At 41.6% G+C, this 576,716-nt stretch overlaps 7 protein-coding genes and 2 long non-coding RNA genes across 37 annotated transcripts; 4 read left to right on the plus strand and 5 right to left on the minus strand.

Moving 5' to 3' along the window:
- Positions 1-7,174: 7,174 nt before the first annotated feature.
- Positions 7,175-52,491, minus strand: BLVRA (biliverdin reductase A). Of its 10 annotated transcripts, none has more exons than XM_054817608.1 (8): positions 52,440-52,491; positions 44,323-44,410; positions 20,529-20,656; positions 18,631-18,750; positions 17,928-18,025; positions 16,427-16,534; positions 15,517-15,688; positions 7,175-9,899 (listed from the first exon to the last, which is right to left on the minus strand). In XM_054817608.1, exons 3-8 carry the CDS (start codon positions 20,645-20,647, stop codon positions 9,626-9,628), a joined length of 891 nt encoding a protein of 296 aa, XP_054673583.1. In that variant the 5' UTR covers positions 20,648-20,656; positions 44,323-44,410; positions 52,440-52,491; the 3' UTR covers positions 7,175-9,625. The 10 variants fall into 10 exon arrangements, with proteins under 10 accessions (XP_054673583.1, XP_054673577.1, XP_054673578.1 ...); XM_054817602.1 differs by lacking the exon at positions 52,440-52,491 and adding an exon at positions 46,331-46,474; XM_054817603.1 differs by lacking the exon at positions 52,440-52,491 and adding an exon at positions 46,331-46,463 and having other exon boundaries at positions 44,356-44,410.
- LOC129203309 (cytochrome c oxidase assembly factor 1 homolog) lies at positions 43,937-97,195 on the plus strand. 11 transcript variants are annotated; one of them, XM_054817619.1, is made up of 7 exons: positions 43,937-44,032; positions 55,258-55,473; positions 72,121-72,323; positions 89,054-89,156; positions 92,043-92,194; positions 94,132-94,208; positions 96,862-97,195. In XM_054817619.1, the coding sequence occupies exons 4-7, from the start codon at positions 89,063-89,065 to the stop codon at positions 96,956-96,958; spliced, it is 420 nt and encodes a 139-aa protein (XP_054673594.1). In that variant the 5' UTR covers positions 43,937-44,032; positions 55,258-55,473; positions 72,121-72,323; positions 89,054-89,062; the 3' UTR covers positions 96,959-97,195. The 11 variants fall into 11 exon arrangements, with proteins under 11 accessions (XP_054673594.1, XP_054673589.1, XP_054673595.1 ...); XM_054817614.1 differs by lacking the exon at positions 72,121-72,323; XM_054817620.1 differs by lacking the exon at positions 72,121-72,323 and having other exon boundaries at positions 55,258-55,432.
- An 8,017-nt stretch (positions 97,196-105,212) lies between these two features.
- Positions 105,213-131,209, minus strand: STK17A (serine/threonine kinase 17a). Its single transcript, XM_054817601.1, has 7 exons — positions 130,835-131,209; positions 122,771-122,983; positions 115,749-115,893; positions 108,935-109,061; positions 108,161-108,209; positions 107,858-108,037; positions 105,213-107,036 (listed from the first exon to the last, which is right to left on the minus strand). The coding sequence occupies exons 1-7, from the start codon at positions 131,023-131,025 to the stop codon at positions 106,703-106,705; spliced, it is 1,239 nt and encodes a 412-aa protein (XP_054673576.1). The 5' UTR covers positions 131,026-131,209; the 3' UTR covers positions 105,213-106,702.
- Positions 131,210-137,552: 6,343 nt separating this feature from the next.
- Positions 137,553-417,614, minus strand: HECW1 (HECT, C2 and WW domain containing E3 ubiquitin protein ligase 1). Of its 7 annotated transcripts, XM_054817596.1 has the most exons (30): positions 417,414-417,474; positions 350,707-350,768; positions 350,497-350,554; positions 328,919-329,243; positions 310,657-310,764; positions 276,734-276,828; positions 246,599-246,674; positions 238,398-238,567; positions 226,208-226,350; positions 224,108-224,208; positions 221,484-222,851; positions 217,991-218,092; positions 212,481-212,631; positions 206,933-207,063; positions 204,314-204,435; positions 201,304-201,489; positions 200,546-200,680; positions 194,576-194,681; positions 194,282-194,378; positions 192,191-192,274; positions 191,011-191,120; positions 188,347-188,467; positions 186,293-186,406; positions 183,279-183,431; positions 159,517-159,615; positions 157,999-158,128; positions 153,732-153,878; positions 152,247-152,361; positions 150,794-150,992; positions 137,553-142,722 (listed from the first exon to the last, which is right to left on the minus strand). In XM_054817596.1, the coding sequence occupies exons 3-30, from the start codon at positions 350,521-350,523 to the stop codon at positions 142,611-142,613; spliced, it is 4,827 nt and encodes a 1,608-aa protein (XP_054673571.1). In that variant the 5' UTR covers positions 350,524-350,554; positions 350,707-350,768; positions 417,414-417,474; the 3' UTR covers positions 137,553-142,610. The 7 variants fall into 7 exon arrangements, 6 of the variants coding, with proteins under 6 accessions (XP_054673571.1, XP_054673570.1, XP_054673574.1 ...); XM_054817595.1 differs by lacking the exon at positions 350,707-350,768 and having other exon boundaries at positions 417,414-417,614; XM_054817599.1 differs by lacking the exons at positions 350,497-350,554; positions 350,707-350,768 and having other exon boundaries at positions 222,765-222,851; positions 417,414-417,614.
- Positions 417,615-499,991: 82,377 nt separating this feature from the next.
- MRPL32 (mitochondrial ribosomal protein L32) lies at positions 499,992-503,466 on the minus strand. Its single transcript, XM_054817978.1, has 3 exons — positions 503,280-503,466; positions 502,830-503,011; positions 499,992-502,230 (listed from the first exon to the last, which is right to left on the minus strand). The coding sequence occupies exons 1-3, from the start codon at positions 503,401-503,403 to the stop codon at positions 501,976-501,978; spliced, it is 561 nt and encodes a 186-aa protein (XP_054673953.1). The 5' UTR covers positions 503,404-503,466; the 3' UTR covers positions 499,992-501,975.
- A 263-nt stretch (positions 503,467-503,729) lies between these two features.
- Positions 503,730-511,269, plus strand: PSMA2 (proteasome 20S subunit alpha 2). Its single transcript, XM_054817521.1, has 8 exons — positions 503,730-503,853; positions 506,172-506,248; positions 506,855-506,987; positions 507,405-507,527; positions 507,922-508,003; positions 509,084-509,157; positions 509,579-509,636; positions 509,719-511,269. The coding sequence occupies exons 1-8, from the start codon at positions 503,813-503,815 to the stop codon at positions 509,833-509,835; spliced, it is 705 nt and encodes a 234-aa protein (XP_054673496.1). The 5' UTR covers positions 503,730-503,812; the 3' UTR covers positions 509,836-511,269.
- Positions 511,270-514,467: 3,198 nt separating this feature from the next.
- C2H7orf25 (chromosome 2 C7orf25 homolog) lies at positions 514,468-518,358 on the plus strand. 3 transcript variants are annotated; one of them, XM_054817891.1, is made up of 3 exons: positions 514,981-515,140; positions 515,698-515,849; positions 516,783-518,358. In XM_054817891.1, exons 1-3 carry the CDS (start codon positions 515,021-515,023, stop codon positions 518,065-518,067), a joined length of 1,557 nt encoding a protein of 518 aa, XP_054673866.1. In that variant the 5' UTR covers positions 514,981-515,020; the 3' UTR covers positions 518,068-518,358. The 3 variants fall into 3 exon arrangements, with proteins under 3 accessions (XP_054673868.1, XP_054673866.1, XP_054673867.1); XM_054817893.1 differs by lacking the exons at positions 514,981-515,140; positions 515,698-515,849 and adding an exon at positions 514,468-514,629; XM_054817892.1 differs by lacking the exons at positions 514,981-515,140; positions 515,698-515,849 and adding an exon at positions 515,896-516,697.
- Positions 518,359-522,599: 4,241 nt separating this feature from the next.
- Positions 522,600-525,097, minus strand: LOC129203428 (uncharacterized). The gene is made up of 3 exons (XR_008576025.1): positions 524,932-525,097; positions 524,448-524,711; positions 522,600-522,762 (listed from the first exon to the last, which is right to left on the minus strand). It is a non-coding gene; the product is annotated as an uncharacterized LOC129203428 (long non-coding RNA).
- A 13,723-nt stretch (positions 525,098-538,820) lies between these two features.
- LOC129203725 (uncharacterized) lies at positions 538,821-555,604 on the plus strand. 2 transcript variants are annotated; one of them, XR_008576128.1, is made up of 4 exons: positions 538,821-539,028; positions 543,633-543,855; positions 550,214-550,399; positions 550,874-555,604. It is a non-coding gene; the product is annotated as an uncharacterized LOC129203725 (long non-coding RNA). The 2 variants fall into 2 exon arrangements; XR_008576127.1 differs by lacking the exon at positions 543,633-543,855.
- Positions 555,605-576,716: the final 21,112 nt, after the last annotated feature.

Here is a 576,716-nt window from a genome sequence, read left to right on the forward strand (position 1 = left end):
GAGTCTACACTGAATGACAAAAACACTGGCCTGTGAAATGTTCGCTCTGCCTGACTTGGGGTAATCTGAGAAAAAGAATTAAAAAATAGGTCTGTTCTGAATGAGGTAAAGCATTGCTTTGGCTTTCATAGATCAAATGCACTGTCTGCGTCCACAAAAATCGGTCAGAAATTCTGCTTTCTCCCAGTCTGGATAAAAATCAGCTCTGGTGCCACAAAATAGGATTACCCTCCTGCCTGCTCTGCCCCAGACATGCTCGGGTTGGCCTTTATTCACCTGACATTTATTCTGCAACAGTCAGGCAAACTACATGGTTCTATTTCCGCACACTTCCAACTGAACACCTCCCATGAATAGCTCCCACTCCTTGATGCTCCTGGGAGCAATTTTGTTGCATCTTCAATCAACAGGTGTCCCTCCAGCTTTGCTTTTCCCTTTTGCTGTGATGGGTTAGCAGTACAGCTTCTCTGAGAGGGTCTTAAATGGAATTAGAATAGACAAATACCAACTCAAGAGGCTCTCTGTTGTTTTGCACTTTGAAGGAAGTGGGTGAGATGTGGTACATTTTGATGGGGTTGCCCTTTGTAATCTTTTGCATGGATAGGAATTACTACGTGAGGCTTAAGGTAGGCAGACTGTTTGCTTTAGTGTGAATTAACTGAACAGGCAAAAAGAAAATAGCTGCAAGACATCATTTAAAACAAATCTGTTCCCTGATGTGAATGGCTAAAAGCAGACCGGCAGATTAAACTGTGATTATTTAATGCATTAAGAATCAGTGGGATATGTTCACAGGATAGTCTGAGTTGTTGTGTCCTGAATTTCCAAAAGATCAGAGCTGTATTGATAGCAAGACACTGCATTGCCAGTACTAACTACCTGACTATCATTTACTGCAGTTTTCTGCCTAATAAACAAGCCTTAACATACTCAGTGACCAGAGCATTGCGAGTGACATCTTATTATAAGCTGTTGCAAAATGAATATCAATGCACAAAAAAATCCTTTCAGCTACATATGCAGAGGATACATGACCTTGTAGAGTATTTTACTGATGTGACTAAAAATAGAGGAAAAAATGTCCATTCTTTAATAGAATTATTTAGTTTTCCCTCATTTATCCTTTTCCCATATACCTGTGTTGTAATAACTCCTCACCCTCCAGAATAACTGCTCACAGCTTTGTACCAGGGCTGGCAACTTGAATCTGTACAAAATGCACATGAAGAGAGCAGAGAGGTCTACACATGGTGGCGTAAGAAAACAGTGAGTCCCACATTCAGTACTTCATAGTATTTGTGGTGCTACAGAGATCAAGCTCTAATTTAAATTTTACTTGCAAAAACCATACGCTTACCCAAAGGCATTGTTAAAGCGTAGGACTTGCCTGACACAGCAGCATGGCCATCCAAACTTGCGCAGATGGTCAAGGCACTTGCTTCTTCCTTCAGAGGATGACTTTAGCAGAGCTGTCAGAAAGAGAAGGTACAAATCCTGCTGTTCAAAGGGTGATAAGCAGAAGTCAAAGTGACTGTGACCAGCCCAATCCCATATTGAGTCCAGATCTTCACCCCACATGGAAATTTCCAAGTTCTCCACTCCAGGCTTTCCAAAGCCAGAAGACAAGCCATTACGACTGCATGAGGCTTTTTTGTCGTTTTCTCTTGCTTTAAAACCCCTCCTGCCACTGGCTCTTTCTCAGCACAAGAAAAGGTATCTCCGCATGGAGAAAACCTATCAATGCAGAGCAGCCAAATTACATTGGGACTTTTTACCCATAGGCATTTTACACTTGAGATATCCAGGTGTCACAGAGAGAGATGCACTTGGTGGGGTTTGGGTTCTTGCAACTCTTTTCAACAGAAAATTGAAGCAACTCTGGGCCTTTCATATACAAACACCAGAAAGAAAGGTTATCTATGTTTTCTGAGTTATTTTCCACCAAAAAATGTAATGCCCCTTACTAGATTTTTTTCTTTTTCTTTCTTCCTTGATGTGAGAGTGCTGGTGAAGTGCTGACTAAGAGTGACAGCTCAGCCTCCTCCTTCCTCTCTCCATGCTAGACTCCCTGCCTCCAGCTGCTGCACAGATTTTGGGTGAAGAATTGCTGCTGCCTGTTCCTCCCCAGCCCTGCAGCGGTCTCCCCCCCACTAATCATCTCAGGGACACACTTTGAAGTATTGGAAAAGGGGCAGCAGCAGCGCAGCACATCTGGAGGAACCTCAACAGGTAGGGCAGGAGAGGTAGAACTGATGGAGGTGCCATAGCTGCGTAGAGGCAGCTGGGCCGGGAACAAGCCATGGGTGCTTGGCGGCCTGCCTGAAGAAATGCCTGTCAAATTGCAACCTAAAACACCACGGCTAAGCTCTGCCATGTACAGGGTTGAATTTCTGACAGCAGAGTACCTGCAAGGGGATTTGCAAACAACAAAAATAAGGAAAGCTTTTTGCTTTACCCTGTCCATCCCTTCAAAATCCATGATGTTAGAAGACATTAAAAGAGGGCTTTGTCATGTGAAGCATTGGAAGAAACATGCTGCCTGCCATGGTTTTTCAAACTGGAAGGACTGCAGGGAAACGGACTGCGTACAAGCACTTAACAGACCTAATCGTCTCAGGGCTGTCAACAGATATAGCCCACATAATGCTATGTACCAGGGAAAAAGGTAGGGATATCTGCAGAGCCCCCCACCTCCAGTGACAAGTTCACTGAAGCAGAATAGGAAACAAAAACAAAACAAAAAAAACCCCTAGGTGCACTGCTTGAGCTACACAAACCTCATTATTTCCCAGTGAAAAACACCTCCGTGCAAAGAGCTTCTCTGATGAGTGAAATCAAGGACATTCCAAAATGATTCATGAGCGTGTAACCTGGCTACAGCTGACAAGAAGATGACTGTGCCTTGACAGGCTGGGATGACAGGCTGAAAGATGAGCTCCTAATGAAATCAAGCTCAAAAGCAAAAGTAGAGAAGGCTCTAATGGCTGATAAGTTAACACAGAAAAACTTAAGATATAAGAGCACATGGGAATGCTCTGGTGTGCAGTCATGACCTGCACAGTCATGTAATAAAAACAGGTATCTGTAATAAAGCAGATATGAGCAACAGTCTCATGAGCATGCAGAGGTGAAGGTACAACAGCAGGACGCGGTATTACAAGAGAAGCAAATGTTAGAACACGGCAGGTTTGCAGCAGAGGTGGATTGCACTGTGCAAAGCAAAAAGCATTCCCAGCGAGAGGCAAGATGTACGTGAAAAAATACATATAAACCCATTCTGCCGGAGTTCACTGCAGCTACACTAGCAGACAAGATCAGGATGTAGAGGGTAGAAACAGTGAGATAGATGGTTTGGATCTGGTTGGTTTTTACCATAGGACAAAATAAGATAAAGATGGTGATAAGGCATTGGTACCTTCCCATCTTAAAAGGTCTTAAAGAAATTTCTCTAACATTCAAAATCTGGACACAGACAGACTTCAGCATAGTAAAAGAAAAAGTCTAAACATGAATGCTGTCTGTGAGAATGAGACTAGGAATTTAAACAGTCCCCATATGCAAAAATGCTGTATTAAAATGCAGGTACAGTCAATGATAGGAAAATGTCAGCATCCAGGCCTCTTCTATAATAAATGTGTATTTTGCATCAGTACTAGAAAGAAAAGTCTTTAAACAGTTGATAACAAGTCCACTCACAGTGGAATTCATAAAATGAAATCTCACATCAGAGGAAAGTAAGAAAGGTGTCCTGATTCATTTAAAGTCTTACTGAAACTTTGCAAAGCCATGTTATCTACAAGTACTGCTAATAATAAGGACCAGAATAAAGGAGAGATGTCAACTTACAAGGGAATTGTGTATTTTTGAAAAGGCAGCAGAGCCATTGGTGTAGGCAAGAGAGAGAGAAAGAGAGAGATGCAAATATAAACAGCTCCTTAAGAACCATGCAGAACAAGGATAATGCTGCCTACCCAGCCTGGGACGCCAGCTAGAAATCCTTGCATCAAATACATCAAGTACAAAAAACAAATGGTGCCAGCATGCCAGTTCCCAAATCATGGGAAGAGACTATTTGAATTACAGACTACATTTGAATTATGTACGAGAAAAAGAGCTAATAGTTCACCCACTCCTTCCTACTAATACAGAGGTATCCTCACCCTATCTATTTGTTTCTGGACTGTTTTATAAATCCCGCGTGACAGATTATTCACAAAGAGACATTATTGCTGACACTGAGCTCTGTCGAGCTTCTTACTCGACTGTCTGCTAATATTTAACATAGTATTTTAAAATTATTTTTACTTCTCTGTTACTTGAATAACACCCAAGCATGAAGCAACAGAAAGCCCTAACTCAGTGAATTAGTTACTCACTACATTGAGGAACTTTAGCTGTTTGGGAGACAAGTTACTGGGTTCTTTCTAAGTTAACCTTTATCAGGGAAAAGGGGTGACTCAGCAGAGGTCAGACAGGATGGCGTGTGGTAGACAGGAACGTTAGCAGGCAGGTTGTGACATTAACAGCAGCGGCAAAATCAGAAAACCAGCTCACACTAAATACAATCTAGTATGCCCTGAGTACGAAGTTTTAGAGAAGTTTTTTTAAGCAGTAACCTGGACTAAGTGATTTTTATTAGACCAGGATGCATTTACTGTTGTAAGAGCTAGCATGTGTATCTGCGGGCAATTATTCGGAGCTTCTTGCAATGGGATTTTTACTTAAATTACTGGTTTGAAGTTTCCCTCCTTATTTATCTGCATGCAGCTGGGCCCCAGTAAGGTGTGTTTATTGCCAAGACAGGGAAGACAAGCACTAAGCCTGGAGCTTTGCCAGCTGTAACACCAGGAGGATGCCGGCAGCTTCGTGGGCATCACCGTGCAGCAGCCCTGTGCCTCCTGAGCCTTATGTTTCTGTTCAAGGGCAAGAAAACAGCTGTCTGTTTTAACCAGGCTGGGTCAGCAAGAAAGCAGAAGCTACATGTTAGAAGCTGTGTTTGGGTTCCCTTTGCCGCCCAACAGATAAGTGTAAACAGGAGAAAGATCCTATCGATGCTGGCAGTTTCAGGTGGCAGGCCAGGAGCCAAACGGGCACTTAGGGCTGACCTGCAGGTATGTCTACATGGCCTAACGAGTTAGCCCAGTGCTCCACGTAGGCCAGCTGGCCACATATGGATGGATGGATGGATGGATGGATGGATGAAATTACACCACAAGCTGGTCCTCATGGTACCCAAGGTAGCTCAGTCAGAGCTAGCTTGTGTTTTATACAGCATCACATTGCACTGCGTGGACATCTCCTGTCTTCCCATTGCAAGGCTTGGTTCTTCTGGGTTAGGGCTGAAGTTTGCACTGATAACACTTGTGCTGTATCCCTTCGTTAAAGAAAAACTCAAACAGGTCTCTCAACAGAGTCCTGTAACCTCATTTAATCCAGCCTCTACAGATACCAGTTTACAGCACTTAAGGCTAACCCAGTATCTTGCTGTCTTTGTCAGAAGTCTGGAGTCATTATTTTACTGGAGATTCTTGGCTTCCTGGTGCTGTTTTATTACTATTGCATAGAGCATACCGCATACCGCATACCTTGGGGAGCAGTAAATGCTATTGCATGAAGCACATCAGCACATGGTTCTGCAAGTCTCACTGGAGACATCGTTACGGAGCCAGACGTCCAGTCAGGATCACCTTTGATGGGTCGCTCGCCAGCAAACTGTGAGGGTGCCCGAAGCTCCAAACCATACTGCCAACCTGAAGGAATCAAACACCTTGAGTGATAGTTGAAATTATGTGTACACTTCAGTCTTTTACAACCTTGACCCCTCTAAAGACTGCTGGAGGACCTGCAATCCCTGAAGCACTTTCTGTAACTCAGAACTGCAGTTTTACTCAGATGCCATACATACTACTCATTTTAAAACAGCCGTTTTTGCCATATTGGGACCATCTAAAAACCAGCCCCAGTCTACACAGCTGCCTCTCCTTGCCTTCCCCCTTCCTTGTCTGCCTGATCTGCTCTGGGGGCTCCAATGACATCCTCCTCATAAATAAGGCCAGCTCAAGCAGCTTCTGTGGTGTCCCCCAGTCCTCTTCATCTTTCCCCTCATCCCACCTCCCATGTTCCCATACTGCTCCTGACAGTCCTCAGTAATCACACAGTTAAATCAGACCCCCTTCCCAGTCCCCACAGAACAGGCTCTCAGGTAAACACTTGATCCCAAAATCATATCCACCTTCTTTCCCTTTTGGCCAGAGCTTCCCACATAGCTTTGCAAGTCCTTATATAAATAGCTAGTTTCTTTGTTCTTTTGAAATTTTCCATTCCTCTGATCTCTAGCCCTCTGAAAAGGCCTTTGGATCAAACCATCTCTTCCAGGTTTCAGCTAGCGTGCTGCAGTTCATGACTCCATCCCTCTCATCTGCCAGAGAAAAGCTTCAGCCTGTCAGCAAACTTAGCATCTCTTCTTCACTTAGGAGCATTTTGCATTACAGCACTTTCCATAACAACTCCATAGCATCAGGCAGAGTTAATAAAGTGTACTGCAATGGGGTTCCTACAGCATCCCACTGGAGCAGGGTGATTCCCAGCAGAAAGAGCAGAAAAGCAGCTACCTCCAAAGAACATGATATACCAACCTGCCCATGCCACACCTTATATTTACCTTTTCATACCTCTGCATCTCTAAAACTGGCTGGGTTCAGGCTGTGCCAAATACTATCTGAAAAATTGTTCTGATAGTATTTCTGCTATGATAAAGCAGTTTATTAAAACCACAAGAAAACCCATTTCAACACCCATTTCAGATTTTACTCAGCAGATTCAAAAAGGTTGCTCAAATATTCCAGTTGTTGAATGGGAAACTGGAAACGTACAGCTGAGATTTAGACTTGCCAGCACTCCTGGGCAGGAGTCAGAGGGGACCTGAAGGGCAGGAATTTTGTGGGAGGGCTCACGAGTTGAGATAAGGTCACAAACCTCACCACACTTGTGGTCAAACCTTTGAAACAGGAGAGGGAGACAGACGAGGGCTTTAGTACAGGATCACAGCGTGTAGTCACGGCCAGGATTTCACAGGGCTGGAGGAATGAAAGCGGGGAAAAGAACCAGTCAGGACAGAGCCACTTTCAGCACAGGCAACAGGAACTGCTAATGAAGGACAACGAGAACTAAAAGGAATGATTAAGAGCTCCAGTATTTTATTGGCGAGTTCAACATCTGGTTAAACAACACGCACGTTTGAAGCTTGACATCCAGTAGCTCTCATATACAAACTATCACGATACCTCAGCAAATTCACAGGGCTGAGGGAAAAGCCATTTGAATGCCGCAGGCTCCTAGGAGCAGGGCAGACAGCAGTAGGCAAGCAGGTTAGCTGGGAGGAATGGGAAGGGGATGGAGGACAGCACGGGATATCCAGCTCTAGGCATCTGCCTTCCCTACCTCAAATTAACCAGCTAATTTCCCCAGGCGCTCTCAATAGAAACAAGTTTCTCCCGAGAGTGATTCATTGCACAGTGTTATACTGCTTCTCTACAGAGCCCCCATGAATTCATTCCCCATTTCTTAGAGGAATGCTGCTCTCACCAGCGACTGCAGAGAGCATTCAGGGAGAGGTGGTGGCTAATTTTGATGCCTATAGATGGGGAGTGTGACTCTCCCTTCCCTTTGCCCTCCCTCCCCAGCTACCCTTTGTGAATTAGCATGCAAACAAGTGGTATTCACCCCATATTCACAGCTGAGGAGTTTGTCAAGCAACAGGACCTCTCGTGCGCTGCCATACATAGCCGACAGATATACACAGAAGATTTTAATTTCATTTTGATCCCAGATGGACTTTTTGCATTTTGCCACAAACCCACTTTTTCCCCTCATACAGTATCAGATCTGCCCGGGCAATGTCCCTTATGTTGGTAAAGAAGTCCCTGCAAATGCTCAGTAAGGTGTCCGTTTGGGTGGACAAATGCATGATCTGCCCGCACAAATCTGCTGGCAACCCACGTGGGTTTCAATCCATTGACGTCAATGGGAGGCTTTTCACCAATTTTAACAGATAGAGTAGATTTTTTAAAAAAATTTGCACATGGAATTCATTCACACATCAAGCTCCAGTTGCTCCTAATATCTGACTGATTTGGGGAAAAAAACTATACAGAGTCTTTCCTTCCCTAATTCAAACTGACTGAACTGTACCCAATTTCTGAATGAACATGATTTACCTAAAGGAAGACTTTCTTCCATCAATATTCCCTGGCTGTAATTATATACACATTCACAACATTTATGCTCCCTTATTAAAAAATTGCTCAAGTGATAATGTAGAAAAATGATGGTTCTGTGTTTAAAAGAACAACTGCGCAGACCAAAGTTTGCTCCTATATAAATATAGCAGCGATAGATGCTGTATTTAGAAAGTAAAAGGCAAACAGAGGAATTGTTAATAGTTTTGTGCAATGTTTAGGCTTTTCCTAAAACTAAAATGTTTCTTTAGGGAAATGATAATGTCTTCATATGTGACCCTGGGACTACTGTAAAATGCTAAAGACCCATCCCCACAGGTGTCATATGCCATAACCGCATGGCTATATTTGCAAATTGCTCCATTTTCTATAGTTCTATTCTAATTCTATCACTATTTCTAAAGAATCTCACTGTTTCCAGGAGCACCCTAGGTGTTTTTTTCTTAAAGTCAGGATGTACATTATTTTTAGCAGTGATCCATTCACATGCTGAATTAGATACAGAACACAAATGAAGGGCAATAATATGCTGCTTCCAGTATTAAAAAAAAAGAAAAAGAAAAATATTTAGATTCAGTAGAAAGCGGGCAGGTGATGTGTTAGTTTAATGTACTTTTCTAATCTTTGCTGGAAAAAAGATTTCTATGTTGGCACAGGGCACCAAAGAAATTAACTGAGTGAACTCAAGATGGCATCTATCAAGAGACAAGATATTTCTTCTTTTCTGGTTTGATACCAATATAGATTCTGTTTCAAGGCGGATGATTTCCAATGTGAAAAAAAACCAGACCAAAACAAAAAAACCCAACAAACAGGCAGAAATACTAATTAGAGCAAAGACACAGAACAATTCAAGGCATCTGGAAGAAAAGGTCAGGCCAGTGGTGGCATAAGTTCTACAGATCAAGTAGAGGTGGAAAACTCAGCAGGAACTTCATTCTAGCTAATACTGCTTTCTAGATAATACTACATGAATACTATTAAACGAGACACATCTCATTTTTGGGCGTATCTGAATAAAGTGGGGGAAAAAAGAGAAAACTCAGGAGGTTTAGTAGTCTAGTATTTGCAGTCCTCCAGGATCTGCTCTCAGGGACGTTTCCAACTGAACTGAGTGGAAGCAACCACAGGAAAGCTTGTTGCTGCTAGGTTCCTATCTGCCTGGAAGGACGGCAACGCATCAGAGCGGGGTAATGTTGCTTTGTTCTGGCACACACCAGAAGGCACAGGGTATAGCCCAGGCTCTCCAGCCCACCCAGAGAGCCTAGGAGTCATAACTAGTCAAAAAGAAGGCAATGAAACAGAAATAGCAACTGCTTGATGGCAACAGTGAGCTCTAGCCCTACAGCTTTCCCATCTGCTGTGTTTCTTCTTCCCTAAGAGCAGTCTCAGGAACAGATTTTCTCTGGCTGTTCACAGTGTTGTTGGATGACCTCAGCAAGGTCAAGACACCGCAAAATTCGCCATTTCTCAGCAGCCAGCTCCTCCTTGGACACCTGGCCCAGCAGTTTTTTGGCAAAGAGGTTCTGATCCTGCATGAAAAGGCCCACAGCAGACCTCGGGGCTTGAGGGAAGTTCTCCAGGCAACCACTTGTGAAACAGAAGTTGATTTTCTTTTCACGTCTCATCCCTGGTCCCCTTTCTTCAATCCAAGTCAGAGGTCTAGTATGGAGGAGCAGAGAAAAAGAAGAGTATTTATGAAGAAATGGAATCAACAGGTATAGTTTATGCTTTTTTTCTCAGTATTTACAGAGAATGACCTAATAAATGCACCATTTTTAAATTTTCATCATTGCATATTCAGGTAACATGTTCTGATCAACATGCCTTGTGGTTACGGAGTTTAGCATCAGGTAATAGTCTTAACTCTGCCACCGCTTCATGCCATGACTTTCAGCACACTATCTAAGCTCTACAGCTTTGTTTTCCCTGTGTACAAAGCAAAGCCAGCAGTATCTAGCCATCTCACAGGGAAGAGGGAAGTTTAATCTGTTTGTTTGTGGACTTGGATGAAAAGTGCAGTTAAACATCCAAATATTTTGGCATTATTCAGTCACAGCTAAACTCAACAAGGCCCTCAATGTCTAGTCATTCCTCCAGCAAGAACAGTCACTCAGATGCATAGTGACAACCCAGGTGCTACTGTGCAAGCTGAACACCACCTCTTTAGGAAGAGCTGGACAGACGGCAAGTTCACTCATGCAGACACTAGCCTCCGTACTCTCTCTGAACTTTTCAAATAAGTTTCTTTCTCTTCACTGGGAGCACTGAGTTGATCCTAGAGATTACACCAAAGGATGTCAATTTTGCCTGTTTCAGCTACACAGACTCTCAGGCAGGCCTTTCTTAATCAGAGCAAAGTCCTGTCTTATGCCAATGTGATAGCCACAGCCTCCAGGCCAAGCATCGGTGCTGCTGGCTATCAACTGGCATAACTCACAGGTCCTCGCACCTTCATCCCCAACTTCCCAGCTTGGCTAAGGAAAGAGGAGCCATGGGAGGCGTTGCATTTCTTCAGGGGTCTTAACAGACTCTCTGGCCCAACACTGCAAATGCTTGCAGAGGCTTTGAGGAATGGTCCTCAACACCAGCCACAGCCACAATCCTCCCTTCTTGCTCTTTTTTTTCAACTGCCTAAACCGTGCCATTACCTTTCTGCAGCTCATTAATCAGCACTCACTACTGCCTGTGTTTAGAGGATGCATATTATTTTTCTTACTTGGTTATTGATGGCCCTTCCACAGTCCTTTATGTCCCACTTTAGTCTGCCACTCACAAATTATGAGGGCATCAATAGCATGGAAGAATAAATTATGTCTCCAAGTACTGCCCATTAAATCTTCAATATCATTAGATCTGGAAAGAAAGTCCTTGTCAGTCTACCCTGAACACATTCTGCAGAGCACTCAGCTTATGATTCTGCACCTCTCATCTTTTATGCTTCAGGATCCAGTATCTATATTCACATCATTGTATCAATTATTCTTTGCTCACCTGTACTGCCACACACACACTCTACAAATTAAGCATTGCCAGATGAACCTGACTGAACAGAATAAAACAACTGGAGGAAAAGAAAAAAACCAACCCAAATCACAGCCTGCAAAAATACACTGAGAAAAATCCTCAGAAGACTAATAAATGCAAAGACACCATGCATTTCAGGAAGTCCCAAGGCTACGTGTTGCTGCAGGCCAGAAGGGTGCTTGAGGGTCATATCACTCAGTGTTTTCTATGTTCTCATCCTCCTTCCCCAAGGTGCCGGCTGTTGACCTCGGTCAGAGGCAGGCCACTGTGCAAGCTGGACTTTGCTCTGACTCAGCAGAGCTGGTTTTATGTTCTTAGATTAACAAAGAGCCACAGAGGGTTCAGGCCACTGTTATTCAAAGCTGCTTTATCTCAGGTAGGCAGGTATGAAGAAACCACTGGGCAGGCACAGGCAAAGATCTCCACCATGTAATAGAGGGGAGTCTGCGATATGATCCAAAACAGCAGAGTCAGTGCAGGGTCACCTTCCTGGGGTGATCTACAGCAGATGCACACCAATGACCAGGCTCAAGTGTGTGTCGTTGTCTTCTCCTCTAGCTTGGGGAAGCCACTGAACCAGAAGCACAATCATGCAGTGGGCAGAATTTAATCAAAGTGATTAAAATGACTGGTTTAGATCAGTGAGCAGGAAAATGTTGGTTTTACTCATAGATTTATCTTCTGTGATTGGATTTTTAGTTATTTTCCCAAAGAGAGGCTGATTCTACTTGATTGGTAACCAAAACATGTTAATTTTTAATTAACAACAACTTCTACACTAAAATTAGTCCCTTTTTTGCTATAAAGATATGTGTGCTGCAAGCCTGCATGTTATCTAAGCAATTTTGTAGCTTAAGAAGCAGGTTTGTATTTTTGTCAGAAAATTGTGAAGAACTGCCAGGTTTTTTAATAGATAATTTACCCATTTTAATTACAGATTTGTAGCAAAGTATTACCTGGCTATGGATGTAGTCAGTTATTTAGAAGTTTTAGCAGTGTTACTTAGAAGCAACAAACGCAGCATTTTTGGTAGCTGAATAAAGCCACATTAAATATGTTGGACAGTTAAAGAAGAAAAAGAGTTTAACCAAACACTAACAAACCACTTTTATACTGACTTTTTACAAAGCAAGCACTATCTGCAGTGAAGAAACACCACCCTGACTTTTTATGGTCACTTTGTTTTTCCGGATTTTGGACTGATACAGCTCTCCTAGCTACATTTTATCAAGAGATTGGAAGAGACTTTCTGCTTTTCTGATTCCCTGTTTCTTCAAATAATGAGTGGCCCTAGTTGGACTGTCCTAGTTAAATAAAGCAAACGAAGAGAACATTCTTTGTACCTGCAGAAGAATTAAGCTGGTTTCATGCTTGAAAGAATTCTGGGTCCACTCAGCTTAATATTTTATGCAGCATCTTCTGCAGAAAGCATGTATTACATGATTTTTTATGGATGCTCAATTCGAAGCTTTTTTATTAGACTTTGTAAGCTTAGATCTCAATACAAAAATAATTTCAAACATTAATTGCCAGAACATGCGTTCAGAAAATGTCTTCAATTTCTTTTAAACATCTTCCTGTTCACACTTTGAAAATGCCAATATTTTTTATTTACCATGCAATCAAAAAGGGCTACCTTACTTTGAATAGGAATTAGACAGTTAGACCCTACCCCTAGTTAACATTAAAAGAGACATTGCCCTAATCATGATCTCTCCACCCTCACTCACACTAAAAATTCATTTTTGACATTTACTGAATCCAAGCTCTGTAATCCTGGGATGGGAACTGCAGTCCCAAACCAGCCGTACTGTCAGTAGAGGTTTGGCTTTTCCTGGATTGCTCAATGTTTTATCGCAGAGAGGCTGTCAGCTCAACTGTCTTGGAAACACAACAGAGGCAGAGGTCATCTCTCAGATAGCTGGGCATCAGGCGTTAACGCACACCTCCAAAATCCACCCAGAGACAGATGAGCAGCCAGTGCGAGCTGTGCAGCAGAGACAGGCTAGAGCCTTTGCACAAATCCCTGCTTAACAAGTAGAACACAGGCTGCTGCATTCTGCACCTGCTGTGATTTCCAAGGCAGAAAATAGGCTGAATTAATCTGATTTCTCAAGGTTAGTGTATTCATGTCTTTTTAAAAAGGATGAGATAGCTTTCAGGAAAGGTGCAGACCTTTCCCATCCTTCAGCAAAATAAAGGTTGGGCAAATTAGAGCTGTAACACCACCATGACTGCCGGGCCATAACTTCACTTGATGGAGAGTGGGCCAAAATCTCTACTGCTGTAACTCCACTGACGTCAATGTGGGAAGGTCAGCAGGAAATATGGCCCCACCACCGAACAGAATACAGGAACGCTATGTAACTTTCCAGCTGGTGTAAATTATCCCAGAGCCATAAAGCTGACTGTCTCTGAGGTCATTAAAACACTCATGGTGACAAAACATTTACTGACCCATAAAAAAGTTAGTAGTGGGCTAAGAAAACCAGGTATCGGTTAGTGGTGTAGAGTAGGAAAAAAACACGAATCCAGAAACTGTTCTGTATCTAGCAAATATCATACATGGCAGCTAAGAACTACCTAGGAGACAGGACAGCCAGGGAAATGTTTAAGTCACCCGCTAGTTCCACCTGCTGGAATTAGTTCAAAATCTCATTCTATATAGATCTTTACAGCTACTCATGTTACTGGCAAATTGCTAAGAGGGTAAACAGAGCTCGTATAGAGGGTTCTGTCCTCTCACAACTGCATTTTAAAAGGAATTGGAAATGATGTTTTATTTAAAGAGAGAGGAAGATTGCTAAGACAAGATGCTTATCCCATGATAAACTGCAGCGAGCTTTGTAGGACTGGCTGATAAAATGCTTAACTAGACCAACGGTGAAACGAACAGTTCAAATGAGCCCTGATTATTCACTCCCTGAATAGCTAGTACTTCAGGTTATTACTTTTTAAACTAAACACTTATCTAAAATTCTTAAAGAAGAATTCATGTTTTCTTTGTTGTTGGGGTTTTTTTGTTGTTTTAAGTGTTCTAGCAGTGTATGTGCAACAAAAAAAGGGTAATTTATTACGAACGAAGATGGGCCAGAATATTTTCCCATGGGTTCTAATTTTCCCTTGCTCTCCCTAGTCTTCTCATCTGCCTCTTGTCATATGCCTATGAGGAGGTCATCTGGCTCAAAGGCAGCGTGCGCTATATGGAAAAACAGGAAAATAGGAGTGAAGGGAAAGGAAAAAATTGTTCCATCACCATTCCGAACTCCTAGGAAACATAGAGTGCTTGGGCAACTTCTCTATACCTTTTCACGTCAGACAATTCTCAGGTTGCATCTATAACATGCAATAAACTGTCCTCATAAGTAACTTCAACCCATCTGAAAGGACATGATCTCCATGCAGATGGCCCAGAATGACCAAACTGTTTTCCAGTAAAATACACCACTAGACTTTGGACTGACTACTCAATCCACAGTATGAAACACTATTTGATAGCAAGACTATGTTATCATATAATAAAAGGGAGATCAAACTCATTATCGTAAAATCATCAAAAGAGTTTTCTGCAAGAAAGTCATAGTGCAACGACTGGAAAAAATTACAAGTAATTCTGGCTCAGTCTGACACGCTCATGCAACAAAAGCAAAAAGACAAGAAATGGGAGACAAACTGATGTCCTATTCAGGAAAAATCAAGGAATCTTCAGGACTGTGGAGCAGGCATTAGTCAAGAGCAAATTTTGCACATTAGCCTTTCAGTAGTTCATTATACTTCTATTCGAAATGTGCAATTTTCTATTAACCTTCAGCTAGTACTACGTTAGCATAAGCATTATAGTGCTACAAGCTAAGTATTATGACTAGTGCATTACATTTTCAAACAGTCATATATTTTCAGCCTTTAAAGAAAGGCTAGCTTTCAACATACAACTAGAATGTCTGATGCAAAACAAAAAATATCCTGCCTCTCAGAGTTTTGGTCTTGGGCATGATAAATGCATTATGGGCCCATTCCTACATTCAAACATCAGAAAAGAGCTATTTAAACCTCTTTGTGCTCCTCGGCAGACATTGTTTGGTGGTGGGTCATTTTACTGCGATTACTATAGGAAGCACTTTCAGGTCTGTTTCTCTTGTACACCTTCATGCCAGCATCCACCCATTCTGTTTCCACAAGAGGAAGAGAGGATGCAGAACACCTGCAGGCAATACCCAAGCAGCGTGTCTCACCTGACACAGCCATTACTCACTTCTTGTTTGCCGTCTGAAAGTGAACAGTCATTCTGGAATAATTCTTATCCTTCTGCATTTCTCTGGTGGCAGAGGTAACAGTGAGGTCTCCAAAGAGGTCAATCAGCCAAGTCAGTCGAGCAATTCCACTGAAAGCTGGGAATCCAGTTTTGTTTTCATCAAGGACGCTACCTGGTGTGACAGCAACAGAAAATCATGAGAAATGTGAAAGAAAATGATGCCCTCTGCATAAGAAAGGCTGAAGAAACTGCAGTGTTGCAGGCTTAGAGACCAGGATGTAGAAAGGCCTGAATGGATGGACTGAGTAGGAAACTCAACAAACACAGTCAACCTTGAAATGGATCAGTTGGTGAGCTATGACAGAGAAAGCTGCACAAAGTACATATACAACAAATCCTTCAGGATGCGTTGAGGACAGGAGGATGTATGTGGATTCAACAATGGAAAAAACTAGGGAAAAAACAATGGCTTGGAAATCTCTCCCAGCTCTTCTGGGGCCAAACACCAGTACAGAAGACTAAAGATCCCCACTAGAAATTGGGACACTTCCTCAGAGCTCATGCTCCTCTCCGAGGCCATGAATGAGAAATTGGTCACTACCACCAAAGTACAGAAGCGATAAAGAAGTGCTCTCTCCTCCATACAACAAGGCATGGGCTCGTATTCTTCACCAGATAGCAGACAGAGATTAGCAAAGCAACAGTCTGTCGACGACAACTGTTAGGGTAAAGGTGTTATCCAGACAGTTCTGTGATTTCATGGAAATATCCAGAACTGATACCTGTGTCTCTAGTCAGTTTATAGACAGACTCTCATCTAAAAGGACTGAATGAAGCCTGGAAGGACTGGCATCCCTGTAGAGCAGGCATACAAATCCAGATGGACTTCGATTTCCTCACAGCTACTGACCTGTGAAATGCAACGTTCCCTTCACCAGGTCTTTTCCAGCCACCTCTTTTTTCAGCTGCTTGTACTCTTCAGTCAGAAGTTCAATGTGCTCCACATGGAGGACTTTATCTGCCATTAAAAAAAGAAACAAAAAACAACAAATACATCACCAAAATCAGGACAGATTAAATAAGAGCTTTCTGTGTGAGTCAAAGGCACGTCCAAGCAGTAAAGGCTTCACCAGCCACCAGTGGGAACTCACTTAGAAACACTCTCACACATGGCTGGCAAAATGATGTCAGGAAGAAAACCAAACACGGGCCCTGCACTGAGACATCAATCTGGGTTAAGGATTTTCAGGAGACAACAAATACAGAGACTACAGGAACAGTAGCCACTATGTTTAACAGAAACTCTGTAATGAAACCCAATACCCAACTAAGGCTGAAACATTAGTCTTCAAAGTAAAAGACGGATTAATTCTTGGCCTCTTTCCCCTCACATTTCCTTGTTCTACATTTTTCGTCCCAGGGTAGTAGGAAAGAAGAAAGAGGGAGGGAAAAATAGCATAATACTCAGACCCAGATTGTAACAATATGTTAAGGAGTACTTCCCTCCATTGCAATTAATTGGGTTACTTTGGAATAGAGGCTATCCGATACACATTGAATGTGGCCCTCATTCAATATGTGTTTTTCTGGAAGGTTTCCAGGAGCGTCAATTTAGGCTGCTGACAGTAACTGCTGTTGCTTTGAGAGAAGAGGCATAAATTCTGCTCAATGGGAAGCCATTTGGCGAGCAACGAGGCAGTAAGTGGTGTTGGTAGAGGGCAAGAGTGAAGCAGAAATCCTATACCTCCGGTGTTTTAGGACAAAAGTCACAAAGGAAATTTTTAAGAAGCAGTGGTATAAATAGTGCAGCTTGTCCAAATGGTTTGCACTCTGCTCCCGCCCAGTGCTGTTCTTTTCCCCATACATCCCCACTGGCCTCAGCTGAACTGCCAGCTTCTGACCCTTGGCACAGCAGGGATGGGACCACACACTTTCCAGAAATAAAGAAGTTTTGCTCAGAGACAAACTGTCCAATGCCTTGCTGGCCTACAATAGCATGAGCAGCTGTGTGTAACCAGCATATCACAAACGCTAGAAGGTAGGGGAGCTGTTTCCAGTTTTATTTTCGGGGAGAGAGAGGACAGGGAGGTGCAGGAGTCCAACAGCTACACTCATTAAGTGCTTTACTATCACTGTGACAGAAGTTTCTTTCTCTAATTGTGTTCTTAGTGTCACAAGCAGAGACCAGCACTTTTATGAGGGCAAATGTACCTTACTCTTAGCATTGACATTTGTGTGTTTATTTCCCTATTGGCACACGTCTTAAATCCTAGATTGACAAATCTCTGAGACAGGCATACTCCCTTGTACGTCACGGTTAATAGTAGTCTGGAGACCTGCCTTTGAGTTTGATGCCTTTGGTGCTACCCAACAGGTAATACTGTTTACACCCTTGAGAACAAATGTGTTACCTTTCTGCTCAGCCATCTCCCAGAGCTCATGGGCCGCCTTAGCAGACAAAGCCATGGGGTACTCAACGAGGACATGTTTCCCAGCTTCTAAAAACATTCTGAAAGGAATATAAGATCAGTCTTTAAAAAGTATATCATCATAATCACCTCTCTCCCATAGTCAGCCCCATATGGAGAAATGCACAACAGTGAGTAACAGAAATAAATGGCAACTTTGCTAGCAAGAATGGTGTGGTGGCTCTATCACACATTTAAACACTAGGAGGGCTGGGTTCTACTTCTCCTTTTTCTACAGAATTCCCTCACTCACCTACCGCAAGTCACTACAATGCCACAGCGCTGAGCACTGCAATTTCTAACTTCCAGACGTTTGAGTGGCTGGAGTGGAACACTGGAATCTTCCTCTATATAATCTGTGAGGAAAGGCTTTGAATCCTGTTTTAAGCTGCCTGTCCATCAAACACAGGCCTAGAGGTACACAATTGGAATTACTCGGGAAATGAATGCATCTTAAATCCTACTCTCTTCCAGGGCTTATTGGGTGCTCTAGGGAAGTCGCTATCATTCACTTCAGGCTTCTACTCTGGCATTCTCTTCTCCAATGTGTGCATCCTCTCCTGTAACAGCTTTACACAGCTCCTCTATGCTTCTAAATTACAGGGGAAAGGGTGGGAAAAGGGAAAAAAAAAACACCTCAGAATACCTGATGGTTTCTTCATGGGTTTTGTTCTCTGTGCTGATGAAGGCTGCATGGATCTCTTTGCTTCTTAGAGCATCTTCCAGGCTAATCTGCTTGGCCTCATTAATACTGCCAAAACTTCTCCTGCGTATTTAGCATAAATACAACCAGAGCATAACCATCACAGTCCATTCTTCCCAACTGCATGTTGTGTAGCAGCACTTAGAAATTGTTCCCATAGACCACTGTCTCACTGAGCTCAACCAGGGTAGAACAAAGGCAGCCTGTGATTAAGGAAGGACACAAGTACTTACAGACCGAAATGGAGTGCATAAAAGAAGAAAACAGATGGGTCAGTGTGTAGGTGGTGGTATCAGTACATAAATTGTCCTGCTATTGAAGTCTAAAGTGCTTTTTTGTTTTGGTTTGGCTTTTTGTTGGGTTTTTTTGTTTTGTTTTGTTCTTTTGGTTTTTAGTAAGCATCATTACAAAAGAGCCATTTTAAAAGAGTGAATTGGGGGAGGACAGTGCTCCTATGGGAGAACTTCTCTCCACCATGCTGGACAACATGGGCAAAAGCACTTGAGTTGGCAGGGCCACATGCAACTACAACAAGTACGGACAGCCAGGAGAGGGACAAAGCAGATGCTTGGCTATGGCAACTCATACCTTGCAACACACACGCCATGTTAGTGCTAAGGAGAAGGCTCTCTTGGCCACCACCCTGAGCACATATCCACCTGAATATGAAACACACACGCTCCCCCGAAAAGCCCTTTGCGTTAGTAAAGACTGGAGCGGACACCTTGACAGTGTTAGGATGGGTGGCAGAGGGCGTGAGGGTAGGCTACAAGCAGGACTTGAAAGCAAAGACAGGTAATGTTTGTACGTGGTTGGAATGCAAAGAGCAAGGCAACATATCCAAGCAAGCTGTCTGTGAACTGTGCATTTCAACAGCACTGTGTCTCAACAGAAGTAGTGGAAACCCCATCTTCAGTGTTGTTCAAGGCTAGCCGTAGCACTAGCAAAAGGCATCAGGGAACCAACAGTGTATTTGGCAAGGAGATAAACTGGATGACCTAATGGGTCCTTTCAGTCGCAAATAACCCTGACTGCATGATTTAAATATAGCTGGAAAGATACATTCACGGTCTGAGATTCATACATGTACCGCCTAACTATTTAAAACCTGCTCCACTGTTATGGGGCAGATGGTTTAGGAGGAATGCTCAGAGGTAGGTATATGTGTAACACAGTCCTGCTAAATTTCCATGGCTCCAAGCTAGTGAGAAAAAACATAAAGTTGCTTTCTAAGAGGCAACCTTACTGTACGTACTAAATTATGAGATTTTCTTTAAAAGACATCTACAGGTTGGGTATTTGGTTAAAAAAAAAATAGAATTTGAGGATGCAGTTGCAGTGTTAGGAGCTTTACAACGCATGTTTTTTGTAAAAAAAGTTTTCAAAAATTTTGTAAAACATCTAATGTTATTTAAACATTTCTATAAATTTCATGCAGACATTAGCTCATTAATGTAATTATTGTCTGTACCATCCTAAACCTACAGGAAATTTCAGTCAGACAGAATTGCATTTCTTTTTATCACACAGATCTTGCAGCAAGAGAACATCTCTCAGCTTTTATTTTAGTCATTTCTGCAAGGTATCTCACTAAGGTAACCTATTTGTTCCCTCTTGCAAAGCTTTCTGTGCTCATTTCCTAGCTGCTACTCAGAATGACAAGCATATTTGCATAAGCTTTCCCTTTTTCAGACAGCCTTAATTATAAGAGTAATTTAAAACATTGGGTATTTATCCCCTGCCCCCGTCAAATAATAGTCCTCCACATGGAAAAGCATGTGCACTGGAAGAAAGAAACATTACAATAACCATATCAAGCATGCTATGATGAAATTTCTAACCTGGACACAAATCCAAAGAGTTTCAGGTGCTCAGAAGGGCTGGAAGGCATCGGATTCATCAAATCTCGGATCCGTGCTAGGCCAGCAATTCCAACTCCAACCACCACGGTCCCAAACATTTTGTTAATCTGACCAAAGGGGGAAAAAAAAAAAGCAACATTTTTTTTCTTTTAGCAAGGAGAGGAGCAGCTGGGAGGGGAGATAGGAGGATGGATTACTCTTGAATCCTGCTTTCATGCAGTCAAACCTTATTGAGGATTCAGATGTCAACAACCAGCTAACAGAGATGTGATGCTATAGGCTACGGAGCTCACTCGCATCCCATTGAAATGTGGTCAAGTGGTTCAGCCTGTCATAGGACTGATCTTGAGACTTGTATTTAACAGCTATTATATCACAGCTCTGGCACAAAGTTCTTCCTTTCCGTGAATAGAAGGCAGACTTCAAAAGTGAGACATTCTTCTATTTATATCGCCGCTTCCATGCTGGAAAGGAGCCAAAAGGTTCTGCAAACCCAGCAATGCTTTATATAAACCCTGATGACTTCCTGAGTGTCTGCAGCACAGCCTGCCCCGGGCCACCACATGGACATTCACAGTGCACGGCAGCATAGCCGGAATAGTTTGGGACAGGAAGCAAAGCGCATCTTTTCTTCCCCCATGTAACCGCTGGCATGTCCTACAATGTCAAGAATCAACCAACCATCTGATAATTTGGTCAAGATGCTTGCTTGACATTTCCATGCACGAAGAAAGCTCTGCCATCTCTTTAATGACAAGCAGGCATGTCCTCAAGATTTACATCTCCCAAAAGCACATTCCTGTCACAATTGCATCATACAGAGGATGAGCCAGGTATTGCGCTCGCTGGCTGGGCTGCTGGGCCACTGGTAATAAATTCTTCTGTTGGTTTTATGTTTTGCAGAAGCACTGGGCAACCGGTGTAACCTTTCAAACCTGCAGTGTTCCACCACCCTAAGGACTAGCAACACTTTGTAAAACAATTTTAAGATTTACAGGAAAAATGGCCTAAAACCAAGCCAAGTCAGCCCCTCTGCATTTTTTGTTCCTTCCAACTTATGACAGCATCCCTTCAAATTCTATTTCTTCTCTTTCAGTGCTCTCCTTCCTGCCACTACTGCTCCCTTCATCTGAGTGAACTCTTTCAATCGCTTCCACTACCTGGTGGCAACCCTTCAAATCCTTCCAAGACTTAAATGGATAAATGGACAACCCCACTCCACTCCTCCTTGTGCCTCTTGTCTGACCGGATCACAGTGCAGCAGCACAGCCATAAGTGACTGTTCTGACAGTGCTAGAAGTCGACAGATGCTAAGAGATTACAACAACTGACACAAAGAAAAAAAAAAATAAAAGCAAGCCCCTCTTCAATCACATCACGTCTGGATTTTGTTTTTCTATAAGCTCCTGCCTACATATATATTCCCATTGGTGCTGAACTCTGCTTACTTTATACATGCCAAAAGGGTACAAGGGTAAAACACACAGCAGCGTGTTTAAAATAAAAGAAGATATGGGTGATATTGGAAGAGTTCTCTAGGGGGATTACAGTGACATGTCATACCAAGTATTTGATGTATATTGTGATGACACTGTTCACCAGGAAAGAGAGATGTATAGGGCTGAGAGAGAGATGGGGCAAAGGAAGGTGACATAACCACACAATCCATTTTCAGTTTCACCCACAGGTGGAGTTACACTCGCTTTTCTCTATGGTCAAAGAGAAAAGAGACTGAGACTTGCAGAATAATCTCTGCTAGAAGGAGTCCCTGGAGGTCACCAGATCCAAACCCCCCACTCAGCTGCACCAGGGCCACACTGAATTCTGACTGTCCCCACGGATGGGAATCTGGCTACGTCCCAGGGCCCCTGCTGCAGAGTTTGACCACCCTCACAGCAAGAACTTCTTCTTAGTATCTACTCAGAGTTTCCTGTGTTGCCTTTTGCCATTTCACTGCACGTCTCCCAGAAGAGTGCGGCTCCAGCTCCTCTACATCCTCCCATCAGAACGCTGTAGGCAGCAATAATACCCCCCGTTACCCTTCTTTTCTGGAGGCTGGACAAACCCAGTTCCCTAAGTCTCTCCTCGTTCATCATCTGCTCCAGCCCCCTGACCATCTTGGTGGCTCTCCACCAGACTCACTCCTTTATTTAACTTATTTCTTGTACCAGGGTACACAAAACTGGACACAGCACTGCAGGTGTAGCCAGGTCCTGTTTGCTACACTCTTGCTAATGCAGTCCAGGACACAGCTGGCCTTCTTTGCCAGAAGAGCACCCTATAGCCTGAGGTTCAACTTGTCTACCACCATCTGCAAGGCACTTTCTGACTTTCCAGTCAGGCAGTCCCCAACCTGTACTGGTGCACAGGGTTATTCCACCCTGGACAAAGGACTACATTTGCTTTTGCTGAACTTCATGATGTTCCTGTCTGCCATTTCTCCAGCCTGTCCAGGCCCCTCTGATGTACTGACCACTCCCCCCAGTTTGAATTCCTCCACAGAGTTGCCAAAGCTGCTCTCCATCCTAGCGTCCAGGCAGTTAATAAAGACATTTAACAGTACTGAAGATGAGCGCAACACTTGCCCTTTTCCAGTCACCGGGAACCTCCTCTGATCACCAAGTGGCTTTGCAGTGACATCAACCAAGCCTCTCAGCACCCTTGGATGTACCTTGTCTGGTGTCGGGGGCTGCTGTACATCCAATTAGCTTAAGAGCTGTATCACTGTCTTCCTTTACTGTGTGCAATGCTACATTCCCACATACTCTGTTAGCAAACTCAGAAACCTAGCCGCAGCAAAAAAAGGCATCAAACACCTTTGATTTCCTTCACCCTGGCCCTGCTGAGCAGCTGGGTCTTATTTTCTCAGCCTTCTTTTTGTTGCCAATGTACCCAGAGAAACCCCTCCCATAGCTCGTTTCAGCTCTGGCTGAGCTTTGCCTTTCCCAGCTCTGTTCCTGCAGGTTTGGCCACTGTCTCTATGTCCCTCCTGGATAGTCCCTCCCAGCCTGTGCATTCTTTTTGTGTTTGAGTTCAATCAGGAGGTCCCTGCTGATCCACACTAGCTTTCTGCCATGCTTGGCACTGCTTGCAGCACACTGGAGTGGGGCACCTGTGCTCTGGGGAGGTCATCCCTGTAGATTAACCCTCAGCCCCTCTGCCCCCCAAGGCAGTCTCCCATAGGACCTTGCCAAGCAGAGCCATCAAAAAGCCAAAAAACTGCTCTTCTGAAGAGTATGGTTCTAATTCTTTACAATTTAGATTCATGAAAGGCTCCACTGTGAATCAGGATCAGGTCAGCAGAGGTTTAGAAGCAGTCCAGCTGGAGAGCAGCTGATCAGGGGCTTACTTTAAGTTCAGAAATTTTCAAGGTTACTAGAGTGTTAAGCTGTTAATATTTGCCTACTGTCTTTAGCAGGGTTGGGAGTGGGAGTTGCACAGCAGGCAAATTCCCCTGAAGCTCCTGCAGTCATCTTGTTTCCAAGAACTGCCTTTTTTTTTTTTTCTGGTGAGCTGCTGACCTCCACTTAAATGAACTGAAGAAGGTGGGGGAGCTGACTACCTTCTTACACTGCCATGAACAAAGAACATCTCTCAGCAGATGCTCATGTTACTGAACATCAACATTTCTCCCCCCCTTTGAAAAACTTTTCTAGTTTTATCTGATCAACAACTCCTGACCTCCCCAAAAGTCACATTTAAGAGAAGCAAGATGATTTCAACCTAGGAACAAAACCTGTTACTATGCAACCTGTTGCCATAGCAACCAGCCATTTGGTCCAGGTCAAGGGTTTGCAGGCTAATACGCTATCCACACGGAAAGAGATAGCTACTAAATATACATTACAGAACCTTTGCTTCTGCACGTAGCTAAGAGAAAAATCGCTATGTCTGCATCCCTGCTGCTGCTTTTTATTACCCTCATTTTGCTCGCACAACAAATCCTGAAGCTGCTCAGGGAGAAAAGTAAATTAGATGTTTTTTGGAACTGTCATGAACCAGGTAAAAGCAGAATAGAAAACAGTCATTTGAGAATCCAGGTGAATTTATGAAAATTTACTCCTTAGTTCAAACCTTTACATCAGGACTAACAGCTACAGTTATCTTTCAAGCTCAAACTATAAACTGCTGTGCCTGCCTTCCACGCCTTTTTCTTAAGATAGGCGACCTCATTTAAAGCTTTGACAAAAAGATTTCAGAGGCATTTTCAAGGCTGCTGAACTTTGGCTCCTGTCGTACTGAAAAATTGTACAGTAAGTGATATAACAGTACATCAGCCAGTGTCCAAAAGCATTTTTCTCCACCCTTTCCTAACTGGCTGTATGAAAGTAAAGGGGCTGGTAAGAAGATTAGAAAGGGATGTCCTTCATGCTCAGAGCTTGTGATCAAAGAGTGCCTCCCACTACCCAGCAGCAATCGCCCTGGTCTGGTTGCAGGCAGTCCTGCCAGCCCCACCAAGGGTCCCCCCTGTGAACCAGGGTGGGCAGCACAGCGGCTGCCGACTGGGGCGGGAGCTATTCCCCACTGACAGCCAAAACAAGTGGCTCCCCTTACTGAGGGAGATGAGCCCTGCATGACACTGAGAAGCAGACCCAAGAAAGGCTGAAGAAGATAATTTATCCTTCACCAATGTATCATCATCCCATCACCCTTCTGCTCTGTTGAGTTTACTGTGCTTGTGCTACTTATTTCCTCCACTGAATACATATAGACTACTCTGTAGCAAAAAAGTTCTCTATACCCAAGTATTCTTGCAAAAATTAACAGTAAAACAGGAACATTCCACAGTAAAATAGGCAATGCCCAAAGGGATTGGTCACCCAGCAAATGTGTTCCTCTTCAGTGCAATCACAGTGGAACTTCAGTCCCTATGTCTCAAAACTGCTACTGCTCACAGAGGTAAGCTTTAGGGAAGTGAAGCTTACCTCTGCTTTGTGCAACATCGCTAAGGCCATGCAAAGCCAGTGCAGGGGCAAGATAAAAGGCAGAATTTAAGAATTCTCTCCCCTTCAAGAAAATTTTTCATGGCATACCTAGGCATTACAGGATGGGAACAGGTACCTTCTCTCATGATACACAGAGAATTTCAGTAAGCCTAGTGCATTCTCCTTGCAGTTTTCAAAGTCTCGTTCCCACAGGTATGAAAGAGTGACTCACATCTGAAATCAAAATATTTTGCAATTAATGTCACCTGGAATAGCATAACAGTGATGTGGGAGTCTTTCCTGAAGCACCCCTGCCTGGTCTTTTTAAGTATGCTGCTTCAAATGACTACTACTTTAACGCTGCACGTATCTTAAGAGTAGCAGAAACCTCACGGATGAGTACGTAATCTGAAAATACTGCTATCAAGGTTAGTTCACTTTTGCATACTCAACAGTTGAACTATTTAATTCTCATGGTAATTCTTCAGCAATTTTCATCCTCTCCAGCACCCCCTTCTATATCTGTCAGATCTACAACTCTACCAAACCTGAGTGCTGACATATGTTGTCATTTCCTTTCAGCCACTTAAAAATACAAAATACAATCCCTACTGACCTGGCAGCCACCTCCCGCTGCTCCTAAGAGTAATGGGAGACTCCAACGGCCAGGGGTCAGCAACTAGGGAGACTGGGATTCAGGGGCAGCTACTGGGCAGACGGAGTGTCTGAGCCCGGCTGCTGGAGGAATCCACTTTGTAGATATCCATATATCTACATATATATATATAAAATATAGAAATAATATATTTTATATATATTCTCTCACTAGCGGACCTCCATCCTGCTCAGCCAGAGAGGGGAAGAGGATGTGGCTGCTCGAGCTGTCAGTGTTTGTGTGAGTGCTCTGTCTGTGATCTGTGTGGCCAGCCATGTACAAGTCTATATACAGGGTGTATACGTGTGCTCTGTGTACGTCTGCTGACTGGGAATACGTTTTCAGCCTCACTACTGGTTGGACCAGGGGCCATGGAGCTGCGCAAACTCATCCCTTGCAGGCTGTCAGATTCAACCTGATATTTTCTCCTAACATAAACCAGGTTGGACTGAGGAAGTTCTCCAGAGCTCCCTTTGCCGTGGACTTGCAGATTAGACATCACTAAAAACATTTTCTTTGTTATGGCAACAAAGCCCTGAGATAGGGGTTGCAGCATCTTCCTCAACATAAGTTTTTAGGGGAACACTGGACAGACAGCAGCAGTCACTGTAAAATCAACAAGTTGAAACCTTGAGGTCCCTTCCAGCCCTATAACTCTGATTTCAAATACCCAGAGCCCTGGCAGATGCTGTAACTCAGGGTGTTGGTGGTGTTATGGCCTGTGCCACCACGTCTTACTCTCTTATTGTCTATTGGTAGCAAGACACATCTGCCTGGAGCAGAGAAAGCACAAGCTGAACAGCGTGGCTTTTGTTAGTGGTGTTTTTTAAAAGGGAAGAACTGCACAAATGCTCCAATTTAGCAGCCTATTCAAAGGCACAAAAATCCTCTGTTCTGCCGGAAACCACTTATGCACTTTAACCTCTGTAAGTGCTGAAGTACATTTGGGAAGCAGACCCAGCACAGGCCTCACTAATCCTAACTAAACGCAGAACTTGAAGAAAAAACAAAAACAGAAATGGAAGCAAAGAAAATAATTGTGTGAATGCTAACATGCTGGAGCAGGAGTTTGTGGTCTTGCTCTGCATTTGCTGCAACCTAGAGATAAAAGTAAAGTCCTTCTGCAAGAAAGAGACAGTAAAGAAGGCAACTCCCAACACTCTCTTTGTTATTTCTCTTTAAAACATTAATTGAACATAAAGTGAGAGTCAGAAATTTTCTCGAAAATCTGCCAAGACCATTTACAGTCTCCACATTTCAGAGGAAAACAACAGCACCTAGACGTTGTAGAGCAACCACATACATTTTTCTTGAGAGTTGTTTCTTATGGTCTTAAGTATCAGCCCTCCCCAGCATTCTCCAACTCTCACACCCATCTCTCCGGCTATCACAACCCAGGCCACAGTTTCCTGGCAGGCGCGCACTCTGGTAGGCGAGCTTTACCTTCGAGGCACCAACTCTCGCAGTGGTTTGGCAGCAGAAAGCAGTCTGTCGTCCTGACTGGCACCACTGTACCTTGGAAACAGCCAGAGCGGGCTTTTCTTCCTGGCTTTTAAATGCCATTTTAAAAATACACCTGCATCAGTTTACATTTATACGCAGGCTTATTTGCCTGGGCTTTCTGATTAAACTCTAGTTTTCCAGCTGGCTGCTAAAGCTGAAGTTGATATAGTTATGCTGAGATATGGCCAGATGCTGTGTTACAGCTGCCAAACAAGGACCTTTATGATACACAGTGATGGTTAATAATAAATGACTGCACTTGTAACAGATATACTGTCTCCAGCATTAATACCTAAGCAGAAAGGAAAACTTTTATTGAAACATACTTCTGCAACTTAACTCTTCAGAGTCCACAGCAGTCCTGACTCCCGTCACAGTAAGGCTGCCCTCTGCAGCCTGCAACTCCATACCTACAGCAAAAACATCTCACAAAACTAATATCAAACTGTGAGAGGTACCGAAGAATCTGAAAATCTGTTTTTAATACATGAAATATTCCACCCTGTGGAAGACTGAATCAGAAGTGCCGTGAGGTACATGCATGGGTAGGAAAGATCATTTTGTCCTGTTGCCCTTCTCTGTCTGTAGGCACCCTTTGTGGTTCAGATTTGGTTGCTAATCTGAAGAGGAAAACCCAAGGCAAAAAACACTTCTGAGATGGAGTCACAGAGATGTGCAGAGAAGCTACATTCTCGGTCGGGCTCGTTTTGTTTGAAACTCTGCTCTGAGATAGCCTGAGATATTGTTTCTGTCTAGGGGGAAAATAGTGATTTGTGCAGCCAGTTTAAATGCCGGACCTTGCCTATTTTAAGTGCTTTGCATGAGACAACCGATTTCTATAGGTGACAGCTGAGTGCCAAATTACATCTGGATGTAATTTGGATACTACACTACTAATGCTGAAACGATCCAGGAAAGAACTGAGCCCATTTTTGGGCACCTGAAAAAAAGAGAAAGACATGAAGGGCTCCACTTTTTATTTTATAAAAATATCCCCTTAAAAAAAACAAACAAAAAAAACCCCAAACAAACAAAAACAACAAACCACACCCATACTTCTAATGTTAAGTTTCCAGGAACTACTCTGCAGTGAATTACAGAGAGCCTTGTAAAACTTCTGGTGGGTAAACAAACAATGCCACATAAATGCAGTTTCATCACAGCTATTCTTTAACCGAAAGGCTGCTTGTATGTGGCTAATTAGTATATGACTAAAGCAAAGTGAGCCACAAACAGTCCCAAAAATTTCCTTCAGGCTTTAATGTGCTATAACAGTTTTTGAAAGTGAATTTGTCCATGGTGGTAGAAGAAGAGTAGTTTAACAAGTGACTATCAATTACTTTGGAGTAAAAAATAGGACTACTCCATCAGCGAAGGAAGAGCTGGTATGCGAACTATTACAGGAGCTTGACCCTTATAAATTGGTGGGCCCTGACAATATCCACCCAAGGGTGTAAAGAGAGCTGGCTGACATTGTTGTGCGGCCCCTCTCCATAACCTTTGAGAAGTCATGGAGATCGAGGGACGTCCCAGAAGACTGGAAGAAGGCTAATATCCCCCCATCTACAAGACGGTCTTAAAGGAGGATCCAGGAAGTTATAGGCCCATCAGTCTTACCTCAGTCCCTGGGAACTCCTGGGTGCTATCACAAATCAAATGAAGCACCTCACTGGAAAAGTCAGCACGGCTTCACCCAAGGCAAATTGTGCTTGACAAACTTGATCACCTTCTATGACAAAGTAACCTGCTCGGTTGATGCAGGACGAGCATTGGACATTGTCTACCTGGATTTCTGCAAGGCTTTTGATACGGTTCCCCACAGCCTCCTCCTGGAGAAACTGATGCGTTATGGTCTACACAAGTGGTCTGCGTGGTGGGTGGGGAACTGGCTGACAGGCTGCACCCAGAGGGTGGTGGGAAATAGCTCTTTTTTGAACTGGCAACCTGTCACAAGTGGGGTCCCCTTAGGATCGATATTGGGCCCAATGCTGTTTAATATCTTCATAAGTGATCTAGACGATGGGATTGAGTGCACCTTGATGAATTTTGCGGATGATACCAAACTGAATAGGGAGGTAGACACTTCAGAAGGTGGAGCCACCCTGCAGGAAGATCTGGATAGGCTGAAAGAGTGGGCTAACAAAACCTTACGAAGTTCAACAAGGACAAGTGTAATGTCTTGCACCTGGGAAAACATAACCCAGGAGTGCAACACAGACTGGGATCCACCTGGCTGGAGAGCAGCTCCGTGGAAAGGGATCTTGGCCACCTGGTGGACAACAAGCTCAATATGAGTGAACAGTGTGCTGCAGCAGCAAAGCAAGCCAACAGGATGCTGGGTTGCATCAAGGGCATCACCAGCAGAGATAAAGAAGTCATTATCCCACTCAGTGCTTTTCAGGCCACACCTGGAATACTGTGTTCAGTTTTGTCCCCACTATACAAAAAAGATGTGGACAGGCTGGAGAGGGTCCAGAGGAGGGCCACCAGGATGATCAAAGGACTGGGAAGCCTGCCATGCGAGGAAAGGCTGAGAGAATTGGGTTTGTTCAGCCTTGAGAAAAGAAGGCTTAGGGGACATCTCATCACCATATTCCAGTACTTAAAGGGTGGCTGCAAAGAAAATGAGAACTCCCTTTTTACAAGAGTCACATGGAAAAGATGAGGGCTAACAGGTGCAAGTTACTCCTGGGGAGATTCCAATTGGACATAAGAGGAAATTTTTTCACAATGCGAACAATCAGCCATTGGAATAATCTCCCCAGGGAAGTTGTGGATTCCCCAACATTGGACACTTTTAAAGATTCAGCTGGACAGGGTGCTAGGCCATCTTGTCTAGATGGTGCTTTTGTCTAGATGGAGCTTTTGCCAAGAAAGTTTGGACCAGGTGATCCTTGAAGTCCCTTCCAACCTGATATTCTATGATTCTATGATACTCATCCATACCTGCATTTTTTGGGAAACTTTACTTGGAGCTAATCACAAGAGGTGCAGCTGACAGGGAGCTGAAACAAGCCAAATAATCTCAGCACATTCCCTTCCCTCCCTATGCTGTTCATTTTGTTTTCGCTGTGTCACCTACTGAGCAAAGGGGCTTCTCCAACTCAATTGATTCACAAGTGCTTTGCAGGTAAACTCCAATACCAGGAGTGGTTTCCAAGCCTTTGCTGTAATACAAATGAAAGTGATGATGGACAATTACAGAAAAAAGTTCTGAAATATTTTCTCGATCACTACATCTGCCCCTGAATTTGCCTGCCAATTACTGCAGTCCTTTCTACAAGCTTTTTCTTCTTCAGAGGGCCTAACGAACACAGAGCTGGGCTGGGCAGATGCAGGAAAGCTGTATTTCCTGGCTGTGTTCTTACTTTGTCCCAGAAGTTTACTGGGTGACCTAAAGCAAGCAATCACATCCCCTTTCCCTGTCTGTCCTCCTAATTCCAGAGCAGGGGAAATCTCTCTCTCTGTGAAGCACTCTCAGACCTATTGGTAAGTGTAACATAAGCAGTAGGTATTACTACAAACTCTCTTCTCTTTTGCTGTAGGAAGTCCCACACATATTAGACATCTAGAAAAGGTGGCTGTAACGAAGGTTTGTATTAAAATATCTGTATAAAACAAAGCCATATAATGCATGACACAGAATTATCTTTTTCTTCTTTCCTTTCTTTTGCTGTTAAATTAATCTGAAACCCAAACCCTACAAAGAATTATAAGCATGCTTAGCTTTAATCACGAGTAATCCCATTGATATCAATCAGAATACTCCTACAAGTACATTAAGAAATAAGAGCTTTTGCTGTTTACTGTAATATTAGTAGGCACAAGAACAAAACACATATCCAGCCACAAGTTTCATCTTTTAATATCTTTATGGACTCAACCCAATAGATGATACCTACCTTCCGGTCCACTAAAGGTCACTTCCTGACAGGCTGACCTATTTTGAGAATTCCCAAAACAAAAAAAATATTCCTGCTACACGCTGCAGTCACCATAAAGATACTGTTTACCATGGCTGATGAAACTCTCTGCCTCCATCGTTAGCATGATGGCAGATCGTAACACCGGGGCCTGCCCCATACTCCCTTCAGAGCAAACAATATACACATAAATTGTAGCTGCTCAGACAAGTGTATTTTTTTTAGCTGACTTTCTCTTCTCGTACCCCAGCAAATATGTTTTCACCCTTCTAAAATAAACTGAGACTAATAGAAAGGTTTTTTTAATAACTAGTTTAAGATAACTTTGGAAGTAAAGTTTTGCCTAACATCATAATCTTAAAAACGATGCATGCCATGGTTAACACCTCTGTCACTTTATCAGTCTACCACTCCTCAGTAGGGCCTGAAAAATGCAATGGATGGTCTCCGTTCCCATTAAATTTTGGAAATCTACCAATGACAGCAATTGCTTGAGAGTAGGAAAAAAAGTAGTCCTTGAATGAAGATTAACAATTCAAGTTACTCAAATCCCTCCTAACTTTACAGCTCAGTATTTTTCGTGCTATTTGGCATCAACACACTCAAGAATTGTACAGGCCAGCCAATAGCCTGCTCTCTCATGAAGAGCTAGTCTGCAATTCACTGTGACTTAGCAGTCAAGTAGTCCTGACATGCTACTCATGTGTTAAAATTGTCCCAAGAAACCAAAACCAACTTTATCAAAATATCAGCCACTAGAGGGAGCGTTTGGTATCCTACTTAAATCATACTGATAAGAAAGGTAATTTAAGAAAAAAATTAAAAAGCATATTTCCCACAGTACTTAGGTCCCCTGCAAAGTTTTAGGAAGAACACTGCTTTGCGTATAACTGGACACATTGCAAAAGCAAACTCCATTTCTCCCTTTCCAATTCCTAGGTCTACCCCAACAAACCCTGCAATTTCTAGAAGCAAAGATGTAGTTTTATATGCCAAGAAGATGACTAAATTACCCACTAGTTTTGATTTGCCTGTACAGTCAAATAGGTGTGAGCATGCCTAAACCTGAACCTTCAAGCGTGCCAACCTGAAGCCTGACATGCTCAGGCTCACGCTCGGGCTTGATAAATGAGCGAAAGAACAACTTACAAAATGGTTCCTATTTACAACTGTCTGCCTCTTTACAGCTCCACCATCACCAGATTTATTGTTCCAAAAAGTCTCCAAAAGGACCTAAAAAACTGCCATCAAGTTGGATCCCACTGCAAGCAAAGCAGAAGATCCTACTTTGCTCAAGCCACTTCAACAACCTACTTATATTTAAAACATGTCTAAAGAGAGATGAGTATATATCGCAACTCTTGCAGTTGGAAGTGTAATGAATATAAAACTCATTAAAAATTATAAACTGACTTGATGATTGGGTCCACACAGTGACATTACCTGGAGAAGGATGTAGGATGGATTGTGCCACTATATTAGGGGCATCGTAGGTTCTACATACTTTGGGACCAGTGAAGCTGCTGGCAGCACCTACAAAACTCATGACCCTCTCCAAAAACTATACAAAAATAACTATAATTGGAAAACAGGCTTAAAAAAACCTTTACTCCTCAGAGTCTGCCTTCAAAGATGTGGAGTTGGAAGGTTTTAGTGAAGCTGCCTGCCTACTCAGAGGAATATTTTAAATGCACAACCTATTCAGAACCAGCATGACCATGTAATTGGGATAAAACAACCCAGTATCTCTCTCTTCCTTTCCTCTGCCAAATGAATGTCCTTAATGTGGACCAGTATTTTATTTATAAAAACTCTAGCTGAACAAATGGATAATATCAATCAAAGGCAGGATTGGCACAACCGCCTAACTTTGCAGTAACTAAAACAACTACCACAGAAGTTCAAGAGCAGACAATACTCAAGCCACTGAAAGAGGGAAATATACCTTGTAAAAGAGATATAAAAAGAATTGGATGGTGGAAGCAGGAGATTTTCAAGAGTGAATACTTCTGTTTGAAACATAATACAGACATTTTTCTCTCTTACCCAGATTTTACTAGAATATACCCACTTCATTTTTTCTATGATATTTTGGTGAAATGATTCAACAGTTACTCTTATAAAAGAAGAGCTCCGTCCCCACCTGAGGTTCATGTCCTTAACTGCACCATTCCTTTAAATGGCCAAAGGAGTTCTGAAAATAAGGGAGTGGCTGTACTGAACCACCACCACCACCACCATCCTACGATACCAATGGTAACACAAAAGTAATTTTAAAATGTAACAGCAATCCTGCTCATTACTTTATTCAGCTTTGCAGCTTTTTAAAATAGCAGGCTAAATCCCTTCTTCTCTCCTTACCTTCTGCTACCATAACTCAACAAAGCATTTTGAAGCTCTGGGAAAGAACCTCACTATATGTATTTCTATTATTTAAGCCATCCACATCTCAGGTATGACTCTGGCCTCTCCACAAAATAGGTTACAGACAAATCATCTCTTTATCTATCATCAGAAATGGAAAACACAAGGCATCCTACATTAATATCATAAATACGAACACTACGCATAGGCATCTGTAAGCTGTCACCATTTTTTAGATGCCTGCGTTAGATATTGGACAATAAGTCTCTGTTCTTCCCTCCCATGGTCGGACTAGTGTACAGAAAGGTAGCAATGGAGCCTCAGCAGCTCAGACTACATAAATGACAACTGTCTGCAATGATCTGTCTTCCCGAGTCCACTTGGATCCATTGGCCAAAATGCATTATCCAAAAGGATTAAACTGAGTTAGAGAAAGAGCATAACAGAGTGGCCAAACAATGGCTTGCGAGCCAGACTTACAGATCACAAGCCATTTGACTACATTTGCTTTCAAGGCTGGATGGTTTTTCCTCCTTACCACACAGATTGTAGCTCTGCAGTCTGGATTAGGAAAGTTTATTCCAAATAGGCATATAACCAAAAGTAAGGTGATGTAGGAGCTGGAAATAAATAATAATAATAATGAGCACACTGTAAAGGAATGTACTTTGAACTTATTTTCGTTAGAATGACAGAATGGTTTGGGTTGGAAGGGACCTTTAAAAGTTATCTACTCCAACCCCTCTGCCACGGGTGTGATGTTTCCCTTTTTCCAGTCACTGGGAACTTAGCCTGATTGTCATGACTTTTCAAACATGATGGAGAGTGACTTGGCAACTGCATCTGTTCTCCCTGCTCGTGATGATTCCCTTGATGAAAAAGGCCATCTCTGTCAGCATGGCAGTATGAGATCCCAAAGGCAAAAGATGAAGAGTTGAAGCCTCATTTAGTACCCGTTTAACCAAAAGAAACTTAATCTCCAGGGTTATCAGCACTTTCATGCTTCCTTAGGAGCTGATAACTTAGCACCATCTAGGATAGAGGGCCTCCCCTCCCATGTTTTAAAAACAGGAACATTGTGTTTCTGATATTACAGGACATTTGATGCTGGGAAGGTACCAGCCAATTGACAAGGGATGGTGATAAGCTGCAGTGGACCGGCCGTTTTTCTGAAAGGTGCTCTCTCAACCTGAGTACATGAACATAAGAAAACTGCTGACCTTGCATTTGAAAAAGAAAATGCATCATGCATTCCCCTGGTGCAAAATCAGGCCTTCTTCCAAGACAGCAGGAAATAAAGACTGTGTTCTCTATTCCTGCCCATCTTGAGAAAGCAGCATCCTTTCTGGTGGAGTCTTAACAGAAAAACTGGGCTCAGAGCAGTCAGAGAATTACGTTGCCACATTCCCTGCTCAGAGGGCAAGAGGAGAAAGGATGTGAAGCTCTTCTCTCCCCTGAAACAGAGGACCAGCTGCCATCAAGCCACTTTAAGCCCTGTTTACATTATCATATAATATGGATATTTTTATGGTTCTTTTGCTCTGTTTTCATTGCGTCTATATTGCAAATATTACTAGATCAGGCTGGTTGTCATCAGGACCTGTCCAGGAAGTATGGGGTTGGAAACACCTGTCAGAATACTGTTATATTTAAGCAGTAACCAGAGTCAAGCAAATGACCTGCTTATTTTGATTTATTCCTATTTATTCCACAGTCCTTAATCTTAATGCCTCATTACAAATGTCAAGCATATAAGAACAGACAGTCTTACCTTACCTTTGTGAATACTGGGCTAAATGCAAGGATAGCTATTTCACTTTACTATGCAAGTAAGTAAATGTAAAATAGATTTCAAAAATCAAAGTTTTGCTCAGCTGTTGCCATTTGATTACCAAGTCAAAATAAAAAAAACCCGTATTTCCTAGAGCAAACATTTCCAGCAGCCACTGGTACTGATTATCCTGACTTCTGGATGATGAACCTAAGACATCTCAGGGCTGTTTCTAACAGATACTGCACTCCGGGATGCTTAGACTGCAAATTCAAGTACTCCATACTTAATGAAAAAACCAGGCCTACTTGGTCTTACACTGGACACCAAGAATGAAAGCAGACAAAGCCCATGGTCATCTCCAATGCCAGAAATGTACTACCCCAGTTTATAGCCTCACCACTTAACAGTGAATTGTAACCAGTACAGGCTCCATCTTTATTCTTCTGTGTCCTTCATAGATTTTTGCCACTACGGAATCACAGCTTTAGAAGACGACAGAAGCTAGGTCTTAATTTGCCTTCTTCATCCAAATTTTATGAATCTGATTTAATGGGGACAAAAAAACCCCCCTCAGTCCTTCATATATTTATATGTCACCAAGACTAAGGGCAGAAAGATCTACACAAACACGCCGATTCCACTTCCAGCTGCACACAGTTCTGCTATGCCTGAGAAAAATTAGCAAATTACTCCAAAGACAAGTGCAAGCAAGCCACCACAGTCTCTAAATTCATCACCAAATAACAGACCAACCAGTCTTCTGTTGCTAATCTGTGTCAGAGCCTGCAAAAGACAGTAAATACTGACTAAGGGCTGTTCTCCCTAGCAACAGAAAGGTTCACAAAGCTTTATAGCTTCTAGCATAGCTAAAAGACATCCGTGGCATTTCAACTGGAATGACTGGGGTCTCAACTTTTCCCCTCATATCCTGTACCACTTCTTTCTCTTATTTAGGGTTTATGGGATTATTTAATAATTCCATATTCTTTCTGGCAACTTTCCTCTCATTCACAGAACAAAGGTAACAAGACAATAAAGATCCCTTTCTGCCTACACATTTCACTAAGGGAAAGCTAATAAACACAGTAACACTACTTGAGCCGTGAGAACAGCTTGCTTCATTAGCCAGTGTAGCGCAGTCTTTAATTTAGCATTTAGGATAGTTACTATAACAGGAACACTAGTTGCCCCAAACAAGGTCTTTCTAACTGTTTTATAATACTATACTGAGAAGAAAGGGGGGGGGAATGGAGAAACTTCTTTTATGCTAACTGTTGAACTCATGTTGTTAAAGTAGTGGATTGCACTCATCTGGAATAACAGGATTAGCAAATGCATTTCATTATCTTTCCCAGTCAGGTGTGTTTTCGGCAATGCTTTCTAATTAGCACAGTAGAGATCTGTCTGGGTTGCAAATATTAGTGTAGGGAACACTTAAGTTTAGCTAAACAAAAAGCCAAAGCTCTTTTTGCTTAGTAGAATCAAGTGAAATGTATATTTATATTTTTATTACAGTTGCACTTATTCTATAAAGTTTCAAGATACAAGCCCAACAGTTTGGCCTTAGACACATAGGAACTCTTTCCACGTTCGAGGCTAGCTCCAGTGGAGAGGGACAGACCCTCAGCAACCTTTGTTCTACTAAATTACAACAGGGCATGTATACATTCAGGGGTGGTTTCTTAACTACAGGATTAAGCTGCTAAGTGCCTCGGCTTTCAGACCATTTTTCTTCACTAAGCCCCATTCCCTCCCCTGTCTGTGAAGTAACCTTTTGACACCTCGCTTAATAAAATGCAGTATAAGCATAATGTAAATTCTTTTACTACACTGTGCACTACCTGCAAGCTTCAGAAAGCTCTATAGTTGCCTGAAAATTATAGGTGAGAGTTATCTCCAGTCCCGGATATGTTAATGTTGCTGTACTACTGTGTCAAACACAGGAACTCCCTTCCTGAGGAGTTATCCTCCCATTGCAAACACTGCTTTATCACATCTATCCAAGCTCTTTCTGATAGTTTCTCCACTTCTTTCCAGCTTTCGTTTGTTTATCTTCTATTGCCTGACTACTCCTTAGCTAGCCAAGGATGGCAGCATAGACAGAGCTTCAATGGACCACATCAGTGGTAATGGAAAATACCCAGTGAAGCTTCCTACAACAAATCTGCACAACATGCAGTGCAATACCCTCTGTACAAGGCATATGAAACTGAGGTGACTTCAGTCACCATTAGAAAGGAAAAATGCCAATGTGCATTCCACTCCTGCATCATACTAAAGTCCTGACACCCATGTGCAAGATAGGAAGTGATTCCCATTTTAATTTGAAAACTGGTCAGTTCATTTATCCATTCATCTTCACTTGTTTTGACAAGGACAGTTCATTTTCAGTGCAGAGATCAAAGTGACCCTTTTCTCATTCTGTTCTCATCTGCTGAGCTTAGTTTCTGAAGTCTGTGTATACAGCAGATGTTCTTCATTAAAAAAAAAAAGTTTGGCCCTTTGACATTTAAAATGAAGTCTCTCAGAACTGAAAGTGGTGGTCTTTTGGGGTTGCTGGGGTTTTTTTGAGGGGTGAGGAGTGGGTGTCAAAACATCCAGTTAGAACTGCAATTTGGAAAATAATGGACACTAAAAATAAGAAGTTGAAAACTACAAAGATTGATTCTCCTTTTTAGCTTTACAAAATAAGCATTGTCATTCCTTTAGAGGATAACACAAACCACACTTCATTGATTTAAAGTCCAGTTGCTCACATACAGTAACTCAATTCACTGTCTAAAGAAACTGTGAGGTTGGTATTAGAAAAAAAGTTTGTTGACCATTTGCATGTAAACTCAGGAGGACAAGTCCAGAATCATCAGCCTTCCAGTATAAGGGAAGTTCCCTGATCCAATAGTAAGAATCATATCAATCATTATATTTTACTATCAATTACTGAATATCTAAGTTGTGTGCACTGCTTGTGACAATAGTTTTTAGTAAGACTTGGAACTATGGCTTTCTTATATGTGCTGAAAATAATTTTAAATATTTACCTATTGCTCTTTATTTTGTGAAGATTAAACTTCAAGTTGGATTTATGTTATTGAAACAGATTTGTCTTTATTTTTCCATTTATCAACACAAATGACAGAAAGACACTCAGACACTAAGTTATTGATTTTTGGCACAGTGTCATTCTGTGTTCACATCTGTAATCAGAGAACCAACAGCTGAATGACTATTCTCATTCCAGGAAAATTTATTTGGCAAACCAATGCAAGGAGTTTGATAAAAATAATTTCACACAAAATCAGTTCAATAAACTGTTGCCCTAATTAACACTAGCTTGGTTTTTTTGAACAAGCGCCAACACAGAAGTTCACACAATGCCAGGAGAGTTATATAAAGGCTGAGCCTGTCTTTTCTCTGTGTGTAGACTGAGCCTTGATGCATGGAGGTTTTTAAGACTGTTAGAGATTGGTGGTAGCTGTGACTAAAGCACAAAGTAATTATTAATAAAGTGTCAGTGTGTTTTACACATGGATTCTGTACCATATCTGAGAACATAAGAATCACCTTTCTCCCACCAAAGGCTGTCTGAAGTATGGCCCCACCACGTTCCTTTACCAAAGGAAAACATTCTCATCTCCACTTTCCACGTGGGTAAACTGAGGTACGGCAAGGTTAATGGTCTGTTGTTTCAGAAGGGGTGTCAACACCTGCAGTAAACATGGATTCTAACAGGATTTGGAGGAAGCTTGGCACTTCTAAAAACAAGCCCAGAAGACATTTTTAGGAAAAGTTTTAAATCTCACACTCTTACCATGCGGTGCTCTGGCCACCCAATGATGCTACTGGGCTACTTCCACATAATTTACAAGCCAATACTGTTTCACTGCACCTTGGACATTCTTCCAAACAAAGGGCTTTTCTCTCTTTTCTTTCCCTCTGTTTCCCGCCTGCCCGAATGCTGGCCTGTCCCCTCTAGCGTGGTGAGTGTCTTTGGAGCAGCTAGGACAACGTGACTTGCAGGACTCCCCCACTCCTTCACAACAGAGGACGAAACGCTGGTGGCAAGCAATCTTGGGAAGGGTGGAGGGGATCAGAAGACGAAAGCGGTGCTTCCAATTCCTAATTACAGTTAGCAGGGATTAAGTAATAGTCACTAACCTCTTCAGCTCAGAGGAGAAACGTGATCCTGCTTAATTCTCCTCCGCTCCCTGCAGCTCCTTCTTATACAACACTCTGCAGCTCCGGCATATCAATGTACTGCTCGCCTCGCTGCTATCATTGCGGCAACACCCCCTTGGCCAGGAATCCAATAAGGACGCTATAGGGGCGGGCTATAGGCACAGGCAGCTGCCGGAGCAGAGAGGCTGGTAAGAGGCACCGGCGCTAGGAGCTTTCGCCTAGAAAACACCGAGGAAGCTGCACACGGCTAGCAAGAGGCTGACGCCTCCCTGGGGACCTGTGCAAGACCCCAGTTAAGCCCACACAGCAGTCACCCCAGCCAGGCGGTACCCAGAGCTCAGTCACGCAATGGCTTGCAGATACTGGTACATCAGCGGTGCTCGCATCTGCCCGGCTGCATCCACAGGGTTTACGCTGCAGACTGAGTCCGTGCTCGGGAAATTGGGAGTTTCAGCCGTGCCAAGCGGAAAAGAAATCATTCTGTGCCTGGCTTCCCCCAAGCAGGCAGTATACAGAAAGCAGCCGCTAGGACAGCCCAGGCCAGGTGTTACACAAGCTCTTACTCAAGACTTTGTCTCCCTTCCTACAGGGATTGCTTCCTGACCCACAACATACTGTGCTTAAGCACTTAGCTTTTCCTTGCAGAGCCAGTTTTCACCCAGATCTCTACTCCCAGCCTCTTTACTTGCTGTTACTTATCTACATGCCACAGGACTTTCAGCTGCTTCACTCTGGGCTTGGAAGATAAAAGCCTGGGAGGGTGCAGCTATTTCCCCCCAGGTCAGTTGTTCCTGCAATAAACAGTGTATTAAATGAGGATGGTCTGAATTCCACAGACCATTCTATACCGTGCTGATGTTGGGCATTCACAGGCTATGACAGAACCTAAAACTGTGTCACATTGGAACTGCGGGTACAAAGGATAAAATTCTGTACTCATTCACCTCAGACATAAAGTAGAAATAACTCTGGAGAAATCAGTAACTATTTTTTTTGCACTCAAGGGTGTTCAATTCAACCTGTTTCTAGCAAATCTTGGGGCATGCCATGTGTAAGTAGTGATACCATAAGTAGTCTGTCTTCTTCCTATAAAGCTTAAAAATTCAATGCAGCTCTAGATTCCTTAATTTTTTTATTTTGAAATTCTGCACCTTGGGATTGTAAGAGTGATGCACCCTTCTTTCTGCCTTTTCCCACTCATTTCTTCTGACCAGTTAACTTCCTTACCAGCAAGACTTCAGGAACTTGTCCCAGCTACATTTGCTTTTCCAGAGTCCCATTTTCTGACCCAATTCTGGAGTTTTAACTTGTGCAAAACCTTCATGGTCTAAGATAACTTCATCTGAACATGGGGTTTATACTGACATTACTATGCTGGATGTTTAAAATATGTCACAGGATGTTTCAAAATTCTTTCCCTCTGAAACACATTATATTACCACAGGCTAAAGCACAGATCTACATATCAGCAGCTCTAATTACAGTCGTTACACAACTGCAATAAGGAGGAGCTCCAGAGAGTGACTGAAGAATTACATACTAGACTAATGAGCAGGAAGTTTGAAGTCCATCAAAGCATGAACTAAGGTCTGCAATGTATGTGTGGTATTCCATAAAGGAGGATTGGCAGAGCAGGAGATACAGCATTTAAAGATATACATCATGAGTTCAACATATGGGACTGCTAATGACTAGCATGTGGCTGTATGCTTAGCATAAAGTAATGAATCAATTAGCACATGATAGGAAACCATAACAAATAGCAGAACATATGAAAGAATTCATATTGGAGTGATTAGAGGCAGATGTAACTCAGAGCCTTTGGATTCACTAACAGTGCTAGCATTTGCATAGCCACGTGTTCTACAGGATGCGGGACCTGTCCAATCTCATGATTAACCTTATAAAAAAATAGAAGAAAACCCCTGCTTTCCAGATGGATCAGCTCTCAAAACTAGGTGGGAGTGGCAACATGCAGCCAAACAGGAGGGCACAACTGCCTCCTTCCACAACACCATGGTGGAGTTAGGTTAGCTTAAACCAGTCAAGTAACTACCTGCTGTTTGATCCCTGCATACAGCCTCGAGCTCGCTCTGCTATAGGTTTGTTTATTTATTCAGGTGGCTAGATAACAAACCCAACATGTAACTGAACTCCAAACCTGGTCAAGATTGGGGGAAGCAGTTCCTCCAGAGGCAGAACGAGACACAGGCTCTGGAGGAGCAGTTTGTGGCTGTGTGATGAGTGGCTGGCACGGCAAAAGAAGCTAGGGTCCCCAGGGTGGTGACAGCGGGCAGGGGAAATGCCAACCTTGAAAGAAGCAGCAGCAAATAACTCCCAGCATGGACATAGCTCTACTGGTATACTGATGTCTTACACAATCTATTTCCATATGGAAATAGCAGAGAGCGTATCTATAAATAACGAGTACCTTTCAATACCGATAAAACTTCACCAAAATTGGATTGATATTGTATAGCTTTCATCATTGCAAAATTAGGAGAAGGCCTGCAGGGGTTGTTAGGCCAACACAAGCATAGCTGGGAACCATAGACAAGATTTTGGCACAAAATCCTTCCTCAGGTCTGAAACACATGGTTTTTCAGAGAGTAATTAGATACGTAGGAGTCAGACCACCCCTGAAGGTAAAGGCAACTGATTGCCACAAAGAAGTGGAAAGGCAGGAGGAGAGAGAGGTTAAGAAACCTGCAGTGTTGCATGCAAAACAGCCTCTTAACAGGCTGAAGGGAAGAATTCCCACTAGGCTGGACTGCCTGCTCTCTTTTTTGTCCTGTATTTCTCATTGTCTATTTTTTGGTCATAGCTGCAAATAGGTTTGTTCTGCTGATTGTCTTTCCACGCCATGTTTCTGCCCACTCTCACCTTCCAGAGTCCCACACGTGTTACAAGTCCTAGCAAGCAAGTGTATTAATTATCTTCAACTACAACCTAGCAACCTCTCACTTCTCAATTATTTTGTCAGGAACAACTAAGCAATGCAAAATAATGAAATCATCATTCTGACAATAGGAGTTGACTGGCAACCACTAGAAGCCCTCCAGAGGAAAAAAACAGTTTTATTTGAGATAATTCAATAGCAAATAGCATTCCACTAAATCACAATAGTAAGCCAAAAAGTATAAATAAGAAGCCAGAAACTACTTGGATAAAGAGAACAAACTGGCTTGGCAACAGCCCTGAGAAGAATGCCCGATTCAACTCCTCAGCCAGGAAGTGCAGACGATAAATATCAAAGCAGGTAGGATGCACTAAGAAACAGCAGCGGAACACACTCTGAAATTATTGGTACAGTCATCATTTAATTTCCAGTGAATCAAAACTGCGAGCCAAGGCTTGGGATCCTGTAATCTAGCAGCGCTCATGCATGCTTCACGAACACTACAGTATAAGTGCTGAGCTCAGTGACAGCTCTGGATAGCCCACTTAAATAAACTGACAGGGACATCAGCTTACACAGTACAATGATGAGGGATAAGTTTGGAATGAAAAACATAAGCTAAAGACAGCAGTAATTAAGTTAAATACACATATTTGTTTATGGAATCAGAGCATCAGATTAGATCGATGGTTTTCTTGGGGGATTTGCTGGAAAGACACTTGCAGAAATTCTGTTGGATTTTTCAATTTTATTTTAATGCATAAGGGTGTTTTTTATGGTGTCCCTTGGTTTGGGGCTTGGTCTGGAAAAATAATAAACCACCACAAAACATCTCAGAACAAGGCAGCAAATTCAGGTGTGTTTTGGATTACCAGTACAGAGCTGGCAGGATTTGGGTTACAGGGAAGGCTGCGCTTTGGCATTGCAGCACGCTGGGAACCGCAGCTGTCTCTTCACGTTTCAAGCAACTCATCCCCCCGGTCGAGGCCACAGTTGCACGACACCTGCCACCTCCGGCGAAAAGGGCGAGGCACAAACGGAGGGAACCCCCAACCCTGCCGCGGAGGACAGGGACCCTCAGAAAATACCCCCTGGTTTAAACACAGCTGGGTCCAGCTACGCCGCAACTCTCTCCTCTCGCCTCATCCGCTGCCAGCGCCGCCCGGCAGCACCCCCTGCCGCGCCCCGCCGGCATCGCAGGCCGCGGCAATGGCGGCCCCCCCCCAGGGCCCAGGCGTGAGCCGTTCCACCGACTGCCGCTGCCGTGAGTGGGAAGGGGCATCCGAGCCCCGGACGCGGTTACGGCCGTTAGGAAGGGGCCCCGCCGCTCCCTCGCCACGGGCGGCGTAGCACCCGAGTGAGCCCTCCCTCCCGCTGACGGGCTCGGCGCTGCACAAAATGGCGGCGGCGGGGCGGGAAGAGGGCTGGGGGGCAGTCGGGACCTCGCGGGTGGAAGGAAGGAAGCACGGCGGAGGGCGGGTTGCACCGGGGGAGATCCGGCAAGGCTGCGGTCCCGGAAGGGAACAGTGACTACGGAGAACAGCACACACTTACAAAGACGGTAGGGATGAAAGCGGAGGCACCGACCTGGTGGCATCGCGGTGAGGGAAGCTGTGCCGTGAGGTAGTGAGGAGAGTTGGATCTGTAAGAGGATGAACGAGTACAGTAATTATACACGCATCATCTCGCAGTGCGATTGCCAGGGCCATGTTAACGGTAATTGCATTTAAATACACCTCACCCACTTTTAGAAGTGGGATGTGAGGCAAACTTATCTAGCAAGCTACAAAGCCTGATGCACAGAAAATACTCCAGCTGCTGTAAAGACCTGCTCCTCTAACCCTGGTTTCATCAATTTAAATATAATTTCCAGAGACAATGCTGCCCAAGGGAGCACTGCCAGCTCCCACACAGGTGGGTTTGAGGTGGAGGCAGCATGGCATGCCATCACTTCTGCCCCACGGCCAACAGGCACAGAGGGCCGTGGCAGATAACATCCCTTGGGATGAGGTAGAGTTTAAAACAGGCACAGGCCCACAGTACCCCGTGCTGTGGAAGACCCAATGGCAGAAGCACAGCTAACAAATTTGAAGTAGAGCAAGCGTAAAGCAAGTCAGTTGCAGTAACATCCACATAGTAGGAAGACTAGTCAGATTTGCATCTTCATTCAGGTGCAACTTGATAAGTGATCAAGTTGTCTTGAGCATGTTTAATATTATGACACAATTAAGAAAAAGAATTGTTATCTTTCTTTCTGTAAAAATTGGAACTGTCCAGCTTAAGACTACTCTCATCACTAAACCAGGCAAGGTTTCCTCTGTCCCTTATTGGCGAGGCTAGTTCTTGCTGCCTCCCAGCCTAATTGGTTTTGACTCAAATCAATTACTTTCTGCTGATTCACATCAACTTTTAAAGTGCAAGAAGGGAGCATGTAGCAGGAGGTATAAATGGGCTGGATTGCTTCTTTTAGAGCCAGTTTTGGATAAACCGAAAAAACAAACAAAAAGAGAGCCTCCCCCCCCCACCTTGGGCCAGCCTCACAGGCTGGAGTAATAGCAGGCAGTAACAGCAAGGTGGCCCTGTTCCACTGCCCAGCTGTACATCGTGCTGCATGTACGTCTTGTATCGGGTTTAATGATCAGCTGGGCTTTTCGAAAGTTGGTTTTCCAATGTGTCACAGCTTTCTGGACACAACATGCACTGCAGCTGCACAGTCCAGCAGAAGGGAGGGAAAAGGGGCATGTGCACCCCTTCCAGCAGCGACTCACAGCTGCACTTAAATGCAGTGTTAAACTGCACCTACTCTTTGTTTTGAGTCTAAGCTTTGGCTCAAATTTTTAGTAGTAAACTGATGTTTCATATCATGCAGTAGCCCACGTTAAGAGTTCTCAAACTTGACTAGGGGCGTGGTAGAGAAAGATGCGTGTGTGCTGACAGATAACAAAATACTGCCTTTCTGGCAGCTTAGTGCCTAGAGATCATTTTGTCTTAGTTAAGACTTGACAAGAATTTCTGCCCTTGTTATCTCACTATAATAATTTAAGGTGCTGAAATATCCAGAATCAGCCAAATTCCATTAAACACAAAGTGGAAAGAAAAGTTATCTTAAACAAGCAATATAGCAATTTTAAAGTTGTTGCATTTATTCCCCTGAGGAAGAAAGGATTCTCATCAAGACGGAGGTGAAGAGGTTAGTCAAACTTAGTGTGTCATTTTTTTTGTTAGATGAGCTTTAATTTAGACTACTGTAAATTGAATGAAAAAACATGGAGAATGGAGATAAGGAGCTTTTGGGATTAAAAGAAAAAATAAAACCCAAACCCTTCATTACTATCTTACAGCTTTTTCTAAGTAGTACTTTGCTGTTGCAGTTTTGAAATTAATGAAGCGTGCATGGATTATTGCTGCATGTATTTTACTTCAAAGCTGTTTATTCCCCAGAAGTCAGAGGCTTTGCATGCATGTCTGTTAATATAGTACTTTCCAGGCCACTTTTCTAATACAAACTTCTGGGTTTTGACTCAGTGCCAGAGGAGCAAAAGGAGCAAAATAACATCCTTACCTTTGCAGCTGTGACCACAACATAAAATCAAGCAGGAGGAAGAGTTGACGCTGGGAGTTGTTTTCACTATACTTAAGGCACCTCACAAAAAGAGACAGGCCCACACATGCCCTCCTTAACAACATGGCTGCTAAGGTACTTGACCTTTCTTTTATACCTGCCACAGTTTAGGCAGCACAGGTGAATGCAATTTACCTGTTAAACAACACAGCAAGCACTGTTATTGCACAGCTGTTTCTCTTATTTGCCTGTACCACCTTACCTAGTCTGCAGCACAGCCCTTAGAGCAGCTTTGAGGATGGTTTGGTGGCACCCCAACTTGTGGTTGTTCTGAGAATTAGGAGGGAGCTCTAGATACAGATCTGAAGGCCGCATCAGCTCTAGCCTACTTTTGTGCAGACACCTCGCTGCTTATCCAACTCCCAACTGTACAAGTGCCACAGAAACAGAAGTCAACAACAAATGTGCATGCACGCTTGATCTTGAAATGCTTGCATACTCAAGCGAGGGGGAGGGGAGAGGGAAAAAAGGGACTTTAGCTAGATTTTTCTATAGCTACATTTGTCTATAATGCTGTTAGTGACTCAGTCTACAGTTTTGAGCTGTGATTTTGCATAACTGAGGAGGTTGCAGAAAAGGGCTGTATTGTTTCTCAGTTTCTGGAAGTAAGCAGCAGTTACATGACCATAAAGCTGTAGTCTTACTTTTTTTTTTTCTACTCAGCATATAATAAGGAATAGAAACTACTTCAGAGTGTACTTCTGAAAAGTTAGCCGATACACAAGAAAACTCAAAATTTTACTAACATGGTTCCAGTTGTCAGTTCAGCATTGCTTCTTAGCCTCTTGCCTCTTGCGAGCAACTTGTAAAGCATCACCAGTTACTTATACCACATTTGCTTTTAAGCATGTTTCAGGGATGCTTTCTGATATGAGAATGTCTTTAAGTGATGGAATACTTTCATCTGGTGGGGCGGCGGTGGTGGTTTTTTAACAACTGCACAGCAGTAATAACAGTTGTATTTAAACCTCCCCTCTTCCCCCAGGGCAGAGTAATTTGCTTTTCTTGGTATTTACATATTTTCATTAAGTGATTGCACAGTATACCACCAGCTAAAATACATAGTTCCTGTTTCCAAAGCTGAGTACTCTGCATATCCTCACTAAACAGCAGATAATTTGGAGGGTTTTGCCCTGCCTTTTTCACCCCTCCCTACACCAAATAAAAAGTCATTCCTGCTATTAATTTGATCACTACACTAAACATAGTAAGCCCAATTATCCATTACCTAAAAATGGATTCTGCCATCATGTTATTAGACCTCTCATAGATCAAACTGGAGGCACGTGAACAGGGAATGTTTTCCTTTTTCATATCTGTAGCTGTATCTGCTTTCAAAAATGGCTTTGTAAGCTTCTCCCATTAACTAACAAAGAGATAGAAATCTTCAAAATCCCTGTGTGCCTTCTCCAGATGCGGATTAACTTCATTAATGGCAGCAGTAATCTCCCAGACTGTCTGGCAGGTGTTGATCTATGCTCCAGCACTAGTATAGATTCTCACTTTGATGATTTTAAATGAGTTAGAGCCAAGAGTGCTTTTGAAGCAGGTTGTCTCCTCGTACTGCACTTTGACTTGAGCTTGATATTTTGGGATAGACCACCTAAGGCTGCACCACAGGAGAATGCCTAACACCCTCCTCAACTCATAGGTGGGAAAGTCCACAAAAGCAGGCAAGAGCTACTCTAAACAAACCACACACACAAAACCCACATAGTGGGAACACAGCCCTCAGCATCAGGTATTTTGATTTATAGACTTGTACTTATTCCTGATGTAGATATAGCCAGCCGTAATTATAAGAGAGATCAGTCTGGCATTAAAATGATTAGAAATTGATGTATTGAACTCCCCCAGAAGGAAGACCCGTAAGGAACGAGAATATCCATAGGGAAGTTTGATCCAACAGAAGTCTAACACAGTCTCAAAGACCTCAGACCAGTGCTTTCCAGTCTTCTAGCATTCATACAAGAATCTCTACAACTGGTTGTATGCTGATGATGAACACCACAAATTGAATGTGTAAATACAGAGTGGTACACCAACATCTGGACTACTTGAAAAGACATGCTCATGTGAACAACATTCATTTTAATGTAACATGAAAAATCACTCACCTGAGGCTGGGAAATGTATATAAGATACTTAGGAGGTAGGAGAAAATAAGATACTCAGAACACAGAGACATTTGTAGATATAGGGTGACTAGACTGCTTAACAAGAGTTCATTTTGACAGATTGTAGGTAGAAGGAATGCAAGTCTTGCCAGAGACACAAATTAACAGTAAAGCAGGGATTTGTGTCCTCTTCACAGCGTAAGAGAACCATGAAAGCAGCGTTAACATTAAAACCAGACACAGAAATATAAGTTAGAAGATTGGAGAACTGAAGAACGTACTCTGGAAAGCATGCTAGCTAAGAGCGATCAGGCTTGATTAGATGCGCTTAGAGGCAATTCAGATGCTTTCCATATAGGTGTGGGTTTTTAGAGATTGCTGCTGGGCTGCTCTTCAGCCTGCTGGGGAAAAAAGTGAAGCCAGTAAGAGAAAGCCAGAGATAGCCAGGTAAAAAGTAAAGGATAATGTCGATGGACACACAGTGAGGAGAACAAGCCATGAAATACTTTATTTAGCAGCATTGTGTTTTTTCTGAGATCTTAAAACAAGGAACAGTATTGTCTTAAAAAGTCCTTCAGGTCTTATCAGCTCAATGCAGACATCACGAAGTAAAGATCTTTGACTTACAGCCTTGCGTACTCTGATCTCCTATATCATTTTCTGCTGGCCCCTCCACAAAATTAGACCTCTCCAAAACACACAGTAAGCATTTTTTCAGTGGCCTTCCCTGAAAGCAGCCTTGCCAAGCAGTAGACAGAATCATTTTTCCTCTGTGCTGCCTGCCCACCATTATCTCCAGCCATAATAAACGCAGACTCTAAAGAAACATTTTCCACATTTGATGCGACTGGTTGTCCAGTATGTATGTCATTAATAAGTATTCAGAGGAAGGAGACACAGCCTATCTGTCTAAACAAGTGACACAGCACTGTTTTCACATGACTTCAAGTATCAGGCATTTAACTTCTAGTCAAAGAAAGCTTTAGGCTTGAATTTTTGCCTTGCCCCCTTTGCATTGTCTCTCCTTGGGATCCAGACATCTGCAACATGTAGGTCATACACCAACCCATTTTGACTACTGAGTTTAGATGGAAGAATGATGTTGCTTATTCCACTAGGACTGGAAAGCAGCTGTCAGCACTTAGAGCTACAGCATGAGCTGCTGCAAGAAGTTTATAGAAATCCTCTGTTAAATAGAAAGCAGAGAACTGCATGCAAGTTATTTGAGCTGCAGCTATCCAAGCTTAATCCTGGCATCCAGGAACATTTCCTTGGGTTTTACTGGATATGTGCATTTGTGGACACAGTTGTACAAGCACTGAGAGAGAAAATTAAAACACGTGCTTCAGAGCCTGCAATACAGTTAGAAAGATACAGCATACTAGCACAAGTGAGGAGGGAAAGTTTCTATGTGTATCTTTATCATTACATTTGGTCTAGGCAATTGCATAGGGACAAAGCTGCTTTAGAAGTGCTGGTTTGCAGTAGTACAACATTTCTACTTGTAGCATAGTTGGAAAGCTTACCTTAAGAGATGGTTTACAATAAATAGTACCTCTAAGATTCCCTGTGCTGTATAGTACATTAAGAGATACTCAGCAGAAGCAATCACACACCACTTGGAAAAAGGCAAGTAATAGTTTACCAAGAGCCCCATAGACAGCAAATAACAGGCTTCAGTCCTTTAAAAAAATCAAAAATAAATCAAGTCTTGTGTCCTAGCACATTTTCACTTAGTTTCCTACCTAAATTAGCTGTAGACTCCTACTGTAAAATGACTCCTCTTAATACTAGAAGTTCCTGGGTACCTTCTCTCAACCTTTGATACCAATCACCTGCTACTCTTTATAGCCTTTCTTCTTCGAGCCTCCCAGGTGCAAAGCTTCCATTTGAAAAATGTGCTCTTTAACTCTGCCTTACCCAGAAGTGGTGAGGAACATGTTTCTCCAGTCTTTATCCTGCTATGTATGGAGGACTAATTTTGAAAAAATAAGTTGTCTGAATTTCTGTTTGTTTGCTTGTTAATTTGTTTGTTTTCCAGTCAGGAATTAATTACAAATTCCATAGACTTCTGAGTTAAATGAATTGAACTCTAGAGATGTATTTGAGTTACAATCACTGTTAAACATAGGATGTTTTCTTCCCATCTTTATTACAAAATCTACAATGATCTCCACACTGCTTCCATTTAATTGGAGTTTTGCCACCAACTTAAATAGGTAGCTCAGTCCAAATTCATTAACAGAATGGAAAGATTTACTCCAATATGGGATGTAGTAGAAAGATTATTAGAAGCTGAGCAGTTGCTTTTACATGGTGAGCATGCCCTAGCTTGATGAGGTTATTTCCTGAACGTAAACTGTAAACAAGCAACTATGCGAAGTCTCAAACCTGCATATGGGATGCTGGATGCACCTCTTGGAAATTATGACAAAAGCTAACAATATTCACCTTGCTGCAGTTGGTGAAACATTTCCCATGTACTTGGCTAGAGCCAGGATTTTGCTGTAGGCGCTTACTCTCTGGCTTTGCAGGATTTAATGCACACTGCACAGTAAATTCCTCTGAAAATTATTTTAGCTCTTCTACTCCTTGGTTCTCCCTTTTCCTTTAGGATAACTGAATTTTAAAATGCTTTCCTAAACCTTCTTCATCTCCATTGCCCTTTTTAAATGAGAAACTGAGTAGATACCCTTCCAGCATTCTGCTTGAGCCACACCATTGGCAGCACTTTTACACTGTATTAGTCATAATGCACACTAGTATGATGTCTTCCATCAGAATTTCAAAGCACTTAACAAATATTAAGTATTGCATCTCTGTAAGGTATGTAAGTAATTAATTTTATAAGTCAATGCCATATAAAGGAGAGAGAAGGGTGGATTCTCACATTAGTGCATAGCCTCTTACTCATTTACAGTTATTTTCTTCACGGGTATCTAGGCCTGAAGTTCCTTATGCAGCTTTTGCAATGGCCACAGTAACAGGACCATTTGTGAAGCTGAACTGCAAGATACCTCTCATATTTCCATTATGTGAAAGTATGTCTTCTCAAATTCATTGTAAAATGGAGTTATGGTAAATCAAGTCAGTAGAGAAGACAGGTTAAGAAGTTGAGACGAGCTCCGGCTCTGCCTTCAGTTCATCAGAACAGGCGTTCCTAAACTTCTCTTGTCCTATGTTTGCTTTTCTACAGGTAGTAAAAGACTTTCTGGATGTTGCAGGCTTCCTTTTCCCAGACACATTTACACTTTCCGCCTGGAAATCACATTTAGGCAGATTTTGAGGACTTCATAAATTTGTCTGGGCTTTCCGGATGTCTGGTAGCTGTAGGGAGCAGACACTTCTGAACTAGTTGCTGCATGTCTGGAAACCCTGGATATTAGCACTGTGAGCATGCACTGCAGTTACAGAACACGAAGCAGCCTAGCAGGAGCAGCTCTGCGTGTGTGCTGTGCTGGCCAGCCACGTATAGTAAGTGCGAAACTCTTCAGAAACAGCAGACTTGATGTAGACATATTGTGTGGCTACTAAGACTGTATGCAGTCAGCCCCACACTTTCATGGGGGAACTATGCAGTTATTTGCATATAGATTATACATCCCGTGGTTCCTGGGTGTGCTGCAGCTGCTGCATTTGCACATACTGTTTTCTACCCATGAATTCCTCTGCAGACATATGGGATTCCTACCCCTCTAGTTTGCATCCTTATATCTACACTCCTCCAAAGCAGCATTGATCAGGACCCATTCTTGTTCCACTTCTCCCTTCGATTCCCCCTTCACATCTAATGACAAGTCCTTGCACTAAGATAGTGCTTCCATGAGACACCCTGAGACAATTTCAGTTTGCTACCACCAGAAGAGAGGGGTGGCAGTCCCCAGTCCTTTGCCCTCCCAGCAGTCCTTGGTTTTGATCACCCTGCTACTTACCTTGCACTGGTTCCGACATGTGTCGGATCCCGCCATTAGCCACTTTGACCTATTAGCCTGGAAGAAAAATAGCAGAAAGTGGATAGCTTTCTCTGGAATAGAGAGGTAAATCAGCTGACAGGTAGAAGGTAAAGGACCAGAGGAGTACCCCAGCTGCTGCAAGTGCAGCTGGGAGGCTGGAAAGAGATCGAGAGACTTGACCTCACACTTTTGCAACAGTGACTTGTTAGATCAGCTTAGCTGCCTGTGAAGCAGTAGTTTGGTTTCTTTCTTTACCAGAACAGAGGCCCTGCTTTGCCTCCTTTTCTCTCCCCTTTGTCATTTATAGCTGTGTCATTCCATCTGGGGAAATTTATTTGAGTGGATTCACAGTTTTTGTCACACCACCACATAAGAATCATATTTTTGGAAGGGTTATCAAGGATTTTCTATGTCATGACCTTAGAGGCAATTGCATATAGACTTTCTTTTAACCAGTTGGGTTATTTGTTTTTCCACATCTATTCATATGTTGGAGGCTAAAAGCATTGCTATCATCACGTTCAGAAACCTCTATGCTTTTTTGACATGCTTATTCTGATTCTAAGGTATCCTCAAAAAAAGCTTTGAATCCCTTGTCTTGCTCCCTTGAGCTAGTTTCAAAGTTGTACCTAAAGGTAAATACAGCTGCCATAGTGTGTGAAACTGCTTTGAAATTAAACAGAAATTTGTGAAGCTCCTGTTGGCTGCCTCAGTATATTCCTCCCAACTGCCTGGAAAATTAATAAATAAAAAAAAAAATCATCAGGTTTTTCTCTACTGCATAAGAGCCAGCTAGATTTGAGCTGGAAGAGCAGAAAATCAAAATGCGATGAAATTCTGATTATTCCTTCAGTATTGTTTGAGAAATAATGAAAGACTTCAGCGCATTAATAAAGCAATTTAGACATCCGCCTGCCACAGTGGTGGAGCACAGAAGATCAAAAGAACATTCTCATCTGCTTGACACACACACCCAATGTTCATTCATTAATGGCATACTTTTAGCATAGGTTATAACAGTATACTTTGTACAACAAAGCAGTGCCATGAAGTCCCCTGTTCGTAGGGAACAGAGGGAGCAGAAAAAAAAGCCTGGTTGATTAAAGCATTCTTAGCAGCTGAGAACATCACTAACTCTGACATGGTTTGCTGGGAACTTTGAAAGGGTAGGAAGAATAACTGCGCACCACCGTCTTCATTTGATTGTATTGCTCAGAATGAATACCCCACTGATAAAATAATTCCTAATAAAAAGATTCTAGCTTTCAGAAGTCGTGCACTCAAAGCATACACAGTGGGTGTGTGTTGAAGTATCAGTGCTCTATAAAATACGCGCAAATTAGCGGTTTGGGGCTGCCCATCTGTTTTGGTGACAGAAAGTGAAGGTCTAAGTATATGTATTTTAAACCAAATATGACCCATTTCAGGTTCTGAAGAAGAAAGAGGGTCCATCCTTTCCTGACAGAGAAAAGAGTTTGTCCTGATACTCATTCCATAGGGGGTCTCCCTAAAGACCTAAATTTCAACTGGAATGCAGAAAGCATTTGCTTATTGTTTTTGCATTTTTAGAAAATAAATTTCCTCATCTCCAGTTTAGGAAAATCCCAGTTGTAACAAAGCTAACTGGGCAGATTCCAGATCAAATTTGTTCCTGGCATGGTGGCATTGACTTAAGTGGCAGTGCACCAGAAACGAATCTGGCCCTTTCTCTTTGTGAAAGCGAAAGTGTGTTAGCCAGTTGTTTCAGAAGCGTGCAGACGAATATGCCTTTGGATTGTACACAGCTAATCCTCTTTATACTTTGCTGACTGTAACCTGCTTAGTCTTAGATGAAATGTATTCACCGTCTTTTCATGAGCCTGATCCAAAGCCTGTTGAAGTCAGTGGAAAGAGTCCAGATTTTTTTTCAGTAGTTTTGGAGCCGACTCTATATGAACAGCTGGTCTAGCACTGAGTCTTCTAGTTGAAAGACAAGGAAAATAAGCAGCACCAAACCATGTTGGACTCAGTGATGTATTAAAGATATAAATGAGAGTAATGTGAAACTTGTAAAACCAGACTGGACAAAATGCTCTGAAACATGCTGCAGGGAGCAGTCTAGTGCTAGCAGGGGAATAAGTTAGCTATTTAATGATTTCTTTTCCATAGCTTTTACTTTTCCACATATTCTGTAATGTAACAGTACTTTTTTTTTTTCCTTAGGCAAATAGCTGCCAGACAGCAGCACTGGAATGAGAACATATGTAGTGTTTGCTTTCATCTTACATTACAAAAGAAGTATGAATACCTTGTGTTATTCCAAGTATAAAATTACAGGTGTCAAATCATTTGGTGCTTTAAGTGCTGTGCCAGAAAAGTAATCCAGTAAAAATAGCTATGTCCTGTCAAAGCTGAGCAGTTAGTATTGTTATTACAGTTCCTTACTTGCATGGCTCCAGCAGTGTAAGATGGCAGAAAACAAGTGCAAGAGAACAGCAAGAAACTTGCCTGGAATCGCCCAGAGCATAGAAGGACAGGAGGATGGAAACCAAGTAAACCTAAGGGCCCAAAGTGAGAATCTGCCTGGTCTGCTTTACAGTTGGTTTGAACTTTAAACATGTTGTTAAACAAAAGCTGTTTAACATCTTAGGATGTGAGTCTTATCCAGAGATCCCAAAGAATTAAAGCAAAGGGTGGTTTGTGCTTGATTCTGGATAAGTATGTGGTCAACTCTCTGTCCTAAGGAGCATACCATTTAAAAAGTAGAAAAATATTTAGCTGGAAAGGTGAAAGAATTTTTTTCATGTCCATGTTACAGGTGAGAGTGCAAAACAGGGATTAAGATGGCTTGGCTGGGTTAAACAGTCAGCGGCTGCATTGCCTGTGGCAGAGAACCCCTAGCTGCTGTCAAGAGCTTTACAAGCAAGCCATCCTTACCGAAGTGAATAAGCCTTGAGGAAGAAGCTTGCTGTGGACCTGAACTAAGGCAGGAGGTACGAGAACAGGACATAGCAGAGCACAACACGAGTTTTTGGTACGTGAATTTCTCAGCAGAGCATGAAGAGCCACACACACTTTGTGCGGCTCCTGGAAATTAATATTTTTATTGTCCATTCCACAAAAGCTGGGTCTGAAGAAAATCTATTTAGTAGATTATTTCGCTAAAGGGGGCAGAAGACTCACTGCATTTAATACTTTTTCCAGGCCTCCAAAGCTGCAGTGAAACCTGGACAGAGACAGCCTAGTTTGCTAAATTGGGGACATGCTGCTTCTGTCAGTATGGATGTTAAGAAGCTTATTAAAGGACATAGCAGCTGACAAGTGAATCTTTCATCCTTGTCAGATCCCTTAAGTTTATGATCAGTGTAAAGCAGTTCATGTAAAAAAGAAACTTTTACTCATTGATTCCTGTGTGTCTCCAGATGAGATGTGTATACTTCCATGGCAATAATCAGAACACATTTTACTTGTAATTTTCAGGATGAATTTTGGCTGTCTTAAAAAAACGCTCCCAAAAAAACAGTTCTTTTCCCTTACTTATTCAAAGCCATAGGAGTCATATTGATTGTCCACACTGGTATTTTAAGTAAGTGACACGCAGGGTGTGGCAGGCTACATAGTATGCCACTGAACAGCAGGCCAAATCCTGCTGCTGAGAGGCTGCAGTTGTGTTAAAAGGTCAGAAATGACAGGGGTATGTAGTGTACCAAAGCTTGCCTGTCCTGGCAGAGATATGAGTAAGGGGTTAACAGTCACATGTTGATTTACAGAAAAACTTTTAATTTGGTTGCTCTTTTTTCTTTGCAAACCATATGCTCACGTTGAATGTAAATGCCTCATGCTGCAATGAGTAAGTCTGGTTTAGGTTCCTTTTTCATACAAGTTTCGTTCCTATTAATCTGTGAAAAGACTCTGTACCAAAAAACAGAACCAGCTATGAAGGATAAATAGGGGTTTTTTTGATTTCTGAGAAAAAGAACACTGCAGTAGGTCTGTCTGTAGATCAGAGGATGCATCTAGTGTACCTCAGTATGCTGTAACGTGAGCTATTTGTTCAGTAGTTAGGTCTAGTTAACTAAAATGACTATTCATTCTAAAATAAGCACTCTGGCAGTGTTTGCTCCCAGGCAAATACTTGTTCTGCTACAGTTCTTTCTCAGCTCAGCTGCCTCTGATCCCCTTTGCAAGTGCTGAAGTTGTTAGCCTTTGTAGTCATGAGAGTTAATTACCGCTCATTTTGTTCACTTTTCTGCATGTCCAAAAGCTTTTATGTCCTTTACATGGTTGGGGAGTGGAAAGACTGGCCTGCGTTAAGGGACTGTTTCTTATGCAATATATGATTAATAGTTGCCAAGAAGTGGTCTCCCACATGCGTACTGGCAGGTTGGTGGCTGTGCAGCTGCACTGCTAATTACATAGCTGGGCTGGTTGAGCGCGGTGCATCTGACAGTGGAGATAGGCTCTGGGACCCAGCGGGAGATTGAGGGTAGGTAAACTGGGCCACCTGGGAAGTGGTGGCTAGATGTGGCATCTGGGGACAGACGGGATGGATCTGCTGGGGATGGAGGCTAGACATGTGGAGAGCACAGCTACTAGCTGTGATACAGGGCAGTGAGTAAGGAGCAGAGGAAGAAGTTAATAGCAGGCTAAAGCAATTTGTGTAGCAACCAGCTGTGCTCAGCATGGCCCTTTGGTATTGGGCTGGACTCCCTTAGCTTTGGGTGTGGTTGTGGTAGTAGGAGAGGAGCATATATTATTGTTTAGCTTTCATATCAGTCCAAGAAAACTAGGTTTATCTCCCAGCCCAAAAGCGTTGTCCCCACCAAAGCGGATATTCAAACACAGTGCTCTTTAGAGGTTGTGGCCTGCAGTAGCAGGAAGCTCAGCAGGGACCACATACTTTTAGCATCTCTAATCTCTTGAGGTTTTTTACTTGAATTATGTTTTTCCTTTTCAGCTAAATAAACCGTAGCAAAAAGCCTTTCACTGTGTGCAAAGATATTCTCAAGTGTTCTTGTTTCCAAGGGTGACTTTACTGGGGGCAGCGATGCAGTCTCAGAATAGAATTCTTACGTGTCCCAGTTACAGATTTACTTCCCATGCTGCTGACAGCTTGATTTGTGAAAGAAAAAAGGACAAAATAGCAAAACAAAACTCAACCCACAGCCCGTGCAAGACAGAAAAACACAGACTTGCTGTGCTACAGAGGAAGTGTCAAACACAAACATTTCAAAGGAGGAAAGCTTCTAGTCTTCATGTACATGATAAAAATCCTTTTACAAGAATAAGTCGCATAACTGTAACTATTTTTAAGCTTTAAAAGTTTCCTGTTTAATACCTGTGGGATAAGTCTGTGCAGCTAGCTGGAGGCCAATTTTAACCTTGGACCATTGAAATCTATTGACCTGTGGTTTGGTACAGAGCTGGCCATTGTTTTTTTTTTCCTGCTTTGAAATAAGGGATATCTGGGAAACCTCTAGCGCTCCCCCCTCCAAAAAAAAAAGTTTAAAAAAGTCACATGACTGACTGCGCTAGACCTGTTTTACTTAGCTGCCTAGTTTTGCAAAGTAGCCAAATACTGAAAACGTTGCTTAATTAGGCACGTCAGACTTTTAGAAACTCACCATGATGCTTTTATACTCAATCTCATAGATATTAAGAGGACATTAAGTGCATGTGTAATTCCAGAGCTGTTTCATTCTGGTTTGAGACTAAGCAGCAGTTGTGGAAAGAGAAGGCTGAACTGGGGTGTTCTGCTGTAGAACAAGCAATTTTATTTCTAAAGCAAAGTCTCATGGCAATGCAGTGCAGGGCTCATGATTCATAAAGCTGGTTGAGTGCTGCAGGGAGCTGTGTCTTGATTTGCAGCTTATAAAAACAGGAGTTTGCTAATAAATGCATTCTTCAGAATTACGGCCCAGCACATTCTTAAAAGTGGAGTTCATGGCTTTGTCTTGAACAGTAGCCTCCTATGATTACTGCATACTGTGCTTTTATGATAGGTGAGACAGCTTCTTCCTGGCCACTTAGTTATGTCATCATTAAATGGAGAAAAAGTATTGGGATGACCCAGTATAAAAGGAGTAAAGCAAACAGCAGAGCACTGCCATTGCCGAAACAAAGTTGCTTTAATCGCATTCTCTACTTAGTCTGAGTCATCGATCCTCAAATATGTTTATTCTCTTATTCCTCTGGCTTTTGCTAAGCTGTATTACAAAGCAGTGCTGTGACTGGAAGCTGGGGTGCATTATGGGGGTGCTCCTGAGAGCAAGCAGGGATGGGGACTGTGGGGGAACTGAGCCAAGGTGCTGAGAAAGATGACTGGAGCCCAGGTTGCAAAGGGCTTGAGTCAAGTGTTGCCTCAAGGTGGACTCTGGAAGGATGTACCCAGTTAGTTCAGCAGTTCCCTTGGTGCCTGTTCCCTGTACTGCCAGCTCTACCTCCCATCCCTGGAGTTGCCCCTGTTGCTTCCTCCTGATGCAGGCTTTGGTCTTAGGGAGTCCCAGGCTGGCTGTTCCTCTCCCACTTCCCTGTCCTCAGTGCTGGGATTTTATGTTTTAAATCCAGAATCTTGAGAGGAAAATGTATTCCTTGGTTATGAAATGGAGTGAATCAAACATACCTTTAAATCGCCACATGTATTTCTGGCAAGAGAATCTGAGACCTGCAGGGACAGATAGCAAAGTGTGGCAAATAGTGAGCATCCACAGTAACCAAACTGAATATGGCCACCAAATGGTTATATTTTAAAGCTAAGTAGTGCAGGTAAGCAGATGTATTTTGATAAGGATTAAAAGAGACACAGAGGAATTGATTTTCCAGAAATACAAAACAAGGAAGAATTGCTTAATTGTTCACAGTGCACAATTTTTCCCAAAGTCAGCCAAATACATAGTTTTGAGGACGTATTTCTAGTATGTGCTGAGCTCAGGAATCTGCCTTCACCAATTTAATTTCCTTATCAGAACATGTCAGAAATGTTTTCTTCTCTTAGCATGTCTGTATATGCATGTGTTCGTATATGTACCCATGTGTGTGTATCCCATTATTAATGGTGAGCATTAACTGTAGGCATCAGGGATGAAATGGACTGTAAAATTTTTGTGCCATCTGCCCAAGCAACAGACTGGCTTCAAAAAAGAATACTCAGATATTCATGAAAGCTATATTGGATGATGATGATGATGATGAAGTCTCTGTGTGAGGGAAAAAAAAACCTCATTTTTCAACTGGCAACCTTTTTTGAAAATCTGAGGTTTTTTGCTATCTGATATGCTGTCTTTCAAATGCAGAATTCTAGTTTTCTGCTTCATAGGAACTGTGTTAGAACAGCATGTAGATTGAACAAAACAAAGTTAATGGTATGACAAAATGTTTCGATATGTTGTCCTAATTCAGGAGAGGATTTCTCACTCCTCTGCGGAAGAGAGGTGCTTGTCAGCGTGGGCTGAGGCCGCAGTGAGCCCAATTCCAGTGGCAGCAGCTGTGTCACTGGTTTTGCTCTTCCATGAGAACCATGGGGTGACAGCAGCACCAGGGGCAGCGTTAAGGTGGCAAATTTGTAGACGAAAGAATACAAATTTGATTACAGAATTGGTTATGCTGTTAGTCAAGTTCAGCCAATTGCATTTACGTTGAGCAACACCCTGCTGGAGCCAGTGGGAGTTTTGCCATCAGCTTCCCTGGGGGGTAGGATTTTGCTCATTGTTTAAATTAGCTGTATCTTCATGGGAGCATATGGGAGAAAATGCAAAGGTTTTGAATTGAAGGAGCCACTAAGAAGCTTTATGCATTTACTTTGTTACACAGGTAAAAGCTGAGACAGCAAAACCCATCTGCTGGACCTTCAACACATCTCTGTAAAACCCATGTTAGAGTCAGAGCATTTTTTCGGTTTTATTTATGGCCCTGGCTGCCTGAATGAGTGCATCTGGAGCTCAGATGCCTTATGCCCTTTTTGTAAATTAGTTAACTTGAAAAACTGCATATGCTGTCAGATCTTTGCTGTGGAAATGCCAGGCTCTGTAGTTGAGGTGCTTTTGTGTGTGCGTATGTTTTTACGTGAAAAGGCTGTTGAACTTTATGTATAAACACTGTTCTGTGTCTCTTTTTTCCCCTCCCTCTTTTGTTACAGACTGTGGACTAGCATTGAATATTCAGGGAAAGCTCCCCAGAGAGATTAGGGACATGGACAGATTTTAAACAGGGCCTTAATGCATGGACACGAAAGGACAAACGTTCTAGTGGGAATACTAATGCAAATGCCCTGCTTTTGGGTCAACAGCTGCTTGCATGCTAAAGATGCTTTTAAAATCAATAAAGACCGGAAATTATAAAATTTATAGATAGAGATCTTGCTATTTCCTCAGTCTAGTAGGCAGAGAGAGTAGAAGTACTTCACTGACCCCCTTTGTTATAAAGCATACAACACTGTCAAGTACCAGTGCTAGAGAGAGGCGCATCTATGAATCCCTTTTTGCAGGGCTCAGAATCCCAGATCCTGCTGAAACTTATTTCAGATAGGAGTTGTCCATGTCCTTCCTGGAGAGCTATGGGACCTGAGACTTAACAGTAGTAGGAATAAGTGCTTCGACATGACTAAACTGCCGTTATCATCAGTTACTCTGATTACCCTATTGTGGAAGATAGCCTACTGCTATTTTTAATAAAGCTACGTTAAAAGAAATCCAGTGAAGCCATTGCACAAACAAGCAGTAACACTACATATATTTGGGCCAGCTATGCAGTAACTAAACTCAAGTGGAGTCCAACTGTAAAAACTGACAACCTAGATGGGTCAGCATCTGAAACTGGATTGCATAATAGCAACATGGCAATATCAAAGCTGCAGTGCAGCTTTAATCACCACACGGTTGGTGTTTATCATTAAGCTATGTGCATATTAAAGGAAGGCTTGATAGACTTAAAATAAATGTAACGAAAAAAATGTCAAGTACCTTACGTTTCTGAAATAAATATATTGCCCTACCATTGCTGTATGTCTGTCTTATGGGCCCTTCAGCCCGACTCCACATCACTGCTGAGTCCCGGTCTCTGAAATGGAAACAAGTATCATTTGCAGCATAGAAGTGCAGCAGCATATAATACTTAGATCATTTAAGTTCCCATCGTGGACCGCATTTCATTACCTGTGCATTTCCTATGACCCATTGCCACTGTCCCATGTTACAATAATCCCTAAAAAAACCTGCCACTAAATTGAGGCCCTTTGTTGCAGGTGCTGCATGTTTGCAGCTGCTGCAAGCATTTGACAGCTTCAAATTCCACCTTTCTTAAGCTCCATCTTAGTTTGGGGCAGAACAAGTCTTCAGTGAAGAGCCCCACAGCGCTGTGCTCTGCAGCCTGCAACTTTTCATTGCTGCCTTCCTTTTGCATCATCCTCATAGCTGTGCCTTTTGGATCCTTTTTGCTTTCTACCAATTCAGACATTTCTTTTCAACCTCACACCTTTTCCTGGTCTGCTGCTCCCTATTGCGCTCTTTAAACCATTCTGTGGAGATATCTTCTCTGCACTAAATGTTGTTCCCAAGCTTATTCTGCGGGCCGATTTTGATGCTGTGTTGGGCATATGCGTTTCATTTGCCACTTGGAAGACAGTGGTCGGGTCTCACTCTGAAGCTATAAGGAAGGCATAGGTAGGACAGCAGCTGCTGACCACGGGAGATGTAATTTTGGATTCTTTCAGGATGAGGTGGCCTCTCTAACCTTAGCCTTGCTCTCAGTAATGCCCATGGTGTAACCATGCTCAACAGTTTGTGGTTTGGATGTTAAAGAGCACAATTCCCTTTGAAAATACGACTGCTGTTGACATAAATGGCAAGACTTTAAGATGTCTGCGTTCACATATAGCCATTAAAGCTAATCAGACAGCAAGACCAGTCAGACCCCTCTCCCCAGGCTTGTCCTTGCTGAAATGAATACTCTGTGAGCCCCTGAGATGGTGCCACTAGTGTTAACCAGGGTGCCCTTGCATGCCCCTGCTCTTCCTCCCTGGCATAAAATGCACAGATATCTCATAAGAGGAGTGCCACTGTCTCATCTCTACTTCTCCCATCCTTGGCTGTTTCTCAGAGATGCTTGGAGAAGAGGAAATGCTAAATGGAGGGAGCATTTTTCCGAGCTTGCAGTACCTACTTTTCCACAGAAGGCAGGATGCACTGCGCAGCCGTCTTGGGTCGTGCTGAGGCTGCTCCCTCTCGAGTTATGTGCTACATGACTATGGATTAAAAGAGGGGGGGACCACGACGACGGACAAAAAGTAGGGCTGGGACGTGAAATGAAGACAGTGTTGCTTCCATCCCAAAGGGAAGGTGAATAATACTTGCGCATGTGTCCAGAAGGTGGCAGCGGCAGCCCGACCCTGCCGGCAGCTCTCCCCGGCCCGGCCCGGCCCGGCCCGGCTGCTGCCTGGCCCCAGCCAGGCGGGCACCGCCGCCCCGCTGGAAACGCCTCGCTAATCCGGGGTCTCGGCCTCCTTAAAGGCTCTCAGCCCTTTAAGCCTGCAACCAAGCCTGTGTTCTCCTTCCCTGGCTCCAGGCTTCTGAACCCACGGGTGACCGGCATGGGGGTGACCAATAATTGTAGGTGTGACTGGGATCTTGCCACTTGAATAAGCAACTGAGCCTCGGGAGGAGCAAAAGCTTTAAGCAGTGGGATCTTTACCTACTCATTACAAATTAGTTTTGCTGTTGAAGTGGGGAAAAACCCGTCTGAAGACACCATTCAGAGTCAGTTTTTTTTAAAGGATGTCTTGCAGCAGCTGCTAGTGCTGTGTGGGCACTGCCATTCTGTTAGTAGATGTGCGTGTATCGGTGCAAGCAGACATCACACGCGCTGGCAAGCGTTTCTCAGGTGACAATCTTCTAAATACTAAAAGAGGAGACAGTGCTTTATCTTCTCCATTTTGGGGGAATTTCTGTGGCTGTGAAAGGTAAACCTGGAACAGGGTTTTGGCACTGTAATCTGAGGCTTTCAGCCAAAGTGTGGGATGAGGAGACACCTTGGTGCTGGAAAGCCCTCAGCTCAGCACCCCTGGGCAGTGAAACCATTTCACTGCAAAGGAGAGTGGATAAAATCTCGAAGCATGCTTGAGGAACCGGACAAGTTAGGCTTTTCTGTAAGAGCAGTTCTGGCTTTTACATTTCCTTTCTTGAGATGGAAGATAGCTTTCTTAATTTAGGCAATGGTTTTCCAACCTCAGAAACCACAGGGATCCAAGCTGGGTTTTGGGGATATCCTGCTCTCCATGTTGGCCAGTCTATCCCCATTTTCCCTCACTAGCATTATTGCTCTTGGTTAAAAAAAAAAAATATCTTTTTTCCCTCTTTTCTTCGCCTCATCTCACCTCAGCAGGAGCCAAAACCAGGCTCCTGTGCCTGCCATGCAGAGCCAGCTGCTGCAGTGGGAAGGGGAAGGCAGGCACCAGGCCAGCTGCTCGCTGCAGCATTGCTGCCAGTCCTTGTCCTCCAGCCTCTGCTCTGCTCTGCACTCCCTCTGTGGCAACTGTTCAGTCATGAACACTAGCAGGCAGGAGGAGATACTTGAGGGAAAGCAGCGAGCTGCCTGCTGATCATGTTGACCACTTTTGGGGAAAAAACAAAACCAAGAAAAACCCCCAAACTCCCATAGCTGTCTTCTGTGCTGGTTCTTAGGCACTATTCATTTGCATCTAGTGGCATGAAATTGAAAAGCAGGCTGGAATAAACTCCTGATATCTGGGCACAGTGTGTTTACTGGGTGCCTTTATTTAGTTTAACAGTCTCCTGAAAGGACCCTTGCTCTTTATAGCTATACACTGAATGGCTAAAAGTAACTGGTTTTAAAACACAGATAATTAAGTCCATTTAAATTTTAAAAAGGTTTTACCACTGTGGAGGAAACATGCAGGTTGAAAATCAGGAGTAGATGAGAAATTATTCCGAGTTGTGAGTTGACTTTGCACTAGAACAGCCTGCTTTTTCCCTGGTGCTTGCCTGCCGTTGATGACTCTTGGTGCTATGCATATGCAAGAAGGCAGAACATGTAGCTGGACAAGAGGGCTGCGTATGGGGAGAAGATTGTTTTTACCTTGCAGCAGCTTCAGATGTTACTTTTCCTTCTTATTTCTGCCTATGTCCTTGGTTTCTTAAATAGTCCCCTTACTAGACAATGATAGGGGCTGGGCCTCTCGGGGTTTTTTCTTTTTTTTTTATGTTATTGGTTTACACCACTTCTGATAGATTCTTTATCACCTGCTCCCTGCAAAGCAAACTGCAGGGCTGCTTCCCTTCTGTAGCAGCTGTGCTGGAGAACTGCTGATGAGGAACCAAATGGGAGCTACTGAGCAATCACTTGGAGACTGGCTATTAAAAAAAAAACAAACCAGCTAATTAGAGCTTAGAGGAAGAGGCAACACTTTGTGCAAAAACACCAGAAGGTAGGCCCTCCAAATCCCATACATTCCCTCTAAATAGCTATAATTAACCCCACAGTATTCAATTTATTAATTAAAATTTAATTAATATTTTCTGTCCTTAACAATCATCTTAGAGGCGGTCAGGAAAACATAGTGGCAGCTGCGTTTCCGTAGAGTAGCTAGCAGTTGACATTCAAGAGGGCAGAGGCACAGGAAACACCTCTCAGTCTCCTGGTTGTACCTGTGATAAAACAGAACTGAAACCGGTCACTGGATAGCTAGCAAAGGGAGGGGACAGAGACAGTGCAAGCCCCAGTCTTCTCCTGCACACTTCCAGGCATCACCCTACAAAGGCAGCACTCACCTGGGTTATTTGAAAATGTGAGGGGGAGGAATAGTGAGAAAATGATTGTCATCATTACTTATTTGTCCACACCAACTGAGGACTGTAGTACAGTGCTGTGTTTCACTTGGTTTTGATGTTCTGCTTGGTGCTGGTTCTGCTTGTCTGAGTGACCTCAGCAGAGATACCTCTCCTGAACTTCTTGGGCCCCATCAAAGTAGAACAGCTATTGCTTAAAAATGCTGTGTCTGTACTAGTAGCTTGGCGCACTCCTGTTTTGCTCCAGGGATGGGTTTCCTGGTCATTCATACTACCCGTGGTCAGTATGTCAGACACCTGTCAGTGTCTGAGCTCTCTGAGCTCTCTTCTGGAACAAATCTGTTGGTATCCCCAAGGGAAAACATGAGTGTCATCAACCATGTAGTGCACTCCAGGGTTTGCTCCAGACAGACAGCATAGATGTGAAAGCCACCAAATGTATTTCCTTCAACAAGGACAGTGCTTCAGCATTATTCCGGGTTAGGCAATAGCATAATTTGTGCCCTCACCTGTCCTTTTCGTAGAGTACATAACAATTTTTTCTGGCATTGTAATTTTTTAACGCAGCACTGCTCTGCTGGCCTGTGGCATACACCTGTTAGTATTCTCCATCCTTTGAACTGAAAAAAAAACCACTAAGCCCATGTACAGAAAATAACAACTGTTAGCCACAGGTTCACAAGAGGAGATGTGAGCTGAGCACTATGCAGCATGGCTTCAGCCAGCCCACTCAGTAGGGAGCAAACTCTTAACAGTGTGGTCATGAGCTGGCCTGCAAAAACTGGCCTGTGGGCAAGCGTCTGCAGTACAGGCCTGGTGAGAATGGCCATGAGGTAAAGAAGGTCTTTTATTCCCCATTTAACAGAAGGGTGTAGACTGAGTCAGCTAGAGAACATATTCGGAGTGTGTTGAAACCAGATCTCCCAGGTTATGGGGAAAAAAGTTTTCCATACAGAACTGTTAGATAGAAGCAAGCAGGGAGAGGAGGTGGCACACAAGCACTATCATCACCACGTTCTTCTTGTCTTCTCTCCGGTCCTCTGGATGAAACATGATGGGTTAGGCAAGTTTTTGATATACCTGGTGGATCAGGCCCTTCTGGTAGTGAAGTGGCATGCTGTTTCTCAATCCTAGAGAGGCAGGCATCAAGCTGTTCAGTGCTATGAGGTCAGAAGTGCTTCTGAGCACACCCAGAAGCAGAACTGGAGGTTCCTGGTGAACATCAGCATTAGAAAAGATGAGTGTCACAATTTGGAGTCTCTTTGGCCTCTGGGCTTTGGTGTGTAACTGCAGCTTTAGGACCATCACAGACCCTGTCCTTACAGTCTCTCCTTATGGTCACACAAGAAACCAGCTTCAGGCCCACCAGACTGTGAGTTACATCTCCCATTGGTTGTGTGCTCCCAGGCATGGCCAACACTGAGGGGCAATGGGGGGCTAAAATGAACAAGTTCTCTACCCTTTTGGGAAAAGAGGTGCCTCTGATGCCCTGCAAAGGTGCTCACGCAGAGCTGTCCCCAGTCTGCCAGCAGCAAGGCCAGAAGGGTGGAGATGAAGATGCCATTGCTATTGCAATAGTTCTGTTGGCTTCAGGCTGGGACACCTGATACGGCAATGTTGAGTCACAGCAGCATTTAATCTTCTGTTGCTACATGTGATGAAACAGGCCCAATCTGTTGTTATACTGTTGGTAATTCCAAGTAGATTTCAGTAGAACTGAGGGAGATGGAGATAGATGCTGAGAATCACTGTAGCCTTCACCCCAAAATGAAACTCCAAATGAGCACAGTAACTGTCCAACAACTAGCGCAACTATTGCCTGACTTTGCGTGCATCATTGAGCCTTTTCTTACTTTCTGTCTTTCTTCCAATCTAGTAAATGATTTTAACTGAATTTTTAGACATGTACTTCCTGCACCTCTCCAAAATTCACCAGCTTCTCTGACTTTTACAAAAACAGCAGGGGGAAAAAAAAAACCAAACCCCAGGCAACTCACTGCTAAGTTTTGAATTCAACATTCAGAACAACAAATACATCCAAATGATTTTTGCTTTACTGTTAGTCATTTGTACTAACCTGCAATTAAAAGGCTCAGCATTTGTTCTCATCTCTTTCTGAAATTACATTTTCCACTTCCTAGGCCCTTGCCTCAGGCAGTGGATTTTTGAAGCAATCATGCCTTGATAATTAATGTTTAAAGATGAATGTTGCAACTTTTAACACAGTGTGTCGCTGAGTAAACATCCAGCAATGCCTGGTAACAAAAAAGAATACAAAAAATATAAGGCTTTTACTGGAAGCTGCAGATTTTGCAGACGTTATCCTTAGAGCTCCCAGCTGCAGTACCTTTCATTACCCCTTCCTCTGTGCTTGTGGATGGAGGAGACTCCTGTGCTTTAAAAAAGTAGAAGAAAATAAATACCACATGTAATCTGTCAGTTCTTAGTGCCACTGATTCATCACCCCAGAAAGCTTGCTGGGAATGATTAGCTCATACAGAGAGGGAGGAGAGAAATCTTTGACAAATGATCTGTAGTTGTAACACGACCAGTGCCATTTTGGATTTTTGCAAAAGGGCAGGAGAACAAAGGATGGCGTGGGAGGAGAGGAAGGGGTAAAAATGGAAGACTGGGGGGGCAAAGTATGGTCAGAAGTTTCCTTTCTATTTCATGTCCCTTTGTTTGTCCTAAGTCTGCCTTCTCTCTGTAGAAGCCACAGCTTCCAGTCTGTTACTAACCCAGCTGGTTTTACCTGTGATAGCAGCCCATCTTACATGGGGCTTCTGTATGTGACACCAAGTGCTCCTCAGTAGCGTTAGCTAAATCTCTCATTGCAGCATGTTTTGGTACTTTAGAAATTAAGTTACTGTATCATCCCTTTCTAACAGAAATCCATAGCAACTGAAAAGACAAGTGGGAAAATCAGCAACTTCAGCATTTCAGGAAGGGAAAAGGGTAGTCTGGATTGAGACTGCCTCCTTACTTTAGGCATCTGACTTGGGCATTGCAATCCTGATTCAGACCTTTTGGAAGACACACCTCACATCTAACATTTCCCAGTCGGCTGGCACAAGACAGCTGCCTCTTCACCTGAGACTCCTAAGACAGGAAAAGTGGGAAAGTACTCACGTGGTCTTGTGAGTGGTTTCTGTCAAAAGGGGCAGGAGGGCCATGCTGTACTTACTGCATCCACTAGTTTGGTGTGTCCCATTCCAATCTGATCTCTCAGTGCTGTTTCTCACACACTGAAGTCTTTCCTGGTCTGCCAGAGGCCAGTGACAAAATCCTAAACAGATCAACTGGAACAAGAATAGAATACTACTTTGGGCTAATTTTTTTTCTTTTTTTTTTTTTCCCTCCCCTCTTCTTTTCTACCTTCCAGAAAAGAGAATGAAATTCCCAATCCAACACACAACTGGCAGGTCAGCGAACCAAGTTCTGAGCAGGTGCTTTGGGCTTTGTAACTCTTTGATGTTCTTTCTGCTCAAAAGAAACCAAAACCCAAAGAGCTCCTGGGAGAACTCCGTGTGTCTGATTCTGCAATTAAGTGTGAAAACGGAACCTCCCAAATAATCTTGCCTTTCTGGAAGTGAAGTTCAGGCTCTAAGAAAGATTAGTAAGAGAAACATTCAGCACTAGTCATACTCATTTGGGTAACAGGCAAGTTTCTGCCTGTGCTCACTTCTAGTATTCATTATGAATGTGTATTAGTGACTTCCTAAGCAGTAAACCCAGCTGAATAGTAAATGAAGTATTGCCTTCTGCTTTAATAATTTCCTGTTCTTTTAGCATTGTTTATATACCATCAGCAGCATGCTGATACATTAACTGGGTACCCAGTGCTTGGCTATTTTATTATCCATTGCTTTACTTACCTACCCCGATTGCTGATCCTAAAAGGATTAAGCTAATGTTTAGATGATTTTGCTGTTGAAGCACAGTGGGTTTGAATTCTTTTTTTTGTTTTGGTTTTTTTGCTCCTTTAAAATTTTTCCAGTACAGATGAGGACCTATTCGTACTAAATTTAAGCCTGCTCAAAATAGCTTGCTTGCATTTTTTCTGTTGATTTTTCACAGATCCCATAAAAAACAGAGGTCCAGAGAGCACTACTGCAGGGCACAGCGTGCTTCAGTTACACTTCATGTTAAACATGACACAGATTGTTCAGCATTTTGCTAAAATGAAGCGTTACCATGGAATGGAAAATGCTTTGGAAGTAAAAGCAGTGTGCGTGTTTCTCAAGAAATGCTTAATCCTAAACAGATCATTCAAGTGGAGTGTAATAAAGACTCTACTACAGCTAATGAAAAGATTTTGTTAAACCTCAGTGGGCTCTCAGACAGGCGGAGAGAATATGCTTGCCCTTGCTAACAGCGTTCATTTAGCTGTGTTTCCTTTCCTAGACTGGGAATTAGATTTCCTTCCCCATTGTTTGTATAGAAAGACTCAAACTACTCAAGAAGATCATGTGGGAGCCACTGTGTTTAAAAGAAGGAGCTACATTTGAATAGAAGATACCTCCCAACTTCATGTTCAGCCATTTAGCTTTAGTCAAAATAAGCATCCTTACCACGCTTTTGAGGTGATGCCCTATGACGACTGTACCAGCCTACTGCATACGCTGACTTGCTGCAATGAGGGACTGTAAAAGAGCCCGCATAAACAAACAGCAAGCAGCCATCTCACGTGCCAGCTCACACACGTGTGTGCATGTGTTTGCACTGGTGAGCATGTATATTAAGCCATCCAAGTTTATATACCTAAGGTTGGAAATGTTTATCTTTTTTTTCCTAGGCTTCATTCCCAGCTTATTCGAAATCTTGTCCTCAGACCTAACAGACTTCGTTCTTACATTGCCTACTTTGAAGTCTAGGGACCTGAATTGAGCAGGCTCCCAGCACCTTCAGTTTTCTCTGGACCAGACTTCCATTGGTACATTTTATCTAGAGGACATTTTGAAAGACGTATGACTGTTGATGTCCAAGGCCATTTCGTAAGGACCAGGACTCATAAAGAAGCAAGCAGAGGCACAGAGCAATTTGATCAGGGGCACAGCCACCTAAGTATCAGGCATGAGGGTAAAATTTAGGGATCTGGCTTTCTGCTTGCACCAGAGTATAATTTACTGTCTTTGTTTTGTTTTGTCTTTTGCTCTTTCTCCTCCTTACATCTTCACTGTTACAATGAAAATGGCCAAGGTAATTTACGCTCCAAATTCCTTTTCTTGTTCTGAAACCAGCAATGAATGCTGTAGGTTTTTCTGAAGGAAAACCTTTCTCTAAAGGTGCTACACGCTACAGTTTTCTCTCTAGGAGCATGGGATAGGGAGAAAAAAAGCTCCATTAGTGACCCTTTTGCTATGTAACCTTTCCTTAAAATGCCAGCAACTGAGAGAACAACAAATATTGAAAGAGGAATGTGAAGGACATTATGAAAGAAGAAAGCAAGAAAAGGGATCTGCTCAGACAAGTTTCTCAGGAAAGGTGATGTAATATGTACTGTAGAAAATCCTAGCGGTTGACATAAGTTACTCTCATTTCTAAGTAGCTTGCAACAGGCTGGGAGAAACAAAATGTACAGCTGGGAATACAGCTGAGCAGACTGCTTTGTCCAAAAGAAATATAGTAGGTGTAAAACTTCTTTCCAAAGATGTCATTGAAGTTTAATTGAAAAGTGTCCAATTAATTAAGGCTGAACAACCAATGGATGAAAGTCTTATTTCTGTTGGGGCTGTTCATGGTGCTACTGTGACATTAACTCCTACATGCTGGGAATACTCAAGAGGCTGCTGTTGGGATGACATAGTATGCAGTTCTGCTACAAGGACGCAGTCCTGTTCCTGGAGTTTAGCAAATGTTTAACAAGCTTTTTAACAGCTGTCTTGAAAATTGCCTGGCTTTGTATTGACTGACTTGCAGAGACTTCAGCCTTGTTTCCTATGGAAATGGCTGTTCCGTCATGTGTGTTGTGCTTGTGTCTGCATCCATGTATATACAGTTTGGGAACCTCCGTCCCTGTTATAACAGACCTGATAGAGAGGCACAGGGTCTTTGAGATATTGAAGATATTAGAATTTTGTGGAAGCAGGTGGATACTGAAGAGGGTCTTGATCTTCTCTGCTGGTGAGAGGCTGCAGGGAACTATGCTCTCTGTCAGCCTTGGAGACTCCAAGAGGCACAAATCTGGAGGATCCCAGGTTTCCTTATTCCACTTCTCACAAAGCTTACAAGATCTTGGCTGCAGCCTGAGATGTTTCATCTTCAAAAACACTAACTCCTCTACTTTGTTCCTCCTCCACGTACAGAGCAAAATGCTGCATGTGGAGAGACTGGTAAACACAAAGTGCCACTAGAAGAATGAATATATCCATTTTCAGGTTGGCTAGTTCATAAAAATTTGATAAACTGGTAAACAAAAAGTCCCAGCACATGGACCATTGTGGATATATTCATTATTACCAACAGAGGAAGAGCTGTACAGGAGGAATGTCCATTATGAAAATTATATTTAGTTGTAGGACTGAAATACATGGCCTGTTACCTCCTTTTTACAAATACTGTTAGCACTGTTCAGATGGGCAGCAGGCATGGTTTCATGCAAAAGAATGTGTGGTCATTTTCATAAGGTTTTTGTGAATAAGGCCAGACAAAGCTGCAGGAGATCCCTAATGTTTTTGATGGGACTACCGTCACGTCAAAACATCATGTGCCAACTTCTTGCTTTACTGTAAATTGGTTATAAGGAAAATACGGGCAGTAGGACTGACAGTACTAGATATTGTCTTAGAGTGGGAGGTTGAGGGACCCTGTTGAATCCTTAGGAATGTCTGAATATTCTTCCTCTGCTACATATCGACTCCTTTGCATTTTGTCTCTTGTTCTAGGTGGAGTCTGGATAAGAGCTATCAGGAGAGCTTTTTAGCTGGATTGAGGCTACCAAGTGATAGCGATCTTGAACCACCATTTTAGAGGAGTGGCACATAAAAGCCTGTTGTTATGCCGAGTGCATTACAGGACAAATAACACTCCCTGCTTCTTCAGCTGCCTAAAAGTCAAGGCATAGATATTGAGCTTTAGTCTGAATACGGTAAGTCAGGCCTCAAAAGCCTGCATTCATTGCACGATTGAGTTTAAAATAATTATAGTTATCAGCCTATCATAACTGTTTTAAACCAGCCAGGGGAAAAATCACTAGAGCACAGTACTGTGTAGCTGACACTGATATTGCCAGATATCTCCCTGTTGTACTAAATCTACAGTAAATGGGGGTCTTGTTAGTACAGCCGAGCACTGAGCTGATGTTGGGTTGCATTTCACTATCTCCCTCAGTTACAGCAGTGCTGAGGCCAGAAAACTGCAGTGAATCACTGGAAAAGCCCTGCCCACTGCCAAAAACCAGTCTTGCTTCTTGGCCATGACAAAAGCTCAAGATTTCTTTGTGCAACTTCAGTTTACTTCCTAAACTGGAAAGCGCAGAAGACTTTTCCTAAGCTGGCTGGTTACTTAAGCGAAGAAAATGGCACCCTACGTTTTTTACTAGGGTAGAAAAACAAGAATCTGAAGCGGTTACCAAAGTGGCAACTGTCTTACCTACAGATACAGTATCCCTAAAGGTTACTGCATCCCTAAAGAGAGAGTAACCTTTCAAAAAACCTATCTATGTAGGATACAGTATCCCTAAAGTATCCCTTAAGGTTCTGTATCTCTAAGGATACAGCAACCTTTCAAAAACCTCATCCTGGATTTTCCTTGCAATTTGCTGGGCTGCCTTTAAGAGAAAGTTTCCCCCAACTGAAACCTTGGTGGCTAGAGAGATGGGGGAGGAAGGGCAGTGTAACTGGCAGCTCTTCTTTTGCATAAAGATGAAAACCAACTGGTTGCTCCAGTTGGCCTTTAGGTCAGCATTTGATAAAACCTTGTCCCTTTGCTGTTCTCACTGAATCCTTTCTGGTGTCACACTCACATATGCAGCCCTTTCCCATTCCCACATAACCCCCATGCATACTCTTGCTTCTTTATAAACGTCTATTTATGGCTCGAAAAGCTTGTATCAGAATTGAAGCTATTTAAATCTCTCATGATTTCTTATGTTTATTCTTTTGGCATCTGAGCACAGTTGCTAAAAGTCTGCGAATGGTTGCTGCTCCCATTTGAATTTCTTCCTCTCCCCACCCCTAAACCAGGTGACATTTCTGGCTTCAAATTGTGTAGCAGGGAGCACGATAAATATCAGGTCTGAGAGAAATGGGAAACAACATGATGGGGCTGCAGTGTTAGGTGCTGCAAACAGTCCAACTCTCCATATTAAAAATCAACTGCTTTTTTGCTTAAAGTGTGAACAGTCCATCAAAAAGCTACATGAAGTCCATTTTCTGGGTGATGGAATGTATGCCTGCCTAGTTTGTTTCCTATTAGGTTATTAACACTTACTGCATCTGTAACTGCTGGGTAGTGAAGGAAGGACTTAACTTTCTACCAGAACCCTGGGACTAATTAAAACATTGCCATTAACGTTTAATGAGAAAGTTGTTACTTTCACCAGTACACTGACTTAGACTCTTAGTCCCATAAAACACAAATGGCACATACTGAATCACAATTAACAAGCAGATTTGGGGAGAAACACAATGAGAGGAGTGCAGCTTGTTGCATAAGGTAAAAATGATTGGTTACTTCTTACTTTCCCCACTGGTATTGAATATTATGTATGCTAGCTAGTATTCATCTCTCAGCAAGGCATCCAGACTTTGTAGGGCCAGTTCTTTCTTCCAGTAAGACCTTTGCATCGTAAAACGGCCCAGACAAAACATCCCCAGGGGAAAATCCCATGCTTATAGGAACTTCCAAGCCAGGGTGCAGCACCGGTTGCTTGCCTAGCTGCTGGTCTTGGGTTGAGGAGAATGGCTTGTTAGAAAGGAATGGCCAGCACAAATGGAGAAGAACAAATAAGAGACTTGAGGGTGTGTCTAATGGATCCCAATATCAGGGACAAGAAAGGAGGAAGTTTTGCTCCTCTACTGTACCATCCTTGGGTAGAGGAGCAGAGCTGGTAGATTTTAGCTCTGTATATCTATCAGCCAATTCTGCTCTCTTATTGTTTGTATATACACAGAGTAAACCAGCCAATTCTATCTTCTCTGGTACCAAGTTACGCCTCATTTAAAGTCATTTGATTTACACTGAAGTGGTGTCACATGAGGAGAGTAACGTTTGGAGACTATGGGTCCTCATTACTAATGTTACAAAGGTTAAAAAAAATACTACAAGCCATTTCACAATGCATTTACGGAGAGAATGGTAAGAGCAGTCAATAGTGCATTTTATTCCAAACGTTTCATTTAACAAAGATTAAATACACATCTGAACACTGTCATGTTGAGGTATATTCCTAATCTTGCTTTGCTCTTCTTATAGCGGTATAAATCAAGAATTACTCTAATGAAGTCAGCAAAGTCATTACCCTGTATTAAACTCAAAAGAGAGTGAGTCTTGCTTTTCACCTCTACAGCAAATCCCATTCAATTCACTGTGAATACAACACTATGTTTAAGTGCAATGCAAGAACAGAGCCAATTGGTAAATCTGTGCCCTAAAGTCAGTACAGAGTTCTTGAGCTGAATTTCCATCTGAGTACTCTTGAACACTGCAGCACTAAATCTCCTTTTCCTGCCGTGTAATCTAGTTTCTTTTCCCCAGAAAGAATTCTATTTTCCTATTTGTAAACAGAGGCCACATGAAACTCATGGTTGTCTTCTGAGCAAAAACCTCAAAGACCGTAGCTTATATATATTAAAAAAACAACAACCCACAAACTTCTGTTTTGAAGCTAAATGCAGTTTTTGAATCTATCAGCATTTTTTATTCCATACCAGTTTTCTGCATAGCAGAAATTATACACCCTTAGGAGGGTAACAACACGATAAGTCATTAAAAAACAAATTATCTAGGAAAGTAATTTTTTCCATTGTGAAAGTGTCGTGTCATATATTAGTGAAATGAATTAGTCACATAGCACACCTTTCACAACCTCAAACGAATTAGATTATGGCCCATACGTTCCCACATGTAACAGGAGCAGCTCTCCTCTTTGCACATACACCACTATCACTCCACAGTTTCTGATTATGTTTTATTCATATGTAATCATAAATCACTCACAAATCAGTCCAAAGCCTAAAACTAACCAAACCAGTTCATATTTCTGGCGTGAGCTATTCTATTTGCACATCTTTCCAGATTAAAACATTTCTTGTTGTGATATGGAAAGATTCCAGGTACGTGGTGTTCAACAGGAAAAGGTGACAGCATGACATTTAGGAGATGTATGCATGGGGAAGGAAGGAAAAGCAACAGGGAAAGAAAGGGACATTTGCTTTTGACCCACTCAGTAGAAGAAAGTCAACTGAGCAATAGCTACCCAATTCATCCTTTGATTTAGCACTCTGCTTTCTGGGACTGTTCAGAGTAGAGAAGGCTCGAGGGGGATGTCGTCAATGCATGTAAATACCTGAAGGGACACTGTGAAGAAAAGGGAGCCAGGTTCTTTCCAGCAGTGCCCGGTGATGGGACCAGAGGCAACGGGCACAAATTGAAACACAGGAGCTGCGGTCTGATCATTAGGAAACACGTTTTCCCTGTGAGGGTGACTAAGTGCTGGCACAGGTTGTCCAGGGAGGTTGTGGAGTTTCCATCCATGGAGATACTCAAAAGCTGTCTGGACATTGTCCTGGGCAACAGGCTGTAGACAACTCTGAGCAGCAGGATTGGACAAAGTGACCTCCAGAGGTCCCTTCTGACCTCAGCTCGTCTGTGATCTGTGATGCTGCTTTGGTCTCTTGTGAATGAGAAAGCAAGACACCTCATTTTCTTGGTGGCTCCCTTCAAGCAGGAACAGCAGATTTTAGAAATGCAAAGGCTGCAGCCAGGAGCTCTGGAAGGGACCCCAACAAGCATGTAGAGTTTGCAGTGGGAAGGAATGAAATGCTTGTGGGGTCAGGATGGGCAACCTTATATCTGACAAATTAATAGAAACAAAGCAGGACTCCAAGAATTACATTTTACTTTCACTTCAATCACTCCAAGTAACATATTCCTATCCTTTCTGTTTCAGGGAGGGAGAGCTGTGACATAACTAATAAATATACTTCAAGTATCACCTGATGACTACAGCTTTGTGCCAGTGGCATTGGGAGTACAGGAGGGATGCTGAGAACTACTATGAAAGGGCTTGTCGTGCAAAAAGCAAAGCAGAGAAATCTGGATGCCTAAATTTTATGACATTTAATTTCAGTGCACACTACTGAGACCATGGTGGTTTCTGGGGTTATAATCATGTTTTTCAGACTGATTTACCACGTCATTCTCCTGCACAGGATGAAGATAAGCACATCAAGGGGTACTTAGGTCCAGGAGCTTTACAGTGCCAGTTGCTGGTGCTGCAAGCTGCAACACTTAAGCACTGGCCATAGACAAGAATCCCAGACTTCGGGGCTGCACTGTGATCACACTGGGGGAAACACAGAAAAAAGGGTCAGAAACCTCCCCCATCTCCTGTGACTAGCTTGTCTTCTTGAATGCCAGCTCTCTTACATGCTAAGAAATAGCTGAGCTGGACTTAATGCAGTGGTGGGCAGCAGAAAACGTTAGAAGCCAAGTTCAGTGCCAGGCTCAACACTGCCTTTTCTGAGAAAGTCACCTTCCTGGAACACTTCCTATCAGCATGGCAAGACAAGGTGGCAATTCCTTTTTCTTCCTTAAGTGCATTTAGCAAAAGGGCAGGATAGAGAAGGCTGAAACTTTGACAGACATGAACTCTGTAATGCTAAGCTCAGTTCAAGCAAAGGTGCAGCACTTTCAAACCATACCGGGCACATTAGGGCAACCCTGGCAAGCAAGATACAAAAATGCAATTGCAGCTTTAATGTAGAAGTAGCAAGTTTCTGTCTGTCATACTGAAAATAGAACATGTTGCCAAGTTACAAAGAAGGCATTTTTTCATACTCTGCAGTAGACAACCCTGTTATCAAATAATAATGCCTTCATCTTTTGACGGTGCCGTTGGAAGTGGAGAAGGAGCTCTTTTCACATCTCGCTCTGTTCTGCCTCAGCTTCTAATAAATACAAGTGCCTGCAGCTGAAAAGCTCTATGCTAAAATGCCTGGGTTTCTCTAATGGAGACCTCAGAGAAGCACTTCTGGGGTTAACATATTGTTTTGCCCAGGCATATACAAGTGTATTGCAGAAGGCACTATGCAAATAGTGTTCACAGAGTTTATAATTTCCTGTTGGAACAGCAAAGAAGAGAAGGTCATTGATTTAAACCAGAGAATACAAATGATTTCCTGCCCACAAAGCTGCCAAATGCTTGGAGTTATTGATTTTTTTTTTCCTCCCTGCTGCTAACCAAACACTTCTGGTCCTGTCATGGGCATCATCAGCTTATTGACTAAGTAAACATAACCCATTAAGCTGAACATTTTAAAAATAATAGAAAATTTTAGTGGCTATAGTAAAAAACCCCATCTGTATTCCAAAAAAATAAAAAGGAGAGGAAAAACAGTTCCTGAAGTTAATTAACTTTTATGTAGATTCAAGTTTCTGGAATTTAGGTTTGCATCCAAAAGAGAGAGAAAGGAATAAATTGAAAGAAGACTGGGGAGGAAAAAAAAAAAAAAAAAAAGCCTTTTCCTAAAAGGAAGCCAAAACCAGGAGGGTACAGGGAAGTGGGTACTTCAAATTTTAAGACCCCCCAGGAAAAGAAAAAATTACTGCAAAAATGAGATTGAAAGGGTAAAAAGGTGTGACAGCAGCATGGTAAAGGCATGGTTTTATTTATTTATTTATTTATTAGCAGCAGGAGGTCTGTGCTGTTGTCTGAATATTATTTTTTTTTTTGAAGCCAGAGCTGAGCACAGCTGATGCCTGGCCTTGGAACATGTCAGTTTGAAGATAGCACGTACGGTATTAATAAATGTAGAACAATACTTGCTGTCAAGTTGGTTACAAGGCAGTAGTTCACTGAAGGGGGCCTGACAATGTCAAAAAGCATTAGACCAGAGCCAGCAAATGCTTTATACACTACAGCTGAACCCAAAAGATGAATTGATGCCTTGGATCTGACTTTAAGGCAGCTGTCTGCTCTGGAGAGCGTGTGTCTGTCTGAAGAAGCAGGGAAACAAGTTGCTTTTTCTCTCCTCCTCCAACCATCTGCCTACACGCAGAAGGCAAGGAACAAGATGCGAGTGAACAAATTGTAGCGTGTTGTAAATGAACAGGGATGCCTTGCAGACAAAATAATCTTCAAAAGTAGGAGCACACGCTCAGGAGAGGTGTTTAGAGGCAACTCTCAACAGCAGGGAGATGGCTACCGGGCTGGCTTTCCCCTGGGCCTAGCTGTTGCAGGTGCGGCTGCTGGCTTCCCTGGCCAAGAGCCTTGCAGTCCTTTGGTGTAAGAGCTAGTAGCGAGAGAAAAGCCAGTTGGAAGAGACACCAGGAGGGAAGTAAACAAGCAGATTACAAAGTGATGAAAAATAAGGGTATCAGCCCTCTATAGTGACTTAGAAGGTGTGACCATTTCCTCCACCCCCTCACCCTCATGCCTGTCGACTGAAGAACACTTATTAAGGCAGGTAGTCACAGATTATTAATGACCTGTTAACAGCTTCTTTAATTTTCTAATAAGTGCCAACTATGGCTGCTGTAATTATTCTGCTGGTCCAACAACACGCCCTGTGCCAGGCTGCAAAATACTTTTTTTTTCCTGGAACACATTGTTGTGTCTCTTAACATCTGTGTACGGCACATGGGCAATTTCATACCTAAGTAAAATTACATCTTAGGCTGTCAGAGCATTTTACAGCCATTAAATGTTGCTATCTTCCAGCGAAGTAGGAACCAGGAAGTGTTTAGTCACTTATGTTTACATGTGTGAACTGAGACACCCAAAGTTTATGGTTTTAGCCACAGTGATACAGTGAGTCAGTCCCTGAGCTGCTTGTGAAACCTGGGAGCACTGTCTTCTGCTTTACCTGTGCTGGGTTCATATGAACTGCAAAAGCCACAGATAAATTGGGAGTAACACCGACTAGGGGCTTTTTCTATCTAAGCAGAGGTCCCTGGGAATAACATTGTATAAAAGTGACGGTATCTCTTTATCATTCTTCCTAATTCCCACAAATAGAGAGCTGAGTAGCATGCAATGAGAAAAAAAACCAAAAACAAACGGAAAAATATGTGTGTTGTGGTCAAAGGTAAAGTCTTTCCTTTGCAGCCTTCAATTTAAGAAGTCTGTGGGCATGGATCCCTGCCAGCATCATTAGCAACAGTGATTCCCCGCTAACTGGTCCTGTTTCCTTTTCTAATGGATCACAGCACACCTATGTGTCTTGCGTATGCCACATCTATCAAATTTCATTGTATTTAGCTCTTGGTAATTTAGCATTTGATCAGCATACCCCACAAACAAGTATTTGAAGATTACAGTAGCAATAAGTTTATGAGGAAATAATACATGTTGTTGCAGCAGCCCTGAGTGAAAGCTACTAGTGAGGGTGTGTCTTGAAAATACCATAAAGCAGCCTAATTTCCAAAGATCCTAGCACTTTTAGGAAACAATGATCCTGTAAAGGTATTGCCTGCTGAGCATACACAAAGCACCCAATGTGTTGAAAAATCTCACCCATCAACAGTACGTAAAAGCGTGGTTTGTGCTTTTGTCCCACTCTTGGACTGTCAACAGCTCCTTGTTGGGCAAAGCCCTATGCTGTAGCTCCATAGGAAAAGCTTGTCCCCATATCCCTAAAGGTAGGTTCGCTGTAGGAAACAGCCCTGGAGTTGTGCTGAACCTGTCTTGGCTGGTATGTTTTACGCTAAGAGAGGGGATGGTACATGAGCAGCGGGACAGCCCGGGTCTTGGGAGACCAAGTGCAACCTGGCGCAGGCTTCCTGTGAAGTCATTCTGCGTTTTTCTGCCACAGCTCCGCAAAAGGAAAAAAAATCCCTGCCTTCCCTTACAGGACCTATAGAAGGACCTAAGATTTAGTGAATAAAATACAGACTTCATTTAAAGCGTTCAACAGAGAGATATTTTTTCTCTCAAATATTTTCCCACATGTTCTGAGGAGGAAAATATGGATTGCAGTCAGCTGTTCTCTGAAATTCCTCTTGCCCTGACTCATTCTTGGAAGAGAAGCTGATTCACATCCAACTGTCTTGTGAGTATCCAGCATATCTTTTCCTTTTTCCAAGGGTGGATGGATAAATCAGTAGCAACTCAGATCAAGTTAAAGGTCTGACTCCAGATGCTGCATGTGCAAACGGTGTGGCAGGCTTCACCACTTCTTCGCCCTTTTGCTATCTCCATCTCCCAAATTGCACAGCTGTGTGCTCAGGTTAACAAGCTGGATCTGTCTGAACGGAAACCTTCAAGTATTCTGGGAGTTTCTTTTCTTTTTTTTTTATTTCAGTGGTTCCTATCATCACTTTTTTTTCCCCTTTTTGTCTTTTTGAGAACAGAATGTTTCTAGGTCAGAATCCCTGTCGGTCTTGTGCTGTTTTTGGTGTTCAGTGCTTATTAAAAAGTCACGAGTCTTTGAGGTTATTTTTTCCCCTAGATCTTAATTTGTGTTAACAGATTTAGCTGATACTGAACCAGTTCTGCTCATATGGGCAAGGACCAACTTCTGGAAGCTATCCAGGTGTCCAAGATGTTCGAAAGTAATTAGTTTTCCTCAAAGCCTTAGGCTTTAAGTGTTGATCTAATGTATCTCAAAGCGACTTGACTTTCAGAAGAAGGGTAGGGTCTGCATTTTCCGAAGGAGGGGCCCTTCTGGGAACGGTGATAAAGATGGACACTTGAAATAAACTTACCACATCTGAGAATCTGGGAGAATTTAGGGTAGCATTTTATTTGTTTTTGGTTTTCAGTAGGAAGTACGAATAAGAGCAAGGTGTTTGTGAAGTGCCGAAAGTGTGTGCTGCTATAATACTATATAATAAAAGGCATATCAGCAAGTGGTTTGGCCTTAGGGCTGCAAACCTTCCCGTCTCCACTGATATTTTTAAAGGCTTTGTAAATCGGGCTCCATGCTGATCACAGCAGAGTAGATCACATCTTTTACCCCCTCATTTCCAGAAGCAGACATGTTACAAGGGAACAAGCATCATATGAGTTATACTATGTTCCTGCCTTAAACATTTTTTCCCTGTGACTGTGTCCCCTGGCATTCAGTCCCTTTAGGTCACTGTCTACTGCATGCCTATTTAATGCATGCATGTAGATTGTATTATTGAAGTTAGTAAGACTACAGACAGGCATAAACCTTATCAGGACTGGAATTAGAGACTAAACTTCCAGGCAGGTACTAACTTTTAACAGCCACATACAGTTCCTAGCCCAACGACACCTGCAATACTTCTATGAAGTTTTGGGACCATTTTCTTTTCTTTTTACAAGGTAAAATGTGCCAGGAATGTTATTACAGACTCCTTGTCTTTCTTGATGCTTTTTCCCCATCTCAGGATTTAGTAATTTGACTTAAAGCTAGATGGGTCGTTGGTTTTGGCGTTGAGAACTTGTCAGTGTCTTCAGCATAATTAATGTATTGGCACAAATGGATGCCCACAGACTGGCAAGAGAGCTAAGTAGTTACCACTGCATAGAAAGCATTGCAAGCTCTTTGATCTTTCCATGAGAAATGGCTTGGTACTCTTCACTGATCACTTACCTTGCAGGTTTGGTGAACCTATTCTAGGAAACTATACAGAGAAAATACACATCACACTATGAAAACCTCCCTGGCTTGACAGTCCACTTCTGCTAAGCTCTTGCTAAGCACAGAGTGCTATTCCCTCTCATCCTGACAGCACGAGACAGTCAAAGGACTATATTTGCTATTTCTTTATGTGATTCTTTTTGTTTTAACGTGCCCATTTGGAAGCTAGGCTGTGACGCATGCTGTGGGGAGGCATGGGTACAGCGTGGAGCAATTCTTTTGAACCTTGGCATTGCAGCACTCGTGACCTCACTCCCAGCGGCAGGGAAGCCAAGAAGCTGTCCTATAGTTTTCTCAGGCAAACCACTCACTGTTAAACCCATAAACACTACTGGTCTTTTCTTCCTGCACCTTGGATGCAACTTTTTCATTTACCATTCTTATGAATTCTTACTTTTAAATCCTTTGCAATTCACCTCTAAAACACAAAAGTGACATTCACACCTTTCCCCCCCCCCCCCGTGTCCAATTACAGAAACATACAATTAGGGATGTTAATGACAGATTATTAGGCATTAACCTATAACGCAGTGCTCCAATAACAGCAAAAATGGGTCACACTGTAGGTATAATTACCCTGCTTTTCCAATAACACGCCCTAGTCGTGCCTCTTTTCTGCGATATCCGTCGTATTTCAGTAGAAAGCATCATCAGCTCTAGTTGTCTCGGAGGATGATCTGGAGCAGGTTGTTGAACTGGCTGGCACATGAACCTGGCCTTCAAAAAGACTGAATAAACTAGGTAGTAGCATCTTTGCATCTTAGGAGAAAAGCAAAAAAGGATTTAGGCACCTGCCTTCATTACCTGCAGTTAGGAAAACAGACTCTATTTCACAGAGGGATAAACCAAGGGATGGCAGGAGAAGGCTCCTCAGACAACAGGAACAGTGACCCCACCATTTCTGTCTGCCCGGCACTGGGGTGTTGCAACAGTCTGCAGGGGAAGAGGGCACGTAGAGAGGTGAAGGTGGGCAGGCAGGAAGAAAAGAAATGCAGCACAGGCGAGCCCACCGGAGGAGGCTGCCTAGCTTAAGAGCACATGGGGAAGTAGTCTGTGACAGTGGAGTACAGAAGATGTATGAAGATATATAAATATATAGAAACGTGCAAATGAGAGCACCCAAGAGAGGAGGAAAAGGAAATGAAACTAAAATATCTGTAGGCATCAGGTCAGGCTTTGTACTAACTGAGCAAGCCACCTGCATTGTAGTGTGTGCCCCAGGAGATGTGATACAAAAATGAGGTGGCTGTTTACAGTCCTTTATCACTCTATGGACTCCTTTCACTTTTCTTGTCATTAGCTAGCAGCAAAGGCAGAAAATAATACAGTTTCACTGGCTTGCCAGTAATCTTCCTCATACATAGAGTTGTCCCTTCAAAGCATTTTAACCAGGGTAAGTTATACATTTCTAGGAGCCAATCCACAAGAAGACCCTGGAAGGGACCATTTCAAAGCTGGCTAAAAAGGTGTTTCACTTCCCTAAATGCCAAAATATGCCTTTTAAGTGCATCTGGAGAAAAAAACACTGAGGGAAGAAAAAAAAAAAAGGTATTACTCCTACTTTTGGTTTGACTGAATTAAGCAAACTTCTTTCCTACAAGTTGCTGAGATTTTGGTGAAGGCAGATAGTACATGCAATGTCTTCGGTATTTCTGAACATGCTGTCAGGAGGCACAATTTGTGCTGTTACTTCTCAGAAATGAGGTAGATAGTATGTTAAGACTATTTCTGTTTAAAAGGGGAAAATAATATGCTGAAATGATCATAGTATCACAGAATGGTTTGGGTTGGAAGGGACCTCAAAGATCATCTAGTTCCAACCCCCCTGCCATGGGCAGGGGCACCCTCCACTACATCAGCTTGCTCAAAGCCCCATCCAACCTGGCCTTGAACACTTCCAGGGATGGGGCATCCACAACCTCTCTGGGCAACCTGTTCCAGTGCCTCACCACCCTCATAGTGAAGAATTTCTTCCTTATATCTAATCTAAATCGACCCTCTTTCAGTTTAAAGCCATTACCCCTTGTCCTGTCACTCCGTGCCCTTGTAAACAGCCCCTCTCCAGCTTTCCTGTAGGCCCCTTCAGGTACTAGAAGGCCACAATTAGGTCTCCCCAGAGCCTTCTCTTCTCCAGGCTGAACAATCCCAACTGTCTCAGCCTGTCCTCATAGGAGAGGTGCTCCTGCCCTCTGATGATTATGATCCCGTTGAAACATTTCTGCTGTACTGTCCTCTCTTTGGTAACAGTACTGATGATGAAGGTGTTTTGTAGACAGTGAGTGTCAAGAAGCTGTCTCTGAAATGTTGTCCTGGTATGTTATTAGTACAAAAATTGGCTCACACCCAAATGCCTTATGGATCTTACAAGATCAATGGATGGGCAAGAGAGCAAGAATGTGAAATACAAGCATGTGTTTGTGCTTGTCTGTGGTTTGCCCTCATCTCCTGTGACTTCAATGACTACCTGGGTGGCTTGCAAAAACCTGGACCTGAGGCTGACTCAAATCCCACCAGCCCAAGGGAAAGTTTCATTGCAGAAGGGTTAGGCAACAGTTCCAGCCTTGAAGTTAGATGCTCAGGTCCATGTTCAGGCCTATTGATAAGTTTTAATTTAATAGTACTCTTTTGCCACACATATTTAGTGTGTCATGCTGACACCTCAGGACTACAGTGGTTCAAAGTGGTTTAAAGGCTCCCAGCTGCTTCTATCAGTGGCCTGGGAATATATTGTCTTGGCTAGGTGGGTAGGCAGTGGCTCAAATTGAGATAGTCCATAGTGATCATGCTGAGTTTGCATGGATCAAGTTGCTTCTCTCTGATTTCAGAGCAGTATTATTGTTTACTGTTCGGTCTGCGATAGCACCCAGAAGCTGGAGGTGCTGGTGGAACTTGGTAGCACCCGAAGGAGGAGAAGGAAGAAGAGAAGGAGGAGGAAATGCCTTCCTCAAAGAACCTGCAGCCCCAGCTCCCTCACTCAGGTCTGAGGCAAATAAGATGAATGTTTGTGGCTTGGTGAAAACGCCCTTGCTTCACTGCTACCTGCCTTCTGTGAAGGTGCCTGAGACCAACCTCTGCCACACAAATTTCAGAGACCAAAACAGAAAACCTGAATTTGCTGAAATAGGGGAGAATCCCTTAAGCCCAGCCTATTTTTAGAAGATTCTCTGTGAAGAAAACAAAGTCTAATTGAAACCAGACTTTATTGTTGCAGTAACCCACCATTTCACATGTGACCCTGGGAATCTTCCACCTCTCTGGGTTTGCTAAATCTTGTTGTTAAGTGCCCAAGTTCTGCTTAGTTTCAAAGTTAAGCCTGAATACTACCTTCTCCACCATATCTCACTCACTATTTTCAAGGCACAAAATGAACATTGCCCTTATTAGGAAGTTCTGCTCTTTAATATGTATTTTTAGAGAACATTACGTATAATGATTTAATATCTCTTCTTTTGGTAACTGTAGGCTCAGTGTTTTTGTGTGTGCTAATCTCTACTTTATCTTTCTTACCGCTGCAAATAGCATGGGGGAAAAGGTGTTTTTGCAGAACAGCGTAGCTTGGAAATTGTGCTTTTTTTAATTACCAGCTGTGAAGAAATCTGTTTTTCCACCAGTTGACTTGCATACTTTTTAGTGGTATAACAGGTTCTGAGGGGAGATCTCCACCACAGATAGCAATGTGAACTTCCCTCCTTAGGAGGCAACTGCAGGTACGATTCTCCTAAATGCATTGTCTTACAGTTACTCCCTTTGTGGCAAATGAAGTCGAGGGGGTTTTGTCCCTCTCTTTAATAGCCTCTATGCTTTGCAGGCTGTAAGTAGTTTTCAGAAAGGCTCAGGACAGGAGGCACATCTCCGAGCATGTCTCTGCTTCCCTTCCCTAGCGAGCCACCTCCATGGCACTTCAGCACAGCAGCAGATGGGAGCAGCAAACAGGGTTGGCCAGAGGGCAGAAATTGTAGCGATGAGTCCTCACAGACAACAGCTCCTTACTATGTTTCAGTCCTCCACAAGCTGATACCATTAGTATCTCCAGTGTCATCATTCAGAAGTCATCAGCAGCTGCATGCTGAGGGACGCTCAAGGATTTGGATGCAATATCTGGACATCCATGCCACAAGGGACCATGATGGCAGGGAAGGGGAGCAGCAGCTCTCCTGTGAGGGATGCACTGGGCGCCAAGGACACCTCTGTCCTCACTTTTGGAGGCTAACATGGAATTGTGGGATCAAAAAGAAGGTTTGCAAGGTCTTGAGAGGCTTGTTAAAACGCGTAGCTCTGAACCTCTTCCTACAACATGCTGTCATAGGACTGGTTTGGGAAAACAGCTGAGAAACAAGTGGGAGGAGAGCATCAAGGGCTAGCCTGAGGATGGCGTGGTCCAGCCTGCGGGCTTTCCACTGCAACTGAAAGCAAGCAACGGAGATATTCTCCCTGTTACAGCAGTGAAGACCTTTGCAGAGCCAGTGCGGGCTTTGCAACTTGGGTTCACCTCAGCCCCCCCACATCCCTGCCTCACCAGGACCAGCAACCGGCAATGGCTGCAAGTGGGGGCAGCACATAAAGAGCAGCCGGGAGTGCTGCATGGGGCAGCAGGGCTTACTGGGATCACCATTTCTCAGCTGCCAAGCTCCCTTGCCAGGTGGCACTGTCTCGGCATGGCACCATTGAGGCACTTGCGGCCGTTGACCTGCTGCAAGCGGAGATGGTGATGAGATCACGCACAAGCACATGACTGATCAGCACGAAGCTCCTCTTACTTTCCATCCCCCTTGTTTGGGTGCAAGCAGACCGTGAGACTTAACAAACCTCAAACCCACTGACAGCAAGTTGCAGAGCCTCTAATTTCCGTCCTTTGCTAGGCAGGTCCCCTGAGCCTCAGTCAAAACCTCCTCCCTGGTGCAAGAGCTCCACGTCTTCCCACTTTTACTCAAACTGCTGGCAGCACCCCCCACCCCCCGCCATTTGCGTTCAATTACCCTGAATTTCATCACAGAAAGCAAATTTTGCCTGGCCGCAGTTTTGAAAGGGGCAAAACCAAATGCCACAAGTCACAGCCTGTTATATCTGATCCACTCTCCAGATTTACCACCTTTTTTTTTTTTTTTTTTTCTTTCCTTCCTCCTCCCTGTTATGTGGTAGTGGTGTCAGATCCTCCTCCTGGCCAGACAGATCTTACGGGAAACTCGATTATTAATCAGATTTTGCAGATTGAGGGGAGGAAAAATAATGTTATAAATTGCTATTTAAGGAAAGTTGCAAACACAAGCGGGCAAGCAGAAAGCTCGCACTGTCCTTGTGAAACGACTGCCACCATTTCTCTGTAAAAACACACTTGTACTTCCTCTGCTGCGACTTCTCATGCTGCTCAAGTTTCCCAGGGGAAGTGAAGAAAACTCATCAGAGAAATACATCAGGAGTGAGAGAGATGATAGCTGACTGTACCAATGGCACAATTTGGGGATTTTTGGGGCATAAAATGGACATAATACCCACATGCTTCTCTGGGTTGCTATCATTACTAGCCATCTCTAAATTTGAAGTAAATTAAACAGTAAACTTAAATACTTAAAAGCTCTTAAAATCAAGGGAACTAGTTAACAAGGAAAGCCTTCGATTAAGGGATAGCACGTGTTACGATTGAGTGCTAGTGCTGATGGGGCAGCAGATGAAAGTTGTACCTGGATTGCATTCACGATTTCCCTCAAGCTAGAGGACGCAAGAGATGGCGTGCAGGCATGTCAGCAGAGCAGTGAGCAGAGGGAGGCTGCCCGTGTCACCCTGACCCGGCCACGATGGAAAGGAGTCCTGACATTTGTCTCTCCACCCTCTCTAAACTGTGGTTCTCGGCTGAGCAATACCTGACTAACGCATACCTGAGGGGTGCTAGAGGTGGTTTTCACAACAGGACTCAAACGGCCTTGCCCAGGTCACATTTCTGTAACTGGTTTGGGCCTTGGTTTATTAACTGGCTCTTGCTGAGTGTAACACAAGTCACACCATTCGTGGCACAAGGATCGACATGTGAAGCCTTTGGGATTAGAAATCCCATACAGCTTCCCCAAGTATTCAGATGTCTATGTGCCTGCATCAAAAAGGGCAGCATTTTGCTATTTTTTTTTTTTTTAAATTTTTAATTGCTGTCAAGACCATTCCTCCCTACCATCCCAGCTGTGAGAGAAGCAAGAGCATAAGCCGATACTTGGATGCTCAGTCAAGTCCTATCCTGCCACAGCCTGAAGCAACACGCTACTCTCCCACTGACAACTCAGTTCGACTCCTACTAACCTGCTGTGGGCAGGAGCGTTAGCTCAGGCTCTTCAGGCCACACGGTCCCCCTATTACCCAAACTGTGGAAGTGTTTAGTTGATTGACTTTCTCAGAAGTGTTTCTTATTCTGCTGGGTCATTCATTCAAATGCCAAAATTGTGACTCATTAAAAGGGCAAGCTTGGGCTGGGGGCGGTACAGGAAGGAAGAAAAATAGCTTGCAAGAACCTTCCTGTTTATCCACGGCTTGGGAAAAAAAACAACACAACAGAATACACACACCCTGGCTCCATTATCTTTGCTGGCACAGCATTGGCTTGGCTCTGTCCGGTACCACTTCAGGCCAAATCCAGCCCTGCTGCAAGCGTCTTTACTTTAGAGGAGTTTACTCGAGAGAGAAATCCGGCCCCCGGAGCCTGAATGCTGGCAGTGTGCGAGCGAGCGCACAGGCACCCGGAGCCCCCACGACAATGCGCCATGGTGCTGGCCCCCGGCCACACCGGGGAGGTCATTTTCTTCTCGGCAATTAGCAAAGTGGTGGCATCGCTAAAAGAAGTTGAATAAACACATTCAACCCGGCTGGGTCCCTGGTTTGCTCTGTTCTCACCACCCTTCCTTCTGGGCGCGCAGTGGGGCCCCAGCAAGCGAGAGCCCGATGCCTGTGCTGCGTGCTTTCATTCAGGCCTGCTTGGAAGGCTTGTAGGAAAGGGCGGGCGGGGGGGGAAGTAACCCGTTAGCTTTCTTCTTTTACAACAAAAATCTTCCCTTTTTCTTTTCAGGGAGGAAAAATGCCAGCTTCTCTAAGAAAACTGAAGCAAATGGCTGTTTTCATGGGACTGTTCAGCAGCGGGGGATGCATCGTGATGTATAATCTTATGCAAAGTAAGCCTTGGTGCTGTTAGCAACCTTATTTCTCCTCTGCCCCTTTCATTTGCTTTTGTGTAGCAGGGAAAATAGCAGCATGCAAGATGTGAAAAGCAGATGAAACTAAGGGAAGTGTGGCTGAGCCTCTGGGTTCTGCCTTCCTGGGTTCCACTTTGTTCAGCCCCAGGGCTGCTGCTCTCCCAAGCACTACTACATGAATCTCCAGAGGGGGGTATCGCATAGGAAGCAGGCTGCTGTGGTCAGGAGAAAGTCTGGTTTCTGGGGGAGGTTCCTGAAGGTGAGGGCAAAGTGAAAGCTTAGGCAGTAATGCAGGTTTCATTTCTTACTGAGATTTTACAACTGGGCAGGAAAAGAGGACCATCTGTGAGAAGGTATTAAAGTCTAGTGGCTTTATCTGTAAATCTTTTTATGGTGCTGGCTCTTAAACACAACATGGCTGTGGAGTGCTACGACATCATCAGTTTCTCCTGAATGAAGGGCAGATAAGAATGGTCAGATTTGAGAAGACCAGAACAAGGAGAGAAAAGCTAGACAGGTGCCATTCCAACCCAAACCATTCTATGATTGTTGTTTATAGACAGCTCCAGTCACTACATGTCTTTGGCCAAGAATCCCAATTATTAGTCCAAATATTAGATGTTTATTTTTTCTAAAATTGTTTCTAGATATTTAGTATCAGACCAGAAACAGGCTTTGCTTCTCTCTCAGGAAGTGCTATAGGCCTCTTGGCCCTGTGCCTCTCCCTTGCTGGTACTATCAAATGATATTGCTTTTCACCTGCACATATATCAGAGGATGCTGCCAGAAAAGTGTAGCCAAGCCTGTTCCTCAAGCCTTCAGATAAGCTCTGAAACCTCCCCTTCATTTTACACGTATTAATAACAAATCAGACAAGACTGGAAAGCAGGCTTCAATTTTAGGCAGCTCATGCCCTCAAGCTCTGGAGTATATGACAGATATATGATCCTCTTACACTTTAAAATATTGAATCTGGCTTTAACAAGGACATTAGCATTTTTTTAATTTTCAGCTTTAGCATTGTTATCTAGAAGTCTTGCGGGGGGAAGTCACCCCCTGTGCTACACAGGAAGTCAAAGGGTTCATTCCCCGCATCACTTAGCGGTGTGATCAAGGGGCACAACATGACAACTACTTCTTGCTCTTGCAATATCAGTGGCACGGAGTAGCTGCCTGAATACTCTCTGACAAGCCAACCAGGCTTGGACACTTTCTGCAGCAAAGCATGTCCTTCTGTAGCCTCCAAAAGACAGGGGAGTCACACTGGGAGCCTTCCTCCCTCGGCCCATGCCCAGGGCTATCCCAGTGCACGGAACTGGCCCATACTGGAACCTGTAAAGACAAGTGGCTTTCATAGTGGTAGGAGCAGGGGGAGGTGGGTGCTTCCCTCCCCTTCCTTCAGGGTGAAGGGAAGATTGCAACCGCGTGGTTTCTATGGAAGCTTGTACACTCAGGTAATCCTGTTTCTATTTATTCCCTTCACCTCCACGCCCTCCTCAGGGGAGCAGTCTCCCCAGCCAACCCCAGCATCCTTTCAGCTCTCCTACTGAAAATGTGTGGACAAACAGATTAGTCAGAGATTTTATGTCCAATACACGAGATGCTAACAAGGAACAGCCGAGAAGGAGCACCAGGAAACTCAAACCTGCAGGATGAGCACAACATACTTTTAACATGGTCTGAGTGGCTGCTTGCCATGACCTGTAGGCACTAAAGGGCTGGTGTGCTGCAACCCCTTTTGCTGGAGCTCCTTAGGATGGCCCAGGGGGCTGGAGAGGACCAGTGCAGACTGCAGCCTAGCAAAGCTGTTTCTATGCCAACTGGATGCTGCTGGCTCATAGGGAATGTCTCTAATGAAGGAGAGAGGGCAGCATCCTTCTGCCTCTAAGAGTAATACCAACAGTCAAGAGACCAGGAAACAAACCTTACACCTTGTTTTAAACTCTTTGGAAGGTGAGAGCAAAGTTGCCACAGTAGGATTTTCACACATGCATACTCTTAGCTTAAGTCTGCACTTCTCGATGTCAAGAGAGTGAAGTTAGGCTGGTGTGAAGCACATCTGGAAATCTCAGCAGGCAAGCCTTTAAACTATTTATAAGCAAGTCTCTGCCTCTGTAAAGAGGGTCGGTACATTTCTAGCTTCAGCGCTGCACTGTGCAGTGGTCACCAATTGACAGCATTTCCCAGCTATACGTAGTAACCAGACATTGATAAATAGCAATTTACTACAGTTGCCCTCCATATGCCAACACTGCAGCATCCAGCCTACTATGCTATTGTTGCTGCTTGGCCATTAACTCTAACGGCACTTCTTTGTGCCTCCCTCCTAATGCACCGGTCAGTAGAGGTGCAGCTTCATGGCTGCCACTTGAAAAGCTGTATTGAGACCACAGCACGAGTTTTACAGCAGCAGCAGCTGTTCCCGTCTCACACCAATGTCTGCAAAATATTCTCCCTTCTTAAAGTATTTTCTGTACCTCCTTTAAAAAAAAAAAATCAGAACATTTTCAGATATTCATCCTTATGCTTTTTTCCCTTTTTTTTAAATTTCTTTTAGATAACAAATGTACAAAAATCAGGGAGACAGAGCCATAAGCTGAACTGTATATCAGAATGTAACAGGCTGTATTCAGAGCCCTCTTCACTTAAGCAAGCTGAATAACATTACAGATCAGCACTGCTTCTCTGATGTAAGGGCGTGTTTCCTCCTTTAGCCAGATTTCTCCTAATTAATAGTTTCAGAGTGTTTTTCAGGGAGGGTGTGGTAGTCTGGAAGAAACATATTTTTTCTTTTTTTTTTTCCTTTTCACTTATGTTTTGATTTTAAGTGGACAGTCTCCTCACTACCCTGTTTCTCTCACCTAGAGAGTTTTGCCAGGACCCAGTATTATCAACAGGCTTTGGAGAAATTGAACAGCAGTCCCGATGCACTGGAAGCTCTGGGTGCCCCCCCTCTTAAGGTTCACAACATCCAACTGATGGATAGGAGTAACCTCGTGGACTCAGAAAGAGCACAGGTAACGCTGGGGATGTGGTGTCACAGGGTGGCTTCCCAAGGCACAGGGTGATAAGAGATCAGCTAAGGGATTTTCAGCAGGTGACAAGTGACTTGGGGTACTGGAAGGCAGTAGGGTGGGATGCCAGTTGATTTGGAAGAAGAATGGATTTCCAGAGCATAAATCTATGCTCTAATGCAAGAGACTAGAAACAGCAAGAGCAGCATCTTCACGTTGTGCTATACAGGCACATCACAGAACGCCAAGGGACCTCCCGAGTCAGTCAATCCTCTCCTGCTATTGTAAGCTACAAAATCACATTCAGAAACTAATCAAGACCCATCTTTAAAATAGAAGCTGCTTCCCTCTTCTTCCCATATACATCCCACGCTGGTTTTTAAAGCTTTATTCAGAACAGAGATTTATAGCTGCTCACCAGCTACGCTGTGGTACAGCACAAATGGCGTGGGTTTTAAAAGCACCTGTAAGTCTGTACCACAGAGGACGGACAGCCGGTGCGGGGCTGAGCACTGGGGTTACGTAGTGACCGGAGAATGCTGCACTGGGTGCTGAAGTGTTGCACAAGGCTGCCTTGCATCAGCCCAGCGTTGGGGCGAGGCAAACCTGGCAAACACAAGTCCACTTCCACTCTGGGTTGCTGTCTGAATAGGACTTTCCATCAGTGTTTTTACCCCTTAATCCAGGCTGCTTTTCCCTGGTTTTGCTGGTGACGCAAAATGTCCCTGGTGACCTCTCTGGGCAACTCCCTGAGGGTTCTCGTCACATTTGAATCATTTTGTTCTTCCTGGTGACTAGTTTTGAGTCCAGGGGACCAAGCAAGGCCAGTAAGGAATGGGGCAGATGGTGCAGTGAAGGAAGGGGGACTGTCAGGGCAAGAAAAATCAATCTTTAACCAAATCCCGTAAAATTCCATTTTCCATCTCACTCCAGCTAAGCTTTACCCATGTGAAAGCCAAAACGTTTCCCCATTTCCTGGGTTTTAGAGTTTCTACAAGGTAACGTATCGAAGGCCAGAAAAAGTGTGGGAAAAGCACACAACCTCTTATGCTGATTGAAAAGAAAAAGAGAACCTGTCCTACTGATGTTTTCCTGCATCATCTTTTAAGAATGCTGATTGCTCGGGTGACTCAGGGTGAAGTCAAACTTCTGCCAACCTCACCCAGGACACAAACCATCAACTTTCTTCTCCACTTTTTCATGCTCATGAGCATTCATGTTCTCATGAAATAAACTAGTTAATCATCATTAATAATTATATCATAGATCAATTTACTGGGTCTATAACATCCCTATAGGCTCCTGCCTGTTGGGCCAGTTGGAGAACCCTTGGCATTTTCCTTTTGTGATTGCAGTACCACCCAACGCTACACTTGAAACATTTCTTTTATTCAAACATTAAGCCAAGTGCAATTAGCTGTGGTTGGTGCTGCAGTTCCTAGCTTTGTTTGTTAAACAACTGAGTGGTAGAATTGGTGACACTGAGGAAAAAAAAAAATCATTGACCATCTCATTTCCTTGATGCATGTTAATGAACTGATCTGTAGAGCATCTCAACCTACAGGCTTCTTACGGTTATGGGAAGCTCTAGCACAGTGCAGGTCACCTCTGGATCACCATGCATTCTGGTAAGGAAAGGTGTTTGCTCATAAATATTTCAGAGAGTGAGTGGTTTTCCCTGGGGGTTGCAGCTGTAACACAGTAAATTCTTTCAGTAGAGAGAGATTAATGTATGGCAGAGCAGGCATACTTGTATAGCCATGCACACGTTAGCCATTTGAAAAGCTTAGTGAAACTCTGAAATACATTAAAAAATAAAATTAGGGTTTAAGTTAAAAGGGAGGTGTTGCCTCTTTGTAGAAGGAGCAAACATTTATTTGAGCAACATGTTTCACTGAATCTTTAACATACTTTTATATCTTTACTTTACATATCTGCAGATAAAGTTACCAGTATCTGGAACAAAATCAGCGGGGTACCTCTATATTAACTCAGAGATGGACCACTCCCATCAATGGTGCGTACTGGGAAAAACGTATAGACGCAGGGAGAGCAGTGGTAGGAGAAAAGAGTGGAGCAGGATATTTGCTTTAGTCATCCGTGTTGCTGAGATCATGCACACAAGGGAAGAGGAAATTCATGTCTGAAGGTCTTGTGAAAGGTTATTACCGTCATTACAACAAAAATGGAAATTAGTTGAGAAATATATTGAATTCATCCCTATGAATACAAACAGAACAACATGAGCCATTCATTTGCATGAAATGCTTTCTACAAACTATAGCTCAGTATGCATACAAATACTGTGAGCCAAGGTAACGTATTGTCCGCTCCCGCCCCTCCTCCCCAGGAGGGTGCAAAGCCGTTGAAGAGCAGTCCTAACTGTAGTCTAGTATCATGCATTGCAGCAGGGGAATTATCTTACACATTACATCAGAGCCTATCAAGGTGAGCTAAAAATCATGCAGGATGTTTTTCAAGCTATCCAAGAAACACAGTCTTTATAGTTAAAAAAGTGCCAGAACAGATATATAGTAGCAACTTTACAGTTTTGTAATACTGAAGCCTGAAAGCCTCTCTTGTTCAAGGGTAAACTGATTCCTTGAACTGAGCAACAAATTACTTCATGAATTCAGAGTCCATCTTCCATTGCAAAAGAGGAAATTTGATTAGATACAAACCTCCTCACAAGTACTTGTTCTCGGAGTTTGTTAGGCACTTCTGTTAGCTCTATTTAGAAACCTATGGTGGCTCGGCTGCCACCAGCCATATGGTAATGTTTTCTTTTCATAATTAGATGAGCACAACTTATTATATTTCTCTTCTGAATCGCTATGGGAAATAAGGTGTAAAGCGATGGAAGGAAGACACTAGGCTGAGACTTGAGAGGCTCAGGGCCAGACCTGGCCTCCTCCCTAGTGAGGGGAGATACTCCCAGAGGTCCTCAGCCACCTTTCTTGCACACCTACGCTTCCCTGGGCACCTGGGCTCTGATCTCCTCACCATCCTCTCCTCACAGATGAGGGGACATAACAGTTCCCTCCTGTTTCACCCAGTTACTGTGAGGATAACTGAAGATTGCAAGGTATTCAACTACAGTAGTAACTGAAGTGCATACATCTCTGAGTTTTGTTTTCAAATGACTTCTCACACATTTCCATCTGCAAGCTTAAGAGGAAAAAGAGAAAGAAAAAGAAAAAAAAGCATCTTCTGTAAAAGGGTTTGTGGCAGACAGATCTGTCAAACTCAACTCTCTTGACTTACATGTGAGGTCCTGCGCACAGCTTTACTTGAAGGTAGGCAGGACTTGGTGTCCTTGCACCCAGCTGAGGAACTAAGAGTAAAAATGGCTTGTTCCCAGCTGCTCCACAAAAGAGTGCGTGAAATCCCTGAGATAAATAACAAATGGGACATCCTGGCGTGGCTCTGCAGAGCGTGCAAATGGGTGCTTGCAGTGGAAATGCAGGAGGCAACCAGAATATTATAGGCAGAATAAAACTGCACCAGGAGGTGACCTCTCTCTGCAGAAGTAGTTGAGGCTCCCACCCCACTGAAATGCTTCGGACTGAGTGAGCAGTCTGGCATCGGGGGGGTTTGTTGTTGTTGTTGGTTTGTTTTTTTTTTTTTTAATAACTACATAAATAAAGGCAGGCAACTGAAGAAAAGTGAAATTGGGAGTACACGAGATGGTTTGAACCTGGGAGGGAGCGTTCGCTCAGTTGCGGGCAGTGCAGGGATGGGAAGGGCACCCGGAGGCGAGGGCAGCCAAGGCAGCAGTCCTGCAAAGTGACACTCGCCTGTCCCAAAGCGAGTGGAGGGAAGGGCTGAGACCCCAGGCCATGCTGAGGGGAGCAACCAGTTACTCCTTCAAGCCCTGTTTTAAATGATGCAGTTGCTTGTCCCGGGTCGGATGGAGGCGGAGGGCTGGTGAGGGAAGAGCCCTGCCACAGAACCATTGCACAGAGGTGCAGCAGCCTAATTACCTAATTGTATGTACTTGGCACCGACTCTAGCAAAAGTAGAGCTGGGCGAGCGCCAGGAGCTTTTGAAAAAAAATCCTATCTTAGTACTCCGCAATAATAGTCCTTCCCAGCTGGAAAAGCAGCAGGAGCAGTCTCACAGAAGTGGGTTTAGAGCAGAGCTTAGAGGAAGGAAAAGGCTCCCCCTCAGCCTCCAACAAATGCAGTTTCCCCTTTCCTTTGAGTAACCACGTTCATACCCCGTCAGGGTTTCAGCAGTCACATTGAGTTACCGCACAGTGTTCAAACTCTTCCAAGCCAGGATAATTCCTTAGCAACACAGTCTGGCTCCAAGGCTGGAGAGAGGCAGAGCAAGGAATGCACCCGCAGGATGGAGAGGAAGAAAGGCACTGGGTCGGGGCCGGGGGAAGAATGTCCTGTCTAAAAATAGCTGGCAGGACTTTATTCGGGTTGCAACAAATAAGAACACACATCCCAGACCTTTAAATCTGGGCTGCACTACGCTGTTAAGGAAAAAAGCTTTCAGAAGCTGACACTCACAAAGCAAGTTTTAAAACACTTAAGAGAATTTTTAAAAGCGATGAATGCATGGAATGATTTGTTTCCCTGTGCCAGCTGTTTCTACCCCAACTTTACTACTATATTAAAAGTGATTGAAACAAGTTAAAAATCTCTTTTGGTTTGTGTCAGCTGGTGCCTTCAGGATGTCACCTTGAAACTGCGGGATGGTCAGAATATTCCAGTTTACCACTCCCCCGTGGAAAGCATCGGTGTGCAAGAAGGTTAAAAAAAAAAAAAAATCAAAGGCAGCTGCTTCTCCACCTCCCCTTGGGCCGAAGGAGCCATTAATCGATTGCATCCCGCTGTGTCTGTGAATGTCACTTGTGACAACTGTGCACAATTTCACTTAAGTGGGTGCTTTCAAGACAATTTTCTCTCTAAGACTGATCTCATTATTGTCATAATTGTAATTTCTTTCTTTTGCTGGTTTATTTATGTCCTCAGCAGAAGCCTAAAATAAATATCTTGCAAAAGACTTGCTGTTGCAGGAGTCATGTGTTATGTTCTCTGTGTGCTAGGATTATGAATTTGAGATAAATAAATGAACTGCCAAGACATTGAGATTTTCTACAATCGTAGCCCAAAGTCAGGACAGCTGGGCTGCTCCATCATGATGAGAAGACCAAGTCAGCTTCTCAAAGTGCTCGTCCTCACTGCTTCCATTTTCCCGTTTCTCAACAAGGTGTTACTTAAAGCAGGAGGGACAAAGCAGTGAAGGTGGAGCTCAGCAGCAGCCCCCTCCACTCCTAATGAATAAGTCACATATCAGATAGATTTGCACCCTCTCAGTCATCATTAAAAAGCTCACGAGATAGCCAAGGCCACTCATCATAACAGGAATTCCAGGAAGAGGCTCACTACTCACACTGCCCATGCTAAGGGTTACTCAGAAGCCACTGCTGTTTCACACCAGCTCTGCCCAACACGAGTTCGGGAGGGCACATTCACTCCCCCACTTCTGCTCAGGGAGGAGGACACTCAGGAGGTGCAGAACAGGTAAAAGACTTAACACAAGATTTTGATTTTGCCTTGATTCTGTCAAGGCAGCAGCTCAACCAGAGGTAGAGAATTGCCTGTCCCCAGAAGAAAGTTGAGGAACGGGGGAAACACACACACAGAGCAAATTTCCACCACCCCCACCCCCCCAACTGCACATTCTAACAAACTGTAAAGCCTAAGGCACAGTCTGAGAAAATGAAGAGACATGTAACTGATATGCCTTCATACCCTGAAGTAACATGCGAGCCACTAAGCACGTCCGGAAGAAAGAGTGTCTTGGATTTATTGTAACAGAGCAGGTTAATCAAGATGGGCTAGTGAAAGCCCAGAGCTTACACCACTTAACTCCCTTTTTCTGCCCCCCTCCATCATGACATCCAAATCTGAGTCCTAGAAATCCACCAAAGGTACAGCAATACAAAACTTTTCAAGGGTAATTAGTAATAGATGGAGAAGGGAGAGCTGGAGCAAAGAATTGTTAGACCAGCAAGCATTTCCATGCTCAGCAATGACCCAGCAAAGTGGGCAAGGTACTTTGGAACAAGTCTGCAGAGCAAATGCCAAAGCAAGTGGAGGGAGAAACCAGAAGGCCACAGCAACAGTATCTGTGACAAAAGGTTTTACAAGAAAAAAACAAAACAAAAAAACCAACAAAAACACTCCAGATTTAGTTTGGGATTCACAAAGAGCTGCCCAGAATGAACAGCAGCTGTGGGACCTGATCCAGCCCATATAAATGCCCAACACGCCAGGGGAACGATTAGGATGAATCAAGGAGAGACAGCATGTCCCAGCTTTAATATTGAAATCACTGCTATCTGGTTTCACAAAATAAAATACAAGCAGTGTGACTTAAAAACATTAGCCTCGCACTACTGCAGCCTACCTAGTAAGAAAACCACTTGGGAGACATAGAGGTCTCCTTGCCACCTGGTATCTCAGAGCTTGGGCAACTCTGACTTTTGGTCACTGTAGAAGTTTGGTCAAAACAATTGACAAGGCAAAGCCAAATCAACCACTTCACCCCCATCAATTATCACTTCCCTGGCTGCAGCTTTGACTCGTTCCCCATGTCCAAAGAAGCTATGGCTGCAAGAGCCATGCCAGCCCATGCAGTGCCTCCCTATGTCTGTGCTAGGAGCAGCTAGCACACATGTCCATTCACCTGCCTCTTGTCACCACTGTGCACTTAGTAAGCCTGGGACCTGCAGCAGCTGCAAGGTGGACAAGTGTCCAGGAAACCTGGCCACAACCACCCCAGGCTGCAGCACAATTCTTGCTCACCACCCTCCTGACTCTTCAGCCGGCATGTGCAATATCCCACTCTGACTCCACAAATTGCTGCGCCACAATACCACCACCTGGCCTGGCTCTAACCCTGGTTATCCCAGGCCTGAGGGAGAGATCCCCACAAAAACTTTACCATTACCACTGGAGATTTTATTACCTTGCTTGGGGGAAGCAGAGCTTGCAAAGAGGTTCTGTCTCTCACTTTGCCCTTAGAGACCTAACAGAGCACTCCTTTAACTTTGAGCACTCGTGGTCATCGTAACTAACCCCTGGGTTCATCAAAGCTGTGAAGATGGACAGTATCATCATATCATACTAATGTTTCTCTAAATCGAACCTTTAAACCTGGAGAAGGAAGAAAGCAGTGGGTGGAGCTAGAAGCCAGCAGATCAGTAGAGTGTGACAAAAGAGCATTCACATCCCCACTTTCGTTTCACTAATAGCAAACACAGAATTTCTTACCTCTTGAGCTTGAAGAGCCTCAGAAGCCACTTCCTCTCTGAGCTCTTTTTAAGATGCACACATCCAAAGGGAGGAAAAAAGCAGCAAGGTGGTGTGTTCAGTGCCAAGTTGCTTCAGCCACGCAGTTCCTATTAAATACACCACAGCCCACTGTGGCTGCTTTCAGAGAGGACACAGGTGCAGCAGGAGCAGCCAAGAGAGCTGGAGCATGCCAGGAAAACAGGGAGAGCAAAGGTCTCAGAACCACCAGCAGCTGCTGAAAGCCCAAATAACTTCAAGAGGGCACCTGGGCACCCCTCTTTCCCATGCAGTCTTTTCTTCTAAGGAACACCAGAGGAGAAGATTAGGTTGTATTTAACTTCATTATGTCATTGAAGTACTAATTCGTTATAATTATATTGTGTTTCATGTCACTCAACACTGGTCTGGACAATCATTTCATTTTTATTGAGAAAATATTAATCTTTTGATGAAAGACCCTAAAACTCCCAGTTAAACTCCTTTAGAAAGCCTTTTTTTTTTTTTCCTAGTCACAGGATGGTCAAGGTCAGGAGGAGCCTCTGGAGATCAGCTAGTCCAACTGCCTCACTCACAGCAGGGTCAGCTAGAGCAGATTGTCTGGGACTGCATCTGTTCAGGGTTTGAAGCTCACCACAACTTCTTTGTGACTCCACAACCTGTGGACAAGCTGTACCAGTGTTCCACCATTCATCATAGTAAAAAAATCTTTTTCTTGTGTTTCAGTGTGTGCCCATTGCCTCTTGTCCTACCACTGAGACGAACCTAGCTCCATCTTCTTGGCTCTTCCCCCACAGGTATTTATACACACTAAGATCCCTCCCAAGCCTTCTCTTCTCCAGGTGCCTCGGCCTCATTAACAGATGCTGCAATCCTTTAATCATCCTAATCATTTTAAGTATGTTAAATAATTTCTTTTAAATTGCCCGGAAAATTTGCATGGTTCCTTTTCCAGCTGTTGGTGTGGTTAAAACAACCATCATCTTCATGAACTTTGCTGGATTAAATGTTTGTTTCTTACTCTCTAGTTTGATGTTAATAGCTTCTGCCAGGCAGTCATCACCCTCGAGGAAACTCTCAAGGTGGCAGGCTGTTCAGGGCAAGAACTTATTTACAGCTGAGGAACAATAAACAAATACTGTTTAGCAGACTGTTACAATGCTCGCACCTGCTTGAGTTGGACCTGACTAATACACAGGGGCTCTATAAAACCAGGTGTTTTAAAAGCACTAGCTTCAAAAAAAGATAAGCAGGCTGATGCATTCCCTTTTCAGTATGCCTCCCCAGGTAGTGATATGCTTTTGTCCAACTTACAGGTCTGTCAGTTCACTTCCTAGCTTGGGCAGGTATCTTGCATTGACAGGGAACATCAGTCATTCGGATTCACCTCCCTTTTAGAAATGAGGATGCAACCAGTTCTTCCCCAGCATCTGCCTGCACCTTGTCTGCTTGTCAAAGCAAAATAATTTTTCCTGCATGTTTTCTGCAAAATTTGCTACAAAGTTCCCTGCAGCACAGCCCAGGCAGTCTGTAACACCAGTGGTGATGGAGACCCGTCACATTCTTGATGTTACTTTGGAAGATGTGTCACACCTGGCTAAACACCATTGGTTCATTTTATGCAGTATATAAAATGCTAGAATCATATAATTTCTTGAGCAATCTAATGCAGTTTCTGTTAATTGGCTTTCCCAGAAGATTTAGAAGGAAGCACCTTTATTCAGTAACTTCTGTGAGACAGCCTTTGCCTCTCTTCACTTGTAAAGGCAGGAACTTCCACCCAGCAATTAAGCAGACCAGCTGGATCTCACAGGGCGCTACTGGAAGATGGCAGCCAGTAAAGCGATATCCCAACAGCTCGGGAGATTCTCCTGTAAGGATTAGTTAAAAGGCAGCTGTGTAATTCAGTCTGGACACTGGGATCACAAATTAATCAAAGAGCTGGGGTACGCAGATTTCAACCCATCGCCAGCTTAACTGTGATTCTGATCATGCAAGCAAGCAAAGACTCAATGCAATTAAGTTCTCTGTATTTACAGCAAAAAAAGATAATCGCTTCAAGTAAAGTTCTCTTTCCCCTAATTTTGCAATAACTGTTGTGGTCCTAAATGCTCTTCTTTGCTTTGACAAATCCTAACCTTTTCTTAAGAGAGATTTTATCACACCTATAGGGACTTTTTTCTGTTTTATAAAGCTTCCAGGTTGTATTTTTATGGAACCAAAATATTTTACATTTACAGAACTATACAGTTGTCGGCTGTCTTATAACAGGAGCAATTAATGAAATTAAGCAGTGTTAAAAGAGGAAATGCCTTTCCATGGAAGAGGAAATACTTTTCTCACCCAGCATCTAGTCGATGCTCTGACTTTCCCCACAGGAACTCCCATCAGGCAAATAACACCATTCTGGACACAGCGCACCTTGGAAGGGATATGAAAGTTTCACTGCTTCAGAGCACACATTTCAGTATGATTTGTTAAACCTGGATTAATCCCGATTTCCATCTGCTCCACCTTGTCCTGGACACACCACTGTCCTGAACAGCACACCATTCATGGGCATTTAAACATCTTTCCAACCAACTCTGCATCTTCAGGTGGGTCATTTCCCACGGGTCAGACATCTGAAGTAGTCTTGAATTTAATTGCAATCTATGTCTAAGTTTAGTATACTTCAAGAAAAACCCCAAGAAGATTTGCATGGATCATATGACTGTATTTATTAATCCCAATGACAGCTTAATGCAACATCTGTAAATGGTGTATTGTGACAATCTCCATAACACAAGCATACTGCTTTACGGTGGAAAAGATTATTGGTGCTCTTTGTGCAGCAAATATAAATTGAACACACACATAATTCAGAAAACAAAAACCATCAGTAATCCCGCTATGTGGGTGTTGAGAAAAAAACACTTCACAGAAGCTCTTGGAGAGAAGCAAGGAGACTCATGTAACACGTTACAACCCAGTTCCAGCAATGTCTTTCTCACTGATTCCAAGCCACCCGTGAAGGTGCACGGTCACCAGCCACAGAAGTGTTTAAGTTGCAGTAGTTTGTACTGCAGCTTTAATATCGATTAATGTTGATTCTAGTCATCATCCAGTCATTCTGCACCAAACTAGCAGAACTTATGGAATTTTGTTTCAAATCAGTAATTCTATCTTGAAAAAAGATGTGATTGTTTTTCATGGGTTTTTTTTTTAATGATTAAGTTCTAAAGTGTTTTCCCAACGTTCCCAAAGAACAAAAGACCCATCAGCTGTTCAGAAAACAAGATTTCATTTATTGTAAAGTTACTGAAACAGTAAACACCTTGTCAGAAGTACAATGAACTGGCACTGTTTCCTTAAAATGTTGAACTGCCTTCCAGGAACAGCACCTGGAGTATTCAAGAGCTCTTCAGCCATGGAACAGGTTGGTGCTAAGGCCCACCTGCCTCCCGTCCCCTGCCAGCACCGCCAGTGCAGAACGGGCAGTTCATTTTTACTTGCATTCCCTACCTAACAGCTCCCAACATTCACCTGGCAGGTCACAAGCTGGAATTCACCCTTATCTAGGGACCCTCAAATGAAAGGTGTAAGAAATGAGACAAATCAAAACGCAAATTCTGCTTTAGACAAGAAAAGGACTATTTTATAGAATTTTTAATGACTATAAATCTATAGCCTCTTGCTTAAAGAGCTGAACACAGCAACAAGAGGAGACAAGGCTGTGCTTCCAGCTAGATGTTCGCCGTTTGTTCCAACAACTGCAACAGAGGCATAAGCCTGGACCTACCCCCACATGTAGGTATCATTTACATCTCTTACATCAGAGTCCTAGAAATAACAATTCTCCAGCAATTTCTAAGAACATCTGCACTTCCGATTCCTTTCAGCTTCCTGCATTCAAGCAAACAGAGCCACGCTCCCGCGTCAGAAGGCAGCCAGCAGGTACACAGCTTGGAGAGGGGGGGACAGAGTGTTGCCCACAAGGGCCAAGGAGCTGATTCCTTCTCCACAATCACCCCCTTCCCCACAAATACTTTAAGGCATAAGCAGCTTTTTTTTTTTTCTTTCATATTAACTGTGTATGTACATGCAGTCCTCCGTATCCAAAGAGCTGCACAAAACCAGCTCTTCTTCACAAGCTAATGATTTGCTCCCAGTCTTAACGTGTTACTTCAGTAGTAACTAAACCTCTCAAAAACATTGATGTCAACAGCCCCTTTCTGCAGCGCAGGGAAAGAACACCTCATTTACAGCTTCACCCACACTTACAGTGGAACAGAAAGAGCTTCAAGCGTGTGTGGGACTGGCTGATAGTCCTGCAGTTAAACATTAAGAGAAAATTTTTTCCTATTACAGGGCCGATCTAAGATGCCTTGTTTACAACTTATACTGTTAAACTTTCACAACTTTATACAAATTCTGATGTTAAAAAACACTGTACAAAACCACCTTAAGGCACAAGTTAAACAGAAACACAGCCTGCTTGAAGTCTCAAAGCAGCCAATTCAAGAGAAACTGGCCTTGTAATAAGTACATAGTTCATTTACACATGTTAAGCTTCATTGTCATACATTAAACACAGTAAGTATAGGACAAAATGTGTGCTGCTCAGCATGTACTCATTTTCTTTAGTACCAATCCCCATCTGAGACATGATCTGTGGCTACAAATAGGTATTGAAACAGCTTATAGGTCCCTCAAATGATTTGCTTTGAACCATGAGCTATTACACATATAGATATGCAGATATGGCAACCTACATGTGTTTTGTAAGGGTGGGATTTGAACATGCTTTAACCTCAGTGCTTTGCTCAACTTTGTAAAAGCAAGGAAGAATGTATATGGAAAAAAAGTCAAAATGGCAGTGACGGAAGCTTGGAGAAATTTTAATCTTGCAGAAATGAATTTCATAAGTTAACATCCCTCCCCCAAGCGACTTGCCTTGGGCAAATGACTGAACAGTAGGAGAGAGACACCCAGGAAGAGCCCTGTCCTGCTTAAAAACCCTGAAACACATCAGCATTGTAGGGTCAGCGAACATGCGGTAATGCAGCTACTGTCCACCTCCAGAAATGCCCAGATAACACGATTACTCTGTTGGCTCAAAGACTCAATTGTAACTTCTACTAATGGCCAGCCAGAGCCATCCAAGAAAACCTTGCGTGGTAGCTTCTCAGTCTGTAGGTTACTGTCTATGGGAAGGAAAACCCAGCAATGACTCATTTCCCCAGAGTATGAAAGGCATCTCTGCATTACAATATAAAACACCTCCCAACACAATTATTCAAGTACTATTGGATGTTTGCTTATATGAAGGTCCTCAGGATTGCCCTACCTACATGAATATTCAATATGTAATTCCATAGGGGAAGAAGCTTGATAGAACGGTTTAACGTAGGTGCAATTTTTGTGATGTGACTTCAAGGGAAGGCAACCAGACCACTGGCAATGAAGCCTTACAGAAAAGTGCTCATTGCCCCACTCAGTGTCACACTGCTGGTTTTCAGTTTTCTTCTTTGCTAGCGCTTTTTCTCCTACCCGTACAGCAATGCTAATCAGATCACCCCAGTACTGCTTGTGCAGTAATAAGCCATTTACCTTTTGAGTGAAGGAGGAACTATAAACTGAGCTCCTGTTCACTCAAAAGATTAAGAACGTTCTTGGTACATTTGAAATTGGGAAAGTCTGTAGCAACATGGAAAAAAGGAAAAACTAGCTTAAGAGTTTCTATTCATTGTTTTATAGCAAGAAAACTTTTGTCAGGGTTTATTATAAAGGAACAGCATAAGGAAACCAAATAAATAGTTGAATAGTTAACAGTATGCAATATAATAGTACTAAACTTCAATTACATAAAATTAAACTTTGGAACAGCATCAATATGAAAGATTTCTTAGAAAATTAGGACTCAGTCCGAGATCCTCAGACCTGCACATTGCAAAAACCAGTCCCAGCTTTGTCCTCCGAGGGACCATGTCCATTGAGAACTATGACCCACCCCTACAGCTCCCTAATGCCACTCTGCCCCACCATACACATGCTGTTTTCCCAAGTGTCTAAGGGAGAGCAATCGCGAAGCACGAGGTGTGAGTTGTGCTTCATTGTTTCAGAGGAAGCAGTATCTTCTTCCCCATCTGATAGCTATATTGAACAAGGTTATGCAATTTAGCCTAAGGACACTTCTTTCTTCCTTAAAGCAGCAGTTAGAGGAACAGAAAGAAGGCAGTCATGACCTCATGCTCCCAGTAAAACCCCAGCTTCCCTGGGGAAGCATAGGGTGGAATTGAGGGCTGATTTATCATCATTAGTTGGACAAACTGTCTGATCTAACGTGGTGAAGTCAGTGGAGAGAACTTAGACCTACATCAGACCCTCTGTCATTTTCTTTTTTCCCCCGCTCATAAACACCGTGCAGTCACACTGAGCTAGATTCTATTAGCATATCTCACCCAACACAGGAGGGGAAGGGAGTGATCTCTGCTGGCTCTCAGGAGTGACCGACTTAAGCAAATTCATCACCCTCTGGAGTGGGATGTTACTGTGCTCCCAAATAAAGAAATATCACCACTGTGATCTGGAATCGTTCACTGATACAGATTTCTTCACTTGTGGGACACGTGCATCACTTGCTAGAGAAGCACAGCTCACTTTGGCTATACGCCAGGTGAGTCTGGGTCTTGGACTTAAGGTAAACTTCAGGAAATACATGCACACAGTGTAGCTTTGAAATCTGTATGTCAAACCAGTTGATCAAATTATCCTCTCATACAATTTTTAGATCAGTAGATAGTTCCACTGAAGTCAGGAGTGCTAAAAGGTGTTTGAGGAAAACCCTGCATTATATATTTGCATTAAATGCCAAAACATACCCTAAAATGCTCCTCTGGACATCTGTCACTGAAACACTTCCAATGTCAACTTCTCCAGAACACTGGAACAATTAACAACAACTCTGCTATCAAGCAACAAAAAAACAGAAATAAAAGTTACAAACAAAAATAAGCTTTTTGTTAAATTCCTGTCAGCCACTTGAAATCTTGTTTATCTGTTCCATGAAATTAAAAACTTGGCACATTTTTCTTGGGTGCCATTTATCAACATTTTTTATCTAGAACACTTATTGCATATCAGAAATTCACTTGGCTAGGATATTTTTGTTTAGTAGAAAACACTGCCTTCCAGTTACAGCTATGAAGCTCCACACAGTTCAGTAAATGAATTCTCCTGGTATTTCTTGCAGCAATGGTTCCTCAAATTTAAACCGTTTGGAAATGGCTTTCTGCTCAGTTACTTTTTCTTTTTCTGACTGCCTACATTGTCCCAGTGTATATGAAGCCACTACAATTAGTTCTTCTGTCACTATTGAGTCTTCCTCTTCAGTCTTCTCAGCATCTACTGATTTTTCAGAGGCAGAATCTGCATCTTTCTGGGTGACGTCACTGGTCTCCCCTCCTGTACTCTTATTCCAGGCCCTGCAAGCAGGACTATTGCTTTGTTGTAACCATGGATGTTGAAGACATTCTTCAGCAGTTGCCCGGTCCCTGTAGAGAAAGGAAAATGTTAAAATAAATGTCTAAATTAATTTGAAATCCTGTACCTTGCAGAAGAGATCCATACAAATTATTCCAAGGATATGACTGTATTAGAGACTGATAGAACTTAAAAAAGCTCTGATAGCTATCTTTTATGAAAAAAGACCAACAGCAGCCCAAGCAGAAGAACTGCTAACATTTAAAATAAAGCAGTTAATAGATCCTTAAATATCAATTTACACTCTCACGTTGCCAGCAACTTTCAAAGTTTATACAGATTTTTTTTTAATATAGGAGAATTATCCAATCCTTACATTCTTAAAGTATTCCCACAACCAAGCAGCAGGCAATTTCAATAGTTAACATGCCCCGTGAAGAACTGCTGAAGTTCCACAGAAAACACTTCTACTTCGAGACTTGGAATTTCCAATCTGCTGCCCATTGAGAAGAGCGTACTAACGAACCAGAAAAAGAGTAAGGTACTCTACCGACTCATCAAAAATAAAAGGCTCAAAGCACAGTTCACTTAAAAGATATCAGCAAAGTACCTGCAAGGAAAGTTGGTATACTGTACCACATGCTACAATTCATATAGGCTTTTCTGAAATCAATTTAAATTGTAATTATGAACACTTGGATACATTCCAGAATATGCAAATTTGGAGGGAAATAGAGGAATTATCTTTTCATACACATGAAAAGTAATAGCACAATGAAATACGAATAATCAAAGTTCCCTTATACGTTAAAAATGAAAATGCCAACACTTGCTCCATTTAAAATTAATCCAGTCTGACATATGAGCATATACAATTGTGTATTTTACTTACTCGGGTTTCTTGACCAGCACAGTTCTGATGAAATCTACGGCAGACTCTGATATGAGGTCAAAGTCTTCTCCAGAGTAACTTACATTCATTTGAGATATATTTAAGAATGTTTCTTGCTTATCATCCCCTAAGAAAGGCGATATCCCTGTTAGCATAACATATGCCAGTACTCCAATGCTCCTAAATTAAAAGTAAAAAAAAAAAAACAGAAAAGCGGGTTTTTTTTAGTTTTTTGGGGTTTTGTTTTTTAAAAAACTTTTTCAGTAAAATAAGTTATGATGACCATTAATTTGTTCAACTTACCACATGTCGGTTGCTGTACTGATTGGGTCATAACTCAGAATTTCAGGAGCTATTCAGGAAAAAAAACAAGCTTTTTGTCATATGCAGACATTATATTATAGTTATATCATGCAATAACAGGCATGTGGTAAAATTTAAGATAAGACATTTGAAGCATGGCAGTTTTGAAATAAAGATATTTCTATTCAAGTGATTACTATAATTCATTGGTTTTAAGTAAAAAAAAAAAAATTAAATTGTTTTCCTTTTATTGCCATCTTCAGAAGCCAGGCCAGTCTCCTTCCTAATTAAGGAAGCTGTATACAAATTTCTTTGGAAAAAATCAGAAATATTCAACATTCCATATTCCAGCACTGAAACCCACACCCGTAAAGATATACCACACAACTTCAAGATATTTTCAAGTACATTTTCAAGGCCTGGAATGATTTGGGTTTTTTAAAAATAAAATTGATACAAGCCTCCACAGGCTAAAATATATTCAGAGTCTGAATATGTCATTTTGAACTTTTAGCCAAGTAGTACTTGTTATCACTCCTGGTAAGAATCACCTGAAGCATGTACTCATCTTTAACACAAGCACACAATTATCACTTATTAGACTGGCAAGGCTTGCCAGTTCTGCCTTTTACAGCAGTACCACCTCCAAGTAATGACTTGATCTTTTGACACAGTAACTACATGGCCAGCTTGGCATTCACCAAATTGAGGTAGTTTCTCTTTCCACTCCCCAAAAGCCTGGTCTATTCACCAGTCCTATAGTAAACAACTTACCTACATATTCTGGAGTGCCCATAATTTCTCTTAGTTCCTCACTGCTCTTCATTATTCTGGAAAGGCCAAAATCTACTATCTTAATGTCTCCCAGAGGAGACTTACTGGTTAGTAGAATATTTTGGGGCTGGAAAAAAACAAAAGGAGACTTTCAGGATCACCCAAATCTAATGTCTGTGACATCACATTGCATAATTATTTTAAATCATGAGTTGCAATACTGCATTCCATAAGTGATCCTGGGTATCATACTTGTTATTTATTCTCCCTCAGGTGAAACTGAAGAGATACGTAGGCTAAAAGTAGTGGCAGAGTTTTTTGTTTATAACCGAGAATCAAACATCTACCTTTATTAGCCTAGAACACACACAAAAAACATGCCAATAGCTATCATTTAACAATAGCATATAAATACCTCCACATTTGTACTTTTAGTCCTTCGTACCACTTTAAGTCCTGTTTCCTCCTTGCTTCTTTCCAATAGATGGTATAAAATACCTCCTGTTGAAGGGTGTCCAAAGGCACCCAATCATTTTAAAAAAACCTCAACACAAAATTATTTTGACTACACCTGTTTAAAGAAAGTCTGTTGCAGCTGACCTCAATCCTGTTCAAAGTACAAACAATTGTATTACAGAATACTAACTGAAAAACAGTTAAAAAAATACAGCAGCCTGAAAAACAGGTTTTTAAGAGCATCACCTTTGGATAAACTTGTTTGCTCTGACATCACTAGATCTTGGCTGTCATCCTTCAAAGCAACTTTGTGGTCATTAAGAAGTTCCCTACCGTCTGTTTTAAATGCTAGCTCAGTTAAAATCTGAAAACTAACTTTAGACAACAGGTCTTAGAGATTTTTTTGCAACTGAAGCATATCCTTGCCAAAAAAAGGTGACCCTCCCTGCCCCCAGGCCAATGATCACATTGGGTTCCATCATTAACTTCTCCAAATGGTAACACTGACAGTTGACACAGCGTTCATGCTTCTGATGAGCATAAGTTCCATGAAAGTGAAGAAGCCTTTATTTATTGGGAACCTGGATCATCTTGCATCAGGAGCGGTTAAGAAGGGAGGAGGGCAAAAGAATAAGAATAAAGCAACCACTGACTGATAATCCAACTGGATTAACACCAACATTTATACTTCTTCCCTAATCACTGAGCTGTTCTCTCCTCATCCCCTAGTCAATCATGAAGGCATGCTTTCACATGAATAGCCTTGCTTTTCAACACAGAAATAAAACTGTGCAAGAATGGTTTAAAAACCTTGGGCCAGTTCTCCTTGCTGCAAGACCTACATATAGCCAAGTTCTTTCATTCCTGCAAAGCTAAGACATGGTATTTCAAACTAACTCCATGATGTTGTCAATCTATTTTCTGTTTGTTTGTAAATCTATGGATTAAGAACAGCTTTTTTTTTTTTTTTTTGCTTACAAACTGGGATCTGGTGGCTGTACAAAGGCTTTTGGAGCTGCACATTACCATATGCTTTATAGTTCACATTTGTTATTCTGTATTTGTATTAGAAAAGCAAACATCCCAAAAAGCTGACCATGCCTCCCTAATTAGCCTCTCAGATGTTTGTCCCAGTGGGAAATTTAGCTACTTTCTGAAGAGGCAAATAGAAGGCATTAGAAAAGCATTTGTTCTCTATATTTAAACGAGGAAAAGGTTTTAATGGCAATGTTTCGTGAAACCCTTAAGCCCTGTATTGTATTATTTTAGTAGATAATGTAGTTTCCAGAAGTTGTTTTTACTGTCTTTTTTAAAAAAACTTTATTACTCAAAACACATGTATGCAGAAAAAGCCCAGTCTACAGTATGAATTGAGTCATAACCTTAAAATTAAATCATAATGAAATACCAGTTGTTTTCTTCTTGTAAGGAATTATTACAGTCTTCATGTGAAGTGACAGTCTAAACACCAACATGAAACCTTAAAGAAGCCATAGCTTTGAACTCACCATAGTTTTCAGCTCAACAAAATTACTCTAAAAGTTTAAGAAAAGGAAGATCATTTTCCCACATTGTAATGCTGTTTCTTTTGTTTTTCCTCTGCTATAATACATCTAGATTTGACTAATGCAGATTAGCCCACAAAAAAGGCAAGAGTTGCAGGCCAGAGGCTCTCCTGGTAGCCATTCTAAAAAGGGGCCTTTTGCTCTTACCGTCAAGCAGTAATGAAATGGCTGATAAAAACTGTCAAATGGCAACATTTAAAAGCCTCCCCCTCTACTGCAGTAAGGCTTAAAGGTTCCACTTTAGATCCTCTTATGTTGCGTACTGAACAAAAACATAAAAAGAAAAAATCCTTGGCTATACGGACAATCAGAATTGATGTACATCACTACAAGATTGGTATGTGCAGAGAAGCCACATGATGTGGCCACACAAGTCTAGTCCAATGCCGTAGTTAGCACGGCCGGAATCAGGTACCTTGGGAAAGATTATAAAAGCAAGACGAAAAGTTGTATTTTCCAGGCATACTGTCAACAACTAGAAACTCTGGAATTTGATATGTTGGTTGTACCTGTATCATCACGTTAAGAGTAATAGCAGTGAAAAGCATCATCTATCACTGCAAATATGCAGACTTACATTTTTCACTTCAGTTGGACTAAGCTACTGTCACATGAAGAACACAGCTTTCTTGACACTATGAATGTTAAGGCCAAACTAAGACAATGTATACAAAGGTCTGGTCTCAGCTGGAAACTTATTCTGCAAGTTGCACAAATTGTTTGTAATAAGTGTACTCCGTAAATTCAATCCTACCTTGCCAGCAGGTTTAGGAATCTTGTAAATTGACAATTTAATGGCAAAACCCATACGTTGAAAATTTCCCAGAAGTTTCTATGGGACTCTGGCCCTAATATTTCTTGTGTCTTTAGCTGGTTTCAAGACGACTATGACTAAGGACACATAATAAAGGTCATGTTTTTGAACTAATAAATGCCTCACCTTAACCTGCAACATTAATGAATTTAGGTATCTAATTTTATAATACTGTAAAAAAAAAAATCAGATCCCTAGAAAAGGCAGTAATAATCCAAGGAATAATGGGCAGAAACAGGAAAAACAGAGTAGCTGAGATACATCAGCTACATTGTCTGTAAAGATACTAAACTAGGCTGATCAATCTGCCCTAAAAAAGTTAAAGGACTCCCATATCTTTAAGCAATATAAATGTAAGAGCAGAATTTGCTTGGGAGTTCAGTGGTTTTTTTGGTCAACATATACAAGTGGAAAAAAGCAAGTCACTAAAAGAGTAGACATATTAGACTAGCATCACACTTTATTCCCCAAAATAAGCAATGCAAGTCCTATAAATCAAGAAATAAGTCTATAATCAAAATATTTTCTGTAGAACCTGGATACTTTATACCTGCCTATTAACAGCTTTGCTTTAATTACTGTAAAGGTTTGAACTCCAGATTAAACTGTTCTTTTGCCTTGAAAAATTGGTATTAATTTTTAACTCCTTCCTTAGTTTTCTGAGTGTTCCTTTCAACAAGGAATATCATACACTTCACTTCTATTAATACATTTCTCTGTAATAAACATTCCACCTTAATCCACCTGGAAAACTCAGTTGAGAAAATGAATCTGGAACATTCTTCTGACAGGTCACTTCTTTTGTAATTGCATTAGTTTGCCTTCTGAATATTGGTGTAAAATGACACCCAAACCAATTTCAAATAATGATTTTGCTAATTGTCCTCACTGAACACAACATCTTGAAAACAATACAGAAGGAAGGGAAAAGTTGCCTGTTGGATTACCAGAGTAATATATACTACAGGAGAGTTCTGCTTGAAGCAGTCATTCTCTTAGATCCCGGGCTATGTACGTCTCTTTACGTATCTCCGCTGTAGACAAGAGGCAGCTAGTCCTTCCTCAACCCCCACTCCTTTTTAAATTCTCTTCTATTCCCAACTACTTTAAGCTTTTACCAAACACCATTCAAGATCAAGTCAAACAGTAAATGAAAAGAGAGAAAGGAGTCTTCCCTGACTCTGCAGCTTTTATGCACCATTAAGAGGAGATGAAAGACTCCTGACTACAATCTATGCACACCCTGCAAATTAAATAGCATCAACACAATACTGTCGAGTGACACTTAATTTGCACTCAGCAGTATTATATTTGCTCTTTCTCCAAGTCAAAACTGGATTACATGACTGTATTTTGCTATTAAAAACAAGCCATATTTCAAGTATCTTTCAGGAGAACCTTGCTTTTGGAAGGAAATTATCAGATGGCAACCCTGCTAAGCCACATCATAAATATCCCATTTTTTTTCTGCAGTGTTTAGTTGCACAGGAAAAATCTTCCATCTATTAAGGGGACAGACAGAAGCTAAAGCAAGCTAGCTGTCTGTCATAGGTCTAGTTGATTAGATCTATAATATAAAACTACAACAAGAAGCTGACAATCACATACTAACAACCATTTTGACCTAAATTCTTCTGGGCACTGAGCTTGACTTTTTTTGAAGGTGCAACACAGGAAAAAATGGATGGACCTTTCCAAAGGTATTTGTACCAGGCAAATGCAAGGGAAACTTTTAGAGACCCAAATGTGAAACCAATAGCACAAGGAAAACATTTTAGCAAGTATTTGTAAACTTTTCAATACTGGCGAACCAATACTTACCAGCAGTACACTTTGTACAAGTTTTCCAAATGTCACCCCACAAAAGTAAGTATTTAGTAAATTCCATAGTGCTGTAAGCACTAGGTAAAGCAGCCTGAGCCACACCGTACAACAGCAGATGGTTTAAGGCCAGGGGTTAATAAACATGCAGCCAAACCCAAAACTTCAATTTTTGAGTTCCTTGAAAAATGGGCCTTTTTTTTTTTTTTTTTTTTTAAAGTCTTGCAAGGCAGGTGAGTCAATCAATCTTTGCAAGTCATGGTTTTTAATCCTATGGTCTCCATCATACTTATTTGCCAGTATTCTGAAGATTTCCCTAAACCTTGTTTTGTGAAAGATCAAGTGTCACATATATCATGAAAGTAATCACACTGCAGTTAGGACTGCTATTAAGATCCACTTTTCAAAAACACATTGCACACTGCAGTAATATATACACCTTAAATTCAAACACTAGACGATTTGCCCTGCTAATGAAGTTTTACAAGCCAGCAAAGCAATGCTGGATCTTTCATTCAGAATTGGAGATGCTCGATTTTGTAATATAAGTTTTCCTATCAGTTGGAAAGAGTGTTTAAGCAAGCATTTTCTGAACTTTGAAAAAACTACCTGCCTGCAAGTTGTAATCAACACCCCAGTCTACTTTTGCCATTAAGAAAAGTACTGCAGTCAAATATAGCACAACGCATTTCTGATTACAGATACCCAGCTGACAGTGCTCAGGAACACCACAGCTTTAAACACAAACATGTATGAATATATACTGTCCACAAAAGACATGTTTTAATTTTACACACTTTGCTTTAAGGAAATTCAACAGAAATATTTTTGGCCAACCATAGCAGAGACACTGAGTATCCTGTATAAACATACTGGAACTTTAAGGAATTTAACTGCTCATTTTCAGTCCTTCTGAACATTGATTCTCACATCACTTGCTAAAAATGTTCCATTAATTATTTTAGTACAATTATTAATATTCTATGTGTATGACTAAATCAATGGGTTACAGAAAGTTTTAAAGGATTCCAGAGATAACTTGAATAAATGGTTGGAAAACCAGGCAGGTAACATATTTGTGTGCAAATATTACTCATCATTTGCTTTAGCTGATGAATGGTTCATGATGTGCTAGGTTATATATTAAGTATGTACAGCTTGATACTGGAATCTACTGGTAGCTTTGTACTACTGCCAAAATGCAATTCAGTGTAAGTAAGGATCTCAGCAAGAGAACAAATGTGTAGCAGCTTACTACATACTTAGGAAATATGGGAATTGGACATGTAAAAACAATTCAAAAATTTTAATGCAAGATACTTTATTATTACTAAGCAAGGCAGTATAAAAAGTAGTTCAACCTCAAAATGAGATAAAATTGCATCTTCTATATAAGCGTATAGATGGAAGCTAAAGAAAATGAATTGCAGGTTGCTGCCGATGGGAGAGGATAGTTTTATGGATTCCCTTACAACTCCCTTCTTAACCATAAGTAATACTCTGATTTTGTATGACAGCAACTGTGCTTTTCTCTTGATTTGGGATAAAACTATTTTTCAGTAAGAAACAAATATTTACTCCAGTAAATTATGATAATTGATATACCAATAGGGTGTTGGCCAATTGTTTGGCAGTAAATGACAACATTTAAATTAAGTTTTACAGTAATTTAAAAGATACTGAAGTGTTATAAATATATATAACACATTAATATACTGTTTACCAGTCTTGTACGAACACTTCATTCTGAAACATTACATTTGATACTACCAGTGTCTCTGCCATCCTTCTGCTTCATTAGAACTCAAGTCAATATAACAAACCTATTTTTCAATGGCCATATAATACCTAAACAGTTTTATTGCACTTTAAAGTGAGTCAGGTCTTACTCAAAATATGCAATTATAATTTAAGCTGCAACACAAATCCACTTTTGAATTCATAACGTTTCACCTGATCAAATGAAGTTTATATTTGACATAATCATAGAGAGTCCCCAAAAGGCTTGCAACCCTGGTATCTACTGCATATCAAATTTTATCATTTAAGGAATAACTAGATAAAAATTACACCATACTAATGCTAATTTGTAATTAACACATGACCAGTTAGGAAGTCAGCAGGTAAGAAATTGATGAGAAAAATACAGCAATCTTACCTTTAAGTCAAGATGAACCACATTGTTTCTATGCAAGAATGAAACTCCTTCTAAGATCTGCTTCATAAGTCGTTTAACATCTTTTTCTTTGAAGGCTTCTTCTCTTTCAGCCACACACTGGTCAAAGATTTCACCTCCAGCAGCACTATGGAACAATAAGAATTTTATTATTTCAAAGACTAAGTTATAGCACCCATTTTGTTCTAGTCACACTATCTTGTTTAGTGTAAGCAAGATAAGCAGGTGGGAGGATCCAATGGTGATGTTTTCAGTTATTAAACATTTGGCAAGCTTTTACAGCCCAGGAAGACTTCCCTGCAGTACGGCAGCTTTGAAGAGAAGCAAACAGCCATTTAGGTTAGAGAATATGAATACTACAGAAATTTTTGGGACTATTTTGCAAACACTACTATCTATGCTTTAAGATGAATGCCACATTTGTTCAAGGGCAGTGTTTACATAAGAGATGTGCCTTTTGCCATTCCTATGGAACTACATGAAAATTTGGCCAAGGTAAGCCTTTGTAAATCCAAAGCCATCCCCAGTCCTCTTCAAAACACTTTGCACATACCTAAATGACTAAACATAAAGTTTATAATTGAATTGTTTGTGAAGTCTCTGGTATACAGGGATGCATTAAGTTTCTAAATGACTTTAATCTAAAAATACTTCTGAAGATTTTAGCTCTCAGTTTGCTTCCTTTTGTTTATATATGTTCAAATAAATAAAAAACCTAACAAAAAACATACAAGTAACTACAGATGAGTGAATGTTTTTAAAGTACTCTGAAGCCACATGTAGTACCATCTCTGTATAGGAGCAACTCTAGAGAACTAAAATTGTTTTACAACATAACCACGTACCATCAAAAGTAAAGTAAGTAGAGCAGAGGCTCTACAACAATGGGCATAAGAACATTAGAATAGAACAGAACCATTTTGCATATGGATTGTTGAATTACTACTTCGCAACGTATAAATGAAATCAACACATACACATTTTGTTCTGCATGAAATTCTATAATCATCACATAGTGAAAGGTGGTGAAATCCCTGAGGACAGTATCTTCTCCAGTTACCCCAAACTGTGACACACTAAACCTGACTTTCCACAAATGTTAATCTTTATTGATGCGTAGTCATCTATTCTCCCTTTGCTTGCTCTTTTCTAACAAATTGTATTACCTAGCCAATCCAGAAGACAGAGAGGCACATTCAACAAGGATGTAACAGCAAATGAGTTCTACAAAAAAGGTACTTTTGCATTCTGTACCCCCAGAAAAAGAACACAAATATTTTAATTTTGCCAGTACTAACTTTGCTGCTACAGTCCTAGTACCTGAAAATGCCTCATGGTTTATAAAAATATTTTGCCCTCCCAGATATTCTCATTACTATTATTGAAAACTCCCCTCGTGGATTGTCTTACAAACAAAAAGAATTTAAAAGAGCATTACGTGTTAACTTTTTTCTAAAGAGTTTTATCTTTCTGTTCTATATACTAGTAGAGAAGTACAATTTGGTTTATGAAATTAAGATTTTGTTTTAAAAAGGAAAAGCCTATTAAATAATTTTCTTCATCATGTATAAAGATGATAGAACAAGATTAAAATGAGTTTTCAAAGCAGTATGAATACTTTAATTCCTCTAGAAAAATTGCATATGCCTGACACTATCACATCTTCAGCACATTTTTATTTCATTCAAGGAAAAAGTTAATAATATTTCAGCTTTGAAGAGGATTTAGGTATTAATGACATTTTAAAAATTGACACTGGATAGTGTATTCTAATATTTTGAAACAAATTCTTTTTAAAAGCAACATCAATTGGATCTTTAAGATACAGACAGAAAAACATCTACTGTAATCAATAAATTGAAGTGTCTACTTTAAAAATGCTATATGTTACTTGGAAAAATGATTTAATTCCTTGTAGCAGTAAATCATAATGCACATCAGTGATAAGATCTACTACCAAAATTACTAACATGATGTGTTTTACAGCAACAACCCTGGGATTTTGCTGCTACAGCTCTGCCACTTAAAATAAGCAAAACAATACTTCTACTATTTAATTCTATGTGAAATAGGATTTATACCCTAAAAATGCTGTTGTCAACCAGGGATCACACTTCATTTTTAATAGACCCAGCTAAAAATCAGTGTGTGTGAGCTTATAAAGCTCTGTTTACTATACGTCTATTTGGCAGACATCTGTTACAATTAAGTCACATTAATAAACAAATTAACATTGACATAGGCACCAAGCTAAAAATGTAAGAAACCTAGAATGTCAATACTACTTAAAGTTTCACATGGAAAGGTGGTTTCACATGCAATGTTTCATTTTTTTTTCCCATCAACTTTTCTATTTAGGATGCAGAAACAACAATTTTTTCAAGGCAGTTCATTCTATCAAAAAATTACCACATTCAAAGAAGTAACTAGCAGCACTTACAAGAACACAAGGAAATCTGTACTGCAAGACTGTTTCATGTATTGTTGCTGTGGAGCAAGTTTAATTCATTCCCTTAAGCACAAGAGTCGGCTAGCTGTGAGCCAACCCAGTCATCACAAGTGGTTGGAAGTACAATATCAAAATGAACTCCAAAAAGATTCTCCCACAAATCTATGCTAAATTTTGCCAAGCTCCTTAACAATACTTTCAACTCAGTTATTTTGAGTTCAGGGGATAGATAGAGTTCGGGGCGGGGGGGGGGGAAATCTAATCGAAAGACATAAGGGATTAATACACCTGCTACGAATGTAGCATGAGCATGTCACTGCTATGATTCCTGTATACATGCAGACCAGGAGTTCTCTGTTTATAACATTTACTTTTTTTTTTTCCTAAGAACACATTTTCCATTAAGCTGTAGCTTTTCTAATGGTCATTACAAAATAACAACTTTGCAAACCCCTGGGAACCCCCACCCACCTCCACAGAAAATGTTCCTAGAGGATAAAAGCAAAGTATTGTCCTTAGGACGGGAAAGTCTTTAGGAAAACAAGCCATCTTAATCTGAAAAAAAGGGATAAGGAAATATTTAAGAGCAGAATGTTTTGAAATCCAGTGTTACTTAGGATGCATTATTTCTCTAGTACACACTCCCTTAGCTAGGTGTACGAAAAAATGTGAGACCTAAGAATTCTTTTCAAACTTAAAAGCTACGGCAACCAGTATTCTTTAGCTATTTTAACTTGATTATTAAAGTACTGTTGTGCTATTAACTTCTCTATAGTTTCAAGTGAAATCCAACTGCTCTTCATCAGTGAAAGCATGCTAACATTTTACCTCATTTATGATGATAAGCAGTAATAAAAGTCATTTGGAAGTCTGAAGCATTAATCTTGGTTACAAATATGTTGACTTTAAATTCAATGGAGACTGCTTATCTTCCTTCAAACATATCTTAACAATGCACTGTACAGAATTCAACATCTGCTTCTTTCAAGTGCACTTACAATACACTAACACAGTCATTTAGTGTATCATTAGAAAAAGATTGAACAAATCTATTTCAGTGTATCTGAAAAAATTAAACATTCCTCCAGCTTTAATGGATCAGACCTTAAGATAGTCTTCTGAAAGACTCAGAAGTACAAATCCTCAGAGTGCTGATACGTAGATAACAAGTTCCTAGAATACACTTGATTTCAAATGCTGAGTGAGACCATATACAGGCTGCAAGGGCCAAAAATTTACTTCCTGAATATTATGTTTTGTCAAAAGCCTTTCTTGAAGGGGTTATCTTTGGAAGATAAATGGATACTTATCTGTTTTCTGTACACAGAGCTTACATTACAAGAAGATCACACCAATGTGGTTGTAACACTATCAGCAAAGGTTCATGTTCACTACAGCCATCAGTCATACCGTCCTTTCCTTGGCTCAGCATACCATTAGATAGTAAGCAAGTGAACTGAGAATTTTTCCAGTGTAAGGGTACCATAACATACCAATGTCCCCAAAGCCTGAGAAAACTGTAAATCCATATCTGATGAGAGGACTTATGGGAAGAGAAGCATCCAAATGCATTAAGTTGTACATACCGTTCTTTTAAGTTCTTAGTTCTCCAATGCTTTTTGTTTTGTTTTGGGGTTTTTTTGCCTTAACCTTTCCTATCAGGCAGCCCAAGAACTGAATGAAATGGAAACAAAAGGTAACTAACACCATCTGAGAAGTTTTCCGCTAAAACATTTTTAAGAGCTCCAGTCTTGATTTGAGACTGCCATCTAGAACAACTTTGTTAGCTGCTGTAATAGACAGGATGCAAACATAGGAGCAGCAGTTATTTCTGATTACAGTGGCTTTGCTTCAAGTTCTATCTGTTGAATCCCATGCCAAATGAATCGTTGCCTGCCAGCAGATTCTTACTTTAACCAGTCACACCTCCAGTAAGTAGGGCAGTAAGTTATGTCCAAGACAATACAAGTAGTAGCATTAACCAGGTCAAAATAACTACAGGAAAAAAAAGCACTTCATCCAACATATCACATAAACCCTGATCATGTCTTCAAGATTAAAAAAAAATGTCGTCTTTACAAAGTAAGCATAACAAAATCTCTGTATCTACACAAGACCCTGGCACATAATTACTCAGAAGTTCTTCAGACAAAAATACATAATGGCTCAGATTTTGAAGTTACACATACAGGTTTCTAATTTCCAATGCACTAATGACCCACTAATACCATCTATCCCCTCCATAGATGTATAAACATGTAGGGATGAACACTTCTAAAAACACCAGTTCTTAAACATTAGATGCTCTGATGTTCTTTCTTTCAGAAGAAATTGAAAAAAAGACAGGTGGGTTGCATAAAAACGTTGAGCCCAAAAGTTAGCAAATTTGATTTTTTTTCCTTTTATATCTGATGTGTCAGGTTTCCCAGACTGTCTCTCTACCTTCTTCAGTAAAAACCCAGTTTTCTTTTTCATTCCTGCCATTTTCACTGAAATACAGAAACATGACTGATCCACAGATTAATTTGAGGCTTTACATACTGCCCCTTCAGACTTACTTACCCCTTCAACTCCTACTTAAATCCTCTGTTTGAGGTCTTGTGCCAAGAAACAGAAGTCAGAGACTGTTGTCAGGGTGGATGCAGACAGTCACCACTTTGCTATCCTACAGCTGAAGCTAACACTGTAATGCCTTATTGCTTCCCATTGTTCAGAACTTATTAACAGTTAGCAGCCAATTTTAAGTTTGCTTTCTGTCAAAAATTGACGCTGCTTGAAAGACAATCCTCCAGGTAACATTACTGAAGGCAAAACACTAGGTGTCCCCTTCACTCCTTATAACAGATTCAACATCAAGGCAAGAAACTTTAAAACCTTAGCAGATAAAGTTAGTGGCCAACAATTAAGTATTTGTTTTTCTCCTTCCCAAGGTAAAGATGTGCCACACAGACCATCAAGCTTAATAGAAACTGAAGTGCCCTAGAGAAGTTTGCAGTCTAGATACATTCTTTAATCCTCTGCATACAGAATGTCAGAAATTTACTAACATTCATACCTGTTTTGTTACAACACGTCTCTGGAACATGCTGACATTAAAGAAGCATCCAGACATACTTGCTGAAGTCAGGGAAAGACTGTTTTTGTAATTTACAACTCTAAGACACCACTATATCTGAAACAAGGTATGACTGTTTGATGCATATAAAAACAATAATGTTGCTAATTACTGCAGAACTTAGTGAGTACCGAACAACCTAGTTAATACTTTGGATTAAAAGTGTTTTGCAATTCTAACAGAATTGAGTTCTAAAAGAAAACTAGCAATTTTGCATTAAAATTATCACAAAACCCATTGCTTTTATCAAGCTTTGGATTCTACCACTCGTGTTATATCCCTATGGGATACAGAAATCTAAACTGTACCCTAGTTAGATCCATGCTGCTAGTGTTTAAAGCATGTATTTATGAGTCTCCAATAACAGCAGTTAAAACTGCATAAGTTCTGTGATACTTCTGCATTATAACAGATCCTTGAATATTTAAAAAATCCTGAATTCCCTAAGGACACAATGAAGTTGAAAAAATGTATTCTAGAAGGAAGTTCACCTTAGCGGACACAGTCTCATTTCATTTCACTGAACTTTAAAGATACAGTTTCTTTTGACTTCTAAAAAAGATTGGGACACCAGATTTCTCACCCTTTCTTTTTCTATCAAGCAAGAAAAGAGCTGTACAAACTAGATTTATCTTATCAGACAGGTTAGGTCATTTCTGAACTATCGAGCCTCACTGTTCCTCTCTTAATTATTTAAAATCCATAGAGCTTGAACAGGATCTTAACAGAGTTCAATAGTAACAAGCATTTGTCTGCCTCTTGGAACCTAGATGTCAAATATCTAAGCTTCTGGCACATTAGATGAACAGTCACAACAGCTGCAGAAACGCCCATCTGGACAAACTCAAGGGGGAAAACCACAGACAAATGTAGAGTCACAAGTTAAACGTCATTTGAAAGAAACTATTCTAGGTCTGAAAGCTCCTACTCTTTCTTCCCCTAAAAGATGATTTAGAGAGGTTTTCATTGTAAGATCAAACTATCATTTTTGATAGTTTCTTTTTAACAAGGACATTGCTTTCAATACCTTTTTCATAATTGGTAAAAACCCGCCATGTTTCACCCCCTCTTTGTCACTGGCAATGAAATAAACTTCAGTTTTTGAACAGATACTCATTGCTTCTTTCCTCTTCCTCTTTTACAAGTAGGGAGTGTACACAGTTCATGTTTCACTAACAATTTTAACTACATAAATTATAGTTCAGCTTTGAAAGATACTACATAATTAGAGAAATTTATTATAATCTGCAGTAGTTACAAGACCGCACATAATTTCTTGTTATACGGAGTTTCTTAGCAATTCTTTTTGAACTCAAGCAAGTGTAACAGGCAAGCAATAAAATCTTTTCACATTATTCATACAGACACACAGTATTTTTACATTATTAGTTTTAAGCAAATACTGCAGAATGTCACTCAGGAATTATTACTAGTACTTACTATTCCAGGACTAAAATCATTTCTGTTGCAGTTTCATAAACTTCATGCAAGTTAATGACCCAAAGGTTGCATTGTGCCAGCTCAAGGACTGCAATTTCATGGATTATTTCCATCCGACAATCTTGGCCCTTTCTTCTTTTTCTCATGAATTTTGCTGCAAACTCTCTTTCAGTGTCTTTCTGGATACACTTCTTCACCACTGCAAATTTGCCCCTGAAATTAAAGAAAAATTTAAAGTTACTTTTAAATCCCTTAGAGACAATTTTAGTATTGCCCTTATAAATTAAGATTTCGGGAAACTAACTCAATTGCTATTAATGGATACATTTGAAATATGCTCTAAATTTAGGAAAATGCCTTGCTGAGTGATAATCCCTACACTTAAAACTTAGGAACACCACAACTCAGAATGTAATTTAACCTCCACGAAAACTAAGGAATTAAAAAACCTATCAATTCAAGGAACCTGGATTTCAAACATACAGAATAAACAAGCTGTGCTAGTTCACAAGATTAAGTTATCCTCAAACCTTTCATTAAAAGAGTTGGCAAAAACAAAGTATACAAAAAGGCAATTTATGCTTTCTATGACTAGAAAACATTAACTGGGTTATTATGATATAAAGCATCCCATCATATTCAAGGCAACAGCAACAGCACTCTTATTGAATAACTGCTCAAAATTCTGCTCCATTTGCCATGCAATATTCAGAATCTGCTCTGTATTTTCAAAGATGGCACTTTGTATTTTCACTGTGATATGTCTCAAATGATAACAGTCAGAGCTTTTTGATTATTTAACAGTTCTCAAAATCCCTTATTTTTAGACTCACTGTATAAGGAACATGGATAATTGAAAAAAAAAACCAAAAAGCAGTTTGGCCAACAGAGTTTTTGCGACAATGACAATGTGAATACAAACACGCTGAGCAGAACTGAGCATAGTGCTTAACCCACATTAATGAGCGTCATTTCTGACAAAACACACAACCAATGAGTTACACCAAGCCAGCAGGTTAGCTAAAACCACAGTGCAGCACTTGCGTCAGAAGACTTCCCTCACAGCATTTTGGACTGAAGTGTCTGCTCTAAACTTCCTTGCAAGAGAGTCCTATGCCACCTGCTCCACTCAGTTCCATTCATACAGTATGGATTTTTAGACTGAAAAGGTGTATTAATTAACATCTGTCACCCAGTGCAATGATGACTTCTCATACTTTGAAGCCGAACAATCTTTTATTAGTTCTGACCATACAGGTATAATGTTCATCGGAACTATCTTTTTCTATTTATATGTAAAAAATTGCTTATAAAGCTGCAAGAATAGCTTGGAGATCTTTATTTCAATTCTTTAACTGATTGTAGGGTTGCTGAAACTAAAATAAGAGTCTTCATCTGGTTTGGAATACAATTACATGGGTTTTGCCTCTCCCTGTCTCCAAGCTGCAGTTCACAGATTTAACTAATTCAGCTCATGTCAAAGTTTTCTCTCTCACAGCTCCTAACCCATTGGCAGATTGCTATCCATGAAATGTAACTGCTAAAAGAAGTTGTGGTCAGCTTATTTGTAATAGGCATTTGTTTCAAAATTACCCAGTCTAAATGAATTAAGTCAGATAAGAACAAAGTGGGCATGTGCTAGGCAATCTCACTAAAATAATCTGACTTGTAACCGCTGATGACAGCCAGTCATTCCTCTAGCAGTAACATTTTACATAAGCACACATTATGTACAGCACAATAGGTATTAAGACTAGATCAGAGCACAGCCCAGATGGCTGTGAAGGCAGACAAGCAGTAAGAATATGTTTTCAATGTCTTGAATCCAATTTTTTGGGAGGAAGTTCTTAATCACTAATATATACGTTAAGACAATATTATAGCTTTGCAAACGCATGAAAATAATAATATAGGATTTTGTAGCACTAGGAAGGTGCAGTCAAAGGATCACTATAAAATGCATTAATCGATATAGAGTTACCACAGAACACCACAAGAGGAATAGACACCTAAAGGCTAACAACCTGCTAGGTGCCTGGTACACTTCTATCAAAAGCCATGTTGGAAGAAGTAACAAATGTGTATAGTAGAGACAGCTCATCAGGGAACATAGGAATGTGCTAGCGATGCTCCTGATCCCAAAAATATTGCAAGGACAGTGTTTCTTTTAGGTAGATTTCTAGGAAACTGGTGACATTAGTGTTGACAGCTACAAGTATAAATATCCCTCCAGTATTGCAATCCTAACCATGACAGAGAGAAAAACCTATCAACTATGCTGATAAGAAAAAAACAACAGATAAATTGAGAAAGTAACAGATAAGCCCTTTAACAGCAAGTTACTTTAATATCTGGTAGATACTAAGCCTTTATACCAAAAGTCCAGACCCCTGGGTTCAGCCTTCTGTTTTTCTTAAATAGTCTCTGAATGCAGTTTCCTTCCAGTTGAATGTCACCTCAGCAGAGAGTCAAAAGCTTTTAATTCTAGCACTGGGGAAGGACCTAGAGAAAGTAGTTTAGAAAAGTTTGAAGTCCCTATAATACAGCTTTCAAGAAGCACAGTGTTGTTTTGCTTGACATACAAAATCTATCTGGAAGCAAGTTAATTAGCCTAATGAGTACCAATGCTGCCGATTCATTGCACGTTAGTCACTATGGAAATAAAACAGTATTCACGGGGCAGCAAGAGCCACCACTGTGTGTGGCCACGCATGTCCTGTTTAGCTGAGCTGGCCAGAAGCCCGATAGGTGACGTAATTAAAAGGACAGGTTACACAGGAGTTCAGCCGGCTGACAAATACTAATTCTTAGTCGTTTAAGATCAAGAATCCTGCCCAGATTCTTTATGGTTATACCTATAATTAGAGCTATTATAACTACATTCTGTAGAGCTCATCTTTTCTGAACACAATCCCAAAAAAGATCAAACTTGACAAACCTGATGTTTATAGCTAACAGAACTAATTACTATGCAACAATCTAGATTCATGCTTGAGACAATTTCAGAGCTAAGATCCAAAGATATCATCCACTGTATGGTTAAGCCAAAAGATAAATTTGTAAAGAATTTCTTTTTGAAAGAGACAGAACAGTAGATAGACAGATATAAACAAGCTTTCCCATTAAGTATGCATTGCATACACTTCATCTGTGCTTTCTTAAAATCCTGCTTTTCAGAACTCCTTATAAAAACCCTATTAAATAGTGAAAATAGTATTAGATCAGAGCATTGTTAGTTTAGCTGCATTGAGAAGTTAGCAGCAAGAACACTGCATTGAAGGAAGAACAATTTTGAGAGGAAATACTTCATGTGCATTTCCGAAGTTAAAAACTGACTACCAGTCATCCAAACACAAACAAAAATGCTTTGAAGGGAGATGTGAATAGGAAACTAGAAGTAGTTCTCAGTCCTCACAAGAGTCTCATTCAAGAATTGTGATTTAAGATAAATCATATCTGATTACAAAGAAGCTTAATGTCATCTTTTCAGATTGCCAACAGAATTATCGTTGTTTCATCTGGCATACATTATGGCTTAAAGCAAAAGCCTCAAATCACAAATCAAATGTCAAATCATAAGCAGGAACATTTATGTCAGACCAGTTAATTTTGGTTGTCATAAGCTCAGAAGAACAGAGAACTAACCTTACTTTAATTATTTTTAAACTGACCTATAAAACCCTATCACTGTAACAAATGCAGGAATAACAGCATTTCCTGTGAAGATATTTACTTTTTATAAAGTTCAGAAAACTTTTGAGATCCACAAAACTATATGCAATTTATTACGTAACTCTTATCAAACTTTTTTTTTCCCCTCAAGTGTGGGTTTTTTCCCTACAATTTTTGATTTCCAAACAGCAAGGTGTGGGGATTCCATTTCTGATGTTCATGAATAATTTACTCAAATTTATTCTCAAATGGTGGAACCAACTACTAGCAACTCTTCATTTATACCTCTTTTCCACTTTCACTCAGTTCCACAACTGTTTCATCCTAGCTGTGCTACTGCAGAGAGCAGCTGAGGGCAGAAGTGTATAGCACATACATTCATACTGATGCAGAAAATTGTACAAGTGTCATGTACCACTAAGATGCATGTTACTGAAAGCTACCTGAGAAATAAGCAAGTTCGTGCCAGACTTTGGGGGAAAAAAATTCAAGACATGGGTTATCTGCACATGGAACTACAGCCAGGTCACTAGTTAGAAACAAAGAATATTTTCTTATTCTGTTCGGCCTCCTCGGATGATTAAAATAATTGTTATTCTTAGCTCTGGGTGGAGAATGAGCTTGTCTGCTTTAACAAAAAAAAGGGAATGAGGAGAATCAACTAAATTGCACTTGACATATGTTTACACATATGCGCTTCATACATTTCACTAGCAGAAGTTAGTTTATTTTAGAGCAATCATGTAAGGTGACTATTACCTTCCAGTGAGAAGAAAGCAAGGCCAATCATTTATGCCTTCCTTCAAGTCAGCTCTAGCATCAGGAGTATTATTTTGTGTACACAAATGATGATTTCGAATATGTACATAGCTTGTTTTACATAAAAAAAAGTGCAATACTCCATCAATGAGCTAAAGAATTAACTAATAGTCTAGTAATATCTTGTGTGTGATTAGTTCGGAGTTTTTTGTTGAGGAAAAAGAGCAAAGCAACTAAATACAATTACACTAGATTCTTTAAAGAAGCTATAGGTAACACAAAATACATTGTTCCCCATTTTACAGTACAATTATGGCTTAAGCACAGATGGTAAGGGGAAGAAGAGTTAAGCAATTGGTGTCTTGTCCTCTGCAAAGGTTACATTCCTTCAAACCTAACTCAAGCTACTACTGTCTGAAAACACTTGAGTGAGTTGATGGGAACTGGTACCCTTAAAACATCTATCAGAGGTAAGTTTGATTTTAAATATCATGCAACTTGAAGATTTGAGAAAACTCTGTCTTCAGACAGTAAAATTAAGGCTGTGAAGACTAGCCCAAAATTTTATTTATTAAAACATTTCCTTAAAACCCCCACCATTTCCATGTCATTTTAAGTAACTGAATTTCCTTTCCAGAGTAGCCATTATAACCAAGTCTTTAGTATTTTTCCTGAATTAACCTGTGTTTCCTAGCAAATGTATTTCAATACACTTGCAAATGCCTGTTCAGCTACTGAATGAGGCAGTAGCCTTTTGAAGCACATAAGCTTTGCATTCTCAAAGCACTTTGTTCCCTGTGAGCAGAGCTAATGAAGCTGATTTCCTATGGCTTTGCACCCAAGTCCCTCTGGTGACATTGTGATCAGGTTCCTCCCAGGCTCATCTACAACTTTCAGCAATACTTCCCCAGAACTTTCACCTCTAACATGCCACAAGGGGCCAGCAGCCCCAGTATCTCCCTTCCCTGCATTGCCAGAACTACAACACCTCAACATTTTCCCATGTTGTCCCCTCCTCCCACCTCCTCCACACACAGGTGACAAGGGAAGAGAGGACAGAGGCCCCAGGTGCCATGGTGAGTTCAACATATGTGTGTTGACTGACTGGATCAGCAGCCTTACTCTCAGCAATGGTGCTAAATCTGCTTTCTTTTCTCTCCCTACTGTTAGTTTTAAACTCAATTTATACAAGTGGTGTTTTTCTCAAAACCTCTGTCTAAAGTCCAGCTTTTAAAGTGTTTCCCTAATTCTGGCAAGTGGGATGGACAAATACAGAGCGTATAACATTTTTCATTAGCAAATTCAGCTACCAAAGTAGAATTAAAATAGATTATGTTGTGTGCACAAGAACTGCTTTTCATCCAAGACAAAAACCCATCATACCTGGGTGCTAATTTGCCCAAGTCCTTTGTAAAGATAATAAGTAGAGATTTACACACTTTATGAACAAATAAAAGTGAAACAATTCCTGCTGAGCATACATTATCAGCAAAATGACAGAGACAATTACAAGTGGCAGAAAGACTTTCCATTTACCACTTTGTAACAATGAGTTAGCAAAAAATTGTTTTTAATGGGAGTACTTGAGCTGAAATATCCACTTTAATAAAAATGTAATAAAAAAGCATTCAAAATTGTTACATAAAAAACCAAGCACATACATTCAAATGTATAAATTTCTATATTCTCAGAAGATAGGGAAAACATTTGTGAAGTTGAGGAGAGAAAAAGGTAGTCTGAACCAAAATACATGTAACTGTTGCACAAAAACAAACACTTGGAACAGTCACTTAACTCATTTTAACATAACTACAGGTTCAAAATGACAATCTGCATGCAAAGGTCACCTTTAAATGTAGTTCTGGTCAAAAACGACTCCACACAAAAAGCCATACCGAGATGTACTTGTTTAAACTGCAGACTAAGATTTGCTGGAGTACTTAATTCTTATTCTTAGTGTAAAGCTAATCATTTCAGTTGTACTTTTACATGCCAGAAGGAAGCTTCATCTAGTCTTTTCTGATTAGGCCAATGAATACCACCCAGCTCTAAGAGAAGCTTTTGCTGCATGGCAGAACTGCAAAATATTTTCTGAAAAGCCATCTGATCTTCAAATAAAAAAAAAAAAAACCCAAGCAGCATTGCTACCAGGACATCCTATGCTACACTGCTCCTACGCCTTCTCGACTGTTGCTTAGAATCCAGGCTGGTTTGTAGCCTGCATTTAGTTAGCTTCAGTTTCCAGGCCCTGGACATTGTGGTCACATCATGCAAATTAAAAAAAAAGGCTTTCTCACTTTATGGGATGTTTCTCCCACCTACTTCCCATGTGAATGCTTTAGGCCACTATGTTTAAACACGTATTATTCTATTAGTACATCAGAGTTACTAAGGGAGCCGACACCTAGGCAACCTAAAAATCTGTTAAAGTTACTTACAGCAGCTACATTTGCTTTGAAACGCCTCTTTCCTCTTTAACTCTAAAGGTTGTGGAGCTATATAAACCGAGTTACACAGCTAGCATGACTTGCAAAAGAACATACATTAAGAGTGTATCTTGCTATATATCCTGCAGTACTTAATCTAATCTTTTTTATCTGAACTCTTTTTAGATAAAACACATGTGACTATGAGTAAGAATACTATAATTCTTTTCATGACAATTTCAGACAAAAAATATTGGCTTAGTGGCACTGAAATCCCATATATAGAGTTCCTGACATGCAAAAACCTTTTAATGAGACTTTCTGCCTCAAATCTTGCTCAGATGTTGAAATTAGACATTGATTAAACCTCACATGTGGAGTCACTTTCAAAGTCAAGCTTTTTAACAAGCTTTTTAATTATTTGAGAAGTTTCACCATTAGATTATTCTCAAGCATATGCTACTTAACAAACTAGTCTCCTCTAGACTTGTTTTCCCCCCCCCATGTCACAGCTTACAAAGCTCAAGAAAAAAACCGGGCAGGTTTCCATCTCCAATGGAAATCTAGAGCAATACTCTCTACACACATGGGCTCTCAGGGAAGAGTGCAGTATCTTCCCAGCCAGCTTCACAAGGCTGAGGATGACTTGTTCACCAGGAGGGACAGCTAGCCACGGCCAGCTGCCGGGGTACAGCTGCGCTGACAGCTGCCTCCCAGCACCCCTTCCAGCCAAGGCAAACACTGCCCGGCCAGTGCGATGGGCACGTCCTGGGAGCTGACCCACAGCAGGGCGAGGCCAGCAAAGGATGCCACTAAAAGCGGCTCTGGCACTGACAGGCCAGTGATGCCCCTCGCTCCCCCATCATCTAGTTCTGCTCAAACGGGGAAGCAGAGGAAGGGGTAGCAGGTGAAAACGCCTGGTGACTGCCTGCAACTGACTGCGGCGGGCAGCGAGAGAGGAGAGGCAGAGCAGAGGGAAAGCACCGACTTCGCCCCCAGCCCTTCCCCGGCGGCCGAGCGGCAGGCTCCGCCGCAGCCGCCACACGCCTTGCCCTCGGCGCTTCGGGCGAGTGGCGCCGGCGAGGTGGCCGGGGGACACACGGGACACCTCCTCCCTCCCGCCACCTCCGCGGGAGCAGTCGCACCCCAGGGACGAGGCGGCGACGCCGGCCGCCCCTCGCCCCTGCGCCTCCGGCAGCGCGCTCACCTGCCGAGCTCCCTGCCGGGGCTGAGGCTGTACCGCTCCTGGAAGGGCTCGGTGCGGATGGGCGTGCGGATCTCTGTCAGGAAGCCGCCTCGCCGCCGGCCTCGGCCGGGAGCGGTCTGAGGTGGTGGTGGCGGCGGCGGCGGCCGGTCATCGCGGGAGCGGCTGGGTGGCGGCTTCTCCTCGGGGCTCATGGCGCGGGGCTTCTCCCTCAGCAGAGGGACGCCTTCTCCTTCCCCGCTCGGTCTGCCTCTCCGCCGGGCCGGACTGGGCCGGGGTCCCCTCAGGCTCCGGGCTGAGCTGCCAGCCGCTACTACTACCGCTGCTGCTGCTGCTCGAGGAGCGCGGTGGACAGCACGCGCTGCGCCGAAGGGACGGAGGGGCGGGGCACAGCCGCGGGGCCCCGCCCTTTAACGCCTCACCTTGGTGGAAGGGAGGGCTGGGAAAGGGAGCAAGGGGCGGGGCGCCGCGCGGCGCCTGGAGGGACGGTTGGGCAGCGCCACCTGCTGGCGGCCGTCGGGAACAGGGGGAAGGTGGATGACAGGCGGCGTGTGGCGGGCGCGGTGGTGGCGGAGACCCCTTCCGCAAAGTGACGAGATTTAAATATTAATCAAGCTGAAATAAGTATACGAGTGACGTGTTGTCGGCTGGCGAGGCATCACCGTTCGGACTTTTCTTCGTATCTGCGCGACCCAGGAACTCGCTTTGTAGGCGCTCAGGTGTGCCCTGAGGGAGCGGTACGTCAGGAGGGTGAAGCCTGAGATGAAACCGCAAGAGCTGGTCCTGAAGGTCATGGCGGTGTGGGGAAACAGGGCTCAGGCCCGTGGTGGGGACACTGGGATGCCAGGCTGAAGGAAGGGGAGGACAAAAGGGGACAAGCACACCTGAACCCATCTTGGTCTCTGTGGTGTCTAAGGCACAGGTTCCAATTCAGCCTTTCCCACAGCTGGGGTGTACTTGGTTCCTCTCCTCCATGCATCCCTGAGCTCCAACTGTTTTTATGAGGTGTGTAGGAATGGCCTCCCAGACATCCATTTGTCCAGGCTGGTGGAAATTGTCTCATGGATTGAGAAATGGCTGAACTCCTCTCACTTCACAAGCCCTTCACCACCTGGCTTACTTAATGTACGTGTTTAAGAGACCTGCTCTGTGTGACAGTCATTTATCGAGGCAGTGCTGTGAAATTTGTCTCCGTGAAGGGTGCAGAATATCACTGCCATTGCCTGCCAATATCCAGAGCACGAGGAAGAAGAGACTAATGAGGAAACAGGCCAACACACAGGAAAGGGTTCAGCCCAAACCCCAGTCATTGATCAGGGATGGGAGTACAATTGCTGACAAAGCATTTTTGGGGAATTCCCTCATTCACTCAACACCAAAACTGATTTTCAGAAATAAGTAGTTTAGGAATAAATTCCAAAACCAGTATATAATGGAGAGTTCAAGACTTACAGTATCAATGTGCTTTCCACTCAGAGTGTTGTTTATGCTGTAGCAGGGCAAGGCTGTAACTGCTGAACAATAAAATTTGGATTAAACAAGGATTAAGAAATCATTACATCCGAAAGTACGTATCAGAGGCATTTACTACATAGAAAAGGTTCTGCCTGAAAAAGATATTTTATCTTAAAAGTATGGTAATCCTAAATTAAAGTTTCAGATAGTTAATTCTTGTGATATTTTCTACTTTACTTTCACAATCACGTTTTCCTGGTGGGGGTGGGTGGGGAGGGAACCGGCAAAAACTTTATGGAAAGGAGTGCAATTACTGATGCTGGACTATGAACAGACCTTCCTCTAAATACTTTGGGATATTTAAGGTTCTCTGGCCATATTTAAAAAAAATATTATAAGTTTTAAATTCTTACATGCCTTTAAAAATCTAGCATATGCTTCTGTATAAAACAAAACATGGGCTTACTTTTTTTTTTCCACACATATGGTTATTTTATTCAGATAAATTTAAGATATTTTTATCTACCTTATGGAGACTTTTGACTATATTGCTTCTTACTATCTGGAAGAACTTTTACTCCATATAGTAGGTAAGTTTATCTATTTTTCTTCCATAGGGTAGAAAATACCACCAAGGACACCAGGAGTTCAGTGTCTTAATATAGCAGGAAGGTGGATTTACTGCATTCTTAAAAAGAATTATCCACAGAATAGAAATACCATGACAAAAAGAAAAATTGTGCTTTACTATCTTGAAAACGGACTGAAATAAAATTTTTTCCAACTTTGCTATGCACTAGCTGTATTAACAGACTGTGATTTGCTCTGTTGTACCAAAATGTTATGGAGCTGATGTATGCTGTATTAATTTAAATTTTCCCTGTAGAAAGAATAAACATGGTTTATGACTCCCCTGTGTATTAAACCAGTACTGATCTTAGTCTTAAATACTGCAGCATAAGCTTGTATGTGCTATCCATGCAGGGAGAAACAGATGCGGATATGAACAATGCTTGATTTATTTAGAGATAAGTTAACAGACCTATCTAGGCTGGTTATTCTCATATGTTACCTACTGAAAAAATATAGGTGCTTTTTTTCTGTTGTTTGGCTATTTGGCTTCAATCACTGAAATATTATTAGCTGTTGTATGCTCAATTGCACTCAGATGGCATAAACATTGATTTCTGCTTGTACAGATAACATTAACTGTTTTATATTTCAAATTTTTTTTTGTTTTGTTTTGTTTGTTTGTTTGTTTGTTCTGCCAGTAGCACCCTAGGAATTCATTCTCATGAGCTGTGTTTGGCCTGCAAGGTCAGAAGCAGGAGGTGAGGTGGAAGACACTGCCACAGGTACTCTGTTTAAAAGAATGTCCTTTACAATTTATGTCTGTATGCACTGGAGTGAAAGAGCAATTTCAACTCTGCCCTGAAAAGGTGGATCAAACTTGTTGCACAGGGACATAAGCTTTGCTCAGTTGTACCAGTCTGACTGCAGCTTGATCTTCACAGGACATTCCTCTTCCCAATATGGATGTATTCAGGCATGATGGAAGAGTTGCCCTAAATAATTACCATCATCATGGTCCATTTATAACAGAAATATGAAATCTAGGAATCCATAGCTCACCACACATAAGATTGTTTTTCAGATGCTAAATTCATCTTCTCAGCTTCCATAATGATAAAACCCCATGATCTTCTGTGGCTGGAATTTCTGCAGGCTGCTTAAGTTCCATTTGCAGCTATCTTTTTTGCATTGATGAGCTACTTATTTCTTGATGTGATATTGTTTTATATATGAGGCATCAGAAAAATTAAAGTACACATTCCTCACCTGAGGTGCTTCATTCCTGTATTCCTCAAATGCTTCTTGTCATCATGTAAAGGCACTTACAGAAGAGCTCCAAGTACCCAGCACCACTGAAAAACAGTCCCATGCTATGCTTTTGTACAAACTGAAGTTTCTTCCTAGCTACAACAATCTTCACTTTTCCCATTCAAGGAAAGAAAACACAGCTCCACTAAGTGGCAGCACTATGCGTCATTAGTGCCAGCTTTTTTGAATTATTTTTATATTTGTCAGAGATTTCATATAAACTGCTGCTCATGTGGCAATAATATGTATGCCTCTTTTTTGTTCATAGTGTTTGATTTTGTGATTTCCAAGACAGATGAGTAAACTTGTGCTTGCAGAATCTAAGAGGAACCTTTCCAAATACTTTCACAGGTTCATATTTTGCAGAAATTTCCATTTGAATATGAGTTTTACATATAACAACATTAATTTACAAGTTGGAAAACATATCATATGGGTACCCATGCATTCTTTTGGGTGCTCCTCAGATCACTTTCACAACTTCTCTGCAGTGCCAAGGTGGTTAGTCCCAAAGACTAATTCATCTTTCACAAATTAGGTAGACTGCATTTTACAAAATCCAGAGTGCACTGCTACTTATTTTATGTCTGTATCCAGAGCATAAAGATAACCTGTTTTGGTTTGTACATTAGGAGGAGTGAAATACGTAGTTGAAGCACAATTATGATGTTCAAAAGCCATGTTGTGTGCTTTACATACCATAGGGGTTAAACTCTGGGGTCCCAGTTCTATTAATCAATGCATGAATCACTAAAGCTGTTAACTTACATGTCCAAAGCAGGGAAGTTTATATTCAATTGCCAAAGATGCCAAAGCTGTCAGTAAATATATCCTCATGCATTGTAAGCATAATCTTATATGGTAATCTGTATTACTAATTTGAGTCATTCTTAAAAAGTCACTGATCAGATTTAATACTAAGACATACCTAAGAGGTACTGAAGTCAAATCACAGCTTGTAACAACGTTCCTAAGCAGATTCCAGTGCTGCCCCAGCTGCATTCCTGAAAAGCTGTTATCTAAATGTGATGACTCCATGTGGCATGCTGGTTAGGTACCTATACTGCTTTGTTTACAGGCTTCAGTCATATTAAGTGCTGAAAACAGAAAAATGGGAGCATGTGCAATTTATTTTTGTGTGCTGTTTTGATTCTGGAAAACCAGCATTAGGAAATCCCACCCAACAATAGTTCTTCAACTGCTGTCTGCGGTCCATTTTCAGACTGACTGAATGGATTTTCAGTGTCACACCACAGAGTATTTACAGCAATTTTTTTCTTACAACTGATTAATTTTGTAACCGGGAAAGAAAATAACCCCAAACAGTCTTTTATTTTTATACTGAAAAATTTAAAAGGTGAAGGTATGTCCCTAAAGTGTATTACTCTTCACAGAAGGAAAGGCAAGTGACCTTAGTATTACTATTGTTCTTCATTGACACAGAAAACTTTCCCATGCAGCTCCACTATCTTCTTATACCATAGGGGTATATTATTTGAAATCCTACATGCCAGCAATTCAGGAAAAAACATCACTACTTGCAGTCTTTGTGTTCTCCAGTGATTTCTGTTCAACCTCAGAGAGCTGTAACATAGCACTGTGGGGATGAGCTTCATTCACAATAGAGTTAAAACAATATAAATGTGCTTTACACCAAAGCCTAATATAAATAAGGGCTTGTGTTTCAGACAGAATAATGTACTTTTTTTTTGTCTTCAAAACTTACTTCCACGAGGGTAGGAACTAAACAAACAAACCCACACACTCTTCATTTGATATATCCATGAAAGCTGTTGTCAGGCAAAATTGATTTTGAAGGTTACCAGAATTAAATTAAAAAATAATAAAAGAGTGTGTCTTTGCAGCTCAAGGAGGATTTACGATTAGAAGAGACACAGCAGATCCTTTGTGGCTTTGTTCTCCATTGTTCTCCAGAAATGGCAGCTATTGTCCAGTTTGGCCTCTTACACAAGAACGAACGTCAGGCCACAAGTTCATTTATTGTCCATTGTAGCAAAAAACTATGACTTTTCTACCGCAGGGTGGTAAGGGATTGTTATTGATTTGTAATATCCTATAGGATTATGGAGTTTTGTCAGCATGCCAAGAAAGACAGCTGATGTACGTACAGAGGCTTCAGGTGGACTGCCACTGTATTTTAACAGTAATTCAGTAACGTATTTTATAGAATGGGTTCTGGTAAAAGATGTAGTTCTGGCCACATAAACGAATCACTAACTAAACTAACACCTCTGATGTACCCTAATGATCAGCAGCTCATCTCACTGCCTTTTAGTAAATATTGATTTTTCCTTCCTTTATATGTGAAAAATTCAGAGAAATGTAACTTAATATCACAAATCCCCTCTCCCCCCACTTCCTCTTCACATACATGCACAATCACACAGGCAAGTTTTGAATAAAGGCTGGGCTGTGAGACCCAGAGTTTGTGAGCACATGCATGAGTGGGTGCCACTCTTGCCACCACCAGTGTACCTGCTGTAGAAGAGCCAGCGCTGGCCTTGGGCTTGTGGACCTGGGCTCCTCCACAGATGATGAAGCACAGTGTTGACTGCAGAAGGTCTCTTAAGAGTTGTCACAGCCACATTTGCTACTGATTTTTCTTGTGCAAGATATACTTACCATTTCTGTTAGAGCATCTTTCATGGGTTTATATTTTTTCTTATTAAAAGTGTTCCTCATATTTAAGCTTTCATGTAGTTCCTTTTGTACCATCATCTCGCATGAGGTGGCATTTATGTAAGAAAACAGGTATGGTCAGCAAGGTGTCTGCTGACGGTGTATCTGAGGCGTGTTAATCTATCCTGGAATGTGCTAATGAAACATGCCTGAGATATTACAGTGACGAGCAGCAGAGAAATGGGTGTGACATACTGAGAATGCCAGAGCATCTTGCCATTTATTTGCTGTCATCACTTAATGCAGACCCAGCATATGCTATTAAGAAATCATCTTTGCACTTGCATTTCATACCTATAATGCAGTAATTATACCTAGAAGCGAGGTATGCTTAAGTAGTATATACATCTCTTTTGTCTCTCTCTCTGCCTAGGCATTTTCTATAGCGAGGAATAAGCTCACATACTTTCAAGGCAGGGCTGGTCTTAGGGTAGTCCAGGAGAGCATGGGGGCTTTGGTTATGCACACTTATGTGGAGAACCTCAGGTTTTAGACATGTACCCTGAGAAACTGAACAAGAGCAGTGGAAGGGCCTGAATGCAATGGTCAGAAAGGATAAGATCCTGGAGGAGCAATTCCTTCAGTCAGTGGACTTTCACTAGTGCCAGTTTCCACCCACTCTAGTAAAATACATCTTCTATGAAATCAGTTCTTTGTAATAGACAGTCCACACAATGCCATAACAAAGTGATTTTATTGACATTCCTCTATAGTGATATGGTTGAATAGAAAGCACAGCCTGAGTATCATGTGACATTTTTCTGTCAATATAAGCAAAATCAGTCCAATAATGAGGACCTTTCCTGCCATTGACTTAATGTAATCTTTAACAAAAACCGTAACAGATATTTCTGTTAGATAAATCGGAAGCTGCAGGGAATTTGGCTAATGGTACAATATCTACTATACCTAGTATCTACTATCTACAGGCATCTGTTTTTCTACTAAAACAAAGGAACTACATGACTCACTACAGAGAAAGTAACAATCCAATCTTTTGGACCTTGTGATAACTGGAAAACCTACCCCAGACTTAGTATATTGCAGTCTTTTTTTTTTTTTTCAATAACGAACACTGAGGTACAGCAAGAATAATAAGAAAAAAGCACCGCATTTGTTGTAGAAAGATCTGTTGGTCTGCATTTGACTGAAAGTGTTTAATCTTGACTGGGAAGCCCTATTAATATCACTATGGAGACAGGGCAAATAATTATTATTTCAACAGAAATTAAACAAATCTCCAGTCAAATTTATCCTTCTGGAATTCCATAGACTGTCACAGGATTAATAGCGAAGGATGAGTTTAACTTGTCCTCTGTGCGTGTATATTTTAGCTTAATTCTTATTTGATTTTTGTGTCCAAATTCAGTCTCCTACTGTTCTCAACTAGAGGTATGTCAACTATTTCTTACAGTGAAACTAGAACAACAAAACACAAACTCAACAAACACCCCTCCTTCCCACAGGCTGTCTCTCGGACTAGACTACAAACTCAAACCTTAGCTACAGTTCATTGAAAAGTTCATGGGCACTTGAGCAAACTGGGTGAAAAAAGTCCTCTGTGTCAGACCTGTACAAAACTCATGATTTCTCCATTAGATGCTAGATGTAGTTTGGACCATTCCTTGCCTTGTGATAGCCACAGATCTCCCTAGAACATGAAAGTCAAATTCTGAACATGCACAGCCACATGATTGAAACTGAATGCTCATGTAACGTACTGCAGACTGAAGTGACAGCAATTGTAAGGTTTAGACCTGACGCAATTAACAGTAAGGTACAGTTGTTTGTACTGGATCAAATCCTGCATAGTTTATGTGGTTGAACAGTCGGTGAGACCACTTCAAGGTGGAAGACCTACTGATGATTTAAAATACCTATTTTCATTCTCCTGTGTTCAGCTGAATCCTACTATGACAACAGGATTTCATCAACAGAAATATTCCTTCCCCTCCCTCTACCATTAATACCATCATAACAGTCACTTTGAGAAAGATATGGGCCCTCTGAAACCAAACACACAAATTACCAATATTCATTGCTCCTATCGAAAAGTGCAATTCACAACAGCTGTCAGATTGGCTATTCTGTTTTTCACTTGGATTTTAAAATCTATTGATGTTGATGTCATATCTTACTCTAGCCACCACCGTATTTAAATGGAACTTAGGTGAAGGAGCTGAACAGATTATTTCACTGTAAATCTTCCCTATGGAATATCTTCTAGTCTTTCCTGTGGGAAAACAATGAAACCAGAAATTCTGTAATTAACAGTCAGTGTTTTACAAATGAAAATGCGGACCTGGGGAGAGCACAGATGATTATATGAGTGAGTAACAGCATTTGAATCAAAAGGTGAACAAGGAAGGGTATATGCCTTGCATATGCATAACTAGATCAACAAAGTCAATTAATTGCATAATGGGCAGGTTAAATAACAGGGCAAGGGAGATGGGTTCTTCCCTCTCTCCTGTTAGCACCATTCACTGCCTCGCTTACTCTAACATTACGATGCCACTTAGATGCACGGCTTCCCCTTCGCTCCAGACTGGGACCGGATTCAGACCATGGTATGATGCAATGAATGGAGAAATGCACTGTGAAGCGTCGATCTGGATAGCCCAGAGATGATGTCAGTGTTTGAAAACCTATTGGGGTAGGGCATTTGGGAAGAGGGATAGGACTGGAATGATAGAATGCAAGAAAAGCTGAGTATGGCATCTTCTTTCTCTTTGTTTTATGAAAACAGTCAACTGTCTTCCTCTATTCCTGGCTTTAGATAAAAAAAAACTTTTAAGGAAATCTGCACGACCTTGTTACTTTGATGTCATCACAGTCACCTAAGAAAGCAACCTTTTAAAAATACTAGCCTGTGCACTTGAAAGACAGCTTGGACCAAGGATTTTGACGTGAAGTAGCTGGCTAGGCTGTATGTTTCCCAGAGGAGGAACACACAAGGTGCTTGAGATGGCATCAGCCAAACATGGAGATGCTAACACCTAATCCAGCTTAGTGTGTGGCGAGTGCCAGAACATGTCATGAAGAAGAATTTCAGGAGAAAGCCTTCCTTGTTTCAATCAGTGGGGTTTGATGCTGTCTCTGAAATACAAACATTTTTTATTATGCTACAAAAAATAGTTTCACTTTTTCTTAATAAAATATAGTTTTTAAATACTTAAAAAAATTTATACAGTATTGTAAAGATTGGATTTTTTCTTTTTTTTTTTACTTTTTTATTATGTTAATGAGACAGCTCTCAATGCACCATTTTCCTTGGCCAAACATAGACCAACCAGTTGGATACTTCTCTTTTCTTCTATTGTTAGAAGACATCCAACATTTGCCATAGTGCGGGTAACTTTGTAACATCACCAGGAATAAAACAGGAACCATACGACAATCACTGGATTTTGGGGCCCAGTGGTGAAGAGGCAGAAATTACATACATTGGAAGATTTCACTGTTCAGTCTCTCCTGGTGTGACTCACTCTGATGCAATTCATGTGCATGTGATGGACGCTCTCAGAAAAAAGTTAAGATTTCCATCTCTACTGTGCAGTGGGGCTGGTCATGTGGAATAGATGACTGAGAGCTCATTTGTGGAAATGAGAAGCATCATTTTCGGTGTCTGGTACAATGAAGCTGGCCCGTAGCTGCAGCCTCAGTACAGAACTGTGAGTACTCAATAAGAATAATAACACGTACTAGAAAATAGATTCTCAGTAAAAGTCATACAGTAAATTACTATAAAAGTGGCTGAAATGTCGCAGAAATTGAATGAATGGGGCAATTTCAGTATCCCACGTTTTTTATATATCATTAACAAAAGCTACTATTTCTGCTTAGAAACATGGTTTGGGGTCCATCACCTTTCAAATACCTATTGACCTAAGAATCAAAGCAGGAAAATGATCTAAAACTCTCAGAATGCATAGTTTTTCAAGTCTGACGAGTTTCTGTATAGCCATCATAAAAATATGTGGGAAAGCAGGGTCCAATTCTTTTCTCTGGAGAGAAAACTTACAGGAATTAGACGTGTCAGACATTGAACCGATCTCCTGACTTTCCAGTTTTCTGAAGCATAGCTAACACAAAACTACCAGTAACAAGCCCCCAAGGGGGTGTGGTATTTCATGTGAGCTGCTAGACACTATGATGTTACCTTCTCACTTACCTTCACTCACCCTTCACAAGTCTCTCACTTCATATTTCATGCATCCTTTAACATATTTAGTGTCAGAAGTAAAGACACTTCGTACTTCCTTTTCCCAGTTAAGACAAACACTTTCAATCTGAGATTAGTCTTGGAAAACAAGGGCAGCAAAGATTAATAAATAGGAAACAATCAGAGCGGTATGTTCGATCGTAACAGCCTCAGCAAAATCCATTCGAAGACAAGCCTAATGCTGTTTTCCTTTCGTTCCCTGGCTTCAGAGTTAGAATGCAGAGTACACCAAACTGAAGAGGTTTACGTCTGCAATAACAAGAGCTAGATCTTTAGTTTAGTGGTACCTAACATGACTGGAGGGCCTTTGGGCTTACTCCAAGAGGAAGTACAACAAATTCTTAACCCAAAGAGAGTTACAATCTCCTTCATCCCTGACAAGCACCCTCAATCACTGCAGCTTCTCATTCAATAGACCCTACACTAAAACCTTCTGACTACAACCACTCTTGAGGTTATGGAGATTTGCACTGAACAAGAAAAGAAAAACGATAGAACTGAAAACCGCCCCCAGCAACCATAGATTAGCCCAGCCTAACAGAAAATAAATGGCTTCTGACACAGGGGATGGGATTGTCTAGATTTCTCATTTGGAAAGGAGCATTTTAAACATCAGAAAACAAAGATCTGGTAAACAGAACCCAAGGGTATTCGTAAGAGTAGAACATTCTTCTTATTTCCCCTTTTCCTTGTCATATACAATACTAAGGTAAGGGAGCCTTGTCCTTTATGCTACATAAGATCCTTCTTGAGTGTGCACAACCTTGTGCTTCTTGTGTGGTAAACATTACAATGGAGATGCCCCTCCCAGTATCTCTGAAGTGCAAGTTCTCTCCAGTACTGGCAAGTAACAATCATAACAATCGCTGTTATGCTTTGCATTGCGTTACAGGTTGGTTTTTTAGTTTTTGAAGGTCTTATCTGCACCATGTATCTGGGCCAGTTCCAGCTGATGCAACTGATGTGGATCATGAGTTCGTATATAAAAATTTCAGTTTTGCTCATAGGTGTCTCTCAGATGGACAATACATACAGGGAAAACGAAGATGGATGAAGATACATTTGACCAGCTCCTAGTACTGAATTCAACAGTTAAGAAGTAAGATGGGCTGTGAATTGATTTAGAAGATGTGGGCATATAAAAGCTTGGAATGCTTGATGAGGTTTTTTTTTATTTTTTAATCAACGTAGGTGGAAGTAAACATTTATTAACATTTGGTCAAGTGTAGTGTAACTTGCATTTGTATTTTCATTGTTATTAATGGAGGTATGTAGAGATATACAGAAACCTTGAGACAGTTGTTTTTCTATTGCATACAGACTAGCAGTCCATTGGAAACAGAGGATGAAAGCATGAAGGTTAGATCTTAGAGGGTGGCAGTTCTTCATGCACAGCTTTTGTCTTGATTTTTTTGTTTTGTTTTCAAAAATAAAAACATGGGAAACCAAGATCAAATGATGGTGGACAGGAAAGGTGACATCATCAGCCAGAAAAACACCAGAAGTGCCTGAACCCCCTCATTCAAGTCCAAAGGTGCTAGTTTCTTCAACAGCTGTCAGCAGCTTTTCATACAGCATAGAGTATGAGGGGTAAGGTGGAAGATCCAAACGGTTGAAACATGTGTGTGCCCTGCAAAAGGAAAATATGCTACATGTTAAGTTTAATCTAAATAACTTGAGAAAATAAGAATTGGGAAAACAGACTCAAGATGTTCAAGTTCACTCAAGAGAGATAAAAAGAAATTCTATTAAAGTAAACCTCTCAAATTCCACCAAAATCTGAGGTACAGAAATGTACATACATGCACATACACACGAATATTTCAAATAGAAGACACAAGCGAAGTATCAACATAACATCGTTCTCTGCATTCAATGTTGAAGGGCTCTTCATGGAGAAGAACACTGGAGGTCACTGAGGAGCTGGGATCTAGGCCCCAATAGAGAGAAAACTCCACTACTATAATTTTGGTTGCTTTGAGTTTTTCCAAAAAAATGCAACTCAGCGGTACATCCAACACGAGCAGGTAGTGAGTTTTGCACCAGTGGACGAGCATAATGTGATGAATTACACTGACAGAATGGGCCCACATGTGTTTATAGTGAGGTAGCGTTGCCTGGTGAAAGACCGTTCAGGGATCTGCTAACTGAAGAAGGAAGGTTGCTGAAAATGTTCCCATAAGTCAGCTGTTTGCCATCTGCTGTAAGTCTGGCCTTTAAATGTTATTTATTTGTAGTAGCCTTATTTGTAGTAGCCAAGGCAAAAGCAAAGTATTTTGTACAGAGCAAGCTGCCAACTTGATGACCCTCTTTTCCCCCAGTTCTATCATTGTATTTACCCCCAGTTGGCAGCACCTTCAAAAGAAGCCATGGAACGATTTCCACACATGCCTCCTACCTTGTTGCAGCTTTTCTGGTAGTAGCAACTAGACCCAGATGCAGACTGCACTTCACTATGTGAGGTGCTATACAAATGAAGAGCAAAGAAAGAGTCCCTGCCCCAACAGTTCATCTATTTCAACTGACTGAAAAAAATGTAGAGGTCATTCAACAGAGGGAGCACATTTTCATTAAAATTGTTTCTTTTTTTTCAGTTTGGAGTTTTACATGATGCTAGAAATACTTCTGTTTCCTCTTGCTCCCTCCGATAAATGTGAATTGACAAAACCCTACAGAAGGAAATGTAGCCTCAATGCCTAACAATGTCTAAGCTCCTGGCCCCTAATATTTTTAGAAGCATGAAGTTGTTTTAGCTTTTCTATCTCGTACTTTAATTCAATGTTATTTCTTCAAAACTGAAACTGAAGAGCTATCTTGGAGAAACTATTTGAAACTGTGCTAGTCATCTCTTAGGCCACCCACAAAGTGAGAAAAACATGATACTGGTAGATGGGCTGGCCTGAGACTTGCAGATTCAGAGCGAGAGTTTTATCAAGCACCAGTGGTGAATCATTAAAAGCAATCAGGCAACTGAAATAGCCAGAGGCACGTAATCTTCACTGCATTGCACAATTTCAATTAGGAGAGCTTTTATCATCCTTTTCCCCCTTCTGAATGAAGATTTGTTAGCCAGTCACTCTTAGAGAGAGTGTACAATAAACACAAAATTTGCGGAAATGAGCTGGGAACACATGTGAGTTAGTGAAAAAGGAACATTAATAAAGCCATTTTTCAAGACATCTCTTGAAATTAAACATGGCAGCTCATGTGTATTATCCATGAGTAGCCCTGCACTGTTTATTGTTATCTCAGCAATCTCTGGCAGCGTAAGTTGTTTCTACAATCCATTGCCAATATGTATCAACCACTGGCAGTTAATTAACTGAAGGATTCTTGTAGTCCATTCAGACCATGTTTATCATGGGCAAGAGAGCACCATTCAGAGACAGCCAGTCTTGAGGAGCTCAGCTGCCTGGCTCCAGAATTGGAAACAGCATAGTCACGGTGGCTCAGGTGTGGATTCTGCTAATGTAACTTTGCTGAACCTGAAGTAATAGAATATCTCTGTATGGTACTTAACTGTGGCACATTTAACTGTATATAGCATCTCATGCATTCTATTGTGTGGTGCGGACATATCCACAGCCACTGACTCTGGTGCTTACTTTCTTGCAGACATTCATCTTGATTGATCATCATCCATCTCATTTCAAACTGGTTACGAAAAAACCTTGCAATGCTGTTGACTTTTAGTCATTCTTGACTTAGTCAAACTCAGGAAAAAGATCCATTCCTTTTCCTGTTATGAGGCCTACAGAAGTGGCCTCTGCTGTAGAAGGTCTTGAAGAATTTATTGTGGGGAGAGACTATTACAAAGAAAGGAAGGGAAAGTTAACGTGCCTGGAAATATTGAAACACTCTCATGTTCTCCAGTTCAACAACTTTATAGAAAAAAATCCTTTCACTCCAAAAACCACTATCTAATAAAAAATGAAAACTAATTTTCAGGAGTCCTACGCTGGTTAGGTTTACACTTCTACCTACTTAAGGTGTAAAACACAATATATTCCTAAGGGCAAAACCTGAGTTCAAATTCTGGTCTGTGAAACTAATGTGGATCTACTGCAACTCCAATGATGCCAGTGAAGCCCCCTCAGTGTTACAACAAAATAATTATGTGTCTGGTATACATTCAGCAATGGGTCTAATCAGTTCTTTGCTGCAAAAGTCAGATGTGGTGTCTACTTGTGCAACTGAACATGTTCTGCCTCACCTGAAATAAGAGAGAGAGTTGATTAGGACACCTCATTCAGTGTTCCCTCTTTCCTCAGTATTGCTGTGCATAGCACCTTTGCCTCTTGCAACTGAAAGCTGAAACCTTTATTTTCCAAAACAGACTAAAGACAAATTGCTCGGCCTCTAGTCTGTTATATCATATTGCTGTGTGATACTGCAGTACTCAGGGCACTTAAGAGGCAAGGATATTTTCCGTAACACCCACCGTTGCCTAACTCTTTGCCTTGTCCTCCAAAGGGGTAAGTTCCTCCTGAATGGTATTGATGTCCTACTACTGAACCCAGTGAGAGTGACTACAGTAAGCATAATTCAGGGGACACTTGCTATTTTGTAGTACTGGGCTTGCTGCACATATTGGGGTGAAAACATTACATCAGCAGTGCAAGAAACAGTCATTGCAATGAGAAAAGTCTTTCTTCCCTTGATTAAGCCTCCTACCACATAAGCCTGCTGACATTTGAGAGGGTGTTCAGGGAGTGAGAGGTCTGGAATAAGAATTAGACTGGTAAGAGCTTTTATGGAAAGGATTCTGGCTTCCCTAGAAGAAAATGCAAGATAAAGTCATGTAAACCAACTCTGACCCTCATGTGCCCTCATCCTCCAGTAAGTAAAGCAGTAAATGGACCACTTCAAATTTCATTCTTCCTGGCAGTCTGTCTTTGTTGCTCAAAGTAATTTTGGTGGGTCTGAACCTTTAATCCTGCTCTATGTTCATGGTGCTGTGCTATTTCTTTTCTTTTAAGAATTATCTCTAAAAATTATGAGTATAAGCTTTTAAGATTTTTACATTCTTCTTTTCTTTGTCACTTCCTTTAATCCCCATAACGATGAGAGTCCAAAGGCAGTAAGTGTGCACAGAACCCTCTTCTACTTTACTTATACCTTGAACCTATCAACTAAAATAAGACTTGCATTCTAACATAACCGTGCCTGTCAGGCAGAAACTGAGCATTTCTCCTTTTCACTTTGTTTTCTGTAGATGAACCCACAAACCCCTCTTTGATCAACCTCAGGACCCACAGGAAACAACTTTTGTTCCTTTTGTCTGTAACAAGGAACACTTATATGCTGTCTGGGAACCACTGCTTCATAGAGAAATGTAGATTTGTAGATGGTGTTTCTGTTGTATGTGAGAAAAGAGGAAAGAGAAGAGGGATGTGAGATAAGGAATGATAAAAGACAACAAAGCACACACACTCAGTCCACTGGGAAAGAAGGAAATGATGAGAACAAAGTTCTTTGTAGTCATACACAATCTTTTCTAGATTGCTATATGGGATTCTGGAGTGATTAAATACTTGATCATCTAATAGAGAGGGACAGAATTCTCTTACAAAAGATCAGATATTTACTAGCACTGGTAATATTTATCATACATAAACCACAGACAGAATGGTGGTAATCACTAACATTACTCTGCTGAATGAAAATCTCTTTCGATCAAAGGGTAGTTGCAGCTCAGCACTGATGGGAAAAGTGACCTCATTGCATCAAATGTGATTATTTGAATCAATGGGATACATGCTGAGGTCCTTACTTAATTGATACTCAAACAGAAATAACCTTGGAGCTGACAGGAGTTTTGGCCAAGTGAGGAGCACAACCAGAAGACGGGGCAGTGGCATTTGTAAGCACTGAACACTTTTGCAGGCTGAGGTTTTAAGAAGAGGGAACTATTGTCTCCTATAGCTATAGTAGAAAAACCTGCTAGTTCTTTGCATGGGCTTGTTATGGGCCAGGAGTTCAACTCCTACAATATCAGATGAAGTTATGTTACTCCAGCTAGAAAGCCAGTGTTTGTTTGTTAATGTTTGCTGGGGAACAAAGAATAAATTATTGCAAAACTGCTGCTAAAACTGGCTCCATGTTAAGTATCTGCATGACCCAGGAAAGGTGAAGAGAGGCTTCCCGCTTCAGAAAAGGCTATAGCTGGAAGAATTCTCCATCCATCCCTACTCAGGTAACCTTTTAAAAGAAGTAAAATATGTAACTCCTTTATTTTGGGAGAAAGCTTTACATATTAGGTAGGGAGAGTAAAACTCAACCTTGATGAACAAGAGGTTGAACCTGTTACCTATTCAGTGTTATTTCATATAACAAGCTACATCGGTTTGGAAGAAACCATGCTGCACATGTACACTGACAGATCTGTAAACCTGGCACTCTCTTTGGAACCTGCTTTAGGGTCATCATCTAGAGATCTGGGATTACTGCAATATCTCAGCTGTATAGTACTTTGACTTCCTAACATCTGCGGACTCAAAGTGAATATAAGATAGGAATAATGTGTCTGGTACACATGCACACTCCAGAAATAAACCACTGGTGTAAGCTAACTCTTGTTTGTCTTACATGAACATATTACACCATTACACTGTTCATGTAGGGGAACTGGTACTGATCAACAAGTGCACAAATTTAGAATGAAGTTACGGGATTCTCGACCTTCCTGAAAAAGTCTTGCTTATCCTCAGTGCTTTCACAAAGCACTCTAGGCATTATGTATTAGTGGTTATTCTTCAAAACGTGTTGCATTTTGGAAATTTACACCATGCCTCTTTTCTGGGAGTGCCATGTTGCAGTTGCAAAAGCATGGCTGGTTTAGGTATTATCACATCTTTGCTCACTGTAAGCAAATGGCAGTTGCATGCTCCACTGCCAAGGAGTAAGAACCAGATGTAAGTGAGAGTTGCCTAACTACTTCAGCCATCTGGAGCAGGAGTGAGAGAATACAGAGTCCACAGAGTCCTGGACTCTCCTGATAGAACTAAAAGTCATCTTGATATTTTGTACAGGAGCTGAAAACCCAAAGGCCAGACTAACCTATCCCCAGTGACTGACCATCTACCTGGATGTCAGGAAAGCCAAATGCATCAGCTTTGTGCAAGCTTCCGCAACACCTCTCACAGCACCACATTTATTGGGTCAGGGCCTAAGAACTGAGGCCAGTAATTAAGAGGTGCAATCCACACCTAAGCACGTAAACAACTAAATCTGATGATTGCTAAGACATGAGAAAGCTGGAGGGTTTCTTCCCCTAGGACTTTGAAAATGCAGAGCAAGGGTAACTCTCACTGTGAAATTGTAGGAATTGTCAGAAGGACAAGGGAATTTGTTGTGGTTTATTTTAAACAGCTAAAGTTAGTTACACTCCTATTATATCACAGGGGCCAAAAGGCCTACAGGATATGACATAGGACTTTTTTTTTAGCCTCTAAGTCTAAGTAAATACATAAGTAAATCTAAATAAACACGAGCAATCCATAATCAGGCATTTAAAAATAGTTTAAAATAACATTTATTTAGTTGCTTAACTAAGGATTTAGGCAGCCTCCAGGTTTAGCCTGTGTGTTTTAAGTATTTCTTAACACTGTGTATACTTGGCAGCACCCCATAATTTTATAAAAATGCACGTAATAATTCACGGTGATCAAGCTGTGTTTATTCCCCATAAGCAAGTGTTGTTTCTCTTTCCCTTGGCTAAAATGAATGCAGAGCTCTAAGACTTCTAAAAGGTGCTAACAACTCTCACCTGGAAAAGAGGCCTTTTCAGGGAGAGCAACAAGTTCGGTGATCAGCAGACAAACATTAGTCGTTAATGTGAGTATCTCGGGGCTAACTGAATCTAGGTCATAAGTAATGCCTAGGTTCACAAAGAAAGTTAAGCAGAGCAGAAAGAGGCCAATTACCTTTTCAGAGCTCCATGGGTCAGCCCAAGGCATTTTCTGTGCTCCCACCAAGGTCCACCCTCCCTCTCACCCCTTTCCATCCCAGATGGAGTGCAAAGAGAGCTCTGTAGAAATGCTGCACCAGTCTGTGACTTCCATTTGCTGCCTGTCCACAGGCAGGAATGCCCCATGTCAACTCTGAAACCCTTACATAGAACCAGACTATATATACATCTGTGCGGCAAAAAGAGGGTCAGGCCTATGCATAGCAAACTGTAGCTCTCAGGCTTTCTTTCCACATTGCTGGCTGATGCTCAGAGGGCATGAGTCATCTCACTGACCTTATATGTTTTCATCTGTTTTTAAATCTCAGTGCCTACATCTAGCTTTCATGGAGGCTCTAGTTCTCCATATAGTCTCTGTGGAGTCTTTATGGTTGACAGACATAAATCAGAAAGTACCAGGTGCAATTCAACTGAACTATTTTAAAATCCTGAGTTCAGCTGAGATGAATTGTGCCTTAAAAACACTTACTTCCCTTTTCCTGACTTTAGAGGGAGTCAATGTAAGATGTCAGCTCAAAATGTCTGCCGATATAGTGCCCTGGTCCAGCTCCCGTGTCTCCCCACTGCGTAAGCATGGACTTGAGCAGGCTTGGACTAAGAGGGTGACCATATTTGGGCTTTCCTTCTCCAGAGGACTCTGGAGGTCTGCTCCAGACCATGGCTTAGAGTATGCTTCTGCGTAAACAACGTGGATGGCAAGTAACTAGAAAACTGGACCAGACCTATTGTTAATTGATTGTCTGAATGTATCTGCAAGGTCTGCAAGAAGAGATTTTTCTCTCTGTGCCATGAAAGTAGCCTCCTTTGGACTACAGCTGAAAGCAAATGGTAAAAGCAGGAAAAAAGCATCCTTTGGAGGGCAAATGTTATGTAAAAGGGTCACGTAGCAAAAGTATCTCAGAGATGCTGAGATGTGGCCCCATGAAAAATGCTCTGTACTCTCAATGGGGCAGAGCCTCAGGCAACTGTAAGGACAGTCAAGAAAAGGTGACACACTTCAGTGAGGAAGGATGAGTGCTGGTCATGGATAAAGTGCTGGAGCAGAACTCAAAGCTGAATCTATCACTGGCTGTGCCATGGCTCTCTTGGGTGGCCTTAGGCAAGTCAGACCACCCCTCTGTGCCCCAGTCCCTTCATCCTGAAAAGGAAGATGATTCCTCCTTTGGGAAGCACTGTGAAGTCTGTTGACTCTGTATGATATTATGGCTCATTAGCTCCTAGCTGGCTGACTGAACTAGATGTAACAAATGGGGTATTATCACCACATGGTCTGAAGTCCCTTCACTAAGCTTCCTCATGATGAAAAAGTGGAACCATCAGAGCAAATGAAGGGATTACACTCAGGTCTCTAGCCAAAACTCAGAGACAGATTCTGGCTTTCATGGCTCTGTAAGTTCACAAGTATTTTTACTAGTATTTTGGAAGTAAAGGGAACAGAACAAGCTGACAGGCTCCTGCTGGTCTGGATCTGTTCCAAAATCAAAATAAGAGAACTAAGTTTGGACCTATGGAAATCTTCAAAGTAGCTTAAATTGAGCCTGCAAATCAAAAAGGCAGCAAAAGAAAACACTTTTCTCCGAATGCAATTACAGAACAAACTAATAATTGTTTCTCTGCTGTTTTAAGATGTCCTTATTGTATTCATTACCTTTCACTGGCAGAGAGATACAAAAAAGTACTAGGCTCACCTTTCTCACAGCACTTCTGTTTTTGTATCCTAGTTGGGACATACCTTGGGAGGGAGGTTATTTTCCCCCATTTCTCTATGCAGAAGCGCCGTAATCCATTGCTCCCTCGGAGAGCTGCGAAGCCCTCGTATGGCACGCTTGATGTTCCAGTGACGAATTGCAACAACCGGAGTCGCTGTTCATTGTTAAATCTCTCCACTGCTGCCCAGAACCACCGTATTACTATGTGTCCATCATGGTAACCTAAACCAAGAAGCAAGAGAGAGAAATTAAAATCACCCTGTCTAAGTGGGAAGTGTAACATCAAAATATGTTCCCACTTGCATGGGGCAGTAGATCTCCTACTGAAAAGATCCTGACCTAACAATCTATCTTGTTCTTGAAGAGCAGTAGAACCTAGTCCCCATCTTGTCCTGGGTGTGGATACTGTAATATTACTAATTCATTTAAAACCCTGAAACTCAAATATATATATATTTCAGGTACATTGGCCTCTCGCAAATCCCTTGGCAAGAACTGGGGTTACCTGCACAAGATATAAAAGACCAACTACGATATGCCACACAGTGCGAGTCCTGATAACAATTTCTGGTTCCCAAATAAATTCTCTTTTGGATTGCAATAGTGTTCAACATATGACAAGGAGTTTACTGCCACAAGCCCTTCCCTGGCAAACTTCCCACCTGAGGGGCTCTGTGTCTTTATTTGTGCTAGTGAAAGCCAGCATAAACCCAGGCTCAATCTGTTTCAATAACTAAACAGAAAAAAAGGAGGAGGAGAATAACTTGAGGGACCAGCTGTGCTTGTGGTATTTCAAGGTAACACAAAGGCTGGGCAGTGAGCAGTGAAGACTTAAACCTTCTATTTCAGGGGAGGATCTGTGAACCTCAGGCACTTTCCTTTTGTAGTGCAAAACTGGTGGATTTCACATTTATCCATCATCCAAGACAGCCTGGGTAAATCACATTCAGTGTCTAAAGAAAAACCAGGCGAAGCATTAGAGGAGAAGGGAAAAAATACAGCTTGACATAGTTTAGGCTGAGGGGATGGTTAAGCAAGACCTGTATTTTGCTGAAGTGTAATTGGGAACCATGAAATTCAGCTCTTTAATTCAGCTCCCTGCTGAAGCCAAGAGGACTTGTGATATTACTCTCAGTGAGACCAGGAGTTTATTCACAGTTATCTGAGTAAGTAACTTTTAGATCTAATACTGCAAATCCTTTTCAGTCCTTAATAGTCAAAACTCCTGTTAAGTCCGTAGGAACTGACTGGGTAAAATCCAGATAGAAGCAGGAGAAGCAATTTCAATATTTTTACATCTGTTGATCCAAACCTGAGATCTTACTTATTTTATTTCATGAGTTATTCTTCACAAAAACTTCCCGAACAAAATAGAGCATTTCCATCAGGAAAGACAGGAGGAAAAGATGGACGAACTCTTCCATTTTTTAGACTGAAAACAGTCAAGATATTAGTAAGCATCAGCAGGCAGTTTACCTCCACGATATTCTGTGTTGTTACGCCAGTCATTGAGATCTATTTCTGCAGTGCCAGCTATAACCAGCTCCAGTTCTCTGGCATCAAAAACAGAGACAAGCCTGGAGTCTACAACCTGGAACAAAAAACACTTGTAAGCATAGTTTCAGCCTGGAAATAAAGCAGATGCAATGTCTCATAAACCTATGGCTCTGATGGCCAGCTCTTTATTCTGATGAAGCCTGCATGCTGACAGCTAACTTCCACTCCTCTGCTAATAAATCTGTGCTCTTCTTCAGGCAGTCTGCTGATGTTTTGAGCTGCAAACAACGATGACACATGAGATTTGACCAGAATGAAACAATACAAATGACAGGATGTAATCTGTGCAGAATGATCATCATTACATTCATTTTGACAAGCGATTTTGATAGTCAGAGACAGGATTTGTAATATAGACAATTTATTTTATATTTGTTTTGCATTGGAATTTGATTACAATTGTGTAGGAATGCCCTCAGGTCTTCATCCACTGAAGATGCACCTGAGGTTCACTTTCTTCATTATGTGAAACCAAAAGCTTTAACAGCCTGCAGTATTCACAGGGAAAAAAAGCTAGTGAACCATATGCACACTTTACGGAATCACTTAGCCAAACCCCTTTCTACAGAAAAGGGCTGACCAAGTCTATTCAGCTACAAAGTCACCCTCACTGGCTTCCACCCCCAGTAAATGTCAGTGCACAGCTGCCTGGAGCCATCAGTTACCAGTACTATTCTGTGTGTCCACTATCTGCTGTTTCCTTTTCCAGGGTTGCCAGTATTTCAGTTTATCTCCCTCTGTGAGATAGCCCTCAACTTCTACTTATATTATACAGCTGTCAGGGCAAGACACATATTTGAATATGATTGGCGGGGGGGGGCAAGAATAGGTGACTACATGAGTTGATCAGCAAAGCCACAGTCTTTGGCAGTCCTTGTAGCAGCTCTGCCAGAAGGGTGTTCTCAGATCCAGGTCTTCAGCAAAGATAAATTAGCAAAATCCAGGGACAACAATGGAGCAGCATCCGTGAATACCAGTAAGACAATAGTTGACTGCATCCTAGGACCACCTTTACTGGAATGAGTCCCTGAAGATACAGTGTGTCACACCAGCTCCACACTGAAGTGTACAGTTCTTCACAATCTTCTTTTTGTGTCACGGCAGGGTAAAACAAAATTTCCAACACCTACCTCTCTTACTATGTGAATGGAAAGCAGTAGCTTTCTTAACTCTTGATCGTTATGCTTTATCATATTCAGAATACGCATTTCTTTCCTTTCTCCCTTAATGCTAAACATGCCACATTCAAGGTCTCTGTCTCCACAGATCCAGGCACTCCAATTCCCTGCCATCTGTGTCTGCTTAGCTATTTCCTAGGGTACTGATGAAACATTGTTTAACCACAGGGTCATCTAATTCAGATGAGGAATGGAAGGCTGTTGGGAGCATCATTTCGTTACTCACTTCGTAGAAGCCACGGACCAGGGCCTCTGTTTGCTGAACCACTCCTCGTTCCACTCGCCACTTAACCATTCTCTCAATGTACTCTTTTTTGTTCTTTTCTGTCACTGCTGTATTTGCCCCTCCAGATTTCAACTCTCTCTCCGTCACCTACAGAACAAAGATAAACAGTGGTATAGCAACATATGGAGCACATTCTGTTTCAAATTTAAGTTGTACTTTGAAAGTGTAAATGGAAAAATATAACAGCCATATTTCTAGTTCTGGACTCCTGGCCTCTCATCCATTTGCAGTAGAAACAAAAAGGATAATGAGGGACACCCCCTCAGCCCTAGCCTTCTCCCCAGCTGAAGCTGGACTGACCTTTAGGTTACTCCAAACTCTACCAGCAAAGACTGATTCAGAGAGCACCATCCATAAGCCATGTACAGTGTTTCCCCTCTGGCCCATCTTTTCATCCTCCTCCTTTCCTTTCCCCCCCTAGGAGCTGCAGAGAGGGTGACCACCATACCAGCTTGCTACTTGCTGTAGATTATCAAACCAATTGTATGGGAAGCAATAGGATGGAGAGACAATCACAGTATTGGAATGGGCAGACTGTTTTGCCCACTGGAAGGGATATCTATTTCTCTCTTAGGCAACAAGAGTCACCCTTCCCCAACTGCTAATGAAAATGTTTACTCAGAATGCCAATAGCCAAAGAAATTATCACAAAATAAATACTTGCAATACACTACCTAAAGAAGACCTATACAGCACCCTGCACAGAAGACAAATATAGTCACTGTAGGATTCAGAGTTTTGTATCAGCCATCCAAACCTGAGAAGTGTTTGTACTGTAAATGACGACTTTTTTTTTTTTAAAACCAAGAGCTGCAGCATTTCATTGCATTTTAATGGTTAATTTAGTTGGCTTAGGTTACTAAGGCTTAAGATTGAGAATGGATTTAAGGAATCAATCTAGATTCTACCCAGCAAGCACATACTCCTCACATGTGACAGATAATAATCTTTATCTTGTAATTATTTTCACATTCAATCCAGTGGATTTAAAAGGAAGAATGTTTTGCTCTCCTCTTCAGTTTTCTGCTGCTATAACAATGATGTCTAGCACAGATAGTAAATGAGCTGCATGAATACATATTCATTATTTGCATTATTTACATATTATTTATATTATTGGCTATTTATTACCCCAACAGACAGCACACAACATAGTATTTAGGTCACTTTGCTTGAGGGACCTGTTGTAACATTATGAATTATGGAAACACTCAATGAGTCATCTAATCTGTAGCTTTGTTGAGAAGCAGCAGGAACAAGTAGGGTTGGAGGTAACGAGTTAGGAATTCTTAGCTGGTTCAGGTTAAATTCCCAAATGTAAATCACTGCATCACCATTATACAAGCAACGCTGCATCATCCAGAGAGTAAGAATCTGGCCCAGCTGCCATGCTATATTCTTCAAGACTGTGTGGCATTAAAGTAAATCTGTCAAAACTAATGACTAAATGTTGTCTAGCTTTAAGCACGACCCTAAGTCCAGATGTTCTAAATCTCCTGTGAGACTTCCCACAAACACCTAGACATGCTGGTGATTTCTTCAACTTCTCATTATCCATATAATTTCAAATACAATTAGTTATCTAGAATTGGAGGCACGCAATCAATAACAATGTGTCCCTATTTTTTCTTTCTTGTTTATAGAAGCATTAACCACAGCTGTGACTAGAATTCAGCATCAGGTTTGAGAGTAGCAAAGAGACATTTCAATCAATCTTGCTCATTCCTTTTACTTGACTAGAGCACTTGCCAGGGCTCGGGTGACAGACACTATCCACATATAGAGATACAGAGCTCAGAGACAGGCCTGGAAGAACACTTTCTACTGGGTAAAAGCATGAGAAAGTACTTAGGGTCACAAGCAACTGACACCTCTCTGTCTTATAAGCAAAGTTCTCAAACTGGCATCCAGTCCCCACCAGTAAAAATGTGTGACGCTTGGTTTGACATGGTATCTTTGCTATTACAGTAATGCACTGGGCTCCAGTATGCAAGAAGGCTAGAGCTCCCCAGTAGTAAATTCTGATTAAAAAGGTATCAAGAAAGAAGAATTGACCCAAAAGGTTTAAAAGCTAAATACACATCAGAGATGAGACAAGAAAGAAAAAATGAAAGTAGTAGTGACTGGTCCATAATAAAGCCATTGTGGAAGCAGGACAAAAGGGCTGTAACCCATCTACCACACAGGTTCTCAAAGAGCCACTACTTCTTGTGTCTCTTATCCAACCTTTGAAATCCATCTTCTTAAATATTAGCAGAGCTCCCACTGTGATCTACACTTGCACATGTATCCAGCAAAGCAATGTTCAGATGGCATTTAAGTGGTCAGATACTCTTGGCATGCGAGAATTTCCAACTGGGATCCATCTGTGAGCATAAAATGTGATTGCGATTTCTTCGTTATTTTGCTGTCAGCACTTAGCAAATTTCAGAAGGGGGGAAAAAAAAAAATCTCACTTTCACTTAGGACTCTTGGATTCTGACAGTCATAACTCACAGCGAGAACCATTTTTTTCCTCATCACTTGGCCTAGCAAGGTTAGTGTCTAGTACATATGAAATAAAGTACTAGACAACATGTGAACTGGCATAAAAATCTGGCTTTTAGTATTCTTTTGCTTTCATATCACAGTATCTACAACAGATTGTGATTTTTTTCTATTCTCTTTGGAGCCATCTCTTATCTTTCACAACAGACTCCTAAGTAATTGTCTAGCTCTTTTCTCTGGGGAGAGCATAACAGGTAATTAGTGTGCCAAATGTTACCTTCAGACACATCAGGGCAATTCAGGCTGAGATTCTTATTCATCTTTGCAGTCTTCCAACATAAATACAAACTTATCTTATCTGTCTTTGTGAATATGTCTATATGTTTCTGTCTGTCTTTGTGTATTAGTTTTATATAGCCATACCTTCCAGGGAAACCACTGCACTGTCAATTGAATGCCATGCAAGCTCTCAGCTCAAAGTCCGTGAAAAACCCCTGCATTTAAGTCTGCGGAAAAACAGCGTTACTTTTCCTATAGGGGCTTCTTTCTTCAATTCTTCTGCTCCATCCTCTTCATTTCATCCACCCTTGACTCTGCTCATCTGTCATGAGCTTGTACTATAAGCAGACTAAATTCAGTCTTGAAAACATCCCCTGAAGTCTTGCTTGCTTTCTGTTACTTTCAAGCTGACAGCGGAGCAGCCCTTTCACTCTCAGGGCCAGAATTCCTCCCCTCAGAAACTAGTCTAATTCTCCCCTAGCTTGCAGAGCTACCCCTACCTCTTTGCAAACTCCTCCTGTCAACTTTCTTTTCAAGGGCTAAGAGCCACTCTCTGTATATTCCACCTGATCTTTCCACTCCCTTTGATACTGTGTGTCTGTTCCTTACACAAGTTAACTTCGATTCCTTGAGCTTCTGCAGTACTTTGCGAGCTTGGTTCTTCAGCCTCTCTAGTTTTCAGTATCTCCTCGGAGGTCCTTAATCTTGGTCTCAATATTGCTTTGGGTCTCTTCAAGGCTTTTCAGAGATGGTTATAATCTAGCATGGGTTACAACAGCAAAGAGCACCAGGGCTTCAGTGCAAGCCAAAGAACCCCACAGGAGACACTTGTTCTGGTTGCCAGTCTGCACTTAAGCCAGGGTCGCACCCAATTTAAGACTATAGTTATCCAGATCAGCTAGGTTAAAGAGAATTGTCTGACTAAGGTAGAGTTGAGTGGTAGAAAACACAATAAATGGATGTACATACTAAGCTGTTAAGTATGCACAAGGTAAGTAAGAGACACACAATCCAACAGGGAGATATCAGACAAAATAATGGTGAGAGTTGCCAGGTCTTACACCACCTGCCAAATGTTTTTCTTCCCTCCTCACCCCTCCCCCCATCCTTTCAGTCACATCAGCTTTAAGTTAAATTGCTTGCATTCACTAAATGCCACATCTGTGTGAACTACTCCCTGGAGAGAAGAGCTGTACTCCAGAGAATTCCTCATGCTCATCAGTGTGTGGCTCAATAGGCCTGTAGGGGGGCTGGTATTTTATATGATACACCCTAAGAATAAACATCTGCATTGAAACAGGTGGCTTGAAAGAAACAGAAGATAGGAGAAGAAAATGTTATTGAAAGGCTAAAGGATCTGTTCTGACAGAAAGATGTTCATCATGCTCAACTTTGTCAGCTTCAAATTTGCTTTTCAGATGTTTTGCATAGCTGTGCTCACCTGTCCAAACACCTCCTCGTTCACTGTGAAGGTGAGGTCCAGGATATCTGTGATGTTATTATCCTTCATCCACTGCAAGCTCTGATGGAACTCTTCATCCAGGTACTCTAAGTCACTTAAATCACACGGCCTGATTGCGAGGCAAGAAAAAAAGATATAGCTGAATATATGACCCCATGACTGTTGACAGGATGACTTACTACTAAGAACGTGAACAAATTTATGCTGAAGATCCAACATAAAACTGGTGTTTGTTTGGTTTTCTTAACATCAAAGCCTGTTACACAGACCCTCTTAAAGCAGTTCTGCAACTGTCTGCTTTGCATGGCTGGGCTCAAGGCCAAATCTGTTGGCTGCCTGCACTATTTGCAGTTGGAAGGCACCCCTGGGGCTCAATTTTTATGTGAATCTTCAGGATGCCATGCACTTCATGCTTACCTTCAGCCCGGATGGGGCCCATCATGTTGTGCCTGGCTGCTTCCATGTATCTATCATCCTCAAGGTGAGCACGCAACACTGACATAAGGCAGACCAGGCAGCCTAAATTTCTGCTAATGAGGAGTTGGCCTTGTTTGCTGAAAGGGCAGGTGGATGTTATGAGCAGCCTGGTTTCAAATCCCCTAAAGGGGCAATAAGGATGCAGGCAGCACTCTAGGTTTCAGGCTATTTCCAGACTAGCTCAGATACAACATATATATGAGTGTCTGGACCCCAGCAATACTTATTGTTAAAAAAATAAAATTAAATACAGTTAAAGAACTCAAAGGACTGTTAAGACAAATATCTTTGCTGATTTGGAATCAGCCTAAGTGATAAACTATTTCAGCTAAGCTTTATTCTGCTCTTGTAATTTAATTGCAGTCTTGACTTATTACTTACAGCTTTTCTTATTGCTGCAAATTCTATGTACCTTGTCTTATTGCAGTCTATTAATTAGAGGCACAGATTGTCAATTAAAGTTAACCTTATAAACTTGACATTGAAAGTAATATATTACTAGTAGCTTAAGTTTACTAGTGTAAAAGACAGTAGAAACCAACAAGACACATTCACTGTTTATAACTACATTAGCATTCCTAATTAACCTGAGTTGTGCTTAGAATGAAAACCCACTCCACCAGTGAGGCATGAGAAATTATGTATTTTTCTTAATATGACACCTCCCCTCCTGTTTTTTGTTTTGTTACATCAAAGATGCTTTTCAGTCTTCCACACAGCTGAAGTCTGATAACTTTTCATCAGTAGTAAACTCCAGAATTACGGGTCAGGCCTTTCAAATGTGTGTTCCTGAATGTCATACTTATTATGCACTTCTATCAACATAGTCAATATTTATGAAGGGCAAGTTCCTGGAGAAAGTAAAGAAAAATTAAACCACATTTGTTTTCTATCACAGACCAACCAACAGTGGAAAGGACTTGAAGGTCGGAGTGCTTGAAGCAACTCCACAAGGGTCTGTGTCTCTGCAGGACTCGCTGTGGGATCGCTGTTTCTGCATGGTTGCACGTTTATACTTACAGCCTTAGTAGTGCTTTGTAGAATGGCCTTGTGAAGAAAGCGTCAAGAAGGTACTGATGAATTAGAGCAAGGCCAAGAATACGACCGCTGAACCTGAACCTGGGATATAAAAACGCAGAGTAAACAAAGTGTAACTCAAGACATTCAGCACAGAAACTTACACAGGTAGCAACTATTCTTTGTTTCTGACTTAGTTTCTTCCATTTATTCATTCATTTCTTCTTTTCTGAGCAGATACATAACACCACCCCTCGTCTCTCTGATCAATAACAGATCTTTTCTTGATCCATCTCCTAGAGCACCCATTCGTGCAGCTGGCATGTTACATGCTCTCCTGTGCCAAACCAATGAATGCTCTGAAGACTCACCATTGATCTTTCATTGAATGTTCTGGTACAGACTGACTCCATCAAACATAATATTTAGCTAAAGGAATACTGTAATATTCCACTTCACCTCAGCAGAAAACATACTATCAAAGCAGCTACAGAAGATATTTGGTGAATCAGTATATCTAGTTTCTGACTGGATACAACCCTTTCAAAGGTGGGGCTTTAAAGTACTTTAAGAGGCTAATGAGTTGGCTTGGGGGGGGAGGGTGGGAACTGAAGTTCAAATAAGTTAACTGTTGTGACCAAGGGCAAACATTAAAATCAGTATCTAAAGCTCAGGCAAGCTGTCCCCAAACCACTTTCTTAATGGTGATGCTCAGCTGTCTTCAGTATTTACATACTCTTATGTTTGTTTGTTTTCTAAGAACAACAACCCCCAGTCCTGCTCCAAGTACACTCAAATAGTGCCCTGCGCATTACGATATATGACCTATGATGATAAGCTGTTAAGTTTTTCTTTCTAGGATTTCTTCTATGACTTATTAGATATTCTTCCATCAAATGTGGTTTTAAAACTGTAATCTCAGACAGAAAAATACAGAACTGGTGTGAGTCCAGGTGAGTGGTTTTTTTGTAAAAGCAACCCCCATCACCTATCCAAAAGTTGCTTATTTGTAAAAAAGGAAAATAAAAACCCCCAACATCCCAAGTGTGAGCACTCCAAGTCTGAGCTGACTGACATCATAGTAAAGTTTTATAGCACAAAAGATGAGAAACGGATCAAAAACGTGAGAAACCATTCCTTCCAGTACAGGAACCAGTGCAAAGACCCCTCCTGCATATGAATGAAACATGAGTCTCATTGTAATAAAAGCGGCACAGAATATCTGTTCAGTCAACTTTATCCTCATGGGACAGAACAACAAGTGCTTAGTATGTCAAATGGGGCACAAAATAGCATGCTGTGGGCCCAATTAGCATTTACATCACCACAGGAGCTGCCTCTGGGTTCCCTGCATCCAAGAAAGGTGCTTATGATATGCAGTTGACTGGTAACAGAAGAGTGATTATATTACCCCCTTACAGCTGTTTCCACAGCAGCAACAAAAGGCAGCTGTTGGGTCTAGTTAGGACCTGCTTCACTTCACTTGTGCTCCGGTGCAACGTTTCCAGCAAAGGGCAATGAAAAGAGAGGGAGCTGACACAATGAAAGCACAGTGGAAGCCAGACAGCTCAAATCCCAGAAATGCTGAGCCTGTTATCCATCACTTTTATAGCACCTTCAGGATCTATAATCAAGTCCGTTTGCCCTAAATAATGCATGTCGGCTTTTTTGAATTGTTCTTCATCACTCCCCTCCCCCATCCATCCCTATACATTTTGAAAGCCAATGCCGAATGCAAATACTACAAGCACTGGGTGTTCCTCACCAAAATGCTCACCCTGTGGCTACTCAACTGTGCAGGGCTGGGCAGGCAGGAGCCATTTGGAATAAAGTAAAGCTGAAAGTAAATTGCCAAGAAAAGTCTCATGGATTTGGGAATGCTGTTACTGCTAAGAAATTGCTTGAATGTGTGAACAGCATCGGTTTTCTCCTTGCTGCTTGTATCACTTCTGTACCTCTACATAGCTTTGAGGGCATTAACACAAAGCTGACATGAAAAGGTAGTTAGTGCACCTAGATTAAGGTGTTTACAATCACGAGCACACGTTATGGTAGCTGTTAATGGCGAGTTTAATTTCAGTCAGTGCCTTACGGCAGAACTGTATCAAACCATCCCAAGGCCACGGGCAGTGTTTCTGTGTGAAAAGTCCAGTGGGTCAGCCAAAGCAAAGGTGGGCAGAGCAAGTCTAGGTGGTGTGGTCCATCAGTCTGGCCTTGCACTTGCAGCCCTCTGAGACACACCAGGGCTCGCTCAAGCTGGGGGCCTGACTGTGGTTCCACAGTTCCAGCCCTTGCCATGGTACTGCGTAGGACAACAAGTCTGGTACTAACTGGTCTGGATAAAGGAGATGAAATAATTAACAAGACATCGCCACTCCTGGTGTCTGTCAATACAACAGCTGAAAAAGCTACATTGCAAACTGTATTTCTTGGCAGGTCCGTATCATCCCAGCAGACACGGTGCCGTGTGGCCAAAGCATGTGAGCTCTCTAGCCCACTACGCCTTTCTCCCCTGTGCACAGCTTTGGTTATCTCTGCAGAAACTTACTGTACCCAACTCCCTCATCTGAAGAGTGGTGTAAGAGAAGGTCCTCTGGCGCCTCATGTGTTCTGGACAAGGCCTGGGATTATAGGTGACAGCCCTGTGGTCCAGCACGGCACTGAGAAACATGGACTGTGGTAACGCAACGGGTACCTATCAAAGGGGAGATGTTTGCTGCTGCCCTCAGAGGACAACTATACAGTCAGTCTGCGTGTGTGTCCATATGGTCCATCAAGTTGCCACCACGATCAGCCAAGCATAACAGTCCCACTTAAAACACATCAAAACTTACAAAAAGCAACAAGAAACAAATTGCTCTCCTTAAAAAAGCCAGTTAAAACAAAATCAGACTTTTGTGTTTATTTCTTCCTGAAGGATTTAGAGCATGGGTGAGACAGTCTCTTCAGAAAAAAACAAGTTTTCTTGACAGAATAAGCAGCACAAAGGTAAATCCTGGCTGAAGGGCACATACCTTAAACCTGATTGACATTTCTCTTTCCAAGGAAGTGTAAAACGCTTGTTCAATTTCTTTCTAGCAGGAAAGATAGCTTGGGAGAGGTGGGCAATGCAAGGTCTTGCTCTGGCACTTTCTTTCAACACTCTTCCCTTTCAGAGACAATGATTGAGTCTGCGTAATGTGCTCCAGCAGAGAAGGGAAAAGCAGGAGGGACTTAATGAACAGGAAATGGTGGGACGAGAGACAGAATTAATGAGCAGGAGAGTTGCTCTGGTTTGCCTGCCTACCGACACCGTTCATCCGCTCAAAAAGGGCATTGTGCGCACCTGCTTTCTAGCTTTTAACAACACTACTCTTTGACCCATTTGCAGAAGTTTCCACACTACCCACCTAACTCCCTTTCCTTCTGGAGGCTGCAGGTGCCCCTGAAACAGCCTGTTTTCACAACAGCCTGTTGCAAAATAACAGGCTCGTTCTCCTCAGTGGGACTCTCTGCATACTTACTGCATGTCTGTGTGTGCAGGGAGAGAGAAATCCATATGCTGTAGCAGCGACTAAGCAATAAATTTTCCTCCAATTGCAGGTGAGTCACAGGACATTTAATTTACTCTGGTCCTTATCATATCGCAGCAGAGTAAGGCAGGACCTATAATGACCGTTTGTTACAGGGTTCTCTCTTAACCGGTTGAACGAATGCAGCTCTACTTTACGTGACAGTCCTTCCATGGATTCAGATGGAGAATGACATATCTAGAGAAAATTGTAATCTCTGCGTAGAAGGGAAGAATGGTTTTTATCATTCTATAGGCGATGCTTTGGTAACCATGCCTTGTGGGCTAAATTGGCTATGGTATGAGAAACTTTAACTCCTAAATACAGGGAACACCTGATGGGATTAAAAAGACTGACAATCTTGCAAACCTTATCTCACTCAAACACATCAGCTGGTTTAAGTATGCTCTTCTTGATGCAGTAGCTTGTGAAAAAATCTTCAATGAAGGGCTCAAGAGAAATGAATATAATATGGTTCACATCAAATTTGAAAATGTCATTTTCCTTTCATAAGACTGCTGAAAACTTGCTTTCATCTGTAAGAAAAATTTACACATTCTGTTGCAACAGTTTTAAAGCTTTTGGCTGTTTAATCGTGCAGATGAACTTTTAGCCACCTGTAAGACAAGCTGAACAAATGAGGCTGCACTGCGGTACAAGATTTCTGCCCTTGGCAGCTCTTCTGAGGGAGAATGATATTTGGCAGGTGGATGCAGCTGGAAAGCCTATTAGTCCTTCCGCATGGGAGAGATTAGACCTAATCTCAACAGTTATTAGATACCAGAGAATCTAAAAAGGGGAAGGTATTTAGAAGGGCCCACTTATGGGAGAGGCTTCATTCTGAACATTCATTTTACTAGACAACAGACAATTCAGTCATGAAACCCAAATTTTTAAGAAAGAAACCAGGCATCATGGGTTCCAGGGGTTGTGGTACAGCTTGTTTTAAAGGACAGTTAAAACCTCCATTGTTATGAAGGCTCTCGTGAGCATCCTGAAGGCCAGAAACTATTGATTAAAGGAACTAAAATCCATTCTCATAGCCTAAAATATTGTGACTTCCAATCTTGTGATTTGGAGGAGGGGACAACATAGAGAGGAAAATGTACTGATTCGTGATTTCTGAATTTTAGTGGAATCACCAGCACTAGCACCTGTTAAACAAAGAACATTTTTTTTTTTTTAATGCAAGAAAGTTCTAAGAATGTGTATTTTGCAAAAAAGCTGACGAGATGGTTTCAGCAACTGCCTGGCCTCATACGAATTTTAAACAAGGCTGGCAGTGTGTCAGGCACATGCACCAGAGATGTGTGTCTATATGCTGGTAGCACATATCCTTGTGATGGCTCAGTGCAGGACATGATCAACATTCCTGTAATGAGCTACATCTACAGAGCAATAACCTAGCAGTAGATCAGATCATCTTTACAAAACCTTGGCAGTGGATCAAATCCACACCTCTATCAGCCTTCATTAATGAATGCCTTTCTTTAGTTTGGTGTGCATATTTAACCCCTGCTCACATAAATGACAGAACATTTGAATGGACTAATGTGATGACGTGAAGCAATCTATTGTCAGAAAGGTTAGCCATGCAGGTTGGGGTAGCTAATGCCGTTCTGTTTATCTGACTTGCATCTGCAAACTTTGCAGACTTTACTCTTTGCCACTGTGTCATTTGGTATTGTGGCAAATTTGCTCTGTGTATCTGCAGGCTCAGAGGTGGATGCTATGGCATTCCAGCACGATGCCTCTTCAGTTCAGGAATCTGATGAGCTCATGTGTCATTAATATGAAAGGAATGGCTCTTACAAAGGCCAGGAGACAAAAGTCTGCAAAGTCTCAGCACATCAAAGAGAAAAGGTAAAATAATTGCTAAATTAGTCCTGGAGAAGAATTCCAATAAAAGGAGTAATAAGATTATTGTTGGCTTGTTTTCTTTTCTTATATCCATCTCTAATATGAAGAATTCTCAGAGAGACAAAGGTACAATGTTGGGTCACCTACATGCAGCACCTTCCAATGTTGCACTGAGGACTTATCCCACCTATTCTGCTTTCTAGCCACACTGGCATCCCACCTGAGAGGTTACTCTGGATGCCCACACGCTTCTTCCGAAGGAATGGTAATGACCCACCCGACCAAGTTTTTTTGTTGTTTTCTTTTTAACCTCCTTTGAGTTATGTTCTAAATACTGAAATGCATCTTATCTCATATACGGTCAAAATTGTTCCACGTTTTCAGACAGCTACTGAGTTTTTAAGGGGAATCACTTCCTCACTAAGAAACTATAGAAAATTCTGTCAGATAAGCTTCATTTTCACTCCATTTTCCAAATTAAAACTGAAAGGAAATATTTAGGAGTGCTGACATGGGGCAACTATTTGTGCAGATTTCCAGCCTGGAAACTGATGGATGTTTAATAGTTATAGACTACAGGGATTTACCCTTGCAGCCCCTGCAAACATTATTGGGACTTAATAGAGGATACATTCTACTCAGAGCCAAGGTATTTCGTTCAGGCATCGAAAGATGAAGGAGCATATTCCACAAGTCCCTCTTTGACAATACTCTGTCTGTTTACTATTCCTGTAAAACTTATGAGATTTAATTATATTTTAAAGGAAATTTGTAACACTCATTTAAGAAAGCACTGGCCTTTCTTAAGTAGTTCCGATTGTAAAGTGTATGGAAAGCGGGGCAGTCCAGCAGGCCTGCTGGCAGATTGTCATAAAATACAAAGAGGGTGTTCAGAGATGCGTGAAATATATGTGCATCGCCCAAGAACTGAAATTGAAGAAGGAAAAAAAACAACAAAAAAGAAAGGATGAAAACTGATTTTTCAGAGAGAAAAGCAACCTGGTACAAATAAACTTCCATTAGGCTTCAAATCCTAAACCGGTAATTCTCTTCAGGTGAAGATCTACAGGAGTGAGCCTTCTCTTGCTAGCCTGCCTTTAGATATTTTTACTTTTGCTGGGCACCTGAATTTTATATGATGAATATGTTTATGTGAGTCAACCTCTTATTTTATTGCTAAATTGTGCATAAATTTTCTGCTGCAAAAGGCCAGCGCAATACTGACACTCCAGTAAGTGCTTGCCCTGCTTTTATTTTCTGGATCTATCTGCAAATAGAACAAATTTCTGCTTCTCAGTACTAAAGAGTAACTACATGAAAAAGAGCTATTGCTTACACATGATGGAAACATGAACTATCCATGTTCTTCTAAAGCTCTGGAGCTCATGTACCCTGAATTAGCAACTAAACCTCAATCCATTGCTGAAGCTTAATTTACCAGTAACTGAAAAACAATGAGATAATGCAAACCCTATTGTGTCTTTATTTAACCTAATTGAATCCTTCAAGTCTTTTCCGTGTCTCTTAAGTTGCATTTTCACTCAAAATGTCTTTTCATCTTCCTTATATCCTGGCTATACCCACCACAAAAGAACTGTCAGGGAAGGTTAAAAGACTAATTGTGCCACAGAGAAAAAAGCATGCTTTTATCAGGAGAGCTGCAGGCTGTTCTGCTTTATCCAGAAAAATGAGCAGCAAAGATAATGTAGATAAGAGAAATTAATAGCACCCCCTCAGGTTTCTCTAAAGACAATCTATCAAACAGCTACTTTCAGGAGGACTCCTTAGTTGAAGCACAGAGTGGCTCCAGGTAATGCTCACGCTGAGAAACAGTTACAGCTGCATTTGCACAGCACTGCATCCCAGTTAGTAAGGCCCACGCCGAGGTAGCTACGTTGGCTCCTTGCACATCAGCGGAACTGTGTCAGAGTTATTACTGCAGATAAAGAACTGAGAAAATCCAGCTCTGGGGCTTCCTCTGCGTGGAGTCATCGCAGGCAGGCCAGCCTCGGTGTCATGCGTTGTCTGAGCACCAGAGACTCCACGCACAGGAAATGGAGAACTGATTTCCAGTTCTGGCTTTAAATTAATACTGAGATTAATAAAGTAGATGGTCTCTCTGTAACAAGAACTCTGTGCTCTGTGTCATTTTACCAATAACAAAGAAGTTCCACGAATGTTGTGCTCTGGAGGAGGAGAGGAGGAGTGTGGCCACGTGCTGGAGTGGCCATCTCTGCTTGCAGAGCTATCAGTGTCACGGACATAACGTACAACCATCCTCCTCTGGCAGAGCCCCTGGCAAAATATGGCAGCACAAACATGACTAACCCTCATCAGAGACTGGGCTGCTTGCAGGGTTTAGCTTCTCTTGCTGGCACAATGGATAAAACACACTGGCCTGTAAGACAGTTGGCAAAGTCTCCTCCAGTTCTGCCCAGTAACTACAGAGGAGATGCAGACAGGTATGAACTAATGGCTAGAAGATTACAAACCTCTACGTTTTGTGATTCCCAGGACCCTAGGCTGTATTTTCGACTGGCTTGCAGAGGAGATCAGTGCCAATATTTCATCTGACAAATGAGAAAACTTAAGTCCAGCAGTAAAATGACTTATCGAATGTTATCCAGAAAAGAAGTCGTAGAGACAGCAATGGAATCACAGTCCAGCTCCAATTTAGTTGTCTAGTCTGTTTGACATTTTTAACTTTCTTACTTTCTATAAAACGATATGTAATTTTGTGAATTAGCTCTAGTTGATGATCAGCTCCTTACAGACCAGCTCAGTCTGATGCATATGAGTTGTTTTTTTAAGCCAGCAAAAGAGCATTTTTATCAAGAGATTTTGATTTCTCAGTCAAACCTTTTGGAAAAGCTGGGGGGGCGGGGCACCTTGTAAACCTGTGAATTGGTGACGCTTTATACTTTGCATGATTTATGTTTGCTTTCCATAGCTTTGCCATGTGTTGAAACAAACTAGTCAAGCTACAGGGGAAAATCCATACATTTAGTCATCTGCCAGACAAGAGGGCCATAAAAGCACGAGCCAAATGACTGCATGTTTTCCTTCAATGGCTAACTACGAACACTGAAGCCACAATAACGGACTTATTCTCAGTCAAAGGAGGCACGTCCTTTCCAGCCTGTCTGGGTTATTTAAGCATGAGAGAGACTGCTCATCATAAACTCACTGGTAAGCACCCAGGAATGTTTACCCCATGTGATGAAGCATGATGCAGATATCCTTGAGCTAACTGCAAACAGGTTGTCTGCGGTGCAGAGCTATGTGGACTCACCAACCCCGGTCCAGAAGCCATACACTTGGGTTTGCACTGTGCTGCAGTTCAGCTAATGATCCCTGCCTCTCCGGATGAGGTTCCTCAACTGAGTAAACTCAGAAATCTGTGTGCTAAAATTCAGACATGCTATTAATTGTTTGAAAGTCTATTTTAGGTCTTGTTTTGCAAACCAGTGAACACCTCCAACTTTTAGTAATACCACTGCAAACTGACAGCTCTGATCCTCTCCTGGAAACATGCAGAATGCAGCAGACCTGGACCTTTGTGTTGCTATTCTGAAGTCCAAGAAAATTTTTTACTTTTCCTTTATGAATATTTCCAATAAAATTACTTAATTCCAGTTTCTAGTCCGTCTTTTCCAGAATGCAAGTCACAATATATAGAGCTTCTTTCAATCAGACATAAGATACTGCATTTACAGTTCTGTACTCGTTATTAAATACTTTTTTTTTCATAGAGAATGCACAGGTCAGGATTTTTCTCATTCTCTATGATTTTACTGAAATTTTGAAAAATATTGCTGTCCCAGGTTGGGGCAAACTGACAAACCTGACCTTGCCCTTCTCCCTTTAAATCCATTCAGATCAGATCAATTTAAATCTTTAATCCTCCTTTTTTCTGCAGTTTAATGTAACACTAATGTAACACACTGAAATGAAGAATAATTTTCAATGGAAAAATGAAACTTCTAACTTTCAAAATATTCCAGGGAGAGACCTACACAAAGAGAAATACCTTTTCTGCTCAAAAATATCCAAAATGAATTTGGGTGATTTACTGAAAATAATTCTCTGCAAGGCAAGCAGTCTTTCTTTTGATGCATGAATTGTGTTTACTAATAAAAAAAGGTTAGCTTGGGAATTTCTGCACCTGCTCTAATTGACTTTTCTTTACCTCACCAAAGGCTGAATAAAATGCAGTGAGAAATAAGGAAGAGCAAAGACGACAGAGCAATACTTCATAGTGACAGCTCAGCCTTGCCATTCCAGTGTGTCTGCAACAAGAGATATGAGGACATTCATCACTCCCTGGGAGTTTTTCGCCACTACAACTAAACACACAATCACTACCCACCCTGATGCTTCCCTGCAGGCCCACATGCTCAGAGACAGTGTGGATTTTACCCTTTTCTCCTCTACCACATGCAAGGTGGAGACACTACAGAGATTTTCATGTGAAGCCTCCCATCTCTGGGTAAATTTAATCTGCAATATTGCAAAAGACTAAGTGGCCTTAAGCGAGGGGGGGGAAAAAAAAAGATTACTTTTGTAAAAACACCACAAAACAGAACACCCGCCTTTCCCTCAAACCAAACTGTAATTATGGAAGCAGTGCTAGACAATAGGAGATTCAGAGAAAAGAAAAGGAGGAAAGAAGAGCGACATCTCTTCTTTCGACCTGTCTTATATTGCCATTCGGGTCCTCAAAAAAACTTGGAAAAAATCCTCCAGTAAGAGACAGAAAGTCCATAATAAAGTAAATATAAACTTTTTTTAAAAAAAAATAGTTACTGTAGAAGCACAGTTAGCGAGAATTTTTTTTTCTCCTTCACTTTGCTTTGCCTTTAATCTTCAAATTCCTCCTGACCCTTAATAAATAATTAACCAGCCATTGAAGCAGGCTCTATGTGATATAGTCATACATCAAACTTAATAGGAAAATCAAAGTTTACGTAAGTACAAAAGGCATTGAGAGAGATCACAGTGCAGTAGCAAGAAGGCATTTCAGTAACATACTCTTTTCATATAGTGAAAAGGTCTTATAAACTTATTTCAGCTGCATATTTATTTTAATATCATTCTTGTCCAGAAGATTTACAATAGTGCTTGAAAATTTCTCATGCAAACATAATTTATTTAAAGTCAGATATTGCTAGTAATTAAAATTTATAGTGTAACATAACATTAAATGCTTTGGTGTTCTATGCTGCCTTTCATCTGAGAATTTCAAAGCAGTTCAGAGCATCAGTGTACATCAAATGGATTTCAAGTTGATTACATACTAGGAAATCTCTTCAGATGGAAACTGAGGCAAAGAGGCAATCATCTAAATTTCAAAAACAACTGGATGTTGCTGGATACCCACTCTGGGTTGCTATATCTGATCTGATATTTAAGATCTGATTTTTCAGTGTTTAGCATAAACAGGTCCCTTCAAGATGATTGCAAAATTGGTCTTCTAAATTCATTCCTCCCCCAAACACAGACTCACACAACTGGCCCATGTGAACCTAAAACCAAACTCAGTGCTTCTGACTCCCCTAATAAAACAGGTATTGGGCCATATGTAGGTTGCCTGCCACAACAGCTCAAACATTAAAGTTAAAGAGTGTCCTGGTTGTGGCTGGGATAGAGTTAATTTTCTTCCTGGTAGCTGGTATAGTGCAGTATTTTGGATTTAGGATGAAAATAATGATGGTTGTTACTAAGCAGTGCTTACAATTAAGTCAAGGACTTTTCAGCTTCCCAGGCCCTGCCAGTGAGAAGGCATGAGCCTTCCGCAGGAGGTGCACAAGAAGCTGGGAGGGGACACAGCCAGGACAGCTGACCCAAAGTGGCCAAAGGGGTATTCCATACCATACGATGTCATGCTCAGCATATAAGCTGGGGGGAGCTGGCCAGGGGGCAGTGATCGCTGCTCAGGAACTGGCTGGACATCAGTCGGCGGGTGGTGAGCAATTGCGTTGTCTATCACCTGTTTCGTATATTCTGTTATTATTATTTTATCTTCCTTTTCTGTCCTGTTAAACTGTCTTTATCTCAACTCACAAGTTTTACTTTTTTTCAATTCTCTCCCCCATCCCACTGCGGGGGAGGAGTGAGCAAACGGCTGTGTGGTGTTTAGCTGCCTGCTGGGTTAATCCACAACAGGTATCTTTGGCACCCAACGTGGGACACCAAGGGTTGAGATAACGACAGATCCTACCAGAGTGCGTTAAAACAAATTTGTTATAAGCATCCATTATATAAATTTAATAGTTGCTGGTCACAATGTTGTAGTATTTGCTCTCAGGGTTGTGTTATGTAATGCCTAGCTTGCTGTATATATGCCCTGCGGTGCTGTTTATCACCTCTGCAAGATGGATCAAGGTTATCATTTTGTTGTACTGTTTAACACTGGGTTATGATATCATTAAATTACTATTGGTGAGACTAATCTGATATTTGTACTCAGCATTGCTGTCATCTCCATACTTCAGGAGCCATCTCACAGAAACTATTAATAATTACACCCTTTACCTTTTCTCCTTGGGGAACCAATCTATGAGGGGAAACAAGGGGGGACACTTCCCCCCCCCCCCTTCACCTTTCCCTTCTCCTCCAGGCCAGTTACAGTAGTACTTGAGAATTTTGAATATCCTTGGGATTTTCAAGCCAGCGTGTTCCTATGGCTATGTCTCCTGAATGTGTTTCAGGTCTTGCTTAGAGTTACAAAAAATTGTTTTAAGAGTACCACCCAGAGATTTGCCCTGAGGCTGGATAGTCATGGGTGGCGTGGCAGTAGGAGAATATGGGTGGGTATCTAGAGAACTTCTCCCCTCCAATGGTTTGGAACTTCACTCCCAAACAACCACAGGACCCTGATGAAGTGATAGAATATTTGAAAGGAAAACGCTGTGGCTATTCCAAAGAGGCACAACTTAATGCACTGTGCTGCGCCCTGACCAGTATCTTCCAGACACTGCTTGATAGTAGGCAGTGCCATCGGGGGAGGAGAGGGAACACAGGCTGACAGGCACTGTGGCTACTCCAACCTCAGTGACAGGCACCGCAGCCACTCAAACCCCAGCAACGGGCACTGTGGCCACTCCAACTCCAGCAACAGGCACTGCAGATGAACCCAAGAACCAACCCCCCCAACCCTGGTGCTATCAGTGGACCCTATACACAAGAAGAAAGGGACACAAAGTCAGCTCGTTTAGTAAAGGATGAGGAGGCAGGGCCATCATGACAACAGGAGGAAGAAGAACTTGTAAACAATGTGGTAACCACCCAATTTCTGTCCCTGAGTTGCGAGATATGCAGAGAGATTTCAGCTGCCTTTCAGGCAAGCACATTGTTACCTGGCTGCTGTGATGCTGCGATAATGGGGCCAGTACCCTGGAATTAGAGGGAGGGAAGCCAAGCAGCTGGGATCCCAGTCTAGGGGAAGAGGGCATTGACAAGGCAATTGGAAAAGGGGCGCAAGCCCTCAGCCTCTGGAGGTGACTCCTGTCAGGCGTGAAGGAAAGGTATCCCTTCAGTGAAGATATTATATCTCACCATGGTGGTCCACTTGCCTGGGAGAGAGGTATCCAGTACCTGCGGGAACTAGCTGTGGAGGAGGTAATTTATAATGACCCAAACAATGCACAGTTACCACAGATCCTGAAGTCCAATGCACATGACCCATGTGGTGGAAGCTTCTATGGAGCACACCACCAGTGTATGCCAACTCATTGGCAGTAGTGGCCCAGAAAGATGAAGAGGGACCCACGGTGGATGAATTGGCTGGCCATTTGCGGCAATACAAAGAAAATCTCTCTTCTTCCCTATAGGCCTGCATCTCAGCTGTGGAAAAACAGTCCGAAAAGTCTGAAAACCTGTTCAAAAAACTGTCCCGGGATTCCAGCAACTTGAAGAGGATGTGCCCTACTCCCCACCTGTATGGACCAGTATCTCAGATATTAGGAGTAAGTGTTCGTCTACTCAAGAAAGAGGATATAGAGGGTACACATCATGAGACACTCTGTGGTTTTACCTGTGTGATAACAGAGAGGACATGAGGAAGTGGGATGGGAAACCTACCTCGACCCTAGAGGCACGGGTACATGAGTTGCAAGGAAAAGCAATCACAGAAGGGGATTCTTCCAGGAAAAATGCTGCTTCAGCTTCCAGTAGGCAGGTCCCCAGACAGAGTAGAAGGGCTAGTCTTACTTCTAATCTGAATAAACAGACTTCTGATTTGTATCCACAAGAAGTGTGTAATGAATACGATGACCAGGACTGGAGAGGCCCTGCCTCCAGCCAGGTGGAGGAAAGGGACAACCAAGTTTGTTGGACTGTGTGGCCTGGCATGTCAGATCCATAGGAGTATAAGGCTGTAGTGGACACTGGTGCAGGTACCCTAATGCCATCCAGCTATGAAGGGGCAGAACCCATCTGTATTTCTGGAGTGACAGGGGGATCCCAACAGCTAACTGCACTGGAAGCTAAAGTGGGTCTAACTGGGAATGAGTAACAAAAGTACCCCATTGTGACTGGCCCAGAGGCTCTGGGCATAGACTACCTCCAGAGAGGTCTTCCAAGGACCCAAAGGGTACCAGTGGGCTTTTATTATAGCTGCATTGGAGACAGAGGAAATTAAACAGCTGTCTACCTTGCCTGGTCTCTCAGAGGACCCATTTGTTACGGGGTTGCTCAGGGTTGAAGAACAACAGGTGCCAATTGTTGGTGCAGCAATACCACACCAACCAAGACTCCCTGATTTCCATCCATAAGCTGATTTGTTGTCTGGAGAGCCAAGGAGGGATCAGCAGAACCCGCTCAGCCTTTAACAGTCCCATATGGCCGGTGCAAAAGTCTAATGGAGAGTGGAGACTGACAGGAGATTATCAATAGTAGACTTCAATATGAACTGGAGTCAAAGGCAGCCAAGTGGTACGCTACAATTGATATAGTTAATGCATTTTTCTCGATCCCTTTGGCAGCAGAGTGCAGGCCACAGTTTGCTTTCACTTGGATGGGCATCCAGTACACCTTGAATTGACTGCCCCAAGGGTGGAAACACAGCCCCATCATTTGCCATGGACTGATCCACACTGCACTGGAACAGGGTGAAGCTCCAGAGCACCTACAATACATTGATGACATCATCATACGGGGCAAGACAGCAGCAGAAGTTTGTGAGAAAGGGAAGAAAATAGTCCAAGTCCTTCTGAAAGCCCGTTTTGCCATAAAACAAAGTAAGGTCAAGGGACCTGCACAGGAGATCCAGCTTTTTAGAATAAAATGGCAAGATGGGCATAGTCAGATCCCAACGGATGTGATCAACAAAATAGCAGCTATGTCTCTACTGACTAACCAAAAGGAAACGCAAGCTTTCTTAGGCGTTGTGGGTTTCTGGAGGATGCATATTCCAAATTACAGTCTGATTGTAAGCCCTCTCAATCAGATAACCTGGAAGAAGAATGATTTCACATGGGCCCCTGAGCAACAACAAGCCTTTGAACAAATTAAACAGGAAATAGTCCATGCAGTAGCTGTTGGGCCAGTCTGGGCAGGACCAGATGTCAAAAATGTGCTGTACGCCACAGCTGGGAAGAATGGCCCTACCTGGAGTCTCTGGCAGAAAGCAACAGGGGAGACTCGAGGTCGACCCCTGGGGTTCTGGAGTCGAGAACACAGAGGATCCAAGGCCCACCACACTCTGACTGAAAAAAGAGATATTGGCAGCATATGAAGGGGTTTGAGCTGCTTCAGAAGTGATTGGTACTGAAGCACAGCTCCTCCTGGCACCCCGACTGCTAGTGCTGGGCTGGATGTTTAAAGGGAGAGTCCCCTCTACACATCACGCAACACATGGAGTAAGTGGGTCGCACTGATCACACAGCGGGCTTGAATAAGAAAACCCAGTCACCCAGGAATTCTGGAAGTGATTGCAGACTGGCCAGAAGGCAAAGATTTCAGAATGTCACCAGAGGAGGAGGTGACACACGCTGAAGAGCCCCCACTGTATAATAAACCACTGGAAAATGAGAAGCCATATGCCCTGTTCACTGATGGGTCCTGTTGCATTGTGGGAAAACATAGGAGGTGGAAGGCTGCTGTATGGAGTCTTATACGATGAGTCACAGAAGCTGCTGAAGGAGAAGGTGAATCGAGTCAGTTTGCAGAGATGAAAGCCATCCAGCTAGCTTTAGACATTGCTGAGCGAGAAAAATGGCCGGTGTCCTATCTCTGTACTGACTCATGGATGGTGGCCAATGCCCTGTGGGGGTGGTTACAGCAATGGAAGCAGAACAACTGGCAACACAGAGGCAAACCCATCTGGGCTGCCCCATTGTGGTAAGATATTGCTGCCCAGGCAGAGAAGCTGGTTGTAAAGGTACATCACGTAGATGCCCATGTACCCAGGAGTTGGGCCACTGAGGAATATCAAAACAACCAGCAGGTGGATCAGGCTGCTAAGATTGAATTGGCTCAGGTGGATTTGGACTGGCAGCACAAGGGTGAACTATTTATAGCTCGTTGGGCTCATGACACCTCAGGCCATCAAGGAAGAGATGCAACATATAGATGGGCTCGTGATCAAGGGGTGGACTTGACCATGGATGCTATCACACAGGTCATCCATGAACGTCAATCATGCGCTGTAATCAAACAAGCCAAGCGGTTAAAGCCTCTCTGGTATGGAGGACAATGGCTGAAATATAAATATGGGGAGGCCTGGAAGATTGATTATATCACACTCCCACAAACCTGCTGAGGCAAGCGCCGTGTGCTTTCAATGATGGAAGCAACCACTGGATGGCTGGAAACATATTCTGTGCCCCATGCCACTGCCCGTAACACCATCCTGGGCCTTGAAAAACAAGTCCTGTGGCGACATGGCACCCCAGAAAGAATTGAGTCAGACAATGGGACTCATTTCTGGAATAACCTCACAGAGAGCGGGGCCAAAGAGCATGACATTGAGTGGGTGTATCACATTCCCTGTCATGCACCAGCCTCTGGGAAAATTGCATGATACAATGAACTCCTAAAGACAACATTGAGAGCAACGAGTGGGGGAAGCTTCAAACATTGGGATACACATTGAGCAAAGGCCACCTGGTTAGTCAGCACTAGGGGGTCTTCCAACTGGCCCTGCCCAATCAAAACTTCCACATACTGTAGAAGTGGATAAAGTCCCTGTAGTGCATATAATAATCTGGGGAAGACAGTCTGGGTTATTCCTGCCTCAGACAAAGGCAAACCCCTTTGCTCAAGGACTTGGGTGCACTTGGTGAGTGATGTGGAAGGATGGAGAAGTCCAATGTGTACCTCAAGGGGATTTAATTTTGGGGGAGAAGACCAAATTAATAAATTGTATGAAGTTAATTGCTATGTAATACTGTATAGCATCACCTCTATGGTGGCTGTATGCCATATCAACAGTATTATAGTAAGAACCACCCAGATTAGTGAAGAATGAACTTTAATGAAACCGAGCAAAATGCAGCGATGGTGGAACCGGAGCTGGCTTTGGCATGCAACAATCTAACACCATGCACCATCCCTCCTGCCCTGAGGGACTGTTATGACAGATGGAGCCCAAGCTCATGGACTAAATGAACTCAACGAATATTTTGTAGGGATGGTCCATGGACTAAGGGAATGATATCTGTGTGCATATATCAAAAGACAGGAAAAGCAGTGGTGATTAACTGGGATGTATTGGAAAGTGTGGGACCTGGACATGACATAGATGGTTTAGAATAAGGGGTGGATAAATGAATAATTTGGGCCACATATTCCCCAGAGTTACTTTCAGTCAGTGGAGAGGAGTAATAGCTTTTTGCAGACCTCCTGCTTAGATGCTATGGGATGCACCTAAATCCATCCTATGAGCATCTGAATACAACCCATTAGGTCATGAGGCAATTTGTGACTTTCTTTAAAAAGACTTTAATTGAAATAAGTCGTTGTCCATGTAGCAGTATTAATGGAGCTTTGTTTCCTATAGATCTGTCTCTGATGGCCGGACACTACCACACTGCAATAGCTTCAGTTCCTCCTACACATCTCTGCTAACACTTTCCACACTTTGGAGTATCTCCAGTTTCTCCCTTCTGCCTCCCCTAAGCTTTCACAGCTCTCCCTCACATCCTCAAGCTACCAAGGAAGATGATACAGCTGGTTCACAGCCTGCGCCTGCGATGGACCTGTCAGCTTGCTCGTGCTAACTGGCCAGTCGAGAGGCCAAACAGAACAGATAAATGTTGAGCTCACCAGCCTGCCCTTGCTGAGGCACTCTTCTGCATATATACCCTTTACCCAGCCACAAGTTTCGCAAAGCTTTTAGGAAATTAGTGTCTTTGAGATGTTTACCTTCCTGTCAAATAAGTCTCAAACTGATTAGGAAACTGTCTGATGGATGGGCAAGGCAATTGCACAAGGCTCAACTCCTAACGAAATTGGGTTAAGAAAACCAACCAAGCTCTCTAAGGAGAAAGAACAGCTGAGGTTGCAACATTCTTGGTTCTTCTTGGGTTTATTAAAACAAAAATGGGAAAAACAACACCCTGCATTCTTTGGCATGCTTGAGATGGATAGTGATGGCTATGTGGTTTCTCATTTACACGAAATAAATAAAAGGGAAGGTCAAAGTTTGGCTGGAAGTATACCCACACAGCACTGCACAGGCAAAGGGAGCTTGCTCTACCCATGTGCCAAGCTTGCCAGAGCACGTAAAAGCAACCGAGGCAGTGCCAAGCCTGAAGTAATCAGCCCTGATGGGAGGCAGCATGTATTTTCTCAGCTCAATGTTGCAGTAACCACGTCAGTTGGCTTGGAGCACAGGGAAAGCAAGTTCGTGTCTGCATGGAGAGTAGGCTTGCATCTGCCTGCAGAATACAATGTAGAAATACATGCAAGTTTTCTGTCTGACTCTGTTCAGCAGCACGGACTAGAATATGAGGGGTCTTAGAGGGCAGAAAGAAAGGTTAGCTATGGGAACTGAATGAAGAAACTCCTGCCCCAAAGCAGTTTTAAATGAGCATTAAGTTCCTACTGTTCATTAAGGCATTGCAGCCAGGAATCAATCTACAGCTTCTGGGGACCTGGACCACTGGGTCTGACTATATCATCATCACTGTGGTCTTCAGTAGGGTTCTGCACAAAAACATTTTACTCGCACGTCTTATAAATGTATTAAATTTCATTTAAAGAAAACCAAACAAACCTCTAAGATAACTGTGACACTGCAATACTGCTCTCTGGCTGCATAAATGTCACAGCAAGGTCCGCAAATGCCTAATTGTTAAAAAAAACATGCTGCCATTAATTCACTAGGAAAACACAGAGAAAGATGTTTCAAGTTAGCATCCCTCAGATCTCCAAATGAATGTCTGTGAATGATTTTATCTGTCTAGGCCATCTGGTCTTCTATGCAGAGACTGGGCTTCTTTTCACATTTCTGGCTGCGGTTCTACATTTACAAACATGCAATGAACTAAAAATTCAAAAGTAGATGATGTGAAATGGATTGCTGGGGCAAGTCAGATAAAAGACCAGGCAAGTGATTGGGGACAAAAAGTCTGGTGTAAATGACCGTGCCATGAGTACAGTGCTGTCTCTCAAAGAAGAGCGCGTTGCATTATCTTACGGGATTACCCCTGGGGACAAGACTGCTGTGAAGGAAAACTCTGGCCCACTCTGAAGAAGTGAAAAAGAGAGACTGGATTTCCACCCATGAATAGATTGTGAAAACAGTGTTTTGTGAACTGAAAAGACAACGGTACTTTTGTTGTCACTGTCAGATTAATTACATCAGGGAGAGAAAGTTCACGAGAAAACACTGAGAATTGCTTTATTCTAAGTAGAACTTCTTATGTGATATTATGATGACAGCCAAATCATAACATCCAAAATTGGTAGCCACGTGAACAATGAAACAGTGCAGAGATAATACTCTTCAGGTTTGGTGAAAATGATACAGAAATTATCACAGAAACAAGAATGCAGTTTACCATTTTGCTTAGCTACAGCTACGTAGGGAAATACCATGGAAAATGATAGACAAAAATAAAAACCTGAGGAAAACCACAGCGTATTGTGGTATCAATCACAATAATCATGCTGTGGCATGATTAGACAAATCATTCTGTTATGATACAGAGTGAATGAGATGCAGTGAAAAGACGCCACCAACTTTCTAGACCTCTTGAAAATGCACCATGAAGAAGACAGGGAGAGTAACCAGCGACCCACCTGAGGATTTGAAACTATGCAAACTCTGGAACTAGATATTTAGTTCCCAGAATTTTGAAACACATTTCCTCCATCTATTACGCACATCAGGATGTTTTTTTCTCTCAGTGTTGATCTACCATCCAACCTTTTATTATTTACTTATTTTTGGTAAAAATGAGAACTACAGTATTCAATCAAACCTTAGTCATTCAATTCAGGGACAGAAACCTTTTTTCACCCCACTGAAAAAGTATCTTTATATACCCTCTAATATTGGGCATCCTGGACCCCAGTGCTTCAATGCTGCAGGGAACTGAAAGTCAGTCTAAAATCTTTCAAAGGACTGTTAGCAGGGAGGAAAGTGAGAAGCTAATGTGGCAAGCTATTGGGAGCCATTTATTAGTATGTAAGAACTCAGCGTTATGGAGCTGTAACTGAATATTACACCTCTAACTTTGTGTGAGGTTGTGACAGAAACATTTCATATTACCCACTACTCTGTCTCCCAGCGTATCTAGCAAAACTTCAGAAGGATTCATCAGTGACTCATCCTATTTCAGTTTCCCAAAACACCTGACCAAGAACAAAGACAAGAATATTCTTTCTGGACTAAATCATATTCTTTTCACTGAAATAATATATAGCAGCTGCCACCTCATTTTGCCCACTTATTTGGAGAAGGGCAAACTACCTTCAGTGAGGGTGTAAACGGTATTTTAGAAGATATTTTCAAATATCCAGGCAAAGAGCTAGACACATTGCCTAGATCAGATAGAATGGCTCATTACTGGCATGGATTAAAAGCAGCTCTTCTGGCTATAAGCTTCAGGTACATCCTGTAGCATGCAGATAAAAATGTGTATCATCAAACTCCTTAGGTCTAGAGAGCTCTCCCTGTGTCCTTTCAGATACAGGGAGATTTACAATATTTTTTAGGTTTGAAAATGTGTGATATCTTGTATTTTGTGTGTTCAGCAGGCACATATGTTAAATGAAGGAAAAAGTCTTATTCAATGGAAGCTTGCAGGAAAGGTGTTAAATCTCAGTTTCTCCATAAATGAGAAATATTTTCCAGTCATTATGTCTCTTTCTTAACTTGGCATACATACAACTACTCTGTGCTTTGATGTGCTCATTTTGGACTCAGAATGCTGTTTGTACAAAGAGCAAGGCATAAAATAAGCCATTAACAGGGGCAGAACTGTAACTTCTAGGCCAGGGGAAAAAGAGCAGCGTGTTTCTCAATTCTGCCAATATGAACAAAACTTCACATCTTTGCATTTTGTTGTATTTATCTCAAACTCACCACTGTTTGCTTAAGGAAGAGAAAATGTAAAATAATTTTGAGGGGATTTTTTTGCTAGCCCTGTTTCTTAATACAGCTGTGTCTGGATAGGTCTCGCAGAATTACTCTACAGAAAAACATGTAAAGGGGAGATTTCACACAAATGATAAGCCCCACAGCATCAAAAGGCATACAGTTCAAGAAATCTGCAAATCTAAACCAATTGTGGTTGTGTGGTTTTTATGACTGACATCAAACTTCAAGCTTTGAAAAGACTATGAATATTAATTATCTGTGACCATGGGACTCTCAAAACTGATTCATCCATCTATGTTAACTGATGTCTCATAACAGATTTGAGAACAGGAAATTAATCTTTATGTTAGAGGGACGAGGCTCTGTTGGAATCGTATCAACAAGTAAATCTGAAAAATAGAAGTGTTAGCACTGACTTTGATGAGAAAGTTGGAGAAAGACCAGAAAACCCCAATCCTCATGAACAAATAATGACATACAAGTTAGTACAGTGCCCTCAGAGAAGTTAGCCTATAAAGCCTTTATGGCAGAACTGTACTTTGTGAGTTTTAAAAATCCTATATTAGCTGGCTGCACAGACTTCTGAATACTGTACTCTAGGGTTACACATGAATAGCTGAGATCAGTCAACATAGCATAAAAACATTTAGAATGTCTAGATACCTAACAAGGCAATCATGAAACCTATTGGGCTAATTATAAACTGCCGGTCTCAGCCAGTTATTTCCATAACAGGTTCAAGAAGTATTACTAAGCACTTACTGGATTGCTTAGCTTTCCCTTGGGTTCTGTAATCTTGCCCTGTCAACACTACTTTATGTACAAAACTCTTCGTTCATAGCATTTATTTCCTTCTGCAGGCCAAAGGACTTCATTTCTCTTTCCTAAAAAAAAGAAAACCAAAACTGCCCAGAGCCCAAATAACACTCTGTATACAAGATATGCGTAGCTGGAGAAATATTATTCTAAGTGTCTAACTGCTACTGATTTCTGAGTTAAATGCTAACTGCTACAGAAAACCTTACTGGGTGTCTTTCTGCTGTTCTATATGCCCAGGATACCTTTAAAAATCTGCCTCCTCCATGCTGAAATCTCTCAAGGAACAGAAGAACAAAATGAGGGGATCAAATGAAGTCTATACTTTTTGCAGCAGAATTTATCACTTAAGGAAACTGCAGCTGAACTCTTTGCAAGAACAGTATTTATAACCGATAAGAGCCAGGGCCTATTTCAAATACTACTGAGATAACATGGCAACACCACTTCTGGAGAAAGAGGCTGTGTTCAGTTTGCTCATAGTGTGGGCAGAATGATCTTGGGTTTGCACCTGTCTAAGTAGCCCTGTGCCCTGAAATCAAAATGCATCTTCACAAATCATAGAATCATAGAATGGTTTGGGTTGGAAGGGACTTCAAAGATCATCTAGTTCCAACCCCCCTGCTGCGGGCAGGGACACCCTCCACTAGACCATATTGCCCAAAGCCTCATCCAACCTGGTCTTAAACACTTCCAGGGATGGGGCCTCCACAACCTCTCTGGGCAGTCTCCTAAATCAAAAGTTTATCCACGTTGCCTGTTAAGCCAAACAAAGGACAGACTGTATTTTTTCTTGAAAACTAGGATTGCAGAGGGAGATGGACAAGCTGTAAGAACTAAGCCATTCTCCTCTTGTTAATATCAGCAGAGAAACAGTCTAATGCAAGTATCATTGTTAGCATAATGCGCCACTATGGCTGGAAGTGATAATGCAAAAAAAAAAAAAAAAAAAAAAAATTCAGAGACCACACTAGGTCCCAGCAACATCCCTTTTTGTCCATTGCAACCTTAATAGAGGTGACAGTGCAACCATTTAGTTGTTCTTGATCAGGTCCTGCCCACTGTAAGCCAAAGCAAAGGAGAACCTGTTTACAAGAATAGAAGGGCATGTTCTATTTGCAGTTTAAAAGGGGCCTGAACTGCCTTCCATTTTAAAGAAGGATCTCTGAGATCTCTGAGAGGAGCCAGTGAGATTGGTTAGACAAAGAAAAACATCATAGGAACAAACCCATGCGGCAGTATTTCTTTGACACAATGAAATCCCACAAGGGATCAAACGACACCCAGGGCTGGCAGCCCATGCTTCACTGAACCACATCTGAAACTATCAAAGGGAAACCAACTCCCAAAGACGGACAGATCTGCAGGCAGATAGAAAAATGAGGAGATCACAATACGCATTCAAAATTTTTGATAAAGAAACAAGATCAGCAATTTGTCTGTTTGCACACATACTAGGTAAGGTGAAGTACCTGCTCGCTCTACTGGCCTTGCCACACGCAAGCAGGGACACTCTGTCAGGGGAGAAAAGGGAAAGTGCTTTCACTGGGCCTTTTTTAAGGCCTGTAGTAGGTACAGAGCAGCAATGTGGCTCTTAGGGAACACTGTATGACTTCCAAGCACAATGCTGCTTGATGTACGGAAAGACCACACTTGCTAGTCTTAGAAAAGACCAAGGAGAGGCGGCCTGCATTAAACAGAGGTTATCTCCCTATCCTTTTCACATTCACACAGAAATACACAAACATCAAGTCCCAAGTAACGTGAGCAGGACAGTTTAATAGTTGTACATCATCACAACTCCTTTTCCAGACCCTGCTGTTGTATTTACACTTCTCTTCCTTCTCTTTCTCCCAACCTACTTCCCACTTCTTCACAGCATAAGCAATGATATTTCTATGTAGTATAGTCTAAACTGGCAGCTTTTGTGTTTTCCATTTCTGTACTGCTCTAAAAGGATTGTTCAATTCTGAATAACACGTCCTTACCATTCCAGGTGATTTTCAACAAAGGCAGACATGGGACTGATCTGTACAGTGTAAGTGTCATTGGCTGAATACTCAAACAGCCCGTAATAGGGATTGAAGAGCTCCTGAGACAGAAGGAAGAAGAATTCTCGGGAGGGGCCACTGTAGTCCAACCTAGAAAGGAAAAGGTAAAAAAGATAAAATGAGGCTCATTCCCATTTGAGTGAATATCCTGGGTTTTGCCTACGCTGGCTGCAGTCTAACACCTACCCCTGTGCAGTCAAGTGTTTCTAACATGGTGTACCTCTCCTCTCAAAACTTGATTCTGAGCCATGAAAAGTCACCATGCTGAAACTTCCTCAGCATCCAGGATGATCTGGGAGGAATCATAACTCAGACACATCCTTTAAGTAGTTTCTTTTCCTTTGCTCCATAAGCTTAGTAAATCGGAGGTACAAAGCTCAGCCTTGCCTTAGCTGGCTGGCTAGCAGAGGGCGAGCCTTTTAGTGAGTGGGTTTGAACTGCCTATGAATGCCTGGGTTCACAGACTGACAGCCCAGACTGAAGCATAAATTGCTCTTACCCTCCTACAGTGAGATGTAACCAAACCAACAACCTAGCCCCAAGGATGCTTTCTTAGCTATAGGTATAACCTGAAGGTCAATGCTGAGCAAGACCAAGTCCCAACAGAACTGTGTCTCTTAAGACAGAATGGTGATTCCTCACTTGTTCCAGCCAAGCTCTTGTACTTTTCTGACAGTTTCAAATACACATGGTACACCTTAAGCTGTGCTTTGCTGTTGTATGATTTTGCTCTGTAGAGAGTCACCTTTTTTCCTTTTTTTTTTTAAGCTCAACTTTTAAATCAAGCTGTTTCCAATTATCTCAACTTGAAAAAAAAACCCTCAACCAAAAAAAGCTTCATGAATGCATTAAACCCAACTGTGATGGATTTATTAAAAACAGATCGTCCTCTAATAATGGTAGATAGGTTTTTCAACCTAAAATAAATCTACATGTAGCAATATGAACAAATTATTTGTAGCCATATATCACGTGTGCCAAAAGATTTTCTGAGGCGGGCACTATGCCTTCTACTTAACAAATGTAAAGGAAGAGGAAAACTCTGCAGCTGGATCAGAATGCTCTGTCTTATGTTTGAAGTTATGGAAGCATAACCACAAGGGGTTGAATGATTGATTTGTGCAACTAGAAAGATGATAAAGGGCAAGCTGGCCCACCCTCCTCTGTTTTACATCTGGAGATTCAGTACTTTTCTCTTTGAGCAGCTTTAGCTCTAGGATCATGTGGTGAGACTAAAGCCACAACAGCAAAAGGGGATGGTAATAAGCCCACATGAACCACTGGTGCTAACCATGTAACAGATCTGGTTCAATGGACGTCAAAATACTGGACTAAGCCTGATAATGGCTGGAGAAAAGAACTACAAACAACACCTGTCTATATGCAAAAACCTCCGAGGAGAGACTAGGTATTGCATTTCTGGGCAACACATTAACTCATCATAAAGCCTTCGTAGTTAATTTTCAATGTCATTTTAGCTTTGAAACACATGGGAAGCTGTGCCCATACAGCATCATGTGCCCATACAGCATCAACTCTTCTTTTCAGTAGAGAATTGGTATCTTGGAGTCCCTCCAGCAGAACCTATATTAGCATTAAACAGCAGAAACCCTGGGGGAATGTATCTTCAGATGTAAATGAATCAGTGAAGAATGAATGAATTTGCAATTCAAATTGGATTCTAATTTCTCCTGAGGACACCGTGCCTCACACAGTAAAAGTTATTAGAGATGTGGGGAAAACAACATGACTTTGGCCAGTGTTAGCATACTAGAATGCTATTCCAAAAACACAAACTGAGGCATGCTGCATGTTTATGCTTTACTTGCAAGCCAGAGGCAAAACCAGCTGTGAAAGACCACCTCTGTTAAATAATACTGAATCCACAGAGTAGAAAGAGTAAAGAAAACCCCTGATACTGAGGTCAGCAGGAGTGACTCTCCTTGAGATTGGTGACTTCTGTTTTCCACTGGACCTAACATGTCCCCAGACAAACTCAGCTCGACTGAAGCTCTTCACTGACACGCCACCTCAGAGCTGATGGTGTCAGCAGTTGCTGGACAGGCCGAGATCTGTCCCAGAGCCTTATTGTTCTGATACCTTTGGAACTGAAATCCTATCCATGTGGGGTTTTTTGTTTGTTGGGGTTTTTTTTGTTTGTTTTTTGTTTGTTTTTTTAAAGAAACTTTATATTGAAAGTTATTGAAATACAATTTCAAGCCTTTGTTATATGGAACACTGGAAATATGCACAATGGTCTTTCCATTATAAAAGCACGTGGATTAAGCCTCAATTACAACGTAGCTCTTGAGGTGAGCCAGGGTGGCTTTGAAAGGTTCTGTTTAGATTTGGAACCAAAAGGTCAGGAGCTGGCTTTAATCATACAAGAATGGCTCATGGATTTGTAGGGCTGGCAGAAAGTCTCCTGAAAATGGTCCTCTCAAAAGACTTGTATTACTTTCAGCTTCCAACTGGGTGAATTAAACTGTAAGGACTGAACAGCTTTCATGTTTCTCACTTCAGCCAGAAACAAGAAGTCTATATATGGATAACAAATGATCATTAGATGGCATGCAAAGAAAAAACGTTTGCAGGAAAACCAGATCCATTTTGAAGACTTAGAATATTATAATCCTGAGACTGATTCAGTGTGTAAATATGGTTCAGTTTTGCCTTCCAGCCAGTCAAAATACCTATGGCAACAAGATGACATTACATTTAACCACTTAAATTGTCACTTTGAGACATCTAGATGGGAGGTGCTATAGGAAAATGAAGGATTATTGCTATTGTTATTTTTAACAAATGTTTGAGCTGATTAAGATGAATCACTTAGAGGTAAAACAAAACCAAAGAGACATTACATAACAAGAGAGGCTCAGCCTTAGTCAACTTTGTGTTTTGCAACATAACAGCTACTTCAAAACTGAGAGCATTTTGTGGTTCCCTACCCTTCCTCGCCAACAAACGTGACGTAGAGTTTGTTCCGCTGGAGCTCCTTGCGTGAATATGCCATTACCTGGTTGAAGGTGCCTTCCAGCAAGTGGTCACGCCGTATAATTAACCTGCAAAGGGAGGCAGAAATAGAGATCTAATGATTGAGTCTTCTGTGAGGCTGAAGGTAAACAGGAGCTGACATTCATTCTCAGAAAACTTAATAAACTTGCACCCACTGGTGCACATGCTACTTGACCGTTACAGGTTTTCAGTGAGTTGTTTCATTAGGCTTTTCTATATGCCTCAAAGGTGAATTTCTTCACAATGCTTTGATTACATTCGAAGTGTTGCTCTACTGCTAAGACTCTCTGTAACACCCTCTGTGTACAAATTTGTGTGGTAGAGGGAACTGTGAGTTTCCTGTGTATATGAGGTCACAGCTTTCTGGGACTGGCCCCAAACTCTTCCTGGATTTAATCCAGTGAATGTCCATGGAATTACTGCTTCTGTAGCAGGGTAAGCAAAGGGAATATCAGCCTGTGGTTATGCAACACACCTCTGACTCCCCTGCCAACCTCTAAAACAACTTATGAATAGTACATTTAAACAACATTTGTGCAAGAAATCCTTCTTGTTCATATGTTCATGGACATTTTAAGACTGACCTTCTAAAATATATTTCATGTCTGCCTTGGACCCACTTAGCAGGACACCAAAAGGGATAACCAATGGCTAGGACTCCCCAGGTCTATGAGAATATTTTGATGATGACATTTGCCTGGAATAAATTGCTTGGTTTCATACTTTTTTCTTCCACAACAGATGTGATTTGGTAGGAAGCCAACCTGATGCATAAATTTAACCAGATGCCCAGGAAATACCTTAAAAACATACAGGCCGGGTTGGATAACTAGATCGAGCACAAGTAGGTACAGACTCAAAAGCCAACTAACAAGATGTCTGGAAAGCAAACTCCATGACCGAGTGACAGAGATCCCTAAAATACATGAAGAGAGGCAGAAATCTCTCTAGTTCAAATCCAGGAGGGCTACCAACACAAAGAATTACTGAAAGTTAAACCTGCATGTACAGGCTAACTTCTGCAGGGTCATACTCTGGTCCTGAGTTATGTAGATCCAAAGGATTTGGAGTCCTCCATCATTACAACGACATAGCTGTTAATAATCTCTGGTGGATGTTTCCCTGAATGAATGATTTTCTTTCCTACTAAGAAATTATAGGTAGGAATACCAACATCCCTGTTAAATAGGTAGGGGATGGATGGGAGTGTAACAGAATATGAATCTATAAGAAATGAAACCTCCACACAAAAGCCTCTTGAAGGTCACTCTTCTGAAGAATATGTTAAGATCTCATCTTGGTGTCCTGGTTTTGGCTGGGATAGAGTTAATTTCCTTCCTAGTAGCTCATCTAATGCTGTTTTGGATTTAGGATCAGAATAATGTTGATAACACAATGTTTTAGTTACTGCCAAGCAGTCAAGGACTTCTCAGCTTCTCATATTGGCCTGCCAACGAGGAGGCAGGGGGTGCACAAGAAGCTGGGAGGGGACACAGCCAGGACAGCTGACCCAAACTGACATTACATACCAAATGACATCATGCTCCATATATAAACTGGGAGGACTTGGCCAGGGGGTGCTGTGGCTCGGGAACTAGCTGAGCATCAGTCAGCGGGTGGTGAGCAATTGTGCTATGCTTCATTTGTTTTGTATATTCTTTTCATTATTATTAATATTATTATTATTACTACTATTACTATTCTCTTCCTTTTCTGTCATATTAAACTGTCTTTATCTCAACCCACAAGTTTTATTTTTTTCTGATTCTCTCCCTCATCCCACTCCAGAGGGAGACTGAGCAAATGACTGTGTGGTTGTTTTAGCTGCCTGCCAGGTTAAAACACAACATTTGGCCTGATGGCTCATGTACAAAATGCAATCTCTGGTGTGTTTCCCACTCCCTATCAGTGTATTCATTCATGGATAATGAAAAAAGACAAAGCAACACCATATTAGACTATTTGAGTGACTTGTCATAATACTCACTTAATTTTACCTGGACCTTGCCCGTACCCTTTGGCTTCAAGTTTTCGATAGAAATTGCGCAGCTTGGCTTCAAAGTCCCTCCTGTATGGAGAAGGTGCTCTTGCACTTGCTCGCTGCAGTCCTAGTGGGAAAATGAACAGCATCCTAAGATCAGCGGGCTGGAGCACCTCTCCTATGAAGCCAGGCTGAGAGAGCTGGGGTTGTTCAGCCTGGAGAAGAGAAGGCTCTGGGGAGACCTTATAGCAGCCTTCCAGTACCTAAAGGGTGCCTACAGAAAAGCTGGAGAGGGACTGTTTACAAGGGTATGTAGTGATAGGACAAGGGCTAATGGCTTTAAACCGAAAAAAAAGGTAGATTTAGATTAGATATAAGGAAAAAATTCTTCACTGTGATGGTGGTGAGGCACTACAACAGGTTGCCCAGAGAAGTTGTGGATGTCCCCTTCCTGGAGTGTTTAAGGCCAGGTTGGATGGGGCTTTGGGCAACCTGGTCTAGTGGAGGGTGTCCTTGCCCATGGCAGGGGGGTTGGAACCAGATGATCTTTGAGGTCCCTTCCAACCCAAACCATTCTGATTCTATGACTACATTTTTCCAAATCATGCAGCTGATGTGTCCAAACAGAATTGGCTAACAGGTATACAGTACACTCTATTATTTTTGTTCTACCTGGCATTAATGGAGTTGCAAGTTCCTGTAATTCAGTGATTGCAATGACTTCCAGGGGCTACATCTTCAATAAAAGAATTAAGTTCACCTTGTGTATGCATTTGTGTTGCCTCAGCCTTTAACTGTGATTGATCTGAACGGAAATCCAAGGATCAGAAAGCTATGAGAAAGGACATGCGTAACTCCCACTCACAGTCATTGGTATTTAGGTTTTCTTTCCCTTTGGGACTTTTAAGAGATCTCTCTCCTCAGCATTGTATAGGAGATCTCCTTACTTAGCAGGATTAAACCACTGGAGCTCAAAGCAATGCTTTTCACTGGAGCCTAGCACCCTAGCCAAGCTGGGAATCGGGTTTCGTTGTGTTAATGTGACTGTATACGAAACACTTCCAGCTATCAACACAAAACCCCTTTGTGGCATCAAGAAGGATTTCTGTCAGCAAGAAATGCTACATTTTACTATTATGATTCACACTTAGAGCAGATTTTTAGCAATTTGGGACCTGCTTTGTTTTGAAGTCTGCATTCTCAAAGTAGCTGATTAGTCCTTTTTGTATAAACAAGTGCCATGCCATAAAGGGTCAAAGAATGGATCCGTGAAATCCCATTTCCCTATCTCATTACAGAAGACAATAAAAATAAGCCCTTTTATGAGAAATCTGGCAGAAAATCCTCCATAGGAAAAAAAAAAATCTATCACATTTAGTGGGAGCATCAAGTATGGTGGTTGCCAGGAGGGAAGGACATTACTAATTGTCTCTGCTGGTAAAACAGAAATGCATATTTACATGCAGTGCAAAGAGAATCCCTTCCGACACTTCCTCTGTTCTGTTAGACCTTTTTTCCCCCAGGACATAAGAGAATGAGCGTTCTCATAGGCTATGTGACCAGTGGCAGAAATAAGCAAGCAGACAGTATGTTGCCAGAAATGAGTATTTGCCCTTTTTGTGTTTTCACAAGACCGGTGCAGTTCTTTCACATTCTCCTAAGTCATGTTGTCACAAAATACTTAGATTTTTGTCTTGCAGGAGACTTGTTTATGATCTGTCCTGATGTAGAGGATGGGAACTGTATTAATAATGGTGTTAAAACTCATTAATGAAAAGAGGACGTTCTGACAAAACACTGTGTTTCTATAGACAAGGATTCAGCATTTAACTTCTTCACATCAACAACCCTTCCAATTTTCCACAGTCACCTCCGAGATTTGAATGTCTCTTGTCCATTAATTTTGTTTGAAACCAGATAATTTAAATGAATGTTTAAAAAGTTCAGCCAAAAATGGATTTATTCAGATCACATTTCTGTTGATTCTCTCAAAATGGCCACTGGACACAGCCATGCAGCGAGACTGTGGTGGGGGTTGTATATCTTGGCAAAAGGGAGACATTAGCTTCTCAAATTTCTATAGCATAAACAATAACTACAGAGGCATACCACAGCTGGAAATAACCTTCCCAGACAGCATGTCTTTCTGGAAAATATGTTTCCCGTCAAACCTAAGTTAATGGGCTCAACACGGGAGGTCAGACTACATGATCAAGATCTTAAAATAGATGAGTCTTGGGAAGAAGGTAAGTCTTAGGAACACAGAGCAGAGGAGAGTGAACCTTCCAGGAGTAGTGGAAGTATTGCAATCCACCTTTGATTTGGAAGTTGCTCTTTACTCCTTAAACATAACATGAATGTGCTTCCATGGCAGTGAGTTATGTTTGGAGTGCACCATTCCCCTATACTAATCCTTCCCAACTATATGATATCCAGGAAAATACCTTCTCTTCTATATGGGCAATTTCTGATCTCTGTGTTTCAGCTACTGTTAACATTTCAATAGCAATGGCAACTGATCCAGCAAAAAAGGCAGTTGGGGTCAGATTCAGAGGAGGCACTGGAAATAGCATGCTGACAACTTATGCTGCCTCTGAATCTGCCCCTTTCTATTTATTAGGAAAAATACCACAAATGCAAAGTTTTGTATTATTTTCCCCATCCCCTTACCCGGAGAATTTTGCGGTGATGAACAGGGTGAGCAGCGAGGAGAGAAACTGTAACCGGGATGGAAGGCAGCCTGCAGTGGTATGTAGGACATAATATCCTCTTCAAAAAGGCTGTATGGAAAAAGTTATAGGAAGAGGTTTGGTTCATATTCATCACATGAAGGAATGTAAATATGCAGTATGGTACAACTCTGCTGCTGTCACAAGTTTAGGTACATCTCTGCACTCATGGATTCATACAATCCACAGGTTTCCCAAATCAGGCATGGTCACCAGTAACAAAGACCAACAAAATTAATTTTATTAGATGTTTAGTGCTAACACAGTGCCTTAATTTACTGATAGAGAGTAAAGATCTGAGGCTATGGAGTAAACAGGGACAACTTCAACATGTTAGAAGTGAGCAGCAAAGATACACACATCTGTCTTCCAGGTTGTTTTTCTTGGATCGTATATTTTCATACAGCTCAGCTCTTTGACCAGATTAAGTTTATGGGAATAAGTTGTAAACTTCTTGCATTAGGCAGTGCTATATAGCATACCAAAACCACCTCAGTAATGCAACATTTTCTGTGTAAGACCAAGATGATAAAATAAGATCTTATCTGTGGTAAACAAAATTAGCTAGGACTGAAAGACCAAGCTCCCTGATCCCAGTAAAAATCTTATCTTTTATCTAGATAAAAGTCTTATCTACATTACCCAAACAATGCCCACTGCGCTGTACATCAAGGTTTCATTAGTGTGACATGGCCCTGCATGTGTGGGGAGCACTGCTGTAGTAAACCTCGCACTTTAATGACCAGTTACATCATTTAATTGTACTGAGAAAGACAAGTTTTTTTCCTTTTTTTAAAAAAAAAAAAAAAAGAAACCATGATTTTTCCATTAAAAGGAAACATTTTGACCTGATTCTTTTTTATCTGCTACTTGATGGTAACAGCTATATTTGATTGAGCTGGGTGGGGATGGATTTTACTGCACTGATGGAGTAAAGTGAGAGTTGACAGATACACTCCAGCTGAATTATTTTTGGGTGACTATCAGTAACAATGAATCCATTTCTAATTACAAATGACCTGGAATATTTAACAAAATCTTTTCAATTATGCTGAGAAAGAGCCAGCCAGCTTCTCTGGTACCATAAGTAATGACATTGTGCTTCTGATCAAATTGATTACCTCAGCAGAATGACTAAATCTGCATCACAGGACAACTTTTCAAGCCCATGTGTACCCTCTGTCCGAATGTAATGGATCTTCTCCCTGAAACATAAACGATATTGACAAGAGAATAACAAAAAAAAAAAAAAAAAAGAAGGAAACATGCCATTATCAAGGCATGAACTATGCACAGAGTTGTTATTCCCTGGTATTTTGCCAGTTCTTGTTTCTCTCCTTACAAAATGACAAACATCTTAACTGCCTGATTAATTTTCTAATCTCACTAACACACTTGCAAAAAAGAATCTATTTATATCACTCAGTTTCCTGGTCCAAAAGCAAGAGTTTTTATACCATATTTTAGAAAGCAGAATGATTCGTAGTCCTCCAACCTCACATGTAGCACTATAGTTCAGGTCACTGACAGACAGACTTTTTGTTTAAGGCTACAACTAATATCCTGCCTTTTGTTAACAGAATTTCACATAATACTACTTCCTTTACCTCTGTCAGTTCTATCTGGCAAATAACTCTCTAACATATACTTGATATTAATTGATCACACAGAGGTTATACAGTACATGTGTAAAAACATACATTTTGTTGTTTAAATGAATGCTAGTAACAGTGGGAAACATAGGATAGGATCCTATCAGCAGATTAGGACCATGGATGATACAGATCTACACCCCAATCTGTCAGTGTGTTTCTGAAGCATTGCAGCATCCAACAATATTTATTCAAGTATCAAATCAAAGGATTCTACCTCATGTCAAGGATGTGCTTTAGGACCATGATGGGTGAGGCTGCAATGTACTGCAGAATCAAGCCTTGTAAAATACAGATACCTGTTTCCTAGGAATTTGCTTAAGACCTGCTGTATGAGCACTATACAGAAGCTTGGGATTGCTCCTGACCTAAGCAATGCAATGACCTGGAAGGGCTCAATATCCTGTTACAAATCTCATTACACACTGGCTAAGCTGTCTAGTCCCTATCACTAGTCAATTTTGTTCTCTGCTCAAAAGGAGATAAAAGCATCATCTGTTCTCTGAGAAATGAGAATTCAAATTACAGCTGAGGAAAAAAAAAGTTTGAAATAATTTGATGGTGAAGATAAAAAATTCTCAGTTACTGAAAGGTACATCTTGAATACTGGGAGCATTTTTCATTCTGTCTCCCTCATTTTATTTCAATGCATTAATTCCTCCAGGAAAGAAGTCTAATCCTTACACCCAATGAACTCTTTGTCTGGCCCTCACAGGTAAATGACGAGTCAGTGAGGCTATGGGCAGAAACTGCACTGCAGAAGCTTGAAGGTTCTTCCCTTGCTCTTCCTTCCCTCCTTTACCAGTCCCCCAGCCACACTTTTTATTGTACAGTACAAACTAAATCCTTGGTTAAACTCTTAGGTGGTGCACACTAGCATTGCTAAGACTGACTAACACTAGCTTAGGTTCTTGGCCAAAACAACTAATTTAACCTTTGGAATTAGAATGAGTTTAAATTGTACTGGCTTTTAGTTCTATTTTTTCTTTTTTTTTTTTAAAACCTAATAGCAAAGGAATGGGAGTAAGAAAAAGATACGATTTTAATTACTTTGGAAAGGATTACCATTAAGTTATAAGTGAGAATGATTAAAGACAGGAGTACAATCTACTTCATAATGTCCCTGTTTCTTTATAAAATCTAGGGCGACTATGTCCATGGCATGGGTGTAAATTCAACCACGAGGTAAAATCCTGATTCTGCTGAATTTACAGGGGGTTTCCTGCTGACTTCCATCAAAACACAATTTTAACACTATCTTCTGAAAAGATAATTGTAGGTGAAGACAGAGTTTCTGCTATTTAATAATACTTAGAATTGAAATTAGACATGTCACTATTTGTCCATAGTCATTTTGGTTCTTCTTACTTCTTGGTTGTCTGTGGAAAATAACTACAGTAACTACACAGATTCTGGTGGACCACACCTACTCTTTAATGGTGACAGTTCCATATGGGGCCCAAGCTCATCTTTTGTACTACAGTTACTAGAATTTGTTTTTTCCCACTACAAGAAGTCCTTCCCGGAACTTGGTTTCAGCAGCCTGGAAAAAAGTGGTACCTGAGTGCATGGTTTCTGGCCAAGCTAGGCTGACGCTCCTGCAGCATCTCAAAAATGTTGGGTTGGCGTAGAAATGCAACAATCTTGTCATTGTAAGCTGGAAGGAAAACAAATACAGAGGCTTTGTTTACCATTGAGGGGGCCTGGTCACACCACTGTGACTGGGCAGGGGCACACTGACTGCACTGCTAGTGAGGCACAGGGCAACATGAAGTAGTGCACGTGGTTGACGAGAAGTTCTAAAAAGCATTTTTGTGAGCACTGCTTTGAAAAGAAGAGAGAAACTTGGCTTACCCAGAGGTAACGTCTCATGATGGTGCTGGTTTCGAATAGCTGTTACGAGACTATTGCCTGGTCTGGCCAACAGAGTAACTCCTCTGTTTCGAGAGACTTCGGAGGCCTACAACATCAGAGGAAAAGAGAAGATGGGCAAACTGACCATCAGCAGCACATTAGTCAGTAAAAAAGTTCCTCATCTTTACTTCTCTGATTTTCAAGAATGACCTGTGATGCTGATTGACTGAAGGACAAAAAGTCTGCTTAACTTGCATAACCAGAAATAGAAGTTGAATTGTATATATAAAAACAAACATAATTGAGGACCAAAAAGAGTACCACTGTCTAAACACAGCATGGAGTAAATGGAATCACGTCAAAAAGGAAGATACATTAAAAGATGAGAAAACACTTAGATATGAGGATATTAAAAACCATACAACGAGGTCCGGCAATCTCAGTAAGCCATGGCTAGCTGTGTAATTGTTTGTAGACTTGTGCAAGCTCAGGGGAACTCATCCCTCTAACATATGTGTTCCTCCACAACGTGGCCATGGTGAAGCTAACAGAGGAACATTGCTACAAAATGAGAGCAAGGACATCCTGTATCAGGACAAGATGCGTATGAATTCCAATTGCCATTCTACTGAGCTGATGGCTGCTCCTTTCTCACTGCACAAATTGTACCACTCGGCAACCACTTCAGGAAGAAATTGCCCCTACTCCAATATTTTAAGTGCCTAGCTCTGCATCCAAGCAAATGGTGCCAATCCATTTTCAGTAGTATGGCCAAATGCCAGGTCTTCCAACTGGATATAAATGAAAGCTGAGAAGCTAAATGTGGCTGGCAAGTTGTCTTTGGAGCACATAAAGCATAAAAATGTTCATATGTAACACGAAAAGAGTCAATGCACTTGATACGTGTCAATACACAGGTTAAACAATGAAAAATCTTAATGATTGTAATTAAACATACTGTAATCAAACCCACAAAACTGCTGTGAAAGTGCACAGTAAATGTTTTGCTCCATCATTCAGTTATGATTTCACTTGCATCCCTTTTATATTGGTATGCATCTGCTGATTACAAGAGAGTTATCCCACCGTCAGGGAGAACAGTCAAGCCCACAGTATTTAATAGACCGATGTGCTAACCTTGGTCCAATCCTTCGCACCTTTAAAAACAGGAAGAACTTCCAAGCAGGTCATACACTATTTGCTAACTGCAACAGCAACTAATGCAATTTTAACATCAGCTACCTTTTTGTCAAAAGCTGCATAAATGCAATGAAAATCCTGGCCTCAAAACTAGCTGTCTCTCCTCTCAAATATTCTTCCCCCCCACCCCCCGTTAAGCAACACATTTGAGGTGTACTCTTTCTGCTCTGACCAGCTTGCTCTCTAAGTCTTGTCCCAAAGCCTATTTAAGATTGCACATTGGCCTGTGATTGGTTGTATTAGCGAGGATCTGTGGGATGGTGCTAAGGCATCGTGTTGTGCTCAGCTTCTCTGCTTTAGAAGCAGAGCTCTGGAGCTCTGGAGATCGGGTGAGGATGCCTCTTCCTCAGCTCCTTGTGGAATGGGCTGAAATGGGAGTGCGGATGGTGGGTGAGCCTGTTTTTAAGGGTGTTTTCTGATTCATCCTCAACAAAGACAAATCCTGCACCCTTGTTGCTACACATTTACTGACCAGAAGATAGGAAGTAGGAAAGGGAGGAGTAACAGAGGAGTTAAACACCCATCTCCCACAAAAATTAGCACTAGCTGGTATTTGCTTTTCACTTGGGAACTTCATGGTACTTCTGCCCAGCGTGGGGCTGGATCCTCCCCTTGGTCATATCACCTGATTTTTTTCTTTTTTTTTTTTTTTTCTTTTTTTTTTCTTTTGGCTAGCTTTCCAGTGCTGCTGAGTTGTGTGCCTGAACATATTTCTCCTGAAGCAAAAACTCTGAAAGGAAATGCGTCTCGAGCCCATGAAGAGAAACCTTCACTCCCCCTTCCCATTTCTGGTTTAACAGCTAAAGTCATCTAGCTTGTAAGAATCTAGTTTTGTACACACCTTGACATAATAAATTGCACACTCTGTGGTGCTGTACTTCTCTTCATCATCACCATTAGACATTGCTAATGCTGTGTTTAGGTCATGGTCTTTATGCATTTACACCTCAAAACAATTTTTCTCTGGCAACACAAGAGGAAAATTCCCAGCTGTCCAATTAACTTCTGTTTTGCTACCACTCCTCTTTCCAATCTTTTGGCTAATACAGTACAATTGATTGCTCCACTTCAGTCTTGTCTGCTTTGACTTTCTAATTGAATCATTTAATTTAGATTAGCACACTATTCTCTAATTAAAAAAACAAAAGAGTGACCTGGTTCACCTAGTGCTGGGTAATCTGACAGATTTATGGCAGGGTTTAACAGCTTTGCAATTGATCCTGGGATGTTGCAGCCAGAGTGGAGAGTCCAAACTATCACAGGAGCCTTTCAATGATATAATACCCTTTCCTGGGTTTTATATCGCTGCTGGATTTGAGAGGGTCCTGCCTGTTTGAGTCCTGCTGCTTGCTTGTTGCGGTTTGGGTCAGTAAGGAGATTTAATACCGCTATATCCCAGTACCTCCTCTGCTTTTCTTGCTAACCAGAAACTCTTGCCTCTCCATTATGGATGCCTGCTTCTTTCTTCTTTTTGTTTTTGAAATCTCTACCCTGTAATTATACATGTTGATTTCCATTGCAGATGGAAAGTCCCTTAGAGGGAATGGAAAGTGCCTCTGATCTATTCCGTTTATAGCAGTGGCACAAGGAAATGAAGCACTTGGAGACCTATGATCTTTTAGTTACTGATGGCCAGTATAGCTACCTGAACTTTTCTTTCAAAAAACAGGTAACCAAGGGTAGCAGCAACCACGTTTTTCCTGTAAAATATTGATACCCTTAAAGAAGTGCTTACTAAAGAATCTGTAGCATTTTTGTCAAATTAATATGTAACACCATTTAATACCAAGAATCTACTCAAGTGAATATCAAAAGTTTTTACAGAGGTCCTTCATTTAGAAGAATATTTTAACATGAAGAAAAGCATAAATATTTATGAATATTTATGAAATGGATGCTTTCTTTCTTGGAAGAGGGAAATGGAATCCTATACAGATTTTTTTTTTAAAAAACAGCCCACCATATAGAGATTAAGGGAAAAAGGGCAGTTTTAATCTCTCCTCGGCCTGTTAATAGTTGTGGTAGGCCTTGAATAAAAGTACTTGGAAGCAACAGCCAGCCTTCTACAGAAGCTGTACAATTGCTATTTCTATTCTCTACTGAGAATGAATTTTCAATGTCATAAAGCAAAGACAACGGCTGTATTTGAGAAAGCATATTTTTACGTTCCAGTTTCATGAGGCAGTTTGAAAACTACATTTGAAATACTAAAAATCATTTCTTTATTAGTATTGCAAGATATTCTGTTCAACACCACAGATTATTAGCCAGGAATCAAGGTCACATTTTGATGAGCCAAAAGAATTTAGAAGATCCATGGATGTCACGGAAGGGAGGGCAGGAGATCACCGTTTTTACTGCAACACCACAACGTATTCACTGGACTGCCCCTGGCCACAGAGCTCAAACTTGTTGGTGACTAAGACAAAACTGTTTTTTGCACTATGTTTTGGCCTGAAAGTATGAAGAAATGGAGACCCAATACCCATGTAATCATTAGTTGCTGAGGTTAACTATTCTCACTGAATTTCAAACTTGCCTTATTGTGATTGAACTGGTTTGGCTTTTACTACCAAAATTTAGTTCTTGTAACTCCTGTTCTCTCCTAGATTAAACAGATCTTTCTATTAATTTTCTAAGAATTCCGGACATTATATTTGCTTTTTTGTCCACTGTTGAGTACTGAGACCACAATTTCTGAGAACCATAATCATTTCTTTATGGTGACTCAGTTAAGAGTCATTGCTGAGTGTATGAAGCTGGGGTATTCCTCTTTCCCCACTTTGGGCTCATTTGCCCATGATTTTTGTCTGCTCTTTTCTCAACTGATCATTCAGTGTCACAAAAACTGTGGGCAGCCCATACAACACTGGCAACTTGTTTTGGCACTTGGGCAGGATGTCAGGTGTGCGTGCCAAGACGGGGGGAGAGTTTTTCCTCTCATTACCCTGGCTCTTTTTTCTATACCCTCTCTGGCACCCACAAGCAATTATGCCTGAAACTGCACCATTCTCCTCTCCTTCAGGCTCATTTGACACCTGTACTTAACGCTCAAAACTGGTGGTTGCCTTTTTTGGTCCTTCATACCATCCTAGTGACAGATTTCAGAGGCCACACCACCTGCTCAGCAAAGAAACCAGCGGGACTGCAGACAGCTGACACATGGCCAGGACAAAGCCCCAAGAGTGTCCCTACAGATAGGATTTATAGGACAAAAGCACATCCAAATACACTTGGAAGAAATGGCATGGAACACACGGCTCTTAATAAATGGGCTGAGTTGCAAATGGTTGAATCTTTTCCTTGTAAATGGTGGGCTTTTAGGCACCGATCCAAAGTCCTTGGAAATCAATGGGAGTCCTTCCAGTGGAGCAGCAGTTACTTCCAGAGGGAAAACTACTAACTATGACAAGGGTGCAGAAGCACTGTGGGACCTGGACCACTGAGACTGCTAGATGAAGGTGCCAGCACTGATGGCTCCCTAGACAGAAGGCCCCATTTCATTGACTGATCATGCCAAATCAGTGGCCTCGATGAACAGTTTACAATTTCTTCAGGGAATCACTAATTAGAAGTATTCGATGCTTTTCACTCCCTTCCCTGTACTTAATATTTTGGGTTTATTGCAAATTGTTCTTTGCCAGACTCACCAGCACTTGCAAAACTAAGTGTATTTTTTGTGCTAGGTCATCTGAGTTGCTCAGTGGTGTTTCTGTCCCAGACTTGGTGAATTTGGCAAGCATGGGCCCAAATATGAATCATCATGCAGGTGACTCACATCCACATCAATAATTCAGTCACAATAGCCACACTAAACTGCAGGCTGTTGGCAGAGGGAAGTTGCTAAGTTGGTAGGGAGATATGATTGAAACAGATCCATTGATACACTTCTATCTTCAGAAAATACGCGGCTGTATTCACGCAAGATGGGGAAAACCTACCCAAGCTACTTATGCCTGGCCTGCCTTTGGCCCTGAGGTACTGACCTCACACTATAGTCAGCTCCCAATCCCAAACCCATGTAGCAGTGGGAGGTGTTCAGACTGGTCCTGCTGCAATAACTTTGAATGTTAATTTCACAAGCATTTCTCCGGATGTTTTTCTGGAAGATGATGATCCTTTGGTCATAATTCATCTCTATTCCTATTCAGATTCAATCTTTACAAATCTTCAACTGCGTGGATTTGCTATATGAAGAATCTGATTGCTGGTACTTTTTCCTCCTTAAATCCACAATACAAACCCAGGATTTATGCTTCTATCAATCCTGCCCATGGTGCTCAGTGATAAAAAACGTCCCACTGAAACACAGGAAAGATGTTTAATGTGTTTGAAAGCTAGGGAATCAAACCTCAACATACATTACTACACCTGCTAGGGAGTATATCACAGTGTCACAGTGGGGAATGAAGAAACATATGAGGCTGCTAAAGTATCAGGCTATAAAAATAATGAATGATTTGACTTTACTAAAGCAAGACTAGGATGGCAAACATGGATTCTTCTTTTAAAATCGATTTTCTCATCATTTCACTTTGGTTATTTAATTTTACTTGTTTAATATTTTATTCTGAAAATGGTCAAAATATAAACATTCATTTTGAGCAAGCTTTGAGATAAACCCTTCAGAAAGAAAAAAATCTCTTATTTCTTCTGGAAGATAAAAATCCACGAGACGATCTGTTTAAAGGCATTTCAAAGACAAGAAGTGCTTTTAATTCTACAGAAGATTGCTGTCAAAAATAACTGTATTGATACTAGCACTGTTACCTCTCCAGCGCTGTAGCTACGAAGTCGCTGAAGATGTTGCCTGTGAGTCAGGTGATTAGGGAGACGACCATTCTGCAGCGGGATCCTGGGATCTATGAAAGTGGTGGCACGGCTATTGTGGTCAACGAAGAAAGACTGAAACACACAGGAATGATTTTTTTTGTAAGAAGATAGCCAACACTGTGAAGGTATTGTGGGATCATAAAGTGAAAACAGCTGGCAGTTGTGTGTCAGAAGTAACCTGTTTAGGCACAGACCATGGAAGATACATGCAAATGACAAGACTTTCTTAGCTGAAGATAGAATAACTCTTGGAAAAGACGTGAAATTACATAGGTCAAAATCATGTGTAATGGCCATAAAGTAAACAAGACAGAAGAGAATAAAATTACCGAGGAACGCTGCTTTTAGCCTATTTGGTGGTTCCAGAGGACATTCAGCAAAGCTTCACTGGCATCAGAGACACTAAGCCAAATTTTGCAGTCATGACAGGTACAAACTCTGACTTCAACTTTTTTGTTAGTCCTATGCTGTTTTGGGTACAGTGTGATATTCCACAGAAAGCCAGAAGGTCACCACCATGCTTTGTAAGATTTGTTCTTGAAGCTTTTTTCTACTTCTAAAATAACTTTGCTTGCTGTTTGTATTGTTTAACCTGAACATTCACTGATTTTGAGTCAAGAAGGAAGGAACCTTTAGCAATCATGTAGCCTGATGTGCTGTGTTAAACAAGTGATTAGTTTTGTTGACACTCCTACCTTGCCCTGCTGGTCAGTTTTTATTTCCCAGCCGCGAGGAAGCTCCAGTCGGGTATCAGCAAACATGTTGATAAAATTGACCAGGTCTCTGTTGTGCTGATAGCGCTCAAAATTACGAGCATCTCTACGGATCTTCAGAATCATATGCTTCAAGCAGGTACTGTTAGTGAAGACTCGATAGGCACTCTATGAGATGGAAAACAGAAGTAAGGAAAACCAGTTCTGATGTCAAAACAACATATTTGGATATTTCATGGGACATATGCCCAAAGAACTGAAACAATTCCTGTTAGACTCAAGAACCATTTCCATCTCATTGTTTTGATTTCATTGACTACATTACACGAACACTTAGAGTTACGAAATATAATCTGGAAAGTGAAACACCCCACACATTACGCAGAGTGAGCTTGTGCATAAACTGCCTTTCTAATGCACTCTAAATAGATGGTCAGCTAAATCAGCACACACTCAAGATGCATGTAGTTGTGCCTATTTCATTGCTTTCATTGGCCAACAGAAACACTGCTTGTGTGACTGGATGATGGCAGAGAGATGCAGAGAGAGCTGTGAACACATATTCATGCTATAATTCAAATCAAGATGCTTGTGATAGGATTAATGAACTTAAGAGGACTGCAGTACAGATATCTACATCTAAGTTTGCTACCCTATTTATGGTCACTTTATAGCCACAGGACAGAAACAGACACTTTCAATTGTCTATTTTTGGAAGATATGAATCATTTCCTGGAAGTGAATATTTGTTTCTACAATGACTACGAAGCATGTCAGATGGAGATGTTTTCATGAGTCAGATGAACACCAGCCCTCAGGCAGGTAATTGTATCTCACAAAGGACATTAAATGCACCTCTTAGAGGAATATGCCCTGATGCAGATCTGAGTTAGCAGTGATCTGGTTGCAGAATAGGAGCCAAAGTGAACTATATTTGTTGCCACAGTGTATTCAATGATAGAGCACCACAAAATACACTTGTGGTGACAACACTTTTTCTCATCCACAGGCTGCTCTTGGGATCTTCAGGGAAAAAGCTTCTCAAGACAGGGTAGAAAACTTTACAAAAATCTGCAAACCTGAGCATTTCACTAGAGAAAAAATGAGTGCTTGGGTTCTGCTGGTTGACCCAAATGATTTAATCATTCACTAGAGTAATAAAGGATCACTGGAGGAATCATGTCTGCAGTGAAGCGAGCCCCAGTGTGTGCACCTGTAATCTGTCCAGAGAATCTGACTCAACAGCTTTGACTTCTCAATTTCTGTGTGCTTTTGATGCGTTTTAACTCCTATAATGCAATAAAACATTTACAAGTATTATCTTTATTATGAAAGGATTTATCGTGGTGGTAGTACTGAGAATACTCCCTGCAGCACAGGGTCCCTAATTATGGTAAGGATTGGTAAATGTTACGAAATCACAGAGATATGATCTCTGCACTGAAGATATGACCTGGTTATGACCCAGGAAAGCTTCATGGTCACAAATTGCTAATATCCCAGCCTACTCCATGACAGAAGTTGTATTTTGATCTAATGTGTGATCAATGACTGACTGAGCATCTCTTAGCTGCACTAGGGAAACAAAAAATGAAAGTTTTATCACTCCACAGAAATAAAATATCTGAAAAATGAGAGACTTTTCCTTTTAATTCTAACTGCTGGGTAATATTTTCCAATCCCAACTTCATTGGCATAATTAATAGCTTGAAATTTTAATAGGGGCTTGTGGTTAAAATATTACAACCATGTTAAGCCAGAAGTTATGTGGGCCATTATTTCTGTACAAGTGGAATCTGTATGACCATTTGACAGATGTTTCAATAGATTATTCTGGCTCTCATATTAGAGACAACTTTATAAGCTCAAACTGAAGGCCTCTCTTGGCTTTTTTTATTTCAGTGAGAAATAAATTTGGGATTCAGTCTCTTGTGAGCTTTTCCTTACACCATTATGGAATCAGTTGCTCATTTTGCAAACAACTATGCCAAATGAAAACGATATTGCTACCAACTATGAATCATCATATATCACCCTGTCAATGGAAGAAATTACGTGCACACCATAACCTAGTTCAGGTAATATCAGATGAGTTAATATATCCTTTCCTCTGCAGGATTTCGTGGGCAATAATCTCTGGCAGATGCTTGGAGATGGATAGCTGGCTTCAACCTGCAAAGTACCACAGCCAAAACTTACTGTCTGTAGTTAGCTACAGACCTGTGCTGAAGCAACTCCTGAAGTGTTTTAATTTCTTTTCCTTTCAAAAAGAAAGGTCATCCCAACCCAGAAATGGATGATTTTACGAATATTCAGAAGTCATGTGTAAATGCCTAGCTGAACTACATTCAAGATACGGAAAACTAGGACTGTATCTGCTTGTGAGATTTCCCTATCTGCTTCCTCCTGGTTGACCTATCATTACATTTTTTCCACTCCACATCAGGTTTGCAAGAAAACATGCAGATTTATTGCATTAATGCAAAAAAAAGTTATTTGAATTTTTGAAAATTCATTTTCATTCTTGGTTCTTCCAAAATAGCTACTCAGTTTAGTATTTCTTTCACTGCTTTATGCCCATGTGCTTCTTGGGAGTGCAAACTGTAGGAGTAAATAATTTTTTCCCTCTATTTTCTTGAGACTTGGTGGTATCTGAGTAAGATTTCTGAGGAACATGGCTTGAAAGTCTCACTCCTTGCAGCAACAGACAACAGAATCAACCAAGCCAAAATCAAGGGTTCCTGCTTATTCTGCAAGGATAACATTACTTAGCTTCTTTGTATGAGGGAATTCCTTGTGTGAGGCAGAATCCCAGCACGAGCCTCCTGGAGCAGCCTGCCTGTACTGTCCCCAACCTCATGATCAGAAAGGACAAATGAGCCCCATCAATGTCACACAATTCAAATTCACTGTGCACTCTCCCTGAAGACCTGGGGTGCAGCATTTGGATTCAGAAATCAGTAGTGTGAGAACACAAACCATAATTACTCACATAGTTTGCATGCAGCACAGTGAAGAACTCAGGATTGGTGATGAACTTCACAGCTGGAGACTGCAGCAACAAGGTGATTTTTTGAGAATTCACAGGAGAAAGGGAACCTTCCCTCCTAATCTCTGGACAAAAAAAAAAAAGCAGCAAAATCTTATTAATGTAGCGGCAAGCGCAATCGATTATTTAACCTTTACTGAATGGTTGCAGAAGTGATGGAATAAAAAAGTCACCATCCTGCCCAATGCACCTACCTTCTTTGTGCTTTCAAGACAATCCTGCTGGCAAACTGGTAGATGTTCTCCTTATGGATAGTGCTGCAGTGATTACAGTAGCAGGGCAGGAGCTGGATGCTTTTCTGTACTGTACGTTATAAAACTCTGTGTCATATCTACTGCTGTCTCTTAATATCAATGTGACCACAACAGGTTTTACCAGCTAATGGTTTGGATCAATACAGTTATCCAGGTCCTGCCTGGTTCCCCCCACTGCTGACTTTAGAGAGATCTGATTTCCCAATCCAGCCTGAGGGGTTCACCAGCAGAAAGCATTTGGTGGGTTAAGGAAGCCCCCTGCTCAGCCACTCACATCCATGTTGGTGCTGCAAAGCATTGTGCTTTATTTATAATTGCATTATTTTTGGCAAGTTCACGGTTTTGGGGGCTTGTATGATAAAGAGAACACAAAAACAGACGCAAAGGGATTATTTTTAATCTGTATCAATTCAGGAAGCACAGGAGCAGAACCAAGCATTTGAGAATGTAAACTCTGTAAAGGTGGGAACTCCTTGACCTTCTACAGCCACCAGAAAAATGCTTCCTACCATGGAATTATGGCTTCAGTGTGCAGTTCTGGCATTTCCAAATACAAGCCAACTTGTATTTGCAGTCCAGGGAAATTGGATGCAGACATCATCAACAGGATAAATATAGATCCCCATTTTTTCTTGTCAACTATCACTTTTTTTTCTTTCTTCCTGCTTACATCACCCTGCATCTTTCAATTCTTGGCATTTTATACAATATTAACTTTTTCCTCCCAAAACCAAAGCAATTATCTATAGCAAAACCCATTTCCTAATAACTTAAGATGAGATATATCATGCTCATTAGCTCTTTAGGCTTAAAATAAAAAAGCAAATGTTACATAATAAACTGACCTGAATGCCTACTGGTAGCAATTAATATTAAATTACTGTTTTATTATGTAGGCTATGACAGTAAATAATTATACATATTACAAGTAATAACCACATTACTTACAATTTAAATATTAACAACACAATGTGTACCTCATTTCCATTTCAGCTTCTAAGAGAGAGGACTGGGTTGTCCCTGTAAGATCCAGTGTAGGTAAAAGACTCCCATAAATTGCAATATAAAGGATTGCAAAGAAATTTTGAATATCAAACATTAAACATTCTTGGTTAAAATCTATTTTCAAGCTAAAAATACCTAATGGATCAGGAAAACAAACAGGCGAAAGTGAGTATTTTTCTAAACTTGTTAAAAAAAAAAAAAGTTCACTATTTCTCTGTGTAATTCTTCCTATTCAACATGGAACATCAAGAAAATTCAAGCAGACAGTGTGTTGGTTCTTTCCCTTTGCCAATGCTGTTTATAGAGGGATAGCAAAAAGTCAGATTTACTTCCAGTAGACAACATAGAGCACAAAGTTAGGTGGAGGTAAGAATGATCCAAAGGAAGAGAACTAGCCATTCATTTTGGTGGTGCAAGTTCTCAAACAAAGCAGCTACTTTTGCGCGTTGCACAGTGGGCGCTAGTCTAATTGCTAGTGTTTCTTACCTGAAAGAAACACTAAGGCTACGGTTTCACAAATGTTTTAAGAAACTAGAAAATATGAGTATGACTACCACCAAAAAGAGCAGAAGAGCTCCCTGTCCTGGGTACACATTGTCCTCCTTTGCAGTGACACTCAATCTTGTCAGGTCACCTAATGAGTCAGATGAAAGAACCAATATGGCTGTAAACAACATTAAGTACAGGAAACAAGGTTATTTTTCAGACAGATCAGTTCTCTGCTGTGGGATGGGGTGCTGTCAAATGAATTGGTGATGAGCAAAAAGACAGCTGTGCCTCCTTCAGGGACAGCCCACACTTAGATCAGCTCATAGCTATCACAAAACCGCAGCTTTAAAAACACAAGTATTTCATACTCGATGCCAGGGCCACTGCAGGTGTGACCACACAGGCACATGTGGCACTGGAGAAGCCATGCCCAGAGAGAATAAATTGCAATGTTCCAAGATCAAAATCACACTGCAGCAAAAATAAGGCAGCGTTGTTTTTCCAACTACTAAGCTGAATAAAAACCAGGAGCCTTTTCCATTTTAATTTCAAATAGCCCTTTAATAAAGTAAAAATGCTTTGTCTGTCTTAGTAGTTGTTAAAAAAGAACTGAGGCCCTTTGTATCTAGCTTTGTACCTGTAGCTTCAGTTATAAAACCTGTAGCTTCAAGTCTAATCCTCTTCTCTTTTAATTAGCTTTTGCAACCCAGTTTAATAAAGTTCCAGTCTCTTGTGGAAATGCAGATTTCCCCAGAACTGAATGCCATCACTGAATGGCACTGAACATGCCACTCAATAGCTTTTTTCCCCATACCTGAGCTTGGCTGGGAAGGCTCTGCCTCAGAGTCGCTTCCTCCTCCAGTAGGAACTCTCTCCACTCTGTTATTTACTACAGCATCATCTTCAGTCCGCTCTGTTGCAATAGTTCGCTGGATATTTTGGTATCTACATACGTTCAGAGAAAGGAACAACAGGCTTTAGTTAACAAAATAGCTTTCTTGTGATTTCTGCCTTAACAATCAGCACTGTTTTTGAACTATTCCAATACTTCTATCTTCAGCACACAACAGCGTAAGACCACACTTCTCCCTCAATTGATGCAGCTACTCACACTTGGGCCAAGCATTACTCTGCAAATATGGCATTTTGCACTGACTAACAAATAGCTACAGAGGATGCAAAGCAAGGAAGGCTCAAAGGTCAAATTTAGATGGGTACAGGTTGCTACTAGGCTTCTCTTTAAAACATCTGGACATCTGGAACCTAAAACTGGTAAATCATGGTACCCCCTCTCATTTAGTCTTATGGTAGCATAACCAGTGAAGTAAGCATCAATCCTGCGATGCACTGAGTATCCTTCAGTCTTTCTTATTACAATACTGGATCCACATGCGCAAGTCTAAAAAGGTAAAGACTATTAAGAATGTTCACAAAATGTTTATCATAATACTGCATGGCCAGCAGTTGGGAAAACTTCCATTTTGGTAGGCTATATGGAATGTAAACTAGTAGGCAGCGTGACCTCAAAGAGCTACAATCTAATTGATATGACAGCCACAGAAGAGTAGAATAGGATATAACACATGAGCTGAGAGAACAGCGTGAGGATGCAAGTGTTATGTCCATTTTTGGAAATCAGTGGGACCGGGCATTTAGCTTGGGTGGTGACTAGTTGCAGAACAAGGAAGAAGAAACAATATAGAGATAAGCAAACAACAGTGAGGAGGACAACAAGGAAATTCTGAATAAAAACCTGCAAATGCCTTAAAAATCTATAATGTCATTTCCATTCTAATAATGGAAATAATTGCCACATTAGTTGATGTCAATGGGACTGATCATGGTCTTAGGTATGAGCCCAATCCTAAATACTTTACCAGATCAGGAACAAAGTATATACCTGGCTGTGGGAATAACCCAGAGTGTTTTGAATTCGCACTACACAAAACAAATTCTAGTTAACTTGTTCACTCACATAGAGAGATGAATAAGATGAGAGATGAATATTTCTCTGGTTCTACTGGCAAGCTATGAATGTAAGTCTTATATGTTAAATAAGAAAATATATTTTATATACAGAGAGAGAAAGAAAAGAAAAAGAAAGCATAAGGAGAAAGAGAAAGAAAGACGCAGAAAGAAAAGGGAAGAAAGAAAATAGGCTCTCAATTATTTTAATTAGCTTTTATTCCACCTCAATTTTTTTATCCTTATTTCTGGATTGCATTTCTGTAAACAGGATGGCTTTACTGCCTGCATTTAATCCGATCCAGCATTGTTTGTCTCTCATTTTCCTGACTTACACTTTTTTCTTTCCTCAACTCAAGTTCTGACTTACAAATTTTACTTACTTTCTCTCTCTTTATTTGTTAATATACACTTTATTCCAAATTAGAAGTTAGTCAGGAGTTAGTTCCTCAAAGTGACATGGGATGATTAAAGACAAACAGTTAGGATTTGGCTTTTACATCTCTCAACAGACAACATCTCCAGTAGCTCACTGCAACCCAATATTGGGCAGAAGGGCCGGAGATAATTAAGAAAAATAATTAAAGTTTTAACAGATTTATGCTAAATTTTCTCAGTACTATGTGTGTCCCCCAGTACTCAAAGTCATTTGAAGCTACATTTAGTGTATATTTTGATAGCTCAATAAACAGCATATTTAGAAGTTGGGATTTTTTTTCCTAAATTGGGGGTCTGTGTTTAAGTAACCATTCATCTTTACAAGGAAATTCTGATAGCAGGGTTTGCAACAGGGTGAATTTTCTGCAGTTTTAAACCCTCTTAGACCCACATCTTACATTTTTATTCACTTGACTGCAGGCAATTGAATGAACTTTCCATTCCAGTACTGGAGGAGTTTTACGACACCCACATGCAACAGAAAAGGGAAAAAAAAAAAAAAAGTAGTTCATCTAATCAAGGGATATAAGCACACATATAAAAAAATCTTGTAGCTTCAATTTAATTAGATGGTAGAAAATCCCTGTTGGCAAACCTTAGAGAGTAACACTAGCTGTATGCCAACAAAAGGCTACACTTTTCTTTTGGGTCTCAATAGTATAAAATCACCTTATATAAATACCAGAAAATACCAAAGTAATTGGAGAAAACACTGAAAGTGCAAAAGTTATGGGAATGCCTCTGGAAATTTCAGTCTCCTTTCAAAGTGATTTGTCAAAGAAATAGAGGTTTAGAAATACCACACTGTGGCTGTCTTAACTATTACGGTTATAATTTCTTATGTTACTTATTACCTTTTAAATTAACGTAAAGACAAGTCTAGCTATACATACGCTGCAAAGGATCTTTCCAACAGAGCTTGAACAACAAGGGCTGTTATCTGCTTTGCTAACAAGTGAACAAGTCAGGTAGTGCTGTAGAAAATGAGTGAGTCTTTAAAATAAGAAGTATGGATGTCTCTTTGGAGTTTGCCCAGCACCTGGATTCCAGTTTTGCATTCCCTGTATCCTCAAGTGGCTAGTACAGCTAATGGGGAGCTCGGAGCACAGAAAGAAAGCAGGACTAGGGTCAATCACAGCTATGTTTTTTTTTTTTTTTTCAAGCTGAATTTCCAAAGCTTTGTGGTTTTGGCTGGGCTGGAAATACCAAGCTTCCCTGTAATATTTTGGTCTTTCCATTCCCTTCCACGAATGAAACCAGGAAGCCGAAAAGTGAGTACATTGGTTTAAAAAGAAAAGTCGCCAAGTTTTTTTAAACTGCTAAGTGATTTTGAGTCCAAATTTTGTTTGAGGTTAGAGCAAAAGTTCAGGCTGCTGCTAATTCTATCAGCAAGGTCTATGTTTGCTATTGCCTCACCTAAAATGATTGTCAGGTGTGACAGCTGAAGAACATTTCAAATTATGAAGTTTGAAATACAATAAAACAGTATTTCTAAAATGAGTGCTTAAAACAAAGCCCGATCCTCCACAGTGCTGATAATAAATATTTATGAAAAGTAGTTTTCCTCATAATCCTGAAATCTGGAGACATGAAATATTTGAAATTAGCTTTAGAACAACAATAATTTTAAAAATTATAACAGTCAGGTTGAAAATACAGAAATTACTTGCCACTGGACAAACGCTGAAAGATTATGTATGAATCCCTTTTACTAGAATCTTAGGAAATGTTCCCAAACTTGGGAACAATAGGAGTCCTCCATATTCAACTTCTCAAATCAACACAGATCTTTGGCAGAGAGTAGAGAATCATCAGCTTTTTTCCTCTGTCCCAAGAAGCCATGACCGTTCATGTTTATTAAGTTGCAAAGCACTTAGTCTCCAATGGGACTCGGGTAAGGAGAGATATCCCACTGCTGAAAACCCTCTATACTTCTCACTTTGTAACTGGATATCCGAATACTGATAATAGAGTGATTCAAAGAATGTCAGTCCCATTAATTGTCAATTCCCAACCCAAACCAGTGACAATCAAATAATAACCAAGAAAGCCAGACAGCCTATATGAAAACTTGAAAGCTGGAGAGGGACTGTTTACAAGGGCATGTAGTGATAGGACAAGGGGTAATGTCTTTAAACTGAAAGAGGGTAGGTTTAGATTAGATGGTAGGAAAACTGGTTGCCAGGAGAGGTTGTAGATGCCCCATCCCTGGAATTGTTCAAGGCCAGGTTGGATGAAGCTTTGGGCAACCTGGTCTAGTGGAGGGTGTCCCTGTCCCTAAAGGGGGGTTGGAACTAGATGGTCTTTGAGGTCCCTTCCAACCCTAACCATTCTGTGGTTCTGAGATTCTATGATTCTAAAACGTGAAAGAATAAAGTTTAAAGCAAGGAGGTCACAAAGCCAATGTCTACCCTTCAGTTTCTGCTGAGTTAGCTGGTTTAATGATTAACCTGCGTTAACTAACAGAATGGTAAATTCCTACGCAGACTCTCACAAGCGCTTGTTACTTTCCTGGTTGTGCTGCACTTACAAAAAGCTTACGTCCACAACAGAGCTTTCTGCTTTCTGTGGCAGAGAACTTGCTTAAGTGGCAGCCAAATAGCCTGAGCTTTGACATGGCCCACATCCTTCTTAAAGATAAATGATAAGTGGCAGTGCAGTCATGTAAATTCCTTGAAAGAATCTACGTTAAGCATTCACTTTCTTTAGGTGTTTTTTTTTAGTATCAACATGGTAGCTTGATACATTCTGAGGAAAGCTATAACGAAAACAAACACTGAGCGGGTTCTTTCACCTAAGCAAGACATAATACACATTATGAAATGCCGTCCAAAATAATGAATTCTGGTGAAAAAGAGGAGAAATTCTTCAAGAATGTGTTGGTGGTGTCAAACATTGCAAAACAACCATTTTAAGAAGGCTCGTTTGCTCTCCATAAGTTACATTAACTTTCTATTTGTTGTCATTCAGGGCCCAGTTCTCTTTACACACAGTAACTCCCAAACTATTTTGCACTCTGAAAAGAGTGCTTTGAAACTCTGCATCCTTCTCTCAGCTGCAGATCTTTCTTTTAGCACAGAAACAAAAGACAAAAAAACTTTTGCAGCACTTTGCATGCTATGATTAGAATATAATTTCAGTTTTGCTTGTCTTTTTCTAGAAACCACATCATTACAGTAAGCAGGGGAAAAAAACACAACCATTTTCTGAAGTAAAAAAGGAGGATTTTTGATCATTTTTTTTTCTCTTTCCTCTTAAATTCAGTCCGAAAAGCAAGCATAAGAAGGAAATGATACACAATTCTATGTGTGGACTAGTCAAACAAAGGGAAAATATGCACCATGTTAAGAGATATCTCAGCCAGCTCAGAATGTATTGACAGATTTACAGGGCCCAATGCAACACTAAGCAGATCTGTCTATGCCTAGAAATGTGTACAGTCCTATCAGAGCAGTGCTCTGCCCTGGAAAGAGACAGACCTTTCAACAGGCCTAATTAGCTTGAGTAGAAATGCCACACTGATATGGCAACACTATTTAAATAGCAGCTCAGAAACCTCTGCAGCACAGCACTAGATGCCGACGCATCGATATCACTCTTACAGTTAAATAGCAAAAATGACCCCGTGTTTTGGAAGAACACTCCCTTGTCTTCTGGGAGTAACTTCAAAAAAGTTTTCCAAAAACCCCTTCTTGCTGTTTGAAACATTTTGCAACATCTTTCACTCAACAGTGTTTCTCATGTGGGCAAATTTGGGTACTGGACACCCACAGCAGGCACACCAGCAGGCTGAAAGACATCAGCAGTAGGGACAGCAATGTGTATGTTGCACTCAGACAAGGAGGAAACATAAATCCTTAGGGAGCCAATGCGATGCACTGCGGAAGGAAGGAGGCCACTGGGGCAGTGTGGAAAAAGGGGAGCACAGATCTCAAGGGAAGATAGGTGCAAGTGCTCACCGCCGGTTCAGCTGCTCCATTTGCTGGATGGAGCCAGACCTGTGGATCCCATCTGGCGTTGCTGCAGCTGTGGGGCGCTGCCACGTGGTGGTTCGGTTGACATGATCAACGTAGAATACCCTCCCGTGGCTGTCTATCCGAGCTTCCCAATCTAGGGTTGGAAAAAAAAGGAAGGGGTGATGCTGTCAGTGTGATGCCTTCCAGAAAACCTAAATGCGGGAGATACATATACACACACACACGTATACACAGACAAGGTATACACACACGGGAAATACTAGATAGAGTGTCTACATGCGTGCAATATATATTATGTGTATATATTCAAAGTATACATTCAAATGTGTATATATACTATGTGCTTGTCTAGATATAGATGTATATGCAGTATATGCATATACATAAGCACTTCACACACAGCACATAGGTAGCCTATGGAATTCTTCACCATAGACTACGAAAACCAAGTGACATAGTGGCTACATTTCTTAAAGGGCTGGCTAATTTTACAATTAGTAGTACTGGTTGGCTGGATTCACTGCAGGTTGGGGTAGCCACAGAGAACCAGCTCTTAGTAGAAGAGGATTACATCTGAGCTAATGTGGCAAATCCCACGTTTTTTTTTTTGTTATATTTCACAATGTACATGTTTCATTTCTCTCTTTTTTTATAAGGTGGCTTCGAAGGATACCATACAGCAATTAAATGCTCCCCTGAAAACTGATCACAGCCGGGTTGGACATATGCTTAGAAATCTCTCTAAACAGAGGAGTATCATAAATCTATTGCCCTGATGAATGCCAACAAGATTGAAAGTTTGCAGTATAATATCAAGCCTTCCATCATTATTGTTTCCTGCTAAAGTTTAAGTTGTCCCATGATTGAAAACGAAGTTATTTGGTATATGATGGCTTGTGGAAAATGGTAATGTTGATAAAAAAAAGTGTTTGGAACAGGAGAAATTCAGAAATGAGTCTAGCAAAGCCACATATCAAATTGGTTGGAATGTATGGAGTAGTGATATAAATTAGACTTGCTAGCTCCGTATTTCTACATGATCCATCAACTGATGACATACCTATGTAAATATATGCACATACTTTCTACATGTGTTTATATACAAACCTCACATTCACACACAAATCCACATATGGTGATTACCTTTAGGGGCAAACACTTCTTCTTATTCCCATTCTCTTACTATGATACCCTCCTCCCTGATGAGTCCATTCCTTCTTCTATGGCTTTCTATGATCAAATTCAGGATCAGCTGGATTTCATACTTTATGTATTTTATCTCCTACTCTCTAAGAGTAGGACTGAAGTTGTACCTCTTCCTGCTGTGTCTGGAAACCTCTTCTTCATGGCCATTTCCCATTCCCTGAATGCTAGCCCTGGCTAAACTCAGTTCCCTTACCTGGGCTGGTCCCAGACAAGTATAGGCTGTCTTAGTCTATGGCTGGCTGCCCCGACATGTTAATCCCACAAACCTTAAAAGATGGGCACTAGGAGTCCTCAGAGGAATTTTCTGTAAGACTCCAAAACAACAAGAGCCATACGTACATGCATTATTTCTTTCAAAACTGACTATAAGTACCTCAGTCCTCATAGATGCAAAACCTATAGTCACACCACAGGTACACACACAGTGTCTCTCACTGTGAACATCACTATATAATTTTATGGAGAGGACTCTCTCTTCCTCCCACCAGGTAAAGCTTCCCAGGGATGTTGTAACTGTTTCAAGAACAAGATCATAGCTTTGTGAAAACAACGTCTAAAACATAAGGCAGTGAAAAACAGCACATCAAGTACAACAGATACACATTGAAGGAAAACAGACTGACGCATAAAGCAGACCAAAGGCCAGAGCCTTGCTGAGCGTGCTGTCACTGGTGGCAGGTGTACCACCATGGGTGGGGAACGGTCCTTCTGGAGCTATGCATTATCTGCAATATCCTCAAGCAAATAATCTTCGCCAGATCAAAGGTGACATGATGTATCTTAACATCACTAAGATCTTCATTTTCCTTATTGTTGTCTGGCAAAGGACAAATGCTAGCCCTCACCCCACACTGTTGTAGTATACATGTAATAAGTTGAGCATAACACAGGTTGATGGATAATTAGAAGCTCGTAGGCAATGCTGTAGATCCACACTTTAGACAGCCTACAAAAGACACCAACTGGTCATGTTGGTCTGAACCCTGCTGATGGACACTTAGTAAGAATAATACCACCCAATTACACAAAGAAGGGCTTCTCATAATCCAGCCCTGTGCACTACCGGCTCTAGAGGCTATGTTGCAGTGTCTCTCTAATTAAATGGAACTTGGAGTTCCTAAGCTTCTAAGCATAATACTTAGAAATCTAGGAGCAACGAAGCCTGTCCAGAGCTTGGAGGTCACAGTGAAAATATCAGGTCAGGATCATGCAGACTGGATTACAACTTCAGAAAGGCTATTTCTATTGGATGTATCAGACATCCAGCAGCAGTATGTACAGACACGAACTACACCTATCTGTGAGTGCTGCTTTAGTCATTGCTTTATGGGCATATACACCTGAAACCATGGCCTGATACTTGTATTGGCATGCTAAAATATTAGGAACTGTGTGTCGCATGGCTTTTGAGAAACCTGCAGCAGTAGAGCTCCTTGCAACAGCATTTCTAATCAGCTGAATAACTCTTCTTTTGGTGACCTGGGAAGGCTGTCAGAGGGTGGCAGGTGCTGATACTTTTGTTGTACATAGGTGGCAGATGCACGTTCTGCCTTCCCAAGAGACAACCTGTAAGTGACACAAGTCACTGAAGCTGCATATGATACCAGATTTGTGGACAGATGGATGGATACCTGCACAGAGAGATGAACAGGCTGACAGGCGAACTGACAGACAGAACTCTGCTTCTGAGCTGAGCTCAAGTCCCTTCATGCTACTTCAGGGGCACAGGTGATCTAGAAAGCAGCCAAGTCTCCTCAGGGTCTTTTGTTAGTTTTTCAGGCAAAATAAGACTGTGACTACAACAGAGACAAACCTCCATCTAATTTCACGGTAAGAGCATGCTGGAGCACAGGCTGGGGACAGGACAGTACTGGTTCTGTTCTCCAGTGATCCCCCTCCATCAGCCAAGTCACATTTCACAGCAGGCTCTGAAACTGCTCTGGTTTATACCAGAAGATGCAACTTTTTCTGGCAGGACCATAATCCTGGCAGGGCAAAGTAAATACGCTGTCCTTCCCTTTCTAAGCTCAGCCACACCTTTGGTAAAGAGCAATTCTGAACTGGGGATATGTATTTTTCTTGTCTTAATTTCTGTAGGGTTTCCAGCAGTACTAGCAAACACATGTGTTATAAGGGGTGACTATTAACACCATCATAAGGCTGTACAAACTCTGCAAATCTTCTGTCAATCTCGTATAGGCCTTAATATTCAGACTGGTCATTATGACATTCCTATCTAAATAATGAATCTGTTCTACTTTACTTTCCTAAATAAAACTGTCTGAAATTACATTTCCTCCTTGAGACCAACTGTTGTGGGGTTATGATGAAACAAAGTTATTCAGAAAACTATTCAAAAGAGAAAGATGACTGTCCAGAAGATTGTCCTTGACCAAAGTAAAACCAGTCAACACTGAACTTGCAGCACTGGCAAATTATCTTCAGCTCTACTTATGGACAGAAGTTAATGCTGCATGTGAGAAATAAGCCAGGTTTCATCATTTAACTCAGGCTGAAAATATAAAGTTTCCTCCTTTCACATGATTTAAGAATTATTTATCTTAGGATTAAGAGTCATTAAAGGCAGAGATAGTGATACTGAATGCTAGAAGAAGAAACATTTCTAGATTAAGGCTATAGTTTTTATTTTGAAATTACCTTAAAATTTCATTGGAAGTTTTTAGAAACAGGCTTCCTAGGTGATATTATCCAATTCAACTTTTTTGCCCCCAAAATTAACCTAGTACCGTCTATTCCTATTAAGATCAATATATTTGAGCCCACAGTGTCAGCCTTTATTGTAAAAATGATGTAATATGCAAATGCTAAAATAAAACCCTACAAAGGGATATCACTTCTGTACTGTATCACTGCACATTGCATTTCATGTCCTTAAACCCTGTTGTGAAAGAACTTGTGCAAACCTACAGTAGAAATACTTGCCTTGTGAGGATAATTAAAAGAAAGAGGAAAAATTTATTAAATTGACGATGGAAGAATATGGAACAGATTCACAGTATGTTTTGTTTACCTAAGCTGGTGTCAGTGTCCTATCATTAAGTCATCTAATGGGGAATGTGCCCTATTCGCAAAGTGTTGAGGTAAGAGTGGGAGGAAGAGAAATATTTGCCTGTTACAGAGGTAACCGTTCCCATTTCATCATTCACTGGCAAACCACAGTGGGACTCTAGTAAGACTTCATTGGGCTAAAGGCATTTGAATCACTCATGCTACTGTGCAGCTGACGCTAGCATCGGGTCTATTTTCAGCCTAAGGAATACTGACAGCGTCGTTGGTAAATGATGAATTATTTGTCGAGGGCACCACAGGCCAAATAAGTGTGCTCCCTTCTTGGGCTCTGAAGAAAATGGAGTGCTTTGTTTATACATCTGGTTGTTTTTTCTGAGGCACTGCACATTTTAGGTTGTTAAATCATGTGCTGAAGTTTAAGGGCGATCAGCAGCACGTTGTAGGGCATAGAGTGCGCTCTACTGGGCACTTAACGCCAATGCAAAAAGCGGAGTAATCCTCCAGGAATACACAAGGGAAAGGCTACAGAGACAAGCGAAAATATCTCCAGCAGTTGATTTGTGGTAAGAATCCCAAATTATCAGCCTGCTAATCGATCACACTATCTAAGACCCTCTCATTTTTATCCAATGCATCTGCAGACAACATTACAGTCCATAATGAACACAAAACTCACTGATTATCAAATCCAAAGACAGTACAAGACAACCACTCTAACACAAGCTGCCTTTTCCCAGCTTGTGCTGGGAAACTGTCTGTCCCAGAAGCATCCTGACTGTGAAAAGGTTCCTGCTGGACCTGCAAGCAGAGCTGACAGACCACAGGGACTGCCATCCCAAACCATCTTTGAAGTTGGTTGTGGAAAACCTGGAGACAAACATTATAGAAAAAAAAGAGTATTTTGCTGATACACCACCCAAAAAGCTTTATAGTGAGGCTTCCGGAACACCTGACAGATACCCCCTCATTCCAGTCTAAACACACTGACTGGAAACAGGGAAATACTATTTTCATTTCATAGCAGCTAAGGAAGAAGACAGACCAAAGCAGAGGGAGGTTATGGAGCTTGTCCAAAATAACATGACAACACCTGAAGTCATGATCAAATAAGGGAAACAAAAGGGCATATTGCTTGGGTTCTGGAGAATGTATATACAGAACAGATGGAGTTACTTAGAAAGACATACTGACCTCTACACTGTTTGAGTTAACAGGAAAAGCTGAAAAATGCAATAAATTAAAAAACTAAAGCTTACTTGGTGGAAGAGGCTCATCGATAGTTGGGTAGTGATGATGGTCAGGCCTCAGAGAAGGAAGCTGGCTGACTGGCTGAGAATTATGGAGTAAAGGACAATCACCTACGGACAAGATATTCAAGACATTGACAGTCATTCACTGCTTTCACAATGTGGTTCAAAAATGTGCTACTGTAAAACAAGTGGTTATTTTTTACATAGGTTAGCCTCATGTACTAGCAGCTCTGGTTATTCCTATTTCCAGGCACTATTTTAATAAAAATTGATATGCCAAAGAATTATTAAAATAATGCAGTCAAGGCTTTGATCTCAGGTTTGAGTCAACGCTCAACTATTATGGGCCAGATTCTGGACTCATAGACACACAAGTGTAAGCGAGAGAAGAATCAGGCTTGATCTCTGAGAAATACTGTGCATGTACAACAAAACTCAAGCTTCTGCAGAAATTGGAAGGAACATGCAAAATCCTGGTTCCAACTTTTAATTCATCCCTTCGGTGGAATACAAAGCTAAAAGCTGCCTTGGATCTTTCTCTGCTTTTCCAAAAGATCAGTGGTTGTATAAGTGGACTGGAATGGCAGGATTTTGCAGTCCCTGCAAAGCAAAAATTCATCCCCTTCTATAGGTATTTTTCAAAATTCAAAGAGTCCATCTTGGGTGGAAGGAGGGAGAACGAGAGAAGGACCAGAAACAGGTAGGAGACAGGTAGTAGAAGAGGACAAAAGAGAGTGAGACATAGTCAGGATCCGAGATAAAGAAGGAAGACCTGAGATACAGAAGAGGGAAAGAAGAAGAAGAGAGACACACAGTAGACAGTGCAGAGGAAGTTTTTAAACACTAACATTGTATATATGTCTATATATCCAAATATGACATAAATGAAACCTAAGCAAACGTCCAAACTCATGTCCTGTTGAAAGGAACAAGTAACTTAAGATCCAGTCAATGTTTACAGAATCCTTTAAGAAACTAAGAAGTTATAGTAAGGACAAAAAAGCATTCCTCATCTTAGACTTAACTGTGAGAATAAGGAACCTGCACGTTAATAGTTCACAGGTTCCAGAATTCAGATCCCTTCTTGGTCTGTCCTTAAAACTTAGAAACCAGGACTATTTATCCTACTAATGGACACGTTTTCATACTGTGTGGTAACAATTTTTCACTATAACCTCCAGCTCCAGGTGGGCTGTTAATACAGATACAATCTAAGTTGCACAAATATAACATTTACATGCATCAGAAAGATGCGGCTTAGGGAAAAAATATATTTAGCATTTCTAACATCACCAGAAAATTACCCAAAGATACTTCAAAATTAAAAACCAGACCATTCAGCTAAGCCAAACTGATTGTGTGCTGGCTGGTTTAACTGTCTGTAATGTCAGAATCTTAATAGCCTAAGAATGAAAATTTTGTAAAAAATTCAAACATATGGCTATCAAATGTAAAAAAAAATTATCAAAAAATATGTTTTTTCTTTAAACAACCAACAGCTAGAAGGCAGAAGCCAATTTTGTATAAAACTGCAAAAAATTTCACACCATTCAGAAGTGAGAAAAATTGCTTAGACAAAAATACTCCCTCTTCTAGGTGCTCTGATGATACCGTATGGCCTGTTTAATGTCTTCATTAAACCACTTGTGTATAGGCGTATCTCACAGTGCATCTGCTGCATGTTTTGAACAGACAGCAGAGTTATGTAAGTTATTACTCAGTGCTAAAAGTCCATCTCTCACAGCCTTAAAAACTGTGCTGTTACTACAGCTGTTGTAGCACCAACTACCAGATCATCCATCTTTACTTACCATAATTGACTCTCCCCTAGTCAAGATAGTTACGCCAAGCCAGTGGAAGCATGGTAGTATCAGTCACCTGGAGTGCATGGAGGTGACCGCATCTACTGTATTTGTAACAGCTGCCAAGTCACGAAGCAATGTGCACATTTACCAAAGCACCCTCAATGATATCAAAAGAGTGCTAAGAGCCAGGCTGCCCTTTGCACATACTCTCTTTCAGCTAATCAAAGCAAAGCCATCGTAAATACTGCAGTGCCCTTTATACAGGCACAATCTTGGAGCTGTACTGAATCCGTATGCAAAGACACTCTCTCCCCTGCACATTGCCTCTCAAAAGTACACACAATCCAAAATAACCATCAAATCTGTAAGCACAGTCTCACACGCACACACGCTCATGCCCCCTTAGGTATACTTGCATATAAATGCTGTCCATGCACAAAGACCCTCGCCTGCAAGGAAGGAAACTGTGGGTTTCTATACCTCTGTGTACTTCTGTGAATTTAATTCTTTGGGCTAGATTCTGCTCTGCAGAGTGAGTCATCGCCTAGGCCCAGCTGTCTAGAAAGTCTTTACACAGTCTAGCATGTAAGGCCACCCTTACATCTTTCTTTCTGCTGGGGCAGGGGAAGGTGGGAGTAAATAAATTGGGAATGGAGAAGGAAAGGGTAGAAGGATGCTTTGGTTGAGGTTTCACTGTGATCCCCAAATATGTTATCCTTTTGGTGCCATTTTAATTTGGTGTCACTTATAGTGGGAGACAGATGGTTCAGGATTTGAGAATGCAAAGACTACCTCTTGACCTAGCTGCATACTCCTTAGCTGCTACTGAGGCCTTTACTTCTTCAGCTGGAGAAAAATGATACACCAGCTGAAGAAAAGATGAGTGACCAAACCCACCCTTCTGTAACTCCATACAACATAAAATGAGTTACCAAAGGGAGGAATTCAATGTAATGGTTTAGAGGGATTGGGGAAAAAACATATCTAAATTAGAAAGACAAAAAATTACTTTCTTAAGTATGCTTTATGTCTAGAGAAGGCTAAGAAGATTAGAATTTTTTCAATATAGTTCCATTTTCAAAGCATCTATGAAAACCAAAATCTCTGTTGAGTTGCCCTATGGTCTGTGAAATCTGAGGTAGATTTGTTTGATATTTGGGGAACTGGAACAAAGAGGGCTAGAAAACTGCATTCATAAGAGACAAATATTTGCATTTCTCCATGCTCATGACTGTGCATTGCTACCAATCATATACAGACACTGGCCCAGATCTTTAGCTGGCATAAATCAGCATATCTGCCCCTTGACAAGCACAAGCTGGTCCTCTCACTGACTATCAGAGACATGGCAGCACATCTGATACATGAAATGGAACAATCCCAGGAAATAAGGAATGAGTTGGTGGATGTGATAATGCTGATCTGCCACATAACTACAGTAGCTAATCCTGATTTTATGCATGTATATCTACAGAAATCCATATATACAGATCCCCATCTGATTTATTTAGTTTTGCTGGGATTTTTAAGGACAGGCTCAATCATCCAACCCTCCCTGATATACCTGGCCCAGCTCACAGCCGCCAAATTTGTATGAAATAAACCGTAAGCTATCTGAAACCTCGATTATCTGATGCCTTCTGTGACATCCAGATAATCAAGGTTGCTCAGTGCATCGATTCTCAGGATCTAACCTTCTCTTCTGCTGCTTGGACCTGCTATTGGGGTGTCTAGACTTTCTGTGGCTCTTTGTGGATTCCCACCATGAGCTACTAGTTCATCTGGCCACTGGGAGGAGCCATCCACTTGCTCCCTGTCCAGCTCAGGGCTCTGTACTGAATCTGGCACTGACTCAAAAGCACTGTTCTCCTCCTCATCATCATCCTGTGAGGAAAAGACCGTGCTCTCAGAAATCTTTGCACTGTCGACAGAGGAGAAGCGGGTATGGCTGGAGAAGCGATTGTTACTGTCATAACAGGAGGTGCTGTAGCAAGAAGTGCTGTAGCAGGAGGTACTGTAGCAGGAGGTGCTGTAGCAAGAGGGGCTGTAGCAAGAGGTGTCGCAGGCCTCACATTCGTTGTCACCGTTGGGCCTGGAGCTCGACTCGCTCTCACTTCCTGTCCTGGGGTGTTCCCCATCCAAAAGCCCATCATTTAAGTCTGTGAGTTGCTCATCCAAGGTTCCAGGAGGCACTGTGCTCTGGCTGAAGTTCTCTTCAGCCTCATTTTCAAGAGGAGGCTCTGCCGCCACTGTCTCACTCTCACTGACCACCTCCTTCTCCAACGCCTCCTTGACTGTAGACTCCTCATCGTTCTCCCCACCGTTGCCACCATCTTGCTCTTCTTCCCCATCGCTGCTCATCTGTGCCGAGGGCAGGCTGTGGAGCAGGTTGTGGATCCGTATGTAGTGCGTGCGAGGGGTCTCTGGCTCACCGCAAGCTGAAGCTATGACTGTCTCAAGTTCAGACACAGGCAGAGAGCATGGCCTGTTTTTCCTCTTTGCTGTGGTCCTCAGTTGTAGCTTATTGTCTTCCTCCTCCTGGGCTGAAGCCCCTTCTTCATCCTGACTCTTCTCTAGGTCCTTGCCAGCATGCATATCTGCACTCACCTCATCAATATCTAACGTTTCTATGCTGGTCAAGACTCCATCATCTCCCTCAGTACCAGAATTGACTTTGTTATTTTCCCTAACTTCAGTCTCGGGAGGAGACATGCAAGCCAGCAGAGCCGGCTGCTCCGTGAGGTCCGTAGCGATTAAAGAAGGCAGCACTTCTCCTGGGATGGATTCCAAGGGCTCAGGAACTGGTACCGCATCAACCTCCCCATCTCCTGCTAGCTCTTCATTTAAGCTGTTCTGGTTGACTTCCCCAGGTGGTTCGACAGCCCCTGGGCTATCGACACTGTTCACACTGTATCCATTTAGCTGTTCTGGAGCTGTACTTTCAGAGGTCACTGTGTTGATGCATGGAGGCTCACCGAGGCTTTCCTCTGTGGGGTTGTTCACAGGGCTTTCCTGGAGGTCAGCTGGCTCAGGATCAGCACTAATGGAGACCTCTTCATCATCTGTATGAGACAGGAAAAGAAATTACTTACTCCTTTAACAAGAAGTGTTGACTGAACCAGAAGCTTGGCTGTGGGGGCACAGGCATCCCCAGCAATCTGAGAAAATTAAAAGCATAAATTACAGTGTGAAATGAGTGGGCAATGAAGCAACTATCAAGAAATGCTGCTTTTTTGCTAGGCAGTCTTTGTACAGTGGATTTAACAATTATGGGGCTTACTCATGGTGGTAATCTGTTATGTAGCACCCTGTCCTCCTTGCAATATAACCTGAAGGAAACACCTTCTTGAAACTCCTCTTTGAGCCAAACTGACATTGGAGGAATATCATGGGAATGACAAGGAAGTCTTCCCTGAGATTTTAATGCCGTTTTTCTTGTCATGCTGAAGCTGACAGGACTCCACAACAGAGAACTTAAAAAAATGTTTTTCACACCCCTGAAAGGTGAAAATTTTCCCCAAAACATCCTTTGATGTGATCCTCATCTGTACCACCTCCTCCCGGATGCCAGACAACCTGGGCTCTTTCACGCCATCCAAATAATCAAAAGACAGAAGTCAGGGTTTTCCAGCAAGGGGCAGGTCACGATTTCCAACCACTAATGCAGCTGCTGTTGGCTTGACAAAGTGTACCTGAGAGAGCACTACCATAGAGAGGCAAAACATCCCTGAGCATCACTATTGAGAGTTTGACATGAAAACCAAGGTTCAAACTTATATCATCATGACAGTGACTTCCTAATAACTACAAGAGAATGTGAACCAAAACCAAATCAAAAGGGAGGGGAGGAGGGGAACATCAAATTATTTTTGGTTTTACTTTTTCCATTAAAAATAATCAAAATGAGAAAGTTTTTAATCATCTCTACTATTACATTCTCCATTTTTACTTAATGAAGTGCTCAAATACAGATGACTCTACAAATAACAGCCCATCTAGCGCTTCCCCAGGACAGGTGACAGAGAAGCAGATGAGACTTCAGTTTTCCACCCTCTTCTCTCCCAGTGACGTGGCAGAGTATTTGAAGCAGCCAAGAACAGAGGGATACGAGACACCAGTGGCTCTAAGCTAAGGGGAAACAGGGAAGTTGTTGTGACTCACGATGCATCCTGTGAAGTGGGACTTTATACACCTTCCTTTGCTCATGACTGTACCTAAAGTCCCAGAGCAGCCAGGAATGAATTAAAATTTCTGAGGAGGAAATGCAATGCAAAAAACCCAAGATCTAGATGAATTATGGGTTAAGACTGAGAATTACCTGGATGGATGGAAGAAGTTATCTCAAATCGGAACTGCAGCTGGCCACTGACATGATCTGTAGGAAGCCTGCGACCCAGAGTGTAGCTTACAACTCTGTCCCTGAAAGAAAACAAATATCGTCACAATAGACTATAACCTACCCAAAGTCTACTCTGCGTAGATAAAGCTGCTGTGTCCTACAAAAATACATAATGGTTTTCAAAGGCTATTCAACCCAGCCATGAGGGCATGTTGACTTGCATACGAGAGAACAAATGGCAGAGAAGGAGAGGACAATGTCTTCAATTACAATGGAACAGCTGAGTCAGTGAATAAGACAGGCTTCTGGGATACACAAGCACGTATGTATATATATAGAGAGAGAGAACGGTGGGAATGGAACTTCTGCAGTATGGGTATGAAAATATTAACATGGGAAGCAAACAACTCCCACTTCAGCTATTGTAACAAGACTTCACTTCCCTGCTGATCTGACCCTTCTGTAGAACCTCACATTTCTGTACGTCCTTTCCTTCACCATCTGCATAAAATTGAGCTTTCCTGTCCTTTCTTTCAAAATTCTGTACAGGCCAGTCCCCGCTTACCACCTTCTCTTTTCCAACTGGCTGAATGACTGCTCTTCATCTATTTCCACCCCTCTTACCTCTATGAAGCTGAAATATCAGGAGAACACCTTCCTGACAAGGTTGATCAATGACTCCATTCTGTCCTTGTGCAGGTCCCTCCCTTTGCCACACTTCATCCACCCCTCAGAACAGAATGAAACTATAGAAGAGATTAACTTCCCAGCTGCCCAAAATGAGGCTGAATCAATGTTTGCAAAGCATTTTTGAGTGTAAAGGGTTCACTAAATAGTAATATTTATACATCTTTTGAAGAAACATAGTTCACTTCCAGTTAGGCCCAATATATTTGCTAGGATAGTTTCACATGCATCAGAAACTCGTATAAATGAGACGTTCTCAAGAATTGTGTATGATCTTTCTGAACTTGTGTGCATACTTCTCATTGAGCTTGCCTGAGATTTAAAAGCCACTATGGTGTTAAAACTAAGCCAGATCTAGGTGCAGGTTAGAGGCACTGCTCTTGGCAAAGTATATCCTTAGATAGACAGTGTTTACAATAAGGAAGTAAAATAGGAAGATGTAATCAGAAGATGATGAGAAATCTCATACAGAGGGAAGCCAGTGGTACCAGTTATAGGGCTCCACCTTCCCCAAGCTGTTCTTTTCCATCTGGTTTCTAAACAGCTACTCTATCTTCCCTACTTGAGAAACAGGGAGGTAGTTTAGTCTCTTCTGGTAGATTCAGCTGTCAATATCACAGCCAGTTTCTGAACTAGCTGTTCAAAAACACTTCCAACAAGCTCAGCTTCCTGCTGTTCTGCTGAATTGAGATCCAATTTTCAAGAACGCCTTCTTGGGAACCACGTTGCCTGTGCTCTCCTCAGTAGATGACTCTTTCTCTCCCTGCTCCTCAAGGTCTGAACCTTAAAGTTTACAGCCAACTTTTTGGCTTTGTCTGCATACTATCCATCTTTCTAAAATTGGTTTGTGTTACTTTGGCAGCATACACCTTCCCAGGACTTTCATGCAAAGGGGAAGCAGGGCAGGGCAGGGCAGGGCAGGTGAGCTCAAGTGAACTGGTTATTCCTTGGCAGCAGGGCAGGGTCAGAAAGATTTAATTACAACATGCCACATGTATTATTTTATAGTATTTCCACTGTCCAGAAATTAAAGGGAGGAGGAACAGATCTGGCATGATTTTAGCCCATAGGTAATTCCCTGAAACGTGAAAACATCCAAATTGAAAATATTGCACTCTCCAGATTCGCAGCCATGATACACAAAACAATTTTCTTTCTTAAATGACAACTCTCACTTTTCAAAATGTAATTGATAGGGTTATAGATGGAATTCTTAGTTGGGCCCATAGTCCTATAAATTCTAATTAAGACCAACATCATTCATCAGACAACTGTTAGTTTAATAACTCCACCTCAACATCATTATATCAATTATAATGATATATCACCAGGGACTTCAAAACAGCAACACACTTGTGAAACAATGGAATGTAGCATAAGCAGCAAATTTACCCTATGGCATGTCTTTCCAAGAGACGTTGAACCGGCATAGAGAGTTTTCCCAGGAAACGCTTGATGATCGGTCGGCTCTTTGCAAATTTGTCTTTAACTTCTATCTCCAGGACATCCGTGGGCAGGGAGACAAAGCTGAATAGCTGCAATAAATGAAGAGCACAGAAAATGAAGCTGGTGGCCAGGCCACAACACCACACAGCTGCTAGCGGCTTATTGACCTCTGTAAGTCTCTATTTCACAGGACAGAAACAGTCTTTGGACTCTAATGCACAGGCCTGCAAAATAAAAAGAGCCTGGCCTCAAAGCAGGCAGGTGAAAGCAGCCTACAGGTACCGTGTAATGCTGCAGAATCGGGCTTGAGCAATGCAGGAATTTCATTTATTCATGTCATAGTGGCATCCGAACACCCTAAACAAGGCTCACAGATGGTAGGGACAATACACCTGAAGAAATCTAATGAACTATGTCCTAGTAATGACTGTTGATCTAAATGTAAGTGCATAGCTTATTTCCACCACCACCCACCCCACCCACCCCCCCAAGTTCTAAAAACTTTAAATAGCTGCATGTAAGTACAACTGAACTGGCAGCCTAGAGAGATGTTTAGTCAGAACTTCCCTCCAAGTGAAATTAGTCCTTTTTGCATTTGACTGGCTATTTGTGGTACTTCAGCTGTGAGACAAACCTCAGCTGTTGAGAAGTGAGGATCTAGTGACGTGAAGGATACATGATCAGAGTTTTCAGATACATCTTAAATCTCTCCACCTCTTGCTCATCCCTGCCCCACCTTAAAAAGGAAAAAGTCTGAATAGGCTGTTTATTTGCATCAATTTCCTAACCTGCTTCACAGCACGATCCTACAGAGAGCTAAACCAGAAGGTAAGCCACAGCACAGGCTACTGGAACAAATGATACTGGGGAAGACAGGAACGGCACCATCTAAAATTGTTGTTGTCACCAAGTGCTTTGAAACATGTGACCGCCACCACAGCCGATCTGGTTTTAAGAACCTCTATTTTTATTTGTAAGTAATGTTTCAATAAGCTTTTAGAGACTGTGTGCATGCAAACCTGCGGTAGGAACAAGAAGGGTGATATTTTAGGTTGCAGGAGCAATGAAATTAATGTGTATGGTTTCCAAGCATGGGAGCATTAGGGCACCTGGAAACATCAGGATTTCCCCATAGGGAAAGCAAAGCTCTATTACAGAATAATAATGAAAAGCAGAGGTATTAGATAACTACAGAATAATAATGAAAAGCAGAGGTATTAGATAACTTGGCCTTGCTTGCTCCTTGACTAGCTAAATTGAGTACAGACTTGTAGCTGGTGACACAGGTCACCGAATCATTTTTTCAAACAGATTTGATACTACTAGAATATCATCAATCGAAAAAAGCACATCTCTGCTGTGGTGCGCAATACTAGGAAAACTGTAAGACTGCTGTTCACCTAACTGAAAGGTCAGTATTGAACTGGAAGACAACTTCTGTAGTAAGTGAATATTGAGATGGATGAAAAGATTTTCTAGCTTTCCTGCTGCCAAAAACAATCTTCACAACAGAATTATGCTCTGGGTTATCGAGGCCTGGAGTTTAGCCCTAAATTGCTTGCTCTACTGAATTATGATCTAATTTTCAGAAATGCTTAGTTCAAACAGCTTCAAGTGAAACCAATGTGAGTGGGATATTTTGTTAATCAGGCCCTGCAAATATGGAAAAAATCAGAGAAATACAATTCAAATAACAGCTAAAATGTTATTTTCTTCTCATTTTTGTATATATCTTTGCAACAAGTTACCAAAAAAGATAAACCTCACAAAGGGGAGAACATTAATTCCCTATGTATATTGCAAGTTGCCTTATAAAAATATGTTGTATTACCATTACTGTTTCACCTGCTAAAAGCCTTGGGTAACTGCTACTTCATGATTCTTACAAGGAAAGCAGAAGGGAATTAACTTTTAACTGAATGAGGTTACTGTAACGTACAGAAATTTGCCATTTAATGAAATCTCCATTATTATGCTGTTGACACCTATATTGTAAAAAAGTCTCTGTGGAGTAGAGCATGCACACACACAGGTAAAGACTAAACTGCTCATAAGTGGAAAGTAAAACGTAGGTTCATGATCCACACCTTATGTTATTACTATTTTGTCTTGTGGTACAACTCTGAAGCAAATCAGAATCTGCATGGACATTTGTTTCCACAATACCAGGTGGAACCAAGCCTCACAGTTCCTTTCTTGCACAAGAAACACATTGATGGTTTCCAGAGTAATTATCAGCACCTGAGCAGAGAGTATGGCCGCATGGAGCAAGCTGTGTTGGAATCAACCAAAAGAAATGTCCTTTTTTCCTTGACCAGCTGTGCCTCTCAGACAGACAAATGTCTGGATACTCCATAAAATTTGTAAAATCAAATTGTGTTCTGATTTCATCACCTGCCAACCGCGTTGCATTTGGGGATACATGAGACTGCCCTGGGACCAGCCCCTGGTCCATGATCACAGTTCCCAAATGCTTCTTTCTAGGAGAATGTTCTGATGCATAAAAATGGCAGCATCTTGGAAACACCTGGCCTTTAAGACCAGAAGCGCCCTGTGCCAGAGCTCAAAGGTTTTGCCATTTGGAAACAACTGCAGTGTGAGATTAAAAGTGAACGCAGTGAAATGGGTTTGGAGACAGCTTGTAAAATAATGATAATTTTACATAATTCAGTTTTCCATTATCTAAGCAATTGCTCCTGCTGTTACTCTCATCTAGTTTAATCCTTATGGACAAGATTTTTCTAAGGAAATCTCTGAGTGCAGGTGCCTCAGGCTCAAGCCATTCACACTGTAAAGCCCGAAGGAATCCTTGTTTGCAGAACGCACTGGCCTCTGGCCCTTTGAAAAATGGACTCCAGAAAAACGCCTAGGTTTGAGAATGCAAATACTTATAAACTCATTTTCAAAAGTCACCAATCACTTTTGAAAACATGCAAGTTCTTGCAATTTTTAAAGATGAGACTGTCTCCTTTGGATGTGAAAGCAAATCACCATCAAACCCTAATTTCTCTCTTCCTTTGCCTTCTTTTCTGACAAGTGCCAGCCCCTGTACCTTAGCCACAAAACATTGGCTGCATTTACACTGTTCAAGTCTTGGCCTTTACTATCCTATCTATCTGCAAGAGAAATGACCTTGCATTTCATGCTTTTCTCCAATGTAAGTAACATACCACATTATCATTTATTACAGCAGTAGTATAATACTATCCTTTCCTTGCTGAATATTTGCTAATTGTCATAAAGCAATGGCCAGTTTGTGAAGATGACAGTGTAAGCTTCATACCTAAGTTGAAAAAAACAACAACAACAAAGACATTGATTATAAATTCTGCAGTACCCTTGGATTCACTCTCAGTGATGCTGTGATCATGTCCTGGTTTCGGCTGGGATAGAGTTAATTTTCTCTATAAGGTATCACTAGATCCAAAATTTATAGTTGATCTACAGCAATCAGTGGATGAATGGATAACAAACAAGAAGTTAAATGTCTATTCTCCAATTAGCCCAAACCAGTAACTACCTATAATATTGTCACAGTGCATTACCCTGCATATCACATCAGCTATTGCTTCATACAAAATGACTCTTAAAACTTGAGACGATATATGACACAGCGCACTCCACAGAGGATATGGCAGATTGCCTCAACAAAACTGCCATGAAATTACCACTAGGACCAACCTGTTTCTCACAGGGTGCCTTGGCCCTAGAAACAGTCTCAGACCCCCATCTTGTCCATGTAGTGTATCAGCTGTCCCCTTGTCTGATCCTTACCAGCTAGGGATGAGAGGGCTCCTTTTTATAGGTTAGATGTAGAAGAGTGGAGATCATGGACACCACAGTGAGGAGCACCACTCGAAGGATGCGGTGGTCAACCTGTGTCTGGTCTGGAAGAACCACAGACTGGAAAACACCCAGAGTTAGGGGCTTTGGAAAAGAAAGCAGGGAAGCTCTGAGTGCTAAGCTCCAGAGGGGGAGAAGAACTTTTTTTTTTTCCCCTCTAGAAATGTATTAGGACTGTCACAAGAAATGTTTATCTGTCAGGTATATACCTAAAAGGAAGCTATGTACAGAAGGTTTGAACACAAGGAATGATTGAAGATCCTTGGCATACTGGGGAAAAATAGCACGTCACGAGCAGTGGTAAGGAAGTCTAGTGGAGACTGATGATTCCTGACCCCTGCAATACATCGGCCATCTCTGCATTTGGAAGGCGTGTGGTATAATAGGAGCAGATCTGGGGAGCAAAGCAGCTGCTGCTGTGCACCTGATGACCACATCCAGACATGTTGCAAGGGTTTTACCATGAAGTAACTCCAGGCTGGTACCCCGGACTGAACTCCCATTATCGTCTAAAAAGCATTAGGTGCACTCCTGAAGCACATCTCTTGGCTTACTTTCTGCTGAGAGTAATTCAATTCATGTACTTTAAGACTGCCAAGTGGTGTCCCTTTGAAGGGAACAAAAATACTACTCTAGGTGGACCCATTGAATTGTTAAGAACCATGATCTATAGAACAAGATAGTATTTGTATTATTTTCTCAGTCTCTTCAATGATTTCTTTTTTTAGGATGTTCTTGCATCCCTCTGGAATTATGATGGCTAGGAGGAAAGGGACTTGCTCTAGAACCAAAGCCATTGCTTCTCTATACTTTCCCCACTTCATCAGCCATTTGTCAATGCCTGTCCCACTTGTTAGAGTGGCAGGAGATCCAATGATTGCTTTGTTCCTACATGTTTAATGAAAAGAGGCAGTAGGATAGGAGAGACCCTATTAATTTCTCACTAAGAGAAAAACTGCAGCATTATAGCACATCTTATTAGACACTGGAGAACCTGTACGAAGCACAGCCTTAAAATGCCCCAGCCAAAGGAAAAGCTTTAATTGCTATTTTCTCAGGCACCAAAAATCAACAAGCCATAATTAATTATTTCCATAGAAATACAGGGAAGGAAGGGAGAGGGAAGAGCAAAAGCAACATGATGGAGAGAACCACATCAACATATTAAGTCTTCTTGGGCTAAGCAGTGTATCATCAGTTTTGTCTCTGGTCAACAGTAAGTCATTAGGATTCTCCTCTCATGTACAAAGATTTTACACAGCCGCTTCCTGCAGATTCACTCTCACAGAGACACAAATCAGAATCAAAGCTACCTAGGATCAGCTGACACATTCATACTCTCACACCATCTCAATGACCTAAATCTAAATCTGGTTTTACGTTATTGCTGCCATCTTCAAGCAAGATCTGAAAACACTGTAGTAAACACCACTGAAAGGGTTTCAGACAGTAATCTACTTTTCAGTGCCTATTTGTTTCCAGATTCAACAATGGTTTTACATACACCGATGATTAATTTTCTTAACGTGTACAGATCTTGTGGGGGTTTAATGCATGACTCATATGGTAAAGAATGAAGGCACATGCTAATGCTAGCCTGGCAGAATACATCTGTATCCATTTATAAGATAACAGAACCATTTCCAGAGCTTGAGGATAGTTTTCATAGAAAGACAACTAATTGTGATGATTAATTCCTGTTTTATTTTTACCAATATTATTTGCATCCCTGAACATGGATAGATCACAGTGATCAGCTCTCAATAATGCTATCAAGGAAGTTGTTGAAATGAACAGAATACGTCCATTAGTACCAATTAGGCAAGTCAAGCGCAAGTCAAGTTCTTTAAAAACAGTCAGTGTAGCAATTGGTGAAAGGTAGGTAAATTAATACATTGGTGACAGGAGGAATTATGCTCTTGATTTGGAGTGGAATAAGAAATATAATTAGAAATAAAATTTATTTGCAATATCCATCATGCCACAGGGATGATACAAGCAGAAGTAAATATTAAAAGGCTGTAAATTACATTTGATGGATGAAGACAGGTTTAGTCTTTCAGTTGAATATTTCATTAGCGGGGTTTTCATTTCAAACACTCCAGTGAAGCAATTACACTCTTAATGCACTCGCCACTCTCCATCTGTGTTACTCTGCTCCCCATTCAAAAACTTCCTCTACATATCACTACTGTCCCATACAACACTACTCATAAGAACAATGGGATAAGATTGTGGGGAATTCTGGTTTCTTAAACTTACTGTGGTACTCCTCAATGACAATATAAAATATTGCAGAGTCAGTAGCGTCAAGCAGAGAGCTCCACTGCTGCCAAAGGCTGGGACATGCCTACGCATACTCTGAGAGAGTCCTGAACTCAGCAGTGGCCGCAGGGTGCCAGATCCAATGTGGTACCTTATTCTGGCATGGCGCAATGTTGGGTTTTTTTCCTACAGTAAAAGGGGTGCACATAAATAGATGCTGCTGTTCTAAGGTCTGATGTAATCCTTTCTACTGAACTCCTTCAAAGTTGGATAGGGCCTTCAGCAAACTGGCTTCCTAGATTTCTCCTTCAGATTCACTACCTCTCTGTATTAGAGACAAGGAATAAAAAATATAATCCTTCCTATTTCATGTATTCCACAACATTCAGAGTTATTAGTTAATAGGCTCATCATTAATTCCTTCTGATGGGTTTGATAGTTTTCAAAGATGTCTCTTACATTATTAATGGCAAATTTCAGCCCTCAGACATTAGAAATTTTAAAGAAATTCTGGATAAATAAAGTGCAAACACTGCTTAAAGAGTCAGGGTTTTCCTTAATCTCTCACACATTGTCTACAAATTTATTAGCACAGCATCGACTAAAAATGTTTGAGGACTCTCATGAGCACTAATATACAAGATTAGCAAGACTGACAGTCTTCTAGATGCAGAAATTGCAATTCAAATGCATTTCTAGAGGAATAACATATTAAAAAAAAAATCTAGACAATTTTTTCACACTGTAACCCGTTCCTGAAGAAACTGAAGTTGTTTTGGGCTTTCACACTTCAATCATCACCAGATATTCAAAAAACTGCAGCTGTAAAATCACAGCTTTTCTGTGTAGTCAAACTATGTTTTACACTTTACCTGGCTATGTATGCAGAAATGTTATACAGTGAAGCTACCACCCACAAGGCTTTACTCAGTCCCAGTGACACCTTTGGCAAAACTCATACTGAATTCATGATCTGGATTTCACTAGACCTATATTGGATTTATGCTTAGGTGTAAAGGCCTCCAAGTTTCTGCAGCAGATTCTTTTATATTTGCCAGTAGAAGGGGGAAAGAGGTTATCTAAGTTAAACAATAAATAACTAGTTCAATCAGTGTGGTGTTCCTGTTGTTTTTTCATTTTGGACTTCTGGTATAATCATGCAATGATTTCTGTGAGGCCATGGTAGGACATCAGCATCTAATGCTCTGAATATTAGATCAAAATCAGATCAAATATAACCTGCTTTAGTTTAAATTCATACTGTTGATCCAAATATATTAAAGCATCTTTAATGGTTTAACTTGCTTCTGGAAAGATTCACCTTTGATCAAGTATCCCCTGCTTGCATCACTCCAGGTTTGTGCTACATCAGGTAGTATCCATCAAATCAGCCAACATAAAGCCTCAAGAGCAGCAGAGAGCTAACATAAACCACAGATTGCATGATCTGCCTACTTTGATGAAACATCTTTCAGTCCCACTACTGCTGGGCGGTCCATTGTACACCAGTCCAACATTCATAAGCAAATCATCAGTGCCTGAGCTATAAATCTGCATAACAAGAAAAGCAGTTACAAACCAGCATTCAGACAGCCAGTTGCATTCATGTCATCTTGGCATTCTTGCAGACAGCATCCAAACCTGATGTTTCTATCACTGATGACCGTCTGCACTACGGAAGCCCTCTCTCCCCAAACCACCTCCCTCTGGTGTTCAAGTCCCTGACTGTTTCCTTCTTCTGATTTTGTGTTAGTAATCTGAAGAGACACGTTATGTGAGAATTTATTCGAGTGCAGTATTTTTGAAAGGTCATGGGTTATCTGAGGTGCACAGAGTACAAGTTACATAAGTGAAAATACTGTAGTTCTGTTTATCAGATCTGACACATTAACTACTACTTGTTAAGTGCTCTTGCAACAGAGTTCCAAACACCTCTGCTTATACACATCAATTAATTTGCCAGTAAAATGCAGCTATCTTCAGAATGATAGCAGCCACCCAAAACACTATTTTGTGTCTCAGCTATAATTTAACAATATTTGTAAAGGCTGAGGCAAAGAAACAAACAGCGAGGCTGTAGGGAGTTGAGATAGTTTTTATCCTAGTACTGGACTCTCAGTTTAAGGCAATTTACTCTTGCAGAGCTAGAATTATCAGAGTTGAAATTCAATGTGTCATTTAACAGATGACACTTCCTACTACTTTAAATATGCTGGATGGTTGCAACAGCCAATTTTTATAGTCATCTCACTGCCCATTCCTTGAGGCTCTCTATCCACTCACTAGTAAATAAACAAAACCAGAAGAAGCAGTTAGCTCAAACTGCCACAGTTCAGAAAGAAATGCCATAAATATGTTTTAGGGAAAGTCCAGAGGCCTGAAGTACTTCATCTGCAAAACCATCGAGAGAATTTGCTATCCAGCTGGAGGTATGTGAACTACTTTTTAAACCACTTTGTTTTGTTGCTTATGGTCCTCAGTGATCTCTATTGCTTGTCTGAACTGTCACTTTATTGCTTGATGACAAATTAAATCTTCTTAAAGGAGCTTTTTCCAAAGAATATGACAACAGATACATTGTCTCAATATGAAATCATATGGGAATAGTGTCGTTATTTTTCTAATATGAGTATCAGAAGAGATATGATCAACATTCATCCTTCTCAATTCTACTAGATGTATAGACATTTGGGAAGTGGGCACTTCTGAGATTTCCTTTGCATTTTACCTCAAATTAGCATGGCAGAACAACTCACCCAGTATGCTCTTGCAACTGTTTGGACTAACAGCACAATGTCTGCTTAACCTAGGAGTTTAGAGTCAAGCAGTCCAGTGGCATGTGATTTCCAGGAACTCACTTATTTCATTTAACAGTACAGACGTTGCTGAAGAAGGCACCAGTTTGAAAGCACAGCCAGGAGAAAGAAAACAAGCGGGACCACTAACCTTGATTCAGTAACAAGTTCCCTGGTGTGAAGACACTTAGTATTGTTTTTATTTTCTGCAGCTGTCTACTTCTCCTCATTGACCATGTAGAGTCCTAGGCACCATCAGTAGCTTGTCTGAATCTCCCCCAAAGTACTTATCATTTGTCATTATTACACACGGCAATATTCAGCACCCTGGCTTAGCAGAATCTGATCTTATGCTTCTGTAAACATGTGAAAACATATAGAAATATCACAAAATGACCCCCTTCTACCAGCAGAAGATACCACCTGGGCTTTAACCTATCTCAGTGAACAATTCTCAGATTCTCAGTGTGAGGGCTCTTTCACCTCACACAGAGCCCTGCTGCAGGTGTCAAAATGTCACATGCTACTCTTCTCTCTCAATAAGAAATGTCCATGTCCTTATGTCCTCTTGTACAAAGTACTGCAAAACGGAGCAGTAGAATAGCTTTAAGTCAGGATAACTCATTCTGAACAGCATTCGAACAGTTTGTGAAATGAAGATGACCATCAACATCACATGAAACAGATGAAAAATTGCCTGAGGTATCATGGTGCTCCCACAGTGTTCTTATATTGTAGGTGGTTACTATGCAAATAGAACAACCTAGTAAGTATATGAGAGGGAACAACAGAATGAATTAATATAAGTAAATTAATCATCTCTCAGTCTGTGGGACTTTATTTTGGTGTCGAGGCCCTACAAAACTGAGTTGACACTTTCACTTCTGAATTTGCTCAAGGGTAATCAAGAACATAAATAAAGATCCAAATCTGCAGCTATTTCTATAGTTTTATTTCCCTATTCCAGATTTTTTCAAGTTTAGCAGCCAAAACAAATTAGATATGCCATTCAACTGGAAAAAAAACAACAACCAACCAACCATCTGGCTTCTACTTACATGGAGTGACAGAGAACCTTAGGAAAAAATCAGCCTTCTGAAATAATACATTGCCTAAAATATTTGGAAAACAACTAGTTTGGAAAACAACTAAACTGATCCATTTCATGCAATAGCTATGATTTCTCAATATTTTTCACTTCATATATTTACACCCATCACTGAAAAGGGTGGACAGAAGAATTGCCACTACCACAATTCAACAACACTTTGCAGTCTTTCTTCTCCCCTTGTCCCATAAAGGGACAAAGTTGAAGAAAATCAGGCCCAGTGTCTTCTGCGCCATAGAAACCAACGTGGGTTTTCAGTACCAAAGCAAAGACTTCAGACCAGCCGATGTGCGTAGACTGCAACACAAAGGCATGCAGTTCAACATCTCAATATCAGCTGAAGAGAATGCAGGAGGAGAACACGCTGAATGACAGCTCGGCTGTTTTAGACTCCTTAGCCACTAACAGGCTAACAACAGAAAGGGAGAAGCAGCGTGCTTGCACGCAATCAGGAAAACCGGGGGGCTGAACAGTGAAGCTGGAAGCCAGCTGTGCTCTTTTGCTTTCTGATGTCCATAATTAGGCCATTTTATTGTTTCTCCTTTTCTTGCTGCCAAACTCCACTGGAAAAGAAAAGTCAGACCACAAACTCAGCCATCCCGCATGGCCTGAGGAGAAGACACCTTTGACATTTTATCAGAACCACATTCTTACTCTTTGGTTATTTTATCCTCCAACAGCGCAAAAGGACCTTAAAGTGAGAACAAATTACATTGGCTGAGGGTTGCCTTTGTCGAGAGAAGACTTCTGACCAGTACTGGGCTCTTCTAAAAAGCCTATTTTCAGCCTCCACCAGCACAGCTGCTACAACCCTCTGGATAAGGACAGCCTGTGTTTCACCTCAGCAGTTAATATTGGCTGATACAGAACGATGGGACCACAGCCATATCCTGAGTCCTCCTTTGAGTGTCAACTCCTAGCATCCACACTTGCTGCCAGCTCCCACAATCACACGTGCTATGTGACATACATACAGCAAGTTTCCGCTTCATGGCTGTAGGCCTCTAGGCCTGTGTCTTATGGACTTTACTGAAAGATCTGTGTGAACTCCCTGATCCTCCATGTCAGTTCCAGCTCCTCAGCTTGACCTGTGACCCCTCAGCCAGATACATCTGATGCTTGGAGCCACGGAGAAGTTACAGCTTGGTGGATGCCTCACAACAGGACCTTCTACTTAACTAAGTCCTGTTAGAAGACATTTTTCTCTCACTATTTTCCAGGTCATCCCCCCCCCTGCCCCTGCCATATCACCTCCCCCATGTAGGCTCACCTGTCACATAACCTGATGTGGTACCTAGTTTCTTGACCATCCTCCTCCAGGTTGAAGTATTCAATGACATTTCTGCTTTCTCCCCCCACTCACACTTTCATGTCTACACAGTTTGACCTAATTATCCCTAAACTACTTTACAATTTGCATTTTAATTTAAATAAATCTATTTAGTCAATTTACTTTTACTCTTTCCTGCAGTGGAGATATTTGTCTGACAGGGAACACCAGTATATCACACCCATTATGTCAGGCTCCTTTAATTCCAAAGAGATTCCTTATTCTTTGCTGTCTGTTGCCATTTCGCATGTAATTTAGAAACAGCAGGCAGCAATTGAACTCTCAGATCTCATTAATACCTACTAAGCCCTTCCAACAAGAAGCAGCAGACTGGAGAGTGTTCTTCAAGGTGATGGGCAAATGTGCCCAAGTTGCCTTTAATTTATATTGCCACTGACACTTTTCAATCACATAGATTCTTTTCATTTGCATATTATACTTGTTCTGCTTTATATAATGTCTCCTCTCTGTGTAAGAACACTATGACAATCTAACTGCAGCCTTTCACACTGTCCAAGTTTATTTTTCAATTCTGGATTATGGCTGCCTTTAATAATTAACAACTTCATAAATTACATCCACAAAGTATTACCCATACTGAAAGTTTTAACGTATCATTTATCTTTGTAGCTAATAAAGCCTTTTGCATTAAGACAAGAAGTCATGAAATACATCAAGCACAGTTAGGTCACAACTATTTAGCCAAGAAAGGAATTAAAAAAAAAAAAAAGGGATACTGCTAGAGTAATTTCCATGTTTTAAGAAAAGTCTCAGCTCAACACTCAAACTGCTTACCTCTCCTTGCCAGATTGGGTTAACAGTATTACACATGATCTTAGATCTCTTCTCCTGTCCATGATGAGGAAGTGCTGGGAAGATGCTATGTTTTCCAGGCTGGATGGAAATCTTCAGATAAGGATCTGGATTGAAGAACATTCCTTTCTTCAGACCAAAAGCCTGGAAATCTGAAAGAAGGTAAAGAACCTGATTATTTTTCACATTCTGGGTAGCTCTCTGGGATGTTAGGAGAAGTATACGGGAAACTGGTAAGGAATTCAAATAATATGTCAGGAATATGAAAAAACTCACTATGTTTCTTGTGAGGTAATGTAAAGCCAAACCATAATGATCTTGTGATTTAGGATTTACAAATGATTATATAATGAAATTGCAAATTTTACAACCTGATTGTGCAGAGCAATCTGGCTTCTAAATCAATATTTATTCAACTGAAGTGATCTGCTGATTTTTCTAAGGAGCTAAGCACTTGCTCAGCCTGACTCCAGTGGCAGAACTACTCTGAAAAGAGATCCCTTTGTTTAATCACGTAGACATGGCATTCGGTACTCAACATATGTTATTTCTCCTAGGTATCAATTTTATCTTTCTACGAATCTTAGCTTTTAGACCACTTTTTTCTACACAAGTAATTTTACATTTTTTCCACTTTAAAATATTTCCTTCCCTGCATAGGTTAACTTTACCTGTAGTAACATAGGAAAAGTCTTGTATATAATGTCCAAATTTTAAGCAGGGCTTTCTAGCTGTAAAACTCCCAGGGAATGCAATATGAGTTGTGCAGACAAAAAAATCTCCAGGTACTTACTTCAAAATTTACTCATAATGTTCTAAAGAAAGACACAAAGTCTATTACGATTTGTCCCTGTGAAGCCAATGAAATACAAATCAGTCTACAGGTATATCATTAATTTTGGCTAAACAGCTACAAACTAAAGCCTCTGGCCTTCTCTTCTTCCAGATATATTTTCCAAAGAAAACTTAGAAATGTAAGCACTTATTCCTATTAGCGAGTTCAGCAGCTAATTTATTTTCCACCACTCTTTGCACGGAGATTCTCCTCCTTTGCTTAAAGCTTTATTTCACATAGTGCTACAAGCACTGAACTGTATTCTGGCTTTCTCTTGCTGTATTGAACAGATAGAAAGTATTAGTCAAGACAGTTTCCAAAACTGCTTAGATGTATACCTAAACATTCAATTTAAACACATATTTTTTCTTTTAGGCAGGTTTTGAAAACATTAATTTTCACAGTCTTTTAATTCTCTTCTGATTAAAAACCCAACTACTCTGGCAGGTCATGGGAAACCACATAAAACCCTCCAGGCAGATATTTTGGATAAATCTGAAAATCATACACATTTCATACCAACATCAGCCTTTTTTCCAGAAAACAGCTATATCAAGAACAGGGATAAGATTCACCCAGATGTATTTTCTTCCTTAACATATGGTAATAGCCAACACAATAAAATGTGCAAATTAAAAAGAACCTTTTTTGTCCCGTTGTTTTTAATCATCTATTCCAGCACACAACTCATACTACAGATATTCAAAAGCTGTTGGACAGATGGTCCTGAAACAGACTGTATTTTAAGAATCTCATTCTTGTGACATTCTCTAACAATTAACAAAAAATAATAAATAAAAATACTAATAGCCCATTTGAAAGTACTTTGCTGACAGTATGCATGACCATGGTCCTAGCAACACTATTACAGAAAGAAAATTATGTGGTTCGAACTTACAACTCTGATTTTTTTTTTTCCCGAGTGTACAATCTCTATGTAACCAGCACATATCTCATCTATCAGGCCTGCTAAAATTCTATATGGCAAACTCTTTTGCTTTGGAAGTTGTACTGTTAGGAATACATTCCAGAAATAGAAACAAGATTGCAAAAGCACTACCAATGACAAGGCCCAGCAGTGTAATACTGTCAGGCTGCTAACATATGAGAGGAGAGAAAGACCTCTGGGATCTTATTTTCTTTCTCTCTGATGTTTCCTCAAAAGATTCTGAAACTGAAATATTTATTGCTGTACATGTTTCTGATTTTTTTTCCTTCAAAGAGAGACCGCACTATCTTTGGGTACCACTGTGCAAAGGAATGGTCTATTGATAGACAGAACAGAAAATAACTAGCACTCAATTATATATAGTTATTTATTATGTATCATAAAGAACTTACATATTATAATGACCTACCACCCTTTTTCCAGTTATGGGAATTGAGCACAGTCATGAAGGTGAAGATACTCCTAACACTAGTTAGTAGTCTAATTTTTGTACTTCGATGAGAAAAAATAATTTAACTAAGGTAACAGGAAATTTTATTTCTGTCATTTTCTTGCTTAAATTGCATAGTATGACAAATTTTGTAAACATGTCAGTTAGAAACTTCAATTTTTAATGTCCAAAGCACACAGATGGATAGGAGAAATAGATTTCTCAAGGACAGATACCCCAGTTATATTTACATATCTCACCAAAAATTCTCAGCACCATGAAAAAGCGAGCATTGAAAATACAAAAGCTCTAAATAAAGCTACATGGGCATTTGCAGATATCCAGAAGTCCATTTAATTTGAAGTGGAACCTATGGATGCTGTAACTTGTTGTAACCAAAGGCTCAGGTACTCTCTTACCACTGCTGTGTAACATCCCAACAGAAGAACCCCAGCTATTCTGCTTCCCCAGATGAAAGTATTTCTCTGTTATCTGTATTGTTTTCAGAAAAAGGTTCTGAAGATACTAAATACTTAACTGATGGTTTAAAGATAACTGAATTTAAATCTTTGGTGAAACCAATGAATTCCAGAAGGCTTGGATGGGTCTTGCTGTCCACTGTAGTTTTACAGTGTATTTCTTGGAGGCATACAAGGAAATGCTATCAACATAACTCATCTATGCTTTGCTAAGGTGTATTTTCATCCAGTCTCTTAAAAAAAATTAATATACCATACGACAGTTTCCAATTTACTCATAAACCACACTTTAATGTGAAAGAGGTTATATACATCTATCAGTTTAATAATGTCAGGCCATCTATCATGAAAGATGACAGAAGGAAGGAATCCAGGGGGAGACACAGCAATCACAGACTCCTTCACTGCTGCAAATTTTCAGTAATGATGAGTACATGCATCCTAATCTAGCTAGGCTCACTTTATTGTACAAAAATGGCTTATCCTAACTTCTGCTGCTGATGCTCACAAATGAATTATGAATTTGTTCCAACATGAGGGCTCCCCTTCCATATACATACATGGGGCTGTTGGAGCAGGTCCAGGGGAGGGCCACAACGATGATCAGAGGGCTGGAGCACCTCTCCTACGAAGCCAGGTTGAGTTGGGCTTGTTCAACCTGGAGAAGAGAAGGCTCTGGGGAGACCTTATTGCAGCCTTTCAGTACCTGAAGGGGGCCTACAAGAAAGCTGGAGAGGGGCTGTTTACAAGGGCATGTAGTGATAGGACAAGGGGTAATGGCCTTAAGATGAAGGAGGGTAGATTTAGATTAGATGTTAGGCAGAAATTCTTCACTATGAGGGTGGTGAGGCACTGGAACTGGTTGCCCAGAGAAGTTGTGGATGCCCCATCCCTGGAAGTGTTCAAGGGATGGGGCTTTGGGCAACGTGGTCTAGTGGAGGGTGTCCCTGCCCATGACAGGTAGGTTGGAACGACATGATCTTTAAGGTCCCTTCCAACCCAAACCATTCTATGATATGCGGATCTCTGGGTGTCTGAATGACACCTAAGGAAGCTCTGCTCTAGCTCACTTGCATGCATGCAGCCTCTGTTCCTAAGGTGGGCCATAAACTTCCCTGTTTGCCTTGTAAATGATCATTCTGCAAATCCATTTTCCATACAGCATCACAAACTTTGGGGCACTGATGACTAGATAGTGATGGAGACTATTTTTGTGGCAATCTGGAAACTAGCATGTATTTATTGGCAAAACACGGAACCAGGTGGGGATATCAATTCCGACAGACACAGCTTGAACACATCTGTGTTTTACCATGTTTGATTTTGCCTCAATACAAGTAACTAAGCTTTCAAAAAGTCAGGGGAGAGGCATGATTTGGGTTTGTGAGTCATATTTTGTCATGCTCAGCAAGGACATTCTCTGATGGCAATGATCAGCAAAACTATTGTGAAGATGGTATTTAAGTTCCCTGCAGATGTAGTGAGGTACTGGTCCAGACCCAGGCTTGTAGAAGCATGACAGAAAAGGATGGAGAATCAGAGTGAGAACCAGAGTACAGAGCAGTCTGGTTTCTAAACCAATTACTTTTAGTCTGGTCATCAATCTATCAGTTCTAAGCTAAAGAATTTAGAAGCTGTTCTCCCCAAGGAATGAGAAGCTTTCACCAATAGTTTTGGAAGAACTTTCCTAGAAATAATACACAACGATACTCTGTGCAATTTATAAATGTGTCCCAAGAAGACTGAGTCCACCTAGTCTCTTGATGGTGCATAGTTTATCTCAATGAAGTAAAGAGAGTCTACAAACCGGCAGAAGGGTTGAAGACCAATGAGTAGTGGAGCTATTAGTTTTGAAAAACTAATATTAATATTCTAATACAGTTGGCAAATTCCTTCCAGCAATGGACAACAAATACTTAATGCCCTTCATGTTTCCAAGCACCATTCAACTGATTTCAATAGATGACTTGCAGCTAGCTAAACTGACACTTGTAGAGAGATCATTAAGCCCCAGTAATTCTATGGTCAACTCACTGAATTCACATTTTTCCTATTTATCATCCTAGTGTTTTCAGAACCAGGAAATGATACATATTCCTCATGAGCAGGAAGTCTTAAAATCCAACACAGCAACATAACACAGGGAAATTGAGAAAGATACTACATAATGTACAATAGATAACTGACTTGATCAGCTACTGAATGAGGTTCTGCAACTGGTGATATGCAAGAGGTTAAATCAGATAATTAAAGCAGATCTCTCTGCTATCAGAAAGCATGATAACTACAATTGTCAAAATGACCCTTAGTGAACCTAATACTATTTTCAGTAGTGATTTATACTCTGACTTCCATAAACTGACAGCTGATGCTACCTGAATGTCTGGTCTGAAAGCCACACAAAAATAACTAACAACATTTCTCAGAGAGCTGTGATGAGGATAAATGCCTTAATGTTTGTGAAATATTCATATCTTCTGGTCATTTGTTCCATAAGAACACTTATAAATAAAGAGTGTGCAAACACATGAAATATGCAAAACATTAAAGCTTGAAAAAAGTTATGTGATGCAACACATAGCTAGGAGGCATATCATGCAAACCTCATGATAACACTTTCTAAATATACCAGCCAACAGAATGGTTTCAAGGGCTTTCAGCAAATGCGTTATACTGCTGCTAAGCCATGAACCTTCAGTGAAGTGGCTGCTACATCTTGGGAAGTTTAGCACATTTCTTCTTTCTGTACTTCATGGAAGAGAGTGCTCTGACACTTTCAGACGCCTTATCAGAAGTGTGACATTCACTGGTAACAGCAGGAATGTCATGTTGGAAAGTAAATGCAAAGTGACTGCATAGCTTTCCTTAAAGACTCTATTTAATCTAGCTATATTAGACTTACAATATTTCTCTTGGTATTTTAAATAATGAAAGCTATAATCATACCATCATCACATAAACAATTAAGAAGCTTAATCATGGGAAATTATCGTCTTTGAGATCAGTGTTGCTGATGAACCTATTAATCTGAACTAACCTTTGACAGGACCAACTTCCAGTTTCCAAAGAAGCAAATATGAAGAAAACAAACTTCCTACTGATGTAATGCAAACTCTCAACTATTTCTGTTCTCAAGAAACTAGTGATGTCCTTTTGCCCTGAAGCATCAAGTTTATGCTTTTTTCTTTGTTTGATGTTTTTATTCAATCCAGAAATCTTTTCTCAGGCAACACTTCCAGTGAAACCAGTTGGATTTTGTCCAAGCAAATACTCAATAAAACTACAGAAAGAATAAAGCACTGTATCACCAACTTTTAGAAAGAAACTGTTTCTGCACAGTTTGTTTTAACATAAGGTCTCACTGGAGCGTCTAGGCAGTAGAGCAAACAATACAAGTCAGCTGAAATGGACTGATGTTCAGTATTTCTTGGGATTTGGCCTACTTCAAGATTTTTCTCTCCCATTCTAATAATTTTTTCTTTTTTAAAATTGATATGGTAGAAGGCACAACTCTTCTCGCATTCTTTAGATGATAAACTGCCTAGGGCACGATGGCTCTGTGTTGGTGTAGTGCCTAATGCAATGGTCCCCAGTCAGACTAATGGTCTTACATTTTATTTTTAAATTGCAACTAAACCATAATTTGGAAACCTAACTTTTAAGTAATGACACTGAAGGTGACAGTATACCAAAATATAGATAATGAAAGGAGAAGTCTATATGAGCTGGAAGAGTCATGACAATAGAGAGGTTATTGCTGTGATAGTATAGCAGTGCATACAGAAAGCAATCCCAGTTCCTTCCGATGGCTCTGGAAGACCTGGCTTGATTTGCATTTTATTAGCTAGCTTAACAGATATAGGAATAGCAATAATTTTACTTTGAGAGAGACAACAGAACTTTTTGTTGTTGTTGAGTAAGAAGGTAATAAATAAATCCTTGTGATGTGTTAATCTGTTAATTTCAGAAAGACTGAAATTTGAGCTATTTTGATACCAAAGATTTTTGATAAAATAATTGTGAGCTCAATGCCTTTCAAATACCTCGCTGTGATGATGCTGTTAATATGGATGTGACATAAATGTAAATAAATTGCTTGTGAACCACTAGAATAAGATATCCCAAACGTATTACAAGGTATGGTCTTTGTACACTTTGAATCAAGCTGTAAATTACATAGTCTAGTTTATAAAAGGGCCCACTGAGACAACATTATTTAGCAGTCTTACAAATTATTACTCTTGACATCTCTTGGCCTACTAGGCCAAAGAATCTGAGAGAATGAAAAAACGTTACTAATTCTGGGCAACATTTTCTTTGTAAGATCATTTAAGAACTTTAAGAAATATTAACTCTACTTCTTCATTTCTGCTGAGCTAAACCCGTAGTTTTATCAAATTAATGTGACTGGGTGGGTGCCAAGTGTCCAACACAGCAAAAATAAGTGATGTATTAAAAGAGCCCCATCTAATATCAGTCTAACCTGCCATATAGCATATATAATCTCTTGAGAACCACACTGGCCACCTAATTTGGAGGAGCACTGACTTGCATGCTTAGTATTAAAGAGAGATGAAAGTCCTAATTGACTTTAACACAACTTAGATGGAAGCTTGAAATAAATTATATAGCCAAACTAATCATGTAATGTGATGCTTATCCAAGTGTAGGACTTTATACAGAAAAGGCCTATGGTTGTAAAAATTCAGAACTAGGGTAACTCTTTTTTCTCTGTACTACTTCCTCAAAGCATTTCCAAGTCAAGTTCAGCATCTTTCTCTTTGTCTTCCAGGAGCTAAAAACCACGGAAACCAAGTAGTAATCATAAAACTCCAAAATTAGAACCTTGCTCACAACTACCCTGTTTGACAGACTGATTTTTTCTACAGAAGTGATTTACAGATTGTTTTTACCATAGCCAGATCAAATGGTCTGTAGCTACTTCATGGAACCACATTAAGCCTTTAAAACCTGCAGTAACGCGCCAAGTAACAAGGCTGAACATTCTTCAGAAAATTTATAGGAGTGAGAGCAGTCTTCTGGCTCAAGAAGTCCAAGAGTCACTTCTGAGCAATACAGACAAGCTTGTGCACCAGGGTGCATGGATCTGCCTCAGGTCCAGACCAAGACTGTGGAACGTGCTCTCCAAGAAACCACTACCACAAACCACATTTTGCTCTGTAAGTAAAGCACTTGCCTTTGTCTTGCTTTCTCGGACCTACATATATAGCACCACATTTAATAGTGAACAGGAAAACATAACGTGGCCCCACAACTCTACTTGAATAAAACACTTCAACACGTAACTCCTGTTGAAGAAAGAGAGTATGGCAATAATCATAGATATTGCCTGTCTCAGCATCACCTCTAGAGCAACAGGCAGAAAACCATGCATAAATATATACATACATACACATGTACATGAAAGGTTTTAGTAACTTCAGTTTCCCATTCTCTGGGCTTAAAACTTTAACATCAGCAGTGACTTACCTGACAATGAAAAACTTATCAGTCTCCGACTTCCTTGTCCCTGGATTGAATCTTCATTGGTGATGCTTTTAAAAATCTGATGGAAGAAAAATAACAGTGAGAGAGAATAGTCTCCAATAACTCTCAAACAGAAAAATTGCTTAACAACTGTCTTTTTTACAGATTCTTAGTTTTACAACTAAGAATCAATTAGATGACCATTAATCAAAACAATGTTTTTATCCAGGTAATAATTTAACCAGTAGTGGCCTAAGCCATCCCTTCCTGGAGGCTCTTCCTTAAGAAAACACAATGATAAGAAAATACTACTGTAATTTTAATATAGCAGTTCCCCGCCCAAAAAGGAACTGCTTATTAAACAGGAGATAAATGTAGCGCATAAGGAGGGGGATATGGTCTCACCTCTAAAAACAATGTCTTTGTAACATCTTATTACTAGTGTAGAAAACCTTGTTCCAGAAAGTTTATTGCATAGATGTGAGAGATTTCCAAGAGCTTACTACTACCCTGTACAAAACACAACTGTGAATTATCATAACAAGAACCATTGAGGGTGATCTGGAAAAAAAGCTAAAAAACTAAATCAATAGATGAACCTTTGTACTCCACAGTTTAGTTTTTAATGTCAGGCTTTGATTCAGCAAGTTTATTGGTGAACTGCCGTTGTGCAAATTAGGACCCAGGCTACCTTTCTGGCCGTAATCAGAACTGGGAAGCAAGAACGCCTTTGAGCCAGTGTCTGGGGCATCAGCAGGAACTCACCATCAGCAGTTTTCACCGCTGTTTCCCTAAACAGAGCAGAGGAGATGCTGTAAGGAGTCAGGCTCCAAGTTCAGCAGGGAGGTGGTGCTACTATTGCTGCCCCCCACCGACTTTGGAGTCAAACCAAGTGCTGCTTTGCTCCCGGGAAACCGCAGCTCCCCACCACTCTTGCCATTCGGCTTTCAGGCGAAAATGAAAAAGAGCATTTATGCAGTGAAGTTTCAGTTTCTGCCAGGAAACAGTAACTGAAGTCCCACTCAGCTGTGACTCATTGCTCAGTATATTAAATATTGTGTATTCAAGCTTAGCTTAGAAAACAAGCTGCTCTTTGCCCCCAGAGAGTTCAAAACCTGGGCAAGGGGGCACTGCAGCCCAGCTAGCAGGGATTAAACAACAAGCACAGCTGGCAGGTCAAGCCACAGATGAGGCCTAAATCATAAATACACAGGTTGAATTTAGACACAGTTATAAAAAAAAATGGTCTCTGTTGGACTTTTTGTCATAATAATTTTGTTTCTTACAGAGTATTTCTATAGGAAAAAGGGCACTGAGTAGAGCTGGATTATGAGGAAATTCCAGTAGAAATATCCCCAGTTGGATCACAGCTAAGCAGTTACAATTGCATTTTTGGACTTCTGAGCTAAGCAGGTTTCAATCTGTTTATTAAAGCTGCCACTGATTTCTGGACAGACATATGTTTAAATCAGAATATTATGTGTGACTATAAGAATTTTATGACAGGAACTTAGTAACTTTTACCAACTGAAGTTGTGATCCCACCAACAAACAATGACATTTCCATGTCAAGATGTATTTTCCATACTACTTCACTGCCTGACATTTATTACACGTTATCCTTTAATGCTTACTAGTTACAGTCTTATTCGTGATTTTGTCCAGGACAGTAACTGGGCCAACTGACCTAGATATGCGCACATTTGCACAACATGTGCTTTTTTTTCCAGTATTTAAACATTTTTCTGGGGTTTTTAGATCTGCCACAAATCAATATGAATAGTGTTCACAGTCTATGTTTTGAACAGACTGAGGTGGATCTGATAGGGTCCTGCAAATACCGAACTCTTCAAAACTTAAAAATATGTTGCTATTAAATGACCCTTTTTGGGCCTTATCTACATCAGTGAAATTGTATCGATACAGTTATACTAGAGTATTACACTGGCAAAGCATCCCCTGCACGGCCAAACCTGAACTGGCAAAGCTTGGCGTTACACAAAGAGAGTAATAACACATCCAGCCCCACAAGTTAAACAACAAGAAAATAAATTTATTTGCTCCTAAAGGATCCATCTGTTCTGTGAAGTGGGTGTACCCTGCACCATACGCAATCATGGGGCCACTGTTAGTGGTCCCCCAGTTTCCGCTTGCCCCATGCCTTCCCATGGAAATCAAGGCAGAGGGAGACTGGAGTGGGGTGAAAAACCAGGGTACAAAAGAGGTTGGGGTACACATCTGCACCCAGGACCTGGGAAGTGCTCCTGCTTTTTTAATCCATAGGCATCGCTTTTGTGTGTTACACCAAGGCAGGTTTTTAAATGACCTGATTGCTAATAAACATTCCCCGCCCCCTCCCCCCAGCTTTCAATGAAAAACAGCTGTTGGGTGATTTAGTGCTTTGGAAATTTTGACATAATTTTCTTAATCCCAGATATCCTGATCCCAGTTCAGTTACAGCTTCCCCTACAGCAATTCCCCCAAGGCCGTTGGAGCCGGCTGGAACCTGTTTGTGTCCAGCACAGGGCAGCCCTGGCCTCTCCTCTCCTCTAGCTCCTATTTTCACAAAAACAAGGAGATTTACTTGCAAAACCCTTAAAGATTTTTTCGGAGGCCAAAACATCAGACAGCGTTGCAAAGCCAAACCAAGCCTTATGAGCACCTCCTGGTGAGAGGAGTTTTGCACCCTGAATTACCCCCGCAGACACAAGTGGGGTGCACCAGGCAGGCAGCTGCTTGCAGAAGCCAGTGCTTGCTGCATCAGTAAGGTCTGAAGTTGCGATACGAAAGTAAGACCTAAAAGCCAGCCCTGCTACCTAAACAAATTAAATACTCCCCAGTTTATCCCTTTCTGAGATGCAATGCTACATCAAAATGTACTACTACACTTAACCTAGTAATCTGAAACACAGCACAACACTTTTTATGAAGCTTTTCTGATGTTCTTCCTGTCCAAGCTGCTGAGAAAGGGAACGCACTGCAGAAAGGCTGAGGGAGAGGCGCTTATCGTTGGGCTGAGACCTGGGATGCACAATTAAAAATGTACAAAACATACAGACAAGCCAAACACCTCCTGTACAGCTCTCATCCCAAACCTGTGCTCCCTGTCTTCCAGCGGTCTGGGGGCACTGGTCTGCCGCTCTCCCCACACGTATGCTGCACCTTCTCACCCACAGCACACCCAGCAGGACACATGCCAGAGGGGGTCACGAGCAGGTAGACATTGTTTCTCAAAGGAAAGAGTAATTATGTATGGATGTACCCAGGGAAGAATATCAGGAAGGCTGGGAAAGTGATTTTACTTTAATGCTGGCATTTCAAGGCATTAGAAAGAATAGTGGGAGAGGAAGGGAAGCTACACCAGGAGCACGGTGTGATTTAGCTTGCTGTGCCAAGCAAGTGGAGCATGTGAGGCTTCTCCCCTCAGTGCCCTGACCAGCTGAGGTCATTACGTTTGCCCTGCCATCCAACTGAAGGGAAGTTTTTGGGACCAAAATGAACATCACGGGGACTTAATAAGAAAAATCTCCTGACATTAAGTCTGATATTCTGACAAGAAGAAAGTTATTTGCTGCAGTTTGGATTCACTGTTTTCTAATGCAATACCAGACTGTCCCCAGTAGCAAGGACAAGGCTAAGAGCACTTGGTGCAGGGCAGGACAAAGGAGGGCACATGGTCACCAACACTCACTAGCCACCGCACTGACTGGGGTTCGTTGTATCTTGAGGCCTGAGATGGCGAAGAGTACAGGTCATACTCTTCCTGCTTGCCATTTACCATGAAAGAAATCCAGACTGATTTCAGTGGCTACGATATAATTACATTGGGAGTTTTGTCACTGTAAGTAACCCTTGAATTTAGTCATCGGGAGGTAAAAAAACACCCCTCTATCTTCTCAACTGCCACTTAAAACATAGTTAGTTGGCAGAAAGACAACATTCATCTCGTCACTTGATATGACACAGACTTGAAGTCCTTGGTGTGAAAAGAAACAAATGTGATTTTCCCTCAACAACTTTGGTGCTCTTTTATGCCCTTGAAGTGAGAGCTCAGTCTGAATTAGTTTAATATTTTTAGTTTATATTGTCATGTTTGCACATTGTGCAGCCCAGCCTAATTATTTTACAAGTCCTGCTGATACAAAACAGGATGAATATGCTTTTATTACATGCTCTGTCATATCTTGACATGAAGAGATGGGACATGAACTGCAACTTCAAGCCTAGCTGGATCTCTCAGAAAATCAAAGGCTTCCTGAACCAGATTCAAACCTGCTTTTGCTTTCCTTGCTTGTAATCAGAGCTGGTTTCATTGCCACTGATGGGAGTGCACATAACTCAAGCAGTTAGAGAAGCATCTGTACTTCCTTTAAAATATTCTCCAGTAAACACATACTGTACAATCTTCTTCTGCTCTGCTACAGAGTATCCCAACCTCTGATGCATGGCAAAAGACACCCAGCAGAGCCTGTGATGGCTATCTGCAAAATATGAGGAGGTACTTGAGGCCAGATCCAAGCTTCTCGGGACTTGCTGAGTTCAGGAAAAGGTCTGCATTTGGTAGTGCTTTTCATTTTTTTCAGTAGAGAGGAAAAAAAAAGACAGGAGATGACTGAAAGCTAAAAATAATGCAGTCTTGTCCTAGTATCACTTTTCCTTGTGAGTAGTTCCTGAAAATGCTGGAGGGAAGTTAGGTGACCCTGAATGAGAAAGAAGGCAGGCTTCACACTCGCAAATGAAGCCCTTGAGACTCCCTCCCCTCTTTAGCCATGGTACATGTTATTTAAAAAAAACCCAAACCATAATCTTGACAAATCCGAGTACTAAAGTCCATCAGCTCTTGCTGAGGCAAAATTCCAAGTGCACCACTAAAAATTTGTCTAAGCAAAAGCTAAGAAACAGAGATTCTGACAGCTAATTAAAAATATCTCCTAAAATACCTTACCCTTCACCAGTCTTGCTAGATACATGGAAGAGTAGCAAGGACAACACTCTTGCTCCTGAAAGTGGCCTACCAGGCACGCCTCAAGTGCCCCTAATTCAACCTCCCTGTACCTCTAGGTTTATGATGAGGCAAATACGTTTGGACACACGTAGTGCGAATGCAGCTCTGAAAGAAGCTGTAACCATGTTTGCCTGGTGCTGCACTACAAAATGTGCTTTTGGGCACCACAGTGACCCACTAATAGTGGAGCGTTCTGGTAAAGCATGCTTTGCATCACTAAGTCACTTTTCATTATTTTGTTTGTATATTGTGAAGCCCAACTTAATTATTTTAAAAGTCCTGCTGATATGAAACAGTATTAATGTGATTTTATCACATGCTTCTACCACAGCTAGACATGCACAGCTGACAAATACAAGCACATACTCCTTTTCCCCACACAGAACACAGAAAAACACTGTTATGCCTTAGACTTGTCATTCTGTAACACACTTTCCCCTCCAGAAGGGCATTTTTGGCCCCTATAACCACACAAAGAGATTCAACAAAGCTAAGCAAATTTTCTTTTCCTGTAAGTAGAATAACATCTCGTTTAAGAAACCTTACTCTTCACTGACAGCCAAAGCATTTCTGTGACAGTACCTTTTGCTGCAAAAGAATGACAATAATTTATATCAGTTATGAACATTAAATATCTCACATAGGCCAGTATTTCTTACATTTAAAATAGAGGAAACTGCAGCGACGTTAGAAACAATGCTGCACTAGCTGTTTATATTTGTTGACTTTTTATATGGTGAATATTATGGACATGACCTAATAATCCAATCAAGTTCAAATTTTAAAAAGTGCTAATTGAAACCTAGAATATTTTACACTGACAGGACAGATTGCAACTATGGTAAAATTTAATGCAGATTAAATAGTCAGGTAGTGTAAACTGGTAAAGCTCTAGCCTGGACCATACTATCTATTCACAAGAGCTTTTCTTCAAAAAGCAGATCTAAGAACTTACCAAAGTATTCAGAAGGGCTCACACTTCCAAGCAGTACTAAACCTGTATGGAAGATGGAATTCTACAATGAAAGAAAACTAGAAACTACAAAAGTAAAGCAGCAAAGTATTTTCTGTTTGTATACACTGGCTCTGAGGATGAAAAGCAGTAGACGAGAGCATTACAAAAAAGGAAGGCAATAACCTCTGCTTGATTCAAATCACAAATGAAAAATAGCTTCAACTCAATCCCAAACTGTGCGTCAGCAGACAGAAAAAATATTGCTAAATGTGTCAGAGCTGTGTGGTGTCAGTGGTGTTGCAGAGCTGGGGGAAAAGATAGGCTGCCCAGTAACTACGCTTGCTTCAAGCTCCAGTTCTCTGCTCTTCAAGAGCACTAAACTTGCCCACAGATTTAAAGCAAAATAAATAAGGTTAATAGCCTGACTTCAACAGTCAGGAGCAAAAGCAGCTGATGCTTTGTCTCCTGTCCCCTTCCATCTGTTTGTATTCCTTAGTTCATCTGAGACGTATGACAGGTCCAAAACTCCCCAGCCCAACGCAGGGGCAGGCACCAGTTTCCACCCTTGCACAGCTTTGCTGATGTCAGTTTAAATCAGCTTGGAGCTACTGTTTTAACAGACCTGTGTGAACACGGCACAGGTGTCAAGAAGAGTTCCTCAAAAAATTATTCTCCCCTAACCTAGTTCTGTTGGCTTTTACTGTTGCCCTCCTGATTTCACTGAACTCTTAACACCAGGATAACTCGCTAAGCAAGTGGAAAATGGTTTACATTTTCCACAGCTCAGCAGTGAAGGGTCTTTCCACAGTAAAAGAATATAAGACATTGTCCCAAGTTCATGCTTCATATTCTACCATCCTTTTTAGAGACAGAATGGTCCTCAGGAGATCTGCAAATGGGTGATACTTCCATTTCCTCCTAAATCCTGAATTTAAAAAGAAATAGTTTTGGGAAGAAAAAGAAGACTAAATAAACACAGGCTGAATAAGTGCTTCCTTTCTCTCCATCACTTCACTTATACATCTTGGGAACACAGGGTGCACCAGGACATAAAGGGCAAATTGTGAAAGGAGCGAACGGAGACCTGAGCTCCATGACTGTCACTGACAGAATTATGGCTATAATCCCAGGCACCACTTTGAAAATCTAGCCCTAATTAGTGGCAGTGCTTCAGCTACAACCCTCACTCTGTTAACAGAATTATCCAGCTCTTGAATGCAATATATTCCACTTATCCTGTTAGCTAGTTAAGCCCTTCTGCTGGCACCATAGTATTTTTCTATCAGGTGCTTCCAAACGACAGCCAGTTTCTCCAGCAGCAGCCTAACTCAGTGCTGGGCTCTCTGCAGCTGGCTTGCAGCCCTGAGGGATTGTGACCACACACATGTAGAGTCCTTCCTGTGTGTCATGGGCACTGCCATTCTAGCCTTATAATACACCCCCTTCTCAATGGCATTGCCTAATTACGGGGAGAATTTGCCTTTTGTGGGCATATGGCAATCGCCCTCTGTCTGCAGAAAGCTCCTTTTGCCTCATCTTGCAGCAGTGTTTATTGATTACTTCATTTATTCCCAGACGTTTTCATTCAAAAAACTTGTCTCCCAGAAACTCTTTAAAAAGGTAACAAGGAAGCAAGTAAACATTTTTTTTTTTCCCATTGAAAACATTACAGATTCTTTCAGCAGATTCTAGATAACGAACCCTGGAAGCCAAACTAAATTACCAGAAAAAATTGCTGGTTTGTATCATCAGTAAAGTCCTCTAGAAGGCAACTATCAACAGCCTTATGACATTCAATGACCACACGCACCAAGTTTATGAGGTCTCCATGTTGGCATGAAGATATTTCATATTCTCCAATCTACCCTATGCGGGCAGAATGCTGTTTCAGCATAACTAGTAGCTAGAATAGGGATGGTAAGAGCAACCATTTTCAATTAAAACAAAATCAAGGATTGAGGCAACAAATCAGTATCTCCCATGGAGTCCAGTATCTTTTTCTTCCAAAATTTTATTAGATTCAGCTTCTTCATTGTTTCAACAGTTCTGCCTAATAAACTTCAGCTATCCTTTGGCAGCAGAGGAAAAGCTTTGATTAGAGATTCTGATCTCCCTTCACTCTTTGAAACTTCATTTAAATAAACTCTTTAGATTTTTAGATACTTAAACACAATCATGCATGCATGTGGATAGGCTTTGGGTTGTGCTTTCTGGGTCAATGGCTGGACTACATCTAAGCAGCACCCATTTTTTCTTTATACGGAGCAAACTTTTGGGAGGACTGCTTTCTGCAGCATCTCTCACCAACTGCTCATATGGCTCTGAGGCTGCATGCTGTTTGATGCCAGTGAGCCTTTGAGCGCTAACAAATCCCTCAGCAAATTTAAAGTGGTCCAAAGGATGACAGTAGTTTACAACCTGGTCGAATTAGCAGGGAAGAAGGCTCCTTGCAGTTGCTAAACAGCTTTGTGCTTCCCAGAGCTACCATCATACAGAAAAAAGTCTCTAAGAAAATCTGGTTTTCTGATCAGATTTAGATCAGGCAGCTGCCTAATGCAAGACAGGATCAACCCTGTAAACCTGACAGATCCATACAGAGAATATTAACGTGCTTAAGCACTGTGACAGCAAGAACTGCTAGTAAATATTATCTTCTCAGGAACAGCTACGCAAGACCCTACAACCCACTGAAATAAGTGGGAGATTTGCCATTGATAGGTGAGATAGGCCCATTGGGCACTGTTTGGATCCTGTAATTCTGCATAAAATTTGCCCCTGTAGAGACCAAATCCAAACTTTTCAAGAAAACATTTTGTTTGTATAGAGAACTAAAAAATTGCTGTTAACACCTTTACTCTTTGTGCTAGGAAATGATGAGAGTGATCAAAATGTAGGGCATATATAGTGGAAATACTCTAAACTCTGACACATCCACGATGTCTTTGGAAGGCAAGAAACTGCATTAGGCAGCAGTTTGTACTTCCAGGCAGCCTTTGTTAGAGCTTCAGAGAGTCTTCACTCTTCTAATGTAGTTTGGTTGGGACAAGTACGTAGATGAATAATGCTCATGTGTGAGACAACCATATCCTTCAGATAAGCTGTTACTTGAAGAATGGCTCAATGCATTAGTCTTGCTGTCAAAGAGTCTGGACGAGGGGATTGAGCCAATGACCCTTTACGCCATAAAAGAAGGAGCAAGGCAGTGAACAATGCCCATTCTTCTAAATGAATGCCCCAAATATCAATTCACTATGAATACCATTATTTCCAGAAGTGAGTTACAGACCCTTTACTTTCAACAGATCCTACTTCAGGCAGAAATAAGGCAATTGCAGAGATTTATGGTCTGATTTAAAAAAATAGAAAAATATCTCTGCTACTTCATATGTCCCTCAATCTTGCTGAATTACTAATAAAACATTTGCACTCCACAGAACATTTTTCTAGGTATGTTGGCATAGAAAGGGTAAAGCTGAGGGAAAAAAAACCCCAAACCTTCTCATTTTACAGTATCCACAGTCACTTAGTTAATGCAGCCTCATTCATACTCAGTGTTTTTCCGGTGTATCTCTTGGGACATCCATCAGACCCAGCAGAAACTGTTGATCCTATCTCAGGTTTTTTTGTTTGGTTGCGTGGTTTGTTTGGGTTTTTTTATTTATTTGTCTTCTTTAGAATTGCCTTCATCTTCCTATTTGACTACTGCTGACTACAGCATTCACAGTTTTAGTTTTATTAGTTTGCTGCTTTCTAGAGCAGCGGGCTTTAAAAAGTCAACAGCCTTCTCCAGTGAAGTGGGCTTGTGGGAATACTGACTGTAATCAAACTGCCATAGAATAACCAATGTTGGAAGCGATCTCCTGAAGTCATCTGACCCTTCAGTCAAAGCAGGACCAATATAGAGCAGGCTACTCAGGGCCTTGTCCACTTAAGCTTTGAGTATCTCGAGGGATAGAGAACCCACAAGCTCTCTGGGCAACCTGTTCTAATGTTTGACTACTGTCTTGAGAAAAAAAAAAAAAATGCCTGAGGTCTAATCACAATGTCCCTTTTTGCAACTTGTGTCTATGGTATGCTGTCATTTCACCATGCACTGTGAGAAGAGTCTGCCTTCTTCTTCCCTACAACCTCCCATTTGGTAAAGGCATCAGCAACATCCCACCTAAGACTCCTCTTAACACTGAACAAATCCAGCTCTGTCTCTGCTACTCCTCGTATATAATGTCAATGACCAATCTGAAGGATGAAGAAAACAGGGGTCAGACACATCCTGAAAACGACTGTGGTGGAGTGTTACATCAAGCTTGAGCTATGGCAATGACTTCTCATGGGAAGCAGCATTTATGAAATCCTATCTCCAGTAACAGCTGAATTCACTACGGCAATTTGGTCACCACAAAAGCCTCGTGAAGAATTTGGCCTGCCGCATACTGGATGCAAAAGACTTCTGAACATAAAGTCATTAAATATAACAGGAGGAGAAAGGGATGTCAACTTAATGCAGGAGTGCTGTCATTAACTACAGTGTGTATAATGATATAATTCTTGTAGGTCTCAATAAATAAATCACATCTTATCAGCACAGGTGTTTTCTGTTGCATGTGTCAGTTTTGATGGAAATCGGTGCAGAATTCACTTCAAACACTTCAGTAAACCCTGGGAAACTGTTCAGAGAACAAAGCAAGGCAACGCAGAGTTCATACCCCATGCTACACACACCACCCACATCATCTTCATACAGTACTCATACGGAAGAGAAGTGGCTCCCATCCCCACGCAAACTCTGTGTCCCCTGCTCCCCAGACCCCTCCCTTGCCAAACAGGCTCGCATGACAGCAGATGTCTTCTGCACAAAACTTCTCCCCCTCATCCCCATCAGGAACATTTCTGCCCTCTGCCAGGCAAACAGCACATCCCTTTCTTCCCTGCGCAGGCACCCCCCACGGTCACTTGTCTGCAGCTGTATGAGCAGAGACGGGCAAGGAGAGGAGAGCAGAGCTGTTGCTGCTGCCATTGCTAGAGCTGGAAGCCATGGTGAGCAGAGGCTGGTGCTCTGCCAGGAGGCTGCCTGTCCAGTAGCATCTTGCACTCTGCTCTGCTCTTTCCTGCAGGAGCAGCAGGAACAAAACTTTCTTGGTCAGCATCCAAAACTTTGGGCTACATGGAAGCAGGTCAGATCCAAGCCACCTCCTTGGACCATGCCCCCTTAACTTTTCCCCTTCCATCTCGGGAAGGCAATTTTGACCCCTGTGAAAGTGGTAAGAGTTTGGCCACTGACTTCATGCCATTAATATTTTATTCTCTTCTGCTGCAGCAGCATTATATATCCCTGACCTGCAGGACACTGAAGCAACCTGTGCTGACCCTCCGTCAATGATGCATCACTCACAGTAGAAAACGAGGACATCATAAGACAGGCTTGGCAGCTTCCCCCTCCCTTCCTCACCCTCAAAGGCACAACTGAAAAAAAAACCCCGTGCAAACCCTGAGCATCCTCTCAGTAGCAGCTCCAAAGAGCATGAAGACTCATAGGGTGCTGTTGTAGGGAGGCAGCTGCAAAACCAGCAGGCCTGTAAGCTGAGCTTCAGGTGTAGCCATGGTTCACCCTTGCAGCAAAGCAGGAGGTCTCACATGTCTGGGTGTGCCTAGCAGCTTTGTCCACTCCACTTTTGAGGCTCACACAGTGACTGCTATCAGTCAGCTGTGGCAGCCAAGTGGTCCTAAATGCTGGTCGGGGCCAGAGCCCAGCATGCTTTTCAGGCAGCCTGGACCTTCTCATCAAGAAGATCTTCAAAACTGTGAAAGGAAGCAGCCAACAAAAATGTGAAAGGAATGAACTAGAAAAAAAAGAAAAAGTGTACACGGAAAAGAGGAAAGAGAAAAGGCAAGGCTCTACAGAAGAAGAGTGGGAAACAAAGAAAAGGGTAGTGGAGGATGCTATGAGGAAAAAAACCCAATTAATTTCTAAAACACCAGATCTTCCACATCCTAAAAAATTCCCTTCTTCCCTCTCAGGCACATCTCAAAAAACCTGAGCCAAACAACAACAAAAAACCCCTCAACAATGACCAGTACAGCTTTGTTAGAACTCAAACCTGACAACAGTAACTTTCAAACTTGGCTGCTGGTGAGGTTAAGTTGGATCCTTTTGGGAACAACAAGGGAAATAAATAGGCTGCTATTAAAACCAGGGTTTCCTGACAACTAGTGGCACCTCCAGACTTTCCCAGTATTAGGTTTAACTATTCCCATATAGCTGAACCAGCTTTATGGTAACAGATACTGTTGCCCTCAAATACTTCACCTGTGGAATGACAGTCCTAGTCTTATAAACAAAGGTGTGGTCATAAATGTGTTGGTACCTGAAATAATATACTCCATTATACATTTTGTGAACTCAATTTTAACAATTGCCAGAGTTAGTTTGGACACTAGTGATGCTGGTGGTCCTTTGATAAGAATATCAATATATGGTCTAATTAACGTGGTTCATATTTATCACAGAATGATAGGGGTTAGAGATCATAGAATCATAGAATGGTTTGGGTTGGAAGGGACCTCAAAGATCATCTAGTTCCAACCCCCCTGCCATGGGCAGGGACACCCTCCACTAGACCACGTTGCCCAAAGCCTCATCCAATCTGGTCTTGAACACTTCCAGGGATGGGACCTCCACAACCTCTCTGGGCAACCTGTTCCAGTGCCTCACCACCCTCACAGTAAAGAATTCCTTTCTAACATCTAATCTAAATCGACCCTCCTTCAGCTTGAACCCATTACCCCTTGTCCTGTCACTACACTCCTTGATAAACAGTCCCTCACCACCTTTCCTGCAGGCCCCCTTTAGGTACTGGAAGGCCGCAATTAGGTCTCCCCAGAGCCTTCTTTTCTCCAAGCTGAACAACCCCAACTCTCTCAGCCTGTCCTCGTAGGAGAGGTGCTCAAGCCCTCTGATCAGTTTTGTGGCCCTTGTCCTGTCGCTGGGCACAATTGAAAGAGTCTGGCTCTATCCTCTTGACACCTGCTCTTTAGAGATATGTAAGTGTTGGTGAGATCCCCTCTCAGCCTTCTCTTCTCCAGGCTAAACAGACTCAGCTCTCAGCCTTTCCTCGTAAGAGAGATGCTCCAGCCCCCTAATCATCTTTGTAGCCCTCCACTGTACTCTTTCCCTGTCTTTCCTGAACTGGACACAGAACTCCAGATGTGGCCTCACTAGGGGGGAGGACAACCTCCCTCAATCTGCTGGCCATGCTCTTCTTAATGCAGTCCAGGATACCATTGGCCTTCTTGGCCACAAGGGCACACTTCTGGGTCATGGAGAACTTGTTGTCCATTAGGAATCCCAGGTCCTTCTCTGCAGATTGCTTTCCAGCAGGTCAACTCCTAACCTGTACTGGTGCATGGGGTTATTCCTCCCTAGGTGCAGGACCCTACACTTGCTCTTACTGAACTAGGTTCCTCTTCACCCAACTCTCTAGCCTGTCCAGGTCTCGCTGAACAGCAGCACATCCTTCTGGTGTGTCAGCCACTTCTCCCAGTTTTGTATCATCAGCAAACTTGCTGAGGGTACACTCTGTTCCGTCACCCAGGCTGGACCCCGTACTGACCCCTGGGGCACACCGCTAGCCACAGGCTTCCAACTAGACTCTCCGCTGTTTATCACAACCCTCTGAGCCCTGCCATTCAGCCAGTTGTCAATCCACCTCACTGTCCACTCATCTAACGCACACTTCCTAAGCTTGCCTATGAGAATGTTATGGGAGACAGTGTCAAAAGCCTTGCTGAAGTCAAGGTAGAGAACATCCATTTCTCTCCCCTCATGTACCCAGCCAGTCATGCCATCAGATGACCATTCCTGATAACCTTCTTTTCCACCACATGCTTCTTGATGACCCCCAGAATGAGCTGTTCCATCGCCTTTCCAGGGATGACTGGCCTATAGCTTCCTGGGTCCTCCTTCTTGCCCTTTTTGAAGACCAGAGTGACATTGGCTTTCCTCCAGTCCTCAGGCATCTCTCCTGTTCTCCATGACCTTTCAAAGATGATGGAGAGTAGCTTAGCAATAACATCTGCCAGCTCCCTCAGCACTCGTGGCTGCATCCCATCAGGACCCATGGATTTGTGCATGTTGAGTTGGCCTAAATGATTTCTAACTCTATCCTCCTCAACCAGGGGAAAGTCTTCCTCTCTCGACTTCCTTCTTCCATTTGACTTATTCCAGAAGCTCCTTGCTCATCCATGCAGGTCTCCTGCCTCCTTTTCTAGAGCCCTAGCCCATGGGATTCTTCCAAGTAGGTCTCTGAAGAGACCAAAGTTAGGTCTCCTGAAGTTCAGGGTTGTAATCCTACTATTTGCCCTGCTCGTTCCATGCAGGATCCCGAACTCCACCATCTCATGGTCACTGCAGCCAAGGCTGCCCCCAACCTTCAACACCCCCAATCAGTCCTTTATTAGTACAAGGTCCAGTAGCACCCCACTCCTCATGGGCTCCTCCATCACCTGTGTCAAAATGTTATCATCAATGCTCTGCAGGAACCTCCCAGACTGTGTGTGCCTAGCTATGTTGCCTTTCCAACACATAACAGGGTGGCTGAAGTCCCCCATGAGAACCAGGGCCTGTGATCATGAGGCTACTTCCAGCTGTCTGTAGAAGGCCTCATTGACTTCCTCTTCCTGATCAGGTGGCCTGTAGTAAACACCCACAACAGTGTCACCCATATTATCCTGTCCCTTAATTCTTACCCACAAGCTCGCCACTCATCCACCCCTAGGCTCTTACATAAAGAGCAACTCCAGCACCTCGCCTTGCTGGCCTGTATTTCCTAAAAAGTACACAGCCATCCATGGCAGCATTCATGCAACCTATCCCACCCTGTCTCTGTAATTGCAATGAGATCACGGCCCTACAACCACACACAGGTTCTCTAGTTCTTCCTGTTTATTCCCCATGCTGCATGTGTTGGTGTACAGGCATTTCAGAGAGGTAATTGAGCACAGAGGTTTCCTTGGAGGGGTGCAAGAGGATCCACCATGGCCATACACACCCTTGAGGAGGCTGGCCTTCTGGTTCTCATCTTGGGAGGCAGCTAAAGAACATTTGTCGCTGTTCTGGTTGGCCTGGTTTATTCCCCAGTTGGATGCAATTGCATGAGCCATTTGGACCCCGGCCCCTGAGTCCTTCAGTTCAAATCCCGCCTTTATGTTCACCATAAAGGGAAAAAAGGACTTCAGTGTAAATAAAAATCAGACCAGTTGAGTTAAAAAGGGAATTGTGTAGGAACAATTTAGTTGCTTTCCATCAGACTTTACAGATGTAAGAATTTAAACCTGCTTTTCAATTGGAGATACTGAGTGGGGAGAGGCTGCGTGCTTTCAGTATGAATAGAAACGTGTTTGAGAACTCAGCTAGCTAGCTGGAAAAAACCCTCATATATTTAATGGAAGTGGAAAAGACTCAAGAGAGTTAAGGATTAAAAATGAACAAAGGGTTCAAAATTCTATTAAAAAATATTCTTACGCCCATCTGCTGATATATAACATACTGACCTACATAAATTTCCCCACTTGAACATCTTATGTTCTTAATCTTTCATACAAGTAATAATTATAGCAAAAATGATTTAGAAAAGTATGCAGTATTATATAACTGTATTCCATCAGCAAAACTACATTAAGGGAACATGATTCTCCTGTCGAGGGCTTAGAAACCAGGAAACATAAACATAAAAGATAACTGTGAAGCGTTAAGTCTGCCTCTTGATGAATATAAATTGTTCTGCTTCTTTCTTTTTTTAGCTCTGTCTGATCATAACCTTTCCCAATATAACATTATAGCTATATTTTTGGATCACCTGGGTTTTGTAAGAAGTTAAATACAGGCAATCCAAGCCATACTCAAGATTCAGATAAAACAAACCTAAAAGCTGAATCATCAGCAGAAAAAATGGGAAATACGCAAATGAAAAGTAATAGTAGAAAACATGGGAAGCAAAAAAAAAAAAAGGCAGCTAGGTGGAAAGGGTGACATGATCACGATAGGGCTTGCATGCCTGTACAAATACATTCACACACAAGCACACTCCACTTGAAGGGCAGATATCTGCCAGCACTGATGCGTGCTGGGTTGTTGAAAAGCTTTTTAGCTTTCAGTCCCCACCTGCTCTTCTCTTTCACCTACATCAAGTATTTCCACTGAAATAACCTGTGAGATATGCCACAATCAACATGACCTACAAATCCACAAGTTACAAATGTGTGCAAGTTCACCTCAGAGCCATCTCCACCATCATGTCTGCTGATTTTATATAGGTTATCTGAGGGTATGGTTTATTTCAGGACAGATTTTAAGTACTGGTTACTTTTATAAAGGGTCATGCATTGTGAAATTACAATAATGTTGTTCCCTCCCCAAAGCTTCCTACCATAATCCCTTCTTCCCAGGACTAAGGAAAACACACAAGGAAACAAAAGGAAGATATTTCAAGAAAAGTAAGTTATTTTTCTCCTTTACACTGGCTGCTGGAAAATCCATGGCTACTGAAAATTCAGTTGGGACTAAAGTCAATTGCATCTATCAGCTCCAGTAGAGATGAAACTTCATTGCAGGATTGCGCACAGAGAGGTTCAGCACAGGCTCCAGATCTGTCTTGGGCAAGTTTTACACCCTCTTTCTTTCCCTCTGCACGCCTGGCTGTTTGTCTTGCTGCTGCTCTGAGGTAAAAAAATCCTCCCAGTGCTTGAAACGGCCACGTTAGGGAATGCTAGTTGCTGAAATTTGCTGAAAGATGCAGAGTGAGAGACCAGGCATGCAATTACCCACCTCAGCTGAAGTTCATACCTCAGCTTGTATTAGATACAAGTGATACAGATGTGCAGATATGAGGACTTGTACCTGTTATCCTGCTTTCCTTTCACTGTGTCAGCTTTCCAGCTGGCTACAGGGAACACAGCACCCTTGAGCTTAGGAATATGTGATTCCAATAAAACTTGTGTTTAATTTGTGGGTGGTTCAGAGACTTTACAATCTGTACATCTACCCAAGAATTTCTCAGTGTTCTCAACTATGCATCAAAGCTTTGTAAAAGTATACTTTGCATTTGCACAGCAAATTCACCCCTGATATATTCAGTTCATTTCTCATCTGTGTGTCCTAAACATTTCCCTCACATCTGTAAACCTGCAGGCTACGGTTCTGACTGCAACACAGAGCACAGGGCAGCTTGCTCAGTGCGTCAGAAGTCCCCAGACAGAAACCCCAGATAAGTCTCCACACTCTTTTCTGCAAAAAAACCCCAAATTTTACTCAACTCTTACAAGTTATTTGCATTATACTCCAAAGCAGCTGTCCAAAGTGTCACGCCTTATCACAAAATAAAGTGGCCAGGAAAAGAAACACAATGTAAATGGCAAGCAAATTGTATCTAGCCTATATTTATGCAATAGTTCACCTAGGCTTTGAGAGAAAGACCCACTGAATAGGTGGGAAGATCTCTATTACTTCAGTGGATCTGGCTTTCAGATTACTGTGATCTACACCAATAGACTTAAAAGCTGTAGCCACACCGTTATAAGCATCTCTCCCTGCAGATTAAGCTTCCTTTTCCCTTGGCAGCATGTCTGAGACCCAGCAGCATCTTCAAGAAATAAGATAAGCCTCTGACATCCTAACATTATTTTAGAAATCACTGATCTCTTACAAACATCACAGATATTTTAAAAATGAAGCCATAAGCTGGGAATTCTGCTGTATTTACCAAGTTTTCATCATGTCCCATTTTCATATCACCACAGAGCTATCACAAGTGTTTTGCTAAACAAATTCCTCCTTCACTGCCCTGGCCCCACCTCCTTATTTTGCCTTGTTCATTGTAAGGTCTTAAAGAGTCATTTGGGATTTTATTAATTGCTTTGAATAAGCAGTGAGTTAATGTTTTTCCCTGAACACCTTTTAAAATTTATTCAACTTCTTTGAAAGGTTTATCCATACAAACAGTTGTCTCAGTTAACATTTGCTTTCCTTCCTCAATATGAGTAATTTCTTCTTTATTCTAATCTAGTGACCATGGCTTAGTATGCTAATTTTCCTGGATGGACAGGTCAGTTAGAAACCTGGCCACTGAACTCTTGAGCCTGGCTAATACTTGGTCATAAATCCTCTGCTTTGTCTTGCCAACTAATAGGAATTAATAGCAGATTAAATATTATGACAACAACTTCAATTTGGAATTTCTAACCCTTTCAGAAAACATTAATACTTAGCATATACCTGAAAGGTAACACATTGCCAACCACATCTGAGATGAAACATAAAGATGTCCAACAGCAGTGCTATATAACAAAGCCGGATAAGACATGAAAAAAACCCCTAATTTGAAATTTCAGGTACTAAAGATGAATCGTAATCACCCAAATTAGAATCTGAACAATTAAAATTCACGCATTAACTCAACTAGTCTTGAAAAAGTATCAGTATGATTTTAATGACCACCAGAACACAGGCTTCTTATCTTGATGAAAATGCAATGACCTCCAAGAAACTGGACTGGAAATTAACTCCCTGGGTCATGGAGTCCAACAGATACAGCAATTGGTACATCTCAACCCAACTGATTCGGATTTCTTAGCTAATTAACACCATTCCTGCTTCAAAAGTCATCTACCTCAGTTGCAATTCTACACAAGACCATGTGGTTGTCATTCACACTCAAAATTTCCTCTCTCTTCCTATATTGTTACGTAAACACACAAAGAACTTCCTCAACTCATGAGTACCGGAGGATATCAGAGGTCCTGAAAATGCTTCCTTATGCCTTCAAGAAGAATCTCATTTTCTATTAAAAATGGTGCTAGAGAAGATGCAAATCATAATCATGCATCACCTGATATACATGCTTTTAAAGCACCTTAGAAGAACTTCAGTAAAAGGAAACACGGTGAAGCTATAAGCAATGCTAACTCGTACACAGATGAGAGATCAAGAGCTTCTTATCTCCATCTTCGCCATGCCTGGAACATGGGAGAAGACAACAAAATTGAACAATAGTAAAGTCAAAACTGATGAAAGCAAGGATTTTTTTTCTTGCAAGGCCTAATTAAAGGGAAAAAATTGTTACTGTGGGGACACAGAAAGCATACAATTTATAAGCCCAAAATTATTTCCCTGCTGCAATGACTTGCAGTCATCAAGCACCACACTTGCAACAGGGCCACAGGTTTTTCCAGCAGCTAGCCCCCTACGCCTATCCACTGCACACTAAGAAAGGGCAGCTGGTGAAAACGTTACAGCCAGTAAAGTCATGATGTGGATAAGCAGTCCTGGAAACATAACAGAGCACAGAAAACCAAACCCTGGCCCCTTCCTTTTTATGCCTCATCAGGCAGTACTGCAGACACCCACTTTGACCTAAAGGGTTTCATGCCCATGCACTGCAGAGTTCTTGTAGCTTCCACGGTCCTGGGTGTTGGACTAGCTGGATACTGGAGAGGATTCACCCTGGCAGAATTCCTTTCCTTTTTTTCCTGATTGAAAAGTGTATTTTTTAAAAATCAAGATTGTGCCAAGTATAAACGGTGCTTTCACTAATAGTCGAACAAACAAAAAAAGGCTAGAACACAATGTTCTCTTTTTTAATTCATTAGCAGGCCTCTAGAGCACCCAGTGAAACTTAGGTCAATGCGTGCAAAACTGGCAATAACAAATCAAACTGATAAATGCAGCGGGAAAGGGCAGAAATAATCTATTTTGTAAAGCAACATCAAAGCAAATCTTTTTGCAACTTCTGAACTGATACATGTTGGAAAGGTGTGTCATGTTGCCTAAACTATCTCTAGTAATTTATCTAGGGTTCACCCACAATCAAATTAATTCCGTATCGCAGTAGGTAACTCCTAGAAGGAAGGAAGCAGGAGGTGCTTCATTCAGAAGTCTATCACCTTCACCTCTGATGTGCACTCCACAGATCTAAATTCTTACTTCCTTTCTCCTTCAACAAAACTAAAGTATCTGCCCTCAGAGCCACTGTATAATTTCAGGAACTGCACTGTTTTTTCATGAATCTGACCAGATGTGGGAGGTAGTAAGAATGTAAAAGGCCAAAGCGTAGATGATTATACTAGTGCAGTGTGCTGAACAGTCGCTAATCTTTCCATAATTTACTAAACTACAGAAGGGAGTAATATGATGTGCAGACTATTAGTATGGCTATTATGTGACCATAACAAGAGACATTCAGAAAGCAAGTGGCTGGGAAATACCAGACACGTACTGAACCCATTAACAAATAAATGGTTTGTGTAATGATCTTCTTGGTGTTGCTAAAATAAAATCACTCCAGTTCCCATCTGTCATGCTTTTTATTTCTTCACTTCAACTCTGTGCTGCACTGCAAGTCTGCTAATTAAACCACTCTAAATCTACATTTGGAAGTTCATATAGGACCAGATGCCCAGTAAAGTTAAATTTGACCCAAGTGTTTTCTTTGAAACACCCTGTGCAAAGAAACTAGGGCAAAAGGGAGAAGCCCAAAATTGGTACAACTGATCTGTGAAGTGAAGAGTAGGCTGCGGCCAGTGATACCTAGGGACGGCTCAGCAGCTCCAGAATAGCGCTGCTTAATTAGAGTCCATGAGAGGACAAGAACTTGACAACATTTTAATGGTACATGCGCAAATGGTGTTCTTAACCCTACCTTTTCTTCTGTCCCTGCTCTGCTTTTCTGACTGCACAATTGCACATTCAAGCTAGCACACAGTAGGAAAAAGTCTGATAGATGAACACTTAAAGAATTATTTTGCTTAATAACTTAACAGATGCCAGCTTTTTCTTATGTCATCTCTTCCCTGTTTAAGTCTATTGCAGCTATGCCTACAGCAGTGCATTACATGTGCAGTTACCAGGCGCTTACGCATGCCTTGCACTGGTAAATGAGAACTAAAGATGACAACATCAGACCTCCACAACCTCCACTTCAGATCACTCACGTTCCACTCATCAGTGCACTGAACAGGACAGGTGCCCCAGCCACCCTGCCTGTATAGGCACACAGCCTTTCTCTGCTTCATCCCTGCCAGGGATACATTTGATACGGAACTAGTTCTTTCATACTAAAGTATATTACCTGGATTCACCACAGGATGCAAAAGGGCACTGGCTTTCAATGCATCAGCAATATGTGCAGAGCCGCTGCTTGAGACAGCACTCTATGTCAATTATTTCAAAGCTGAATATCCTCCTCAGTGACAAGTACCGCATTTGAGAGAAATGCTGTGCTAAGCTGTGCTGCCCCGCATCACATTCCCACCACACAGGTGGCTTTTTTCCCTTCTCTCCTAGATGTGCAGTCCTTGAAGTTGTGTGTGAAATATGCAGGCAATTTAGTGCAGAAAAAGCACTGAAGAGTATTTTGGGTACATTTCTTGCATAAAGTCTTTTCCAATCCTTTTTGGCACCAAGCCTAATTTTAGGTGTTTGTATTTGAAATTCCATTACAGTGATTAAATACACTACACCTCCGTCTTTCGTGCGGATGGATCAGGAAATTATGAAGACTGCAAATTAAGTAACATTTAAATATGCAAACAGCTGTGTGTTGGAAAGCAGAGATATTCCTCCTGGGTTGGAACAATAAAAAAGAACATACCTGTATGTTGAGAGTTACGGGCTGCTGCTCAGGAAATCAATGCTGATGTTCACAAAGAAAATTGTTTGTACTTCCTCTGTTCAATTTGTGCTTGTAAGATAATAAATTCTGTGTACTTATCTCTTGTAAGTGGTGTAAATCTATGAAAGGGTGGTGATAGGAGTTTGAATCACACCAAGCTGAAAAAGTCAATACCAAGACAGGGAAAAAAGCCACCAGATGCACAGAACTGGATCATTTGTCGCTTTAGCTATTGACATATCTGAAATCTATCATAATGAAAATGCTGCCTGAAGTGACTCTACTTACTAGTTCTATTCTGTTTTGAAAGATTCTGCCAATTTGGAAGAAAATTGTTAAACGTTTCCAGTAAAGTCAGTGGAGTTTCAGCATGTACTCCACACCTTTACTGAATTGGGACTGTAAAAGCCAGTATTATTGGAGTGCACTCAGAAGAGGCCTTTGATGCAAATGAGTTTTCTTAATATTTAAAGAAAATGTCTTGCCAACCATCCCAATTTAAAATGTGAGTAGGGGAAATAAAAGGAAGGAAAAGGTTATTATTTATAACACACTGACTATAGTTATGCTGCAGTCAGAGACCAATTACACCCTGGTTACGCTTTCCGACTCCACTAATTCATATAAATGGAGTGCTTGCTACATGACAGGGTAATTGCAGTGTAAATACAATAGTCTTTATGTATCTGGATACTGAAAAAGTGCCTGTGTTACTGAGGTGGCAATAAGAAATAATTTGGACATGTCATTAACCTTCAAATTCTTTGAATCAGTGCTAATTAGGATATAGAAAAGCATAACCAAAAATGTAATTACACTGAACTACGGGCTCAACTGCGCAACTATTAGGAGGCTGCTCATGTGAGTAAGCATGCTTGAACATAACCGAGTATCGCCAAATCAGGCTGTAAAACACTACCATGGTTTTATAACAAAGCAAAACGGAAGTGAAAAAATGAATTAATGACATTTTTCAGCTGTAACAAATATGCTAAGGGTTGTTCTCACTCTGAAAATCATTCCCTTGTATTTTGCAGCTGGGGAGGTCAAATTCTGCAGAAAACCCAACCTTCCCTCTGAACACTCACAGCTCGTGTAATAGCTAGTTCATCCATTCAGCCCATACTGCCCTGTACCCCAATCTTAGATTAAGGCCTTAGGTAATACTACAACATAAAGTGTTGAAAACAATAAAGTATTAATGAAAACCTTTCCATATTACTCCTAATCCTTTCCTTGCTCTCTTTTTTTAACTTTACCTCTCTAGAACACTTCAAAACAAGTGTACAATGAATGCACACAGGACTTTGAAACATGAAAGTGCTAGTATTTCCTATGCACATAGTAAAATCTTTGCCAATTCCCCACTAAAAGGTACTACCTCTAAGGTATTATACCTTAACTCCAGACACCATAATGTAATTTTGTACACAAGTGACCAAATTGTTACTTGCACGCTTACAGAAAACCACTGACATACAGAACTTCCTGTTACAATGCTGAAGCAACTCCCCAGTCAATGTAATAGTTTCTTTAAATTCAAAGACTTATGTTCTCCTGTTATAACACTTTATGATGTTAGCCTACACCAGTGGCAATGTATGAGCACGTCAGGCAGGCAGGATATAGCCACCATTGCTGTTATTGTGAAAGAAATACCACATCAGGAGAAAACCAAAAATGGGCAGATATTTCTGACAGATCAGAAGCCTACTGTGCTGGTTTTGGCTGGGATAGAGTTAATTTTCTTCATAGTAGCTGGTATGGGGCTGTGTTTTGAATTTGTGCTGAAAACAGTGTTGATAACACAGAGATGTTTTCTGAGCAGTGCTTACACAGAGCCAAGGCCTTTTATGCTTCTCACACCACCCCACCAGCAAGGAGGCTGGGGGTGAACAAGAAGTTGGGAGGGGACACAGGCAGGACTGCCGACCCCAACTGACCAAAGGGATATCCCATACCATATGGCATGATGCTCAGCATATAAAGCTGGGAGAAGGAGGAGGAAGGGAGGGATGTTCGGAGTGATGGCATTTGTCTTCCCAAGTCACTGTTAGGCATGATGGAGCCCTGCTTTCCTGGAGATGGAAGTGGTGAATGAATTCTTTGGTTTGCTTTGCCTGTGCATGCGGGTTTTGCTTTACCTATTAAACTGTCTTTATCTCAACCCACGAGTTTTCTCACTTTCACTCTTCCAATTCTCTCCCACATCCCGCTGGCAGGGAGTGAGCGAGCAGCTGCGTGGTGCTTAGTTGCTGGCTGGGGCCAAACCACAACACCAACTCCTCTCACGGTTTATGGATCAGCTATTTTTTTCAGAATTATTCACCTTAAATGGTAAATCAGTGGAATCCACTCTTTCAGCAATTGTCTCCTATATGTTTTCTGTTAGATGTCCTTTTACATTGGAAATGGACTATACCCTGGCAGAGAGCACTTTGTATTTGACTGCTGGAGCCTATGCTTCCTTCCAGCTGAGTGAATATTTCCAGTCATTTCCTCTGCTCATTTTGCCTCGACTTTAATTCCTGAATGACTCCATCTCCTTGGCAGGTAATGGGAGGAGACGTATACAGAGATGGGTAGAATATAGGTGGTACTAATAATGCTATCCTTACCTTGCATTCGAAGGCAGCTGCAAATTGGGGGAGCTCTGGCTACTTCTCATCTCAGGATAAGGAAAGGGGATTCTCTTGCTCACTCCTGACAAATACCCAGTCACCTAAGCACATCCACAGCTTCCAGAGAAGTGTCGCTTGCCTCCCTGGAAATGCTGAGCCCTTCCAGGTACACCACTTACACTTGCTAATGATGTACCTGGCTTGCATTCTTTGCCATGATTAATTGCAGCAGCAGCCTGATGTTGCGTTTTCTATAAACTTTTTTTTTTTTAACCTCAATTGCTGATCAGTGCAGAAGCCACTAGAAGTTTCTGCTCCCTCTTTATACTCTGTTTCTTAAAGTATAATTATTCTTACACTTTCAAAATCAGACTGTTAGATTTATTACATAGGGATGCCCCAGAAACACAGACAGTTTTAAAACTCACCTATCACAGAATAAGACATGAAGTGAAAAAGAACACACAGCTGAGATTTTTAAATCCAACCTTTGGAAAGAATGAGATACACAGCTGCTTGTACATGCACTCTCTCATAAAATCCAGGCTTGCAGCAAATACGTGGAAATGAAGCAGAATGCTTCATTATCAAACACTCCTCGGCAGCCCACGCTCTGACATGACAGCACGTAATGCAAATATTTACGGCAGGAAGTCCTCAGGAATGATCCGTCACCACCGAATGGCAGCAGCTTATCAAGCAGTAATTCCTGCTGTGGGAAACCCAGCTGAGGCAGCATTTCCACAGAAACACAACACAGAGAAGGTCTCTTTCAATAATTAGCTCCAATTTACATAGCTTTCCCCACGATGCTAAGTGTATTTGATGAGTGCCATCATGATCTATGAGACAGGAACTGTGACACGAAAGCTCCAGAGGTTTGATCAGCCGTGGTTTCTTGCATCTAATACACAGTGAGTAAATGCTCCCAATTTAGTGAAGGAAGACATTAGTCCTGAGGCTAAAACATTGATTCTCCACTTACTGCCTTTTAATTGTGATGTATCCAATTTATCTTTTTAGGCTACAAACTCTTAGGGGAAAAGGTTCTTCTTTTTCATTCTGTATGCTGTTCTCATGCCAGCTTTATTTTACTGCAAAAGAGCCACATTCAGGTTAAATCATTTTCACGCTAGCAAGATAACGCTTTCCTCTTGCTAGAATTAATTGCTGTAACTTGTATTGGTTTTCTACCACAATGTCTGATGTAAAGATGAATTAGTGGTGACAACATTATGAATAAATGAAGGAGTAACAAATATAGGAAGGTTCCAGATGTTGTAAAAATGTTCTTTTCTACTGAGAAAACTGTTTGCTCATCCATACCATGGTAATGCTTATGCTTTAGTAGTATGAACTACTGTGCATAGGCAACACAGGTTTCAGGATATCACTAGTCCAGAAAAAGAGAAGCCAGCCAGCATGTTCCTTTTTTTCCAGAATTGCAGGTGCTCTGTTTCACTGCCATTACCCCCAGGCTTATCTGCTGCTCCAAATTCACATTTACGCTCCCTGCCACCTATGAATTGGCCAAATTGCACAGCCCTTCATTCCCAGATATTCAAGCTTGACGATTCACAGGCGATAAAATGTGACAGGACTTTTCACCAACAAACAAACTGCAGGGCATCCTAATCAGCAGGCAAGGCAGCTCTAATAACTGGGTTACAGCGTAAGGAGATAAACTCAAATGGAGCAGAACATTCATAATATAAGAAACACAAGATGCTACTCAGCTTAAAGCACCATTGGTGCTATACAAAGACATCCAACTAACACAGCAACTTTTCTTTTTCCGCTTTGGAAGCAGGATTCCTTTTAACTGCCAGTTAAAGACGGTCTCAGTAGCGCGTGAACAAGAATGGCAACCGCTTACAGCCCCCAGCATGACTACTTCCAGCTTCTTTTCCCTTTTCAATTGCAGTGAACCGCAGTCAGGCAGACTGCAAAGGGGTTTTTGGTGTTTTTTTGTTTTGTTCATAAATTGTGGTGTTAGGATACTGCTGGTTATCGGTGTTTATAGCTCTTGTTGACAGACAGGATGGGACATGCACCAAGCAGCCCATATGCCAGCTGCTGCCCCCACCGCAGGAGGTACCACGTGGCCAGAGGCTCAGACAGAATCCGCTTGGGTGGCTCTGGCATCAGCTGGAGATGAGTCTGTGCTAGCAGTGAAAACACTGTCCCCAGAAGGTCACCTGTCCCCAAATGCTGCTTCCCGAAGGACACCTGCTCCTGATCTTTTTAACCAAGCTGTGCCAAACGATAAGGTTTGCTTGTGTCAAGTACACAAAGTCTCATTCCCTCTGTGTCCCTACTGACAGTCTAAGCTTCAGGGTGAAGTTGTGACACCATCACTACAATAGCAAAACTCCCTTTGGTTCAAGGCAACCAGCTTTTCAAAATACTTTAGCCCCTATACCCACAGCATGATCCCTATTGAGATTTTTCTCCCTACAAATCTATTATTTCTAACACACTAAGATCCCACAGCCACTGCTAAAACTACCAGCTACAAAAGAGGGTAAACTTCCAAGCATGGACCACAAGATTCCCTCTTCCAGCAGAAAGGATGTGCAAGAACCTGCCCCAGGATCTGGAGAAGGTTCCCTCTGAGCAGACCCCCTCTCTGTACCCAGGCTGCACTGGTCGGAGGACCACGGCTTTTGCTGGTACTGTGAGAAATGGCATGCCTGGGACCCTGGGGCAGTTCTCTGAATCACTGGAGCAATGAAAACAACTGAGGAATTTGATGCATCCAATTCGATCACAGAGGGCCCTGTGTTTCAAGTCTCACTAGGGTAAGAAGTCTCAGGGACCTCAGAGGAGTTATAGGCATGGTGCTAGACTGTCACGGCCCTTAACCGATCACACACAGGAATAGGGGAAAATAAAACAATCTATCACTTCCCTGCTCAGCTGTGCTCAAATTACGATTCAAGACACAGGAAAAAGAGATGAGGCTGCCGACTCAATATACTTCACTGTGGAGTTGCTGCAAAGGGATGGGGAGGCACCCAGCAACACGTATATGAAAGCTGTGCATTTACTCTCTGGCTAATGATGGATGAGCATAGCAAAGTACAAACCAGAATATCTGCTGCTTCTTTTGAACAAGAATTTTCTGATCATTGTTCTAAAGCCATTATTTAGAAAAAATATGTTTTAAAATAGATATGGCAGTTTATTTTGAGATTTAACACTTTCTCCCTCTCTCCTTTCACTAAAAGGAAAAAAAACCCCAACCACTAAGCAACCCACAAGTCTGGAATTCACCATTAGTGAAATTGGTGAAATGTCAGTGAAAAGCTGAGTGGCTATGTGTTTGCAGTTCTAAGGATAACGCCTGTACTTTGCATGGTGTTACCCATGCCCTAGCAGCAGCCAGCACAGAGACACACAAGAAACCAGGAAAAGGCTAGGGCTGGGAAAATCCCTTGTTATCCCCTTCCCCATCTGGGCAGTGAGGGTAACACCACGTGCCAATGGCACAGGATGCTGCAAAACATTCAACAACTTTATTACTAAAGGTTGGACACGTACTGCAGAGAGGCAGATGGAGAAAGCCATCTGATGGTTTCATCTGGGACTGGAGTGTGGAGGATCATACTTAGCTGAAAGCCTTTACATAGACAAGAACCAGCCCATTATTTTTCTCTAAACAATAAAGGACTTTTCAAATCTTTACCATTTTTTTTTCCTCTTGCACTCATATAGGGGGGTTATTCAGGTTAACCTTTGCTGCTATTCCTTCGCTTTTGCTGTCTTCACTGCTTAGTATTTGCATTACAATGCACCAAATATTTATGTCATGCAGCAAACGATGAAGACAATAGAGAAACCTGCTGCACCTAGAACACTGCTGGCCTCTCTGATCTGCAAAAGAAACTGGCAAAACCACACAGACTATTCTGTAATGCAGAAAAGCAGGAAAAATTAGATGATATGAAGAAAATGCTATTTCCAAGGACATTGGTTTGGCCCTCAAACTGAAACTGTTATCTGATACCACTTTTTATCATATTTTATTTTTCATCCATGTACAGTATACTCAGCTGAAGGTCGTAATAGGTGTTTCTTCTTCTCATCTGATCTCTACGAAGACCATGAGTACTGCATGAAGAATACTTTCTTTTGAACATGAGTCCTGCTCATCTGAAAGTGAATGGCTGCTTAAGGCACTGTATTTCCCCATGTGTGTGTATATATATATATAGGCCTCAACTGAAGAACTTGTAGAGATTACGTATTTGCATATTACAAAGGCATAGGTCCTCACACATTCTTCTATTAACTTAAAACATACAGCCGATACTTAATAATGATAAAGTAACTCTTCCACACTAGACCTGAAAAAATTGCTTAATTGTTTCAATCTCAGGTCTAAGACATGGATGTGAACTGTGAAAAAAAAATTATTCTAATCTCTCAGCCTACTGGTATTTATTACCTTGGTTGGCTGGCTTACTTTTCAGAGAAAGCTGGGACTAAACCAATGACATAGATTGCCCCTCCAAATTGATGATAACCAGGAAATGAACAGGAAGTCCTAAGTCAACAAGACACCACTCACTACAGGCTAAAAAGCACTTTTCAGCATCCCACAAAATGAAGACATGCAAGGCCACATCATAATGTTCCTCTGAAGACAGCTGAAGGAAACTCTCCTGGCTTCCAAGCTGGCAAATGGCTTCACCGTGAGCATGTGAGAAAGGCCTACTGAGACATGAATCTCTTATTCCTAAACAGACCAGACATCAGTCACTACCCAGCATCCAGTTCGCAGCTATTGTGTACATCAAAACAAGGCAAAGAAAAAACACCAGAAGTCTCTACATGTGTTAAGTGTGGGGAAAAAAAAATAAAAATCTTTCCAGACCCTGGTGCAACCAGACACGATCAACACACAGCATGTGAGACTTTTCAGTGTTTTTAGAAGTATCAACTTGGGACCGTTTAAAAAAACAACCAAACAAAACCCCCCAAATCACAAACTTTCAAAATTTAAGCTTCAGTGATGTCCACTGAAACCTACATATACCCACAGGTAAGACAGATCTTTCTTGAAACCATCTTCCAGATTAAACAACATCTGAGCTAGTCTTTTTCTAATGCTGGTTGGACTAAAGCTCCTCAGCTCACGCAGACCTCTGCCAAGATGAGCCTGGCAAGCAATGAAACTCTGTCAGCAAGGCCAGACAAGCTTTGGAGGTCAGCAGGTCTCCCTGCAGACTTCTAAAAAATATTTCATTCTCAGGGTGACCAGGTTTTCCAAAACCATGTAAGATACATTGCTTTTTAGAGCCATTTGAGCCACATCACTTGCTAAGCTCTAGCAAATCAAAATTGCTGTCAATGAAGCCTCAATCTGTCAAAAATGATCCTCAGTACTTTGATGGATTGGGACCTGAATGCCCGCTTCTTAGCGCTGATGAGAGTGTGTCACAGTTCCTGGCACTCAGAGGCACTGATGTGAAAATGCTCATGCCTGTATTTTGAAAAAAGCACCTTAAAATAGGAAAACCTTAGTCCTTTCCTGGGCATTTATTGTATTTACAGACAAAGAATGCCAAATCCTCTAGAGGTATCACCCAAGTCTCACAACACCCAGCAGAGAGAAGATAACTTTACAGAATGGGATACCACTAGGACATGGGACTTGCCCCAGATCAGAGAAGCTATTTGTGATAGTTTGAAAGCTGAATCTACATTCCCTTAGCATTCCAACCCACATCTTAACTGAAAGATTACCCATTTCCTTGTACCACCGTGCACTGAAAAGTATATCTTATGTTCAGTTTTCATATAAAAGCATATAAAGCCAGCAGGGTAAGCAAGGCATCACACAGTGACAGCAGGGAACAAACACGTGAGAAATCAAAGGCCAGCGTAACTTACGGGAGCCGCATTGTTTTTCACTGTGACACTCGGAGTTGTGGCTCGTAGTGCCCCACTCACGCCATGGTAGTATTTGAAGCAGATCTTTGTTTCAGCTAAAAAAAGAGAATTATTTTAGATTAGAAGAACTGCCAGGGAGAAGCTGCACAATCAGTTGAAGCTCACAGGCACAAGGCTGGCAAGCAGTTAAATAGCGAGTGCTTTGTCCCAGGTTGGTTGGCACAACAGGATACCTCCTGCCTCCGATCTTCCCCTTTGCCAGAGCGAAATTTAGAGTTTGGTTCCTGCAACTTAAAACAGTTAAAACCCCAACCTCTTCTGAGCAGCAGTTATGACATACCTACCTGAGAGTACCTGATCGGCATCTTTTAGCTACATTAGGAAGAAGAAAAGCAGGGACAGAGAATCGCTCCCTGTTCAGACATACCAAACGCTAGTGTGCAAAGAAAGTGAGAAACTTCCTTAGGACAACAAGATTGCATAGTTGCTCACTGACAGGTTTCACTGAGTGAATTTGTTCTGGCTTTGGTCAGAACAAGGACGTAGATCTACACAGATTATCTGCTCTGGCAGTTACTACATTAAAGCATTTTTCAGAAACAACATAGTACCACAAGACATCATCGTAGTGTATTTCCACCAACTTCCAAAGATTTGGATTAAGCGAGGAAGAAAGACCATGATTTTGGACTCACAGCACTGCTTTTTGCCACATGTATTGATATTCAGATAAATACATTAAGTGAGGGAAACCTATTTTGATAAATGTATCAAGGTATAGAAGAAGGAAAATAAGCTGCTTGTTCAATCATTCCCTTACAACCCACCTTCTTGTCTGCTGCAAGAAGAAAAGATACTTTCAGTCAGCTTCTCTGTTGGTCTGTAACTGCAAATGGATATGAATTGCTAGTATGCATCATAATCCCACTCACTCACTTGCCTGGACCTGGTGGCTTGCTGTAGCACATCCCACAGGCAGGAGTCTTCTTCCATAGTAAACCAGGATGTGAAGTAGGTTGGTATGTGCCTACATACAGCCAGGACACAGCAGGTATGCACTGTATGTATGTAAAAGGTATGTTTGTGGGATCTGAAAAATGCCTATTTAAATAAAAGCAGCATTCACATCTTGCAGTTTTAACTGGATAATAGCATGGAAATTTTCAGCTGCTCCATAATATACTTGAAGGTGCTTCTCTTGCTTTGCAGCTGCTACTGAGGCCCAGGGAAAACACCAGCCTTTGCCTGCAGAGCCACAATTCTGCTCTACTGTAACTACAGTGCCTATGTAAGAAAATAATAAAGGAATGCCAATACAAATTGCATTACTGTTTTAAGACAGTAACAAAATAAGCAAAATCAGTGCAGCTGTGACAAAAGATTACACAATGTTAAGAGCTGGGACCTTGGCCCACAGATTATGGTGCTGTGATCTGCCAAAAAACAACCATGCAGCGCCCCAGGTGAAAAGCAGTGGAGACCCTCAAAAACGCACACCTGAATTGCTTACCCTGATGCCTACAGATATACAGGAGGAAAAAAAAAATCCTGATTTGTTTTTTGAAAGGCAAAATGGTTTTAGGAGTGTAAAGCCTTCCCAACTTTCAAATGTGACTTGGGAAATGAAAAACAAAGAGCTTATGTTCCCAAGTAGTTCCAGCACTTCTCATTTCCAGGTGGCTTCTCAGCACTCCTCCCTGAGGAGGCATCAGGGACGTGCAGTCCATCGACAAGAAGCACAGTGCCAGCACAGTTAATCTGCCATCATATTTTCCATCCCCATAGCTCGTTCTTCATCTGATGACCAGGTGCACTTTTCTGCCCCGACAGTGCAAATACACTCCTCTCCCACTATATGTGCAGATGCATCCATGTGTCCCTTTTACTTCACAGCACTCCACAAGAAGTGGAACAGGTTACAGACTCCTTCAGCACCTCCACGAGGGGCTGTGTGGCCCACCCTGGGGTTTAATTCACAACTATGCCCCAAACGAACTTCTGCAAATTCAAGATATTTACTTGAGGTGTCAGTGCAGCTGAGCAAGCGACCCTGTTGTTGCACCTGGGAGCAGCAGTTGTTTCCTTTTGGCAGCAAAAAAGCTGGATGAGCTTGTGGGACTGAAAAACTGCAAGTCCAGATTGAATTTTCACATTGTAATTTTCTCTACAGGACTTTTAACAGCTCAGCAGCTAACTCATTTACTCACTGAGAAGACAGCAAAAGCTGAGGATATCACAATAGCTAAAACATGCAGTTCTCACCAATTATTCAAATCTTAATTTTCCTCTCCCCTGGAGATTTTTAGCTACAGTTTGCATGGAACATTGAGAACTAGAATAAAGCAAAACTTTTTTTTTTGCCTTTTTTTTTTAAAATTTTTATTAGCTCATGCAGTTAATAAAACATAACCTCAGGTATTAGCCAGCATTACAATGTTCAGACCTCACAGCAGGAAATCTCGCCGTAGGTTGACAAGTACATGGTAACTGATATTCTACATTGCGAAACTAGGTTTGAAAGAACCTATTTAATTAAACTAAAAGTATTAGAGAGAACAGGAGGAGGAAAGAATATATACTTATGTAGGTATTCTGGATATCAGTATTGCTTTCAAGGACAAAGGATTACGAAGATGATTGAATATGTATTTGGAAAGAACCATGCAGGTATTGAAGATTCCTCTCAGTTTCACACAACTACTATTTCTAATTTAATTTTCAATCACACTGCCCACATACAGATGCAAGCTGACAAGAAGGCAACTCAGAGAGATGCAAGCATCACACCCAGTCCAAAACAGTGGCAGAGGTGGAACCATTCATCAGGCAATATTTGAGGTGGTGATTAATGAATGTCAAAGGTTTCATTAAGAGAGCAGATCTGATAGCAAAAAGTCTTATGGGAGCCTTCACAGTTTGAGCTCTAAAAACACCAAGGGAACAACATTTTTTTTTATTTTTTTTATTTCCTCCCCCCCCCAACTTTTTCCCAGATCTTTTTCAGATTGGAAATATTAGGAAAATGGCTATTCTGAATGGACAGATTAACAAGTATAAAGGTTGCAAAATTACATATGATATATATGTGCAAAAATGCCACTTAGGCCCTAGTTGGGCTTTTTTTGGCTGGGAGCCATTCTTTCCAAATAATATCGTTGGTACCATGTTTTTCACTTCAGAGTCCTAACATTTTAATCCATCTGAAGATTGTTCTTGTATTCCTGAATCACCTCTGAGGCGTTTCCAAAACAGATGCAGACATTCACTGGCTTGGTGCCACTGCCTCTGCAGATGAACAGAAAGCAGTGTACGTATAGGCAAGGCAGTGATATAAATTAACCTGAATATTATCCAGCTGGCATTCGTACGTAATATGTAGTTATAAGGGTTGTTTGCATTATAGTCTTGTAGATTAGCTTGTTATGGAATAAAGGAGACCATTTAACTCTGTCTAGCTGCCCTAGCTACATGGCACAGTGCATAGGTCAGGAGCAGGTGTTGTCCAGTTATAAATAAATAGGTTGCCATTGTTATTTTCAGCTCAGTAATTATGAGTGGTAGCTCACTGGATCAGGTAATGAAGTTATAATGTTAAAGTCAGGAAATAATGAGGTTAAATTCTCCTTTCAATTAGCATAAATGGCAGCTAGACTGGTAAATCTTCCAAGAGATGAGATGTCTAAAGATGCTCAGAAATACTCGTGCCCATGACAATTGCCAAACTACTCAGCAATTTTCATGGATCAAGAACAAAATAGCATTGTACTCCCTTTACAGCAGGCTTGGTATCTCCATTATACCATGGCTGCATTACAGCTTTCCACTGGATTGATATAACACAGTTCCCAGTTGTATGCTCAGACTCACTGCTGCAACCATCGCAGGTGCAGAAAATACAGCTGCCCCAAAGCAAGGTCCCCAAGGCAGGGTAATCAGAACGAGGCAACAGGAGAGGTGATTCTGTTTTGCTCCTTGCACCACAGCCCACAAGCACCTCTGTGGGCCGCATAGCAGGGATGCTCACCGGGAAGGGAGAGGAGCCGGAATGTAGCTCATCCCCGGACACAACAGACACCACTCCTCATTCAGAGGAAAACTCTGAAAAGTTTGAGTTTTGCCAGAAAACAACTCTGCCATGGAGCTTCATCCCTCTCACAAGAAAAAAATCCAGTCCACAGAAAATGATTTCTCTATCAAAGCCCTGAGTTATCTCAGTTACCAAATCAGTTTTGCAAATTAACTGGAAAATGAATTTACCAGCTGAACATTACTCTTCTTGGCAATATTCTATACCACCTCCACAATCACCCAGCCCTTGAAAACACCCTACCTCCTTACTAAACTGAAATGAGAAGAGATAAAAACTAGTCGGGTCTGCTGATAAACTGCAGCTGGAGGTATTGAAGGTCGAAAGCTTCTAAGACATGTCCTAGTTTCCATCATCCACTGATTCTTCTTTCCTGTCAGTGTTATTGCTCCTGTTTGTTTATTTGATACCCTTTCCCTTTAAAATACTTCAATTTCTGCTGATCTTCCTCATTCCTTCAGAGTTGTCAAAATTGCCCTAAATCTTTTCTCAAAAGTTCACTTGCTCTTATAATCCTCTGCTCCTCACTTACTAAGGCTAGTCTGGTCTCAGAGGCTTAGCTTTCACTAAAAGGTGGATTTATTCTCTCAAATATAAAAAGAAGCACTGTCAGGATTAAGCAGTTTCCCTTGTTAAACTAAAAAAAAAAACAAACCAACCAAACCAAACCTAAACACTCCCCCCCCCCCCCAAAAAAAAACCCCACACAAAAAACCTCCATAGAAACAACCCAATCATACTAATGGGTATTTCAAGGAATGACTTAATGATATTCTTTGGAGGAGGCAGAAAGCATCAGATGGTGTTTGACAGAGTGTGTGATACACCTGAGGCACTTCCACTATCTAGTTGGGATTTACTCCCATGATACTTCTTGTTTCAATTAAATAGCTGAGGTGACTAGGCATTAGCTAAGCATTTCTCAGCACTGAACAAGCTCTCGGGGAAGTAATGCCAGTCTTAAAACCGGAGTCCTTTGTGATCAACTCAATCTATTACTAAAAAAGCTGTTGTTGCTCTTTTGGGCAAACATTGTGTATAAAAAATGAGAGGTGTCAAAAACCAGTAATGAAAAGGTAGCTGTCTTTGGTAAATGGGTGGGAACCAAGTGAACTAAATCGGAGCACAAAGCAATTAAGTTATGAGTCATAAAGTTTTCCCTAGAGAGGGGTCAGAAGTGGAATAAACAAACATATGATACTGTGCTATAATCGGATCGCTATGGGACCATCTTGAATTAAAGTAGCAACGATGATCTCTGGAAGTGAAGATGGAAGGCATCAAAGTGGAGATAGGGAGTCAATGGAGGGGAGAACTGATTGAATACAATGGGGAAACTGGGAGAGGCATATGAAAAAAATAGGACAAGAAATTACAATGGTAAGCAAAAACAGAGAGAGATTAAAGGCAGTTTATATGAAGGCTTGCGGTCCTGGAATTGAGTAAACAATGGCACCGATGTTGAAGTTGAGGGGAGGAGACGGCTGAGATTAGAAGAGAATTCACTGCTCAGAGTGGGACAGAGGAGAGGGCCTAAAGTCTAGGGTTGTCTACATGAGACTGAAAAGCAAGCTGTGAAAAAGAAACAAGACAAGGAAAGGCAAAGAGAGAGAGAGATAAAGTCAAACCCAAAGAAGATAAAAGTACCTTCTCACCCAGAGCTTCAGGAAGCATGGAGCACAATGTATCATCTCTGTCAGCAGCTACCTGTGAAACCTGGTGCACAAGTGTACATCCTGTTCACCTCTCATGCCTGACCACCCTCCTCCACCTGCTGCTGCCTCCAGCGCTCATCTCCTGCTTTTGAATACTGCTGGAAGCGTAGAGAGCAGGTAAACTGTGCAACCCAGAGTGGAAACCCAGTGCTCCCGCATCAGCGTGAGCCCTTCCCTAAGCATCAACGCTTTTTAGATAAATTTAGGTAGTTTCTCCTGATACTATACCTGCCCTGTCAGCAAAGAATGAAGACACATAACAACGATAAAAGGTAAGACCTGGCAGATCTAATTTGTACTTACAGCATCAATACATGGTACCATTTATTCTGCTGCTCCATGCAAACAACGTCTCTTATTTCTTGTGCTGTATCAGAAAAAAATGCCTGTTCCAGAAATTGCCCGTCCAATACGCAATAGCAACACTACAGCCATCAAGCTGGTCTGCTACTCAGCAACCTACAGACTGTGTATTTCCTGAAGCTGCAAGCCGCATCTGCTCACAGTATTTACTTAGTATCACAACTGCCTATGGTTTTCTGTAAGGCACCTCAGTTTTTAGACAACGAACAGTTTAAAACCAAATGAGGCCTAAACAGATACGTTTCTTTAATCCCAGTTGCATCATTTCTTCCAATTTTCTGATACCTTTTTCCCTGCCCTGCTCTAAAACATGCACAAACATATGTGAACAGACTGTTAAAAGACTTCTTTTGAGGAAATGCAAGATAGGACATTTTAAAATCTCACCTTTCAGATTATTATAATGCTTCCAAGGCAAGAAAGAAAAAAGTACCTGGAGACAGAATTAAGGCTGACCAGTACATACCAACAATTTCAGGCACAAACCTTTGCAAGGAAACTGTAATAGCTCAAAACTAAGCAGTAGAACACCCAGAAAACTTCTAATCAAGATTAAATTTAAGCCAAAAATCCAAACTCGTCAAGATTGAGAAATGCACAGTTAGAACACTCAAATAACCTTAAGTCTGTAACAATAAATAATGTATTTCAGTGTTTGTAGTTGTAACTAATATTTGAAAAACAGATTAGATGACTTCGTAATTTTATTCCAAATGGTGTCATAGACTGCTATTGCTTCACAAGTGCTAAACATTCAGGGCTGGAGTTACCTCCTTTATAACAGGAGAGCTGATTATTAGAATTTATTATATCATTAACTCTTTGTTCTGGTGTTATTTCTGATCTGCAGATACTCTCTACTATTGACTTTCACTTTTATTTCCTTTGCTTGATAATTTGATTGAGCAGCTACCTGCCTCCAACCATGACTAAAGTAGTACGGTAAATTAGGACACTAATAACTACTAATAGGTAGTAACAAATCCTCATAGCAAGTGGGCCAGTCTCCTCTGTCCTAGCTTCACTTGTTTGAGCCCTCAGTGTTGCATGCTCCATTCTACATGGATTTTGGGTCTAGCTTTGTATAATCCACCTCTATTACTCTGCTGTTCATATGAAGTGACATGTATCTGCTTACCTATGACTGTGCTGTGATTATCATTATTCAGAAATTTTTCAGGTGTAGACTCCTGAGCATAAGACAAAACCACACCATTTTTGTCTTATGAAAATCTATGTACCCAGGAGTCTCTATTACAGGAAAGATACAACAAAGTGGCTCTATAAACTGCTATTCAGGAAGAACATACAGATCTAATTTCAATAGGCTGTTGTTTATGTGCTACCCTCATAATAACTGTCCTATTGGCAAGACTCATTACTAAAGAATGCTAGCAGCTGGAATGGATGTGTGTTTATACATCCATTTCCAGCACTTGTATATATTTCTCCATACAGGCAGGACATCTAGCATTGCTGATTACTAAAGTTGCTTGACATTTTTCATTATAAACCTTGTTTTCAGTTGCTTATACATTTTCAGAGATACATACATTTGGAATAAAAATTTGCATGCTGGATGTCCACCTCAGATCTACAGAGATACACAGCAAGAAAATTTCATCCAGAAATTTGTAGCTGTGAGGGTAACGGAAAATCATGAGGTTTTTACTCATTAAAGATTTCTCAAGACCTTTCCTTTTACCCCATGTTAACGTGGAACAGAAGTCACTATACTAAGCATATATCTTTTGCTGTTCCTGTAAAAGTACATTAAAATTCAGCGAATTTATAAGCCTCTCCAAAAAAAATCAGTTTGATATACTCATTTGAGACATATTTGATTTTACCATCTAAATGCCCAGGAAATCCTGTCTCTGCTGAGCACATTCCAGACTGGTGCTATGACAGACTTTTTCTGCAATACAGATCTAAGCTCTTCCTGGCTGTGCCACGTCTGGGCACCTCTCCTGGGAGCCAGAGGACTGTATCCCTGGGTGTCTCCCCGCTGGGCCAAGTAGCATGGAAGAGAAGAGTATGAATCCCCTGCTGATTTGCCCTATTGAAGGAAGAGATGAAGACAGATGGGGGCATTAGGAGTGTGGAGTGGGGAAACAGAAGCCAGGACAAAACCAGGTAAAATGGTGAAGAAAAAACACTGTGATTTGTGGTGGTCATAGGCTTGAGCACAGAAGGATTTGGGGACAGCAGGTAGCAGAGCACTATTTCAAGTCTTGCTAGGACAGATGAGCACTGCCAGCTCCCTTCACGGTGGGAACACAATGCATGTCCTAGAGGACTTGTATTCAGGCTCCCACTTAGGCAACCTCAGAGAGCTGGCAGTGGGATTTATGGTCAGTCTACTGACTCCAATTCTGTCCAGACAGGCAAGGATTGGAATGCATTAAAATCTACAGCCATCCAGTGGCCCTTGTGAAAGTCCAGTTCATCACAGACAAGGATATGTACCATCATAGCGCCCAGTAAGTCGGGCATTTAGATTAACATCTAGAGTCAAGGCAGAGTAGAGCAAGGCAAAGCTTCCACAGATACCCACCACAGGAAAGGTCAGTGGAATGATGCCACTGCCCAGCCAGTAGCTAAAGATGCTAAATGTCTTTAATAAAAAAGTGTTTTAGCCCTTATGTAGCTAGTAATAGAACCTGCAGTTTGCTCTGGGGCATATTCTCCAACTATAACCCACTTCTTAAGTTTTATTGTATGGCTAATGGAATGGAAATTTGGTTTGCTCAGACAGCTCATATCCTTGAAAATAATCATTTCTTCCTAAAATTATCTTCAGAAATGTGAGATGGGGAGGAAAAAAAAAAAGAAGAAAAAAAGGACTCAGCCTTACAATTCCTCACACAGAGTCACCTCTCATCCCATTGAAACCAAGAGAAGTATTTGCTCCATATTCATAAAGACATTCCAGCCCAGAACAGGCAAGAATTGTATCTATTTACTTACAGTCAAAGCCAACAGTGCTATCTATCTGCTCTGCCTTTATGGACTGTTGTAAAGAAAAGACCAATAGGTACAAGTCTCAGTGAATGAGAGTTGGGGATGGAGGGGTGTGTGTGTTGTAACAACTTACCTATCTTTCATCAGGAGAAGGAAAAGCAGTTTGAGAGAGACATTTTAGTCACTGCAAACAGCAAATTATAAGCGCTGCAATAAGATTGAGACTTTAATGAAATTCCAGAGCCTACAGGCATATAATGTTTTTATGTAAATCAGCTTAACGATGAGTTTTTCACCACAAGCATTAGCAAGTGAGCAATTTATTTGAGAAAAACTCGCAATCATCAAAGCATTTTTAACTGTGTGATAGTTGAGTCCATAATAACTGGAAACCATGCCTAAAGTTTGGTCTCTGATCCTAAGCACTCATGCACATTGCATGAAAAACAACATTCCAGGCAAAATCAAACACACGGTTCATCTATTTATGAAGGAGATGATTTAAAATAACTTCTGAAATGCAACCATTACATCAGAGTAAGTTTTAAAATAACACTTTTGTTTTAAAACTGCTCATCATCTTGGTTACAATGGACTCGACACTTCTTTATCAAAGTTGAATAGTAGAAAAAAAAAATCTCTATGCTTCCAGTACACTGGAAATGAACCTTGCCTCACATGCAGAAAGCCATCTGTTTCACTGTATTAGTGTCCCCTTAGCTATATTAGAGTCACTGACAATACTCAGGAAAAGAATTTGAACAGAAGATATGGTGCCTGTGTTCTCAGTTACACCAATATCTATTAAAACACAACATAAAGAGAAAATAAATATACAGAAACACTGACATCCCTGAGCTTTGTTCTGAGTGTCAGAAGAGGCACTGTGAAGGTAGGTCAGAGACAACAGAGAAAGGTGTAAACTCAAAACTATACAATAGCTCACAGCTCCACAAAAGAGGAGGGGACAGGCAGAGCTGGGGAGCCTTCTCCAGTCTTTACTGCGACATACAGCCACTGGGTTGTCCCAGATGAAGCAAGTTGTTCTCGACTGCCCCTGTTGCAATATATCCTTTAGGCTTCCAGGTATTATGTCTGCCTCAAGTTAATTGTCTCCTAAAGCAGATGCCTATGAACCATCAGCTCCTTGTTTTATCAGGGCAACAGTAGTTTAAAGTCTTAATTAAATACATATGACTGGATTATGCCTTCAGGCAGAGCCTTGAGCAAGAGATAACGAACTTCAGAAGCCAAATGCCTCAAACACAGCCCTCTACATCACAACATGTTTTTATTCCCCTTGATCTCAAAACACATATGGACCAGGCATTGCTTTGGATTTACAGAAGCAGAAAATGACATCAGCCTTACGATCAATGATTAGTATTTGGGAAGGTGTAAGCCCTAACTTTATCTGGTGCCTGCTTTGTGATGGGAGAGGAGAGCATGAAAAGGGACACCTTGCAACTCCAAACCCAGCCAAGTACTAAAATTAGGGAGGATTCACATCTTCATTTACATTAGTAGCAGTTTAATTCAAGACACCTGCTACAGCACTTCTTGAGCTGGTGTTTAATCACATCTGATAAGCATAACTGAATTTCACATTAGAAACAGAACAGTTTCTGACAGTTGAGTCAGTCCATCTTTTTTCCCCAAGAAAGTTACCTTTGAAGATGTTAGTGCCAAAACCAGCCATCATAGACCTCACCATTCCCCCAGCTGCTCTTACATGTTACGTCCTTTCTCTTCTTACTCTGCAAACTCTCCCAGTCAGAAGCCCTATCTATTCACATTTTCAAGTGCCAAGCTCACTTCAGTCACTACAAGAATGCCTGACAACAACAGTTTCTTTGTGTTTAGCAGCTAGACCATGCAATATTAAACCTCACAGTGTTCACTCTGATTGGGAGCTATTACAGTCAGTCAAGCATGTGCAATGCAGTATATGAGGAGAGTCTTGCAATTAAGTCCTTGGGCAACAAGATGTGAATATTACCAAGAAAAGATCCTTTGCACTTGGATATAAAAAAGAAGCCAAGAGCTTAGCACTATTACTCACAATACCATAATAAGGGCTGTTTTTCTTTTTTAATGCATTTATCACACTTTAGAAATGCAGTAGAGACAAGGAATGTGTGCATACTGATTCTGAAGATATGTTTAGCCTAATATTTCCATGACAACAAAGAAAGAAATGATCAATTTGAGAAGATAGCTGAATGAAAATTCTAAATGCTTGTAGAAGCAGCTTCCTAGTGCTTAAATTGTTTCAGTTACCCACTACGCTAAGCACATTATTGTTTGTTGCTGCTCTTGCTAATCAAATTAAAAAACTAATTTTGAGTGATTAAGAGAATTATGCATCATGTTATCATACAACAAAGACTGTTCGTTGCTGTCATAGTACGAACACCCTAATACAAGTAAAAGACAACAGCAAAACGCTACTTTAGATTGAAGTCAGAGCTCACAGAGAAGAGTAAGAGGAGACATATTGTGGTACTCTCTTAGGCAACTAGTAACAGGTTACATGTACCAAGAATGCAATGGCAAGTATGACAGTTCAACCTCTTGGCTTTCCTGACTCTATCACAGAGCAGAACTATTTGCAGACAATTTTGGAATAGAATCATTTGCAAAATCTGGAAGACTAAAATGAAGGTCAGTATTCTAGGCAGTAGCATTAAAGGCAAGGAAAACGTACAAGGGGGCAACCCAAGGAAAAGAATGCACCTCTGCCTTCACCTCAGGATTATCTGGTCTTATTTGCAAGGCACCTAACAGGTCTATACAGCATGAGGAGAAAATGAGGACAGTTGCATCTGTGTTTTGGCACTGTAACTCTACTGAAGGCAAAAGACAGTCACAGAGCAATAACAGTGCAGCAGAGATTGAGATCTTTGGCACGCTGGTTCCTGGATTCACATTACTATCTTCTATTTTATTCCTTTCCACATTACTTTTTTCCTTCTTGGCAGAAAGGACATGAACAGCAGCTAACAATATGTAATTCTATCACTAAATACTTGTTACATTATTAAATACAAGTGTGAGATGAACAGCCTTGCACTGTAATTACCCAATGACCAAAATTCCCCAAAGTTCAGTTGTTCTGAAAAACAGCGGGTTTTGAGGTCTTGTCTTAGTACACCAACAATTTACCTGGGTAGGTCTTGTAAGTATTAAACAAACAGAGGAAAGAGACTTCTGTGTCTTCAGAACACAGAGCTGTTCTCTCATTTATACATCCAAAGCATTTATAATTAATTGGGTTCACCCACTCAGAACCATGAGCCTTGAATAAAAGCTGCATGCCAGCTATGCTGCCGAGGTATGGTTTTTTTTCCTCTCCTCTCCTTTTAGTCTTACAAATGCTTGCTTTGCTTTACAACGGCAGGGCCTATCTTCCTTCCATTTGCTGAGAAACCACAGACAGACAAACCACGCTCATATCCTTTGGTTCTCACAGAGACTTGTGAGCAATGCCTCTGGTTGTCGAAACCCCATTAGCATGATGCCTTTGCAAACGCAGTGCTGCATCTGGATATAACGGATAAAAACTTGGCCTTATTCTTTTAAAACAATCCCATCAGAGTTCCTCTCCCATGTACTGCTGCTAAAGCTCAACAAGGATGGGAGTGTGGCATGTGTGGGTTTAGCTAGATTTACTTTTTCCAGTGAGGACTTGTAAAAGAGAAACTCAAGCCAGCCCATTTTACCCAGGGACACACAGGAGATCCCAAAGTTGTCTGCTTGACGCACAGCCCTTTTTGTAGGTCTCTTCTTTGTCTGCAACAGTGTAATCTCTGCAGATCAGAGGATCTCAGATGCTGACAGCCATCATAAGACCCATCGTGAATAGAAAAGCCCTTGGTATTCCAACTTCACACGTGCTGATCAGTCTCATTATGGTGGTTTTTATTCCAATACCAGCTCACATACCGTCTGACTGTGGCTTGTGCTACAAGCTTCAAAATCACCACTACTTTACATGATGCTGTGCATATTTGCCACCACCTCCTCCACAAAAAAAAGTGAGGAACTGCAGCTGGCTCCAGGGAGACAGATTCACCCGCTAGTGCCTCCACATGTGGTATGGACTGTTCCTTCCTCAGGGCTGCTCAGGTCTCTGGTAGTAAAGGGAAAGCAGCACAACCACCTCCTTTTCTAGGACCTGGGATTGTGCTCTAGGTATGTTTTTGCATATTTGCATGCTTTTAACAATGCCAACACCTGTCTGTTGCTGCTGATAGTGTATGAACTGTGCCCAGTAGAAAGCTATGTATAAGCCATAAGCTTGGTCCTACAACACTCAGCACGTGAAAATTCCTATTCAGGAAAGCAATTCACAGGCAGTTCTGCCTACAGCAATGATGTCAAGTTGTGTCCAAGATCTCAAAGGGAGAGAAAGAAGGTGCCCGTGTCTCATGGGGGAGGCTCTGGAGGGCTCAGGATCTGAATGAACTGAGAAAGATTTACATCAGAATGAGAATTAAGGCTTGAATTCATCAGATTTAGATTTACAACTCTGTACAGTGCTTTCTAAAGATCAATAAGAAGGAAAAACCTGCTCATTAGAAAAATTACATTTTTAGCAGGAACCGTGAACTGAACTTCTGCTTTTGACTGTAGTTGGATTCACAACCATATGGGATGTTGGAGCCTCTCTGCTCTGTTTTACAAAGATGAGGACAGACCCATCAAAGACTGCTGCTCTTCTGAAGCTTGCCCACAAAATCATCTTCTACTGGAAGCATGCTGAGACTTTGGTGATTCACTTTACAATTTTGACTATAGGAGTAAGCAGGTAACTTTGTTGCATTTAGTTGAGCCACTCTACAGTGAAGGATTCCTTACATTTTGGCTTGAGATGGCTGTACGTGGCTGCTCATCCATTCAGAAAACTATTCACAAGGGCATTTTCATTAGGTGCCACTGCTTTAGTGCCTATTGTTAATTTCCCTGGCAATTTATAAGACAAAGCACAAGCTATCAAGAAGGAAAAGATCAAACAGCTGCTAAGAAAGAGGTATTATACCTGTTATTACTTCTCACCTTAGAGGTCCCTCTGCAATCTCCTATTTCAACAACTTTTTTTTTTCTTTTGTAGAATACCAACTTCCATTCATGATTTATTTCTAATGTAATAATTAGGGAAGAAAATTGCTGTAATCACAAAAGGAAACATGACTTTTTAAAACCCAGCAATTCCAAAGTACCTTACTCAATACTGGTAAAAAGAAGGGGCTACAAATGGGTTACATTAAATTGAAAGGCAAGATAAAATATCCTGACTGTAAAAAACCCCAGTGAATCTAATGCTGAGAGCACTGGATGAGTGTATTTGTTTTCAAGTGCAATAAAAATATGGAACTGTGGGGAAAAATTATTATGAAACAGGTGCTACATTTGTGCAGGTTTACAAAATTACTATCTTGTAACATATAGTGGAATAACAAGGAATACAAATACCACATTTAAACAAGCAAGGGGACAAAGAATCATCGACAGTCTAGACAAGATACTGCAGAGTGAGGAAGGTTTATTCTCTGGCAAAATATATCAAGATGTACATTAGGAGATTGTAAAAAATGGTCTTCAAATCATTGTTAGTTCCTATTGATTATAAAACCATATACAGATGCCAGTATGTCTGTCACCTGAAGGTGTCTGCCAGGCAGCTGGCGCATTCTCTCTGGCTTTGCACTTCACTGCTGGGACCCACAGTGCAAGCCGCAGGTGTTCACTTCATTGGTTGGGGTTGACTTTTGCAAGCCTTCAGAGCTGCCGCCCTGACAGCAGTAACTCCCAGCTTGCTCAAGCCCATCCAAGCTGAAATTGCTGCAGTCATAACACACAGGTGACAGACAGGAAACATTATTATTTTAATTTTTTTATAGTAAAGGCTAAGGTCTCCAATCACAGCACACTTAACTCCCACAGGAGTTGCTGCACTGTGACAAGGAAACCCTAACGCAAATCAACAATAGCCTGAGCAAGATCTAACAGCTGCTATGTGACAACACACAGTGGGATGACTATACAGTCCAGACTGCCTATAACCTAGACTATTTTTAAAACCCTGTTTTTCAGAAATAAGCTTGCAGAGAATCTACACAAAATCAAAAGCAGAGGCAAAGGGCATCTGAAAAAAGGAAGCAGTAGTGGAGAAAACATGATTCTGGAGTAAACTCCTTTTGAATCACCTGCACATTTGTAACATGTACTACTGCTAATTTATACTTAAGTGTATATTATATACATTGTTTCCCTAATTTGCCAGTTATATACATAAAAATATGACACAATCCTAATCTTGGCACTCACCTTTATGCCTCCTATAGCCTCAAGCCAGGGATTCTCAACCTTTTACTAACTACCATATATGCAGCAACACTGAAAAAGCAGAAGGCTGCATCTCTTCCTTGCAGTCTGGAGGACAGATGTCAGCTTCATGCACCCGGGGCAAGGCTGAAGACTTCAAGTGTCCTGCAGAATGTGGGCCACCGCTTTGCCATCGCTGCCAGAAACATGCTGAGCATTCAGATGAAATGCTTCGACGCCAGGAAACCTGGGTTCTGTTCAAACATCTACCATTGACTTACTGTAGTAGTTTCACTCTTTCCTGACTTAATTTCCTCCTCTACAAGATGAAGAAAATCATATTTCTGGCAACTCAACCCAAAGGAGAGAGGAACATGAGTGTTTGCTAGTCCTTCCATAAGCCAGTTTTCATAACAGGGCTGTTCTTCAGTCACAGGAGAAAAGTATTCTCTTCTGCAAAGCAATGCTCATGATGACATTCAGCAGGGGCCCTAACAAAGTGTATTAGCATCTGGGAGCATAGCAGCTCAGCAACAGTTAAATTCCCAGGAGGAATATGGTGCAGCTGGTCAATCTGCCTCTGTAGAGGTAAGGCACTACACACACGCTTCTCTACTGACCTGAAGGGATTGGATTGAGCGGGTCATCACAGGATTTAGCTCTGCTTATTACTTAAGCTGCAATCAGTCAGGTCTGACTAAAACTGAAAAGTGCATTCCAAATGTCTTTTAAAGTATTTGTTTGTTCAGATCTACCCTACACCTGTTTTCCCTTAAATCACAGACAGGTTTCTACTTTAAAAAACTCCTGGGCTGTAACCCTGTCATTCCCACCGAGTGACATTATAAATCCCACCAAGAGAACAGGGCATTCAGACGAGCATTGTATTTGGCACCTCGCCCAGCAATCACAAAGGAAGAAGGAAGGAATGAAAGTGAGACTGAAAGTTACTGGTCTGGCTGGCTGGCTGTAGGTGCTTATAGCCAACACAGAGGGAAAGGACTGTCTACTACGGAAGAACAGCTCTTTTGGGATGCAAATTGTCATTTACAACTAATCCAATGGTAACAGTAACAGGCACACTGCTACCTGAACTCTGTCTGCCCTTTCTACATAATGTACTGCAGATGCATTAACCACACGGTTCCTTTCCATCTTCTGCTGGGGTTTCACCAACCTCAGGGGAATTGTACCCTTCTTACAGAAGCGGTAATAACCTCTTGAAACCAGTCTCATTTGTTGAGATGCTCAAAACCACATCCAAGCCACCCCACATCTGATCTTCACAATTCTGTAGCTTAGATGTTTTAAAACACAACTTGCAATGCCAAGCTCATACAAAAGTATTTGCAGGTAACATGCTTTAGTTCACTCAGTCAAAAAAGAATCTATAAAAAACCCCCTGTAAATGTGGGGGTTTTTTTTGAAAGAATCCTTCATATTAACTATCATCAGTAAACATGTCTCTTTTTGGCAGTGTTGAGAGCTGAAAAAAAAAAAAAGGGCAGAGAGAGCCATGAATGAAGTTTTGAGACCACAGGAAAGGAATAAGCTGTCCTACTGGTTTGAGTTTTTCAATTTTAAGAGGAGAGGGAATGATCCCAAGATGGGTTTGCAATAGATTGGTTTGTAGGGGTTTTTCTTCCTCTACCACCGCAGGGAATTTCTAGTCTGAAAACTTGAACTCTCACCTGCTGTGAACTGACATCACTAATGGATCCATCCCACTTCATGCACACAAAATAACCAGCCTCTTGTTTTTCAAATAGAGATCTTTTACTAGCACATGTATATTCCAGATCTGAAGTCTCAAATAGGCTCTGAGGATACACAAATTTACCTCCTAGCAAAAGGCCAGCATAAGATCTGCATTTTTACCACATCAATTTAGTCTGTCAAAGAAACCATATGTACATGTACGTTGCCCACCTGTATAATGCTGTTGTGGACATCTAACTGATGAGTGCCACACTAAGACTCCAAAAGAGGTAAACGTATTTCCAGTATTATTGTTTTATAGTTTTGATGGTTCATTTTTCCACCACCTTGCTGGCTTGGAGAAGATACCTACCATAAGTGACTGTCATGACCTCAGAGAGGGCTAGCAGTTACCACTTTGAGTCAGCTGCCAGTGTGCAGGAATCTTTGCCAGCCTTGACTTCTAAAACAAAAGTGTTTTGAAGGACTAAGTAACTTTTAGTCCACGGCACAGCAAAAACTGCTTACAAATTCTGTGTTTAATTTATCCTTTTAAATGTTTTCCAACATCTAGACTATATGCCTCTTCCACACTGGCTGTCAAAAGTCTGACTCATCTTGTTAAAGCCAACAGAAAAACTCCCATTGATTTCAGTGGACAGAGACCACACCTACCTCTTCTCATTTTCTTTCCAAAACAAATAGTCTCCTCAGCTGTAATCTGTCCCTTTCAGATCCACGTGTCACTCAGTCCTGTTGCCCTTCTCCAAAATATTTCTAAAGCTTCTGCAATCTTTCTGTTTGAAAATAGCCAGGTAAAGAAAAAAATCTGCTAAACACACTACCAACTGGATTTATATTCCACAGCACATTACATGATTAGGTCAGCTAAATCATTTATGCATGTCACAGAAGTATTATCTAGCATTTCTCTGCATCTCAAATGCAGCAAATTTATGAAATTTAGAAAAAGAACTAGATCTGCTAAAGCAAAACCAGATTCTATTTTCCAAACTGCATAAAACCTAAATGGGCTAGTTCAGAGGCAGAAACTATCTTTGCACATATTATATACATTTAAAAGGTTTCCACTGAGTCATTTTCTAACAGAAGAAAGCACAATATGAGATTTTTAATCCATCGTAGAAGTTCAGCACACTTCGTAGAGAAGCAGTAATTACAGAGGTGCCTGCGAGCAGTGCTACTGTTAAGGCTGTGTCGGGGGGTTCATTATTAACCCAGTTTTCATGATTTCACAGCTCAGTCACAGAACACCCATGTACTTGCCTTAAACCACCATAGAAAATTTCATCCCAGAAGCAATTTATTTAGTTACTTTTTCTTCTTGTAAAAGTGCAAAGAGAAAATAGGAATTATACCAAATTTCCATGCTTTTCTATGAATATATACCAGGGAGAAAGTTATTAATTCTAAAACAGCAAATTCTGACACTCTTGGGTGAAATCCTTATCCTGTTTAAATTAACAGCTAGTTCTCTTGACTGCAGCAGGGACAGGATTTCAATCTCTGAGTTCTGGAGTAGTTCAGATCCTGCTGACCGCAGAGCTGCACTGCAAGAGCAAGTCCCTTCTCCCATTTAATTTATGGCTGCCTTAAGCCTGTTCCAGGTGCAACACAATGCAGATTAGCTCAAACCCCACTGAAAGACATCAGTGTTGATTATTACACTTGTGCACTATCACATCTCCCTGTTTCGAGCATTGCTAAGTGTTTCCAATACAACTAGAGATGGGATCTTTTGAAAGAGATGTTCTAGAGAATAACTGGAAGCCCCCTCCAGATGGTGGCTCACAGCTCTTGAAAGACACACTTCACATGAATCAACACTGGCTTAATCTCCCTGCCTTCCCAGACACAAACACCACTGACGGTGTAGCATAATATGCACAGTGCAGGCCACTAGAATTGTAAGAGCTCTGCTCTACTACTGACTGAGTACAAGGGGGACTTTACAAACAGTACCGAGACTTTTGTCAATCTTTTTGAAAAAGGACTGTCTTTTGCAACAAGATTGAAAGCTGGCATGAGTTTCCAGGTAAGGCTTTAAACTAAGCTTTTAATCTGAATTGACTCTGACTATGAATCCTCTGCCTTTGTAAGATAGAAATAATGGGAAACATGGTTGATCTGCTTGATTGCCACCTACTCTTTGGTCAGGAAATCAACATAGCTGCAGCTGAGATCTCTCCTGGCTAAGTTCATTTTCTTTCCCTAAAAAGTCAGAGAAAGATTTTAATGGAAAAGCAGCATGAAGACACATGAAAATTCCATCTGTACCAGAACATGACAAAAAAACCACTAGTCAGAGGCTTTCTGTTAAGGTCCCACAACTGAGCCCCACACATCTGAAGTCTCTAGATAATATGAGCTGATTCAGCCCCAAATGCTTGCCTACATTAGCCAGCCTAGTAAGACGTTTAGGCCTTTAGGAATAGCACCTAGAGATGATCTAAACTACCAGGATTGGAACAAGCAATCCAGTAATTACAATTGATTACAGGACCAGTAATCAAATGGTCACTCCAAAAATGGTGTGGTGGTGAGAGATGACTTCCAGCAGAGAGCCAACACAGACAACTACCTGAGGTAGTATCATCTTATACACCTCAGATGACACTGCTGCGGCTGTCTCTGAACTGAGCCCCTACAATCCAAAGCATCACTATACGCCTTTTCTTTTACATTTTCACCTTAATACAAAAAAAGTACATGATGGGTTCCTCAAAATCTAAGGAAGAGTCAGGGTAAAGAAGAAAAGAAAGGGTAAAGAAGAAAAGAAAGGGTAAAGCCAAAATACACTGGTACCGACATTTCTCATTTTTGTGACATGCCACGCATAACTTTGTGCAGTTGACAAAGGGAAAGGAAAATGGTGAATCTATTAGCTATGTAGATTTAATACTCCTCACAGGCAGCTCATAAACCTTACCATAATATCCTGTAAATAGGGAAACATTTGAAAGCCTGAATCCAGAAGCGTGCTAATAACAGAATATCACTTCTATATAAATCAAGAAATCCTAGGCAAGTGGAGGAAACAAAATAGTTCTGTCTCTCCCCATGACCATGAGATGCAACAGTGACAAACAAACAAAAAAAAGTAATTAGTATTTTGCAGGTGAGCAGGGCTGGCTCATTCCACCTCATGCAAACCCCTTTATGAATAGGAACAGGAAAAATGCACCTCTTGGAGGTCTCTAGGCTAACATAGACTGTAGAGGTTCAAAAGTCAGAAATAAACATTAGCTACCATAACTGAGCATCTAAGGAGAATTCCTTGTTATAAAGCAAAATCTTAATAATGCACTTGTATTCTGTTTTAAAGAAATACATTCTTTCATCCTTAAATCTTGTCTAGCAATTAAGCAGAAAGACAGTAGGCATATTGCTTTTTGGTGTGGTAAATATGCTGTTCAAGTGTTGCCTGACAATCTGGGGAGGTTAATCACATGTCAGTTTCTGTGGGTTCCCAGGTATCTCTGGAGTAACGCAGAGTTGCCAGGTTATAAAGCGATTTTACCCTTAGAAAGTGCTGCTGAGCAGCTTGGATAAACAGCAAGTTAGTAGGAAGACAAACTGAGACTCTGAAATCTCTACAACCCCCTGATAGACCTGGATGTGTTCCAACTGTAGGCTTATTTTAAGGGAGTAGTAAAGGAGAAACAGAACTGCAGTCACATACCTATAATGCCTGTGCTAGACAATGGCAGTGTTAAGAAACTTTTCTGTGTGTAAATTGATTTTTGGAGGCAGGAGAGAAAGGTGTCCACGAGACATGGGCTGCACCAAAAGCTGCTTCCCTTCCCAGGATCTGCCTGTTAAGCTCAGAGGGACCCTTGGAAGCCAAGAGCCCTTACCCACAAGCTGCCTGGGAAAGCTCCCTGGTGCTCCTCTACTACAAAAAGATTATGCACTTATTCTGCATGCTTTTCCCCTTGTGTTTGCACTCTCTACTTTGCTGGTTTTGTACCTCTGCCACTAAGAAATCTGTCTGAGGGAACACTGCTGGCAAGTTACAACCACCACAGCTTAAATTCTGATGCACATGCATTGCCCATCTTATTTTGTAACCCCAGCTACACCTCATGCTCGCAACATAGCAGCAATGCACTTCATAATCAAAACAGATTTTGTCACTTACGCTGTAAATTATTTTCTTTAAAAAGAAAATCCATTCCTGATATCTTTGTGCATTTTATTTATAAGATAATTATTTTTTCCCCTGATATTTTTTCAGAAGTTACTTCTAACATTTCCTTTTTGGATCTTCCAATGAACGGAAATAATTATTGAACTTGTAAGGTATCCCAGCCATGCAAAAGAAATGGGTCAGGAAAAAAATAAAACAGAGGCATAGAGAAAGATCGTCTTTCAAAATGAAGTAAGACTTGTTCCACTTTTATATTTGAGGTCTGAGACACATTAACATTTAGGTTACATTATTATTATTTTCTGATTAGGTATAAGAAAACAAAAATCACAATAAGAATAGTCAAACACTGGAACAGGTTGCCCAGAAGGAAACTCCATCCTTGAAGAGAGTCAAAACTTGACTAGACAGGGTCTAGAGCAACCTGCTCTAACCAGACCTGCCTTGAGTCGGCAGTTGGACCAGACAACCCAAGAGTATTGAACGATCATATTCACATCTTTCTGATAGTGTGAAGGGGCCACCAAGAAGAAGATCAGTATATGCAGTCTAATCACAGAAAGCTACTTTAAAACGGCCCCAGAGTGAAAAGCAGTCGGACCTGAGCTTCAAGTGAGCTGTGACAACTCACCCCAGGTAAGTAAACATGTCACCTCCCTGCATCTCTGCTTCCTACTGCTTCAGAAGTAAACAAGTACCTGCCAGGCACACAGGCTCTGCTGCCAGGGAAAAGGAAGGGTCTGGAATAAACACTGCTGTCTGATCTTTGAGGTCTCACTGTGGCAGCTGCTTTTGTAAAGGAGACTTGGAAAAAAAATACACAAGCAGGACAACTTTTAAAGAAAGAATCATAGAATGGTTTGAGTTGGAAGGGACCTCAAAGATCATCTACTTCCAAGCCCCTGATGTGGGCAGGGACACCCTCCACTAGACCACATTGCCCAAAGCCCTATCCAACCTGGTCTTAAACACTTCCAGGGATGGGGCCTCCACAACCTCTCTGGGCAACCTGTTCCAGTGCCTCACCACCCTCACAGTGAAGAATTCCTTTCTAAGATCTAATCTACATTGACCCTCCTCCAGCTTGAACCCATTACCCCTTGTCCTGTCACTACACTCCCTCATAAACAGTCCCTCACCATCTTTCCTGTAGGCCCCTTCAGGTACTGGAAGGCCACAATTAGATCTCCCTGGAGCCTTCTCTTCTCCAGGCTGAACAGCCCCACCTCTCTCAGCCTGTCCTCACAGGAGAGGTGCTCCAGCCCTCTGATCAGCTTCGTGGCCCTCCTCTGGACTCTCTCCAACAGCTCCATGTCTGTCCTGTACTGGGGCCCCCAGAGCTGGACGCAGTACTCCAGGTGGGGTCTCACAAGAGCCGAGTAGAGGGGCAGAATCACCTCCCTCGACCTGCTGGTCACACCTCTTTTGATGCAGCCCAGGACATGGTTGGCTTTCTGGGCTGCAAGCGCACACTGCCGGCTCATGTTGAGCTTCTCATCAATCAATACCCCCAAGTCCTTCTCCTCAGGGTTGCTTTCAATCCATTCCTCGCCCAGTCTATAGCTGTGCTTGGGATTGCGCCGACCCACGTGCAGGACCTTGCACTTGGCCTTGTTGAACTTCATGCGGTTTGCACGGGCCCACCTCTCCAGCCTGTCAAGGTCCCTCTGGATGGTATCCCTTCCCTAATGCATAATGAAAGTAGCATAGATAATTTAATGAAAGGGGAAGGACAGAAAGAAGCATCATTATGGAAATTTAATTAATAAACAATTACAGTAAAAGTATCTATTTCGAGGTTGGTTGTGGGGTTTTTTATTTATAAAAAGCTATTAACACTGAGATATGGGAGAAAATTATATCTGCTACTAATGGGGTAAAGCGAATGTCTAAAGTATTGAAAGCATTGGAGAATAGTGTGGAAGTATAAAACATTATTTGTCTCTGGCTCTTGAGATCCTTTTACCAATATCAAAGACCTTGCAGAAAGATGGTTTCTGCTGGGCAAAAGTGTTTGAACCCTGCAGGGAGACTTAATTCATCCCTGTTGACCTCCCACTCTCTGAGTAAGTCTATTCTGGATATAAATGGTGTTCTTGACATGTGGCAGTCCTATAGCAGGAAACCCTGGACCAGGAGTAAGATGACGACAGGGCTAGATTTACTAGCTAGTGAGCAAGAAAAGCCAAGTATCAAAAGGCTTCCTGTATCATATGCGCACTTTTTCAGAAGCAGGATGAGTTACTGCAGCACTACACCACAGATATAATTCTGCCTTCCTCATGGAAGGTCAAGTAAATTTTCTAATACAATTGCCCAAACACCACTGTATAGGTTGGATAAATGTTGCCATAACCACTACAAGGCACAAGACACGACGGAGTGGCTAGCTGAAACTGGACAATGACATAATAGGGTTACAACCAAATTTTTGTATTATGTGAAGGTATTTATCACCCTTTATACTGATATTTTCCTATGCCACACTGAACATCTAAGAAGAGCCCTTCAGATGCTCTACTACTGCAGAGAGGTATAAAAAAGCCTTTTCTTTTAGATATGAAGCAAACTCACTGCCTCCATAAACTAAGAAAAATGTTATCTTTAATACATATGCTCCAAGTTCGGTTTTGATTAATTACTTTCATGGTATGCTTTAACAGGATTACAAAAAAAAAATCCATAAAATTATCAAAAATTAGAAATGATAAATTATTAACACTGATCTATTCTTTAGGACCTTTAAACTAGTGATGGTCTTGACAATAAACCACCTGCTGAGTTTGCTCTCTCAGGCAAGCCCTTGATGTAACTTAGCCTTTGCTCAGAGACCCATGACCTCCATCATCCAAAACGTTCAAGTTTGATGGTGCTGAGATCTGACACCAACAAGACAGCCTCGTCTCCTGAATAATTTTACATCCATGAATTGAACGTACATCCTTAACTATAAAAACTTGAATACAGTCCTGTTTTTTTATTTAATAAGAAAATAACTGAAACAAGGCTCAGAATCTTACCACTCTTTTGGATTAAATGATGCATGTGCTGATACCCTTCCAATCACAGCTGCTTCCCATTTCTACTGCATTTGTCCTCTGTTTTTCTACAAAGATAAAACTATTTGGGCCAAAGTCTGCACCTGGGCTCTCTGTGTATGGTTGTACATGAAAGGTGCTGGGCCTGATAGCACACGGGCTGCATGCAAGCAATTCTTACTGAATTCATTGGGGACTAACTTGGCTTGCAGCAGCTTCAGAAAGATGCCTAATGGAAGTATCCAAGGGGAGAGCATAGGGGTTCCTGGTGCGGCAGACAAAAGAGAGGGGATCTACCTTCCAGGGCAATTCCACCAAATCCCTAAGACAGAATAACCCATAACAAACTATCCAGAAGTGTTTAACAGTGGCAAAGACTAACTGATTTGTGAGTCAAAGATGGCACTGTAATCTTTTACTCTCAATAGCAGAAAGATTATCCATCACAAGACAACATTATATAAGTAATACTGATCCGTTAAAATAAATTATGTGGCATCAGCAACTGTTGTGCAGAATACTAACATCCAAAGTTCAGAGCAGGAAAACAATAGCTATCTGTTCATGCATTTATCAATGCTAGGTTAGATGAGAAAAAACACAGCTACTAGCCACACTACTGGATTCCAGGAATCTCTCTTCATTTCCCCAAGTGCATGACACGCACTACGGTATCCCGAGTGATACCAAAGCTAAAGCGGAAAACACAGTACATGTGCAGGAATTCTGAATCTAAAGCAACTACAACATGTCTGAGGATATTGCTGACATGACTGGAAGAGCAAAATGAACATGTATACAAACCCATGTTTTCAAACTTTAGCACCTACTCACTCCTTCAGACCCAAAGTGAAGTACCACCATTCCCCATGGTACGCTGACAGGTACAGAGTGGTCTGATGGCTTCTACTTAAATTACTCTATCCTGGGGAACAACTGCATGACCAACAAGTGACTCCAGAAGCGCTGAAGGATGTAGGCCTTACCTGATATCTTCAGTAAGATGTAGAGAAGAGGGAGTGGTGCAGACCAGATCAGAAATTATAGCTGCCCACAAATTTTAACACTGGAGCATGGAAAGCCACACATTCCCAGCTCCTGACAGATTCAAGTGAGAACTGCTGTGAGGATCACATAGCCTCTTTTCAATCTCCTGGCAGTGGCAGCACTACTGGCTGCTCCCCAGTCCTTACCTGTTTCTTGTAAAGGGTGTTAACCAACAAGCTCCAGCTTGGAAAGAGTGAACTCTTTGTCAACTTTCCCCTTACCTTAAGATCAAACAAGCCTGAAAGAAGGCCAGTGTCCCCCACAAAAGAGTCACAATTTTCTGTGTCCTCCCAAATCTCCCAAGTTAGAAGAGTTAGTCAAATTAGGGACTGAGCAGATGTGTGCAAGAAAAAATGATAATGGGAATGAAGAAAACAATGTGATAAATGAAGAAGAGAACAGGAAAGAGCTGTGATTTCTTTTTCCCTTGTTGTCAAGCATCTTCTTCCCAAGTTAGAAAAACACACGGCATTGCATCTTACAACAGGAGGCACATCTGGTGCCTCAGGTACCATTTGGCACTAGCTTGCAATGACCTGGGGGCTGGGCACCCTCACCAGGCTGCACTTTTCTGCCACTCTGGGACACAGGACACCAGGCAAAGCTGGGGGATGACCCTACGGTCTGTGTGTCCCCAACATGAGGCCACCCAGCAGCACTGGCACAATGGTGCCCTTCTGCCTCCATACATGAGACAAGCCTAGATGCAGGGGAATAACAAGGCTGGAACCAGTTGTGTCAGTCTTATGTTCAGCCAGTGAGATAACTCCACAAATCTTTGTCCTTCCTAGGTAGAGGATTGGCCACGCAAGAGTCAGGCTGTTGGACTGTGAGGAAAGTTATTGCCATCCCTTGAACTAACAATGTGTGGAAAGGAAAACAACAAACAGATCCAGCATGCCCACAGCTGGCTTAAAAATAAAAAAAATGGAAGAGAAAGAGAATAAAAATCCTAGTTCCTTCAATATGACTTTTTCCCAGATTTATTCCAACTTTGATAAAGCCATAACAGCCTTACACAACCCTCTCCCCTCTTTCCAGCAGAAGAGCTTTCAGAAACTCTGTTCCTTAAAGAACAAAAGGAAGAGAGTAATCCACTGTGCAGCAGGGCACATTTATTTTCAGGGTACAACTTTTAAGTAACTCCCAATAGTACAGACTGCAGACTAGAGATGGCCTAGAATACCAGATGAGACACTAAGTAGGGAGTATGGAAACTGAAGTCTCATCCGCAGTTGTACCTGTGCATTGGCAAGCCACGTCACTCTGCCTCTGTTTCCACCTCTCACCTTTTAATCTATCTTCCCTATCTCAGCTTTGAAGCCTAGCTCTCAAACATTTGCACCGAACTTTGTACTTTCAAAAATCTGCCCTTAGCTCTTTAGGACAGAAATATCTTAGTACATAGAAATGAAGATCTACTCTTCGTAGAACACATTAGACACTACTGTAACTTAAAAAAGAAAAACCACAACTAATAAAAATTTGAAAGTTAACAAACATGAATACATCTGCGGGTTGAAATCATGTCCCAAGTGATCCAAGGCTCAGTGTAATTAGCACTAAAACTTTGGTTAAATGTTACTGCAACTTCTTGACCATTGTCTTAGGAACTAGAAGATGTCCAGCCTCTGATGCAGTGATACAATGTCTATGTTTGTTTAGGGTTAAGTAGTTGAGACAAGAGACCACGTAAGCTGTGGTCTCTGTGACTGGGAACGACGGCTTAGTGAAGAAAGACTTGCTCTGACTTCAGCATGCCTAACAGCAGGCATTTTTTTCTCATTTAAAGCTTTCCGGTTCACCTTAAGAGAGCTTTTGGAAACTCCTACTGCCAACCTATCCGAGCTCTCACTTCAATCTCATCTTTGTGCAAGCAGAGATTTTGTAATTTCTTTAAGCACTATCAAGAAAAACGCAGAGCAGGTACTGCTGGGACCAGCAGACTGTCCCAGTGTGGTGTCACCAAGCATGCATGCTGCAACAACAAGCATCCACTTCTCTGTGTGGGAACAAATAAACAAACAGCCCTGATCTCCACAGTACAAACAAAGTATGTCCAAGTGTCAAAACAAGTTGGGCAAAGGGAGAGAAAGACGGAGAAAAGCATGCTTCGCGGACAAGCCTCTCAGTTAAGCTACCATACCACAACCATGCAGGAAGCTGAGAAATAGCTGTCATGTCTTGTGTGGATTGACCTATGTTTCAATTTATGATAGGTTGCTGCCTACAATCCTGGCACAGAAAGACTTTGTAAGAGAAAAACTAACAGGAAATGCAACAACGGCAAAGATTAAAGGGCTGATCAAAGGATCCAAAGCAAAGGGTTCTTGAGGAACCTCAACAGCCCTGAACTTGGGAATGCCTTCATCCAGGCTCAGACTGTGCTAAACCTGGCTCCAACAACTACTATAAAGGTACCGGGCTGAGGAAAAGGAGGAGGGATTTAAAATTGTGCGTAGGGTGGAAGATAACCAAAAAGCATCAATAAGATTACCACATGTGCAAGGAGATGAAGAACAAGAACCTCAAAACTACAATATATCTTCCTTGGGAGAGAGACAAACAGTAGATGCATCTTTTGGGGCACAAGTCTTTTATTGCTTCATATATGTTTTTTCTCTGACACCTTTAACCATTCTGCTAAATAGTCTTCACACTGTTGAAGATGCTTCTGTGTTGCTCCATTTTTTACCATCTGTGGACTCCGGAAGGTTAAAGTCATGCAGTGTATTCTAATTTGCTCAAAGGTATGCTAGGATGGACTTCAACAGCCCGATCTATTTTCTCCCCTCACACAGTCCTTCATAAAATGGTTCTTTCATTGATTTGAAAGACATTGGGGTAATGAAAATGGAGACAGAAAATTATTTTAGTGGGATGGACTTGTCAACAGTCTGTGCAGAAAAAGGAAAATTTTGCAAATACTCCAGCTTCATTAAAGCTTTTGTGGATATGACTGTGCCTCATTTATTTGGCAACATTAGAGGCTACAACATCCTTCAATTATTTGCGCTTTGAAAGTGGCCTTTATATCGCCTTCCTAAAGCAATGCAAAAGATACATTTTCTAGAGAGCACCCCAGACGAAAGGGCTGATTGTCAGTTTTTGGAACATTTCTGTGTAGATTCCATAAATGCAGACATATATGGCACATATTGATCATGACCTAGGATGTATACCTTCTACCTGCAGATGTACCAGGAGCTCTCAGACCTCTGACTTCAGTTGCATGTTTTTTTTAACCATTATTTCCCTGCTAGTTCTCAAGGTCAACAGCATAATTATAATTTCTGCTCTCTGCAAGACATATCATCCATCTTTGCTATTGATAAAAACGCAGCAGCAACAACAGTAACAAATTTAAACAAACAACTGCTGCATAAGCTTCTGCGTTAAAACTGCCATAAAGATGACTGGTTCCCCTTGGAAATGGTTTTCTTAGCTGCCACATAGTAAAACAAACCACAGAAAGGTCAGCAGATTAACAGGGGTCCCAGGTATTTGGCTATCTTCAGTGCAATTCTGAATAGCATCAAAACCTTTCTCATCATTCCAAGAATACAGTAGTTTGATACTGTGCTTACAGGAAGATGCTGCATCGCACCTCAGTGAAATGGTCCCTTGCACTCTCTCTCTCTGTATTGCTGTATAAGCCAGAAAAGTGTGCCAGAAATTGCAGTGAAGCGGAGCATGTTTACTTTCCTGGAAATCCCATTTTAGGCTGGTTCTTTCGCTGCAGTGCCCTCCAAGCCTTAACATAAAGTACACATCCCTAGCCTTTCTTCCCTCCTCCTCCTTCTCCCCAAACCCCAACCATTTCATGGTTACAGTGGATGGCTACTGTTTATCACTGGCTATCATAAAAACCCAAATTGCTAGACTTCTCCAGAAATGCAAAACTGGCCGTAGCGCATCACAGCCTCGGCAGCTGTTAAGGCTTTTTATTTGCTGGGTATTAATAGGAGATGAGTTCTGTTCTGATGGCACTCATACCGTAATTTGGAAGCAATTCCCTCTCTGGCTCACACCAATTACATATCTGTCTGGCAACATTATATTGCAAGTTTGTGATAGGCAAAGTGGAAAGGCATACGCTTCTCTGGGAAAGATATTAGTCCTTTTCAAGGTGAAAAAGTAGATCACTACAATAAACACAAACTTTAAATGGCTGTGGTATCTGAAAACACTGTATGGGTATGTATTAGGAAATTATCTTTGTTTTCAAAAGTGATAGGGTCTCTCTAGATGTCTCAAACCAGGCTATCAGCAAATTCAAAAGTAACAAGTATTTTGCCCAAATACCCCCAAAACATAGAAGCATGTTCCAAAAAGTGAAAACTATTTTGCATTGTCATTGACCTATCACACAAAAAGCATTTTCTTCACCTAGAAAGATTTAAAATATACTGAGAAAAGTAACCCTTAATGACTCAGACTGGGCAACTCACTGAGAATACTGGGAAAGCAGAGCTTAAATAACAGAGAAGCATCTGAAATTGCAGAATTTCGGTTTTATAAAAGTACAAGAAGTACAGTTAACACAAAAACTGGTTTCAATTTCTTGTCATGCTTTCCTTTGTGTTCTCCACTCCTGATGCACCTCTACAATATCTCTAACAATATTGCTAGTTTCTTCTGCCCATAGTGGCAGCACGTGCACAATTTCTGTCTAGCGTGGTCCTCCAGGTTGATGGTTTTTTGCCAGTAATTATCATTACAACTGCATATGATAGAAGATTCCTGTTGTGATAATCTGCCACCATGAAGAAAATAACTTCCAGACACTTTTGCCTTTACTCACTCCTATTCCTGGTTCCAGACCATTGCATGCAAATTACTATCTACAGTGATTACATGTCAGTATTCTGTTAAGTACCTAAAAGGTGGTTTATGTATAATGACTACAGGTTACATAGTTAGAGTATCATATTTCATTCGCTTGTTAATTTTCAAAAATTGAAGAATATTAAGGCTTTTGAACAAGATACTCCCAAACACATTATATATGCCTCCAGACTGAAAATACAGAAAATGAGTAATAACTATTTACTTGACCTCATTCCTAACGCTTCTTTTTTCATATTAATGGAAACTTCACTGTTGCAAATCATCCAATCAGCCAATCTTTAATACCTTTCATTTTTCAAGTTCCCTCATATAGCCCTTTAATAAAAAAAAAAAGTTCAAAAAAGTCTTTTTAAGCTCTTTATGCCAAGTGGCTGGCTGGTCACAGTGTAAGGGTAATTTCCTTAAATGTCATACAAAAACACGCTGTGGGGAGTCCTAGAGTCTAACTGCTGGCAAAAGAAAAACTTTGACTTCTGAGGTTGGACAGGATGATCCCCATGGTCCCCCGATAATAAGCCTATTTTACCTCACACAATAGCACCACCAAAAATGTTAAACCTTTATATGTTTCAAGAACAGGAACCAAATCAATCTGCGTGGGGTGCCTTTAGTTCTTAGGAACTTTAAATTCTCTGTGTAAGGCTGATTCTTTATTTGGCCATACTGTGATTCCTCCTTTATCGTGGCTCCTGCCAGCTATGATGGGCCAAACACTGCAGTGTATACCATAACATTTTATGAAGCACTGTGTGGTTGATAAGTTGCCAGTATTGACTCATGTGGTGAACAGACACCAAGGTAGAGATAGTTACAGGAAAAGCAAAAGCAGAAATTAAGGGCTGCCTTCATAAGCGAGCTACTCTGTTTAATAGAGAATTAATGCTATAATTAGCAAGACTCCAATCAATAGCAAGTTAAGGAAAGTATAACATAATGCATAGAAAAACCAATATGGATACATCATTGAAAATAAGTTACCAGGTCTTAGCTACCTACTATATGCCTTGACAAGCACTAAATAAAAAGACTACTTATGTCAGAAAGTGCCTGAGCTACAGATTAACAGAAGCTAAGAATACTCCAGCTAGAAGACTCACTAACACTTGCTTACCTTTATACCCTCCTCAAGTTTACACTATTGGACATTTTTGGAGACAAGACACTGGGTCAGGTTAACTTTGGACTAACGTAGCAATTCTTATACCATGTTACCACTGAACATACCCTTGCCCTGACCTCTGGGTTCTCTCAGTTCTGTAGTGAATGGTAGGAAAAAGAAAATAGATTTCTTAGGTGAGTTTGATTTTGATAACCAGTATCTTTCTGATTCCTGCAAATGTCACCATATTGTGCGTTATGCACAAGATATGATCTATACCCAAACAATAAAAGTATGAAGGAAGGTGGTTCACATCATCCTCTTTGGATAGAAAATACATGAGGCTTTCAGACACTTCAGTTTTTAACATAACATTTAATCAACAGCAAAGCTCTGTACTTTCATATATAAGTCTCAACAATGAGCAGGAACCCTCAAATATGCCTTTAGGTATATGCAATTCTCATACATCAACATTTTTCACTGCTTTAACTTCCCACTTCAGTAGTCAAGTGGCTCTAAGAGTATCCGCATGTGCTGTCATTTACTACTGCCTACTTCATTTTCTCATATTTTAATTCTGGACAGGGCAATGATTTCTCCTTGATAAGCGCACTGATACATAATCTCAGGGCTCAGATTCACAACCTAATGGTGGCAGCATAACAAATTACCAAGAGACAGCAACTCATCAAGTGTGGGCTGCCCAACTATGGTGTTGTACGACTTATTTTTAAGCATCAGTGAAGGATGGTTATGCTAAATTGCATTTTCTTACAGTAGGGCAAGTGAAGAATTAACAACAGCTACTATGTCTCAGCTAATGGGGCAACTTATTAAGCTGACATAATTCATTGTGCAGTTGAGCCCTTAATGAAGTGTGGCCCACCTGAAGAGGCTTTCTTCTAAACACCTCTCACATTATACCTTTCTTTTCTGTTGTGGATTAGGCAGGAAAGCTGCTGGCAGCCCCATCCCACTTCCACCCTTCCTCCATAAGATGACACACTAAGGCCTCTTCAAAACCCAGTTCTGGGATTTTATATTTCCTCCCCACACTTTAACAGCTAAAAGAAAGTGTGATGTGTCTTGCGGATTAATAACCACAGCTCAAAGAATCAGCTGCGAATTAGAGTCTGCTTTAAAGGTTAGATCCTGTAACATATTTCTGCCCCAAAACCAGAATAACTAAACCCAATGTTCTTACATATTTAACAATTTCCCATAAATGTATTTTTCAAAACACAGGATATAAGCATCCTGTATGTTCTGTAGACATTTCAGCAGCTCCCTTAATTCTTTAGAACAACATTCTCAATTTAACTTAATACTAGAAATTACAGACCATCAGCAATGCTTCATACTGCAAAGAGATAACCAGTTTCTAGGACTGAGTATTAAATGTCTGCATGTATCATCCTTGCTGATACCAGGTACTTAAGGTCAAGGTCATAGATTAATCTCATCAAGTATAACCCATATCCTTTCCAAATCCTTTAGAATTTAGGATTCAAAGGATTCCCTCGATTGCTCTCAAATTCAGACAGTCTTAAACAGATAGACCTGACTCCATGCAATTTATATTTACTTCTACAAAACTTCTGAATTTTGCCCAGCAGGCTAAGGTAGATCATTGGAAATATTCAGTACAACTGAAAACCTGAAATTGTTGCATGCTAGGCTTCTTCATGCTTAACTTCTCCTTAAGGACACACGTAACTCTTTTGCTACAGATCTTTTGCTATAGATCTCAGTCCAGTCTTTTGAGTACCCCGTTTCTGTTCTCCAAGATGATCATGAATGCCATTCACACTAGCACCTGGTAAGTCTCTGAAAAGAGGAAAGACTCAAATGGTCAGGTTCCCTTTGGTCAGGGACGTGGGACAGCCAAGCCTGGACATGTTAACTTGCTGTACAAGGTACATAGTACTTTGCAGAAGCAAATTCAGTGTTTCTGTATTTTGATTGCAAAGGTGGAAAAGAGTTACAGTGGTGCATTGCATCAGAAGCTCTATGTAATATACAAATATAACGAGGAACAATTAATTTGAAATCAGTGTACCTTGCTGCAAGTGCATATTGTTATACTTTTATCAGTCTAGATGATGATCAGAACCCTTTTTACCTCTGAATCCACCTGAATCTGGCGGAAGTCAGATGCATCGTGAAGTTTTCCAATTATAAGTCAGCATAAATCTTCCTGGAGTGAGATTATGTCCCTGAGTTCCTCTTCTCCTTAATACCATATTAAAGTTAATGCAGCTCATTACTAATGATATAGTCTAAATAACAGCAAATAGATTAAAAAACGTATTCATAATCATATTTTAAAAAATAATATGTAAGTAAATGTCCACAAAATTTATTTGCTTGCAGAAACTGTGGTTGTCTACTCCATAAAATGTTTCAATTTCTCTCAATACATTCAAAGATTTTGGTAACATTTTTGGCCTTTCCTAAAGGACATATTGGGCACAAAAACATCATAAGAACAACTTAAACAGATCAATTATCTTTCTGCAGTGACTGAATTATACCGTAGCAGGGATGGAAAACTACTTACGCTCCACAAAGTAAGAGCTGGCATCAATCTTCCAGATAATCTGACCACGGTGAGAGCCATTGACACCACGGTTCTTGTAGTCCAAAAAGTTTTCAGACAAGACCTCATCTATAAACAAAGAAAATGGTCTCATGAAGCACCTGTTATGACAACATGCATAGCAGAGAGTCAGGCTAAAAATAGGCCTTCAGCTTGACAGAACATACTAGAGCTGCTAGACAGTTTGGCACCACATGTTGAGAAATTAGTTTTTTCCACTCATTTGTATTTTTAAAAAGTACAGCTCTTAAAAATCACAGCTTTTCTTGAAATGTAATTTTAAAAAATACATCCCTACAAAATTCTCAAAAATTAAAACATCTAGCAACGCATGGATGAACCCCTACCTAATTAAACACAATTATCTAGCTGTAAGAGAATGGTAGCAAAAAAAATACCTCCCCCCTTGCACCAACACTTCCCTTAAAAAAAGAAAATAGTTACGTGTAGGCATCTGTACTACACTCACTTGTATCACAACAGACTTGGTTACTTCTTGCAGTATACAGCAAAGAAATTTTTTTTTTTTTTTGAAGAATCCCACTCACTGGGTGCCTTCACAGCTCTTGGCCTGCAAAACCAAATGGCTGACAACAAAACAGTGTCCCCTTGCAGTGTTTCGAGACACCTAGCAGCTGTCAGACTACTAAGATGATCTTCAGAGAAGTCGAGTAATCTATAAAAATTAATCATCCCCAAAAAGTTGCTGAAAACCAAGGCAGAGGAAGCAATCACTTTGCACACACAGGGTTGCATGTAAAAAAAGGCAGGTAGGTAGTGAGCCTGAGGAGTGGCCTTCTGGTTGTCCACACAAATACATTTTTAGTCTGCTTCCAAGTTTCATTTTAGACTGCTTCCACAAGCTCTTTTCCAGACCAATCTGCAAGCCCTACGCGGCGTAGATGCGAGCAAACACATCCCGGTCTCCAGGCAAGGGCCAGGTTCTTGACCCTCTTTTATCCAACAGCTTAAAAACCAGCCAGCGAGACCACGCTGCAGCCTCAGGGCCACTCCTGCCGGCTTACTAGCTTACGCCAGGCTTTCAAACTGACAAAAATGCACATATTGCCACCACGCCAGGCCAGCCTTTATGGTTTTAATCGTCACTAAATACAAACAGCACAGCAAAAGTAAAATAGACATATGGAGACATTTATAGCCTGTCAGAGGGGAGCAGGGCTCATGGGCAGTGGCCTGTGGGAGCCCAAAATGAGTGGCAAACGCAAGCGGCTGAAGCAGCGACTCAGGATGGGCCCAGCTGTGGCCTCACTGCTCCAACTTCAGGGGCATGAAATGGATTTCGCATCTGTGCCCTGCCAAAGCAAAAGGCCGCGATCTCTACCTGCAGAGACCAGCCAGCACCCTCCTGGATTTTTCCTCTCAGCAATGAGGACAGTTTTAAGTTTAACAGAGACCTGTATAAATGCACTTTAACCAACTCAACCTTGCTACGGAAACAATCCTGGGTTGGTGCTGAGACTTCATTCTGAAGACAATTACATTAATTATTAGCCTCCCTAAAAGCTGAGGAAAAATGTGAACCACTCAATCCAAGATTAAAATATATCAACTGTAAGCACTGTGAAGCACTTGCTTCATTAACATGAGGTCAACGAGAAAACAAAGATGATGCCATGCAACAAGGGACACCATGCCTGAGGACGGATTAATGGTATGACCCACTGCAGAGCAGAAGAGGCAGCCCAATGGACACAGCCAAGAAACTCAAAGACTAACATATTATTAAAAAAATATGTATACAAATGTTAAACAAAGACTTCTAAATCAAAGGAAACTATACTTTCACTGAAAGAATAAAGCAGCAAGCAGTTGCCAATGTTGTCCTGTTGGTTTTACGTAGTCGTGCTCCTGAGGGAGGAAGGTGAGTGAGCTACCAACACTGTACTCTTTGGTGCCACTCTCAAGGGATTTACAACAGAAATCCTTTTAAAGAGGTCATTAATGATTGCAATGGATAATTATAAATGGCAATACTATCTACAATACATTTTCCCTTTGCTGACTTGCTAATTGTCAGTAATTATTTCACTAGCTGTGTTTCATGCTCTGTATTGAAGTGGAAATCTTTCAGCACATTCGCATAGTACATCTCTGCGGTAACCCTTCAATGGTAAAATCCTCTGGTGTGATTTCTGTTCTTCCTCTGTATTTTATAGCTGGTTATGTCACCTTTTAAATACCAAATTATATATAAAAAAAGGGCAGATAAGCATACTCTCAGAGCTTTGGCTTAGTAATGACTACTTTCTGTAAAGGACCATCCTGGATACAGATTATCCAGAATTACCCACATCTTTCTGTGGAAGTAGGAACACTTATATACACACAAGGAGATTTAAACCTATGAACTGACTATTGCTTTGGCAGGGACAACACTTTATACTTAAAGGTGAGCATATACTGAAATGTTGTACTGAGCTGGAGCCTGGGAACCCTGCCCAGCCCCTCGTCCTGGTGGGGCATAGAGAGCATCCCTCAGCTTAGGCATGCTGCTCTCTGGCTTCATCACTCATGACGTTTATTTGTCATATTTAGTCTCTGTAAGCTGCTGGAGATGCTCCAATGCCTGCCATAATATTAAGATGTATGGGTAATTACTGGTCCTCAAGATATATTGCTTATAAAATACCGTGCTTGATTAAGGTGGCTTAGCTGAGCTAGACTGAATGGCCTTGCTTAAGAAATGTCAGACATTTCAAGCCAGAGTTTAGTGGCACAAAAGCTTCCAGAATGAGGTTTAAAATGCTGTGTTCATACACAGTATCTGTGGGGGCCAGCTGGCACTGCCACTGTATCAGCTGTTGTCTGCTTCCTGCAGCTGCCACAAAGGCAGTGTGAACTCTGCGTCACACAATCTCTCTAATTTGACAGATGTCAACATATGCCCATGCCCATACCCAAACCAAATCACATCCCTACTGTGGACTAGCCAGCGGGTATGACTGCCGAAAGCCCTTTCCTTCTTTTTGTTGGAAACGTGCGGGAAGCCTGGAAAACCAGGCTGAGAATAAGGACCACTCTCTGTCTGCCCGTCCAAGGTAGAAGACTCCCCGAAGGGAAGAGATAAGCAAGCCAGTCTATGGCTGCAGCTGACAGGTGAGACCCCAGGAAAGTTGGAACCAGCTGCTCCCACCAAGTAGCATCTCATCTGCCATGGAGGCAAGAGACAGAGGTGTGTGGGAAGGATCGGCGTCCAGAGCAAAAGGTCAGGTAGCAGAGCACATGAGAGAAGGGATACACACACACTCTATGGACAGCAGCCACCGATGAAATACAGGCTCAGGCAGTAGAAAGGCTATTTTAATATGAGTTTATGGAGCCCTGCAATATGCAGGTCACCGCAAGTAGGAGCAGTGGAGCCCTTAAGTATAAAAACATTTTTGTAAATAAAACATTTACAAATGCCATGATTTAGAAATCCAGTATATGAGTTCTTCTCACAGCCAGATGTAAGCCCTGTCTCTTTTTAAAAGCTACGTACCTCCCCTTTCCAAAAAAATAAAAGTTATTTTTAGTCCAGTAGCAATTTATGTTAGTTGAGATTTTTAAGCCAGGCAAATTTTAGCTCTAGAAAAATACATGCAGGTCCAAAAGGGAAACTTTTCTCTTTCAGGTTTTGAAGGGATGTATTTTTGCAAGGTGAAAGATAAGAAAGAAATATCCCCCAGCAAGTTAAAAATAGCAGTAGTTGAAACCGGTCAGGAGGTTGGAATGTATGAATACATCCAATCGACCTGCTTTAGTTGGCAGGTGTTACTATTTCAGGCATGGTACTCCCTGGACACAGACATTATGTATGTAGCATATTGACAAAGAAAATTGTGCACGTGAAATACACAGATGTTTAGTGCACTACATATGTACATGTACACATATGTACATGTATATATCACTTGTGCCATATGTGAGTGAATAGATGACATGGTATGTTAGAGAGAAAGGGTATGTACAAAGGAAAACAAATTTTATTTCATATTTCCACTGAGAATTCCTCTAACAAAGGAACTGACCTTAAAAACATGTTGCATCTTAATTCCCAAAGGTAAATGGTGAAATGCTTCGTTTCACCTCAACACAAAATGAACAGCAGAGTTAATGCTGCTCCCTTTCATATATTTCAGCCAGCAGCTAATGGCTTTTGACATTTTTCCAATGAAGCATTGTAATGCATCTCCCTCCCTCTATTTTTGAAATGAGATTAACCTTTAAACTAGCTCTCTGCTTAGCTGGCAATCGACTACATAGTCTGGGTTTGGCCCTGCGTGGCCAAAACCCAAACACTTTGCAATCGCCCTCAGATTTGCAGCTTCATTTCCTGGATGATAAACAGGTAACTAATTAAGGAAAGTGCCAAGTGAGGGAGTATTTGGGATGTGCTGCCCTTTGAACATCAGCTGGTTCTAGAGCTGGAGATGGGAACGGTGAGGGCAGCAGAGATGGAGAGCTGGCAGACATTGTTCTCTGTCCACCCTGCTCTGGGGCACACTGAGGCTGCCTCTTGCTGGTGAGAGGGAAGGCGGCTGCAGACCTGCAAAGCTGCATTGGGACAGGAGCAGCAGCAGTCAGACCTCCCGCATCTCATGCAGTCCCTTGAGGAAATGGAGAGGGCGATGCACGATCAGGTGCCAGGCAGCCAGGGCCTGAGCAGCAGCCAGCAGGACCAAGGCACACTAGAGGCAAACATTAGCAAGCGCTTTAGGAACCAGCAGCAATTCTGATGGATTGCTTGCCCTCACCGAACTAGATACCTCCAAGCACAGCCTTTTATTGCTAAAAATATTCTGCCCTGTCACTTCTATGCTGAGCAATCCCAATATACTTCACAAGCGCTATATATAGAGAGAGATAAAGTACCATGACCATCAAAGAAAGCTATCTTTCTGATGAAGGACAGTTAGCAATTGACAAAAAGCACACTGTTCTTCAGAGGAATTAAGGAAAACATTGATAAAGACCACCCCTCAAAAAGATCTGTAAAAAAACATCACGGGGACTTCAAGTGCTGTCAGCAGCCTCCACTAAACAGACAGGACCTCAGTATTTGAAAGCGTGTCTGAAATTCCCACAGAGAAGCAAACAGATAGTCAATACATCTTCCTCAGAAGGACTGATGGAGTTCAAATTACAAATAGCTGAGTGACTCTTTCAGTTAATTTGGTTTTAGTTGAGAGGGAAACAAAAAACCTACTCCCCTTCTCAAACAGTATTTTGCTGCTAAATATGATCAGCCTATCTTTTTGTGTTCTCCAAGAATAATAACAACTACAAAATTTAGAATAACCTAGCCTACCTTCAAAGCAGAAAATAATTAACATAAGACAGGAACACAATGTCAGACAGGTGCCTAAACTTGGTACACTATTCCAGTCTCTTACCCATCACTAATTTGATTTAGCACTACATACTACAATACTTGCTTTCTATAAACTTAATATATTTATTGTGTAAAAATAGAAGCCACACTTCATGTCTAGATCCTTTATGAATAAGAAATGCTGTACTGCTGAAATTACAGAAGTACTTATAGTCTTTAGCTGAACAAATTTGCTTTAGCATGAAATTTAAAAGTGCTTTTGGTCAATACATATGTCTATACTATAAAGACATATGAAGATAGTTAGCAAAATGCTTTCAAAAATCATTTTCTGTACAAAGAGGCCAATCTCTGGTTGATCTATTTTGCAATTTGCATAGAAAGCTGCAGGAAAGGGATATTGTAAAGCATAGAATATCAACACAATAAAATTATTTTGCAAGATAATACAAGTGTAAGCCATGTATATGCTTCCTATTTCTGATGTTTCTTCTCTTACCACCCAATTTATCACTTGAAGGAGAACACAAAATAACAACAACAGCCTCTACAATTCACAAGTACAGACTGTAGTGAGTTGTATCAGGCCATGGCAGTGCTTCCTTTTGCAACCATTTAGTGTTACAAAACCTAGTCCTTGGAAACCATGCTTCCGAAGAGTTGTAGAATACAAGTGGCCAGCATTCTGCAGGAGAGGAGCTATTCACAAGACACCTATGCAGAAGACTACTACCAATTTCTTATTTACAAAGATACCAAAGTAAAAAAAAAAAATTCAGAAATAATGGTGATCACTATAGGAATCATTAGGAACATTTCCACTGACTTCAGCAGCTCTGGATCCAGCTCTAATGTGGATCAAAACTTCACTGTTAATTCATTTGCCAATTTCTGCTGCAGACAATGAATATATTGCAATTTACAGTTAGCATCCTTCCTTCCATAGTTTCTTTGGGAGAGTGTTCTGGAAAACAAGGGCTTAATCCTTCATTGGTGCTGGAATTAGTCCCAGATTTAAGAACAATGCATGTGCTTTGTTTCAAGTACATTAATGGTTCCATTCTAATCCCACAAAAATTAACCCCTTACCTAGGTTAAGAAAACTAAATTGGGAGGGAGAAAATGTGAACAATGAGTGGAGAATAGCAATGAGAGGAAGACATGGCACGAGAAAGACCAAAGGAAAGTAGAGAGATAGAGCATAAACAGTAAAAAAAACAGGGACAGAGATAGCAAAGTTGCAATAATCCTTGGTAGGTTTAAAACCTGAACCACATAATCTGAAGCAGTGTGGTGGCAGAAAGAATTGCACATAAACCCCAAAGGACACTTGTAATCCATTCCCAAAATCAAGGAGCTACAACGTTCAGCAAAACACATTTACCTTTGAATATCTGGCTTACTTTGAGCTATATATGACATTATCCTTTACCACTTCAGCAGCCTCTAAATTACTGCTGGGAGATACTATTCTGATCTTTCATGACACCAACAGCAATAAAACCCAAGCAAACAAGACTGACAGATACAGAGACCCTATTAAATCATGGCCCTGATATGCCTATGGGTTTTTTTTTTTCACAATGCTCTGGATGACCCATGGATCCAGTCCTTCCTCACTGTCCTGCCCTCCTTGCACTTGATCTAACCACATGGAGTCTGTGCTCTGTCACTTGAGGGACTTTGCTCTCCTTCCCTGCAATGGTGGGACCTCTAGCTAAAAGTGGAGCTGATGACAACGAGCCCTATTCTTCCATGGTACCCCTGAGGTGTTTGGGATCTGTGCTCCTGCACAACTATCTATTTCTCTATCGTAATCACAAACCTTCTCCTGAAAAGGTAGTCAGAATGAGGAAAGCAAGAGCTGAGCAGGGGCTCAAAGACCAAGAGCAGGTGTTAAGTTGCAGTAGGACGGACATCTATCTAGTAAAGTTGGTGTTATTTGGCTCTACATACCCTTAAAAGCATGATACTACCACAGTAGTCAAATAGCCCTCATTGCTACTGCAGCTATACCTGTCCCAGCTACAGACTTCTGCTTTAAAGCTCCTGCACTTCCAGATTTATTCTCATTACGGCAGCAGATGGACCACATCTGTGTTTTAGTACAGCAACAGCTATACTTTAGCTACGCACAAACGTTTCCACAATTAATGATGTCCAGCTTGCACGCAGAACTGAAGATGGGAGGCAGGAATCCAAAGAAAGATGATCATGACTGCCTCAGTGCATACTGAAAAAACTGAAGATACGCAGTGTGTGGTAAGGTACAACATGGAAGAGTTTTGTTTGCTTGTTTTTAATATAACAACAGGTCCAAAGTTCTCACAGTCAGTGGAAGCCTCCCCATTGATTACGGTGCAATTTGGAAAATGAGGATTAGCAGAAAACAGTGCACCCATGAAATCTGATAGAAGATATTAAAATAAGAGATGCTGCAGGCCCAAGGCAATATAAAGACATGATATAAAGGGACATAGGAAGATCTGAAATGCGAACAAGGATGACACTTGTACAGGTTAACAATGTTCATTACATAATAGGGGGAAAATAATTTGCAGTATATGAAAAATGGGTTTATAGCAACGTTGAAAGATGTAACAGCAGACAGTATATTAGACAGGCGTTTGTGATGTGATACAGCAGCAAAAAAAACACCCCAAACACAACTCAGATGTGGAACAGAAGCATCACAGTGCAAAGAATGTCTTGAGAATCTGGAGTGATTTTATCTGAAAAATGGTATTCAATTATAAGCTTATTACAAAGTGGAAGATCTTCAGCGAAGAAAAAATGTCTTTAGGGCTGGAGAGATCAATGGATGAGAAAGATTACAAAAGCTAAATACATATATAGTCATTACAGTAGCTGTGAAGGGCAGCATGGGAATATTCAAACATTATGAACAGTGTGTTTAAGTGCTATAAACACTAAGGAATGGGAATGATTTAGTATGGTTTAGAAAATCAAGAGAAGAAAAACATATGCTGAACCTTCAAAACCCACATGGCTAGCTTGACAACCTCTGCAGAACAAATCTTTCTGCTTTCAGCCTTATCCTGCCACGAGTTTTATGTTGATGTTGTCCAATGTGACGTGATTGATTCTACCCAGTCCATGGTCTGAACGTGCTGCATGGATTACGCTTCTCTTGCTGGATTGAGGCCAAAACCTGGCTTTTGGTGCACCAATATCCCCCACTGACTGATTTCTTCAGAAATAGTTTAGTGGGTGATCGTTACTGGCTTCATTATCAGTCTGGGCTATATAGCGATACTGGGCCTCCTCGCACAGCACAGAAGCAGTTTTATCCACAGGCATAAGGACCCTGGAAATCATCAAGAAAGCATGAGGCTGCTGTACTCCCTGTCTGTGTTATTCCACCCTCCTGATATGCAGGATGACAGCTGAAGTGGAAAACCCCTTTTCCCCCCCTTTTCACCTAGAAAGAGGTTCATAATACCATAGCTGTTATTTTATGGAAAAATACTAAATGAAAACGGGAATCTTTTGGCACAACAGTAAACACCTCTACCACATATTAAAGACATTTAAGGAAAAGAACTGGCAGCCTACAGGCTTCTTTACCATGACTTCCCTAAAAGACTATAAAGCACACCCCCACTGCACTAACTCCTCTACAGGAGCTTTTTGGTGCACTGCTGCTGACAATGTTAACACCACCCAAGTAAGCAGAGGTGAACCTTGGAAGCACTGAAAGGGAGAATGGATCAGAAGCCATACGTGTTGGAAATATTCAGAGACTATTTCATTTAAGTGTTGACTGTATCTACTTGTAAAGGTGTTAAACAGAGGCAAAAGCTAACTGTGTTCATGTCACACTTGGTGGGTCTGGAAACAGCATACCCTAGTTTCATCTGGCTGAAGTGGTCCTTACCAGATGCAGAACTGGGAAAGGCAAAAGTGACTCAGCCTGATAAAGAGAAGTCACTCTCACTGGACCCAAGAGAGCCAGGGGAAGGTAAGCCATGTTGGAACAAGGAACTAATATTGCTGCACTAATATATCTGCCAAAGCCTACGATACCTAATACCCCCTCTCTCTGCTCAGCATTTGTGTAGGCTTTTTTTTTTTTTTAATGACAGGTTTGCTCCTCTGACAATTTTTGTTCCTGAAATAAATAGTGCTGTGCTTAGTGAAAGCTGTCTGGCCGCTAGGCACCTCTGTTGATGTTTTACAGAGAGAGCAGAATTGCAGGTGTTGGACAAAATTTAACTTGCTGAGGTGATCACAGTCAGCCACGGCTGCTGTCCCCAGCCCGGTGAGAGACCCAACTAGAAGATGTGACCTACTGAAGAGAAGCCCTAAGACCAAAGCAAAGTTCTCTTCCAAAGGCCATAAAAGGACTGGGAAGAACACAGAATCATAGAATGGTTTGAGTTGGAAGGGACCTTAAAGATCATCTAGTTCCAACCCCCCTGCCATGGGCAGGGACACCCTCCACTAGACCACGTTGCCCAAAGCCTCATCCAACCTGGCCTTAAACACTTCCAGGGATGGGGCATCCACAACCTCTCTGGGCAACCTGTTCCAGTGCCTCACCACCCTCACAGTGAAGAATTCCTTTCTAAGATCTAATCTAAATCGACTCTCCTTCAGCTTGAACCCATTACCCCTTGTCCTGTCACTACACTCCCTCATAAACAGTCCCTCTCCAGCTTTCCTGTAGGCCCCTTCAGGTACTGGTAAGCCACAATTAGATCTCCTCGGAGCCGCCTTTTCTCCAGGCTGAACAACCCCAACTCTTTCAGCCTGTCCTCACCAGGAGAGGTGCTCCATCCCTCTGATCAACTTTGTGGCCCTCCTCTGGACTCTCTCCAACAGCTCCATGTCTCTCTTGTACTGGGGCCCCCAGACCTGGACGCAGTACTCCAGGTGGGGTCTCACAAGAGCCGAGTAGAGGGGCAGGATCCCCTCCCTCGACCTGCTGGTCACACCTCTCTTGATGCAGCCCAGGACACGGTTGGCTTTCTGGGCTGCAAGCACACACTGCCGGCTCATGTTGAGCTTCTCATCAATCAATACCCCCAAGTCCTCCTCCTCGGGGTTGCTTTCAATCCATTCCTCGCCCAGCCTATAGCTGTGCTTGGGATTGCGCCGACCCATGTGCAGGACCTTGCACTTGGCCTTGTTGAACTTCATGCGGTTTGCACGGGCCCACCTCTCCAGCCTGTTGAGGTCCCTCTGGATGGCATCCCTTCCCTCCAGCATGTTGACCACACCACACAGCTTGGTGTCGTTGGCAAACTTGCTGAGGGTGCAGTCGATCCCACTGTCCATGTTGCCGACAAAGATGCTAAACAGTGCTGGTCCCAGTACCAACCCCTGAGGACCACCACTCGTCACCGTTCTCCACTTGGACATTGAGCCGTTGACCACAACTCTTTGAGTGCGACCATCCAGCCAATTCCTTATCCACCGAGTGGTCCATCCATCAAATCTGTGTCTCTCCAATTTAGAGACAAGGATGTCATGTGGGACAGTGTCAAATGCCTTGCACAAGTCCAGGTAGATGACATCAGTTGCCCTTCCCTTATCCACCGACGCTGTAACCCCCTCATAGAAGGCCACCAAGTTTGTCAGGCACAATTTGCCCCTAGTGAAGCAGTGTTGGCTGTCACCAGTGACCTCCTTGTTTTCCATATGCCTGAGCATAGTCTCCAGGAGGGTCTGCTCCATAATCTTGCCAGGCACGGAGGAGAGACTGACCGGCCTGTAGTTCCCTGGGTCTTCCTTTTTACCCTTCTTAAAAATGGGGGTTACGTTTCCCCTTCTCCAGTCAGCGGGAACTTCGCCAGACTGCCAGGACTTCTCAAATGTGATGGCGAGCGGCCTGGCTACTTCATCCGCCAGTTCCCTCAAGACCCGTGGATGCAACTCATCAGGTCCCATGGACTTGTGCACCTTCAGGTGCCTTAGATATTCTCGAACCTGATCTTCTCCTGCAGTGGGTGGTTCTGTGTTCTCCCAGTCCCTGCCTTCTGTGACCTGGGCAGCGTGGCTCAAGCATTTGCCAGTGAAGACTGAGGCAAAGAAGTCATTGAGTACCTCAGCCTTCTCCATATCCTGGATAACCAGGTCACCCGTTTCATTCCGGAGGGGACCCACGTTTTCCCTCATCCTCCTTTTATCACTGACATACTGATAGAAGCTTTTCATGTTGTCCTTGACATCCCTGGCCAGACTAATTTCTATCAGGGCTTTGGCTTTCCTAACCTGCTCCCTGGCTGCTCAGACAGTTTCTCTGTATTCTTCCCAGGCTACCTGCCCTTGCTTCCACCCTCTGTAGGCTTCCTTTTTGTGTTTGGCTTTGCCCAGGAGCTCCTTGTTCATCCACGGAGGCCTCTTGGTGGATTTGCTTGATTTCCTCTTTGTTGGGATGCATCGCTCCTGAGCTTGGAGGAGGTGACCCTTGAATATTAGCCAGCTGTCTTGGGCCCCTCTTCCTTCCAGGGCTTTGTCCCATGGTATCCTACCAAGCAGATCCCTGAAGAGGCCAAAGTCTGCTCTCCTGAAGTCCAGGGTAGTGAGCTTGCTGCACGCCCTCCTCGCTGCTCCGAGGATCCTGAATTCCACCATTTCGTGGTCACTGCAGCCAAGGCTGCCCTTGAGCTTGACGTCCCCTACCAGGCCCTCCTTATTGGTGAGAATAAGGTCCAGCATGGCACCTCTCCTCGTGGGCTCCTCTATCACTTGGAGGAGAAAGTTATCATCGACACATTCCAGGAACTTCCTGGATTGCTTGTGCTCAGCTGCATCGTCCCTCCAGCAGATGTCAGGGTGGTTGAAGTCCCCCCCATAAGGACCAGGGCTTGTGAGCGTGAGGCTGCTCCTATCTGCCTATAGAGGGCTTCATCTGCTCGGTCTCCCTGGTCAGGTGGCCTGTAGCAGACCCCCACTATGATGTCCCCTGCCCCAGCCCTCCCTTTAATCCTGACCCATAGGCTCTTGGTGGGCTCCTCATCCATCCCCAGGTGGAGCTCCATGCACTTCAGCTGGTCATTGACATAGGGGGCGACGCCCCTCTAGATGGGTAACCCTAGGACACAACAAATCCAAACACAAAATTAATTCATTCTAAGCGAGCACACTGTGAAGAGTTTTGTTTTACAGATAGCTGTATCTGAAGCAGAGAGGTGGAGCAACCATCCAAACACAGACAGAGCCTGAATCAGGGATTAGAGCTGTAACACAGGGACCTGCAACTCCCAGCCTTACGTGCACATGACTGTTTCTAACATTTTCCGTCTCTGCTGGCAACGTGTGACACTTTCTGCTTGTACACACTAGACATTTGGTAAAATAGCTGTACAAACAAGTTCTGATCCAAGTCTCATGGCAGGAAAAATGTAGATCTTTCCACTTGCCTCAGAGGGCAATACAGCAGCAGCACAAAGCCCTCTGAGCCCAAAATCAACCTGGAAAGTGTATAAATGAATGTTTAAATGTCTATTAATCAATAGCTTTAAAAATTAGATTTGTCAGGTTATGGTGAATTGCCTTTTTGGGATAGAAATAACATCAAAGACTAAACCAGTAGGAAAACATGCTGTTTTAAAGCTAAACTTCAGTCGCTAATTAGGTCAAGACATTCCTACTTACATAAATGAGAGGAACTACTGTCAAAAGCCAAATATGGATAGGAAATTGGATCCTACAAGATTTGTGTATGAAGAAACTTTCAATAAATAGCCTTTTATAATGTTTTGCTTTCCCATAAGGAAATGTTGAAAGAAAAAAGCCTATTGCATATGGCTATGAAGAGGATCACGTTAGCCCTGATAAATTCCCAACATCAGCATGCACAGACACTGGGGCAAACAACTTTCTCAAAAGTCTGGTTTAAACATTTGTCATTACCTACTCTACATCTGATACAGAGATGATGACAGAAGTGAAATCCAATAGCAGCTAAAATGCTACTGCAGCAATTGTAAGATAGTTCTTTATCTACACATAGATAAATTAATATGGACTGCTGGCAGCTAAGAGGATTTATACTATAGCGAATAGTAATAGTAAATGAGATAACAAAGAAGGAGAAAACTTTGAGATAAATAACTGTAAATATTCCATCTATCTCACAGTAGCCACTAAATGAGTTCTTTTTAAAAAAATACAGAAGCACACTATCTTCATTATTCATAACTGCATTTTGGTTTTGGCTTTTTTCCCCAATGTGCATTTTCTTTACATACAGCTTTTCTTCAAAAAACTCTCAAATTCCAGAGATTTTTCAACAGCAACAGAGCTGTGTTATGTTCAAATTTCTCAGATAACTCTTTTTCAGTGTTTACGTGTATTTTTTACTACAGATATGTTTCTGAAAGACATAATACTATAGTTCTCTTGAGGGAAAGCAATTGCACATCACAGGTAAGTAGTTACAGAATTTAGATGTTCCCCTGCATTGCTCAGAGCTGATATATAGTATACACAAGGGAAAGTTAGGACATCTCTAGAGTTCAAGCTTAGCAGAAATGAAATGTAATTCCTACTCCTGAAGGCACAATACGTTTCAGACACCCAGAAAAGCTTGTTCTTCCAATTCCCATATTTTTTGTCATCTTACCATGGCTAATCTTAAAGTGCATTGAAGTAATAAGGTCTATATTTTAAACAGAGTCAACATTCACTATTCTCCCTTCAACTAAGGAATTTTCCTAGGGCTCTTAATCAAAATCAGTTAAGGGCACACAGATGTTTTCATGCAGCCACAGAGTGGATAAACTCAATACTATTTTTTGCCATGAGACACACGACCACCATTTTTTACAGTTTTACAAGAGATCAGTTGGCTGCCATGACCATTTCCTGAGACCATGAGCAAAAGTTAATTCTAACAAGCAACTCTAAACACAGCTTTTACCAGCTTCAGCAAAGACTGTTTCACAGTTGGCCACCTGTGCTGGTTTTGGCTAGGATAGAGTTAATTTTCTTCATAGTAGCTGGTATGGGGCTACGGTTTGAATTTGTGCTGAAAACAGTGTTGATAACGCAGGGATGTTTTTGTTATTGCTGAGCAGTGCTTACACAGAGTCAAAGTCTTTTCTGCCTCTCACACCACCCCACCAGCAAGTAGGCTGGAGGTGCACAAGAAGTTGGTAGGGGACACAGCTGGGCAAGCTGACCAAAGGGAAATTCCAGAATGAATTCCTTAGTTTGCTTTGCTTGCATGTGTGGCTTTCTCACTTTTACTCTTCTGATTCTCTCCCTCATCCCGCTGCAGGGGGAGTAAGTGAGCAGCTGCATGGTGCTTAGCTGCCAGCTGGGGTTAAACCATGACACCACCCTTAGGAACGTGCACATGGACTGAAGAGGGGAAAAACAGATAACTTTTGATAAAAGGAGCTGTGGGTCCTCCACATGAGGAGCAAGCAGTCAGAATTTCCCTATAGGGAGAATTCCCACCACTCTTCTTTCAGGCTACGTTAACCTTTGAATAGCATCCCAAAATGCCCTATGGTATCAAAACATATGAGCTACACGATTTTTGCTCTTTTTCTTTTGGAAACCTTTTATATCCTCTATATTTCCCCAGACTTGGAAGATCTTTGTTCTGAAGCCTGCAGTTTATTGGGTATGATCAAAATTTTAGTGATCGCAGTGGTGGTGAGAGCAGACTAAATTTTATGCATTTCAAAACCAACACTCGTATAAAATTATTTGGAGAAATTTCTTAGACAACTACAATGACAATGATTAAACTCCTCTAAGGTGAGAAAGTGCCTTCTGTTCTGCTTTTGTATAGCCCCTTCCTGGGATGCCCAGGAACTCCCACAAGACAAATAAGAAATAATAACTCTAATGCTCCCGCACTCAGTTTTACAGAAAATCTACACCATGCTGCCCGATACCCCAAGGACACAAATAATTTCTCATTGTTCTCATGACTCACTGCAATATTAAAGTATTGCCACACTCAAACCTTTCAGCTCAAATTTCACTGACCCAATCATAAAAAAGGATTGGGCTGTATCCAGGAGCTGCCTTTGAGACAAACACTAGAGCGACCAGCAGCAACGGAACAGTTAACAGTGCTGCCATAACCATGCAAGTGGTGATAATAGGCTTCAACACTAATCCCCTATTGAGCAGACTGGGAAAAGCTCATAGTTTCTTTGGTTCTCTTGATCCAGTCTGGCTGCTAATTCAAAACATAGTCATATATCAGGTTGCATTGTGAAGGTCATACCCACAAGGCCAGGACCATTTCCTCTCTAAACAAGAATGCTGGCTCAGAAAATATGTTCAAATGCATACACAAATCTAAGCAGTTAGGATGTCTGGATCTCCCACCCCCATGGATTGGTCACAAACATTGTATATAGGATGTATCAATGTTTTATTTCAGGTGAGCAGCATGCTTTTGGAATGATCCTTCCAATTGTCCCCATTTTGTCACCACTGCACCTTGCGGTGATCTTTGGGCACACAAACTCAATTCTGTCCTGGTGAAGCTAAACTGAAAGATGCTCCACAGAGACTCAAGGGCATTCAGTCTGCCAGACTGAGACTGGTCTAAAGCCAACCCCCTCAAATTTATTCAGCAGCTGTTTGCTTCTACAGACCCATTCACACTGTTTCCCCCTACAATGTTAATGTAGATGTAGCCATAGTGCCAGTCACCTTCCTAGACTCCCAAGTGTTTTCCATGTCAAACACACACCAAAAGCTAAGTGATCTTCAGTGTCCCATGTTCTCTTTCTTTAAGGGAACCAAAACACCAAATCTCACCTTAGGTTTTGTGAGGGGAGGAAGAGGGGAAGGGAAGAGAAAAAAGGAACGAGGGTGCTGCTGCCTGCTATTTCCTTGGTTATTTAGACTGGGAACCTGAGAAGCTGGAAACAAAATACCTTCAAAGATACCAAGGGTCAACTGTTGGTTTCCTGGGGGCTGGACACACTATTCATTTGTCATTTGGCATCAGTGTTCCTCGGAACAAGCCACTGACTATCACCATTAACACCATACATTCAGCCAGCAGGGGCAAGGATCCACTTTACAATTTGCGCTTCTAATTTACTGGGGTGCCTGGAGCAACATCCTGTTTGATAGGAAAAATTACGCGGGAATAACAAGGTTGATTTTTCTCTCCCAGTTAATGTCTCCTGTATTAAGGTTACCTATCCAAAAAAAAAAATCAGGATGTGTCTTCACAGTCTGTAGTACAATGTCTGAGCTATGAAACCTAGCTAAATGAGTTCAATGTGAAACAGCTCTGTGGAATTTCTGTTGACTTCAGACCACCAGAAGGTATATTTTGCCTCTTTTTACTGAAGCAATGCAGTCCTTCATGAGTTTCTTGTGCTGTCACAGAACAGGCTTAAAGTATTTCTTAGTGCCTAGTACTGGGGCTGCTGTGTCTTCTCATCTATTCCAATAAAACACTCAAATGCAAGCTTAACTGTAAACACAAGTAATTCTGTTAAGGCCAACAAACCAGACTACTTTCAGAGCATCTGTTTTAAATCCAGTCTCTGCTTTTTTTCCTAAAAGATTTTAAATTGCAGAAGTCTACTTTTATTTTCAAAGCAGCATATTTTATAAAGTTACTCATGGGAACAAGAACTGCAGCCTGGCTTACTGTAACCCCCACTCCTTTCCCTCCATGTCCTAAACAGCCACCCTCACGTTCCCCTTCTACTCAGTCTCTCTGACACCCTGAACTCATTTTCCAATGCCTAAAACTGTGCCACCAGGGTTACTCTACATGCTCAGACCTCCCATCCAGTCCCTTCTCACATCACCAACATCTGTGTTCCCAACGTCCTTAGCACATGACCTCTCTGGTCTTAGCCACTAAAGCAACACCCTTGCTCTCTACAATGCCCCCTATCATTACTCCAAAAGCCCAATGCACAACATTGTATGTTTTACCTGGTTTTGTTTGGCTTGCTATCTGGGCAAGGTAAAATATTGCTATTGGAACTAAAATACCTGCTTAGTGCTAGGCACGCTTATCCAAACAGGTAAGGGCAACATTTTACCAACATTTCACTTTGTGGGGGCACCAATTTGAGTCTGTCGTCTTTACCAAGCCAAGGAAAAACTTAAGAACTTCACATTTTTAAGGCCTCTGATCCTTAGAGGAATATGACTGAAACTGATCTACCATGTTCAAAACTTAACAGAGAGCAAAGAGTTAACACAGACTTCAGTCTAGGCAGCAGGACTATTTCCATAGGAACCAAACCAGGTTAAAAAAAAAATGCTAATTTTATACTGAAGTGAAACAATCAGGTAAAAGTCCATTGAAACCATTTCTTATTACTCTTATGTGAGACTGGATTTACTAGACGGAGATGCCAAAAATATGCTAATACAAATGGCTGAATACAGCTTCCAATACACACATACACCCCCCCCAAAAAAAAAAAAAATCTTCTGGGACAACTCCAGACTGCCTCAGTCTATAATTATTGTTCATATCAAAATATCCTTTGGCTATACAGGCAAAGTCATTCTGTTTCACGGGGTTTTTAAATGATTCATATTCTTGACTTGTAAAACCTCTCATCTGTCACAGATTACTCAAGGACTCGCAAGAGGAAACCCTGAAAATATTATGCTGTTTTTACACAGGAAGTATTTTCCCAAAATCCAAATGACTTTAAAATGAAAATATCTTGAAATTGCAAGAAACTGTCAACAGAAAGCACTCCCGTATCTCTAATGACGAAAAAGTGAGGGCCAGGACTGCAACCAACAATTCAGGAGCAGAAGAAACCTTGTCGTAAATGTAAACCCACTTTAAGACTACACTCAATGGAGCTGTATTAGCTCATTATTACCATTAGCCCATATTACCCTAATACCTGCAAGTAAAAAAAAGCAGCAAGAAACCAAAGGGGAAGGGGGACTTACCTATGAGATACATTCCGATCCAGTCCCCTGCATCCACTTCCTCCTTTATATCCCAGTATATGACTAGGTCCTGTGAATGCCCGATGGAGTAGTAGGAGCTGCTGACCATCAGGGTAGACCGGCTGTCTGAAGTGACAAGGTCCGTATCACTGGTAGACCTAGGAATGGTGACCGTCTCATGGGAATTGTTCCTGATGTCCATGTTATGGAACTGGTCAGGGTTATAGCTGTATCTGAGAGGCTCTTTGCACCGGCGCCGATTTTGTGAGTTCCTAGATGGAGACGCCATGGCTGCCAGGCCCAGGAACCTGTTTTGGTACAGATTCTACGAAGAAAAAAAAAGAAAGGATAGTATTTACAGTATTACTCATTTTTCAGTGATGTCAAAGCTCAGGAAACATAGTACATCAGAATGAGAAAGCAGCAGATCTTTTTCGATTTGGCATTGCAAAAAAAGAAAAAGAGGCATGAAAAGGTGTAGCAGGAAACATAGTGCTAACCCAACTCCTACTCTGTAATTCTTGCCATGAAAACAAGTGCAAGAGCAAGCCTTGCACCACCAAGCTCAGCCACAACTGGCAATAAGGAAATTAATAGTAGCTGGCTTCCTCCACGTTAAGGCATGCATCCAGACACAAACATTGCAACTATCAAACTGCTAGGGAGTCATTCTCTTTTAACATCAGGCAATAGTCTTCCCACTTTTGACACTTGGAGTGAAGTCTTCTCCCCAGTAATTCTCATTACATTTGCAGAGGAACCTTTCTCAAATCACAGTCACCCCAGAGACTGTATCCCATCTGGAGAGACTGGTTAGCAATGAGTAAGAGCTCTTCCTCCCTGCTGGAGATCTGAAGAGTGAGCACCATGAAAACAGAGTTATCCCTGTTACCAAAACAGAGATGTCTTCACTGAAGTATAAATACAGACTAAGTGTTGCAGCATCTCTCAGTACAGCTGATAGCTTCCGATGCTACTGCTCTGCTCTGTTTTTTGCAGTAAACTAAGATACTGCACATACCTGCGTTCTGGTACGAATTTAGGAATGCGCTAAACAATTAATGGGAGTTGAGGAGGCTACTGCAGAGTAGTCATCATCTTAGTAGTGGAAAAAATATTTAGATTCCAACCCACCCTCTTTGCTCAAGGCAAGCTGAGTGACTTGTATGAAACACATCATGGTGCGTGAGTTAAGAGCTCTTGTGAGTTGGCAGATGGAGAATGCTTACGTTATGACTGGGGTTAATTCTAATGTGAAGACATGCCCTGATACTGATCAAAATACTGGTTATTCCTTACTTCTGTGCTGTTAGGTTTTTCCATTTTCCTTCCCAGCTTTCCCTATTCTCTCCCTGCAGCTCTGCTATTTCAATCACTCAGCTTTTCATTATTCATTAGCCTTCCATTATCCGTCTGTTGCCAACCATGCTGTCAAGTCCGTTAGATACAAAACCAGACATCTTTCCAGTATGCTATGAAATGCTTTTCACATGATCAGAAGTCAAATCATCCTTTTGAACTCAAACAAATTAAGCAGAAGAAAAATCATAGCTCCTTTGTCCAGTCAAGCAGTTGTTTAACCCTGGCTTTATTAAGGCTATGGTAGCACAGAACAACAGTAAGCCCTGAAAAAATAAAATATTTTTTTATTAATACCAATTTTTGTGGAATAATTAAGAGACCTATTAATACATCTTAGGATTTTGTTGCACAAAAACTGTACAGAGAGCAAAAAAATTCAACTGGCATGTTTATACCCCTAGAATATGCTGTCACTTTGCAGACACTGCCCTACAATGCTTACAATCCAATGACCCAAATCCTCACTTACTGCATTAAACAGGGTTTACAGCAAAAATATCTCCAGCAGGGATGCCACACCTTATAGTAAGTGCTGGTGAGACTGAAGCAAATAATGCAAAAGGCTACACTAGTGAAACAGGAATAGAAGGAGAAAGGAAGTGCGGGGGGGAGCAAAGTACATGGTGTTGCATTTGCAATGCATCTAATCGTGTCTTTGCTGCCTCTTTTCTAACAGTTACATTTATTCACAGTTTGAAAAAAAAGTTCACTTCATAGTATAAAGACCGATATTCCCTGTAAACAGAAAATGCATCTTTTTTAAAATCAAAAAACAGGGTCTCACAAGCTTTAACATTTTCTAATCTGGGAAACACTTGTGGGCACGCACAACTACCAGGCTGTAGTCAGTAATTTAAAATCGATGGGAATTTCTGTCACTTAGCGAAGAAGGCATCTGCTGTCACAACAGTACTGGAGACGACTACTATTGGTTTTAAAATGGTGAGATCGCAATGCAAAGAACTTCAAGCCCGCTCTTCTGGATTAGTCTGTATGTATCATTAACACGGGCTCCTTTGCGCATAGCATGCTATCCAAAAGCTACTTCAGTTCAAAGGCAGACATTTTATTTCTGGTGACAAATTACTCCAGGGAGTAGTGGTTCTGCAGATACTTTCATTTTTTAATGTTAATGGCTGTAAAGTATTAATTAACTGCATACTTTCAAATTAAATTAGATTTAAACATTTAATTTTTTCGGCTTCGGCAAGACTTTAAGCAGTTTTAATGAAAACGGTAAATTCATCACAATGTTCTAATTCTATAAATTCCCATTTTCGTGTATGTTGATGCCAGTAGAACAAATGGCATACTCTGAAAGCAACCCAGAAGGCCGTGTTCTCCAGAAATCTGTCTCCTGTATTTCCACCATCGATTCTACACAAATACATTAATCTGCAAAAAAGAAAATTGCCAAACTGAAAAGATCCCAAATAAATGGGACAATACAGTCACACAATATCTGGATTAAATAATAGCATCAAAATGCAAGCTGTATGAATAAGTAGAAAAGAGGTTAGGGAAAACAGTTACTCCCCATTTTATTACCAGCTTTGCATGTTTTCCATGCAACTGTCTAAAGCACGCACATAGTCCCCAAGCCCTGGTGAGAGACTCCCGGCCACCATGAGACAACTTTAAAAAATTGCAAAGACGTCCTCTCTCTGTTTCATGGAAGCAATCTGATCTATCATAGATTCCTAGTATATAAAAAAATAATCCTTTTTAGGGGCTTGAGATTCGTGTTCATTCTCTCTATCCCTTTACAGAGGTGTGTACACTATACACATTAAGCTATATTCTCATTTCTAATATACAGTGTAAATTATAAAGCAAGAACATCCCAGTGGTGACCCAACAGCACAACAGATCAAGGCTGGTTGTCAACAGAAACAAATCCCTCTGTTGCTGGCTCAAATCAGTCACTCCAGAGCTGCTTCTACAGTCACTCTTTTCCATGGGTGTTTCCACCCATAGGCTCTCTCTCCCAAATGATCCCCAGGTTTCATTTTTCCACCCACTCCCCTCACTGCCTGTATGATGGTTAGTGGTGAGGAGAGCCTTTGCTGATCCGGGCGTCCATGCATGTAAGAGGAAAGGTGGTTTTCTCACATCTTTTAACCTTTTTCTCTCAGATTATCAGATTTTGTCCTAAAAGGGCCTGTCTTGCCACACTTAAGTACATCATGCATATGATATGCTCTACATGTGAGCTCAAGCTTGTCCTAAGTTGAAGGTGCCAATACTGCATTGGTAACTGATGTATTGCTTGTCTATTTCCTACCTCTGAACTTATCTAGGACAGGAGAAATGCTGCAACAGGGATGTACAATATTTCAGTTATATCAGAGATGGTCCAGTTACTTTAGTTTTCAACACCTGAAATAGCAGATGTAAAGGTCTTTCCCTTTACATTCCACATTTGGACATACATAATATGTAATACAACATGCATAAGTAATTTTCAGTTTACTGTACAGTAGACAAGATGTTAAAAGATCAAGAAATGCAAATATCACTACTGTTGGAAAACATAGGTTTTCTACTTCTATCAGCTACTCTAGCATACATGAGCATTCACTCCAATAAATTTAGTAATTTTTTTTTTTTTAGATCAGAAACAGTTCTTTTATGTACAGGCAGCTATGGCAACAAGTACTCAGCTAAAGAATATTAGTGTGCTGAACAAAACTAGCTAGAGGGACATTTTTCCCCTCTCACTGGCACTCCCTCTGATTTTCACAAAGGTCTGGAAAGCTTTGTCTCTAAAGATCTACCAGACACACAAAAGCCCTACTCAAAATGAGATTTTTGGATGGTTTTCTGTGGGCAGAACTTGCTTCTTATCTATGTCACTTACTTCATGTAATGAAAACAAACATCAGAAAAATTAATTTGGGGTATTCCCCCCCCCCCCCCCCAAATAAATGCAACTGCAATCTCTTACAAGGGAAAGTAGGAAGGAGTGGCCAAAAGGAAATGACAGACAAGATCTGATTGTAAAGAAAATTCATCTCAAAAATGTACACATAGAAAATCTGTAATCAGTAAATACCAAGAAAAAAATCTTTCACAGATTTTCTTCCCACGTTGTCTCCTTTTTACACTCACATCTCTCTCCTTGCCCAATTGCTATTTAGCACTGGGAAAGCAGAGTGCTGTTGTCACCACTGCCTTTTCCTTCACCACCTGAGAAAACCATACCACCTCCCTCTCTGAGACAAGAATCCTCTGGCTGGAAGGCCTCACACTCCGTTATTGCTAGCTGAATTTCATCAAAGGATTCAGAGCTGCCATGCAGCAACTTCTGGAGAGCTGTAGGGCTTAATGTTAGGGATTATTTTTTTTTATTTCAGATTATTTTAAATCATGCCAGAAAGGTACATGCTTTAGCAAAAGAGAGATAGGTCCCAGCTAAGCATCTGCAAGAATCCAGCTCAATTCTCTGTTCAGGCAACTCACAGCTGTCTTTTAGATACTTGGATTGACACCAGTTACCTCTTACTGCTGCTTTTTCAGAGAAGATGTATTTGTGTGGGTCAGGATGGTGGTACAAAAGACTTTTATAGTCCATACCAAAGACAGTACATGATTGAAATACAACCCATCACTAGAGCATTGGCAGAGGAGGAAATTAAAGGGAACAAGGTGATAATATCAGCCAGCATGACAGTGGACTCAAAGTAAGGCGTATGAAGTCATTCAGATGGCTGCAAGCATCATCACAACCAGAATTTCCAGGGCAAGTACCAAGAAATACAGTGAGGTAGCTTTGTATGACAGGAAGCTTGGGACACACCACATTTATCTCTCTGAAAATTTAATAAGCTGTAGTAAAGTCTGACATCATAGGCAAATCAGATGTGGAGTCAGTCTCTTGGTTACTCCACCAGAGATGAAGGTTCTCCTGATAAGCTTTCAGCCTTCATTTGCAAGGCTTACATGTTTTGTAACAGACAAGAAGGAGCCAAGACAGATTTAAAAAAAATAAAATTAGGGTAAGCTGGTGAAAGTGGTAAGTTATGAATGCAAAAGTCTTCTGATCAGCTTTCAGAAAGGTAAGATCACGTGTGTCAACAAGGATATTGTACTTACAGAAATATAAGGTAGTAATGGCCTGTAAGAAAGGTTTAATTGGCTGGATGAGAGACAACATGAAAAGGTTTTAAAAACCTGGTCACAGCCCAGGTGTGAACACCCAGAGCAAAATCCTGAGGCTGGGCCAGAAAGAAGAGCAGCAAAGCAGTAGCGCATACAGTCATCAAAAGGTGACGTGATGGGACTCTGCAAGCCAGAGCTTTGAGGCAGACCTTTAACTTGAAGGTGAGCCTACCAAAAAGGCTTTCAGTATGTAAAACTGTTTTATTAGAGCATAAATGAGAATCAGGTAAGTTCTGAAAGACAGGAAACTCAGCTCTGTTGGGCAGAAGAGTAAAAAAGCTACGTGAAAGCAAAAAGATATGAGAATGAATCTCATGTTGCTCCTTACAGAGAAGAACTTTCCCCTCCAGACTTGCTCTCAGTGCAGAAATATGAAGTCCTCCTCAGAGGCAACTCTCCTGCTTTTTACAGCCCTAAAGACTTGTTGCAGGTTCTGCTCCCTGTTCTTCCCGGCAACCTTTTCATCTCCACTCCCACCGCAGGCCTACTGCTCTCAATCTCTTCCCCATCTGCTCCCCCCCACCCATAGCCTAGAAGATCCCTTAGCTGCCAGTACTCAGCAGCTTTCAGGTAACATACGCTCTCCCTCTGTCAAAGTCAGAGCCTGGAAAAGGTAAATAAAGTACATAGATTTCCTCCTTTTCGCCTAGGGACGGTCTTCTTAACACAGCACATGGTACCTGCAGAGCAAATTGTCAACCAAGAGAACACTTGCATTTTCCATCACTGTGGGTGCAGTACCATTGACTACACAAAATGCAAGGCAATGCAGAGGTAAGAAGAAATACAGTTCGAAAAGCAAGCTATAATCAAGGTTACAGTTTCAGCTATCATAACTGCCCCCCATCAACACACTCCCACCTATCACAGCTATTTATTTATCATCATACGAGAAAAATCCCTTTGGACATTTGAATTTTGCAAGAATTGTTAGTCTAACCCTTAACACAAAAAGGATTTTTAAAGCATAGCTTATAGTACAGCCAAATCCAGTAAACAAAGCCTTACAGTGCAAGGAGCTATAAAAAAAATCTCCAAATGGTTCAGCATCTGACTTCCTGAAAACATAAAACCCAACATGAAAAACATCAAGCTTGGGACTGGAGAATGCTACAAAGCCAAGGGATTTGGAGAGCACAGAGAACTTTGTAGGATCCGACCATTTATTTGAGAGGCAGAGGAATGGCTTCTCAGAGCTCCAAAGGAATCATTTAATAGCACGAGGGAGTCACAGGCTTCCAGGGTCTACTGACACCCTTTTCCCTGCAAGATACTCCAGAGCGTAGAGATGAAACTGCTGCTTTTGGGAAGACTGAAATGAAGGCTGCCTGCCATAACAACACTAAAGAACCTTCAGTGCATTTGTCTCAACGTTGCACATCTATGGCACTATATATATATTTATGCCTATAATAAACACTAATCGGAAATCAAAGCCAGCAATGGGGCAAATGGATGTCATTAGGTAGTTCATTTTTCCATTTCCTGACCTTTGTGCATTTCCAGTCTAGCTGTACTGCTATGTTAATGTATCCTCTTACATTTAACTTTGCTTCAGTGATGTGCAAATCATTGCACAAAGTAGAATCAAAATCAAAGAGTTGACCTCAAGGTCAACCCGGCAAGGTTCGGTGCCAGTGGCTGGGATTGATTCCCGATGCAGGCCTATTAGTCATAAGGCAGCCAAAGCTAGCAGCACAGTAACCAGAGGTACTCTTCATATCTACGAAGAAAAAGTACAATTAAGAGCAGTCCACATTTTCTGAGAGCACTTAAACAATCTCCTGGGCGCAAGCAGATGGAAGTTGGAATATGGGGTAATGATTGGAGGGAAATTCTTGGAGTTCAGAAAAAGAAAGGAAAAAATTAACAATGTTTTTTTTCTTCTTTTTCCGGAAGAAGTAAAAGAGTGCAGTCTAGTGAACCCAAGAGAGCATGCTGAAAAATACACAGATCACATTTCCAATTAAATGATTCCAAGAATCAAGATTGGTGCTCCTGTAAGTATATAAACCAAAGAAGTTTCAAAAAAAAAAAAAATGACATTTTACCAGTTTTAGATGAGATCACTCCAAGCTTCTACAGTGTAGACTACTGTCCTGGTTTTAGCTGGGAGGGTTGATTTTCTTCATAGTAGCTAGTGTGGGGATATGTTTTAGATTTGTGCTGGAGACAGTGTTGATAATATAGAGATGTTTTTGTTCTATGGGCTTATTGTTGAGCAGTGTTTACACAGGGCCAAGGCCTTTGCTGCTTCTTGCACTGCCCTGCCAGCGGGATGGCTGGGGGTGCACAAGAAGTTGGGAGGAGACACAGACAGGACAGGTGACCCAAACTGACCAAAGGGATATTCCATACCATACAACGTCATGCTCAGTTTATAAGGAGCTTGGGGGAAGGCGGGGGGGGGGGGGGGCGCGTCGTCGGCGTTCGGAGTGATGGCGTTTGTCTTCCCAAGTAACCGTTACGCGTGACAGGGCCCTGCTTTCCTGGAGATGGCTGAACGCCTGCCTGCCCATGGGAAGTGATGAATGAATTCCTTGTTTCACTTTGCTTTGCTTGTGCGCGCGGCTTTTGCTTTACCTATTAAACTGTCTTTATCTCAACGCATGAGTTTTCTCACTTTAACTTTTCCAATTCTCTCCCCCATCCCGATGGGGGGGGGAGTGAGTGAGCAGCTGCGTGGTGCTCAGCTGCCGGCTGGGGTAAAACCACGACAACTACTTATGTCTAACTAAGAGCAATTAATCTTACATTCAACACATTTGTATTGACACATTGATAATCCACTCACAGCTCACTACATAAAGCACTGGGAAGTTTCTGCAACAGAATGCAGCTAAGAACAAAATTAATTTCTCCTAAATCAGTAGCAGAAAAACAGTCTTGTCTCAGCAGTTTGGCACAGCAAGGGATAAGAAACAGCCATCAGACTTACCCGTTACAGAAAAAAGATCTGAAAACATTGCCAATATTTTTAAAGGACATATTCAGGTACATAAGAACAGGTGAACGTGCAATATGGCCCGAATATAAAATCTGACAAAGATAACAGTAAGGAAATAAAATAAAAGCATCAACATGGTAACATCTTAAACCAAGTTAACACTGCACAGCTCCACTCTGTTCTTGCCACACTACAAGATTAAAGAAATAACCTTAGGATCTGCTCATATGCTACTATCAAATACTCCGAAGTCCACAAAGCATGCCTTTGCTGGTGCTTTACAACGCACAGAACAGGAAATTTACATTTTTTACTTTCTTGGTTTTAAACATCAGAAGCAGGCAGTACCAGACAGAGGTAGGACAGTGACTACCTCTCAACAGGTGCAAGATGAAGCATTCGTTGGTAGGAGAACAAACCCTCTCTTAACAAGCATCCTCATGTCCATAAAGGCCAGTGTGGACCATGCCAGCTTCACAGATACACAGTCCTAGTGACTGTGGTGCCAAAGACTAAAAACGTCCGTTCCTCATCTTTTCAAACCTGAGGACAATATTTATGAACAACAATCATTGCCAGAAGAAAAGCAATCATTCTGTACCAGACACTGTACCGGTTTAATCCGCTATTTAAACTAGAGAAGCATCACTCGCAGCAGAGAGTTGTCCCAAAAAGCCTGTGCGCCCCACATCACACTATTTAAGAATCATCACTGCATTCATCAGGTCCACTGCACAGCTGGACTCTCCTGGAATCCTAGGAACACTACCTACTCCAAAGGGGTTTCAGGAGGGAGGAGGTAAGAACAGGGACACTCTTCTCCTCTGGCGGATAAAAACATTGCTGTTCTGTGAAGTGATCAGCTGATACTCCTACTGGGAAGCCCTGACCATGCTGGATGCCCTGTTTCAGGTTCTGCACAGCACACAGACATCTCTTACCTGATGGATTTTTATAACCAGTGCCTTCAGTTCTTCAAGTACTTTGTCTGTGTAAAAGATCAATGTCTTTAATAGCACTAACAGGGACCCAGATTCATCCAACTCAAACTTCGAGTACTTGAGTCACTTAATTTAGGAATGCAGGTTCCCAAGACTCCGTGTGTACTCAGAGGGAAGCAACAGGCTCCTCCTGAAAAAGACTGAGACCCAGTAAAGCTTTCCCAGAGAGGATTCAGCTCTGCCTCTCTTCATCACCTTTTTAAGGAGCTGATGACTGTTGGGACCCTAGGTTAGGCATGTTAGGTTAGATAGGAAGGAGGCAGACCTGTGTGTGAACCTCTCAAACTATAATATTTTATATTATGTAAAGATAAGTCAGCAAAGCACTCCTGAGGGTGGCAGAAAATGTGTATTGTAAGTACATTCAGGCATGTGAAATAGAAACATAAGGCATATTAAAAAAAAACATACTAAACTACTACCCAATTATTTAAGAATAGTCTGATTTTCTAGGCAACTATAAAATTTCAGACTAGATGGCACATCCAGAGGAAGTCAAAGCAGAGAAAATAAAAAATAGTATACTGTATACCCTTTATGTACACATCTTTTCAAAAGTGTAATACCTGTAAACATAGCAGAGGTTTACAGGAAAAGCTGTGAAGACATCTTGCAAAATTTAAGAGACTACTAACGAAATGATGTAGAGCAAATGTGAGTTGCAGAAAGATCTCCAGTAATGTACAATGTTTCCCAGAACTGTCAGGTATAGTTATTTCTCTGCTCAGAAGCAGTCCCACATTTCCAAAATCTCTTCCCCAGAGTCCAAAGAGTCCTCTGAAAACTTTTTGCAGAAAAAACCTCTTAATTTCTTATGATATGTGACAGTTATGGAAATCCCACCATTCTCTACCATTAAGAATGTATTATACCTTCCACTATGACAACTATTTTGCTAAAAACCAAAGCTTGTACGATGTCTGTAGCGTATATTGCTACCAAATAGAAGAGTTGCCTAATGTATTACATAGGTATCAGGCATAGCTTATTATGTATAAAACATACACACAAAAGGCAACTGAAAGCAACCAAGCACAGATATCAAAAGGGAAGTTTTTAATATTAAACTCCCTTCAGACACAAGCATGAGTCTTTGCAAACGAAAGGTTCACATGCTATGTATCAAAGGATTTATTCTGCAGAGCTCAGATCTACCCATGTAGCATTTCCACCACACTTTCCTCTCTGCCTGGCCACACCTGTGCACAGCACAAACGGATCCGTATACATACACAAGACGTTCATCATTGCTATGACCTGTAAAATTTCTATTGACACCATGAGTGCCATTCCCTGCAAGAGCTGCATATGGCTTCCCTCCTGCCTCCCTCTATTCCAGGCTGTCTGCAAGGTCCCTATTCCACTGTGCCACGTCCCTCACATCACAGCCCATGCCGTATTCCCAGGTGATCGTGTATCTTCCTCTCCTCCCCATCCTTTTTTATTCTTGGGACATATCTCTTTTTCCTCACTTAGCAATATTACCACCCTCCCCCCACTCGTAGATCGGAAGGGATAGGGCACCAGGCATCACTTGCTGTACCAGCCATGGGACAGGCACTGGATTAACGTGTGGGGACAATAACACACAAAACCCAGGAGGGCTGGAAGGAGGCTCGTGTCACTCGTGGTGTGACTGACCCCCACTCCACAGCAAAGAGAACATTTTAAATCTATTTCATCCATTGCACCTACACTCTGTCATGCTTCTTACCCCCACTGTATTTCTTTAAGAGAAAAGTGATTTTGAAATGTCAGTGTCCTGACCTCCTCAGGCAGTGAGGCAGGGCTGAAGCAGGTAGGTATTATTAGCAGGCTGTTGAGTATCAATGCCTACACCAACAACTCCTTTGATCTACAAACAACAAACCAGTTTCTCAACCAGACACCAGCTTCAGAGCATGCCCTCAGCTCCATCTTCTACTTTTCAACGAGGCCTAGAATATTCCCTGACATTTTAAAATTAATTGGCTACAGAGTTCCTGTTATTATCATATTACCTCCAGACAAATGCAGAAATGCCATCCAGTTGAACATGCTCGATCCTGCTTCCAATAAAATTTAAGGACAAAACTCCCCCCGACTTCAATGTGGAACAAAGTGACTCCGTGAAGCAATGGAAAACCCATATAGATGTCAACAGCTGCAGTTAACAAGGGCTAATCCAGACTTGGAAAATCAAGAGTTCATATTTTAACTAAAACGCTTCAAACATTCTCATCCACGCTACAACCTATGCTGTTGGAAAACACGTTAGTCAAACATGTAGAGCAGCAAGTTGCATTTTAGGACACAGATCACAGCAACTACTCTTAGAACGAGATCTCAAAACCCAGAAGCAAATCTGTCATTTGATGGGTTAGGATTAATTTAAAATACAATCATATTTTTAGAGCATGATATGTGAATGTTTTTTCCTATGCAATTATAATAATATAATCAAAAATATTTTTCATTTTTTCAAAAGAAAATATACCCCTCATGGATTTAAACTGGAACATCAGACACCGAAGCATTCATCATTACTGCATGGGTTTTGTCCAACGTCACTGGAAGGCAGAAAGAAAACCGCTTGCAAGTATTAAGAGTTCGACTGCCACTTTTAAGCATGCTTGTTCTCAGACTGGCTTATGTCTGTATAATCTTGGGAAGATTATGACAACATCCTCGTATTTTTGTAATTAAATTTTTTTTAAATATAAATATCTAAAGTTCATTATGTGTGGTTTTGTGGGTTTGTTAAAGAAAAAGCTATTATAACAAAGGTTTTGAGGATCCAGTGTTCTTATTTTACACTGAAAAACAGTAACGGAAAACTGATTTATGCTTAGTAATGCCTCACATCCAATATTTTACCCAGGATATGGAGAAGGCTGAGGTACTCACTGACTTCTTTGCCTCAGTCTTCACTGGCAAATGCTTGAGCCACACTGCCCAGGTCACAGAAGGCAGGGACTGGGAGAACGCAGAACCACCCACTGCAGGAGAAGATCAGGTTCGAGAATATCTAAGGCACCTGAAGGTGCACAAGTCCATGGGACCTGATGAGTTGCATCCACGGGTCTTGAGGGAACTGGCAGATTAAGTGGACAGGCCGCTCGCCATCACATTTGAGAAGTCCTGGCAGTCTGGCGAAGTTCCCACCGACTGGAAGAGAGGGAACGTAACCCCCATTTTTAAGAAGAAAAAAAAAGGAACACTCAGGGAACTACAGGCCGGTCAGTCTCTCCTCCGTGCCTGGCAAGATTATGGAGCAGACCCTCCTGGAGACTATGCTCAGGCACATGGAAAACAAGGAGGTCACTGGTGACAGCCAACACAGCTTCGCTAGGGGCAAATCGTGCCTGACAAACTTGGTGGCATTCTATGAGGGGGTTACAGCGTCGGTGGATAAGGGAAGGGCAACTGATGTCATCTACCTGGACTTGTGCAAGGCATTTGACACTGTCCTGCACGACATCCTTGTCTCTAAATTGGAGAGACACAGATTCGATGGGTGGACCACTCGGTGGATAAGGAATTGGCTGGACGGTTGCACTCAAAGAGTTGTGGTCAACGGCTCAATGTCCAAGTGGAGAACGGTGACGAGTGGTGGTCCTCAGGGGTCGGTACTGGGACCAGCACTGTTTAGCATCTTTGTCGGCAACATGGACAGTGGGATCGACTGCACCCTCAGCAAGTTTGCCGACGACACCAAGCTGTGTGGTGTGGTCGACACGCTAGAGGGAAGGGATGCCATCCAGAGGGACCTCGACAGGCTGGAGAGGTGGGCCCGTGCAAACCGCATGAAGTTCAACAAGGCCAAGTGCAAGGTCCTGCACATGGGTCGGCGCAATCCCAAGCACGACTATAGGCTGGGCGAGGAATGGATTGAAAGCAACCCCGAGGAGGAGGACTTGGGGGTATTGATTGATGAGAAGCTCAACATGAGCCGGCAGTGTGTGCTTGCAGCCCAGAAAGCCAACCGTGTCCTGGGCTGCATCAAAAGAGGTGTGACCAGCAGGTCGAGGGAGGGGATCCTGCCCCTCTACTCGGCTCTTGTGAGACCCCACCTGGAGTACTGCGTCCAGCTCTGGGGGCCCCAGTACAGGAGAGACATGGAGCTGTTGGAGAGAGTCCAGAGGAGGGCCACAAAGTTGATCAGAGGGCTGGAGCACCTCTCCTATGAGGACAGGCTGAGAGAGTTGGGATTGTTCAGCCTGGAGAAAAGAAGGCTCCAGGGAGATCTAATTGCAGCTTACCAGTACCTGAAGGGGCCTACAGGAAAGATGGAGAGGGACTGTTTATGAGGGAGTGTAGTGACAGGACAAGGGGTAATGGGTTCAAGCTGAAGGAGAGTCGATTTAGATTAGATGTTAGAAAGAAATCCTTCCCTATGATGTTGGTGAGGCACTGGAACAGGTTGCCCAGAGAGGTTGTGGAGGCCCCATCCTTGGAAGGGTTTAAGGCCAGGCTGGATGAGGCTTTGGGCAACGTGGTCTAGTGGAGGGTGTCCCTGCCCGTGGCAGGGGGGTTGGAACTAGATGATCTTTAAGGTCCCTTCCAACCCTAACCATTCTATGATTCTATGATTTTATTCTTGAAAATAATCCTGACACCATTAAAAACTTAATACTACTGATAGAACCCACAAGCCATAGTTTAAAGGAGGAGATTTCTCTGTTCCTGGGCAGGTAAAACTAGCCTCAGATATGTATCTCCAAATCAGATTTCTACTTACTGTTTCATCTTTATTAAAAGTTGTTCATGTTTTGATTGTATAAATCATAATAAATTGCTACTATAATTGTATTCATGAGAAAGCAAAGAAACCGGGCAAACTACCCCAAGAGGAAATGAGTAATTCTGGTATTACAGTCTCTAGTTGAGGAACAAGATTCAGATTTTACAAAGAGAACATGTGGTGGCTTTATCTAGGGCACAAAAATAATCCTACATGAGAGAACAGAAGCTGCGTTCAGGGACTCTGTTTTCCTCTGGATCACCATAAGATGATTGAGCTACGTGTTGAAGGTTTTCTGGGGAACTGCTAGCCAAGATTAGATGAAAGGTAGTCCAGTAGTTCCCACCTGGAAAACAAGTATGGGCATAAAGCAGATTTTCAAAGCAGAAACGCCCAGAACTGGACAACTAGATCAAGTAGATGAAGAACAACAAACTGGTGCAAGCTCCTCCAACCATATATAAATATAGAAGAGAGACAAGCCCCACTGACTACCATCACCAAGAGAAACTGGAGCTGCACATAGAGATAGGCAAGTCCCACTGTGACAGTATGATTTCTGAACTTCACCCATACTTACTTCGCTGCTAGTACACCTCTAATACAATAATTAGCTATTACTATGTTATATGACACAATCGTATGTACAGGTATGTACGTCTGCTGAGTTTCTAATTTACTTACTGCGTGAGTTTCTAATTTACTTTTTTCCCTTTTACTCCAGTTCAGAAGGGTGTGTTGTCTCATGTTCAAAAGGTCTCATGAGAGTTTTCAAAGAGGAAGAACATCTGCAAAGGTGACCAGAAAAGTCATATTTCACTCACCCACAGATAAAAGCACGAGAATGGTTCTGAATGAAGGCTCAAGCCATAGTTTCATTTAATTTTAATGAAGAGCATTGCTTAGACTTAACCTAATGCTTTTTTGCTGCCACCGAATCCTCACAGAAGATAAGTAATTACAGGTTTTAACACTGCACTTAAAGTAAGGTCCAAAGAAGAAAATTTTAAACCTATATATCTGGAAAGAACCCCTCTGTCAAGGAAGCGTCCTAAATCCATCAAGGATTAGGTTCTGGGGCATTGCAATAAAAGTCTACAGTTTAATTAATTAGTATTTATAGAAGCCTCCAAAAGGAAGCAAGTTGGAAAACTGTTTCTGCAGGCATTACACCTGGGTTCTGGAAGAAAGACTGAGATATGCACATCATCACGCAGCAAGGCTGCAGCCGTACCCTGCTCGGACATCTTGGTGTGGGACCCTGTTCTATTCTCATAAGGACAAGGAGAACTACCTGTTGTCCGATTCCGTGCACAAAGCAATGAAGCATGCTTTGGTCCACAGATGCTACTTTTAAATTGATGGTATTACTTGCTGGATAAAATGCTATTCAACTTGACCTTAGACAGCAAAACTAGAATGTCAGTGAGGTTAAAACTTGACTTTTTAACAGGTATTTCCATTAGGGGTTCTCAAGCACCACAAGAATTCGTTTGTGTGTAAGACCTGCCAACAGAAAAGACACTAATTTGACAAATTCATTATTTGTAACACATTAACTTAATGGCCACATACTAATGTTTCTGGTACTTTTTCTCTCAATGTTAGTGATAAATTAACTTGATTGCTGTATTTTTTTTAACCTTTAACCAGAAGCTGAGCGTTTGTATTAAAGACATTCAAGTCTGATTCAGAAAGCATTCCTGGAAACAAACAGCCCTGTTAGCAGTGGAATTAATGAAGCTGTTTTCCTGCAGAGCTCTATCCTTCATCACCACCAAATCTCTAATAAAAGTCCCAGCTTTTTCCTGTCCATTCCTCTGGAAAAAAAACCCCAAAAACAAACACAAAGAACAACCAAAAAAACCACCCGAAGCAAAGGTACAGACAATCCCAGCGACCATCCCGGCTGCTGGAGCAGGTGACAGACAGGTTCTACCTGCCTTTTCCCCAGCCCCAACTTGGGTTTCCCTCTTCTCCTCAGCTCCCGAGACCTGTAGAAATTTAATTATCTCAAAGACAACTACTTCTCTCTGTTTTGCTTGAAATTAGTCAACAGCTTCAAAAGTAATTCAGGTAAGGGAGTGACAGATAGAAAGTGCAATCAGAGAAGACTGACCAACCCAGGAAGCCAGGCTATAAAAATTATACCCAGCCTCACCGATTTAATTGATTACTCACACAAGGGAATGTCCTGATGTATACAAGTCTGCAGAAATAGGTGCTATGGTATTTTAAAAGCTGTTACAAAAATGCAACAGAAGTCTAATCAAAGCAACTACAGTGGGAACAGGATGTGAGCTAAAATGTAACACAGCACTATTTCCTTTCCAGCTCCATTCTTCCCAATTAGTATTTTGTCATGCAGAGTCCAGTTCGTTATTCTCATCCTCACAGAAAATTTTAGTTACAAATATACATTTTAGTACAATACACATTTATATTTTCTGTATGGATTTTGTGGCAGATTTCCAGCTTACTAGTAAATCTGGTGTGAATTTTTTCTCCCAAAAATATTTTTTCTTCAAGAAGCAAAGAAATTTGCAGAGGTGCAGACTTAAGTGTCATGAAGAGTGGACTAATTTAAATTGCAAAGTACAACAAAAATCTCATTTATATTTTTTGATTTTAAATTCCCAATGCAATTAAAGTAGATATTCACACAAGTCACAGATAACGTATTTGACAGAGCTTTCTCAGTGTATTGTAGAATATTTTTTCATTATGTAACTAGCTCTGTATATGATTTAATATTAATAAAATTAAACATTAATTGATTTTAATTAGTCTTTTATCATATAGAATTTCACAAAATAATGGATTTTTTTTCAACCAGTTTCTCTGTTGGCTTTAACAAGATGGGCCACATTTTGAGAATAGACTTAAATTTCCCAGTAAAATCAAAATATTCATGCACGTCAGAACCAAATTATTTCTGCATGTCATGCAAGAGCAAAGCTACAAAATACTATGGAAGCAGTGTAGGTGCCCAGTATGGAAATCCTGAAAGTTGTATTTTAACAAAAGAAATGATAAAGCCTTTTATCTCAGATTTTGTTAAAGGCCCATGAGTTTCTAGCAGACAACACTCAGTACAGCAACAAGATATTTTAAAGCAGCATCAAAATTTTAAAGGCACACAGTGCAGACGTTATTTCTGATGTCATCAACATACTGTTCTCCAGTATGGACAATGGCTTGCACATGTGGGTATGAAGCCGTGTAACACTTCTCAGTTCCTCTGAAGTGAATTCAGCCTAGGCGGGATCTCACACGTCTTGGATGCAATGGAAAGACTCCTGTTGACTTCAGACTTCGAAGCAGATCCTGTCCCATTGGGTTATTTGGGGTTCTTTTAAATTCCTAAATACTCAAGGTTAGATAGAAAGCATCATCTTCACAGCCTTCCATGATATAATGGGAAGAACAGCAAACTTACCACCAAATTTCCTTTCAAGTGCTCTTTTCCTATTAACTTGAATGATAGCGTTATTCAGTTGTGCTGGTTTTTAACACGTCTTTATTTCTGCTGGTGCCCTTAAACTCCCTTGTGCTTTCCTAAAGCTATAGTTATTCCCTTACAAGGCTGGCAGATAATAAGCAAATACAAAGAATTTTTCCTCCAATTAAACCAGTGCTGGAAATACGGACTGGCGTAAACAGGAAGAGGGAATTGTGCCAGAAATTAATCTATTTCTTAATTTCTCCATTAAGATATAACCATCATCCCAGTGAATATTTATATTACTCTAATTAAAAAGACATTAGAAGAGCAAGGGCTTTGGTTGTCAGCTCCACCTCTCCTCCTACCACTGCCTCCCATCTGCTGCCTTTGCTGGGACCTCCAGCACCTCACTCTGAGTCTACCGGACAAGCCAAGGCGTTTTCTTCCTGCTTGCAGGTTGGCTAACCACCATCCCTTTTACAACTAAATGGATTTTGGTGGATCTGTTGGCTCTTCTGCCTATCAGACAAACAAAGAGTTGTAAAGGTTCGAAACACACTTTTTACATCTTATTGGTTATCATTAGCAAAAAAGAAAGGCAACGTGAATGCATGAGGTATGGTATAAAACAAAGGGGTTGCAAAATGCTTTATTCTGGATATGTGGGAATGCTTTTGGCTTGGAAAGAGCTTTCAGCACAGGTTCTACCTATGTGTGCTGTTTTAGAAAAAAATAATTCCTATAACTGATTTTTTGTTGTTGTTTATTTTTGCTCAAGAACTACACTGCAAAGGAATGTTTGAAAGGTTTCTGTATCTTGAGTCCTAAATAAACCACAGGTAACAACTCCACACTAACAATGTTTGGCATAGGAACACCAATAGATCTTTTTTCCATAAGTAACTTGTGTGATTAAAATGATGAACTCCGTATGTGAGAAACTCTAATTAAAGGCTTTTTTTTAATAAAACATTTCCATGTGTCTTAATGTAAACACACAGCATACCACATGTGCTATAGTGTCCACAGATAGACCAAATATAACATAAAGCTCACACAGAAGCTGATTTTTATAAGCAATGGATCAATAGGAGCCCTCTTCCCTAACGAGGGGCCAAATCCAAAGGTTAACATGCTGTTCTTTGTCTCATCTAGAGACGACCTTTTAAAAGCCAGAAATGACTTGCAGAAGCCACCACCTACTAGAACACTAAATCGTTTCTAACTGAGACCTTATTTTGATTGTGCCATAACATTTTTTTTGGGAGGGGCTGTGTTTCTACCTTTTTATTCCACTCTTTTATAACCTGCATTGAGAATTGGGTGCTTGAATGAGGCTAACTTCTCTATATTGGTTATACAGTTACAGCAGAGAAAAGGGTGCTCTGAAATACCACCAGGAGAATGACTTTGTTGACTGTACAGGGTATATGTAGGGAAACTAATTAAAGAAACTAGATACTTAAACACAGGACTTTGAATAGTGCTCAGGCCTCCCCAAGGACTTGGAAGGGTCCTGCACTCCCCGTACCTGTCAAGTCTTAATACTGCTAACAAATACTGGCACTTATCTCAAATGCCTACATGCAATTCCAAAGGCTTATCTGCAAGGTCAAGTAAATGCCCTTGCAGGTACATACTGTTCATTGCCATAGACTAAATTGTGCATCTGGTTCGCTCTTCCTGAAATAGACCATGCTGAGACTGAGGGGGAAACAATTTTTTTTCTAATAATAATGACAATAAAGGCAGAAAAAAGTGTCCAGTAACAGCTGGAAACATTGTTATAAACTTAGCTCAACATGTTTTCCATAGGGGATGAGGAGAGGGGAGGTGGGGCAGGGGACTGAGGAATTACTTTCTTAAATTTAAGAAGTGTTTTGCTTTTTTTCCTCCATACATAGAGGAGAGTGCTAGAAACAGAGCCAAAGCTGCATTTTCAGTTAATGAATTTTGTCAATAAAAACTAGGCGATATACCTAATAGACAGTCCTTTATGTCAAGTACTTATGATTTGCATCACTTTGGTACATCTGAATACAGCTGGCCACATAGACTGAGGACCAAATTTATCTTAAACAGAAGTCTCCCCGAGGGGACAAAGCATCACAACCAGTTGAATATGCTGCAGCAGGTGGTTCATTTACTTTCTTTCTGCTGCTGTATCAGCTACCTCTTTCTGGCAGGATTCTTAGTGGGAGATATTTAATACAACCTCCAGGATTCCTGTGTGTTGTATGTAAGGGCCCAAATTCGTTAAGACACATAGGTAGCAGTGAGAGATGCACTTGTTTAAAACTTGGGAAGATTCGTCACCACAGATGAACTTGAAAATGCCACAAAAGAGATCTTTCTGGTGCCTAAGTAAAATATGGTTTTGCCCAGAAGTTAAACACGTATTATGCACTCTACTAAAAAAAAAAAACAAAACACTGTTCTTAAGCCTTTTGGTATCTCTTCTGTTATTAAACATGTCCTTCCCTTTGAGTATCTTCCCTTGAGAAAAAGCATGCAATCCTACAATGACCTGCATCACCTTTGGGGGGAGCTTTTTCATTTAGTTTTTGGACTGTGGCCTAATTGAAATACATTTTTTTCCAGAGTAATAAAAGAAACTGCCAAATACCTCTGAAGATGTACTTACCTGACACAATAGCTGCAAAATTCAAATTATTGTCATGAGAAACGTCAGGTGGTATACAGTTTTCACAAGCTAGAACATTCAAGGATTACTTTTCACCACAGAGTTAGAGTCTTCACCACATTTTGTGAGACTGTATGCACTGTATAGAGCAGACACACCCAGGAAAATTTCACACTGCATTTAGTGTAGAATACCACTGAGTTTGCAGCTACAGACAGGTGAAAGGAGGAGTGCTGTTGGACACGGTCACACAAATTCTTAGTTGTCGTCATCAAGTGACTGCACATATTTCCTCAGCAACTACAGCAACTGCTTAATTTGCACAGAGGCTCAAAATACACCCCACCCCCCCATACCCCCAGCAAAACTACCAGCGCCTGAGGCTCTCACTGGTTACTACAAAGTGCAAAACTTAACACAGAAAGGATACATCCTCATGAAACTGGAAGAACATAATGACCTATTAGATACATGGCTGTTGACTGAATTCTTACTCTTCACAGAATTAAAGTTATTTGTATGATTAGTAACAAACAAAAAAGTAGAAGCAAACAACAAACAAAAGCTCCAACCATAACAACATTTCAGTGACAGAAATAACACCAGATAAGCTTTAATGCACATTCTGGCACTCTTTGATAACACATGACAATTCTGAAGACTAAGCTGTGCAGGAAGATGCATACAGCAGCAGCATGTTATGCATGCACATCAGCTCACAGGTTCCCCCTAGTAAGTGGTTAGTGCCAGTCATACATTCCTGCGTCTCACACATTAGTATCTACCGTGATGGCTGATTTGTGTGTTGTGATGACTCAGAATTAATTCACTGTTAGAAGCTGCAGGTTTCAGAAAGTGCCTTGTGAAAGTGAGTGGTTGATGCATTCTGTGCTTTGCCTATGCATGGATGCGTGCAACTGCCAGGTTACAGTTGCCTGCTGCTCCCAGGACCTCCTTGCTACGATCTTATAATTACCATGTCTTGATTCAATAAGAATTCTTGGGCAGGCCACACAAAACAAAACCAACACTGACATCAGATGGATGCTTAGCAGGTTACAAAAAGAAAAAAGAAAAACAAACCAGAAACAACAAAAGATTACTTCAAATGAAGCTTGATTGGACGTGTTGTTGAAAAGGTGCTCAAATTACCTGAACCGCTTTGTTTGATCTTAAACATGGACCGGGGGCAGCTGCAACGAGCTCCGAGCTTTGGCACATTCCATTATATGAATGGTAGTGAATTTATAATGGAATGGTATGGATGGTTTTTATAATCAGAAAAACACACTGACCTTAACACTACACAGGTGGAGCAGCATAATGACCCGCCAATTGTAAGCGCATCAATTCCTGGGGAAAAGTTCAATGAGGTTAACTCAGCATGTATCCCACAACCAACATAAGCGACATTTTAAAACATTGCTTTTTCCACAAAAAACTGTTTGTCTTTGCCAACATTTAATTGAGTTGCTTCACTGTTCGGCACCAAGTATGTATCTTACCTATGTTAACAGTGTACTACATTATGCTTCAGTAGATCTGGACGTTGTCATATACTTCAATGCTGAAATACACGTGTTTAAAAAAATAAGAATGGCATTAACTATAATCAACTTTTCAGACTGTATAAGATTAAGCATCATATTCATTTCACGTAGAAATGGAAAGAAAACAAGAGGTCTGGATATAACAAGAGACACTATTGGTGGATCTTCAGCTTCATTGCAAAATCCTCACGTTGGGTGAGCTTAGATGGGAAGCAGCCCATCAGCATTTCTGCTTCCCATCAATTTATTGATGTCCTGGGATACTCGTGGGGACCAAAAGCAAAGGAAGTTAATTTCAATGTACCATACTTGAGCTGACATAACTCTAATAGTCCAAGATCAGACCACGAAATACAGTGAACGAACCTAATCAACCTCAACTAGTATTTCCAAAACCCACACATTACAAAACTATACAGAGAGAAGCAGTGAAACAAAGAGAAACTTCGATCTGAATCTGGGAGAACTAATGGGAAAGGACAGAAAGCTCTCCAAACATGCAATAATAAAACTTTTAATTTAAAGAGTTTACATCCACAATTCAGACACAACAGCAACATCTACGTCTATATTTCAATTCAGTCTCCCTCCTTGTCTTTTGTGACTGCAGCACACAGACACTTTACAGCTTCTCCATTGCTCCAGCCAGGAAAGCACTTCAGCAACAAGACAGTTCAATATCCCCATTTCCTTGCGTCATGCGCCTCTGGTGACTGCCATCCCACCCTGACATTCATTCGCACCATCAGTTTCCGCTGTATGCTCGGCAACAGCTGAGGAGGGAAAAAAGTCCTATAACAACATGACTGAAATCACTACTAAAATTGTCAATTCAACAAAAACACAAAAATGAATACAAGAACCAAAAATGACGGGCAAGGTAATGGATTTAGGAAGAAGTTCTACTGCTCAGAAATGTTAAGCTAAAAAAGACTTATAGAAAAAAACAATGCCATTTGATTCTACTTGCCTGAGATTAAAAGGCATTCAAAACACGTAATAGCTATGAAATTAAACAAAAGTACACATTGCTTTGTCATCTCCCTCTACCTTTCAAAAGGCACTAAATCTCATGGACATTATCCATTTTAGTCCCAAATTTACCAACTGCCTATAGTCTGGTGGCCCTTTGCTTTTATTCAAAAAGCATATTTACATTGGAGATAAAGCAGGGTGATCCCAAAGTTAGGCAACGAGCCATATCATCTTTAAAGACAATCTCAGAAAAGTTAACCCACACACACACTTTTTTCAGCTGTCCGTTAAGACTGCATACAACAAAAACTCTTCCAAATAAGCAGGACTGTAAAACCACTTCTCACAACTACAGTCACTGTAAATTTTCTTCAGTCACACAGAAGCTGGTTTTAAACCTAATAGCTTCACCTACAGCAAGAAGTAATACACTATTTTCCTTAATGTTTCTGCTTTTAGTGATTTGGGAAAAATAGCACAGGTCTCTTCCTTACCCAATTCTAATGCAGCTTTCACAGTGAGAAAGTTTCGTGCTCCACAGGCAATGAGAAAAACCCACAGCCCCACTCCTTCAAAGCCACTCACACCGTACCACCAGGTTATGCAGACCAGGGATGCTGCATGACTGAAGTAAAATTCTGGAGCGAGGAAGAGCTTCCGGACACGCACCCCCCTCCCTGCCTCCTGCTGTGCTGAGTGTGGCTGCAGCGAGCAACACAATCCCAAGGTGTTGCAATAAATTTTCTTCCCCCTCCTTCCTCAAAGCATCTCAGCATTACAGACCTCAAGTCACTTAGTTTGTGAATGGGAAGCAAAAATAAACTGATATATCTACCTACCTAAAGTGGCTCACATATCATGCAAAACTTCAACTGAGTCACAGAAATGGGGTTTTTTTGCACTGAGACAGGATGTGTTGTGATGCCTTCACACATTTAATCCAGAAAGAGCAACATCGCTCTGAGTTTCTAGCAAGCCTGACAGAAGCCCCAGCTACCAGCACCCCGTCCGGCCACAAATGCCCCATGGGGCAGGGGTGCTCCAGTGCCACGCTGCGGACAGGGCTCTGGCCATTTACACCCCGGCATATTTACACCCCGGCTCCATGACAAGCAGTACGTATGCCTGTATGTGTTCAAACTTTAGTAGCAACAGATAGGAAAAGCGCTGTCTTACACATGAATAGATTTACTCAGGGGTACATTTATGTTAAATCAAGTGCTTCAGAAATGTAATTATGGTTGAAGTGCACTTCAGGTAAATTTGAGAGCCTGTGATCAGATAGTCTATCATCACCCTGATGAACACTGTTTTCTGGATTTCTTTGTTGTCTGTCTTTCATCACCTATGAACTCCTGTCTTTACATTTAGATTGCACATTTCCTGGCACTTTTGTTTGGTTTTCATGCAGCACTCATACAGCATTTGCCCTCCCCTTCTCAGTCCATGACTGGGTCTGCCAGTTGCTATTGCAATAAAATTCTAAAAAGCACTTATTTTAATAAATGCGTACACAAACACATTGTCTCAAGGGCCAGGAAAATCAGTAGTATCATGTTTTGAGCCTGTATGATAAAGAGGTGAGAGGAACAGACTAAATACAGGAGCTGTGCTGTTTGTGTCAAGACTACTCGTGGCACAAGTACCCATTCATTTTCTAGCTGAGAACAACAAAGGTTTTCAACAAAGTCAGCCCTGCATCCACAGAAGACGACTAGTTTCTTCTGAGCTCTCTGTACGAGATTAGCATGATCCAGGAGAAAAGTGGAAAGTATGGAGGAGAGTCCCTTTGGTAGCAAAGTTTTCCTAACCTATTTCTCCTTCTGAAAACATGGGGGAATTCAAGTTGATTAGATTAATATTTACTCTTTCTCCTGATTTCTGTTTTTATCTCTTTCACCTCCCCTAACACCTTCTATTTCATCACCCATCATTTAACATTAAGATTTCTTGTTTGCTATCCAGCTCTGACAAGCCCAGCTGTGCCTGAACAACTCTCCCTTCAGGTTTCCTATCTCCTTTATTTGTGCTGTTACTCAATTTCCCCTTCTCCTCCTCCACTTTTCATTTCCTTCTGGTTTGTCCCTCTCCATACAGAAACCATTGCTAGTCTCTGCAGCTGATGCTTGACCACCTTATCCTGCCTCAAGTAATGTCTGGGTACTTTCTGGATTTTTCTGCTTATCATACAAGTATATTAACATCATCTTTATGCAAGCCATGCCCTGCCTGAAGCGATCCTAAGACTCATATCCTGCTGGTACCTGCCATCTCACTTCAAATCCCTACTCAAAAACACTTTCTGCAGGAAGTGTTTAGGAAATAAATAAAAAAAACCAAAACGAATCTCTGATGATGGTGAAGCTGGCAGGCAAACAGCTAAAATCAATACCTGTTTTACATGTTTACATACATGTGCACACATCTACTTGTACATGATTACATTTCTCCTGTATCCTTGCCTCCTGCTGCTGCCCAGGTTTTCTATATTGCTTGCTCTCAGCCCGTGAATGCGCCTTGGGGTACTCTGTATAGTAATTAGCCCAACAGACCTCCAGTCGCGGTGTGTAGTACTGGTTAATAACAATTCAGTCTTTGCGAGACAACCTATCCAAGGCTGAAAAATTATTTCATTCAGTGGTCAAACAGTGTGTTTCTAGAGACAGTGAATACTTGCGTTCAATATGACACTGCTTGCGCAAGGGCTGACCTGGCAGCACAGAGAACAGACAACTGCCCAACTATTGAGCCACCACTTCAGGCTAAGATGCAGCACCACACCCAGCCATGCTAACAGAAAAGACAACATGCTTTTCTGTCAAGAAACTATTCTGCTAACAAAAACAGAAGCGTAGATATGTTTTTTCCTGCAGATATGCTTTTCTGTTCCTCTGTCACTCCCTTCTTCGTTCACCCCTGCCAGCATGAGCCCCAATATGCCTGCTGCATGGTTTAAGCGCTGTCTTTGCATTGAAGGGATCAGAACAACACTGAAGAGATCAGAATGACTTTTTCTTTTAATGTCCACAGATTGATATTTGAAAGGTTCTTCAGTTTTTAGAAAGAACAGAGAAAGAAAAGTAGTACTGTTTATTTATGCTAGAAGTGTTTATTCTTTCTATCTCAACAAATGAAAACACGTAAAAGAAACTCTTGCATTTTTCAATTTTGGTAGTTACATCTGCTGGCTGAAGCCACTATTTTAACACACCCAGCCACAGCAGGAAATATATAAAATCCCTTAGAATGAATGCTCAGTTTTTCAACTGCAAGACAAATACTAATTCTCATGTGTAAATTAGCCAAATATCTCACAAACTCGTATACAAATTAGACATTTTCTTCTCACTTCAGTAGAAAAAAAGAAAAAGAATGTAATGTCATTAGGAAAAATAATTAATATGTTAATTGAGGATTTTAATTGCCCAGAGACAAAACTCAGTTGCCTTGAAATCTGGCTCAAAATCAGAATTACATCTGTTGTGGAAAGCACTTGAGCTTTTTCAAATAAAGGCACAAAATCTGTATATATTAATATAAAAATGAAACCTCTGATTGTTTTACACCAAAGGCAAATTAAAAAAAGACAGCAATGCCTTCATTTTTCTTCAGGTGAGATCTTCCATTTGCTAATCTGCAGATCTACCACATTGTTCTCAATTTGCAGCCCACTCTTGGAAGGCACCATGTAGTAATATCAACAACAAATAGCTGACATTATTCTAAATGGTATATTGTACACGATATTATTCAGGGGTTGGACTAGATTTTTAAAGATCCCTTCCAACCCAAACCATTCTGTGATTAAATGATGCTACATTAAGATGAAGTTTAGAACTACGGTACTGAACCAAGACCCTCCATGAAGCAAAGAGACATATGAGCATGAAACAAACCTCACAATTCCTGTCCCCAACAAGGAGACATCTCAAACGCCTGCCCACTTGAGATGAACAGAGACCAAAGAGAAAATGAGACAGTATTCACTACTGTAGTAAGCTGTGGTCTCAGGACAGTTCGTCAAATTTTTTATAGGCATTGCAAAAAGGAGGAGTTTTAAAAAGAGGGAATGGAAACAGGATGATAGATCATTTCCTTTGCCTGACAAGTGGGAAGGACAGCAAGGAAGAGCCTGTGAAGATTAACAGAAGTGGAGTCAAGCATTCTAAGGATGTTAGCAACAAAGACTGACCAACGGCAGTGCTGAACTCTTGGTGGGGAAGGAAAGATGGCAGGAAGGGCGTCCACAGGTCGGTCGTTCCTCTGAAGACAAGCAGCTGTTTGAAATAATCTGCAGAAACAGGAGCCAACAAAGCAAAAAGGGGGCAGAGAGAAAGAGAGAAAATACAGATCGAGGAACACACTCTGTAGGTAGAGGATGCTTCCAGCAGTGCTGCTGACAGATACAAAGCACAGGACATCCACTCCTACAAAGGATATTGCAATAACTGAGGCCTTAGGGAATGAAACACTGGACAACGACGAGCTGGAGAGCTCCAGAAAGCTTCTCCTACAGAGCCCATCTCAACCAACCAATTTATTTCCAGCATCATCTCCTATCCTCAGAGAATTTCATGTTCTGAAAGAGCACAAAATTCTTCTTGCTTTGATGAGCCTCTGGGAAACTAGGCTTCTCAGCAATCTCTCCTTCCTCCTCTGGATTTTGGCAGGCTATTCAACTTCCTTGGCTGTACACATAACACTAGGGCTACCAACAGCACACAATTAAAACTAAGCAAGTTGGTATTACTGCACCAACAGCAAAGGTTGGGGTTGATGTTTCTGCATCATCAACATTAGTTATCCCCTTCTCATATGTGGTGAAATGATGTGTAGGTCTGTTTCTACCTAGTATTTTGGTTAGCAATAACATTTTCTGGGAGAAGTGGTCCATAGATATTTTTGATTACTTCTTCCACTTTTTTCTTTTTCTTATGAAGTAAATTTCATGCTGATGACAGGCATCGGCAGTTCAACCACTGGGCACAAAAGACTTCTGCAAGTTATGGGACAGCTGCAGGACCAGCAGCTGCCAAACTCCTCCTAGAGCTCTGCCACTGGGACTCAGTGCTGGCCTGAGTAGAAAACATTTTGCCTGACGAGGTGGAACTGTGTACACCGCTGCATCTTCAGATGGAGTAATTTCTCACCGTTCCACTGGCTCCAATATACTATAATTAACAGATGGTTGAAGGGACTGGCTTCAGGTCTTCAGTCTCTCCCTGACAATCGTGATTTTCCTAGTGATGTGGATACTTGGCAGTACACTGACTTAAGCAGAAAAACAGTTTAACACAGTCCATCAGTCACTTGTGAAATGAAGTTGGATCCAAACTGCTGTTGTAAAGGATCAGTGGAATACTAACATCTGCAGATGAGTTAATGCTTACCAAATGAAGTTTACCACTGAATGAGCTGTAAACATCAAGCACAAGGAAAGCTGATCCATCTCCAAAAGAACCAGGCACGAGTGAAGAGTCAGCATTTGCACCCCTTGTCCTGTCTCTATAATCCTGTATTTGCAAATGCAATCTCAGGGTCTATCTAGGAGCATCCTTTTGCTAAAGAGACAAGGAAACAGAGAAGACTTCAACAAACAGCACAGATAACAGTGATGCAGTAAACTATTATGGTATTTTGTATTCGAGCAAGATGTTAAAGCTATTAGTCCTACAGCAGGAAAAAGTACAAGACAAAACTTTATGTAGCACTGCCTAAATGCCATTACTCCCCTCTGACTGCAACAAATCACTAAAGCCTATGTTTGCAAAACAGCATGCTTCAAGTATAACAAATTGCTGCTGGACCTCTCTGGAGCTGGCCATCTCCTCAACTTATCTGATGAATTGTGACACAGAAACATCCAACTATCTATTAACAGCACCAGCAGCATCTTCTCCCAATTGTTCAGTGCAGTGATCAGTATCTGCAGACTACAGCTTACATTTAATTGGCAAAAAAGAGGGGGGGGGGACAGGACGAACAGAAAAGAAAGCAGCAAGCTCAGCAATAACAAGCTTCTACTGTAAATGATAAATACTAGACCCTTCTACTCCTGTTTCTAAACCACCACCAGAAATCTTAAGGCTACACTGCCACAACACTAACTCTAACTGCTACGCAGGCAGCAGACAAGGTTCAGCATCCTTATTATTTCAGTGGAATTACCCCACACACCACTTTCATCCTCCTTTCGCTACAAATATAACCACATGCTATAAAACAACAAACTGGCACTATCTATGCCAAAGTCATGAATTTCTTACCATATTAAATACTGAGTTGGATAGTTCATGAAACATGGAAGTTATGGTAAAGAGATGTTTGAGAGGTAGATCCACTATATAAAAGGATTTTGCAAGCTGTGATACACTAGACTTTTATTTGCTTTCCCATAAACACACAGACAAAGGTTAACACAACAGCATCTCAGCAAGTTGCATTTAGAATTGCACTATCTACTTCTTCAAAGCAATATTCACAGACCAACTTGTTAATGGAAGATATAAAAAGGAAGAGATTGAAAATTGTTTTTTCCTCCTTGGAAAAAAAAATTCCCAAACCAGAAGCATTATTTCTGCTAACTGGTTGGCTCCAGTTCACTCCACATAAAAACCCCTCGGGGAGCACTTGCACCAAGTCTCAACAAGCATGTTCTTGGGAATCGAAAAAGTAGAAAACCCACACCATCTCTAAAGTTACAAGCAAGCTAAACATATAGACAAGCTGAAATTTTCTACACGAATAAAATGTAGAGCCACAACAATTACTGGATAGTAGTAATTGCTAATTGTTTATCCAGCAGTCCACTTTCACAGCATTTCAAGCTGGCTATAAGGAAATAAGATTTTTATACTTAGTAAAAGTGATAAATAGGGTAATGAATCAGGCAGATAAAAGGCAACACTAGGCTATATTAAAGGCCACTGAAGAAGGCAAGTGCTGTTTCTCAAATAGACAGACTTGAGAAGGAAACATTAAGAAGAGCAGGACACATTCACCAGAGGGGAAAAAAACCCCAGCTTATCTTCACAGAAACCTGCCCACAAGGACAACAGCCCAGTATGTCCTACCTAGACCACTAACATCCCACTACTTGCAACACACTGTCTTCTAAATGGAAAGCACAAGATGAACTATGTTTTTTAAAAATGGGCCACTTAAACAATTCCCATCCAAACAGTGTCAGACAGACAATGTTCCATCTTCTCTTAAGTATCTCAGATGGCCTGGATAAAAAACAGTTACTTGCAATTGATTATATCCTTTTATTTTTAATAAGATACAGGAAATAATAGGGTGAAATTCCTGTACTGCTGAAGTTGATTATAATTTGCCATTAACTTCCTAGGGTGAAACAGTGGTGCCATTAATCACACCTTGCTTCCCCATTAATTTCACCCTATAAAAAGGGGCAGTAGGTTAAATGAATTTAAAAAGAAAATCAAAGCAAGGTCTCACTTCCATAAGTGTAACAGTATTTGATTTTTTTTTCCTTTAAGAATTGAAATTAAGTGACTACAACTCTCTCAGAAAAACAGATATCAAAGATATGAGTAAAAGAATGTTTCTATCTCTGTCTTCCATAGTGTTATTTCCCATTCTGGAGTAAGATAAAATAACTTCTGAGTATAATCTTTTCCAAAACAACATTTATTTACTTGACCACATTTCATCATTTCTGTAACCCTGAGAATTTAAAGGACAGTCTTACCCAAGAAGGTAAACAAGTATGTAATGAAATCAAATTTTTTTTGCAGAGGAGCTGATTGATTTCCTCTTCTGCTCTCCCTGGACCTGCTTAAGACTACTTCTGTATATAGAACACCTGCAGCACCAGAAAGAAGCCAGTAAGATTTTCTTCTAAATGTATAGTTCATATGCCCCCTGTGGACCACAGGTTCTCTGAGAGTTCAAAGTCCCTGAAGCAATCGCAGCTGAGCTGAGGATTTCAAGAGTGTCCATTGCTGTCTCTTCATGGATGACAGTCTCAGAGCAATCTAAACCCATGCAAAGCAAGAAAAAATAAAATGCATCTTTTCAGAGAGGAGAATTCTGTAACCAGTAAGAAAGAGAGGAAATTCCTACCAGCTCCTAAACAACAACACTGTCAGGTGAAACTACCACTCCAGATGAAAAAGTTTCCCTTAAGAGTAAAGGAAGATTAAGTGTTGAACTTGAGAATAATTTTTCATGCATGTTTCCAGTGTCCAGGGATTGCTGTCCTAAAGAAATCTCCCTTGTATCATTATATTAGTATTTGCTTTCATTGGTTCTCTGTCCAGTTTGACCCTAAAAGATATGTGCACTTGCACATACAACTTCTCCCTGCTCATGCCTCTGTTCTCTACACTTGGTGCTTAGAAAAGCTCCAAAGACTCATTGTTCTTGTGCAGTACTTTCTCTCTCCACTTACCACGGCCTATGCCTCTAGTCATTCCACCTCAGTTGCATGGACAGGATTTTAGAAATACAAGTTAAAAAACCTAATAAACATCATACTCATTTACAGTATTTTTCTATTACCTTGAAAACAATATTCCTTCACTACCCACCAAAAAAAAATAATCAATGGTGGGCAACAAACAAGCCATCATTTAACATTTGTCATCACACAGATTTGACTATATCTGTAGTTTAAACAACATATTACTATCACAATATTTCTACTGTATGCCATACTTTGGCTTATTCATAATTGAATACAATACATGAACAATCACCTTATTTAATCAGACAATCTGATTAAAAACTCTCTAGTATACTCGTTTTTGAGTTACGCTAGTGGCTAAGATGAAAGGATCAGTATTCTATCTGATGCCAAGATTTTATACCACAGAGTCATCTCACCCTAAAGAACATTTAGTGCATAACAAAAAAATAAAAATCAGATTCACAACTCTCATTCCTTTGTATCAAAACATGGAGTTAATCCCCTCTTTCTTAATACAATTCATTATACATGATCATTTCCTTGTTTTGGTGTATTCTTCTATTTTTTTGGTGTTTTTTAGCTGTCCTAAAAAGATGACTTGCTACATTAAGAGTGCTCTTTCCTCTTCTGACATTAAAAAGTCTGAAATTGCACACGGTTGGATCCGAAGGCACAGTTAGAACTGTCTTCCAGTAATAGAAAATGAAAATACACCGCTGTCTTGTGTAGGCTAGTGTGAGTCTAATCACCAGATTTGTTAGAACTAAGACTAGCTCCATCTCTAGAGACCACATCATTGTCTGACCACAAACAGTGGGCCCAGACAGAGGACTCCGCAGGTGGTTCCTGTGGCCTGTGACAGGAGACCACAGTGGGTGCTGCATCAGTCTCGGTCTGGCCTCACCATCTATGAGGACACAGTATACAATCATCTAAGAGCACAGCCAATCGACGTGGATCCGTTAAGGGATAGATAACGTTAGCAGAAATAGGGGATGGCAGACGGCGCTACTCTGGGTTCTCTTATGAGCCTACCTCCTGTGGCAGTTTCTGTGCAAAGAGGGAGCATGGAGGGATGGGGCAGGAGATGAACAACTCTGATGGACAAGGATTTGGACAGTCTAGCGCACCAAGCTGCAGAAGATGCTAAGTATGAAAGTGATGCAACATCCATTTTAAACCAGGAGACAGGTTTTTTGCCCCGTCTCCCTCCAGCACTGCACTTCAAGCCTGGCCATTCGACTTGACACAAGACAGCAGGCACGCTTGTTCAGTGTCATGCAGCACGTCAAGATCCCGTCCCCTGGGGCCTGCAATGGCTGGCAGCTATTATTACTCTTAAAAGTGCACACTATCATCTCAGGGGGTTTGAACTGAAGTGGCTGTCTCCTGGAAATAGTCTGTCTCCTCATTTGTACAGCCATTGCTCAAGCAGCACGAAGTGGAGGAACTTGGAGGTGCTCAGGGCAGTCCTATCTATTGCCTCTCACACAGCCTAGCCTGTTCCTTCACGTTACGCATGCAGCAAATTTGCGTCGATGACAGTTCTACCTGATGTACCAGCCTCTTATCTCCAACGCGCATGTTTACCAGATGGCGTGCGATTGTTGCGGCTACGTGGGTTTGCAGCTAGAACAGCCTCTGCAGAATGCAGTCTGCAGAGGTGGATAGTTTAAATGTATATTACATCATTATAAATAGACTTGAGAGCTAAATCCTGGAACTAGCCCATGGTATTAATTCTAATTTAGTGTGGGCCCGATTCCAAATGGGTGACTATGCATGCAAACATTCGTCTGAGTGTACAATTGGTTGTTATGAACACAAAATTATTTCTTGCACTTATGCATGCATAATTTACATGCACTAATTTAGATACCAAAGTAATTCCCTAGCAGAATTCCAGTGATCAGATTTAACTTGAAGACTGCTGTTAAAAAAAAAAAAATCACAGTAGTATATTCTTTAGCCACATAAAAAGGAAGTAACTGAGAAATTCACTGCTGTTTCTATGATTAAAAAAATCTTCAGTGTAAACCTATCATTTTTCAGCTGACTGCTGGGGTTTTTCCTCCCTGAAATTCCCCAGTTAATTTCCCCCATATAATTTGATTTCTCCTAATACATATTCTAGATTGTGGCATATAAGTACAGTCATCCATTAAAAATACTCAGCAGGATGTGAATACTGTTAAGTTGCATGTTTTCTGTCATGTGTACCTGAGTTTCATGCTTATATGTACAAAAAGCAAAACTCCTCTCAGGAATGAATACCCAGCTTCTCAGTTTTGAAGTGAAATACCAAACAAGGGAACCCAGCGAACCACGAGTGACCTAAGAATCATAATCTAAGAAAGATCTAACTTGTATCAAGGAAATCAAGAAAAGGAGGTTAGGCAAATTGAGCTGATGAACAAGTAAAGTGGAATTATTTCTCTCCAGGTAATTCTCATGATAAAGTTGTTTGTGTCCTTTCCAAAATAAACTAATAAACATTGATTGAACCCATGTCACATCAGCTGCCTGGAATCAAGATCATACAGAACTCAGGCAAACTCAGCATCAAGCACACCATTAGAACAGGAGCACCCAGAAAACAGGACCTAGGTAGACAAAGACAGACCAATTTTTCCATGCACTGTTGCCACACTGATTTTCCTTTTTTTGTCACCTTTATTTAAAAAGGAAAGGGGGTATATTTTAAGGTACAAGAGATTTTTAAGAGAATTCTGTATTTTGGAAGGTGTGAGGCTTGTTTATTAATAACTCAATTCTACCAGTCTGAGCATTTGCTTCCCTAAAAGGTGCCTGGAAAATTACTAATTTTCCAAGTCACATACTCAAGATGTTAATTTGCAAAGTAGAATCCAAAGACTGGTGTTCATTCAAGTTAAGCAAATTTGTTCTTGACTATTGTGTTGGGTTTGCGTGGCAAGGTTTTGGTAGTGGGGGGGGGCGGGGGGGGGGGGCCACAGGGGTGGCTTCTGTGAGAAGCTTCCCCTGTGTCTGACAGAGCCAATGCCAGCCGGCTCTAAGACGGACCCACCGCTGGCCAAGGCCAAGCCAATCAGCGCCTCTGTGATAACATATTTAAGAAGAAAAAAAAACTGTTAGAGAGAGCTTTTTGCAGCCGGAGAGAGGAGTGAGAAGATGTAAGAAACTCTGCAGACACCAAGGTCAGTGCAGAAGGAGGGGGAGGAGGTGCTCCAGGCGCCGGAGCAGAGATCCCCCTGCAGCCCGTGGAGAAGACCATGGTGAAGCAGGCTGTCCCCCTGCAGCCCATGGAGGAAGGATGAGGGGGTGTAGAGATTCCACCTGCAGCCCGTGGAGGACCCCACGCCGGAGCAGGTGGAGGCACCTGAAGGAGGCTGCGGCCTGTGGGAAGCCCACACTGGAGCAAGTTCCTGGCCGGACCTGTGGACCCATGGAGAGGGGAGCCCACGCCAGGGCAGGTTTGCTGGCAGGACTTGTGACCTCGTGGGGGACCCCACACTGGAGCAGTTTGCTGCTGAAGGTCTGCACCCCATGAGAGGGACTCCATGCTGGAGCAGGGGAACGATGAGAGGAGTCCTCCCCCTGAGGATGAAGAAGCGGCAGAAACAATGTGCGATGAACTGACCGTAACCCCCATTCCCCGTCCCCCTGTGCCGCTGAGGGGGGGCGGAGGTTGAAGCCAGGAGTGAAGTCAAGCCCAGGAAGATGGGAGGGGTGGGGGGAGGTGTTTTAAGAGTTGATTTTATTTCTCATTCCTCTACTCTGTTTTGCCTAGTAATAAATTAGATGAATTCCCTCTCTAAGTTTGGTCTGTTTTGCTCGTGACAACAATTAGTGAGTGATCTCTCCCTGTCCTTATCTCGACCTACAAGCACTTCATTATACCTTTTCTCCCCTGTTTAGTGAATGAGGGGAGTGAGAGAGCGGCTCTGGTGGGCACCTGGCCTCCAGCCAGGGTCAACCCACCACAGCTATAACTCAGGTAGAAATAAGGCCTTGTATGTGACAATAGACATGTATGGGAAAAGTTTTCAAAAATAACCTCTCATGAAATAGGCTTCCCAGAGCTACTGGTCCTGCATACAAGCAGTAAAATATAGTCTGGAATTTCCCTTGCCTCTTTCACTATCCTTCATTACTGTTCACTGTGATCAGAAGACACTTAGAAATGTACTGATACCCTTTATATTCAATTAGGAGAGGTGGAAATAACCTTACCAAACCAAAGATGTAATGATTTCAATTCAGCAAATTATGACATATTCTTAACTATATGAATAAAACTATCAAAGCTAGTCAAAACAATTATACATGCATTTGTAATCAAACTGGCATTTAAGAATACAATCACTATTGCTTGTTAAAGTTTGTTTCTTGTTGGGATTTGGAGAAATCTCTGCTGGAAGATCCATTCTGCATTTCAGCCTTTTTAAGGAAACGGAATCCAGCAGTAATTCATTTTGCAATTTGAACAAATATTTATATTACCGTGTTGTATGGCCCTTAATTTATTTTTTATATATAAAAACATGTGCACACACACATATATCTATGCATGTATATATGTATCCTTATTTGTCAGCATAACTTATACATTATATCTCCTTACAGATTTTTTTTTTAATTAAAAAGCACTGCATACCATGAGAATATCTTATTAAAGTGAGATTGTATTTAGGGTAACTTAAAAGACAAGGCACTGTTCATTAAATTGGAAGGATGCATTTTCCCATCACAGAACAGTTCTGAGCATTTCAGCTTGCCTTGATTGATACGTTACGTTTGGCAGTTTCTCCAGCCAACATGGTGTTTTTCAGTCTAGTTGAAAAATGCTCTTTAGGTCTTTATTCAGAGAGAACAAAGGAAAAGATGTGAGTTGCAAGCAGGATTATTGTAAATATTTGGCAAAAAAATGCTGTTACCTATTTTGGAGCGCTCAAGGGGTTTTGGGGTGAGGGAATAAATAGCAGAGTTAGTTACTAAGATTTAATTACAGCTTTTACAATATTTGGTATTCTTAGAATGTATGAAACAGTAAAAATCTTTTCTTTCTATATCGTGAGTTTCCAGCTTTAATTTTTCAGAGAATCTGGAAAAGGTCAACCCTAAAGGCCTACAAGTCACGAGACAAATTTAAAATAGGTTTTCCTTCTCACAAACCTCATTTTTTCCATAAGACAATTTCTTGGCTTCTGGTTCTTAACTCATATTTTTAAGGACTCGGGACGTGCAATAAAGAATTAGAGATAAAAGAGACCAAGATGCAGGTGGGGAGCTTGCAGAAGAAGAGATTTGTGCATTTGCTTGTGCGCTGCATTTATGATGCAGAACCACACACCAGCTCATGTGGAGCTGCCTTGGCTGCCCCCACTTCCAGCGCACAGCATAGATGTACCTGAAAACCAGGCAGGTGAACATGAGCACACCAGAAGAGACTTGAATGGGGCAGGCAGGCAGGCAGCCTTATGATGCTTGTCGTTCATGTTTTCCCTAAACAATTCCTGGCTTGCAAACAGCAGAAGGGACAGCATAGCATTTCTCATCTAACCATCAACTGTAACTTCAACTAAAACCACATGATACAAAATTAACAAAACCCATGAAAAGCCCAGCCAAGAACTTTTTCTTCAGGAGACACAGGCTGACACCCACATTGGAAGAACACCAACACAGCCAAGACAATGCTCTCAAGGGAAACAGATTTAGGTGATGGTTACTTTTAATCTACTTGAGCAAAAGGTAATTCTACTCCATTTCCCTCCTGGATTTTTTTTGATTCTTAAAGATTGACAACACTGTTGCAAAAGATTGCATCCCACTGAGACCTGTCAAATGCAGTCAGCTTGGGAATAAATATTAGTCTGGGTCCTGCAAACATCTGTACAGGTGAATAACTTAGAGCATGCCTGAGTGCAAAGCTATTTACTTGCCAAAATGTTTGTAAGACGGGGCAATGGGTATGAAAAATATGTGAAGAAACAATTTTAACAGTTCACCACTCAAGCAAACACCTTAGTGGAATTTCATGTATGGCAAAAAGACACTTTGTTACCTCAAGTGCCTTCTCCCAAACTGAAAAAAGCTCCTTTTGAGAAAAAGAAGTTAGGAAAACCAAAGCCCTGATAGAAATTAGTCTGGCCAGGGATGTCAAGGGCAACAAGAAAAGCTTCTATCAGTATGTCAGTGATAAAAGGAGGACGAGGGAAAACGTGGGTCCCCTCCGGAATGAAACGAGTGACCTGGTTACCCAGGATATGGAGAAGGCTGAGGTACTCAATGACTTCTTTGCCTCAGTCTTCACTGGCAAATGCTTGAGCCACACTGCCCAGGTCACAGAAGGCAGGGACTGGGAGAATGCAGAACCACCCACTGCAGGAGAAGATCAGGTTCGAGAATATCTAAGGCACCTGAAGGTGCACAAGTCCATGGGACCTGATGAGTTGCATCCACAGGTCTTGAGGGAACTGGCGGATTAAGTGGACAGGCTGCTCGCCATCATATTTGAGAAGTCCTGGCAGACTGGCGAAGTTCCCGCTGACTGGAAAAGGGGAAACGTAACCCCCATTTTTAAGAAAGGTAAAAAGGAAGACCCAGGGAACTACAGGCCGGTCAGTCTCACCTCCATGCCTGGCAAGATTATGGAGCAGACCCTCCTGGAGACTATGCTTAGGCACATGGAAAACAAGGAGGTCACTGGTGACAGCCAACACTGCTTCACTAGGGGCAAATTGTGCCTGACAAACTTGGTGGCCTTCTATGAGGGGGTTACAGCGTCGGTGGATAAGGGAAGGGCAACTGATGTCATCTACCTGGACTTGTGCAAGGCATTTGACACTGTCCTGCACGACATCCTTGTCTCTAAATTGGAGAGACAGATTTGATGGATGGGTCACTCAGTGGATAAGGAATTGGCTGGATGGTCACACTCAAAGAGTTGTGGTCAATGGTTTAATGTCCAAGTGGAGAACAGTGATGAGTGGTGGTCCTCAGGGGTTGGTACTGGGACTGGCGCTGTTTAGCGTCTTTGTCGGCAACATGGACAGTGGGATCGAGTGCACCCTCAGCAAGTTTGCCGACGACACCAAGCTCTGTGGTGTGGTCAACACGCTGGAGGGAAGGGATGCCATCCAGAGGGACCTTGACAGGCTGGAGAGGTGGGCCCGTGCAAACCGCATGAAGTTCAACAAGGCCAAGTGCAAGGTCCTGCACGTGGGTCGGCGCAATCCCAAGCACAGCTATAGACTGGGCGAGGAATGGATTGAAAGCAACCCTGAGGAGAAGGACTTGGGGGAATTGATCGATGAGAAGCTCAACAGGAGCCGGCAGTGTGTGCTTGCAGCCCAGAAAGCCAACCGTGTCCTGGGCTGCATCAAAAGAGGTGTGACCAGCAGGTCAAGGAAGGTGATCCTGCCCCTCTACTCCGCTCTTGTGAGATCCCACCTGGAGTACTGCGTCCAGCTCTGGGGGCCCCAGTACAAGAGAGACATGGAGCTGTTGGAGAGAGTCCAGAGGAGGGCCACAAAGTTGATCAGAGGGCTGGAGCACCTCTCCTGGTGAGGACAGGCTGAGAGAGTTGGGGCTGTTCAGCCTGGAGAAAAGGCGGCTCCAGGGAGATCTAATTGCAGCTTACCAGTACCTGAAGGGGCCTACAGGAAAGCTGGAGAGGGACTGTTTATCAGGGAGTGTAGTGACAGGACAAGGGGTAATGGGTTCAAGCTGAAGGAGGGTCGATTTAGATTAGATATTAGAAAGGAATTCTTTACTGTGGGGGTGATGAGGCACTGGAACAGGTTGCCCAGAGAGGTTGTGGATGCCCCATCCCTGGAAGTGTTTAAGGCCAGGTTGGATGAGGCTTTGGGCAACGTGGTCTAGTGGAGGGTGTCCCTGCCCGTGGCAGGGGGGTTGGAACTAGATGATCTTTGAGGTCCCTTCCAACCCAAACCATTCTATGGCTCTAAGTGGTTTCACTGTCTCAGAAAGGGTTTCCAAAACAATCTTATGATGGAAAGTTTTAATATACTAATTACAGAGATCACAGCCAGTTCCTACAATTCTTTCTTCTGCAGTAAACGCACTACAAAAGCAACATAAATACATTGAAATTTAGTAGTCATTTTATCCACTTTGTCACACCAATTTTATATCTACCTGTAGATTTGGCATCAAAGCAAGTACATTGGGTTAGCAGTGATGCAATGAATTAGGGAATCAGCCCCTTCAGATTTATACATTTTCCACTCTAGCAGAAAGTTAAATGAGCACTACATTTTCCAAAGGCTAAAAGCCCATGTTTTTTTCCTAATAACAATTTTAATTACTCATTAATTTATTATGGATAGCTATAAGCAGTGAAATTCTAAGAGATTCATTTGGCATACAGAGATCAAAAAGAGTCCTTTTGGCAAAAAGCATCCAAACTTCCTCATTATGCAGCTTTTGCCTTTTCCCCACCAGTAGTTGTATTTTAAGAAATGTGTCCATACATGAACCAGGTTTAAGAATGAAAAGTGTCTGGAGAAAACTGGAAAAGCTTCCCATCAGATTTAATCAGACTGTGAAGATCTTGGGCTCCTTAATTCAAAGGCAGAATACTGTAGCAGTACCAGAAGCAATGGATAGGATCAAGACCCCATTGTAGCAGCAGTTACAAAAAAAAAAAAACAGGTGAAGAGAAAATAACTGCTCAAAAATGCTTAATTTAAAAAGACAGAAAATGGAAATATGAGTTATCCTTACTTTGTAACCAGTGAAATACAGTGTCCCTTTGCACACCATGTTAATCTGACATTCTGCAAGCACTCAGAAATAGACCCCTTGTACTTAAGCATTGATCCACTGCCTTTGCTTTAAGGCCATTTTTCATATTCTTTGAAATATTTCTACCCTCTGAATTATGAAAGCTCTGACCTCTGAAGATAGTAACAGAAAGCCTGTCAAAACCCAACATATATTCAAAAGATGTGATAAAGTGTGACAAAAAACCCAATTCTCCTTGAAAAAAATCATCTGGTCACATAAGTCATGGAAGTTCTTGTTATCCTCTAAGTATTTTTTATATTGCAAGAAAAGAAACCACAAAGTGTTTTCAAGACATTTACTCATCTTCTTTTGAAAAGGTCCTTTACTCATAAGTGCTATAAGCCAATAATGATGAAAAATGGTTTTGTTTTCCCATGCTGACTCCAAAATCTCTTCTGATCACTTAGTAGTCAACCACCGCTGATGTATAGCTTTAATTATACCATCACACAGTTATTCCTTCATATCTCACCCCTGCTTGCTCCTGCTGTGCCAATAAAGAGTGGATTCTAGCTCCCAACATTCACCATAACAATCAACTCTATTTCACAACTGGCTAACTGAAGCCATGACAGATCCCTATATGTTACAAGCTATTATGAATTACAGCTAATTAAGATAGTCTGAAAAATGACTTACTACTGGTAGATGCCAGCTCAGATATGGAAATCTCCTAATTTTGTCTTGGTGAAATCCAGTAAGTCAGAGTCTCCTTGGAAAGTCACCTAATGAGTTGCTTGACAGCTACCAATCGTTCATTTGGGATTGGGGAAATAGCTTATTTTTTGATAAAATCTTAATGGTTGCTGCTTCTTGAGGTTAAATGGATCTTACAAGACACATTACACATCACAGCCCTTGGCCTATCCTCCAAGTTACTACAATTCAGGTAGCAATGGTTAACACCATACTGAACCAGAGCAAACATGCCCTGCAATGAACCATCTTCATTCTGTCTACTCACAAAGGACCATGGGGATACAGAAAAGCCATATAAATAATGGAGCCCATCTTACCAGCTTTTTTTATGAATTCAGCACAAAGCAGGGGGGAAAAGGCATAACTTTCATAAGGACTCTTCAGGACCGAAGGCAGGCTTCTCAGCAGCAGCAGCTGGCAGGTCAACATCTCTCCTGTTGTGTACCAACACAAAGGCACTTGATTTTTACATGAAGCCTCCCCTCTTTGCATACAGTATTGATCTGGGGCTGGTTTTATTTAATTTAATGCTGAATTCTCACTAGGGCTTTTCTTTCTCTGTTTTGGGTGCCAGATCTTTTTTGTCTCTCAAGCAGATCTGGAGAATGCACTTGGGGTTGGCAGCTCCTTGCCAAAGTTCCTGGTGCAAATGTTCACCTCTTAAATTGCCTTTGACTAAACCAGTTTCTACCTATGATGGCATAAGAGCCACTGTTTGCAAAGGGAAAGAAACCAATTGTCCCATGTAAAACAAAACCAGGATTTTCCACATATCTGTTTCCTGAGATAGAGGCTACAGAGTTCCTGAAAACCTCTTGTTTCCACAGAATAACACAAATTGAATATATTTCTCCTTTACAAACAACAACACAGACAAGTTAAAAATTAAGATATAATGGTCAAAAAGAAAAGTAGTAGGCCAGGGTGTCTCCTGGTAACTACTCTGAGGTTAATCGCATTGTAGAAATTAAGTTGGCCCAAGTTCACTATGTATTTAAAGCCAATTAAAAAAATTAGGCTACCACCAATTTAAATGTCAGTGGTTACAAATACTGAGGGGTTTTTTCTTAAAATTACAACTTGGAGACACCACAAAATTACTTTCTCACATACATAACACACTTAAGTTTGCTTCATTGCTATCCTTCTTTCCTTTAAAGCATAAGGCAGTGATTTACATGTCTCCATGGAAAGGAAGAGTAGCCCAAAAGTGAAAATACAAGCTAGGGATTTTACAATTTTCTCAAAGTTCTGCAAATCAACTCCAAAGCAGCAGGATCCCCAAGGTAGAAAGATACAAATAACCAGAAGTGATCAAACTGTCTGACTTACTGTTGTTACACTCTCATCTTTGTTGCTACCACAATGGCATTGGAGGAAGAGAGAAATCAGACACTTTGCAAGCTGACCCTAACCCAACAATGCAGGCTGGATAAAAAGCAGCCCCAGGAAACTGCCCAAGAAACAGCCCTCAGTATCTCACAGTAAATCTGCGTGATCCAACTGCTAATTAAGAGTCCATCCCTGGTAAAGTTATTAATCTGGCATCCTTACAGAATCACCGAAGCCTAGAGTTGCAGTGAGTAGCATCAAGCACCTTTAGCTTTGCTCCAGCCCCAGGCACGCAGCCAAGATTCAGCTTTACGAGTCATCCAAAGGCAAGGGGCTACATTCTTTCAGAGTTGATTTAAAGCCCTCATAAATAAGCAAACCAACAAGTTAGGGCCTAGAGAGACGCTGTGCCCTATGACATTGCCCAATTTCTGTTGTACTTCATGTCAAAAGGCAGCACAGAGGCTTGGGTTCAGCTTTTTTTCTTCTCTCCTCACAGTACCTATCAGCCTGACCAATGATTTTGGCCACACTATTTTTTATTTTTTGTTTTTGCAACGAAGAGATGGCAATAGCTGGTGCAGATTGCTCTCCTGGTCCAGATAGTGGAAGCAAGGGAATTATTTAATTGGTAATTGAGGCCTAAAGGACACATCTAAAAGAAGAAAGCCTAAGGCTAGGTAAAATTTAATTCAGTCTCTGAACTAGAGAGAACTTCCCTGATTATGTTACTCCAGACACTGAACTCACCTTCCACAACGATAAAGCATTTTTGTGCAAATCTCAAAGAAATCACTCTGAACATCACAGATAAGCCATTATTTTGAGGAATTGTCACAACAGGGGGGGCAAAAAAGTAATATGAGAACACTAATGTAAGCCTTTAAGTGCCTCCTACAAATCACGGAGGCGGCAGAAATAGCAATGGAAAAAGACAAACCCAGGTTTTATTTTAAGTTTGGATTTGAAAGCAAGTCATGTTGAGATCCAGGCAATTATTTTGTAAGTGATATGAAAGAACAGGGCTTTTTTTCTCCTCCTGTAGCCATCCTTGTTGTTTTTCTTTCCCCCCTACGCACACAGCTTGTCACCATCCAAGCTATGCCTGTGCTCTGAGAACCGTAATTCCACTGATCTCTGACAAACATGCCTAAGAAATGCAGCAGCTCCTAGCACACATGGAGCACAAATCCCTGTGCCATCCCTGGAACTGTTCTGCCCCATCCCTGGAAGTGTTCAAGGCCAGGTTAAATGGGGCTTTGGGCAACCTGGTCTAGTGGAGGGTGTCCCTGCCCATGGCAGGGGGGTTGAAACAAGATCATCTTTAAGGTCCCTTCTAACCTAAACCATTCTGTGATTCTATGATCTTCCATCATCACATGCTTTGCACCCCATGGCCAGCCACATCAGCTAGATGGCGAGAAAAGATGACTAGAACCTAAGCCTCACACTGTACCAGCATTTGCTGGTTCTCAACTCTAAGGAGCCTCCAGAAGAACAGATGAAACAGGCTCTGCCCCTTGTTGGAATCATACCCCTTCTTGCTTTCTTCATCAAAATAGTTATTTTGAAAGCAGCTATAAAGGATGCGAGGAACAAGCACAGTAAAAAGCAGTCATGCCTCCCCTCTCCTACCTCCTCACCAACTTATACTATATCCTTTGGACCTCCACTCACAAGGTAGAGCTTGGACATGACAGAAAACTGCTGAACTGTGGTTCTTCGTTAGCTATGTAGGACACAGTGGCAAAATTCACTGCCTCCGTTCTCTTCTCCTCTCAAACTGACACCTTACACAGAGCCGAGAAGAAAGTAAACAGGTCTACTACACAAAGCGCCATCCCAACATTGGAAGAGCACTGGTTAAGATCCTCCAAGGAAGAGCAGTAAAGACTAGCTATTTGGACTGTGATGATCTCTTAATTGTAAATGACTATTTCTGAAGATGCTGCACACCAATTCCTCTTACCTCAGAGGTAAGAGTTGTGAAAGTATAGAGCTGGAGGTGCTCATCATCTCTGCCATCACTACAGCCAGTACAATCGCTTAGCCTCCCTTGAGGCTTGTTACACAGCGGGGCGGGGGGGAAATGACTGCTTTTTGTAGAGGTTTCTGGAAGTTCCAAAGTTCACAAAAAATAAAGTCCAAGGAAAAAAGACCCAGAGACAACTATTACAGGATCACAGATTACAGGGGAGGAATAGCCTATGATACCACCGGGCCATTAACCTCACATTTTAAGTGAAAAAGTACTGCTTGCTGTGTGACACTGGAACAATAACCTGAGGAAAACTAATACCCTTATATTTTAGAGACCACCCTGAGAATCACATAAAAGCGCATTTCCTCACCATTAAATTAAGAGCAGACAACATTGTTGGTTTTCAACTGTGCAGTGTCTCCAGTGCTGTGTAAAATTCATCTTCTTTTCCCATTTAGGTCATTTCACTGGATATCTTTTCCATAAGAAAGCTACAAACATTATCTCCACAGCATTCTCTCAGCATCAAACCTGTTCAAGGTGGCAGAAAGCTAGCTTGCATAATTTACCATATCTAGTTGTCTCTCAAGAGATTTTTAAGGCTTAACTCCCTTCTGCAGGTTGAAATTTTCAGCCACTAGCACAGCAGCCTTGAGGTAGATTTATGTACTGTTGTTCATGCATGCAGGTAAAACTGTTTGGATTCAGAAATCGCTGCAGAAGACCTGGCTGCACATAATAATAAGTAAGTACCAGTCAGTATCCACACAATTGGACCTTTTTTTGACATTTAATGGATTTTTTGCTCCGCCAGGAAACCTGGATAGATGACTCCTGATTGCCAAAGATCACTACTTCAAACTCTGCCTACAGCTCCCAGTAGAACCCACTGGCTTTTGGGCTAGCTGGTTTGTTCTCAGGGTAGAGACAGAAAGGATGAAGGAAGGCTGGAGATTATGGCACTGACACAGACTCAAAACCAGATTTGGCTCTGCCAAAGAACATCCTGCACAGTCAGTTTAGTGTCTGTGCTGCAAAACTAGGATAATCAACAGTGTTACTGTGATACCACCACTTGTCTGGCCTCTCAAACATTTAAACAGTAAACTCTCATAGCAAGGGTTGTGCTTTATTTTGTGCAATGAGCACAAAATACAGAGTGATTCTGATCTCTGCCAGAGTCTCCAGAAGCACCTTCCATACCATTCACACAACCACCATACATACTTTTGGAACGCTAAGGCAGCAAGATCCTGCCACTGCTACCATTCCACATTCAGCTGCTTTCCATAGTTTTGCTCTAGAAATGCGTGGAATTAGCAGCTCCAAGTCTGATACTCAAAGCACCAATATGAAGAGTAACATGAAGTTTAACTTACACAAATGAGTAAAAATGACAGAGGGGCCTAAAAATTAGAAAAGATTTTAAAGCTTTTTAAAGTTTCAGAATATCCACTGCCTCTATAAAAAGCACAGTGTAGTGAGACAGAGATATTTACATCCAAGCAACTAAGTGTGGATATCAAAATCACTAACCACCCACTAGAACGAATGTGGACAAATGGCTTCCAAACCAAGTTCACCCACTTACAGGTAACTTAGAGTTTTGCACCTCCATGCATCATCCAGTTTCCCCATTCAATCCAGTCTGGACCACCAAGGCCTCACCAGAAATTGAGAAAACCTGACCTTGAACTATTACATGTATGGCTGAAATGAGTTGTCCAAGGCAGTATGTTATCTACATCATTTCAGTAAGAGTTAAAACTAGATTATGCATTTTAGCAGACCTCTTTATTGCCAATAAAAATTATTTCACCTAAACAAGTTTTAAGGGAGTCATAGAATTTTTTTTTAAAAAAAGTATTACTTCATCAATGGTAGGATTCTGTAGAGACAGACTGGAACTCAGCCCAAAAACTTTGGGAAATCAAACCCGAGTCCACATTTAAATATGTAAAGTAAGATCTCAGTTGTTGGGACTGGAATAATCAATCCTGACCTCATCACATATTAATAAAACTTCTAAAAGTTCTATTTACTTTCTCTAAAAAAAATTCCCCCCAAAGCCAAACCACATTGGAGCTCTGAACAGTGAAATAAAGATTTACTTGGGAGTAAATCCCAGAAGTCAGAGCTTCATGAATGAGACTGCAGGATCCCTCAGTAAGAGGTTGTCTTGGTTTCAGCTGGGATAGAGTTAATTTTCTTCCTAGTAGCTGGTATAGTGCAGTGTTTTGGATTTAAGATGAGAATAATGTTGATAACACACTGATGTTTTAATTGTTGCTGAGTCGTGCTTACACTAAGCCAAGGATTTTTCAGCTTCTCATGCCCTGCCAGTGAAGGGGGGGGGCGCACAAGAAGCTGGGAGGGGACACAGCCAGGACAGCTGACCCCAACTGACCAAAGGGATATTCCATACCATATAACATCATGCTCAGCATATAACTGGGGGGAGTTGGCCGAACAGGGGATCACTGCTTAGGGACAGGCAAGGCATCGGTAAGCAGGTGGTGAGCAATTGGACTGTACATCACCTGTTTTGTATATCCTTTTACTATTATTATTACTTTCTCTTCCTTTGCTGTCCTATTAAACTGTCTTTATCTCAGTCCACAAGCTTTACTTTTTTTTTCCCCTCCTTGATTCTCTCCCCCATCCCACTGCAGGGGGGCAGTGAGCAAACTGTGGTGTTTGACTGCTGGGTTAAACCACAGAGATCACAGTGGATTTTCCCCCACACCTTCTCTTGCAGAAATACTAAGGATTGCTGGAGGAGGGTTAACCAATCCCCCAAGAAAAGAATGACAGCAGCCAATCAACTGGACTAAATTGTTTCAGTAGATCCTAGTTTCCAAGTGACCTTGGCTGGCTGAGTTGGCCATCACAGCTCATTTCTCCATTCTGCCATCATTCATCTCCAAATGCCCCCATAGTAATCCTCAAGGCCTATCTTCAATAAAAGGCACAAAGAAAGATGAATGGAAAATAGCTCTCTGCTTTCTGCTCTTGTACCTCACACAACAGATGTTTTGATCATCACCTTACACTATGTAATGGTGCACTAAGAAAAAAAATGTTCTGATGCTCTACCAATGCCCTTCCCATGACTTTATTGCTAGGATATTTTTGAAAAGGACAAATTGCCTTCATTAATTGAAGCTGTGTGTCCTGCATTTTACAGGGAAGATGTCACAACAAGCATGACCCCACTTTGCAAGGAATTACAAAGTTCCCACACAAAAGAAACGTAGCAAGGAGAAAATACAGAGACTCAACAAAAAAAAAAACCCCCAATAACAAACCAACAAAAAACCCCAACAAAAAAACACCACCAAGAACTCTACAAAGTTGATTAGAAAAGAACAAACCATTCAGGATGGTTCTGAAGCAGCTGCTGTCACGTGGACACAGTTGTGAGAGTATTTACAGGGATGCCAAAAAGGAATATTCAGTTTGATTTAATATCTTTTTTACAAATCCAGCTGAGGGGCAGCGAGTACATTCCTTCACTCTGCAGATGTTTTCAATGGAGAGGCACTCTGCACCTTGGGGTGCTGAGGCTGTGAAGTGCACAAACCTAGCCTTGATGGTAGGCTCGCTCATGTTGATGGCAAGTTTCTCAAAAATCCTAAGTCCCTGTGCCCTTGTGAGGATCAGAGCCTTATAGCAGCAGAGTTACTCAGGTACTGGGGTTAACACACACTGAGGTGTTCAACTCAAGAGTCTTAGGGAGCCTGATTTAAAGTCCCTTGAAAGCAACAGGAGTAAAGACTTGATCCACGGTCTTTGGACAGGTCTCCAATAAAATTCACATGGGAAAGGTAGTACTTCAGATGGAAAATAAACCGTACCACAGAATATCCAACACTTCAGCTCTTTGAAGCTGGATAAAGCATTATAAGATGTGCCAAGGGTAATGGTAGGGAAACATATTGGACTGGCTTTGAGATGGATGAGAATCTGCGAGGTCATTTTCATTACTAATTGTTGTGGCTCAGCCCCAGCCAGCAGCCGAGCACCACGCGGCTGCTCACTCACCCCTCCCCCACGTTGGGATGGGGAGGAGAATGGGAAGACAAAGGTAAAACTTGTGGGTTGGGATAAGGACAGTTTACTGGGACAGCGAAGGGAGAAGGAAATACCAACAACAATACTTATAATAGAATATACAAAGCAGGTGATACACAGTGCAATTTGCTCACCGCATGACATGACCCAACCTGACGACTGCACACTCAGCCCGTCCTGGAGCTGCACCACCCCTCCCAGGCTAGTCCCGTTTTTATGCTGAGTGTGACATTGTATGGTACGGCATACTCCTTTGCCTAGTTTGGGTCAGCAATCCTGTCTGTGTCCCATCTCAGCTTCTTGTGAAAATTAACTCTATCCCAGTTGAAAATCTGGACACCAATTTATTTGATTTTCAGCTTAAGATGAGTAAGCCTAGACAGCTCATCTTTTCACCTTTAAATAACTTGGCCTTAAGAAAAACATACAGGTAATGTTGCGAAAGCAGCAGCGTTTTCTTTATAATAAAAGCATGTAAAGTACTAGTTACTGCTTGCAAATATGGGAAAAATGCTTTTATGAAGGACTTCCCTCAAATAACTAAAATTTCTTCAATAAATTCAGCCACATCTCATTTTCTATGTGTGCTATATATAGATGCATGCACAGATAAATATGGATACACACAAGGAAAAAAGCAAGCTTTAGACAGATACAAGATTCAAAAATCAGATCCCATTCAAAGCTTTCAAACACTGAGAACATTCAAGCCGTCACCCTTATGAACCATCCACAGAAATGCTGTATCTAAAGCAGAGAAGACTCACTAGACAATGTTTAGATTCTATCCTCACTATTGCAGGCTGTGGGCCCAGGGGGAGAGAAGCTGATATTAAGCAATAGGCTAAGAATTGACTAGACATTTTCGTCTTGTCCTATGTCAAACACATAAAGGTTACCTTGTAAAACCACGTAAGCACAAATACTAAAAGCCCAAGAAAACACAGACATTTAACTCCATTTTGAGCCTGAACAGCCGAGATGATTATAATATTCAATCATCACATTCAGCTACCAGACACAGGCATGCTCCTAACCATGCCAAACTGGGGTGGCACAACAGCATGGACACAAAACCACGGGAAAGAGTTTCTACTGAGTAAGTGGTACTAGAAGTAGAAAGACCACGTAATTAACGGTAATGTTTTGTAACCGTTTATAGAGTATATCCTTGGCTGCTTTGTCTTGTTTCACACAGGACTGATTTGCCTAAACGTCTCATTGTCTGCTGGTAGGACATGGAGCAGCTTGTTTTAGAAAAACATATAACTACAGCCTTCTGCATGGAGACAGGTGTTTGTACCACATAACCTCCTGCTTACTGATGGGGCTGTACAATGTACCAGCTCTACGTTAGAAACCACCCACTAGCCTGAAAGCATTGACTATCTGGTTGCTCCTTCTCTCTTGCTGCAGTGAGGGAGGGAACATTTTTCTCCCTTCACAATAGCATGAAGTGCCATCCTCTCCAAAGAGATCTTTAGCTGTGGCAGTAAGTTCTCACATGACTTCCCTAATCCTTATCTGCATGAGGATGTTGAACAGCCACTTCATTACCCTAATATTTCAGAGGAAAGACCCCAGCCCTCAGCTGAGCAATCAAATTTAGAATATAAATCCCTTAGGTTCCTAAAGCACAGCCAAAGACACTTGTGACTCACAGTGTGACCAGCCTGAAGAGCACTGCAGGAGACTTTTCTTGCATGTACACCCTTCCTCCCCTTCCAGCCAGCTCTCCTACCCATTAAGTGATTCTCCTTGAACATCTTGAGAAATCCACTTCAAGACTTCAAAGAGTGGGAGAACCAGGACTCTTTCCTAATAGTGTGAGACTGTATAGCTCACTAGTAGGACATGGAACAGCCCTGCTGTCAAATTCATCTCTTTTCCACAAGAAATCCTTAAACTTTTCTTTTGTTTTCATAACAAATTATGGGGTCTATGTTGACTTAGACTGCAGATTCTGCAGCCCAGCCACTGACAGAGAAAGGATGCAAGTGTGCAGACGTGCTCTGCTTTATCTATACCATGCTTTCAACCTGGCAAAAAAAAAGAAGCTAGCCTAGGAAACAGCTGTACAGAATTTGATTGGGATCTGTTAGAGTAGTAGATTCATATTTCTTAAAAATTACTTTTTATCTTAACTGCAACTGGTCTGGAATTTGGCTGTAATTTCTGGTGATTCTCACATCACTCATATTTTACAAACACATTGTATTTTTATAGCAAAACTGACACTTCCTAGTTGGTCAAAATCCTGTCAACTCACCTGGCCTAAGGCAAGTCTCATCTCATATGCTGTGTTACAGGACATACTGTAAGTAGCTGCTCTTAAAATGGTATATTCAGAAAATAACCCAAATCTTCAGATAGCACAGACTAATAAAGATCTGCCAAAATGAATGCAGTTATTCCAAACTATACCTGCTAGTGATTTGGCCAACTGATATAACAAGCAGACCCATCACTTAAGAGCTCTCCATGACAAAAATGCTGATGTGTGATCTGGGGAATCAGATATGCTTCTCTCAACATTCACAAAAATTGATGTCCATGATAAAGCATCCCTTTGAACAAAACCGGAGGCCTTTAGTACATATTTAATTCATTTAATTTCTCCCTTAATATACCTCACCAAAACAGAAGAATATAGTTGAAGAATTATAAAATGACGTCTCTACCAGCAAAGGAAGGCCTGGAGTACACCAGCTGGGTAAGAATCGGAATGAATGGTTTCTTTCTCCTCCAACCAGTAAGTTTTCCTCTTAAACCTCCAAAACATTACTACTTTTAAATCGCAGTTATGACAGAAACAATCAACATGTTTAGAAAATGAACCAACCCAGTTTACATCAAATAACCAGGCTTGATAAAGAACAGACTAGAGTAAGCACTGGAGAAGCTATGACATATCTAGAAGGTCAAACTGCATGACCACATAGCACCCTACTGGTCTTAATTTCACATATTACATTTTGGGAAGACCTCTGCATTAGTTCCAACAACCAACACAGCTAGGTTTACTGTAACTTGCACGTCCTCTTAACAGCTACTACTGCCTGCTGGCTCAACCTGTCTTGTTATTAAATGCAACACTGTAGGAGAGCTGAGTAGCAATTAACATTCTTTTTGCTGCAAAACACACTAACATGTTACTAAAACGACAGATTCATTTGCTTAGAAGAGCGAGGAACCCAAGATGGTTAGCTTTGACTCATACAGTAGTTTCTCTGAAGATGTGTCCAAAATGTACATCTCCCAGCACTACATGAATCTGACCCACGGCATTTCAGCAGCACTCTACTGAAATGGAAGAGGAAACCCTGGCTCACAAAACTGCTGGTGGTGGGTGTCTTCCATTTGCCCAATAGCTCTCTGGCTCTGGCACTCAGTTATCAGGATTGAGTTCAAGTCTCTCCTCTGCTCAAGTGGATATTCAACCACCAGTATCTACACTTCAGACTACAGGACAGTTAACAGCAAGTCCCTTTCAGCCACTCTAAATGAAGCTGTTGCACTATAGATAAAATACTTAGATATCAATAGAAAGAAAAAGAAAGAGAATGAATCTGGCTCTCAGTATCACCAGTAAGGATGCTCACTTGTCAAGCAAGATGCTCCTTCATTTTGGCTCCAATGAAAATTTAATTATTTATATAAAAGTTTAACAGAGGGGATTGTGAAGAGTCCCCAACTTCAGACTAGCTTTCAGCTTTGTGGTTAAAGTCACCAGTGTGACAAGCAAATTTAAATGACCCCTCAGGAAACATGGGAAGGGAATGCCAGTTTTCCACATCCTAGGTGACAACACAAAGCAATAAACTCCAAGAAAAAAATCAAGAAAAAAGGGGGCATGACCATTGGTGATTTTTTGAACACAGGAATTTCCTCCCTTTGTTTTCCAACCAGCTGCTGAAAATGGTGCTATATGTTTTATTTTGGACTAAGTGGGAAAAATGTTTTTTAGAGAAAAGGGAAGACCTTTACATTTGGCATAATCTGAACTTTTTTCTTTCCTGTTTAATTTTATTATTCAGTTCATTTGCCATACTTAAAAAAACAATTGTCTGGACAGGCCAGTTATGAATATTTGGCATATTGATATGTCTACCCTCAGTCTTTGCATTACACATGCACTAACATCAACAGATGTCATGCATGCAGATCAAAGGCAAATATTCATCTCGAGTGTAGCCCTGAAGCAGCTCTGAATCACTGTCTTTGCAAAAGGGCAAGAATCTTCTTTATTCTTGTAAACCCATCTGTCACATCAGAACACCTCAAATCTACCATAAATGTGAATACCACAAATGAAAACATACATGAAATCGTACTGAAACAGATTACAGACAAAGAGTTGTTCCTCAGGGGGAATGCTGCACATGAAATAATAACCGACGTAAAAAATTCTCTGATGTATTCACACCAGGAATTACTCCTGTCTCCACTAACACAACCATATTACTTTGTTTTTCACCCAGAAGAGAATTCAATGCACAAAACAAGCACAACAGGATAAGCCAGCTCCTTTTCAGATAAGTCTTTGCAATGGCTATGCACTCAACTGGACTTAGTAAATCTGAGGTCAAAATCACAACTCTGATTAGGTTTGCAATACTCCCTCAGTAAATCCCAAGTGGCACTGAATTACATACAGTAGATAGGTGAAGCCCTAACAGCCAACATAGGTTTTTTGATGCTTAACTTCCATTTGACAGTGAAATTTTGTATACCAAGTACATTTATGTACCCAAGTTGAGAGCCAGGTTTTACATACTAATATCTGCTACTCATGTTTTCTCAATTAGGAGTACAATCATTGGCTCTCATGATTGTTATTACTGAGACAATGAAAATGAGTCCTACAATAGATACAAATACATCAAAGATTTTGTAAACAGAGACATTTGCTAACATTCAATGTTCACAAACAGAACCTGAATGCAGTGCCTTTTTGTCACATGGCATATACATGTGAGTAGTCAGGAAAACAAGTATAAGGCTTTGATTGCACAATGTCAAATTAATTTGATAACTAATACCTGATTCTTGAGAAAGTGAATCTGCCATTTGTCTTGTGGTACTGACTCAAATTTCCTCCTAAAAGCATCAAGTATCACATTGCAATCACTAGATCATTCTAAATTTTACAGCAGAAGTTTTACCCTTTTTGTTGTTTCACTTTTAACCCTCATTTCCCAGTTACCTGACTTCTATGTTAGCAGAAAACCAGCAGCTAGATCAGGGAAGACAACATCTGCAGATTTCACTTCTCCCAGTGCAGAGAAAAGACTAGAAAAATCTCCAACTCATATCTTGAATCACCTGCAGAACAGACTGCCTGTTGTTGCTTTAAATCTATTTTAAGCATCACTGGATGTTTTTATTTGGTATTTTAAAAGAAAATATTTGTTAAAAAGAAAATAGAACCTTTAAAATATAGGGAATAAGCATTTAAATGAGCAGTTTGGTTGCCAAATGTTGTGTGGGTAATAATTATGGGAAAACTAAAAGCCTGGGCAATGCAGTGAACACAGATCTGAAATACAGTACTTCTAAACATTGACAGTCTCTATTATCACAGCCAGTGTTATTTCTAGGACTTGTAAAGGAAAAAACTCTTATATTACAGTCTGTTCTTGTCTCACTGCAGTGGACTAACTCAATTTTGATGCTATGCAAATAACACTGATCTTTGTGAACAAGGGACCTCAGGTGGAGTTTATCATGAAAAACTTGGTGATGTTCCACAGCGCTTCACAGCCTCCCTTTTACTGTTGGAATGCAGGAAACCCAAATGTCCTTTTGACTTCCAACACCTCAAATCCTTCACTCCCCACTGCAAGGAGAAAGGTTATTCTCCTAATAGAGAAAGCTTTGCTCTATTCTTTAAAATACATCTGAAAAGCCAGGCAGACCTCTCAAGATGATGACAGGAGTGCTACATAAACTCATATGCCCAGTTATATTTCCAGTCCTTCAGCTCATTAAGAGAGTGTATCCCAGGTCACAATACATTACAACAGCCTGCATTTCTGACTGTTGCCATTTGAGAGCTGGGCTTAAGGTACACCAAACCAGCAGTGTAGGTCCCCGTGCATCGGGCACATCTTCCACTGAAAACAGCAGTCACGCCTATGGAGAACCAAATCCTGTTGTCTGCAATTCAGGCAGCTATCTTCTATTAAGCAGGGAGGAAGAAGGGCAGAAATTCAGATTTAATAAAAGACCTTAGGGAAGAAAAATTTGTGGCACAGGCACAGAAGGACTGAGTATTATGATATTAATGTCTGGTACACAAAAACTGGGTGCTTAATCCAGGCAGCATCACAAACAGTATTCTACAGTGCTTATTCCACTCTGAAGAACAAAATTTCTCTAAGTGCTTGGCTTAAGAAATAATTGGACACTAAGACTGTGGTTTAACAAATACCATTGGTGGAACAATCTTTCCAAAATCTAAAAGTCAGTGGATGAAATTTCAATTCCAACACAATCAGGCACTTTCTAGTGATAACCGGGAGAGGCATATGAGCGTCTAACAGCTATATTTGTTACACCTCATAGGCTGAATGTGGCTTTCTTCTTTGCCTCCAGGTAGAAGTCGTACATCTACACAGCTATCTCATCTTTCATGCATCTTTGCCAGTCTCTTCCTGAGATATTTTTACTACCTTCATATCAGCTCAATAGATTCTCTCAGGGAGGGGAGGAGAGGGAGAAGTAGTCTGGGTATGCCAAGCATTATCACATTCAAAATGATAAGGCACCAGCACAAATTTGGGTGGAAAGAGCTCTGTGTCAGATTGCTGCAAAACTGAAAGAACAAATTATACAGAGGTATTGCCCCCACAGTATTATCAGTTAGAGACTCTGTATGTGACATTTAGACACGGTGAGAGGTTGAGACTCATGCTCAGGGCAAGATGTTTCAGGTTGATTACTTGCTCAATTAGAGTGTACTGTAACCAGATTAAGGAGATTGCTGTAACCTTGATTACTTAGTATGGTTTTGTTCATACCGTTTGTAAAGATTAGAGCAACTCGGGTGAAAATATTAAGTTTTCCGTTACTGTTTTCTTTCTTTCAAAGAAATATCCCACACTAATTGAAATCACTTTTTTTTCTTCAAAACCAGCAAATCATAGCTGTTTGAATTAGAGCATGCAATAGCAATATCACACAACCACATCTGTCTGGCAGCCAGAAACTGCCGTTTCAGAGTAGATATGCCTCAGGACGGAAACTTCATTTTTGTGAGAAATTTGGTGGTAAGAAAGGGAAAAGAGCTAAGAGAGATAAAGTGGAAAAATGCAACTGTATTTTAATAAATTAATAAAAATCCCTTAAGAATTATTAGACAATACAGACTTGAAGTTCCTGAACCAGAGAGTACTGCAAGTTAGGAGGACCATTACAAAGCCTGTGATGTTTCTACCTTTCATTAACTAAACATATGTTACCAGCTCATGAGACAGGAACTGCATGAGGGGGACCTCTCCCTCTGATTCAGTACAGTTGCTCTCACGTTTTCAGAAGGAACTTCATTACTACACACCATGCTGATCACAGTATCTATTATTAAACTTACTCAAGCCTTTTATCGTACAGAGGGTTTTTGATTGCTCTAACTTTGAACTAAAGCAGGTTAGACTCATGAAAGGAAGCCCAACTTGCTAGTTCTTCCCAACTTTAAGTCCTTGATGCATTTTTTGGCAAATCAAGAAATAAATTGAAAAATGTATTAATTTTGCTTACATAGCCAGACATCTCTTTGCACAAAATTCTTGTTTTTCAGCAGCTCTAATGTACAGCTATTATGCATAAATTATATAAATACATATACAAATATATATTTGTTGTCCCAGTGAAACACCACCTTTTTCAAAAAGCACTCAGCATTTTACCAAAATCTCCTCCCAGAGAAGTCAATGTATAAATCTTATCTGACCTCAGTGACAGTGCTGTTAAGCCAGTCATTCAAAAAACTCTACTCTGAAAAGCATATTTTGTACTGGATACTCAAAAACTCAGCAGAACTCTACTTTTGCAGTTTTCCCCTCTCAGATATGTGCACGCGTAGACACCTGTTCTGCATTCTGATGGGACCATGACAACATCAATTATTTTTCCCCAAATAAAAACACTGCATTCAGGAAAATAGAATTGGTAAATTAATATCATGCTATGTTAATTGTGACAATCACTGGGGAGCAAGTGGAGGGGGTGTTTAAGAAACCTTTAAAAAGTTACCTTCATGACATACAGCCTGTGAAGCTCTGTTTCTAGCAAACAGATTTGAGGTACTGCCACATGACAGTCCTTTTGGCTAAGAAGTTGGGAGGACTGTAGAGGTGACATGGGAAAGCAAGGGTACTTCAGGGGTGGAAAAGATAAATCATGTGGGTAAAGAGAAGTTGGGGGTAAGAAAAGCCTAGAAGGAACAGCCAGGTGGGTCAGAAAACAGGGCACTGCAATCAGACTTTTATATGACAGTGCCAACAAAACAGCTACCCATTTATTCAAGTTATGTACTCTGCCTTAATACATGGCCCATCCTTGCTTCTAAATGTCACACTCTGCAAGTCGAGAGGAACTTCACAGTTACTAACAGCAGCATTCATGCACTCCTCAGCATACCCTTCTGCCTACTATTCCTAACTCTGCTGTAACACTGTCCGTCTGCGTAATACACTGCCATGCTTGTCCATCACCGCGACTTAGCTGTGTCTCCTTTCACAACTTACAAGCCTTGCTAGCTTAAATGATTACAACTTCTACCTTCTGGTACAGGCTGGGAGTAGTCACCAGAGTCCAGGGCAAGCTGGCACCAAGAACAAAGGAAAGTGCACAACTTTGTGTAACTGCAGGAGAGCAGGAAGGCAAAGGCAATTCCTGGCCTGAAGCACACAGAAGTATTCATCCTTGCAAGAAACTTACCACGCACACTGCTGCCAGTCAGAATCCAACCTCATGTCACTATAGCAAACCCATTTAAGAGCCACTGGTTATCAACGGATTATTAACTCCATCTTTTGTGGACACAAAGCAATGTTTTCACCCCTCGCGGCTCCCTTCACTAGCTAGTGCCACAGCAAAAAGTTGCTGCGTGGGCACAGCCTTTTAATTAAAAGCCTTGTTATGCTCTGCACAATGCTTATTTTTAAAGCAGCGCATGAAATGAAAAAGGAATATCTCCCAGCACAATGTATTCCTAGGAGCCTCTGATAATTAGGGCAGTCACTTAATTTTCACATTTTGGTTTCTACTGGGGTATGTGCCAATTAGGAAGCTTCTGCAATGTTCCTGCCTCCCAAACTTTCCCCCCCTTGCCCTTAAAAATTCATGCAGCTAATGTACAGCTGCCTTCAAGCTCCATTTATGCTATAGCAAACATTAAATATTAAAGTGCTCACGAAGAAGTATTATGCAAGCTATCGCCAATTCACTGGCACTAACCAGTGCCTTTTTAACCCACTGATCCTGGTGCATTATACTTCCCATTTGGTGCCCAGCTCACATATGATACAGGTTTAGGACAATACCCCAGTGGGAGCTCAGCCATGCAGCCCAGGCCACACTGATGAGATCATCTTCAGTTGTGCCCCCTAGCATGATAGCCCTGTGCACTGCCCAGGACATCGTGACCAACGGTCTCTGGGCAGTACAGGCAGAGAATCTCCCTTGTTCTCCCCAGGAACAATCAGGACTCTCTCAACCTTATGCAGCAAAATAGATGCAGAAGGACTGTCTCAGTCTCCTGAGCTACTCACTCTGTACCCTTTTACCTTCAATGACAAACATGTCCAGTGCCTTCAGTGTCATCTCACACTCATTGCAATTTCACTGTCCTACGTATGCTGTGCTCTCTTCTCAACATGTGACTGCCTCTCCTGTCCTCTCAGCCTTCTCTCACATAAAATCATAGAGTCATTTAGGTTGGAAAAGACCATCAAGTCCAACCATTAACCTAGCACTGCCATTTCCACCAGTAAACCATGTCCCTAAGCACCACATCTACATGTCTTTTAAGTACCTCCAGGGATGGTGACTCAACCACTTCCCTGGACAGCCTGTTCCGGTGCTTGGTAACCCATTCAGTGAAGAAATTTTTCCTAACATCCAACCTAAACCTCCCCTAGAACAACTTGAAGCCATTTCCTCTTGTCCTATCACTTGTTTACATGGGAGAAGAGACCAACACCCACCTGGCTACAACCTCCTTTCAGGTAGTTGTAGAGAGCAATAAGGTCTCCCCTCAGCCTCCTCTTCTCCAGGCTAAACCACCCCAGTTCGCTCAGCTGCTCCTCATAAGACTTGCATACACACAAAAAGGGCAGCAGCTCATTTTCTGAAATCAAGCCCAGTTCACCACTGTACTTAAGTATATGCTTAATTTTAAGTAGCCCAACCGCAGTTTAGTGTTTCAAGACAGGTAGAAGCTCAACTGTCTTGATGAGGATTATACAAGAGTGATTCCAGTTGTTAAGGTCAGCTTTTCTGTAAAAATAAAACACAGAATTACCACTCAGAGCATCTCGCTTTTGACATTTGCTTTCATCTCCAATTAGGTCAAAAATTCAAAATATCAGCATTTTTGACAGAATAAAGCATTTAGCAAGCACTAGGTTCAGATATTAAATACTTCACTATTCCCCAGCTGAATGTGTTAGCATCTTGGACTAAATAGAGAAGTCTTAAATTAAACTGGTTTGACATTAAATTGAATTGGGTCTAAACTGGCCCTGAGGCCACACACAGTGCCGCAGAGCATCCCAATAGCATCTCCTGACCTTATTCTCCCCCAAAGGGCTGATCTTCCCAGCCATGTTACATCTCACTACGCTCAGTGTACAGGGAAAATGGGCGGTCTAGTGGATGGCAATTCAGTCAAGAACCCAGGGCTCACTGCGGGGAACAGGGTTAGCTTCTTTCACCAAAAGGAATGACTTCTTTTTTTTAATTAATTCCTGTACTCCTCTCTGAGTGTACATTTTAGAAAAATATACAAAAAGGACTAAGATTTCAGATGTGACAAAAGCCATGCAAACCTTGAGGAATTATTTAAATTGTTAATTACAGCATAAGTGAAAAATGCCTGTTACAGTCTCAGTCCTCAGAGTGTTACACCTTTGCTTCAGATTTCAAATTTCTATTTCCTCTGTATGTATTTAAGACTATGATCAAGTCACCACTTAAATTCTCTTTGATAAGGATAATCATATCAACAGATTAAAGGGGCCCAGTATCTCTAGTTCATCACTTCTCCTTGTGGCTCTTCTTCAAATTCCACTTTCAAAAACTTTCCTGACCTGTGGACACAAGAAGATGCAGCACAGAAAGGAGTGGTAGCCTTCTTTACATCAGCAGTGTTTTTTCCTATTTACCTTACATTTGGAGACCTCAGTTATATGGTTTTTATCTATTTAACATGCCACATTGATACTGTATCAACCTAGTATCTCAATCAAAACATTGTACAGCAGCAAGAGAAATGTCTCGTAGTAATCTTAGTGTATTAAATCAATTGTATAACTTTTAACCAGACTTAAAACATCATAAAGAAATAGAAAAAAAGGCCAGTTTGATGAGGGTTTTTTTTTTTTTTTTTACAAGTCAAGACCCACATAGGCTACCCTTCCTTACAGCTGCATTAATCACATCCCAGGCATTCCATCATTTCTGCTTGGCATAAGTAACAGGTAACAAACAGATGGGTTGTACCATTCACCCTTCTTAAATACCTATAAACCAGCTCCTTTTTCTAGTTCTCACCCTCTCCAAGGCTCTGATATATATTAAAACTGACATTAGTGGTCTGCAGCACACCTTGATAAGTTGTATCAAAACACAAACCTCTGGATTTGTTGACTTCCTTAAATGTAAAAGTGCTAATTTTTTGTACCCCATCTAGAAACATATTATTAATTTGCCTAAGAGACATACACAAGACAGACTGGGCTCAACACTGAGGTCAAAATGTTTTGATGTGGATAAACTAAAGCAAACTATTTTGCTCTAATTGTGCAGGTCAGAAATCACAGTACTCCCCCCTCAATACTGAAATCTTCTTGAGGAATATATGTTACAGATACTAAGTTTTCTGAAAAATAATCTCAAATGAAAATTCCAGATCCCTATTCCTAAATTAATGGTTGCATGTAATTTATACAACCTTGTTAATTTCTTCCCTTATTTTACCTCCCTACCTTTTGTTATCTCTCATCTATACTTCATTTTTAAATGGTCTCTTGCATGTTTTGTAAGTGGATATAACAGGAATCTGTACAAGGTCTTTTAGCCCTGCAGAAAGGATTATCCTGTTGCTCTGGCCATATCCCAATACATACCAGTGAAAAATCTTTAGGATGTTTTAGTCTTAGAGAAAAGCTGCCATTGTGTATTCCTGTGGCTAAAAATAAAAATTGCTGTCAAACACTAAAAGGTAAAATCAATACAAATTTTCCTTTCTACCTAACTCCTGCATTGCACAAAGCTGTGGATAGCCTGAACAAAACAAAACAAGCTGTATGTTTTGGGCTGGTCCAAGGGAAAAGAGATCAGTCAGAGGAAGGTAAAAACACAGCAGATGTTCCAAAAATGCCTCGCTCTACCAGAACATCAGGAGCAAGTCAAAGACAACAGAGTATGGGCTTGAGTTGTACAAACAATAATAAATCTAGTTTCAGTGGTTAATCTTAAACATGTTTTCCATGAAGAATGAGGGAAGAGTCTATAGTTCATTTGAGGAGGACAGGAGCAGTGGCACCAGGCTTCCTGCACAGAACAAGAAGTCAGAAAACAACTTAGCTCCCTCTAGTTCTCCTGTGGCAAATCTGAGCTCGTGATCAAAAACTCTGCCTCAGAACCAGCCCAGAGCCTTACCCAGGGAAACAGAGAAAAGACAAGTGCATGAATGGAAGCCAGCCCATTAGTTTAAGAGCACAAGCAACAGTCTGATTCTCACACAAAGCTGCAAGGTACAGCGACTAGCCTCTACCATGCAAATGACTTTTGTTCTTTTGGAAGACAGCAGAAAACCCACATTAAGAAGGGCTGTCCAGTGCTTTCCCATCTCTTCCCAAGCCTTTTCACCTCTTTTTGCCCAAAGAGTTGTGCAAAAATCAACCTTTCACAGGACTATATGTTATCAGTCATGCACAGTGAAAGAGTGCTGTTAAGCCTTCTGGACCAGAAGAGGACTAGATTTGCCTCTCCACCCATTAAAGTCTCATTTCTTTTCCGCAATAAAATGGAAACAGACTCCTAAAGTGAGAAGACGAATTTATCATATTGCTTGAGCTCTTCAGATGAGACCAGTATGGAATATACACGGCAGCCGTACCTATGCAATTCTTCTCATACTGATGTAAATAGGGTTTGAACAAATCAGATCCCTGCAACACCCAAGCAAGGTGCTGCAGCAATGACTTCTTTTAGACTGATGTACCAGTGTTCACAGTGGGTTGCAGGGATTTAGCTAGTTGGGGTGGGGTTTTTTTCCTTCATCATTTTAGTTAAGCCAGTGCAAAAAAAGCACCCCAAACCCCACAGGGTGGACAGGGGGCAGGAAACAAATACACCACCACCCCCAGCTACAAGACTGAAACGCACACTTTCCATCACTCTGTACCACCCATCCCATAACTTTGCATCTGAGCATGTACCATTTCAACAGTGACTTTTGCAGCACCAGCTATGCCACTATGATCACACTGCCAACAGTACCTGGAGAACTTAGATAAAACCTAACTTCTGTATCTTCACAAACCAGTCCCTGCAGTGACTACATAGCATACACAACTTTCATCATCAACTGAACTCCCTTGCTGTCACTTAAAATACGTCTTTCTCTCCTCTAACTCTTGACATTGAATTTTTCCATACTTTCAAAACCTTGTCTATATGATATCACTGTTCAGAGATCTCATCATTCGTTAAAAACAGCAATGCCTTTAGGGGTATATTGGAAAAAAAAAAATGTGACAACCACCGTATCTATTTTAGAAACCTTCAGAAAGCAGTTAAAGTAAATCCAACGTGATTTGGGACCCACCACTGTGAATAAAAAAGGAAGTAAACTTCGAAATTTTAGGCATCCCTTTGGTCTGCGTCAAAAAAATTGAAATGTAAACCCACACCGTTCAATTATATACACACACACAAACTAGACCTGTGACAACTTGACCAGCCATCCACACAATTCAATTTGGTTCAAATTTTTCAGTAGAGAGAAATTATATTGGAAGGTTTATTATTGTCAACATCTGGTTTTAAGTTTTTACCAAGACTGAAGTTTCTTTCCCTTTATCTTTTTGAATATAATGCAGACACTTTGGAAGATGAAGGCGATTAGAATATGCTGCCTAGAGACTTCATGAGAAATGCAAGATAAATAGGTTAGCTATTCCCTTTAGTGTACTAATGTTAGTTCAAAAAAGTCAGGAAGGAGAAGCAGAAAAATAAAAGTGTTAAAAAGTGATCTATAAAGTTCAATGATAGCAAAAGAAGGTATGCAAATGTAGATTACTCGATAACCAGCTATTCCTAATTGCTGTTTGACAATCAATGGAAAAAAAATGTATTGACTCATCACCAATGACCACAGCTCTCTTTAATCATGAAACAGCCTTCTGTTTCAAGAACTCTGGAACCAGACACCTTGTCAATTGCTAATTACTCCCTAAGGATACTTTATCTTCTCAACCAGAAGTCAGCTTTGCTGCCCACCTATTGGGTAAAGGACTCCCACTATGGGAAGTTTTCTTAGTGCCTGACCATCTTCATGTATTCTGGCACACATCTAGGTATCCTCCCTACAACATCTGCAAAACAATGGGGTTTAAGGCCCATACTTGAGAAGGGGCACAGAATGAGTGTCAGATGAGTCTTGGGACAACTTTCCATTCTGCAGTGGCTTTATTGTATAGGTCTTTGAAGGAAGAGTAACTCAGCTGCCTTTTCAGCATCAGACATTTCTGTTCTACTTGTTGAATCTCTAAGCTTTAGGCAGGAAAAAAAACTAAATCCATTGGAACAGGAAAGCCAACCTAGAGGCCTTTTATTTTGTAGTTCATTCAAGACAAAGACAACACTCTGCTAGTGGTTCCCAAATTACATTGCTCTAATGACTGGCATGGGGGGGATGAGACTGGCTTTAATTCACTCATAGTCATAATGGGGTTTTCTCTTAAAAATTTGAGAAGAATCCAAGATGGTCCATGAGAAATTGAGACATGATAGTAATCCATTTCCAAGAGGTTTCAGAATCACTGCTACAGACTATGAACAATACTAAGTATGATCACAGCCTCACAACTCTTGCTAACAGGTTCAGGACAAACTCATTCAGTATACTAGTGGAAAGAAACCATTCCCTCCAAGTAATAACCATATGCTGCTGAATAGGAATCTAGCAGCTGAAGTACTACTATCTATTAGAAACAAAAGTCTGCCTTTAACAGCTATTTTGCCTCACAAACAAATCTCAAACTGCTTCACTTTGTATTATAAAGTGACTCAAATTTAATTTTGGCATATGCAGTCCATGCTGTTGACACACTTCCTGACATTGCCCTTGCTACATCCTATCCCTTTGATATCCCTTCTCTACAGAGACCAGCAGAGACAGCTCAAGAGCAGCATACTCTAGGAGTAAAATTGTACACACACATTTATCCACTTGTGCAATGGGAAGCAAATTTTGCAGCTTTACAGATGTGGTACACACATCACATGCCCAGAACTCGGGACAAAAAACATTGCAAAGAGGCACGTAGCAAAAGAGAAAGTCCTAGTCAAAATGACAAAGTCTAAAATAAAGATGCTTTCATAAGTCACCTTGTTGGATTCTACTGGAGTCAGAAGCAAAAAACACACTTGTAAAATATTAACTTCTTTCCCCGTTAAACTTACACTACAGAAGGCGCATGGAGCAGAGTAATTTATTGTGTTTTGTTAATAAGGAAGCTTCCTGGTAAAACTGCAAATTATTCTTTTTTTGTTTAATAACAGCAAATGGAGCATCACAGAAATGCACATCCTTTATGTGTCTATTGCAAGGTAGACAAGGAAGCCTGGCAGTTGCTCATTATTATTCCTCATGCTGCTTCTAATGAACAGATCTATACTCACAGTTTTCATTGGCTTAATCAAGGATTCTCTATGATATGCAATTAATCTTTAATATGAAAGTGATTAGGGAGAAGACAGAAAATGCTGAACATCCTGACCACTGAAAACCAGATTAAGGAATTATTCAAAATCCATTTCCTTTATATTGCACTTTTACATTTGCAAATCTCTTGATACCATGAAAGCTCAATAAAACAAGTTTATTTTTACAACCCATGGAACAGATTCACAGTTTTCATTCAGATGGATATGTTGGTAGTTCTTCAGCAGTGAGCCCACATTGCAATTTTAACACTCTGAGGCAAAGCAGAGAAAGCAAGACATTACCACAGTTCACAAAAAGGTATTGGGAATACATACTGAAATCATAATACTGGCAAACCACGCACATCAATCCTGTCCTGGTCTAACATACAAAAAACCAGATGTGAGTCTAGTTTACCCTGCCTGGATCAGAGGTCTTTGAATACAAGCTTAAAAACATGGAAGACAATAGCTGGAGAAGCTGCTCTTGACTGGGACAGGAAACCAGCTAAGACTCTTTAGAAGGATGGATGGGCTTGACCACCACTGCACATCTAATTCAAGCTTGAGAACCACTGATTGGGTTTGGGAAGTCTTGAGGGCAGGAAGGAGGCTGAAAGCTAAGGAGGAATCAACCAAAGGTGGGTTCTGTGGGTTGTCAGTTTGGAAGGGAATAAGCACCCTGTGATGCCGAGGCAGGACAACCACCACGAAAAGGGGTTAAGTAAGAATGTCTGAATTTCCACATCAACCCTCCTAAGTGTTTTGAGATGGCAACCTCAGCCACAAAAAAATATTGGTATTTTGGAAGCTTAGTAGTTTCACATCTGTTACTTTTTTTTTAATAAAAAACAGAAGCATAGCATAGGCTGGTTATACAGTTAGTACTGCTATAGGCAAGCCTTTTAATACAGGTAGTGTTTGCACGCATCTGTTTCACCAGAAACTTAAAGGACTTAATTTTCAGAACATGGAGGACCTCTAAGAACTAGCTTCTGAGGAGATTCAGGGAAACTAAGATCCATTAACAAAACACTAGTCACTTTTGAAAACAACAGTAATCAGGTAAAATGGAAAGGTAGACATAAATCATGACTATGTACATCTTTGACCATTTCATTTAAACTCTGTTCAACAGACCATTTCCACCAGGATCATTTCTAAGAGTCAGAACAAAAAAAAAGCAATTCTGCAAGACAAGTGTTTTCCTTCAGAAAGAGTATCTTGCCACGTTAATACTTTATATGGTAAGCAGAGGTCTACAGGAGGTAAGTCACTTCTGCACAATAACATATTAGAAGACGCAGCCCTTTAGGACCCACAAGAGCTGGATCCCATTCCCTTATCAGGGCAATGCCCCCAGCCCCATGCCACTTCTCCAGAACCTGCCTCTTGCCCTGGCAGCTCCCCAGAAAAACACTGCCTTCCATTTGCCATACCACCACCTACAGCAATACTAGTGTGGGTTATCTGTATTTCTTTTCATCAAAAGATATCTTTGATACTTATGAGTTCTCTCCTGCATATAGTCACCTCTATAATGCAGCCAAATATTTTTAAATAAAAAATTTTTAAATTTTTAAATAAAAAAAATCCCCGAGACAACAAAAAGTCCTCCCATCTTCCCATAAAAGCTCACATGCAAGATAGTATGCCATACTAAGTTTGTTCAGAATTACTTTGGAGTGACATGAGTAAGGTGGCAGCCTTGTGCTTCTAAACCAGGACCAATATAAATCTTTAAGCTACTTTCACATTCTTCCCTTTTTTTAAAAACCACTTTCAATACAGCTAAGAAACAGACTCTGCCAAAACACCACCACCCTTCCAGTGACATAAATGCAATCATGCAATCTTTCCCATGCATGTGGAACTGCATCTTTCAGAGACAGGAGATATGCACAGCCCAAGTAACAGAGCAGACCACCGAATACACAGATTTATCCTTGCCCATGCTCCCAAACCCTCTCATTACAAGTTCTCCATCCCCCAACTCCACCTTGTATTTTCACATTTGGTTGCTAGTAGTAGCCTGACAAGTACACGGATGGGAGCAGGAACAGCTGCATTTTAGCTTCCTGACCAGACAACATGCAACATGCACAATGCAACATGCCTATTGCCTGCAATCTTTGCATTCTACAAACCTGAAGTATGGATTATATTCAGTCTATAACTGAAAGCCCCTTCACACCTTGTAGTTCTTACATGTCTTCCCTCGTGTCTTCCCAGTACCATTATCTTGAAAGACAAGTAACCTGCACTGTTTGCAAGAGCATCAATCTCTTGTAGTTCCCTTACTTTGTGGTTTAGAAAAGAATCTCATGAGAAACAGACACACTGAGCTTAAACATTTTTCTGAATTCATGCCATCAAAGGAACTATTACATTGCTTATTATACCCATCTAGCTTAGATGCCTGTAATTCTCCAATTCTCCTTCCAGGGACTGAACAGGGAGCCAGCACCCAGCTTTTCACAACACCAAGAGGAACTTAATTACCTCCTCAACTTTGGCCCCTCTGTCAAATTCAAGTAATCTGATCAATGGGGTCAAAAGCTACAGGGGGAGGTACAGTAGGAGAGAGACAGAGACGCAACCAGAACAGAGGATTGTTATTCCTTAAGCCTAACTTCCTTCAGAAACCAGGCTAAAGATGTATCTTGGGACAAAAGACTTGTGACAGCACATCACTTACCTACTCATGTGCAGGAATGCAGCTGCGTGGCACAGTAATTACGGACTGGAGAATTTAGGCTTTTTTAAATGATGTGCTTACCCTGGAGCAAAAGCTTTAAAAGAACAAATTGCAAGATGTCATTATCTCACCCAACCTCTTTCCATGTCCCTCCCTTCCCCCTCTTCTTAATTTTAACCTTGATCAGAGCCTGCTCCAACAGTCGGGCTTCTCCTGCTTCTCCTTTTGTTTGAGCTGTAGTAAAGTTGTAGGGTTGTTTGTGAAATATGTTGCCATGGAAACTAATGTGTGCTGCCATGGAGATCATGTCAGATCCAGCCTCGCATCTTCACGGCAGACTCAAGAAAGGAGGGAGATAAGCTGGGGAGGAGAAATTCTTCCTTGAAAAACCAAATGTTTTGAAATATTAGCAAATCTAATGAGGAGTGACAAAAAATGAGGTCACTATTAAACCATCAACATTTACTAATAATTCACACAATGCTTTCTGAGATGTCACTTCTTTCACCGATGTTCTCAAAACCAGTGTAGTTAAGGGCTTCAAAGTGATGAACAACATATGTGGACAATCTAAGATTAATTTTCAGATTATCTAGATACTAAAAAAACCTTGCCCAACAATTTTTCCCAGTCAAATAATTTCAAAAAGCACAGAAGGCAGGAAAAAAAACTATGAACGATACAAGCTGCATAAAATGCATATTGTTTAATGAGAAATGAATTAATGATCCATTACTTACATATGTGGTCAGATTAAGGCCTTGATTAAACAGACTACTGCAGAGCTGAAGTTCTAAAGAAAATAACTAAAAAAATCATCTAGGCATCTCTTTAAAGTAAATGGTGGATACCAAAAACTTGTATTTGTTTCCCTGCACTTTAAAACTCTGATATTTATTATTCCTGGATTCTTTAAATTAAAAGAATGGGAGGCTATAACTAAAAGCCACCATCAAATTACTTTAAGGACTTATGAGGTATCTTCCCAGTAGCAAAATCCTAAGCATTTATGCTCCCTGAGCAAAATCTGATAGACACAAACACTGCTTTAGCCCATTCAAACTAATTTTAAGCAGAGTCTCTCTAATCAGCATGCAGAGTCTTCTTGCTTCAAAATTAAAGATATGTCTAAATCTTTGCTCAATCAGGGACAAAGTAAGTTCGTTGGTTCATGAAACAGCTTGAATCACTGATAATAAAAGCTCTGAATGAGGAAACATATAAATGAATGTTTAAAGACCCATCATGAAGAGCAATCCCTTCCTGAATTGATGCTAAATCTTGTCAAATAAAATATCTATTATGTTTTATGGAAGATATATTGCATCTCCTAATCATATCAGTTCTCCACACTTGATGGCTCTGCACCCAGCACTGACAATCTGCAGCCTTTTATAGCTTGCAACCACAAAGATTTTGTATTTTATAAATGCATTTGAGTGAAGACTAAGACTAGAGATTTAACATTCAACCAGTTAATTTTCTGTGGAAGAAGTAGAAAGAAACACTAAAAATATGAGGAAATATGTCATCTTCCTCAAGCTGATAGACTTCAGAAAAAAAATGAAGAGCTAAATATTTGACAGAAAAAAATTACAGCAGGGAAAACTTTACAGATCCATCAGTCCAAAGGCTTTGTCAGAGAAAAAACAGTACAAATATCAAAGTGCCTGAAACCCATCCTGCTATAACTCCACACAGGCTGCAGAGACTCTCCTCTGAAATCTTAGAGAGGTCTACATGTTTTCTTCTATACAGAGGGTATTCCAATGTGCATTGCACAAAACTAGATATATAACCAATATTTCCATACTTACAGTGTTAACATACAGGCAGAAAACCTGCCTTACAGCTAATAAATCAAGTTGTGAGGCATGTAACACTATTTTCAGAGTTCCAGCAAGAAACAAACTGAGTAAGGCAGCTAAGCTGCGCTGTACAAAATGGGAAGTAGGACCAGTAGAAGTTTTCCACAACTACACAGCAATAAAATAACTTTCAGTAAATAAAGTATATTTTAGATTAAAACAAATTTTAGGACTCAGATTCAGCTCACAAAAAAGTCTTTAAAAAATACCCCTTAAAAATGGATTAATATCCTCCAGTGCTCCTGCGCTCTGAAAACAGCTGGGATCTAACATCCACCTTGATGTGGACAGGCTGAAGCCCTGCAAAACGCCTGTACTAAGACAGCCTGATTCACTGAGATGTTACAACTTTAAGTCTGTTTCTTTTTCACACATCTACTTTCTCACTATAAACAGGTATCTAGAAAACACTTTGAGACTTCTTGTCCATAAAGATTTCCCCACACACACAGCAGGGGGAAAAAGCAGATCATAAAACTACAGTAATTTCATTTTAACCATATCGTGAATAAAATAAAGTTTAGGCTATGTACTGGATCCCACCTTCTTATCTCATTCATTTGACTACAAATGCCTGAGGTATCAGGGGGAAAAAAAAGAGATTTGTTTATCTGCAGTAGCAATGTTTCTTCTACTTGGGTGCAATCTAAATAATACAGAAAATATTCCAGGTAATAGTGCCAAATACTCTTTTCCTAGCTGATGACTGCTGCACAGATCATAGCACCAGCTGACACACTATGCACCTGGCCAGCTTATTAACTTTCTGGATCTTGCAATAGTCCCCAGGGAGAGGAAAAAAATTATCTGATTTTTTTTATTCCCTTTGCATTGAATTTGGACAATCTTATTGTTCAGACTTCAGGAGGGCTCAAGATTTACCAGATACTTCTCCAGAACATGGAGGTAATCACAGAGCCTGCCCCAGAGACTGCAAAGTCTAGACGAAGAGGAATAAGCCTGGACTATAATCCCTCTAGCAAGCATTTACTCTGATGAGAGATCCCAAGAGCTCTTTGAGTGGGCCAAATCCAAAAAAAGCATCAAGATACTGGGGACAGGAAGTAACAAGAGATTCATCAACAACAAATCACCTCAAACCAATTTAATTTCCTTCTGCAAAGTAACAGGTTTTGTGACTCAGGAAAAAGCACAAATACTTTATACGTTGACTTTAAATGAGGTTTTTGATATTGCCTCACACAACATTCTCTTAAGAAAGTTTGGAAAACATGATCTAGGCGAAGCGAACTTGGAGACCTGTATCCAGCAGTTATCACTGGTTCTACATGAGCATATAGCATGTACCTGGATGAACTGTGGCCTAGTCCTGCTCCGTCTTTAACTAGATGACAGGAAAGAATCAACTCATTAAATCCATAGCCTAAATAGAACCAAGGAATACTGCAAATGTGAAGGATGGGATTCAAATCCAATATTATTGTAACAAACTGAAGAAATTGGAAAAAAACAGGAAAGAAAAACAAAGCTGTACACACAGGTAGAAATAACTGCATAAACACAGTAAGGAAAACTTCTAGCCAGTTGGGAGTCCCCAGAGAGGTTCTTTGGGAAGAGGGGATGACAATCTGAACGCAAGTCAGTGTCAAGCTACTGAGCACAAGACAAACAAGCCGGCTGGAACAGATGAACAGGACTGTGGCCTGCATATCACACAGAGTCATCCTTCCACTCTACTGAGCATCAGCAAAGCTTCAGCTGCAGTACTACATCCTCACCTGGGCACTGCATTTGAAGAAAAAAATAAGACAACTGGAGCAAGTCCAGAGAAGAGCCACAGGAAAGAACAAAACTCAAGGAAACACAACCGATAGAGATATACATATAACTGGCACTGGTTAGCAAAAACCTAGGGGAAAAAAAAAGACAGGAGATGGAGTGAGCAGAACAGTGCAAGTGACACAATTTAGTATTTAAGATGCTACTGCAAAGAAGAAAGAATATTTTCTCTTGCATCTACAGTGGATCTGACTGACGACACCACAGCAAGAATCAGCTTAGACATTATGAAAAACTTCCTAACAATAAAGAGAGCAGCACAGGTACATGCTTCAACAGGAGTGTGTGGACTCTCCATCCTGAGCAGCCTTTGAGAGCTGGCTCTTGGTGAGCACTGAAGGCATCATCGCTTCTGCCTCTACTGGTCACTTCCAGCTCTGTATTTCTATGCCCTCCTGGAACAGACATAGCAAGCAGTCATTTGTGCTCTATAAAAAATATTCCCCAAGAACAGGGCTGGTAAGGACTCACCTACAGGCACTTCCTTTCAAAAAAGGATAGCTAACAGAAGGGCACAATAGGATTGACAAAGGGGAAAAAAAAATAGATGCTTATTTCTTGGAATGATGTTTTAAACCCAGAGAAGATGAAGTAGGTCTGTAAAATCACTGTTTCTTTGTAGTAAAAGACAGTGGGAGAGGTACTGTATCTGTAAGCAAACTTTTCCTTCTTCTTTCATAAGGAATGGCTTGGAAATGGTCACTCTTCCATTTTATCAAGTAGCTATACTTTAAATATCACTTCTAACTGAAAGATGAATAAATAAAAGCCAGGTAAAATGACTGCTTGTGATGAGAATCTGCCTTCTTGCAATTGAGGAATTACACATGGCAGCAAAGTAATTCAATGTGGGGGTGTTTTTTTTTCTCAGCTGGCATTTTCTGTTATTGGCATACTTTTAGTAAGATTTGCAGAAGATTGTGGGACACAACAAGATATGACAGTTGCTCTTGTCAAATTCTTCTATTTTCACCTGCAATAAAAGACAAATGGGACAAAAGCAATGACAGGTACCCTCCTCGCCACATGAGGAAGGGGAGAAAAATTGCATACACAAGTCATCCATTAGTTTAATGCAAAAGAGATTATGGAAGCAGCAGTCACTCAAGAGCAAAGGGATAAGTGATGTTCTTGCTAGCCATTACACTAATAGCGAGAGCGAGGGAATGCCTGCGTAATTGCCAGAGAGCAGGCTGAGACCTCTGGGGATACAGACAACACATGGGGCACAAAAGAAACCGCTCAGCCCTAGCACAGAGGTGACTGCTGACTTACAAAGTCATACATGTTATTACAGACATCAGACCCATCCTTGCAGCCTTTATCTGTTAAATGTCACTCCCTGGTTTGTTCAAGACCCCGTGAGTCAAACGTATTTCAAAAGCATTGCCTAGGGGATTAAAGGATCAAGTGTTAGGTTCCCTACATTCCCTCCTCCTTGGTTCATATGATCTTTCCAAAGAGTTTCCCAATTCAATCCTCAGCTGTGAATCAGAAAACAATCCTCACCTGTAGAGGCAAGAGCAGAACCTAGATGCACCTTCCCTCAGTGCACAGCTCTGAGCTTTACAAAATCTGGTCACACCAAGGGAAGAAGCGAGCTGCTTCCTTTCCATGCCTCTAGTAGACCTAGGGCAACATGAGTTCAAGAAAAAAAGCTTTTGCTGCTTTCTTAATATCTGCCATCACATGCAGGTCTCCACTCCTTGGCTGATCTTCTGCCCTTGCACCTTCTGGGTTCAGTCAGTGCAAAACTGCTTCTGGCCAACATGCACAAAAAATTAATCCCATCAATTTAAAGCAACATAAACCTGCTGAAATCTTAGTGAACTTACCCACTCCACTCCAGGTACAACTTCACATGAGGTTTGCATGGCTACTGAACAGCACTCTTCAATTGGTGCCATGCACCAGACAGCAACTCCCTTTTAGCCAGCGAAGGCTGGAAACGGTATCTCCGCAGGCAACTTGTTAGTATGAAGTTTAAGCAAGGCGTGAGCAGGCCCACGCATGGCTGTGTGCCGTGACCAGCCCTGATCCCCAGAACTTGCAAGCCATTTCACAGACTAGACATGTTCCCTTCAGTACTGAATTTTAAAAGACGACCTTAATCAATCAGGTAATTAAACATCACTTTAAGCCACTGTTGAGCATCATCTCACAGGCTCTTACTGATGGGCAAACACTGCTAACAAATTTCTCCCTCATCTGTTGGCTTTTTGGCAGTCCACAATGGGTCACTCTTAATGCAGTTTCATTTTCTTAATTAAATCTTCCCTGAGGTATCATCACAGGGTATTATTTCCCTTTGATTCCTTTATTGAATATTTCAGAGTAGACACAGTCTTACCCTGCCTTTCATGGGTTAGAAAGTTTCTCCCTTGATTAACCCTCAGAGAAGATGAGAGGATTTTTCTTTTTAAGTGAGTTACATTGATGTTTGTTCAATAAACAACATATAAGAGGCCATATAACAAGGCTTGGGAGATTGTAAAGGAAAGAGTGAAACATAGCCAAGTTAAAACAGAATCAGCAAGAAAACTTTTTTTATTATCACAAACTTTAGAGAGCAGAGTTTGTTTGCGTAAAAGGGGAAAAAGACCCCCAAATCTAACTGCCTTCCAGTGGGAACAGCACTTTTGTGAGTTTACAAATCAATGCTTTTCCTAATGTAAGTAGTACCTGTAGTCACAGGGTCACGGAACAATATCTCAGCTTTCCTTTCTAGAAATAAATCTCTAACCAGCATGTACTGAAAGTCTTCAAATTGTGAACCCCAGTCCCATAAGAGAAAGTCTCCCAACCAGAAGCCTTGAAAATACCTACGTTGGAAGGGAGTCTAACTCCTGATTTTTCAAAAGTTATGGACAGAAATACTGGCTGGCTATGCAATCACCCTTTGTACTTTCCAAAAACTACATTGCTCTAACAAAGTTACATGCTGGTGATTATGAATCAACCATTACTGGCTGTGACACCTTCCACTGAACGTAATGATATGCAGCCCCTCTGTTAAAGCAAAACTAAACTGTCCAGGAAGATGATTTTAACATGTACTTCAAGAAAATGCTAATATGAACCAGCATGGAAATATTGACCAGCAATTCCAGTCCTCTGTGGCCGCAGATGACCCTATCATAGATATATTACAGACCCTGTAATAGCTATATAAGGTGAGATTTACATTATCCATTTCTGTTTTGCTAAACTTTGCATCCAGCCTCACTCTCTCTAGAAAAAAGTATCCCCACAGGAAAACCCAACTTACCTTAAAATACGTCCCAAGCCCCTCTCCCCGCTGCAGAGAGTTCAGTTATTTCACTGACACAAGAGGGCTGAAATCTAGACAGCTCAAGCAAGGAGAGATATATGTAATACAACAGAGGGAGAAAGATGCCCAGAACATCCACCAAAAAGGACAAGACTCCTCAAGCAGCCTCTAACAGCTGTAATGATCCCAACAAGCAACTTGGGCATGAAAATCCCAAGCCAAACTCATTAAGGTCTTCTGCATTTTGAAAGATTTAAATATCATACCACCTACTAATAAGGCAAACTAAAAAATGTCCAAAACAGAAACAATTGTCTCAAAGGGCTAACGTCAGACACAATACGTGAAATGCAAAGTATTGCACTGAGCTGCAAATCATCCAGTCAGTGTCTCTGCACCAAAAACCTGATAACCTTTATTTAGACAAGATAAATATGTAACAGCAGTTTACAGATATTATCACAATAGCCATTTTGTAGTAATAAATACTTTGAAGGATTTGAAGGAAAAAAGTAATAAACTACTCAGGCAGACTCTTACCACTGGCTCAATGAGTAGAGAAAGTCGCATAAAGAGAGTTGCCATACCAATGGCAGAAATGAAGTACTTCAGTCACGTTAATTATTAAGCAAAAGGGACAGAAGGCATGAGAATATGTATTTAAGAATCAGCAGTATTCAGCAGATCCATGAAGATAAAAATAATATAAACAGACAAAAAAAATGACCTGGGATTCAAATAAAATGGAACAGAGGAGAAATACACATTCACAGCAAAGTTTTACCTTGCAGAAAGCAAGAAGTAGTAAAGACTACAATAGAAAAGGATAAAAAATGACCAACATGAGAACAGAGCTGAATTTGGTCTGATAAAGTCAAAGACTAAACTCAAGACTAAGTCCAAGACCTAAATATGGGTGGCAGGGAGAAAAAAAAGGAGAGAAAGGGGTTACATACAAGAAACTGCACTGGATCCAGATGAAACAGTGAAACAGGACCACATAGGCTAAGCAGAGTTACAACTAGAGATGCAAAATTGCACATTAGGGGTTGGAGATAGAAGTAAGAATTAGTTTAGGAGTTAATGCAAAAGAAGTATCTGAAAAAACAGGAGTGTATAGTATAATGGTAACAAATTAGGAGAGGAAGGGTATTGCTGGTACAAAAGATGAAGATTAAGAGAAGGTTCAGAGAAGGATAAAAGACAACTGAGGAAAGATATGACAGCGGTTCCCAGACTGACAAGTGGAAAAGAGAATGGCAGATCATTCACTTTCTTTTCCACTACAAGGGAGCATCAAGAGAAGGCATTAGGAGTCAGGCTCACAACAGACTAAAGGAGATGGTTCTTAATGTGATGGATAGTTCAGCTGTAAAATTCATTTTCAAATTACAATAAAAGTATACGTAGGTTCAAAGGAAAGCAGGGAGGTTTCATGGATCAGGTCTCTGTTGAAGGGTACTAAATCCACAGAAACACAATCAGTTAAGAAAGTTCCTGAGCAGAAAATGGTTTGGGTGAGGGTAGAAAAATAATATAGAAAAGTTATTGTCTCATGGCAGACAAAAATCCCTGCCGAAATGCCATCTGTGTTGCTTTGGTTTCTTAGTAACTCTAGACCAAAGATTTTTTTTACCCTTAGGTCTTCAGATCTGTTCACAGTCCGCACAGGTAACTACTGTCACAAACACTTTAAGCCACCATAAACTACACTTCCAGAAGAAGCAGCACCTTGCCTGCCTTCCACTCCTCATTCCCAGCCTTTGCCTGGTGTTTACTTACATTGCCATAAGCCTTCACAGAACAGTCAAGCAGACCTCATCTGGGTTAAAAACACATAGCATAAAATAAAGATTACTTCTAACCAAGGTAACTTCCCTGACGCAGCTCTCCATGCAGCTACATAGTCCTGACCCAAGGAAATGACTAACATGCAGGAAAGACTGCCTAGAAAAGCAAGGGATGCACTGGGATTATTTAGCCTGGAGAAGAAAAGGCTCAGGGAGAATCTTATCACTGTGAATAAATAGCTGGTGGGATGGAGGTAGGCAGACTGAACAAGGCTCTTCTCAGCGGTGTCCAGTGACAGGACCAGAGGCAATGGGCACAGACTGAAATATAGAAAATTCCCTTTAACTATAAAAAAAGTTTTTTTCCTTAAACAGTGAGGCCTGAAGAACACAGGTTACATAGATAATTGAACAGCAGATACGACATGACATTTCTACGGGGTGGTGTGGTGTGTCACATCCCTGGTAGAAGAGCATTTAAGGTCTGAAGATTTAGGATCCACAAACTGAATATGGCTAAGCATTCCTGGCAGAACATGACAAAGATCTCAAAGACTCCCACTTTCATCCATGGACAGCAGCATACCTTAAAGGAAAAAGGAAAGAATTTTTCAAAATATAATTGTTTTTCATATATAATACTTGGCTATCTACACTCGGCCTATAAAAACATTAAGCACAGTGATAAAAGTTGCTGCTGCTATTCTCTTGCTTTGTCCATGGGCACACAAGAAGTTTGATACCTCCAAGTTTCACCCCAACAACAGAGCACTTCAAGACTAGCTCTTCCTCTGGCTATTTGGATACCTGGAGCCAGGAAACCAGTGACACAGCAGGGACTCCCCTCCAGCCCGTCATGCAGTGGAAGGCGTGCAGGGTCAGGGAAAGACCAAAGGGTATCTGTATGCACAGGATACAAGGCAAGCATTAGCAAATACGCACAAGAAATTGGTGAACTAAACAGAATGAGAAATAGTCTCAGGATAATGAAAAAAAAATCCATTAACCTTCTCTTTCTTCATCTTATTTAGATGACGACAAAGCTGTTATCACTGTGCAGCATGCTCTGAACAAGGAACCACTCAGTTGTTGAACAAATGTACTGAGTATTCACACTACAAAAAAAATGTATTTTCCACATTCACATTTCAACAGACTAAACAATTGGAGGATGGTCTTCAACACACTAAAGCAACCCACAGGGCAAAGGGTGAAAAAAGGGGTCTTTGCAGGAACAAGACAAAGTGCCACAAAAGGGGAGAAAGAAAGAGCTCTTGAAAATATTAAGACTTTAACTGAAGACATAATTTTTCTGTCCACTGCACTGGTGTCCAGTTTGACTGCCACAGACGTGAAGCCAAAGTGGGACATTTCTTTCCTTGAAGGATGCTTTTTAACAATAACACTTTTCTGCAGCACAGAGTTTGCCTTTGCTCTATCCTAAATAAGAGAGTCTAGCTGTGTCAAAGCACAGGCCTTTTTGCAACCAAAAATAAGGTCCCACCACCACTGAAACCAGACGGGCCTAAACAGTAGCACTATGTTTGGTTTGCACCGCCTTAGGTTGGAAGCCCAAACATCTTACAGGCTTGCTACTGAGAGAATAGACATATTAGCCTTCAATAGCTACAAAAAAGGTGTTTGGGAGGTAGAGAGAAGCAGAGGTAATGATGAGAGGGGGGAAAAAATTGCACCCAGCAGTGTCAGGGTGGGGGGTAAGGAAAACCTTGCTAAAATAACATTAGTATCTAAAGTGGAAAATTTGAATTTAAAAAGGGAGCCAGGACCCCGTTCAAGGTGATCTTTTTAAAGCCAAAAAGCAAGCAGGAAGGGAGGTGGTTCCCTTACTGACATGCTTTTGTTTTCTAGTGCATGAGTGTTACCAAACTGCAAGCTGAAAAGTCTGTGTGGTCTCTGTCCCACATAAATATGCAGTGAATCTTTCCACAAGTATTTTAAGACCTCACAGGCTAAATGCATCCCTAGTGCAAGATCAGTGATCTAAATGAACTCAACGTAGCGATGAGATCGGCCCCAGGCTTCCACGAAGTAAATACAATAGTACAACACTATAATGATGACATGTGCTGGAGACAGTAGATAGTTTTTAAGAGTGTACAGCTGTATGAAGCAGAGTAGGTCAAGTCTCATTTTCTGCGCTGTGGGAAACTGAAGCATTTTGAAGTTTTCCTTAAAGCTGAAGCATAACAACAACCACCACCTTGCCACACCTCCATCTCTGATCTCTCCCAACTGGATCTGATCATTAAACAAGGCTGCAGGGCTCCAGGTCCTCTGAACAGCTGCCAGCTGCAGTACAAACACATTCTCATGAGGAACATTTTGATTCTGTTTAAAACAGCAGGTTTTTTTGACAGAACACCATTCCACTAGTAAATTTTGATGCAGCTCTGTTACTTAATGCGCCTCCCCTCCTCCCACACGTACATGCACCAGAGCTACTTCGAGAAAGTAATTATGCTGCATGTTTGTAGTCCATTGGATTTGCTCCTGCCAGGTCGCCTGTCTTCTCTGGGAGTGAGAGAATCTAAGGAAAGGTGTCATCAAAACAAGGGTGAGTCAATGTCTGCACATAAATGACATGTATTCCCACAAAATATATGCAAGGAAAAAATATATGGAATTTTTTTTTTAAAGAGGCTTGGTAGCCTCAGGGTGGCTCACATGGCAACAAATTCACCTCTACTCAAGCAACCAGCTATTTGAAAACGAACATCAGAATTATAGCACCAATCTCCATCAACAACTGAAAAAGTGCATGCAATTTGTGAGGGTCTCTAGTGTTCAGCAAATAATCCACCAGTGCTGCAGAGATCTCAGTAATACTTGTCTCTCCAGCTCTTCCCCGTGACTCAGCATTCAGCAGGGCTGCCAAGGGCTGGTCCAACCTCATGAACCACACCTGAAGCTGGACTGCGAAAGTAAGCCCGGCAGGAGAGTACAGCAGGGATGCAAAGTGCACACAGCAAGAGGAGGAACATCGCAATCGGTTAGTGGTCTCTGAAGAAAGCCTGCTCAACGCCAGCCCTCTCTGGCCTAAAATGGGATGTGGGTTTTTTCCTCCAAAGCAATTACATCAAAATGGTTCTTTAGACAGAAGACCTGCTACCTCCAGCAGATGCAGAATTTGCGTGCTGACCTAAGCACAAAAAGTTTTTTACCCCCTGCTTCCTTTAAAAACTGGAAAAAGCCTAGAAGGTCTGAGAGGGAGCTAACTTTTTTTGGATTTGTTTGGCATGAACTGTGATGTTAACGATGTTCCTCTGACAAGAAATCCTCAACTTACATGAAGTCCAGCTGAGACCTCTTTGGCTGCAAAGTCTCCCTCCCACCCTACCTATCAGAGACAGTGAACACAGAATCAAGGGAAGTGGTTATGGAAAGACAATGGCTTTGGCTGAGAGATGCACCTGGAAAGCATTTTTTTCAGTAATCTCTCATCTGTATCTTCTCACTCAAACTCAGAGGTGAGCCCAGCAACTTTCTGAGCTCTGATCCTAGGTCCTCTGAGGCTTGAAGAACTGGTTACCACATATAATCTGTTGCTTATCAAAGCTCTGACTGAATTATATTGGTATCTTATTACATAGGAATTTGTCTTAGAAAGCTTCCATATTCACCATTAGCTACCAGTATTCAACTTAGAAAACTACTGCATAAACCAAGCCAAACAAACATGCAGATTCCCATTGGATACATCACTGAGGCAGTAGTTCAGAAGACTGTAAAACTGAACATAGATATTTTGGGCCAGATCAAAAGAATGGGACTTACACAGAATTTAGGCATTAAAGTTGAAAATGGTAGTCACAGCTACTGAGCCCTGTTTTCACCATAACAGGATTTAGGGACCTAGTGTTCTGCTCCTGTGCATCCCAGAAACACCAGTCTTGACATCCCATTTGCTACTCTGCATATAAAACACATGAACCAGTCCTTGGCAAAGGAACCCAGAAACTCCCCCTCTAGCCATTAAATCAGAGTTATGCTCCCTCTTGCTCTCTGGCTCAATGAATCTTCAAATCTTCCATGTAGAACATGGCGACTTTGGCCACATGGGTGTAAATCACATCCCATACTCACGTAATACTTACAGGAGCTCCCTGTCTGTTAGGGCACATTCCTGGAAAGTCACAGATCTAGGTCTGATCTAAATCATGTGCAAGGGAAATAATAACACTCCTTCCTGGACAGGGCAGCTCCTCCCTGAGCAACAGGCCCTGCCCAACACACAGGTTTTGGAGTATCTGCTTCCAAGGGTCTGCCTCCCTTCAGGAGCTGTTAACCAGCTTTGCACCTAACCCAGGGCACAAGCACACCAAGGGGGCAGAGATGCAGCAAGCTACTTTTGCCTGCAAATAAAAAAATAAAACCTAGAAATAAAAGCCCTGGGGATCACAGAGCTGCCTACTGCTGCCTGCACATAAGCCAGTTGCAAGCAGCCAACTCAAGCTAATCTGTAATGCCTCTCTTTTTGGTGCAGTGCTGCACAAAACATGGCTACAGTGTCCTGGATATAAGCTAGTAAGCTCACAGTATGCCATATAGACTTAGCAGCTTAGGTCTTCATTTAAGGCCCTCATCACTTTTCATTTCAGCATATGGGTGTCCCCTCTCATGGTCCCACAGGGATTATTTGGATTACCGATACTGCTTTTATATCCTTTTGGTCCAGATAGCTAAAAGAGATGCACTGGGTTTTCCAGCGAGTTATCAGAAGGCCATCAATTAGATTGATCTCCTGTCCATCTCCCAGAGCTATTACAAGGAAGTCACAAGTCAGCCAAACATATTATTCAGGATGAACCTTCCCGAACTACTAGACGATACAGTGTTAAATTAGTAGACTCCTCCTCAAACATCCTATTCCATGTCTTCCCCTTGCTGAGCTAGCCTGACAGCCCATCTCATGCAAACTCTGAGCCTGCTACCACCACTTATGTACCAGCTTTCCTAAGGTGTGTTGTCTTTCTGAAGTCAGCAGGACTCCCCAAGCAAGTAACATCATCCATGCACACAGAGAGCTGGCAGAATTAGGTTTGGGAAAAATAGGTCAAAACAGGCATATATTTAACTCGGAGTCCAAACCTCAGAATCATATTTTAACAACAAATAATTCATACACACATGTACAAAATCCACATTTGATAAACATTAGAAAGTCATTCTGATATGAACTGGGCAATCAAGATATTTTACAGATGCAGAAACTGCCAGAAACTTTTCTATTCCAACTCCAAGTAGAGGTTTAAACATATAAACTCTCCCTCACAACCCTATATCCATCTTTTTTCTGTAATCAAGCAACTTCTTCCTGTATGATCTTTTGGGAAATTGTTTCTTACTCATTTCCAACTAGAGCCTTGTGTTTTTTTAGAGATAGCAAGGGTGGAGGGTTGAGATACCCCTTCAGGGAGCCTAGCCTGGGCCACTACCCCTATTCCAAGCTTCAAAAAGCCACCTTTGCAGGCAGGTCCAGGCAGACACACAAAGAAAGGAGAAAGGGTACAAGGGCAGTCTGCTCCTTCCTAGGAGTTCTGCAGCAGCTTCCCTGGGGCTCATGATGGTCTTAAGCTGGACAAGACAATATGGCTGACACCTAGAAGTTACTATGTGGCTCCAACAAGCACATCAAGGAGCAGATCCTTAGATCAGATTTCTAGAAGGCCCTGTCTGCTTCCACCCTCCTCTAGGGTCCACCTCTAAACAAACCTCAGCAGCTCAGTTGGCAAGTTCAACCCACACCTTTGCTACAATTTTGCTGAATTTCCTGCAGCATGATTGCTTGGTTTTTTGCTCCCAAAGAGGACGCTTTGAGAGTGACAGTTTGAGGAGCATGAAAGAGTAATACGAAGTTAAATTTCAAGAGTGGGTAATGGTTCTACACCAGCATGCACTTTCTTGACCAACATAAGAAATTCTGCCCTATTCATACTCTTTATTGGGAGCTTTGCTCACATTAAAAAAATGGATAATTTCCTTTTCACACACAAAGCAAAATCCTTAAGGAACATCAAGAAGTAGAAACCAAGGCAGTGGCAAATCAGGTAGCCCAACTCTTATAAGCCACCATAGTGATGAGTCTTGGAAAGTTCTACCACAGGATGAGGTGATTCTATGTTGGAATCCTTTTCTAGTCTGAGAGGAAGAGAAAATACAGTTCAGCTCATTAGCCCTTAATACCTAGTCTGGGTAGCAATTCTTATGTTTATTTCTGCTGTAGCCTGCTGCTAGACCAATGAGAAAGAAATGTTAGCGCTTCATGCTAGCACAGCAAACAGCCAGCTTCCTTATGATACTTGGCTCTCAAAAAAATTTAAAAAAAAAAATCACAAAAGGCCAGACAGCATTGCCCTTCATCAAGCAAAGTTCCCAATACCTCTAGGAGGAGCATTGTTCATTTTTAGACCAAAGGGTTTGACTCAATAATACTTTATCTCAGCATCAGGTCTCTACTATGACTCAGGGTACATATGTAGTATTTCTGAATCATGGTATTTGACCTCACTGACTACACTGAGAGCCGGAGCAATCAAATTAAGCAAAAGTTCATGAAAAGACTTCTCTCCTAATCTCTATGTAGCTTCCACAGGCCTGTAACCAAGGCAGTAGACAACTTAATGGCTAATGGGCCTTTCATGAATCTTGAACAGCATCATCTGTGTTCTGACTCCAAGACTAAATTCATCCATTTCATCCACTTTCCCCCCTTTTCACATTAAGAATGTAGCAACTAAACCTTACTATTTAAATCAAGGTTCTGCTTCAGATAGTAAATCTGCTGTCATCTTTGTCTTCTTCAGGCAACCACATACAGTTGCACACAAAAAACGCATTTTTTTCCCTATTAAAATCCTAAGGCCTCTCCCATAGTTTTCTTTGGGGTTTTGTTTGGTTGGTTTTTTCACACATCATTAAAGACACTTGTCAAATAACCCAACACTTGATGAATGTTCTACATTAGAATGCAAATTCTAAGTTCAAATTTTCCTGAGGCTGCATTAAGATGTAGGCCCAAGACAATATCTCCTACTTTAACAACACTATCAGCCTTGATAGGGCCTAGATTTCAAAGCAGAGCACCTCGCTGCCCAAGGATCAGCTTAGGACATCAGATGATCCCATCCATCCCACTAGTTCGTCAAGCACTTGTAAGCACACCCACAGATACCCAGGCAGGTAGCCCCCACACACATTTGTTGTGTCCAGCTGGAAGGAGGAATACAGGTCAGATGGTTCAGGAAGAACCTTACAGCAGGCATCCAGCTCACAATCAAAGCTGGATTACGCCCAACTTCATTACTTCTTACCTAGCTTAGCAAAGTCTGTACAACATACAATGTACATTCTGCCAAAGAGACAGACTTTGGCAGGACAGTGTGTTTCAGGGAAGAAGAGAAGTCACAGCAACACTTAAGATCCAGAGAACAGCTCCTTGACCAATATCCTTGCATACAACCAGGGCTCAGGCATTTCACCGGCACACAGAAAAGATCAACTTGTTTGACCATCTCATCAAGTATTCCCCCTCTCTTGCTATCTTCTCCCCATTGGGAAAGCAGACAATTTCCTGGTCCACCTTGTCTGCTTACACATGTTTGGGAGGAGTACCCATCAGTCTTCCCCTCTGCAAAAAGCATACAGTGGGTAGCACAACATCAGATCTTCCCAAGCTTGCAGGATACCATCCTAAATTTTACATGGAGACATGTGAAAGCACTTTCTTGGCACCAGAACAGCATGCTCCTTTCTCTAAAACAATAGGCCTGCTGAACCACATATTTCAGGACCCAAGAAACCTGATTTGGTAATTGAAGGTGCACATGGTGCCCATTTTCCTATGGTTTGGAAAAAATAACTATACCACATGACAGATTTCAGTCCTGGTGTTCAAGAGCTCTTTAACCAAACTACTTTAAAAGGTGCTAATACAAACAAATGCCTTTAACATCACAGACTTCCCAGATGACTCCTGCTGGGGAGATGGATGACAAATCACTTTGTCAGTCATCTTTAAATTCCATATTGACTACATTGGAGCAATTACCCATTTATTTTTAGAGCATGTTCCATTTTAAACACAAGTGATTCAGTCCAAGAGACACTCTATACTGCATCACTATTTCATGGGTTAACTACTCTCAAATTTAAATGAATTTTAATTGTGGGACAACACTTGCTTTTTTTTTTCCTTTTTGCCTCTAGATATAGGTTGAATTTTAATCCAGGCTTCAAACCAAACAAGTGTTGGTGTTCTACAAGCATCTGCAGAGAAATATAAAAATATCTGGAAAGTGTGAAAGAGCAAGCCTGTTTTGCTAAATGTATGAAATGAAAACCTCAGCTAAGGTCTCAGTAATAGCCTTCCTGACTGCTGTGCACACGCGCTCTCCCACAGACCTTCTGCTCCGCAGCAAGGGAACGCTGCCCGCACTGCTGCGTCCTCAAAGAACTTTGCACTACAATGGAGAACAGCAATTCCCCAGGGAGCACGGCGCTCATCATTTACTTTGTTATTTCAAATGAAAGCATCAGGGTTTCCCCCTTTTTTCAAGGTCTAAAAGCAACAGCTTGCCATATTGCTCCCCCTCCCAGCCCCCAAGCCATCTCAAGGTTTATCTGCATTGTAGGCAATGTTCTGGACAGGAGGATGTGGGGCTGGGATCAAGCTTAGGCTGCTCCTAACTCATGGAAAAAGAGGGTGAGATGATAAAGTGGAGAGTTAAGGAAGGAGAATCTTGAGGAGCTGAGGCTTCTGTTGCTGCTGTCAGAAGAGGACAAACAGGAGCTGCAACAACTACTGCAGCAGGGGAACCCAGCTTCAGGCTCAGCTGCTGCCCTGCTCAACCCAGCTCCTCCCTCTTTCCAAAGCAAAAACAGGCTGTGGGGCTACAGCCAGCCTCTCGCCCTCAGCAGTCTGCTGCCCATGACAAAAGCTTATTTTGGTTCAAGCCTGTAGCTTGAACCAGTCTTACTGGTCCATATTCTGGTGAACCCACAAACATCTGAGATGAGGACACCATCTTGCCAAGGGACAGTCCCAGCACCTCCTGAGGAGACCTGCCTGAAGAACCTAAACCTCCTACTTCTAGAGCTGACGACAGGATACCCTAGCCATGGTATAGCTGATCAAAAGAGTCCAAGACTGACTCACAAGCCCATTATACAGCTGCCTAGCCACCATTCATTAACTGTAATAAAAATGACCCTGGGCTCCATACATCAAAGAACCTTGCCATTTCTTCTTAATTAATTCTAAGCATCTTGCTGGCCTCAAATCTCAGCTGGAAAACATCAACTGGAGTAGGTGGCATCTCAGCCTGCCCTTTGCTACTGGCTGTACTTTTATTTTTCCTGTGTTGCATGCCCTCTACCCTCCTGAGATTATCAGTAGAAACCAAAATGCTGATGTGTTTTAGAACATATATGCAAGTACATAAGATCTAGCCTGTTTTAGACTTCGTTAGAATTAATGTTCATGATATTCAAGGCCAACAGCACTGTATTTCTAAAGAATTAAACCAAACCCCTGCAGTGTTTGTCACTAGGCCATTGCAGAATCACAACAGCACATGAAATGTTACAAGAGAAATGGGTAAAAAAAGGCGCCTTAAACAGAAGCAAAACTGACTCATCTCCTTATTGCCAAAACCAAGAAAGCTGCTGAGCGTAAACAAACAACAGACATCCTGAAGAAAAGGGGGCGTCGCAATTCCTTTTCATGCTAATAGGCAGATACACAACTGGTATGGGCAGGACCATGCTCCAGCTACTCCTGCAAATCAATCCATGGGAAACAGCCGACGCTACAGCGACATTCCTGGCAGCACCAGTACCACTGGAGGCCGAGGAACATCTGAGGTGCTGGTGACTCCCAGTGTGCTGATGGTTCCTAGCTATATATGCTGGAAAGCTGTGACAGCTGCAGGTATGAGCCACTTGTGGAAGCCACACACATATTTAGATACCCAGTGAAACTGTTTTGGGTAGTATTCAAAGGCATACTTTGGCTTAGACTGGTAAGCATCTCTTCTACAGAAGAGAGAGAGCGCCAGAGCACTTGTATGAGCTCTTCTCCCTATCTATAGGGGCCTACAAAGACTACAATCTATGCATGCTGAAGCCAGACCTTGTGGGTACCCCTAAATTTGGGGGAAACCAAGTAGGTAAAACTTAGAGAGACACTTAGAACAAAAAGAAAGTCATTGTGAAGACAAGTTACATTCTCCAGCAAACTCCATCATCACAAACTAAGATACTTTGGAGTAATTGTTGTTTTTTTTTTAATTACTAAAAGCCCTTCTGTTTGAACTTTGCAACATGCTTAACTGGGCAGGGCGGTGGTGGAATGGAGAGGTTGTCTGGTGGGATTTTTTTTTAGAAAGCATCTTCCAAAGTAGAAGCCACAGAGGCAACCTTAATGCCTACAACCACAAGACAGATTTCCAACAGCTTTAAAAAACAGGTAACCCAACCTCTTTGCTAGAACAGGTCCTGGCCCGACACCAAGCATTCAACGCCATCACTCTCTCAACTCAAATCCCCCCCACTATGTCACAACCACATCTTTTGCAGTATTTAAAAAAGCAACTAATAAGCTAAATTGTGTTCCCACTATTTATTCAAGTAATTGCATTGTTTGTAAGAAGACCATTCAAAAGGAGGCAAGGAAAAAGATTCAGCGCTACCTTGAATGAACGCTACTTAGTGTCAGACATAGTGCATGCAAAACTCCATGAAGCTTCACGGGGATTATCCCACGATCGCAGAGAATGCTAGATCACGTGCCACGTACGTGAAACACAATGCCACAGAAAGATGCACTTTAGTAACAAGACTTAGCCAGTTATTTATTGGAATACAATAAATACCACATCGTTTATTAGAATGCATTTAAAATGCTGAGCATATGGATTTTGAATCAATTCTTTGGGAAGTTCTGAGCACGTGTACAGTTTGCTTTCAAATAAATCACCGCCACATTCAGATATTGATAGTTCCTGATAGAAGTCACTGAGTGCATCACTTCATGCTCTGACCTGCTCTGGTTTTAAATGGGTAAGCTGATGAGAAAGAGCTGATTGATACTAAAAGGGTTAGGAGTCCAAAGCTCAGGTCACATTAAGTCAGCAACAGTATATGTATCACACAAGCAATACAACATGCCATCTACCACTGACTTGCACACCACTCGCTCCTCAGAAGCACTGGCCATCTGACCAACCAGTCTTTGTTCTGAGCTAACTCCCCGCTCACCCTCCTGAAACAAGCAAGTAAATAAACCCAGCATTCCCTCTGTAAGGACAGATACTCCCCCCCCCATACTAAACAGACTGCATCGACAGGATGAGTGTTGTGTGTTGACTAAGCATGCACTGCTTTTTACATCTACTTCTGGTTCTAGCATGAAAATCAACATTGCACCTGTTTTGTCCAAATGGGTGTGCATTTCAGAGACAGACGCAAGAGAAGTAGAGAGAGCAGCCAGGACACATACCGTACTCCACTTCATAAAACACACACGTACTACACAGAGAAATGATAATCCCTTCTTAGTGGAAAATCCAAATTTTCAAAACGAATCCCCAAGCTAAAATGAATTACTGTAATAACTGCAATCCTCATATGAGCACTAATCAAAAAGGCGCAGCTGACCACCTGCTACGCAGCACCACTGGCACAGCAGCACCCTGCCCCTAATTGCTGCTGCCTTCAGACAGGACTAGGTGCCCCACAAAATGAAACAGTAGTGCTGGTAAATACGTGGACAGGAGCACAGCCTGACTGTTGTACAGTCTCACTGCGTGCTTCTGCTGAGTGCAGCATAAAAAAAACACACTACTGCAGCTCCAAACAGCAGGATGCAAAAATCTAAACCCAGGCCAAGTAATTTCTTCTGCAACTACCGAGAAACACACAGGAAACGATGCAAGAGACAACAAAATGAACTGTATGTGCTTGTGTCAGTATGAACCCATTATCTACACCGGCTACGAAATGAGAAAAGCAGCATTTGACAATGCTACAAGCTAGGGCAATGTTCTTAACATACTTGTAAGTTATTTTATTTAATTGCTAACGAAAAAATGCAGTTATATAATAACACAAGGTAATAACCAAAACATGAAGTCACAAGATTAGCTTACAGCAACGGAGCAGGGAAAAAAAGGCAGTTTGTGCTTTAAATTTTGCTGCATTGTCAAGGAGCCAAGAACCAAATCTGGGGGCTTCTTTTACAGAGAAGGGATGTAACGACCAAAAATTCAGCGCGGGACTCTTCATCACCGCCTGCGTGCATCCACATCCCCAAATGATGTCAATCCCTGCCAACACGTCGCTCATCATAATTCTACACTATTTGCTCACTAGTGAGATTGAGCCGACAGGCCAACGGCTAAGCCCGTAGCCCACCACAGCCCATAGGCTCCCCGGAGAGCAATCCCCCCTCCCCAGCCACTCCCCCCTCCCCCCCCGCGGAAGTGCCCACGGACACGAGGGGGGTCCCCATTCCCACACAGACCGGCCGGCTCCGAGGCACAAAGGCGGGCACCCGCGCAGCTGGGCACGGATGACAGCGCACACCCACGACCCGCCACCGCATCTCGCCGGCCGGGCGGGGGGCTGCCGGCCCCGGGCAGGCCCTTTCCCGGCGGCGAGGCCGCTGACAGCCCCCATCCCGCCTCGTACTTCTCCGCCGGGAGGCAACGCCGACCCCCGCCCCGTCCCCACCACCCTCACCCGGGGCCGGGCAGCAGCAACCCCTCGTACCTGGACAATGCCGGCCTGGGCACAGCTCATGCTCCCCCGGCGAGGACAGGTCTCACATCCCACACGTGCGGCTCAGGGCTCGCTGCCTGTCAGCCGACAGGGAGGGAGGACGGGGTGCCGGCGTGTCAGCCCCCGCCGAGCCGCACCATAGTCCAGCACCGGCTGATACGCCCGCAACGCCGCCGCGCTCCCCCCTCCTCCTCCTCCTCCGCCCCGCCAGCCTCCTCCCACCCCGCCGCCTGTCGCTGGGTACCGGCCGCCTGGAGCCACCCACACGCCGCGGCGGGCGCCCGGCAGCGCCGCCCGGCCCGGCCCACCCCTCAGCGCGCCGCCTCCCGCCCGGCCCCCGCCTCCCGCCCGGCACTGCACGGCGGCGTCCCAGGCCACCTGGGGACGGGGCGGTGACCGTCGGCAGCGGTGGGCCCGGCGGCCCGCGCGGAACAGGCCGTTTCCCAGCCGGCTTCCTCGGCCCCTGGGCCGCCGCGCTGCCCTCACCGCACGTCTGCCCGGCAGGCTCGTACCGAGGCGCGACCGCGGCCCATCGGGAGTCGTCCGCCCCCTCCCTGGCTCTCCTCAGCTGCTCTCGCAGGGACCCCACTGTACACAAGCCCGCTCCCCGGTTTCCAGCAGGTGCCCCAGCTCACCCCACAGGGGGAGCTACCCTGCTGCACACAGAAAATTTTTCCTTTTTCCCCCTTCGCTCAGGCCTGCAGCCCTCCCAACAAATCTCCACCTGCACCATAGGCTCTGGGGTGATCATTAATGCCTTTTCTCCCCAACACGCACAGAGACAAGAGCTGGGGAAGCACTGCTACCCTAGGAGCTGTACTTCCTTCCCCTGGGGAGCATGCACCCATCAACAGCCAGATCTCCAGTCATCCATCTCATCTCCTGGACAGCACTTTGAACTGCACCCCTGGACAAAGAAAGCTGCAGTACCACAGCAGGGGAGAGAGAGCAAGTTCCAAAATGCAGTCCAGGATCTAGGCAGAGGCAGGTCTTGCATTTGTCCTATCCTTGGCCAAATCTGCTCACCAAAAATAGACCAGGAGTGCAGCTGGGGCTGCAGCAAGCAGCAGCTTCCACCGGCAACACAGTGTCCCTACACCCACCTCTCAAAAGGGTTGAAGACCAGCTCTTTGTGTCAGCTGGAAGAGGGAAGAGACAGAATAACCCTGCAGAGGTCTGCTAGCTCCCTCATCTCATTTTTCTAGATACAAGGTAGTTTAAATAATAGCTTTTTTTTTTAAACCATCCTGTTGGAGTGGATTTTTTCCCTCTGCTACTAAATACATCAATTTTTCAAGAGTCTTCTAGATCTTAAGTTGTATCCTGAAGCAAAGGCATGTTGATAAACAACACAAATATGCCCAATAACACATCACAATTGAAGCTAGGTTTGTCCCTAAAACCTTCTTTGCATCCTCCACTCATACAAATTTCTTTGGAACTAAAGATTTACTATGCTTAGTATCAGTGCAAGAAATATTTTTCTTCTGATTTTCTAATCAATGCACTCTGAAATATTTTCAGAGATATTATGGCCTCTAATTTCCACTAGATCATTTCATTTCCTTTCTTAAAGAGGTAAAACAGGAGAAATTAGAACTTAGCACCAGCAGAAACCTCAGAAGAAAAATCAAATTGAATTTGGAAAGGAGAATGGCTTGGTGTTTTATTACATTAGTGAGAGAAGGAATACATCTACAATCAGAATTACTGGCATGCAAGACCAGTGAGTGGGCAGTTCCCTGTGCAGAGTGGGAAGAGGGGGAGGCATGCATCACAAAGCCACATCAGTTCTTCCTCAGGAGCAAGACAGACCAAAAGACATACCGTGAAGGCCACACAAGCAAATTAACATGCATCTTGGGACATGTCTGTGTGCAAACATATTCTTCTGCAGGTGTTTGAGAAATTCAGTTGATGGTTGGGCAAGCACCCTATCTCTCTTCACACAGAGAGGCCATCCACTGATCATGGATCACAGCAGATCATGCTAACAAACACCTACAGGAGGCCTCCAGCCAGATATTTGCCTCCTTGTTTTAAAGCTCTGTATATCAATGCTTACACTGAAACTGCTCATGGTAGTCATGTGCTTTTGCTCTTGTGCTTTGAAAGTCTAAATAAGAAGAAATAAAATTGAGATGAGGGAGTCAGAGACATGGGAAAGGTGAAGTAGTGTGCCCAAAGGTCACACTGCAAGTTGAGCAGAGAGCAGAGAACTGACCCAAGTGTCCTCGCTCTTGATTCACTGCCCCCTCTGAGCTTTTCCCCAACTTCTTCTGCTCATGAATTACTGGTGTAATTGTACATCATGTATTGATCTCAGACACACATCTCATCTTCAAAGGTAGATGCATATGTTCATTCTATCAAAGACATTAAATTAGCTAAAACAGGAAAAATTGATAAAAAACCAGTCTAAATCCAGCAACTCAAACTCCAAGCTTGATTCTGAGTTGTGGAGGCAGCTTAGCATTATGGGTGTGCGAGGAGGAGCCAAAACCCCCATCAACACTTTTCAGGACCACAAGACAAAGCACGGAACCTTGCCATGCTCTGTGAACCTGGCGAGAGGAACCCCTTTAAGGAGGACCAGGCATGTGCTTTCCCCTCTTCACTAGCTACCACCCCTGCTTTCCTTTCAGACTGGAAAGCACATCCAGAATCTCCTACAGAAGTTGAAAATTGTCCCTTGCTGGAATTTGAGTAAAACCAGGAGATCAAAGTTAAGATCAAGAGGCAAAAATGCATACCCACCTCCAGTGGATGTACACTCAGTTGTCACATTGATCTTCTGCTCAATATTTGATTCAGAAAGTGAACCAGGCTTTGAAGAGGACATTTAGCCCTCCTGTTCCTCAAAAGGAGGAAATGATACACATTGAAAGTGGTTTCCATTGTAACTGCATTTTACTGAAAGGGAGGAGAGTTGCATAATGCATAAGGTGCTTTAAAATTAGACTAAACTTTAGCAGTTCAGATACTTATCTATATTATAAAGAAACCTCTGGATTTTATATGCCTACCTATTATACACTCCCCAACCTCCCACAGACTAAGCAAAACAGCAAATTTTGCTGTCCCACAGGCCTGTCGACAACTGCTGGTATCTTTTCAGCCATAAGCTAAGGTATACTCGTGCCTCAGGACAGGTCTACAGACAGCGTAATGTGAAGATGATTTAGGCAGCCAGTGACCAACAGGCCCGTGTGTTTTGCGGGGAATTTTGCAGAACTTTGGCAGCCAGAGAGCAGTCCTGCAAAAGCAGGACATGGGAGCAAGAAAAGTGTGGCTTGGGGAGGGTGGAAAAAGCAAGATGAAACAACTGTATCTTTCCTTACCAAATATTTCTGAGAGACATAGGCCTACATTCTTGAGTTGGCACAGGACAGATTCTATTGCATTTCCAAAAATCTGTCATTCTGGTGGCTCATTCATGCCTGATATATATCAGATGAACTTCTACTTAGTATAGCGTAGTATTTTGAACTGTTTGTAGTTATTTTAAAATGCTTTGGTCAAATAAGTAAAAATCTGGGAAATTTTGGTTATTCTTAACAAATGTCAGGTACACCATCTGGAAAAACAGCCAAATATAGCGGTTGTCATGTTACAGCCAATAAAAAACCCACACTGATGTCCTCTTCTGCAAGACTCTACTTGAGCTGATATGGGTGATGATGGAAGGACTGAGTAAGGATCTTACAAGGTTTACTCATATCTTGTATTTGTAGGGGGCCAGGTGCAAACAGACCAAACTTCCCCCAAAAGAGCTTTTCTGAAGGAAGAAATGGTCAGCCTCTAAATCCTTTACTAAGCATGCTCCTGCCTTAAAGCTGTATAAAACCTGTGAGCAACTTCAAGCTGCTTAAGCTTTATATTGCCCTTTTAATCTGTCAAATATAGGAGCATGGCCATTATCCTGCCACCAGCCCTGGGTGGCCATTGTACAAGCAAAGACTGGATGACTGATAAATGGAAACCCACCACCCTGGCAGAAGATGCTGCATTGTGAGGGCCATTTAACAGTTTAGATGTACATTTGGGCATATCCTAAGTTTCTATGCTGATTCATCTCCAGCTGAACTAGATGTCATGTAAGTACTTCTCTTTTCTGCAACATAGTATTCACTAAATTTTATCAATAAGCACAGTTTTTGCCTGATAACAAGACTGCCAGTCAGATGATATAGGACAGCATTTCTAGATGCTAGGCTCCTTTATGCCCAAGTGATATTCTCATACCTGGCTCACAGGGCTTCTCATTTTGGATTATTCACTCTGTTGGGACTCAGAGCTGCGTTACTGACTTTGACACACACAGACTGTTGTTAAAAAGGCAGTTGGCTGATGCTGTCTGATGTCTTTTACTATATTTTGCCTTACACAGATGGGATTGCTCATATCTCAGCTGAATGCTATGCTTTTGCATAGTAGTAGGTACATGTCTAATGTAGGTTCTAGGACTGCAGGCTCTAGCAGAGTGCTTTCTTTAAGCAGCTCTTGGGCAAAAGCTGCGTTTTTCTTAGACACTATATCCTTCCTTACTGGCAGCCCAGATCTGAACATTTGGGGAGGACACAACAGACACTCCTAGAAGAGCTGACCGAGGATTATAATTGAGGGAATTACATGGGACAGGCCCAAAAGTGATTTCTGCCCTGGGAGGACTGCAGCCCCTAAATCTACCAACCCCCTCCCCCTTGCAGGAACAGGAAGCATGCTATGCAACAGCCCAAATTCCATCCCTGTTTCATCCTGGTTGCATAGAGCAGTATCTTTACACAAGTGCTGAATTACTGGAGCATTTACCCAACTTGATCAAAAGAATTCCAGCCCTTCAGCTGCAATCATTTGCATGGCCTGATTTTTGCAGTTTCACCTAATTGTTTTACATGTAGATATACAGCGGTTTGACATTTGTCCCTGTTAAGTTTGTTTTGCTCTACCTTGATCATCTTTCTGGAGCAAATACTAACCAGCTTCAAAATAGAAAGAGGTTAAACATTAGCATCCCTGGCAGAAGAGATACACATCAATTATGAAACATTATTCCACATGGGCAAACATACTGCATATTTTTCTTGCATAAAGCCTATGATAATCCTACTAAGAGAACAGCTACTTTTACAACTAAGGCTCCACTTCAAGAAAAAAAATTCATAAAGCATGTTCAATGGCGCAAAGATTGAGCCTATATCCAACAAGTTGTTCTGTCAACAATGAAATGATTTAGATAAGTGTCCCTGTTAGCTCCTTTGAGATATCCATCAAATGATGAGTTCACATCACAGCTTTTTCTCCCACACCAGGAAAGCGAGAGTGGGAATACACATTATCAAGGTCTCTTCTCCACCTGGCTGTCACAAAACTTATAAGGCCTTGGTATATTTGACACTTACCATCTAATATGCATGAGAGGTCTCATTTTAAAGAGTACATAGAATCATAGAATGGTTTGAGTTGGAAGGGACCTCAAAGATCATCTAGTTCCAACCCCCTGCCATGGGCAGGGACACCCTCCACTAGACCACGTTGCCCAAAGCCTCATCCAACCTGGTCCTGAACACTTCCAGGGATGGGGCATCCACAACCTCTCTGGGCAACCTGTTCCAGTGCCTCACCACCCTCACAGTAAAGAATTCCTTTCTAAGATCTAATCTAAATCGACCCTCCTTCAGCTTGAACCCATGACCCCTTGTCCTGTCACTACACTCCCTCGTAAACAGTCCCTCACCAGCTTTCCTGTAGGCCCCTTTCAGGTACTGGTAAGCCACAATTAGATCTCCCCAGAGCCTTCTTTTCTCCAGGCTGAACAATCCCCACTCTCTCAGCCTGTCCTCACCAGGAGGAGTGCTCCAGCCCTCTGATCAGCTTTGTGGCCCTCCTCTGGACTCGCTCCAACAGCTCCATGTCTCTCCTGTACTGGGGCCCCCAGAGCTGGACACAGTACTCCAGGTGGGGTCTCACAAGAGCCGAGTAGAGGGGCAGGATCACCTCCCTCGACCTGCTGGTCACACCTCTCTTGATGCAGCCCAGGACACGGTTGGCTTTCTGGGCTGCAAGCACACACTGCCGGCTCATGTTGAGCTTCTCATCGATCAATACCCCCAAGTCCTCCTCCTCGGGGCTGCTTTCAATCCATTCCTCGCCCAGCCTGTAGTTGTGCTTGGGATTGCACTGACCCACGTGCAGGACCTTGCACTTGGCCTTGTTGAACTTCATGCGGTTTGCACAGGCCCACCTCTCCAGCCTGTCAAGGTCCCTCTGGATGGCATCCCTTCCCTCCAGCGTGTCGACCACACCACACAGCTTGGTGTCGTCAGCAAAGTTGCTGAGGGTGCACTCGATCCCACTGTCCATGTCACCGACAAAGATGCTAAACAGTGCCGGTCCCAATGATTGCATAGAATTATAGAATGGTTTGGGTTGAAAGGGACCTCAAAGATCATCTAGTTCCACCCTCCCTGCCATGGGCAGGGACAGCCTCCGCTAGACTATGTTGCCCAAAGCCCCATCCATATAGTCAGACACTCGAAGTTATTATACAAATCTTATTTTCTTAGGAATCCACCCTAAAAGAGGGAGATAACTGTCTCATTGACTATGAAAAAGTCAGGGCAGTACAGTGTAAGTATAACAATGAAGCCAGGAGAGAACAGGAGACCCCTGGAAAGTCTCAGCACCAGACTGATTTGGCTTAATTAACATATATTTAGTTTTAATCTCAACTGGAGACCTCCTCTGAAGGGGCAAAGTGAGAAAATCTCTAGTTACAGGAACAGGTTTTGAAGGTACTCCCCCCCCCCCCAACAGGAATAATTCTGATAAGACTCACCAAGTTCACCTTTTGCACAGGCAGCACTGCTGTGTTACTGACCAGACAGCTATTCATGTGCTTAGACACACGTATTAACATTGTGCTAGAACAGAGCCAGAGAGGTTTTTCTTCTCTTGATGAGGATGGGTATTCAAAAGGGACAAATGAATTCCTACTGAAAGGGGATGTTTCTGTTTTTGTTTTGCACTTGATTCCTGATCTGGTGGTCTCACCCATTCCTGCCAAGGCTTTCACCTGATCCTTTGGTAACCACTGTTTTGTTGGGTTAGTTTTCTACTAGCTGAACTGGAGTCAGGCAACACCTCCCACTGGTACATTGGAGAGAGAGGGGAAATCACGTGGACAGTGGAGGCGGGGGGAGAAGATATTTCCCTTTTATGGGGCAATTAAGCCTGTTGGATCAGTTCAGACTTCTCATGAGATCTCTCCCAGACTGAACTGGAAGAAGATCAAGCCCAAGACAAGCAGGGGTATTCCTCTTAACTTGTGAAAGCATACTAAGCCAAAATCACTGCGTACTCAGTAGGGTGGTGAAGATGAGATTGTTGCTGCCTGTGTCCACACCTTGGAAATTTTTTTGAAAATGCCAAATGCTCAGTTGTTTTGGCCTCCCTTTCAAGGATTTCCAGACAAATCATTAGTAATACACATTTTTCTCAACACTGGCCCACCACTGAGCAGCAGGCCTGTTTTAACTAGGTTGGAGGGAATAGTGGAGCCCATCGTCCACGCTCATTTGGCTGATAAACAGTTCAATAGTAAGAGGGCTGAATTAACAGATGAAGGCAGATGGGTTTATGGAATAGGGAGGGAGTGGGAGAGAGGTTATGCTGAGAGAGCAGAAGGATTGGAAAAAGATCAACCGAAAAAGGGCCAGCATGTTAGGCCATATGTCTCTTCTAAACATTTTTTCTGCTCTTGTTTGATTGTCAGTGCTTCATAACTATCTGCTGTTTTGTTCTGAGATTTTCAGGGTTTGTTTTTGCAGTCAGTGCTTCCCAAAAGTCCAAACGAGCAGTACCACACACATGTCATTTTGTGTGGCGTGAATACCTTTGCTATTTTTACAAATATGTATAATCATGGTAATATGAATACAGCTATAGTAAGCTCAGATCCACAGCCACCCTCAGTAGTTCTGCAATGTCATATCCACCTCCCCATGCAAATATTGTGGAGATAAGTCTGGCATGGGTTCAGTTGCCACTGTCTTCCCTCATCTGTCAATCTATCCTACTAATAAAAGGAAAAAGAAGTGGATGTGCACTTAAATAGCATATCCCTTCCAACTGAAGCCAGAAGAACCTATTATGAAATATCTTAATCACTCAGGACAGATGTCCTGAGTTTATATGCAGCCCTCTGCAACATTTCTGACAGCCTTTGATTGATATCAACCATGCCAGTTTTAAACTTCAGTGGCCAATAATGAAACACCAGCTCGAATCCCCAACCCCAAAGCTGGCAAAATTAAAGTTGTCTGATGCTTAAAGGCCTAATTTTTCCACACCTACAAACATATCAATTTTCTTAATAAATTGTTACTTTACCAAATGGGAGAAAGACAACAGGAAAACAAAAGCAGTAAGATACAATACCTCTCCCAAAGCTGCATTATAATTCTTTACAGCCTTCCTCCCTAGCACCCTGGTGTAGCCACCTGGCTGTTTTCCCCATCTTCTGCACTATCACTCTTTTCAGTTTGCAGTCACCAGGTCCCAGGGCTTTGTCACCTGAACAGCAGGGTAACAAGGCTTTATTCAAGCTGTTGCTGGCCCTACAGCCTTAGCTGTTCCTCCTGGCCACAAGTGCTACCTGCTCTCCTAGTTGAGCCCTGCCTGCTCCTCCAGCTCTGCTCTTGCACATCTTGCTATTGCTCTGCCAGGTCTTCTAGCTAATTATGAAAGCTTTGCTTGTAGTTGCTGCTCTTTTTTCTATCAGCATTTCAGCTCATCTTCCTACTAAGGTCTATGCAGACATAGCAATTGCTTTTAGTCCTCAGCCCCCAGACTGACACCTGAAATCATGTAAGCAAACTTTAAATTATGCCACACATCACTGTGTGTTGCTGGACACTGAGAAACTAGTACTCTATATACATAATTTGCCTACTTCTACCTTTGAAATACAAGAGACATGATTGACAGCTCTCAGCTAGGAAGATTGAAGGTCAGGTTTACAAGAGTTAAATATACCAATTTGCAGGAGCTCTTTGGCATCTACTAGGTTTACAGAGCACCTTTTCCTGCTTTTAAGTGCTCACATAACTTCTGATCACTGGTTACAACCAACACATATACAGGGAGTTCTTGCCACAGAGAAGTCCCTCAAGTGTTCAAGTGTAGCTCCCTTTTCTTGTAAGTTGCATGAATTACACCAGGGATGTTCATTAGCCCCAGCAAACATTTCACCAGTTTTAAACTTAAAGTTCAGCCTGAGAAAGAATCATAAGCAATGCTTTCATGCTCAGTGAGAAGTACAACTAATTCCTTTGCTTTCAACAGTTTGTCTTAAGACACTACCATTAGACATTAGCTGTTTTAGCAAAGTTATATCTGTACATAAAACAAATATGTTATGTACCACTGAAAGATGCATTGACATGAGAAAAACCATCAGGTCTACTGGACATACACAAATGCAGTACAAATACTGTCTTCTCATGAAAACATGCAAAGTAGGAGCAAAATTTAGGCCTTGGCAGTTCTGTGCATCTTGAGTTACACCTGGGATTTCCTTCTGTATCTATACTGGGCACCTTTAATTCCATCTGTTCTCTGAAGCATGGCACTGAGAAAGTCCACATCCATGCCTCCAGTTCACATCTAAGGTAGACTTTAAGAGAAGCCACTCCTTGCCCAGCAGCTCTACATCCAGCCCAGCATCCTGGAGTCAGCAAGGCTGCACATCTGGCTCACGCAGTACTAGCAAGACTGTTCTCTATGGGGAACTCAGCAAATGAGCTGTTAATAATGCACCAGCCTTGCAATTCAGCTGTATTGTCTCTGCAAAGCTAGCAGGAGTAAAAAGCAATAAAAACTGTTTTGACATTGTTAGCAGATGTGACTGACTACACACCATTCTGTTGAGTAAGTAGGAGTCGCACGTGTTACATCCTAGAGCTGAACCACACACAATTTGAAACAGAAGCAGCACAGACAGAATTATGGACAAGTCATATACAGCAGCAGCTGAAGTCCCCTGTGACCCATGTGTACAGCACAAGCATCTAGGATCGATTTCTGAGCCCTATAAATCAGTACAAGTGGTGTACCAGTGTCTCTACAAACTACCAAGACACCTGTGAAGATTCACTGGACATTACAAAGTAGTAGCCTTTTGTGCTATGCAGTTGTAAAGGGTCTGTTCCCAAGTTCTGTCCCCAGATTTCCTCTTCATTTTTGTCACAAGGGGAAGGAATGGTCTATGCTGCAGTCCCCTCTCCCCCACCATAGTTCACTGTTGTGCAAGTGAGAAGGAAATTGCATTGCCGTGATTGTTTCTGTAAGACTAATGATAAAGAGCTCTTGCATTTTCCTGCCAACATAAGAGTTTCACAGAAGGGACAGAAGTAAGTGCCAGGAGCAGGGTCTGAATCAAAGAAAAGTGGCATCTGGTGGGAAAAAGAGACTTGATCCAGAAGTGATATTAGAGGACAACTGACACATGAGCACAAAGAATGTTATAAGAGTCACTGAACACCCAGAGCCTGAGTGCATTCATTAAAGTGTTCTTCTGCCTTTGATATCTTCCAGTCTTAAAAGCATTTTAACCTGCAGTTGAAATAAGCATTATCCCTGTAGGGCCAAATTCAGATATATCACACTGATTTATATCCAGAATAATTCATTACCAAGAGCAGAATCTGTCCCTAATTATTATGAAAAAGCATCAGTATCATAGTTCAGCATTGTCTTGAGGTACACACAAAGGAATAGACTAATTCCTACACAGGCACCCATTTTAGTGTTCTTGTACTTCCCAGCCAAGTAGTAAACTATTGTTAGTTTCAGTTTTAATATTTGAGATAAGCTGTAATGTAACTAACATTTCTTAAATATTTTCAAATACTTTTTAAAAAGTCTAAAAAAATTAATTTCCTTGTGATTAATATCTCCCAGTCTTCGTACTTCAGGGCAGGGATAAGGAAGTAGTTGAAAGGAGGATGTCTGGCTTCACTATAATCCAATGATTTTCAATAGACCTTATACACATCTGGCCATACATGGATTAATGTTGTGTATATAATCAAAGTATTTAAAGAGGAGAGAGGAAATAGTTTCCACCACAGTTAGCCAGAACTGTCTGGATAGCATCTATGTAGACCAGAGTTCTTTGTGGACTTCAGGACTCACTCACTTTCAGGACTCACATCAAAAGCCTCCAGGGTGTAGGGTGGCACATATGTGTTCTCAGCTGGGGTTTATTATGGCAAAAGTTCATCCTACAACAACTTTTCAGCTGCAATTCATTGGCCTAGAACACTACCCTTCCACATTAATTTTCCCCAGTTCACAAACTCTCACATACCTTGCTGCCAGTGCAAGTTGCCACCCCAGGAACCCTGGAGCAGCTAATAGGAACACAACTTTCCCTGTTAAATTGTATCCCACTGGCAGATATTTGGGTTTTTTGCCAAACTGATCAATTCCTAAGTCTGACTGACCTACAGAAAGCTGCAACATTTCTCTTGGAAAATGACTTCTACCAAAAATAACACAGTACCAAAAATAAAATTCATAATGCAACATCTCTTTTACTCCTAAAGCTAGCTGAGACACCCTGCCTGATGTTCAGGCACTTCTGGGTAATAGCGTAAGAGCCTTAGGACAAGAGTTATTTTTTCATATAGCTGCTTTAAATAGTGTGGTGATATTTTTAGTTTTACTGTACTCTTACTGTTTAAAATTGTATTCTTTTAAAATAGCCTCTGCAGTACCAGGTTCCAGGCTGTGGAAGGAAAATTGAGTTAAACTTCACACTTGATATTTGCATAAATCTGATGTTTGATACCAAATATACTCTGCATCCAATTATTCTTCTCTCTAATTTCTCATTTGATGAAAGTGTTTTGATAATTTTCAGCTTTTACCCAAAATAATGTGAATTAAGACGCTTAATACAGGGTCGAAGCAAGCAAACTAAATACAGTCAGGGATACATGAAGGGAAAGAAGGATTCTTTAAAAAGAATCCCATACTGATTTTGGCCAGTACTAAGCATCAGTAATAGAATTATTGTTTTTCTACAGCACTGTATTTTGGTCCCATAAGAAGAGTGGTCATTTCACCCATTGTTGGAATACACTAGACAATATTGCAAGAAGATGACGACATATCTGGTGACCATCCTGCAAGTTCAGATAGTAGGAGTCGTGTCCTGGCTCTGTCAGACTTCCCATATAGCCTTGGGTAAATATTTCAATCTACCTGCTGTGTCTGTTCCTTATGTGTAAAAAACAAAATATTGCTTTACCCAGAGAAATGTCACTAAGCAATAAAGCAGAAAGGATTGTGAGAATGTCAGGTCAGATGCATGTTATGAACAGTGAGGATCATGGAACTGTTTGGACAGACAGGACAGAACACAGACTGAAGTGCAGGAAGTTAACAGTACAGGAAATTAACATTTTCCAAGGCATTAATAAGGTAAACAGTGTAATTTTGTGGAGCAGACCTTGTTTTTCAAAGTCTTAAAATGAACAAATTATTGCAGAGTGAAGCCAAATTTTAGCTCTAATTCTTCATGATTAAATCAGTGTTGATACAACATAGAAACAGATAATTATATCCTGAAGATTTTTAGTTTCCAGTATTCTTAAGGTAAAAATTTATGAAATAACACAGGAAGGATTGCTTCATGACCTCTCATAATATTTCCAAGTATCTTTAAGAAAAGAAATGACAGGCGCAAGCTGCAGAATTGTAACTGGAAAATAAGCATTACTGAACTTCAGTTCTCCAGTGGCAGACCCCTTGTCAGTTAACTGGGTAATTCTAATTTCAGTAGCTGAAACCCTCTTGATTTATTGGGCTTATCCCAAATATGCCCAGCTGTATTAGAGGACAAGAACAGCAAGCACATAGAAATTCTCTGGGGAGGAGTGAAGGACAGATTGAGATACCCAGTCCCTGGTTTTTATTGTAGCATTTGAGCTCTTTCAATTGATAAAGATCTACAAATCTCAAAAAACTCAAACCTAGATACAAGCAGGAAAGTCAGTGATGCAGAGATCTTGATTCTGAAAGTTTCCAGAGTGGTTTTATATTGGACAGAGTGGGCAACTAGTGCAACTTCACTAAGCTAGGCAAGTTAAATAATGTTGGAATTTTACTGTCTTCTGTTGAACATGTTATTACCAGATGACCAGATAGGAGTCCTTCAGAAGCATGACTACTTACAGTAAAGCAACATCTAAGTGGCAAAACATTTATTTCCTTTGTACTTGGGGAATTTGGGTTTTTTTTTTGTTAGTCATGTTGATAGTTCTGCTCAGTGGTGATTTGTGATTATCATCTGTATGGAAAATACAGCCAAAGAGGATAGACCAAAATGCCAGCTAGCCAGGTTTTGCTTTTTGACTATTGTCAGAAGCAGATAGGCAAAAAGAACAGAGCAAACAGGGTAAATACCACAAGCAGTGCAGATCATTGCACTTCATGACCCAGTGATGCAATTTCATAGATCATTTATGTTTGTTTAAAAATGCTGATGTCTGTACATAGATGTGCTTATTCCCCTTCAGTCCAGTCTCTGCCAGTATCTGCATCCCTCCTGCATGGACATGGATGTTCCCCTTCTTCCTTTAGGCATTCTAATGTTTCATCAGGAACATAGATAAGATATCCGAGGACCCACTCATGGATGCTTTCCTGATATTCCTCTAAAACAGTACAGAAGAAAGTGTTTCTAAAGAGAATAGCTAAAAAATGCATCAGATTCTTGCCTTCCTTTCCACTGCTGAATTCCTGTCTCCAAGACAGGATCCTATAGAACTTTTAACAGAGAAAGCTTTACAGCAAGAATTTAATAGACCAAACTGCTAGGAGTCATTTGAATTTCGGAGATGTCTAGGACACATCACAAAACATTAGCAGAACAGGGCACGATAGTGAGCTATTTCTAGAAGACAACAAGAGGTGAGAGAAAGAAAACCCCATCAGTACAATCCTGCTCAATTTCACACACCACATTCCAAACAGAAATGTGGCTTATCCATGTAGCAGCTTTTCAGTTTGCCTGTGTGTGTATATAGATTAAAATCTTTTCTTAGCTTAGGATATTACAGAATACATCTACAGATAACTAAAATACTTGAAGTGCTGTTTACTGTACAGGAATTTTATGTACAAGTTCTTCCTAAACAGAGTCATTCTGTGTAATCCATTATTGTTAGTACTACCCAATCTGCTGTGTCTAATAATACTTTCCTAATCAGGAAGTGTCCTATTTTATGATTAATCCACAGGAGATATTTGAAAGTGTTTTCTCTGAAGTACATTTTTTCATAATCCTTTCTCAAAATGTTTTTTTGAAGTACATCACAAAAAGATATGGAAGTGAACAAACTTCAGATTCAAGACTAGCTTTTACAAGGCTAACTTTCATGGCATAACAATAGTCTTATTTTGTGTTATGGTGTACATTTTGGATCATGCCATCTGATTACTTCACTTGTTTCACAACTCAATTAAGAAAAGATGTGCTAATAAAGTAGGGAAGTTGGAAGTATTTCTTTAAGCAATTTGAAAGCTTTCTTCAGTCCTAAAGATGTCTACATTTAGGATAAGCTTATTGTTCAATGGCTTAATTTTTATTTTAAAAAAGCTTTTAAGTGTAGGCAAATAGCCGGAAGTACTACATCTACACATACACTGTTAATAAAAAATATTGACATTTTATTGATCATGGATCTTTTCCTGATTATTGATCCACTTTATATTTTTCCTTTCTCTCACATCACGGCTACAGCTCAAATTTCAGTCTGTTTCAATAGACTTGAATTCTCTGACTGTCTTGACATGTACTAACAAGGTGCAGATCACAGTAGAGGATGCCACTGCCATTTCCTACTTTCATACACATACAATTCTTCACTTGAGCTGTTCTTCTAGAAAATGCAAATTGAACCAAGTTAGCTGTTGCTCTCTTTTAAGAGCTGTCCTTGATATGGCTGTCATGTAAAGTCTGTGACAGTAAAATAGCTGAGAAAATAGAAGATGTGTTATAACAAGAATAGGATGTTATTCTCCAAAGTTCAGAGCAACCCTTTGCCAAACAAGAACATAATTTTTTAAGCAGTCTTTGTTATTACCAACTCAAGAACTAACCAATTTACCTCAGCAAGGAAAGGTTATTTAGAAAGGAATACAGTGTTCATAGTCTTGGGAAAAGATTTTGAAAGTCATAGCTATGTAACAGCAACAGCTGCTGCTCAGGCTGCATGAGAAAGTGTTCAAGTGACCCTATTCACTGCCTGGAAAGCCAGTGTACTTTTATAGCAACTTTATGTAGGGTCAAGAAGCAATCTGTCAAAAGGTAAAAGTACACTGTGAAATACCTAGTGGATGTTACTGTCACTGAGCCTTCTGACTCAGCGGTGATACATGCTGCTGCGTGCACCACAGAATTTGCTCTAGTATCTTAGTGTCTTAAATGAGTTTGTTGTGAAATACTGAATGTCACTGACACTCAGTTTAAGCAAAATAACAGCTCTGATGTAGCCCTTCATCCACTCTATTTCCCACCTCACCATTGCCTCTGCAGACCCTTTCTCTGTAAACAACATACACATTCTGATTGTTCCAAGTAGACATTTTATAGTTGTAGTGTAGGGAAAAAATACTATATAAAAGCAAGAGATCAGAAGAGTTCTGGAATGCCAAAAAAGTTTGGCAACTCAGGTGGAAAGTGGGGATGATCTGTGAGCACTGAAAGGTATCATCCTTTCAAATACTGCCTAAAAGTGAAATGGAGAGCCAGAAGTAGAAGCTGAGATCTTGGTCAAAACAAGTCCAGGAACCCAACACAGAAAATGCATGTCAGTCCATACTCAGATGTAAGCACATTTTAAATGGCCTTGAGTTCTGTGAGGAGCAGCTTTCAAACAAGTTATACTCAGCTGCACACATGCAATAGAAAGCAGAGCCCATATAGCTACAGGTCACAGTGAATCCCAGGTGCAGTATGCTCTACTTATGTTTTCTGACCCTGTGGTACTTAAGGGCATGCCACAACAGCCAGTTATTTGGTCATTCTGAGAAACAGTATACCCCACAAATAAGCAACTTATGCTATAAAATCCATTAGAGAATTTCAAAGTGCAGGTAAGATGAAAGTGTATGGCAGAATGGTGACACAGCTCCACTGTTAACAAGCTCCCTCTTAAAGCAGTTGAAATTATGTATCCTATCCCAATTTCCTTTATACTTAAATTTGTGTCAGTTAAGTATAAATATGCCAGAAGTAAACTCTTGAATCTAAGAGGTCACAAAGGGTAAGGATTTCTACAAGCAATCAGGAATTCAGTGGGCTTGCCTGAAAATACGTAAAACTCCTGGTTTTCTTTAAGAAGTGCAAGCTTTGCAAGAATCACCTCTCTTTACACTGTCTCAAGGTGAACACATTCACATCAAAAAGCTCTGCAATACCTTTCCCATTAGCTTTGCTTTTTGCACCATCTCTGGTTCACTTCTGCAACCGCATTTTCTTTCCTTGGCTACTTCAAAACATCCTCTCTACAGAGGTCTGTTCTACAATTCCATCTTTACAACAATGGAATAATGAAAGAGCTTCAAAGCTTTCCCCCCCTCAAGGTGTTAGATCACTTGAAGTATGTTATCACCACATGTGTCCCAGATTCAGGAACAGAAAAGGAAGAGGAAGAGGAGTATTACAAGGAAAAATAAAGGGGAAAAATCATATCCTTACAGTTTTTTGTCTATCCCTTAATTAGGAGATACTCCACTTAGAGGGATTCAAGCAAAAAAATCTTTGCTACAGCTTGTCAGCTTCCAATGAATATGGATAAATAGGTCTCAATAGGAACCAACAAATGGGGAAATAACCTACGAACACAATTATAGAATTTAATAGTCCTATCTCTTGGTCATTAAACTGACATTTCAGCATAAGGGTTTGTGGTAAGGAAGAATAAATATGCTTGGGAAAATCTGCTATTATCATCCTGTCAGCTAATCAGTTGGGTGTTGGGTTAGACTTTAAGACAACAGACAGTCAATCACACCAGGAACCTGTGTTTGCCTACATATTTTAATGCCATTCTGGCAGGAAATTAGAATGTGTAGGCAGATGACTTGAGCTCTGCATAGCACCCAAGTCTGACTACAGGAAGCAATCTCCCCCCAGCATCATGTTCTGCCATCCTCCAAACCAAGTAACACTTGGTCACAGCACTACCTGCCCAGTGCTAATACAGAAGTAAGATTTTTCTAACCACTTAGACCTTCCTGACACTAAGTCTTTAGCCCTTTTCCTTTCACAAAATTCATGGCTCAGATATCCTCTAGGTCCAAAACTTTCCTATTGTTGCTTTAATACCCATTATCCTAAACTAAATGTCCCCCAAAAGTGTAATGTTAGGATATTAATATTTCAGTAGCTATTTAGGGCAAAGTAGGCATTTTTATACAAAGATACCAGTTTGTCCAAGTTCATTCCAAGCTGGAACAGAAATTGAGAATAGTGTGCTAGCCAGCCCACAGAGCCTTAAGATAATGGATAGCCATGAAGTGAGGGCAAACAATGGTAATGTGAAGTTTGGTTAGCATCTTGGACAGTTTAAGTATCCTTCCTGTAAGTGACTGTGCTGAGGCACATACTGTAGCCAAGGTCATGCAGAAAGTTGGCAGAGAGGTTGGAACAAGAGCCCAGAAGTTCTAATTCTCTAATTCCCCTGAGAGATTTCATTTTCCTCAGATAGCATTTTTAAGTTAGACAGCTGAAAAGTTTTGAAAATATTGCCTATTCTTTTCAAGACACCAAAACCAGACATATGTTTCTTCCTTTTTCTTCCTTCAGCACATTCTTTCTGTGTCAAAATTTAGAGATTTGTTGTTTAATTCTGGCTTACAATGTAATATTGCAGGAGGTCATAAAATTGTTGAAATCAAACCAAACCCTATACAAGTTTAGTGGGGCAAGTCCTTCACGGACATCAGTGGTACTGCTGATGTGATTAAGGTGAGTGAGATTTAGCCCAGTATAGATGCACTGAAGAACAGCACTTACAGCAGCTGGGACTTGAAAATGGCACAGGAAAGGACAACATTGGGAAAAAAATACATTTCAGGCTTGCACTTGTTTTTCAGGTTATAATAAGGAAGCCTCTTTAGGAATTTTTAAGATGTCCTAACTACTGTTCATGGGAATCAATTTAAGTCTTTCACTCTGCTCGTGAAGGATGTGTATCACAGACTCCCATCAATATTTGTTAGTTTGCTGTCTCACTCGATTATCCAAGTCATGACAAGATATTTTTGTCTGTTCCATTGCTTTATTTGATGAAAAAGCAATTTCCTTCCAGCAGTCATAGTAGTGACTTGTAACAACAATGGCTCATAAGACTACTTTGTAATACATTTGTCATAGCCTATACTATAACCACTCGGCTCGTTTGTCAAAGTTATACAGATAGCCAATTTTAAAACCTCAAGTAGCTTCTGTGATTATCAGCTAGAAAAAATCCCAAGCTGTATTTTTAAGCTATTTTCCACAATCTCCCTCCCTGTCATCCACAAAGACTTAATCTGAGATTCTTCAGCCTTTATCTTAACTCTTCAGGAAAGAAATCCAGAATTTGTTTTTCTCTTGTCCTTCCCCTTTTAAAAGCAGATTAGCATACTTGAAAGTACAGTCTACCACATTGTTGGCTTTCGAGAGGTTGGGGACAATGATGGAGAAAACCCTCACATCCAGTACTTCACATGCAAGCTAAACTGAGGATGTCAGCAGCTGCTTTGAAAACCCACAGCATATGGAGTATTTGCTTAGAAAAGGGAGCACAAATTTGGATTCTCCTGCTCAGATTTGCCCTTCCTCAAGTCTGGCAGGGTGCTCAGCAGAGGAGCAGGGCTGCACAGACATGTCCTTGCTCTACCCCAGCTCCAAGCCACAACACCACAAGCTCTGCCAAGGCACTGCCACAAGCCTTTGTGAACACAGAACCTTTGCATCAGTTTAATATGTCCAGGTAGTTCAGAGCACAGGTAGAGTGGATCCCAGTCTGTCTGCAGAGGGCTAAGCAGATGGATTGTCCTATAGTGTAGTCTAGTTTAAGCATAGACTTCATTCAGACATAAGAGTCCAGTATTTGGGGCACAAGGTTAGGATACTTAGTCACAGCACCAGCTGATATAAGTGCAGCAGCTAAGTTTTGCCTATACTTCAAGGTCAATCCATCCCAGATTTGGGCAATAGCGTCTGGTATGCTTATATTACTTCCTTCAAATCCTCTTCCAGTTCACAAAAAACACCTGTATCAAGATGCACCAAAAGGATTATAACAATGTTATGTGAGTCTCCCCATCTTTCTGGAAATCCTGAAGTACGTTTCAAAAGGCTAAAACCATTTCTGATTAAAAATAAATCATGTCAGCATAACCCACGGGATGCGTGAAAAGGTAATGCACAATTCCAGGATACAGCACAAGTGTAGACACAAGGTAGCTAGGTTATATGTACCAGCTACTATAGATACAGGGATGAAAGAAAAGTGCTATTTGAGACAGACCCTCTCTTCTCAAAGTCTTATAATGGAAATATTCCCAAGATGACAAATATTTCTGCAGTCTTAGCATTTCATTTCTGATCTATTTACTCCATCATCAGAAGTGTCTGATAATGTGACAATCTTAAATCCATCTGCCCATACTATCTCAAAATGAACTGGTTCAAACAAAAGCCTGGGGTGTAAAGGGACATAGGTTGCTTCAATCAGTGATACCTGGAAGCAGAGCGCTTCTACCACCACATTCAGAATGCCAAAAGCCTGAAAGCCTCAGGTCTTTGACAGTCTCAAAACCTTTTCATGAAATGCCACAACTCATCCCCAGCAGTGACACATTAGATACCAGGCTTCTGCACAAGCCCTCCTCTGGACTGAGGAGTGTGGAAACCAAACTACCCTTTCCACCTTGGAAAGGCTCCCTCTGGATCATGATAAAAATAAAACATACAAAGACTTCTTGAAAATGGGGATGGGATTAGGGGCTCCATACCACTGCATTATGTGAAGAATTGAGACCTGAATGGGTAACAGCTTTCAAAGCTCTGGAGGTGGAGCTCTGCTCTAGTTTATGCTCGAATAAATCTGGATGCAGCCCTAAATATAAAGTCTATTGTTTCCTACAGCAGTTCAAGTGAATTTTGTCCATTCACTGCCTACAGAAGGTGTACCAACATGAAAAAGCCACAAGTAATCTATTTTGAGAAGAGATGCTGTAACAAGTCACAAGTTCTTATTACACCTTTGAGCCACACCAGTAGCTCCAGGAGACACTGTTTTCAGAGCAGTAAGATGCAGTCTGCACCTCTGTAGTCCTAGCTACCTTTCAGAAGTAAAGGATGTTTCTTATCCATCTTTCTAAAGATGATTATTTTAGAAACTCTGTCTCTGAAGATGGTCTCATGGTCATCTACATGACTAAGATGTGCAATCACTAAAATAGATGCTACCCATCCCCCATATATGTCTATACTTACACACTGGGCAGGTACTCTGTTGAACTGGCACTAAAAAGAAATGTGTGGTGCTCTAACATTTAGGACTGTTCCTGCAGAAACCCTGTTCCAGCTTCTTGATGGATGGTGGCATCACATCTTGATTTTATTTGACAGAACTAGCATTGCTTTTTTTTTTAAGTAGCACTAGCTAGCTGAATATTAGTATCTTGTCATTGTAACGTAATTTACAAATTTGGTGGGTTTTTTTTAAAACAATCCCATCAGATCATTGTACAATAAGCCAGGACCCAGCTTTTCAACTACCACTAATTATTTTGAACACCCTGTGTGGGGCACTTTGAAGGATCTCTTTTAGCCAAACAGGAAAAAATTCAACACTGAATACAAAATACAGAAGCACTAAAACAAGCACTTCTGGCAAGAGAAGTCATCTGAAAGAACCACCCACCATCTTAATCACTTGCTGATGATACATCATATGAATTCCTTCTCTTTAGACAACTCTTACTCTTATCATTCAATGCTACTTCATTCCCATAATGTCTTGCAGATCTCCCTGAAAGTGTACCGCTACCAGTGAAAAAATCATTCCACTTATTTAGCTGCATGGAAAAGTAGGATTAAACAGCTCCCTCCTTGCATCACATACATGCTTGGGTGGAAAAGTGTGGTTTAGATAATTAGATTCTCACCCCCATTAGCCTAACACTATCCTACATTACTTGTGGCAGGTTTGTAGCAGCTAAGGACCAGCCCAGTGAATTTTAACAAAACATTAATTAACATGGGACAGATTCATACACTTAGATCTCACCACTGATTAAAAACATGTAACAGCAGTTAAGTATTGTGTTTAATAAGCATACAAGTGCAAGGTTAAAGAAGCACCTTAGTTTGACTACCATTTTGTCAGTCATTACTGCAATCTTGCTTTCTTCTATAGTACAAGGTTTTGGTCATGTCTAAAAATGTGCAGCCCAAAAGCATTGCTTCCTGGAAGAGCAGTACAGCTATAAAAGCCAGTGACTTTTTTGTGGCTTTCACAGCAATGAAAGGAGCTGTGAGCTTCCAAGTGGGGTTTTTTTTGGTAGCTCAAGAACTAATTCAGCTTTTAGGTACAAGAGGTTGATTAATAAAAAGCAAGAGTTTACATGGACACTTATGCAATTGATTCCTGGAACTTTTATGCCAGAAGTTGTTTCATGTGAAAGGAAAAAAGATTTAGTCTGACATTTGCTGTCATGATGGGGAACTAAGTAATCATAGAAACATAGAATGGTTTGGGTTGGAAGGGACCTCAAAGATCATCTAGTTCCAACCCCCCTGCCACGGGCAGGGACACCCTCCACTAGACCACGTTGCCCAAAGCCTCATCCAACCTGGTCCTGAACACTTCCAGGGATGGGGCCTCCACAACTTCTCTGGGCAACCTGTTCTAGTGCCTCACCACCCTCACAGTAAAGATTTCCTTTCTAACATCTAATCTAAATCGACCCTCCTTCAGCTTGAGCCCATTACCCCTTGTCCTGTCACTACACTCCCTCATAAACAGTCCCTCACCATCTTTCCTGTAGGCCCCCTTCAGGTACTGGAATGCCACAATTAGATCTCCCCAGAGCCTTCTTTTCTCCAGGCTGAACAATCCCCACTCTCTCAGCCTGTCCTCACCAGGAGGAGTGCTCCAGCCCTCTGATCAGCTTCGTGGCCCTCCTCTGGACTCGCTCCAACAGCTCCATGTCTCTCCTGTACTGGGGCCCCCAGAGCTGGACACAGTACTCCAGGTGGGGTCTCACAAGAGCCGAGTAGAGGGGCAGGATCACCTCCCTCGACCTGCTGGTCACGCCTCTTTTGATGCAGCCCAGGACACAGTTGGCTTTCTGGGCTGCAAGCGCACACTGCCGGCTCATGTTGAGCTTCTCATCAATCAATACCCCCAAATCCTTCTCCTCAGGGCTGCTTTCAATCCATTCCTCGCCCAGCCTATAGTTGTGCTTGGGATTGTGCTGACCCACGTGCAGGACCTTGCACTTGGCCTTGTTGAACTTCACAGTTCACACGGGCCCACCTCTCCAGCCTGTCAAGGTCCCTCTGGATGGCATCCCTTCCCTCCAGCGTGTTGACCACACCACACAGCTTGGTGTCATCGGCAAACGACAAAGAAATGGGGTAAGCTGGTTCAGAACTCAGTTGTGCAGGAAATCTTGTTCTTTCCAAGGATGTAGTGGGACTTCGTCACCAGGCCAAGAAGAGTTGCCACTAGAAAGAGAAGTCCCCTTTCTGGGTGGGAACAGAGACAGCTACTTTTTCCACAACATAAACAGAGTATAATCAGAATTTAAACTGCTCCTTACAAAAAAGTATCTTCAGATTTATTTCTCCATCCTCCCAGGTGCATTTTCCTTTCCTGAGAACAACTTCCTTTGTTCTTAACATCAGAAAAATGCCAGTTACGGAAGAATTGCTCTTGAGAATAGCAAGGATGGGGAGTGACTAGGCTGACCCAGCCACGTGGGCAGAAGACTAGGAGCTGCCAATATCAAAGGAGAATAAAGCATTTCAGAAGCAGAAGAAATTTAGTAAGGCAAGAAATCTTAGTAAGAAATCCAGACCATTCATTTAGAAAGCTACCATGATGTTCTGTGCACGTTGGGCCAGTTCTGCAACTAGTTCATTAATGGAATTAATGATCAATATTAGCCAAGGATCTGTCCTTTTTACTTTTTGATTTAAATAGAAGAATCTCAAGGAAGGTGATTTTGCTTTGTACACAGACTGTGGATACATGATCTGCATATACAGTATCAGAGACTGCAGATCAAAATCTATTTTCAAGAACAATTAATTGCATTTAAAAGTCACATTTGAAAAATCAGTTTTTCAGGAAATGGGTTTTATTGGCAGAAGAAATATTTAAGATAAATATATATCCCATTTAAACATGAGGATTTCTGGATCTCACCCTTTTCCTGAAATAGTTCATACTACATCTCTAGAAAAGCAGTTCACTTCAGCTTCTTCCACTGGCAGAAGCCATCCTACATGACTGACATCACCCAGGCATGCTGGGAGCTCATTTGCACTGTTAAGATCCTGAGGATCCTGTTTTTCCAGGAGTGGCAGATACTCAGGTAGGCAAAGTATTATCTTCCACTGCTCCCTCTGTGCCCTGATAGTCATGTTACCTCCCCAACCTCCCAGCTTCCTTCCCTGCATTGTGCTACCTTCCCCCACTTTTTAATTTTCCCAACAGCAGATTTCTTTTCACTGGGACTTAGCAAGAGGAGTATAGAGAGCTGCTCCTTCCCATTGTTTGCCTCTTAAGACTGTTAGGAAAAAATTAAAAGAAACATCAAATACAGTAACCTATTTTCCAAATGTGCCCCCCCAAGGCAGTAAGGAGTCCAAAGACTTCTGGAGCTGAAAAAAAAATCTGTGTTGACACCATTATGTTCAACATCTGCAGTTGGTCTTATTCTCTTAAGACTTTTCCTTAGCCTTTCTGTACTTCTGGCCTCTACAGCATCCTCTACCAATGGGTCCTGCCACTTCACTATGCCCTCCCTGGGAAATTACTTTTCAAAGCCACTCTCCATCAGAAGAGCCCCACGAGTAGATATGAGTAGGCATTCACTGCTGACTCTCTCTAGTCCATCCATGACTAAGTCTATATCACATCCTTTCTTCAGCTTGCAAGAGAAAGCTGAAGTCTTAATGTGTACCTGCCTTGAATGGAAACAATTCTGTAGTAATCCCAAAGTGCCTTCCTTGTACACCTTTTCCAGCAACTGTCTTCTCAGAGGGGTGGTGATATCTGCACACAGTTTGCAAGCACACCACAGTTTATCTAATGGCATGATGATGATTGCTGGGTTTGTTCACAGCTCCTTTCATACCAATTCTTAACACCTGATTTGATTTTTAACCACTTCTGACACTTCCAGAGAAGCCTCCAGGGTAATACCTGAGCAGTAGTTAGTGGGAGCTTATTTTTCTTGTAATACATATGCTATAAGGATTTCTTCCTTCTATCTTATTATCTCTCCTATCCTAATAAGTCAAATACTGTCAAGCATCAGTATTTTTATGCCTGACCATAAGCCCCAGCCTGTTTATCTTCAAACCACTGACTCTACCTTGGTGTCCCTTCAGAGCATAGGAGGAGCCTTAAGAGAAAGTGGCTCAGTAGTAGATCCAGCCTCCACTGCAAGTTGAGTTGCTGCCACTGTACAGTATGCATAAGCTAGACAACCACCAGAGAGGCAGGAAAACTAATAGCCTCTTAGACTGCTTTCAGCTGCTCCAAATAGTACCAGTTCCTTATCCATCTTCCATGTAATGCTGAAAGTAGCTTCAAATAACTCAATCTACCTGGCAGTGAAACAGGTGAGGAATATTCACATGGTCAAAGTCCACATGTGCAGAGCTATGCCTCTACACACATTGTAGCATCAGTTTTCTTAATTATCTCATCTGACCTCCTGCATAACACAGGCCATGGGACTTCACTGAATTACTTCATGTTCAAATTAGAATTTAATCTTTCAGATAAACCTACATTCTTTACTTAAAAATGCCCAGAGAATTCACAACAGGTTGGCATCAGTAGTAATTAGAATTGATGCAGCTTTTACTGTTGCTGCTGGCATTTCCTGTGGTCTTGTTTCTGGTTTTGGTTCCTGTTAACCTTTGCTAAGCTAAATGGACTAAGCTCTAGGACTCTCACTATAAATCTTACTTTCCAGCCCTTATGTCACTCATGGTTCATCTCATCTCCCAAGTTTTCAGCATCTTTTGGAAGGACACCCTATATTTTGACATGCTTGAATTGCAGAACCACCCTTGCCAGCATAACAGCTACTCTATCCTCTCAGAAAAGTCTTGGGTTTACTCTTGTTTTTCAAGCTGAGCCGTAGAAGTTCTTCTGCTAACAGCAGCAGGAGCTTGCATTCAGGTGACTAAACTTTCCTCATACCCTGCACGCCACCAGCTCGTAAGTCTTCATCACTTCCTAGGCTGCTGCATCAGTTTGTTCAGCCAGGTCCCCTGGTGAGTGCCTGCTCTCCCAGGTTAGATCAGCGTCATCTGACCCAATGACCACCCTGACAACTGATAGCTGATTCCTAGCAAGGAGTAAGAAACCCCAGGAGGCACATAGCCATACCTTCCTAGGATACTCTCTTCACTTCCACCAACTTCCAGTTTAGGGACTGCCAAAGCTAGTGCCTACTTCTGCCAGCTTTGCTAACTACATGGCCAAGAGGGCAAGCTTCACCTTTTTTACTGTACAAAGATCTAATTTCTCTTGGTTTATTAGCCTCATTTTAAGACTAATTTACATATCTTTAAGTGACATTTTAAGCAGTAAGTAGAAATTAATACATATATATTGGAGTGATACAGTAAAAGAACTAAATTGCATTTTAAAGTTCTCTTGAGAAGAACTCTGCATCCTTCAAAAAGCAGTTAGATTAACCACAGGAAAACAATTTTAATAATTTTCTTTAGTAGCACTCTTGTCAATTTGTTTTAATCCAAGTCTTGGAGTTTAGCAAGAGCCTTTCAAAACCTAAAACTCGAAAAACTACATATTCTTCATGTTTTACTAGATTTGCTATATAAATTATACTGAATCACTTGAACAAGCTTAGGATGTTTCAGAAGCATGAAGTTCCCTTCGGCCTTGGGCATACATGAGGTCCTAAGCTGGTTCAGTGTTAGGAGACAAGAGTATACCAGCTTATAGTAGCTCTAAGCTTGCTATTTGACTTAAACCTGAAAGTAGGATTATTGCAAGAATTATATTATTGGAAATCGGTACATTTATCAAATGTCCAGAAATACAATCTGTTTAAGTGAATGGATATGTGAAATACATTAAAAGAAAATGGGGTTCAGTTTAAACTTATACAAGGTCATAATTAGCACTAGGAGTCCAGCCATGATACACTAAGATGAGACAAGTGCTGCCAGTTCTGAGCACTGTGAATTGCTATTGCAGACTGCCTCAGCTATTACAAGAGCCCCCTGTAGAGATTTACCAAGTGTAGCTCTTAACATAAACTATTTAAAACTTTGCAATTGTCTCCAGTTAAAAAGAACATGCTGGTGTTTATCAGAAAGCCTTATCTACTTTTCTAGTTTTGAATTAGTGATTAGAACAAGCTAAAATAGCAACTGAAAAATAAAAAGCATTGGCCAATTTTAAGCAAATTTGACAATAGTACTGTAATGTCCTCAAGGACATTATATTTGTCACAGGTTGCACGGGAGCAGGCAGCACTGAGGGAGAAGGACACATATTAATGACCTCCTTGAGCTAAAGGCTGCAGCAGGAGCTTACACCCACAAGGCAACAGCAAGCCCCAGCAGCGGGAGAGGCTTTGTTTCCAAGTCCCAGAAACTTTAATACAAGTTTCAGGGTGAGGTTCTTCATTGCTGTTTTTATGTAGTTACTATCCCATTCCCAGTACCTACATTTATCACAAGACTTAAGAGTTCCAGCCCTTCCGTAAGTTTGTTCCCTGCAGTCATGAGGTAGTAGGAAACATTTTTCACTTAACGTGAATGTGAACTCTTGCTATTGGACAGGAATCTATAGATGAAAAAGCTACAAAGCAAGTAGAATCCAGTCTTTCCCTTAATGTGGGAAATATCAGTTTCTCAGGCCCTTGAAGTTATTGGCAATGTTGTCTTTCAAAGTATAAAAGAAATGTTAAAACATTTTTCCTGAAATAATGGAAATGAGTATTTGCACATTTAAAATTATTTTAGCTTATTGATTGCAGTCCTCATCCCTTCCCCAAGTTGTAACAACATAGGAAGTCATCTAACTACTTCCTTATCACAAAATATTTTTCTTTTAGATAGCGAATATAACCCAGAAGCCCCAGGGATTTGTCCTCCAGGAAATATAAGCCCCCTGCCCCACCAGTACATTTATAACCATTGATTTTCATTTAACCTTACCCAAATAACATGAGATTTTAAACATTCACATGTGAGCAATTTGTGGCATGCAGCCTCTTTATGAACACTGGCAAGAAACACTACTAGTAACCACTCCAGAGAGGAGATTACCAAGTATTACCAACCAGTTTGGCAAGTGGTACTAGCTTCTCTATAGGTTTATTACTTGCCAGATGTTGGTACTGCCTTCCCACAAGCCCATCAGTATGGTACACTGTGTTATTTCTATTCTACCTATATTTTTTTTCTAATTAAATATTTAAATGGTGACAGATTTTTAGATTAGGGTATTTTATTTTTAATTCACACAATATTAATAATTCAGTCAGGGTAGCTGGAGCCAACAGGTCAGCAAGAGGTCTTGGCAACTCAGGCAAACTATGGTGCTGTAAACCAAAACACAGCTCAGCTGAAAGAGGAAAGGATGGCCCAGCACTGCTACAACTTCTTTTTCTACCAGCAAATTCCTCCCAATGCCTCCTAGGACTACCTCAGATTTGTACATTTTTACTAGTGCCTTATTTACATGTTTCTGTTAAAGCCGATCATAGAAGTCCAGTGGAAGTCAAAAAAGGAATTTTTAAAATAGATATCTATTGCGGGTGTGCATTTAAAGCCAGATCTCAGTACAACTTGCTTGGCTATGACTCACATTAGTCACTTCAGTCTAGTGCAGAGTTACATTTGCATGCCTCAGCTTTGATGCTGCCACTTTACCTGCAGGAAATGACAAAAACTTTACAGTGATAACACTGGATTTTAGGCAATGTGGACTGTGAGGCTTCCTAGCAATAAACCACATTTAGGACCCAGTGCAAACAAGGCACAACACAATTTTAGCAATCAAACCCAGCTCTGGAGTCCTCAGTACAGGAAAGACATGGACCTATTGGAGCAGGTCCAGAGGAAGGCCACAAAGCTGATCAGAGGGCTTGAGCACCTCTCCTGTGAGGACAGGCTGAGAGAGTAGGGATTGTTCAGCCTGGAGAAGAGAAGGCTCTGGGGAGATCTTATTGCAGCCTTCCAGTACCTGAAGGGGGCCTACAAGACAGAGAGAGACTTTTTAGCAGGGCCTGTAGCAATAGGACAAAGGGTAATGGTTTTAAAATAAAACAAGGTGGAGTTTGACTAGATAAGGAAGAAATTTTTTTACAGTGAGGGTGGTGAAACACTGGATCAGGTTGCCCAGAGAGGTGGCAGATGCCCTGTCCCTGGAAACATTGAACTCCAGGCTGGAGAGGGCTCTGAACAACCTGATATAGTTGAAGATGTCCCTGCTCATTGCAGGGAAGGTTAGACTAGATGACCTTTAAAGGACTCTTCCAACCCAAACTATTCTATGATACCCAAAAAATGGCCAATGCTGAAAAATTCACCCCAAAGTGCATAACACCCATCCAAAGGATCTGAGCCCTTGTAAGGAAAGCCTCAGATGCATTTCAGCAGCAGAGAAGTCGCTGCCTTTTGTAAAATACCCACATGGCTACCACTTTCCCCCTGGAAACAAGAGATTCAGGTCCTTTTGGCTTCCCCCACCCCCCAACAGGACTTCTAGCTACCTTGCTCCAAGCTGCAGCTTAGCAGTAGTGGGCAGGAGGGGACAGGGAGATCATAGAACCATTTTGGTTGGAAAAGACCCATAAGATCATCAAGTCCAACTGTTAACCTAGCACTGCCAAGTCCAACCACTAAACCATGTCCTTAAGTGGCACATCTACACATCTTCTAAATACCTCCCGTCATGGTGACTCACCCACCTCCCTGGACAGCCTGTTCCAATGATTGACAACCCTTTCAGTGAAGAAATTTTTCCTAACATCCAACCTAAACCCTCCCCTGGCACTTGAGGCCATTTCCTCTCATCCTATCTCTTGTTACTTGGGAGGAGAGACCAACACCCACCTGGCTACAACCTCCTTTCAGGTAGTTGTAGAGAGCAATAAGGTCTCCCCTCAGCCTCCTTTTCTCCAGGCTGAACAACCCCAGTTCCCTCAGCCACTCCTCATAAGACTTGTGCTCTAGACCCTTCACCAGCTTCATTGCCCTTCTTTAGACATGCTCCAGCACCTCAATGTCTTTGTTGTAGTGAGGGGCCCAAAACTGAACACAGTACTCAAGCTGCAGCCTCACCAGTACTGAGTACAGAGACACAATCATATCTACTCCTGCTTCTCCCAAGTCTGTAGCATTTCATGGGGTTGTTGTGACCCAAGTGCAGGACCCAGCACTAAGCCTTGTTGAACCTCATACAATTGGCCTTTACCCATTGATCCAGCCTGTCCACATCCCTCTGTAGAGCCCTCCTACCCTCAAGCAGATCAATACTCCCACCCAAATTGGTATTGTCTACAAATTTACTGAGGGTGCACTTAATCTCCTCATCCAGATTATTGATAAAGATAATAAAAAGCCTTCCTTCCAGCCCTTCTCGTAGATGGGCATCACAATTGCTAACTTCCAATCAACTGGGACCTCCCTGGTTAGCCAGGACTGCTGATAAATGATGGAAAGCAGCACTGTGAGCACTTCCATCAGCTCCCTCAGTATCCCAGTGGATCCCATCCAGTCCCATAGACTTGTGTTTGTCTAAGTGGTGTAGCAGGTTGCTAACCATTTCCCCTTGGATTATGGGAGCTTCATTCTGCTCCCTGTGCCTGTCTTCCAGCTCAGGGGACTGGGTACCTGGAGACCAACAAATCTTACTGTTAAAGACTGAGGCAAAGAAGGCATTAAGTACCTCAGCCTTTTCTCATCCTTTGTCACTATGTTTCCCTCCACATCCAATAAAGGATGGAGATTCTCATTAGCCCTCCTTTTGTTGCAAATGTATTTATAGAAACATTTTTATTGTCTTTTTCTGCAGTAGCCAGATTAAGTTCTAGTTGGGCTTTGGCCCTTCTAATTTTCTCTCTGCATAACCTCACAACATCCTTGTAGTCCTCATGAGTTGCCTGCCCCTTCTTCCAAAGGTCATAAACTCTCCTTTTTTCCTGAGTTCCAGCCAAAGTTGAGACAGGCTGGTCTTACCTACCAGCTTGTCTTTTAGAACATAGGCATAGCCTGCTCCTGCACCTTTAAGACTTCCTTCTTGAAGAATGTTCAGCCTTACTGGACTCCTTTGCCCTTCAGGACAGCTTGCCAAGGGACTCTGTCAACCAGACTCCTAAAGAGGCCAAAGACTGCTCTCCAGAAGTCCAAGGTAGCAATTCTGCTGACCCATCTCCTTACTTCTGAGAATTGAAAACTCTATCATTTCATGATTGCTGTACCCAAGATAGCCTCTAGCCATCACATCACCCACAAGTCTTTCTCTGTTTACAAACAGATCCAGATGCTCCCCACTCCTCCCAAGGAAGGCGCATTGCTGTGCAGTGACGAGCACAGAACCACTGGGCCAGCAAAGAGAGCAGGTGACAGTGCAGTGAGAGAGCACTGAGCTTAAGGGGAAGACCACAGCTAGGATTGTGCTTTAGCTGATTAATATTTTAGTGCAAAATAAGTAACTTTGGAAGCAGGAATGAGAACCCAAGCTTCCTGCTTGGTGGGTGTCATATCCAAGAGATTAATCATGATTTCTCATTTGTATTTCCTTCCCACAAGCACCTCTCCCTACCTTTCATAGAGGGAAAAAAAGCAGCTTTTAAAGAAAGGATACTTGTGGCTGTGATTATCCAGGGGATGCCAACCAATTAGGATGAGAAGTGAAGCATCCACACTGCAGGATTCAGAGCTCAGCCCTGCACTTAACACATCCTATTGGGTACATCCAGACTGGTGCATATTGATTTTCAGTAGCTCCCAGCTCACCACAGTGGCAGTCATGAGTTCCTCCCTGCAGCGTAACCTTCCCTGTGCCAGACACATGCCAGGTGCCATCGCAGGGCTTTCAAATACACTCCGGTACTCTGGGACTCCCCTCCTACAATACATGCCGCTTGTCCAAGGTGGACAAAGAATGACAAGATCCTACTGGAAGCCCTAGGGAACTTTTCCTCCTTTCTCCTTTTGCTTGTTATGAAGTCTTCTCAAGCCTTTCTTGAGTTTTGTGCACTGTATGTATACTGCCAATACATGGAATATGTACTTGTTTTTGCCATCAGAATGGCAAGGCTGATGATAAACTTCATAAAAATTGCCTCTTTGCCCATTTAACACAGGTTCATTTCCAGCCAGGGGCATTCCCGAGACTAGTCCTTAATCCCTGGCCAGAGGAAAACAATATTTTGTATAATTATCAGGCACTAAGTCAAAGATGGACAACCTCCTACTGTTCATCTTTGTGTCCAACATGCAAACAGGAGGTGGCAATGTGACTGCCTCACACATGCAGTAAACCTCAGTTTGACACTCACCATCCAGTCTACCAGGCCAGCAAAGGCTTTTTTGTTCAAGAGGAGGAAAAGTGTTCCTTTTCCCATTTAAAGGGATATGAATTAAAGATCAAGGGTATATCCTCTGGGTTTTATTTCTTCTGTGAAAGACCATATTAGGTTTCATCAAATAGACTGAAAAAGACCTTAAATAATGACCAAAGCCTTCCAGTTGTCATAACAGTGGATGTAGAACAAATGTGCAGACTGCACCCCTATTTACTTAGCAGCATGAGGCCAGGTTGATAACAGGAAAAAGTTAAGTGGGAGAAAAAGAAATACATTTGCATAGCTTGCTGCATTTTAGAAATGCACATTGATTCAAAAGAAGCCCAGAAAGTTTAGCCAAATATCAAAGGGATCACAGAAAAATAGTGGGGATTATTGCCTATTTAAATAGAAGATCAAAGTATTTCCAAATGAAACATTCACAAATACTGTCAAGTTTTGAGAATTATGAATTTAATTCTGAAAGTTTAATTAGAAATTATCCATGCACATGAATTAAGAATAGTTCTTAACTACAAGTATAAGAGGCATGAGGGCCAGAAGTGTTTAAGAATAAAAGCTAGGCCCTTGGAACACAGTATAAGCTTTGGAAGTATCTAATGAACAGCTAAAAGAAAAGGAACAGAGGTATTCAGGTACATGAAGCCCCAGAGGCATTTGAAATCTCCCTTCTTAAAGCTTAACTTTCTGTCCAGAACACATAGCATTTCCCATGGCCCAGCAGAGGCAGATGTGTGGAGAGTGCAGCAGCCTCAGAAAGCTTCTCCCATGCCCCAGAAGCACATATGACTAGATGGGAAACAGCTCATAAGATGCTAAGAAGAAACCCCCTTGTTTTAAAAATAGCTTCTAAACCTCCTTGCAGCTTGCCTTTAAGTAGATTTAAGATCTATTTAAAAAGCCTACCAAGTGCAACTCCTACATACCATGTATTTCAAAGGTAGCTGAAAAAAATATACTGCCTTCTTTTGGCCCAACATTTTCTGTCTCAGATCCAAGATTTTTACATTTTGGTGATATTTCACAGGCACAGAAGTCTAGGAAAGACTAGTCCTGCCCTGAACCATGCAGTTTGTGCCCATGCTGACCCACCTGGACAGCCTTCCCATTCTAGACTTGAAGCAGTAGATAGGAACTTAGGTGAACAGTTGATATCTGTGTTCCCAGCTCTTACCTCTTTCAAAGTCTTTAATATTTGCAGTTTCTTAAAGCTGAAGCTCTTGCTGTGAAAATATCATCTTTCTGTTTTTATTTAAGGGATGATGATTTTTTTCCGCCCCTATTTGCAAGAAGGAAGGCAGGACAAGCCAAATGAACATGGTTTATGGTCCAAAAACTGAAGTCAAATAAAAAGGGGAAAGTATGTATATTTTTAAACTCACTCATGATTTCTGGGGCTGACTCAGTTTTCACAAATGCTTGATTTAGCAGTGAAATTGAAATATGATTATCAAGTACTATCTGAAAGGAAGACAGAGAAACTACTGCTGGTGAGCCTTTTGGTGTTTAATTAGATTTCCTAGAAGCTTTCCCCTTCTCAACTCTAGACATTACACTTGTGTTTCATAAGAAAAAAAAAGCACAGCTTTCCTTCCCCTAAAGATTAGCAAGTTCCTCACAGAAACATTTAGTAAAGGACAAGCACTAGGCTCTTTCCTACCCAGTTGCCATCTCCCTTTCCTACCCAGCCCCAGGGCTACTCCTGGAACTTCCTAATCTGTGCATCCTTGCTGGAAAGGAGAGAAGGACCATTTTATAGCCTACTCAAAAAGCACTCAGTCCACTTCTAGATGCTTCCATATAAGCAGCACTTGAGATTTTCTGCCCTGAGCCAACCCTTGTATTACACACAGCAGATGTCTCTATTTTGAGGGACGCTGTGGGATCCCCCCTATACCAACACTGGATGCTCTATCCCATCCTCATGCCTTTGAGGTGTCGATGCAACAACTTCACTGGCAGAAATTAGTCCTCACTGCAGCTGTAGAGGCTGCCCAAGTGAGCAAGGATAACCCACACAAATGGGCTTCGCCTGAAGCAGCTCCATTGAAACCAGTCTGCAACACTGCTTAATACAGCTGAGGAATAAGGCCCCAACTTCAAGTTTTGTATATTAATTATCCCATTAAGTTCAGCTCTGATAAACTATTGCTCCACAAGCTACAGTACTGGATTTAGCACATCTGATCTGAAATGGTACCTCTGGCTGCTGAAACAATTGCTTCATTAAGGAAAACAAATTACAAATTTAAAAAGCCCTGAATCTGAAATAAGATAGAGGAATCTGAGTCAGAGCTGGTTTTTTTACTATTGAGCTCCGTTTGCTTAGAGACTCCCCATATTTGTGTAAGTATTTAAAGAAAAAAAGCAGTGTTATAGTATCTGCATGCATTTCATTTATATAAAACAGGTATCCATGCACCTCACTTCCTGGGGAGCAGTATTATCATCTTCCAAATAGATTAACGTTCTTAAATCAAAGAACAGTTTCAAACTGAAGTAATCCATTTACTTTTGCAGGAACTACCAGACTACTATAGTACACAGGCATGGCAGTACCAGTTTATTTTTTGAGGGTCCTGCAGTAAGGAGCTGTCAAAACAGAAGAGGAAGTATCCAGCAAGACTCAGTGATGTTGTCCTGGTTCTGGCAAGGACAGAGTTAATTTCACAAGGAGCACAGGACAGGTGAGCCAAGCTGGCCGGGGGCTATTCCATACCATGTGACATCATGCTCACCATAAAGGGGGTGGGGGGGCGCGGGTTCTGCGTGGCTCCAGGACGGGCTGAGCCTCTGGTCAGTCAGTCATCAGATCGGTAAATTGTTCTCTGTTATCACCCATTGTGAATATCTGTTATCAGTGCTGTTGTTGATTGTTTCCCTCTCCCTTGCTGTCCCAGTAAACTGCCCTTAGCCCAGCGGCTTTGCCGTTGTTTTTCCGTTCTCCTCCCCAGCCCGCCGAGGGAGGGGTGAGCGAGCAGCAGCGCATGGCACTCAGCTGCCGGCTGGGGCTAAACCACGTCAGATGTCCATAGAGTGACTTCTTCAGGTGATCTTTTGGGGTCACAGGGGCTCTGAATGTAATGTTATTTGGAAGTGCTGGCAAATTACATTGCATCCTTAAGTATCTGCACATTCCTGATCACACTACTCAAAGAGAAGCCTTTTCCCTTCCCAAAGGGTAAAGCGTATTGGATTATTCTTTGAAATCTTTTTATTTATTCATTTTGAAGCCCCTCCTCCACAAACATAGTTCTACCAATTTTCTTTCATCTTGGCCGAGTACATCTTAACTGATAAGTAGAGCAGAAGACCAAATCTGCTGCTTTAGAATATTCAGTTATTAGAAATAAAGCAAGCCAGACCTATGTGGGATGACAGCCAAAAGCGAGCAGGTTTTTCCTCATCAAGTCAAAACAGGAATAGCTGCATGTTAACAGGACAGTTTTAGGTTTCCAAAAACCTGAGTATATTTAACCTTTATCCACCCAATTCAGGTAGTGAAAAGAGACTGATGCTAGCAATCTCCCCCACCCCATTTTTTAATCCTGTTGTGCTTGTTTTCCTAATACCTTCTTTGATTCAATTTTTGAACTGTTGCTATTATCAGCTCTCCCGGGTATGAAGCTAACCATGGTCATATGTTTCTAAAGCTGGTATCTTGGCAATTGTAGGAGTTGTGGCGAAGTGTGGATTTTGAAACATGCATATTTGTTAAATAATCAAGTTCTCTTCTCCCTGCCCTTGTTCACCATTGCTTTCCTAGATTTCACAATAAGATAGGTTGCCTGCTTAGTGTTACTCTGTTAAAGCCAAGAAATCACACAATCCCCCTCAGTAATTATATTCTTAAGAGCCAACTAGTTGTAATATAAGTTACAAAGATAATTTTCCAATTGTACTATCACTCAAATCATGATTTTATGGCTAAACCATCTCTAGCTTCAAATAAAATGCATCTATTCTCTGCCTTGCAGGTAGAAACACAGCAATCCTTTTTGAGATTGTTTTTTGCCTGAGAGTTACAAATTCAGAGACCCTACATCAGGATCTCCTCCCTCCCCTGGTGCATGGTACAGATGTGCTGATTAATACTCTGGACCTCTCCTATGTTAACACTCCACTTCTTCAAGTTCCCCCCTTGGTCCTTCTAACTTTGAACACAAAGTTTTGGGGATCTCTAACCTTGTCACTAAGCACTGGCCAGAGCAGTGACCCTGTTTAGGATTATCCTATGGGAAGAAATCCCTCTGCCAGGCACCCAGAAGTCATCTTCAACACAGACACTGAAGGGAAAAGAAGGATGTTTTACTACAGTGCAAAGCCTAACAAAACTATTTACTGTGTTTAGAGACAGATACCCAGAGAAAAATGATAAACCATGTTATATTAGCTACCATGCAGGAGTTTTGTGCCAGAAAATTCTTTCACTTAGCTGCCAGAGAGCTCGCATAGGTTTGCCAAGTGGTATTTGATCCAAGACCTAGCCTCAGGCAACCCTTATTGGAAATCAAGCCTGAGTTGAGCACAGTAGCAGTGACTTGTTCCCATGGTCCCCCCCATCCCACCCCCCCAATTCCACTTTAACACAAAGCCTTCGGTCCTGCTTATCCCTCTAGGGCTTCCTATAACTCCTTTAGATTATACTTTTATGTTTGTGTGAGACAGCATTGACTTTAAGATAAAAACAAAGACATCCATTGGGATAGGTATCAACTGGCCAGGCAGTGAACAAGCCATTTATTGAAGGTGAATGAAACTCCTAACTTGATACGTGGCTGTAAGAAGAAACCCACACAAAGTTATACTCCCCCTCCAGCCAGGTAGGAGTACAAATCTTTGTTTGGAATGTGGGGTTTGATATGATCCAGAAAGTAATAAGCTGCTTTTGTTGTCTTAAAACCTAAAGCCTATTTTAGGCTAGAGAACTAACATAGCAGTCACAACAATTCAGAAATGAAAGCATGCCTGATGTGAACATCTGTTAAACATGGGCTGCAGGACACTGACTTTGAAGTACAAGTTATATACTGTTGTTTTTCTCTTCCAGCATAACCTGGCTCAGGTATTGCTGATATGGAATGTTGAAGAATGCTTCATTAGGACACATTCAGAGGTTTGATTGTTTCCTGGTCAATGAGATTTGGTGTTACCAGAATACTTGGGCCTACAGCCATTCACACTGGCTAGAAGTCAGGAAAAATCAGGACACTACTCTAATACATCAATCTATCAGTTGTATTTTTTAACAAGCATTGACTGTTTTTAGACATATCTGAATAGTTTATTTCCTTAATTAACACTACAAATGAGGTAATTCTCTGGAAATACTATTAAGGCATAAACCTACATTGTCAAAGCATTTCTGGGAATGCCTCAAGTGGTTTGACAGGGAAAGGACAGCTTCTGAATGCTCAAGATAACAGAAAACTGATCCTCTACTCTCCTTGCAGTAGGTATGACAAAACAACAAAAAGAATGCCCTATTCAGTGCAATACAACTCCACTGTAGACTGGTACATCCAACAGCATTAGCAAGTTTAGCAGGCATATTAAAACACAAAACATAACTGGAAAAATCCATTCTGCTGTCCAGGCTGTCAGCAAGATACAGTACCGGCAGAAAAAACACTAGTACATTTGATGGCAACCAAACCTGGCAGAAGACATTATGAAGCTTAGCAATGGACACAGCGCTCCTCCTGCCGAGGAGGCCCGCGCTGCGCTCCTCCTTTGTCCATGGCATACTAACTACACCTACAGCACAATTTCATACTATTGACTTTAAGAAAATCAGCGAATACAAACCTCCCTATTTATGGGCAGAGTAGCAAAGTGATTTGTTGTGGCCAGCTCATGTCAGTAGGCATTTGCAGGATTAGACCACAAATGTTACACCAAGAAGGAAAATAAAATGGAACTCTACAATCCACTTTTACTGTATGTAGAAAAAAAATACAGTGGAGACAGGGAAAAATACCTGAACATAGTCCTGTTCCTCAGTGATTGTAATGTCTTTTTTCAATGGAAAAAAAGACGTCTCTATTCATCTTAGGACAGAAGACTGAGCTCTGAACTCTGTTCACAGCCATCAGACTTTCTGCATGACCTTAAGCAACTTGTCTTTCTATGCCTGAATGTGATCATAAATAAAATGAGATTTTCTGTCTACGCTATTCCTTTCCTAACAAGGACACAAACATACACCCATAGCAAGTACTGAGCAACACTTAACAGCTCTGGACAAAACCCAGGAAATACCTACTTAAACTCAACGAGCAGAGCCTGCCCCCTTAGAGTATTTCAATTTAATAAGCATCTTTCACTGCACTTTCCATGTATCTTTTATGTGATATTTCAGGAACGCTTGTAAAAGCACAGTTTCATCCAGTAGGTGCAAGACACGAACAAGAAGCTCAATCTTCCCCTTGCAAGAAAGGGATAGATGTTAAATCACAAAACACTTCTTGTAGACCAGTCCTGCCTGCAGTGAGGTTTCTAGCAGATTTCCCACATCTCAGGGGCAAACCAGATTCTTTGAAGCTTTCAGATTCCATTTCAGTATTCAACAAATTATGGCATTTACTACAGCCTGAGTGGTGCTTCATCTTTGAGAAAAGATGATCTACAGACACTTAATGTTTTGTATTCTTTGTAGAACGAGACACCAATGCAGAAGGTGCTGTTGCCTGCTTCTGACATTAAGTAGAAGCTGTTTTGAAATGGTAAAGTGATGATTTCTTGAAATTACTCAAGCTTGATTCTTTTAGATTAATTTTTATTTAAGTCTTCACCATAGTACCATGTTGAAAAAAATCTTGCACTAAATTATCTTTTACAATAGTCATTTCCCAAGTTTATTCTTTAAGATGACAGTTCTCAACTGAACTCCAAGGAGAGCAGGCTGGCCCTATGTCCCAATTTAATTGTAGTTCTTTTAAATTAGTACTTGTAGCAGGAGAAGCAACTATGAAATTAATAAATCCTGAAATTCATGAAATAACTATAGGCTTTCTGAAAAAACAGCATGAATGATTCATTGCTTTAGTTAAACTACTTATGAGCTCAAGTGGCAAAAAAATGAAGACAGTAGCTGGTGCTTTAAAATTTCAAGAAAAATGCAGAAGAAAGCAGTATTTGGTCTCTTGGGAAAGCAACTTGACTGTAGCCTTCCCTCCCTCAAGGATTCAACTTCTAAAACCCCAAGAACAAAAAAAACCCACACACTGTTCTGGGAATGTCTAACTCTACATATCCTTTTGATAAAGGCAAACTTTTTACTTCATTTGGGTTAAATTGGGGAGTTAAAAAACTACACATCACATTTTCAGTCTCCTACTTAAAATGCAGTCTGTAGGTTCAAATAAGGGAAAGCAATCACTCAAGATCTTCTAAGACCTTTCAGAATAGAATGTATTAGAAAGCTGCTAAATAGATGCTCAATATCCAAAGCAGCTTAGAGCCAAAAAACCAGAGATTATAAAACCCAACTGAGATGCTTATGTAGATTATCGCAGTTCCAATAACAAAGCCACTTTCCTCCTAATGAGCCTGACACAAGCTATCATTGTTGTAGCTGTTTTTTCTACCTGTTGGTACTGGTCAACAGCTTGAGGGATCCAGTCCTCCTAGTACACAGCACCCATCCTGGTGTACTAACTGTTCACATGATTGGACATTACATTATCCCAGCCAAGAAAGCCCTTACTTCTTAGACGTTTGACTTCTAACTAAAAAGGAGCATTCACACCATTTTGTTACTTTGAAAAAGAATGCTTCAATTGATGAACACCTTCCTTCCCCCCTCCTTTCTCAAGGAAAATACCTATTTCTGCAGGAAGTTTCAATTAAAAAGCACAAAGATAAAGTTTGACTGAGACATCTAGGAAGCATGACAGCAAGAAGTTAAAATGCATAAAACCAATTAGCAGGCATCCACTGTTAGCTAAGTGCTTCACATTAAGCGTTAGAGCTTGGTACCTTATTGTTATTAAAATACTTTCATCTATATTTATTCTAGTCTAGTAATAGAAGATACATTTCTATTAACAAGCATCTAAGCAACTCTAGTGAAGTTATATAAACTCACATTTCCACATCCAGAAGCAGATCAAAGGCAGACCAGAAACCAAGAGTTGATTTGTCCAGTTCTACCTCACTTAATACTCAAATACTATTTCATCTGGCCTGCCACTTGGCCACGTTTGGTAATTCACAAGTAGCTTGTAGGAACTTGTCTCTGAAATTCTTACTTTTCTACTAAGTTTAGTTGCACTAGCAGATGTTTCTTAAATATTAATGAAAAGATAAGTGGAAAGGAGATTAACACCTTGAAAAAACAGACCAGAGTCAGGCATTAAATAAGACTTCAGAAGATCTTTTCTTACTTAAGGAATAAGTCACATTCTCAAATAAGCCAGTAGAAGCACTGCACCAAAACACAGAAATTGAAATGAATCCTATTTATTTCCTTAAGTATTAGACACAAGGTAAAGCTTAGAAGTCTCCAAAATGCAAGACTCCTTGACCAAACAGTTGTTAAGATGTCTACACCAAACTTTCATCTCAGCCAGCATCCTGACTAACAGCACACAAGTGTACACAGCCATGGATGAACACAAGAACCCAGTAAGTATACAGTAATATATCTCCAGACTACTCACCCAACTTCCCAGGTACAGCAAACAGTAAGAATAGGGCTGATTGATGAAGGCCATGAAGGACAATGAGCCTAGAGCTGAGGACAACCACAGCAAGCAAGGCCAGGTTGGTGACAGGGTCCATCAACAGCACAGACAAAAATGATGAGCCAGATCCAGCATCCAGGAGCAGCAGGAAACAGGGCTGCCATGGAGGACCCAGGTCTATTCAGGATAGAAGACCAGAGGCAGGAGCAGAGACAAGCTACCTGCAGTATAAGGCCAAATATCACCCAGAAACACCATCCTCAAAGTAAGAGTAAGCAACCCCTCACCCCCTGAGCCTAAATAGGGCTCCTGGGCCAATGGGCAGAGGGTTTGTAGGAAGCTCAGGTGGGGTTCTTAACACTAATTGGTGCCTTCAGGGCCTTGCCTACAGTCAGTTCTAATTTGCCTTCTCTGTGTCTCTCTTGCTTTTGTTATAGTATAGATCTTTGTTGTCCTCTCCCACAGTCATCTCTTCTAATACCTAAAGAGTCCTAGTCTACCTAATCATTCTTCCTATGGAAATTGTGTGATTATCCTTCTCACTGCTCCCTGAGCCCTCTCCAAGTCTATATCCTCCTGAGGTAGAGGAAGGAGAGCAGAACCTCACATGATATTCTGGAGACAGAGATATTACAAATTTATACAGAGCATGATTATTACATGATGTTTTATTCTCCAAAACTTTTTAATAATTCCAAAACATTTGAATTTTGCTGGTTTAGTCACTACTAAGCACTGAACTGCCATTTTGATAGGACTATCTATTGAAATCATACCAATGTCCTGAATAATAAAAATCTAGAACCCCTTTTTTATGCACAAAGTTAGGATTACTTCACTTTCCTTTGCATTGAATTTCCTCTGCTGTTTGTTGCAGTGGGGACAGGAGTGATGTGACACAGAGCAGATGCAGGCTGGCATACTCATAAAAAGCCATAGTATCTTCACCACTTACTGTGTTAATCCACCTCTGTATTGCCCCCATTTCAGTAGAAATGATGTGTCTGGCTGGCAGGCAGAGGTGTAGGAAAGAGACATATTTGAGCTCTGCTATATATAGCACATGTCTGAGGAACTGTTGCTATTAATCTCCATCCCAGCAGCAATTTTCCTGCAGCAGGGGAAGAGAGAAGCTTGGGAGCCCTGCAATTGCCAGGATATAATACATACTTGCATACACCATACCTCCTTACTTGAAAACTTTAAGTTTGGCTTTAGGCTTTACCCTGGAGAAAGCCTGCTCATTCTCAACCATCAACATTTCTGTCCCTTTGCTTATTTTGTTCAATCCTTGTTTCCATGGATCAGTCTCTGCTGTGTTACCTAACAGGCATTTACAATTTTTGGCTTGTGTAGGCAGCTCACCCTCTCCTCCAGGTATGAGTGTGAACGCATGAGGCCTCCCCTTAAGCTTTCACATCTCCACTTCCAGCTGAGGATTCATCCACAGATAGTCTCCTTCAACAGCAATGAAACACCTACAGCCTCAGCTCCCAGCCATTTCTGTTGTCCCTGCAGTGCTCCAGGCTTCTTCAGTGCTATTTTAGGAGTGATTATCATCCCCCCCCCGGGCTTTCCCATGTCTTTGAAGGTAGGCACAAGAAAAAGAACAAATCCTTCCATTCCCCCACAGCTCTTATTTGCTCTTGGGCTTGTTGGAGTTTTCATCCTTTTGCCTGGTTCAGCCCATTTTCCTCAGTCCCAGCAAACAGTCTGCTGAATACTGCCTTTTCACCACAGGTTGCAAAATGCCTGCCCTGTTGAGGACATGTAGTCTCCAAGCAGACTGCAGACTACAGCCCAAACCCTGTAATTTACAATTTGCAGTCAAACACACCACCAAGCAACTGAGAAAATATCATGTTACCTCTCGTCTACCTCCAAACACTCACCCTTGCAGAGAAGGAAATACTCCTTCCTTACAAGAAGTCCCACCCAAGCTTCTGACTTTGTTGGCTCTCTGGGTCACTGGAGTCTTCTCTGAGAAACCCACTACATAAAATTATTAATAGCACTGCAGAAATACACACATTGGCATGGCTATCAGCAGCTAAGCCAAGGCACACAAAGACCTGCTAGGTATGTGGATTATTTCTTTTACTCATGTCTAGTGCATTAGAAGTTCAAAGGAAAAAAAAAAAAAGAAGAAAAGTGCCACTTTTGCATCTGTCGAGAGCAGCCAAACAAAAAAGTGCCAAAAGCAGATCTTACACATGGAGAGGAGAAAGCTGTTTTGCAACATTGTCCATAATCATGCTTCTCAGCCGATCCTAATCAAGTGCTGGAAATTGATGTTCATAACATGAAGAGACATAAAATGAAAACAGTCAAGAAGTCTTAGGTTGAAAAAGGAGAAAGTTAATATGCTCCTGCTCTCCTTGCTCTCAGGCAGTGTACTCCTGCCATGAAGATGATCTGACAGTTCATTCCTTAACACATAATCACAGAATTCTCTCTTTACTGGTCAACTCTTTCCCAAACCTGGTGATGCTGAGTTTTTTAATAGTGCATATGCTCAGACACCAAGGTTTCTTTACTCTCTTTCAAAAGCTACTTCAGGATTAAGAAATCTTACTGAATCTCAATGTCCATTATCTTTTATTAATTTATTTTCTTTTTTCCAAGTTCTAGATCACGTACCAATTAAATAGAGTATCTCCCATCTAAACAGATACAATCTTCACATTACCTTTTTACCTCTCTTGCCAGAGCACTACGCTATACATATTGGATGCTTCCAATAGTAAAGATTTTAAAGGAATTTATTCTCAAAAATGTCTTAGGTATTTAAAATTATGTTTTTCTCTTTCATAAATTGCCTGAAGTTTAGGCAACATTTCCCACAAAGTAGCTATTATTACTGCTGCAGGTTTGGTTTCACTTTTCTATTCAGAAATTGCTGTATTAGAAGGAGTGTACTCAAACATGACATCCACTGTTATCCTTACATCTGTTATCAGGAACTATGTTTTTGATGAATTAAATAAATCTTTTCTGTTAAACACAAACCCACACAAAATTATCATCCATCTGCTTGAGAGATTGCACTGCAATTTTCCTCTCTGAGATGGCAGCTTTTGGTCAGGTGTTGTAACTTATTTTTGCTATCCCATAAGCAACATTATCCTTTGCTGACAGCATTCCCAAATAGCTGAGAAATGGCTTTATACACATCTTGTAGGCAGCCAACATTAGCAAGAGCCACTACAAGAATGGAGAGGGCAATGCTCGAAGACCCGATTGTACACAGGGCTTACGAACACAATTTCTATCCACACATCATCATATTTATGACAAAGGCTTAAAGAAGACATGAAAGAGACATATTTTTCCTTCCACAAGCAAAAAGTTATATATCACATAAAGCTAATTCAGCTGGACTGTGAAATAGTTCCTGGGAGTTAGAGAAAATGTAGCCTGCAAAATGACGCTCTCCAGACCGCCACTTTGTTCTCTGCTCTTTGATGCAGCCACTTTCCCTTCAGTGTAGAAGCTGAGTTGCAAGATGGGTGCAGAGGAGAAAAGAATGAGAAGTACAGGAGCATCCTCTTTCTTTACTGCAGAATAGTAAGGTGGTACCATCCGTGTGGAGCTTAATGTCCTCTGTGACAGATGCCCAAGCATTAGACATTAATTCTCAACACATTACCTTTGAACAACCAACCAGGTGGTTATTTCACTGACAGCTTATGTTCATCTGTTGTTCATTTGCTGAGTAAGCTGTCAGAAATATAATCATCTGATGCTGTGAGCCATGCCAAGTCAAACCAGTCTTCTGCTTTAATATGAAAGGGGGAGGAAGTATTTTCTTGGTCTTCTCTTTTTTTGATAACTACTTTTATTTCATTGATATTTCACAGAAATCAGTGATGGGCAGGCAAATTTGTGCACTTACAACCTAAGCAGCTGCAGGACCCATCAAATCACATGCTAAGTTCAGGCTATAATCGGCTGGAAAAAGCTGTTTAATAGATACAGAAGTAGAGATAGGGGTGGTTCTGTGGACTGTTATCCGGAGAGAAAACTAATGGAGCAGAGACTGTACAAGCTGCTGAGAGACTTTAGTGCTTCTTTAAACCAAGGCTGCTGTTTGTTTATTATGAACACAATCCTGCAAGGCAAAAAGTACCTTCCAAGACACATTGAGCACATTCATTATTACTGCTGTCCTATCTGAACTTCTCCCAGGTAGGTTTTTTGGGAGTGAAAGTGATGCCACCTCAGGAAAGTAGAAAGGGGTAAAGTTTATCCCTGTGGGATGGAAAATGTCATGAAAACTGTCCATTAGGAGAGTCAGGATAAAGCTATGGAGAACCTTGGATCCAAACCTGAGTCTTGCTGCTTATACCTCATAGCAAAATCAAATAAAAGTAGTATGTTTTAATGCTTTCAAATTAAACATGACTAGATCTAGAGCTGGACCTCAATGCAGAAATCCTCAAATAGCCTGCATAAGATTGTACTAAAAGTATCTAACTTCTCAAGCTGGCTAAAGATATCTGATGACCAGTAAATATTTGCCTAATGCTTAAAAAAATACATGTAATTACTTTGAACTTTTCAAGGCTGTACTGACACTGCCCCTGTAAGTGTTAAAACAAAAACAAGTCTCAAGATTTAAATGTCAAATATACTGATAAGACATGTCTGAATGCTTTGTGGTCCAGCAAGTTCTTTTGGCCCAACCAATTCATCTTGAATTCAGTTAGATTAATTGCAGCACAAACACTTGCAGGTTTACACTTTGCTTTTCAACATCAAAGAAATATGTAGCACAAGACTTTATGAATCAGTCACAGAAGTGAATTTATGCTTCTCAGGTGAACCTGTTTCTCTTCAGACTTCCAAGTGAAACAGTGAAGACTCATTTTCCATTTTCTATAGGGCTGTCTGTTTTATTTAAAGACGGAAACATCCTAGCTTGTAGATAAATTGGTAGCATACTCAGTTCAGAAAAAAGATGGACTTGCAATTTTCAGCCTGGATGGCAGACATTTGTCTTCTATTTTCACGTCCAAAATAAAATTTGCTATGTAATTCCAAGCAAATCACTTCACCTAGATCCTGCCTTCATCTCCTACCCCACTAAACCGTAACCACACCTGCATGTTCCTATCACAAGGTGCCACTGCAATCCTCAATGTATTTTTTGTGCTTATTGGGCCCTACCTAAAATGCTTCCTAAAAAGCACAAAGATTTTTAAGTTCTCTGACAAAAGGCCAGGGAATGGTAAATTATTGTTTGCAATTAAAGTCCAATGTATAAATGTTTTATTTGCAACTGTGAGTATGTGCAGTTAGATTCCTCAACCTATTAACCTACATTAATAATACAGGCATGCAATGCCATGGCAACTGACTGTAAGAATGACAATTTTCACCAGTAAAACAAGAATGCATGTGCACGTATATGAATATATATATATTTAATACTGGAGATCCTGTCATCAGTAATGGTATATGGTAATATGATAACTAGGTTCTCATTATTTATTAAAAAATCATACAAAATGATACAGACACATATAAAATCAATAAATTCCAAAGTGTAGGGTATCAGCCATTTCCTTCAATAAAAGACCCTGTAACAGTCTCACATTCCCTTTTTCACCCTCTTAAGCAGCACAATAGTTTTCCAAGGTAGGAACAAAATGCCTAGCACAGCGTTTTACTCAGTGACCGATACACTTTGAAGGGGACTTCCATCAATACTTGCTATGTATTTGTATTTGCCTTTATGCTGAGGTGGAGGTTATCAGGAAAACAGCCAGAAAGGGAGGTGAGAAGGAAGGATCTGTGCTCCGTGCCCTCGTCTCCTGAGTCTGGAAGGTGGTTTCTGTATAAATACCGTCAGCGGGCACATTGCCATTCTTCTGTGCAAAGCAGAGAGGGATTTCTCCTGTCTTCCTTTCCCATTGACCTGGAGTAAGCTTGTTTTCAGCCATCAGTAATACACCGAGGCACATATACCTGCCAAGTGTCTGCGTGTTTTTGAGCTGCCACCTACAAGTCCATGGCCTGTGCTCTTAGCCTTCACTCTTCTGAGAAAGATACAGCCCCCACAGGGCCTAGGTGATAAGAGTTAAGAAAGAGTTAAGACAATGTCCTTGCACTGCCTCTATCAGCATGAAGCAGCTCATACCTCACAGCAAGCAATGGCGATGAACAGAGAGTGAACATCTCCTCGGCATCTCAGTTGGTCCCATACATCGAGGAAGGGTGTGAGGCTGCAGCTTGAGCAGGATCATATGAGTGAGGATTATTTGTAGTTCACTGCAGCATGAAAGCCTGGCATTATCTCAATAGGTATGCCAAGGATTTTCATATTGCACATTATTTTTAATCAAACTGCCAAGTTCTTTTCCACCTCTGTCTCCTCGGAATGATCAGAATACACATAAAAAGCAATATATTGTCATTCCTGGACACCAGAGGTTTCTCACTTACTCCCTATATCAAGTGCAGCATGATCAATCATATCTCGCAAACATCATAGGCTATCCATAATAATTGTCGTCATTCCTCTCCAATTCCTGTCCTACAAGGCTGCTACGTACAAAACTTTTTCCAGTGCATATCTTGCAGAAGGAGCATTTCACCACTGGAAATGAGAAGATGGTCCTCAATTACTCCTGGACTGGTCAGACATTAAATTTTTTTAAATCATGCCATCATGAGCTCCATTCAAAGTAGTAGCCTCAAGGACCAAGTTTTATATTCTATTACTGTGTTTAAAGCTTATTAAGTCAAAATTTCAATTTTGTAGATTCAGGTACTTTTAATATAGAAATTTGAAGATGTTTTTCCCCTTCTGCCTCTCCTTTCATGGTTCATAATTTTGTGAGTGTTTTAATACAGTCATAAATGTATGGTGTTACAGACTATTAAAAGAAAATATAATTTAGCTTCTATTTTACTTAGAAGTGAGCTGATCTTCAAATGATTTTAAACTGTGACACGGGAGATTTTCAGTTCCTGCTACAAAAGCTTTCTGCATTATACTAGGCAAGCCGTTTGATTGCTCTGTCACTTCCCTATTTGTCGAAATATGTCCCTTTCTTCTCTTTTAAATTATCTTGGCTATGTGCTGTGACAACGCCTAGGTCTCTTCTCTCTGCGTCCCCACACTCAGTTAGGAACACACAAACTTGTACGGTACCTAACAGCAAACCTAATAACCTGGCACACAAAGCATGTATCCTTATCCTTATCCTTCACCATTCCATTGACTTCTCCATACGAAATGTACCTTGACTTGAACAAACTAAGCCCCCCTGCCTTCTTGTAATAAGGAGACTATTGTACTGTTTCTTATAAAAATAAGTTGTCTTGAGCAGTTGTAGCACAAGCACATGCAACTGATTGATTACAAAAAATCTTGCCCACCGATCTGTTAGATACGAAAGTAAGGAAGGTCCCAACCTTGCATGTTAGTCTGCATAGATGTGCTCATGTTTTCACATCCAGCCTTGCTGATTTTAAAGGGACTCCTTGCATAGGCAGGGTCTGCCCACACAGATTTCACTACATCAAGAGCAAAATTCATGAAGAAATCCAAAAAGCAGATTCTTGCAAAATGCAAGGAAAATGCATGGGAGAGGGGAAGAGGTTGAGATGAAGAACGTGGAAGAGTCCCCACATCCATTTCTTGCACAGGGATAAAAAGCAAAGAATTTCTTTCACTTGGGATTACTGTTAAATATATACAACTGCTTTGACTATTTAATTTCTGTACAAGGAACAACTGGAACTGAAAAAAAAAAAGGCTTAATAGAAGTTGATGAAAAACGATTTGCCTTGGAGAGAAAAGCTCTGAGATAAAACCATTTTTCTGTAGGTAGCTACAGAGGCCGTTAAGACCATGAACTGCAGAGTTACCAAGCTGCATCCGTATGACCTGAACATACAGTCTGCCCTGGCGCAGGCCATGGGACCTTTTGAGGGAGGTTGGGTTGGTTGGTTTGTTCCCCCAGGGCAGCTCCAGATGTCAGTCTGAGGCCCTGGGGGCTTGAGTGTCTGCTAGTAAATCCTGCTGCTTTTTACCAGACAGTGACTCACAGGTTTTGTCTGGCAAAAGAAAAGGAGTCTGGCTTTACACTTTGGAATTGCGTACACTGGCCAAGTGGTTTCCTTAACTGTGCCTGTATGGGGTTGACACTAAGCAGACACATGTTGTACCATATATGCTCTTGAGTTAAAGCCAGCTTGGTCCCACCACCCAAATCCAGCTCATTTTCTGAGTATAGGTTATATCTCAACATCTATGTGTTTAACCACTAGCACTGCTTTGGTGTATAAACATGAATTCTCACTAGGAGGGAAACTGCCAATATGGAATTCACGAACAGAAAAGTGATGTGCAGACTATGATGGATAAGAGCATATTTTACATAAAAAACATTGCAGGTACAAGGAGAGGATCTATTTCCTGACTACCTGCAATCCATGTACAGTAAAACTGGTGAGAAAGAGACAGAAAGGCCATACGCACTTCTCCAAATTAGCTGCTGTCACATGCTCTGTATCTATAGTAGGTTATTTTGGCAACATAGTCTTTCATTATGCACAAGCACATGTTGTAGCTTGATGTACAGGGCTTGAAAGAATGGACAGGGCATGAACACATATCCACGTACAGGGGCGCTCTGACTCTTCCCTTATGAATATACCATGCAAGTTATCTTTGTTACAAGTGCATTTGCAAAACTGTGCTCCATTTCACCAGTTTTACAATATAAAAAATGAGATCTGATGGTAGTTCTCAGCAGCCCACTTTCAAACCAGAAATGAAGCAATAGCGTATTTCAGGTGCTTTAAAAGGAAAACACTGTCTCTTATTAGTGACTGTGCATTTGAAGATGAGTGCCACTTTGAGTCACCAGAAAAAAATGGAACTATGAGACATTTGCAGGTGGTGGGTTTTTTTTCCTGAAATGAAACTTGTCAAGGTATTAAGCGGTACACCTGGTAGCAAATGATTGCTGGATTAGGTCCTAAAAAAGATGCTAAATTTAGAGCATCTTTGTCATGTTTAAACTGAGAATTACCATGAAACCAGGTGTCCAGAAATACCAGCTGGCAGAAAAGGAGGAGAAAAGTGTGCATCAGTTGCAGTTTAAGCCAATAGTGTCAGGCTTCAAAATAAGGACTCAGATTAGAGTGAAGGCAGACCTAACGTTGTAAAATATCAGTACTGGTGCCGCATTTATCTAAAGGGAAGTCATTGCAGATTCACAGAAAGGTAGGAAGTTCCACTTTGTAAATATGCTACTGGCCTGGGACTTGGGCTAATAGAATTCTTGGCACATAGATTTTCTGCATGTACCCAGACAAGCCAGCTACGTGCTTGCTCTCTCTCAAAACCACACCTGTACAACAAGGATGCTACTTCTCTGTCTCACTGTTTGGGGAAGGGGACAGGGATTTTTGCATACATTGGAACTAAAGTCTGAGCTTATGTGACCAGGGATGGGGAGAGGGAACTTGCCACCACACTGAACATAAATGACGTGGCTTCCAGGAAAAGGGGGAAGCTTGCCAGAGCTGTATTTAAACAGGTGGTTTAAAAACACCATCTGTGATTTCAACTGCCAGTGCTGAACCAGAGCGAACTGCTTTTTGGGAGGAGTATATGAAGATGGAAAGCCATTTATGATTCTCTGGGTCTATGATAGCAAAGATTGGCCAAGATGCTTTTAGATCTTGTTCTCCACATCAGTTGTGTTTTGATGCTGTGTCACTAAGCTGTGGCATAGAGGAAGGCAACAATAGTAACACATGTTGTCACAGCATCCATCATGGCAAAACTGATGCTCTGAAGATATAAAAGAGGTGGGATTTGAAGGAGGAAATCACACATTTTATTAGCCCAAGGGGTACAGTTGTGGGAGAAGCAAAAATCAGACAAACCTCTGAACACCGAAGTCTATGGCATAGACCACCCTGTAAGAGTCCCCAGGGCTGTGAAAATCATGCAGCAGGTCAGGGCTGTGACACATGGACTGCAGTTTTATGGCCACAACAGCAAAATCTAGGACAGCTGGTCAGGATTGTTGATTTGCATGACAAGGATCCAGTCTTTTCTCTAAAAGGACACAGCCCAGCTTGGTGGAAGTCCTTTGCATTGAGTACAAGGGCAACAGCCTCTGTAACAGCAAATGTTGCATTGGGGGACAGGGGGGAGGCTCTATTGAAGCAAATAATTACTTCGCAATGAGTTTATTAGCTGTGCATAAAACCGATCTGCTAAAATGCATCACCTCTAATTAGATTATCAGACTCTTGCATGTGTATTCTACAAAGGTCTCCATCATTTTAATTACTGAGGGTCATGTGTCAGAGGATGATTCAGGTGAGAAGAGTATTTCAGGCATTGGAAAGATGAATTCTCCCAGTTGGGGCTATGAAGGTAGGCTTAAACACAGCTGTGTTTTGAAAAAAGTTCTCATAAATTGAAATGTATGAGGTGCCAATTGCCTGCTCCTCTTGCAAGGCTCCATATAAAATGAACGGAGGAGGGAATGAAATAACAAACCCCACTACACACCATTAAGGATCATGCTGTGAACACTGGAAGTGTTATTAACCTGCTAACCAAACATGGCTTTCATACAAGTGTCTAAGCAGAGGGAACAAAGTAATTTATCTAATTAAAACCTGAAACTTGACAACTTTTTCTTTTCCTGAAAGTCATGAGCACTCACAGCACCTCATACTCAGTTTCAGTAGCTAAATTGCCTCAGGAAATAAAAAGCTTTTTAAAAGTCACAGGCAGGATAGCTTTGAAATTTCAAGCTGCCCCTATAAAATAAGAACAAAGCAGATATAAAGCATCATGGTTTTGCAGCTTTTAATTTATTTTTTCAGTTCAACTGGCACAATGTTCCTCTCTCCTTCTTTGTACAATCCCCTAAATTCTGAACTGTATGACATGGAAATTTATGTTTCTTCAGGCCTGTTTTTTTATAAAAAGCTTCTAGCGTTGCCCAGTAAGGTTGACTGACACTTTGCATTATAGGACACAGTTGCTTCTGGCTTTGCCAAACATTATCCATTTGGAGTAATACTGCCTCTGTTGCATGTTTGCCTCAGGCTGATTATCTTTAATAAAATAATAATAAAAAAAATCAGTCAAAATGGTTCAACTGTTTCTAAATAAAATACTAGAAAAAAACCTGGTTTGGACATTAGAGGATTTTTTTTTTTCTTTGAAATGCTAAGGTGACTTGCTATTTTGAAAGAGAAAATTGAAGTTTGGCAGAGATGGCTTCTGAGTCAGGCAAAGAAGAGAACCTGGACAGGTTTCAGACATAAAGAAAATAACATTTCAGAAATTGAGATTGCTAAAAATTACATTCCTGACTGAGCACGCAGTGCCCCAGCATACAGCCAAGCTGCCTGAGTGCCATCCTCCCAGAGGATTACCAGGGCAAACCTGGTCTTTCCCATAAGCCCACATCAGTGCGGAGGCAAGCAGTGGAGCAGAGCCCAGGCACGCCGCCTCTCTCGGGGGCGGGTGGCCGGTGTTCCAGGAGCTGGGAGAAGGGAGCCATCTGGTCCAAATGCAGTTAACAAACCAGCTCAGGTGGAAAGTGGAGGAGTGCACTAAAATAAGGAGTAAAGTGAGGACTAGGAAAGACAAACCATGGTTCAAAGCGGCAAGGGAACATGATATGCCCACTTAGAGATTCCATACACCACTTGTATTTTAGTTTGCTTGGCTTTTTTAAGAAGTTTTTCCACCCTGCACTTTAACAGCACAACCAACCACAAAACTTGCATTGGAGAAGTCAATGAATTACTTTTCCTACCCCATATTAACTGTTCTATAACTACATTTCTCACTCCACAAAACCTTTTTATACGTTACTTCTTAAACAGATAAATGGTTCATTAATACATGATGGCATGAGGTCAACTGAATGCTTTTGATCTGATGATGGAGAAACGTGATTATTCTTGAAACTCTTTCTGCGAACTCCTTCATTTGAGCCACAGTACAAAGTTTTGCTGAAGTCTGATCAAATGATTTATTGCGACGACAAGCCCAGTCCATTAAAACTATTGAATAATCCCTTTAATTAAAACTATTGTTTAACCCTTTAATCTTACATTTATATACAATAGTTTCACCCCAGCTAATCTACTATATAGCAAGTCCATAATTTTTGCAGTGTAAAAGAATGTCCCTTGAAGCTATGATGATTACTGAAGAAAAAGAGCCAGAGAATTCAGTTTTACAAAACCAAATGTGTCGTCATGCACACAATCTGAAGTCATATGGTCAACATATGATTATTTCTGCCAGGAGTGCAGTGCGTTTTACTGTAGCTTGGTTTCAAGTGCCTTTGATTTCTTTATCCCTAAAATATGATATTTTCATGGGAAAAAAGCAAAAATATTATGTTACCTTCAGACACCACATCATCACATTAGAAACCCTGAGACCACCTAACTAGCAGCTTATTTTGTCCCAAGTCCATTCATACTATGAATTTTTGACACTATTTTGTACTCTCTTTGAACAACTTTACATAATACGACCTTCCTGTCACTGTTCGTTTCTTTCAGAGCATTTGAGGTTTTAATAAAGACATACTTCAACAAAATGCATCAGATAGAAGCTTGAGGGTACAAATGTTTTAAGGACAGAACAGATTAAAGCAAAAAACCCATGCTGCATGACTAGCATAGATAGAAAAAGGAATAATATTTCAAAGTTTCAGAAACAGAGCTTGATAGCACAATTCCCAGATATCTTTGGGCAATTTCTCAACTTGAAGAAGACACTGCTCCCCAGTCAAACACTTCCAGGTAGCTAAAATAAAAGAGGCTACTGATTTATTTTTCTACAAGGGCTCATGTAGAATAAATATGATTATGCTCCAATCCACACCAAGAAGCAGGTGGGCTCAGAGGTCCATCGCTGTGGTTCTTTGCACCATGTGTTACGATCCTCTGCCAAATTTAACACCTTCCACATCCCCATCAGACCAAGATTATCTTCTAGGTGACAGTCAATGGCCGTCAGGCACCCAGGTTGTGCTGTCAGTATCCGTCCTTCATTAACAGCCTCTGAACTGTTGCCCCCAAGGAATATGTATTTCCAAGGCAATTAAATTATTTTTAAAAAATTATGAAAAAGGATCAGCATCAGGATAAAGGTGAAAAAAAACAAAATTAGTGACCTGCTGAGGAGAAAGTGCACAATGCATCTGTCCTTCACTCCCAGGGAAGCGAGTGCTGGGCCCAGGAGCAACACAGAGCGTGCAGATGTCCCCTGGCTCCTGGTGGGGCCCAGAGAACAGAGTGGCATTACTGGAATGGGAGGAGAGGAAAGAGAGAACTTGAAGAAGAAGGCAAAGGACTGAAATCCATGGGAATTTGGGCTGCATGAACTCCTGGGCTGATAGAATTGCTTGTTTTTCAATATATGCCAATGAAACTTATCTCCATCTCTTCCTAAGCAAGTGTAAAATATACCTGGCCTGCAATGAGGTATTCTTGGAAGGATGCGCGCTGTACACTAATGTGTGGCTTACAGAGGCACGGCATGTTAGAAATCTGTCTGAGGATCAGAAAACACTTGCTCTGGTTTTGGTACTTGCCTTTCATTAGCAACATTGCACTAAAAGAACCAGTAGTTTGCCTAAATTCTTCCTAAATATCTCAAACTAATCTGAAGTAAGAAAATTCAATCCTTTCAAATCCTCCTGATGCCATTCATAACCAAGAATTCAAGTCCTGATGAGGGATGCTGTACAAGATAGCCAAAGTCTTTTAATAAGATTATCCTCGTGCCTCCTTTATGAGCTCTTGTCTTTCAGTAACTTCATTAATATTGTCCTGACTTGTCTCCCATGTAGACAAGCTATTTTTCAGCAATAAAATCAGTGGATTATTTATTGATTGGTCTCCAAATTTATTCTTGCCTTTCACTTATCTTTAAAAGCAGTGCTTCAGCATGTTAATGCAAAGGAAAAAAAAGGTATCTCCCTCCCTCCCCCCTTGCCCCATCAAAAGTGACCGCAACTTTGGATCTTCTTAGGTCATTTCTAAAGTCAGATAATGATGAAGTCCAGTCACCAGCTAGGAGAGATGACTCAGGCTCCCTAGCCAGGTGTAAGGCTTTGCTTCAGTTGGTTTTACTGTGTAAGAAAAGGTCTACCAGACAGTCACTCTCAACCCCATAAATATTTCTTAACTGAGCTTTACCTCCTCCTGGCCAAGCGCCTGGGTAATTCATACCATCACAATATATAGTCTCCAGTGAAACATACACTTCTCATTACAAACATTTTGTTAGGATTTTCTTAAACTGTTTAGAGGTTTTGGTTATAAATAGATACAAGCAGATCAAAGTAACAGTTTGCCAGACCCATGAATGAGACCATGCATTAGCTCTTTTATTCCTGTGCTACAGTCATCTGGTATAAGGTTTTCAATAGGAATATTATTAACAACTGCTACCCAAAACCCAAATATTTTGTGGTACTGCAGTGTTATACAATAGTACATTTATGTTGGGGCACATACTGTATTTTCATTATGCATAGCTAAATGGGCTATTTGAAACAATCGACCTTTTGCCTTACAACCTGCCCTGCTGCTGAATAACATGTCAGCAAGGGTAACAACACAGGAGATGTTTGCTTTTGTCTCTCTTTCTTACTCTCAATGCTCTCTGCTTTTCATCATGGTCAAAACATCCTCATTCCTTTCTCTATATGGGATTAACCAGAGCATGAGTTATTCCTGCAAAAGTATGGGGATTTAATCCCATTGATCACCTTTCTCCACCTACTAGTTGTCATTCATTTCTGCATAAAAACTGTAAACCAAAATGTTTCACTCCACGACATTGTTCTGTTCCATCCATGAGAAAATATTTATGACTTCCAAGACAAGTGCATATGGTTTACCCACTTACATAGTCTGTTCAAAATAAAGATATATATGTCCAGTAATATTTGTTACATCTGCCTTACCCTTTGGTCCACAGGGGGCCAAAGTCAGGACATAATAACTAAGAGAAAGAATTTTCTCTACTTTAGAAAAAAATCAAAGGATGCTACTCCTTTTTTATAATTTTCAGATCCTTCCACAAAATCTCCATGACTTTGCAATTGGCACTAGCCCAGCAAGCTCATCAACCAATTATCTTAAATCACCAATGATTTTTTTACTTTTTAATTTTTTTGGCTGACCTTGAATTTCACACTCTTACTCAAATTTGGTTGCTACTATGGTGAGACCAGTTCAAGTTAGTGATTTAGAAAAAGGAGTATCTCCTCTGCAAAGACCACCCAGTTCCTGAAATATTTCATATATAGCTTAGTTCCTCCTGTGTTATAATTAATGCATGACTTGTGGCACAGCAACGAAGGGAGCGAATCAGTTTTCCATGTCTGCAATTCTTCTTTAGAAGATCTTATCCAGGAACGACTTTTTGAAAAATCTCTGACCCACTCTCTGTCTACTTGCAGTGGAGACCTGCAACGTTAGCAACTCTAGAACCCATCAGTGTAAAACAGTCCCCAGGTTTTGTACCATCCAGTCAGTTATTAAGGACACTGGTTACCAACCACTTTGATTCAATGCCTCTTAAAAATTTTCCAGTGGAAGGAATGATCCTCCATGGTGAACTTAAGCAGACTGAGATAGTACGCTTAAAAATCGGTGAATTACCTTCTGCCAAATCTTTTAAGAGTATTCCATGGGACACAGAATTATTAACATTGATTTATGCCTGCTCCAGCCATAATCAGGTAACATGATGATACAGATATCTGTATCTGTACCATGAACATAATGACAATGATGCTTCAACTGCAGAGGGAAATTTATAGAGATGACCAGTGCAAACACATATCGGGTATTACACTTCTGGATTAGAATAAGATTTTGAAAATTCCATAACTTGACTATTTATGGAGATACTGTATTTAAATGGGAGAACATTTAAATACTGTATTTAAACTGGAAATACATAAGTCACATTGTATTGTGATCAAGTCAGCTGCAGGAGGCAATTAAAAAGGTAGCAGCAGCGTTGGAAGTAACACCCCAGATCATTTTGCTTAAAAAAGTGGTGAGACCAAGGTCTCCTCCTGCTAGGAGCAAAGTTCTTCTCACAACCGGCAAGCTGCAGGCACACTTTCTGTCAATAGGTCATGAATCCTATGGTAGAGAAGGATGTACCCAAGTGTGTGAGCTCAGTCATGGATGCCAGGCCTTTATGGCATTATTGTCTGTAAATAAAGAGAATGTCGCCAGGAGAAACACAGCACTGGCAGCCCTGCAGCTACACCTCACCCAACAGATGCAAGATGTCCCTGCTGGCAGTCACGTGTGTGCAAATTTTATGCTGGCTTTTGTAGACGGCCCATTTCTGGTATCCAAGGAAATGTCCAAATCCCATTTCCATTCCAAAGGGGTTGGCAGGGAAGAGCATTACTTCTGTGTCAGAAAGAGGACGGTTGCATTAGCTTTGCTGCTGCAGAAAGGAGGGGAACTGCATGATTGCTTTGGCCGTGCTGGGCACAGGCCAGGACCGTGGCTCTTGGGTAGTGTTAGTGCGATCCTGAAAATGAATGCTACATTAGGACAGCTTCTTTTGGCTCCTGCTGTTCAAACAGGTTGCGCAATCAAGGACGTCTGTGTCCTGGCAGGGGAAGGAGTGGGATGGGCAGCAAAGAAGCTGGGGACCTGCTCCCCATCCCAGGCTAACACACCTCCATCCTCCAGTGCTGACGAGAGAACTACAGGGCCACAAGTGCTCGTGGCATAAATTCAGCTAAATCATTTAATTCCTTCCCCTTTCATTCCTTTCCCCTTTCTTCCCCAAACGCTTTAACAGCTATAATTAGGGCAGTGCCAGTGGGAAGTGGAAGGTTTAACATCTTAACATCATCTTAACATAGGCCAAGTGCTATTACTTTGATGCCACAAACCCATAAATGAATAGCAGCTCAGGGTTAAAAAAGAGTCACAAGATTAAGTAAACTCTCTAAAATACTGTTCTAAAACCTATATAAATAGTCTGATACTTGGGGAGTTTGCACTTCTCTCTTCTCTAGCATAGGCCTGCCATATAAGCTAAACACATCCCTATATTCTATTAGAGTATGGGCTGGCTCAGTTAAAGACATTTTTTCAGAAGCACTGATTTATTAGTGTCTTTACTCTTCTAGCATTGACCTCTCACAGAGGAAGATTTGTGTCACTTTTTTTTTAATTATCACTTTGATCATTAGGGTTCCTGAATGAAAAGTGAAAACAGACATTCATGAACAGCAGATTCACAGCAATGTAGTTTATGGAAAAAAATATAACATTCTTTAATGATACTATTTTCTCCTGCAGCTTTTAATAAATGTAACTACTTAAAGTAACTAATAAAATGTATAGTATAAAATATAAGTAAAGAATATGAAGTATGTAATAGAGTATATAATTAGTATGCACTAAATGCGTACCAATGTTAATATTACTGTCTAAAATAGAACCTCTGAACTGACTTCTTGTATCTAGATCTTTCCCTGATTTTTTCCCCCTTCTGCTGCATCCTCCTGGACACCCTATGATTCCCTGTCCTAGCAGGAATGTAACTCACCTGCCCTGATACCCCTCCTGTTCCCCACCATGCTGGCAGCACCACGCTCTCTCTCAAGCTTGGCATTTTTTAACCCTCTTTCCTTCGTCTCACACAAAAAGAGTCACAATGAGGCAATATAATCTATTTGGCTTCCTTTTCCAGTCTGGACCAGTAAGAGTCCTGCAACCTGGAGCTTGGTCTAGAAAGCATGTTCTCTATTGTCCACGCAGCATTTGGCTGCTGAGCAGACTGAAAACACTGCTGTTGTAAGGATCTCCAAAAGCATGGAGTTCACGTGCATCTCCAGACATGCAGATGGATGAGTTGATTCTTCTGTTCTTATTTTACATATAAATTTGCCAATTTGTAAAAGAGCTGATCGGAGGGCCTCTAGTTTAAACCAGGCCCATTTGCTTAAGGCCAGGAGCATAACTGTCATATCTCTAGATGCCCTGAGGACTGCAGGACACACACACTGCAGACTGTTTTTGCAATTTGTCCAAGGAACTCTGTCACTTACAGCTGAAAAATCCCATCATCTCTGCCGTTTGCTGTGCCTAGCGCACGATGGCTGGCCAGTGCTGCATGCGATGCAGCATTTCATTAACAAAGCCAAAAATGCAGTTTGGATTACAGCTTGTGGAGCAGTAGTTTTAACCTTAGTGCCTGACCCTTTTCTTTAGCCACAACAAAATGAACAGAGCTCTCTTAGAAAGAGGATAGAAAATATATTTGTAAGCATAATAATCAGCTGGTGCTCCCCTTCTCCCCCCACTCCTGCAAACACAGCCTGACTGTGAAGTCTGTTGTGAAATCTGCATGTGCTGCATTCTGGGAAGGGAGTGATGGGAGAACATCCTTTTCAATTCCTAAATTAAAAGCAGCGATTGAATTAGCCCCCCTCGGCATCACCGCTGCCCCACGTAGCGTGTGACCGAGCTGGATGCATCTAAACAATAGGCCCATACAGATGATGCACAATAATTCTCTGGCTGAGTTGGGATCTGTCTTCTCGGCACCTGCTGCAGCTGAAGCCCCCATCTGTGCTCCCCGGAGAGCTACGGCATGTCAGTACTTAATGTGCTTGATGTCACTGCGCTTCCTGAGCTCTTGTTTTATACGAATGAAAGAGAATTTGGGGAGGAGGGGGTCGGAGGGGGAAGAGGCTCACAAAAGTGTGCGTACAAAGACCGTGAGTTTTAATTAGAAAACAGGTCGGGGGCGGCAGGGGGGAGCACTGACACTGTGGGCAAACACTTAGTGCAGTGCAGAAGTAATTAGGTGCACAAATCTCTGTTGTTAACAGACTCTTCAACACCTTTTATCCCCAGTGCTGCACAAAAAAAGCAGATCCCCTGTGTGAAAGGGGTTGCAAAGCTTCATTTTCACTTCTTTCTATTCAGGCAGATCAGGAGGGAACGAGAACTGGGAGGATACAACACTGCGCGGCCAGAGTATGCGTCCCCCTTCACCCTCCCTGCCCCACTCCCTCTCTCCGCTTCCCACACCATCCTCCATTCCAAATACATTCGTTCACTTCTCTCAAACTATGCGCTTATTTTGTTACGGGTCTGTCACATGTTTTGTTCTGGTTTTCCCTCACTCCGTCACTTTATTATTACAAGTTTCATCACTCTCATTCATTACTGCAACTGTACTCCCAGGCTTTGCTGACAGGTAGGAGGACAAAGCCTGTGTCTTTAGTTCACTTCTCTATACATTCAGCTTGCTTACAAATCTGGCCCAAATGTGAGGTGACCACTCTGCACTGGATATGCAAAACAACAACAAGAAACCCAGAAGCTGCTCTTTGGCACTGATTATTTCCTGTCACTGTTTAAAAAAAACCCCAACTTTCCTAATATTTCCATCTTGAGGACTCTCAACTGCTTTACAAAAGCAGCTGTAAGGGTCATGCTAGTTACATTAAAACTTGAAATTGAGGGTAGATATGAATGTAAGGTACACACATTTTTAAACTGCCATAGCACTGAGAAATGAAGTTATCAATTACCAGATGTCACATTCTGCCCCCTTATTCACAAGGGTAAGCCAAACCCCCAAATTAGGACCTTTCATGTACTCTAACAATTCTGCTCTTTATATTCTGCCAGAATAAATCAGAAGCAAGTCCCCTGAAGATAGGAGACAATACCAGTTTCCATGAGATCAAACATACAAGCAAGTGGCATTCTGTATTCACATGATTAAATTCCCAGTACTTTAGATAATTTTTCTCTATTTGACTAAAAAGTATATAAAATCTCAAAGATTTTTTTCTTGGATTTAGTTAATGGAAGTTAAATGCCTGCATCTGCAGGTAGGCACAAAAATGAGTGTCCTGATTTCTCTCTTCAGCTTACACTTCAGAAGTAATGATAAAAAAAATTGACTACTCACCCAGGATCTGCTATTCCACCACCCGCTGAAACACATGGGAACTGTTTCTTTTGTATCAGTAAGCCCTGACTCAGTTCCTGTTAGACCAAGTTTCAGGCACACAGGTTTGGAAATAATAGAGGGTCCCTAAAGGTCACAGAAATTGTCACTGGAAGAGTCAGGAAAAAAGCTGAACACTCTAGTCTTCCAGTTCCCTGTCTGATGTTACACAGCAATAGCTTGATGTACATAAGTGAGTGAAATCTCCCATTTTCATTATTCTGTTCTTTGGTTTTAAGTTAGTTATTTATTTTCTAAGCAAATTCTCTTTCCTAGGTTAAGAGTGGGAATCCCGTAAAAGAAGTAAGATACTGTCTATGTAAGAACTGACTGTAAAAATGTTTCCCAAACCGCAGAGATACTTGCATATGTGCTGAGGTGAGTTCATATTTGAGAAGTCCTGGCAGTCTGGCGAAGTTCCCGCTGACTGGAAGAGGGGGAACATAACCCCCATTTTTAAGAAGGGTAAAAAGGAAGACCCAGGGAACTACAGGCTGGTCAGTCTCACCTCCGTGCCTGGCAAGATTATGGAGCAGACCCTCCTGGAGACTATGCTCAGGCACATGGAAAACAAGGAGGTCACTGGTGACAGCCAACACAGCTTCACTAGGGGCAAATCGTGCCTGACAAACTTGGTGGCCTTCTGTGATGGGGTTACAGCGTCGGTGGATAAGGGAAGGGCAACTGATGTCATCTACCTGGACTTGTGCAAGGCATTTGACACAGTCCTGCACGACATCCTTGTCTCTAAACTGCAGAGACATGGATTCGATGGATGGACCACTCGGTGGATAAGGAATTGGCTGGACGGTCGCACTCAAAGAGTTGTGGTCAATGGCTCAATGTCCAAGTGGAGAACGGTGACGAGTGGTGGTCCTCAGGGGTCGGTACTGGGACCGGCACTGTTTAGCATCTTTGTCGGCGATATGGACAGTGGGATTGAGTGCACCCTCAGCAAGTTTGCCAACGACACCAAGCTGTGTGGTGTGGTCGACACGCTGGAGGGAAGGGATGCCATCCAGAGGGACCTTGACAGGCTGGAGAGGTGGGCCCATGTGAACCGCATGAAGTTCAACAAGGCCAAGTGCAAGGTCCTGCACGTGGGTCAGCACAATCCCAAGCACAACTATAGGCTGGGCGAGGAATGGATTGAGAGCAGCCCCAAGGAGAAGGACTTGGGGGAATTGATCGATGAGAAGCTCAACATGAGCCGGCAGTGTGCACTTGCAGCCCAGAAAGCCAACTGTGTCCTGGGCTGCATCAAAAGAGGCGTGACCAGCAGGTCAAGGGAGGTGATCCTGCCCCTCTACTCGGCTCTTGTGAGACCCCACCTGGAGTACTGCGTCCAGCTCTGGGGGCCCCAGTACAAGAGAGACATGGAGCTGTTGGAGAGAGTCCAGAGGAGGGCCACGAAGCTGATCAGAGGGCTGGAGCACCTCTCCTACGAGGACAGGCTGAGAGAGGTGGGATTGTTCAGCCTGGAGAAAAGAAGGCTCCGAGGATCTAATTGCAGCTTACCAGTACCTGAAGGGGGCCTACAGGAAAGATGGTGAGGGAGTGTAGTGACAGGACAAGGGGTAATGGGTTCAAGCTGAAGGAGGGTCGATGTAGATTAGATATTAGAAAGGAATTCTTTACTGTGAGGGTGGTGAGGTACTGGAACAGGTTGCCCAGAGAGGTTGTGGAGGCCCCATCCCTGGAAGTGTTTAAGGCCAGGCTGGATGAGGCTTTGGGCAACGTGGTCTAGTGGAGGGTGTCCCTGCCCATGGCAGGGGGGTTGGAACTAGATGATCTTTGAGGTCCCTTCCAACCCTAACCATTCTATGATTCTATGATTCTATATGCAATTGCACAATACAGTTCACTAAGGCATGTAAGTGTTACACACAATGGTCTTTGTGTTATGGTGACCCTGAACACTGGTGTGCTAGCTCTATCCTTTGGTCGTATATTGCAATCCTATCGCCTGTACTCAGCATCTTCAAATGCAAGTGTGGAAGCCAGTAACTTCTGTAAACTGTTGGGCTGAGAACTGCTCACAAATACCCTTCCCAACACAGCAAATACCACCATTAGGATTGAAAGTTTGAACAGAGACTGTTGCGATGTGCTGCAGTGGTTGCTTAATGCTTCCCGGGGAGCCCTACACTGTGGTCCATGGGCACCTTCGCCTCATGTGGGGGGTGTTTTCCCAGCAGGAAATATTCCTTCTTGATTCATTTGCAGGCTACATTATTTCAATACTAGAAAAGCTGAGTTCATGCTATCAATTACATTTTCAAAGCCACTTTGTGTTATTTGAGAGAAGTGCTAAGCGCTTAATGTGAAAGCACAAAAGTGCTTTTTTGGCATTCTTTATCTTAGGAAGAAATGGGTATGCTAATTTAAGGTTGTTGCAACCATCCTCAGACTGAATTTCATCCCAGGGAAAAGTTATTATTGTGATGTGCCTTTTGAAAAAAAAAAAAAAGCTTTTTTAAGAAGCTAAGATGACCTTCATCAGAAGTAATACTCACTGTAACACTATCATTCTACTAATGGCACATACAGAAGAAAGGTGCCTACGGACTAGAAAATAGAAATAGGAAATCTGGACAATTCAGTCAGTCCTTTGCTCTGCTATTGACTTATTTTTGGCCTTAGGCAAGTCCAGGGAAGTTAGTGAAGAAGTTTCTCTGACTCAATTGTCTTTGGCTGAGACTCTTAAACATCCTCTACACATGCTCACTTGACCTCTCTGTAGAATTGAGATACTGAATACTCCCAGAAACTAATTGATTAATCTTTGCAAAACACTTTCTAATCCTTTAGCAAGACTACTTGATGATTATTGCACACATTAAGTGATATATATGGATATAGAGATATCGATATCTATATATATAGATAGGCATTCATCTCTCTGTGAAATATTTCCAGATAAATTATTGATATTGGGTTTTTAATGGCATATATGCTTTTATTAATAAAAAGGGAAACATTTAAGCATGCTTTTATCTACAGGACCACTTTTAAGCTACATGGGGACAATGTAAAAGACAACTATATCATCTCTCAGTGGATCAGTTCCATAACTACTTTAAACTGGCTTGATTCAGGCTGCCACCACCAAAAAAAAGTAGTTTCATCCTCTCCCCTACCATATTTTCCTGCATGCACTCTTGTGCTGGCAGTAATGCCTGTGCACTTTGAAATCTCTTTTTATTTTTTCCCCTCCCCTGGATGTTTTTTGACCAGATCAGTTCCTCTGCATGGTTGTGTGGCTGCATGGGAGCAGGAATGCTTGAAAAGTAAGGCTCCACATCAACGCTAAGCCAGCCTCTATCCCCTATGATGGCTTCAGGACTAGGAGAGAGGTTGTGAACCAGAGCACAGGGAATCTGGAGATATCTGGAAATAACACACCAACCATTTCCTAACCCTCCTCTGCTCACTAGCTTCTGAGCAGCACCAAGTCTGCCTGCCAGCTCAGTAGCAGCCCAGTCCGTATTTCTCTATGGTGCGTGGGAGCTTTCAGCATTACTATGTGAAATCCATCCCTGAGTACAAATACCACATGGAGAAACAGCAACATGAGACTAGTGTAAAAGCTGTCTGTGCTGAGAGACCAAATACACACACAAGCCTTAATAATACAGATTTTAAAAGTAAAATAAAAAATGGCTCATTTTGCCAGACAAATGAAGAAGAACAGTTATCCTGGCCGCATGTGTTTTATTTATAGTAATAGGTGATATCTCTGAGGGCTGCCAAATACTGAGCAAAATGCAACCAAGTGCAGTGTGGCTATCAATAATAATTTTTTTTAACTCTTAGTTGGTCACTTCACTGAGATTCCTTTGCTTCTCCTGTCAAAGCAGCAGAGCAAAGCATGCTGGCAGCTTCCATAAATAGCAGAGATTTAAATAATTCATCTGCAGGCAAATGGCATGCACATTTATACAGAATGTGAGCATCTCCCTTGCTAGGTCTTAGAACCCACGTTAGCTGAATGCATTTCCTTGTAGGCATCAGTCAGCTCCAACATGAAAGAGCAATACAAGAGCACAGAATCAAAGGGAGTAGTTTTGTCTGCGGTTTTACACAAGGGACCAAAACTTTCCTGATTCTTAAAGCTGACTTTGGCAATCACTAAACTTCTTGCTTGTACAGTGCAAATAACTCTATTTCTCACTTGAAGAGCTCTCCTGCATTTGAAAGAATGAATGAAAGGTGTTGAGAAGCAGGAAAATTGGCTTTCCAAGAAGCTTTGGATGCTTAGATACACTGCAGGTATGTCACTGACATTCACAAAGCCACCCTTAGTGACGACTAACCCCGTAGGTGCGTAATGGTATGCTATAGCAATGCCATATGCTGTTTATAATGGCTATCTGTAAGTAAGGTAAGCTTGGAAATGGAAGATGCACAGCAAAGTGTGGGAACTCCCAGGGCAATATATGATGCTTCTCCAGAAGGCCAAAAAGAAGCAGAGTGAAATGCCACAGTAATATGGCTAGGCTGCTTCCAAGACTGAATTAATATATTCAGCAATGGCTCAGATGTTTTCACGTAACACCACTCCTCAAGTATTTGCACCACTGTCCAAAAGCCCACAGCACCTAGTCGCTAGGTATCTAGTACATGTCTAGGCCCCATCGTGAGCCACCAAATACGGTGACTCTGCCAATTTCATCTGCCAGGATCAAACCAGGGGGAGTGCTCGCCAGGCACCGATCCCCCTGTGCTGCTGAGGAAGCATGCAGAGGACGCCACCGCTTCCTTCTACTCAGTGACTTAGGACGTTCGCCTGGAGACCTCCAGGAATTAGTGCAGTGCTTTGGGCTTTGGGAGATATAGGTCAAGATTTTTAGAAGGAGGAGGGTTTTGAACTGAGGTCTTCTATACAGGTGAATGCACTAGCTAACAACCTGTTGGTTACAAGGAGAAGGTGCAACACCATTTCCTCCTCTGGCCGGCTACTGGGGTGAAGCTTACTCAGAGAGCAAACTTCTGACTTAGGCTCAAGTGGAGCTAGTTGTTTACAGCGAAAAAAAGCAAACAGATGCTGCAAACCTAATTTGTACAAGGATGGAAATTTCCTCTATAATACACAGTCAAGCACAACTGGTTCCACATAAAAAAAACAATTCCAAGAATAAAAAAAGGTGCTTCTTAAATTAGTGAGCCTAATGTGGAAGGATCCAGCATAGCCCTTGGACAAATACAAATATCTGTAAGGATCAATGTGACTTTTCTTGCACTTAACATTACGCTAATGCTTCTTGGGATCAGGGACTAAATTTTCCTCTTGCAAACAAATAACACCATGGTAATTAATAGAAACCAAAAAGAAATATAAGCTACAAGATTGGTCATTTCAACAAAATAACCCTACTATCTGAAAGCGAACGCCTGAATATTCAAGAAAAATGAGTTGAGCAGAATGTGCAATTGCGTCGGGAAAATCTATTATTTATTCAGTAGCAAATGCATTAAGGATATCATCACAAGCCGTAGCACTGCCAAGTACTATTAAGAAGCTGTGCATTGAGTCAGGCTGCTCCTCATAATTTATTAAATGAATGCCTCTTTCTTCATTCCAGCAAAGACTGGCTTCCGAGATTGTGATGTTAAGAATGATTGGGTAAATTGTTTTCTGCAGGACAGTTTTCCAAACAGCGATAATTTCTATTTGCTTCGTGTGCTATGGAAACCAGTGCCTGATGTTGACGCAGTCCCCGTGGGCCTGGCTGCTGCTCAGCAAGGTGGTCCCAACCTCCAGCTAGGAACTGGAGGCATTTGTCCTCTGCTGGGTGCTGCAGGAGCTGTAACCTCCTCCAGAGAAGCCAGCTGACACGTCAGCGGTCCTCTCACCTGCACAGCCAGAGAGCTTGAAGGCTGGGGACTCCCAGGGAACATCACATCAAAGCCAGTACTGTTATGCTGCATGACACAGCCCTAAATCCCCACACCAAGCCTAGAGAATGTAACAGTGTCTCTCCCAATCTGACTGCTTGCTTTTTCTGGGTTTTTTTCAGGCTATTTGGAACATATGCCATCCAACAATCCGGCACAGGGCTGGCACAGGAGTCACTACAGCTGCTGTAACATATACTATATGAGGATTCCCCTCAGCTGGCGAGTCCTTAGGCAGCTGCAGCCCACCAAATTTACATTTTCTTTAGCATCAGGGAGCCTGTGCAAAATAGCACCTGGGGATCAGAGACCAGGGCCTTCCAAAGATGACTTCCTATTATTTCCAGTAAGCACGTATATTTTCACAAGGTCTGCTATTCATCTACACAGGAAAATGCCCCTGGGTCCCCATGGGAGAGGGAGCAAAATCTCAGAACCACAAAATCGTTTGGGTTGGAAGGGACCTTTAAAGATCATCTAGTCCGACCCCCTTGATGAGGGTAGGGACATAGAATCATAAAATCATAGAGTGGTTTGGGTTGGAAGGGATCTTAAAGATCATCTAGTTCCAACCCCCCTGCCATGGGCAGGGACACCCTCCACTAGACCACATTGCCCAAAGCCCCATCCAACCTGGTCCTGAACACTTCCAAGGAGGGAACATCCACAACTTCTCTGGGCAACCTGTTCTAGTGCCTCACCACCCTCACAGTGAAGAATTCCTTTCTAACATCTAATCTAAATCTACCCTCCTTCAGCTTAAAGACATTACCCTTTGTCCTACCACTATATGCCCTTGTAAACAGTCCCTCTCCAGCTTTCTTGTAGGCCCCCTTCAGGTACTGGAAGGCTGCTATAAGGTGTCCCCGGAGTCTTCTCTTCTCCAGGCTGAACAATCCCAACTCTCTCAGCCTGTCCTCACAGGAGAGGTGCTCCAGCCCTCTGATCAGCTTCGTGGCCCTCCTCTGGACTCTCTCCAACAGCTCCATGTCTCTCCTGTACTGGGGCCCCCAGAGCTGGACGCAGTACTCCAGGTGGGGTCTCACAAGAGCCGAGTAGAGGGGCAGGATCACCTCCCTTGACCTGCTGGTCACACCTCTTTTGATGCAGCCCAGGACATGGTTGGCTTTCTGGGCTGCAAGCGCACACTTCTGGCTCATGTTGAGCTTCTCATCAATCAATACCCCCAAGTCCTTCTCCTCAGGGCTGCTCTCAATCCATGCTCTGCCCAGCCTGTAGTTGTGCTTGGGATTGCGCTGACCCACATGCAGGATCTTTCACTTGACCTTGTTGAACTTCATGTGCTTCGCATGGGCCCATTACTCAAGCCCATCAAGGTCCCTCTGGATGGCATCCCTTCCCTCCAGCATGTTGACCACACCACACAGCTTGGTGTCGTTGGCAAACTTGCTGAGGGTGCACTCAATCCCACTGTCCATGTCACTGACAAAGATGTTAAATAGCGCCAGTCCCAATACCGACCCCTGAGGAACACCACTCGTCACTGTTCCCACTTGGACATTGAGCCATTGACCACAACTCTTTGAGTGTGACCATCCAGCCAATTCCTTATCCACTGAGTGGTCCATCCATCGAATCCATGTCTCTGCAGTTTAGAGACAAGGATGTCGTGCAGGACAGTGCCAAATGCTTTGCACTAGTCCAGATAGATGACATCAGTTGCCCTTCCCTTATCCCAATGCTGTAATGCCATCATAGAATGCCACCAAATTTGTTAGGCACAATTTGCCCTTAGTGAAGCCATGCTGGCTGTCACCAATGACCCCATTTTCCATGTGCCTTAGCATAGTTTCTAGGAAGATCTGCTCTATGATCTTGCTGGGCACAGAGGTGAGACTGACCATCCTGTAGTTCCCCAGGTCTTCTTTTTTCCCTTCTTAAAAATGGGGGTTACGTTTCCCCTTTTCCAGTCAGTGGGAACTTCATTGGCCTACCACACCTTCTCAAATATGATGGACAGTGGCTTAGCCACTTCATCCGCCAGTTCCCTCAGGACCCGCAGATGCATCTCATCAGGTCCCATGGACTTGTGCACCTTCAGGTTCCTTAGATATTCTCGAACCTGATCTTCTCCTACAGTGGGTGGTTCTTCATTCTCCCAGTTCCTGCCTTTGCCTTCTGCGACTTGGGTGGTGTGGCTAGAGCCCTTGCTGGTGAAGACTGAGGCAAAAAAAGTTGTTGAGTACCTCAGCCTTCTCCATATCCCAGGTAACCAAGTCTCCCATTTCCTTCCAGAGAGGGTCCACATTTTCCCTAGTCTTCCTTTTATAACTGAGGTACCTATGGAAGCTCTTTTTGTTGCCCTTGATGTCCCTGGCCAGATTTAATTCAATCAGGATTTTAGCTTTCCTAATCTGATCTCTGGCTGCTTGGACAGTTTGTCTGTATTCCTCCCAGGCTACCTGCCCTTGCTTCCACCCTCTGTAGGCTTCCTTTTTGCGTTCGAGTTTGTCCAGGAGCTATCTTTCTCTAGAGCAGGTTGCTGAAAGCCCCATCCAACCTGACCTTGAACACTTCCAGGGATGGGGCATCCACAACCTTTCTGGGCAATCTGTTCCAGTGCCTCACCACCCTCAGTGTAAAAAATGCCTTCCTTATGTCCAGTCTAAATCTACCCTCTTTCAGTTTAAAACCATTGCCCCTTGTCTTGTCACTATAGACCTTGGTAAAAAGTCTCTCTCTTTCTTGTAAGCCTCCTTTATATATTGAAAGGGCGCAATAAGGTCTCCTCAGGGCCTTCTCTTCTCCGGGCTGAACAACCTCAAATGCAAAGTCCTGTGTCAGCAGCTCCCCCTGTTTCTCCCAGATGACTACAGACTAACTGCTTGGGTTGACTTCTTTGCTGTTCTAGGCCAATCCTTTAAAAAAATGCAAAACTAGCACAAAAATCAGGAGCACCCTGCAAAAATGTGCAAATCCAGAAGCAGGGAACATGTCTAAATTCAGACCTTTTTAGGAGAGCCACACTTAATAATGCCCTGCTGCTTACACCCTTTTACAGCACTGTTTTCAGGCACGAGTGAATGCTTCTGGATCTCAGGAATCATCTGCACTTTTCTTTCAAATAATGCTATTATAGCAATCTGAAATTATAGATGTCCTGGGAATCCATTCTGTTTAGCCTCAGCACAAGTAAACACATCATCTTCAAAACTTTAAAATATATACATATAGTTAATTAATTTGGGGTGGTTTGAGTTTGAAGTCTAACTATAAAAATCCCTTTGAAAAAAAGCTAAGCCCTATGGATTTCCCATCTAGACTACCACACCACATTTTTGAGCAGTTCTATAAATTCTGTAGGAACTCAGATCTGGGATTTCACCATTTTGGTTTAACCTGGCCCCCTTCCTGTGCAGCATTTTTGACAAGCAGGTCACTGCTTGGATAAATCTTAATGCTTTGTCAGTTCTATAAACAAACACAAGGCAATCCTCTTGATGGACATCCACAGCTTCCTGAATTCAGAATGGGATTTCCCTCCATTGTGTAGCACGCATGCTGCCATTGACCTGCTTGCCTCCTGTGGAAGTTACCACGAATGCATCCAGGCGCTTCAAGTAACAAGTCAGTCACCTGAAGGGGGGTAACTTGCACAGAAGCAGTGCAGAGGGTACTGCCTGTGTGGCCTTGAAGATGAACTTGCTTCTCATCCCTCGAGGCACTGCCTCAAACATGAGTTGAGGACTGTTATTAAGACTGTGAGGGACAAGCCTGCGCCACCACTGTATGCCTTCCTGGAATACATGGGAAACGGCAGTATAGAAGACCTTGTATAAATCCTGTAATTAGCAGATATGCACACATTATTCTGTTTTTCCTCCTAGAAAAACTTTTGTTTTCCCAACACAAAACACAGCACAATAAATTACTAAGCCAGAGATTCAGGCGACCATATTATTTCCATGTCTTTGCACATATGAAAATCTGACAACAAAATTTTCTAAGAGCAAAGATGTCTTTTTCTGTCCCCCAGCTTTTCTCCCCCAATCCCTTCATCCTTCTTCCAAAGAAGGTCAATTTTTCATGAAAGCTGTACAAGTAACTGGCTCAGTTGTTTTGATTTTGCATTTCTGAGTTTTCATGATGCTGGCACCTGTGGGAAAAGTTCACTGAATCTGGGTAAGAGATAAGAGATCTACCTTGGTGTATTGAAAGAGGGCTGGCTGGAAGCCACATTTTGTTTTTCCTTTTCCCATTTTTTAAAAATAGAATGAAACCTCAGTGGAGACCTAAGACTTGAAAATATTACTGCAAGAATGGGGGAAAGCAGAGATGAAGGGATATGTTCTATATTCTCACTCATCATACATCTTCATCAAGCTGGATAAAAGGAGAGGGAGAGGGAGAAGAGGCAAATGCTTCCTTTTGGATTATTCTCTCTAGGAAAATAAAGTTTGGGTTTAAGTTAATATTTTTGGAAGCACCCACAAAATGGACACAGCAGAAAAACCACGCTGGATATTTGAAATCAAATGAAAAGAGTCTGCTTTCCTTCCTCATTCAAGGAGAGAATAATTTTAAAGTAGATGTTGTTATCTTTGTCCTGAGCAACTAGTTTCTAGTAGATGTGAAAGTCACATTGGCTGTGGGATCTCTTTCTGTTTCTTTTTTCCTGGGGGAGGGAGAGAGTATCCCAAAACTCTCAGACATTAGTTTGTAGCTTCAGGTTAAAAGTACCCGCTTATCTAAACATGCTTTCTTGTTTGTTTTCTAACAGGTCACTAGAATGGACCTCTCTCAAGTCTCTGGGGGCCAGTCAAGGGACTTGTCTTGCATCTGAGGTGGTCATCCACACCACATCTCACTCACTCCATGGTCTGCAGAATGCAAAAGCAGCACTGAGGAGACACTGGAAGAGATGGAGACAAAAGCTGGCATTAAGCAGTATAACCTACAAAATCACATACAGTTATTATTAGCTTTTCCTAGCCAAAGGACAATTGGTCCAAAAGACTAAGGACAACCAAAGCTGAAAGCCTATCAAGTGTCTGCGTAAGTGTCTGCAGGAAGAGAAAGCAGCTGGAGGCCTGCTGGCAGACTTTGCGATAGACAGAGTTATCCATCTTAGAGGCACAGAACAAGAGATCAGAAGAGGCACAACGTGATCAGGAGCTGTGACTGTGTGATTGTTGCAATCTGGATAAAAGGAAAAAAGTTCTGAAGCTTTTCTCATTACAGCTGGCAACAGTTTCATCAAGGGTTCAGCAACTCGCAAGGTGGTGTGCCAGACCATATCTCTCTTTCCCAAATTAGCATGCTGACAAAAGCTCTGTGGGAGACGTGTGGTGTGATGTGCCTCTGTGGAGAACAGCAACTCTCCCTTCTGCCGAGTTTGTCTCTCAGTGGGAGCTGCTGCTTCATGTAAATGTCTCCCTCAAAATGCTGCAGGTCTCCTGCAAAATCTGCCAGTGTGTAGTCTGGCAACCATGCTTGAGGTGCTTGCATCCCAGCCTTGATGACAGTAGAAGGGAACCTTCCCAGTCTTCACTGTCACACACCAGTAAGGCTGCTGGATGTGAGTTCGGCTCAGCGGGAAGTGACTTGGGTGTCTATCAATATCTGCCTTCATCTCCTCTGTGTTCATTCTCCCCGTTTCGTTCAGGATCCTTTTTTGGCTTACCCCTTCTTCACGATTCAACACAAGTTTTCTTATTCCCAGTGGTTGCTTTCCTCACAAGTCTGGCAGCCTTTGTGACCTGCAATATATTTAGCAGCTGGCTCAGTACAGACTCATACGTGATTTTACTGAAGAAGTTTAGTCTAGTCTAGTTCTGAGGGGAAGGTCAGTAGTACAATAACTAGCTGAAATACAACAAAGTACAGTGCCCTGTGTAAATGCAGGTTGCCTCTGTTTTATCTCAAGCTGGAGAGGTAAAGACCATAAGCTCATCATGAAAGAAGCAGGGAAGGAGGCTTTTGGAAGATAGTTGAGGATATCATATAGTTTATTTGGGAAACCTGTATAATTGCTTGAAGCACTGAGAATATTTGCTTTCAAGACATTTGTGGCTCAGATTTCCTCTGCAGAGGCAATTTTAGCTCTGCCAATTGATCAGAAAGGACCTCATTCTGCTCCTCTGACCCAATGTTTTGTGAAGGGAAGGTTTTACCAACAGTACCTTATTAATACAATCTTTCTTCCTCTCCAGAGGAAAAAAGATGGCAAAACCAAAAAGATCCAACCAAAATCAGATAAGCAGCAAAAAATTATACAGGGGAAAAAAATTCCCTGGGAAATGCCATCTCCTGTTAACTATAGTCATAAACTCAAATTTAAGGAGGCAAATCAGGAAAAGAAGCATTTTTTAGTTGAAGGTTTTGTCCCATAGGAGCTGGAATAACTTCAACAATAAAGACACCCATCATAACTTTGTCACAACATAGCTGTGGAATGATTAAATCCCAGATTTAAAGAAAGCATTTACTAGACTAAATACCTGTCAAACCTGATATCCACAGCTGGATTATGCCTTCTTAGGCTACAGCAAGACAGTGAAGATTAGCCAAAGTCTTTCAAAAATGGAAGCCCATCTGAAATAACCTTTGCTTCATTATCAAGCCTAATCTTACTGAGTTGAATTATATCTTTGTCACAACTAAAGTCACAACCCTGAAGAACTCTACAACACATAGGACAAAATTGTGAGCTCCTTATCTCTACCTTAGTGGAACTCCTGGCAACCAGGAAGCAGTTTCACTGTCTACATTAATCTTTGCAGTACAGAGGCTGCTAAATTTTTGTATACAATAGCTCAATGTTTACCCAGAGCTGTAAGTAGGGACATGACCTTGTCTTTAAATAGGAACTCACCACTACTACTACAGAAGATAAAGAAGTGGAAGATGACAGCTTTTTTTTTCCCTGTAGTGTCAGAAGTTGGTCACCTCCCAAACAGCTGGGTGGTTTTGCTGAAGACTCACTACCCATATTCACAACTACTGCTCTGGTTCATCAGCTATTTAATGGAGGGAATGGGAAGGGGTTCTAGGTAGTAACTGAATTTAGCAGTGACATTTCATTTCATAGTGAAACAGATATTTTTTTTGCTAAGAAAATGCTCACATGCTTCCCTCAATTCTTGCCAGTTTAATTACACCTTCAATAATTCAGTCAGTAGTTGCTTCCAAGTTAAATTATTAAGTAGAAGAGTGGAAAAACCCGCAACTGAGCATGTGAGATGGAGAGCTCTAAGAATGCAGCTAGTGTTGGGCACACACGACATCTGGAAAAGCAAGTCCTGGAGCAATCCCCCATCTGAGCCTAATCTCACATCTCGGAACACACAGGATTTCCCTTCTTCCCTCCCTGCTTCCCTCCCTCTCTGCCTTTGTGTTTTTCCTTCTTACTAACACTTCCCACTTTCCTGAACAAAGCTTTTGGGTGTCCTTGTGGCTTCCCCAGTAAACTGACTGTCTTTTTATATGCTGAATGTAAATGTCAGGTCCCAAACACACGTCAAGGTGAGGCCTCAGAAGAACAAGGAAAGATTTTTTTTCAGGAGCTAAGGAAGAGCATAAGCTATCTCAAACTTCAGTGGGGGGTAAAGATAAGGGTTTCATACAATAGCTAAAGATGAAAAAGATAAATCTTTAGAATATGGGAAGGAGGAACATCTAACAGATGGGTCAAAGAAGTGGGAATAGTGAAATAAAGCTGATAGCTTCATTGAGACAAAGGAACGTGGAAAGCAAGAGGGAGAATGGATTTGGGATTACCCATGAAAGGGCAGACAGAAAGTAAAATGACACTTTTTAATGATATAATTAACTATCCTTATTGAAGCTTTCTTTCAGCTGCTAAATTTTCATATATGCTTCCCATATTGATCCACGTTTCTGGTTATTAACTTGCGACAAGGTCATCCACTTGAAAAGAATTTCTGAACCAGGCAATGAAGTAATTAATTTCTCTGTTAGAGAACTTGTTTAGCCAATAACGGTTCTTAATATTTTAAGACAATTTCCCCCCACGTAGAAGAATATATGGAATATGTGTGAATAAGGAGGAGAAAAAACCTTACCCCTCAAGGAAAGTGGTGGGCTAATTAAAGCACTTCTCATATGCTGATACAATATTAAAAAACTAATTAATTACAAAATGTGGCTTTCTGCTGGCTTTGAGAAAACCAGTGCATAAATTAATTGAAAGGTATTGCAGCCAGATACACTACATGGCAAGTGAATCAAAACCATGCTGGTCATTATGGGATATAAAATCCACAGCTGGTGGTGGTCCACAACTAACAATCCGTGTTCTCTTTGAACAGCCCTATGAGATCAAGGAGCTTATGACGAGATCTCTGCTTTCCCTATAGAGTACTGCACTGCATACTCTCCAGCTGTTCATTCCCCTTCCCCCTCCATACACATTTCCATACTGCTGCTTTCTGATAATCCCCCATGGCCTCGGGACTTCCTCTGTAGCTAAAATAAGATATAAAGCCATATTAGTCTCAACATAATGAGTGGTGCGTCAGACTTCTATTTCTATATGCTGCCACTGTCTTTCCAGCTGATCAGAAATAGAAAAAATTGGATACACTTATCTCTGGGTGAGCCAATGGAGGATCCTCCTCAGCACGAGCTCTTAATTGTTATTAGTGTTACGTATTGCAGCCGCTGGAGCTGTGCAGACACAAAGCATTCTTTTGTAGGAGCTGAATTTCACAAAAGCACAATGTCCTTTTCTTTAAAGGAAAATACAAACTGGACAGAAGTTGTCAACAAGGTACAGAGAGTCCTCCATGTTTATTGACTATCTCACGGACTGAATGCTGGAAGTAATTTACACCAAGTTGTTCGCCAGTTCTTGAGCTTTGACTCAGTATTTTGCTTTACTGGGAAATGACTAAGAAAGAGAGCAGGAATAGCACCAGTCCAGGATTTCAAACTTAAAATGGAGGAAGCCTGAGAATACTGCTTAACTTCTGCCCTGCATGAATTCATTTGTTGCAAAATCCAGAGGCACTAATGCAGAGCCCAGCAGTAGGCTGGCTGGGAATACAGAATCATGCTTATCCCCATGTATACTGCTTAGATCAATAGTTTACCAAAGGTGAATTAGCCCCAAGGCCATACGCAGAAAATAGGAGGAGGGTACTAAGAAAATTGGTCAGTATAAAATGTAAGATCTTCTTTTAAGAAAGGTGTCCAACAGTTAGTGTTTTCTTAAAATTTCAGATGAGGAAAATAAGTGATTAGGCTAGGAAATCACAAGACATGCCTAAGCTATGCATATTTTGGCAGTGGGGTATAGGGATGTCCCCCATGGCCAAATTATAATGCAAATATCTAAATATTCAGGCACTGCAGCAAGAATTGCCTCGTGGATGGAATCCAGGAAAGCAGAGCACCAAGCAGTCCATGGAAAATGATGGCTGGCAGTTCCTGCAGCAGGAACAAGACTAAAAGTTGGTGCCCGGCCTGTCAAACATTCCCCATATTTCTGTCTATTTCATTGATGGAAGAGCTATGGTACACTTCAAATAGCTTAAATTTAAAAATTTCTGCTCCATATTCTCTCCAGTAAGGGCAGCAAGAGTGGGTAGGGGAGAATTGCTTCCTGCTGCACTCCATCCTGATCTCGGCACAGATCCCAGCATCTTTATGCCATGTGTAATTCAAGCCTACTGTGGATGGTGGTCGTTGATGGGTGGGAAAGAGGCGCTGCAAAGTTCAACTGCCCTCAGCTAGGGATGGCCTCCTCTCCCTCCTGCCTCCTCAGGACCTGAAAAGGTCAGACAGTCCATGCTTCCTTTGACCACCAGGTATGGCAGAATCTGTCCCTTAATATTCGGGGGCTACAGTGTGTGGCAGAGTCAGGAAAACACACAGACCACAGACAGGCACAAGCCTGCTGCAGCTGGCTCCATACAACCAAACCAAGTTGTGGTTTGTGTCGTCTCCATGAGGCTGTGTACTTGCTTCGTATTCCCCAGCAATCAGCAGGAATTACTATTTTCCACAACTACTCCTCTGAGACTGTCAGTGCAGAGCTGCTGTTAGTGCTGCTGTGCAGGCCAGTGATGCTGTGTTGTGTAGTCTAGAGAGCAGGAAGAGATGCTTTTCTGTAATGAGCACACTGCCTCTAGCAGCATGAGTGTGAAGGGCCTGAGAAATGGGCTATAAACATGGTTATTTCTACAGAGGGGACCACTCCAGCCTTTCTCAGAAGCTGAAGTGGGCACCAGTGCCCAGTGGTCAACACTTTGAGAACAGGCTTTCCAAGCAAAACCCAGACCACCAGTAAGGTAGAGTTCTGCACGCATCGGGCTTTTCTGTGGAACACACCCATGTCTGCATTCTGGTGATCTTCAGAATGTAGATAGCTTAGGAAAAAGATTCCTGACAGAGCTCCATGGGAGTGTCATGAAATTGGTATTATCCCCATTATATAGACAGAAAAAGAGATGCATAGAGAGACGGGGACAATTTTCTCCAATTATTGCCAACATACCCAGTGAGGACCATGGCTTATGGTAACCACTTAAGGGATGATGCTCAGTGGTGAAACATTAATGTCTATTACTTGACCAAAGTAACTATGGATTTTACTGTTGAAGTAGGTGCCTTGTAAGTCACATTTTTCTTACGGCTTTTTCTGCTGCTTGCTCTATTAATGAGATCTACTTGTGGTCATGATTAACACTGACTGCAGACATGTAAGAGAAATTCTGTTGGGACACGGATGTAGTATGCACAAAAATTAGCCTGCCTGACCATGCTCTCTACAGTTTTGAATTCAGCAAGGAACTTTCATCTTTTTATTTTTTACCTTGACAGGGTGGGAAAACTCAGTAAAACATATTTATCACTGGTCATCATGTTTTCATTTCAGCTTTATCTTTGGAAAGAAAGGAATCTTGCTTAAAGTCTCAAATTCTCCTCAATATTTCTCAGACCCAAAGGTGGCTATAAGATCTGTCAAAGAAGGATATGGAGTCCTTTTTTTTTTTTTTTTTCTCCTTCAAGTGCCATGTTCCTGATACAGATAGCATTCTTGAAAATCATATTAACAAAGCCAATGTCCATGCTCTTGGGAAGATACAGTCATTGCAATCAGGGTCATTATAACATCAATAAACTGAAAAGAATTAAATTACTTTTGATCAAGACTACCTAGTCTCAATCAGTTGCCTACTGAATCTGATAGCTGTATAACCTAAGCAACAGATTCAGGGATCCCAGCATCTGCCAAATCAGCAGGATGAGGAAGATACACTCTGGTGGCTTGAAAGCAAAATACATCTCTTTGATCAGAAAGAAAAGGGAAAAAATGATTGCAAATTCTCTTCCTTTGTATTTTTCAGCACGATGTGCCTCAGAAGAAAAATGTTTTCTTTGAGAAGTGATCTAAACCAATTCTTTGCACAGTGGTACCGCTGGTTTTGCTGGTGAATGATCTCTTGATCTTACATTCTTGGGTTTTTTTCAAACAAGTTAATTGCTTGTATTGTTTGGGTTGTTTTTGGAGTTTTTTCCTGTTAGACAGAATGTCTTGTATATAGCAGATAACGAAGGCACCTTATTCCTGGACCAAAAGAATCTAATCTGTGAAGGAGAAATCTTTTACTTCTAGGACTACACTTATCCTTAGATTCATACATTAAAAAATTCCTGGGGACAGATTCTGCCATTGTTGTCCAGCTGAGTCATACCCTTATGAATAACCCCACTGCACAGAATGGCTTTTCTTTTAGGGTAAGAAAAACTTCCATTATTACATTACATTCTTTGTTCATAAATCACCTTATCCAAAGGACTATGGCAGAGGTGGACTCATGGGCTCAAGTGATGTATCATGATGGGTGTTGGCAACTGACAGGCTTAATTTTTCTTTCCTTGATTTCAATAAAAAAAACACTGTCATGATCTCATTAAGCGACTTTGTAACACAACAGCTTGATGCTTTACAGTCTGCCTCTCGGTCACTTGGAATTACAATTTCCTTTAAAAGAAATCCTACTGAAATCAATGGCTTCTTCAAGATTAAGATATCATTTATCCTGTTTAAGAGTGACAGAATTATGTGAGGTATCTTTAATTGGACTGAATCCTGATGTTATTCTTCAAAAGACCTTAGATGCTTTGCTTGATCTGATTATGACTGAGTGGGAACAGTCAAAAGATGAATGAGTAGGAACTTCTGATCCCAATATATTTAGAGCAAACCTTTCCTACAGGACTGGTCTTTCAATTTTGAGCCTTAAGCTATTCAGTACAGCCCCTTTAAAACCACTATTCTTTGTATTTAATACTAATCCCAGATTAAAAATGAAACATACATCTTTCCAATAGCCTGTTCAAAATCCCTATTTCCATTGGAAGTATTTCACAAAATGTGCTCTAGAGCTACACCATAATGTAAAATAGAGCTGTAAGCCATACTGCTAGACAAACCGATGAGCCTGTGTGACAGGGCTGGGATAGAAAAAGCATTAGTATACCTTGGGAATGGATGTAAAAAGCTATGTCAGCTGTGGAAGCAGGGACTGATTGTCCTTCCTACACCATGACACACACTGCATGTAATGTGCCTATTCCTCCTGAGCTTCATGAGCTGGTCCCAAATTTAGGGCCCGTAAAGGATTAATCAAGCTTATACCCAGAACCTGTCAGACAGAACATTTCTATATGCTTGTGTAGTGAGAACAACTCCATCAGAACCACCTTGTACAGAGAAGAATCTGTGCCCTTTCAAGAAACCAAGGAAAACAGCCGGATGCTTGTGTATTTGGATGATCAGAACACACTACATATTTCCCTAATTTTCAAAAATCATAGGATTGGTTTAAAAGGTATGACACTTAAGAAAATATATACATAGGATTGGCTTTCTGCCTGATGATTTTCCAAATCTTTGCTTCTTCTCTTTGACCCACCATCTTAGAACCAGGAAAGCAGATTTAAAAAACAACAACAACAACAACAAAAAAACAACAAAAACAAACAAACAAAAAAACCCCACATGACCCAGGACTGAGGCTTTAGAGAAATCCCTGCCAATTATTGCACATTGACAACTGCACAAAAGCTTCTGTTCGGGGTCTTCTGCTCCAGAGCAGTTTCAGTTTTGCTTTTCATAAATTTATCCAGCACATTCAATATGAAATGAATCCTCGCTCCTGTTGGAGCGAGTCCAGAGGAGGGCCATGAAGCTGACTGGAGGGCTGGAGCACCTCTCCTACGAGGACAGGCTGAGAGAGGTGGGATTGTTCAGCCTGGAGAAGAGAAGGCTCTGGGGAGACCTAATTGCGGCCTTCCAGTACCTAAAGAGGGCCTGCAGGAAAGATGGTGAGGGACTGTTTATGAGGGAGTGTAGTGACAGGACAAGGGGTAATGGGTTCAAGCTGAAGGAGGGTCGATTTAGATTAGATCTTAGAAAGGAATTCTTTACTGTGAGGGTGGTGAGGCACTGGAACAGGTTGCCCAGAGAGGCTGTGGAGACCCCATCCCTGGAAGTGTTTAAGACCAGGTTGGATGAGGCTTTGGGCAATGTGGTCTAGTGGAGGGTTTCCCTGCCCACAGCAGGGGGTTGGAACTAGATGATCTTTGAGGTCCCTTCCAACCCTAACCATTCTATGATTCTATGATTCTATGATTCTATACCCTTTCTTCTAAATATGTATGTTGTCCTCAACCAGGGGAAACTGAAATATAGCATGTTTGAAAGAAATTCAAGTATCAAGTGATTAGACTCAACTCATCAAATGCAATCTTAGTTTTCAGCTGTAAACCTAATCCTGTTGTTATCCAGCAGTAGTTTCACTATATGCTCTGCATTGAAATATATATATATGCTTGCATACATCCATATGTCCAGGGTTTCAGTACATTGGACCAAATTCTGCCTTGAAGTCAGTGGAATATAATTCAACAGAATTTCCTAGGAATATACATAGAGTAGGCAAAACTAGGTCCATCACTGCTGCATAACCTACTTCCTTCTCATTCTTTTAATTGATTTTCCTCTGTTTGGCCCCATTCTTAAAGTCTTTGGCAGGTTACAAGTTAGGCATATTATTTGGAAACAACTTGTATTTACTGATCCTCATTCACTGTATAAATTACACAATGCAGTCATGTGAGGTAAAAGAAGGATTTTTGCTAATATCTTACTTAAACACTAATTAACAAGTAAGTTCTAAAGATATAGGCACCTTTATCACTCGTGTGCTTCCAAAACATCTTAAAACTTGGAGCATACAATCTTCTATTCCCTTCTCAGCAACTAATATTCATTTAAACACCACGTGAGTTTTCTTTTCTTTCCACTTTGTGTCTGCTTTTTGCAAATTGATCCTTACGAGACTACAAATTCAAGGCAATTTTACCTAGAAATTCATTGGAATGCCGCCAGATCTATTATTTGCAGGACTTTGTAGCTGCATAAATAACATGTCAACTAAGTGAATATACTAGGCTTTCAAAGCAACATAGAAAGCCATCTGCAATTAAGAGGCGTAAAAAGAGCTCCACTATCTTATTAGGGAAAAATGATAGGTACAACTGCGATTTCAAATAATTCACCCAACAAAGAGCAGAAGTGCATAAATATACACAAAACCCAGCACATTAGTTCTCAGTATAGATCTAATTAAATTCAGTTGAAACAATGAATTGCAATAGATTAGTTAATGTCTCAGGGCAACTATTGTATTTTTCTTCGTACTTAGCAAATTTAGTCTTTTTGCAGATCTTTTGCTCACACAGGTGCCTATTTCTTGAATCTGACACTGTTTCCTATCTCACTACTGATCTTTCGCTTTTGTCTTGCACTTACCAGAGAGCTACACTCCTCTGCCACCTAGTGCTTTGAAGAAATATATTTTATATTTGCCAGCTCTTGCTGGCGTAGCGTGTTCAACAGATTAGGTGAGGACTGTGCAGAAACCGTTTATTAAAATTCCCTTGCTGAATGTGAGATTAAAGAGAAACTTGGTTTATCAACTTCTACGGATATCGTAATTTATCACTGTCAGAGATCACCTGTATCTCTCCAGATCTTAGTATGATACAAAATCATTTAGCAACTTGCATCCTTGTATTTTAGGACATTACATCATCTTCCTGGTTCCTTCTAAAATGCAAAATAAAATATTTTTTACATAAAATCCTTATAGAGGAAAAAGATAATCCAATATAGCATTATTTAATCATATGAAATTTTCAGACAAAAAAGAACATATTTTTCAACTACTAGCAGGTTCCCAATGTATCAAAGTGATATTCCCGAGGCATGTAATTTTTGTTTTTAAATGGATTCTGACGTACAGCATTTGTAACAACCAGCTTGCTTTTTGCTAGTTTTAATTTACATTGTTTTGAAAAGTGTATGTTTATACATTAGCACTATTGCAATTTATATTTATTTCAGAATTACATATAAACAGGGCTTATTTCAAGTAACAGACTATGCCACGTTTTAGAGGAATTCTGGAAATTTTTTATTTAATTTTTTTTAAAAAGTAATGGAGCTTTATATTGTCAATGTTAATAAAACGAAGCTATGAAAATGAGCTTTCCTTTACTCTTCTTTTGAAGGAAAAAAGTCATTCAAACTAAACTGTCCTGATTCTCACTGAAGATAATGTCTTTTTTAGAAAATGAACTGGTACTATATCAATTGCATATGCAAATCTTCAATATTTGCCAGTTGTTTCTAATTTTTCTTTTACAGACCATGAATACCAGATATTTTAATGACTTTTTCCTCCCACATTATTCAGAAACCACTATGAAACATTACCTTGTCTGGATTGTACAAATGCAGTACTAACATAAGCAGCATGGCTGTGAAATCATTACCTAACTGTGACCTGGCAAGCATGTTAAAAAGTCTAGTGTTGACACAGCCTAACTTCACTCGCGTTTCATAAGAATTCTATTTGTAAAGCATCTTCATTGCTTCACTGATACTACAATTCAATAGACTAATGCAATATACTGCCAATTATAATTATTACTCCATTAGTAGAAACCACGTCCTCTCTCATGTTTAAATAGTCTTTTTTTTTTTTAAATAATATCTCTGTGTTTTGGAGAAATTAACCCATGACTCTCAACATCCCAGGCTAATTTAGCTTATTTCTCTACAGAACCTTTGTCAAAAATATAAATACATAAAGAGCAACTAAGTCAGTAAGGTGTAATTGGTCCTAGAAAAAAGAAACAAAAAAAAATAATAATCCAACTCTTCCTAAGTTGTATGTCTTATTGCTTGGCTAATCTCACCTCCAGTATGTCAGTCTCATCCCATGCAGCTCTGTCAAAAGTAAGCCTTCCACTCTACATCCTGCTTGCTACCTTTTCTTGGCTTCAGTTCTGAGTAAGTGAAAACCAGGTATGACTGGAATAAATCCTGTTTGGACAAATCGAAAAGAACTTAAGTTCTCAAAAACAAGTTGTTTGCTTGGATGCTGTCAACCAAATGACATCAATTTACACGTATCAGCTTTCATTATTCCCTTAGACTATGGAGGAAATGTTACATCTCCACTAACATCTGTTCCTACCAGTTATGTTTCACAACATGGAATCCAGAGCGAGGAAAGCAGAAGTGAAGCATTACAGCACACGAGCCCACCTCTTAAGCAGGTATTACTGGCTCAGCCACATACAAATGAAGACTATTCTCAAAAGCTAATTGGCTCAGCCATGTACAAATGAAGGCTATTCTCAAAAGCGTGGTCCTGTGTCCTCCACTTTCATATTCCTATTGTCCATGTTGCCACTTTTCTGACCCTGACACAAGCCAAGCTACAGGGAAGTACCCACTAAAAACCAAGCTACAGCAAGCCATGGAACAGTTTTGTCAGCACAGCTCCCCGAACCACGAGAGGACAGGACAGGAGCAGATACACTCAAGTGCCAAGGAAACACTGGGGCAACCTAGCCATGGTTAGGGGCAGGCTTGCATTTTTTTGGCAGCAAATAGCTATTAGACTGGCTGAGCCATAATATCAAACAGTACAGTTTGTATATTGAAATCCCAACCTAAAACAGTCTTATTCTTAAATGCAATGGTGCTCCTCTGTGGCTAAAACCGAAGTGAAAATCCACAGCTAGGTGCCGTAACCGCACCACTGAACAGTACCAATGGACAGTAGAGGGCAGAGCTGCCCCCTCTCTGCAGAAGACTCCAAACAGGAAGGAAGGCACCACTGTTCTTTACGGTTTTCCAAGCACACATTGGCCACCCAGGCTACTTAATGGCAATGGCTGCAAAGAATCAGCTTTGACCCTTGTCAAATGTACAGATTTCCCTCATTACATTTCAATTCATTATTTCACTCAAGAAATCAAGTGCATTTTGAGGGGAAAAAAAAAGGCCTTCCATATCCCTTTAAGACAAAAAATTATTGTGTATACTGACAACAGCAAGAAACACTTAACCTTCAGTCCGGTACAGAAAAAATGCAAATACTACATGGCAACCACTATTTTGCTCAAAAACAGGAATATCACCAAGTATCTCAAACAGCAGCACTGGGGAGAGATCCAGGCAGATTCTGTTAACAGCTGCGGAAATAACCAAATAACTGTAACTTTGCTTGTAAATATCCTTTGTATTCAATCAACACTGGGTTTGCACTTTTTTTCCCCCTCCAACGGCAGCAGCCAAAAACAGAAAGCAGATTTCCCTGGGAAACTTAACATACTTTATTTTATATCTGTGAATGTTTTCCCTTTGTTTAAAAAAAAAGTTATTTACAAAACCGGCATAGAACATTAGCATACAAGTTATTCAGTGTACTGTATGCAGATGTCCAAACCTAAGATACATCCTGATTTCTCTTTAATTGTTGACTGCTATGACGTATCACAGAAGCATCTCCCACTGCATGCTATAGAAACAACACCTGATTGCAAAATCACATGGTATGACATGCAATTCAAGCAGGCTTTCCAAAAGTTCATTGGCTTTCTGTATCAACACTGAGTGAACGAGGAAACATTCTTGAAAATCATCATCTTTCTTGCTGTAGCAACTGTTTTTGTTAGTATTTGTTCTATAGCATCAATTTTGAACAAACCAAGACGGACGCTTCCTGGCTCTTTCAACGATCCGCTTGCCTTCATCTTTTTCTGTGGGCTTTTCTCCATCATAAAGGACAACAGTCTCTACAGTTGGAGCATTAAATGGTCCTCCTTCCTTTTTACATATTTCCATCCGTATCAGTCGAGTTTCTGCTTTGACTTTTGCGTAACAATAGCCACAAAGGACGTGTTTCTGTTTCAAGTTTCCACACTCAGGACAAACGTCTATGTTTGTCTAAAAAAGACAGTGGGAAATAGAAAATTTTGTACTTTGAACAACAGCAACAAAATAAACAGGGAACAATCACAAACTATTAAAAATGTTAAATGAAATACCAGAGAAATTCAATACTTTTCAAAATTTATTCTGCTATGTAATTTTTCTGTAAGGTATTGCTATGTCAAATGCTTACTACTAAAAATAGCCTATGAAGTCAATACCTAAACATTATATCTGTTGATGTTTGGAAGACTAAAGACCTACCAACTCAATTAGATGCACAGAAAGTATAGGCCTTTTCCATGTATACCAGCTGTTTAGCTGAAATTCACATTTTGTTGGCTTGCACCTAAACTGTCACTGTTTATTTAACCACTGACTACATGATGAATGTTCCTGTTACAAAGAATTTTGATGATTACAATGTCTTTTAAGCTTATTTATAAAGAAATTCCAGAAAGCTTTTGCAGTCAGTATTGACCACTGTAATGATTCCCTAAAATAAGTGAGGGGAAAAATGACTGGCGTAAATCTTACTCTGGCATGCCTGTTTGCCATTAACAAAATTACTTGCAGTGAATAAGGCAGCAAGTCTGTGGAAATTTGGTGATTACCTTTACTTTTATAAGCTTCTGGGGATTTCTTCGCCTGCAGCGGTTCACTTCAATGGTGCGCCTTTTCTTTGGTGCCGCCATCCACAAGATGCTGTCTAACAGGCTTGGCGCCTCACTACTTTCGCCAGTGTCGTTTACTGGTTGTGGAAGAAAAACTGGAGCTTGGACAGCTAGTGCTGGTCCTGAAGGAAAAAGACAAGGTAATTCATTACACCCAGCCTCCCTTTTTGCGTGCAACCAGGGAAATAGGACATGGATCCTACTGCCACCCCACAAAGAGAGGAGGTGATAGGGGCCAGCGGCCCCTCCAGCCCCGTTCCCTCACTGTCCTCAGGGCTGCGCGATCTCCTGCTCCCGTCCCCTCCCTCAGCCGTTCAACGGTAAAAATGAGTCCTGCAGCCCCGATGCCGCCCTCTCCTTCAGCCGAGAGAAGAATAGACCGTTACCTACCCCAGGGCGGGCTCTGGCCCCCAGAGAAACCCGGCAAGAGACCGCGCTCCAGCCGGCCCCAGCAGCGCTGCAGGAGACCGCGAAGCCGCGGCAGCGGCGAGAAGACCACCACGAGAGCCGCCATACCACCACACAGCCCCGCCAAGGCCTCAGACGAGGGGAAAGCGGTCGGTCGCCTGAGGGCACACTGGGCATGCGCACCTGTCGCTAAGCCTTCTGGGAAATCGGGTGCCCTGAGCACTTCACGGCATAACAGGAACGGAGATCCGGACTCCAAGTCCCAGTATTCCTCTCGCTACCGGGGGGGGGCGGCGAGAGGGGAGCTCGAGGACTTCAACTCCCAGGATACCTCACCGCGTGCCTCTTCACCAATCACGTCCCTCGCGGGCCCGGCGCTGCTTCCCGGCATGCTCCGCTATTCTCCTCCTTCTCGCCAATCAGCGCTCTAGCTGTGTCCTCGTGCAGGAAGCGGGAGGAGCGACTGCGCCTGCGCAGAGGGAGTTGGTGAGGGGAGTGCAGGGGTTCGTTCCAAAATGGCGGAGCGCGGCTACAGCTTCTCCCTCACTACCTTCAGGTACTCGCGGGGAGAGGGCTGCAGGCCTGGGCATTCGGCGGGTAGGCCGGCGGGCGAGAGGGAGGACGGTGCACAGCCTACATGGAACAGTCTTTCGGCGGCGGGGCAGGACGGAGTGGGGGACTTTGCAGAGTCATCGCGTCCCCGGCGGGTCCGCGGAGCCGGGCCTGTGAGCGCTGCGGGGTGGGGGGGGCTACCGTGGCTGGACCCGGGCAGAAGGGGCGGGCGTGGGGAAAGCGACGGGAATCAGGCGGCTTCTCCTTCAATTGAGCGGGGCACATAGCTGCCGGGAGTCTTGGTGGTCTGAACGGCTGTAGGCGCAGCCGGGTACAAAGGCGAGGGCTGATGTGAGGGTCCCAGGTCCCGCCTGATCTCTGTCGCTGATCTCGCGCCCAAGTGCAGTCGCTGCTTGAGTCTTGTCTCCTTGCTGTAAGTCAGAGTCACTGCGGGGCCAACCAAAGGTCTGTCTCGTCACTGGTAGTGCCTCAGTGAGTGCTTGGTGAAACGGTGTAGGAAACTTAGAGTCCCCACACATGCACACACTTTAGGCTGAGTAGTAATTCTGAGGTAACTGGAAATGCATGATGATTGCTGAGCTATGGTGTCTTGAGAGCTTGCTACAGAACGAACTTTGTAGATGCGGGAATGAAAAGAAGCCTTCAGTTGAGTTTTAAATAGTTTATTGCCTTTCCTGCTGCACTTGGCAGATAATGTGTTGTGCATAGTTTAGGTGTGGGATGATTGTATGCACAGAGTGAATATGCAGTTGGAGTGGTATCTATTAAAATGTTGCCCTAATACATACACTTAGGATTAATTCAGAGAAAATGAAATTGCTTTCCATTTTTTTTTTGATGAAGCTATTAAGCTATCCAGAATTATATTATACATATAAAAAGAAAAACTGAATGCAAGAATCTTTGTGCTGCTTTTAGTAATGTGCCCCCTTAGTCTTAAAGGAAAGTAATGCTATGTATTGCAAAGTAGATTACTAAAGGCTTGTTGCAGTTAAGGAGAAGAAGCAGTGCACAGTCTAAAACTAGGAAAAAGAATCTTATTAATGGATGGATGCAGCCAAACACGCCTGCTTTACTCAAGTGGGTTGAATTCTTTATTAGCTCTTGGAAATGGTTTTCTAAGGGAGTTACAAACTTTTTGTACTGTACAGAAGCACGACATGCTCTGAAACTTGAAGCCATTTGATTTTATGTTCATGCGGAAGACAATACACCTGCTTACACTTTCATTCACCTGTTCCTTGTAGCGAGAATTTTTTATTTTAGTTTGTGCTTACCTTTAAAATATTTTGCTAATGTTCTGTATATTTTAATTGTTTGTGCAGGAAACTATTGTTCTAGTTTGCTGGTATTTTGTAATGGAGGAGCTGGAATTATTAATTTGTCACCTTTATATGCTGTTTACTCAGTGTAAAAATAACTACGCTAATTGATTATTGCTTGCTTTATTTTTTCTAACTCCTTTAAGCATGGAGCTACATAATTTTCTGTTTTACTTCTGCACATATTAAAACAGCAGTGTCTGAAATAGAGCCCAGAGGACAGATCCCACTTGCAAAATCATTTGTCCATTGAGTGACTGGCTCTGTGCTGTCCTTTTCCCCTGGGGATTGAGGATGGACCCCTTGATCCCCATCATTCTGGATGAGTTACTTTGTCAGCCTGACACCTGCTGCTCTGTTCTGATGATTCTGTGTTTGTTACCAGAACAATGTGGATCATTAAAACAAAATGCAGGAATACCTGGGGATGAAATGGGAGTTGTTTCTATCTTATGCCATTGACCTGATGTATGCTTATCAGTCAAAAAGAGTAGCAGTGTTTTGCTTGTACCTTTTCAGCAGTGAACATTGCTGTCCTGAAAACTTTTGCAAACCACATGTATAATGGCATTTCAGTAGAGTGCTCTGAAGATTTTTCCACTGAGTCGAAAACTTGTTTAAAGTGGTATAAAGTTGGAGAACAGACTTCTCCTCCTTCAATCCTGCATCCCAGTCACTGCTCCCTATCTGAGACACATTAACTTTCATCAGGGTTGTAGGCAGGTGCTGTGTGAGTATCCTAGTAGCACTGTGCAGCAGTGAGTTCTGTGCTGAACCAGCCCAGTTCTTTTAGAAGCTGTTACGAATCTTGAGATTTGTGTGTTGTTTGGTTGTTGTTTTTTTCTTCTTTTAAATTCTGATTAAATTATGCTGATACTAGGTGTAAAGAGGTTTAAAAAAAATCGTTAGCATCACGTTGTAGGAAAGATTTGAACGTATCAGAATTATGTTAGGCTTACTTTTGTGTTTTCTTTTTTAGTCCTTCTGGAAAACTTGTTCAGATTGAATATGCTTTGGCTGCAGTGGCTGCAGGAGCTCCATCAGTTGGGATTAAAGGTATGTTCAGAACATAACTACTTTAGTGAAAGATGCAGGATTGTGAGTGTCATTTGAGAGAACTAAAATAGTTTGGACCATGTACCAAGTCTTGCTTCATCTTGCATTCTACTACATATTTTGGGTTTTTTTCAGTGGATTTTAGTGGGTTTAATATTTCTTTTTTTTTTGTGGCACTCAATATTTTCTTATAAAGAAGGAAGGGAGCACAGAGCTCCATGCTAGTGGAATTGCCTGATTTTGGAGACACTCAGCTGGTAGAAGTAGACATCTTTATTTTTGAGTGTTCCTGTCCCTTAAGTAAACAACTCCAGCTCTGTGTGTGTGTATATATATATAAAAATGACACATAAAGTTACTTCAACTGCTCAATTATTATGTGCTTCAGAATCTTTAGGATGGGATTATGGGAGCTGTGTGACTAGTTAAAATGAGAATGTGTTGGGTGGATTCATCAAAGTTTTTCTGTTTAACATGATTGTGAACTTGAAGGGTTTTTAAAAAAGGGAGGAGCAAAATTCTTTACAGTCTGACAAATCTTTTCTGTGTTTTGACTGCTTTCCAGAATTTTAGTTTAATATAAAAAAATATCTTGTTCCTTTTCAGCTGCAAATGGAGTGGTGCTGGCAACTGAGAAGAAGCAGAAATCCATTCTTTATGATGAAAGGAGTGTCCACAAAGTAGAACCTATTACCAAACATATAGGTTTAGTGTACAGTGGTATGGGTCCAGATTACAGGTATTAAAAAATTTTGTTTGGTCACCATTTAGACGCATTTTCATACAAGAAATGTTAGAAACAGATAGCAATGAGCTGTTTAATATTATGCTATACACTTACAAATACATTGTGTTACACTGTATCTGAAATGCACTTTTAAGTTTTTCTTAATATATTCAATACCTTGTCAAATAACCCTCTATGTAAAGAATGAGTAGGGAATGAACAGCAGTGTAATTCCACCTTCATTTCAGTTTAAGTATTTCAGACATTACTCAGTTGATAAATATAACCCAGCACAGTCTGTGTTTTCTTACATTGGTGTCATGCCACATGTATAACTCCTTAGCATAGTATTTATTATGCGTTTTCAGTTACTAGTTGTAACAGCTAGTTGCAATTTCTTTGACATACTAATTTGGTCTTTGTTTTTAGAGTACTTGTACACAGAGCTCGGAAGCTGGCCCAGCAATATTACTTGGTTTATCATGAGCCCATTCCAACAGCTCAGCTAGTACAGAGAATTGCTTCTGTGATGCAGGAATACACGCAATCTGGGTATGTGGTTTTCTGAATTTTGAAGTTGCTTAGAAAGATTGTTGTTTAAGTGTAAGGAATAACAAGTACCTAGTGATGCAATTTTTTGTGTGAAAAAGACAATTAGTTTTTCAATGGAGAGTGTCCACCGAAAGTGAGCTGGGGGAGGAGCACTAACTGGCAGCAGGCAAGATAGGGTCTTCATATCTTGCAAACAAACAAATCAGACAGGGCAGCATACCTTTGTTTCTGTACTGTTTGTTCACCAGTCATTCCTGATCACAGCTCTGGGCTGGTGGGAAGCATTTTGGGGGGGGGGTTAACACATCCAAAAGAATTCAGTCACCATTGGTTTTCCCTGAATAAATTTTACATCGCATCAACTGTGGGGTTTTTTTCTTTTCTTTGCCTGTAGTGGTGTTCGTCCATTTGGTGTCTCACTGCTAATATGTGGCTGGAATGAAGGGCGGCCGTATTTATTTCAGTCGGATCCATCTGTAAGTATCTTATGTTTGTGAATTCGGCTGCTTTTATAAAACATCTAAAACTATAAGTGCTCATGAAATCTTTCTGTGATGAGAAAAAGAATGCAGAGCTAGAACAAAAGATTTCTTAACGTAACTTCAGAAGTCAGAATGAGCTGATTTCAGTAGGTGCTTGGAGCAAGCCTGGATCATTCTGTGCCTACATGTTCCTGTACTGCTTGAGGGATGGCAGCTGGTTTTGAGGGCGATCAGCACCCCTTTTCATTCTTTCTCACCTAGTTGGTAGTGACAGCAAGAGTGGCATTCTGCAGCAGGTACCAGGAAAAAAATATTTAAGCAGCATAAGCAGTTAATTAGTTGTTCCCTAAACTGGATGGAAATTAGGCCAAAATCTGTTGCATTATGAAATACAATGCATGTGCTTTAGAAGTTAATGACAGTGATTAAATGAGTCTTTGCACTCCACTTCTTAAAAAATACCTTTTGATGCCTATGTGAGTTATAACGCTTTACTTCAAACAAAAAATGTGGCCACAGTAGTGATCATTGATAAGCTTCAGAAATTTGAATTACTACCTGATGTTCAAATGTAAAAAGCAAAATGCAGATGCCTTGTGTAAGGCAGCTTGATTGAGGCATAGAAATGCTGATGGTCTTCATGCTAGAGGAGAGAATAGGAGTGATGGCTAAATATCCTATTAGTAGCTAAGATAATCTTGTTGCAAATCAGCCATATGATTTACTTCATCTTAAAAAAAAGTAATATATGGAGTGAACCTCAGGAAGGATCTGACAAGGGCAAAAGTACTGTTTCTGCTTAAGGAATCCTAAATAAAAACTATGCTAATGACTTAGTAAATTCATCTTGCAAAGTAGTGGAAGGATGAAAATAGGTGGGACCCTACACAAATGTTTGGTACATTTTCACAGTATATGTTTCCATATCAAATTAGTCTGAATGTGATCCCAAATAGACTCCTATATTCTCAGAACATTCAGTTTTTTCATAATGGCTTCTGTGCTTTCTATCAAGTACTTGAATACGTAATATTTGACTAAGTTACACAATTCAATAGATTTTTGCTTTTACAGGGAGCATACTTTGCGTGGAAAGCAACAGCAATGGGAAAAAATTATGTCAATGGGAAAACATTCCTTGAGAAAAGGTAATGTGTTTGATACTTGCCTGCAAGGATACTATCTGATGATAAAATGCACGCTTTTAGATTATCAGAACAAAATTTAAAATATTTAAGAGATGATGCTTCTGGTTTACTTATTTACACACGCACAGGAAATTTGCTTTTTTTAAACTCCAACTTTTGTGTTTGTGGAGAATTATTTCAGTGCAATAAACATTATAGTCAACATATTTACAGAAGTTGTTCTATACGGTGTCAGTAGGAAAAGTAGTGATTTTTTTTTATGAATAATAACTTTGACTATTAATATCACAGTGCTCACAAATAATATTTGTATGAGAAATAGGAAGATTTTAGTAGTGTTTGGGTTTTTAGAGATTCTAGGATTATTAGAATTTGGAAAGATCTTTGTCCCATGCTGAAATACGTGAACTTCTGTTTACAGATACAATGAAGATTTGGAGCTTGAAGATGCCATTCATACAGCTATCTTAACACTAAAGGTTAGCAAAATATTTAAGAAGTAAGTTTCTTATTGTTACGACATCATTGATATGATTCACTGAACTGTATTTTCTTTAATAGGAGAGCTTTGAAGGGCAAATGACAGAAGACAACATTGAAGTTGGCATCTGTAATGAAGCTGGTTTTAGGAGGCTCACTCCAACTGAGGTTAAGGACTACTTGGCTGCAATAGCCTAGTAGAAACCGAGCAAGACTGTGTGATTCACACAAAGGTCTTTTTAATTTTGGCTACTTAAATGTTTTTGTTTGCAGTTTTTGCATACTTATTTCTACATGATTTGTCCGACAGATTTTTTAAATATCATGGGTGCAAATGCAACAGTCCTAATATTGTAATACATGGAATCTTATTACAGGTTATTCTTTCCCTTGATACCTGAAATCTTTGTACACAAAATACTGTACAAAGGTAAAGTTACAATGACAGCTTGAAAAAGGCTAAAGAATAAAATTTGAAGGCCGCTGTTTTGGGGGAAAGTGTCTGTGTGTCTTTTTAATCCTAGCTTGTTTATCTGCATAAAGCCGAGATTTCAGTATCTTTATTGTTGACAAAACATAATTTTCCACATCCATATTGGCCATTAAGAACTCACGTTAGACCTTATTTTAAAGACTTTAAAGTTTGAGTGCACAAGATAATTTTTTTCCCTTTGGAATGTTGTTTAAATGTTAAGTAACTTCCAAAAATGGTTTTATCTGGTGTAAGAGATCATGTACCTTCACAAAGAGGCAGAACAGTCTTCCATTTCAGGTGTGAACTGTGATCTACTTGAGCATCTCTGTTCTTGACCCTCTTGGTCTTTGTCTCAAGAACTTGTTTTCTATTACTTGGGTCATTTTTGTGGCCCTAGAAATTGCACTTTTTCAACCCCGAAATATTGTTAGAAATAATGGAAGTAATATCTCCTACTGAAAACTAAATGCATTTATCACAATCAATAAAAAACCCCAGGATTTACAAAGCAAAATGAGAATATGTAATGTAATTACTTTATCCCTCGAATTGTGCTATTTTCCAACTTGCAAGATAACTCTAAAGGTGCAGTAATGAAAAGAGCACTTAATTTATGCATCACAACTTTTACAGGTGCAGAACTAGATGCTTTATTATTGTGTGTGGGTGTCTGTATTGATACATTTGTTACATGTGTAGTCCTTCAGGTTATATAGAAACACAAAATTTACCTCAAAAGAACCAGGATAAATATATGTACTTTTTTTCAGCAGAAATAATCTGGTCTGCAGCCATTTAAGTTACTGTTTGCAGATTATTTTTCTTTTTTTTTTTTTTTAGTAGTCTGATTGTTAACATGTTGGTAATCAACTGGGAGCAGTAGCTGGATCACTCTGCTTGTACCTAAGGCTACTAAGCACGTATGGGAGCAGCCTGACAGGTGACATGTTTGTCAGGCATAACTAATGAAGAAAATATAAAGTATGAGTTAGTCTGCAGAAAGTAGTGTATAAGCGAATTGATCTGTTCTTTTCAATGTCTGTCTTCTGATGTTCTGTTATCATTAGGTAAATAAGAATTTCTGAAGCATGCCATAAGTGAAGTTTTATTTCCTAATGTCAGAAATAAAAGCTGTGTCCAAACGGTTCATTAAGACTTAGTCCAGATCACTTTTTGAGTATTTTATTCTGAAAACCAGTCCACACACTGATTCTTCTAGAGAAAATGAACAGCTAGGGACAAACTGGAGACTTCATGTTGCTAGATCTTTAAGCTTTCAGAATCATTTGGAAAACCGGAATGCTACTTCAATATTCATATACATCCAGTCAATTTTTAATGCTGTATAAGTATTAAGGAATTTTGTGTATGAAAAAATGCAGCTAGGTACGTCGGAAAATGTTTAGCATGAACTGTAGTAGCTTAGTTGCTTCCCCTACTAGAAACAGTTGATTAGCAAAGAACACCCTATATAAGGTAGTTGAAACCAAAGCGATTTCAAATAAATTATGCTCGCTCTTCTCAGATGGTAACAATGGGGCAAACAAAAAAATGTTTTAAGATTTGGAGGGTGTAGTTTGTGTTTTGGGGTTTTTTTTTGTTTTTTTTTTAATAATTGAACAACTTTCATCTCTTTAGCATTTTACTCATTTTTTACAGGTGGTGAAGGGAAATGGAAAAAAAAAACAATGGTAACTTCCATCTTTTCCTGCGATTTAATGATTTAAATGTAACTGTTCTGTGCATTCTACAGAAACTCTTGTGCTCTGAGTAAGGGAAGTGTCGCCTTTAAGATACATGATAATTGGTATAAATGTTGAGGGGGTTTTTGCCCGCTTCCCCCCCAGCCCGTTAGGAAGACAGACAACCATTACCACATGGGGTAGTTGTACTGAAGCGTGTATGTCCTGGTTTCAGCTGGGATAGAGTCAGCTTTGTTCATAGTAGCTAGTATGGGGCTGTGTTTTGAATTTGTACTGAAAACAGTGTTGATAACTGTTTTTGTTATATAGAGATGTTTTTGTTGTTGAGCAGTGCTTACACAGAGCCAAGGCCTTTTCTGCTTCTCACACCACCCTGCCAGCGAGGAGGCTGGGGTGCACAGGAAGCTGGGAGAAGACACAGCTGGGACAGCTGACCCCAACTGACCAAAGGGATATTCCATACCATACAACATCATGCTCAGCATATAAGGGGCTGGGGGAAGAGGAAGGAATAGAGGGCTGCAGCATTCGGAGTGATGGCTTTGTCTTCCGAAGTACCATTATGCGTGCTGAAGCCCTGCTTTCCTGAGGATGGCTGAACAGCTGCCTGCCGATGGGAAGTGGGGAAATTAATTCCTTGTCTTTGCTTGCGTGCACGGCTTTTGCTTTACCTATTAAACTGTCTTTATATCAACCCACAAGTTTTCTCACTGTTACTCTTCAGATTCTCTCCCATCTTGCTGGGGGAGAGTGAGCAAGCGGCTGCGTAGTGCTTAGTTGGGGTTAAACCACGACAGCGTACTTCGGAAGTGTTACTGGTTTTACTTCATGTTACAGATCAACATGTAAGTAAGTGGCAGCATGAAGTTAGTACATTCGACAGATGTTCTGAATGTCCTCTTGTGCCTGGTTGCTGCAGTCAGCGCTTTTTAGGAACGTAAACTGTTTGAATTGGTAAAATAATGTGCAATTTGATTATTTTTAAATGGTGGCACACTTTTCTTTGGAGAAAACATAGAAGTGTGCCTTGAAAAAGATGAGAACGCTATCACTAGACTATTGTAGCACCATATATTAGTACATAGTCTCCTTTTATGACAAAAAGCTTCAAAACGATGACCAGTTATAACTTTCCTTTGAGAGTACTTTCCCTTGAGAATGCTTTCCTCGGACTGTCTCTCTGAGGTGCAAGCTCAGACCCCCAGTCATCGTTTCTATGGTAATATTTGATTGCTCCTGGTTCCATGTGAAATGAGAAGGGCAGGTCTATATGGTCTTTTGTCTGTGGTATTCACTTTGATGAGCCACCAAGCTGGTAGTTGAGAGACTGTTTCTACACCGTTAAGAACTGAGTCCCAAAGCTCCCTGATAATACTTAAACCCTACAGAGAAAGAGAGTCCATGGGACTTGGTGTAATTTGGAAAGAATATGCATAATATTTTGAATTCAGGCTTTATTTAGAGTATTAGATAATCAGTAGATTGATAGACCTTGATATTATGCTGTTCTAATGGGTAAGACGGTGAGATTTGGAGTGTGGGGTTTTTTTTAAACTGCTTAATCCTACATTGAAGAAATTCATTGCCATATTTGGATGACTGCACGTCTAGAATAGTAAGTAAATTTTATATAGTATTTAAAGGGAACCTTTAAATTGCAGGGAACTGATTTACATTTTTCCATTCAAAATCCTTGGAATTTAAGGAAGTAATTTCGAGGTGTATTTCTTAAATAATAAATTCACTTCAGGAATGAGAGATACTAGTGCAATCAAGTAGCAAATTATATGGTGGTTGTCATTTTCAAAAAGTGCAATTTTTTTTAGTTATAATACCTTTGTTTATATTTTGTAAAACAACTCACTGCATAAAGTGGAGTCAAGGAGAGATAAAGTGGAGAAACACTGTTCATTTGTGAGAAATGACAAATTACAAGCTTGATTACTTAAGCTGACCATGAAGTATGATTTTGCTTCATTTATCTTGCTCCTAATGCAGTCATCTGAAAGAAGAAAAAGAGATGCTGTTCACTTAAAAGTAGGTAATGTTCTAGATTTACATGTCCTGGAAGATGATCTGTTCTGAGGAACTCTGGGTAGTATGACACCTACAAGAACAGGTGATTTCCTCGGGCTTTATTTAACTCATAGGATCAAGATCTGAGAACAGTATCACTTTTTCACGAGGTCATGACTTTAAGTAGGTTGCAATGTGATAGAAGATACAGGTGCAGTAAACCCCTTACAACTTGCTTTGGCTTACTATTGCTTTGCAAAATCTTGTGAAATCATTTAGGCAAGTAAAGGCAAATCTCTCTCGTGCTGTTAGGGAGTATTGCTGCAGCATGGAGAGAGGCTGGAGGGCATGGAGATGTCTACTGCTTGGAAGTTGGCAGCAACTGGGGGCAAGCAAGGACAATGCTTGCTCATATTTAGCACCAAATGGTTTGTTAAGGCCCATTTTTGTTATCACAGACCCAACATGCACTGAGCTATGGTTGCTTCTTTCTTGCTGAAGTTCAAGCCCAAGGCTGACTTGTCTCTCGCCTGTGACCTACTCTCTTTGCTCCTTAAGAAGGGCTTTTCGGGATAAAGCCCCGTATTTATGTGAGGCCTGCAGTGACCCCGGCTGCAGGCAGGCCGAGGAGAGCCAGGCCGGGAGGGCTGGGGCCGGCGGCGCGGCGAGGCGGGTGCAGCGGCTGTCCCCGCCCGGCGGCCCCGGGGGAGGTGCTGGGCCGGGCCAGGCCGAGCCGCGCTACGCCGGCCCGGGGCGCATCCTGCCGCTGCCCGGGGCGAAGGCTGTTGCCGCCGGGTTGTGAGTATGGGCTGCGGGGGAAGCCGGCGGCTGGGAGGGAGCGGGGCCCGGGAGCCCCTGGAGAGGCGAGGCGGGCCTGAGCTTTTCGCGCCCCGATAGCGGCGGGGAGGGAGGCAAGGGGAGCAGGGGTCCGAGTCCCATCGCCCACCGTGTCGGGTGAGGGCGAGGCAAGGGGGCGCGACCGGGGCCGGCCGCTGGGGCTCCCCGGGGTCCGCCGGTGCCGCTGAGAGGGGCTGGGGCAAGCGCCGAGGGCACCCTGCCCTCACCCAACATGGCGCCGCGACCTCCCCGGCGTCGCTCTCACGTGATCGCGGAGCGGCGCGAAGGTGGGGGCGGCGGGCGGACAGGGCCGGGAGAGGTGGCCGTTTCCGCCGCTGCCCGCCGAGGGGAGATGCGGGCCCGGGGGGGAAGGGCGGCGGGGGGGTCAAGCAGTGCCTGTGCGCGGGTGCTGAGGGGAGGCGGGCCGGGGGCCGGCCCTGACGGGCGCCCTCAAATGGCGGGAGTGTCCTGGGTGTGTAGGGATGGCTGTGCCAGTTGGGTTTGTGTGCGCATGGGTGGTGGGCTGAGGCGCGTCAGCCTCAGCGAGCGGCCTGTGGGGCTCCTTGTAACAGCAAACGTTTGCTGTGAAGGGTTTCGGTTTTTTCCCCACCTCGTTTTAAGGAGTAGTTATTCTGAGGCCGTGTGGTTGGTTTTGAGGCCGCCTCGCAGTTGTCATGCTGAAAAAGTAGTTGGGTTTGTGGTCTTACTTTCACTGAAAAACTGGAAAGTAGGCTTCATCTTAAGGCTTTTTATGTTTGCAGAAGTTGAAGCTGCTGTGGTGAGAGGTGCCAGAGTAGCAACTGTGGGGTTTTACTTGTTGCTTTACATGTAAGAATAAACTTGTGGCAATGGTGAGGACTTTTTGGGGGAAGGGCTGATTCCACTGGCCTCTTCTGACCGTGGAGAGAGTCAGTAGGTCATGTTGGAAGACGTTAGGCTTTTTAGTTGATAAGGGGAAGATCTTGGTGATGTTGGCTATGAACTGGGCCAGTAGCAGTTAATGTTGACTGTATTTGAACTTATGCTTAGTGCAAGGGTGATTTCAACTGCTTGAAGCCGAGCTCTACAGTTGCGCTGGCAGAGCCTGCTGTAGGACCCAGGCTGTATCCTGTTGCTCATTTTCAGCTGAAGCTGCATTTGTCTTGCCCTTTAATACCAGTTTGCTTCAACATGCAGCTTAGGTAAGAATTACAGGAGCATGTGTTTATACTTGGAAGTAAAAAATGGATTAATTTTATTACTCATAGTGGCTATTTACTGCTTGTCATAAGCAATGGTATTGTTTGCTGTGATACTGAATCTTACATTTTTCAAAGCCAACCCACACTCAGTTAAGTAATTCCTATCATACTTTCCTCAGGGAGACATACTGAAGTAATATGGGTGCAAAGGAATAGACTTGCTGGATGTAACACAGTAAATCTTTAGCAGAACTAGAAAACATAGAGATTTCTAGATCTTTCTGGCTCTAGAATTACGAATTATAGTCTGTCATGATGCTGTGTAATGTTGAAACTTTGCCAGGTGGTTGTCAGGGACTCATTCAGTGAGTTGTGCAGTCTAAGTTGGAAGCTGGAGAGGACAGAGCTGTGCTACCCATAATTATAAAACATGATGGGTTGTGTTAAAATACTTGCAGGGAGCCAGACTCCACAGTTTTTATGTATGTATGTAAGCATGGTAGGTAGCTTTTATGTTTTAATGGTAATTGTGGTGAGAGGAAGATGCAAGATTTGCTTATGGCATTAGCAGGATTTCTAATTTTGCTCTGGATGGCAACTTTTGCAAATGAGCTGTGAGAATTCAGATCTCTCTAAGTGACTAAGTCAAGGGCTCACGTCCGTGAGGGGTGCGTATGCGGGGACTTGAATACTGCTGTTCTCCCTTGCAGAGAACTAAGATCTTCTGAGGCTATAAGCAGAATCCCTGGAGGTGAAGGACAGGAGTTGGTGGGACTTGTGCTGAGGTTCCTGATGCTTGTGATTTACAGTACCTGTAGCTGTTGCACTAAATCTACCATGAAACTCCCGTGTGTACCATTGCAAAGACCTCTTTTGACTGTCTTTATTCTTGACCATGCAATAATAATCTTTCCTTTTGCTTTCACTTGATAGGAATAATGTTTGCAACATGTCTGTGCAGTCGCTGCTTTGTGAAAGAATTGCTGTTGCCAAAGAATTGATCAAGAGAGCGGAAGCCCTTTCCAAGTCCCAGAAAAGAAGAATAGAAGGTGGGGCAAAACTATGTGGCAAACTGAAGGCTGAGCTAAACTTCTTATACAAGGTGGAGGCAGGGAAGGTGGCCATTAAAGAATCCCATCTGCAGAGTACAAACCTTACCCATCTCCAAGCCATTATTCAATCAGCAGAGAACCTGGAGGACATTGTCAGTGTCCTCCATGTATTTGCTTATGAGGACAGGTTTGGCGACAAACAGACACTGGTGGTAGATGTTGTTGCAAATGGAGGTCACACGTGGGTGAAGGCCATCGGTCGGAAAGCTGAGGCCCTGCATAACATCTGGCTGGGGAGAGGCCAGTATGGTGACAAAAGTGTTATTGAGCAGGCAGAGGACTTCCTACAAGCGAGCCGTCAGCAGCCAGTGGAGTACAGCAATCCCCACATAATCTTTGCCTTCTACAACAGCGTTTCCAGTCCTATGGCAGAAAGACTGAAGGAGATGGGAATATCTGTGCGAGGAGACGTTGTTGCTGTGAACTTACTAGCGGAGCCATCTACAGAAAACCAGCACCTTAGTGCCAGTGAATCAGATGAAGAAGGCCCTGAACTCCTGCAGGTGACCAGAGTAGACCGGGAGAATTTAGTGGCCAGCATTGCTTTTCCTACCCAGATCAAAGTAAACGTGTGCAATAGAGTTAACTTGGACATCACTACCTTAATAACCTACGTTTCCGCTCTAAGCTATGGCGGCTGCTACTTCATCTTCAAAGAAAAAGTGCTAACAGAGCAAGCGGCTCAAGAAAGGAGAGAAAGAGTCCTGCCTCAGCTGGAAGAGTTCATGGAGGGCAAAGAGCTCTTTGCCTGTGAATCTGCTGTCAGAGATTTTCAGTCCATCTTGGAAACGCTGGGAGGACCTGGGGAGAAAGAGCGAGCTGCATTGCTTGTTAAAAGAATTAATGTGGTGCCAGATCAGCCATCAGACCGTGCCTTAGGACTAGTGGCTAGTTCAAAAATCAACAGCCGTTCTCTTACCATTTTTGGGACAGGAGACACTTTAAAAGCCATCACCATGACAGCAAATAGTGGTTTTGTGAGGGCAGCGGCTAACCAAGGTGTCAAGTTCAGTGTTTTTGTCCATCAGCCGCGAGCATTGACAGAAAGCAAAGAATCTGTTGCCACGCCTTTACCAAAGAGCTGCCCACCTGATAATGGACTATAAGTCATTTAATGAGTTAGTCATTGAAATATTGCAGGTGCTGCAGTGGAAGCATTTGGAGAAACAGAAGAATCATGACAATACACTTTTAGGTCTCTATCAGTGAAGACAGTAACTGTAGCAGTGGAAGGGTTCCTCATGGGATTTGCAATATCTTTACTCAGTCCTTAGGTTTTTATTTTGTGCAGCTGACCGCTTATTTATTCACTAAGGTAATAAGATTTCAGTGAAAATTAACTGGCTTACAGTATATTAATTGTATCTATCCCTATTAAAAAGTTCAGTTAAAGCACAGTTGCAATTGTGCCTTTGTTATTTTTGTTCTCTTTAGAGAGATTAAATTCAGCACCTTAGATAAACTTCAAACTTCATTTCTGTGGAACTTAAATCTTCTTTTCACCTGTCCTGTTCAACTGAATTTTTTGTTGTTTCAGAGGTAACTTGTGTACAGACCTGTGCCTTTTTGGGTGTATGCTGTTTCGTGAAGACGTGACTAGTAGCCATGAATAGAAACCAACTTAAACCTTTCTTCTTTTACTGAAAGGAACCTCTGTATGTATGCCATATAGACTGAATTGGGCAACAGCTTTAAAATTCCCAGAAAAATCAGTTGAAATTGGAGTTTATTGGCACTAATATGTTATGACTCTTGGGCCAAACTGGACAGCTAGTGGTAGCAGACCAAGGTTGCAAATCTGCTTCCCTTTTCTCTTAGCCTTTGCCCAAGTGCAAAGTCTTGCTGGGTGCAAAATGCAGCTTGAGGCTGTGGATAACGGAATCCTCCTAAACTGAGCCAGCGCCCAGGTAGTTTTTGATACTGGTGAGCTCTGTGCTGAGGAATCATGGCGAACTTGGCTCTGTTGGTTGTGGATTACCTGAAACAAAGCCTCACTGAGGTCCTTCAGTGTTGGCATGGTGGAGGAGGAGGTTTGTGGGGTATGTTATTAATTGCTAGGCTGCCTTATAGTAGAGAGAAGCTTTTTCACTGGTGTTATAACTGCTGGTTTTACTCAGTGTAGAATAAACAATAGTTTTTCTTGGTGTGGGGTTTTTTTGGTTGCTTTTTTTTTTTCAGGAGAGAGTTGCTGTTTTAGACCTCTTTCTAATGTTTTTCTGTATGCTGTAATGACAGCACTTGCTGTTTGGTTTTGATTAGTATCAGGTTCCTAGTGGAAAATTTTGAGATGTCAGAGTGAACCTCTTGGCCCTGAGCTATACCTTTTTTCAGGTCAGTGAAAGAGATACCCACTGAATATTTTATAGGCTGTTGTTCAACAAGATAGCCTTATTATGCAGCTTACAGTTCAGGCAAATAACATTCCTTTGCTTCTTACCACTCCATTCTAAATTTCTTCGTACAATACAAAGTAGCTGCAGTGCTGCCCTTAGCCATAGTCTCTACCTATTTCTTTCTGTCTCCAGTACTCTGGTGTACTCCAGCAGTGGTGTAAAGATACTCCAGCTGAATAAGCTTATCTTCAAGGAGCAAAAGCATTCTTTTTTTGTCAGTATGACTCTTGCTCTGCTTTGTTCTTACTATGCATGTAGAGTAACCTGTTAGGAGTTGTCACCAGTATCCACATGCTGCATATCTTTACCTGTAACTTTTAACAATGCAGAGGGCAATCTGTTCTTCACCTGCCCCTTGTTTCTGCTGGCCACTGAGGTAGTTCATGGGGTTTAGTTAAGATGGGTGGAACTAACTGGGTTTTGGGTTTTGCTGCTTGAGCATGCGGTTTTCTACCTGCCAGTTTCACAGGTCTCCCTTGGTGAGTTGTTCTAACAAAGCATCTAGCTTCTTCCTGCAGTCTAACACTGCGTAACAAAACTGTGTATTGTGGCAGGATATAACTCCCACTGCATCCATTAATTTTCCTGAAAGTTCTCCTGAAGGGAAAGGAGGACCAACACACTGAAACGATATAAATAACATGTTGGCTGTGCTGCAGAAATGCAAGTCTACCTTAGTAGTTGACAGCACAAGCTTCATCATATGGGAGCTGAGGGAGATAGTGCTTTATCATGGTATGATGGATTTACCAGAGCACGACCACAGATGTTCCTGAAATGTTGCAGTGCTATAAACAGCTGGAAGGAAAAGTACCTTTCATTTCTGCCGTGAGAGCTGTTACTCTGGACACCTTGTTTGATTTTTCCTCCGCAGTAGGTGTGGGAGTGGAGGTGGGAGAGGCTGGCTGTGGAGAATAAGAAAGAACTGTGTGTCTCAAAACTGTTTCTGTTTGGTATCAGAAGGCCTGAAAGAAGGTACATGAAACCTCCTAGTGAATAATTTACGAACAACCTGGGAGAGAGGGGTTCTTTTTGTTTGCAACTCAGAGCTTTAAAAGCTGAGGTCCCAACAGACAGCTTACTATTTATCACTGATGAATCTGTTTTACAATCTTACAGGATACGTTTAAAGCTAAGTGCATGGTAACAGTGCACTTCTGCATGATAATTCATTATGGCCTTTTAAGAACTAATCGTTTTTAGCAGTTAAGTTACTTTTCAATTGCTTATGGCCTTTCTACCCTTGATGCTGAGGGGTTTGGATGAGTAAATGGGAGAGAACTGCTTCATTCCGCTGCTTACTGTGACTAAGAAGGGCGTTGCCATCATTTTCCCTGCTGTATCCCATTGAGTACTTTTGAATATCCTCATAGGGACCCTCTAAAGAGGTTTCTCCACACCACAGATGAGAGGGCAGTGACCCGCATTCTTACATGGTAGGTGACCCAGAGAAAGTGAGAAGCAAGTAACCTCTGTATTGCCTGGATGACAAGTGGGTGAGCTCCGTTTGCTCTATTTCTTCATTCCTGCTGCTGCAGACCTAGCTGACTTATTTTGTAATGATGGTTTCATGTGAACTTTAAATGCCATTCCATTTAAAAGCCTCTGTATCTGGAGCCATCGTGTGGTGATTTTCTTCATTACCAGTCATTTTTGCCCAACATAGTGTTTGTTACTGAATCCGTTTTCTTTCTCTTACCAATTTCTACCCATCATATGAGCAATATTTTAGGAATACGAAACTCTAGAAGTTATCTGCATGCCACTGCACAATTTGAGGGGGTTTTATTGTTATTTTGTGTATCCCTGTTGCATGGTGCAATAAAAAGCTCAGAATGTGGGTGTTCTGGGATTTTTTTTTTTGTTGGGGTTTTTTTGTTTGTGTTTTGCTTTATTTTTTTTAAAGCTATTTTTACCTTCAGTGGGGTTTTTTTTTGGCTTGTTGGTCAAACAGAAGTGCAATGCTGGCAGACTGTAAGAATTGCTTTATAAGATGAAACCTGAAACTGAACGCTGGCTTGGAGCCAAAATGTGTTTTGATTGTAATATTTGGTGGCTTTTGTATTGCCTTCCAAGATATTGGTGATCTACATATATAAACCAGTGTTCTGGTTTAGTGCATTTAGGTAGCTTCTACTTAATTTTATAAATGGCGGGTTAGATGTTGGACTTCCCTTGTTTATGTCTTTACAAATGAGTAATTAGAAGATGCCAAATTATGTTTGAAATTAAGTTGGAAAAAAATGAAATCCAAGACTGCTTATGCTTTATTCCAATATCACACAACTGCTTTGCACTATACCAGGCACTTGAGGATATGGAGGCGTCTTGCTTGCTGCAATGGATTTTGTTTGGTTATTATTTTCATGAAATTTTTCAGCATTAAGTTCCTTGGCAACAATGGGTTCCTAAACTTTTGGAGAACCTTGTTCTTCTGGCACTTTTAATTTATTTTACATTATCTCAGTATGGTTCCATAGTCTCCGAGGAGAGCCAGCATCTCTGTTCTGTGCAGCACTCAGCTGACTCTCTTTGCTCCAACCGTAAGAATACCAAACAAGGAAAGCTGTGATTGATGCTAGACAGTAGACGGCACTTGGATATTATATGAGAAATAAATAGGTAAGTTAATACATTAGTGTTTCTAATTTATCTTCTACAGTTTTGTCAAAAGGAAACTTATTTGTGGACACAGCTGTGTATATTCCTTGCTGTTGTTCTGGCTGACAAAATATGCAGATGAATGAGTTGTTTGTCATTGTACCTGCAAGCCACAAAAACACTCAGAGGTAGTTTTGTGTGTTGCAGCCACAGCTGTGTAAAAGTGTTTTTCTTTGGTAAGTTAATGGGCTAAATAGGAGTTTGTGTTTCAAGCTGTCCCCCTCCTCTGGTGATGCCTTCAGCAGACTTAAAGCAGCCTGCTGAAGTTGTCTGGAGCCTGTCTGAAAATGTTTTCACAGCCCTGTTCCTAGTTCCTGAAAACTGACTGTAGGCTTGGTTACAACAGTAAGAAAACACAAGCATCAGTTGTTTGAAATAAGTTTGAGAGGAGACCTAGAAAAAAAACCCGCCCTTAAAATCTTTTTTTTTTTTTGTTAAAGTAGAGCAAGGAAAGGATTTACGATAATGACAAAGCATGTAGTTGCAATGACATTCTTTATTTCAGGTTATTACACAAGCAGAACAGCACAGGTGACCTGTTACTGAATTAACACGGTAAAGTAAGCAAGAATTAGATGCGGTTCTCGAAGGCCTTGGTTACAGTTTTCCTGCAAGCTGTAGTTTTAGGAACTGCTCCACTGTCCAACTTGCTGCAGGCACTGCGTGTGTGTGCTTTTGTGGTGAAATCAACTCTGCAGGTACGTGCGGCTGCTGCTTTTCCATCAAGATTTAATGTTGCAGTTTATTCTAGAGTAAAAACAAAGAGAGTGAATGTAAAACTACTACACTTGAGTGATGGAACTGCTTGGAATTGTGACTCTGGGGCTTTGCAAATTGTTTCCTTTGTTTCACCAGGGAAACTAAGATTGTTCCTACATAAACTATTGTAAAGAATAAGCAAACAAAAAAAACCCCAAGCCTGCATTGTTCACAAGAGACTTCTGTCCATTTAAAAGATCCTCGCTCATAATATCTTGCATAAGACGTTCCTCTCTTAAAAAAAACCAACAAAAAAACCCAAACCAAAACAAAACCCCCAAAAGACAAAACCAACAAAATCAAAACCTAAACAAAAGCAAAAGAATTAACAACATCTGATAATGAAGCTGTGTCCCTTTACTCATTAATGAGGCTGAGTGCATGATAAAGCAGCTTGCTGTGGTAATGAGAAACATGGAGATACAGGGCACAGAAGTTTACACTGTAGTGTAGGTACCAAAATCCAGGGGCTAGAGAAGTGAGTAGCATGAGAGCTCGATAATATTTTTTTTGCTGAGGTTCAGAACATCCATTTATTGAAGCATTTGAGGTCTCAACACTGCCCTGGTGATAACAGTAGTGAAGGTGATAGTTTACAGTGAGCTCAGGAAACTGTACTGTAGTGCTTTCTTGTTATGTTGGTGGTGGTAGTGCTGACTCATTTCAGGTGTTGCTGCATTTTCTGAAGTAACACTGGACATGATAGTATAATTTCCAGTTTTCCTAGCACAGACAGAGTCCTAAATGCTGTTGAAGTAAGTGGGAGAAACAAAGCAAAAACATTTCAAAGGAAATATTTTCAAGGGAAAACACTCTCAAAAGATGACGCAGCTGATGTGAGCAAGAGTAAAGGAATATGGAAGGTTAAGTCAGTGCCAGATTGCCTTGCTAGCTGTAGCTAGAAGCACGGCAGGAATTGGTGAGGATGGGGGAAAAAGTAGTTCTTTGGAGTATCCCCTTCCATGCTCTGTGCCTTGCTATGAGCTCTGGAGAAGCTGCTCGTGCCTCTAAAGGACAAATGTAACAATGCTCAGGATGAGATCTTTGGGTCATGTATCACACAACCTCCTTGCAGGTGAGAGCTCTATATGGAGGGATGATATGACAGACCTTCTGCTGGTTTGCAGTCACTGAATTTCTGACTCTTGCTCAGGTTTTTCTTCTGTAGGGGATAATTTGGCCCATCCTTATGGAGATGAGGTTCGCCAGAGTGAAATGTCACTTGAGCAGACCACAGGCCTTTATAACAATGCAACTCCATTGTATAAATCTGGTTTTGGTTGTGGGTTGTTTGGGGGTTTTTGTCCACATTAAGAATGCGCATTATAAGCCAGTGTTAACTAAATCTACAAGAGAAACCCCTTTCATGGAGAGGGGAAGTGCGATCTCCTTACTTTTCATACAGCTGTAACATGCACTCATCCATAATAATAGAATTCGGCTTAAGGAGTCTCACCTTCCTCTCCATTACTAGCAATTCCTGTTTTCGGAAGGAAGGGAGGAGCAGAAGGTGGCTAGATCTCTGGCATGCCAGATACCCTGCCAGAAATAGACTACACGGAAAAGCAATATTTTTTACGTCTTGCCCCATTAATGTAGGAAAGGTGGGAGCACTGGAGTAGCAAAATTGAGGTAACAATTACATGGACAATCAAAGACAAAATAGGTCTTACCAGATATTTAAGTAGTTGACTGCTGGGTTGGTTCTTTGCTTGGCTCCACACTTGTCTCAGGCGTAGGCTCAGTACTTGGCTCTCCGCTCAGCTCCCAAGTGGCCTGTTCGCCTCCTTGCGCTCCAGTGTTCCCAACTTGCTCTGTGCCTTCCTCCTTGTATGGGTCTCTGCTGTAGTCCTGGGGGAGCTCTGTGCTTGGTTGCATGCTGGCATCTCTGCGTTGCTCCACGCTCGTTTCCTCAAGCACAGGGGTAACAGGGGTACCTACAAATAAAAGGAATTTACACAGATGAGGAGGATTGTTTGTAAAGCCAAGTTACTTCTAGGGGTACCTAAACCTGTACATAGTTGCTTTTATGGATCAGAGAGCGCAAGCAGGAGTTTGAGGAGGGGGAAAAAATAAATCTGGGAATGAGAACACTATGGAACGCGAATCTTATTTCAAATTGACAAAGATTGATTTGCCAATATGTTTTTGACTCACCTTGTGCCTTTAGCAGATCAACCAGAATCAGAGCCAGCAGCGCTGAAAGGATTGTCATCTTTTTCAGCATGGTTACCTAAACGCCACGTTAAGCACGAGCGTTTGGAATGAAACTCGAAGTACATAGTGGACAGGAAGCCTTGGGTATTTAAAGGCAAGCTCATACCTCTGCGTGCTTTGGCATCTTCCTGAAAATAACAGGTTTCAAAAACAAAATCCAAATTACATTCTCAAAATGAATTTAAGACCTGTCAGGGACTGTAATCAGTCAGTTCCTGCCACTTGCTACAGGGTGAGATAACCTTTACCGCAAGCAGTAAAGGACATTGGGAGCAGTGAGGTGGGGCAGTGGTGGCCCCAGACTGCAGCAGCGCTGGCAGTGGCGTCACTGCGTGCCTCTGGCAATGCTGGTTTCTCAAGGCAATTGATCCTGCTGGTTTCGAATGAGGATCTTCAAAAATCCTTTGATATGACACTTGACAAATTGCACGTGCCTCACGGTAACAGGTGAAAGGTGAGGTGTGACTAAAAAATGTGCAGCTGGCTTCTGTGTTGTAAGGAAATAATAACAGTGTGAAAGAAATGTGATGTTTTTGTCAAGGCCGAATGAGAATTTCATTGGCAAGCCTTCCTTTTCATTGTTGAAAACTGGTGTGTTTGTGCGTGTGTGTATCTAGCCTGCGGTATCTCAGACAGAATCTCAGCCCCAAAGTGATGCATTTGGAAGGTTTGGACAGAACCAGACAAATCTCCAGAGAGGACCCAGCTCCTTTGTGTACTTTAATCAGCAAAGCACAATCCTTGTTCCAAGGGCCATTTCTGATGCAGAAAAGATGCTCTGTCTGCATGGATGCAGTTCCCCATGACTTTCCTATCACTGCTCACCACTAACCAGGGAAGTGGGTCATGGCAAGACACTCAGAGGTTGTGTTAACCTAACTAGGTTAGTTATGTTTTGGGGTCTGCCAGGGAAGCAGTGGATCTCAGGTCTGTGTGTCCAACTCTGTGATGCAGATAGAGAACTGTGGGCTTGGTTCTGTATGTTACATTTGTATGAGTGAGTGGTGTAATTGCTATAACTAGCAATTCTGCAATAATTAGCAGAATTAGGTTAATGTCAAATCGATGTAAAGGAATTCAGAGTCTGGCTCTCTAAGATTTCCCCCACTCCCCGTTTCCCTGATTTCACTTGTTTAATATTGCATCAACTTAGTTTTTCAGCACAGTGTTTCTTTCAAGTTGCTTCTACCTCTAGGGTTTGCCTGAGGCATTATTCTTCTAATCAGGCTTTTTATGGTGCAACAGAAGGATTTTATTTTTTTTTTGAAGTGAAAAAGAAAAGCTGATGCCCATGAACACCTACAGATACATGGCTGCTGCAGGAGATTTCTCCTGTGTTACTCGTTTCAATTGAAGGTTGATGTGTGACATCTTTTTCTCCAAATGTGAATGGAAGAATTCATCTCTGACTCACCTATAAGAGGTAACAGCATGATGCACAGGTCAGAAATCTGCAGATAACTATCTGCAATGAGCAAAATTCCTCAGTACAGACTAAGAAATCTGGTTTTTCATTCCCAAAAATGTTTGACACAGTTGTTTTCATGAGGTGGTGGACCTGCTATTTGTGAAGGAAGAACAAACAAATATGCCGCAGATTCTGTTGCTTCTACTGAGTTATTACTGTGCAAGGAAAGAGGAATTGTCCTGTTACTTCCTCAGTGGATCTGAAATTTGTTTCTAAAGTATTTATCTTCCCTTCTCAAAAGGCTCGCTGATCAGAATTGCCCATCTTGCTCTTCCCAGATCTTTTCTGCTTGTTTTGTTTTTACAGTTTCTAATAAATTTGAAGTAGTCAACTTAAGCATTTTAAGGCAGGGTTGCAAGTTGTTTGTCTGGAGACAAAGTTAGATTCACTGTTTTTTCACCCCTTCCAGTCATATTATTAAGAGTTGTTAAGCAGAAATCTCAAAAAGTAGTAATCAAGGGATAAATTTTGAGTAGGAGTTCTTACTGTTTGAGGTTTTGGTTGGGGTTTTTTTGCTTGTTTGGTTTTTTTTTTTTTTTTTTTTAGAATTAGTGCAGAGCCTGTCACTATTCAACATCTTCAGTGATCTGAAAGTAAATACAGTTAACATTGCTAAAAGCATCAACAAATGAGATGGGATTCCTGAAGAATAAATAATAGTGAGGACAGAGGTATGTTACAGCTTTATTGCACTTAGATGTGTTTTTTTCAATAGGCCCCAGCCAACAAGGCAAGTTACATGTACAGAATAGAGGAATAAAAGCCATACTTAAGCAGTGGAGGCTGCATCCTGGAAAACAGTCTTTCTCCAACTGTTTCCCCAAATTCCTGAACATGGCCCTCAGTCCAAATATTAACATCTATTATAAAATATAACCAAGTTAGAGAGGGTAAAGAAATAAACCATAAATGTTTATTGCTGGAAAAAATCCCTCCCTATGAAGGGAGAAATCCTTTCAGATGCCAAATCTGTTTATTTTATCAAAAAGAAGGATGCAGGAGTGACTTAAGGTTTGTAGTTTCATGGGGAGGGGGGAAGTGAGGTCCTAGCATAACCAGAGACTGCTTGATGCCAAAACATAATTAATGATTTAGGTACTAATCACTGGACTTACTATGAGGGAACTGAGTGGTATTTAAAAACCTGATGGATTAAAAAAACACCTAGGTGTGATTATCCAGTGGTTCCTCTTAGCCTTGTGGTCTCTTGAGTCTCAGTTGTCCACGTTATGTATCAATATTGAACTCTTAGAAGTAAATATGACTTCAATACTATGGAGATGGATCACCACCTTGCTCTGTGGGGTGGTGGAAGATGTTTGGTCTCTCTGTTAAAATGCAGACTGTTACAGCATGCCAGGCCCATGTGTACAAACTGTTCAAGCGCTATGTTCAGCTCACTCGTGTGCATAAGATGGAAAGCTGCGCAAGTATCCACAGGGCATCTTTAGTCAGGTGAACAAAAGTCAACTCTGTGTTAACTGAATTAGAGTTTTGAAGGATACCTGACAGAAACCTGATAGTGACTGAAGGTGTTTGCTAATCCCTGGAGCAGGAAAGGTCGTGGTGATACTGTCTTATACCATCTCTGTGGAGGCACAACTTATTCTCTGTACCCATTTGGTCCAGATGCCTTGATGGAGACTGGCACCTGGAATTCCAGTAGGTGTGGGACAAGCAATTCTTCCTCCTTACGTTTCTGTGCCTGTGCAATGGCTGGAGGTGAAAACTTATTTTACATTTTAACAATTCAGTGCAAGTATTCCAAAGGTGTGCTGTGCAGGCAGACACAGTGCTAGGAGGTTTTGACAGCAAGTAATGGTAACTGAAGCAAGTTGTGATGTGTAGCCTCCCTTACACCTCACCTCCAAATTGGGAAATGTAGTGCAGAGTATTTATTAAAAGGGTTTTCATGTACTAAGAATATTGTGACTAAATGATACTAAAATATTTTTTTTAAATGTCTTTCTTTTCTTCCCCAGCTGATGTGTTTTTATATTTCTTTCACCTGAAAGCAAGCTGGGGCCATGAAATGAAGCTCTGTGGAGCTAGGATCAAAGCAAGGGACGTTGTTTGTCAGATGGTGGAGGAACTAGTTGTCAGAAGTTTACACAGGCTCAAGAGGAGACTCCATATAAAAGTAAAACTGAGGGTAACTAAATACGTGGAAGCAACATCCAGCCCAAGAGAGCCTCAGATGAAAAATAGGTTCATAGGCTAATTCAGCTTGAAAGGGATCTTGAGAGGCCTCTAGTCCAATATCCTGCTGAAAGTAGGGTCACCTAGCTCATACCAGTGTACTCAGAGCTTTAGTCAGTCTGGTTTTGAAAGCCTCCAAGGACAGAGCCTGCCCAACCTCTCTGGGCTACCTGTGCCAATGCTTGACAGTCCGCATGCTGAAAATGTGTTTCCTTATATTCCTTTTTGAACTTATGCCTGTTGTCTCTCATCCTCCCATTGGGTACCACTGTCAAGCCTGGCTTTTGATAACCTTCATAAAGAGCTGGAAAATCAGAGAGTATTAGCTGGAGGCCGACATATTACATGTGTTTATGTGCATATAATATAAAGACTTCTAAATTCTTACTCTTCTCTGGGCATGAGCTTATGGCCGCCTTTGCAAACAGGGCACTAGGCTAGGTGGATCCTTGGTCAGTCCAGGTTATGTTAAACATATTGACTACTGTCCTTTGTTGGACTAGTGGAGGAGGGAAAGATGTTGATCCTAATGTGGGTATCTGAAACAGCTGCAGAACACTTAAACCCAAATGTAGCTGGTAATTTTCATAGCTGTCTGAACAAAAAGCAAATTCTTATACCATTGCGTTTTGTTTTTTTAAGGTGTTGCAGAATACTTTTTAGGCAGAATAATTTTTAGTTTTGCGATCTTACCAAAGGAAGTCATTTAGGAAATTGTTTAATTTACAGAAGTAGACTCAGTGCTAAAGACCCGTGAGATTAGATTGCACAACATGAGACAGAAACTACTGTTTTAAAAACAAGCTATTTTTTTGTTAGCAGCAAGGACCAGATTTTCTGGAAAGGTGAATGACACTAAGACTACTTCATTCTTTTCTTGTGAGCTGAGGGTTGTAAGTGCCCTAGGGTATCTTGTGTCAGATATAATTATTTATGTTTTGGGAAAAGGATCTGTGGTAGTGTCCCTTCAGGTACTTTCTTTGTATTTTGCAAAGAGTTTTCTTCTTTTTCATGGAGATTAGCTTGGGAGAAAAGGAAAGTCAAAGATTCTGTTTCTTCAGAGTCATATTCCACAGGAAGAAGAGTTTTGTGGACTGTACTTAGTGCTTAATGTTCCAGCAAGCTTCATGGAGCTATTTTTTTGTTTGTTTGTTTGTCAATAAGGCAAATCTTGGCCTTTTCTGAAGAATCTGGGGAAAAAATATAAAGTCAGGATCTTTTGCATATAGATAAGGATAGGCTGAGTTAAGTATCAGAAGCTCTAAATATAACTGTTTGAAATAATGTTTTGTGATTCAGGCCAGACTTTCAGCACTACTCAGACTCAGCCACTTTTTTCCCCAGAAGTCAAATGTAATTTATAGAAGTGAATAAGTTACCATTTCACAGCTGGGGATACTGAGGCACAGAAAAGACTCCAAGACTGAATGAATGTTAACCTGCTGCATCTCAGGGATTTCTCAAAATAAGGTATTTATCTCAATTTTTCCAGAGATGTGGTGTGCGGGAGCCATGAAGAGGAGGTGAAAGAGGTCATGAGAGAGAAAGATGTTATGCAAAGTTAAGATACCTGTGGTAGGCCAGAAGGAATTGGTGTTTGGGGTGTGTGTTCTTTGTAGGCCATGTCTGCAGTTCAGTGTAGAATAATTCAGGAACAGTAAAAGCAGAAACAGGTCCTGCTGTCCTCACTTGAGTCCTAAACAAAGTTGAGGTCCACTTTTCTCACAGGGAGGGTAAAGAAGCCATATAGCAAGCTGTTATTGGACGATTTGCCCACAGAGCGCCCTTCTTTCTAGCTATCATTAATGAGGTGTTTGGGAAGGCCCATGTTTGTTCCTGATCGTTGTAGACATTGTTTAGCTTGTCTCATTCTCTCCAATACCATCAATTGCTTTTGGAATCCTGTTACATATTTGGCCTTATTAAAATCTGATGACAGTGATTCCCATAAGCTAATGACAGAAAAATGAATAGCAAGGTGGAGAGCTGATCTTTGCAGAAAAGCTGTCAGAAGTCACCTGTTCTATGCGTCGTCTTTCGTAAAGACATTTCAGAGCTGGCTTTGATGTTTGACTGGCTAAATCAACCCAGAGGTCCACTGTGTAAGGACGATATCCAGCTGCTCAAGTAAGGCAGCTTTAAGCCACTTCAATGTGTAGAAGAGAATGATCTGATTCTGTTTTACTTAAATGGTTATCTCCAAGAGTGGTTCATGCAATTTCCAAAGAGAATTGTGTGCTATCTATTTAACAACCAGGTACTGTAACACCTAGTCATTAGGTAATGTAACCTAATGTAATGAAAATACAACTTTCTCTAAAGCTGTATGACTAAATACAACTCCTCTAAAGCTGTAAGGACAGAGAAGATGGCTTATATCTTGCATTTTCTGCTGTCTTTTGGTTTATAAGAACATGCTAAGCTGGGAGCAGTATGAAGCTATGTAGCCCTTGATTCTTCTGCAGGAAGCTTTCATTTTGCTTAAGCACTTGACTTTGTCTTCCTGTTAATTGTATCAACTGAAGGAGTGAAGAAAAGTAAAAGATCAAGCAATGTAATTCTTTACTTTTCCTGCCCTTTATTGGGGGGGTACTCTAATTTTGGCTATGTAAGTTTGGCTGTCAGTTGGAATTCTTACATCTGAACTGATATAAAAGCCTTTACAGAAGCTTCTATTTAATTTTGAGAGGTGTAATTTGATACAATTTAAATCAGATTGGGTTGCAACTTCCATGGATTGAACCAGGGTGAAATAATAAAAGATTATTCAACCAGCTTAACCAACAAAACAAAGATGCCACCCAAAAAGACAGTCTTGATTCCCTCTACCCTTCTGCTCCGTATCCCTGTGCTTTCTTTTCTGTTACCAGTGGTGCTTAACTGCCTCCTGTGGAGCTGATTCAACTTGCTGATGTGGCAGAAAACTTTCTTTTCCTGCTAGACTGAAGAATTAAAACACCTCAGTAGAAGTCAGATGAGCACTGGAGCTGATGTAGGGAAGCAGTGGGAGCACATGGCCAAGAACAGAGTCATGTCAGTGGCAGAGAGCTGCTTGGTCACCTCAGCTGATCTCATCTGGTTGCTCCATAACTTACTGGAAAAACATAAATTGAAACGGTGGGTCGTAGTTACTGTTTTCTTTGTTTGTGTAAGGACAAATTGACAGTAATTAGTCCAAATGCAGCTGATGGAGGGAGTTTTAGGCCAGACACAATAATGTTGTCTCAGAAGAGCCCCTGTGCAGGTTCTGGCACTAGTGGGCTTGGCAGCACCAGACAGAGCTGTGGATCGCAGGGTTACAGCTCAGGAGTGCACTTGGGGCTTCCCCCTAAGCCTCACTGTTTTAGTGGAAATGCTCATGCCACCCCAGCCTTGTCCATAGTTACAGTGCCAGGGACTGGCATTTGAGAGCAGGCAGGAACGTACGAACCAGCAAAGCAGATGTGCGGTTTGCAGTGCTATTCTGCTAGGGAAAGGCAGACAAATGGGATTAGCTAATGCATTGATTTGGTAGCATGTTTATTAGGAGATGCAGGCTTGGGTAATTTTCCTGCTTTTATCAACACAATAATTTTCATGCTCTATTTTGTATTCTTGTTCCATGTCCTTTCATGTCCAACAGCATCATTTGGCCTTTCCTTTTCTCCTGTCACTGTTTTCTAAATGCATGTTTGTCATTGTTTCATAAGACAGCTTTAGTCTCCCTTGCATGGAGAGTCATCTGAAAGCGGTCAGGAGGGAAGTAGCTCACCTGAACTTTACCAGGACAGAGTGGATAGAAGTATTTTCTTATCTGTAAAACTTCAGGCTCCCAACTTTCTGCCAGAGGGCAAAAATGCTTACTCATAGGTAATGTGACCCTGCTCAACCGTTGAGATCTTTGTCTTACCAAGCAGCATATTTGACCCCATAATGTCATGGCTTCCTGCTGCCTTTGGGAGCTTTTCTGAAATGGAGTGCTTTGTGTAGGGAAGGATCTATGAAAAATCAAGTGCCATAGTGGCACAGATACCAGAGCTCACCTGCTGTATAAAGGGTGTTCACTGTAGTATCCTAATTCCAGCAGGTTCTGAGAAAATGGGAGAGCACTTAGCAGAGGCACCTAAGCTCTTCTGCAGGAGCCATGGAGAACACATAGAATCATAGAATGGTTTGGGTTGGAAGGGACCTCAAAGATCATCTAGTTCCAACCCCCCTGCCATGGGCAGGGACACCCTCCACTAGACCAGGTTGCCCAAAGCCCCATCCAGCCTGGTTTTAAACGCTTCCAGGGATGGGGCATCCACAACCTTTCTGGGCAACCTGTTCCAGTGCCTCACCACCCTCATAGTGAAGAATTCCTTTCTAACATCTAATCTAACACCTCAGTCAAATGTGGAAGATGCAATGCAAAATGATTTTATTACTTTCTTCTGTCACTTTTTCAAAATGCTTCAAGATTCTGTAGCTCTCAATAATTTTAAAGGTTTTGTATGACACACCAAGTGCTGGCAATATTAATATAGCACAGCAACATTGCCTGCAAGAATATCACTTCTGCTCATGAGAGGAACGAACAGAAATGTTGCTCAGAAGTACACTGTATGCTTTAAAAATGGTTTTTGAGTAGCGTAATAAAGTCATAGATTTCACGTACAGGAGGATCTTTCTTGTACCGGGGAAGCATGCTCTATTATGAATTGTTTTCCCTATTTTAAAAATTAGTAATACTAAGGCTTGTGGAAGCCATCTTAACTTCAATAAGAGCAACTATTAGGTTTAACCAGTCAAAGGGATGGCTTGCATGTACTCACGTGTTTTGTGAAACCTTCTTAATCCATTGTGAGCCCATCGGAAGAATAGGATTACTTCAAACCTTTGCTACTATCAGCATATGAGTGAGAGACCTCCTCAGGGTGTTTTGTAAGGTGCAGGTCATCCATCCTCAAATCACTGCGCTGATTTGTATTATAATTTCAAGAAATTTTTTTTTTATTTGGGGAGAGGAGGGATGTTTCAGTAAAGAAGTCAATGATCATCTCCTTGGGGATGCTTACCAAAAAGGTCAGCTAAGGCAACAATAGGTTCTGTACAGTGTTGAAGTCTGTTTCACTCTGGCTTTGGCCTGGATAGGCATAAGGCTTTCAGTGGGATTGCCCTTGCTTCTTCCTGCCTTGGTTTGTCTGTCTTGATTCTTTAAATGCTTCTGTTACTATTTGCTACCATCAGTAGAGAGGTGGATTGCAGAGCTCATAAATTTCACTCCCTCTTTTCTGACTTCCCTTTGGGATTAAGACATTTTTAAATTTTTATGGAGCCAGTTGAGTTTTCGAGCGGAACAGTTTCCTGCTGGAAAATATTAATATGCCAGCATTGAAACATTCGACGTTGCTGTACTACTGTGTCAAAACATTTGATAGGAACCGGGGAGAGAGGCTGGGCAGCCGGCGTGGTTTCCTGCCAGCCTGCACCCCGTTGGCTCCCTGGAAGAGCCTTTCTGCCTGAGCACTCGGGTAACCTGCTCCTGACGTACAGCCTTCCCAGACCAGCTCCCTCAGTTCCTGATTGTCCTGGTAAATCATGGGGCTGAAGAGTCCATCTTGTGAGAAGGGACTAGGAGATATTGGCTTGTTCAGCCTAACAAATACAGGGCAGGAGGTGACCTGTTTTGCCAGCCGTGAACACGTCAGGAAGGTAACTGCTGCAGTTGAAGAGCTGTTTTAGGTGTTGTCACAGGGACAAAAAGCTTTGAGTACATACAGACTGGGAAAGGGAAAAGGAGGACAATTTTGCAAGAGCCTTCAGAGGGGAATTGTGAACCAAAAGAACAAATGTTTTTTATGATGAGACATGCTAGGTGTATGAAAGGCGTTATGTGATCTGATGGGGATAACTGGGGGCTGGATGCAGTGATCCAAAAAATATCTTCCAGATATATCTCTTGAGACTTCTCCACCCCCCCATGCACCCTAAGACAGAGCAAGCTGGGCAAAAATGAATATTTCAGAATTTCTTCCTCTTGTAATTTTTACTATTTGTCTTCAAATGATTTCCCTTTCTCCTCGTTCTGCCCACACAGGAAGAGAAACGGAGTTTTCAGAAGCAGGATTATATTTTACAGCCTGATCTAAACACCAGTGACTTTGAGAAGGGTGTCTCTCTCTCTAGACCTTTCTTGTTCTCCATTGTTTGTTTATGTCCAGTTTCCTTATTTAGCAGTATAAGATCAGGAATGGAAACAATGCACAGATTTGCATCGCAGCACAACCTCTAGGTGGTTAATACTCCTAGGTAATGTATATTCGTCCGCATCCCAACTTTCTTTAGGCTCTTAGAATTTGATATTGAAGCTTCTACCTGTATTTTAGTCTGCGGTTATGCAGTTACTTTTTAAATCCAATGTAAATTTGCAATGCTGCACATAGCTCTCCAGCACATCCCTATGCCTGACTTCTTGTTCCCACCCTCTAATTTTGCCTCTGGCATTTGTCTGGCTATGCAGTCAGACAAGCCGGGGAATTATTCTGCTGAAAAAGGACTCAAAACAGGTTGATTTCTGCTGGATTTGTTTCCCATCCTGGCTCATTGTGCAGCTGTGTGAATGTCCAAGCGGAAAGGAGAGTAATGACTGTAGAAGACAGAGGTGTGGAGGATGGACTACACCATTCAGCAGCAGGCTGAGTTTATCTTGTGACTTTAAAAGCGACTGAGTTGCAAGGAAGACTGAGGCAGGCAAAGCAGAAGGGGTGCCAGAAATGGAGGCAGAGCTCACCTTTCCTTTGTCAACAAAGGAGCTATTTGTAACGCAAGATGCTGGCTCCCACCGGGACATGCGGAAATTCTGGCCGTACGCTGGCTACTTGGTAAAGCTGTTGTGATTTGTGGCTAACCAGAAAGGCACTGTTAGCACAGCAATCAGGATTTCTGCTGAGAAAAAGCATTAAGGGACTATACTAAGGAAGAAATACTCTTTGACTTAAAAGTAGGTGTCAGATGATTGGCTAGGAGAGCTGTGGTTATCTGCTTCCTTTCTTGAGACTAGAAATCGAGTACCTGTAATGCAAAGTTTGCCTTATGCAGGTATAAGTACTCGATAAAAAAAATCCTGATGGATCCTGCTGTTTGTGTGGTACTGAAAGAGTTAAGAGGAAGCTTCATCTCTGCTCAGCCTAGCAGCATCCACTTCAAAAGATAAAAGCACCCCTCAGCATGAACAGGCTGCAAAATGTATTTGAAAATAAATTCTTTAATGCCAATTGTCATTATGAATTTATTTTCAAATACATTTTGCAGCCTGTTCATGCTGAGAGGTCCTTTTATCTTTGTAACTTCCAGACTGTCGGACTGAGCAAAATAGGTAGCTTTCCTTTTAAATAAAGTGGAAAATATTGGAGCAAGATTATATCTGTCACAGATTATAATATTTATATGTGTTTCTCATCAAACCCAGGTTCCCCAGGGACTGTTAGATTCGCATGAGGTCTCAGAGCCCTGGATTTTGCATCTGGGTATGTGATTGCTTTAATGGAAGACCGTGCTGTTTGCATTTGCTCTACTGATACTCCGTTACACTTGGTCACACAAACATAAAAGACAATCTAAAGCTGTTTAGAAGGATGATACTTTAGGTAACACGATGAGTCAATATGCCATGGCTCAGCCTTGGCACTTAAGGTTCAAACTTGGCAGTCCTGGCTACATCTGTTATGATTTGTTAGCAACCTCTTGATTAGGAACTAAGTACCACAGCTAGCTGTAGCCTGCACTCAGAGCTGGAGCGTAGTTTGTGTGTTTCCCTGACTTCTACCATTTTTTGGACAACATCAATTACTTTACATGCTTAAAAATCTTGTGAATCTTTTCTGTGCTGGAAAATTATGAATCTCTTTTTTTCTTCCTCAGAAGTACCAGGGGAAATGGAAAACTCCAGACATTTTCAACAGATTTGTAGAACAAATGAATACTGAAGCAAAACTCATGCACAGCGCTGGCTTCTGGAGAGTCCCAGCCTAGCAGCTTTGCCTGCTTCGCTGACATCGGTGGGAGATCTGGAGTGCCCCATAAAGTCAGGTTTGTCACACAAATATTTAATCAGTTAAACTCTTAGATATTTTTTTTTTCTTGCAGCTCTACAGGAAGACTTCCTTGTCTATACTCGGACCTGTTCTTTTGGGGCCAAAACATGGATACTATTTTAGTTTTACTGAATCTTTTCCGAACATGGCTAGAGGGGAATTTGTTACGTAATTTGCTGCGATTATGCTCAAACAAAATTCTTGGAACTTGAAAAATTCATTGGGAAATATCCCTGAATGTGAGCAAAACAAAGGGGAATAAGGGCTTTAGGATCTGACTCCTTGATAAGTTCTGATTATGTGTTAATGGCACCAGTATTTCAACAGAAAAAGTCACAAACAGGACAGTATAGGCACTATTAATTCATGTCTACAAACAAATGTTTTACAAATGTCACTTCCTCTACAATGTCATATAATGGGAATTATGACACCATCCCTCCAATCTTTTTCATGTTACATAAAAAAACCTATGTATTTTTTGCTGTGAAAATTTACCAACAATAAGGTTGTTCCAGCATTTCTCATTGAAATCCGCTGTATACACAGAGCAGTCAAACAAAGATTTTTTTTTTTTTTTTTAATTATTTCTTGATATTGTGCTGACCTCTAGAGAGGCTAATCTTGGTAACCAATTAGGAAGTGGAACTGAAGTTTTGGGAGTAGGACTTCTTGGGGGGCTTTAATCACAGTTTCCATTATAGTAGAGCTCTAGAAGCCCCATTTTAAATCTCCATAAAATATAGTTTGAAATAATCCTACATTATTGGTTTCACAAAATATATCCCAAGCACTCGGGCACTGTAATGGAACTCAGGGTTTGGTCTGATAGCATGTTTGTAAGCAGATACCATAGGAAGGTGCTCCCAAAAGGGGCAATTCTGCTTCCCCTGCTTCCCATCATCACAGGCATGTTTCTACCCTTGCCTTGGCACAAGGCTGTCTGATCCTCTACCGAAACTATTCAGGGAACTAAACACTGCCAGTGCCAACGAGGTGGTGGGAGCACACAGGTAGGACAGAGACTGCGTCTGCCAAAAGGGGCAGCAGCCAGCCATGAAAACATTAAGATAAATGTTTGGGTGATATCCTAGGGCATTTGTAGTTCTTATATGATTTGTAAGCATCCAATTTATCCAAAGCACTGGAGACTTTCTGTCCTTTCCCTTCCAGGTTTATTAGAAACTGTTTTTACTGTGGTTTTTTTGGTCTACAGTTCATTCCCTGTTTGGCTCTCCAGAAGGTGCCCAAATCCCAGCCCTTACCTTTGCTGTTGCTGAAATATGGTTATGTGAGCAGAACTAAAGAACTTCACTCTTCCCTCAAGTCAGAGATTCACTGATATATCTTTTGCATCCATCTTTTGATTTCATCTGCTGGGGGTGCAGGGAAGTGAACTGAGAGCATTTGACTGAAGGTTTGGAGGAGAAATTTGGATCAGAACTGGGAAAAATGTCAAAGAAAAGGGTATGGATTGGCAAATAAAAGACCTCCACCCCCAGAAAAATAATCTGTGTCCCCATCTCAGAAAGGACTGAGACAGGGACAGGTTGGAGGTAACCTGGTGGAACAGCTGAACTGGATGGTGGGAGACCCCTGGTAGGAGATCTGTGAACTCTTGGATTAGCACCCAGGGCAGAACCCAGAACTCCTACCTTTGATTTTTGGAAATGGCTGAGAAACTCAGAGTCTCATCCTCCTGTAGCACTAGCAGGAGGTGATTCCTTAGTGCTGCTCTCTCCCTTGGGTAGCTCAAGTGAGAGTGGCTTGTGGGGCATCTGAATTTTGTGCCCTCATAGGCACTGGTGTGATGCCACATAAGGAAGCTTTGGCATTTTTGGCTTGCTCATTTTGTAGGAAACTTATAAACAGAAAATTGTGTTCATAAAACATTAATATGTATGCAAAGTCAAAAGTTACGAGATGTCAGAATTTATCCTTGCAACTTTACTTTGACTCCTGATCGTAATGCTATCATTTAAATACATGATATGTGTTCTTTTTACTGTGAGATATCAACCTCATTTATTACATGATGGGAAGAGGGGGATGAATAATAATTTTGTTCTTTGCAACCTGTATTAAATTTGTTTAATTTCTTGCAGCAATTGGCAGGAACTAAGATTCTTTCAAGGTACCGTTGGGGGCTGATCCACACAAAGCACATTTAAGGAAGCACTTGAATTGAAGGGGTTCTGTCCTTTGTATCCAGTATGCACAACTCCGGACTTCTGTGATAACTTGTACATTTTCAACATCTCCCTATTTCTCAGCTGTGGAACTGAGAGATGAACACGCACGTTGCAAGTATGTTAGGTAAGTTCATGATGTGCTGGAGGACTCCCACAAAGGAGTGATGAGTACTGTAGAAAAGCCTGTTAGGATTCATAATTCTGTGCTTAGATCAGCAGGAGGAAAGGTGTGCTTTTAATACCACAAACTGAATAAGAGTGGTAAAACCAAATAGCCTTTCTCTAGTTCAGCAGTCCATCATGGGCTCTGGACGAAGCAGGAGACTTATGCAGCCATGTGGCTCAGAGGACTTGTATAAACATTGCACAGGAAAATCTACGCAAAAAATAGATCTGCCACTTCATAAAGACTATGCAATGTCCACAGTAATATTTGAATGTAATAATTATGTCTGCCCAGATGTATGACAGATGTCCAGAAGCATTCCCACAAGCTGGTTTTAAAGCTGAAAGGCACAAAACAGAGATGATGAAGAAAAGTGGAAGCTGGAGAGGTTTCTGCTTCATTATTTACTATACCGTGTACTGTTGAAGTGACTTCCTCATTTCACCCACAAGGAAAAAAGCTTTCTGTTGGAGTAGAAAACTGCCTACAGGGGGGAATAAAAGAGATGGCAGAGAGTGAATATCTCTGTTCTAAGCACTAAGTCAATACTCCCACCTCGAAGCCTGACTCTGAGGTAACCAGGGATATTGAAACACAGCTCAGAGGAGATGGCCTGGCCTGGGTGTCCCAAAGGGCTTTCAGCAGGGTGGCAGAAAGCAGCAGAGTGGCCAGGAATGGTTGCAGGGACAGTGTCTCAATATTCTGCATGGTTAGCAGAATTGATGCAGGCTACCTTAAGGGAATTAAGGGTGACTACAGATGATTAATGTCCTGGTGAACCTTCTCCATTTCACACCTTGTCTGGGAAATTTTGCTTTCTCTCCATTATAATGGGAATTAAAGGGTAGCATCACCAGCTGTGCCACCAGGCAAGTGTTGAGAACAGTAAGTTCAATCTTATTAGCTACTAAAGAGCATGCTGAGGTCCCTGGCTGAGCTCGTCCTTAATGTACACGCATATGAGCAAAGGGCGGTTCAGTAAGGGAAACTTCTTATACGCAATAAGAGAGGCCAAGCACCTCTTCTGGGATCAGGTCTGGTGTTGAATGCTGGATTCATCCATTAGTCAACCGTACCAATGCATCAACTGTAGGAAAGGGAGAGAGAGAGCATGCATTTTTTTTGGAAACTAGTTCAATTGCTGCAAGCAGCAGAAAGGTTTTGCAAAGCCAAGATCACAGCAGGGATGAAAGAGTTAGTCTTTATCTCCAGATTTAGAGGTACTCCTCTGAGGGAAATGAAAGCACATTTCCATGTTCTACCCTGCTACTGAGACTTCTGCCCAGTGCTTTCCAAGGCTGATGTCTGAAATGGAAAATGCACGTGTCTCCAAAATTGTATGTTTTGTGACTCTGGGTATTTCTCCTGTGCCGGGGTTTTGTCCATGGACTGAATGTGCATTGTTTGTTTCAAGTTTCTAAAACCATGAGCTGAAGAATGTCGCTTAGGAATCTTAACAAATCTCATTGCATTCTTCTGTGCCTTTTTACCCCCCCCTCCTGAAGATCATATGATAGTCCATGGCTTTTTATCTTTCAGTTTTCTTTGCTGTGTTGGAGGCAAATTGCTGAGTGAGTTCTGTGTTGGCTGAGGTCCGATGAAAGACAGTGGGGAAAGTCAGGTTGATGCTACCTCCTACTCCCTCGATCACAAAGGAATCTGTTAACTAAAACAAATCCTGTTTTCATGATAGCTTGTACCGTGTGGATACCTGATCTAGTGAGGATGGTATGTGTAGAACATGACTGTAGGACAACTAAATTTCTGTGTCCAGAGATCGTAACTCAGACCTTCAAAAATCCCAAGATATAGTAAAAGACATCTTTTGCCTTGGTTTTAATTTTTTTTGTTTTAGAGGTAGATGCTCTCACGGTTACTCTCGAGCCTCATATACACTTTTTAACATGCAGCTGTTGTGCTGGCTGCTTACTGTTTCCACCTCCCACCCCATTTGATTCCCATATCCCCATTAAATTGGCCTCCTGTTCCCCAGTGTCCTGTTATCCCTGCACTCTACTATTTTGCAGGGTTAGGGATGTTCCCATCAGTTTCTGTGTCCCACCTATGTCTTAGGTTTGCTCCTGGACTATAAAATAGCAGCTATGTTGCTGGCCATAGGATTGCAGTAAGTGAAAACCAGTTTTATTTCCTCTTGTGAATAATTTGAAGCAGCTCTTAAGCTCCTGTGGCACTGGCATCCATTTTGAATGAGGAAAAAAAAAAAGCTACAAATTGGCTAATATTTTTTCATATTTTATAGCATAGATTAGAAAACAATTCCCAAGTCACTACCTTTATTACCAAGTTGAAGCAATGATATTGCTATGATGCTCTGGGGCCACAACAGACCTTGTGCTGTGGATGCAGATGGTGGTAGATGCTAATTGATGGCTTGGCCTGTGTCTTTTGATGATGCTGGGTATACGAGGCATAAAAGGCGGCAAAGTCATCCCAGATCTCTGGCTTTCTGTTGTCCCAGTGCCCTGCCCTGCTCTGCCCTGCTTTACCCTGCTGAAGTAAATGAAGAAAGAGCAGAGAGGATATAGCCACAGACCAGTGGGGACCAGGAGACGGTGGTGGTGGTGGTGATGGTGGGAGTGGAGGAGAAGCAGCGTGGGAAATTAGGAACTATTAGTAAGGGTTGTCATAGGAGGGTACAACCGAAGAAATGGAGAAAGTAAGCGTTGTAAGGACAGTAGGGGAATAAGTGAGAGCCCACCCAGGGTCAGCATGGGAATGGACATCACCACTAATAGCCATAGGGACCTAGGAGGATATGTGAAGAGACTGGGAAGGAATAACAGCCCATCCCTGGCACATGTTCTCACAGCTAATGGGAATCTTGCAAGGAATAAGGGACAGCTCAACAACTCTTCTTGCAGCCTGAAGCTTTTTGCCAGCAACTCCCCCTATACTGTTTTCTTGAATGAGGTTCTTGTGGGTGTGACAGAATGGAGCTCCTATGTTTCAGGATGATAAAAACCCTGAGTGGTAACAATGTAATGAATATGGTGTGGGATTTTCCCATGTCAGTGCCTTGGCCATTTGTGGGGAAGGGCAGGAGGAAAGCAACACAATAGCTCCCCAGAGAGGTGATGTAGGATAGGTATTATTTTTGAAAACCTTGTTTCTTGTCACAAAGTAAGTTTGGTCAGAAGTTGGAATTACCAGCAGAGAGGACTACTGAATATTAACAACTGCCTTGATTCCTATCTCGAGGTGTGAATTCCCAGCATTGCCAGCAAACAGGCTGACCTGAGACACTGATGGAGGCAGATGACCTGAGAGAAAGCAAATGCAGATAGTCCTCTCAGATTTTCTCTGTGGGAGAGTTAAACATGTGACTGATGCCCATTTAGTTTGTTCTATTGTTTTTAATAGTTTGTTTTTTTTTTTTTAAATACTGTGTGTCACAGAGCTTATCAAATGGTTAAAGTTGTCATTGCTCTGGAGGGAGCCCACTGCAGGGTCTGCATGTCCAGGCAGATATGCTTAAGCATGGGAGGACTGCAGCCCAAAGCCCTGGTGAAGGTTGGTAGCATTGTGCAACTCTGCTCCAAGGAAAGACGAACACAAAGCCTTACTAAAGATAAATCAGGGTGCACTGGAAGGGACTAAAAACTTTTTTGGTTGCTCAAAAATACTGCTGTAACACCACCAAGTTATATAAGTCTGAAAATGAACTTTTTAAAATATACTACAAACTTTGCAACACTGTAGTAAGAAAATAGTGGGACATTTATTTATTTTTTTAATTATTGTCTCAGAACCAAGAGCCCTGTTCTTACAACACTGGCCAAAATCTGCTGTGATCTTTCTCCTGGCAAAGTTAACTAATGGGAAATTAGTATACAGCACGACTTTTCTCCTTCTTCCACATTATTATGATAATAGCAGTAAAAAACCCACCCCAAAACCTACAGCATAATTCCTTCCAGAGTTATAGCTGTTCAGCAGAAGGGGAAAAAATGAGCCAGCAACATTTTTATTAATAGTGATGACATTAGTTAGAAGTTAGGAACTTGGCTTACAGTTCTTGGCTGTTTTTTCTTTTTTTTTTTCTTTTTAATGCTGGAAATTGTGGGGACCTCTTACCCAAAATATGTATTTCTGCTTAAGCTTGAGGTAGCTGTGTTCCATTGGATGCCTTTTTATAACCCCTTCTGTGACTGTGGCCTCAATTTAAGGGCTGTGGCTCTGCGGAGAGCACTGAGCTTGTTCCCAAGAAGCCCATGCTCTGTTCCTGGCTTTCCATCCACTCTGCTGCTTGGCATTAAGTGTTTTTCCTCATACACTTTATATATCCCATCTCTCAAATGACAAACCTGTTGGGATTGGCACTCTTTCTTTTGATGTGGCTGCAGAGCACCTAGGACAGGGAGGCATCTGGCGCAAGCTGGGGTGTTTTCAGTTGGTGGTTGCCAGAGTGAGGTCTGAGGGTGTGCTGGTTTTGGCTGGGGTAGAGTTAATTTTCTTCATAGTAGCTGGTATGGGGCTGTGTTTTGGATTTGTGCTGAAGACAGAGTTGATAACACAGGGATGTTTTCATTACTGCTGAGCAGTGCTTACACAGAGCCAAGGCCTTTTCTGCTTCTCACACCACCCCACCAGTGAGGAGGCTGGGGGTGGACAAGAAGCTGGGAGGGAACACAGCCGGGACAGCTGACCCCAACTGATCAAAGGGATGTTCCATACCAACTGATGTCATGCTCAGCACATAAAGTTAGGTGAAAGTTGGCCGGGGGGCTGCTGCTCAAGGACTGGCTGGGCATCAGTTGGTTGGTGGTGAGTACTTATTTTTCATTTGCATCACTTGACTTTCTTGGCTTTTATTTCTCTCTTTGTTATTTTCCTTATTATGATTATTATTAATTACTATTTTCAGTTATTAAACTGTTCTTATCTCAACCCATGAGTTTTCTCACTTCTACCCTTCCAATTCTCTTCCCCCACATCCTGCTGGGTGAGCGGCTGTGTGGTGCTTAGCTGCCGGCTGGGGTCAAACCAGGACAGAGGGCCTGCAGGTGGGTCTGGGAGCTCCCAGTAAACAGCCTGCAGATCTCATTGACCCAGGTGTTGGCAGGGCTGATTGCTATTTGCTAATCTGCAGGAAAAGAAGCCAGGGAATAGTTGGTCTAGGTGAATGCTGTCTTGTGGGCAGTAACAACATTAGAAGGCAAAGGCTTGCAATATTATATCTGGAAGAAGTGTGTGTGAATCTCTGATAAAAGGATGTACAGCTTTTGTCACATCCTTCATTATAGTGTCTGTAGTTGCTGAATTTGAACTGTTTACTTCAAATTGGATTGTTATTCCATTTAAACAAAACACTGTTATGTTCACTCTCTAAAATCAGAGAGATGTGACTCCTTTTCAGGCCACAGAGCAATATGGATTATTGATACTTTTATCTTCAGTTTCGCTTGCATTCTTGTGCTATTCTGAAATAATGAATTCCCCTCTGGCCACGATAATAATCTGTAGTCATAGTCTTACAGATGTATTTGCACTGGGGTATTAAACTCTGGCTGTATTAAAGGAAAATGTTCATTGAAGCAGGTTTCCGCCTGAAAAGGCTGTTCCCCTTAAGAAATGTAAATTATTCAAAGATGCAGTTTCAGTTTCTAGCAGTCCCACCTGCCATTCAGGAAGTGTCTGTTTTCAGAAGGAATTCCTATGGGGGAGGAAATTCCCCACAGATTAGGGAGGATTTTTTCACGTAAGACTATTTTGATTTGTATAAAGGACTAAAAGGCTATTTTTCCTGTCACTGGAGAACTTCCAGCCAAATATATATTTTTCTTTTTGAGCTGCTTATCTTGAAAGCGTTCTTGTCCAGAAGTAGAGTTCCCAGGAACTGTCACAACTAAGGCTATTTCTTAATGATGTAATTCTCCAAAACTTGCGTTTAGAAAGCAAGAAAAATAAAGAATCGTAAGCTAAAGTAAACCCTCCCCCTTGTGCCTGGGACACCTATTAACTTAAATATGCAAATTAAAACCTAAAGACTCAGTGGCAGCTCCTGTTTTCTCCGTCTGGTCTGTGGGGCAGGTGCAGTTGGACGTGCTGCCCAAAGCCCAGATCCCCGCAGTGCGTATGCAGCAGAGGGACTGTTGGGCTATAAGAGCACATAGAGGCTCTCTCCCTGATGCTTTTTCTAGTTGAAAACACCTTTCAATTGCATTGGAAAAAATAAACCGGTTTGGAATTCGGGAAATATGCTTCAATCAAAATCCAGAAGAGGGAGCCCTCCATCAAAATAAGGCTCTGAACTGGATCACGACCAAGATTCACAGAAGTTTCCACTTTCTCTTCCACCTGCTTATAAATCACTCAGTGGAATTTCTTGCCCGTCTGTGTATTCTTTAAAGACTAACAGCTCACAGTTTCTAGCTTTAAACAACATCATTCAATAGCTGACATGCATGTGTGAGATTTTTTTAAAACTCTGGCTGGACAGAACAGATATGGAACTTGGTTCCTGTAAAAGAAGGGCTTCCATTATCCTGCAAAGCAAAACATCTTTTTGTCCTATGCTCAGTACATCATACAGCAAGCCCTGATTTTTCACTCACAGCAGAACCTTCCTATGCTTTAAGGAAGCCTGTAGCTATCAACCTTGCTCTTGCTTGGCTGAAGTCAGTGAAGTTTGCAGTTGTCTTTGATGGGACAAGGAGCAGGGCCTTTAGTATAACAGACTATACAGGAATCTCCCTCAGATCCACATGATGAGTAATCAGGTCTGAGCAAGACCAATCTGTAGTATATTGAAGCCAAATGACCTTTTTGGATACTGTGTGTACTGTTTGTAATGTCTGCTGTGCTCACTTTTTAAGTTACCTTAACAGCCCCAAGTGTCCAGAAGTGCTGATTGCCCTTGTTGCATCAATTTCCAGCTGCTGAGATTTTGGCGCCAGGCTGATATTCATTTGCAGGTCTCTCAAGTTTACTGCTTGTCCTATCACCCTGGGTGTACTGGACAAGTTAGAGAAGATTTGAGGTCCATCCCTTTGGTAACCAACTAAAAGTCCTCTGTCGCTTATGTTTTTACTTTTTTTTTTTTTTTTTCCCCTCCACAGAAACATTAAGGATAATATGCCTTATAGTTGCTTGTTCACTCGACAGGGGTCTCAGATTTTGGGTATGAGTTTCATATGCCTTCTGCCCCTTTACTTAGCTAGAGTAGCTTCTCATTAAAAAAAAGAATTGTCAGTCAAAACTAAGGCAAACGGATCTTCAATTTCTCATCTAAAATGTTTCTCTCCTGTTCTTTCTGACCCTCTCCACTGCCTCCCATAGTCCAGGGTAAAATCTAGACTTCAAAATTGCTTTATTTTGTAAACATCTAGATATAGCTGAGAATAGCTCCGGGGTTTGTATAATTGTCCCACATTACTACAGTCTCCTCCAGACTGAACTCCAGTGTGACTCAAAGGCACAAGTTCTGCTTAGGAACTAAATCCCTTTAGCTTCCTTGGATGTTACTGGGAGAAGATGTGACAGTGACGCTGCCTGATAGGACAGGATTTGAGAAAGCAGCACCAAAAGATGCATTGTATTAGGCAGGAGCAAAAAGAACCGTGACTGGATTCAGTGGCTAAACTCCCTGTTAAAGAGACCCTGGGTGGCTTTGCCTTAATTTATTTTTCCTCTTCTCTTTTTCTTCTTTTCTCTTATTTTTCTCTCTTTCCTCTTTCTTTTTGTCTCTTCTCTTTCTCTTCGTTATGTTCTCGAGCAAAGCATTCAGCTTTTCATATACCTTCCCAGGGCTGTTACTCTACTTATCCGGACTATGTCCACATCTTAATTTGTCCCTTGATGTACGGTTGAATTAATACAGCTCAACATTAGCCACTCTAGTCATAACTGTAAAGCAAATTTATTGAGATAGTATACATTATATGGAAAAGTCTAATTAAAAAAAGAAGGAATAGACTAGGTTCTTGGAAATTAAGCTTTCAATATATTTGTTATCCTGGATTAAGCCTATGAGGTGAGTGGTAGCTGCCAATGTTTTATGCTTATGCACAGTGGCTTGTTTGAGCTGTCTTGAAGAAGGCATTAATGTAAACATATTTAGAGCACAGTATATGTGTGTTTCCTTGAGCTTTAGAAAAACACATGTGTTTTACTCCTGAGTTGAGTGCTGTGATCATCCGTTTCAGAAAAGTCTTTGCAGTATATTTTGAGAATGGCAGGCACCGTGGCTAATTGGGTAAGTTATGGCCATCCTGAGGTCTGTACGTTATCAGCGGGAAGGCAGTAGTGGACAGGTTACTTCCCTTCCTCTCCCCCTGCCAAAACACAAGGTTAGACAGTCAAATTGCTTTCCCCTTGGGTCTGAGGGCTGGAAGGTGAGATCAGGCTGTCAGATTTCTTTCTGTTGGAAGGTGAAAGCGTGTTGGTAAATTAGACACCTTCCTGCTGCTGGAAGGAGAGCTTGAATGGGAACACCAGCACCCCGAACCTCTGTTCCTGTTGGGTACACTTGCTGCCAGCCAGGAGGCAGCTTGGCAGTGGACAACGCAAGGGCTTACAAGCCAGTCCACAAGCAGTGCTCTGCCTTCCAGGCCAGAGCAGTGTAATAAGAAAGGCTGCAGATCCCGTATTTTCACACTGACATTTGTTTTTTTTTTTTTAATAAAACACAGTGTAATTAAAAAAAACCCCTAAATCAAATCAGTTCTATAACAGAGCTCATGGGCTGACTGCAGTTAATGCCCTTAAAATAACCCAGTAATAAATGAAAAAGTCTCCTACTGCCCAAAGACAACCAGTTAACTTCCTTTTATGAAACTGTAGGTCTTTTTATGAGGCTACAAAACTGTTTCAAACAAATGAAAACCAAATGTGTAAAAAATGTGAGTGTTTTTCTTTAAACTCATACCAAAATAGCATAAGCCACAGTGCTCTTCAAGCGAAGCTCTGCCTCAGTCTCTCCAGGCTGGCTTGTGCTTTTGAGAGTGAATACAGGGCTCATCTATTGAGCAAACCGCTGCATCGTGCTGTTAGATAGAGGATCTATACAGTAACTGTACCGGAGAGATTAAGCAGCCATTCAGTATGGAACTATTCAGAGTAGCGAACCCCGAGATACGCAAAGCATTATGCAACTCAGATTGGCACATGTTGTGTTCTCCAGCCCAAAATAGTTGCTATTGTGGAGACAGGCTATTTTAATATTCACATGCAAAAGCTTTCAACACATACCGAACCTATGCCCTGTCTTGTAATATTATTCATTCTAGTACTAAACAGACATGACTCCAAAACCAGCCCTGCTATAAATGAGTGCATCTCCTATTGAGATCAATAAGAATTGCACTTGCTTACACCAGGGCTGAATTTTTGCCTATAAATTACAGTTCCGCTGAGGATGGAAAATATATTAACCTTCTGTGAACATAAAACTCAGTGTGTCATCTGTAGGATTTTGCTTTTCAGTGATTACTTCCTAACTGGAGAACAATCACATTTTGAGTGGGAAAGGTTTTAACAACAGATCTTTGTGTACTGTCTGAACACGCTCGTGTCTTGGCCTTGGTGAAAACAATTCATGTGTAATGATCATGGTCTGGGCATTTAGGTCTTGAATTCTGATAAACTCCTTGTAAAGACTAACAGCCAGGCTATTTTGGCCAAGAAAGCAGTAAATGAGACTGCAATAAGACAGGTTATTACATGGAGTAAACCTTAATAAGCAAAATACACGGCTTGTTTTATTTCGTGTATTGGTGAGTTACTGAGTCTTCGCATTAAATACGACCTCATCTGGCTCATAGTTCAGTCAAAGGCTAAATCCCTACTTGTATATTTACCTGACCATGCTGATAGTACTGATGCCAAGACCCATTAAGATAGACAAGTTGTCATGTCTCCCTGCGAAATGAAGGAGAATCGGGCTCCTAAATGTTCTTGATGCCTTTGGGCCCGCACTGGATTTAGGAACAGGCACGTGTTAAGTTACTAACGTTTAAATTTCTGTCTGTGCCACAGCTGCCTGTGAACTTTTTGCTATACGTGCTCCATAGTGAGAGAGCTCTTGGAGAGCGAATAGCCAAATGGGTCTAGGACATGGAAATTTCAGAGGAAACCACCTCATTCATTACAGATATTGGACAAGAGTCACACAGCACATGAAAGGTCCACAGAAACTTTGGGGGGTTTTTTGGCTCCTTTTGTACTATATATGTAAAAAAGCTTTGTGAGGTCCATGGCAAAAGCAAGTTGACACACAGAAGATAAAGTACTCTGTCTTAAAAATGAAAGTAATTTCAGAACACGATATTGCACTTGAGAAAAAACTGTGAACTTGCAGGTGAATTGTGCAGAACAATGCATATCTTTAAGAGGTTGCACACAGATCCTTAATTTGAAATGTTTTCTGAATATTAAGTGTTTAATTGTGCACTCTCTCAATGCAGTTGCTTCTTAAAGGAGTATAGATTATATATTCCATGTAGTTTTCTATGGAATGATGTATGACATTTGGTCAAATGCATTGTGCTCTCAGGATAAATTATAAAGTACTTAAATGTATTTCATTACACATTATACTTCAACTTCAGGCAAAAATGTGTTTTGTCAAAATATTGATTTGTATTATCAGGGCATGTTGTATAAAATCCAAGACTGAATTTCATTTTAGGGAACCGTGCAATTTGTCTAACCATTCCAAGGAAAAGGACATCAAATACATATAAGCAACTGTGTTGGTGAAATGAATTTTAATCATGTTTATCATCCTTCCAGATACACTGTACAATGGGATTTGATAAATTTCACTCCCTAGACCTTAGTCTGATCGCTGATGAGATAGGAATGTTACAACGTCCCAGTGGCATCGAGCTGGATCCCTGCTCTTAATAGGGTGCTGATAATACAGACACTAGTAATTTATCTGTTACTTAAGAAAAATTAAATCTGATTCCATGAAAGGAGGAAAAACAAATAAATGAATATAGGTGAGAATTAACGTAGACATAGCCTGCGGTATATAATTGGTATCTAGAGGTTTTAAGGACTAAATGTAACTATTTGAGGGACTGTTTTTTCTTTCAGTCTTGTGGTTTTAACTTCAGAGTCTCTCTCTCTTTTTTTTTCCCCCCTTTTTTTTCTTTCTTTTTATTTAACTTTCCTACAGATTTTCTATATGACCTTGGAAAAGTTGGATGGGGCTGATTCTGCACTGGAAAGTCGATGGGCCATATTCTACAAAGAGATGAGGACTGAAACTGCATCCTTCCTGTAACTCTTGTCTCTTCCCTTGTAAAAAGAGGCTAACACTGTACTCCTGCCTCCTCGAGGTGCAGCAAAGCTAAATCACCTGGTATTTGCAAAAATTCTAGTATCAAAAAATGTGGGCTGCTTCTGTTTGAATCTGCCGAGTCTCGAGAGCAAGGGCTTTGTTCTGGTTGTGAGTTACCCACCAGAGGGCAACATCACTCTCGCACATGAAAATGATGCATATGCTACTTGATCCAAAACTTGCCAAAAGCAAGAGGAATCTTTTCTTTGGCCTTTATAGCTCTGTATAAATGCAGAATTTTACTATATTTCAATATTAGCCTTGAAATGAAATGGCAGCGTGTTAGTGCTCCCATGGCACTGTTGGCAAGCTAGCCTTAGAAAAAAGCTTCAAAACCTTCCAGTGCCGGCCAGAAACACAATAGCAATTTTTATTTTGTTAGTGGTTGATACAGTGCTAATATCCTTAACAGCTGTGACTATGCGGTGCTTTGAGTGTTGCATGGCTTTGGTTAACTTTTATCACTCTTATCTATTTATTTGATATGTGACCCAGGGGCATTTGAGGTGCATGTCACAGGACCCGGAAAAGAAAGACGTTGAGTGGATCCTGACCTCACGGAAGTCAATGGCAGCGTTTTCTTTCATTTTCAGGGGGTCTGAACTGTGCCTGAGCTTTTCCTCCGAAGCCTATGGCTGTCAGGGTCCTTTGGGCACTAATGAGCCTTACTAGCCCTGACCAGCTTCTACCCTCTGCCCAGGAGCACTGCTTCAGCTCAGGGCTCGGCATGCAGTCCTTGCCTGAGCTATGCTGTGCCACGTCTATCTCTGACTGTGCCCTCTGGACGGATCCATGTTGTAGTCCTGTCTCCAGTCCTACCTCTCACCCTTGTCTGCTGGGTGGACCTTGGAACTGGCTGATTATGACTATTTTGCCTTGGGTGAGGCTGTTGATGGGATTCATTGCTATGACCACCTGGCTCTGCCCCATGTTCAGACCCGGCGGGACTGCACCCTGTCAGTGACGGCACGGCCTGTGCCAGGTCACATGTGGCTCCTGGCTCGTCTCCACTCGTGGCACAGCCCTGCTCATGCTGCTCCCTGATGCTGCTCCTGCAGAGACTGAATTTATGCCCTGTGACAAATCCTCTGATGAGAAATTCGGTCAAACCATTTAGAGTGCTTGAAGTGAACTGGGGGGTTATAATAAATCTTTGCAGGATCACAGGTCTCTGTAATGCAAAAATGCGCAACCCTAGATATAGAAATAGTTGTATACAGCTTAACTGAGTGGTAATGCAGCTCTTGGACCTACAGGAATATAGGAATATCTATAGATATCCAGATCTACTAAAGAAATGGCTAGTCCTCAGCCTTGCAGAGAGCAACTTGAAAAGTTAAGAACTCTAGATGTCAAAAGAACAAGAGTTGAAAATAGAAATATCCAGACAATCCCACTTACATTTATTGTGCTTGGAGTCTAGGAAATCAGATGGATTTTAAGCTAACTTCATGATTTATTGCAGTTTATTACCTGATACTTGGATGCCTGTGATTAGCCAGACACAGAAGATGACAGGCAGTGGTATTTTTTGTTCACCGTGAGGCAAAAGGGGCAAACTTCAGTCAGTTTTCTATTAACCTTTCCCCTCCAAGCATCCAAACAACAAATGCATAGAAATACTGGTATTTAAATTTGAAATTCTGTTGGTGGGGTAACAGCTCTCCCCAGGGTGCTTATCTGTAAGGTAACAATTGCTTCACATTTTATAGTCTCTTTTTGTTCTCGATTTTTTTGTTTAAGAAATGCAACCCTCAGAATGATTGGGAATTTCTTTTGGATGTTTTTAATACGAGATGCAAATACATGCGCAAAAATTCAAGACTGAGTCGTTGCTATTTCCTTCATCAGCCTCTGGGTCCTGTATCCAACAGGTGCCAGGGAAGGCAAAGTTTAAATTCCCCACTGGCACAGTTCATCTGAGCATGCTGGGATCTACCAGTCTAGGTCCAGGAGCAGAATTTGGCCTGTGAGGTAGGGGATGCCCTGAGTGTGCTTGCACCGTATAACGTACTGCAGTACCAGGAGGGCGCAGGAAGACCTGCCGTAATTACTGAGTTCAGATGAGCGTAACAGCCTGTGTTGGATCTCGGGGTAACATGGCCACGTGCTTCTGGATGAAGCTGTGCATGCAGACCAGCTTGTGTGAGGGACTGCACTGTACCCCTTCGATGTGACTCTATGAATAATGAGTAAGACTGCTAAAAAAGAGGCATTCTTTCTCTTTCCCTTAGTAGAAACTCTCTAAGGTTGTGCTAATACTTCATACAGTTATTTGGTTATATTTGATTGGGTAGCTTTGAAAAAGAGTCTTTTTAGCAAGGAAGGTATTATTTATTGCTCCTCTTAGGGAAGTTCTTGTAGATCCCCTTTGAGACAGGCAGGTCCGTGGTGCTCTACGGTGTAAGTTTACTCAGTGGGTAAAGAGGAGAGTCACTGTGCCAGGAGCTCTCCTGGTATAACTGCTGTGACACGTGGAACAAAGCCAGCAAATGCCCTGGGGTTGGGGAAGGGAGCAGGAGATCAAGGTAACAAAATAGCTGCAGTTTAGTATGATAACAAACTTGACAGATTACAATTTACCTAAGGAATGAAATGGGAATGCTTCTTCCTTGAAGACCATGTGCTGTGGCACCATCACCTTCCTCCTCAGTTCTGATAGCAGCTGAGATTTGGCCAGAGAGGACATCCTCTCTGGGACACTGCCTTTATCGCCGATTTGTCTCTCTTCCCCATTGCCTGTTATCCTGTTCTCACCTAGTATTAACACACAAGATGGTGATTATGGAATGACTTGACAGAGGCTGCGCTGTCTGAACTACCGATAAACTATGGCTGATGTGGCAGGGACTAATGCGATTGCATTGATTTGTAAGTTGTACTAACAATTCCAGTTGATGGCATAAATCAGTAGATTTTACTCTTTGGGTTATCAGATTCACACGTTTCCTATTATAAACTTTTGCATACATAGATTGCTGAGTAGCGCATATGAAATAACTTATTTTTTTCTTCTTAGACCTCATAGAATATAAGTCCATCAAGCACAGACTGAAAGCCCTCGATTTTAAAACAAAAGTGCCTTCAGAGTAAGGTCTCTAACCCTCACAGAGCAGATATTAATTCATTGAAATTGTTTTTAAAGAAAGGTACTATTTTACAGGAAGGTAAGTATATTTTTCCAGTAGATCTAGTTGTCAAGATGTTTTTAGAGAAAATGAGTCTTTGCCACTACTAATGAATAAGGCAGTTGAAATTCCTCTGTACCCATGACCTAAATTAATGTTCAGCTTCTCAAAGGGTTATGGGAGTAATAGTGTGCAAAGCCTTTCTGCAAACTGTAGGAGGGTTAGAGAGTAAATTGTTTGGGCCTGCAAGTCTGTGGAGAGATTGTAAATATATCAGTGGTGAACAAAAAAAATTTATTTGTATTAAGGGGGACTGTTTTCTGCTTCTGAAATTGTTGCCATCACAAAAATATACAATATAGATGCCATATGCTACTAAGGCTCTCTATCAATATTTTGCATGGTTGATGTCTGTTAAACATCCAAGAGAGGCTTTTTGGTGGTGAAATCCTGAACACCATCCAGCACAGCACCCAACCATAAGATTGCTGGTAGCCCACAATCTTTAGTCCTCTGGAGTGAAAACTGGTCAGTAAATTTTTTCTGAAACTAAATGCTGTCAATTAAAGTCAGTGTTATCAACTGCATCACATCTACTTGGTATTTCTATCATGTGCGTGAAGTCCATTATCCAGGACTGTTGTGCTCAACTATCACAGTAGTCAAGTCCGTCTGGCACAACATATGGATTTCCTTTAATCAAATCTATCTGAATGAGAGCACTGGCTCCTTCCTCAGTATGTTTTTATAAACCACATATTTTCATTTTCCCATTAGGAGATTGTTTCCAGCAAGTGTTGATAGTATCAGTAAGGCTGTAGTTATGCTCATAAATTAACAAGTCTTTCTTGTCTCTCCTCTCTCTCCTACTGTAGAGGCCGGCTTCATGCAGATATAGGCAGTGAAATTATTTTATACTCCTCGCATTTTGATGTCTTGACTAATATGGCTCCAAACCATGACTTTTGAGCCTGTTCTCTTCTGTTGCCTTTGCCTTTTGTTTATTTGAATGGGTCAGTCTGCCCAGAGGAAGTATAATATTCTTCCTGTTTCATAAAATCTTCAACCTTACAGCTCCTTTCTAGTTTGTAGCTGACTCTTCAGGTATTTCTGCCTTCTGTCATCTTCTGCTTGCAGTACTGAAATGGTTTCCGAGATCAGATTAATACTGCTGCTCTTTAGCATCTGTCCAACTCTCCTAACATTGTCTATTGTCTGAAGCACATAGAAATTTCAGCTAGAGGAAGGTGCCAGAATGCTAATACATATTGTCAGAGACATTGCTCCAGTACTCAGAAATAGACTCTGATATGCCATCCGAGACCGCTATAGCCTAAAGCTTGGGGCAGAGATAAAGAGAGATCCTCAGCTAAGACACTGGGAGAAGACAGACAGACAGACTTAGGGAAAAAAAAAGTGGCAGATCCTGAGGTAGCTTGAATAATATTTGAGATAGAGATAGATTTTATTAGTGTGGTAAAATAAGTCAGTGTTAAAATTAATCTGTGAAGAAGCAAATTATTTATTATAACACTTATTAGGCTTTTAATGAATTTTGAATAAATATACTTGATTTTTTTTTTCAAACGCTCTAGATATGGATTCAAAGATGTGGATGCAAAGCATCCACAGAGCTGGGCAATATTTCCAACAGAGTGCCAGTTATATTAATTATGAGGTTGTTAGTGATGTTTTGCAACTAACTTCTGCAGTTCCTGTAGTCAGATATGTAAATCATAACATGCGGATGCAATTTACAGTTTATTGTTATGTCTGATTGTCAGGCTTTATTTTTACCTTAAGTTAAAGCCATTTCAAACAATTAGCAACACCAAAGTTTTCCCTGATATAAGGAACAGTTTTTGCAGGCATTAGAAATTTCTGAATCAGACTGATGTTTCTCAAATACATATTGTGGTTTTGTGCAAAATCCTTGGATCTTAAGAATCCTAGATTTTGGGTGTGTTTGCAGCTGAAATTCTGTTCTGCATATATGGTTTGAGGGATTATTTATACTGTTTCAGAATATTTCCCATTTGCTGCACAAAACTTCTGTACGATTGAAAATGAGGTGTCAGTGAAGATACCCAATTCAATCAATTTACTCAAAGGACTTCACCTTCAGTAAGTATAGTTCTTCTATTTCTTTTATTTATTATTTAAATAAGAACTTATTATTTTCTATTTATTTTTAATTGAATAAATAAATGATATCTATTTATTTACTATTTAATTTTATTTATTTAATTTATTGCTCTCTAGGATTCCTATCATACTGCCATTTCACACCTGACAGGAAGGTAAAACCTAATGTAGAGTTAAACTGGCAAAGTTCTTCTGTAAAGTTCTTTCCTCGACAGTGAGCGTGCTGTGTGGTTTCCAGACACTTCGCAGCCATTGAGAAATGCAGCTTTTTGACAGTAGAATGGGTAAAAAGTCCGTAAATGTGAAACATGAGGGTGTCCAAATGCTGCTGGGCTCCTTACCTTTTTACATTACTCACACATGCGGTGTATTGCACACAGACACGACTACAGAGCAGGGCAGCAGGGCCCATGGAACAGAGCAGGCACTGTCCCTCATGGGTAGGGTGCATCATGGTGCTGCGAGGGAAGTGGGGAGTGGAGACCCTCCTTTTAGTCAGCCCCTCTGCGTCTCATTTCCCCACCAGCACCCCGCGTGCCCATGTAGTGAGGCTGCATGGTGCTGAATCTCGTTACAGCTGAACTCTCCTATACCCCTTCCTCTCTGTAAGCCCAGAGATTCCTGTGCCTGACACAGAGGCGCGTCCTTTTATTTCCAGGTGATTCGTGCTTGGGGTAACAGGATGAAGTGAGTCCTTTACCCAGCCTCTCCCATCTCCTCAGCTCTGCTGGAGAGGTTCATACAGACTGACACCTCTCAAAATCCCCAGACCTCTTGTAAAATGCCTCTCCTCCCTCCGTCCTGTTACCTGGTGAGCATTTTGCCTCTGTTGGCCATGCCCTCTGAGCTATTGTAACCCCAAAGAGCCCGCACAGCAGAAAGCAGGGTGTGGGCAGAAGACAAGAGCTTTGTGTTCCCCTCGGCCACCCCGTAGGTGTTGTCACCGAGCCCTCCTGCGCTTCCCTGCCTGCCTTTACACCCAGCTCAGTTTGCTGTGAAATCTGCGCAGAGTGAACAATAAATGGTCACAACTTTTGTCATCTTGTGTGTGATCGGGGTTTAGCCTCGAGCTTGTAAAGCGGAATATGACTTCCAGCAAGGGGAGACAAGGAAACAGAATGGAGACATGGCAGGACATGAGGACTGGGCTTAACTCCTCAGCCGTATGGTGATGTGCGGGCAGGGGCTGAGGATGTACACAGATACAGATGTATCCCCTTGCCTTACCCAATGAAAGGGGTATTTTGTTCTCCAGGACTTTTCCTGAAGGATTTCTTTCCCAGCAGCAGAGATCAGCTCAGAGTTATGCAAAGTTGAGGGGAAAATAATGCAGCAAGGTTTGAGGCACAGCTGGAGCTTCAAAACATCTGTGTGTGTAACTTCAGACCTCTCTGAAAGACTGGAGCCTTGCTCAGGAAAAAAAAAAATTCTCTTAAAAATGCCAGTAGAGATGTAGTCATTGGTCATATTTGCTGCTGAAGCACCCCAGCATTTTGCATTAGTAGGACATTTACAAGGACTAAGAGGCAAGACGTGCAGGAGAAAACTGACACCTAAGAAAAGAATATTGCGTTTTGAAGCTTGCAGAGTAACAAGTGTTAGATAAATGCATATGACAAACAGAACCTGTTTGATCTCTCTAAGAAGATTTGACAAGTCAGACACACAGGAGCCATAAATTACCTGTAATGGCAAAAATTACATCAGTTATAACCTTTTAAGCAGTTGTGCCTCATACAGCATCAATTCAGAGATAGTAATCTAAGGAGAACCAGTCTCTCTATACACATTTCCCTTGTAATATACAGCTACAAGAGTAAGCTGCGTATGATTTTCATAAGACACGATAAAAATCTAACGGTTCTAGGCTGCACACCGTAAACCTGTACAGATAACTGGCTCAGACTCTAACTGATAAACATACTGGGCCAGGAAAACCATTTTTTACTTTAAAAAAGAAATGAAGGTATGATTGAGATGTCATGGTGTGGGGGTACTGCATGGGGAAGATTCCCATAATCAGTCATCAGCCCATTTCAAAGACAAGCTGTGGAGCTGGAGGGGAGTGGGGGCTGCAGAGCTGCCTGCGGAGCGCTGTGCTTTTTGCACCCGTAAGACCTCCTGTGCCTTCTATAGAGGATTTCCCCGGGGAGTCACCTTTCTTTTGGCAACCGACTTGCAAGTTGTTAATGAAGGTGGGGTGGGAGGGCAGGGAGACACCTCCAGCAGATGCTGCGGTTGGCACCTGGGTGCCATGCTGACTGCCGGCACCTGCAGTCTTGCATCCATGCCAGCAAGGCACGATAGTGCAGGTCCTACAGCAATGGCCTCTGCTAGGGGCTTGTTTCTTTCTCTCCCCTAATGGCAGAACTTGATTTTCCCTGGAGCCCAGGAAGAGCACGTAAGGAAAGACTATTTCCACCCTCTGCATGGCCTTGCTTGTGCTCTAAGCAGCTGCTGTTGGGGCTGGAGGAGAGACTTCCAGGCCTGGCTTCGCTTTTAAGCAGTCCCTGTGCACGTCTCCGGCTTGCGAGGCACGAACTCAGTGGGTTGCCTCAGCCGGGAAGGGAGGCGATTTGGCAGTCAGAGGGGTGAAGATGACCTGATTTTGGTGCCGGTACCAGGCAGCCTCGCAGACCCAGCAGAGAGTGCTGCTGGTGTCATTGTGGCTTGGAGCATCTCCTTTTAGCTCGATGGTCATTTTAATTCAGTTTTGATTGCTGCCTGTTACTTCAGGCCCAAAGGCTGAAATTCTTGCAAGGCCACTTTCCCAGAAACTTCCCCAATGAGTTGAATCACACTGGGGAAAGTTGCCACAAGTTTTTTCCCCAAAATTAATTTGCTATGGAAGGCTCTGTTTGTACTGCCTTTTTGGGTAGGAAAGTAGGGAAATTTATGCTGATTCTAAGAACTGTCATTTCTGTCTCTGTGCTGCTTTCTGTCAGCGCGTTAACCACATCTTCCAGAAAACAGCGTGCTGGCAAGCTGGAGGCTGCCTCTGGCGGGAGTGGCCTGCCTTTCCCCAGGGCCGGCAGGGACCCCTCCGCTCCCGGGGTTTTCTGGCTAATACCACAATCCCTGAAAAGGTGGTGGCTGTCAGATTGCTTTTCAGCCTGGCCGGGGTTGGACCCAGGTGCTGGCGGGAGGCTGCAGGCGTCTCGGTGAGGAGAGGAGAGGCCGGGGCTGTCCCAGGCTAGACGCTGCTGGTTCCAGCCGGTTCTAGTGGCCCCACCGCAGGGCACAGCTGAGCCCCTCAGCCTTGGGGAAAGGGCAGAACGCTGCCTGGCAGTGAGGGGAAAAAGTGTAAGAAACAGCCCTGCAAGCCTGAGGGGAGAGCAGGGGGAAAAGGAGGAGGAGGAGGAGGACTTTACCCACCCCCACCGCCCCCCCCGAGATTCTGGAGAGCCCCTTCGGGAGCAGGCGGATATCTGCCGAGGAAGCTGCGGCCAGTGGAGAGCCCACGCTGGGGCAGGGGAATGGCATGAGAGGGCAGGAGTTGCAGAGAGGAGCCGGTATGGAGTGACTGCAGCCCCCCATTCCCCATCCCCCTGCACCCTTCAGGGAGCAGGGGGGTAGAGGATTCAGGAGTGAAGGTGAGACTGAGAAAAAGGATAGGGTGGGAGGAAGGTAGTGTTTTAATTTTTGTTTCACTATCTAACTCTATTTTAATTGGCAACAAATTACATTAATTTTCCCCAAGTTGAGTCTCCTTTTGCCCATAAGTGATCTCCTTGACCCACAAGCATTTCCAGCTTATTTTCTCCACCTGTCCTGTTGAGGAGGGGGAAGCAAGGGAGTGGCTGGGTGGGTGCAGGGCAGCCTGCTGAGGTCAAGCCACCACAGGTCCCAGGAGGGGAATGAAGCGATGGCTGTCCTACCCTCTGTGCAGCTGATAGGTGGGCCTGGTAAGTCAGAGATTGAGGTTGGGATGTGTTGCTGTAGCTGCTGCATGGTGTCACGGAAATTCGGGAATAAAAGAAAACTCCTTAACACCAATTTAGCATTAAGAAGCAGGCATTTCCTTTTATTGCAGTGCTGGGTGTCAGGAGGATAGTTCCTCTAATCAGGCACACCTAATGCTGGTTCTCTTGTCATATTTATACACAAATATTACAAAGATTACAAAGTGGGGCACTCCCTGTTACAATAATTGGTTCATATTTCTTTGCCTAGTATGGAAACTAGAACACATGGTCAGTTCCTTTCCCCACCACTGTCTTTTGAGTAGGTGGTATAATTTGGGTAGGGGGCTTATGGGTTGGTGGTCATGGGGACCCTGGCCCAAGTTACCTTTCCCCTAGTTTCTCAGTACTTCGTTGTTGGTAATTGTTCGCTGTGTGCTCCAGGAAGGTAAGGATGCTCCTGGAGGCAATTAGTATCCTCCCTTTCTGAAAAGTGCGTACATAAGGACCTTGAAATGTCTTGTAGCTCCTCCTTTTTATCATGATGTATAGCAGGTGCTCATTCTAAGAATCGTTAGCCTTCTTCCTAAAGTAACAATGAATAGTTTCTTATCACATATAAGTAGGCCTTCATTACAGGCCTATCTTTTTGGCTACATTTGGGACTGGCCAGGCCTGCCTTCAGGAAGGGGGTACTGCAGCAGTCTTTCCTCCTAGGATGTCACTTTTAGGTCAGGGTTGAGGTGCTTTTGGGGTCCTGGTGGACAAACAGATACTTGGTCTGTTATTTAGGTGAATAAATAGGAATTTTCTCTCTGCGGGCCATTTCACCCAATGCCTTTCACAGGCACCAGGTCAGTTCAACTAGCAGTACTCTTTCCATCTTGCTTTCTGCCTGAAATGCTTAAATGATACTACATGAGTAAAATATCTGGTAAATAAACCCTGGGAGGGGTGCTGGCAGGTCAGCCACCCTCCTGGACTGGCTGCTGTGCAAACAGGCACTGGGGACCCCATGCCCAAGGTGGGGCTCCAGAGCCAGCACATATGCAAAGCGTGTGCTTTCTCTGAGGGATGCCCAGCAGCGTCCTGGCTGTGTGCTGTAAACTCACAGACTCAGCTGCAACAAACCTGGAGGGATGCAATTTTAACGCTTTCCCTGGTCTGGCAGCTTTTTTCCCAAGGAGAGTTTTGTCCAGGAATTCTTAGGAGGATACAACACCTTGAGTTTGTAACATATGGCCAATGCTAAAAATGGAGAGGGGGAGAAATAAGGCAGGAATCAAAAGTGCAGGTAATTTCATACACTGAATTAGACCATTTGAAAATTAATTAAATTTTACCTGCATTTTAGGTTGTGTTCAGGCAGGGATTGAGGAGAAGAGAAAAAATGCTTGAGCATTAAAGGTATGGTTGTATATTTAATCTGGTCAGCACTACACATGTAAACCTCTGCTTGTCCTTAGCTGGTTGTTGATTAGGAGAGCAGGATGAATGATTTGCTTCATTGTCGCAGAGAAAGGAGGTGGCCTGTACAGTGGAAATTAATTTCTCTCTGTCACTCATGAAAGGTATGAAGAGAGACCTTGTACTGAACACACTGAATTTGATTCTCTCCAGTATATTCAGGTGTAGGGAGTATGACATAAGGCCAGTAGCTTCTAAGAGAAAGCTTACTCAAACTATCACTTAACCTGAAGCATTGATACTATCCCCAGCTCCCCTAAGACAACTGCTCCAGATACCCTATGCAGAAAGAAATGGGCTCTAAAACTGGCTGGTTGGCGAAATTCTGTGCACCCATAGGGGTGGGCCATTGACCACGTGCTAATCCTTGATATAATATTGGGTTGTGGGCTTTTTTAATCTGTCAGTACTGTGAGGGGTGGTAGCTGCTATGACAGAAGTGGCTGTATTGCTGCCCTGGCTCCTCATTAGTCCAAATTCTTTCTCTGGTACAAAAGAAATCAGGAAGAGATTAATCTTACATCACTTTCTGTGGATGCTACGTACAGCCAAACAGCATGAAAGTCATAAGACTCAGCTTTCTGGAACATTCAAATATAGCTTCTGTTTTGAAGCCCACAGTATAACATCTTTTTTTTTTTTTGGCGTTTTATTTGACTGTGATTAGGCCGTGAAATAGATGTGAACAACTTTCTTCAATGTGCAACAAAATGCATAAGAATATCTTACTTGTAGTTAGCTTTCTTAACAAAACGTGCCATATCCAAAGCACATGTCTGACTGTCCCTTCACAGAAAGTTATAGGGTCTCTGTGCAGCTTCTTCTAGACCTGGAAGAGCAGCAGAAGTCTCAAAAGCTCTGACAAATTTCTTGAAAGAAGCCTGAAGAGAGGGGAAAGCTTGCAAATTGGAACAAATGCTGAGGGAAAGATGAGAACTCAGCTGCCACATATTCTGGTTGGTAACTACCTGGCCACCCCACACAGGTGTCCTGCATGGCTAATTGGAGTGCAGCAGATGTAGGCTAGCCAGAGTGTATCCTCTCTCTTGCCAAGAGTGCTATTGTGAGGGCAGCTGAGTGGAGTTTGGGAGAGGGCACAAGTCTATAGGAAGCAAAGCTTTGTTGTTTCTGCTTCTGTGAAAGAACTTAAATTTCTCCGAGTTCCTCACAAAATGGCTATTTTTTTTATTTTATTATTTTTAGCAGCATACATTTCACTGCAGTTTGCAGATGACAAGGGTTGGGGTTCTGTGATGTTCTGTGTGTCTGCCCTTTTCTTTTGAACTCACCATGACTTGCAGTAGAAGCCTCTGCATTTGCTGATATAAATGAATGCAACAGTTCATCTTTAGTGTAAATATCACTTATTTTATTAGCAATAATAAAGGCATCAAATCTTTCACTGAGACTTTTTTTCTGAGTTATCAGAAAACTGAACTCTTGCTACCCCAGAAATTTGAGCCTAGGGAGTTCAGTGGTTAGTATATGACTACTCTAGGGGAACAAAAGGTACCTTTCCAATTAAAGTTAATAGAGGGATAACTTCAGACACACAAAAGGAAAAAAAGACACCTATAAGTCATGGTGAGTTCAAAAGGGAAGAATTAAGGTAGGCACACAAAGCATCATGGGAAGTGCTATTCAAGCTACCATGTCAAAAAGGCTGATTAACAGCAGTTCCAAGTCTACCTGATCACCAGGGAGTCTTACTGATAAAAATTATTTCCCCTCCAGAGAGAAGAATCTCCCTGAACTGAACAAATGTGTCACTTTTGAATAAGGATTCATGAAAAGGCAGAAAAGGAGAAGAAAAAAGAATAAAGGTACGCATTCACCAAAAGATCTGAAATTTGTAACTTGTGACTGTTTATTAGTCTTTAAGTTCTGAATGAAACTGCAAGTCATACGTCAGTGAGCAGGATTCAGATCATTAGCTTTGCATTTCTTTTTTCTTTAAAAGTGGCTGTTTGCAGATAAAATTCACTGGTGTTCGTTGTAATTGCAATCAGGGAAATCTAGTGGCTTGCTTTGATGTGTTGCTTAGACCTTCTGGGCTGTAAGACTTTTCAATGGAGTCCTTTAAAGATACTGATTAAATTCTGGAGCTACTGTGTGAAATTTGGTGGTCTGTACTGTGTGTAGAAGTCAGACTAGATAAGTGTAATGGTAAATTCTAGACATAAAATGAAATTATTTTAGGTCATTAATGAATTTTGTGGGGTTTTTTCCTCTCCTTTTTATTTCTGTGGTTTGTTTTCAACACTTTGAACTGTACAGGAGAAGAGAGACATGAAAGAAAATGCTATTGGAATGTCTTTTTGTGAGCACGATGCTATACAAATGTCAGGATTTCTTTCACTTGACCTTTTATAATTCTCATGTAAGTTTAGATAACATTTTGGAGGAATTTCTCTTCGAATTGCCTTTTTATGTTTGAATACCTCAATTGTCTTCATTCCCATGGTTTGTTCCTCTATTTGTGGTGGTATGGAATGGATTAGAGAACAGAATTGCCACCAGTGGGGCCAGTTCTATATGAAAATGTGGGTACTTGAGATACGTTGGGCAGGATGGTGTTTGGAAGAATTACAGTGGTCTATGTGTTTGAGCTGCTTTCTCTGGGCTACCACAGTAGAGGTGTTTTAGATGTGTCCAATGCTTTGACATTAACTGATGAAACTTAGGAAAAGTTTTGCAATGAATGTAGTAGGCTTTGTTGGACTGCAGCAGGCAATCTGAGATACAATAGGGATGAAAGAAACAGGAGCAGTGGGTTCTGGATAGCAGAAGATGAGCAAGTCCAGGCTGTGCTATCTGGGCAGAAGTGGGAAGACTTTTTGAATTTCAGCCATGTTGTGAGCAGCTTCACTCGGTACCAGAAAAAAATTCATGCTGTGGAGGTAGAAGGGGACTTTAGGTAGAAATCTAACTGAGCAATATTTTCTCTCGTAAGGGGAAATGAAGATTTTTGCCTAGACCGTTGTATATTCCAGATAAAATACTGCCTTCTGAGAAATCATTGAGAGTTTTCCCTCTGTTTGGCTCAGCGTTTTCAGAACCAGTGGGTAGTGAGTTTCATGTTACATTTGTGACGTTTCATGAAACACAAGTTCTAAAACTGTTCATGTTCTTCTATTTTTTTCTTAGATGAGTTATTACTTATGTTCTCATATTTGTTTTTACTTGAAGTTTTTAATGTTATGTGCTGCTATTACTAGAATTTAAATGTTAGAGTGGGCTTTTGTTAGCTCATTTCCTGACTCTGCTGTTCTTAACACCTTGGGGAGCTATAGAGTATGAACTTTTTCACTCAGGCTTTCAGCATCTCATCGTTTATTCATAATGACATTGTAAAAATGCAGCAAATTATGCAAACAACAGTCTAAATGTAGTACAAATTTCTCCTAAAAGGTGTGTTTTGTAGGTACAGAAATATGTGCACCTGTATAAGAGATTAAATTAAACATTTACACGTTATATTACATTACACATTCTATGGAATATTTCATTAAACCTAGGGAAAATTCTATGTAGAATTAATATATAAATTAGTATCTTAAAACAGATGCATATTGAGCACAACTATCTGAAATATATATATTTCATTTATATATGCACTTGCTATTGTCTCATCCAAATGAGTTTAACATTTAGTAAAAGAAAAGGAAAATTATTGTAACTTTCTTTGTTTGACTGTAGAAGACTACTACCCAGAAAGCAATTTATATGCATTAAGTGTTAAGTTTGTAATCACTAGGCAAGTTACCCAAAAGGGAAAAAGAAGCAATGTTGTTTGTTATGTTTATGTTTGTTTCCACTCTTGGTATTAATATTTCTTTGACTGGGAATGGGTTATTCTTTGCGGAGACAAGAGAACCATCTCTTTGCAGCCAATGTGACTACATCACTGTAGCGAGCTCTACCATGGTAAGAGCTTGAATGCATCTCTGAGCTCTCTGGTATTCAGCTGGAAGACTGGGGCCCCATAGCAGTCAAGGGACTCCTGGGTTATTTGTCTGCTGTTTATCTGAGAAAGCATTGTAGGGGTCTGGTGCTGTTGGCTTCCATGCAGAAGTCTCCCTGTCATTGTTCTAGTAAGCAGTTTTAAAACATAAGTGTGTTTTGGGAATTCCGCTCGAAAGAAAGCGACAAGCATATTTAGTAAATCAGAGCTTTTTTGGTAGATGAGCTGACAGCATGCTTCAAATATAATTGATTGGTGGTTGATTTAACATCAGTAATTTCAGCACACTGTAATATGTTTGACACATGTTTTATAAGGCATTGTATGGTGGGAATAGTTTCTGCTGAATGAAGAATTTGCTACAATAGGAAGAGGTCAGGAGAAGGTAGGTTAGCTATGAAGAAGAAAAAATTGCTTTTGGTGGAGGTGAGAAGAAATTATACCATTATTTGCTTTAACATATCATTGGTTTCCTCTCCCTCTGAAAATTTCTATTCCCAAAAGTTTCTGAAGTCAAGAGTTTTTCTTCTTGCAAATCCAGATTTTCTTCATTTTCTTTCTTAACAGATTTAATTTCTATATTTTTCTCTTGGACCTTAAAATTAAAGATACTGTTTAACCTTCTATATGTTGCTTTAACAACATGAATCTGCCCCCCCCACTCTCTCTTGGTGAGGAGATCCCTCCTTCCTTGGACCTTCCTGGGTTCAGTTGTCTCCTCCCAAGACATTTCATTACAAATTTTTTTTTGCTAGAAATAATCATTGTCTTTGTCATTTAGATTGTCATACCTTTCTTTCAGCTTCCTGTATTTTATCATTGTTTAGCTCAAACTCTCCTTTCTTATTAAAATTCATGTATCTTTGTTCCTCCCTACTTGCCTTTGCCTATTTACTTCACTTTCTTTGGTCATTCTTCCCCCTCCCCCCCTTCTCCATCAGGTAATCAGATTAATTTGTTGTTTTGTTATCTTCTTGCACAAACTTGGCCACGCCGTCTTTCATGCTGCCTTTTACGGAGTATCCTTCTTGAACATTGAAGCAACTCTGTCCTTTGTGCCACTGAAGCCTGTCTTGTTATGCTCACCTCTGCTGTGCTGCCTTAGGGGAAAATTGCTGTTGGTTTCCCATCAAAGCACAGATGTAATTATGCTAGTTGTAGTTCTGTCTTCTCCCAACTTCAGTTTACTCATCTGGCTTTCTTACAGATTTGAAAAGTACCTAGGGCAGGCTGTACCTGCTGCTCAGAATAAGTTGGTTTTTTTTAAAAAATTATTTGTTAATTATGTTCTGAGCAGTTCACCTTGGGGAACTGCTTCTGCCTAATGCTTTAATCAAGGACACAAAGCTGGGACTCATCAGCAGTATAAAGGGAGTCTGGGATAGTGCACAGAAAGAGCTGGATGATGTTGAGGACTATAAATGGGATAAAATTTATGAGTGCAGAAGATAACGTCATGCATTTGGGGGCTCTTACTGAAACCTGCTGCTCTAAGCTGGGAGGTCATCAGCTGGAAACGACTGAGAAACACACGGGAGTTACTCAGTCAAAAGCTGACAGTAAGCTGCAAAGATATGAAAGAGGTAAATGCAATCCTAGGATGTCTCTGGAAAGATAATTCCAGATAGGGAAGTATTACTGGCTGCGTACATGGATCATTAATGAGAACTTATTTAAGATACCACATATGGTTTTGACTAACAGTGGTCAAGAAAGATGACCTGAAACTGAAGCTTGTAGAGACAAGGCTATAGGGATGATCAGGGGAATGGATGGTTTGTTTTACAGAGGCTAGAAAAGGTTGGCTTGTTTAACTTAGCAAGGCAAAACCTGAAAGAGTATACAGGTTTTTGTCTTTAAATACCTCATGGCAGAAAATAACTTTTTAAGCTGAAGGGCAATGTTGGCAGAGGAACAGAAGGGTATAAACTGGCTAGGAGTACATTTCGGTTGGGATTAAGAAACAAGTTCCTAATTATTAAAGTGGCTGAGCTCTGAACAGACACTCCATGAGAGCAGTCCGGGCGCAAAATAGAACACAAGTGAAGATGAAGGTCGGTAAGTTTATAAGAGGGATTATCTGTAACAAGGCTGTTCCTGAGAGTGAGGGCTCAGACTCCCTGAGCCAGGTCATCATCCTAGGCCTATGGCCTTCAGGACCTACAGAGTTCTCTCTCTCTGGTTTTTTTTTTTTTTTTTTTGGTTGGTTGGTTTGGTTTTTTGGGTTTTTTTGTTTCTTTTAATTTATTTTTAATTTTCTAGAGAGACTATTTGCACTTGAGTCATTGTTCCAAAGAAGTGGGCCATTTGCAGATAGCAGGATGTGCTTGTAACTGTGGTTACCTTCCAGAAGTAAACAAATTTTCCATCCTTATCTTGATGTGGGGTTTGGAGCAGATGCTTTTTAAATCCCATTAGCTCAGCTCAGCTAGCTGAACGTGACTGAAACTCTGCTTTTCTAAAACTGAGCCGTAGATGTTGAAATGTTTCTGCTGAAACAGTCTATGTAAGCTAGTTCAGTCAATTGAACTGGTTTGGTTAAATAAAGCAGTTTTATGTTACTGACATACATTTTCAGCCCTTTGAATATCATCCACCATCTGATAGGAGCTAAATAAAAACTACTGAAAAAATTTACGTTGGACAACAAACTGTATTTCAAAAAAAACCCCAAACAACACCTCTAATGATTTATAGATTTGTCTAAAACAAACTGCTGGATTTATCTATATAAGGCTCTAACTCCTCTTTAAAATAAAGGATTAATAGTGTTGACTTCACTGTTGGGCAAATCTCTTGCAAGTGAAAGGAGATTGGGATGCAAGACAATTTCCAGTTACTTCTATCAGAGGACCTAATGAAAGGAGAAAACCATAATAAGAGTCATAAAAATATTCTCCTCCCATGTGCTCTAAAAGAACGAGTTTGGCATTTGATAGGATGCCAATGTGCTGCAAGTGTTGACTGCTGTTCTTTAAAGCCTTATAAAGAAGCAAAACTAACAAAAGACACCACAGATAATATTGCAGCAACGAGTGTTTCTTGGATGTCAAACACCCTCCAGCCCACAGCACTTTGATCTCGGGAACAAACCATAAAGAATAAATAGAGCAATTTTTCTTACATGCTAACATTTAACAGTGAGGTTGATGAACTTCTGGAAAACTAGCATAATGGGCATGCCTTTTCCATTTGTTAAATTGTTTTGACAAGGACATATTTCATTTAAAGAGGCTGTTTTCTATTCCTTCCCTTTTTGGTCTCTGAAAAAATAGAAGAGGAACCAATATAGAACTTTGCAGCACAGATCAGTTCACCTTTCACATAAGCCAAGTGGAAAAAATATCACTTAAATGCTCTTTTTTTTTTTTTTTTTTGACTGGGGGAGGGAGGGTAGGAGGGCAGGGGGAAATAAAAGTAAAGAGTGTGTAGACAGTATAGTTGGGTATTTGTGAGTTTTGGCTCAGTCAGCCTTTTCATTGAAAGCCTCTGTTTCCATTAAACTTGCCAAAGAAAATGTATGAAATATATTAATGCACACTCTACACATTAGGGATGGGAGCAGTGACTTAGAGACTATCAAAACCCCTCTAGCACTCTCCCTTTTACTAGACGTGAGTGTATCAGCAGGCTCTACCATGCTCGGTTAGTATTTCTCATCTGCAAAAGAGGTGCTGCTTTTAATTTTTTGTATCTCTGTCCTTTCACGTTTCCATAGGAACTGAAATTGTCAAAGTGGAGGAGGTTCCCTCCTGCATTGCTAGTCCAGCTCCCACAACAAGGTGTTACACTCCCCCAAACCCTGCTCTTCCAGGATCCCCTTTTCTCAATTCGCAGACTTAGGGGTTTGGCCTGCTTAGTAGGCATATAAACTTTTGGTATATTAAAGCTTAGGTTCTAGTCACAGATTATTCTGAGATTCATTTTGTCATTGTCTCTCTGTCTTCCTAGACACTAAATAAATTTTTTTCAGGGATAACTTAACATATTAGAGTAAGAGACTCTTGGAGTCTTGACTTCTTGGAGTCACGAGTTCAAATTCTGATTAGATTTAGCCCAAGCCTTTCACTGTGAGGAGGTGCTGATTTATATGGTGGATAACCTTAGCATGTCCAGGGCTTGTCTGCTCTGTCTGAATGGGCACTAACAGTCTCTGGGCATAAGAGTCTTGGTTTGTTTCACCAGTCTCATTCTTTCCTGCTGTTTGCGGTGTAATATCTGCATTTCAGCAGTGCTGTGAGAGACCCTATCTATCTAGATAGACCCTACCTATTGCCTTAAAGACTTCATCCTCTCCTTGTTACACATGCAAATTAATCCACTGGTTTCTGCATTTAATGGTTTTCCTTTTCAGAGAAGACAGTGATGACCAGAACCATTGCTGAGACAAGACGTATCCTTAGCCTTTTCCAGGGCAGCAAACCACCCTCTCGCTGGCAGAAATGCTGGTGGATCCTCACATTTGATTTCAAGTCCTTATTCAGCAACACACTGAAAACGAAGCTCAGGATGCCTTGTAGATGTTTCTCAGATTCTGTCCTGACCATTTGCAGAAGGAGTAGTGTTTATACTATCCAACTTCAGGCATCTGACATGGGCTATGAACTGCTTTGTTTTCTGGATCTATTTGTGCTGCTGGACAGGATTACCATCTGCAGCTGGGTATCATATACATGTGTAAACTTGCATCTCGTTCAGATCTGTGAGCCGAACTGCTATCTGGAGCAAACCGAGCCATTCTGCAAAGATTTTCTGCTTATACAATATAAGCTGTCAAGACTCATTCTCCCCAGTTTGGCACACCTTTTCACATTTATAATAAAACTTAATTGCAAGTGGTTGCATGTTTGCAATTGCATGTTTTGTTGCAAATGTTTCAACACTTCTGCCTTGCTCTGCCTAAGGGAAGTGGTAACTGAGGTAGGAAAAAAGATAGTTCTGCTAGAGCCAAACCTTCTCAAATGACTATTTTTTTTTCTGTCTTCTGAAACTACTTTCTATCTCGTGGCAGTTAACAGATGATCTCAGTGGAGCATGGCATCTGCACATAAACCTCTTACCTTCAATTTCGCATGCAAACAGAATACAGAAATGACTGCTTAGGAAACAAGTACTAAAAATATCTGTAGTTAATTTCCTTTTATGCTTTGACTTGATGTAGCTTCTGGGCAAGTAAAGAGAAAGTATGCAGAGCATGATGAATTTCCTGGGGTTTTTTAAAATCTTTTTTTTTTTTTTTTAATGTGATTGACTGAAATAGTTTCTGGAAATCACTTAAGGTAGGAAGCTTCCAAAGTTACTACAGCTGTTAAAATTCTGCCACCTTAAGACCTAAGGACCTAAACTCTATCAGAAAGTGAATTTTGCTTAAAGATTCATGTGGCTTCTTTCCAGTAGGAAGTCTTTTATGTTGTCTTTAAGATTTTCCAATGTGGTTCTTTAATGAAAGCATAGTTAACCTTGTGAAGCTTTACTTCAGTCACGTTCCTATCAAATGGATATTGGCTTACGTGTGCCTTTAGGTACAGAAGGAGTATTCACAGGTAATGAGCAAGAGGCACAGATGGCATGTGAAAGGTTTCTGGGAAACATCCACAATTTTACAGGGTGTCTTATCCTAACTCTGGGTGCACTGGAGAACCACCTCTGTCTGGGAAGCTGTGTGCTAATGCTTTCACTTTTGAAGAACAACTCAAAAAACCAAGAGAACAAGTCTCCAGCAGATACAGATCTGTACAACTACACTGATTTGCCCCTGCATTAATGATGTTTCAGTTATTTACTAATGGTAGAAGTGTCAGCGTCCATAAACCTTGTAACAAAAACTGCTCCACACTTAAATATGTCAAAACACTACTAACAGCATATCCCTGAGTGAGTGCTGTTGAACATTTCAGGGAACAAACTGTGGGGACCTCTCAATTTCCTCAGCTCATGACTATTTAGCCAATATGTGAGGTATGTCACAGGGGCAGCACAAGGTGTGCTGCTGAGCTGCTACTGCTCTGAGAGAGAGCAATGGCAGCCTCAGCCACCTCAAACAGAAAGCGACTTGCCCTATATAAAACTGCACTTGGAGTGAAACTTATCCTTTGATCAAAATGTTCCTTTTGTGAAAACGTCTAGATGGGTGAATCTGTGGAGAAGGAATTCCCAATTTTAGGCAAAATTGCCCCCACAGCTGGGGCAGAGGGTTGTTGCTGAGGTTAGCTGGTATCTCTGTGTCACTTGTTGGCTAGCTGACCCTGGACTGCACGGCCACCATCTACACCCAGTGTGAGGGCTGGTTGCTGAGCTGTATGTGGCAGCATCTCCCAACATACGGACTGCAATAACAGACTTGCTGCCTTTTGCTTGGGGATTTCTGGACAAGGGTGTTACTGTGAATCCATTAGGTCTCTCACCTTGTCTGGGCTGAGTGCTCTTTTGGTACCCATTTTGTATGTATCTCCTTGGGTGATGACTCTCCCTACCTGCCCACCACTGTCATCAGTCTCTTTGCTGTACATTTTCTGTGAGAGGCAGGTCAGTAGTATACAAGGCGCTGACTCCTTTCCCAGCAAAAGGCTTCCAGTCTCTTCCATGGAGGACCTGCAGGTAACAGCTGTGGGCTTTGCAGAGGGCTTTAATTAGGAACATTGCTGCTTGGGTGTCTGTCTTCAAAACACAAGAATTTATTTTAAATGCAATTTTAACATCTGATGTTGTGGGATTGTAATGCTTGTTTTGGGGACGGTCTTTCTACTGTGTTGGTATTAGTGGGCTATCTTTTATTTTTTCCCAATTACTAAAATATTCTCAATGCTAATGTAGGTGGCTGTTTTTTGATCTGTCTGTATGTGTTCAAACTGTGTATGCATTACTGAAGATCAATCTTTCCTCCAGTGAGCAAGGTTAATTATGCACTAAAGTAATAGTGGTAAATACTTCAGTACCATGTTGAATTGTCTTCCTCCTTGGTATATTTTCTCAAGAATTTTGTGTACTCGCTCACTGGGAGCATATGATTCTCTTCCACATAACATGGTTGAGCAACAGCTAAACTGATTGGAACATCACAGATTTTGGGATCTGCTGTCTTTGTGCATTATGGGAATTCTTCCTTCTTCCAGAGGGAGGGTGAATCTCAATCTTCCTTTGATGGGTAGGATTGAGAGCTTCCCTGGTTGTGATAGGCATCAAGCAAGTGAGATATAATAAAGTTAGTTTCCCTGCTTTTCTTGAATATCTTTTCCACTCTCTTCAGAGACTGTAGTACCCCTTAGACTTCTGAATCACTGGAATCCAAATTTCTCTGAAGTACAGAACTGTATGTGTTTTCTTCTCCATACATGTGACATTTGGCAATATTTCCATGTGCCAAGATGTCCTTGTGAGTGCATGAAAAGATATTATTTCAGCGTGATGTTCACAATTGAGATTCAGATTTCTGAAAGAACTCATCAATTTAGTAACCTCGTCCCAGACTGGCAACATTAAACTAGATGCAAACCCATGCAAAGCCTCAGGCTCATGCAATATTTCTAGAGGATTCTGAATGTGCTGGACCAGGATGAACTATCTTTTTAGTGGGGGTCTGTAGCTTGTCATTTTGAGCTTGTCAGTTGGTAGTCATATTACTTTCTCCAGAGTGTTAAGATCATTTAGTATTCTTTCTTAACTGCCTATTCCCATATCATGGGAAAAGGGTAGGTAATGCTGTTTACCCTTGTGCTACTTTCTGTCTTAAGAATGAAAGTGTTAGATGCACACTGTGCCTCATGCAAGCTCTGTTTTGCAAAGGGGTAAGCTAAAATAAAGAGGGGCTAAATAACTTTGTTAACATGATTCAAGAAGCTGAAGAGTAAGTCTTACCTTGTGAATGAAATTTTGCTTTTTCCATAGAATTGCTTTGGCTTTTTAAAAATCACACTAGCTGATGAAAGTGAAAGGAAGAAGAGTAAGAAAATTATATGTAATTTTGAGCAAAGCCATAGCAAAAAAATCCAATTGTCCATTTGCTGGTAGGCCTATAGGTGGTATTTGGCAGGGTATGTGAGTTGTGGCTTTTCTTCTGGATAAATTGGGATTACGTATTGGTAACATCAGCTGCAAGCAGCATTTGCAGGCACACCACCTCCATGGCTTCTCCAAGGGAAAGACGGCTCCCTTTGTGAGGCTCAGCATCAAGTCTGCAGAGACCTGGGCTCAGGTCTGTATTGGTGAGGTATGGATCAAGTCTGCAGTACTCTATTCCTCCTGTAAAATGTGGATTATACTTGCCTTCCACCTTTTGTCTGTCTTTGACTGCAAGTACCTTAGGACAGGGATGATTTTTTGCTCTACGAATGATGCCACACAGGGTTTCAAGTTGCTGCTCTAACAATGTAGGTCCCCTAAAGTGGCAATAATTACCTAGAAAAGCCATGCCAAAAAAAATTAGCTAAATTGCTGTGAACTCTTGACTTGCATGGCTGAATTTTGGCACACTCCAAGGTAGTACAGCATTTTAAAGCTCCAGAAAAGAGGTACCTCCTCTGCCTCTGATATACTCTTTTGAGTAGGAAGAACAGCTTTCTCGTGAAAAGGTTTGACACTTTCCTCTGCCCCACTTCATTTTACATTAGCCTCACTTTGTGTCCTTCCCCTTGATTTTGAAAAGGCAAGCATGCTGAATCCTGTTGCAGGTGATGGTTTCTAATCACCATTAGGAGTGTGAGCATCCTCAGCCCTTGGAGGTGCTGTCACACTTGCCACTGGAGCACTGTGCTGTGCACTGAGTTCGGGAGGGAACTGTCTGGGAGAAGAGCAATGCGGTGCCCTGACAAAGCGTCATAGTTATCTTGACCATAACTTACTGTGTCAGGATGAGAGAGCAAGAAAAAAGCGTGAGGCATTCTAATAAAAGCATCAGTACAGTGAAGATTCATTTTTCTTAGAAAGAATCTTAAGACGTTCTTTTTCTTTCTTTCTTTTTCTCCCCCGTCTGCGTTATCAACTCTCCACCCCCTGTGTCTGTCTGTCTCTTTTACTTTCAATATGCATTGCAACTTCTGTCTCCTCCTTTGTTCGTGTTAGCAGGATGGGTCCTTCTAGACGAAGGAAAGGGCACCTTTTGCTGGCCTACATATCAAATAATTTCTCACCTTGTGACTAGTGGAGGAGGCAATCCACATCCCTTGGTTCTGAATCTCTCTTTCCTTTCTCTTGGATTGTACTTCGAAGCAGAGATAGGGTGCTTTGGCTTTGCTGCTGCGTGTCGTTTGATAGATGCACACAAATCCAGGAAGTGATCCAAATCCTGTATGACTTTTTATCCCCAAAGGGACTTCCTGCAAAGGAAACAATTAGGGTGTTTTTGGTTGGTTTTGGGTTAAGGAGAAGGCTGCTATCAGATTTTATTTCCACTGCTACCTAAGAAGCAAGTCCTTTAAGATTTCACTTCCTGAGTTGATTTGTGAAAAAATCTTGACTGATCAGACTTTTTCAGGGGATGAAGAAGCCACTCACCCTCAGGTGGCTGGCTACAGTTTAGCCTGGAGCAGTTGCATCAAGCTTGCTGTGGCAGTAAAGGCACCTGTACGACTCGCCATAGGCTTCTGCTTTCTGCACAGACATCTCCTGATGTAACTGCAGCAATCTGAAGTGCCATATTGTCTTACTGCCCTTTGCAGGGAAACTTCCAACTTCCTTCAGAGCTGCTGTTCTCTATGCCATTGTAATGTTCTTAAACTTGAAAATCGTTTTGGGCAGGGGTTAGAGAGCATCAGGAGTGGTGATCAGAGACGTCCTGAGAGCCCTTTCCACCCGAGGGACTCTGTGAATCTCTGATAGTCTGCACTGATCACTGGCAACAAATGGCTGTTGCACCTACCATGTACTGAGTGCACACAGAAATGTGGAAGTGCTGTTATCAAAAAGTTGAAAATACTGTTTATGAAGGTATATGAACTGCAGAATCAAAAGTATTAATTGCAGCTTAAATATGTATTTATTTACCCTGAGAATTAAATTAGGTGATCATAGTAGTATAAAAGTGAGTGACCTGCTATGACTATGTTCTAAGGAGAAGCTGTGTGGGTTTTTTTGGTATTGGAGGGAAGGTGCAAGTGATCCTTCCCACCTGCCTGTGCTGTAAGACAGAGGCTTGACTCAGCCTTCTGCTTGAAATGGTGCTGGGAAATGTATTTGAAGACGCAGTTTTGACTCTGGCCAAAGAAGGAGGAGGACACGAGGAACTGTGGCAAAATCAGTATTTCAGGCTGGTATTTAAAACCAAACAAACTAAGTTTAGGAGCAGCTTAAAAAAAAAAAATCAGATCTATCTATCAATGTTCACTGTGGTAATGTCATAGGAAGTTAATAGGAGTTGAATTCTACTTAATGTTAAGGTGGATAATTTCCAAAAATTTGGTCTGTATTTGAACTATGAATGTCCTCAAAGCTTAGGGACAATCATGTTCAGGATTTGAACCTGTGTAAGGAGGTCTCTCAGGCCTTGGATGCAGATACTTCTGCTCCTAGTAGCTGTTTTCACTGCAGCAGTTGGGTAAGGGTTGAGGGAGGATGAACTCAAAGTTCCTGTTGAGTTATACCTGAAACTTCTGAATTAGAGTGCAGACAGTCATGGGATGCTTTCAGTTTCTCACTGAAATAGTATTAACTGCTGTCATATCACCAAGGGCCACAGAACAGATACATCCACAGAATTTAACGCTGTTTGTTGATATCATCACACAGAAAACAGATGCAGAAGTCTTGCACAAACCTAAGGAAGTGTTGCTCTGGCAGGGAGAGTGCAGCGTGAGGCCAAAAGTGAATTCCTACAAGGCAGAACTGAGCGCTGTAGCCATGTGATAGATGGAGGATACCAGTATAAATCACAGGATAAAATAACCGCTGTAAAGAATGCTCCTTGTCCTACAAATGTTGTGCAGTTATGCTCCCTCCTAGGATTTATAAACTATTTCAGTCATTTTTTTGCAGAAGCTTTCAACAGTCCTGAATTCTCTGAATCAACAGCTCAGGAGAGAATTGAAAATGGCAGTGCACAGATGCTATAAAGGAAACCAGAAGACTTAGAGATGCATTTATCTCTGATACACCCCAGTGCAATATACTCTGAAATTAGTAAGGTTGGACTGATGTTACTGTGAGCAGAACTTGCCCTTTGCAGTTTAAGATGTGGGGCTCAGGCCCACAGTGGTGTAAGTTACACCACAGGCAGAAGCACGTAAAGTGGTGCAGTGAGCACAAGTGATGTTTTGTGGGTGTGCGATGCTGGTTAGAAGAGGCAGGAGTGTGCCATGGGAATAACACGTGTTGATGCATTCCTCTGAGGAGATCAGATTTGCTTTTGCATACATGACTGCAACAACTAGGGCAGCTAAGGGGGCTTCCTGACTGGGAGCAGCCCATGCTTGGTCACGGGAGCATTGGGAAGCATGTGAGCACACACTCAAGTTAGGCTTTGCTTGAACAGACACGCAGAAGGAGCAAAGGTCTGATAACCTGCAACCAGTTCGGACTCTTAGAAAAACATAGTGAACATACTATTTTATCATTTCTGTGTGCATTTTGTTTTTAAGTAACGCATATCAGTGGTGATAGCCAGGCTGCACCATGTTTAGAGCTGAAGGAAGAAAGTAATTTCATGTGATGGCATGAAACTTGTGAAAGGATTTGGTAGGCAAGCTGGGACTCTCATTTGTCATTTTACCTTAAGATCCAAGCAGAGCAAAAAGCAAAGGTAC

The sequence above is a fragment of the Grus americana genome, chromosome 2 (assembly GCF_028858705.1).
Source record: "Grus americana isolate bGruAme1 chromosome 2, bGruAme1.mat, whole genome shotgun sequence".
In the NCBI taxonomy this organism is placed as follows: Eukaryota; Metazoa; Chordata; class Aves; order Gruiformes; family Gruidae; genus Grus; species Grus americana.

Coding starts and splice junctions, on each gene's coding strand:
- PSMA2 (XM_054817521.1), top strand. CDS start 503,813: ATGGCGGAGCGCGGCTACAGCTTCTCCCTCACTACCTTCAG. Junction 509,158..509,578: donor AAAACATTCCTTGAGAAAAG/GTAATGTGTTTG, acceptor TTCTGTTTACAG/ATACAATGAAGATTTGGAGC. Junction 509,637..509,718: donor CAGCTATCTTAACACTAAAG/GTTAGCAAAATA, acceptor TTTCTTTAATAG/GAGAGCTTTGAAGGGCAAAT.
- STK17A (XM_054817601.1), bottom strand. CDS start 131,025: ATGAGCCCCGAGGAGAAGCCGCCACCCAGCCGCTCCCGCGATGACCGG. Junction 108,210..108,934: donor GGGCACTCCAGAATATGTAG/GTAAGTTGTTTA, acceptor TTTCCTGAATAG/CTCCTGAAATTCTGAGTTAT. Junction 108,038..108,160: donor AGTACAGCAACCGACATGTG/GTAAGTTGAACA, acceptor CTTTTAATTTAG/GAGCATTGGAGTACTGGCAT.
- C2H7orf25 (XM_054817891.1), top strand. CDS start 515,021: ATGCGGGCCCGGGGGGGAAGGGCGGCGGGGGGGTCAAGCAGTGCCTGT. Junction 515,141..515,697: donor AAATGGCGGGAGTGTCCTGG/GTGTGTAGGGAT, acceptor ACTTATGCTTAG/TGCAAGGGTGATTTCAACTG. Junction 515,850..516,782: donor TGCTTCAACATGCAGCTTAG/GTAAGAATTACA, acceptor TTCACTTGATAG/GAATAATGTTTGCAACATGT.
- BLVRA (XM_054817602.1), bottom strand. CDS start 46,455: ATGTTGTTAAGGAGGGCATGTGTGGGCCTGTCTCTTTTTGTGAGGTGC. Junction 18,026..18,630: donor ACCCATGAAGAAACCATCAG/GTATTCTGAGGT, acceptor TATTCCTTTCAG/AATGTTTTTAGAAGCTGGGA. Junction 15,689..16,426: donor GGGAACGTTGCATTTCACAG/GTCAGTAGCTGT, acceptor CTGTCACACCAG/GTAGCGTCCTTGATGAAAAC.
- LOC129203309 (XM_054817612.1), top strand. Junction 89,157..92,042: donor GATGTATAATCTTATGCAAA/GTAAGCCTTGGT, acceptor TCTCTCACCTAG/AGAGTTTTGCCAGGACCCAG. Junction 94,209..96,861: donor ATGGACCACTCCCATCAATG/GTGCGTACTGGG, acceptor GGTTTGTGTCAG/CTGGTGCCTTCAGGATGTCA.
- MRPL32 (XM_054817978.1), bottom strand. CDS start 503,403: ATGGCGGCTCTCGTGGTGGTCTTCTCGCCGCTGCCGCGGCTTCGCGGT. Junction 503,012..503,279: donor GGGCCAGAGCCCGCCCTGGG/GTAGGTAACGGT, acceptor TTTTTCCTTCAG/GACCAGCACTAGCTGTCCAA. Junction 502,231..502,829: donor AGAAGCTTATAAAAGTAAAG/GTAATCACCAAA, acceptor TGTCTTTTTTAG/ACAAACATAGACGTTTGTCC.
- HECW1 (XM_054817594.1), bottom strand. CDS start 417,443: ATGAGCTGTGCCCAGGCCGGCATTGTCCAG. Junction 238,568..246,598: donor GATAAGTTTTTCATTGTCAG/GTAAGTCACTGC, acceptor ACCTTCTTTCAG/ATTTCCAGGCTTTTGGTCTG. Junction 204,436..206,932: donor GCCTTCCCAGCCAAGCTCAG/GTATGGGGAAAA, acceptor TTTTTTGTCCAG/AGATTAGGAGGGAAGGTTCC.